Source organism: Mus musculus, chromosome 10, assembly GCF_000001635.26.
Source record: "Mus musculus strain C57BL/6J chromosome 10, GRCm38.p6 C57BL/6J".
In the NCBI taxonomy this organism is placed as follows: Eukaryota; Metazoa; Chordata; class Mammalia; order Rodentia; family Muridae; genus Mus; species Mus musculus.
This window is the reverse complement of record NC_000076.6, coordinates 13,485,543-13,998,042: the sequence shown is the minus strand read 5'-3', so window position 1 is coordinate 13,998,042 and position 512,500 is coordinate 13,485,543. Positions and strand designations below refer to the sequence as shown.

The 512,500-nt window shown below is 41.9% G+C and overlaps 5 protein-coding genes, 2 long non-coding RNA genes, 1 other non-coding gene and 1 pseudogene across 41 annotated transcripts in view; 5 read left to right on the top strand and 4 right to left on the bottom strand.

The window, feature by feature from the left end:
* Hivep2 (human immunodeficiency virus type I enhancer binding protein 2) overlaps nt 1-36,434 on the bottom strand; it is a 189,770-nt gene extending 153,336 nt beyond the window's left edge. For 8 of the 22 annotated variants that reach the window (XM_006512556.2, XM_030244891.1, XM_030244892.1 and 5 more), the window contains exon 1: nt 31,346-36,434. The gene's annotated coding sequence lies outside the window, so the exon portion shown is untranslated. Of the gene's footprint in view, nt 1-30,632; nt 30,911-30,962; nt 31,145-31,345 lie in introns of those variants that run through there. The other 14 variants (XM_030244900.1, XM_030244902.1, XM_006512559.3 and 11 more) reach the window with 6 other exon arrangements.
* Nucleotides 106,372-107,592, top strand: Gm8330 (predicted gene 8330; annotated as a pseudogene).
* Nucleotides 109,400-109,506, top strand: Gm22995. The gene has a single exon (XR_003949144.1). It is a non-coding gene; the product is annotated as a U6 spliceosomal RNA (small nuclear RNA).
* Nucleotides 109,507-114,777: 5,271 nt separating this feature from the next.
* Nucleotides 114,778-119,995, top strand: Gm32105. The gene is made up of 3 exons (XR_380120.1): nt 114,778-114,920; nt 115,029-115,184; nt 119,967-119,995. It is a non-coding gene; the product is annotated as a predicted gene, 32105 (long non-coding RNA).
* Nucleotides 118,835-126,763, bottom strand: Gm32172 (predicted gene, 32172). Its single transcript, NR_152745.1, has 3 exons — nt 126,739-126,763; nt 119,694-119,925; nt 118,835-119,210 (listed from the first exon to the last, which is right to left on the bottom strand). It is a non-coding gene; the product is annotated as a predicted gene, 32172 (long non-coding RNA).
* A 2,241-nt stretch (nt 126,764-129,004) lies between these two features.
* Nucleotides 129,005-350,989, top strand: Aig1 (androgen-induced 1). Of its 8 annotated transcripts, none has more exons than XM_030245215.1 (7): nt 129,005-129,425; nt 153,715-153,862; nt 168,645-168,800; nt 196,094-196,195; nt 307,404-307,519; nt 344,294-344,457; nt 345,032-345,336. In XM_030245215.1, exons 4-7 carry the CDS (start codon nt 196,139-196,141, stop codon nt 345,139-345,141), a joined length of 447 nt encoding a protein of 148 aa, XP_030101075.1. In that variant the 5' UTR covers nt 129,005-129,425; nt 153,715-153,862; nt 168,645-168,800; nt 196,094-196,138; the 3' UTR covers nt 345,142-345,336. The 8 variants fall into 8 exon arrangements, 7 of the variants coding, with proteins under 7 accessions (XP_030101075.1, XP_006512875.1, XP_030101077.1 ...); XR_003948769.1 differs by having other exon boundaries at nt 129,009-129,425; NM_001347362.1 differs by lacking the exons at nt 153,715-153,862; nt 345,032-345,336 and adding an exon at nt 350,337-350,989 and having other exon boundaries at nt 129,086-129,425.
* An 83,677-nt stretch (nt 350,990-434,666) lies between these two features.
* Nucleotides 434,667-445,136, bottom strand: Adat2 (adenosine deaminase, tRNA-specific 2). 2 transcript variants are annotated; one of them, NM_025748.4, is made up of 6 exons: nt 444,682-445,136; nt 441,087-441,191; nt 437,779-437,929; nt 436,233-436,339; nt 435,334-435,406; nt 434,667-435,228 (listed from the first exon to the last, which is right to left on the bottom strand). In NM_025748.4, exons 1-6 carry the CDS (start codon nt 444,775-444,777, stop codon nt 435,185-435,187), a joined length of 576 nt encoding a protein of 191 aa, NP_080024.3. In that variant the 5' UTR covers nt 444,778-445,136; the 3' UTR covers nt 434,667-435,184. The 2 variants fall into 2 exon arrangements, with proteins under 2 accessions (NP_080024.3, XP_011241502.1); XM_011243200.3 differs by lacking the exons at nt 434,667-435,228; nt 435,334-435,406 and having other exon boundaries at nt 436,254-436,337; nt 444,682-444,861.
* Pex3 (peroxisomal biogenesis factor 3) lies at nt 444,901-474,201 on the top strand. 3 transcript variants are annotated; one of them, NM_001164195.1, is made up of 12 exons: nt 444,901-445,217; nt 451,562-451,693; nt 455,338-455,419; nt 460,569-460,612; nt 461,976-462,100; nt 462,268-462,334; nt 462,434-462,488; nt 463,206-463,371; nt 465,633-465,703; nt 466,663-466,785; nt 470,206-470,302; nt 474,100-474,201. In NM_001164195.1, exons 1-12 carry the CDS (start codon nt 445,145-445,147, stop codon nt 474,142-474,144), a joined length of 1,080 nt encoding a protein of 359 aa, NP_001157667.1. In that variant the 5' UTR covers nt 444,901-445,144; the 3' UTR covers nt 474,145-474,201. The 3 variants fall into 3 exon arrangements, with proteins under 3 accessions (NP_001157667.1, NP_001334290.1, NP_064345.1); NM_001347361.1 differs by lacking the exon at nt 474,100-474,201 and adding an exon at nt 473,075-474,098 and having other exon boundaries at nt 444,901-445,094; NM_019961.3 differs by lacking the exon at nt 474,100-474,201 and adding an exon at nt 473,075-474,098.
* A 4,806-nt stretch (nt 474,202-479,007) lies between these two features.
* Nucleotides 479,008-497,473, bottom strand: Fuca2 (fucosidase, alpha-L- 2, plasma). Of its 3 annotated transcripts, none has more exons than XM_006512827.4 (8): nt 496,670-497,473; nt 494,785-494,972; nt 491,965-492,304; nt 491,127-491,337; nt 490,618-490,808; nt 485,317-485,425; nt 483,180-483,336; nt 482,415-482,926 (listed from the first exon to the last, which is right to left on the bottom strand). In XM_006512827.4, the coding sequence occupies exons 1-7, from the start codon at nt 496,873-496,875 to the stop codon at nt 483,196-483,198; spliced, it is 1,386 nt and encodes a 461-aa protein (XP_006512890.1). In that variant the 5' UTR covers nt 496,876-497,473; the 3' UTR covers nt 482,415-482,926; nt 483,180-483,195. The 3 variants fall into 3 exon arrangements, with proteins under 3 accessions (NP_080075.2, XP_006512890.1, NP_001317127.1); NM_001330198.1 differs by having other exon boundaries at nt 483,169-483,336; nt 496,670-497,015; NM_025799.5 differs by having other exon boundaries at nt 479,008-483,336; nt 496,670-497,015.
* Between the last annotated feature and the right edge of the window lie 15,027 nt (nt 497,474-512,500).

Below are 512,500 nucleotides of genomic sequence, written 5' to 3'. Positions count from 1 at the left end.
ACATGCTATGTATTCTAAGACAATGTAAACATAAACAAGGCATGCGGGAGAAGAACGACACCAATGAACATCTAAGAATGAGCAAGGTGCCGAACACTCATATACTAACGTATTTGAGAGCATATGGACTGAAACACAAAAGTACTTGCACATCTCTTCAGTCAGCAATTTCCCCAGGTCTTTAATGTGGCTGTGGATGACCATCCCAATCCCATGTGTTTATTTCAATTCATTGCCAGATTCCTATAGAGTCTCTACCTCAGAACACACCTCCATTACAGTCTGGGAATATAGCATCCGATGGAGCAGACGATCACTTCTATCTACTGAGGCCAGCTCAAGGGCCCCTTCATGCTGTTGCTGGTCCCTTCATTATTCAGCTGTTCCACCCGGTTCCCATGTTTGTTCTGCCTTCTTAATGTCTTGTTTCTGATTTTCGTTTCTTACTTTCTGACTCATTGATTTCATTTCCGCCCATGTACCCTCAGTTGCCAGGGGCACTCTTTCCCACTGTGATGCACACACTTCACCAACCTCTTGAGAATCAGATCATGAAGCCTCTGAAAACTGAGCCTGGAGTAGAAGCAAACAAACTGAGGGGAGGCTCAGGAGATGTGTCAGACCACTGTGGTTGGAGAAACCATCTTATGCTTATCCAGTCTTTCTGGATGTGACAGCCCAGTGTTCAGCTGAAGTTTTGTGACTTGTAATAATAATTTAAACAGGTGATTGGGTTTGGGTTTTTCTGAGACTGGGTATCACATCGCCCAGGCTTGTCTCAAACCCCCTATATAGTTAAAACTGGCCTTGAGATTTTGATTCTCCTTCCTCTCAGCACTACTTCCCTAGTGCTGAGATCACAGGCATGAAGTGCCATGTCCGGCTGAACAGATTTTCTCCTACAGGTCCTTCACCTCTTCTCCTACCTCTTTGGAGGAGAGGGAGGAGGAAGAAGAGAAGGAGGAGTAGAAAAAGAGGAGAAGGAAGAGGAAAGAAGAGGAGAAAGAAAGAGGAGGAGAAGGAAGAAGAAAAAGAAAGGGGAGGAGAAGAAGAAGGAACAAGAGAAGGAAGAGGAGAAGGAAAAGGAAGAACAGGAGAAGTAAAAAGGATTCTTAACAGCAATGTTCTTTACCACCAAAAGCCACTCAGGGGTATAGGATAGAAGTGTCATTACTACTTCTCAAAGAGCAAGTCTCAGAGCAGCTGCATCCACATTACCTAGCTTGCTTCTTAAAATTCAGGATTCTTACATCCCATCTCAGAGCCCCTAGATCATCTGTGGCATTGAACCTTCAAACCAAAATCCTAGAGCGGCTCTAGAGACTGCTGGCCACAACACAGCTCAAAATCTCTGATCTAAGCAGCCATCCAGCACTTCCTAGAGCCGTCAGTCTAAGCTCTGAAGCCCCATGTCCTCTACTTAACTATCTCTGTATAGCTTTCACAGAAGGCCAGTCTCTGCAAGCCACTGGATAAAATTAATTCTAAAAGACTCAAGAAAATAAAGATCAAAGCCAGCCTCTGCCCAGGGAGTTTCCATTTCTAATGAGCACAACACAAAGCACAGATGTAAAAAAAACAAAACAAACAAACAAACAAAAAAACTTAAAAGCATCTATAAGCAACACTTCAGGGTGTTCCAGGGCATGGTGGGTACATACACACTGAGGGGGGCACTGCCAAACCTTGGCAGAGTGTTGGTAGGACTCGGAAAAGAAGTTTCCCAGGTGAGACCAGAGCAGAATTTAAAGAGAGAGATTTTCAAGTAGGTCTTGAAGAGATATGGAGATTGCCAGAGGACACTAAAGATCAAGGAGAAAATATGTATAGCTGTGTTTCTTGGTACCACGGTCAACACAAAGAGAAAAAGAAGTGTCCCGTGGGACCATAAAAAGCTAAGATACTGGCTTAGACAGAAGAGCCTAAGAAGAAGCTTTATAAATATACATTTTCCTTAGAGGCAGTCAGTCAGTACTGCTGCCCCCAAAATAAACTAAGGCTCACCTGAAACCCTTAAGCAAGTCATTGCAGGTCAGGGATAGAAACTACCTTCTAGTGTGAAACTCTTTGCCCATCCTGACTTATCCCTAGTAGAAGCATTACGTCACACGCACCTCTTCCAAACAGTAAATCACCTTGTTTCTCCTTTTTCCCATATTAAAAATCTAATGGATAGAAAGAGAGTGCTTTGACATGTAAGCATCCACACCCATACTTGCATGAGTGGGCTTGCCCACCTGTGTGTATACATGGAGGTTTGTGTGTGTGCACTGTGTGTGTGTGTGAAGGGAGAAGATATCCCTAACAGACTATGCATCACTTCTTGACACCTTACTGCATTTCCAGATTTGTTTGCTAGCAATTATAGCAAACTATATTAAAAGCCAGTCAAAATATCTACTTTATGATCAAGAGAATTATCCAAATTCGTCATAGTGGCTTAGTCCTTGGCATGTTTTCCCATCTGACTAGGCCATCCAATATGATAGCCACCAACACCTTATGACTTTATATTTTAAACTTAAAACAGTGTTGAATAAAATTTAAATTTCAACTCCTCACTTGCAGTGATAATCATGTTTTAAATGCCCTAAAAAGGGGCAATGGCTCTCATCTCAACCAGAGTAGATGCAGGTTATCTCCATCAGTATAAAAAGCATTTGAAGAGCAGTGCTATGGAGTGTCTTTTGTTCTGGAAATATAAGTACAGATCCAAATATATACAATGATTATTGTTTATATCTAAAGATGTACTTTCCCCCCTTCCACTAAGCCCCTGCCCCAAGACACTCTGCTCAGAAATCCCTTAGTGTCTTTATGTCTTGGGAGTTCTGGTCTTGTGGGCATTTCATCCCCATTCACAGGCATGCACACTACTCTACAATATTACAGTTAGCTCTAGATGGCCAGTGGAGGCATATTTGAGCACAGTGAGTTCTGTCATGGGAATCTTATAATTTTAATAATTGTGAGTCAGAGCCCATGCTGGAACAACCTACAGGAAATAGATAGATAGATAGATAGATAGATAGATAGATAGATAGATAGATAGATAAAAGAAAGATATTCTCAACTTTAGACATTGTCACATAATGCAGTCATCCATAAAACCATGCTCAGGAACAGAGTAAATGAGTTATTACACACTACAAACACACACACACACACACACACACATCCTAGTTTGCTTTCTGTTGCTGTTATAAACATTTTGACCAAATGTAACCTGGGGAGGGAAAAATTTATTTCAATTTAGATTTCTGAATCCCAATCTTTAGAAGATAGAAGAAAGCCAGGGCAAGAAATCAAGCAGAGACCTGAAGTCAGGAACTGAAGCAGACATCTGAGAAGGATGCTGCTGGCTGCTTCATTACCTCTGGCTTGCTCGGTTACTTTTCTTATACAGTGTGAGCCCATAGGCCTAGTAAGGGCACCACCCACAGGGATCTTTGCCTCCAACATCAGCAGCGATCCCACAGACAAGCCCATAGACCACTGGGATGGAGAGAATTCCTCAACGGAAGTTCCCTCTTCCCAAGTGACTCTAGTTTGTCAACTTGACAAAAAAATCAAACCAGCACAAGCCAGGCTACAGTTTTGTGCTGGGATGCAGTCCCAGCTATCCTGGGCCACAAGAAGCCTGGAGGCTGCAGGCTGGAGACACCTAGGTGTAATGGTAAAGTATGGTGCCCATTATATAAGGCAAGTGCTTAGATGGAAACACTGCTTGGTCTACATGTCTAAAGAAGAAATCAAGGCATTTCAAAAGCGAGCATGAAAATGTGCACATATCAATCAGAAAAAGCACACTCCTATCACCCATGATATGATAGCATGGTCCCTTACCCTATGGCATGGCTGAACCACCGCTCATGGTGCCCTATGGGACCCAAGTCCATAGCACGGACAGTTTTCACCCTGATTCTCAATCAATTATATCGCTTACAAACCTCAAGCCTGAAGAACCAGGTGACAAGACTTTCGCTCTGATTGCTGCTTCAAGGCCAACAGAAAGAGAAAATTCCCCCTGTAATATCTCAATGGGATAGATCCCAGGTACCTGAAATACGAGCAACTATCTATTTAATTTTTAAACAAAGTGGGAGAAAAATCCCTACCGGATGGAAAGTATTAGAACGGAAGAGTAAGCTGCTCCTACTGCATCTGCCTCCTTATTGTTGATTCAGGCCAGCATAGTGCACTTCCCTGTGCTTAAATGTGCACATAGGCAGTTTCCCACGAGCATTTAAGCTAGAGATACCTATGGGGTCACCTCAGACCTTAGAAGGGAACTTCACAGGAAATAAGACCAAAGCAGCACACTGACAGCAACTCTGATTACAACTGAGAGATTGCAGATAAAGATTTGGGTGCAGGGGACCAAGTGCAGCCTCCAGAGGAAGCGAAACCTACAGGGGAGCTGAAGGCACCTCATTTTCCACTCTTGCCCCATCCCCACCCACACCTGCATCTCTTGGCTTACTCATGGCCCCTCCTCACTGTGAACACTGTTGACTGTTCAAAGGACCCAGCAAAACCCCTCCTCAGCCTCTCTCACCAGCGCAATTCCCCACGTGCACATACCGCTGCACTGTACCCCCAAAGTTGGTCAGATGAGAGCCCCGAAATGCTATCTTGCCCTCGATATCTACATCCTTGTTTTTGAAATTAAAGTATAATCACGTCATGTCCTCCCTCTTTCTGATGCCTCCCATGCCTCTACCCGTATCCAACACACAGCTTTCTTTTTTCTTTGCAATTGTTGCCTATCAACAAATGCAACCTGCTCAGCCCATTTTGTGTTATTTGTTGAGTCTATGGTTTCAGGGAGGGGCTCATCCCAGGAGAAGGCTATTTCTCCTGCTCTCAGCACTCTTTGGTTGCCTGTAGTTCTTTATCCATGAGATTTCTCCTTTCCACACTAGCATGTCTATCAATGTTGTACTTGTTCAGGTCTTGTTTAGGCAGCCATAATATCAAGGTATCATGGGTAAAGCTTCCCTGTCATTTCTGTGAAATCTCATAGATTTCCTGCTCCTCTGACTCTTAAACCTGGAGTTACCACAGAAAACAGGAAACTAACAAAAGTCTACGGTATATGTGGGTGGAAGGGAGTGTTAACTGAGGAATGAGAGAGAAATCAATACAGAAAGAGAAGAAAGGAGGGAAAAATAACAGTAGGGATGTCTGAAAAAACATATGGAATCCAATTGTTATATTTTACATAAAATGACATATAACACATACAAATATGTGTTCATATGTGTGTGATTTAAATGAAGTCATATATTTTGGGAAGACAATGTTCCCTCCAAGAGAGAATATCTTGTGTACTGAATGGCTGCATCACCTATCAATTAAAAAGACTATGGTCTATAGTTTACGCAGGAAATGGGAGGTAGGTCATCTGGGAAGGGAAAGAATTCTGGGAAAGAGCCAGGTGAGAGATTTTTCCAGGAAAACGTGAGGAGATGGATGAATGGTACCTGGGCACAGGTAAGCAGACATGTGGCAGAATGTACGTTAAAAATCATTGGGTTATCCATGTTTTGATCTAGTCCAAGTAGAGTCTAGTTATATGACCAAGATATTTGTAAGTATATTTTGAGTCTGAGCTATGTTTCTGAGAGCAAGGAGTAGGAGGCAGAACCAGGTCTAACGTCTGCAATAACATCGAACAAAAATCCCCAATGTCAGGTGTGAAACTTTTCCTTGTGTCAGGACCTATTTTTCAAGGGCTCCTGGGAAGTTCTTGGTGTTTGCAGTCACAGTGCAGAGAGCTGTGGAACAGATGTTCAAGCACTAAACTCTGGTGCAGGTCCTCGGATGAGAATCTGGACTCCACCATAGACTGATGTATGATACTACCCAGCCTGCTTAGACTGCTGTGCCTCCAGTTTTTCAGCTGTTCTCTGTGGCATTATGCCACAGAACAGAGGTTGCCCACCTATTCTGAAACATAAGCACATTTCTACATGTTAAATTTCTGAAATCAATGGCTTCTTTCAATTAACATGCTTCCTTGTTAGAGATCCATCAAATACCACTTTGACGGTACCTGACATCTATGAAACATGGGAGGCATTACATCATATGGTGTTAGTGATGATTAGATTTGCAAATTCAGGTAAAATATTTAGAGTATTCATCCATGAAAAAGATGCTCAGTTACTATCAGTTATCATTATTGTTATTATTATTATTATTATACTAATGACTGTGAACATGGACAGAATCATAAGGGATAACCCTCGTATTTTTACTCATAAATTGTGCATTAAAATGCGGGTTGGCCTAGGGAACAGTGGTAGTACACACCTAAAGTCCTAGCTATTCTTGAGGCTACAGAAGAAAGATCATTGAAGCACAAGAGTTGGAGACCAAGTGTCAGATAAATGGATAGCTGCGAGTGCAGAGGTAGGAAAGCTAACATAGGACGGTTTCAGAAGGTAACTGATGACAAAATGAATGTTCTCCTCCTACCACCCCTCCCTACCTCCACTGTCCAGAGATAAGTCCTAAGCCATATCCAGCAATGCTCAATTTGAATTTGTCCTCTGTGAAGAAGGAAGAGAAGAAGGAGAAGAAAAGAAAGGACATTTTTCGATTTATTCTCACCCACTTGGTCTTCTTCCTCATGCCATACGTTGCACTTCATCTGTACCTCACTGGGCAGAATAATTCTGTGTAACAAGAGTAACTGCCTCTATTGATGCCACAGAAGGCCTTACATAAGAAGAATTCCTCTCAAAATAGAATTTTGAGTCCTGCTAATTTATATAAAGCTATACCTACACACACACACACACACACACACACACACACACACATCCTGAGCCCAGACCCCCAGAATGTGACCTTATTTAAAAAACAGAGTCATTGCAAATACAATTAGTTAAGATGATGTCATACTGGAGTGAGGTTGGCTGTTAAGCCAGAGTGGTGCCTGGTGTCCTGAGAAGACAGACTGAATGCCATACGAAGACTGGGACAGAAATCGGAGTGATGACAAGCCAGGGCATGCCCATGAATTGCCAGCTGTCACCAGAAGCTGGGAGAAGGCTCTTGAACACATTCTTCCTCCTGGCCTTCAGAAGGCCTCAGACCTGCTGACTGCCTGACTTCACATGTTCAGCCCCCCTGAAGAAGCCAGTGGGAACAGACTGTTTCAGTCTTGTCTGTCAGAGGAACCTCATCACAGCAGCCTTAGTAAACAAATGCCCATCTCTGCTTGCTCAAGTATGGGGTCTGTGGCTCCTCTTCACTGCTGTTTTCCAGCTACCGTTATTTAATTTGTCTTTTGGCCTCAGCTGAATAGCTTTAGAGCTGGAGTGCCTCAGAGGCAGCCTGACACCTTCTTATGCCCCCTACATTCCCATCTGCCACCATCAATGGGCTGCTGAGTCCCATGTTTCTATCTCAACTCCTCCTTTCTTCCATCCAGACAGACTCAGCTTGGTCACTTGACACTGAACTACTCGCCCACTCAGTCATTCAAAGCCACCTTAAACCCAGCAAAGCCAAAGCCAAAAGCCAAGATGCTCTTAGCGCTTCTGTGCCTACAATGAGCTCTACCTATCCCAGTAAATGGCACCTCTACCTCTTCCAATGCAATAACCACAGACCTAGTAAGCATTCAGGAGTATCCAACCCAACATGAAGTCCTGTAAGACACTCCTTCTAGAAACCACTCTAATTTCTCCTCTCTCCACCTTGCCCTCGTCTCCTCCTCTAGCACTCTACTTAGGTTATCGCAGTAGATTAATCCAGTGTAGTAATCCGGTCACTGGGTTCCAATGGTCTTGACTAGTTCTATATTCACTTCAAAACAGACACCAAGAAAATCTCAAAATACAAGTGTGATCCCTTCATCCTCCTGTCTGGATAACATCTATGGTTCTCCATTTATTATAGGGCAAATACCAACATCCTTACATGGGTTTATGAGGTCAGTATAGAACCAAGCCCAGCTTCTCCTCACTGGTCCCAGATGTTCTGGCCACAGCCATGTTTCTTTACATCTTTCATCTGTAAGTCCACCCACCCCAGGGCTTATGTTCGAGTGTTTCGCTCAACTCTGTGAACCCACCAGCCTGCTTCACTCTTACTTTTGTCAAAGTTTCCTTAATTCTCTGTCTGAACACCAAACTTGTTCCCATCACAGAGCTTTGGTGTAGCTTATAATAACAAGTGAGTGTCCCCCAGCATGGGTTGAAACCAGAGCAAGACTTATCTTGACCTGCTACACACTCAACTCTTAAATTAGTGCCTGGCACAGAAAAAGATACGTAACAAATATGTGTAAACAACTTAAGGAATAGCAAACAAATGTGTTCAAAGAACACACTGGGGGCCAGAGAGATGGCTCAGCAGTTAGGAGCACAGACTGCTCTTCTAGAGGTCCTGAGTTCAATGTCCTGCAACCACATGGTGGCTCACAACCATCTGTAATTGGATGCAGTACCCTCTTCTGGTGTGTCTGAAGAAAACAACAGTGTACTCACATACATTAAATAAATAAATCTTAAAAAAAAAAAAAAAAGAAGACAACACTGGTTCAAACTGTATACATTGTAATGCCAATTTCCTCCTTAGAAAGATGTATATAGCATTCTTTTAATTTTCCTGCAAGCCTTTGCCATAGCACAATAAATATAAAATAAATGTCGTTTCATAGTAGTTTTATGTAATTTAATCAGATTTAAATGTCTTCTCCAGTACAGTATTGTTAATAATTACACAGTCATAAACAGCTATTAACTTACATCACTGTTTCAAAACTTCACCACGATTAGATAATTATTTCTCCTATTCTACTAATAGCCTAGTGGATGTCAAATAGTAACAGTTTTCATCATGACACGTTACTATGGGCTGTATCATTCTTTCTCCTCTAGAACGATCTACTTGACATGAAAGACAGAATATTCTCACAAACCATATCCACATAAACAAAAATGAGACCGCTATGTCAGTTAAATGAAGCAATGACTCTCTCTGACCCAAATGAGAGACCTGCTGAGTGTAGACCTGGTGCAGTGACTGGGGGAGTGACCACAAAAGCCACCTCTGCAGAAGCAGGGTGGGCAACTTCCAGATGGGCTCCTGCATGCAGGAGTACACCAAGATGTTGCCTAGCACAGAAACAACTTCAAAGAACATCTGTAATCAGCCATGCAAGTATCAGTGTATCTGTGCCTCAAATCTTCATACAAGGAAGTACAAAGTGACGAGAGCGAAGCTGAGCCACAATCCCAAATATTAGCATCTGTGAGGCCAATGCACAGATTCTTCTCATGCAGCTACATCAACCCCTAACCCAGGATGCTTCCTAGGACTGTAACAACTGTGTGATTTACTGTGTGATTTATATCCAGGGTAAGGGTGCGGGGTGCGGAGAGGGGGCAACTCTCTTATCTTTGCATTCAGTACCTATATAGACGCTGCTAAGAGGGATCTATGGATGCATTAACAGAGATGCCTCAGCACTCGGACATTCTGAATTTCCTCTGCAACCCTGCAGGCCTGTGGCTCAATCACAATTGCCTCATGCCCATGAGGTCATGCCCAGCTGACCTCTTCAGAACGTGATACCCTGAAGCGCAGCTGTAAAAACAGAACACTCTCTAACAACTTCTTGTGCGCCAGCAAACAACAGAATGTTCTCTCGATTTTAGGGAACTAATGCATTCATAATGTTGTACACAAATACAAACGGAAGTGAGTGAGTCTCAAGTTATAAAAATGTATCTTCCTATTTCCAAACTATTTATTTAAAAGAAAAATGGACATATGGGCTCTGAACATTTACAATGATGGCATAAAACTGAACAACTGGGGGAGCCTAAAGTCTCAGATTAAACCACTGACAGTACATAAGCGTCAATAGTTAACACATGTACGCATTGCTTCATGGTACATATTGTCCTACAGAGTACCTTTAAGTCGTTTTTAGATACAGAGTCTCACTAGGGAGCTCTGGCTGTCCTGGAACTCACTGTATAGACCAGACTGGCCTTGAACTCACAGAAAGCCACTGGTGTGCCCCAACACCCAGCGACACGCTCTTCTCTCACTTGATTAGTTCTAGGTTTCTCCCCCATCCTGTCACTCTCGTTGAAGGACACTTTCAGTGGCTCACACTGGCTTTCTTACTTTTTTTATACAATGAAGCTGCATGAAAACAAACCAAATCTCTAAAGGCTATAAATACCTGGAAGGTAAGTCACCTCAACCTTCTTTCTAAATGAGACCAAAGTCAAAACAAAGGAAAAGAAAATTAGTAAAGACTGTTATTGAATGTTATTTATTAAATATCAAAATATGAAAGCATATGTACTCTTCCCAAAAGAGGAATCATCCACACCAGGTTCAGAGGTTTCCACAGCCTGGTCCCTGCCTCATTAGTGTGTTCTAAAAATTAAAAGCAGAATCTTAGTTATATGGCAGTGGCCCAAGCTCAGACGTAAACCAGGAAGTGCCCACAAATATCTCCCATGCAAATCTAGGTCTGCAGTCATACACTGGGCTATTCTTGCAGATAAATTTGCTCTTTATGGAACTCACGCCCTAGTGCAGCAGACACTACAAACGGCTCCCCATCATTCAAGGGCCCATTTTTAGAATTATTTTCTTATTTTTTCCTATTACAAAATAAACTCTATGCTCAAATCCATTAACTTGGGAAGCTACAATGTAATGCACAATAACTATGTTAGACTAAAGACATGACATTTAAAATATCGGCAACTGTAAATATTTAACTGATTCAAAATAAACATACCTGATATGGCTCTCCTCTGTTCCTTAGACACTTAGCCTGACTATGCTTGGGTCGTTATCAATAAGCTGTAAACGAAACTACTCTTCCACAGGAGTGACTGGTGCTAAAATGCAAAAAGTCCATGTCCTCAAGGGGAACAGACGGGCCAGAATAATCACCTATTCAAATAATGTAACAAAGGATTAAAAACCACCCAGTTCTGGGTGTGTACACAAAGCTTTCTAAGGACACTGACACTGCTAAGCTCCAGAGCATAGAGCAACTTTTTTAAAAAGTACTTACTTCTTTAACAGAAAATTAGTTCTACAATGTCAAGATATTGGCCACTTCGAAGACGTAACACTTCCCTGTGCTCCTTTTTATATAGCTGATACAGAACTGTGGCAGAGTTACAGCCAAGAAGTAAACCATGAATATTCCTTCCTGTTTATTCAGATACATATCTGTCCCTTAGTTATCTTGGTATCTCCCAAGTTTTGCCTTCCAAAGGTCAAGGCACTCTGAGCTGGCCTTGCCCCAGTCCAGTGTCACAAGCTAAGTGGCTCACAGTTTTACTTCCTGGCAATACCAATAGTGGCAGTCCATTCTAGTACCATCCAGATAACCACCTAAAGTAGGAGGAGCTGCCCCAGCAACCAAGACCCCATGACCAACACCAAAAATGCTAACTCATTTGACAATTCCCCAACTATGAGGTAACCAATTCCCAGTGTATAAAATCTTGTCACAGTCATGGATAGACCCTCAAGATTATCTATTGTGTTTGCAGGGCCCGGACAAAAAGAAGATACTGAGGTCCTTGTTTAAAATTTAAAAATTCAGGCCTACTACAATGGAGTCAAACTTAGAGCCCCGCTGATCCTGGGCTCCACTGTGATTGTACAGGTGGCCAGCAAGGTGAGACCTGCCCTGTTCAGCACTTCACTAGGCACTGGGTACAGGCACAACCCATCATCCTGACCTCTAGAGAATCAGCATCAGCAATCATGTTGGAATCACATTTGGTTTTGTTTGTTTGTTTGTTTTTAGACACAGGGTTTACTCTGGGTAACCTTGGCTGACCAGAACTACTCAAGAGATCGGCCTACCTCTGCCTCCTGAATGCTGGGATTAAAAGCAGGCACCACCAACCACTAGGCATATTTAAACTCTTAAAGGCACTTCAGATCTCAGACTGATAAGTAGAGCCTACAGGTTAAGTGCTGGTGAAAATCATTCTGCATCAAGTGGGCTGCTTGCCACCTCCCCCTAAAATGTCTCCTCTTGTAAATCAATAGGGTGATGCAATTTTTTTTTAAAGACTCTCATTAGATGAAAAGCAGTTTGTCAATGACTAACACAGTAAGTGGAGCACCAGGCCTGCAGGACTGCCAAGCATCCTGTGTCTCTCAGTACTTCCATTTAATAAACATTTATTGTGCACCTATTATGCTTACATTTCATTTTCAGAAGCTCAGGTATTGTTTCGTTGTTGCTGAATTTAAAATTACTTGACAAAGAGAATGCTGAAACTTGGCCAGGAATGTAAAATGCATCTGACACCCGAGAGATGACCACAACATTTTTCTCCTACTGCTCCTCCATTCAGCGCCTGTACATGGAGCCAGAGCTCAGGGTGGGGCATGGCTGGAGGCATCGGCGATAATGCGAGGACGGAGCAAACTCAGCCCTGATTGCAAGGTTCCTTAGGTACAGTAGAGAGCAAACCCTTTGTATAAGAAAATAAAAGTGTTCCAATAAATCACTTAAAGAAGCTTTAATTACGTTTTAAAAATGTTTCAAATTATAATTCTAAGTTCTTCTGCAGTGTTTTTATGATTTATTTTTTATTATTTATTTTATTTCCCTCCAAGAATGTAACTTCCCAGCTTAGAGTTGAAAAGACATCTTCTATTGCTCTCGGGGGAGCTGTCAGGCAGCTCTATGAAGGCATGTGAGCTTTCTGCACCATAGAAAGTATTTCCTCTGGCTGGAGAGATGGCTTAGTGGTTAAGAGCACTGACTGCTCTTCCAGAGCTCCTGAGTTCAATTCCCAGCAACCACAGGGTGGCTCACAACCATCTGTAATGGGATCCGATGCCCTCTTCTGGTGTGTCTGAAGACAGCTACAGTGTATTCATATACATACATACATACATACATACATACATACATACATACATACAAACATACATACATACAATCTTTTTTTAAAAAAAAAGTATTTCCTCCAAACTAGGCATATCTATTCATGGATGAAATGAAGCACATATATTTGAGCCACAAATATAGATCAAATGTTGGTTTGGATAAATATTATAAAAATTCTAATTTGGTACCACTCAGAAGGGCTCCTCATAAAATGGTTTTCACACAAGTGTATGTTACTCTCCTGACAATTATGAGATTTAGTTAATGAGTCTAAGGATCCTACTTAGCACCTCGAACAAGAAGGTGCATAAAAACTGGAGATTATTGTTAATTCAAATCTGGAGTAATTGATCCTTATTAATCGACTACTAAATAAATATCTGCATAATGCTAATGTCATACACGGACAAGCTGGATTTAGAAGTGGTTAAATCATACAGAAAAGCAATGGACAATGGGCTCAAACATAGTGTAACCTCAAAGATGAAATTCACATGTACTTCAATAGTTTACAGGACATCCAATGTACCTCCTGCCTATGTCAGTACAAGGACAAGAAAATCACCTCCCAAATTTAATCTTTTACTAATGTAACATTCTTCTATTCCACTGAGATTTTAATTCCCATGGTCTTGTTTGCTCTTCAAATTGTTAAACAATCAAGATTGCATCATGGGTGCAGCTGAGTGGTAGCAAGCTTGCCTAACATTCTTTAGGCTCTGTGTTTGATAAGGTGTGCTAGCATGTGGTAATGCCTACACAATGATGTCAGCCCCCCTCAACTACAACTTGCCCTGATTTTTATGCTCCAAGTTTATTTCCCTGAGTAGCCTTCTATAATCTGTAGAAGTTCAAAAGAAACAAAACTATCCTCCCACAGATACACACCAGAAAGAAAAAAACAAGCAAGCAAGCAAACAAACAAACCAAAGACATGATTTCAAGACCCACAGGTCTTACTTAAAACTCTTCTCAAATAGCCTTAAAGTTCTTCACTGCATAAATCAGTTGACAGTTCCCAAGGCTAATGACATCATATGCTACACACATGGGCTAATCATGTGAGGACATTTAAGCTACGCTTTCAAAAGCATAGGTCAGTGTAGCAGAACACAGAGAGTAAAGTGCGTGTTCCACAATATTCCTGGGGTTTAATAGAAACTACTACACAGTATTTTCATCTAACTAAAACTCTGTCAAGTGTTTGACATAAGAAACCTCAGTAGACCTCCCAGTGAACTTTGGCATTTTGGCCGTGTGGCCAGAAGAACAGTCTCCCATGACAAAGCCTATTCATGAGTCAGCCAGGGAAATAAGCACAATGCTTGCTTAGCTGACGGCTCTTCCCTTTATCGTACTGGCAAGCATGCGCGACACGGGCATCCGCGGTACTAAATTATAGATTGTATATCGTTCTAAAATGCAGTTTCAAGGGTTATGTAAACATGTCTTATTAATAAGCCTAGGTTGACGTGCTTTGGTTTCCGTTGTTTGAAGTCTACCAGGGAGAAAGAGATCAGCAAAATATCTGCAAATTCGAGATAATACATCCACAGCTACTGATGTATTACTGTCCTAAGTTTGCAAAATGGTTCATATTTAAAAAAAAAAAACACACAGAAAGAAAAGAAAACCTCACTTTACCTAAACAATGGCTTAAATGACTATGAAGGGGTCTGTCCTGCAGGGTCCCCAGGCCTGATATTTAGGTTTTGCCCCAGATGCCCTTGTCAGTATTTCCACAACAAAGTCAAAGGTGGCCTTTGGAAGGAGGGTTAAAGAGGAGGCTTCCTGTCAGGGCTTTACAACAGAGAATCAACAGAGGCCCTGTGAGGTCAGCATTATTCAGCACTGGGGCCTCCTTTCCGGGACCCCTCCGGATGCTCGGGGTCCCCAGGCTGGGCGGTCCGCGGCCAGTGCTCACCCTGGCTTTCCGCCCAGGCAGCCCCTGCCAGGCCTTGCACCCAGAGCCCTTGCGCAACCAGGGTGCTCCGCATGGGCCCCGAAACTAGGCCGGCTGCTAGAGCAGCGAGCCCCACTTTCTCCAGGCAGGAAGTGGGGAGGCGGAGAGCATTTCCTGTTGTGCACTGACAGCCAGGGAGACGTCATCGCAGTCAGCGCCTTCGGATGGCCGCCCCTGGGCCAAAGGTCAGCTGCCGGCAGGGCGGGGGCTCGCAGGCGGGGGCGTGCGCTGAGACTCCCGCTGCAACGCTGCGCCTCCCGGGTCTGCAGTCCCACAAGAGGCCACCTGACGCCTTACGGTCCTGCAGGACTCAACTCCCGCCCACCAACCCCCGCCCGGCCCCAGCAAGAAGAGGCATGCATCTTCAGAGGCTGAAGAAGCACTTTCCTTGCCCGATCCTGATTGCAGTTTCCCTAATAGGACTCTCTACCAGGAATCTTTTTTTTGTTTGTTTTGTTTTGTTTTGTTTTGTTTTTCGAGACAGGGTTTCTCTGTATAGCCCTGGCTGTTCTGGAACTCACTTTGTAGACCAGGCTGGCCTCAAACTCAGAAATCCACCTGCCTCTGCCTCCCAAGTGCTGGGATTAAAGGCGTCCGCCACCACACCTGGCTACCAGGAATCTTTTAAAGCATCAAAAGTTGCCTGCCCTCCCCCTTCCTCCCCTCGAGCCCCACTTTTTATCTCCAATATTGATTCCTTAAACAACTGACACATGGCAGAAATGAAAGCTGATTTCCATACTGCGCACCTCCAATGAAGTCGAAGACAAACAGGAAATGCTATGTTCTCATTAAATACCCACTGCACAGCATAAACTTCCACCTACTGAGGTCTTTAATGCTCGTAATTTATTTCTTAAAAGTCTCCTAAGATCTATTTGGTCTTGCTCTTACCCTGGATAATAACAACAAAAAACAGGACCAAAATATTTTAAGGGAAAAATGATCGATTTATAGTTTTTAAGCCACTGATTTTTTTTTTTCTTTAGCCTCAATTTCCAGACTTGTATTTCGTTTCAAGCCATAACCATGATAACCCTGGGTAATTCTACAAGTCAGTGGGTTAAGGTTAACAGTGGTTAAAAATAAGACCATAAGGTATTGTATAATTATTATGAAATAAAAACTGAAATAGTTTCCTTTCAGTTTGCTAATGAGATAGATTGTTAATTACAAGAAAAAATGATAACTTCTGTTCTCATGACAAACCAGTATGAAGGCACTGAACCACCGTCTCTAACATTTCAACTATGCAGTGTTTCGCAGGACATGATAAGAGACATTTACAGCCTTACATGATGACCTTCAGCAATGGTAATTTCTCAATATAAATCTTTGGAGTAGCAGGTCTTCCTCACTAACTGAAGCGGGGAGGCAGCAGTATACACACAGGTAAGCTGAATGAGAAATATCTATCTGCTCAATTTGCTATGAACCTTAAGCTGATCTAAGACATGATTTTTTAAACATATTTAGGGTTCTGTATACATTATTTAAGAAACAACTTCTCTAGCTAGGTGACCTAAAACTTGTGATCCTCCTGCCTCTAGCTTTTTAGTGTTGAGATAATAGGTATGTACCATTGCGATGCAGGGATCAAACCAGGTACAGTCTCCACCAGCTGAGCTGCAAGTCAGATCCACCACCTTCCCTTTGTTAAAGGGTACTAATTTTTTTATGCTAAATGGGCATAAACATGGAATCTGATGAATGTCAACTGCCATATTCAATCCTCACTGTCTAAGGCAATATCAAAGGATGCCATTATAGTGACCCAAAACCAATGTGTCTTTGACCACTCTTGTCTTTTCACCTTAACACCCTAAGAAAAAAGTAGGGTTTTTGCATCATCAGTTTAAATTTGCGTATAATTTACATAATATTAAAATATTCCATTTACTCAGCACATAATTAAACTGTCAGTCAGAAATAAGCTCTGAGTATTTAAATGTCCACTCAGCTGGGGAGCCAACAGACTTGTAAAGACCTGAACTATGCTCTATGTTACCTCTGCTCTGCTTCAGGGAGGCGATGCCTTACAGTGACTCTTGGCAGGGTCTAAGAGATAATCATTCCAAATTCCTTGTTTCCTTAGCATGGACACAACAACTTATAAAGTAAGTTTTCGATTCATTTTATCTTTATATGTATGGGTATTTTGTCTGCACCGCATGCATACAGTAACCACGGGTCAGAAAAAGGCACCGGATGCCCTGCAAGTAGATTAGGGATGGTTGTGAGCCACCACGAGGGTGCTGGGAACCAAACCAAAGTTCTCTGCAAGAGCAATAGGTGCTCTTAACCACAGAGTCATTCTCCAGACACAGACAGAGATACACACACAGCAACGTTTAAATCCCAACAGTGTCGAAGCATCCATCCTTGCATAGGGGAGGGAGCCTAATGTATCCGATCCCATGAAAACCTTCCGTGTTTTGTCCGTCTCCTGAGTGATCCCTCTCCTAGGAGTTTCAACACGTACCCCCATCTCAAGTGTTGTTTTATTGAGTAAGTCTGCCCTAAACATTTCTTTTGTTTTTCTTTTTTCTTTTTATGAGTGCGGATTGTTACTTACTCTTTCAAATCATGTCACTGGTATAAAATTAACAAGCCATAAGTTACAAGTGACTGCCCAAATACTATCTAGGGTCAGTGAAGATTTTATTCAAGCCTCATGCTCTCTGGTTTATATTATGTTCCTGATGATGACTCTGGAAAGAACAAAGGGGATGGTTAAAAATTCTCCTGTTTTATAATCCTAATTATGGACTAAATGAAAGTAATACTATTATAAGTTTAGCACAGACTGAAGATAGAAAGACCAGTATAGCAGCAATAAAGCATATCAACTTGTGAATAAACATATTAATTGTGAACACAGACCATAATATTGAACTATGGCGTCTTCTGGTTCAAGGTGCTTTTTCTGCTACATGAAAAAGAACAAATGAATGGGAAATACAAAGATACTGTACGGGATAACTGATTTCACACCTTCTCTTTAGAAACAGGGTAGGTAGCAAGGCAAACTAAAGCAGGTGTGACTTAGTCCCCCAGGACTACAAGGTGTCCAAGCACCATTTGTCTCCCGGCTCAGTGGTACCAGGATGAGGGTCCACCACCATCCCTTCAGACCTTACAGCTCTAGAAAGCTGTTAATATATGTTCAATTAGTGACAGGGTTAAGAAGCACACCAGTGTGTGACAGCTCACCTCCTTCGTCAGCCGCCATTTAACATTTCAGAACGGTAACTTTTAATTATAATTTATTTTATACATGCTAATAAAATTTAAATTATAGCTAAACCTAAACTATAATAATGGTTGAACATTGGTATCCTCACACACACTGAACGAATCCTGAAAATTAATGACACATATACTACGTGGTGTTTACACTATCCCCACGCAGAGTACACTTCTCCAAAAGCTAAAAATGTGAAGAAAGTTCAAACAGGATAATCTCCATAATCATTAAGAAATCTAAACTCAAAGTACCTATTCAGGAAATGAGAACTCTCAACTCCAGTAATATAGAGTCACTAACTCTATTATGAGGCTAATATATCATTTTTCAATATAGATTCATTTGTTCTATGACATGCATGCCTGCTTAAATATCGACTTCCCTGGCTATTCATCTTATCTACTAAGCAATGTAAGCAGGTAAATTCAAACTAGTTTTCCAGTAGACACCATAGGTAGTGCAGAGTTTAAGTCATAATATTTTAAGGTTGTTGCAAAGATGCAAAAAGAGCTACATATTATACTGCACTGTATTGGGGGGGGGGGTCACACGATTAATGTGCATGCATGAAATTCTTCCAATATTCTGCATCCTCATTTTTAATGAGCAGAAAACATTAGTTTACCTTATCTTAAAGAGATAATAAATTAATCTGAGCATGCCATTGGTATGTTTCAGAGGTAGGGAAGTGCAAAGGGGCAGGCCTGACTTACACCAGAGTGGACATCAAAGGATCCATCATCCACCTCTCTGCCTTTAAAACTGAAGTCATTATTTTGAGACAGCCACCCCATTTCAAGACAGGCAGTATATTCTAATGGCAAGCCGACACAGAACCAGTGTCTTTCATGTCCTGCTATTTATAAACGCAATCGGATTTCCTGCATAGGAATTTCTAGATACCTTCCTTTCGCCCGTTTATTGGTTGCACCTTTTTCAACTGTGCTTGCCAAGTTATGAGGATCAAACTCTGGCCCAGTATAGCTCTCCCTTCCTATGGTTTGGGGTAGTGGAATGCAGGCTCTTGAGAGAACTGTCTTCAGGTCTCTTTTCAGCCTGCATATAAGCATTTGATGCTGTCCTCAAAGCAGGGCCTTTCTGAGCACACTGCTGACTGCTGGCGCTTCCCTGTACTGTGGTGTTTATGCCTGTCAAATCAAGGCCTCACTCAAGCATCCCCTTCTTCCAAGAAATCTCTCCCGCATCCTCCACCAAGGGTTATTCTGCACCTTGTTAATGTATCATTTCGGCCTCTCTGCTGGTACTTCACCAGTCTCTTTTAAAAATAGCTTCCTTTCCTTTCTTTTCTGAAGCAAGCTAGAGCATACAGGGTTTGAGGACGGCAATGAAACGCTCTATTTTCTACCAGATCATATTTATATCACACATTATTTTCCCACTCATCTTAAGTATACTAGAGCTATTCTTGCTCAAATCTGCTTGAACCTTATGACTATACAAGGTACCTCAGCTCTAGATAAGCTATCTATAAAATCTTAACAAGCATAGGCCCTTTTTATAATACATTTCTGAACCAGTTGGGGCCATCTTCTGAAGACTAAAGGAAATTGAGCAACTTATTTTTGAGATCTGATTTTAAAACGAAATCAATGCAAAACACCAGCCTGGAGTCAGTTTCAAACATGAACAATCCAATCCCGGACAAAATAATGAAAATGAACACATCCTATAAGGTACAACAACTAGAAATATTTAGCCTGGGTGAAGAAAAAGAGAATAAATAAGGTGACCATTATCACCTAAATAACTGTAGCAATGTCTGCCAGACAATGGGCAAATTTATTCTGCATTGCTGCTGAAAATATGCTGCTCATGAAAAGAAATATCCCAAAGTAGGCAGAGCTTCCCAAAGAAAATAGTGTTTAAGTAGAGGCTGAATACACAGCCCGGGTTGAACTGTCCTGAATTATGTCGTCCATGGCTGGGGGTTAGATGGCTCCAAAGGTCTTATCTATTCCTACAAGAGACTTTACATTGCAAAGCACCAGGGCCCTCAGTTAACAGCGCAAAAGCAATACATCATGTACTATACTGAACGCATTAGTCAGTATCATTTTAGAGACTTAAATGTGCTCAATAAGTTACCTCAGCCACACTTACTACACATCGTATCACAGTGAGAGAAGAAAAACATCCAAGAGATTCTCAGCTGCCCCTAAAGGTGCAGAGGTGGCTCACACATAAACTGTTAACTCACTAGGAAAACAAAGCACCCGCAACTAAGCTCTGTGTGCCATAGCACCAAGCCACACGCATATTGCAAAACATGCTACTGTTCGTCCCTCTCCCATCTTCTGTCTCATTTCCCAGGGTCACTCACCTGTCAAATACAAATAACAACAGTTATTTCCTTTATGCAGTGATGTGGCATAATGTAAAACTTAAACCCAAACCAGTTGGCTAAAAGGCTATCACAAGTGTTAGGTACACAAGGAGACACTGTTTGTTTGGCTGTTTGTTTGTTTGTTTGTTTGTTGGCTATAAGATGGACTCATATAGTCTTGGCCAGTTTAAAAACCACAGTAATTATTACTGTTTTTGAAATGTCCTCTTCTTGTCTTCTATTGGCCCCTCTTATATCACTCATAAGAATAAAAAGAGGGTGATCAGAACAATTTCATTGTGATATACATTTGTGGCATTATCCATTAAGGGATAAGACTTTTCCAGCCGTTAATGATCACTGTCAGATTTCATTAGGTTTAACACTAGCAAACTCTCCCCAAACAGCACCAAAACTCAACTGATGATTTAACAGACTCGAAGTTTGTCCATTAGAAAACTCTAACATCCACACTGTGTGTCCAGTTACTTGTTACATTCAATACTGTTGAATGATGTGTTTTTTTTAAAGGTCATTTAGAATATTCTGAGCCACTTGGCCCATTTTAAAGGCTACACTTGATTAAAATTGGGACCAAGTTCATCATGCATATTACTAAGGTCATTTGAACAAGTAAACAGATTACACATTCAAAAACAATTGCCTGTGGATGTATTCTATTTCGTGGGGTTTCTTTATTTTATTTATAAATACAGCTGTAACTAGCTCCATATTTTGTTAGCCTTGCCTGGTAATGGTCTATACCAAGTTAAAACCCATGAGGAGACATTATCAGAAGCTATGGAGATTCTGATCATTATCTCTCTACAAACACATATTCTGTAATAAACTGCAGCAATAATAATCTGTCTCCTCAAGAAGGTTCTGCTAACCCTTGTCACAAACATACTGCTGTATGTTGGGCTGTTTTTTCCTCCTGCAACTGAATTATTCTCAAAAGTTACTGTTGCTTTGCCTCTAAAAATAGCCTGATTCCCTTGTAATGCCCTGCTCTGTTCCCCAGAGGCAGAGCAGTGATCCCAGCAAAGCTTCACTTTCACAGACGAAAAAAGCCAGCAGAATATGATAGATGTACAGTCACTTGGCCTGAGTCATTTTGAAAATCAATAATGAGGCAAGCAATAAAGTGCTAGGGTCAGGGTTTAGAGCCATCCATTCTGGTGGCTCCTCCAGCCGCACCACGAGATTTAACGAGCCCATCCTCAGAAGAGCAGAGCTAGCATCTGAAATCTTCGTTTTTATTCCAAACGTTCTATACTTCTAGAATAAACTTTGACACATGGCTAAGGACACGAAAATAAACCAAGTGTTTATAACCTTGTGGTTTTCTTCCTTCTTTAAAGGCATGGAGACTATCCCAACTGTAAGAAATCAAGGGAAGAAAGAAACAAAAGTTTGATCATTGCTCCTCAGGCAATTACAAGCTGAACTCCCCATGACCTATCTACAAAGTGCTGGGCTGGCCATCAGGAGAGTCCTATGGGACGCTGCTCAAGACAGAGAATTTCACCACCAGCTTTGTGAGACAAGACAAAGTTTCATTCCAACTCTGCCCTCCATTTCACTTGGCCTCCACGGGGCAAGGGTAAATGGGGGAAAATAATATAGTCTCTTTTTTTACGCCAAGCTGGCCCACCAAGAAACGTCCTTACACTTCCAACCTGTAAAGGAGTCAGAGCTGCTTCACACAACTCTCTTCCAGAGTCTGTTGAGCAAAAAAAAAAAAAAAAAAAAAAAAAAAGTGAGGGAAAACTCACTCCTCATACAGACAAATCCCAGTTCAAGTGACTATAAAGCCCCGTCCTCAGCCATCGAAGAGTTAGCATGTCCACTTGGGTGAAAACAGAAAGGGGATTTAGGCCATGTCTTCAAGAGGTTTTTGTAATTAGAGAACACAGAATAAAACGGGAAACAGCAAGACACATATGGGGGGAGCATCCTGAGGGACAGCCCATTGAGACAGTCTAGTCAGGACGCTGATCCATTTAAAGTTCCTTCCCTAGGATGTATGCCTACCCCATCTTGCAGAGAGATAAAATGTCACGTGACCACTGAAAACCACCATGGTCGGCAGGTTTTACTGGAGCCATCCTAATCTCCTACAAACTTTAACATTTGAATAAGATTAAAATACAAATTCCAAATGCAATCTTTGTGTCAGCATACCCACAAATGCATTTATAATACAAACTGATGTGTCATTTGAAAATTTTTAAAAAATGTGTTTTATTCTCTTGCCAGGCCTAACAACACAGAAGTATTATTATTTAAATTCCTATGTGGCTTTTTTTCCTTTTTTCTTTTTTCTTTTTTCTTTTCAGGACAGGACCCTATGTTTGGTGCTGTTTTATACACTCAAACCTCAAAAAATTAAAAGTAAATAGTTTTATAAGTATACATGGTTATATGTGTATATGTTTACATATATGTATATAAATGCACATGTTTAAATGAATGGGATATTTCAGGAGTGAGTTAAGTGATCTTTCAGTGTTTGTTTAAGTCCCATTAGGGCTAAGAGACTCATTATGCAAGCAGGAATTATTGAACACCTTGAAAAAAATGTAGCACGGTAACTGAATTTGCCAGAAAACACTTCTAAATCTGTCTAGTAGAAAGCAAACTGTCTAAGGACCAAGGCCCTCTTTTTACTATTCTGTTCCCGGGTGATGCCTCCATGTCTAGACCACCACCTTTTTTCAGATCACCAATATTTGCTAAATTAATAAGGAAAGCATTTTAAAGTCAGTAGCCCCCCCAAATGCCCCCGTGGTGTCTCTTAAGGAGACCTAAGGCCTCAGGGGTGAACACTGCTTCCCCAGATATTGAGACTTAGGCAAAGGTTCAAACTGGGTAATTCAGGCACCAAGGGCTATTTTTAGACCAAAACCTTCCCACACCAGAGAATTCCGTTCACTTCACTCGTACAGCACACGGGCTGAGCTGAATGAGACCTATCCAAGATCTTAACTGGCGGGTCCATTTGTTAACCGGTGAAGCCCGGTACATTATGACATTGTTTCCTAAACCATTTCAATCAAGAATCTAACAGACCATTTGAAAATATCTCAGGAATATTGTACTGTCACAACAATTTGACTTCTTTTTGTGTTTTTATTTCAGAGTAATCTCCCTTAAAAATAACCACAGCTGCCTGGTACTCTCCCTCTCCAGGAGCTCAAGGAGATTAGAGCATATGTTCCCACCAAAGTTTCTAGATGACCCTCCATCAGATATTCCCTCCTTTCATAACCTCGGGGCAGTTGAGTAGATTTCACCCTGTTCTGATCTCAAATCCAGGTTCCTGAAGCATTCGATCTTCACTGGATCCCTGGGGTGTGGCCAGAGGTTGCTGAGGGAACCCATGTACTCAGTGGTGAAAATGGTTGGACTTTATATATATATATTTATTTTTGAAAGACTCACAATCACACCCCATGGATTGGCACTGAGCCTTGAGTTCAAACCCTGCTCCACTAATGACTCAGTTCCTCTACTGTAAACACAGAGATAGTAACACCAAACTGTCTCCTGGTACTGGTGAGATCACAAGCAGGCAGTAGTACCTGCTATGGGGCCTGTCATAGGACAAGAGCTCTGTAAACCTCCAATCCTGTCCTCCTCACTTATTTGCTAAATTGGCCCTGGGCCAATTTTTTAAGTGTTTTTCTTTTCCAGTCTGGTAATACCATAATTGCAGAATAAAATGACATTGCATCCCCTCTAACGACGAAGTAGAATTTTTAAACTGATAGAATATGCAGACTATGCGTTGGAAGAGGCTCGAGAAGCCATCTGTCCCAATCACTTTCCTTTCCAAATGAAGTCCGGAGAGCTGGGATGTCTGGCTTCCAGGTTGTCACAAAAAGTTCCCTGCAAAGACAGAGCCAAGCCTTTGCGCACTATACTCCGCTATACCTTCCCTGGCTCTTGCCTTCCACTGCAGAGGCATGGCAACACATGTAATTTTCAGACAATTAAGAAGTTAAAATAACCTCAATTTAATTGCATCCAATTAACAAGGCAAATTAGCGTTTCATATGTACACTATTAAACTAGTTGTCTGGCTTCCAAAAGAAATAAAGCATAGTTTCAAATGAATCCCCCATTTTGGAGTACAAAGCTACTTACAATTTAAATTACCTTTCCAATAATCTTCCTTATATGGAACTAGATAGTGTCTCTATTTTAAAATGTTTTCACGACCTACCTAGGTAAGAATTAGCAGTGTTACTCTGTATCTATCAGTATTTTCTCTCTTGCTGAACACATATGATTTTCTATGTTTCTATGTTTGTATGAGGGCATGTATACTTACAGAACCTCAAGCTATTACAAATGAGGGTGTATCCACGTTTGCCTGAAGCCTAGGTAAGCTGCCAAAAATCCCAAGTTTTTTGCTGGCCTTTCACATCAAGTGACTCTGCCCCAATGCATAAGATCTCCCATGACCTGCTTTCTTTTGCCAAATGAAGCTTTGCCTCTAAACCCGCCACTCACTATCCAACAGTGCCATGGACTTAGATACACCTGATTACCAATAAAAACAGTGTTCTAATAGCTTGCTCGTGAATCACCTAATCCTTAAACATCCCCGCCCCAAAGTACAAGCATTCTATGATTGTAACTAAGAGCACTCTTACACACTGGTATTTGATGGTCCTTTGCACTCCATCGCTGTGACTATTTTCTAGGGTGAAACTTCATTGCTTCAAATAATAATGAGATAATTCGCCTAAAATGCTGCTCAGACCAGCATGGGCAATGTTTAATAAAGTATTTTAATCGCTTTGTTTACTTACTTCCAGTTAAGGTAACATTAAGATAAAGCCAGAAGAAGTCTCACTGTCACACAACAGAGACAGCTTCCATATTGAACGTTACATGGCGTTCTCAATAGTCAGCCTCCGTGTGTGTGTGTGTGTGTGTGTGTGTGTGTGTGTGTGTGTGTGAATTTTATGGCAATCTGACCAATTCCTTACCACCAAGAACTTTATAAACTAAGTCACACACTTCAAAGCACTGTTGCTCGGGCCCAATCCTCAGGTGCATACCGACTTCCTCCATAGACTCTCAAGGTCCAAGAGATTCTAGAACCAGCTACCTTTCCAGGATTGCCTGACTCTCCCAGCCCCGCCTCCAGCCTATGCCCCGCCCCACCTCACCGCCTCCACTCTACCCTACCACACCCGTTCATTTCTTTTATTCAGCCTTCAAAACTCCCAGTTTTAAATCCTCTCTTCCTTCCTTCTGTTCTTTCCAGTTTTGGAAGCAGGAAGCTTCCACTTTTATTCTTCCAGGACTTGGACGTTTTAATTCTATAGTATAAGTAAGGTTTACTGGTAAATGATACATCTTCTCCAGGCTAAAAAAGAAACCTGAAAGTTGGAGGTAAGTGATGTGTTGTCTTGCAGTGAGGTTGTCTACAGAGTCCGGACTTGAACTGTGGACTGAGACTTACATCTTCCAGTAATAAATAAGATGGAGATTGTGTTAATAAAATGATACAAGTGAAAGGAAAGCTATCCTCACAAGTCTTTGTTTCCAGTTCTTTTCCTTCAACATTATGTTACTCTGACCCCAAATCATAGAAAATCAAATGCTGACATTTGCAGTCATGTAAATAAATTATCTGGAGAACTGTAAAGCTTCATTCTTCACTAGTTGTTGAGAAACACATAGTTCATACATGGCTCCAAAGATTAATTGGTTACTTAACACAAAGACCCTGATTTAAAAAGCTCTGAATTTGTAGTTATTTATCAATTGGATCAATAATACAGGCTAATCCAGCTTATTAGAGTCCCCAAATAAATATTTTTGAAATATAAACTCCGTATGACTACAAATAGTAGTACAAGCTGAAGTCAGCGCATCCAGTGCCATTAGAAACTTCCATAGGGTCAGAACCGATTGACTGATAAACAAACACTACAAAGGAGATGTCTGTTATCCATCTTCATCCAGCCCCAGGACATTCACTTTCCAACAACCATCTTCTAGCCTGGCCAATAACATGGCCATCAAACAGCCTAATTTGCTAGGAGCGGGCCTCATTTCTGCCTGGTTGGATAATCATTCATGCGGTCACAACCTGCCTAGGAGGAGGCCTGACCCTCAAGGTCTGGCCTTATCTTGTTATCGCTTCTCTCTTGCTATCAGCCCTCCACCCCCGTTGGCTTGATTTCAGCCCCAGAACACAGGGACATCTCCCAACCTCATGACAATTACATTGTTCTTTCAAAACTTTCCCATCCTCTTTTCTTTACTTGACTCTTGCTTCCAGACCAAGGTGACAGAAACTCAATCAGCTCTGGTTCAGTTCAAACACATAGCCAACCAAGGCCCACGTTACTGGATCATCACAGAGAAGTCAAATTTGAATGGGGACAAGAAACACATCCCCTTTGTGAAGCTTTAGATTAGGTCACAACAATTTAATGCTAAAATAGTTTTCCAAACGACCTAAAAGCTGTCTAACACCTTTACCAAATACTGATTTTTCAAACTGTTTAAGTTTTACCATAACAACACAAAGGCAGCACCGCTCTGTTGTGACACCAGGAACCAGTAAGAAAGTAACACCATTTCTCAGACATTTCCTTCAAGCACATACAACTTTGTTATCATAAAAGCCTTCCTATCGTTTTTTTCTTTTTTAAAAAAAGACTTATTTATTTTATCCATATGAGTACTCTGTTGCTCTCTAGACACACCAGGAGAGTACATCAGATCCCATCACAGATGGTTGTGAGCCACCATGTGGTTGCTGGGAACTGAACTCAGGACCTCTGGAAGAGCAGTCAGTGCTCTTAACAACTGAACCATCTCTCCAGCCCCTCCCTATTGTTTTTTTTAATACTCTATGTTCACCCACAGTTTCAAAGAAAAACCCTCACGAAAGCATCAGCATTAGTGAAGACCTTCAGTGACTAAAACACACCCACTTAACCTGCACAGTTTGAGGTTCCAGATGAAACCCGAACTCCAGGAAGCAGAGTTAGCAAACTCCCTTGGCTCCTCTCTCTGATGCCACTCTAAAAGTCACAACACCAACATACCAAGGCTTAGTCAAACCACAGACCCACAGTGAATTCACATGCAACTTCGTAAATGAGAAGTCTAATTCTGAAATGTTCAAGTAGAGGTATACAAGAGAGCCACTTCTCCACCTGCAGGTCTGATATAAAGGACTAAAGTAACAAAAAGTTCTCCCTGCATTGGTGTGAAGTAATGTGTGAAAACTGTATGATAGCTAACAGGAGAGGAGCAAGCCTTTCGACCCACAGCACATATCCAACTGCTGTGAGCCACATTCCCAGTATTAGAACAGTCACCACGCCAGGTTACAAATACTTCACATCTAATACTGCGCCACACTTTCACCATGCCAAATATTTTCTACCAGTCTTTCCTATGTTGAAGTTTTCAAAGTAAACTCTGCTAGCTACAGGTACCAAGTCAAGAGCTGAAAAGAAACACAAATAGCAAACTTATTATTTGTTGTTGTGGCTGAAATGAAGTCCTTAGCGCGCGCACACACACACAAAGACATACACACACACAGAGACACAACACACTGCCGAAGTATAAAATAAAATTCATCATTTTACCGGAATAAGCATAGGGCACTCAACCTGACTTCTGAATAATGTCACAGTGCCAACAGTTCAAGCTGACACATGCGCTATTACTCTCCAAGGCACGCCTGCGTATATGTTGTCTTCTGTTTTGTTTCATAGTAACAAGAAGATCTGTAAATGCATCCCATGGAAAGGGAGCTGATCAATCAAGAGATTCTGCTAGGTAACCTTCCAATGTAGCCAAACAGGACCATTTCCTTATGTGACATGTTACCAGAAATAAATTCTTCTTATGGCATTTATTACAGAAATGTTTTATCTATGTCAATACTATTTTGCCAACCCCCCATCTAACCAGTTAAAATATAATCTGTCTTATATTTATAGTATATAACAGTACATATCCTAAATCTGTACTATCATTAATATTGACTACCATCCTCCTTAACTGTCCCAAATCAACTTTAATCTACTTAATTTTAAGCAACTTTAAATACATAAATATTAGTTGGTACTAATAATTAATCTAATAAAATACAATCACTGAAACACATTACAGATGTCAATTGTGTTATGCCCCTCCTATTCTCAAAGCAAAAAAAACTATATTAGATAATTTTCAAAAGAGTCGGCCCTGTACTATTTATTTTATCATAACATTTATTTTAATTATATATACTGTAATCATAATGTTTTATTTTTCTGCACATGAGAACTATACTGCCCACTTCAAGCCTAGTGGTCAAAGAGATTATGACACTCGAAGCACACTGTCCGTCTGTGGATATTGCAGACTCCCTGACTGCTTGGAATAAGAATGCAGTTGTAACCTGATATCACGACTCGTTAGGGCTCCACCAGAATTTTCTCTTAGCAATAAAAAATGAGTTCTACCTTATTCACATGCACAGCGTTCCAGTTTTAATAAAACTGCTGGACCCGCATCCTAAAACTCAAACCCAGCAAGCCCATTATACAACCGTCTTAGGTAACTTGTAACATTGTATCTTGGCATGCCTATAAGACATATAAGCAACCAGGCATTCACAGATCCTAACACATTTATGTATGTAACGATATGTGAATATATCTAAAACAACTTGGTTTGCTCAAGGACAAATAGAATCATTATCACTAAAGGAAATGGGTCTAAAGTTCCATGGCCTTTTTCTGGGGGGGGGGGTACTGAAAATGTAATTAGTATGAATCTTATTAATACTTCAAGTAATTTCTGGGTTTGATTATTCAGGCAAAAGAAACTGCTGAAGAGAAAAAAATAGCCCTCGAAAAGGACTCTGCATTGACAAGAAGAAGAAGAAGAAGAAGAAGAAGAAGAAGAAGAAGAAGAAGAAGAAGAAGAAGAAGAAACAAAAACAGCCCTCCTGTGAGTTATTGAAGTCTTGCTTTGGAAGTGGAAGAAAGTACCAATATAGTTTTTAAATAGAGTTATTTTTAAAATGGCAGAAAAGGAAGAACGAAAAAAATCAGTTCAATTTTTCTATTATAATGAAAGGACCGGAAGCAAGCCTCTCTGTGTTCATTTTAGGCCTAAATAACTGTGCAGAGCATAAGGGTTTTGCAATGTCAGTTGCACACACAGCTTCCTGTGTGAATTCTAAGCCATTACAGGTGTCCTGGGGTTTCCAGTGTAACCTATTATCAAGAGATTCCTCTGGTCGCCTCTATGCTAACCCCTCTGCCCTCTGTTCTCAGCCCAAGCACGTTTCTGCGGGTCTCCTCCAGGCGACTGTATTACAGACCCTTTCTCTTCTCTGCGTCTCCGAGGTGAGAGCGCCCACTTTCCCTTGGCGACGCAAGTCAAAAGCTTTCGCATTCAGAGGACTAGTTCCTGCAGTCCTTTGCACTTAGATGCTTTCAAGTAGGCGACTGAGGAACCACTACAAGAGACCCTGCTTCCCCTCGGTCTCTTCCCCACTGGGAGCCGCATCCCTGCAGCACAACATCCAGAGACCCTCTCCGACCTTCTAGCCTCCACAGAGACTGAGCGTGGAGGGTTGGGGTCGCATTTTCTCCTGTCCTCTGCTGCACTGGATATGTTATGTAAGAGGGACAGGACGCGGGAGGCACATGCGTATAAAGCGCACCGATCTGTGATAACAGCTGGGATGGCAAGGCTGATCTGGAGTCGTTCCCCCACCAAATACGACAGACACATCACCCTCACCACACACACACACACACACACACACACACACACATACATAGACGCTATGTTTTCCTGTCTTAGCCCTACCAGCACCAGACGCACAGAATGGAAAGGAGGGGGTTGGGGGTGAAGGGAGGTGAGAGGTGCGGCGGCAGCAGCACATCTGCTTTGATAGCAGCCAGCAGAGCCGCCGCGGCAGAGAGCCCCTCGTTAACCCCCTTCCTGTGGCTGCACCACGTCATGGAACATTCCCGGAACGGGCCAACGTTCCACCCACTTCAGGGAACAGACATAAAGGCGCAGACCCAGCTCCTCGCGGTGCACTGCCCAAACACACATGTTTCTTCCCGATCCCCCGACCAGAAGCACAAACAAGCATGCAATCCGCCCCCACCCGTCTCCAAGCGCCGGGGGCCAGCCGGCGGCGGCTGGAGCCGCTCTGCGGCCGGTGCACCCGCAAGGCGAGGGCGCCTCCGCCTGAACCTTCCATGGAGACAGTCCCCTCCTTCTTCGCTTCCTTCCTTCCTTCTCTCCTTCCTTCCTTCCTCGCTCGGGAGGAGAAAGGAGTCACAGAAATGCCCAGCGCCAGCGCCTCCGCTGCGCTCGCTCGGCCGCAGGCCGGCAGCCCGGCCCTTGCCGTCCGCTCGCCCGCTCGCCCTCCCGCCCGCACCGCCCCCAGCCCCGCGCCGCGCCGCGCCCCCTCCCCCGCTACTTGACAACGGACCGCCGGCCGCGGCAGCCGCAGCGGTGGCCCGGCGGTGCGCGCCGGTGCACGTCCCTCATTAGTAACCAGGCACATTCCTGCCTCCAGCGCTCCCGCGCGGCCCCCTCCCCCCAGGACATTACGCAAAGCAGCCTCCCCTCATCTGCATAGAACCTCGGCCAGGGTATTCCCCGCATTTCCTAATGCGCCCGACCCCCCCCCCCTTGCTTAGGTCTCCCCCATCCCCGCCTCCTCCGACCCTTACCCCTGGGCCACCAGGAAAGCGGCCGGGGGCGCGCGCCGCGAAGGGGGCGATGGAGTTGGGCGAAGGCGATTTCAGGGTAAAGTGAAACAAGCTCGATCTCTGGTGCAGGCAGGAAAAACACAGAACCGAGGCCACTTACCGAGCCGAGAAGGGACCTAGATTCCCGCCGCTCTGCTCTGCCAGCGGCCGGTGCGCCCTCCACGCACCCCAGGGCTGCACCCAGTACCCAAGAGTCGAAGCGTGGAGGGAGGCTGCTACCCAGCCAGAGGACCTTTCAAGTTGCTCGGGCTCCGGGCAAGCTTCAATGTCCAAGACTCAACTTGGCAAATACTTGTGCCACAGTCACCGAAGATGTCTTTTTTTTTTTTTCTTTTTCCTTTTTCTTTCTCTTTTTGCGGAGACCCTCCTCCACCGGGGAGAGACAGCGCACGGCGGCGCCCCGCTCTCCAGCTCTCCACCCCCTCACCTCCAGCCCGCCTCCCGCCGGCCGCCAGCCTCCCGGCCGCGAGCCCCTCGGGCGGCTGTCAGCTCCCGGCAGTCCGGGTGACAGCGGCCGAAGGAGGGCGCGACGCGGCGGGCGGTGGGGGGGATCCTCGCAGCCGCGGCGGCCGCTCACCTGTAAAGTCACCGCAGCGCAGGAGGAGGAAGAGGAGAGAGAGGAGGAGGGGAGGAAAGCCCCCCGGTGCCCTTGTTCTTGCTGCGGCGGCTGCTCCTCGCCCAGGCTGAGCGTGTCTGGTGGGGGGTGTCTGGTAGCATTTCCTTAAGGACAGAGGGAGGGCGGGCGTGGAGGGAGGGAGGAGGGAGGGAGGCGATCCCCACCGCCAGCCCAGGCTCCTCTTGTCTTTATTTATATATTTATTTATTTTCGGACACTGTTAGGAGATGGAGCCAGGGCGGGGGCCAGGGCCGCTAGGCTGGGGCTTGAGCCGCAGGACCCGGGCCGCAGTTTGTCGGCGTGCGGGAGCCGCAGCGGCCACCTCCCCTCCGGGCTGTGGACGCACCGGGTTATTCCTGGCAGCGCCTCCCCGAACAGAAGTTACTAGGAGGAGTGCGCGGCGAGGGCGGGCGGGGGAGAGGGGAGGGAGGGAGGAAGAGGGAGAGACTCAGCCAGCGACGTCATCGGATCCCCCAGCGCGTCCCTGGGAGGGAGGCTGAACCAGAAAAACCAGTCTGGAGCAGGCCAGCGGGGCGAAGGATGTGCGACCCGGACTGGCCCTGATGCGGGCGCGCGGGGAGGGAAGGTCGCGGTCGCGCTCTCTTGCCTCGGAGCCGAGATCTCCGCTGAGAGCGGGTATCGGCTTGCCACGCAGAAACACTGGCGAGTCTGGAGCGGTCTGAGAATTTCCTACTAGGGTGTGGAAACCTCCTTCGCGCCCATTCCCTTCCCTCTCTAGCCCCCTTTCCCACGTACTGGTTCCTTGTGATCTGTGGGATCCTTACATTTTGCCCGCGTACCAAGGATTTCTCGCCTCTTCACCCTCCAGCTGCACTCACGATTTTGTTAACAATTCGGGTGGTGGTGGGGAATTATGTTGCAGCCCCTGGAGCTCACAGTGTGTTTCACTAGCATTTTCCGTGCCGGGGCGGAAGCACGAAGTTTTCACGAGCTCGAAACGCCCCAATTGCTTTCCCCGGGGTCACTCCCCAGGGCGCCCCGGGTGCACCCTGCTCAGGAAGCCGCCCGCCCTCGTCTGGGTATTCAAATAGGCTAGGGCAGCGGTGCGGGGAGCAGCTGCCGGCTTCCTGGGGGGCCGAGCGGGGGAAAGGGGGCGAGCTGCCACCTCCAGCTGCGCGCTTCTGGTTCTCTGCTAGGGACTGAAATCACACCCAGCCCTGGGAGAGCTGGGCGGGGCTGGGGGAGGGGAAGGGAATCCCAAGCGAGTAGGGGCCGGGACTCTGGCTTCCTCCCCAGCCCGGCAACACCCGGGGGACACCGGGGCTCCCTCGGGCCGTTACCCAGCGTGTGTGGACTCGTGTGCACCCTCAAGGGAGGTTCCCAAGAGGTCGCTGCGCTGGAGCGCAGACACTGGCTTCTGGGCGGTGCCGGCGCCCGGAGCGCCTCCTCCGGGTGGGCTCTCCACGGAGCTCGACCGCGCGCCGCCCACTCTTTGGATTCGAGCGTTCAGGAGCTCCCGGGGCCGTAGCACCCTCTCCCCACCCGCCTGTCCGCGCCGCCGCCCTGCCCGGGGCGGAGTAAACAAGAGACGCACAAGATTTGACCTGGCGCGACCCGGCTTTCTGGCCGGGGTTCCCCCGGAGCAGGTGACTCCGTGGGAGGGGTGGAAATTAGCCTCTGGAATTCCGGGCCTGAGACTTGAACTCTGGTTCTGCTTTAAGGCAGATAATAACTAAGATGTTTTAGGTTTCCATTCACAGTTTTCACAGTTACCGAATGTCAAGACATTAAAAAAAAAAATCGCTACCCTTCTCATTACAAGTGAATATATTAAAAAGGAAGGGCCGCCTCTTTAATGAGTTGGAGAAAAACGCCTTTGGTTTCGTTTTGGTTTTGGTTTTGGTTTTGACCTATAAACAGTATTATGAGAGTCCCCATGTTGTGACAGCATTGCTGTGAAGAGCAACTCTACAAAATGCACTTTTAGTCGCTTTTGGAAGAAGAAAAGTTGGAGATATGCAATAAACTTAATTCTGTGTGTGTGTGTGTGTGTGTGTGTGTGTGTGTGTGTGTGTGTGTGTGTGTGTGTGTGTTTAAATGGATCTCAAACTCGGCCTGCTTCCATTTAAGCAACCTCTCCTTTCATTGTGTAAGTTCCTTGATATTCAGCTGCCCGTTGCCTTAAACTAGAAAGCCTTAATAGAAAAAAAAAATCTACCAAGCATCATTTTAAGTTACATCTTTTAAAATCCAAATGTGATTTTTAAAAAGTTCCACCCCCACACTCTCCCTCTTTCTCCCACTTTCATGTCCACACGCTAAAAGTCCGTTTTATTTAATTGCTTAATAGAGAAGATTACTCCGTTTCTTTAAGAATCCAATTTCTTTTCAGCAAACACAACAGAGCAGCTGCCCAAGCACTCAGAAATTGAGCAAACAGAGAGAGTAGCAGGCAGCTTTGCTTTGGTGAAGTGAATATTAGTTGAAAACTTAACCACATTTTAAAAGGCTAAAGAAAGTAGGATATTGTGACTATATGCAGGTAAATGAGTCATTGAAATACATACTTTTAAAGGGAGGCAATTTATAAACAGTTAAGAAGTTCTCTGATCCTACAATGGAAGGACCACTGGAAACATTGTCTCTAATCAATCTTCGACATTTTTTCAATGATTGCTTTGTCTGAAATTTTTCAAGCTTCAAGGAAGAAACTGTGGACTGAATTGTTGAAGGGACAACTGTTGAAAACATGTATCAATGCTAATACCAGCTAACAGGTGACCCTGTGGGAAGGGCAGAAGTTAGCCTCCGGAATTCCTGGCCCAAGAACTGAACCATAGTTCTCCTTTAAGGCAGGCAAACCACCAATAACTATGGAATGTCAACTGGGACAACGTTCACTACCTTTCTATACATCAATCACTGCTTTCTCTCTAATAGGCCCAAGATTTGTCTCTTGCAAGCCACTGTGCACAAAGTGTAAACCAGTACTAGCCATTCCAAAGCCAGATGCCCAGTGGGACATTGGGCTCCTGTCTCCCCCCTCCTCATCTTCATCTTCCCCACACGTCTCACCTGCCTGGCCTGCTGTTTCAGCTTCTCTTGGAAAGGTGTACCACTGATCTAAGCAAATCTCTCTTATAATTCATATTGTATATCTATATTCCCAAGCACACTGCTCACAATCTGGATATTTGATTGCTTATAAGATGGGTAGTATAATAAGTGAAAAATTCTCCCTCCAAAGCTAAAGATGACGTTGGTTAGAAAACTGCATACTACTACCCCCAAGAAAAACCCCATGGGAAGTGAGGCTAAATAAGTCACAGGAAATCCAGCTGGATCACCTCTGTGGAGCATCAGCACCGACCAGTTCCACCCCATCACTCACCCTGTTCTCAGCATTTCTCAGTTTCAAAGGACAGAAGATTTTGGCACTCTGCATTGTGAGGTATTACGATACTAAAATACAAATGATTCTGGGTACACTTACAGTTTTTCACCCTGTGGCAAGAAGAAAAATTGCTATCACTAAAAACACATGTATCGAGTGTATGCTATATACTTCAGACACACCAGTGAGCAAATGAGGGAACCATGAATCAAGGAGTTTGATTTCTAGTCAGAAGAAAGAGAGAAGAAGCAGGGTATGTAATAAATATGAGAATCATCTGACTGTATAGGACTTTGAAAGGTGAAGACACTCAGAGAGGAAGGAGAAAAGGCAAGGTAGATTAATCATGTAGGTGGAGGGCTGCGTAGTCCTGTTACTATGTCAACCACTCAGGTCAGAGAGACATGGCAAGAGAATCTTGCTACCTGGGATTAATGGAATCATTTAGCATTGCAAGTATCTGGAGGAGAAGGATTTTCAGGAAATAGAAAAGACTAACCTAAGGCCTCCAGCCCCAGAATGTGTGTAGACCCCAAGGGGAGAAGGGTAGGCACGGGGTGCCTGAGAAAACAAAGTGAAATGGGCACTCCAGGCTACCATAAGGATCCCTCCCACTCTAGGACAAGTTTGAAGACAGGCAAGTTTTATACCACCCAGTCCCCCTCTAAACCTGAGACTGTGTTTCTAGCAGATAACACAGTTAACCATTACTGCAGTCTAGTGCTTAAGACCTACTTCAACAGGTCACACAATCTGATCATCAAAAAGATACATAAAGTATCTAGAACCAACCCTGTTGCTAACTGAGGCTTTTGTAGTCAAATCCTGAGCTCTGCTATTAAGAGCACATGAAAGATGAGGCTGTTTATCTTGCAGTTGACAGGAAGCAGCAAGAGAAGTGTGGTGGTTTGAATGGGAATCGTACTCGGTTCATGAAACTGTATGGGAAGCATTAGGAGGTGTGGCTCCAGCCACCTGTTCCCATGCCTTCGCTCTTTCATTACAGATTCTAACCCTCTGGAACTGGAAACTCCATCTTTTATAAGTTGCCTTAGTCATAGTGTATTGTCACAGCAGGAGAAAAATCATTAAGATGAGGAGAAAGGAATGGGGTCATGAGGTAACCTCCAAAAATAAACTTCCTCCATCTAGACTCCTGACTCCAAAGGTTTCCCAACATCTGTCAAATAGTACAATCATTTGGGGAACAAGTGTTCAATTGGTAAGCCTAGGAGGGAACTTCAGGTTTAGAAAACAGCATACCACCATCCCTGATCACCAAGGCTTATGGACATTTTATAATGCAAAATGTTTTAGTCTATCAAGAAGTACTCCCCAAAGTCTTCAGAGGTACAATACTTAATTCAACGCCTGCACTGAGACTCACAGCAAACTCTTAGCCATGAGGGCCTCTAAAGTAAAATTAAATTTAAAAAAAAAGAAAGAATACTTAAAGATACAATAACTGCCAGGCAGTGGTGGCACACCCCTTTAATCCCAGCACTTGGGAGGCAGAGGCAGGCAGATTTCTGAGTTCGAGGCCAGCCTGGTCTACAGAGTGAGTTCCAGGACAGCCAGGGCTACACAGAGAAACCCTGTCAAAAAAAAAAAAAAAAAAACAAAAAAAAACAAAAACCAAAAAACAAAAAACAAAAAGATAAAGATACAATAACCTGCCTACCCTAAAAAAGAAGAATGGGAGAAAAGGAGCAGGGAGGATCAGATGTGAGCAAGACTGAATCCCATCACAACAAACACCGTGTCCAGAAACGGGGCCATGCTGTGGTGTGAAGTGAGTCTCAGATGCTTGGGTAACCACCTCAGTTCTCCAACATCTCATTTGCACCCAAGTGGCTTTTGTCTTAAGCTGACTCGACTCACTGCCTATTCTTTTCCTCTACGGCTTTCTGCGCTTTCCAATCTCAGCTGTACCATTACAGCTTTACTCACTGCCCTCATAGGGCAGCCGCTCACATGTCTGGCCTCGAAGGCTTCCCTTTTGAGATCAGGGTGGAAGCCTCCATGACCCTGTAATGTTGGCATCACGTGGCTATACCATGTGACGATCCATCAGTTAGATCATCTTTGGCCATAGCTGCAATGGCTTCTAAGGACCTTAGAGACTGAACAATATGCAATGAATCCAGAAGACTCATCTTCCTAGCTGGCCCCAGACTGACTCTGTTCAAGCAGGACCCCTCAGAGGCTCTCTCCTTTCAAGGGGAAACTTTCAAAGGTATGGACATATTCATATTTTTGAGTCAACCATGAGTGGCATGTGACTAATTTCTACAATGCCTCAAAAGCACTTTTCCCCTACTGTCCCTTTGTGTATACACATATATATGCATATATGCCGTGTATATATATAATAACCAGCTATATGTATACATTAGTGTATATATACATATATATTTATATATGGTTATAATTGGCTGCATTCTGCCAGTTTAAAATGAGAACTGGCAGTAAAAATGAAAGTAGAAAGATAAAAGAGATTAAAAATTAAAGACTAGTTATGTAATAGGAAGAAGAAAGAGATAAGAGTCAGGTGTATATGTGTGTGTATACACACATAGGTAGTTGTATATGTGTGTGTGTATATATGTATACACATACATATATGCATATATATATACATATACACACACACACATACACACAAATATATATGTGGGCTAATCTCTTCAGAAACCACATGACCCTTACCTCTAACTTTCTTCCCACTTTAATTATAAAACCATGATTTTTAAATCTTCCTACTTTCGTTTTTGCTTCCAGCTCTCACTATTGACTGACTAAATGCAGCCAGTGATAACCGTGTCACAACCTCAGTGCTGTGCTGGCTTTAATTTTCTTCATCAAATTAACTACACTAGTCCAGTCCTTTTCCCTTCGCCTCACCCAAAGTCTCTGGGCATGAATATAAATAAATTACTTACCAAAGTGTAACACAAATGCCCTCTTGCCCAAATTCCCGAGAAACTCCACATTTCAATCTAAGATCATGTGAAAACAAACTTTCCTGTCTGTATTGTTGTTACCTGTAGTCTGCTCCTCTGAGCCTCTCCAGTCACCCTGCCAGTTCTGCTTATAACACATTGAGCTTCTTTAACTCACTTCTTCAAACTTCCAAATACTCACCAACAAGCCAGTTCCATTGCCTTATGGGCCAAATGGTCAGGCCTTAGCAACAGAGATATCCCCTGTTGTCCACTACAAATTTCTGCATTACTTACTTTTCTTATCACTATAACAAAATAATGGACAGAACCAACTGAGCCACACAGATTTGGGGCTTGTGGTTTTTAAAGGCCATGGTCACTCCATGTCTTTGGCTTCATGTCTTTGGACCCATGTATGGACAAGGCCATTGACCCCATGACAGATAAAAAGCAGAGCTGCGCCACAGAAAGACCAAGTCAGCAGAGGATGTACTTTTCACGGACAGGCTTCCAGTGACATACTTTGTCCAGCCCATCCCTACCTTGCAGTTGTGTCACATCTCAGTAGAGCTTCACCTCATCACACAAGCCTTTGGGAGCATCTCATTTTCCAACCACAACCCAAGGATTTCTTTACCTGCTGTAGCTAGAAATTTGGAACTCAGCAAGATGCTAGAAGCAGGTGTGCTTCTTCCCCTAGTTAGATCGCTGGCCGTTTCTCGGTATTTTTTAACTCCATTTTTCTTTGTCCTTCAGTCAAACATTTGGCAGCAAGGTAGCAGAGCTTCCAGTTTGGCATCAACTATTTTAGCAGTCTCACTGGGAGAAGATCTTCCCTTGTAGCTAAGGCAGCTTCGGCCATGCCCTTATGTCTGACTATTCATTAGCCTCAGGTGGAGCAATGATCCATTTGGTTGCAATTGCACTTGGAAGACTGAGACATTGCTCATCATTGAGAGGAGTCACACAGATTTGTCTACTACATCTCTAATTCTGCCTTGTTTGTTTAAATTAAGAAGTTGAGCGTAATGATGTATCTGATATCTATAACTATAAATTCTGTATGGACTGCAGTACTAAATGTTACTCTAAACTTGTGGCAAATGTGGTTGGGGAGTAAGCCCGGTCAGTAAAGTGCTTGTCTTGCAAGCATGAAGATCCAAGTTCAAACCTGACAACCCCCATTTTAAAAGCCTGGCAAAATGGCATGCACTTGCTATCCCACTGCTAGGGAGGCAGAGACAGGAAGATAGCCAGGGCTTGCAGGCTATCTAGCCTCAACTACTTGTGAGTTTCAGGCGGAGATACTGTCTCAAAACTAGGTGAACAGAGCCTGAGGAGTTATACCCTAGATTGTCATACACACACACAGAGCGAAAATATAATTCATTGACATGCCATTTCCTCAGACAAATTTATGGATCTTAAACAACAACACAAAAAGAATCGGCCACTATACTGTTCTGTCAAATGTATCTTCCATTTTCCTGTTCATCCATTTTATCTGATATGTGGAGAAAATAGCTAAAATCATAACTAGCGGTATAAAGAATACCTAGATCTCCTGAAGCTACACGATTTTGAATGAAAATATCATTGTCTTTCAAATTATTAATAGGAGACAAGTCTAAGCATCCTAATAAAGACCTGGAAAAGAAACTTAAGGGCTCTTTGGAAAGTCAGTTTTGCTGGATAGATAGTGTTTTGTTGGAGCAATCACGTGAAGCAGACACAGGTGAAATGATGTTCTGCTAATACAAGCGCATGAAAGGACACTTGATGAAGGATGCTTCGCTACTGACATGCACATGTTAGTCCACCCTACATTGAGTAGTTGAGCTCCTTTTGTCAGGACTCCATAGAAAGAAACAGACCAAAAACAAACAAACAAACAAACAAACAAACAAACAAAAAACCCTTCTGTTGTCATGGCAGCCTCTTGCCACTTCCATGGGCTTGGCCAGATTGGCAGAGTGATGTCAGCTGAGGCAAACTCACATGCTTAGGCAAGACCCATAGAGGACACCTAATGTTTGGAGGGTTTATAAATAGGAATCCACGGACTCTGAGAGGAGCTTGAAGCTTACTTAGAGAGCTACCTTTGCAAAGATTTTTGGTCTCTCATCTTCACTCATCTTCTCTTCCCTGAGAGATACACAGCTGAGAAGGTCTCCTGTTGTTCCTGTTGGCCATGGTCTCACTGAAAGAACCATCCTGGAGGGTGGGAAGGTTAGGGATGCTCTACTGAGATGTGACACAACTGCAAGGTAGGGATGGGTTGGACAAAGTATGTCACTGGAAGCCTCTCCGTGAAAAGTACATCTTGTGCTGACTTGGTCTTTCTGTGGCGCAGCTCTGCTTTTTATCTGTCAATGGTCTTGTCCATACATGGGTCCAAAGACATGAAGCCAAAGATATGGATTGACCATGGCCTTTTCTTTCCGTTGCTGTGATGAAGCAAATGGTCTGAGATCAACTTAGGGAAGGAAATGTAGCTAACTTACACTCCCAGGACACAGTGCATCATGGAGGGAAAATGGGGAAGGAGTCGAAGCAGGAGCTTGAAGAAGAAATTATGGAAAATCATTTGCTCACTTGCAAATTTATATATAGCTATTTTTCTTATCTATCCCAGGACCATTTGCTAGGGGATAATATCACTCACAGTGGGCTAGGCCCAGCATCAGTAAGACAGCCCAGAGGTCAGTCTGCTCTAGGCAAGCCCTCATCTGAGTCTGCATTCCCAGGGGACTCTCGGTTGTTTTGACAGTCAAAGAAGGACAGGAACACAAAGGCATGTTGGAGATAGCGGCATAGAGAAGGAAAGGGTGAGCCATGAGCTGATACAAACAGACCAGTGTTGTTCTGGTTTCACTTGAAATGAAACCTGCCATGATGTGGGAAAGGACACTGAATATTTCACAATCCAAGCTGCTGGTGAAACTAGTGTCTTACCTTCTCCTGATAGGCCAACACCAAGTTTTGGTCAGAGGAAAGCAAAATCCCACTGTATCTCATTAATAACTTTCATAAAGATTAAAGAACGAAACGAAATCTAGTAGGATAAGATTCCATCCAAAGGAACCATGAAAACTCCCCTGGGAGAAAAATCAATCAATTCAGCAAGCTCGAGCTAGGTGTAATGCCTAAGAACCATAGCCATGACCACCGTGGCAAGATATTTTAAAAGGTGCAGTGGTGGCACTTAAGTCCTGGTGACAACCCACAGCCACTGAATCAGAATGTAAGACCTGCCAAATAGGAGGACATTCATGCCTGGGACTGTAAATTTGGCCCATGACTAGTGAGGCTGTGGAGCCTTGATGAGAACCTACCACTTTCCCAAACTAGCATAATTCCTGTGTTCTAAATACTCATGCTTATACCCACAGATATACGTGTAAAAATACTGTATCTTTAAATTCCCATCAAAAATTACAAATGTTCCACTTTGGGCATATATCCAAAGAACACTTAATTCTACCACAGAGAAACTTGCTCAACCATATTCATTACTGCTCTATTCAAAATATCCAGGAATTAGAAGTAACTTGGATGCCCCTCAACAGAAGAATGGATAAAGAAAATGTGGAACGTTACTCAACTGTTAAAAATCACAAATAATCTATAGTACTAGAAAAAGTCATCCAGAGAGAGGTAACTATACCCACAAAGATAAATATGGTATGTTTTTTGAAGAGAGAGAGAAAACACCATGTGGTTAGGTGAGTCATGAAAACATGGCCATGAGGGCTGGCCAATTTGAGTTAAGAGTGGCCCAGATGGAACATGGTGTAGAGTCACAGAATATATGAAATGTCTCTCTATATTGAGGGAATTTATTGTTATGTATTGTAGTCTGTAGTACAAATAACCCAACAATGGGCAGCTGTGGATGGGAAGTACAAGAATCTAGTAGTTGCTCAGTCCCACGAGCCTAGTAATTTTAGCTGGTGTTCTGTATAAAGCTGGAATCCTGAAGTCGGAGGTTCCAGCAGATGTGCTGGCAAGCAAGTCAAAGCAGGTTAAGAAGAGTGAAAGTTCCTTTCCCCAATGTCCCAGTGTAGGCCTCCATCAGAAGGTGTGGCCCTGATTAAAGTTCTGTACCACTAAGACTGGATCTGGGACTTGCCGACCTTGGTGTCAGAGATGTCCTTGCCTCATTCTCCTTGGATTAAAGGTGTGTGTTACCTATAAGCTTTTCATGGCCACTATGCCTCAAGATCTTGATCACAAGTGTGCCCTCCAATTCTGGATTGTAGTTCATCCACATGTAGTCAAGTTGACAAGCAGGAGCAGCCACTTCAATCCACCCCTTGTCAACTCGACACAAGTAATATCTCATGTCCACGCGAAACAATAACCATGTCGTGAGTATGCCTGACGTGATATAACTGTTCCTCGTACATTGCAAACACATTTGTAAATTTACAATGGGGCAATGTCCCTTGGGAACATTCCTTTTAGTTTCTCAACTTAAATACCAATTGATGTTAAAGAAATTCGAAGAAAGCATAAATATCTGTACAAATTTTTTCTTAATAAAATAAAACAGAAGCATCCATATTACTTTATAATCCTTGTTTCTGCAACTGGCCATGTGGCCTTAGAGGGTATTTATAACTCCCTTCATCTACTACCCATTCTGTATTTCCTCCACCCTCTGCAAGCACCTCAGTAGGTCTTGGCTTTTTTTTCTGGAGGATTGACTGATACCTTCATTCCTGATGGGTCTGCATCCTTTGTCATCCTGCTTGGATTAGGCTGTTGTATTTTCCCATTGACTTTAATTACAGGACACGATAGTACTAAGAGACGCCCTAAGGGATCTCCTACACTCCAGACATAATCTTGCTTACCTCCATTGTGGAGAGGTAAGCCAATTTCCCCAGGGTAATCTGGATCTGTCACCTCTCCTAACACTGTTATTCCTTTCGTAGCCTCTTGGTTTAAGGGCATTAGAAGCCCAAAATGACCAGGGGGAAGTCTGAGCTTCCAGTTCTGCCAACAGCAGAGACTAACACTGAGGCCCAGATATGGCGCCATCTGAGCTAAGGATAAACCTCATCTCGGTCTCCATGGCCAATTTGTTCATGTGCCCATTGAAAAATGACAGAAATGTCTGGGGAAAGAGGTTGATTGTCCACAGAACGAGTCATTTCATACAATTGATTATTGAACTCCCTCTTAGCTTAAATCACCTTTTAGTGAACATTTACATGGGACACAAATATATTCACATCCTCTGCCCATGTGGAGAGATCTATTCACATACTTCTTCTCCAGATGTCTCAACAATTTTCTGATCATGATATTTCCAAGTCCCTGACCATCCAGCCAATCAGTTGGCTACAGCCCATGAGTCAGTGAATAATCGTACATCTGGCCATTTCTTCTTACAAACAAACTGTAATACCATGTGTATTGCCTGAAGTTCTGCCCACTGTGAAGATTTCCCTTCATCTGTATCTTTCAGGGTTGTACTGGAAAGGGGTTGTAGTGCTGCAGCTGTCCACTTCTGGGAGGTGCCTGCATAACGTGCAGAGCCATCAGTAAACCAGGCCCTAGTCTTCTTTTCTTCCGGCATCATAAGGAACCTCATGAGGCTATAGGCGCATGCTTGGCAGCAGGTGGCATTGTAACAGGAGTAGAAACCATAGGCATTTGAGCAACTTCTTCATCTAACTTCCTTGTGCCTTCAGGACCTGCTTGGGCCCAATCACATATATACCAAGTCCATTTGATAATAGACTACAGCTGTGCATGTCCTACTTCATGACTTGGAGTTGTTGCTAGGGAAGTAGCTTAGAGGGCTTATATCTGCCTAGTGCTCTAGTGCACTAAAGACTTCTTATAAATATAAAAGTTTTGTGTCTTATCTGGGAATTGAATGATGAAAGGTGTGGTAGAAACCCCTGATTGAAATTAAATACTCACTACAGCATCAATGATAACCAAGCTACAATGTATATAGAACCACATAGTTTAGGTGTAGAGCAAGAACGTGGAAGTCAGATAGATCTCATTAGAAAAGGGAGATAGAATAGATAGTTATAGAAGGAGAGGAAGGGGCCTGGGACAGGAGGATCAAAGCAGGGGAGAGACAAGAAGGAAGTGAGAGAGGGAGTTTGGGGAGAGACCGCTAAAATGAAGGGCCATTGGAGTGGCAGTATGGACACCTAATAAAGCAAAAGCTTTCTAAAATACATACATATACGAAGGCAATCTGAATGAAATCACTACATGTTAAAGGAGACATTTATCCCCAAATGAATATCTCCTATCACCAAGTGATGCTTTCAGTACCAGATTTGGGTTGCATAATTGAATTGTTGGCCAAAAGGAGTCTACAAACAACTCAGGCTGCAGCTCAGACTACAGATTGATCTCCACAAACTGACAGCAAGGCCCCATTGCTGAAGGCAACACCTGCATAACACACTGAACAAAGAGAAGTTGAGCCGGTGCCTACACAGAACCTTCACTGCTGTGTGCTAACATTTTTGGCACGGATGGTACTCTGCACACTACCAAAGGAGAACCATAAACACCAACCCAGCCACAAACCCTTTGATCTTCAATGATGTCCTGCCTGCGAGATGTGCTAGTGCCGTGGTAGCACACAGCTTCAGGGAGTGACCAACCAATATCTGATTTGACTGAAGGCCCACCCCATGAGATAAAACCCAGGCCCACACAGCTTGCATGACCAAGAACCTGAAATTAGATAGCTCAGGGACCTAGGGTAAAAGCAAATACTGCTGTTCTAAAACATAAAAATAAAATAAATGACTTCAAATGACATTGTGCTGGACTCATGAATCAGTGCTTTGCTCAACCATCTTCAGGGAAATTCCTCCTGCAGCAGACAGGAGCAAATCCAGAGACCCAAGCCAGACATTATGCAGAGAAAGAGGAACACTCAGATCCAAGCAGGATGTCTCCATAAAATCCCTCCCTCCAGGGCTCAAGGAGCCCTGGTAAAGACTAGGAAGGGAACAGTGTAAGAGTCAGAAGGAAGAGTGGTAACCAAGGAAACAGCCATCTAAATCGACAAGACCAAAGCTCATATGAACTCAGAGACTGAAGCAGCAAGCACACGGCCTGCACCAATCTGCACCAGGTCCTCTGTGTATACAACATGGCTTCCTATTTAATATTTTTATGGGATCTGTGAGTGTGGGTTTCTGATTCTTGTACCTTCTCTTGAGCTTGTTTTCTTCTGATGTGATAGTTTCTGTTTTATCATATTAGTGTATTACATTATGCTTATTATATTATTATCCCTTAGAAATGCATTTGTTTTCTAGTGAGAGACAGAAAGGGGGTGGGCCCAGAGGGGAGGTGGAGATACTGGGAGAAGTAGAGGGAAAGGAAAGTGTAATCAGGATATAGTATGTGAAAAAAATGCTATTTCCAATTAAAAAACACCACCCAAACAAACAAAAAACAAAAACTTGCACTTGTTGTACTAGACCCTAAAAACTTTGACATCAAAATTCTGATGACCTCTGTGAGTCCTAAGAGGTCACAATCAGCTCTGGGAGTCAGTCTGAATTACCAAAATGACACAACTTTAAGTTCCCTTTGTTATTCTTTTTCTCTTCATCTTCCTCCTCTCATCCATACAAGAACCATACAGTTAACATGGACAGTTTAGATAAATCTAATATGTAAGGATTATGCTTAAGGTACATATACATGCATGCACATGCACACACACATAGCTTACTATCTGAGTCTAAGGAAAAAAATAAAATTTATTTCTTTGCAACTATTTCTAATGCTTAAAGTGTCAAGTTAGAGAAAGAAAAACATAAGCCTATTGATGTGTTTATATACAGATACAGAGAGGGGTGGTTATGTTCTATGGAGGCATGGTGGGGTGTGGGGAAAGGGGATGTCTCAGAGGGCCCATGCTAAGGCAACCCTTCCCCATGAGGGACCAGCCACAGGACAGATGGTATAGTATAGAATAGAGTTTATTTGAGGGGAGTTAAGAGGGTAGTAGAGGCAGAGAAAGGCAGAGAGAGAGAGAGAGAGAGAGAGAGAGAGAGAGAGAGAGTAGAGGAGTAGAGGCTGGCTATGAGCACATGGAGAAACGGGAAGAGAATGGGGAAGGGGTGAGGGGACAGAGTGGGAGCAAAAAGACAAGATACCAAGAGATCAAGAGAGAGAGGAGGGAGTAAGCAGCCTCTTTTATAGTGAGTCAGGCACACCTGGATGTTGCCAGGTAACTATGGGGTGGAGTTTAGGCAGAATGCTAACACCTATCATAAACATTAATGGCTGAGGAACATCATATGAAACACCAACACAAATGCACGAACATGTGCACACACACACACACACACACACACACACACGCAATCACACACACCTATACATCCAACTCTTTATTTTTAACCACACTCCTTTAACTCCAAAATCAGTTGTAGCTAACATTCCTGACTTCAGCAGTTACTGTGTGAGCTGATTTTTAAAAAAAGATTTATTTATTTATTTATTTATTTATTTATTTATTTATTTAATGTATATGAGTACACTGTAGCTATACAGGTGGTTGTGAGACATCATGTGGTTGCTGGGAGTTGAACTCAGGACCTCTGCTTGCTCCAGTCCTGCTCTCTCTGGCCCAAAGATTTATTTATCATTATATGTAACTATACCATAGCTATCTTCAGACACACCAGAAAAGGGCATCAGATCTCATTACAGATGGTTGTGAACCACCATGTGGTTGCTGAGATTTGAACTCTGGGCCTTCAGAAGAGCAGTCAGTGTTCTTACCCGCTGAGTCATTTCTCCAGCTTGCGAACTGATGTTTTGACCTATAGAAATCTTCCTTTACAAGCTAAATTAAAAGTGGTGATCCCATAACATCATATGTTATTTTTATTTCTCTTCAGACAACATTTAGATCTCTCTGTGTAGCCCAGGCTGGCCTCAAACTTAATGAGGGTCTGTCTCCATCACTCATGTGCTTGGATCACAGTCATGTGTCATGTCAAAATTCTTGCTTAGAATCTGGGCTTTGTGTCAAAGCCTGTACTCCTAGCTACTTGGGAGGCTTCAAAACAAGGTTTTTGTGTTCAAAACCATCATATGCTATAGATTAAATTCAGCCGGGCCTCTGCAACTTTGTGAGTCTCTATCTCCAAATAAAAAGTGTATAGGAAAAAAAAATGGTGTGTAGGAAAAGAAATCTCTTAAACTCTTGAGTGACTTAGTCTGTTCCTGTGTATTGTGATGCTAAATTCTGTATCTGAAGGTCAAGGTACCTATGATGGAATTCTTGACATTACTGGCTTTTATTGTAGAAACCTTGTTTCCTTCCTTTAAAACTATTGGTTAAATAAAAATGGTAGAGCCAATTACTGGAAAGATTAGAGACAGGCAGGTTTTGAGTTACCTAGTTGGGGGTAGCAGAGAGAGGAGAGAGGAGACAGGAGAGAAGGGAGGAGGTGGAGAAAGGAGGAAGTTACCATGAGAGGAGGTGGACCAAGAGCACTTGGCCAGGAGAAACAGCAAGGACTTGGGGTATATCTCATGAGAAAGTAATCAGGCCAGCAGCTAGAAAAGTAGATTAGGAGTAACCTCCCAGTAATTGTCAAAGCCAAATAAAATAACTATAGTCTGACTGTCATTCATCTATAAGCTAGCCAGGGATAAGTTTAAATTGGTTCAACTAGGGTAAATTTCTGAGAGTTTATTAGATTGGCTTTCCAATTTTATGACATGAATCAGTTCACCTGGATAGAAAAGCTGTGAGTCTATTCAGGTCCATGAGACTGGCTGTCTCAGCAATCCCCATCTGGTCCTAGAGGGTTCCTAGAAAGCTCCTGGTCTTCAGTCTATGTTGGGATCCACAAGATGTAGGTTCTAATACCCTCAAAGGAATACTTCTGCAACAGGAGAGATGAACTTGTTGGCATGAGTAGTCGAGCAGGCAAAAATTGAAATTCTTCTTCCCTGTCCCTTGCATGGTCTGTTACCAGAAGGAGTGGCCAAGATTTAGGGTGAGTCTTCCCATATCAAATAATCTAATCAAGAAAATCTCTCCTGAGCTCTCCCAGCTCCTTGGGTTTTTAGTTGATTCCAGATGTAGTCAAGTCTACAGCCATAGGACCCCAATGTGCCCAATCCCTTCTTACCCAGTTGTAGTCAAATTGACAAACAAGATTAGCTATCACAGTTGGTAAATCAGTCTTGTAGGATGCCTGTGCTCAGGGTCTATGGATGGGTTCAGGGATCCAGGCTCCATGGGCAAGAACAAGGTGGCTGTACTGTCAACTCGAGATATGGGTCCCAGTATTGACCTTGAGCTAGATATAGACTTCCTCTCTGGACCTCCACCCCTTCCTTTATCCAGATAACATGGAGGTTAGGAATCCCCAAGAAAGAAAGATGAAATCTAAACCGCTAAGAATGAAGCAGAAAAAGAGGATAGGAGAGAGTTAGCTTCAGCTGCTCCACCATGCTCTTCAGGGCAAAGCATGGATGCTGTCTCAGGGTTTCTATTGCTGTTAAGAGACTCCACGACCACAGCAACTCTTAATAAAGGCAAACATTTAACTGGGGCTGGCTTACAGTTTCAGAGGTTTAGTTCATATCACCATAGTGGGACGTCATGCTATGCCGGTGGACATGGTGCTGGAGAATTCCACATCTTGATCTGCAGGCAGCAGCAGGAGACTGTGTCATACCAGACAAACTTGTGCTTATAAGACTGCAAAGCCTGGGCCGGGTGGAGCACGCCTTTAATCCCAGCACTTGGGAGGCAGAGGCAGGTGGATTTCTGAGTTCGAGGGCAACCTGGTTTACAAAGTGAGTTCTGGGACAGCCAGGACTATACAGAGAAACTCTGTCTCAAACAAACAAACAAACAAACAAAACAAAAACAAAAACAAAAACAAAAAAACCCAGAAAAAGAGACTGCAAAACCTGCCTCCAAAGACACACTTTCTCCAACGGCCGTACCTCTTAATAGTGCCACTCCCTATGAGCCGAACATTCAAACACATAAGTTTATGTGGGCCATTCCTGTTCATACTACCATGGATACCCAGTTTTAAAGAAACTGGTACTTTTGGAGTGGCTGGAAGTAAGGATCACAAGTCAGATTAGGATTGAGGGCTCACAAGTCAGATTAGGGTTGAGGGCCATGCAGTAGCAAGTCAGTATGCTACCTGCTCAGAAATGAGATTGTTTCTCATGACCAGACATGTCGAGGTTATGTGTTTTTCTTTAAAAAATAAGTCTTTTACTTTTACTTACTATTTCTGGAATTCTGGTAACAATGACGTTATCCACTTCTAGGCAGCCTATCCGTCTGATTTCTGATGAGCTAGAAGCTTTTTTTGTCTAGCTTTGAGCCTTGAGTGAAGAGGAGGAGAGGGTGGGGTTAAGTGGAAATCCAGTGGCCACCGTGCTTTGCTCTTAGCTAGACATTTGACCTAAACTAGGATTGACAATTAGAAACAGTATATCAAGGGAGGGAGTACAAGTGTAGGTATTGTTTTGACCCAGAGGAACATGCCCAGCAAGGAGAGAGCTGTTCACATTGTGCAGAGTGAAGGGGGAAAGGGGAACTCAGTTAGCCCTTACTGGGATGACGTCAACACAACCTATAGCCACTGAGATGGCTCCCTGTGCCCATCTATGTGGATCGTGAACCCAACCATGGAAAGACCGGTGTGCCAGAGCAATGAATTTTGTACAATTAAGAGAGGAAATCCATGCTCTGTTTAGAAATACTTCACAAGGCTGAAGAAGAGTTAGATAATTTCTAAAACATTTTGTACTTAAGATTTCACTGCATTTGAAGAATTAACCTATAGATGTAAGGGTGCTCTTGATTATTTTCACAAACTAATTCAACATTAGAGTCATTTATTTTATATCTCATAAAGCCATATTTTTAATTAAGAAAAAAACTTACTCAGTATGTTCTTTATAGTTGGCTTTCTTGCATATAGCGATGAATATGTCAAATCTTTTCATTCCAACAAATTAATATGATCCATTCCCAGCCAATGTCCTCTAATTTTATTTTCTCTCTAGTCATTTCTCCTCAGTGAGACTATAGAATCTATAGAATCACAACTGGCAGATGGATAAATGATGCCCTGTGATAAATAAACACTTTGCATTTTTGTTTCATTTCAAACAGGATCTCACTGTATAACTCTGACTGTCCTGGAGTCCACTGTGTAGACCAGGGTAGCCTAGAACCCAGAACTCAAAGAAATTCACCTGCCTCTCCTAACCGAGTGCTGTGATTAAAGGTATATGCTACCACGGCCAGCTGGCACTTTGCATTTTATTCTCCTTTCTTATCTTTTTTTCAGGGCTCTGTCTGCTCACCATGGTACTGCCCCTGAAATGCATGAGGCTCCCTCTGATAAATAAATCCTCACCTAATACAGTTAGAGCTATACTCAAAGCAGGCCAACGTACAAGAAGCAGTATGCATCCAGTATGCAGCTAGCTGGTTTTGTTCTTGATATCTGTCCTTTAAGACAATGGTTATTTTCCAACAATCAAGGATCTTGAAAAAGTATTTGGAGATTCCTGACCTGGGCATCTGGTATGAAAAGCTCCCTCAAATGTTACCTGGGGAGATTATCACTTGACTAACTGGCAAAACAGTTCATAGTATATCAAACGTTGCTAAACCATAAGGGTAAAGAAAAATTACTTTTGAATATGTGTGTGTGACCTTTCCTTCCATATGCGTACAGTAGGGGGAGGGAGAGAATATCATGTGACAATTACCTTGATGACAATGAGGGATATTTTTAACACTCCAGACCGCCTCCTATGCCCTTTCCCAGTCAATAAACCCCCAAACCAATCTGTATTCTAACTCCTACCTTCATCTACTGATTTTTGAGTAAAGAGATATGCTTCCTTATTTATAAGTGCCCTCGTGCTAGGTATTGTTAAGTGACTAGAGATAGAGGCGAGAACAAGGCAGATAAAGGCACGAAGGTACACGAGGAAACATGGGGAATGAATAAGACTGATGATAAGAATTGTAAGAACAAACCAAGTCATCAAGAGGCAATAGACTTGTTGTGGGACCAAGACTGGACGTCAGCAGGGGCGTTCACAGGGTTGACAATTTTGCGCTTAGCACTGAATGACAGGGAGAGGCCATCAGAGAAAGGGAACAGAAAGTGCAGAAGCTCAAGACAGAAACAGCTCAGCACCATGAGGAACCGAGAGCCAGCACGGTTGGGCTGAGGTTGGGGGAGTGAGCAAAGGGCCTGAGAGCTGACCAAAAGCTTAGACAGAGGCAAGCACAATTACTGGGTAGGCCACTTTCAAAGGAGGGGAAAGAAAGGCATAGGGGATAATCACTCACATACACACACACACACACACACACACACACACACACACACACACACTAATTATTTTAAAGCAAATTTTTCACAGAAACAACCTTTCAGACTTGGATAAACAGAGGCTGCTGGGTAGGACTTACAACTAGGTGGCAGGTCAGTGAGGGAAAGATTCCAAAGCCATGGACTTTGTGAAAACATAATTATACACACTGAATATAACAAAAGGAAAATAGTTCTTCAGGTAGCAAGCCTTTCAGAATGTGGGTGCTTTTCTTCTCATTTTTCTAGGGCTAATTAGAGAGAGCTGGGAAACACAGTGCTGCCCACGGCCCTGCCAACCCATTGTGGGCATTTCTAATTTCAGATAAATGAAGCCCTTGGTTACCACCCCCGGCTTGTCTTAGAACATCCATTGTATTATCAGAATAGATGAGCAAAAATAATAGCCTCTGGGTATCTCTAAAGGGTACCTTTCTCTATGGTAAGATGCAAACTCAAATCACATCACTGTGTTAATAAAACAACTCTAAATTTACTTTACTCTTGCATACTGCCCTCTTAAAAACCCAATTTTTATTTCTTTCTGTCTTTCTTTTCTTTGTTTTTTTTTTGACATTTTCCCATAAAAATGCGATATATTTGACTTAAACAGAGCACTAACATTTTCATGCATATGTAACTATAGATCTCGGATACCTTAATCAGTTTTTGTTTGTTTGTTTGTTTAGCAAATACTATTTCTGGTCACATGGATACATGTAAATAAATTTAACAGTTATCTGATAGAAGGTCAACTGACACCCTTAAAATCTGTGTTTTTATTAAGTAAAACATGATGCTTTACTGGGTAGGAGGATAAAACCTCAATAAGAAAGTATGTGGTTAGAACAGTAATTTCCGGGGACTGAACAGAGGTGGCCCATAATTCAGAGCACTTGCTGCTCTCTCAGAAGACACAGTTGTTTAATTCCTGCTGTCCAGGTGACCTGTTTCCTCATCCTTTTTATGGGCAGAATAAGATCCCAGAAGATTGTTCAGAGGGTAAAATGAATACATGAAGATGGGCTGGGGAGATGGCTCAGGGGGTATCATACTTGCTCTGGAAGCAGAAGGACTTGAGTTCAGATCCCCTGCAGTCATACACACACACACACACACACACACACACACACACACACTCACACTCACACTCACAAAATCAGACATGGAGCATACCTGTAATCTCAGCAGTGGGAAAAGGGCTAGGAAGAATCCTGAGGCCCTATGGCCAGCCAGTCCAGCTGAAAACTAAGCTTTAGGTCTCAAAAACTAAGGTAGTGATTTCAACTGAGGAAAAAGTTCTGATGTCAACTTCTGGCCTCTGCAAGTGCCTGTATCCTTACATACGTATAGATGCTCATGCACCTTACACATATGCACACGAACACACATACACAAAATGCAAGCAAATTTCTTTTTAGGAAAGCACATAGGAAGAAATGAACATGTACTAACATGGTGATAAAGGTAACTGCAAATCCTTATCCAGTGTGGTAGTATGAATAGGAATGGCCGCCACAGACTCACGTATTTGAATGCTTGGTCCATAGGGAGTGGCACTATCAGGAGGCACAGTCTTGTTGGAGGAAGTGTCACTGTTGGGACGGGCTTTGAGGTCTCCTATGCTCAAGCGACACTCAGTGTATAGTTTCAGTATGGCTCACAGTCTGCTGCTGCTGCCTAAAGATCAGAATGTAGAGCCCTCAGCTCTTAAGCCACCATGCTTTCTGCCATGCCAATCATGGACTAAATCTCTGAAACTGTAAGCCAGCCCCAGTTACATGTTTTCTTTTATACGACTTCCCATGGTCAGTGTCCCCTCACAGCAACAGAAAGCTGATCCAAGACACGGTGATGGGCTCCCTGGCTAGTCAGCTCATCAAGCTGACCCCCTTCTTTCTTTCGGTCAGTATCTGAATTACCAAGACTGTATCCTTTAGAGGTCCTTCAAAACTGAACTCCATCACCTTTCTTAGAAATAAATAAACAAATAAACAAATAAATAAAAATTTAAAAGTCTTAAGACTTTCCAGTGTAGATGTGTTTGTCTGCACACATTTTTGTTTTCCTTTTGATACCTGTGTAGTTAATGAGATGACACATATACATGCAACCCTCTCTTTATTTGTGAGCCCACCCACACGCACACTTCTATTCCAAAAAAACAGATAGAGCCCCTCAAATTCTACAAGTGTTGTTAAAATGTGCCAGGGTTACCTGAAGCGTTTCCTGCACTCAAATATTGTGTGCTGTTTTATATGATTCGTGATTTAAACAAGCAACTCAAACTTGCTAACATTTAATTGGCACATGGAGAAAAGTTTTGCATTCCTCTGAACTGTGATTTGTGTAGGTCATTTCCTTGTTCTCCCTAAGCTTTTAACAAATGCAAAATGCCATACACAATTAAATAAGCCAGGCAAGCCAAATGAACTGTTGAGTGCATTTATAAATAGCAACAGAAATTATACTTTAGATGTTAACTGGTTTGCCCTGATTTAATAACGACTTACATCATTTGACAAATGAGATAAGACCTTCACCTTTAGCCTTTTGATCCAAACATCTAACAGTGGAAATGTGTTATTAACATCTGGTGTCTTGCCTCTGATGTGCCTGGGTGATCTCTGCCTCATTTCAAGCAGTCAGGGCTCCTGTGCCAAAAAAGCTCTCTCCTTACTGTCTTGACTGGCAGGAAGAAGGCTAAGAACCAAATGAACCATGAAGACACAACTTCAGCTCTGCAGAACCGTCCAGGTCAAGTCGGCTTTTCTTCATTTGGGTTGCAAAGAAATTGCCACTACCAGACTGGCTTTTTATTTTGCACTTCCGTCCTTAAAGATCCTTAAGTCCCTGTACTTTTTAGGAAAGTGTGAATCTTGGTGCTTGCTTGGGATTCCTTCCAAGATGGCAATGATTTCATCACCCTTTATCTTCAGGTACAGCAGTTTGAAAATGAAGTCGAGAGTGGTGTGCACAGGGAAACAGCGTGAGTACTGTAATTCTTTATTGTTTCTTATATTGTGCTAAGCAAAATGAGTCTCCCCTAAACACACACACACACACACACACACACACACACACACACACACACACACACACACACACGGACAAAGGGAAAAACAAGGGCCAACAAGAAGAGTGCAGATTACAACTGTAATCAGTTTTCTTGGTAGAAATTGAATGAACTGAATCTGTCTCCCAAGATTTCATATGTTGAAAAAAAAAAAGCTCTGAAATGATGGCTATAATGCTAGGTGGTAAAGTTATGGGAAGGCAATTAGGCAGGAGGGTGGACTCCTCAGAACCGGAGTATCCTTAATAACGGAAGCCAGAGAGCTAGCTTGCTGTCTTTCTGCCATTCCAGGACACAGAAGTCAGCCCTCTGCAACCAAGAGATGGGCTCATGAGAACCCATCAATACTTGATGTCCAACCTCCAGATCTATAAGAAATGAAATGATTGTTGCTTATATGACACACAGTTTATGGAACTGCCTCACAGTGGCCAGAACTAGAACAAGCAGCATGATTTTAAAGGTGAAACTCAGTAAATGGCTAGAAATAAAATTCAAAAGACAAGAAGGTGATTCTAACATATAAGAGTGTCCGACCTACATTCTGCCTACAGTGGCTGGTGACCTGTGCTCAAGCACCATTTGCCCATTTCCTCACATCTTCCCCAGGCAAATCTCTGAAACCTGGCTGTATCCCAGAATCCTTTCTGCTTCCCAGTTGTCCCACCCTTTCCTATTCTACCCTTTCCTTTAGGCCACTGGCTTTTTTTTATTTTTTTATTTTTTTTTTAAAGATTTATTTATTTATTATATGTAAATACACTGTAGCTGTCTTCAGACACTCCAGAAGAGGGCATCAGATCTCATTACGGGTGGTTGTGAGCCACCATGTGGTTGCTGGGATTTGAACTTCGGACCTTCGGAAGAGCAGTCGGGTGCTCTTACCCACTGAGCCATCTCACCAGCCCGCCACTGGCTTTTTAATTGACAGGTATTGCATCCATACAATATATAAGACATTCTCTCTACACATAGATTAGTTGATTTTAATAATATAGATAGATATGCTAAGTATAGATACAATGTAGATACAAATATCAATGGTTGCCTCACTGTTGTGTGCATTTAAAGGATTGTTAAGAGTAAATGATTGACTTGGTATCTACCCCATCTATGAACCACTTGCACAGAAAGGGGATGCTCTTACAAATCCAAAGTTTCAGAATCTCCATGACTCGGGGCTACAACAGGATACCCAAGAGGAGTCCCAGTGAGGACCCAGTATTGATAGTTGTAGCAGAAGCCAGAGGCCTTGAACCAGACCAATGACTCACTGCAATGAACATTTGCATGTAAAGATGTTTGCATAAAACAGTCTAGTGTGGGGCACACTGTGGTACACTACAGCTTCTACAGGGAGATTTTTTTTTTAAATTTGGGTCCTTTGTTGTTGTTATTGTTTGTTTTAATTTGTTTTGTTTCTATTTTTACTTCTTATTTTCTCTTGGATGGAGTTTGCAAGGGCTGAGAGAAGATACGAAGGGACAGGAGATGAGTGGGACTGGGATGTATGATGTGAAATTCACAAAGGATCAATAAAAAGTTAGTAATTAAAAGAAAGAGTAATATTCATCAATGGGAAGACACAGGGGAGAATAGGAAAAGATAGGCACCCTGCCCATGATCATTCAGTCCATAAGAGATGGAAGGGTTTGAAAGGTATTCCTGAGACTCCTTAAAGCTTCAGTTCCTAGTAATTTCCCCCTTTCAGTCAGCTCTGATGGGGAGACTACAGACTCATGAGTGAATGAGGAAGTATATATAGATATAGTTCTTAGCCTGCATTGATAGGAATCTGTAATTGCAAAACGCCCTTCCATTTGAACAGGTCCTGCAAGGGAATAGGTTCAATGTATGAATCACCAACAGTAGCATTGCACGTAGTTGGTGTTTGATGATAAGGATTCCAAACAATCTGGGGAGAGATGAATCAGTTGGTGAAGTACTTATCACACAAACACAAGGACCCAAGTTTGGATACCCAGGACTCACACAGAAAGCTGGGCTGGTACAAGCAAATATCTATAATGCCAATGCTAGAGCAGGGAAAGATGGGAGGATTGTCAGGGTTTGTTGGCCAGCAAGTCTAGGCAAAGGAGAGATTGTTCTGTGGTCTGTGGTTAAGAGTACCGAGGACCCAGGTTCAATTCCCCAGACCCACACTCACCTCTCTCTCTCTCTCTCTCTCTCTCTCTCTCTCTCTCTCTCTCTCCATAGACTGAATCATAACTCTTCTCTTAATTCCAGATCCAAGAGATGTGATGCCCTCTTCTGGTCCCCACAGGCACGAGGCACACAAGTGGTACAGGCAAAACATCTATACACATGAAATGAAAATTAATTTTTAAAAAGGTGGATCAGCTATTGAGGAAGTCATCTGATATTGACCTTTGATCTATAAACATACACACATAGACACACACATAGACACACACACTTAGACACACACACATAGACACACACATAGACACACACAGAGGCACACATAGACACACACAGACACATACACTTAGACACACACACATAGACACACACAGAGACACACACAGAGACACATACACATAGACACACAAACACATAGTCACTCACACATAGACACATATAGACACACACAAAGGCACACACAGACACACGCGCATAGACACACATAGACACACATAGATACATATAGACACACACAGACATAGACACACAAGCACATAGATACACACACACATAAACACATATAGACACACACAGACGCACACAGAGGCACACACACAGACACAGACACACACATGTAAATATGCACCCTCACACACATGATTACCTGCACACAGAAAAAGAAACAATTACAACTTTATCTTCCTGAAGTTAACAAATCTGTGAGATGTGATCAATTGTGTCTTCAAGCATTATCGATTTCATAGGTGTGCAGATGGATACAGAAGCAAGCACTCTAAAGTAACCAGGCAGAAATGATGGATATGTTTTGTACTCGTCAGACCTTTAGTGCCTCCTCAACTCTAGCTCCAAATTTATCAACCTAAGTCAAATACGGATGGTGAATGGAAAGATGGCTCAGCAATCAGGGGCATTTGCTGCTCTTCGAGAGGACCCAAGTTCAATTTTCACCACCCACATGGTAGCTTTCGACCATCTGCAACTCAAGTTTCAGAGGGTTCATCTGATCTCCACAGGCAAAACACCCATACACATAAATAAAAATTAATTAAAACAGAAAAGCATGAGTGCTTTGCAGAGTATTCAAAAGAAACTTGAAAGCCAGAGAAAGCTTACAAATACATTTAGAAGTTTAAAGACGTCATGTCTCACTAAAGAGCCTATCTCTGATTCTCATACAAGTTCACACATTCACAGCCACAGGGATAGAAGATCGAATGTCTGTGGACTATTTGTGTTAAATCTTAAAGTTTATTTCCCTCCCAGATAATGTGTGTCAGTTAAAGTTATACCTTGCATGTTTTATTTTCAAAATTTGACCATTTCAAACTTCTTTTCACTTGCAAGAAAAAAAAATCTATGAACAAAATTAACACAAAGAAAGGCAAAGAACCAGGAGGATACAATTAATACTAAAAGGGAGAAAGATAAATAGAAAAGCACTAATGTGTATAAATATATAAAAACACTCCAGCCAGCCTCAAGAACCCTCATTGCTGACAGCGAATGTTATTAAACATCGGAACGTGTTGCTAGGGGAGACAGGGGATCCCCCTTTCCCAGAAATCTTTAAAAACAGGCTCACATCTGCTTGGAAGGGATACTAATGGGAAGATCTGGTTAGGAGGCCCCTTGAGGACCCCTGACTACTGGGCAGCCTCCATTTATTTTCAGACTGTGAACAACACAACTTCAGAGCACCTGAGAAACTGGACGGTTTATCATATTGCAAAAACTGTGTTCATTGCTCTTTCCAGTGCTAAGGTAGGTAGTCAGGTTATTCTGGATATGTGAAGAACAATACACAGCATAAGCTAAATCTTACCCTATTCACAATATTTCTTCTCAAATATTAAGAAACCAGAGAGGAACCAAGTTTATGTTTTTACATAAAAGCTGAAAATAAGCAGGGTAGAGAATCATGGGGGGGGTTGTTTTGGTTTGGTTTGGTTTTTTGTTTTGTTTTTGTTTTTGTTTTTTTTTGTTTTTTTACTTTTGAAACTTTGTCTCATATACCTCAGCTCTGAGTGAACTTGAACTTCTGGTCCTCCTGCCTCCACACCCAGAGAACTAGAATTAAAATCATGCACTGTCACATCTGATTTTCTGTGGTGCTGAGGAATCGAACCCAAGGCCTCGTGCATTTTAGAAGAGCGATCTACCGACTAAGCGCCATCTCTAACCCCACTAGTTCCATTTCTTATTTTAACTGAATGGTTTGGGGCCCTGTTGGGTGGAGCCTACAGGAAGTTTTTATTGGCTAAACCTTATTAAAAATTGAGTCTGCATTCCAGTATCCTTGGAGATACGCATATTTGCCCCCTTGGGGATATTGAGTTGTGAGATCATAAGTATTTGGATGGCTACTGACATTCTCAGAACTTCTCTCTATATGTCAGACTGTTCTCCTCATTCCACACATGTGAAAACTTCCTACTTTTTTAATCGATGGAGGGAAAAGGTCACAGACTTCGTACTTCAGGAAGACAGACTGAAAAATGAAGCCATGGCCCAGGTCTCCAAGGATTTTACCCTACTGTAGTTTTGAAGATGCTGTATAAAATGAAATAAACAAACAAACAAACAAACAAAAAACCAAAGTCAGTGTCAATGACCATCACAACAAACTATGTTTCAAAATCTTAAAACCAGAAAAATCACAAAATTGAGGAGGGTAACACATTTTATAAGTTGCTTGTCCTGCATTTGTAATTTTCTCCCTCATTTCAGTTGTATGTTGTTGGCTACATGTCAAGAATATTTATATTTTTTTTAATACAAAGAGAAGAGTAATTTAGTTATAGCCGTTCTTCTGGTAGAGTTTCTTTTCTTTTCTTTTCTTTTCTTTTCTTTTCTTTTCTTTTCTTTTCTTTTCTTTCTTTCTTTCTTTCTTTCTTTCTTTCTTTCTTTCTTTCTTTCTTTCTTTCTTTCTTCTTATTTTTATGGCGTGGTTTCTGACTCATTCTGTAAACCAGAAGGTAACTGTAGCATTACATCTTCATGGCTTTAGGTGAATGAGGGGAAACCTCTATTATATTTCTTTCATAGATGATTGGCCAAGCTGCTACGATTTTGTGACACTGCAAAGTCTATTTTTCTTTCCTTCCTTTTTTTCCATCCCTCCTTCCTTACTTCCTTTCTCATTTCATTTTTATATTTTATTAGTTCTTTGGAATTTAATTATGTATTTTGATAATATCCACCCCTTTCCCTCCTCCTTCTAATAGGTCCCCATTATCTATCAATCACCCTTGTATCTGCAACATTTTCTTTTTCTTTTAAAGGCAGCAGGTACAAATAAGTTGCCAACAGACTCTTGGATTTGTAGTCCTCATTGAAGCCTCAACTTAGCAGAGTCTGCAGTCTTAATTAAAACCGAGTCCCCCCTTCTCACAATATCTAATTACCAATAGCTCTTCAGCTAAGGGTGGCACTTCCTGTCCACCTCCTGTCTCTATGCTGACATTTTTGTCTGATTTGATCTTGTGTGAGCTGTTTCAATTGCTCTGAGATAATATGTGCAACTGTTTTATGATGGTAATCTACTGCTTCTGGCTCATACAATCTTTCTGCTCCCCCTTCCACAGTGACCCTGAGCCTTGGGAAAGGGTGTGATTTAGGTGTCCTATTGAGGGCTGAGCATCCCAGTCTCTTATCCTCTACACCTTGACCAGTGATGGACCTCTGTGTTAACTATGAACTGAAAAATAAACAAAGTGTTGTCAGATGCACTAATCTATGGGTATAATGATAACTCACTACAATTGGTTTAATTCCATGTTCATTTAGCAGAATCATTGTAGTAGATTCTCCCCTAGGGCCTATGTCTTGTTTAGCCAAAAGTTCTAAGTCCCAACATTAGTACAATTGTGGATTGCAATTTAGGGAGCGGGCCTTAGATCAAAGCAGAAGTGGTTTGTTAAGCCCATTGAATTCTTGCCAGTACTGCACTGATAAACATGTCTTCCCAGGACAGTCGTTGTTGTCCCTGACAAGGTTCACAGCTGGTCAAGGAAAGTGCTGATTTCTCTTCTCTTCTGTGTCTTGTGCCTTTCGGCACCATAAAGGCTGAGCAGGAGGGACAAAACTTCCAAGTCATCACCGTCTTGACTTCTCTGTGTTCTAAAACTCAAGTATGTGGTTTGTCTTCAGGAGTTGGATCTTAACATCAAGTTCTAGGGAATAACCACAGACAATGGTAACACACTATAACATTCGTGGAGGAGGTACTATGGGACTTAACTGGCCATCAACACCAAAAGACATAACCCATTTCTGGCACTAGAATTTTTACTTACTAGCCTATGGTGTTCAGTCAAGACATGGCTGTCTCATTATAGGTATATAATTCCATAAAGATTTTTATGTGTATATATATGTATATCTTTCAGGAATCTTCTACAGTAGTAGGTTCCAATGAATTTTTAAAAATGTCTTTAGTGTCAGTTATCCTTCTCAGAATCCCCTCCTCTAACATTCCTTCCTACCTCTCTTCCCAATTAACCCCTCTTATTCCATTATTCTCCATTAAATCTTTATTTTTCTGCATTCTAGCTCTCCTTTCTTGAAAGACCACTCATTATTAATTTCCTGAAGATGGGATTTGCAAATGAAAAAAATACCTATCTAAAGAGTACAAAGTTAACATCCCCCCCACCCCGCCCCGTGAGAGCAGGCATACAAGCCTTATCTTTGTGGATACAGGTTATGGCACTTGGAAAGAAGTTTCCATCTTCATGCGTTTAATTTCAGATTTCATGTTTTATTTGTCTTAACAGCTAAATGACATCCAATTGTGTAAATACAGAACATTTCCATTATCTATTCATCAGTTGGCAGACATCTAAGCTATTTATATTCCCTAGCTATTGTGAACAAAACAGCAATAAGTGTGGATACACATGGATCTCTATGCTAGAAGATAGAGTTGGTTAGATATCCTGATACTGAAGGCATGAATACTAACAATCCACAAATGAGATCTCATAAAACTAAAAAGTTTCTGCACAGCAAAGGACACCATTATTGGAGTAAATACAAAATGGCAAATACAACATACAAAATGTTAAAAGTTATGTATGAGCTATACATATGGCAGATGGTTAATATCTAGAGTATCCAAAGAACTCAGAAAAATTAAACACCAAAACAAACAACCCACTTTTAAAATGGGGCATGAAACCAAACAGATAGTCCTCAAATGAAATACAAATGGTTGAGAAACATTTTTTTAAATGCTCCTCACTCTTTAGCTCTCATGGAAATGCAAATTAAAACTACTTTGAGATTTCATCTTACCCCAATCAGAATGGTTAGGATCACAAGTACACATGAGAAATGCTGAAATGAATGTGGGGAAAGAGGAACACTTATTCACTGCTGGGGGCGTGGGGGGAGTGCAGACTGATGCAGCAGCTATGGAAATCAGCATGTGGAGGTTCCTCAAAAAGCTGGAAATAGATCTGCCACACAATCCAGCTGTACCACTCTCAGGCACATACTCACTGTACATTTTCTTACGTATAAATAATTTGAAGTACTCTTTTGGTTGATGATATTAATTAACCAGCTTGCTGTTGACATCTTTGTTATAAAAAAATATGCCATTAGCTGCATTGTTTTCTATCAGTGTCAGGATTGTGTAACAAATCTGCAATAAAATTTCCAGCGAGGTCTTGTGGTATACTTGCATGAATAATCACAGCAAAGAACAACCAGTTCATGAAATGCTCTTTCTCATGAATTATTACTTGCTCCGTCGTCTGAAAATGCTTCCGTTTGACTTACATGCTACTATCAGAAAAATATCTATGAAAATTAAAATGAAGCATTTATGGCTGATCAACTTTTTGAATAACATCTTAATATTTTCTTTTCTTTTTCATGTATTTGAATAGATAGTTTAGAACTGTGAATGTTCAGTGTGCAGTTTTAAAGTCTTCAATTACATTAGTTAAGGCAAACCTGGATAAAATACTTTTGTTAGCATTTTTAAAAATCAAGCTATACTCAGCTATTAAAAACAATGAATTCATGAAATTTTTAGACAAATGGGTGGATCTGGAGGATATCATCCTAAGTGTGGTAATCCAATCACAAAAGAACTCACATGATACACATGCACTGAAAAGTGCATATTAGCCCAGAAGCTCAGAATACCCAAGATACAATTTGCAAAACACATGAAACTCAAGAATAAGGATGACCAAAGTGTGCATACTTTGATCCTTCTTAGAAGGGGGTAACAAAATACTCATGGAAAGAGTTACAGAGACAAAGTTCAGAGCAGAGACTGAAGGAATGAACATCCAGAGACTGCCCCACCTGGGGATCCATCCTATAAACAACCACCAAACCCAGACACTATTGCAGATGCCAACAAGAGCTTGCTAACAGGAGCCTGATATAGCTGCCTCCTGAGAGGCTCTGCCAGTGCCTGACTAATACAGAAGTGGATGCTCACAGTTATCCATTGGACAGAGTACAGGGTCCCCAATGAAAGAGCCAAAAGAAATACCCAGGGAGCTGAAGGGGACTGAAGCCCCATAGGAGGAACATCAATATGAACTAACCTGTACCCCCAGAGCTCCCTGGGACTAAACCACCAAAGAAAACACTTGGAGGGACTCGTGGCTCTAACTGCATAGGTAGCAAAGGATGGCCTAGTCAGTCATCAATGGGAGGAGAGGCCCTTGGTCCTATGAAGGTTCTATGCCCCAGTATAGGGAAATGCCAGGACCAGGAAGTGGGAGTGGATGGGTTGCGGAGCACGGGGAGGTGGGGAGAGGATAGGAGATTTTCGGAGGGGAAACTAGAAAAGGGGATAGCATTTGAAATGTCAATAAGGAAAATATCTAATAGAAATATCTTTAAAAATTGAGCTATAACGTACATTTAATAAAACATGTCACTGTACATTTTACAATGTACAAGTCTTAAACTTGATAAGTTTTGAATAAGGCCTTGTAACCATCACCTAAAGCAAGAAGGAAAACATTTCCCCAGCCCTCAAAACTTTTTGGGCAATTCTTTCATCTACCCCATACCCTGAGCAGACACTTCATGATTTCGGTCACCATAAAACATTTTCCTTGCACTTTACTGTAATTCTACAGTAAATAATCATTTGTGTTCCCTGACTTGTTTAGAATGATTGGAGGAACAACCATGTTGTTGTATGTATTGGTCATTTGCTCTGTTTTATTACTAAGTCTAGTTGCATCGTATAAACATACTACAATTTGTGTATCCATTCTCCTAATGATGGGCATTTGTGTTCTTTCCATTTGGGGCTATAATAAATAAGATTGTGTTGGACATTCTTGTGTAAAGCACTGTGAGAAGGTATGTGTTCATTTCTTCTGGGTAAGTACCTGAAAATAAAATTGCTTATCAAAAGATAGACACAAGTCAAGTTTTGTTAGAAACAAGGTCTCTGTATTTTAATATTCCATCTATAAGGAAAAGAAAAAACCAAAGCATCAATTGTTGCATCATACCAAGAGTGGCCAATGAATTAAGAGTTCCATAAAAACAATTTTAGGGGCGGGGACCACAGCCCAGTGATGGAGCACTTGCTTGGTATACATAGACAACGCCCAGTATTTAATGCCAGTATCACATTCTCTCTGTCTCTGTCTCTCTCTCTTTATCTTCTGTCTTACACACAACCTCTGTCCTAAGCCATCATGACAAATGCGCTACTCTTCACGGAATGTATGACTCTTCCTCTTTCTTGTCCCTTTCCAACAAAGCCACTTCCTCCAGATGGCTGCTGCTCTCTATTCCTTTAAATGCCCTATCTAACCTAATAGATCCCCCGTAGGAGACTTTTATACCACCTTCCTCTGATCCTCATCAGCCTGAATTACGCGGTTTTTTTTTTCTTCTGTGTTGCTATAGAAACCTGTACTTTCCCCTATATTGTTTGGCTATTTGTCCACTTAGTTAATTAGGCTCTAAATAATTCTTTAATTATTTTGTGTATATATGTGCTGTGCTTGTATGTGTGAATGTGCACAACATGCATACCTGGTGCCTGCTGAGGTTAAAAGAAGGTGTTGTATCACCTGACGGTGCAGTTACAGATGGTTCTGAGCTATAATGTGGATGCTGGGAATCGACCCTGCATCTTCTGCAAAAGCAACAAGTGCTCTTAACCAATAATCCAACTCTCTATAGCACTCCCTGGCCCCCAATCTAATATAGGCTTCTCACAGTTGAGTGCTTCCCACAGAAGCTAACACCTAGCAAAGTTCTTGACTTGGAGTAGGTACTTAACAAATATCAGCTAAATCAAAGAATGGATACTTCAGCAGGTTTGATGTTGTTGTTATAGGGTAGAGCAAGTTATTTTTATCCTTCACATTTTTCAGGGAAAAGTAGTTCATAGAAATAGATGTCTAGAGTTCAGATCCTGGGCTTATGGGGAAAAAATGGGGTGGGTCCCATAGCCTATTAGTAACTGTTGACAGTTTGGAATTCAGTAACCTTTGAGGAAAAGGTGCCATTTTAAAAAGCAATAGGAGAGATAGAAAGAAAGTCACACTGCAGATCACAAACTACAGCAGGTCACTTTTAACTCTTTGTGGAAGAGCTAGAAGTAAGAGTTGTACTGAAAGCTAACTCAAGGGTTTGGTGTTGAGAATTCGAGTACAGCCGTGACGATGTTGGTGAGTTAGAGGAGGCCCTGTCCCTTTAACTTCTGTCTTCAGTAGTCCGGGAAAGAAAAGCAAATGGTCCCATTTTTAAATAGAGGGACAAGAGTTATCAGAGACGACAGTATGTGGCAGCTATGAAGGATACAAGTGACACAGGTTCAGTTTAAAAGTTTTGTTGAGGTCTCAGGTTATGAAATCCATGGGCTGGCTTTGTCCTCAATCTCAGTGACATTGTGGTTTCCTTTTAAGGCACTGATTAGGCTTAGGACTCAAAGGAAACTGGGTGTCTTAGAGGAAGTCTTTCTACGTAGAGCATGGTCCAGAGAGAAAGCTGTGTTAAAATTTGAATACCCTTAAAATTGCACATACTTGCCCCCTGTCTGGTATCAGCAATCTAAACATGAGGGACATCATTTCATGGGTTCTAGACAATAATAACATGGAGTCTGCTTTCATGCTGTACAACGAGTTTAACAGTTTTCTTGTTGGTAAGGACACAGTTTAGACACTATGTCATCCCTGTGGTGAATCCTCAGAAGGAGAATAAGTTCACTTTAATAAAAAAAAAAAAAAAAAACCCACACAGACAACTCCTACCTACCACGCCTTGGAGTTTTCACAATGTCTATTGCTAGGCATTCATATAGAACCTGAGAAGGTTCTGTAGCAGTAAACCAATTTCATTCTGATCTGAAACACCACTTTTAATCTTCTGAACATGGAAATGTGCACGTGTTTGGATTGGCTTAGAAAACTTCTGTCTTCACAGCCAATGGCTCTTTTACTGACAGTCTTACAGAGTGGGCATGCTTTTTTGTTTTAGCTGTTTAAATGTCATAATAGAGAACAAGTTTACGTTTTAGTTGACTATGGTCATCTGGGCAATCCTGTCTCACATAAATTTAACCAAGTCTTCAGATTATTCAAGTCTTCAGATGATTTGGGAATTGACTTATGGCTGGAAGGCCAGGTTTTACTTTGAACGCTGGCACAGCTAGGCCTTGCTCTATGTATCGGGTCTTAGAGTTTATAGCTCTTGCCCTGTCTGTACAGCATGATTTCTGACTCACAGTGGCAGAAAGCACAAAATCAGGCAGATTTTAAGGTCTTCTTAAGGTTTATGTTTGGAATGAGTGCACTCAATCCCACCACATTCTAGGGTACAGGGTCAGCCTAGATTCAATGGGGATAAAAATAAACTTCAGCTTTCCACAAAGCAGGAGAAGGTAAGATGAACAAGAAGTGGTGTTTATAGTCAGTCTATCACACCTTCCGTAAGTCAGTATCCTGTGAGACAGTGAACCTGCTTCAGACACTGGAAAAGTCCTTAGGTAGTACTAAATACCCAAGCATATTGTTCACCCACACGCAAGATCAACAGATGATACCCAAGACCAATAGCTGACAAGAAACACATACAACATAGTAAAATGGGTTTGTTTGAAAATAAAATTGATCCTTCAAATCCAGTCACTACCTGTTTTCCTAAGTAAAGGTTTTTATTTTGAGCTGTTATACCCATTCATTCACGTGTCTACTTATATGGCTGCTTTTGTGTTCTAAGTTCACAGTTGATTAGTCTGCAACTAAGATCCTCTGGCTCACAAAGTCCAAAATATTAACCATATGGCTTTCTATATTTAAAAAATTGCCAACTCCTGGTGTCGATTATGTAGCATTGCGAAGTGAATCCACTTTGTCATCAGGTCACTCTGCATGCTCCAGAAAAGGTAGAATACTAGCAAGGTGGAAAGCAATTCCATGCAGACAAGTTACTTCCTGTTGTTCTTCACTCTTGCGGCTGATTGTTTAGTTTTAAAAATCCATTCACCTATGGATGGACATGTTTAACTTGTCTGAAGTTTCTGATTACTAAAAACGAAGCTGCTATGAATATTTGTGTACATATAATTTATTTTTCATTAGGTAATTATGCAGGTAGCAATAGTTGGACCATGTAGTTTATAACGTTTAATTTCTAAAGAAACTGGAAATATGCTTTCTAGATATCCTTACTAGGCCAAATGAGAATTCACATTTCACACTTGCTACACAAGTCCCTGTGCCCATCAAAATAGCTGTGCAGAAGTCACATTGAGGCTCTAATTTGTGTTTTTCTAAGGATTGGTGAAGTTAGGTAACTTCTCTCATCTTTTTCATCCCTCTACTTCTCTGTAAGGTCTGTTACAATGTGTCCAAGTTAAAAAACATTAAAGTCTTCCTTATTGTTGAGTTTTGAACATTCATTACATATTATGCAGAGAAGGTTTTCGTTGTTTAAAGAGAGCTACTTTTGTTTATGTTTACTGGGATACTGTCTCATGTAGTCCAAGCTGGCTTCTAACACATTATGTAGCTAAAGTGGGTCTGTCTCACAAGTGCTGGGATTACAAGATGGCTGACTGCTACATCGAATGTGTGACTCACAAAAGCTTTCTTTTGTTGTTTGGGTTTTCTTTTTCAGAAAACTTCGGCTTTTATTAATTTTAATGTAGTGATTTTCCCCTATGGATAAAGCTTTTAGTGTCATCTAATACATCTCTAATTCATTATATTTTCTTTATGAGTTTGAAATACATGCATCTCAGTTTTTGCATTTAGCTCTGGGAACGGTTATTTGTAAAGCAAGGTAGATACATAAAAGAGATCCAAGCTCCTTTTCTTTTATGGAATGTTAACATTGTTCCAGCAATATTCCTGAAAACTGAGAAGACCATCTTCTGTCTGCTATGCATAATTTGCCCCAGTGACTTTTTTCTTTATAGTCTAATCTGAATTCTGCTCAGCGATCTGTCTCTTTTGATGACCACCCTGAAAGTTTTGGACGTGATCTTGAGATTTAGAAGTGCTCCTCTGTTAGCTTGATTCTTTTCAAAGCTCTTGTCGACCGTGTAAATCTTTTACATTGCTGGATGTAGCTTAGAACCCATTTGTTACGTTCCACCTCTGGGCCTGGGCCCTCCAGCTGAGGTTTTCTCCACCTCAAGAACACTTGCAGATCCAAGTTCATTCTGCCTGCATCAGAGTGCCCCAGGTTCACTGCCACAAGCACTCCTAATTGCTGCGACATCAGAGATAAAATGCAACTTGCCAGCTTTGTGGTTTATCTGTGGCATTATACTGAGGTCTGACCTAGACAGATGTTCAGAAAGTCCCAGTGAAGCTAACCCGTTTATCACTCAACAGACTCACGGCCTTTTTATCTGAGCTTCTGCCTTGCTTTTCTCCATATTTCTTCACTGCTCTTGGAACTACTGTGAGCTAATTCTTCCCTCAGGGCCTTTAGGAAGACTCTAATGTAAGACAGTACCAGGGACAGATCTAGAAGGCAGAACTTCTGAGTGAAACTCTAGAATTTGAAAACCCCATCACAGGAGAGTCTAAAACGGCAGCAGAATTTCTCATCTAGATTGAAATTAGAGGACAGACAATAACAGAAACTCAGTCCTGATCCCCCTCACATAGTCAACAGAATCCACCTGTCTATGTTATCCCTTCTGCTGAGGGAGGGCACAGGCGAGATGGACATCAAGAGCTGTTGGCAGAACCCTCTTATCGGTTTCCTGACTCATAGGATTTGTGATGTCATAAAAGAAATGGCCAAGTGGAAACCACTGACGTTGCGACCTTCTTTCTCACTGAACAAAGCAGTAAACTGGAAGCAGCCTGGAATGCTATCAATGTCTTCAAAGGCTGAAAGGACACAGAGCAAGATGATCACTCTCCTGTTCCTATGTAACTCACCATTACGGCTTCTTCAAAACAACAGACGGAAGTAGAATACAGAGCATTGCAGTGAACCACTGGAAATGTAACCAAGCATGGTCTGAATCATTGTGCTGTGCTATGCTGAGCTGTGCTGAGCTGTGCTGAGCTGTGCTGAGCTGTGCTGTGCTGTGCTGTGCCTGATGGCTTTCAACCAGATTATTGTGGCCACTGACACCTGATATTCAGCTAGTGATCTGGTGCATGCCCTTCATAGCTCCATCAGGAAGGATGATTCACAGGCAGTGTTCACCTGGAATATTGGCCACACGTTTTTTCTTCTGTTCTATCTTTGGCTTTCCTCTTTGACCACTTTCATTTTCCCAATCCTTCCATTCCTTTGATTGCCTTCCAGGTACCTCCAACTAAGAAAGTTGGCCTAGGGCCTAGACCTGGCCAATAAAAATCTTGCATCTGCTGGGATTCAGAGATAAACAGAAAACTAAAGTCATGCTTGCTGCGGTTATAGCCAATGAATTATCCTGCAGTTATGATTATGGCTGTGAAATAGATCTTTCTTTTTGATGTTTTTTTGACTAAGTTAGATGTATTCCAGGAGTTACTGGAGGCCTTGCAGAGATTGGAGACCAACCAAAGAGAGCAGAGCCATGCAGGTAGGATGACTGGATCTTAGTGACACTATTTGCAGGTGAGATCAGATCCCTCCCATTGTAGGTTTCTGAACTTCTAAGAGCAGTACTTGCTAAGGGTTCTCTCTCTCTCTCTCTCTCTCTCTCACTCTCTCTCTCTCTCTCTCTCTAACTGGGCCTTTACTATTTTCCTTATTTTTAAAGGGGAACAAACTAAGTAGGTTAACCCAGGCTTAGAGCACTTAAGAGGCCTCCTCTATAGATGTAGCCTACTCTACTTTGCTTCTCTGTTGCAGTATTAAATAAAACACGGACAGAAACCAACCGGGGAGGAAAGGGTTTATTTGGCTTCTGCGTTCATGTCACAGGCAACACTGAGGGAAGCCAAGGCAAGAAAGCTGCTGACTGGCTTGCTCCTTATGTCTTTCTCAGCCTACTTTCTTATAGCACCAGGGATCACCAGCCCACGGGTAATGCTGCTCAAAGTGGGGTCATCCCTCCCAGGTCAATCAGTAACAACAACAACATAAACAACAACACAGCTATACCGACAGGATACTCTAATAGAAGCAATTCTTCAATTAAAGGTCCCTTTCCCCAGCTGACTCTAGTTTGTGTCAAGTTGACAGAAACTACCAAGCACAGCTTGCTTCCCACTTTGTTGACAGAAAAGGACAGAGAAAAATGACAATATACAGTGGTTTAGTTATACTTTATTTAATTAGGGTTGTTAAGTTTTAAAGCATTTTTCTTTTCAAATGAGACATAAAAGTTTCCCTCCCCCCCCCCCCCGAGGGTAGAAAATTAACGCACTATATCTAGAACATTTAGCCTTCCAAGAATTTACTGGCAGTTGTTTTGTAGATCTCAATATTATTAATATGAGTGGCTATGGCATTCTCAAGAAACAACTAGTAGATTTAAGTGCTTTACGAATGAAAGGATGAAGACCTGAGCTTCTGTTCTGTATTTAAACACAGTTTCTCTACACTCAAGCCCACGACTGTTCACAAATCAATAAAGAAGGCTCATGACACTCAAATGTGTGCTACTTATGAAATCTAGTGGTTTTGGAAAAAATACATGTATGTACTGTATACTTCAAAATAACTAAATAACAGTATTCTTAATGGGAAAAAAATCCCATTTTTTTCCTGGAACTGTGAATGGAAAACTCAACTGCATACCATTCTGTTTCAAGGACCTGTAATCTTAGACCATTGAAGAGTTCCCCTTTCCAAGGAATGTTTCTCTGTGTGGTTTCTAAACCTCCTGACTCTTTGCAAAAATTCAGCACACCCCACGAAGCACAGCAGAAACAGGCATAGAGAAAGAGTAGGGGTCATTGTTGGTTTTTGTGTCTGACCCTGACTTATTTTGGCTTTACCAATCCTGTTGGCCTAATTTACGATAATCTTCAGACCAAAACAGAGAGCTAAGCAAGGCTTGGTGGCTCAACCTGTATTCCCATCTGCTTGGCAGGCCGAGGGCAGGGGAAGTTCAAGTTTAAGGCCTGCCTGGGCTACAGTGTGAGTTCAAGTCTAACCTGAGAAACTTACTGAGGTATTGTCTCAAAGCAGTATAAAGATGACCGGGGGCTTCTTTCATGGCACAGAACTTGCTTAGAAGTCAGATACCCTGGGTAAATCCCCTGCACTACAAAAGAAAAAAACCAACAAATGAAAACTAAACATAGAAAGTCTCAAGAGAGTGATACGGATTTTCTATTTTTTCTTTTATTCTTTGAGATTATAACATATTTACATCATTTCTCTCTTCCCTTTCCTTCCTACAAAGACCCTCATATATATTGCCTGCTCTCTTTCAAATTTGTGACCTCTTTTTTTTTACCAAAAAATAAAATGTGGATTTGAGGAACTGAACCCACGTTCTCTCTCTGTCTCTCTCTCTTTCTCTCTCCCACCCACCCGAAACACACAGGAACAACCTGTTTTTTTTTTTTTTTTTTTTGATTTATTTATTTACTATATGTAAGTACACTGTAGCTGTCTTCAGACACACCAGAAGAGGGCGCCAGATCTCATTATGGATGGTTGTAAGCCACCATGTGGTTGCTGGGATTTGAACTCAGGACCTTTGGAAGAGCAGTCAGTGCTCTTAACCGCTGAGCCATCTCTCCAGCCCCCCTGCTTGGTTTTTACAGCATTAGCTGTCTGTATGTTTTCAGGGCTGACCATGTGGTACTGGATAAACAGTTGGCGTTCTCTTCCCTGTGGAGGACTGTTTCTCCCACTCTTGGCATTCCTCAGTTATCTGTAGTTCTTCCTGTGGAGTTGAGGCCCCCTGGGATCCCCTTAGTTACCCTTCACACCTATCTTAGCATATATATTGTTATTAGTTTTGTTCAGTTCATGTTCAGGCAGTGCTGTTGGTGAGACTTCATGTGTTAAGCTTCTGACATTACTAGGAAACCAAATCTCACAGCATACTCTCTCTCTCCGCAGGCTTTTAGATCTTTTTACTGCCTCTCCTGCAGTGTTCCCTGAGCCTTAGGCACAGGAATTGCATTATAGATGTATTAGCGAGGACTGTGCTCCACAACTGTGCATTTTTGAGTGCTTGTGGCTTTTTGTAATGGTCCCTGTTGCAAAGAGAAGTCTCCTTGATGTGGTCTGAGGACTATACTTATCTGCGGATATAAGGATGACTTCTCTTTCAAAGTAACATGAAGATGAGCTTTGCTTCAGATGCAGACAGAGGTTCTACAAAAACATGTATCCAGCCAAGTCTTCACTACTCCAATCTCTTACTGCTTTCCTTTAAAGATAACAGTGGGACTGGAACGTAGTTCAGTTAAGAGAGGGCTCACCTAAGGTACACAAAGCCCTGGGTTCAACCAAATAAACCTGGGCCTGGAGGTACACACCTGTACTTCTAGCACTCTGGAAGAAGGCAAGAGAATCAGGCATTCAAGGTCATCCTTGGCTGCATAGTAAGTTCCAGGTCAGCCTGAGCTATGTGAGACCCTGTTCAGAACAGGAGAACAAGGCAATAGTTACCAGTGTTAATGAAACACTGTAACAGTCTATGTAGTCTGCATCATGATGAGATTTTCTACCAAATGTCAGGCTCCCCATCCCATACCTGTAAACAGCAGCTTACGTGGCTCAAACAGAGTCACATACAGGACGTAAGAAAGCCATGACCCTGACTCGGTGAGGAAGGTGACTCTGAAGGAGAGCAGGAGAACCACCTACCCGCTGCAAGCCACAGTTTCTTTTGTTACATAGAAACAGCAGCCGACTCCCAGGGTGGTGTGTGAAAGCTACAGAGTTAAGTGCTGTCCGGCCTCTATGCATTTGCTGTTCAGTCAAAATTTAAAAACCTGGGGTGGAGAGATGGCTCAGTGCTAAAGAACTTTTGCTGTTCCTTCAGAGAACCTAAGTTCAGTTCCTGGCTCCCACATCCATAGCTCACTGCTGCCTATAATTGTAACTTTGCGGTATCTGATGCTTCTCAGATCTCCAAAGGCACCCACACACACATAATATTCACTCGCACATTCACACAAAACATAAATAAAAACAAAATAACGTTAAAAACCTAGAATTCTTAATCAGTTCTTAATCACTCCCCTTTCGTGAGGATTGTGGAAATGTATTTAGAATCCAAGAACTACCACAACTAAGGTCACACAAACAAAAAACTCCATGGAAAAGTGAAATCAAACTGCCCCCGTTTATTCAAATGGAAAAACCAAGAGTGAGAGAAATTCCTTTCCACTAACTGAAGACATTAGAAGTGATTTCCATGGCCATCACCTGACACTGTATTGCTCTGCTGCCATGATTCCTTCAAACTATTTTAGAAAGATTTATTTTTCTTATTTTATGTGTATGTGTGTTTTGCTTGTGTGTGCCCGGTGCCCATGGAGTTCAGAAGAAGGTGTCAAGTCCCCTGGAACTAGAGTTATGGATGGTTGTGAGCTAGCATGTGGATTTGAGGAACTGAACCCACGTTCTCTGCAAGAGTCATAAGTACTCGTAAGCCCCATCGTGATTTAGTGTTGTGCTTGAAGAACACTGGATCCTCCTCAACTTCATTTTCACTTCAGCCCAGCATCTTTGGGTGGGACCAGTCCTCTCCCTGCTCCCACACTTGGAGTTTTCTGACCAAGTCCCTGAAGATGCTTACCAAGTCAACACAAGGATAATTACTCCACCAGCCAACTATAGGAGAACCAAGTCATAAGATGGCAAGATACAAACCAAGATGTTATTGCTGTCCATTATCTTGCCTCAATTCTTAGCTATTATCACCCTAATTACTTTATGTATGCTTTTGTATTTTACATACTCAATTACAATTAGCAAAATCTCATGAGGTTTATTTGGGTGCCGGGGTCACTAGGGCAGGGACATTGATGGGCCATGAGCATGCCTTCAGTCCTTTAACTTTCAACTTCCCTGTCTTTTTGGTTAGAGATATTTCCCAGACTTAATCCTCATTTCCACAGAAGAGTCATTTGCTAAAAGATTAGCAGTCAGTTCTGTCTTCCATTGCAGGTAGACTCAACCAAAACACAGATATGTTCTTCACAGAGCATGGAAAGTACTTGCAGAATCCTGCAGATGGATCTAAACTTAGGAGGGACTAGTCTTTCATTCATTCATGATGTAGGTATGCACACATAAGCGCATAGACACACAGCAAGAAGTAGTACTTCTTGTTCATTCATGAGCAAACACAATCTTTGTGAGATACTTATTTGTTCGAGTCTTTGAACATAGATTACAGGTGCTATTGGAGCCTATTAACCCTAGATATCAAGCAATGAATAGGGATACCGAACAGGTCAAAGTTCTCTGCCTTTGATTGGCTGCAGTGGAGTAGAGTTCTCAGGTTACTTTCGGGAGAGCAAGCACTACCTGTTACTTTCACTATTTTCACCAAATATGTGAGGCTGGAGTGATTCTTTCCATGGAAGGATGGACAAATTAGCACAGTGCGTTTTTTTGTTTTTGTTTTTGTTTTTGTTTTTTTGTTTTGTTTTGTTTTGTTTGTTGTTGTTGTTCATTTGTTTATGCAAATGTACAAATAACTTTTTGATCGAAATGAGTTCTAGTCATGGTTTGATATTTGCATTTGTACCCTTTAATTAAGTCTTGGCAACCAAGGATTTTAAGAATGTGAAATCATGTATTCCCTCAGTCTGGGCAGAGAGACATATAAGGAGTAAAAGAGAAATGTGCATTATGGTCTCAAGAGCTATAAGTGAGCAGGGTGCTGGTAGAATATTTATATGAGGCTAGCCTTGAGTGTCTTAGCTCTCTTCAGCACGTATAGCTCACTCCATATAACTTACTTATGCCTTTAGCAACTACCAGTGTGATTCACAGGCTGATTGTCAGTTAGTTCTTTGCATAGGTCTGCCTTCCAGCACTGTGTGACAAAGCACCTAGAATAGTGAAATGTACCTTGGCTCATGGCTTCAGAGATCTTCATCTATGTTACTTGGCCTTGTTGCTTTGGGCCTGAGCTAGTACAACATATGATGGACTGGACCTGTGGGCTATGAAGCCTGTACTCACGACAGACAGGCAGGTGAGAACGGGGGGGGGGGGGGGGGAGGGGCTGGGGAGGAGGGAGAGAGGTGAGGAGGGGAGAGAAGAAAGGAGAGGAGAGGGCTTGGGGGGAGAGGGGAAGGAGAGGGAGGAAATAAGTGGGAGGGGAGTGAGAGAAGGAGAGAAAGAAGGGTGATAAAGAGAGAGGGGTAGAGTTAGTGTTAACTTTGCCTCTAACAGCACATCTCTAGGGACAACCTCATCTTCAAACAACAGTGTATGAATTTTGGGATTATGATTCCAAAGCTTGAACTTCTAAACACATCTTTAAACCATGGTGTAGAATTATAATTTAGTCTCTTCCACAACAGGAACAATATGCACCCATGTATCTCATTGAAATAAATTTTAAGAGCGAGAGTTGGTTGACCAGCAGAGTCCAGAAGATCTTGCGTTTTGAGACCAGCATGGGTCGCCTTGCAAAACTTCATTTCAAAACAAATAAATGGACTGTTAGTAAAGACCAAAATATGGCATTTCTTGCAACCTAGAATAGTTGCTTAATTGGTGCGTTGTTCATCACTATGGAGAGAAATAAACACCAGAAAATAAAACCACTTTTTTTTTTAGGAAGACTGTGTTGTTAATGCCAAGTTTTCCCTCTCAACTTCAAGCTCCCAGAATAATGATTCTAAGACTCAAAATATATTTACAAATATCTTGGTCATACGTTTTGGTTGGTTCCCTGATTATATTCTAACTTAAAATCCCATTTATTTTAATCTAAGTTCTGCCACATGGCTGGTTACTTCTGCTCAGCTTTTACACGTCTCTCCTCCACGTTTCAGCATGAGACTTCCTGCACCTGGCTCTCTCCCAGAATCCTCTCGCCTACCGAATGTCCCATCTTCTATTTCCTCCCTTAGCTGCAGGCCAATCAGCTTTAACTTACAGGTGTTGCAGCCATACAGTACATGAAAGATTTTCTCTATACTGTGTGATGATATATGATTAGAAAGTGAGTTGGATCTCTTGCCAAGGATCTTAATCACAAGCCTTCCTTGCTCATAAAAGAAGACGGATGCCCTAGAAATTACTTCTGATAGCAAAAAGAGTTTGGTAACTATGTATCCATCCACAGAGAACTATTTAAGTAAATACTGGAAAAATTATGGTACATACACACAATGGAATACTCTAAAGGACTGAAAGTGATTTTTTGTGGTCAAAACCATTAGTTATTAAGGAAATGCAAATCAAAATGGCAATGTGATACTCTTCAATGCCCTCCAGGGCACTTACAATAATAGAACAAATGGAAAAGAGAAAAACTGCAAATTGCTAGAAATATGCAATGATGCAGCTACTATGGAGATGTTTTCACATTTCCTCCAGAAGTTCAGCAGAATTGCTATGTGACCTTGCAATGCCTCTATTAGATTTATGAAAGCATTTGATCACATGCAATTGTACATGCGAGTTCATAGCAGCACCATTCATGTAGCCAAAAATGTAAGTGGTAAAAATACCCAAAAAATAAATCAGATAATAATCAGATCATACTATAATAATAATAATAATAGTAATAATGATAAAGAGTAGAATGTTTCTAAAAATTACAGTTGGAATAGATATTGAGAATGCTGAGCTAAAACTTAAAAGGCCAGGCACCAAAGGCCACATATTAAATGACATTATGTATACCAAATGTTAAGTAGGTGAATCCATAAGGTTAGATATTAGACTGGTGGGAGACAGAAATAGGGAATAACTACTAAGTAGAGTCATCTAGAACATGTAGGAACTAAGTAGAGGGACATCTAAGAACAGGAGTGGTTAGGTCAGGGGAGGGCAGAGCGAAGGAGTACTCAGAGAGGCAAATGGAATGGGGGAGGGATCTCTGGGACAAGCTAGAAATCTAGTGCAATGGAAGCTCCCAGAATCTCTGAAGGTGACGTAGGTTAAGATTCCTAGCAATGGGGGCTATGGATCCTGAAGATCCATCTTCTATAACCAGGCAAGACTTTAAATGAAGGGACTGGGACACCAACCTAGCCTTAAAACCCTTGACCTACAATTTTTCTGCCTATAAGATATACAGGGATAAAGATGGAGCAAAAATCGAGGGAACAGCCAACCAATGATTGGCCCAGTTTGAGACCCATACCATGAGAGCAAGAGAGAGCCCACCCTGATGCTGTTATTAATATTCTGTTATACTTGAAGACAGGAGCCTCACATAACTGTCATCAGAGAGGCTTCACCCAACAACTAATGGAAACAGGTGTAGAGATCCATAGCCAAACATCAGGCTGGGCATGGGGAATCCTGAGGAAGAACAGGCTTAAGGATCATAGGAGCTAAAGGGATCAAGGACACCACAAGAAAACTGGGCCTATGGAGGCTCAATGAAACTAAACTGCCAGCCAGGGAGCATGTAGTGGATTGGCCTAGGTAGGCCCACTGCACATAGGTAGCAGTTGTGTTGCTTGGTCTTCATGTAGGACAGGGGCTGTCTCTGACTCTGTTTCCTGTCTTTGGGATTCTTTCCCCTGCCGGGCTGCCTAGGCTATCCTCAATGGGAGGTGTGCATAGTCTTAGTGAAAGCTGCTATGACAAGGCTGGTTGATGTCCATGGGAGGCCTCCCTGTTTCTGAAGAGAAAGAGAGGAGGAGTGGATGGGGTGGGGGAGGAAGGTATGTGGGACTGGGAGGAGAGGACAGATGGGAAACTGCAGTTAGGATATAAAGTAAATCAATTAAAATTTTAAAATAATTTTTAAAAAACTTCATGTAAATGTTTAAAATAAATTATGTGGCTCTCTTTTAACTAACACAGATACAGTGCATATAATATTAAACAAACAAAAATAGTATGTAAAATAGCAGGTATAACCATTTTTACTATGTCTGCCCCAATTCCCAAATAATGGCAAGGGGCTTGTCTAATTGTGAGCTAATGTCTAGGTCCCCAGCTGCACTTTTTCTCTGACGTTAGAGCTCGTAACTCAATGGATCCATTCACAGTATTCAGTGTCTTCCTGACTCCTTCCCTGAGTTTCTTTCTCTGTCAGACGTGCCAGCTTCTAGTCTACCCTTTCCTATAGACCATAGGATTTTTTTTTTTTTTATTGACAGGTGATGCTTTCACACAGGCAGAAGAGATTATTTGTTGTGGTATATTTTATGACACTATGAACCTCAAGATTGTGTCATTTGCTGAAAAAAAAAAAACAGTTTCTAGGGATAGGGTGGCTCAGCCCTTAGCCCTTAGCACACACATTTGACCCCTCTAGCTGGAATATAGACACAGCCTTAGTATATACTTTTTACTCCAAGCAATAAATTTAAAGTTAGTTGGTGGAAGGAAGCACCTATGTTTGAAAGTGATGTTTCATTGAGTGGCAGACAAAGTGACAAATCAGAGAAAGATTTCGCAGAACAGGATACGCCCAACTCTCATGATGAGAAGAGAAAGGGAAGGGAAGTGACAAGATGGAGCAGCACCGGGAAAGAGAGAGGAATGAGGCAGCTTTTCCAGGACAGTGGAGCAGAGACAGGATGGAGAGTCAGAACAAGCTAGACACAAGTGAAGGCAGAACAAGCCAGAGAATGAGAAAGAGTCCAAAGATTAGAGCATGTTGCCAAAGGTAGTATGAGGCCATGTAGAGCTATTCAGAGGCGGCTGAAAGAGAAGCCAGATTGGACAAGTCCGCTTGGAGAGGAGTTTTGAGCCAGAAAAGATGAAGATGAGTTCAAACAGCCATCCAGAGATCAGAAAGAACTAGGAAGGGATGAGCTTAGCAAGTCTCAGAGGCTGAAAACAGTCTAGTCCTCGATTAGATTGTACAGAGGCTAGAAGCTTCCAGGATTAGGCCCTGGTTAGCAGACGGGAGCAGTTATCAATGGAGACTACAATTACAACAGAAGAATAAAAAAAATACTTTTACAATTAATCCCTACAGGCAGGTACACACTGATCCGAATAACTACGTGTGGTGCCCATGTGCACATGAAGAGACAGAGGCTTGGAGAGATGTCAGCTGCCTGGCATGCTGACTACCACAAAGATCACAGCATAACAGAACAGCAGACATTGAGCCCCTCACAGATCCTGAGGCAAGAAGTTGGAAATAAAGATTTCAGAGGAGAGATTCTTCCTAGAAGCAATGAAGAAAAACGCATTTGCTGCCTCTCTGCTTACCCTGGGGATAAAATCCCTACTGCAAGGACTATAATAATTTTAAAAATGGAAAACAAGAGTGAGCCACACATCTGTGTACTTTGCTCATGGAATTATAAGCTGATGAGGCTACCGTGGAACCGGTTTGCCATATCTTATAAATATGTGATCATCATGTGATCTTGCAGTTAGTCTGGTAGGTATACACCCAAAAGAACTGAAAACATGTCCGCACAGGAAAAAAAATGTATGCTTGTGTTCTCAGTGGTTCTGTATGACGACTGGCGATCCTTGGCCTTCCCTGGCTTGTGGCCGAATCACTCTAGTCTTGTTTCTGTTTCTATCACCCTGTCTTCTGTACCATCTCTTCTCTCACATACTATTTGGTATAGGCCCAGTGGAATCAAGGATTCTCTCCCTTGACATTGCTAATCTATCCTGAAGACCCTTTTTCTGAATAGCTGCCCTCGGGTCTCCAGTGGATATGTACCATCCCCTGGGCTCTAGATTCACACTCACACATCTCAGTGGTTATGTCTGAGAGCTATGATAGTTGTTTCACATGGTTTATTATATTTTCAAATGATCAGTGCATATTCTTTTCCCCAGAGCAAAGAGTAGATACATTTTTACTAAATAGATTACTCAGGGGTTTAAAAAAAAAAAGGACATTTTTCAAGCACTATTAGGAAAATGTCATTTGGTAGAGTCTTTGCTGGTTATTTGACAACTTAATCATGAAGATATTTTTACTCTTGCACAAATATGCATATCCAGTGGCACCTATTGTAGTATTGTTTGTGAGGGCAAAAAATGTGAAAAATGATTATTTCTGAGATCTGTTTGCCCCTCTACAGTTTCCTTGTGGACCTAATGAAAAGTAGACATAGACCTGTGTTCTGTAACCTCTGAAAAGAAGGAAGGATCCAGGTTGTCGCAGATCGGTAGTGACTAGAAATCAAAATACGTTCATTGCACGATAAATGCAACAAGCTAAAAAACGGTCGTTGTAATGTGATGTCTTTTAAAATTAATGTTTTTATATACACAAGGAAAAATCCCAAAGCAAAAGATGTAAGCAGTAATTAATTTTGAGCGATGGAATTGTAGAATTGTCTTTTCTTGCTTTTTGCATCTTTACACTGTAGGAACATTTTACAACGAACATCTATTATTTCTATTATAAAGGGGAAAACAATGAAGTTTTTTTTTAAGAACGGAAAAAAAAAGAGAGAGAAAGAATGAAAAATCCCATAGAGAGTGGCATTGTTCCAGGCTGGGTCTCGGGCCAAGATTCCGACTCTGCCGCACAGCAGTGGACAGGACCTCCCTCCGCTGGAGCCTGTGAATAGCTTGATTGACATTCTCTACCCAGACCGGGCTTTCATGCATCTGGCACGGCTCAGCTGGGAACCCCCTTGAAATTTCCAGGCAGGGGCCTCTTGGCTGTGTGTGTGGTACTGACCATCTCTTCGTTTTCTGTTCAGTCACAGAGCCAAGAATGTTCCTGCTATGGAACCAAACTCTGCTCCTCTCGTTACTTCCTTCTTGTTTGGCCTTCAGGAGGCTACTTAGCCTCTGCAGGCTGCCCAACTCAGGCCCAGTTTCTGAAATGGAGTTCAGAAGCACATTACATCCCTTCAGCAACACTGAAGCATCTTGGGTCCCAATAAATGTCAAACAAAACCCCCATCACACCTACCACATCTTATCCCACTCTGTCCACATTCCCTGCTGACAGGCGATGGCGACATGGCTCTCAATGAGTACTTTGTCATCCCTTTTCCAACATATAAGCAATCAAACAGAAGATTGTTGTTGTTGTTGTTATCAAGATAACAAAACTGCTGAGTTTGATTTCTTACTAATCCCGTCTCCAGGAGTGCAGCGGTTCCAAAGCTTGCCAGAAAGGTCCAGACAGAATAAATCAAACCACCAGCAACAACAACCTGTTTTGCAGCCCGTCTAACTTGTCAATGTTCCAGAGCTGATTTGTATCCATTAAAAAAAGTGTTCATATTATGTGAGGGCAGAAGAGGTGCCCACCCTACTGCCAAACCTTCCCATTCAAGACTGCTCTTTATTTTATTTGAATTTGATCACATTTTTCATGAAAACTATCATCCTGATCATGGTACCTCTGAGGCTAGTTTCAATCCTGGATTTCTCCAAGCTGAGCATGTCCACCATCCACCCTTGTCATTGTTAGAGGTTGATGTTGACTTAGCTAATAAATAGAGCCCCTCCCCCCCTATCGACTACCTTCTCTAGAATACTAATCCTTTGCATTTACATCAGGAAACTCATTGGTGACCTGCTAGAAACCATTTCCCTCTATTTCTTTTAGAGTTTTTGTTTTGTTTTGTTTGTTTTTGTTTGTTTTGGTTTTAGTGCATTATATTGATTTTTTAAAATGATGTCTAGATAGATTGTAGTAGCTGTCTCTTTCATTTCAGGACTATACAAGAAGTATTATCTGGCAGTGGTGGTTCATACCTTTAATCCCAGCACAGGAGGTTGAGGAAGGGGAATCTCTGAGTCCAAGGTCAGCTTGGTCCACAAAGTTCCAGAGCTACACAGTGAAACCCTGTTTTGTATCTGTCCTCCCCCACCCCCGACAAAAGCATTATAAATTATTTATGATTAAGTAGAAGGCACGACAGTCTGAGAAACAGCCTAGGAACTCATAAATATTTTCACTTGCAGCAGAGATTCTGGAAGGGAACATGTCTCATCTGATGTCAAGTAGCTTCGGCAATTGCTTTCACTTGCACACCAGCAACCCTAACAAGAGTGCAAGTATCTCACTCTACTTATTACTGTGGGATCACAGGCATTCAGGACAGAGCAGGCAACACCGGTCCCTCTGGAGCCAGAGTCTGAGAGGCAGCAAGGTCCAGGATAACTTGTATGAGAAAAGGGCTTTTATCCAGTAAGAGAAATCAAGTAATCTTGCTGCCCTTTCCAGTTTATCAAGCTGGAAGGGAAAGAATGTATCCTGAGCCTGAGAAGTGGTGGGAAAGACTCTGGAAATATAAGCATACTAAGGGGAGAGGGGAGCGTTGTTGCTAGCTGACTGACAGTGGAGTGTGCTGAATTACTCATGGAGAGAAAGTGTGGGAGTCCTTTGGCATCAGCGCGTCATTGTTGTGCTGGCTGGGCTAGCAGATCTGTATGCTTGTACAGAGCAATGGATTCTCCTTACATTTTTAAAAGGCATCATCCTGCCCCTGAGAGATAAGATAGGGACCTCCCAGAGTTCCCATGCTGATGGGCAAGACAACAGGAAGAAAACAGTGAGCATTATCCCTAAATAAATATCTTATATCTACACTACTTTCACCACTTCTATTTCTTGTGGGTACCAACTTGTGTTGGAAAAATCTTCCTTCACAGATTCACAAAAGTACGCGCATGAGGTAAGCTGAGAGCACGGTCCTCCAGAGAGCCACACTTTCCAGGTTATGAAGAAGTGATCCGTTTAGACCTCCCAATGGGCTTCGAGCTACAGCAGGCTAGCAAACGTAAAACACCAACGGTACAAACAACAGAGGATAGAGTGGGTTATTGGAAAACATGCTTTCCAGTTCAGGATATTTCAAATCAACGTGGGTTTGAAAGCAAGCTGTGTCTGAGGTGGTGTGTAAAATGGATGACCTGTGACCCCCAAATCATGCATTGTTCTGTTGACGGGAGGGATGACACAGGAGGAGACTAGTGAAAGTCATTCTAAAGAGGAAGTCAGGAAGAAATAAGAAGATATTCTACACAGTAAGCGAGAATTCATCAAGAAAATCATTTAATTGGATGTTCATTGTGTGTCTTCCAGAAGCTTAGTCTAAGTTATAGACTCTGGGCATCTACCATGCCACCATATCTGCTTTGTACATGTTTATGTGCACGTGCGCGCACACACACACACACACACACACACACACACACACAGTCTATCTGTTTATCTATCTATCTATCTATCTATCTATCTATCTATCTATCTATTGATGAATCAATCGCTCTATCTATCATCTATCTATATACCTAGATCTATATACACATTTATGGGGCATATTTAGATATAAGTGATAAGTATAGGTAAATACAGGTATTCATTCATTTGTATGAAATTAAGTCTTAGGCTGGAGAGATGGCGCAACAGTTAAGAGCACTGATTGCTCTTCCAGAGGTCCTGAGTTTAATTCCCAACAACCACATGGCGGCTCAAAAACATCTGTAATGGGATCTGATGTCCTCTTCTTGTGTGTCTGAAGAGATCAATGATGTAATCACATAAATAAAATAAATACATCTTTTTAAAAAAAAAGAACTAAGTCTTTCTGAATGTGCCCGTGTCTTTTCTGTTGCTTTGATAAAATAACAAAGCAATGTATACAATAAAATGACTTATTTGGGCTTACAGTTTTTGAAGGACAAGAGCCCATAACCCTGAATCAGAGGCAAGGCAGCAAGAACCAGGCATGACAACAGAAACAAGAGGCTGGGGGCTTGCATAATAAACCTCAAGCATGAAACAGAGAGCAAACTGACACTAACAGGAGACCTTAAGCCCTCAAAGCCACCCTGCCCCACAGTGAGATCCTTCCTCCAGCAGTGCTACACTTCCAAAACCTTCCCAAACAGCACCACCCACTGGGGACCAAGTGTGCAAATATGGGAGCTGTAGGGAGACATCTTTATTGCAACCAATACACTGACATAGAGTATATTGAGAGTTACAATAAGCACACAGGGCAGTTACTGGCCTGCTCTCCTAGAATAATCCAATGAGGGGATTGTGCTGATAAATGGGCAGTAGTCTTATAGAGCCATGCTCAAGAAACAGGAGGAGGGTAAAAGAATTTTGCAAAAGTTCTGATTCCCATCTTTCCTAGTTGGGTTGTGTGGGAAGTTCCTATAACACATGAGGTCTAAAATAAAAAAAGAAAAAAAGAAAAGAAAAAGAAAAAGCCACAGGATAGATTGGCATTATTTAGATTGGTAAAAGGGTTTGCACATCACATCCTGCAGGGGCAATAACAACCACTACAAAGGTTCAAAGAGAGCAAGAGCTCTTCAAATTCTTTTTTTTTTTTTTTTATGTATTTCTTTTTTTTTTCCATTTTTTATTAGGTATTTAGCTCATTTACATTTCCAATGCTATACCAAAAGTCCCCCATATCCACCCACCCCCACTCCCCTGCCCACCCACTCCCCCTTTTTGGCCCTGGTGTTCCCCTGTACTGGGGCATATAAAGTTTGCAAGTCCTATGGGCCTCTCTTTCCAGTGATGGCCGACTAGGCCATCTTTTGATATATATGCAGCTAGAGTCAAGAGCTCCGGGGTACTGGTTAGTTCATAATGTTGTTCCACCTATAGGGTTGCAGATCCCTTTAGCTCCTTGGCTACTTTCTCTAGCTCCTCCATTGGGAGCCCTATGATCCATCCATTAGCTGACTGTGAGCATCCACTTCTGTGTTTGCTAGGCCCCGGCATAGTCTCACAAGAGACAGCTACATCTGGGTCCTTTCAATAAAATCTTGCTAGTGTATGCAATGGTGTCAGCGTTTGGATGCTGATTATGGGGTGGATCCCTGGATATGGCAGTCTCTACGAGGTCCATCCTTTCATCTCAGCTCCAAACTTTGTCTCTGTAACTCCTTCCATGGGTGTTTTGTTCCCAAATCTAAGGAGGGGCATAGTGCCCACACTTCAGTCTTCATTCTTCTTGAGTTTCATGTGTTTAGCAAATTATATCTTATATCTTGGGTATCCTAGGTTTGGGGCTAATATCCACTTATCAGTGAGTACATATTGTGTGAGTTTCTTTGTGAATGTGTTACCTCACTCAGGATGATGCCCTCCAGGTCCATCCATTTGGCTAGGAATTTCATAAATTCATTCTTTTTAATAGCTGAGTAGTACTCCATTGTGTAGATGTACCACATTTTCTGTATCCATTCCTCTGTTGAGGGGCATCTAGGTTCTTTCCAGCTTCTGGCTATTATAAATAAGGCTGCTATGAACATAGTGGAGCATGTGTCCTTCTTACCAGTTGGGGCATCTTCTGGATATATGCCCAGGAGAGGTATTGCTGGATCCTCCGGTAGTACTATGTCCAGTTTTCTGAGGAACCGCCAGACTGATTTCCAGAGTGGTTGTACATCAGAGTGAACCTCACAGAGGCAAATAGGAGCCTAACCCCACCAAGACATTTTAAGGCAGTGGTTCTCACTGTCCCTAATGTTATGACCCTTTAATATAGTCCCTCATGTTGTTATGAACCCCCAACCACAAAAGTTTTATTGCTACTTCACAACTGTAATTTTGCAACTGTTACTAATCATAATGTAAATATCTGCTATGCAGGATAACTGATATACAACCCCAGAGGGGTCACAACCACTAAGTTGAGACCTGCCACCTAAATGCATCCTAAAATGAATGGCTAATTTTCAAGTTCTGGAATAAGCCTGTGACTAACTGTACATGCCACAGTATGTTCAATAGGTTTAATTCTACTTTTGGCATTGTGATATGATACTATCATCTTCAAAGTTCACGTCTGAGAACCATACAACTGATGTACCAAAAAATTGCAAAACAAAGAAACAAAAACAAATGAACTAAAAAACAAAAACAAAAAATCCCCAAAATGTCATAATGCTTTAAAGTTTTGTATTGGGCTCATTAATAGCTAGTTTTGTTTGCATATGCTCTGTCCAGGGTGAGGAAGAAGCTCCTGGAAGGAGAGTAAATTGAATATGTTATGTTAAAGCATTCACCTGGTCAATTGTCACTAGTGACTTAGGGCCATTTCCTCCTTCCTGACTTTCGGATTTTAATTGGTCAAGGTGAACGAAATATGTAATTCCAGGTCTGAGAGTCTATTAGGAAGGGGGAAAAGAAGTGTTGTAGAGGAGAAAGTGAGAAGATTATAATTGGTAGATCCTCTTGAACTCCTGAGAAAATGATAAGTGCGAGGTAAGAAACAGACTCTGAGTGTTGCAGAATCTTGTACCAGCAATGCTGTTAGCAAATGACTAAAATCAAAGCAGTAAGAAATAATTTCTCAAGAAAAAGGCTGAAACCTATTATGTGTTTTGGGCATGTGTATTGCTATGTAGCCCTGGCTTGCCTGAATTCATTGGTTCTAAGAGTCCTTTCCTTTTGTCTTCCATAGGCATGCGCCTTCATGGCTAGCACATCCTCCCATACATGCTATTGGCCCAGCCTTCCTAGTGTCCTTCCCTCTCAGTAGTCATGGAACACCGTATGATTGCCTTTCCACCATCATGTTTGGGTGTGAAATCTAGGCTCCGCCCTTGCCCCCTCACCAGGCAAGCAAGACCTCATTCTACCTTCCTGGGAAGATTAGTTCTGGATACCTACTCCTGGCTGACCTGTCCCTGCTCTCAAATCCCTTCTGCTCTCTAGACTATTACTGGCGTAGATAGGGTCCTGCATTGGCCCAGCATTGTCCCTACAGTTCTCAAAACACCTAATGCTGTATATTTCAGGAATCTTTGACCTCTCTGTTTTCAGTTCATATCTTCAATTTCCTCTCAATTCTGTCTCTGAGGCTCAGTTTATTGAACGTCTGCCAAACATGATGGGGAAAGGCACACATATGGTGCTCTGTGACTACTGAAAAGAAAGGACAGGAGAGAGACTGTGCAACAATATAACACACAAGAGGACATGCTAGGCATGATAGTACATGTCAATAGTCTCAATCCTTGGAAGACAGACGTAAGGGGGTTGCAATTAGTGAGTTCCAGCACAAGCCAGTGTTACAAGACTTAGCCTCAAGACACACTGAAAAATAAAAATAAAAAGAAAAGACAAAAAGAAAATAACTCCTTAGTGCTTAATACTTAAAAGCTAGCTGAACACGAGCCAGTCAGCATTGTTCTTAGACAGAAATTTGGGGACCATGCACACTAAAGCAAATGCCAGATATTTGCTTCTAAATGGCTGTCTTACATTATTATCACTAGTGTTTAACACACACAACAGCATGGCACACATTAGACGGGCTTGGGAAAGTAATTGGGAAAAGCATGGCTTGGCGTGGTTGGCATTGGTGCTGTTATAAAACAGAGCTAGAAAGCCGAGTTACTGTCACTTGGCCAGGACCTGGTTTATCTTGCTTGTATGAAGTAATAGGTTACAATCTTAATGTTTTAAAATAGCCCTCAGCAAATCTCCGATTTTAGGAAAAGCGAATGAGCTCATTTGCAGACAGGCTCATTGGTGTCTTGATGTAAATCACTACTCTGAACCACAAACAAATCTTTATACTCTACTTTCTCTTTTATGGCTTCTAGCGATGCTACAATGCTCCCCCACCTCTTACTCTTGGCCAGAGAGAGTCTAAATTAATGGCTTCATTACCACACAGGATTCTTTTCTATTTAGGTAGGAGCGTGCATCATTACAGAAGACTATACAAAGAGTAAACACAAAAGACTCTACTGACTGGGAAGACTTGAAACCTGACTTCACTGCTAGCTTGAAGGAACAGAAATAAACAACTGCAAAGAACGTTTTTGAACAATGTCCTAATATTTAAAATGACATTTAAATTTTTATTATTTCTGTTGTTACCTCAGTTAATTGAGGGAAGGAAAAGATTAGAAGGACTAGTAGGGACTTAGAATTGGGTTAGGGTTAGGGTTCTAAGAAGGGGCAAAGTGTCCACACTTTGGTCTTTGTTCTTCTTGAGTTTCATGTGTTTTGCAAATTGCAACTTATATCTTGGGTATTCTAAGTTTCTGGGCTAATATCCACTTATCAGTGAGTACATATCATGTGAGTTCTTTTGTGACTGTGTTACCTCACTCAGGTTGATGCCCTCCAGGTCCATCCATTTGCCTAGGAATTTCATAAATTCATTCTTTTTAATAGCTGAGTAGTACTCCATTGTGTAAATGTTCCACATTTTCTGTATCCATTCCTCTGTTGGGGGGCATCTGAGTTTTTTCCAGCTTCTGGCTATTATAAATAAGGCTGCTAAGAACATAGTGGAGCATGTGTCCTTCTTACCGGTTGGAACATCTTCTGGATATATGCCCAGGAGAGGTATTGAAGGATCCTCTGGTAGTAGTACTATGTCCAATTTTCTGAGGAACCGCCAGACTGATTTCCAGAGTGGTTGTACAAGCCTGCAATCCCACCAACAATGGAGGAGTGTTCCTCTTTCTCCACATCCTCGCCAGCATCTGCTGTCACCTGAATTTTTGATCTTAGCCATTCTGACTGGTGTGTGGTGGAATCTCAGGGTTGTTTTGATTTGTATTTCCCTGATGATTAAGGATGCTGAACATTTTTTCAGGTGCTTCTCAGCCATTCGGTATTCCTCAGGCGAGAATTCTTTGTTTAGCTCTGAGCCCCATTTTTTAATGGGGTTATTTGATTTTCTGGAGTCCAGCTCCTTGAGTTCTTTATATATATTGGCTATTAGTCCCCTATCTGATTTAGGGTTGGTAAAAATCCTTCCCCAATCTGGTCCCCATTGTTCTTTAGAGACAGCACATCATGGCGGAACATGAATCAGAGTGAGTCCAAGAGATATTATCATGTCTCATAATCCAAGAGACAAAGCAAAGGAGAAGAGGGTCCACAGTTCCCTTCTAAGAATGTGCCCTGTCACAGTAGGCACCACCTCCTAATGTCCCACCAGCTCTCAATAGCACCATTTGGGAACAAGCTTTTAACACAGAGGACACTCAACTGCCAAGGTATAGCATAATGCCACTGGGTTCTTATGAGAGGAGATCATTTTTATTTAAGTCTCAAATGGGCATACCAATAGAGGACAGTCAGGATGGAGGAAAACTTGCAATTGAAACCAAAAGAGTGAAGAAATTATAAAGAGGTGTTGAGAGGGATTCAGGAAGAACCCAAGAAATGTAGCTGGACCTCAAGGGATTCTAGAGTTAAAGAAAGATAAACTCAATCTCACAAGGTATAAGTAAAGGCCAGAACACTTCTGGTGGCTTACCTGTTACTATTTTTAAATAATACACTTATAAAACTCTTTGACAGCTTTATACATGCATATAACAAATGCCATCTCACCTCTTATTAGCCTGTCTTTTTTCTCTTTCTCCCCCGGGGCGTCATTTCAGCAAGTCTCCTTCTAATTTTCATGTCTCTTTTTGTCTGTATGATTCACTGAGTTTAAGTAGAAGTTCATGCAATAGCAATGATATTATTTTCTGATGCACGAGAGACTTGTCAGTGGTTACACTACAGAAGGGGAACCCCTTCTCCCATCCATCACTAACTATCAAGAGTCCTTGGGGAGATATGGTTCTTCATGAACAGGTCCCTTTTCTGTGATATAAGCTGCCACAGCTGAAATGAGTACCTACCTACGTCAGCCATATTATGTACAGAAGACATCAGATAACAGCAGTCGTCGTCAAACTCTGATCATTACAATCTTTCCACTTACTCTTTCATGGTGTTCCCTGAGCCTTCTTGGAAGAGGGGCTCTATATGTGAAATGATATTCTATTTATGACTGCATACTCTATAATAACTTATTCTCTTCACACTTGGACATTTTCTGTATGAACCTCCATCCACTGAAAAACTAGTCTTCTCTAATGAGGATCGAGAGATGCAGTAATTCATGGTATAAAGACAAGTATTTCAAAAGCAAATTCATAAAAAGCCTATTTAACTAAACAACAACAATAATATGTTCTCTCCTGGGGATGGTGACCCTCTAGCCACAGATTCTTAATCAAATTTACAGTAGCAAATATGAGTTTTCTCCTGTGGAGCCTTACATTCAATCAGGACATGGTTGGTATCACTATAACAGTTGTGCCATTATTGCTCCAGTGGGCAACTTCGTTAGGCAGAAGTAGAAAAGAAGACGTAATGCAAGAACAATATAAATGTGGAGGGAGATGGAAGGTTAAGGGAGAGAGTGATACATGGAATAACTAACACCAAAGATGTTTGACAAAAATGTTACTTTTTATTTATTTTTAAAATATGAGTTATAGAGCCTTAAATTTTTTCCAAAAGAGTGGACATTCTTGACTTAGAATACTGCTATTGTGTCAGTCTTTGGATCTGTCAATAAAAGAACAATGAGGAGGAGGAAGAAAAGAATTCCAGGGAAGGAAGCAAGGCAGGAAAGAGGTACAGAGGAATGGGGACAAAGAGGAAAGGCATGCAAGAGAAAGTCTGTGTTTATCTCTCAATATGAACCGGGCACTCTAAATATACAGTCTTATTCAACCTTTACCACAGTCCAGAGCAACAAAAAGTAGAGTTGAAGAACCAGGAGATAAAGTGCCTTTTCCATGAGCACAGAGGAACACTGAAGCTGAGGCCATGTACAGGATCTACTGTCAAGAGTATCCCCCAGGGAGAAAAAGATTACATTTCCAGGGTAGAAGACACATAGGAGAAAAAAATGAACGGGACACATTCAATAGAGAAAACATTCTCCAAAGAGGTATTAAAAATATTACACTAAGCTACCAGTGATCAAGTTCAAAGGTGTCAATGCAAAGTTACAAGAAATGCCCTCACAACATTAAGCGAAGGGTACTAGGAAAAGCTGTCCTTCACATGCGGAGTGATGGGAAGAGACTCGTGCCGTCAACAGAGACATAGAAAATGGTAAATAATTTCCTTCTGGTATGAAAGTATTGCCAGATTGTGGAAATAGTTCAAAAAATATAGAAAGACCCCTCCTCCTCTTCCTCTTCCTCCTCCCTCCTCCTCCTCCTCCTCCTCCTCCTCCTCCTCCCCCTCCTCCTCCTCCTCCTCCCCCTCCTCCTTGGGAGTCATCACCATTTCCCTCCCATCCCCCAGCTCCTTCACCCAGCCAGCCCTCTAGTATCCACTCTGATTTCGGGAAATAAAAACTGCAGGAAATTCAGCATTTGCTCTTGGCAGCAATTTGTTTCTCTTCCCTTCCTCTCTGACCCCGTTTCCTATTCCCTCTCCAGCTCATGTCCCCTGCAAGCATCTCCAAGTATAAGTGCTGCCCGCCATCAGGGTCAAAGCATCTCCTTGATAGTGATTTCCTTCACTGCCTTATGGGCAGTATAGGACAAATAGACGGATACATGCAAAGTACCTCTTCCCTGGCTAAAACGTTTCTGAAATTGTTTATTTCACGAGAAATGCATGACAGATGGCGAGAGCGGTAGAGAGGCATTCAGAACAGAGCAAGTTTCCTACTGTTCTGTCAGATGTTTCCACTCTGTTCTGTCCATTAAATGCTGACTTATTTTTCTTCCCCGAACTTCAGTTTGGCTCTTTGAAAAATGATGCTTTCAGTGTCCATTTGAGATTTGTATGTTCCTACTGGAAGCCTCAATGTGCAACGTAACATTTACACAACATAGAATTAGAGGCTGGAAGAATCTAATGGTAACTGCCGCAGCAGATAGAATAGGATGCAGAGTGCTCAGAAGGCAATGGGTTAGCAGGCATCATTAAACCCAGTGTGTAGAGTGGTGGACAAGTCATTTTAAATTTGATTCATGTTAAAATCCAAGATGCCTGATTGTATCACTCAGGGACACGATACTTACGATATCTTCAGGATGACTCTATTAGTTTACATCGGGATAACGTATGAATACTTTTCTCCTAGCAGCTTTCTCCACTTTTAAGACCACGAATGGATCAGTACATGGAATCAGAGCATTTGAGTGCCCATTAGCATGTGTCCATGTGTGCATGTGCGGGTCTGTGTGCACACGTGTATTCATTCACATGCTTTCAAGACGATGTTGATTACATAAGCTTCCTCCTGTCTCCTACATGGCCCGAATATGCCATGGCCCCTACATCCTTTTCTTTCAGTGGCTTTTGTCTGTATCCCCTTTATGAGTCCCCTGAGTAGCACTTTTGGAAAGGAGAGATAGCTTCTAGAAGAAATCTTATGGACGTATGGAAACTGGTGCTTCAAATGGGCATTCCAGGCGAGTATCATATTTTTATGCTTCCTGCTGAGTCAGATCCTTTGGAAAAAGAAGTGACCCTGCAGATGCTGATCTGTGATAACGGGTCGTGTCTCTATGGAGAAACGAAGTGACCCTGCAGATGCTGATCTGTGATAATGGGTCGTGTCTCTATGGAGAAACACGCATTCAAAATGCTAACCCATTGAAAGACCCTTACTAAGGGAGACTTTTTTTTTTTTCTTCACAAAAAAGCTTTCTTTGCTTAAAATTAAAGGAATATTTTTCAAGGTTACTCTGGAAATAAATGGGCTCTGCTTGGAAATCTTCTCAAAATGGAAAGTCCTGAATGCTGCTTCTGCCAACTTTCTGTGCACAACTGACCAAAGCGTAGAAAAGAAGAGAAAAAAATAAAAGAACCCCAAACTCATCTGCTTTAATTGTCTGATGGACCAGCAAATCAATTTAGAAAATTATTACTTTATTTTTATAGAAGATATTTGCCAAATAGATTGCCATCTGTAATTGTTTTTTTACACAGCATTCGGTAGCATAATTGGCAAAAACTCTGTTGTCGATAGAATCCTAATGATAATTACAAACTGAGGAGAGAACTGGAATATTGAAATCTGGGTAAATTGAAGCAGCATTTTTTTAAGGTGGCGCTAACAAGAATGAGCTGCACAGATTTACCTTCTGAATTTCTTTGCAGTCAGAATTGAAGTCTGTGACATGCCTGGATCGGTCCTCAAGCTTTGTGGAATAACTTATGTGTATATGCGGGCTTGGGGGGTGGTACACACACAGGTACACAGGTACACTTCCCCACGTGTGACCATGTGGAGGCCAGAGGTTGACATCAGATGTCTTTGTCTAGGGTACTCTAATTGATTTTTTTGAAAATAAGGTCTCTTATTGAACCTGCAGCTCTCTATTTTGGCTAGACTGGAAGACCAGCGAGGCCTCCAGGGTCTGCCTATCTTGCCCTGCAGAGATATGCCTACTAAAACACACTGCCATGCCTTTTCTCTGAGGACCGGCTATTCTAACTCAGGCCCTCATGCATCTGTGGTAGGCATGTTACCCACTAAGCAAGCTGCTCAGTCGTCTGCAGGGACTTTTCACACTCTTTACAGGATTAATGAAGAGAGGAGGCAAAGGACCAATCTGAGGATGCTGTGTCCTGTCACCAGTTCTACATAGAACCCTGAGTCATGTTATCCCAACCTGACAGCATGTGGCATGCATGCTCTTAGCAGGAGAGATTGCTGTTCTCTTTCTACAACTCACTACATCTAGCTTACTACTTCTGTATGCACATTCTAATAATATGCATCTACCGTTTATGTGCACATGCTTGCAAAGTTAATACAACTCTGGACAAAGGTAATACAACTCTTTTCCGGTAACACTACCAGAGCTAAAAACGAGCATTTCGGGGCTTCTGAGTCTCTCGTCACAAAAGGGATTTAGATAAAATTCTACTGGAACTAAACACTCAGAGACAAAGAAGGGATGCATTGTGATTGTAAGCTAAGGTGTATTCTGGTTGAGTATGTTAATATTAGTGTTATTATTCTGCTCCTCCATTTCATTTTTCATTCCAACCAGATGTTAAGGCCAAACCTTTAAGTGCCAATAAGCTTAAGTGCATCAGAATAAAGCACTCATACCCTTCCGGGACAGGCAAAGCCTCCTGTAATCCAGTCTCTGTCTCACTGAGTCAGCTCTGCTAGGCTCCTCGCTACACTCTGACCACACTGGTTTTATTTTTCCTCAGCTTCAGTCACTCTGTTTTATCTGATATTTGCTCTTGTTGTATATTCCACTCACAGTAATCTTTGTGGCTCAATTCAAATGCTGTCAGAGTGGCTCTCCCTTGCCGCCTCACTTAAGATAACCCTATCGTCTTCATTCTTTTCATTGTATTTATGTTTTTTGGGGGGGGTCTTTCTGCCCTTTCTTCATTTTCTCTCTCCTGTTGCTAAAAGGCACAAAGTGGGAGAGGGCGTGCAACTGTTTCACTTTTCCTTTGCATTTGTTCTATACCTAGGACCCAGTAGGAGTGTCTGATAAATAAATAAATGAATAAAAGCTGGATTTGTAGTTACTGTGCCCCCAGGCTCAATCTAGCCATCCAGTTTCAGCTCTCCATTCTCAGCAATTCAACTCTCAACTCTCCATACAGAAATACGAAATAAACCCTTCCAGAAATTAACAAGGAGTGCAGTTTAGCTGATCTAAGAGAGAAGAGGTAGATTGAAAAAAACTCCACAGGGCAAGTGTAATTTATTTTAATTGCACGTCCATAACCTTAAAGAGCGAAGATATTCTAAGAGATGTGTTTTCAAAAGCCAAAAGAAACTGCTTTCACTCACTAAAATATGTCCATCAGCCTTTTGTTCTTGTAGCCAGTGAGGTTTAAAGCCATTCCACTATAAAGACACTGGGCTTGAGGGGCAATCCCACCATCTAAGAGCACAAAGATTCCATATCTGGTCTATCAAACACTCAACCCAGCCTCCCCAAGAACCACCTTCCTTCATCTACCAGATCATGTTTTCCTCCTCCATCTGTGATGGTGGCTGCTGCTTGGATTCTGCTGTCTGTACTTGAGGATACTCCCACTTTATCTTCACACATTACATCGAATGCCACCTAAGGGGCTGGAGATTTGCTTCAGTGGTTAAGATCATGTACTGTTATTCTTCCAGAGAAACCACAATTCATTCTTTCCTCCATGCAGACAATATGCACACACACACAAAAATAATTTTTATTGAAAAAAAATAGCTGTTTTCCCCTACAATATATTCTGATTATGGTTTCCCCTCACCCAACTCTTCACAGATCCTCACCACCTTCTCTCCTCCACCATCCCCCCTCTCTCTCATTAGGTAACAAGCATCCATCCAAAAATAAAAAGTAAAAACAAGCAAGAATAGGAGAAAACCAACCAACCAACCAACCAACAGGAAATGTACAATGTCTTTTAAAACTTCAGTGCCATTTGGGGGATGGAGTCTTCCCTTCTCATGATCTCCTGAGTACTTTGCTGGAGGAGCCCATTAGGAGGCCTGCCCTTCTGCATTGAACTCTACTCTAACCTGAGAACCAGACAGTGCTGTACTGTGCGGTGTTTGGGGTCCAGAGTTGCTGCTTTATAGAACCCTAGTTCTGTCCTAGAGATTGGACCACAGTTACCTTAATCCATATTTCTCAGTGATTACTTTCCATGACAGTGATTTTAGCTTCTACCCTGGGTTGCTTTGGGGACATAATGAAGTCAAAGAGTAGAATAAACGAAGAACTGATAAATGTTTGACATTCTCCTCAGTAAACCTCATCTGCAAAAGAGGAACTGTCTTACTCATCTCAGAGTCTTCCACTGCCCAGTGGCTTATTCCTGTCAACTTGTATTCTTTTATGAACACATGACCAAGCCAAACATGTCCCTTTCAACCACACTGGAGACCTGTACTGAATTGTCTGCCTTAATTGTGTGGAAGTACATTGTTTTGTGTTGACGTTTTGTAGCAGTTAAGAGTTTTCATTGCATGTTTTAACAGCAGCAACCGAATTTCAACTGTATTGGCTCTTCTTCTTACAGGTACATGAATTAGTGGTCAAGACGCTCTCATGAGCTATTTCTTCTTTCATTTTATTTTTGTTTTATTTTAATTTATATTTTTATTTTTGGTTCTTTGAGATAGAGTTTCTCTATGATACCCTGGCTGTACTGGAGCTCACTATATAGACCAGGCTGACCTTGAACTCCAAGTTCTGCTTCCCTCTTTCTTCTGAGTACTGGGCTTAAAGGCATGCGGATCTACTGTCTGTTCTCACAGAAACTCTTTCCTTAACTTGTATCTCTCTGCTTTTCTGCCTTGTGGAAGCAAATCCAGCATAGGGGGAATAGATGACCATTCCGTGTCTCCATGGGGAAAGTACACATGACAAAGGGACTATTGTCAGCACCAATTCCAAGCCAAAGCATGTCTATTTCTGCACTCCGGGTTCAAACTGAACCTGATCCTGAGAATGTTGCCCAAGGTCCCACCCATAGCTGAAGAGCTAAGGCAAGCTGATGCTGGCTGCCGGAAGTGAAAAAGTCCCTTTTCTTTGGAAGTATGGCCAACTGTAGGTCCCCTAAATCCCAGCTAATGGACATATGGGCAACATTAATTAAATCCAATGGATCTAAACAAACAAACAGCAAAGGAAGGTAACAAGTTAAGAGGGAGATGTTTAGGGGCATCATGGGAAAAGCTGGCAGCAGGGAGTAAATGGTGTCGTGTATAGAAAGGAAAATTATGGGCTCAGAACACTGCAAGACCAAGTTCTTTTTTTTTTTTTTTTTTTCCATTTTTTATTAGGTATTTAGCTCATTTACATTTCCAATGCTATACCAAAAGTCCCCCTTACCCACCCACCCCCACTCCCCTACCCACCCACTCCCCCCCTTTGGCCCTGGCTTTCCCCTGTACCGGGGCACACAAAGTCTGCGTGTCCAATGGGCCTCTCTTTCCAGTGATGGCCGACTAGGCCATCTTTTGATACATATGCAGCTAGAGTCAAGAGCTCAGGGGTACTGGTTAGTTCATAATGTTGTTCCACCTATAGGGTTGCAGATCCCTTTAGCTCCTTGGGTACTTTCTCTAGCTCCTCCATTGGGAGCCCTGTGATCCATCCATTAGCTGACTGTGAGCATCCACTTCTGTGTTTGCTAGGCCCCGGCCTAGTCTCACAAGAGACAGCTACATCTGGGTCCTTTCAGTAAAATCTTGCTAGTGTATGCAATGGTGTCAGCATTTGGAAGCTGATTATGGGGTGGATCCCTGGATATGGCAGTCTCTACTTGGTCCATCCTTTCATCTCAGCTCCATACTTTGTTTCTGTAACTCCTTCCATGGGTGTTTTGTTCCCACTTCTAAGGAGGGGCATAGTGTCCACACTTCAGTCTTCATTTTTCTTGAGTTTCATGTGTTTAGGAAATTGTATCTTATATCGTGGGTATCCTAGGTTTTGGGCTAGTATCCACTTATCAGTGAGTACATATTGTGTGAGTTCCTTTGTGATTGTGTTACCTCACTCAGGATGATGCTCTCCAGGTCCATCCATTTGGCTAGGAATTTCATAAATTCATTCTTTTTAATAGCTGAGTAGTACTCCATTGTGTAGATGTACCACATTTTCTGTATCCATTCCTCTGTTGAGGGGCATCTGGGTTCTTTCCAGTTTCTGGCTATTATAAATAAGGCTGCTATGAACATAGTGGAGCATGTGTCCTTCTTACCAGTTGGGGCTTCTTCTGGATATATGCCCAGGAGAGGTATTGCTGGATCCTCCGGTAGTACTATGTCCAATTTTCTGAGGAACCGCCAGACGGATTTCCAGAGTGGTTGTACAAGCCTGCAATCCCACCAACAATGGAGGAGTGTTCCTCTTTCTCCACATCCTCGCCAGCATCTGCTGTCACCTGAATTTTTGATCTTAGCCATTCTCACTGGTGTGAGGTGGAATCTCAGGGTTGTTTTGATTTGCATTTCCCTGATGATTAAGGATGTTGAACATTTTTTCAGGTGCTTCTCTGCCATTCGGTATTCCTCAGGTGAGAATTCTTTGTTCAGTTCTGAGCCCCATTTTTTAAGGGGGTTATTTGATTTTCTGAGGTCCACCTTCTTGAGTTCTTTATATATGTTGGATATTAGTCCCCTATCTGATTTAGGATAGGTAAAGATCCTTTCCCAGTCTGTTGGTGGTCTTTTTGTCTTATAGACAGTGTCTTTTGCCTTGCAGAAACTTTGGAGTTTCATTAGGTCCCATTTGTCAATTCTCGATCTTACAGCACAAGCCATTGCTGTTCTGTTCAGGAATTTTTCCCCTGTGCCCATATCTTCAAGGCTTTTCCCCACTTTCTCCTCTATAAGTTTCAGTGTCTCTGGTTTTATGTGAAGTTCCTTGATCCACTTAGATTTGACCTTAGTACACGGAGATAAGTATGGATCAATTCGCATTCTTCTACATGATAACAACCAGTTGTGCCAGCACCAATTGTTGAAAATGCTGTCTTTCTTCCACTGGATGGTTTTGGCTCCCTTGTCGAAGATCAAGTGACCATAGGTGTGTGGGTTCATTTCTGGGTCTTCAATTCTATTCCATTGGTCCACTTGTCTGTCTCTATACCAGTACCATGCAGTTTTTATCACAATTGCTCTGTAGTAAAGCTTTAGGTCAGGCATGGTGATTCCACCAGAGGTTCTTTTATCCTTGAGAAGAGTTTTTGCTATCCTCGGTTTTTTGTTATTCCAGATGAATTTGCAAATTGCTCCTTCTAATTCGTTGAAGAATTGAGTTGGAATTTTAATGGGGATTGCATTGAATCTGTAGATTGCTTTTGGCAAGATAGCCATTTTTACAATGTTGGTCCTGCCAATCCATGAGCATGGGAGATCTTTCCATCTTCTGAGATCTTCTTTAATTTCTTTCTTCAGGGACTTGAAGTTTTTATCATACAGATCTTTCACTTCCTTCGTTAGAGTCACGCCGAGATATTTTATATTATTTGTGGCTATTGAGAAGGGTGTTGTTTCCCTAATTTCTTTCTCAGCCTGTTTATTCTTTGTGTAGAGAAAGGCCATTGACTTGTTTGAGTTAATTTTATATCCAGCTACTTCACCGAAGCTGTTTATCAGGTTTAGGAGTTCTCTGTTGGAATTTTTAGGGTCACTTATATATACTATCATATCATCTGCAAAAAGTGATATTTTGACTTCCTCTTTTCCAATTTGTATCCCCTTGATCTCCTTTTGTTGTCGAATTGCTCTGGCTAATACTTCAAGTACTATGTTGAAAAGGTAGGGAGAAAGTGGGCAGCCTTGTCTAGTCCCTGATTTTAGTGGGATTGCTTCCAGCTTCTCTCCATTTACTTTGATGTTGGCTACTGGTTTGCTGTAGATTGCTTTTATCATGTTTAGGTATTGGCCTTGAATTCCTGATCTTTCCAGAACTTTTATCATGAATGGGTGTTGGATCTTGTCAAATGCTTTTTCTGCATCTAACGAGATGATCATGTGGTTTTTGTCTTTGAGTTTGTTTATATAATGGATTACATTGATGGATTTTCGTATATTAAACCATCCCTGCATCCCTGGAATAAAACCTACTTGGTCAGGATGGATGATTGCTTTAATGTGTTCTTGGATTCGGTTAGCGAGAATTTTATTAAGGATTTTTGCATCGATGTTCATAAGAGAAATTGGTCTGAAGTTCTCTATCTTTGTTGGATCTTTCTGTGGTTTAGGTATCAGAGTAATAGTGGCTTCATAAAATGAGTTGGGTAGAATACCTTCTACTTCTATCTTGTGAAAAAGTTTGTGCAGAACTGGAGTTAGATCTTCTTTGAAGGTCTGATAGAACTCTGCACTAAACCCGTCTGGTCCTGGGCTTTTTTTGGCTGGGAGACTATTAATAACTGCTTCTATTTCTTTAGGGGATATGGGACTGTTTAGAAGGTCAACTTGATCCTGATTCAACTTTGGTACCTGGTATCTGTCCAGAAATTTGTCCATTTCGTCCAGGTTTTCCAGTTTTGTTGAGTATAGCCTTTTGTAGAAGGATCTGATGGTGTTTTGGATTTCTTCAGGATCTGTTGTTATGTCTCCCTTTTCATTTCTGATTTTGTTAATTAGGATTTTGTCCCTGTGCCCTTTAGTGAGTCTAGCTAAGGGTTTATCTATCTTGTTGATTTTCTCAAAGAACCAACTCCTCGTTTGGTTAATTCTTTGAATAGTTCTTCTTGTTTCCACTTGGTTGATTTCACCCCTGAGTTTGATTATTTCCTGCCGTCTACTCCTCTTGGGTGAATTTGCTTCCTTTTTTTCTAGAGCTTTTAGATGTGTTGTCAAGCTGCTAGTATGTGCTCTCTCCCGTTTTTTCTTGAAGGCACTCATAGCTATGAGTTTCCCTCTTAGAAATGCTTTCATTGTGTCCCAAAGGTTTGGGTACGTTGTGGCTTCATTTTCATTAAACTCTAAAAAGTCTTTAATTTCTTTCTTTATTCCTTCCTTGACCAAGGTATCATTGAGAAGAGTGTTGTTCAGTTTCCATGTGAATGTTGGCTTTCTGTTATTTATTTTGTTATTGAAGATCAGCCTTAGTGCATGGTGATCTGATAGGATACATGGGACAATTTCAATATTTTTGAATCTGTTGAGGCCTGATTTGTGACCTATTATGTGGTCAATTTTGGAGAAGGTACCATGAGGTGCTGAGAAGAAGGTATATCCTTTTGTTTTAGGGTAAAATGTTCTGTAGATATCTGTCAGATCCATTTGTTTCATCACTTCTGTTAGTTTCAGTGTGTCCCTGTTTAGTTTCTGTTTCCATGATCTGTCCATTGGTGAAAGTGGTGTGTTGAAGTCTCCCACTATTATTGTGTGAGGCGCAATGTGTGCTTTGAGCTTTACTAAAGTTTCTTTAGTGAATGTGGCTGCTCTTGTATTTGGAGCATAGATATTCAGAATTGAGAGTTCCTCTTGGAGGATTTTACCTTTGATGAGAATGAAGTGTCCCTCCTTGTCTTTTTTGATGACTTTGGGTTGGAAGTCAATCTTATCAGATATTAGGATGGCTACTCCTGCTTGTTTCTTCATACCATTTGCTTGGAAAATTGTTTTCCAGCCTTTCCTTCTGAGGTAGTGTCTATCTTTTTCTCTGAGATGAGTTTCCTGTAAGCAGCAAAATGTTGGGTCTTGTTTGTGTAGCCAGTTTGTTAGTCTATGTCTTTTTATTGGCGAGTTGAGACCATTGATGTTAAGAGATATTAAGGAAAAGTAATTGTTGCTTCCTGTTATTCTTGTTGTTAAAGGTGGCATTCTGTTCTTGTGGCTGTCTTCTTTTAGGTTTGTTGAGGGATTACCTTCTTGTTTTTTCTAGGGCGTTGTTCCCGTTCTTGTATTGGTTTTTTTCTGTTATTATCCTTTGAAGGGCTGGATTCGTGGAGAGATAATGCGTGAATTTGGTTTTGTCGTGGAATACTTTGGTTTCTCCCTCTATGATAATTGAGAGTTTGGCTGGGTATAGTAGCCTGGGCTGCAGTTTGTGTTCTCTTAGTGTCTGTATAACATCTGTCCAGGCTCTTCTGGCTTTCATAGTCTCTGGTGAAAAATCTGGTGTAATTCTGATAGGCTTGCCTTTATATGTTACTTGACCTTTTTCCCTTACTGCTTTTAGTATTCTATCTTTATTTAGTGCATTTGATGTTCTGATTATTATGTGTCGGGAGGAATTTCTTTTCTGGTCCAGTCTATTTGGAGTTCTGTAGGCTTCTTGTATGTTCATATGCATCTCATTCTTTAGATTTGGGAAGTTTTCTTCAATAATTTTGTTGAAGATGTTTGCTGGACCTTTGAGTTGAAAATCTTCATTCTCATCCACTCCTATTATCCGTACGTTTGGTCTTCTTATTGTGTCCTGGATTTCCTGGATATTTTGAGTTAGGATCTTTTTGCATTTTCCATTTTCTTTGATTGTTGTGCCGATGTTCTCTATGGAATCTTCTGCACCTGAGATTCTCTCTTCCATCTCTTGTATTCTGTTGCTGATGCTCAAATCTATGGTTCCAGATTTCTTTCCTAGGGTTTCTATCTCTAGTGTTGCCTCGCTTTGAGTTTTCTTTATTGTGTCTACTTCCCTTTTTAGGTCTAGTATGGTTTTGTTCATTTCCATCACCTGTTTGTATGTTTTTTCCTCTTTTTCTGTAAGGACTTCTACCTGTTTGATTGTGTTTTCCTGTTTTTCTTTAAGGACTTGTAACTCTTTAGCAGTGTTCTCCTGTATTTCTTTAAGTGATTTATTAAAGTCCTTCTTGATGTCCTCTACCATCATCATGAGATATGCTTTTAAATCTAGGTCTAGGTTCTCAGGTGTGTTGGGGTTCCCTGGACTGGGCGAAGTGGGTGTGCTGGGTTCTGGTGATGGTGAGTGGTCTTGGTTCCTGTTAGTAAGATTCCTCCGTTTACCTTTCGCCATCTGGTAATCTCTGGAGTTAGTAGTTATAGTTGACTCTGTTTAGAGATTGTTCTTCTGGTGATTCTGTTACCGTCTCTCAGCAGACCTGGGAGACAGATTCTCTCCTCTGAGTTTCAGTGCTCAGAGCACTCTCTGCTGGCAAGCTCTCTTACAGGGAAGGTGCGCAGATATCTTGTATTTGGACCTCCTCCTGGCCGAAGAAGAAGGCCCAAAACAGGACCTTTCTCAGACACTGTGTTGCTTTGGCAGTTCCCAGGTGGTACAGACTCTCACCTAAGCAGACTAAATTCCTAAGTTCCTTGGAGTCCCGGGACCAAGATGGCGACCTCTGCTGCTGTGGCTTAGGCCGCCTCCCCTGCCGGGTGGGCACCTGTCCTCCGGTCCGGAAGGTGGCCGGCTGTCCCCGGCCCACACAGGGTGCTGCCTCAGCGCCTCTGTGCTTCTGCCTGTTCCAGAAGCTGTCAGGTTCTCTGGCGCACCCTCTCACCTGTTCAGACTAATTTCCTAAGTTCGGCGGGTCTCGGACCAAGATGGCGACCGCTGCTGCTGTGGCTTAGGCCGCCTCCCCAGCCGGACGGGCACCTGTCCTCTGGTCCGGAAGGTGGCCGGCTGTCCCCGGCCCACACAGGGTGCTGCCTCAGCGCCTCTGTGCTTCCGCCTGTTCCAGAAGCTGTCAGGTTCTCTGGCGCACCCTCTCACCTGTTCAGACTAATTTCCTAAGTTCGGCGGGTCCCGGACCCTCTCCTGTATTTCTTTAAGTGATTTATTAAAGTCCTTCTTGATGTCCTCTACCATCATCATGAGATATGCTTTTAAATCTAGTTCTAGGTTCTCAGGTGTGTTGGGGTTCCCTGGACTGGGCGAAGTGGGTGTGCTGGGTTCTGGTGATGGTGAGTGGTCTTGGTTCCTGTTAGTAAGATTCCTCCGTTTACCTTTCGCCATCTGGTAATCTCTGGAGTTAGTAGTTATAGTTGACTCTGTTTAGAGATTGTTCTTCTGGTGATTCTGTTACCGTCTCTCAGCAGACCTGGGAGACAGATTCTCTCCTCTGAGTTTCAGTGCTCAGAGCACTCTCTGCTGGCAAGCTCTCTTACAGGGAAGGTGCGCAGATATCTTGTATTTGGACCTCCTCCTGGCCGAAGAAGAAGGCCCAAAACAGGACCTTTCTCAGACACTGTGTTGCTTTGGCAGTTCCCAGGTGGTACAGACTCTCACCTAAGCAGACTAAATTCCTAAGTTCCTTGGAGTCCCGGGACCAAGATGGCGACCGCTGCTGCTGCTGTGGCTTAGGCCGCCTCCCCAGCCGGGTGGGCACCTGTCCTCCGGTCCGGAAGGTGGCTGGCTGTCCCCGGCCCACACAGGGTGCTGCCTCAGCGCCTCTGTGCTTCTGCCTGTTCCAGAAGCTGTCAGGTTCTCTGGCGCACCCTCTCACCTGTTCAGACTAATTTCCTAAGTTCGGTGGGTCCCGGACCAAGATGGCGACCGCTGCTGCTGTGGCTTAGGCCGCCTCCCCAGCCGGGCGGGCACCTGTCCTCCGGTCCAGACGGTGGCTGGCTGTCCCCGGCCCACAAAGGGTGCTGCCTCAGTGCCTCTGTGCTTCCGCCTGTTCCAGAAGCTGTCAGGTTCTCTGGCGCACCCTCTCACCTGTTCAGACTAATTTCCTAAGTTCGGCGGGTCCCGGACCAAGATGGTGACCGCTGCTGCTGTGGCTTAGGTCGCCTCCCCAGCCGGGCGGGCACCTGTCCTCTGGTCCGGAAGGTGGCCGGCTGTCCCCGGCCCACACAGGGTGCTGCCTCAGCGCCTCTGTGCTTCTGCCTGTTCCAGAAGCTGTCAGGTTCTCTGGCGCACCCTCTCACCTGTTCAGACTAATTTCCTAAGTTCGGCGGGTCCCGGACCAAGATGGCGACCGCTGCTGCTGTGGCCCAGGCCGCCTCCCCAGCCGGGCGGGCACCTGTCCTCCGGTCCGGAAGGTGGCCGGCTGTCCCCGGCCCACACAGGGTGCTGCCTCAGCGCCTCTGTGCTTCCGCCTGTTCCAGAAGCTGTCAGGTTCTCTGGCGCACCCTCTCACCTGTTCAGACTAATTTCCTAAGTTCGGCGGGTCTCGGACCAAGATGGCGACCGCTGCTGCTGTGGCCCAGGCCGCCTCCCCAGCCGGGCGGGCACCTGTCCTCCGGTCCGGAAGGTGGCCGGCTGTCCCCGGCCCACACAGGGTGCTGCCTCAGCGCCTCTGTGCTTCCGCCTGTTCCAGAAGCTGTCAGGTTCTCTGGCGCACCCTCTCACCTGTTCAGACTAATTTCCTAAGTTCGGCGGGTCTCGGACCAAGATGGCGACCGCTGCTGCTGTGGCTTAGGCCGCCTCCCCAGCCGGGCGGGCACCTGTCCTCCGGTCCGGACGGTGGCTGGCTGTCCCAGGCCCACAAAGGGTGCTGCCTCAGCGCCTCTGTGCTTCTGCCTGTTCCAGAAGCTGTCAGGTTCTCTGGCGCACCCTCTCACCTGTTCAGACTAATTTCCTAAGTTCGGCGGGTCCCGGACCAAGATCCAAGACCAAGTTCTTAACACAAAAGAGGTTCCTTTGTTCCAGAGAGACAAAGGGCAGGGAATAAGAGACAGACACAAGACAGAGGATGAGGGGGAAAGTAAAGGGAACAAGGGTAAAGGAGGAGGGGTATTTGTTCCCAGGGTTGGGGGACAAAGAACTGCTCCTGCAAAGAGAGGTGACAGATAGGAAAATGGCGATTTATAAAGGTACAAGGGGAAACCCCGTGTCAGAATGAAGTGTTTGATTTTAACTGGAAATGTGAAATAGGTGAGCCAAAAGGGGCTTTTGATTGCTGGACTTCTATGAGTTGATAGCTGGACCTAGGTAGTCAGCCTCAGGAGAAGCAATTGGCCAAATAAGAGGATAGACTTTAGAGGCTAGCTTTAGGAATGGAATCTAACAGTTTTAGCAAGGCTAAGGGAATGGAGGGGAAAGGCAAGGCCTGCCAGGGTCATGCTCAAGATGTCCAGAGTTCTGGTAGGTAAGATCAAGATACACTAAATACAAGCATAAAATTTTCAAAGAAGTAATAAACTTTAAAGTCTGATTATAGGGAGCCTACTGCTGTGTTCATAAACTTAACTGTTAATGTATAGTAATTGAGGACTTCCTTTCTATAGAGGCGTCAGTTGTTATTGCTGTTGCTGTTAGTGTGGCTATGCACATCATGCCACACTTGTGAAGATCAGAAGACAATGCTATGGAGTCCGTTCTCTCTGTCTCTCATTGCTTGGGGCCTGGGGTAGAAACTTAGTTCAGCTGTGTGTGCACAAAAAGCCTTTGTGCATGGAGCCATCTCATAGGCCTACCATTTTCATACTTTAAGAAATGTGGGGATAGTTTGGTGTACAAGGCACAGAAACCCCCATTGCTTATTTCTCTATTAGCAGATCCCTGGGCATGTTCACATTTTTCCATTGGAACACGGTAAAACCTTTTGTTCAACACTTCAAGTTCCTCCTGAAGTACTAATTTCCCCAATGTCTTATACATGCTGTTGCCTTCCTATTTATCTGGCATGTGCTTCATTTGGCTTATCAGGTTCTTAAGTAAACGCTAATGTGCATGGCTGAGTAGTGATTTTTCAAGTGAATTCCGAGCCTTTCTCAGATTCCTAAGAATGTCTTTTATGACCCTTCTCTATAAAAATTTTATCCTTTGAGCTGTTGGGAATTTATGGAAGAAAAGACTAGGGATACAAATAGGACAAGAAAATATTGTTTCAGAAGTAAGTATTTTTAAAAGTAGAACTAGCTCTAATTATTAAAGTCAAATCTCATTTTAAAATTAATTTTAGTCTCTGCTCCTCCCTGTTCCAGAGACAGGTGCATCGTCTTGTGCAGTGCCAGCCTCGTCCCATAGACAAAATGGTGAAGGTCGGTATGAACGGATTTGACTGTATTGGGTGCCTGGTCACCAGGGCTGCCTTCTGCTCTCCACATGGCAAAATAGAGGTTGTTGCCATCAATGACCCCTTCATTGACCTCAACTACATGGTCTACATGTTCCAGTATAACTCCACCTATGGAAAATTCAACGGCACAGTCAAGGCCGAGAATGGGAAGCTTGTCATCAATGGGAAGCCCATCACCACCTTCCAGGAGCGAGACCCCGCTAACATCAAATGGGGTGAGGTCGGTGCTGAGTATGTTGTGGAGTCTACTGGTGTCTTCACCACCATGAAGAAGGCCAGTGCCCACTTGAAGGGTGGAGCCAAAAGGGTCATCATCTCCACCCCTTCTGCCGATGCCCCCATGTTTGTGATAGGTGTGAACCACGAGAAATATGACAACTCACTCAAGATTGTCAGCAATGCATCCTGTACCACCAACTGCTTAGCCCCCCTGGCCAAGGTCATCCATGACAACTTTGGCATCGTGGAAGGGCTCATGACCATGGTCCGTGCCATCACTGCCACCCAGAAGACTGTGGATGGCCCCTCTGGAAAGCTGTGGCGTGATGGTCGTGGGGCTGCCTAGAACACCATCCCTGTATCCACTGGTGCTGCCCAGGCTGTGGGCAAGTTTATCCCAGAGCTGAAGGGGAAGCTCACTGGCATGACCTTCCATGTTCCTACCCCCAATGTGTCTGTCGTGGATCTGACGTGCCGCCTGGAGAAACCTGCCAAGTATGACAACATCAAGAAGGTGGTGAAGCAGTCATCTGAGGACCCACTGAAGAGCATCTTGGGCTACACTGAGGACCAGGTTGTCTCCTGCAACTTCAACAGCAACTCCCACTCTTCCACCTTCGATGTTGGGGCTGGCATTGCTCTCAATGACAACTTTGTCAAGCTCATTTCCTGGTATGACAATGAATACGGCTACAGCAACAGGGTGGTGGGCCTCATGGCCTACATGGCCTCCAAGGAGTAAGAAACCCTGGACCACCCATCCCAGCAAGGACACTGAGAGCAAGAGAGAGGCCCTTGGTTGCTGAGGAGTCCCTATCCCAACTCGGCTCCCAACACTGAGCATCTCCCTCACAATTTCCACCCTAGACCCCCATAACAGAAGGGGCCTAGGGAGCCCTTCCTACTCTCTTGAATACCAATAAAGTTCGCTGCACCCCCCAAAAAAACCAAAAAAAATTAACTTTAAGTCAATAAACATTGTATATATTTATCACGTTCATGTGATACTTTGAAATATTTATGTCATACAAAGACTGAAGAGAGTGAATGAACTTCTGCATTATTTCACATACCATTTTCACAGGAAGAACATTTAATATCTACTACTCTCAGCAATTTTCAAGAAGATAATTTCACATATAACCAAAAGATTCTCCAACATATAACAAGGACACATACTCCACTATGTTCATAGCAGCCTCATAAATAATAGCCAGAAGCTGGAAAGAACCCAGATGTCCTTCAACAGAGGAATGGATAGAGAAAAATGTGGTATATTTACACAATGGAGTACTACACAGCTATTAAAAACAACAAATTCAAAAATTTCTTAGGCAAATGGATGGAACTAGAAAATATCAGCCTGAATCAGGTAACCCAATCACAAAAGAGTACACATGGTATGCACTCACTGATAAATGGATATTAGCCCAAGATACAATTCACAGACCATATGAAGCTCAAGAAGAAGAAAGGCAAAAGTGTGGGTGCTTTGGTCTTTCTTAGAAAGGGGAACAAAATATTCACAGGAGCAAATACGGAGACAAAATGTTGATCAGAGACTGAAGGAAAGGCCATCCAAAGACTCCCCCACCTGGGGATCCATCCCATATACAGTCACCAAACCCAAACACTATTATGGATGCCAATAAGTGCATGTTGACAGGAGCCTGATATAGCTGTCTCCTGAGAAGGTTTTATCAGAACCTGACAGATACAGAGGTAAATGTTCACAGCCAACCACTGGACTGAGCACAGGGTCCCCAATGGGGTCCCCAATGGAGGAGTTAGAGAAAGGACTGGAGGAGCTAGGGGGTTTGCAACCCCATAGGAAGAACAATAAAATCACAACCAGACCCTCCCAGAGCTCCTAGGGACTAAACCACCAACCCAGTAGTACACATGGAGGGACCCATGGCTCCAGCTGCGTATGTAGCAGAGGATGGCCTTGTCAGGCATCAGTGGGAGGAGAGGCCCTTGGTCCTGTGAAGGCTCGATGCCCCAGTGTAGGGAAATTCAAGGGCAGCGAGTGGGTGGGGGAACACCCTCATAGAAGCAGCAGAGGGAGGATGAGATAGGGAGTTTCAGGGACTGGGGAAGGGAGAACTGGGAAAGGGGATAACATATGAAATGTAAATAAAGAAAATATCCAATAAAAAAAGTAAAAATACTGTTCTTAATTCTAGTCAATGTTTTGTGTAATATGACTTTTTGAACTTATTCTTCCTAACTGAAGTTTTGTACTCCTTGGTCAGCATCTACTTGTGTTTCCTCTCTCCCCAGCACATGGAACCTGGTAAACAGCATTATGCTTTCTGCTCCTAGGTGATCAGGAATTTGACTCCCATGTCAGTGCAATCCTGTGTAACCCACTGTGCTGATTAACACTGATTGTCTGACAGGATGTAGCATCACCTAGGGTAATCCTCTGGGCTCCCTGCAAGGATTAGACTTATGAACTAGAAAGACCAGCCCTGGGGGGGTGGGGAGGAGGTTGAAGCATCACACTGGCCCTGGTCCTGCACTCCCTGTAGAGGAGGAAGCCAGCTACACAGACACATTCACTACTCTTTGCTTCTGGACTGGGCGTGCAGCATTGTGGGCTGCCTCCAGCTTCAGCCTTCCTTACTTTCCTACCACCAAAGATGAACTTAGGTCGTTTTTGTCAGGATATTTTAGCACAACAAGAGAACAAATAACTAATACACCCAGAGTTTTTTTAAATATAAGAATGTCTTCTGTTGGTGCTCGCTTTGGCAGCACATATACTAAAATTGGAATGATACAGAGAAGATTAGCATGGCCCCTGCGCAAGGATGACACACAAATTCGTGAAGCGTTCCATACTTTTAATTAAAAAAAAAAAAAAAGAATGTCTCCTGTTGGATCACATAAGCAGGATCCCAAATAATACAAAAACATATTTACATGATCAAAAAAAAAAAATCAAAGACTTGTACTAACCAAAACAGTATTTTGATTTTTTTCTTTATTTATTTTTACATTATTTTCCATATTTTTTGCTGTAGAGTTTTTCTAAAATTTCAAAGAAATATAACTATATGGACTTTTAAATTTGATATACCTTTATTGTATAACTATATATTAGTAACTATTTTTTTTTAATTTTAATAGATTTAATAATTCCCATTCTTTGTAAAAGCTCCTCCTTATAATGACTGTGAACATTTTTTATGAACCTATACACTCTGAATCATGAGATATTTCACACATTACATTCAGTGGCTGAATTATATTTGTGCAAATACTATATAATACTTATATAAATAAATAACACACTGTTGGGACATGAAACAGTTTAATAATAGAAATGACATTGATACTCTTATGATTTATTATGTATGCACATGTACAACAGGTGAAATATGCATATAATAAAATTTAAGTTTATTGTGACATATTCCTATATAGCCTCAAGAAAGTTTGTACACGCGCGCGCGTGCACACACACACACACACACACACACACACACACAAATACACACACTTTAAGTCTTTTTTCCCTATTCCTTTGTTGCAGCCATTGCAATTACATCAGACTACAGGTAAAAAAGAACCTGAACATAGACAATTGTATCAGTCAGAGATGTATCATGCTACATCAAGGTGAGGGGTCACTAGCCAACCTGTAGGCTGGTTGCTTACCTTTGTCTTCAGGGAGTCAGTTTTCCCACATTTGGCTTTCATGGTCTGTGTAAAACTGGCTGCTTCACACAGGTTATTATGTTACGACCACTGGTTCAAAGCAGGAGAAAGGCCCCAAACTTCCATTAGAAAACTTGTGTATAAATAGTTATCCAGGGTTATCCACCAGCACTCCTTCCTTCCTCTGGACCAGTCCTTTCCTCCTACAGTGAGTGGCATTTTTTTCAGCCTTCTATATTCTACAGTAGGAAGATACCGGGAAACAAACTTTTGAATATTTACATCCTTGTATGTAGCCCCTTTGCCTGTCTGTATATCTAGCTTCATGCTTTTGATGCGGAAGTTATTCTTCACTTCTCTGAAAGGCCAAATGCTCTATAAATGACTTGGAGTTTCTCTGCAATGGTTAGTTATTTATTCAATAATTTATTTACATCAGTAAATGTGTATGAGTATTGATTCAGACGAACTTTACTATCCTGTATCCTATGTGCCAGGATCTATGGTGGGGCTAACAATCAGCGGCGTCACCTAGGGGGATCCTTAGCACGTGTCTCAGAGCAGCTCTTCATGCATGAAATAATGCAGTATGCTGCCAGTATGCTAAGGTGTGTGTGCCTCAGCAGGAGACCTAGGAGTCCATAGGAAACTAGCTACAGGGATGGATTTTAAGGACAGAGTCTGATGTTTATTTGCCTGGAAGAAAAATAAACTCCGTTTCCTGAAAGGAGACAGGTAGATTATTTAGCAACATTTTTTAAACCACACTTGAAGCAGAAACCAATATTCTAGACTCAGAGGGACCTAGTAAACCTTGGGAAGGGGAATGGTCACAGTTCAGACTCTGTGTGGATAGGATGTAAGCATAGACTTCAAAGGTCAGTGGGAGACCAAACAAATGGAAAGCAAAGGGTCTGACTTTCAGAGAAGATCTGGAACAGGGTTCCAAGGAAGACGCATGCGTCTAGGCTCAGAGACAGCTGGGTCAGTTCAGCGGGAGCCTCTGGTATGGAATTAGCTTGACAAGGCACCAGATACCAAGGCTCCTGCCTGCTAGAGTCTGCTGCTTAAATCTAGCCTGACCCTGGGGTGCAAGAGTTCCTAGATATAGTATCGTGAGGGCCAGCTGTGAAACTAGACATTACAGAGGCTCAAATAAGTCAAGTGTGGACTAAATTTAACATTATATCCTGGACTGGATCCTGAAACAGAAGAAGGCGTAGTCTGTGTGGTGACTAAGGATATTCAAATAAAACCTGGATTATCAGCCATCAATATCAGCTCATTAGTTGTTAGGAAAGTACCAGGGGCAAGATGTTAAAAACAGGTGGTACTAGCTGGACTATAGGAGTATCTCTCTCTCTCTCTCTCTCTCTCTCTCTCTCTCTCTCTCTGTGTGTGTGTGTGTGTGTGTGTGTGTGTGTGTGTATGTGTATGTATGTGTAGACACATTCAGGTAGCATATCTAAACTGCCACTCACCACTATCTGGATCTACAGGGGCTGCCCATGAGCCCTGGGGATCTACCTGTCTTTTTATCTCCTGGGATTACAAATATGCAGAAAGTATGCTTAGCTTTTTTAAAAAAAAAAATGTGGGTCCCAGCATTCAAACTCGGCATTGAGTACTGAGCTGGTCAGTTTTCGTCAAGTTGATGCAAACTGGAGTCACTTTGGAAAGAAGGAACTTTAACTGAGAGGTGTCTCATCAGATAGACCCGTGGGCATGCCTGTGAGGCATTTTCTTAGTCACTGGTGTGGGAGGGCTCAGCTCACCGCCAGTGCTGACCCCTGAGAGATTGGTCCTGGGTTTTATGAGAAAGCAAGATGAGATGTGCTAGTCCTGGGTAGCAAGCCAGTAAGCCACTGGTCTCCATGGTTCCTTCCTTCTGCTCAGTTTCTACTTCCAGGTGCCTGCCTCGGCTTCTCTTACTGCAGAACTATAACCCCTAAGACAAATTCTTTCCTCCGTAAGCTTGTTTTGCTCAGTGTTTTATCTCAACCCACAGACTAGGATACATATCGAGCACTCTACTCTCTTGACTCAGTTTGGCAGTCCCTTCACGAACTTTTTAGTTTTAAATCCCAAGGCGATTTCTTTTTTGTACTACCTTTCCAACACTTCCTATTTATTTGATTTAAAGGTGGTTATTGTAATGTTCCATACACTCCTTTCCCTAGTGCTATGGCAAACACACCACACACACACACACACACACACACACACACACACACACACACACACACAGACTCGCGCTCGTTGAATGTATCATGCCTTTTCAGCCCAAAGCTGGCTGGTTTACCTTCAAGTTCTTAGCCTGTAGAGACGGCTGGAACAGGAAGGTCATAGCTGAGCCACTTAGAAGTGACAGAAGATTACTGCTTAAAGAGCTGAGATGGCCAGGATGAGGGTACCAGGGCAACCTCAGACTCAAATGTCACCTTGTTCATTCTGTTTCATGGAAGGAGTGAAAGGTCTGCCCCACGCATGAGAACACCACCCTTATGATTCAGTCACCTTTCACAGGTTCTATGTCCTAACATAACACTGGGCTTTCTTTAGGTGTTGAGAGTTTGGGAGAAGCAGGGAGATAGATATCTAGGCCACACCGTACTCTTGTTTCAAGAACAACATACTTCGACTTTCAATACAATAATATTAACTTGGAAAAATAAAAATTAATGGGTATGCTGGATAGTGTTCTGTCAACCCGACACAAGAGTGAGTTATCTGAAAGGAGGGAACCTTAGTTGAGAAAACACCTCTATAAGATCCAGCTGTAAGGAGTTTTCATACTTGATGGGGGAGGAGTCAGCCTATTGTAGGTGGTGCCACCCTAGGGCTGGTGGTCCCGGGTTGTATAAAGAAGGCAGACTGAGCAGGTCATGAGGAGCAAGACAGTAAGCTGCACCCCTTCATGGCCTCTGCATCAGCTCCTGCCCTGCTTCACTTCCTATCCCGACTTCCTTCATGACAGAATACAATGTGGAAGTGTGAGCCAAATCAACACTTTCCTCGCCACGTTTCTTTAGGTCAGTGTGCTTCATCATAGCAGCAGTAACCCTAACTGAGACAATGTGAGAAAGGCAGGAAAATGGTAAGTTCTAATTAAAAAAAAATTATGACCCCTGAAAAAGATAGTGTGTTTCCCTCGCTTCTGTCTTTCTTCTCTCCTGTTCCTTTTCCTTCCCCTCCTGCCCGTTTTAATCTCTCTCTTCCTCTCTCTCCTCTCTCTCTTCTTCTCTCTCTTCCTCTCTCTCTTCTCTCTCTTCCTCTCTCTCTTCCTCTCTCTCTTCTCTCTCTTCCTCTCTCTCTTCCTCTCTCTCTCCCTCTCTCTTCCTCTCTCTCTTCCTCTCTCTTCCTCTCTCTTTTCCTCTCTCTCTTCTTCTCTCTCTTCCTCTCTCTTCCTCTCTCTCTTCTTCTCTCTCTTCCTCTCTCTCTTCTTCTCTCTCTTCCTCTTTCTTCCTCTCTCTCTTCTTCTCTCTCTTCCCTTCTCTCTTCCTCTCTCTCTTCCTCTCTCTCTTCCTTTCTCCCTGCCCCCACCCCGCACACACAAGAATATTTTATGTATTCTTTGCCAATTTCTTACATATACAATAGGTGGCTCAGGTTAGCCCTGCACTCATTGTATAGTCTTGACTGGCCTCAAATTGATGATAGTTCTTTTGCTTTAGACTCTTTTGTGCTAAGATTGCAAGCAAGAACAGGCATGCCTGGTTTTTCATTGTAATTTTAATAGATAAGTCCTATGCTTACATCTTTGAATTCTTCATATTCTGATATCAGTTATCAACTCCTCATGACACAGATGTGTGTATCAGCATACATACATATGTGAATGTGTCTTCTTGTTATTACATTGCGTTGAACTTTGAAAATTCTATTCAGTGACTATTAACATGGTAGAGGTCTTCTCTTGTAGATACCACCCAGTTCAAGTCCAGCTCTGATAAAGAAGTTGAGGGTCCAGGTATTGAGAGGGGGTCCAAGTGGAGCCATGCAATTGCATGCCTTAGCAAATAGCAAACTGGGCTTAGATCCAGCAGCCCGTTCCCAGCCAAATGCACATTTTACTGCCCAGTGTTGCCCCTACTCTATAAAAAAAGTACTGTGTTTGCAGAGTTGCTTTGAAATTCCCCTTCCTATAAGGAGGAAGACTCTTTTGTGCCAACTGCTGTGTGCCTGGACTTTATCATCCATTGTCCCAGTAGGGTGTTGTGGCTCCTTTTATAGCTTCGTTTTATAGCTTCTTTAAAAGGAAATGCTGAGCAAGATTCATGACTCTTCTACTCAGATAAAGAACAGCCAGTTAATAATTTACTAAAAAACAAATTTTACAACCATATGGATTTTGCCCTATCAAATTCCATTTTCCAACTACATATATGCTCTAAAAATTTAAGAGTGTAAACAGCGGGTGTTTTTAAAAATCAGCTCTCCAAAGAGTTATAAAACAGTAAAGGAAATGAAATATGTTAGCCTTGAAGGTGATGCGATGAAGACCTTTGGCCATAGGCATAGACAGACATACTTTCTTACTTAGCTCGTGTGGCAGGTCTCTTCCAGCAACCTTCTAATGAGGACATTTCTGCTTCTCTTGTGAGTGTTCAATGTTCCGCGGGAACCACCCAAGTTTATTCCAATACTCATTCCTTTCTGTCCAAGTTGATGTTCTGCCACACTGAAGTTGTGTTCCGGCATTTTTAGATGCTTCCATCATCGTTTCCTTCTGCCTACACCATCAACCCCAGTCTACGACTGGTTTTACCCATCAGTCTCTGGTGTCATCTCCCATGGCTTCTGGAACCATGATAGTCAGTGGAACAATGAAAGTTTAGACACGACGAAAAATATCTTAATAAGGTAGAGGACTTCCAGGTCTGGGGTTCTGGATTTGTTGGTTTGCGGGGAGGATGGGGGGGGGGGGTGGGGGGAGTGGGGGGGGGGTGGGTCCCCATTTTGCTATGCCTCTTGGGTCTTGTTTTTGGGACTTGGCGACTCTCTGGCGCCACACACTGGTATGTCAATCGCTGACAAAATCCGCTCTACTTCCCATGAGTCTTTGCTGCAGATAATCTCCCAAACGTCAGAGGAGATGCAAGGTTATGAGTCTCTAAGAAGCAGATCCTATTCTGACACATAGAACTAATCTAGGCCATTTTTCCCCTTCTCTCAGATGAAATTGTTTTAAATGATCTGGTGATTAGTAATCGTTATAAATATCTTGTGCATTGACTGCAGAGCTCTTTATAGATTCTCAAATGATTTCTTGCTTGAGTTATTAAAATCTTTTGTAGCTTTACTTTGCTTATCTGACAAATTCTAGAGGGATGCTTAGATGGGCCAAATGATAATCATTTAAAGGTCTATCCCCTGATACTTAGAACCTGAGCCTGTGGTAAATTATACAACAAAAGAAAATTAAGATTAGCAATCAGATGGTTTTAAAGTAGGGAGTTGGCCTGAGAATATCCACCAGGGCTTAATATTGCTACTCTCATTGTCTCAAAGGTGAGGATGTTTTCTTGTCCTCAGAACCAACTTATTGATGATAATGTTATTCCTTTTACAATCCTATGAGTGACTGCCTGTAAATTACAAGTTGTGTCTCAAGCTCTTGATACACAATCTCCCACCCTCTCTCACTCTCTCTCCTCTTCTTTTCCCTCTTTTCTTCTTCCATCCTATTATGTGCAGTCCAAGCTGCTCTTTCTCCTCCAGCCTACCTCCCGCATGCTGAGGCAGCTTGTGTGTGTGTGTGTGTGCCACCACATCCAGCTTGTGTGTCAAGTTCTGCTTTTGTTCCTTCCCGGGTGCTATTAGAGTCTTAGCCAATAGCTCCCTTTATTCCTTTCCTTTCTCTGGGTATCAGTTTTCCTTGGCCCTGTGAGTCTATGCTGCATAGAAACATAAGGTTTTCTGATGCCTTTGCTTCCAGCATTTTCAGCTTCCCGCTGATCTGTATAATGCTAATGTCTTCTCTCCTCTTCAGAATATGATAACTTATCATTTTCTTCCCATGTCCATTACTTCTGGCCACAAGTAACTCTGTAAGTGGTGGAAATGGAAGAGGCCCATTTTAAATTTCTGTCAGATAAGTGCTCTCCCAGAATACTCACAGCCTTCTCTTCTGAGAGCTCTAGTTTCACATAGTTGTATTCATTTTTACTTAAGGTCCAATCATACTTTCTCAACCATCTGCACTCCCATAGCATTGGTACTGGTTTCTAGCTTTCTCCTTCTCAGGTTTTTGTTTTGATCTGGGAGACAAAAGGAAGATAATGAGTCTCATCAAGGCACTCAACAGTTTATTTCCTAAGTTTCTCTGAAACTATAACCCTTTCAAAGTGTCTTCAATATTTGTATAATTTAACTAATGCCCTGCCCTACGAGTGAATAAATCTGCAATGGAATATAATTTGAGCCCAGAAAGAATGAAATTCTGTCAGTTGCAACAGAATGGATTTTGGAAGTGGGAGACAAAATTTTAAATGAACTATGCCAAACACTACATGTTCACACCAATGTGTAGACACTGCAAAAGATGATCTTGTAATACGAAGACAGTACAATAGTGATTATTAGAAGGTAGAGGCACAGATAAGAAAGACAAGGAGCTTCAGAGACTAGTAAAATATGCCCAGGAAGAAGAAATATGTTCAAACATTGTTTAGCACAGCAAGGTTAGTCCACAACAAACTATATGTGTTTTATGAAGATCTAGAAGAGCGGAGCTCTTAGGTTCCAAACACAATGAAATGAGCAACACATAAAGATCCAAATGCTTGCTATAGTTGGAATGGGAATGTTCACCTTAGAATCTATGTCTCAGTACTTGGTCCACAGCTGGTGCTGCAGTTTGGGTAGGTTGAGGAGGTGTGGCATGCCAGAAGATATAAGTTACTGGCAGCAGACTTTTGACGTTTCAAAGTCATGTTCCATTCCCACTCTGCTCTCCATCCTCATGTTTTTAATTTACTGCTGCCCTGTTGCCTCATCATGATGGTGATGGGCCCTTACCCTTCTGGAACCATCAACTCAAAGGACTTACAGTCCTTCTGTAAGTTGCCTGGGTCATTGTGCATTACTATAGCAATAGAAAAATAACTAATACATTTCTAGTATATAGTGTAGACATGTATTTTGTATTGAATAGCATATTGTATTCAGTAAATATATACAGCTATTATCTGTCAGATAGAATAAAAATAAGTTTAAACAATGAAATTTTTTTTAAAGCTGTGGGCTAGAGAGATGGTTCTGTGGTTAAGAAAGTTTATTGCTCTAGAAAAAAGAGCCTGTATTTAGTTCCCAGCACCCACATGGTGGCCCGCAGCTGATTGGAACTACAGTTCTAGGGTACTCAATATTCTTCTCTGATATGTGTGAGCTCCAGCAATGCACATATATATCCTGGCAAAATACTCAAACACAAAAAAATAAATAAAATTGAAAGAAATAAAGAAAGAAAGAAAGAAAGAAAGAAAGAAAGAAAGAAAGAAAGAAAGGAAGAAAGAGAGAAAGAAAAAAGTGGTAACTATTAAAAAGACATCAAATAACCATCTTTCATTACTGGTTTGGCTAGTGTTCACCATGTCATCATCTCTGGCTCATTGCTTAGTTCTATCCTGATCCTCAGGCAATTATAACCATGGGCCTTTCCCACCAGTCATCCAAGACACACGTGGAACAAGCAAATTTGCTAACATCAGCCAGTCGTAACAGTGGACCCGGCTCCTGGACAAAGGAGAATTGTCATTTAGTTAGGTCAAGACCACATATGCTACAGAACATTGTCTCTTCTGTTGTCTAAACAGATTTCCCAGCATTGCAACTTAATTCATCTTTCATGGGTAGCATGCTTTATTTGTTCACTATTATTGCTGGAATAATCATTTTTATTTTGTCCTAACACACTAAAAGCACTGTTCATAGATTACAAGTAGTGAGTACATATGTATGTGTATGTATATATCTATATGTACATATATATATATATATATATATATATATATATATATGTATCATTGACTTCTTTTTTGAAGAACATGTAACATACTTATTAGTAAGGGAAATACTAAAAACAACACAGGCAAAACAGGGTTTTATATAATGCAAGAAGGTAATACTGTAGAGGGCGACCAGGTAGGAGCAGGACAGCAGTGATGACATCATGAAAATGATACTGTTTGATGTCATGAAAATGATGCTGTATAGTTGACAGTCTCTGCCTGTTTCATGCAAAGACATTTGACATGATCTTAAATACCTTTTATTTCCTTTTTTTTTTAATGATGAAAAGAGGGAACAAATGACTAGAGACAAATATTTTATTTGAAATAAGAGGTTATAAATAACTATTATAATACCCTTTTGAAAATTTTACTCTAAAAGTTATTCGTGAAGATGGGGCTAAGTTGAATCTAAATTATTCTAACTACAAACTACAAAAACAAGACAATATGGAGTGAATTGTTTCAGGTGCTGACAAAAATACTCATCAACCTATGATACTTTACACAGAAAAATTATTGTTTAGAATTGATCAATGATGCATTCTCAGACAAGTGATGCTCACAGATGTCTCATTTAAGCATTAGATACATAAGCAAAGGGCATCCCAATCAGTCCCTCCTGTGTAGATGATGCTGGGTACTCAGAGAAGACCAAAGGAAGACGTTCCTTGCATATTAAGAGAAGATGCCAAGGTTTTGTTTATTGCAAGGTGAAAGTGTTTTCTAGCTGGAAAAAGGCCATGCAAGGTAGGCACTTTTGTAGAGTTCCAGGCAGAGCTGGCACTTGGGAGATGGGTAGAATTTCACCAGATGGAGAAGGTGCTAAGCATGAGTCACTGGTGCCTCAGGGCCATGGAAAAGCAAGTCACTGCGTCTGGGTAGGAAAGTAAGTATTATGTTATTGGAATGCATGGTTACTTAAAGTGGTACAGTAAACAAAGTCAAAATCGGGCTATAGACAGCTAGCCCGTGGAAGATGGTAGTTGACATTCTGAGGGAGTGAGAGCTCCTAAAGGCTATGTTTTTAGGTATGGATAAGAGTAACATGGAAATGCTAAAATGTAGGCAGGAAAACAAGGTGCAGGCTGTTCAATAAGACACCAGTGGTTGAAATAGAAATAAAATTTCAACCTTGAAAAACATTATTGAGAACTGATTATAACACTAACTCTTGATTGAATGTGTGGTAGAAACATATAATGGTCTCCCAATATCTTTTCTCTCGTCTGATTTGTTGGCTAGAGCTGTTCTACCAAGGTGTCTAGGTAACTGAAACAACAGAATCTATAAATACAAGCCTGAGGTGGCAGCAAGGTTGGTTCCTTCTAAAGGCTGGGAGGAAGAACCTATGCCTTACCTGTGGTGGTTTGAATATGCTTGGCCCAGGGAGTTGCACCATTAGGAGGTGTGGCCTTGTTGGAGGAAGTGTGTCACTGTGGCAGTGGGCTTTGAGACCCTCCTCCTATCCTTGTGGGAGTCAGTCTTCTGTTTTCCTTTGGAACAAGATGTAGAACTCTCCGCTTCTCCTGGGCCATGCCTGCCTGGAAGCTGTCATGCTCCTGTCTTGATAATAGACTGAATCTCTGAACCTGTAAGCCAGCCCCAATTAATTAAATGTTGTATTTAATAGGAGTTGCCTTGGACTGGAGAGATGGCTCAGCAGTTAAGAGCACTGACTGCTCTTCCAGAGGTCCTGATTTTAAATACCAACAACCAACATGGAGGCTCACAACCATCTGTAATGAGATATGATGTCCTCTCTTCTGGTGTGTCTTAAGACAGCTACAGTGTAATTGTATATAATAAATAAATAAATTTTAAACAACAACAAGTTGCCTTGGTCATGGTGTCTTTTCACAGCAATGGAAACCCTAAGACAGTACTTTTCTCCTAGCTTTGGAAATAAACCTGTAATTGCCTTGGTTGTCATTAGTCTAACCTCTGCTCCTGTCTTCATGTGATGCTCACTCTGTGTGTTTTCTTTCCATAAGGATGCCAGTCATGTTGGGTTATGAGTCTACCCTACTCCAATACAGCATCATCTTAAGTAATTATAGCTGTGACAAATTATCAAATAAGGTCACTTTTGGGGAGCCATTGGAACTTCACAATAGCTCTTTGAGGTACACCTTTCCGTTCACAGTGCTTGACCTGCGTGACAGATTCCTGGTTTGAGCTCCACCTATGTCCACTCAGAATAGAGGTTTGTGTTTTCAGTTAGGACCACAGGGATGAATGGACACTAGTAAGACCGAGGTAGACGTTGTGTGTGGTACCTTTTTGGGCAAATCTTCCTTAAGGAACAGTGTACTGCCACACATTTTCATCTCTGCCTGCACTCATTGGCCAGCATCTATCCATGTAGTCACAGCTAAGAACTTGAGCCTCCATCTTGGGCAATCCACTTTTATGTCTCCCTTTCTCTAATATCAAGGAATTGGGTTGTCAATTGGGCTTATGTTAGCCTTAACTCTTATAAAGGTGGGGTGTGTGTGTGTGTGTTGAAGATCACAGGGGTCTGTTTATACAGTGGGTAAGAGGTCAAAGGCTAGCCCAGACATTCTGAGCTGTACCTTACTGGTTGACTCTAGCATATGGGTCATGTGGGTGTGTGTTTTGTTTTGTTTTTGTTTTTGTTTTTGTTTTTGTTTTTGTTTTTGTTTTGTCAGGTACAATGCTTTGGTTTTTGGGAAATGTTTGGACCCTTCTGAACCTTAGATTGAAATCTGATTGCCTTTGTGATGTTTTTGGAGGTGGGCCCTTAAGAGGTGCTGTGGTAGTTTGAATAAGAGTGCCTCCTATAGGCTCAGATGTTTCAATACTTGGTCTTGTTTGGGTAGGTTTTGGAGATGTGGCCTCGCTGGAGGAAGTATGTCACCAGAGGTGGGCTTTGAGAGTTTAAAAACTCTCCCATCTTCCACAGTTTGTCCCCTTTACTTCAGGTTTGTGGTTCAAGATGTGGGCCCTCAGCTTCTGCTCTAGCCACTAAGTCTGCAGTCTGCTGTTTCTACTGTGCCACAATGGATTCGAAACCCTCTGGAACCACACGCCAAATAAACTTTTCCTTTTATAATTTGCTTTGGCCATGGTGCTTCATCCCAGCAAATGAAATGGAAATACTATAGATAGTTAGGGAATACACACTATTAATGGCTTTCACATGGACGAGTGTTGGTTACTATAGGAGAGAGTGCCATGTTTCTTCCATGTGTCTGCCTGCCTTTGTTGTCTACCATATTGTGAAATAGTCTGAGACTCCTACCAGAAGCTGATATCTGATTTTTGTCTTCCAGCCTCCAGAACATGTCCTAACCTTCTGTAATTTTACTAATTACCAGTGTCAGATGCTTTAGTATAGTGATGGAAATTGAACCAAAACATACAGTATTTAAAAAATCTGAGTTATAATAATTTTACTGAAGAATAAATAGAATATTCTCTAGCTTTTATAGATTAGTTGGTGTCCAACTACTTAAACTTACACAACTAACTTTCTTAGGATACATACTGGGTCTCTGAAGAAAACTGTCATTTAAGGCATTGCCTTTTTTATTTTTATTTTTTGATTAAATTTATTTTTAAGTGATTCAGAAAAGGACCAAATATCAATGGGATATTGTGTGATATCTTCGTGCACAGGTACATTTTGTAATCAGGTTAAACATAGCTATCTCAAATGCCTACTACTTCCTTAGGGTGAAAACATGCAAAATCCTTTAAGTATTTGTTTAACACTTAAGAAACTGAAAGGATTCATGGCAGGGATGTTCTATACTTTCAGAGCTCTTTTTTTTATTTTTGTTTTTTGTTTGTTTGTTTGTTTGTTTTTGTTTTTTGAGACAGGGTTTCTCTGTGTAGCCCTAGCTGTCCTGGAACTCACTCTGTAGACCAAGCTGGCCTCAAACTCTGAAATCCACCTGCCTCTGCCTCCCAAGTGCTGGTCAGAGCTCTTTTAGCGCAACAGTCCAGTCCCAAGTTCTAAATATTCCACTTTGTGAAGTAAAACTATGATTTCTGTGACTCTCCTGGGCAGTGTCTAGCTGGCACCACTTTCACTCTAGAATGCATCAAGAGATCTCTCTGGTAATGTCATTACCATTCCCCCCACTGAAAGGTGTATATTCTAACAGCAAGTCTTCCCTGGACACATTTCTGGTGGTATATGACCCCCACCTTACCATGTCTCCAGGTATGCTGTAGCTTAAGACATGCATGCTGCCATCCTAACACGACAGGCAGAATTTAAGAATGCTACAGAGCATTCTTAAACTCTGCAAAGCTTTGCAGGGAGGAAGCAATGCATCCAGCGCATGTCATCCAGCCAGACATCCAGATGGGTTACTGAGAGCAGGAAGTCCACGTCCTAAGTCTCCAGGAGGGATTGTAAGGTGGCATGGACCCGGGTTTAGATGTGTGTATGTGTAGCACTTCCAGCAGAGTGGGACACACTGGCTGACGAAGGGTCAGCACCAGAAGAGAGGGGGATGTTACCAATCCCCAGGAAAGCACCCAGTGACTCACAACTAGCCCACACACTGCTTTTTCTGAAGCTTTGCAGCAGTCCTCCAAGGAGTTGTTGGCCTTTAGAAATCTCATGCCTTCATAGAGTTCTCTATAGAAAACAGTCCATTTGTAGGTCTGCAAGTCTGTTCTAGACAGTCCAAGCAACAAACAAACACAAAACAAAACAAAAACAAAAACAAAGCAAAACAAAAAACCATTCTGTGTAACTTGAAAACCAGTTTGTGTGGTTGGGAGTAAGGTAAGGCTCATGTGGTATGTCATGGGGCCACCCCAAAGTAAGCTCTGATATGAGACAAGCTCAAAGCAGGCTCTGCTGTGATAAAGAACCGACCTCAAAGTGGCCCCAATGTGTTAACAAATCAACCCTAAGCTGTGAGCCCTGATAGTGCAAAGGTAATGCCTACTGGGACAATGCAAAAGAGAAAAAAAGAAAGAAAAGGGAAAGGCTGCCCCAGGCTCGGTGCTATACAGCTCCTGATTCAGGCCACCTCGAACCTCTGCTTCGATCCCCATCAGCAAAGGGGCATCCGATTGGCTGTAACTTGGGCTCCAGCAGTTATGGAGTTTCTGGCACTGTTCCTGAGCTCGCACATGCTGCTGGCTGATGCTCTCAAGGACCTTCTGGAACTCCCCAAAGTGTCATCCTCTCTGCTTGCCACAGCTGAAGAACTGAGCTTGCTCCTGAAGTGCTCTCATGAGAGAGGGTTCCCCATCGAAGCCTGCAGCACTTCCTGCCCATGGTATCTGCTTGATGAGATGCATGTTTACAAACGAGACTACCATAATCTTTACCCTAGCACAGTATCGTAAGGGATGTTTGTGTGAATAAACTGAGCGTATTTGAAAGGCTTGTGTGGAGTTCCTAACTGCTGAGCACCTAACAGCCCACTGGCATGATCTTCACAGTACATCAAATTGCTCATTTGGCCCATAGCTGGGCAAAAAAACTTCTTACTGCTTAGTGGAAATAAATCAGACTAATTAAATACACTGGCCCTTCATTTTGTATTAGTGTCTTTTATAAACATTTTATTTAGCTTCAATTGTAGAAAAAGAGTGCCAGTTTGTTTTGGTCTACTTCTTTTTCTTCATCTTTTCCAGTTGACCACCAGGGCAAACAGAGTCTTTTTGGCATCTCAATTCAAGTGAACATGCATGAGCAAGTACACATGGGGCCTGAAGAGATGGCTTGGTTCTTAAGAGCTCATGCTGCTCTTAGAGAAGACCTGAGTTCAGTCCCCATTATCCATGCTGGACAGCTCACAAGTTCTTGTATCTCCAACTCCAGAGGATCTTGCGCCCTCTCTGACCTCCATGGGTACTCATGCACATATACACACATGCTTACAAAATGAAATTAAACAAGTGTACATGCTTTATAAAAGCATGGCCTCTTAGTTGGTGTTAAGCTCCAAATAACCTTAAAGAGTGGCTTTCTCATTTAAAAGTGCAGACCTTGTACAGAGCATTTTCATAGTAGTTAAAATTGGGAGCTACTACAGATCTCAAACTGTGGTAAAATCTGACCTAGACATGAAATATCCACATGATGTGGTGTTGTGTAAGGGATGTGATTAATTTTAATGTTGTTTTTATGAGTTCTTAGATATTTCAAATTAGAGAAAATTTCAATTAAAATTAATAGGAAGGTGGTGGCTCATGACTTTAATCCCAGCTCTTGGGAGGCAGATGCAAGTGGATTTTGGTGAGGCTGAGGCCAGCCTGGTGTACAGAGCAAGTTCTAGAAGAACTAGGACTATACAGAGAAACAGTGACGTGAAAAACCTAAAGATAATTAAAAATAAATAAATAAATTTCCAAGGACCAGTCTGGGCTTGGAGAGGGGTTCTCAGAGAAGGGGTGTCTGGGAGCGGTGAAAAAACGACTCAAAGTCAAATCATGGGTCACAAGACGACGACGGCCTATGTCCTGCTCAAGAAAGCTTTCCAGATTGTGCTCTATGTTCTGCTCAAGACAGCTTTCTCTTGCTATTCTAAAAACTCTATGGATGGCTTATTTCTTGCAGATCAAAAGCCCACTTTTTTATTTACATATCAATGTAGTCATTATTCCATTTGATTATCCCACAGATCAGCATCCCATGACTCCAGCCCCTTGATTCTTAGGAAGAGACAGCAAACACACATTTTTTTTTAACATTGCAAAAGGATTCAAAGGTCTGCTTGCCTTTGTTAAGCACAGAAGATAATTTAGCGGGGGACATGCCCTGAAATGACCATTCCAATGTTGCCTGGACCTAAATCTGCTCTGCCCAGGCTGTCCTTGAATTTTCAGAAATCTGCCTGCCTTTGTACTTTCCTGTCTTTTATCTTTCTGACAACCTGGCTCATAGTGCAGCTCTCTCTGTTCCTTTAGATCTGTGAAGCTCCTTATATAATTCATATTGCGTCCTTATGTTTTGCATAGTTTGAAAAATTATATACTTGCGAACTCATGTTTTTAGAGTTCTTTCCCACAGCCTTGAGGGCGGTCCTAAAGATCTCAGCAGTTACCCTTTTACAGAGACATTAGCCACACCCTTGATTCCTGGACTTGTGCTGTCTCTCATTATCATGGAGTCATTAGCCTCAGCTGAGAGAACATTCATCAGAGGAGGAATATGAAAATACATACATTATTGTACAAACAAGGCTTACACCCCAGCAACCACCTCTTGAAGGCCCACACCCTGCTGCCTGTGTTCCAGGGTTGGGAACCACGTCATTCTGTCCTTTACATGGCTAAGACAGACTCCGCAATAAATAAATAAAGTTAATGTTTAGGATGCAAATTTTTGCATAGGTTATATGTTACATCCAGTTGCCTTTTGGCTTTGTAAAGGCTGACAGGGAGAAACAAGACCATTCCTTCTCTTTTTTTCTGGGTGGGGATAATGTTATAGTTTATGTTTTTATAATTTTAATATTGTAAGTATGTTATTTTTATAATGAAGGAAAAAGATGTAACTCAAAGGTTTCAAATTTTCCCATTGGCAGTTTTCTTTGGGCAAATAATATGATATTCTGTTGCTTTGAACCTCTTTTAATAGGTTTGTTATTATTATCTCTTTAATAGGTTTGTTATTATTATCTTTTAATAGGTTTGTTATTATTATCTCGCAACTTGCTAATGCACATCATAATCTTTGTCTGAGCTTCTGTTTTATGAGGACGTCAGTTTCCAATTTTTAAGACATTTGATCACTGTTAACATTGAGAGGAATTCTGCTGTGTGCAAACCTCCTGACTTTTACCTTTGTGGTATGGATAAATGTGAAGTGGGTAGATAACTTGTATATATATATATATATATATATATATATATATATATATATATATGTATATATATGTATATATATATATACCCCAACTCTGCTAGAAAATGCTTATTTAATGTCAATGCAGACTCATTGGTTATTGTAAGGGCCTTGTGAAGGTTTGTATACGCTTGGCCAAGGGAATGGCACTGTTGGGAGATATGGCTTTGTTGGAGTAGGTGTGGCCATGTGGGAGTGGGCTTTAATACCCGGTCCTAGATGCCTGGGAGTACTCTGCTAGCATCCTTTAGATGAAGATGTAGAACTTCCAGCTCCTCCTGCACCATGCCTGCCTGGATGCTGCCATTTCCTGCCGTGATGATAATAGACTGAACCTCTGAACCCTGTAAGTCAGCCCCAACTAAATGTTTTCCTTATAAGACTTGCCTTGGTCATAGTGTCTGTTCACAGCAGTAAAACCCTAATTGAGACAGGCCTGTTTCTGGATCTTCTTCCTGGATTTCAGGAATGTGGTGATGTGTCAGCCAATGTCTTACACACACACACACACACACACACACACATGAATAAAGAGCTAGTACCAGGTTTTAGACGTACTTACCTCAGAAAATCTTCAGCCTCAAATCGAAAGCGCTCACGTGACTGGAAGCTAAAGCACAGTTCTGCAGTCTTTGCTGCACATTCAGCATGTTTTCAGCGTGTTCGGCATGTTCGGCATGTTCGGCGCGCTTACTCAGTTATAAAGCCCAAGAGGGCAGGTGCTTTCCTCCTTTCACCTCTCTAGCTGTACAGCGGTGTGTAAAAAGGAAGAATGAGACACAGCAGACATTTCTTCCGCACATTGACCCTGGAACTCTTGAAATCCAGTGTGGAATCATGTAGGTACAAATACATAATCTGTTTCATAGAAGGAACAGCATTTTGAGTGAAGTTTAAAGTCCATGCCATATTGTCCTTGATACATTGAAAATACAATTAATATTCAGGTTACTATCACCCCACAGAGAATACCTGTCAGTCATGACTAAGATGCTAAGACATGGACTAAAAAGCAAATGAGAGGGCTGGCTTAGTGATTAAGAGTACTGACTGCTCTTGCAGAGGATCCAAGTTCAATTCCCAGAACCCACATGGCAGCTCACAACTGTCCGTAACTCCAGTGCCAGGGGGCGCAATACCCTCAAAGACATAAATGCAAGCAAAACAGGAAATGAGAATTTAAAAAATATTTTATAAAGCAAAATGAAACCCATTGAACACGCTATGAAAATATGATCAAGAATCTCAAGAATCTGGGATTGACATTTTTAATGAAGCACAATTTCAGCCCAGGTTTATATAAAATGTTCCATTATTAAAAACACAAAATCATCTCACAAGAAGATAATCAATCAAGATAATGAAAGCAAGTCTGTTAAAATCGTCTCAAAACACCCCTCTGGGGATTGGCAGGGAGAGCAACAGAACTCTTGATGTCATAGTAATTATTCAAAAATTCTCCATAGTAAACTCTTAAATAGCTTCATAAAACAATACTTTATAATTATGGGAATGGGTAGAAATCTTGTGAACTACTTTCTCAAATGTAAAGTAGGAGGGTTGTATCAAACTTTGTAATATCACATCACTTTATAAAACTTCATTAGGCCCAAGTGAGAGGGCTTCAGTAAATTCATTTTTTCTTGTAATTATATGAACATTCATTAAGGACACACACACACACACACACACACACACACACACACACACACACGCAAATAGATCCTGTTTAAACATGAGTATGAACTCATAAATTCTGAGTGAAGAATGCTTTATGCTAGTAATATCATCTTGTGATTTCAGTTTCTTTCAGCATAATTATGTCAATTAAAAAGACCTAGTGGCTCTCTTCCCTAGTGGAGTGGAAAAAACTACGAGTCGGATTTGTTTGCTTCTCTTTACCTCTGAGACTATGCTTTCCCCTAGACCTTCCCACCACACCCTCTGACTCAGAGACTATTTGAATGGGACACCTGTTTTGAATGGATCCACAGGAAATACTCATGTGGTCTTCTCATAACCGGACCCTTTATCTGGTTGGTTGAAACATGATCATGATTTAAAAGAAAACAAAAACCCTACTCTGCCCACAGACTGTTGCAACTTCCCTGTGACAACATTTACTGGAAGGCTGAGGGAATCCAGTTTATATTTACTTTCCTCCCATTCAGCTCTGGTGCGGTAGTATAAGGGAGGTGGGTTGGGAAATGTCGAAGTGCAAAAGGAATTTTAACTCCGAAAGATTTGTATTAAATCACACATGCGTGGGTGAGGTTTACATCCTCCGGGTGGTTTGACTTTCAAATGGAATGCTGTCTCGTAGCAGTCATGGCAATCAGCACAGATTTCTATTTATAAAACTTGCCCTGGTCAGTAATTGCTAAAGTAGCTTGCCATCAAGCCTCATGACCTGAGTTCGATGGAGGGGACTCACACCTGAGCTGTCCTCTGGCCTCCACGTTTGTCCTGTGGTACATGCATATACCCACAAGACGTAATAAAAAGTTTAAAAAAGAATTTGTTCAAAGCTCGTGCATACTGATAAATTATTAAAGCCTTGTGAAATTTATAAGGGGCTTCACAGTCATAAATGCTCATTAACATTAAACCCTCAACTGAATCCTAAGTAATGGGTGTCACTGGAGGGGGACTGTGTGTGGCTTTACACGTTCTGACCCCATCTGGTGCCATGGCAGCCAGCACCAGCTGCCCGGGGATGCCGGGTCCGGACCGGTTCGGTCAGGTCCTTCCCGTCTGGAACCGTGGTTGCCCGAAAGGCGCTCCCACCTTGGAGGCCGGGGGGGGGGGGGGGGGGTGGACCTCGCGGACCGCCTAGGGGGCGCCCGGCCGGTACGACGAACGCCGCTGCAGAATGACGCAGATGACGCCAGAGATGACACCAGGCCGCCAGCTCGCGTAGGCTGCACTGCCGCCCCGCCCGCGCAGGTCTCCGGTGCGCTCGGCGCCGCCACTGTCCCCGGGGACGCGCCCCGCCTCCTGCGCTCCGCCCCTCGCCGCGCCGCGCCCCGGTTCCCACGGCGCCCGGCACCGCGGAGCAGCTCGCCTGCCCTCCCCACGAGCAGCCCGGCGGGGCCAGGCCGCGCGAACATGGCGCTTGTCCCCTGCCAGGTGCTGCGGGTAGCAATCCTGCTATCCTATTGCTCCATCCTGTGCAACTACAAGGCCATCGAAATGCCCTCGCATCAGACCTACGGAGGCAGCTGGAAGTTCCTGACCTTCATTGATCTGGTAAGGCCGTGGGCTGCACCCCCGTGTGCGTGCGTGCGTGTTTGTGCGTGTTTGTGCGTGTGTGCGTGTTTGTGCCTGTGTGTGTGTCACGGGAGCACCAACGCGTGCTGGCCACCAACAGCCACGCTGGGCTCCACTGAAGGCCTGGATGCCCTTCTCACCTTTACCTGGTAGGTAGAGGAGGAAAACATGGGAGTACAGCCAAACGGGCACAGGCCTGCTTCTAAGAAGTGACCAGGGAATAGGATTGTGCCACCAAAAGCATCTGTTGGCCCCGATCATGAGTGCCCTCAGATTAATTCTCCACCGAAGTGTTTTCCAGAACCACATGCAAAGGTAAACTTGCAGCACCCAAAGGAGACATGAGTATTGTCTGGTTCCATGGAGCATGGCTTAGAAACACACAAACACACCTCCTTCCGGAGGAGGGAAATCGCCCCATAGGAAAAAACCCTTGCACATGTTTTTCTGCCCACTGTCAACAATTTGTTTAAAACTCTTTCTAGAAACACTGAGAGAGCAGTTCACGGTGAGGCTCCACCTGGCAACTACTGAACTTCTAGTCGTTCACATTGAAAGCCTGCAGTTTGTGTAATCATCTGTTCTGTTGACACGTGATAATTTTAAAGAGGAGCAGACAACGATAATTATTTTTAAGTTTTTATACCTTGGGTACCGAAAGCACTCCTGTAGATAATCAGAGGGCACAATGCCTTGTAATGACTTGGGGTAGGTGTAGAGCTTTGAAAAGTCACCAAGACTAAGTCATAAATACATTCAAAGGTTATCAAACAAGGGTCGTGTATGGAAACACAAGCAATTAAAAGATCACGGAGAAAAACATACAATCAACTCCTGGAACGCAAAGACTCTGAGGTTATGCATAAGCTTGGTGCAATCACAAGGTTGGCACAAATTTTCTTGACCCTCCACTTTGACAAATTTGAACCTATTTGAATATCGTTCCGTCGGTGTAAGATGCCTAAAGAGATACAGGTAGATGTTTTCAAAAAACCTTCTATTTTCAATATATAAGATATACGCAACTTTTCCCACCTGCCTCTAGGCAAAGGGCTGCCTGGTGTTGCCTGCCTGAGTTGGGCTTTTCAACTTCTTATTGGAATTAACTTCCGTCTGAATATATGCATTCCCTACCAGCGTCTTTTTCCTCCTACTGTCTGCCCACCTGAAGAACACATGATAGGACTTTGCTCTCAGCTTCTTGTAGCTTTCATATAGATGGCTAACTCTGGGAGTACCTGCCTGGATGGGCTGATTGGCTAGTCAGTGGAGACTGGCTTTGCCAGATGTGTGGTACAGCAAGCAGATGTTCGCATATACAGAGTATACTCAATCTTCAGTAGCCCCAAGGCTCTGATAGTTATGCATAGAAAGCATTTAGGATGCTGACAAGTCACCAGGAATCTTCTTAAGAGTGAACTTAAATTAGTGATGCCCACATACTATTAAAAAAAATGTGAGCTGGGCGGTGGTGGCACACGCCTTTAATCCCAGCACTTGGGAGGCAGAGGCAGGTGGATTTCTGAGTTCGAGGCCAGTCTGGTCTACAGAGTGAGTTCCAGGACAGCCAGAGCTACACAGAGAAACCCTGTCTTGAAAAACCAATACCAAAACCAAAACCAAAACCAAAACCAAACAAAACAAAACCAAAATCCAACCAACCAAACAAACAAACAAAAAGTGCCTAGGCTTTCAGAACCCTTTGGGATGCAATGCGAGCAGAACTCCTTTTGTATCAAGGTCTTCTCTCATTCCTGAATCAGCTCTTCCCCTGAGCTGGTCATTTGAGTGTGACCGAAGATGGAGCCATAGCTTTTATGAACACCATTCCTCTGGGCCTTTGCCTTTCATGGTTCTTGTGGGGGAGGAGAAAGCAGGTCACTGGGTGAGAGGTCATCAGGAACTGGGGGTGTAGGTTAACTCAATGCTTTACATTGGCATTGGCTATTATGGATTAGAAAATGAGGATCACAAGAAACAATCTCCCCCCACTAGTCCTCATGTGACTTGAAACGGTAGTAGTCAGTTTGGCAGGCTGCCATGCCCTTTCTATTTTCGTATGCAATTGTTGGACCCATTTATAATAGCACTTAACTATACAGATTTTCTCCGGGTAGCCCAGTATTAAACTCAGGTTTGAAACTTCATTTCACTCTTACGTTTTAGCCCTCTGTTTATCTAGAGTCTTAATCCAGTCATTCAAACTTGTCACAGTCTGTGGCTCCTGGTTGAAATGGAATAATTACACTTAACTAGTAGTTCCTGAGAGAAACTACCTCTGAAGTATATTCCACAAATCATGCAGAGCCTTATTCTTCTATTAAAGGCTTAGAGTCCTTGGAGCACTGTACAGCTGTACAAACAGCCGATCTGTCAGACCCCTGTGAGGACCTGAAAAGAGAGCCCTAATGGAAGCTACCTGTATAACTTTACATTCCTCTGTGTTTTTAAATGGCAGTGAGTAAACTTTACCTACTCCTACTGGGCAATTTTGATGATTCTAAGCAGTTTTCAAAGAGGGCCTTTGCTTGTCACAATTTTTACAAGAAGGCCCCATTTCTGGCCAACTTGCATCGCAAGTGAGGCCACTAATCACGACGGCCATGGTTAGGATCTAGTTCTGTGGCATCAGCTGACTTGAACAGGACTCAGGAAACTTGGGTGCGTGAAGCCAGGCACAGGTGGTTATGTGGTGGTCAAATCTTTCTTTGAGTAGGAGAGCCATCCCAGCAGAATCAGAGCTGGTGGTCAAAAGCTGAAACGTGGCTCACTGCTACTGGTAATCTTAGATTGTTCTTCCCGAGAATTGCTTTCCTTAGTGTGGAGAGACTGCCAGGGAACCAGAGTGCCATGGGAGACTTCAAGTTAGCAAGTGGAAAAAGACCACCTTGATGTGGTAGGGAGAACCGTGGGACCCAAATATTTCCACATCTTAAAGCGCAGAATCTCTTGACTGTGTTAGGTTAGTGGGCAAGAGAGGAAGTAAGACAGTTTAGTTGTTCAGGAACATGCAGAATACATATTGGTTCAGCACACACATGAGCCCTCTTAAAGGCAGAATAACAAATCGGGAGAAGACCCAAAACGAGGAGGATGTGACCATGGGAGTAAGTGACAAAGTGACACTGCCATTGCTGGCTGTGAGGATGGGGGAGGGGATTTTCAAGCCAGGAAGGGGCAAGGACTTGGTTTTCCAATAGCATTTATGCAGGGTTTACAGATCTGCTGAATTCTAAGTTTTATCTCAGTGAAACCTGTTTTGGACTTCTGACCTCCAGAGCTGTAAAATAATACGCTTATATAGTTTAGGCCACTAACCTGTTGTAGCAAGTTACCAAATGGGGAAGAACATTGCTGGCTGCAGAGTCTCTGGTTTAGAGAAAACATCCCAAGAGGCCCGTTCATTGATTCAGCCACTTAGGCATATCAGAAAATTGCTTTTTTTTTTTTGGATTTTTTATAAACATAGGATTTTACCTGCTTCTTCATGTGGGGTATGCATATGTGGAACAGTGGACAGTGGAAAATTCTATAAAGATTAAGCCACATGGAGAAGACAAAGTCTTTTCTTTGCTCTGAACTATCTCTGAAACTACTGCTATACAAAACATATACTGGCTAGTTTTGTGTCAACTTGACACAGCTGGAGTTATCACAGAGAAAGGAGCTTCAGTTGGGGAAATGCCTCCACGAGATCCAACTGTAAGACATTTTCTCAATTAGTGATCTGGAGGGGGGCGGGGCAGTGCTTTGTGAGTGGTGCCATCCCTGGGCTGGTAATCTTGGGTTCTATAAGAAAGCAAGCTGAGCAAGTCAGGGGAAGCAAGCCAGTAAGGAACATACCTCCATGGCCTCTGCATCAGCTCCTGCTTCCTGACCTGCCTGAGCTCCAGTCTTGACTTCTTTGGTGATGAAGCAATGTGGAAGTATAAGCTGAATAAACCTTTTCCTCCCCAACTTGCTTCTTGGTCATGATGTTTGTGCAGGAATAGATACCCTGACTAAGACAACACACTAAGCCAAAAGGACTACTCTGAATTGTAAATGGGCTGGAAAAGAAATTAAACAAACATTTGGGATATTCTCTTAGTCAATGTCATTACTGATGGATTTTCTCCAGATGATCTGGGCTCATTCCTATATTCACTAGCTGTACGATTCTTCTTCAACTTACATAGTGATTATTCCCAAAGATAATTAAAACAAAGACTTAGAAGAAATCCAGGATAGATTAAACCACAGGCAACTGTGTTGTATAAGCCTGCATGGTAATTCTTAGAGCAGTAGGTAGGTTCTTAGTGAATGTCTGAATAAGCAGAAACAATATCTTTGCAAGTAGTTAACGAGTGTTTTTTTTTCCTTGTCTATTCTCCTCCCAAAACATCAAAGCCCCTTTTAAAGTGTTTTGACCCAAACATTATTTACATGTGCAATAAAATGTCTAACACAGGAGGCAGAATCGACTTCCTGAAAAACACGAACTGGATATTTGCCATCAAGATTAGCAATGACGTTGGGTTCAAGTTTGTAACAATAAACAAATAATAAATAAATAAGGTCTGATATTCTCAGCCATTATGGTTTTGTTACTTATCATTTTTAGAGTTATTTCTTTTTTTTCTTATTTTTATTAGGAATTTTTTTCATTTACAGTTCAAATGTCATCCTGAAAGTCCCTTATACCCTCCCCCTGCCCTGCACCCCAACCCATCTACTCCCACTTCCTGACCCTGGCATTCCCCTGTATTGGGGCATATAATCTTTGCAAGACCAAGGGTCTCTCCTCCCAATGATGGCCGATTAGGCCATCTTCTGCTACATATGCAGCTAGAGACACAAGCTCAGGGGGTACTGGTTAGTTCATATTGTTGTTCCTCCTATAGGGTTGCAGACCCCTTCAGCTCCTTGAGTACTTTAAAAAAAATTATGTACTATTATAAGTACACTGTAGCTGTCTTTAGACACACCAGAAGAGGGCATCAGATCAGATGGTTGTGAGCCACCATGTGGTTGCTGGGATTTGAACTCAGGACCTTCTGAAGAGCAGTCAGTGCTCTTAACCACTGAGCCATCTCTCCAGCCCCCAAGAGTTATGATTTCTTAGGGCCGTGCCTTGCTCATTAGTTTTATCTGGACCTTTCATACAGGTGTTGGGAGACTGCTGTCTTTCACCCCCTTGCTCAAAGTGTGAGTGAGGACCGGCATGCTTAGTGCTGCACTAGAACTTAACTATACAGATTTTCTCTTGGTAGCCCAGTAATTTTTTCCCTTGCTGTGACAAAATACCTCCAACAAAGGACTTGGAAGGACTAACAGTTTAATTTGACTCCCAGTTTGTGGGGATACAGAACATCATGAAGGGGGAGAAATGTCAGTAGGCACATGAAGCAGAGAGCAAAACTTCAAGGCTTACCACTATGCACACATTTCCTCTAAGGAGGCCCCATCTCTTAAAGTTTCCTTTAACATCCTTCCAAAACATGACCAACTGGTGGGGACCCAGTGTGCAAACATGTGAGCCAATGGGACATCCAAGCCTCAACACCTTTGCAGCCAGAATTAGCATCTTAAGAAGATCATCAGATGATGTGTGTCTATATTCTAATTTGATAAATGATGCTGCGGACTGTAATTTAATGTGGAATGCCTGCAGATAGTAATTCTGAGATAGTAATTCTGCATACTTCCAAACTGTGCTTAAGGTGCCTTAAACAATGACATAGTTAAAACATGTAAAACGTTACAGTTTGAAAACAGAAGCGAAAAGATAGGTACCATACATCAAGTGGTAGGCTACTTATTCCCTCTGAAGAACATATTGAGATAATCTTCAGGGCAGCCAAGACACACAAAACAATTACATTGTCTTACTGTTCCTAGAGATGGAATAGTCAATGTGTAACATCGTGCCAGGGAGCAGTCTCCTTTCTTGGGTACTTACTTGTCAAGTCTGATACTTATATCATCATATTTAGCACACTAGTAGCATGATAGACAACCTCTTTTTAATATTATAATTAAACATTCTTTTGTTTGTTTGCTTTGTTTTTGAGACAAAGTCTCACGGTGTAGCCTGGCTGCCTTTGAGCTCAAGAAGTCTGCCCCCCTGCCCCTCCCACCCCCACCCCCACTCCCATCCCCCAACCCCTTTCTTCTCAGTACTGGAATTAAAAGCACGTGTCACTATGTCTGGCTAATTAAACATTCTTTGGCTGGATGCTTCATAATTTTATGAGGGACCAGGGCAAGGTCTTATATTTTATATGAGTGAAGGGACTGAGTCCGATTATTTTGTTGTTATCATCGTCTCTTTTATTATCTGTCACGAAAAGAATTTAAGAAAAACCATAAGAAGGGACAGAGTAATAAACGCTCCAATATGGAAGATCTTGCGTGGTCTGTTCAAACAACAGGAGATGATTGATCCAGTGTTCTTGGATATGTATGTATGTATATATGGAAAGGAAAGGAACTCCTTAAGCGCACTGCGTTTCACATTTTTGTTAGTCGTATGTTCGCGTACATACTTATCAGGTGCCTACTTGACCGCAGCCCATGGTATCATCTAAAAGGAAATGAAATGTCTTGGCATTCTGTGTTTGTTTCGTAACCATGGTGTGTTCCTTAGCCAGCCAAAGCCACAGGTGCCATGTGGAGGCCACTGGTGCATCACTACTTGCGGAACAAAGTTAGGTGTTTCTTTGTCTTTAATTCTCTTGGATATTAAACAGAGCATGTAACTGCATGGTTTTCTGCAGGGCACTCAAATGTGTGTAAAAATCCAGGAGAGGAATCCTTTGCCTTGCCTTGCATTGACCTCTTCTCTCCTCCCCTTCCCTCCCCTCCCCTCCCCTCTCCTCTCTCTCTGCCTCTGTCTTTCTGTCTGTGAGTGTCTCTCGCTGCCTTGGTCTGTCTCCCTGTCTGTTTCACCCCCCACCCCACCCCCACCCCAGGCTTTGTTTGGGTCAGGTGTAGAACAGAAGCGTACTTTGGTCACGGGAGTCACAGGAGGGGAACTGGTGACTTATTTCTTCACCCATTCCCTCTCCTAGCTGAGAATGATGTTGAGCTCATGGAAAGTCATGTGACCAAAGGCTGAGGTCACAGCTTTCCCCACCCACCCCTGCCATTCCTCCCGCGCCTGGTATAACATTCAGTAAAACTGGTAACTGCTTTTGAGGCTTTTCATCTGTTTTTCTGTGTTGCCCTGAGATATCACATGCTTCTGTGGAGGCGTGAACAGTAGTACAATTTTCCACATTGAATCAGATGTTCTTGTGCTCCAACCAAGCTCGGAAAAATCTGGCTGCCTGGAGTTCTGTAACAGCAAGCCTTTCTCTGTGCGGCCTGTGGGAGACGGTTACAGGGCTCATTTCTCTCCTGCAGTGTAGTGAATCCCAGGGTAGCGAGACGGCTCTGTTTGAAAGTGACACACCCTGTGACAAGCTCCATTGTGGAGCAGAACAAATTCTGTGGGGGTGAGTGGGGTAGGGGTGGGCGGGGGGTGGAGCATGCCAGCCCTTTTCTCTCTGTTATATCACAGACACTTTTACATCATAGAAAATGTTAACTTCAAAGGCAATATGTAGGCATTATAAAATCTTATACATTTGTGACCATAAATTATTATTTTTTGATGTTTTTAAAAAAGTTGAAAGGGAAATATTTGTGAAATACAGGGAACCATAGGGAAGAAGGGGTCCTTCCCATCTTCGTTTTCCCTAATTTCTTTACATCTTACTGTTCCAAGATGTTGCATATTTTGGACGTTTGTGTACTGATAGGAATATACAAAATGTTAGACTCCAGATCCATGTGTGCCTGCATGCATAGACAGGTACCATATATTTGTACCAGATTTACAAAAGGAGCATTTTACTTATAACTTATTTTCAAATTCCAAATATTACTCAGATACCAGTGTTAGTAGTACTTTAACTTTGATTCTGTCAGTCATACACATATTATTACAAACATCAGATCAGTATCTGTGCATATTTTCTTTAAATTTATTTTTAATTTCCACACATTTAATACTTTTTGGTGTGATTTTTCTGGGTTTAGACATATGCATAGCACTTGGTAATTATTATCATGACTATCTAAAACATAACTTGGCATTTTTGCCTCTCCACAGTCAAGCACTCCCTTGACCTGTCAACCACAGATGTGTTTTACAAATGGCCTTGTTGTTCTTTTTCTGCAGTCTTACCTTTTCCTAGAAACAGAATAGAAAGGCTGCTGTATGCTTTTGAATCTATTTTTTAAAATTCATTTACCATAATGGATTTCAAATTCATGAATGCTGCCTTGTATCAATGATGCATTCACTGTTGCTTAAATGTACCACAATTTGTCCATTTTGTTTAATCTATTTTTATTCTCTCTCTCTCTCTCTCTCTCTCTCTCTCTGTGTGTGTGTGTGTGTGGTTTGTGCATATACTATTACACACATGCAGTGGTTAGTGGGACAATTCTGTGGTATTCTCTTGCTCTGCCTGTATGTGGGTGGGTCTCAGGGATTGAATTCAGGCCACCATGCTTCCATTCTCAGGTGTCCTTTTTTTCTTTTCTTTTCTTTTCTTTTCTTTTCTTTTCTTTTCTTTCTTTCTTTTTTTTTTTTAACACATGGGATTTTTGTTTGAGCTTTTCACATTTGTAGTGATAGTGAAAAGTACTGCCGTCAACATTTGTGTTCCAATTTTTGTGAGAACATGAATTTTCCTTTATAGAAGGTGTGTACTTCAAGTGGTATCGTTTGGTCACCATCAACATCCATTTAACTGTGCAAGAAGGTCACCAGTGTGTTTTTGTGAATGGCTACACGTTGGTGCAGAGACTCTGGCAGGGTGGGAGCCCCAGCTATGTCCGTTTCAGTATATGGAGGTCTCTTCTTTTCGATCTGCTTATCAGCGATTGCAAGGAATATCGAGGAATCGTTCATGGCAGGCTTCACCGTTTTCCTCATCTTGCATCCAAGAGACTGGGCCTGAAGCGTTTCAGGTGTGGACCTGTCCATCCTCACAGGAATCCCTAATGTAACCTTTTCTACCACTTCATCCCTGACCGCTGGCAATCTTAATTGGCTCCCTTTTGCCATGATACTTAAAAATCATTTTAACAATGTTATTTTAGTAGAACCATGCATATTTGGCTGTTTGGAATTGACTTATTTAATTCAGGATAAGTCTCTGGATGTTCATACAAATTGTTAATATTTTATGCTAATGGATGTGCCAAGCTTATTTAACCATGCACACATTAAAGGGCATCAAGATTGTTTCTACCCTGGGCTATTATAAGCAGGGATGCAATGGATATTCATGATCAGGCATCTTTTCTGTGACCGTGCACTTTCATTTCTTTCTCGTGAATATGCAGGAGATAATTTCTGGATGGTGCAGCAGTTGGAATTGTTGGGATTTGGTTGGTTTGTTAGTTTTATTCTTTTCACTCAGTTTCAGATATTTGGGGAGAGCAGGCTCTTGTAATGTAGGCAACCCTGGCTGTCCTGGAACTCACTCTATAGGCCAGGTTCACCTGGAACTCACAGCGATCCACCTGCCTCTGCCTCCCCAGTGCTGGGGAGAATATCAACCATTGTTTTCTTCAGATATTCTTTCTGTAGCTCTTCATTCATCTCTCTCTCTGTGACTCTGGCTTTTTGGTTACTGCGTCACAGTCAGTCACAGTTGGATGGGTTGCCTTTCCCCCCTTTTCCTTTTGGGGACATAATTTCTCTTGATCCAGCTTTAAAGGTACTGACTCCTTTATTGCTCACATTCTTCTACCACACACATCCACAGAGTTGTTAAAAATTGGATATTGTCTCATTTAGGGTTTCTATTGCTGTGCTAAAGCACCATGAACAACTCAAGAAGGAAATTTAAAAAAAATTTTTAGAAAAAATTTTACAACTCTCAGGTCATGGTCAGTCACTGAGAGAGGTCAGGGAAGGAACATAAGGTAGGAGCCTAGAGGCAAGAATTGAAGCAGAAGCCATGGAGGGATGGTGCTTACTGGCTTGCTCCTTGTGGCTTGCTTAGCCTTGTCTCTTATACTGTCCAAGATCCAGGGGTTGTGCTGCCCACAGTGAGCTGGACCCACCCACATACATCATTAATCAAGAAAATGCCCTACAGACCTGTCTTCATTGATTCTGCAGAGAGGAATTGTCTCATTGCATTGATTCTGCAGAGAGGAATTGTCTCATTGCATTGATTCTGCAGAGAGGAATTGTCTCATTGCAGCCCCGCTTTCCAGATAACTCTAGCTTCTGTCAACTTGACAACGGACTCATTCATCCAGAACACATAATGTATGTTTTAGATCTGAAGTGACCATCTGGTTCCTTTTTCTATTGCTGTTGCCTGGCAATGCATTTCTCTTTGTCTTCCATTTCAACAGTGTTCACATTGACCTTAAAGGATATTTCCGAAGAATTGCCCTAAGTTTATTGCCTTGTGGCTCCAATTGTCTGGACCAACTTTGATTTAACATCTGTTGATTTCATATATATATATATATATATATATATATATATATATATATATATATATATATACACATACATATATATATTGCATGTCGTATTTTTCTGTGTATTTTTGCACAAGTTTTTTGTTTTTGTTTTTAATAACCCGAACTTTTTAAGACAAGGTGTGTGATTCTGGGCCATTTCAATGTCGTATGAGAGTGTTAATTTATCAGTTTGTTTTAGCAGGTATCATCCTGCATACATTCCAGCTTCATATTCTGTTTCATGGAGGTTTTGGTACTAGTAGAATTTCCAGTGTGGTCTGAATTTTCAGTATCTGTCAGGGGCTTGCACCACTAAGATCAGCTGGGACTTGAACGGTGACTTAGGCAGAGGTTTAGGTTTTGAGGCCACCAATCTGTTTCTTTGCTTGTTTTTTTTTGTTGTTGTTGTTTTTTTTTGTTTTGTTTTGTTTTGTTTTTTTTTGTTTTTTGTTTTCCATTTGTGCCTGGGACTGATGTCAGTTCTTATGAAGTCGTGTGTTGACAGTCTTCAGGTTTTCATTCCAGTCATATCTGTCATGTGCCCTATGTCCTGCTTCCCCTAGCTCAAAGCATGATGTCTTCTCGACTTTTTGATTCCCTTGCTGTCCGGTGGTCCACAAAGCTGGGGTGTGCCTTTACTGTGAAAACGCAAGAAAAGAGGTACAATACACCCCTCATTCGTAACCTACCTCGTGCTAATTTTCTTGGAGAAGCTATTTTTTTCCACTGTATTAATACAGAGGAATGGTTTTTATTGGGAGGCCAAGGGGCAAGGGAAGGAGACAATTATGCCAAAGTGGTGGGTAGAGAGAGGTGGACTCACCGTTTCTAGAACACAGAAGTCTTACTAAGAAGAAGTGTCTCCTGAGGGCTTTGTGCTGTCAGCACTTGCTGTACAGGTTCTGGAGGCAGCCTGCCCTCAGCTCACATGTGGGGAACAAAGGGATTTGCAAGTCCTGGGAGCTTATCCTGTGCTCCGTATTCATATCTGCGTATCCCTTCCATAGTATGTTTTCCAAACTTCAATAATAGCTGCTTTTCTTGCTCTGTTCTGTTCTTTATCGACTTGGAATGATAAGTGAAGGTGGCTTGCTTCATTTGCACTGGCACCAGAAATAGCCTGCATATGGTTTTAATACCTGGATCTTAAAGAAAATTGTGTAAACCTTTTCCCATGCCATTATACTTTTCAATAAGTCCATATTGCTTCATATGGCTGTGTCTATTGCTTATCTTAGCAAATGTGGGAATAGATCAATCTTATGCACATCTGTGATTATTTTTCTTGGGATAAATTCTTAGACACAGAATAGCAATACCAAGTCATTAAGAACCTGTCTTAACTTTAGATCACTTTGCAATCCTTCCAATACCAGAGCAAATGTTTGTCTACGCTCCTGCTAGCCCTCTAGATTGGAATGTCTACAATACAAATGCCAAAAATCTCTCAAGGCGCTTCGGCTCCGCAGTTTCCTGTTCGGGCACTGCAAACCTTTCACCACATAGCTCATAAATGTTAGTGACTAGCTGTCTTTAAGTCCGAGTTTACAAAACTCAGTGGCATTAGCTACATTTGGTTTGGGCTCATAAATAATTGAGCCAAACATAAATCGTCATATCCTAATCCCAATTAGTATAGAGTCACCATGGCTGAAGAGATGAGAATGGTTTTCTGTGTATGGTAACCCTGGGTCTGCCTGCGTGTTCTTCTCATCCTCCATTACACTTGCACGTAGCGTAGTCATGAGTGATTTATGAGGTCCAATCTGAAAAGTTGACTCTTCAATATTCGGAGTCTGCTGAAAGAATCTCTGCTGTACCATGACACATCCCTTTTCTGTAATGTTCTTCCACATCCTCGCGCTCGTCAAAAGCACCCAGGAGTAGAGGCTGAGCTCAGTCAGTAAAGTGCTTGCGGCACAAGCATGAGAACCTGAGTCTCATCCATCAGACTCACTTTAACAAAGCCAGGCATGATGGCTAGGGCCTGATAAGTCAGCTCTGGAGAGGCAGATGTAGGCCAATCCCTCTTGGCTCCCTAGCTAGCTAATCTAACTTAATTGGTGAGTCCCAGGCCAGTGAGTGAACTTGTCACAAAAACAAGGTAGATGCCTACTGAGGAAAGACACCCAAAGGTGACCTCTGACAAAGATGTCCACATGCACACACATACACGTGAATAGACACGCCCCGTACACACACACACACACACACACACACACACACACACAGAGAGAGAGAGAGAGAGAGAGAGAGAGAGAGAGATCCTTTTTAAAAATGCTATGGAATATTCCTTGTTCAAACAGATCACTTCTAGGTCTGTGCAGGATTTTTGCCAGACTACAAGTAAGTCATTTGAAGAAGTGTAATTATGGAAACATCTACCTATGGGCACAGGGCATAGAAGTCATAGCGCAGCATAACCCTCGCAAGCTGCAAGCTGAGGGCGCTGCTAGGTTTGCATCCTGTGTGTTCATACATGGTGCAGGGGCCCTTGAGGAAGAAAGAAAGGTAAGAAAAAAAAAAAGACCCCATGAAGCTTTGAAGCAGCAATGTCTCCTATAGTTTCTGGAGTTTGAACATTTGGTCTCCAGTTGGTGGCCCTGGAGATAATGTAGCCTTTAGATGGGAGAATCTTGCTGGGGGAAGTGCATCACTGGGGATGGGAATGAACTTGGAGGGTTCATAGTTTTGCCCCCACTATCTGTTCTTTCTCTCTGCATTCTTTGTGTGATGAAATATCTCTCTGCTTCTTCCTGTTCCTGCTGCCCTGCCCTTTCCACCATTATGGACTTCACCCCTCTGGAACTGTAAGTTACCACAAACACTTTCTTCCTTAAGATACTTCGGTGACAGAAGAATTAACTAACAGATCCCCAACCTTTGCTTCTGTCTTGTGGCTAGTGTTCCTCGCTGGTTCAGCCTGGAGGAAGGCAGCAGGTGAGAACGCTTCTTGAGGCTGCTCAGAGACAGTTGTCATGGACTAAAGGAAAACTTACTGAAGCCAGATCTTCTCCCACAGAAATCTTAAGAAGTTTGTGGCTAATTTACCACTTACTGTGTCCTCTGAAAGAACATGTGTATTTCCCAAGAAGTTTTTTTTTTTATGGTTGAATATAAAATGATAATGATAAACATGAACTCTCAGCAAACTTTGCTGACAATATTTGGAAAATTATATACAACATATGAGCCCATTAATATTAGTGATACTATGCATCTATTGGATTGTATAGCGTAAGACCGAAGTGGTTAGATTCAAGAGTCAACGGTGAATTTCAGTTGTGACTTTTCTGTCAATTCTCTGACTTTGAACAAATTAATCCCCTTCTGCAAGTCTAAATATTTCTGTTTCATTTGCTTGTCTCGTTTATTACAAAGGAATAATAATAATACCCACCATATAGGGTTGTTGTGAGGATTAAGTGAGATAATACCAGCTAATTGCATAACATAACTAGCTAATTCAATGCTAGCTAGTATCACCCTAATTGCTATTTATATGGCCAAACCCAAACACAAGATTGAAGAGTTGCAATGACATGGTCATTTCAGGACTAATGTCACAGACTAATAGTTTAACTAAATGTAATACTGAGGAAGAGGAGAGAGATCAAATGCTTAAGCTCTCGGGTAAGACAGCCTTGATCAGTAAATATAGGTACTTTTAAAATTTACATTTTAAAAAACATTTATTTATTTATTATTATATGTAAGTACATTGTAGCTGTCTTCAGACACTCCAGAAGAGGGAGTCAGATCTCATTACAGATGGTTGTGAGCCACCATGTGGTTTCTGGGATTTGAACTCAGGACCTTTGGAAGAGCAATCAGTGCTCTTAACCGCTAAGCCATCTCACCAGCCCCCCAAAATTACATTTTTAAAATTACATACATCAAGGAAAGTAGGAAGGGTAAGTGGAGGTTGGTTCTGACCAAGAAACATTGTATACATGTATACAAATTTCTAAGAATAAATAAAACATCATTTAAATGTAAAGTAACCAAGATGTAATTTGTGACTTTGAGTAACAAAAGGAGGAGAAGTTGGAAACGTTTGCAGTATCCTTGTCAACCAGGAGGCTTAGCCTGTAAACTTCAGCATAAGTTCTGTTAAGATTTTGCTTTGGCCCAATACCAGAAAGCCATGCTGATCTGGATGGTAGGTAGAAGCTAGCTGGGACCTGTCGGTGAGCAGTTTTATAATGACTTCCATGTCTTTGAAATCTAAGATCAAGAACGAGAAACGGGTCTCTCAATTCAGAGATTGGTGTCTAGCAGATATGTGAGCAGCCAAGGGACATATTCCTGTGAACTGTAACTCAGTTGCTTTATTTTTTATTTAGTGTTTTTATTGACAACCATGTGTGTGTGTGTGTGTGTTTGTTTGTGTGTGGATGTGCACACACGTACACGTGTGCTTTGAGACAGGGTCTCACTATGTAACCCTGATGGGCTGGAGCTCACTGTGTAGACCAGGCTGTCCTTAAATTTGCAGAAATCCTGCTGATTCTGCCTCTCCAGCGCTGGGATTAAAAGTGTGCACCACCAAGCCTGCTTGGGAAAAAATTTAAGAAAAGGAAAAAAAATGTGGCCTAGATCCCTAAACACAAATAGAAAGGAAGTGTGCTGTCTGAGGAGCTGTAGATTGTAAAGAAAAGGTGAGGTTGCTTTTCCAGGAGCATGCCTCCCAGGTGACCTTCCTCGGCCGTTTGCTGGTCCCACAGTCCGTCTGCATCTACTGTTGACAGCTCTGTATGTACCTCTTTCCTCGTTATTTTATGTGTCCGCATATATCCCTTGCTCAGTAAGTACACACTAGCGTATCTTTAAGCACCAATTTTTTTTCAGTCCTTAGTCTTTTTCTACATGGAAGAGCTGTACTCCTGAGTGAACCCAGCTTCCCTCCTGGCCATGCCTATACACGCAGCTGCGCCATATTAAAGAAAGCCACACAGGATTCTGCTTGCTGTGGCTGAAGAGTCATGACTAAAGATCTCAGATGCTGCACTAACTGCCTCTAGGCAGCTTCCTCTCATCACAGAATGCCTTCTACCCATTCGTCTCAGTCCTAGTATCTTGGGCATCTGTCTGTCTTCTTTCACAACTTGTTCTCTTCCCCAGAACACTATATTTATCATCATCATCATCATTATTATTACAGGATCACTTGTACAATGTATTTGCATCACTTTTATACACTCTAATTTCTCCAGTTTTCCCAATTCCTTCTTGATTTCAGGGCCTCTTTATATATATGTGTGTGTTTATGTGTGATATGTATTGTGCGTGTGTTTATCTCCTACTGATTTTAATTACTGTAGGCTCCATTTGTATATCTTTAGGGATGACCGCTTGAGATAGGAGTGTTGTCCTTGGAAAATCTAACCAACCAACCAGTCAATGAACCAACCAACCAACCAACCAACCAACCAAAGAAACCTGATTCTCCTTTCCTCATTAGCCATTCCTTGCCTATAGCTCTTCATCTAGGCATGAGGCTCTGAAAATTTCCTGCATCTGTGTTGGCATGTGGACTAGTGTGGTCTTTGAAGTTTTCCTGTAGGCAGCCATGTTGCCAAGGGCTCATGGCAGCAACATTTTTGTCCTCTCTAAAAGAAACTATCACACAGAAGTCATCCTGGTCCTCTGGCTCTTAAAATCCTTCTGTTTCCTCTTTGGTGATGTCTCCTTAAGCCTTAAGTGTAGGGTTTATGTTGTAGATGTTCCATTTGGGGATAGGAACGCCACAGTTACTTATCCTCACTGATACCAATCTTAAGTCAGCGAGCATGGTGACCTTGTTTCAGGAGAATAAGGTCAATCAGAAGACACTTCCGTGTTGGGTCACTGGTAAACCTTTCCCCTTATCATTACTTAACACCGCCCATGTGCCCCTCTCTTTACGGTGGTCAACTCTTCTGTGAACACACTGAACCTTAGCACCTTTTGCCTACTGAATGTTCCATGGCCAGACTCTCTCTCTCTTCTCCCTTACCGTTGAATAGTTTTCCATTCTGACTGCCCCCTTTCCATCCACGTACAAACAGACGGTGCCACCCGTCACCCTAAACACAACAGAATACAATCACATTTGTTTTGTCTTGAATTGCCTAATGCTATGCAACTTCTCTCTGTGTATGTGTGTATGTTTGACAAAACTTGAAAACTGAAATCGGAGCTGCTGCTTCCAGCTTCCTCTTCTCCTGCTCTCTCTTAAACACACCTCATTACAAGGAATCAGCTCTAATTAAAGCCACTGCTGACCACAAAACCAGCTCATACTATGGCATCCCTGAGTCCTTACATAACTTAAGCTCCCAGAAATGTTTAGCCCAATCGGTCACTTCCCTGTAACACTACCCCAGAACTTGACCTCTGTGAATCTCTGTTCTTTTGGGGATCATCCAGCCACTGTGGAGGTTTCCTGTTTTATTCCTCCTGGTTGTATTCTCTTCCTGGTCTTCATCCTCCGCGTTGAGTTCCCCAGGAATCATTTCTAGACCTCCCCACTTTCCAGACCACAACCATGCCTTGCAGAGCTCATTTTCCATCCTGGCCTGAAAGGCGCTCCAGATGTTGATGGTCCTCCCAAGTGAAACTTGGAGCCTCAGTCTCCTCTAAGCCTCATATACCTCTATTCTTCTTTCAGAATTTATGTTAAAACAGTTCTTGACTTCACTCCCCAAGCCCCCTCAACCCCATTGCTCTGAATCTAAATGAAAACCACAAATATCCAAGACTATGCTTTATAGCCCCGTACACAAGGATTAATTGGATTTTCACTAGCATTTTCCACACATTTCCCCTGGTGGCTATCTCATTTTTAAAATTGTACTAAAATATAAGCACCCCAGCAATAATATATAGCTCTTAAACATTTTAATTCAGTTGAATAATAAAAAATGTTGTACTAGATAATTAGAAAACGATCTGAACATGTTTGGGAAATGACCCAAGATCAGAAGAAAAAATAATCTTCATATCTAAGTTGAAGCACATGAGTTTTAAAAATGTCCAGTTATGTCGGAAATATTTTGGAGAAATATTTGGTGAAAATATTTATTTACTTTTTTCTATTTTAGTTATGATTTAGGAGTAATAATCACTTTTTAAAAAAATTCCACCTTCCAATGAGCACATCTGGTTTTGACAGAACATTTAGCCATTTTAGTTCATATTAGCCATTTGATAACTTTTAGTGTACTTAATAGCTATTCTAACTTGCCGCTAGTCCTGCAAAGGGTTCCGTAAGTGCTCTGGATACAACTAGTATTCCACTCAGAGCGTTTCTCCATCCGCAGAAGCTAAGCTAACTGTGCTTGTTTTTCCTGACCTCCTGATGTCTCCGCTCTGTTGCCTGTGCATTGTAGACATGAGAGGAACTGCAAAACATTTAACCATAGAGTAACTTATACACATGAGACTCTGTGTGGTGCCGGCAGACAACAAGGAAATAGTTTGACCCCCAGTCTTCCTTTCCTGGCCTATCCTTCTGCTTCCTGCCTAAAGTTGTATTCCTCTTTAAACTAATATATACCCCAAACTAAATATTGTGTTCCTTCATTTTTTTTTTTTTTTGCTTGATTAGGGCCTTCATAAAAATGGTCTATTATGAAGGCTTTCTTTACCCAAACAGAAATAGCATGCTTCCACAGGGTAAACTTGCTGGCACAATGGCCCATTGTAGTGCTGTTTACACACTTAGGTTTTTTTATTGCTTTCAGTACTATGTAATTTGGACTTGCAGCTGATTAGCCAATTAGGAGCTGGAAGGAAGATATGTAACTGTTACCGGCTAACTGACAGAATGATTTATTAGAAGCGTGTATTTGTGGGGTGCCACCTGCTTTGTTGTTTGGGGAGGCCTCATGCCAAACCTAAACACTGGCGTCAGTGGCAGACCTGTGCCCAGCTGTTTTAAAAAAAAACAAAAAACAAAACAAAACAAAAAAACAGGCACAGTTGAATCCCAGTCAAGTGTGATTTGTTTGTTTGCCAGTGGTGTCCGGCTGATTTGAAAATACACATACCTTTCTGCTACCTTTCTTCGGCTTTGATTAGTTTAAGTGAAACCTCACAGGGGTGTGACCCGCTGCCTCTACCCCTCTAATCGTCTCTTCTGTTTCAGTGTTTTCTGTCCTTTCCCATTGCTGCTTGGGTGTCTGGGTCCCAGGTTTACAAGAAGAGACTCCTCTACCCTCTTTGAAAACTCGGACCGTTGGTTTTTTTTCATTAGCCTGTGTTTATCTTGATTTCAGACAAGGTTGGAGGTTTTTTTCATTAAAAATAATACAAGTAATTTTATTTCTATTTTGTTTTAATGTGATTTAGATAGAGCTGGCAACTAGTTTTATAAAGGAAATGAAAAAGTAAGAATTTATTTTTTTGAAAAAAATTTTAATTGAAAATAGATTCTTCTCTCATACAATACATCTGAACCACAGCACCCCTCCCAGCCCCCCCTCCTCTCCCCTCCCAGCCCCCCCTCCTCTCCCCTATCAGCTCCTCTTTGCTTTCCATCAGAGAAGAGCAGACCTCTAACAGACTACCAATCATGGCAGAGCAGGATACAATGAGCTGGACAGGACAACCCAACAGGAGGGAAAGGACCCCAAGAGGAGACAACAAATCAGAGATACACCCTCTCCTACTGTTAAAAGTCCCACAAAAGCACCAAGGTAACAGCCATGACATGCACACAGAGAACCCGGTGCGGATGCCTGTAGGCCCCCTGCTTGCTGCTTTAGTGTCTGTGAGAGCATTATTATCCCTGATTAGTTGATTCAGTGGCCATTTTCTCCTGGGTTCCCCCATCCCCCTCTGACTCCTAGTCTTACCTCCCCACTTCCTTGGGATTCCCAGAGCTCTGCAGTGAGGGATCGGATGGAGAACTCCAGTTTAGACTCTCTCTCTCTCTCTCTCTCTCTCTCTCTCTCTCTTTCTCTCTCTCTCTCTCTCTCTCTCTCTCTCTCTCTCTCTCTCTCTCTCTCTCTCTCTCTCTCTCTCATATGCCTGGCTGTGGGTCTCTGCATCTGCCCTATCTGCTGCTGGAGGAAGCCTATCTAAGCAGGACTGGACAAGGTTTGGATCTGCTTTCCTGGCAGTGGAAAATAAGAATTTAATTGGGCTGTAAGTTTCATCTAGAAACTTTTAAAGAGGGCTGTTCAAAACTTCCTACATTGACAAGAGCCCCAAGAATGTCTGCATTTACTATTGTTGTCTTTATTTTGAAAGGCAACTTATACTGTGACAGGCATATAGTTCATATTCACTAAAATAATGAAGGGGAATGTCAGACCACAGCACTTGATAACTAGCCCTGGAGTTTAAGACAAGGAGTATAGAGCATTACAGATGATAACACAATCCCCTTAACAACTAGCCATAGGGCCTAATCAACTCACATCAGGAGCCCTGGGAGACATGTGCGTCTGTCCAGTCTGCATTTGTTCTGCTGATGGACATGGATATATTTTTAACTGTACTGTTTTAGTGCTTGGAGACAACTTATAGCTTTGACTGGAGATATGATAACTATAGAAGCTTTCTCCCCTGTGCAGTTGAGAAACGTGTTTCCAGATTTCTTCTGCCCCTGGATCCACTAAAGAATCCCTCTCTCACCTCATTTGCCCCATCACTATGATTTCTAACTTCAGGTTCATCACGCACTCAAATGAAAGCTCTACACAAAGTTGCATCTCTCAGTTGCACATAAGTAAAAGACATATTCAGAGTGCAATATATACTTGCAATATAGCACATAAGAGAAACAGCTCGTCACCACAGGGGTCACATGTCCGTGTTGTCTATTTTATACTGTGATGACAGAGACAAGGGGCCTGGTTTTGCCTTCACTCTGGTCCTTTCTCTCGGTTCTAGGGATAAACAGAAGGAGTTAGCAGCTCAGAGAATTGTCACTTCCCTTCAGCTGGGATGAGGCTCAGAGTATGGCTCTAGGGTATGACATTACATTTCTGCCTCTAGGTGACAATATTCACAGTTGCTTCTGTTGCTTCTGGCAGATGCCCTTATATGAGCTACAGAAATGTGTTCAGCTTTCTAAGATACTTATTGTTAGAAATGCCATTATGTGTTCGGCTTTCTAAGATTCTTATTGTTAGAAATGCCATTTAAACTCCATGTCTGTAGGTATGTTAATGTAGAAGACCATGGTCTGTTCCTGGGCCTCTATTATTGTGCCCCAGTACTTGCTTGTTTATGTCAAACTCTCACAGACAGACTGAGAAGTACTCAGCTTTTACAGGAACAGCCCAACAAGAGATGGCGTCACCACCCATCAACCCGTCAAACCTGAAGCCCTCCAAATCTTTTGTCTATCAGCGATAACCACTATTCTGACCTCAGCACAAGGCCAGCACTGCTTAGAGTGGAGTTACAGAGCTTACTTATAGTTTGTGTTTATATAGTTTCCCCTGGGATGTTTTCTTAGTATCTCTCTGCAGGGTTTGTGGATGGTTGCATGTGTTGGCATTCATTCTTACTACTGCTGTGTGAGGTCCTTCTCGTGTGTTTTTAGAATTGCTTTCCATTCTACTTCTGATGGGTTTTTGAGTAACTTTCATATCTTAAATGTTCTTAATAATGGGTGTGTGTGTGTGTGTGTGTGTATGTAGGGGTATTTCTGCCTAGGGGTAGCATTGATGAGTGATAGAGACCTGTGTGTTTAGCTTAGTAATAGTGCAAAATGATTTCCCTGAGTAGCTCTAACAATGTCTCTTCCTTATAGAAGTGTGTAGAAGCTCCTGTTATTCTGTATTTTCTGTAACATTTTGTGGCATAGGTATTTTTTTTTTTAATTTACCTAAAAATATGCAGGCTATTCTGATGGGCTTTCAGTAATACTTTATTATAGTTTTAACTTGATTTTTTTTCTGACTACTTAAATTGTTTCACATTTTTATTTGTTTCATGGCCACTTGAGTAGCCTGTGCTGTGAAATGCCTGTTGAACTTTTTGTCCATTAAAAGAAAGTTAAGTTGTCTCACTTTTAGTTTCTGGATTGTGAAAAACTACTTTTAAATAAAGGGTAGGAACCCTTTTCAGATACATAGAGTAGTCTACTTCTCCACATCTGTGACTTACACTCTATATGTGTGCTGTCTTTGTGTGTGTGTGTGTGTGTACGCGTATGCATGCGTGCATGCACGTGCACATATGTGTGCCCATGTAGGCATATGTGTGCACATGTGTACTCATGGATGTGTAGGCTGAGGTTAACCTCCCGGTCATTCCCCAGGTGCCACCATGTTGTTTGTGAGGCAGAGTCTCTCTTTGCCCTGGGGCTTGCTGATTAGCTTAGGCTCTCTGGAGGTCGTCCTCCTGTCTCTGCCTCAAAGTACTGGGGTTACAAATGTGAATGACAAGAGCAGGCTTGTCTTATAGACTCTCTGGAGATGGAGCTCGGTTCCCCATGGTTGCAAAGGAGGTGCTGTGCCAACCAAGCCCCCTCGCTGGCCCTATTTATGCTCTTTTTGGATCAGCTGAATTTTTTACTTTGTTGAAGCCAAATTTATCAATCTACTTCATTGCTGTGGGGAATTTTTTTTTTTTTTTTTTTTTGGTCTTTAATGTAGTATTTATCTTATGTAAGACCATGAGGGAATTTCTCTATGCTGACTTCCAGAAGTTTTGTCATCTTACATTTATATCTGTCCCTCAAGCAGTGTTTTTGTGTATGGTGTGACGGGGGTCTGGGGTCATTGCTTTCTCCCATGCTCCCATGAGCCTCCATTGTTCCCTAGTAGCTTTACTATGAATCAACGTCTGACTTCTGATCCCCTCGTCTATTTCCCTATCCTTGCACAAATGCCACACTTTATAGTAACTATGTCCGTAAATTCAGGCTTGACGTTCCATCATGTTAGTCCTCCAACTTTGTTCTTAAAGATTATCTGTAGGCATAATGTTTTTGCACACTGTGTAAAGATTGCCCTGTGCCATTCTAATGCAGATTTCTCTGCCCTCATATCTTGTTTCAATCTGGACACAGCATTGCGGTGCTTATACCAAGAATTTCTTGTCTCAGGTTGGTTTAAATAACTCTTAGCATTTATCTTCCACCTTTTCAATAGCTGATCACCCAGTGGCTGTGTAGAATAGAGAATAGAGTGGGGCATCCGCCAACCAGAGGAAAGGGAAAGGGAAAGGGAGAGAGGGAGATTCAGATCAGCCAGAAGATGGAGGATTTGGAGCCATGAGGAAGGGGTCCAGAGAGAGAGGGGGGGGAGGGGGAGGGGGAGGGGGAGGGGGAGGGGGAGAGAGAGAGAGAGATCATGGAAACACATCTGAAGCCCAAAGAGCCAGATTAATAACATGCAAGTATCATGGGATGGAACTGGGAGACAGATTATCAAGCAGGCTAAAGGTAGATCATTTAGCTGCTCGCTATTAAGGTGCAGTTTAAAACAAATATTGCTTTATCTGTGTCTTATTAGGGATTAACCTAAAGTCAAGAAATACAGCGGCCAATTAATTTGCTGTTTATATTTATGTTACAAATAATTCATTTACAATTATCTTCATTATTGTGGCCTGTTTCATTTCCATTTAATGTTAGAATAAGCTTGCCAAATTTTAAATAAAGACTTTAAGCTATTAATTGGTATAACAAAGAAACCTTAAACTATAACTTAGGGAAAATGGACATTTTCCAACATTGTTCTTCCCAGCAATGTAGGCTATTCCTCCATCTCTGTGGGTGGTCTCTAACCTTGCATGCATAAACTCTGTGATTTTTCTTTGTGGAGGTCTTGCTCATTTTCCAGCAGCCACTTTCCTCCTTGGGTCCTTTCTCTTTACTAGCAATCAAAATGTTGCTTTTTTGCTGGCATCCTTAGCAGCCCATTAACAGAGAAACTATTTTGAAACTTGAAGACAGGAAGTGTCCTTCACCTTGAGGAGGAGGTGTGAGCTCCTTTCTGTTGTTTGAGGTGTTGCTGAATGTCTTGTCCAGATGGAACCTTGGATGTCCTTACAAGGAGCAGATGTGTGTGGGCAGAGTGTAGCTTACTATATCGAGAAGTGCACTGAGTGTCTCGAGGTATCACATACAGTTAGCTGAATGAAGAAACCAGTGCGTGCTTTAAGTATCTGATCCATGTTCATTGATACTGAGCAAATGACCGTTCCTAAACAAATGGATCATGTCTTTTACATCCTTCCTACATCTTTGATTTCCTAGTCAGTAGAGCTGACTTAAATAAAGAAAATCCCTTCAGGAGGCAATGAGTCCTACTCAAATGACTGGAAAATATACTCTTTAAGGGGTAAAATATTCTGGAGTTGCCTCTAGTTGCTATCTTTTATTTCCCATCATGCTTTAGGAATAAAGTTTTTCCTCACTGACTTTAGTCTCTCAGCTCCAATTCCCATCCCACACTGGCTCCTAGCCTTGAAGGCCTATTAAACCTGCACTCAATATCAAGGCGTATAGCCCTTCTACTTACCAGAGCCAGTGGAAAAAATGCCCCCCTTTTTTTCATTTGTGGCTGTTAAACTGTCCTCTGAAGGTCCCCTGCCTACCTTGGCATCTCTCCTCTCCTGGTATTTCTGTTCCACAAGTTTTCTTCTGGCTGTTTTTAGGGCTCTCCTCATGCCCTTTATGCAGATGTCCACTTCACATTTCCTGTTTCATGTGGCTTTCTTGATTGTCAGCATTCTGTGGATTTTGGTGTCTGGTCTGGAACTATCTAAGCATCCAAGTGAGTCCGTCCCTTCATTTCAGGGCCCTGAAGACTCAAAAGGGAACACACACATCATAAGGAAACTCCAGTGAGCTGTTTATGTTTGGCGATTGGCACCTTTTCCACCGGGCCTGTGTATTCCTCGCCTGTCTGCGTCTGTGACAAATACCAGAGAGAAGTAACTTCAAGGTACTGATGATTTAGCTCGCTCAGGATGTTAGAGGTTTCAGGTCCTCGTGATGGAGAGAGCATTGCAGCAGTTTGCCAATTGGAGTGAGTCAGGAGAGAGGGCAGGGAGTGGGGAGTGTGGGCATGGGCTTTTCTGCCCTTTGTCCTTTACATCGTCTGCTGCCCACACGTAGGGCAGGTCTTCCTAAGCCTACTTTAATCCTTAAAGTGTGCTTCCATAATCTAATCCCTTCTAATCCAATCAGGCTGACCATCAGGATTAGCCATGGGTTTTCTTTGTCCACTTGCTAACCATGTCCATGGTCAGCATACTGCTTTAGGCTTTCCCTCAGTATCCTTAACATCTCTGTAGCCTGCCTCCTCTTCTGTGTATCAGTCACCTTTTCTCTCTTCCCACATAACCCTGTACCTGGCTTGCTTGAACTACTTCCTAACTGGCCCGTCTGTCTTCAATATTTGGACCCTCTAGGCCAGGATCAGTAGGGTTTCTACAGTGGGCTGCTCCTCTGTCTAGCTCACCAATAGGCCAGTTCTTCCTTTAGCACAAAGACCTTTGCTATGGCTTTATAAACTCGTGATGACACAGTATCACCTCCTGGTGTTTCCAGGCTCATCTCTGGACATGGCTTCCTTCCCATTCCTGTCCCTTGCTTTACTCTGCCTCTTCCTTCCCATTCCTGTCCCTTGCTTTACTCTGCCCCCCCCCCCCGCTCCTTGTTTTGCTTTTCCCAGAGTAGGCTGAGCCTTATTTCTCACTCTCCTCATGTCATTTGTCAAGTCTCAGCTTAGATAGGACATGTTGTAGGGGAAACATGTTCTCATCCACTACCTCCATTACTATGTACCATACTGTAATGTGTTATATACATCGGCCTCACTGTCAACTCAGCGAAGGCAAGGGACATATTTGTATCATCCTATGGTGTTTTTATAAGTAGGGACCGTGGCAGGCTCTGTGGATGCAAAGATGAAGGACTTTTGTCTCAGCCCACAAAGCTCTCACAATGTGAAAAATGAAACGAACAGCAGCAGGTGTTATCATGCCATTTGATGAGTTCTGTATGACAGGTGTTTTCAAGAAGTGGTAAGAGGAGCACCTTCGGGGTCAAGTGAGTTCTCCTGAAGTGTGTTCTGGCATCCCTAGAGAAACGGCGCGTAGAGGATAATCCTGAGAGTGACGATCACCTCCAGAAATAGCCCTGGCAGCCCTTCAGTCAGTTTGCCAGCTCATCTCCAGAGAATGTTCATTGGCTCTTCAGATGCAGAGAACTGCATGGGAATTAAGTTTTAACAAACAGTAGCTCAGCATGTAGATAAATAACACGTGGTTAATGGAAAAAAATAGCACAAAGGTGCATTTTCAGGGTACTTAGTTGAGATTTGAAAGAGTAAATATTTTGTCCTGTGTGCTTCGGGACTCTCTGACAAAGTCCTGTGTGTAGTGTCCAAATATGGTGACTTTGTCTGAAAGTACAATTGTAAAGCACAATTTGCCTTGTATGATTTCAGTCTGATATCTTTTAAATATGATGGATTCCATAAAAAAATCCTGTGAAATGAGACCTTTATTACTGCTTCCCTCTGAGCACCCTTTGTGGCAGACAGCTGTTCTAGCAATTCCTATGTATTCTACCCAATTAGCAGGATGGTGGACACAACCTTCTATAGATAGCAATTAGGTGATATTGTAGCAGTCAGAGAGGGCTTGTCCAGATCAAGGAATTCCACTTTATTACATGGCTGTCTATGGTAGTAGACCATGAATGAGCATCAGAGTGTTTGGCAGAGTCTCTAGAATTCATGTCAAATTGGCCACTCATGCATCTGAGGAGAAAGGGTATAATTTCTTTTTTTAACCCCTGTTTTCATTTTTGAAGAAGAAATGATTGGCAGCCACCACGTTCTGAGCTACGTTCGTTATATTTATTGGTTCCGTCACTGTTGTTTTTGAGGGAGTAGATAGTAGCCTCTGCCCCACTCTGAGTTATCTTTGTGCTGTGTGTTGAAATGGTTCCCGGGCTGATGTCAGCATTAAATGGGAGCCTGGATTCCAGGTGTTTCCCAATGTGAGCGCTCACGTCTTCGTGGGAAGTTCATGCAGTAAATGTTGTATGGCTGTTTTCCAGAAGACAAAGCAGAAGCTGAGAGAGTGAGAAGTACTTTCTGAAAGGCAGCAGGCTATCTCCTCTAGTCAGGTGCCCTGGACATCAAAACATAATAATGAGTATCACACAACCATCCTCACAAGGCTCTGTAACCTAGGACAGACAGACAAGAAACAAAAACAAAACAACAGTAATAATATTAATAAAAGTCATGACAAACCTACAAAATTATACATTCCTAAATCCAAGGGTGGAGAATATGTGGCATAAATCCTTGGTACCTGGTAATGTTAGCTGTGTTTTATCAAGGACCAAAATTCAAGAACACATGCCAAGCTGAAGTAAAATTTAACATAGTATACAAAATTTTCCATCAACTTATTGTCTCCCCCAGGAATAATTGACATGTAATATAGATCTTGGTATGGGTTCAGTTGTAAAATTTAGTGTGTTTTTAAATTTCTCTTCTTTAGCAATTATTGTTTTGTTTTGTTTTCTAGCGAGGAAATGATTGCTAGCTGTCCAAATTAATGGAACTCACCAGTCAGCGTAGATCCTACAGTTTGTTTTCTGAGGCCTTAGCTTCTTACCCCTATTTCTTATTGAGTTTAAAATTTTAAATTGCACTTTATTTTTTGATTTGTGGCTCTTGGATTATTTTTTCTTAAAAATTTCCAGATAGATGCTTCTAGAGGAGGTACTGTGTACTGTATTAATGCCTGGTGGAATTTCTCCAGGGGACGTTGGCTTCGTTTCTTCCTTTTATCCAGAGCGATTGCAGTGTAACCAGTGTTGTGATGTAACTGTATCTTATATTGGTATATTCAACCTTTTAAAAATATAGTTTTGTTCATGTACAGATTTGGCTAGTGAGTGTTCTCTTTTAGTGTTTACACATATACATTATATGTTTATGAGAACAAAGCAAATACAGAAGGTATCACTTTAGTCAAAAAGATGTCTGAGCCAAGAAATTTCCGCTTATATTTCTAGTTATTCGAAACAATCAGTCCATAGTCATTATTTTATAAACATATGATGCTTTTATACCTATTTAGTAGAATTTTCAAATCTATAATCTTTTTTAAAACTTCCTTTCCTAGTCCTGGGAACCTAAGGCCGTGTTTATGGTAGGCCAGCCCTCTACCACTGGGGTATATCCTTAGCCTTTTAAAAGATTTTTCTTACTGATGTTTGTTTTTTATTTTTTCACATGGGGTTTCTCTGTGTAGCCTTGGCTGTCCTGGAACTCAAGCTGTAGACCAGACTAGCCTCAAACTAAGAGTTCCACCTACCTCTGCCTCCTGAGTGGTGGGATTAACGGTATGCACCACCACCAACCAGCAGGTCTTTCCAAAAGTTTTTCATTTCGATCTGGGAATTGCCAAGGCAGGCCTAAAACTGTCTATCTCGTTGCGACAGCTCCTGAGTGACTGACTGGGAACAGGCATTTTGATTCTGATGTATTCTCTTTCTCTCTTTCTTTTGCCCAGTGTATATGAGAACATAATTAATATGTGAGATTTATTCTACAATCTTTCTTTGGGACCTATTTGCTATAGCCACACTTGGATCTTTTCAATGTAAATAGCCTGAATTTATTCTGGGGCTATGGGCTCCCATCTCCCAGATGTTCACACCTCCCAATACCCGCCTCTCCTGCTTCTCATTGGGCTTCAGGCTTTTCTCTGACCGTCTGAGCTACATGATCTATCTCTAATTATTCATTTGACACCTCTGTACCCCAGTGACCTTGCACTGCAAAGCACCATAGTCCATCAGTCTCATACTGTCCCAAACGGAAATGACCCTGGGCCCACATACATCCTCTTAATCTAAAAGCACATACTAATGCCTTTATAAGTAAGTGCCTATATAAAAAAGGTACTTACTTTTTCCTTTAAAAGCAGGTCATGATAAAGGAGAGAGGCATGCCTGTAGTTCCCTTGTTCCATGCCATCTCCTAGTTGGTGTTCTGTGAGGCATGCAGAAGGCTGTTCATAAGGGTGTGTGGCTCCAACTTGACGAAATTTGTCCTTGTTTCCCAAAGGTATAGAACAAAAATAAACACTTGTTTGCATTCCTCATACAAACGAGAACTCTCACATTCTCTTTTTTTCTGTCACTATGAAATTATGAAGTATCTTAGGTATTTTTAATGTATCTAAGATCCATGCTGCCATTTCACTTGGATGGTAGTGGGATTCTTGTAGCACTAGTCATATACTTTCTCAAACTGAAAGGACCTAGAGCCCACATAAATCTACTTAATCTAAAGGCATATATTCTGTAGTTAATAAATAACTACACAACAAAAATTGTGTAATAATAAATAACAAAAAGCAAACTTGAAAATATGATTCAACTACTTGTGGGAGTTTACCACGTACACTGGCAAACTCCAAGGTGTTCTATTTGAAGGTCAGTATAATGTGGAAGTCGCCAATTGGAGCAGATAATGTCTGAGAAGGGGCAAAACCTTATAAAACTTATCTTGAAACATTTGCCTAGGAGGTCCTATTTCCCATGATAAAGATCAGTATTTAGAGACAGTTTTGCCTTCATCTACACCTGAATTATATAGACAGAATGTTGGAAAGAGCATGTCATAGATTTAAAATACTTACAAGAGACATTTCTGAGGTTAGGGGTTCTTAGCTAATTGGCTTTATTCATGCAATTTCGCATTCACTTTCTGTTGCCGTGTACACGTCCCACACAGGTTCTGGGTTGTTGTCTGATTTTAGGTCACATATCAGTTAAGATCCCATCTGATCCTGACTCGGGTCAAGAGCATCTTTGATTTAGGTTTTAGATTCTGTAGCCCTTTAATGATGTCATCCGGTGCTGAAGCCATCTGTGAGATAAATTGTCTTGATAAGTAAAAACTTGGAATGTATTTTATGGTATTAGAAGATTTAATTCACTTTTACAAACATTTCTACTCCTAAATGCATCCTCCCTTCCCCTGCATAATGACTCCCTGCTATTAATGTGCTGAAACTACACATCATATATTTGGCAAATACAGACACTAGTATGTTGGAGGTTAGGCCTGTCTGGACATATTCTAGACAGCAAATGCACAACCATTTAACAGCCTGCATTTCCTCACTTACAGTTTACTTAGAGTTTGTAGCTAGTGGTTAATCAATAAATACTTGTTTAAGCGATCAATAGTGGTTTTAATTCCAGGTTAACAAGGATCCCTGCTGCACTAACAGTTTATATGAACTCTATAAACGTCTCCACTTTTTGAGTAGTTCGTGGTGTCAGAGTAGGACCCTCCCAGTAGCTGTGGACATGGAGGCGGAACACTGGCAGGTTGGGCACTTCCTATCATCATTTGCTCCAGAGAAGGGAGTCCGTGGAAAGTTGGCTGCTGTCCCCTTACTGAGTTTTTATGCAGTGTGGTTTGACTGTACCCTTGCCTGTGGGGAACATATGTCAATACCTTCTCTAGGTAACTGTCCACCTTGTACTTAAATATTGTTACGATTTTCCTTGACAAGTCTTGTCTTCCCATGCTGCTTATCATAGCATATTATTTCTGACTGAAAGGATTATCATTCTTTTGTTATGGCCAAATGTATCTCTTGCTAGTGCTGACTTATGGCTCGTTCCATAGATTTCCAGTAATGAGACGGAGTGCTATGAGGTAAACATCTGCGCACATGAGCGGGGGGGTTTTAAATCACAGCCTGCAAACCACGGAGCTTCGTGGTGCAGTTAGTCCATCTCCTCAGAAATGCCTGTGGTAAAGGCTTCTTGAAAATGGCCAGGCTCCAAGCAGGTCACTTAGGTGACACTTTCAGTCATTTGCGTGATAGGTCCATGTTGGCTTGGTGAGGCTGACCTCCACGGGTCAGGGAGGACAATTCACCAGCCGGGGAATTGATGGACATAGTCTCAGCGGGAGGGAGCATGAAATACTTTTAAACACATTGATGACTTTGCAGTGTAGCATTTAAACATGTAACCGGTCATGGATCCCCCAGTCACGGATGACCGCCCACTTTGTGACTGTGCAATGGCTATAAGATGTTCAGACGTGCCTGGGGGGAAGACCGTGAAAACAAACGCACGGCAGATCTCTGCGGAGCTCTCCTGTCCGGCTCTGCAGTGAGTCGCTTACCTCGTGCTGCTGAGTTACTTTTGGCCTTCGCTCTTGATCCCATGACAGGAGAAGACATGCATTACTAAGGAGTCAGAGAGCTGTGGAAGGGGGGACTTCCTCAAAGAGCTTGTGTTACAGTCCCTCTGGGTGATGGTGTGTCTCTCCTTCCCATGTGTTGCCCAACTCCTTCAGGAAGCTCCCCCCTCCCACACAGACACTGTAGGGGCTGGTTTCCAGTAAGAAGATCACTGCAGCTTTTGGGAACTAAAAACAAAACAGCCATTCCTGCACTGCGAGGCTTCATATGATGGGAGGAAAAAATACAGGAGGGGCCAGAGTTCATACCACTTTCCTGAAGGTTTTATTGACTTTTCTGCAGGGGAGAAATCTCTGTGTCTTCCAGATATATAATTCATTTTATATATGTGTATGTCACACAAACATCTGTCCTATATATGTATATGTCACATATATGTATGTGTCACATATGTGTATATCATATATGTATGTATATGGCACATGTAGTCAGACTATAGGAATAAATAAACAACATACAGTCTACTGTCTTCTCTTCTTTGCATTGTATATATTCTTTGCAATATACATAGATTCATCCAATGCCAGGTTATGCCCTTATAGTCTCTAACTAGAAAATCCCAGGTAGGTTTGGTTTTTTATTTCTTCATCATTTCCGCCTTAATTAATGCTCTTGTCTCACAGAAGCTCCTCCAGGCCTTTATGTATAACACGATAACTCTGGCTGCCTCCTTCCCATCTGTTCTCTCCCCAGTTCCTCGTTCCATGCCCCGTGCCACTTCACTTCCCGTTGCCACCCCACCCTTGAGCTCCCTCCATCGTGTTGCTTCTGTGTACTACGGTAAAAGCTAACTTGAAAATAACAGGGTCTCCAAGACCCACATGGCACTCCTTGCCCCGTCTTTTAGAAGGACAGCACCGCTACTAGTGTAGACAGGAGCCAGGAAACCCTAATAGATCAAATCAAGGCAGCTACACTCTGCTCTCTTAAAATTCTGTAAGTAATGTTTGCATTTCTTACTTCACATGTTGCTTTTATTTTTTTCTCTATTTTGGTGCAGTTTTGTCTCTTACTTGAGTTCAGTTCAGTAGGAATATTTAAAATACTAACCAGTTAATAACATAATTTGATGAATGAACTATAATTTAAAGCAATTTCATTCCATTTAATAAACTGCAGGTATACTGGAGTCAAATAAAATATGTTCTGGACAGAAAGACCGTATCTGTTTAGGAATAGATGCTAGGAGTCTAGGGACTTTCCCCCAATGTACAGAATATGGCAAGCATTTAATACATTCCACAGAAAAAGAAAATGCCACTCAATCTTTATTTCAAATTGATAGTGTGTGAAAATATGCATGGAATATTTATTCTCGTGAAAATGAGCCCTCATTCATAAGTGGATCATTAAGTAAGACATGACTTCCGGATAGGAAGGGGAGGTGGAGAAGCAGTGCAGAAGGACTGTGGAGAATGCACGTTCTAGAGGATCAAACACTCAGTGGCTCCAGAATACCCTGAGATGGTTTTGTTTTCTGATCAATTCTTGGGAGCGACAGGATGCAATGGGCCACTGAGTTTCCATGTGGTGGAAAACAACACAAGCAACCAGCCTGCTAGAAACGCACGGCCAGATGGTGTACATCCAGGTCATGCTGAGCTGACGGGTTGGAAATGCCAGCTCTGCAGAGTGGTTGGAGCCAAATGATTCTTCAAGGTAACCCTGCTTAAGACTCGCATGTGCGTCTCCATGTAAAATTACACTGTAAGCAGTGTGGTGAGTTTCAAGAAGACAGGGTAGTACTTTGAGGCATTAGATGTTCCCCGTGGGATCTGGTAACTGTCCATGGGAATCAAACTCTAGTAAATGTAGTAGAAATCCAAATCGTGTTTCAGTATTGGCCAACTGTTTCTTTAAGCAAATAACCCAAAGTCAACTCACTGGTGAAGGAATGGTGGAATGTTTTAGACATGTTACATCATCTTTTGATGATGAAAGCTAACAACAGACTGTTCCATTCTTTGGTGGGTATTAGGATCCCATGACCTTTATCATCTCAGGCAAGCATATTACCATGGATTTGCATCCCTGACTTGTTCTGTTAAAGAAACACTAACTACCAGCCAAGTTCCCTCTTTCTCCTTAGGCTGAGGCTCTAGGAAACCATTCGTCTTGCCTCCCTCTCCTTGGTGCATTCTCACTTGGAGAAGTGCTCATAGGAGTTCTGGGGAGGTTGAGGTCACTGTATGCAGGCAGGAGAGAGGCAAATGGGATGACTAGAGATGCAGGGAAGCCACCAAGTACTTGTGAGTGGACAAATGCGTTCGGTGACACGTTGCATAGGGCGAGGATACACTTTGATTCTGCATACCATTAGCTGTTCAAGTTCTGTTGTTTAGAATATTAATGACTTTCCTCATGGTTGAGACAAGGTTGCTGATGAAGCAAGGTAAGAAAGGGGTTACCTTGGCAGCCAGAGACAAGGAGAGAGAGAGAGAGAGGGAGAGAGAAGGAGGGAGGGAGGGAAAGAGAGAGAGAGAGAGAGAGAGAGAGAGAGAGAGAGAGAGAGAGAGAGAGAGAGAGAGAGGTATGAATGTGGGTACCCTGCTCACTTTCTGTATTTGGTTCATTCTAGGACCCCAGGCTAAGGTGTGGTGGCTCCTACATTTAGAGTGGGTCTCCAATCTCATTTAGCCTAATCTAGAAACTCTCACAGATGTGCTCAAATGTTTGTCTCTTGGGTTTCTAGCTCTGTCAAGTTGAGATATGAGCTCCCACGTGCTATTTAGTGCATGTCTCTTTGTAGAAATTCTTTTGGTTTTCTCCTCTACTAGAGTGAGTTTGTTTTCCACCTTTCCTTTCTGTTTTCAACTTCTCTCCTCTTCCTTTTCCTTCGATAGCTTCATAAAAGTATGCTTCCCCCCCAAAAAACAACTAGTCATTTATTCATTTAAAATTCAGGTTTATCAGTATCAATTTTTTATGTGATACAGGTTGAATATGCCTTATCAAAAATGCTTGGAATCGGGAGTGTTAATGGATTTTGGATGTTGTGTTTGGTTTGGATTTGGAGGGTTTATATTGTACATAATGTGCATACAATCCCCTGGCCTGAGGATGGGATGTCTAACACAAAATCCAGTTTTTGTGTGCCTTGTACACTTATTTGGAAAGTAATCTTATACAATATTCTTAATTGATTGGCTCATAAAACACCATTTACGTATCGCAGATGAAGGGTTTTAGATTTAGAAATGATGCTGCAGATTTGCATTTTGACATTGACCCATCAGATGACGTCACGTACGGTGTCACTACCCACTGTGCCATGGTGACGCTCAGATTTTTCTCACTGTGACTGAGAATTTCTCATATGAGTAAGTAAGGTATGCTTCATCTATGTAACTAATAGTTATAAGAGCCTTCACATCTGTATCTGAAAAAGACTGACTCATATATTTACATGAAAATCCAAATATTTTATGTTAGTTCATCAATTGAAGGCACCAAGTGTACCATTGACTGTATCCTAGAGCTTTTACATGAAGAATAGTAGCGAATTCCTGCATGGAAAGTATGATGGAAATCTAAATTAGGCCTTCTTCCTTGCGCCTGTCTCCCGGGTGAATTTCCTTATTCTGTGGGTTACATAAAACACACGAGTGAGTTCCAGATACTTACGCTTCATTGGCACCAAGCCAAATTTCTATTTTCTTTTCCTGTAGAAAAAAAAATGATGCTGTCGGATTTTTGCACATAGTGCACCACTAGGTTTTTTGAGCTCACCCAACCCTGCACTGATTACCCGGCCCTTAAAATTAGAGGGGCTGAGTTACAGGGAAAGGATTGAAATAGTAGCATAGGATACGAAAAAAGATGAACTGAAACACAATAGAGAAAATAATAGAGTTTCAACCTACTCAGTGATCAGTTATGAAAGTTAAATATTATCAACACAACTGGAGCGCCTATGTTCCTCTTATGGCCTCTTCTTTTCCAGAAGTACTTGAGTTTAGTGCTGTTTATGTAGTTTTATTTGTGTGTGCCTGTTCGAGTGTACACCACATGTGTGTGCTCCCAGAGACCAGAGAGGGCGTCAGATCCTCAGGAGTAGACAGGCAGCAAATTGTCTCAAGGCCAAGCCAGCCCTCCAGTCTGAATTCAGTGTTATTGATCTCTGGGTGTTTCTTCCTGCTCACTGCACGTGCCCGTACCATGTCCTTATATTTGTTTCATGATTTATTTTAATAGTGTCAAAATATGCCATTTCCTGCCTCTGTTTTTAGTTCACTATTTTTTTGTTGCAAAGATTGAAACCTTTTTGTTATGAGGTGAGAGTTTTCTTGCATAAGTCGAGCATAGTTTATTCAGTCCACTATTTAAAAACAACAACAACAACATGTCATTGCTTCAACTCTGGTAAAGCAGTGCGAGCTGACGCTGACTTTCTCACATACCGAGGTTTCTTTAGGGCAGTGCTTCTCGGCCTTTCTATGCTGTGTCTCTTTAATACGGTGGGTGAGCCCCCAATCATAAAATTGTGTGTCGTGTTGCTTCATAACTGTAACTTTGCTATTGTCGTGAGTCATAGTGTAAATATCTGTGTTTTTCGGTGGTTCTAGGCGACCTCCATGAAGGGGTCATTTGATTCCCAGTGGGGTGTCAACCCACAAGTTGAGAACCGCTGCTGTTAGGAAACTGAGTCACCAGATCAAGAGAGCACGGCAATCTCTACACTATTACATCTCTGTTGTTATTCACAGTGTTTGTCTGAGTTGCATTCCCACAATGAGCTTTCTGGCTGAGTTAGAATTATTTGTATCTCTATTTTGATGAGAAAATGCTATCTCATTGCAGCTCTCATTTGAATCCTCCCTGGTATTGGTCACACAGGACACTGGATGTTGACCAACAGTCACAGAGAATAGCACTCCCTGGTGTGGTCATCAATGCCTCGCCCACACTCTGTGAGGGCTGACAGGGAGCTGACAGAGATCCAGACATCTTTAGTCTTACGATATGACTTGAGAAATTCCCTAAGCATAGAGTTGTTCTCTGACTCATCTCTGGTGATCAGAACCTGATGCTTTGCACACTTCTGCTTCATTTCCACTTGTGGCAATCTTCGAAGCGCCCGCTCTGGCTATTTATACAGCAACAATAGACTGGAAGTCATGGAAACTGAAACCAGTTTAAATTCTGAGTAAAACTGGAGCATGACTACTGCTTTGGTTGACTAGTAATAGCAGGGTTTGAGGGAGCTCCCCAAAGCCTACGCTGCTAACAACATGTGTGCTATGAGGCTGAGCTCACAGCTGGAAACAGATGTTTCTAGGAACTTTCATCGCCTTATTCTGTGCTCAAGTGAGGGACCATATACAAAACTTCTACAGACTTCCCACTGCCAATGTGGGAATGCCTTTTCCCCTCGCTCAAGTATTTGCCAAGTTCTATAAGGTAAGGAGAATTGTATCGCTTAAAAATAGGTCATTAGCAAATTATTTCCACTTGAAGAAGTCAGAAGACTTCTTAATCTACCTTTGGTGTAAAGTAGGTAAGATTGGACCCAGGGATCATATTCCTGCCCCTTCTAAAGTTTTGTTTAGCTATGTCTTGGTATGCTGCCCGGTTGCACTCAACATCCACAACTTTGACCCTAGTTCAGGAAATTGACAAATTATTGGTTTGTTCTATTTCCTGGTTCTCACCCACCATGCTCTGGCCCAAGGAAAGTGTGGCCGTTGTGAATGATTCCATTTGTAATTGATTTGGGAACAGTAAAACGGGTAACTGTAGTATACAGTGGTCATAGCACCTCTACAGTACTGTGGAAAGATTTGATTTCATAAGTACTAATAACCTAAGTTAGCCATTTAATTCAGCATCTAAAATAGAAATTTGTTCCAAATCAGGGTGGATTTTTCTGTTTAATTAATTGAATTCTTTGTCGCCAGCTCTCACTCCTGTGGCAGACAAATGCCTAAGTCCAAGTGATTAGAACACACAGGACAGTCTCCCTGCATTTGGCTCATTCATCTGCCCCCCCCCCCCTGGCATTTTCTAAACCTCATCAGTGAGTAGAAACAGACCTCAAATGTGAACTGTGAAATAATACCTACCCCACTTAGATAATTAAAAATTTTCCTGTTGAGTCTATGTAGGGATGTGTGTGTGTGTGTGTGTGTGTGTGTGTGAGAGAGAGAGAGAGAGAGAGAGAGAGAGAGAGAGAGAGAATGGGGAGGGAAAAGAATGTCTTAAGAAGAATGAAAATGAAAGTAGTGGAGTCCTTTTTTTTGTTTTTTGTTTTGTTTTTGTTTTCTTTTCATTTTGAATCATTTATTCAAATTCCCTGTTTTGGCAGACTGATGGCAGGTCTTTTAAGGTAGCATACTTTAAAATCTTATCTCTGAGAATTGCATTTAGATATTTTGATTATATGTGCCCTCATGCTCCTTCCAACTCCTCCTCATCTGTCTCCCAACTTTTTATACCTCACTGTCTTAGTTACTTTTGTAGTGCTATGACTAAGTACCATGATGAAGATAACTTATAAAAAAAGAAAGCACTCCACCAGGCTTGCTTATAGTTTCAATGAGTTTGTTCACTGAAGTAGTATCTTAGAGCTTATATCTGATCCACAAGCAGAAAGGGGGGGGGCAGAGAGAAATACACAGAGAGAAAGATACAGAGACAGGCAGACAGAGACAGACAGAGAGACAGATACAGAGGGAGACAGATAGAGAGAGACAGAGACAGACAGAGACAAAGAAAGACAGAGAGACAGATAGAGAGAGAGACAGAGAGATAGACAGAGATAAGGACAAAGATATATATATAGAGAGAGACAGAGACAGAGAGAGACAGAGAGAGGGACACAGAGAGAACTCACTAGGAATGGTATGAGCTTTTGAAACCTCAAAGCTCATCTCCAGAGATATACCTCCAACAAGGCCACACCTCCTAATCTTTCCCAAAAAGTTCTACCAGTTTCAGACCAGGCATTCAAATGTATAAGCCTATGAGGCTCTTCTCATTCAAGCCACCACAGCCATTCAGTCACTTCTGCTGTTGTGTGCGTGGATGTGTGGCCATCCACTGGAGCTGGTTAAAATACCAGGGGTCACATCCCAGAAGGAAACTGATCCGCCCTATCCCAGCAGTCTTCAATTGCTTTAGCTGAGGGTATGGCTGTATGAGCCCCTCCCCCATTTATGCTGGAATTTTGACTGGTATGATCTTGTGAAGGTGTCTAGCAGGAGTGCAATAGCTCTGTCATGTATGGAAGGCAATGCTTTGCAGCAGTCCCCACCCCACCCCATCTCTGACAATCCTCTCAATTATCTAAAACTGTAAATTAATTAATTAACAAACATATCTAGTTTCCATTTATACGGTGAGCTCTGTAATTAGGCTTTGTATATGTTCTCTTCAAGTGTCATAATACATGCATGCAGCTGTCTTTGTGTTGTATTTAGTGTTGTAGTAAATATTTAATCTCAATTGGAGGTTTCTACCCCACCTTAGATCATTCAGTTCCCAGGTAAAGGACACAGAACATAATTATAATAAGCCTTAATAGCACTAGAGCTGGGCCGAACCTTATAAACGATTAGTATCTGCTATATTTACAATAATCACAAGTTATAACTTGTCATGTTCCTTTGGGCCACTCTTAACTCTAATTGGTCAGCCCTCATGGGCATGCTTTCATGACTCACCTAACTCATAGCATCTTCTACTCTCTCCACCTGTTTCTCTTTCATTGTCCTGCCTCAGACCCCAAGCCTAGGAACTAAAACCCTGCCTATCTCTTCCCTACCCAGCTATAGGATGTAGGCATCTTCATTAACTAATCAGGGATAAATTGGGTGACATATTGGTCAGGGTTCTCTATAGAGTCACAGAACTTATGGGTAGTCTTTGTATACTAAGGGAATTTGTTGATGACTTACAGTCTGTAGTCCAACTCCCAACAATGGTCAGCAGCAGCTGTAAATGGAAGTTCAAGGATCTTGCAGTTGCTCAGTCCCACAAGGCAAGCAGGTGAAGAAGAGAGAACAAATCTTCATCTTCCAATGTCCTTACGTAGGTCTCCAGCAGAAGGTGTGGCCCAGATTAATGGTGTGTGCCACCACGCCTGGATCTGGGACTTGCTGTGTCCTAGATGACCTTGAACTCTGAGATCTCCCTGTCTTAATCTTCTGGGGTTCACAACCACTATGCCTCAAGATCTCCATGCCAAGATCCAGGTCAGACACTTATATCTCCCAGCCTCAAGATCAGGATCACAGGTGAGTCTTCCAGTTCTGAGTTGTAGTTCATTCCAGACATAGTCAGGTTGACAACCAGGCGCAGCCACTACAGGGGGTTGCATAGCACCACTGATGTGCCTGAGGCTCTCCTTGTCCCTGAGGCAACCAGGGCAAGGGTTTAGAATTAAAATGCATAGCAACAGCCCAAACCGACGTTTTGGGTCTCCATAGCCCTTAGTGACCAGTTCTGGTGATTGTCTCCTTGCAGGTTATCCAGGCCGTGTTCTTCGGCATCTGTGTGCTGACTGACCTCTCTAGTCTTCTGACCAGAGGCAGCGGGAACCAGGAGCAAGAACGACAGCTCAGGAAGCTCATCTCTCTCCGGGACTGGACGCTGGCCGTGCTGGCCTTCCCTGTCGGGGTTGTGAGTATGAGACAGGATGTACTTAGCACAGAAGACATGTGGGTCCCACTTCAGATTTGGTTTTGTTTGTTTGTTTTTTTGTTTGTTTTTTAATGAGGGCTCTTTCTAGAAGAGTTCTTCCTTTAGCTGGTACTAGGGACAGAACCCAGGACCTACCTCATGGCTCACCCAAGGTTTCTGTGTTTGTTTTCCAATGCTGCCAACACTGCAGAAATTTTATTGTCTTTTGGATTGGATGTCTGAGGTCTAGAAATCCTAGATCTGGTTTCTTTTGAGGCCCATGTCTTTGGTTTCAAGAAGGCTGCCTTTATATTGTTATTTTCTCTTCCCCTGTGCCAGTCTGGGCTTTGGTTCCCTCTTCTTACTAAGAGACCCATATTAGCAATCAAAATTCTCTAATGGCTGCATTTAATGTCAACCTACCTTTTTAGTGCCCAAATGTCATGTTGTGAGATTTAGAGGCCTGAGATAATATCCACTGGTGAGGGATTTGCCATGTAAACTTGAGGCCTGCAACCAATCCCCAGGACCCATGTTAGAAAACAAACACCAAAAAAAAACCCAAACAAACCCAAACCCAAAACCAACCAACCAACCAAACTCCAAACCAAACCATGTGGTGATTTGCACTTGTAACTGTAGTGCTGTGGAGGAAGAGACATGGAGATCTCTGAGCCTAGTTGGCCAGCCAGAATATCAGACCAGTAAGAGACACTGGAGTATGGCTTCGGAGGCACAATATCTGAGATTGTATTCTGGCTCCCACGTGCATGGGCATGTATACATAGATGCATGTGTAGACACATGTGCCGCAAGTACTCAGACACTGATACATGGGTTTGCAGAGCACATGGTTCAGCCCATTACATTTTCTTGAGCAGCCTGAGCTTAAAATAATAATTGTTTGTTGGGTCAACTTCAAACTTAAGAAGAAGTCAACATCCGCTAACACTGTACTTACGCAATGGCACCATTAGCGAGTGTTACTTTAAAAATGACGCTCAATGTTTGGGTCTGTCTGGCTCCATTGATTTTCTGTTTTCAGTTAGGTTCCCTCTGTAGATCAGCCTTCTTCACAAGTCTGCTAATTTTCCATTGTCTGCACACAAGGTATATTTCTTTAAAGGCCTCATGAGACACCATAGATTTTTAACTTGTGTGTAGCCAGAAGAATGGGGAAATTTTTTGTGTATCTGAGATTGTGAGAGAAAGTATCTTATGTAATGCAGTTTGAGAATATTCAGTTGTTGTCTGATTCTGGAACAGACAGAAGCTCCGGGGACGTGGCTAGCATCCGTACTGAGTCCAAGTTCACCATGAGAAACGTCAGAAAGTTCTTTAAATCTTGCTGCTGACTCTTTCCTTCATTTGCCAAGTCTGGGTTGGCAGAGACCTCTGTGTTCTTAGTGCTGAGCTGCCATTTTCTGTGTGCTGAAGTGTATTTTCATGGTTGAAGTAGCCCCGGGCTCCTGAGCCTAACACAAGGGCCAGAAGAACCTTAGGGTCCAATCATAAGCCTGCTCATTCTCTCATCCGTTTCTTCTGAAGATCTCAAAGCATGCGTGTTCAGATGGAGGCTGTCCAGGCAATCTCTCAAAATCTCCTGTTTTGTGATTATACGTGTATTGCACCCACACACACATTATTATTGTTACTATTATTATTATTTGTGTATATAACTGCATATATAATTTTATTTTTGTTCTTATACAATTAAAATACTGAGCCAGTATGCGAATACACACCTGTAGTCAATCATTGCACTCTGAAGGCTGAGGCAGGAGAATTGTTGATTCAAGCCACCCTGGGCTGCATAGTGAAATCTTGTCTCCGCAATGTGACTACCTTCTGTGAATCACGTAAGGGAAAATCCCCAGCATGAACTGTAAAGATGTCGCGTACTTTCTGCACCAACGGAACATCCCGTGAAGTCCAAGTGTCAATGTGTGGAAATTACCTCTGTGATTCAGGAGGGAGAGGTGTAGCTTTTCACCTCCACCAAATGCATTTCCCTGATGTCACACAAATGCATTTCCCTGATGTCACACAAATGCATTTCCCTGATGTCACAGCTTCCGAGCATGTGCAGATCCCTCTCCTGGGAAGCTCCTGACAGCAGGCCTTGTCTTGTCCCTGTGCCTTCATGTGCACAGTGCTTCCTGGGATGCAGGAAGTGGTCAGAGCTCTGCAGAGTCACAGGATGGATTAGAGTCAGTGATGGATACGGTGTAAAGAGTTAGCGTTTATGTCTCTCTCTTTTCTTGGCATGGATGCCGTTGTCACTATTTCCAGTTTTTCCAGTCTCGTTACTGAGTCATTTCCCTAAATTTTAAAACTGCCTTCTATATGTTTCATTCTCTCTCCATTCCTTCATCTCTCCCCATGTTGATTAAAGTCTTTGTAGGTATTCTCTACAGTCGAGATGGTTTCCACGCTTTCTCCTCTCTCCTCGGGACTGCTGTTGACTTTGTATCTGTCTACCCAGGTCCCGCCACACTCCTTTCTTTCTCTGATGCAGAAAATAATCATTTTGCATATGTGTTTTTTTAAATTTATTTTATGTATATGAGTATACTGTAGCTATCTTCAGACACACCAGAAGAAGGCATTGGAACCCATTACAGATGGTTGTGAGCCGCCATGTGGTTGCTGGGATTTGAACTCAGGACTTCTGGAAGAGCAGTCAGTGCTCTTAACCTCTGAGCCATCTCTCTAGCCCCAAAAGAATCATTTTGAGTGAAAAAAAAAAAAGAGCACCTGGTAGGTGGATTATTCTAACAGTCCACTAATTTTATTGCAAGGTCTATTTATGGATGATAGGAATGTAAAACTATAAGCATTTTAACTCAGAATAAATCTTTACCTTATTACCTTTTACCACTTACCTTTCTCCCTCTCTCTCTCTCTCTCTCTCTCTCTCTCTCTCTCTCTCACCTTTCTCTTCCTCAGTTAACTTCCCCTCATTTTTTTACAGTGTCCCTGTACATTTGCAATGACTTCAGAGATTCCTAAGGCCCTCTCTTACCTTTCTCCATGTCTGTCATCTCTGCCGAAGGGGCTCGAACACTACTATAGCTGTCTTCCCATCAGAAAGACCTTGCTCAGTGTTCTTTCCTCCATGTAGTGCTGTTCTGAGAAATCACTGGGAAAGGCATGTCACTCTCCTGGAGGTGCATGGCCCAGAGACGCTGCCTCACTTGGCTGTAGAAGGTTGAGCTTCATCAGTGCCTAGCATTCCATGGGCACACAGTTATAATGCCTTTACCATCTTGGTTAACACAGCGAAACATCCCAATATCATCTCCGAGGCAGGGCAGCAGAGGCCTGGCTTGAGCCTCATAAGGGGGAAGGTGCAGAGGTGGGGCTTTGAACTCTCTGTATTCCACAGAGATGTCCCAGCTCTATTCTCTGGCTAAAGGGTGACTGCCACCCTTACAAAGTTTTCCCAGGTGTTTTGTACTGGCCTCCTGTGTCACTCTCTCTCTTGGTCAGTTTGTGACCGGAAAAGCTTCATGTTTTAGGCAAAGAACATAAAAACAAAACAGTAGAATGTATCACCTCTGCTCAAACTGCTCTGAAAAAAATTTCTTGGCCAGAGCTTTTCTTGGCCCATGGTCTGTCTGTCTGTCATTCTGTCTCCCCTGTCCCAGTCTCTTTCTCCTACAACCAAAGCAGCAGGAAAGGCCCTCATAGGCCCTCTAGGGTTGGTAGACTTTTACTTTGGTGCTTCCTCCAGGGACACGGTTAATTGTGAACTGACAGTAATTGCTTTACTTGAGCATGAGGTAATGAAAAAGATTTGGAGAACTTTGGATCTTACACAAGCATCTTCATGGTCCCTTTTACCCCAGGGGTATGTAAAAACATCCCAATCACAGATAAAGTGTACTTTTGACTCACTGTGACTTGGAGGACCAAAGCAGGGGTGGCTTATCTGAACATAGCATGTACCATTCACTACAGTGTCGGTTCCCATAAACAGCAAAGCTGGTCTTGATTACTGATGCTAATGGCTGGACACACCACCCCTCCCCGAGTCCTGCAGCTCAGTTTGTAGGTTTAACTCTCAGGAGGCTGTTCTTACCATGAGCAGTTTACTTCTCAACTCTGTCACCCTTTCAGAGAATAGTTACAAACAATTCTGTGACATTATGTCGTCTGGAAGCACGGAAGTTTCTTAGGAGCAGTCCAGGGAAGAGCTTTGTGTCTCCTATGACTTAATCGACCCTTGAGCCAGCAAATCCCATTTTAGTTAAGAAAGTAGGTATACCCACTTAACTACAGAAGAAAATAAAAGAGCTTGAAAAGTTTGAAAATGCCTCTCTCAGAAATCCTAACTCTGTCCCCCATTGCCATGAATTTTCGCTCACTGAAGCCCATGCAACCCTATGCGTGTGCAGCTGCTGAGCTTGAATAGGCCCCATAATCAAATCTTGCCAATCATAAGGCACCAGTGTATCTTTGCCCTGGTGCTGACTTGGGTTGCTCCAGTCCAGATGCCGCTCTAACCATCCCAATGTGGAGAAGTAAATATCCCCCAAGGGTGGGTCCGTGGGAGCCCCAGAGGTTTGGATCTGTTCTATCTTGGGATGGGCATTCGGGATGTCAGTGCAAATGTGCATGTGCATAAATGAGCTTGTCTGCAATTTGTCCTTCGTACTGAGTTTAGTTTCAAAACGATTTGCTCCGTAACTATTTCTGGTGTTATAATCATGTCTTGTAAACACTTAAAGATTTTACATGTACTGATCAACTGTAGGCTCATACTTGTGATGAAGACTGTATGGTAGCCCTCTCAAAAATACAAGGAAGGCTAAATTTGAAACCTCATTGCAAACTCCAAGAAAAAAAGAGCATTGCAATTCCCAAGAGTTTTTATTATATTAGCTAAATCTAAGCTATCTTTAAAGTTTTTGAGGTGTATGTAAATTGGATGGCTATACTCCTATAATTCAAGAAACAAGAAACATTGTTTTCTTGTTGACTTTTAAATGCAAAAGTTGGCTTAGATAGGAAAAATGCATATTAAGTATCAATTGTTAATTAATTAGTATTAGTTGCTAAAGATTTTTTGAAGTTTGTATTATATTTATTTGTATATATTTATTTGTGTATATGTGTGTATACACACATGGGGGGCTTGCCGTAGCTTCTGGAGATCAGAGGACAACTTTGCAGAGTTGATTCTTTTCTTCTGCCATGTCTGGCTGAGCAATAAGTGCCTTCAGGTGGTGAGGCAGCGCCACGGCCTTTAATTACTAGTTTTAATATATGTTAATCTAGCACACAATGGAAATTAATTTGATTCTAGTTAAGATTACAACCAAAACCAAATCTGTTTCCTTCTTTTTTGAAACTGAAAGGGAACTATTTTTGAAGTTCCTCATTTAATTTATGCTGTAAATTCTGGATTTAACTTTAAAGTACACTTAATACATTTTCATTCAAGGACCTAAAATCAACCCCTTTTCTAGTTTCCTTCAGCCTTAGCTGGTATCTTCTTCACATAAATCTTCCTTTTCTTTCTTTTTGCCTCCAAGATTGAAAAGGAAAACATTAGTCAAGTAATAGTTCTTTGTCAAACCTAGCTTGCAGCAGTGGGCAAGGGTGTTTGCTACATAGCCTGGTGACCTGAGTTCGATCCTCGAGATCCACTGTGGAAGGAGAAAACTGACTCCAAAAAACTCTCCTATGGTTCTCTTGATCCATGCCACAAATATCTACACATAAGTGTGACTTCTCCACAGTAAGGAAATATATTAACCAAAATCTTGTCCACTCTCTGTTGAGTTAATCATGTGCTTGCCCCTTCACAGGAACAAGGAGTTGAGTTTAATTTCCCAGTGGTAGAAGGTTCATAGGTGAAGAGCCCTTCAAAATCAAGTAGTCAAAATTATCCATTATGATCTATTGTGAAATAGATTTAACTGCACAAGATCTCACTGCCCTGAATTTGAATTTGTCAGGTTTCACTTTAAGGAGACTAGCCTTACTAACTACCCACATTAGCATGTACATAGAAGTGGACAGTAAACAGCCTTGTGTCTAAGATGGTTCTGGAAGAATTCTCAGAAATACTGTTTTGGGTTTTTTTTTTTTTTAAGCTCTGTTTTGAGAGGTGGGTGCTAGGAAATGACCTCCAGCCCTTGAAAAGACATCAAGTGCTCTCTAACCTTTAGAGAATGTCCATATTTTTTAATGCTGGGTCTTACTTGATTCATACATATATGCCAACACATGTCCTAGGAATGTGGGCTGCCCTGGTGAGCCCTGTGCCATGTTGGGACAAAGAGGACTGTCCCTTCAGTCCCACTTGGTTTCTTTGCTTTTCTGTTTATTGTTCACACAGTGGGGATGATGAAGGACTAGGAAATAAGAATCTTAAATGTAAATTAGTGGTCCACCTAAGCATAAAGGTGTGAATGAGAAGGAGTTATCAAATTGGCAAATGAGCCCAAGGAGCTTTCCCTGTCCCTATTATCTTACAAACAAATCCACTATGTAAGATGAATGCTTCACACAGGTGCAGATGACTAGACAGAAACAAGAGTCAGTGTTCCTCTGTCCAGGGAATAAAATGAGTGAGCAGATGCCCAGGAGAAAAAAACAAATCAGTATTGACTCAACAAAGGAAAACAACCTCCAGGTGTATTGATGCGGTTACCGTTTATGTCTGAATATTCAGAAGTGTTAACTGCAGCTTTGACCCGCCTCCTATTATCTTGGGGATTTTGAGAACACATCAAGTACCCAGGGGCCTTTGCTGTTGCCCCTGATTTTAGTCTTGCCTGTAAACAAGCAATTCCACTCGGGGTTCCCAGAGTTCTCACCACTTCCCTTCCCTGGGTGGTATACCTAAGAGCTGAGTTCTATCTTCTAACCGCTGGGTTCCCTTTGGTCCAGGTACAATGCTAATGAGGGCTTTGCTTAGTGAGCTGTTTGCCTCTCCCAGCACTTAAGAATGAGTTCCCAACATTCTCACCTTACTTCCCAGATGGGATGAGCTGCCAGTGTATGGTTGTAGCGACTGTTAAATGGTGCTACAAAACCAAGCTGGATGGAACCTAAACCTTCGCCAAGAGGAGTGCTTGCTTTTCAAAATGTCGCCCAAGCGTCTGACACAGCAGACGCAACGTTTGCCTGATTGACACTTTCTCCCCTTCACTTAGAACCTGAGCTGCCCAATGTTTCCAACCTGGCGGGCGAATCAGAGTAAGGAAAGGTAGTCTATAGAATCCAGACAAATTTTCTATTTTGTCTTTTTTTTTTTTAAGGCTCACAAGAGGCTGTTGGTGTGCACTGTTGTTGCTTATCCTTGACAGATGGTTTCATGCTAGTGACACCATGGTTCTGTACAGTTCATAGGACTGTTTGAAAAGTACCTGGTTTGTTAAGAAAGAAACAGATTTCTTACTTTGTCTTCTCACTTCAGCAATTGTATGTAGACTTAACCAATGTATTATTTAAAGTATGTTAAAATAAGTTTTTATCATGTGGCTTGGCTACACTTTTCAAAAAGGAAAGAGGTAGCTAATTGTACTTAGTGCTCTATTGAAAATAACTGCAGGTTCTAAGAAGCCACAGTTTGTAGCTGAACAACCATAGAAATATTTTTAGCAAGAATGATCTAGTACATTCCATTCGTGCACATATCCTAATAAATGAATTATACCTAGTCAAAAAACTTTTTATTATGAACTCCCAAAAGCCATTTTGAACTGCTTTATCAAGAACACTTGCCATTAAATCTACTCGTAAATTTGTAATGTTTGAATCCCACCCTTTTTGACAAGGATTTGAGGTGGTGGTAAGCCCCATCAGATAGTCAGATTCATTCCAGCCTCAGCATCCTGGGTCACTGTGTTGTTCAGCAGAGGACTCCTGAAAATACCCTTCACTGGCTAAGTGCCTTCATGATTTAAGAGACTCACAAGGACTTTCTTATACTTTTCTATACCCTCAGAGGGAGCAGAAACTTTCCAGGAAACTGACATATTCAACCAAGTTACACTGAGCATTAAACACAAGTAACCGTATTAATAACTATCATGCGATTTTCCTAACTCTGAATCATACCTGAGACCCTAGATAACAAAAAGATAACAAGAAACACTTGTTTCTTGAGGTTGTGTTAATGGAGGGAAAGCTGTTGCCATCCACCCAGTCTACAACAGCTGGTTTCCTCTGTTTTTGTCATGTCCAGGAAAAGTACTTAACATTTTGGACTTGGTCAATGATGTTTGATAAACTATTGTGCCTGAAGAGCCTCAAGCAAAAGGAATAGTGTGGACTTTGAATGAGAAATGTCTCCCATAGACCCATATATTTGATCACTTGATCCACAGTTGGTGGTACTATCTGAGTGGGGAATGGACCCTCAGGAGGTGGACCCTTTCAGGAGGAAGTATGTTACTGAGGGTGGACTGGTGTACGATATATGATCACACTGTGAACTGTGAGATTGTGTTGTTTACTGAAAAAAAAAAACTGCTTCTAATTGTGGTGTGGATCAGCTGTTAGCACACACCTTTAATCCCTTTGGCTGGAATACAGACACACTCATAGCACATGCCTTTAATCCTAAACAGTGAAGGTAAGGTTAGTTTGTAGATGGAAGCACACTTGATGTCTAATTGAGTGGCAAAGTGATGAATCAAAGAAAGACTTGACAAAATAGGATCTGCCCAACATCATCTAATGAGAAGAGAGAGGAAAGGGAAGCCACTTAAAAGAGCAAGGCAGAGAGAAGGGGGAGGCAGTCTTACTGGGGCAGTTGTACAGAGACAGATTTCAGAGAGAAAACAAGCTAGACACAGGTGAAGACAAAAGGAGCCAGAAAATTAGAACAGATTGCTAGAGTTAGTTTGTGGCCAAGCAGAGCAGTTCAGTCAGAGGCCAAGAGACAAGCCATGTTGAATCAGTCAGCGTGGAGAGGAGTTTGAGCCAGAACAGCTGAGTTGAATCAGCCAGCCAGAGCTCAGAAAGAATAAGAAAGTGTGAGCATATTCAGCTGTAAGTCTCAGAGGCTGAAAACATTCTAGGCCTATGTAAGATTTTCCAGAGGCTAGAAGCTTCCAGGACTAGGCTTAGGTTAGCAGACAGAAGCAGTAAGCCTCATGAACAAAAATTACTTCAGGCAAACAAAAGTTACTTTTACAGTGGGCTTTAAGGTTTCATAGCCTGGCCCTGTTGTTCTGTCTCTGCTCATTGACTGCCCAACTGGGCTCACACTCCTGACACCATGCCTCCCCACCATGATGGAGTCTCACTTTCTGAAATTATAAACCAAAATCAATATTTTTTCTCTGAGTTGCTTTTGTTCATGGTATTTTATCACAGCAACAGAAAAGTAACTAATGCCAGTAGTAAGGGAAGAGAAAGAAGGAATTGCTATAGGGAAAACATTTATCCCCATGACTTGGTTTTCTCCCAGTTTCTTGATTCCTTTGACAGATCAGCATCAAAACCTGTGTTTTTCCCATCCTGATGTCTTCTCAAACCGCAAATCCTCTAGTAACCAGTGGTTATCATTCCTTGTTCCTTCATTGTGCAGAAGGGTGCTTCATATAGATAAACAGGTAGGCAGACACACACATGGAGGGGGTCAGAAAGAGAGAAAGATTGATTCAGCAACTCATGAAGTGGCTGAAGCAGATGACAGAGAATTCATATGCATTACATGCAAAGGGAAGATGTCTTCTAGGGCTGTCAGGCAGACTGCTGACACATGCAATGCGCACCTGCATCTTTGGCCTATTTTGGTTGCTTTACTTTCTGCTTTATGTGTAGCAGAGATCACCACTGAAAAATGTAAAAGTAAAACATGGAAGTCCACACAAATTTCCCATAGTAAGCATTTACTAATTTATAAAGAAACTCCTGAGAAATGTCCTCATATGACTATTTATGTATTTTCAAATATGTCTGCACTCAGAAATGCCCATGCTTAAAGTTAGAAGGCATATTGTTCATCAAAGAAAATAGAGTCTTCACAACTTATCAAAAGCAAACAAAAGCCAAACCCCAGCCAATTGGAGTTTCTCTTCAAGTGTGGGTGTCTGAGAGGATGGCTTGCCACAGTTTATCCTGAGTAAAGGAATGTTTGGATTATGAAAAATAAACTAATTCAGATTTTCTTTTGAAAAAAAAGAAAATAGAGTCTTGATGTGGTGTTGCTATAAAGACAACAAACAAATTCATTAATGCTCCCCCTCAGATTTGTTCCTAATTGCCACCTAAGTGCAGAGTATGCTGTTCTTCTCTGTTATACACAAAATATTTATCTAGTTGTTTATGCATGTAGTCTAGGATGACTAAAACGTAGAAAATCATAAACTTCCTCCAATCACCAAAGCAATTTAAACTCAATGGGAAAGGTACTTGTGGGTTCCTTGGCATCCTGGCACAGTGCTTAGATATTTGTTTTTATCAGTTTTTTTGAAATACACTTTCAATAAATGAATTTATATTAATTAATAATTATATGGTACATTTTTTTGTTTTTGTTTTGTTTTTTGTTTTGTTTTGTTTTTTTGTTTTTCGAGACAGGGTTTCTCTGTATAGCCCTGGCTGTCCTAGAACTCACTTCGTAGACGAGGCTGGCCTCGAACTCAGAAATCTGCCTGCCTCTGCCTCTTGAGTACTGGGAATAAAGGTGTGCAACACCATGCCGGCTATAGGGTACATTTTAAAATAAGTTTATAATATATGATGAGAAGAGAAATTCAGGCTGACATGAGCATCTAAGCTCTGTTACAGGCAAGATAACTCTGACAGAGCCAAAGTCAAAGGAAGTCGTGGTAAATGGATGGTACTGACAGGTGGTAAAAGTGACTTGATTTTCATGCATCAGTTTATACTGCATGGATTTGCTTGCTAGGTAGACCAGAAAGCCTTGGTGGTGAGCAGAGGGCCTTGTTGCTTATGAAAAGCTGGAGGTGCTCTGTTGCTTTTGAGTACTACTATGGTCACCTATCTCTTGTTTCTTCATTTTTCTTGGTAATTCTGGGCTTCATTTAGTCACTATTCCCCTTCTGGTATTAGAATAATGTTTACAGTAATGCTGTTTTCAAATCACTAAATGTGTTGTTTCATTGACCTCATCACATGCTGGATGCTTCAGAAAAAGGACAATTCAATTAATCTGTTAAGTTATTAATCTGTATTAGATTATGTAAATTATATCTTTCTTAATTTTATTCCCAGATCACAACCTTAAATTCCAATTGTATTCAGCTAGACAGTTCTTCTGTGTACTTGAGACTCCCCATTTAGAGAATTATGTTAATGTAATTGTGTATATATAACTAGACTGTAATCCCCCTTTACTGAAAATTAAAGAGGAATGTAGAAGCAGCAGGGGTTTGATTAGTTCATTCTTTTATAATGGGCAAGGTTTTACAGGTTGCTTTAGAAAATAAGCTGTTTATATCACTACTAATTTATTGACAGTGGTTCTTAAACATAAAACATGTCTGCATGTGAGCTGTATGGAGAACAGACTAATTATTTTGTTTGCCATCACTTGTCAAAGAGAAAAGGGTTTATCTTATTTATTTTGTTGTGGAATTCAATTTGATGTGGATCTAACTTTGAATTCCTGAAAAGGTTAGCTGTTGTATCCATAATGCTAGGATGACCACATGATGGCTGTAGTCTCGACTGTATGAGACATGAGGCAGACATTGTGGAGTAAGCTTCACATGCATCTTGGTGGGGACAAGCCAGACTCAAACCATGGCAAGACTTGTCCACAGAAGCTGGTATTCTAGGGAGCAACTTGCATTTGGATAATCAGAAGTATGAACAAGGCAAAGTTCAGACATGAAATCAGGAGAAGCAGATTGTATTGCCTCTTCATCCTATAGATAGGAGTTTTCTAGAAGGAGGATGCACATGGTCAAATATTCCTTACTGAGATGCTTCAAATTCTACTAATATACTTATGACAAACAAAGATAATGGATTTTCACTATTTCTCTCACATTTAATTCTGCTGCCTTAAGGCCTTCTGTATCATGTCTGGTCTATAGAACCAACTTAGTAAAATTTAAAGTATGTGCAAAAATGCTCTCTCTCTCTTTCTGTCTCTCTCTCTCTGTATGTGTGTCTCTGTACACACATGTGTATCTGCATATTTATCAGTGTGTGTGCTCGAATGTGTGCGCGTGCATGTTCATGCTGCTTCCCCAGAGTCATTACCTGTATTCACTCATCTGAAAGTCTGTGTTCTTGACAACTTTAGGCTTTTCTGGAGGACTCAGAATTAGTTCTGAAAGTTTCTGCCATTTAGTTCATTCATGCATCCAAATATTTATCCATCTGAAAATAGTATCTATTACATTTTATGTACAACAAAGTGTTTATAGAGCGTAAAAGCAATGATGCTGGGGTCCTTACCATCTTCTTCAGACTCTGGGTTGGTTACTTATTCTTTCTACTTTCTCTGAGTTTCTTTCTTCATCTATAAAATAAGAAACATAATCCTTGATATTTCTTGAAGTGCTTACCTCAATATTGTTGTGTCAAAAGATCTTGCTTATCAAGTCTCCTGCCCCATATAATATAAAGGCTGCACAATTGTAAGATAGCCATACTAAAGCACCGAGAAAGATTACATTTATAAAACCCTTTAAGAATGAAGAAAATTGTAGTAATGGAAAGAAGTCAGTGATTACCAAGTACAGGCATGGTGGACTACACAGAGTTGGTATGGAGCAATTTTTTGTGGCAAGGAAACTTTTCTGTGGTTGAGGTCATTGACAGTGGCTCTACAAATGAGTGCTGTGATAAATTTCATAGTACAATATACTCTACTATTCTCTCACAGAGTGCATGTAAAAACTGGCATAATCCATATATAGTCTTTTTATATAATGCACAACAGCGTCCAGTATAAAGGTTTGGCTTGCTAGGTAGACCAGAAAGCTTTCTTGGTAATAACTAAATGGCCTTGTTTATGCTAAAGCTGTAGACACTCTGTTTTTGTTTTTTTGTTAGTTTGTTTTGAGCGCCTGAAAGAAAGATGAAATTTCAAGACCTATAAGTCATATAAAGTACTCAGAAATTGCTGGTTGTTTGTGAGCCTAGAGGCTGCCAGAGGCTGAGAAAAGAGAAAAACAAACCCGGGTATGCCCAGTAGTTAAAACATTCCTTGGAACATCTTGACCAGAAAGATTAAGAGGAATGTGAGGACATAACAGGGCTATCTGAACTGATTCGACAACTCACAGAACTCTGACACCCTACACATACATTTAGTTTTTCTGCTGATGTTTGAATAAGCCAATAGAATGTTGCTATGCTGAATTCCACACCCCTAAGCCCCTTACCCCATAAAACCCCCTAGCTTTCGAGCCTCGTGGCCGATATCAGTTATCTCCTGTGTGGGATGCATGTCGGTCCAGAGCTCCGTCATTAAATTGCCTCATGTGATTACAGCAAGATGGATTCTCGTGTTTCTTTGGGTGCTCTCTCACTCCCGAGACTAGAGTGGGGGTCCCCGAAAGGGGGTCTTACACACCATGTTCGTGGAAGATAATACCACTAAGGAAACTAGATAGCTAGGCAATTTGGTAATACTATTGTTAGGTTTTTGAAGAACCTCCATTCTAATGAAAATGTCCATACTATTTGCACTAATGGCTGCAGCAGTATGCGTTCCCACCAGCAGTGAATTACACCTCTATTTCTTCCACATCCTTGCTAGAATTTACTATCATTTATTTTCTTGAGAATAGCTATTTGACTGTGGTGAGATAGACTCTCAAAGCTTTGTTTTTAATTAATTGCAAGCTATGGTTATAAAACACATGAGCAAATGGAACTTAGACATGTGTGAGTTTGGTAAGGTGGTACCGGGAAGAGGTTGTGAAGTGTTAGAAGCACACTTTGGAGTCATTTTACAGTGAGAGTTTTGGTTCTGTCTTGCAAGAAAGGAAGAACTACGGGAAATGGTCAGTGGTTAAGAGCATTTTCTGCTCTTGCAGATGACCCAGGTTCTGTTCTCAGCACTGACATGGTGGTCCACAACCATCTGAAACTCCAGATCAAGGGTTCCAATGCAGCCGTCTGGCATCCAAGTGCACTAGACACATATGTGGTACACATACATATATGAAGGCCAACACTCATGCATATACAATGTAAATAAATAAATCTTAAACAATAAGGTCTCCAATTACATAAGACTAGGTATAAACGAAAATGGAATACATTTTAATGCATATAAAAAAGATCTTGAAATGCATAACCTACCTTTGGCCTGTAAAAGTTGAAATTGCAAAATTGTTTATGAATACTTACACATTATAACTAATGCTTAAGTGTGTCTCTTCTATATGTCTACATTGATGATATTTTCACCTGGGCTTCCTATGAGTAGGTTTCAAGATGGTATATTGGTACTTTTTATTATTACAGCCAGGGGAAATTAATTTATAAAGAAAAGATACTTATTTTGACTCATGGTTCTGGAGTTGTTAGGTCTTGGGACCTCTTTTAGTGACAGCTTGAACACTGACATAAGTGCTGGGCAGCATAGAATGTCACATGAGAAAACACTGGGAACTCATGAATATGTGTCTGTCTGCTCTTTGTTCCTCGTGTTTCAAAGCCATCAGGATTCAGGACTGGAGCCTATGAATGACCTTAACTCAACCTGCTTACTTTCAAAGTCTTCACTTCTAAATACCATCACTAGATTAAATTACACCCTTATAATTTAATTAACAGGTAATTTTGGAGATTAAACTTCTGTGTGAGGTCAGAAGAGAGTTGGGCACATTGTGTTCAGAGTATAACAGAGGGAAATTTTTATGGAAGGAGATTCTTACAGGAGAGAGACCTGTCTGGAAGAGAAGGCAACACTAGGCAGAGGGAGAAGCTGAACCATACAGTGATGGTAATAGAGGCATACTTAGGGCTCTATTGCTGGTGTCAGAGTATCTGACGCAAAAATGTATCAGAAAATCACTTTAAAGGGGAGAAAGGATTTATTCTTGTTTGTTCTGTGGTCAGCTCACTCTTTTATGTTTAGGACTGTAGTTTTGCACAGCATCTTGGTTTGGGGCATGTCAGAGAACAGAATTGTTTGCCCATAGCAGCCAGGAAGCAGTAAAAGAGAATGAGAAAAAAGACTAGAAACAAAAATAAACACTTCAGGAATATAACCCCTGCTGGCTTATTTTGCCTATAGTTTCTACCACCTAACCAAAGCCCATTAAGTTATGAATCCATAAGTTAGTTTATTGTCAAGACCAGAGTCTTTCTAATCTAATCACCTTTTAACACTGTTACAATAAGGACTACAAGTTTAGCATGCAAGCTTCTGTAGATATGTAGATCCAAACCACAGCAGCCAAACTGGGCCTTCAGAGTTGCCCAGAAGAGACAGAGCAAGGCTGAATCTCTGGCTTCTTGCACCAGCTTGCTACTGGATTTGGCTTGCCTTCAAGGAAGGCTCATGACCTTAGGCAACGCAGTGGCTTAGGGCCATTCTCCGTGAGCGTCATAACTCAAGGCTGCCAGTGACTGGCACTGAGAATTGTTAAGGTTAGATGTGTATGCCCTATGACGACAACCAGGAGAGATACTACAGTACCGATGGGTTATTGGCATAAATATAAAACACATTTTTGGATTTTGCTTTCACGCACATGAAGATACAGGAGGAAAAAATATTATTAGTTCAAAAGTTAGTCTATGAAACTCACTATTTTTATTTAAAAGATCTTTGTAATTAGGAATAGAAGGTAATTTATTTATCTTGGCAAACAGAGCCTTCTCTAGCCTTTTCTTTTACTGAAAGCACAGGTCCTTTGTGGGCTGGGCTCCATTCACTACATAGTATGAGTCCAAGGCCTTCTGGTCTACCTCACTGGCCACAGTCCACACAGTCTTACGATTCTGATACCTGCGTTTGTCTCTTAGGCACTCCAGCTTCTATGTTTGATAATGCTCCAGTATTTTTACTAGTATTTTTTGTAATTTTTTTTTCTTTTACTGGCTTCTAATGACTTCTTTTCTCTGCTTCTATGCTCAGCCATTCATTTGAAGATGTATTTTTAGTAATTCATTTAGAACCTAGGGTTTCAAAGTAGTATTTTTTAAAAACTTCATATACTCCACAGAATTGCAGAAAGCTAAATCCCAACTATCTTCACAAAAGTAAACATTGTCATATTCGTCACATGGCTTTACTTTAGGTCTTTATTACTTAAATTGCCTCTTCTCAATTTTATTCTCAGTCTCTCTCTCTCTCTCTCTCTCTCTCTCTCTATATATATATATATATATATATATATATATATATATATATATATTCATTCATTACAAATGATTTCTCTTCCAGTGATTGCCCATCTTTAGGTGAGTTAGTTCCAGAGCAGCTCCTTTACCCCTAGGATAGATGATGGAACTGATCCAGAGCAGATAGACTTCTTCTTGTTTCTGTTTCCCTTACCCTAGACAGTGGTTCTTTTTTTTTTTTTTACCTCCAACTCATCTCTTTCTCCCTGACTTACTCTTATCATTACCCAAGTGTCTGGTAACAGGTAGGTTTTCCTTTGTCAGGTGAGCATGCTCAGGATGTTCAGGCTTGTTACTACCAATCTTTCTTGCTGACATTACTATGCCCACATCTGCTGGTACAGAGAAGCTATGCTGGCATGTTCCCACATTTAGCATCATCATCTGTGGCACCTGAAGCCAAACAGATATCAGACCGTCTTCCCAGCATTCCTGTGCATGGAGACCTCATGTTCTTTGTCAGGGTCATTTAACACTCCTCGGGGGTTACCTCCTCCAAGTGCTTTCTGTACTGCTTACTCAGCCAGGAGGAGACAAGACCTCGTTCTATCCTTGGAGTTGTCCCCGTGCTCAACCACTGCAGCAGCCTTCTTGATGAACAGGGTTTACCCTATGAGTGCTTCACACTTTTATCAGTTCCATCTCTGTCTCTCAGAATTCTTATTCTTGGTCGACTTCCGGAAAGGGAGCTTTTAGTGTTCTGTTCTGATTTAGAAGTCTAAAGGTTCATTGTAGGGTGAGAAGCAGGAGAAGAAGAGGGCATACATGAACAGGGATCCAGCTCAAGGGGAGGCCCCAAGGCCTGACACTATTACTGATGCTATGGAATGCTCACAAAAAGGGGGCCTATCACGACTGCCCTCTGAAAGACTCAACAAGCAGCTGAAAGAGTCAGATGCAGATATTTGAACCCAACCAATGGACAGAAGCTGTGGTTGAATTAGGGAAAATCTGGAAGAAGCTGAGGAGGAGGGTGACCCCAGAGATCTCTCAGACACTGAGCCACCAACCAGGTAGCATACATCAGCTGTTAAGAGGCCTCCAACACATAGACAGCAGAGGACTACTAGGTCTGGGTTCAGTCAGAGAACCTAAGCCTCAAGAGACTAGAGACCCCAAGGAGTGGGGAGGATTGGTGGGAGTGGGGGTGGGGACATTCTCTTCGAGATGCTGTTAGGGAAGGAGATATGGGATGTGGAGAGGTCAGAGGGTGGACCCGAAGGGGAATAAACTCTGGAGTGTAAAAGAAGATTAAATTAAAAAAACAAACAAACTAACAAGATCTGAGAAGGACTGCCTTGTGAACTCAGCCTCAGGAGAGAGTGTTCCTGTCCGTACACACTGGAAAACAAAACCCCCACGGAAATCAAAAAAGAGAAATGTTTTCAATAGGAAGAAAACTGATTACATTAAAAAGGTATTGTCCTTGTGGGTGATGCGAAAGATAACACATACAACAGATATCATAATTTATTTCTGAAAAGTTGCATTGAGTGCCCTCTGTGTGCCAGGTTCTAGGGAACAAGCAACAAATGAACCGCGGTTCCCTTTCTCTGGCCCTGCCCTTCTTACAGAGGAGCCACACAGTGAACAGCTGGACACAACAGAGGACATGACTCTGTCGGGGTGCGTGATAGGGGATGCCAGCACAGTGAAGCTTAGCGGAAACCCTCTGTAGAGGTGCCATGTAAGCCAGATCCATAGGAGTAGGGAGTGCAGCCATGGGACAGTGGAGGACAGCATTCCTGGCCACGGGTAGCAAAGCCCCTGATCCCTGGAGCAAGAAGGAGCTTAGCTAGTTTTAAGAAGAATCACACTGCTGGTTGGAGAGTGGGCATCATAGCTGAGGTTGGAAAGGAAGGAATGAACAAATCACGTTGGCAACTCGAGAGGCTGGTAGTTATTCCCATATGACTCAGTAGAGATAATTAAGGACCTAATAAATATAGATAGCCTAGAAACCTATCAAAAAGGTGCAATTTAAAAGCTAGGAAAAAAATAGCATAACATCAGTGTACACATTCAAAACTTTTCATAGAAAGATGCCAATCTCAAAATGACATCAGAATACATAGGATAAAGACATTTATAGATTTGTATTTTTTCATTTATTGAAAATAGATTTTTCTCACATAATAAATCCTGATAATTGTTTCCCTGTCTCTACTCCTCCCAGATGCCCCCATCTCCCCTCCCATCCTGATATATCCTCCCTCCATTTCTGTTTCTCATTTGAAAATAAACAGGCTTCTAAGGGGCAATAATAAAATAAAGTATAATAAAAATAGTAAGGTAAACCAAAAACAAACATTGGAATTGGACAAAACATTCAGAGGGAAAAGAACCCGAAAGAAGGTATAAGAAGCAGAAACTCACTCTTAAACACACTTAGGAAGCTAGAAGACATAATGCATATGCAAAGGATTTATAGGTTAAAAGGAGAGAGAGAGAAAATTAAAATCATAAGTATATAGATATATATCAAATAGAGAGATACTTTGATTTTTTTTCCCCTTGAGCTCCTTCAGCTGTCTTATTGCTAGGGCTAAGATTTCAATTAGTATATTGAGTAGGTATGGAGAAAATAGGCAACTTTGTCCTGTTATTGATTTTTAGTGGAGGTGCTTTGAGTTTCTCTCCATTTAAGTTGTTGTTGGCTATGGACTTAGTGTAAATTGTCTGTACTGTGTTGAAGTATGTCCCTTGAGTCCCTAATATCTCCATGGCTTTTTATCATGAATGGGTGTTGGATTTTGTCAAAGGCCTTTTCTGCATCTGATTTATTTGGTGGCTTACATTGATTTATGCATTTTGAGTCATCCATGCATCTCTGGAATGAAGCCTTCATGATCATGGTGGATGTTCTTTTCTTGTGCTCTTGGATTCAGTTTGCAGCTATTTTATTGAGAATCTTTGCATTGAGAGTCATAAGAGAAATCGGTCTATAATTCCTTTTTTTGGGGGGGGGGGTTGGGTCTTTATGTGGTTTTGGCATTAATGTAACTGTGATGGTGTAAAATGAATTGGGCATCATTTCTTATGTTTCAATTTTGTGGAATAACTTGAGGAGTATTGGCATTAGCTCTACTTTGAAAGTCTGGTAGTAGAATTCTGTACTGAAACCGTTTGCCTCTGGGATTTTTTTTTTAATTGGGGGACTTTTAATTATTGCTTCTATTACACTGGAGTTTATAGGTTTTTTTTTTTAAAGTTCTTATCCGATCTTGATTTAATTTTGGTAAGTAGTATGTATCAGAAAGATTGTGTTTTACGTTTTCCAATTTGGTGCAGTACAGGTTGTTAAAGTATAGAATAATGTCCTCGTAATTCTTTTTGTTTCCTGTGCCTGTTGTTATGTCACTCTTTTCATTTCTGATTTTGTTAGTCTGTAATTCTCTCTTCACTTTAGTTGAGTTGGGTAGGAGTTCATCAATATTATTGGTTTTCTCAAAGAACCAACTCTTTTTATTGGTTCTTTGCATTGTTTTTTGTTTGCTTGCTTTTTATTGATTTCGGCTCTGAGTTTGATTATTTCTTGCCATCTCCAATTTTGAGTGTGATTTCTTTCTTTTTTATTCTAGAGCTTTCATATGTGCTGTTAAATTATTGGTATGTTAAGTTGCAATTTTTTAATATAAGCACTTAGTGTTATGATTTTAACTCTTAGAACCAACTTCATTGTGTTCCTTAAGTTTGGGTATGTTGTGTATTCATTTAATTTAATTGTATAAAGTCTTTAATGACCCATTTAATGACCCATTGTGAGTTATTCAGTTTCCACACGTTTGTAAGCTTTCTGAACTTTTATATTGGTGCTGCTGATATACAGCAACAATCTGTGATGCTCATATAGGATGCAAGGTGGTATTTCAACTTGCTTGTATCTTTTGAGACTTGCTTTGTGGCTGAGTATGTTGTCAATTTTGGAGAATGTTCTCTGAGGTATTGAGCAGAAGGTATGTTCTTCTATGTTTGGGTGAAATGTTCTGTAATATCTGTTAGGTAGATCTGGTTTATAAAGTCAGTTATCTGTAGCATTTCTATGTTTTATTTTTTTCCAGATCACCTGAGTATTGGTGAGAGTTTGGTACTGAAGTGTGGGAAAATACATATGATTTAAACTGTAGAAGTGGACTAAAGTGGGAAAAACTTCTTTCAAAGAGATGTAGACCTGGCATCACCTCTAGTTCTCTGTTTTAATTTCCAATAACTTCAAGTGAGTTATGAATGCTAGCTGTCACTCAAGTGCTTGGTCTGGAAGTCTGAAGAACTCTATCGTGGCTGTGCTCTTTTCTCTTTCATTTTCCAAGAAGGCATTCTGGTCCTGGCAGCTGGGCAGCAGCATGTGTACAAGGTGGGGTAGCTGGCTGTTGGTCCTGGCCAGAGAAGGAGCTTGGTTGCAGGAGCAGAATGTCCCTGTGTCACTTAGCTAGCCATGGGAAGCTATTCAGTTCATATCCATGCCCTGGTAGTAGAGTTCAAAGTTATTTTGGGTTTTGATGAGCATACCACCAGCAGACTATCAGTGCAGGAAGCCAAGTTTGTACCATCTGTGCTGTGTTTGTAGTTACAGAATTATCTGGAAGACTGATTGCTCAGGTAGCTGTGCCTCCTGGCCTTCTAGTGTTCCATCTAGAAAGGTGGCTCACACTTTCTTGAAAGTCACTGTGAAGTATCTGCATAAATTCCTTCCACATAGAACAGAGATAGCAACACTCAGTATCAAAAACCACGCAGTGCCACCTTGAATGGTCACTTCGTGTAAACAGAGTGTAGACCCCCGTGGTGCTGTGCTACTAAATGTTTCACAATTGACTCCCCAGTGGGAAATAGTTCATTTATATCATTTACCAATATTTATGGTAAAACATATAAAGAACTTTATAAGGGCAAACATGATTAAAATCAGTACAAGGGGGAGGAAGCAAAAACAGAATAATCATGTTTGTATAAAAGAAATGAATTCACAATTGTCCTTCTGGACAGCTTTGCTAGAAATGTTTGTTGCTTGGATAAAGAACAAATATCATCATTGATGCACAAAGTCCTTTAGAAAACACAGGAAGAAATAATTCCAACTGATTATTTTGAATTCATTCATTTTCCTCCCACCAAAAATCAGATGACAACATCTTGAGAATATAACATTGTAGATGAGTATACTTCATGAATTGACACAAAACAAACCCAAGTTTGGACAGAAAATATCAGTAACTGGGCTCCAGCAGCATATGTAGATAACTTATGATAAACATCCATGGGCTGTTTCTCTGACATTCAAAATCAATTGATATGCTATTGAACTTACAGAATAAGGTAGTTGTCTCAAGAGATTCAACAAAACCATCTGATGTAACATAATCATCTGAAAAATAATATTACTTACAGTAAGTGTGTGTGTGTCCCAAGTAATTTACAAGTCCTTCCTTAACTTGTAAAAAGACATCAATGAAAAACTGCAACTAATGTCAAACTTTTACTTTTGAAAACTAAACATTTTCTCTGCCACAGAAAAGATGAAAAAGATTTTCCCTGAAAATCACTTCTACTTGATTTTGTGCTAAGACCCTAAGTAACAGGAAAATTAGAAAAGAAAAAAAAAAGAGCAAATTGTATTTAGTTTATTGAAGAGTTTTATTATTTGAGATACACACACAAAATAATTTTTAAAATAGCTACTTAAAACTACTAATCAAATTTAGTAAAGGCATAGGGAACAATACCACTATTTAAAACATATTTTTATAAAGTAGCAACAAAGACATAAAAATATAATAGTGTATATTAGTTTCCAAGACCATGAAGTACATACAAATAGATTCAGCAAATATTGTGAGTATCTGTACCTTGTTAACTACAAATACTTCTGGGAGAACCTAAAGAGAACCTGAGCACATGGTTGTATAACATGTTACCAGCAGGAAGCCTCAGTGTAGCCAGGAGGTCAGTTCTCAAATAGTAACACTGAGAATTCTGGCTAGATATTTGTAGAAATGTAGCAACCTGGGATTCTGACATTTAAATGGATGGACAAAGGACTGAAGGACTTCAAAACTATTCTATAAGAAAGGACATTGTAAGAATGTGTGGTAAGAAGAGTTTTAATATGGTCCCAGGATGCAGCCCTTTAGTTTGACCTGTGTAATTTTTTCCCCTTGTGTTGAGAAAAGGTCTCTAACACGAAGGCATCTCATTCTTATGATTAGATTGTGTTGTTCAGCAACGTTGAAGGGCCTTCCACCAATGAGTCCACATGGGTCTGAAGTGGCTCCTTGCCTGTGCATTTACCCCAACATTAAACCCTTACCCTGTAGAAATAGACATGACTTCACTTCTTGTGATGGGTAATCTCAGTGTCAACTTGATGGAACCTAAAATCACCTGGGAGATGGGTCTCTGGGTCAGCTTGTGGGTTATTATCTTGAATACATAATTGTAATACGAAGGCCCATCCATTGTGGGTGGTACCTTTCCTTAGGCTTGAATCCTAGACTATCTAAGAAGGAGAAAAGAAGCTGAGCAGAAACTTTCATGGTCTTTGTCTTGGCTCTTAAATTACTTGAATGTTTAATACATGGATTCAAGGTGTCTTGATCATATCCAGCCCCCCTCATTCCCTTCTTACTTTTCCTAGGACATGTAACACATATGTTCCCCAATTTCACCCCCCCTCCTCAATCTAGTTAGTGCTGTGACTGGTAATTGCATGGGTGTGGATGGGTGTGGGTCCAATCATTGGTCGTGGGCAGTCTTCCAGCTGCCATATCTCCTGAGGAAAAAATGTTGTCTCTCCCAAGGGAGACATCAATTTCCAATGGCTACTCAGACAGAAGTGGGGCCTCTACAGTCTCTCCCTGACCCATGCTGAATTTTAACTGGCTTGATCTTGTACAAGTCTTATGCAGGTAATCACAGCTGATGTTGGAGTGTGTGTTCAGCCTTGTCATGTCCAGAGGACATCATTTTTCCCTGTCTTCTTACATAATTTCTGCCCAGACTTCTGAGATGTTCCCTGACCCTTGAGATCGTGGAGTTCTTGACTGGAGGGAACATGAGCAGCGGCCTCAAGTTCCTGATGCTACTGTGACCGCACCACTATGACCACCATGATGGACTGTAACCTCCCACTGTGGGCAAACAAATCCTTTCTGAAGTTGCTTTTGTTGGGATATTTTATCAGAGCAACAAGTAACTAGGAAACCACTATTTAAGCCAAGTTATTTGTTACGAATTACCTTGAATCAGATCAGAGGAAGAAGCTTTGAGGCATATGTGTATATTTGGGCAGGGTATGGAATCGTTCAGGTTCTGAATGAGAAGCCACTGGACCTGAGATATCATCACTCCATAGAAAGGCACGAGGCACATGGTGGTGGAAGAGGCCTCAAAGCAGGAACATCCTTCAGGTCTTAATAAAATGTAAGATGAGGTTTACTGTCGGGTGGTTTCCAGAGCTCATCATACCTGACAGATTTGAAGTGTGGATGCTGTTGATTCAAGGACCATACTGAGCACCCAGGCTCTAAAGCACGTACCAGAGTTTAGCCGTGGTGTGGCTGCTGACCTGATAGTGCATCTCTGGCACTGAGCCATCAAGTCAGCCATGTTTAGATTTTTCCTCACTCAGTTGTCAAACGTATACTGCAAGAACAAAGTGAAAGTAGGATGTTCTGTCATTCAGCGAGAGTCTGGTTTGACTGGTTTTATATGCGGTAGCTCATGTAATTTATTGGCAAGTGTCCCTTCCCAAGTAGCAGGGTAGGCAGGCTGCTTAGTCATGTGAGGATGCTCCTGTTCCTTTAGCTTCCTCATCATGGATCTCAGCTGAATAGCCCACAGCAATATGAACCCCCCAACATTCTCTTTCTAAACTCTTTATCGCAGGCCTCACAACAGCCGTGGGAAATACCCTGGTTAATTCTACTACAAAAACAAAAACAAAACCAAAAATCATTCCATGCTGTCCCAGGGGAGCCATCGCCACCTTCGGTCTTCCTTTTACACATCCTCAATGACTTCCCGCACATTTTCCACTACGAGTGCCTCTGATTATTGTCATTCTGGGCTCAGCCTACTTTCCAGTTGCCATCAAGAGTCCTTCTCTCTCACAGCCAAGAAGGAAGGCTTCACCCATATTCCTCATCCTTATTGTGGTCTTCTAGACTTTGGTTGCATGCATTCTGTCTTCCTCCTATATTCTGACTTCCAGCTATCCAGTAGCCTCCCCAGATCCCCACCCCAATTAAAAATGGGTTCTTAGTCTTCTCACTTCCCTCACATCCACTGCTGATAAGATTCCCTCCCCAGCATCCTTTCCTGCTCCCAGCATCATCTTGTTCCTGCAGTTTGGACTGTATTTTACCAAACTATCTGAACAGCTAATTTGAAGATCGTTCAGGGGACAATTGACCTACTTTATACTGTTGTTACAGAACTATATATGCATGCACATAAATTTATATGCATTCATAAAAGCATAGTAGTTTTCAATTTTCCTTAGCATCCTTTATTCATAATAAAGAGATAAATTAATTGCTTGTGGCTTCTCTTACATTATTAGCAAAAGTATTGAGATCATAATTACTGGATATTGTGAAACTCCACTCATATGTGAAATCTTACATTCAAGCAAATGCTATTAAACAAAAATGAAAATCTTGGCTTTTTTCCAATTGTGGCATGGAAAAAGGAAACCGTCTGTATCCCTCCTACTTTAAGGAGATAATGTTGAGAGGTAGTTTAATAAAATTTTAAAATAACTACCAGCTATCTACTTTGTGAATGTAGTTGTTATGGATATCCAGTCCATTTGATGTCTAAGGTGATGAATAATTCAAAATCATGGATAACTTAAAAATTATTCATGTACTTGAAAAGTTAGCATAGTTAATCTTGAGCTAATAATTGATTTTTTCTTTTGTTTTACTCTTGTATATTTGTAGGAGGATGTTGAAAAATTGTTCATCCAAAAGCAAGGTGAATAGCTGGTGGGTCCAATTTGGCACTAAAACAACAGAGTCTTACTGTTGTAATGATTAATTTTTACATTTTGTAAAATAGTGAATATTTGCAACACCTTAGGTTTTAAGGGAGAATTCTATCCAGATTCCAAAATAGACATAGTTGGGAAAGAGTTTTGGAACCCTATTGAATACTAGTCTTGACTACTAACTATATTCTAATATCTGATTAAAAGTTGCATTAAAATACTTATTTGCATGTAGGAGCATGATTACCCTATAATTATAAAATCATTAAAACTGAAAGAAGAATTGTTTGTGCTCATGATACATTCTTTTAATTCTGTAGGAATTTAAAAATCATTCTATAGAGACTGTGTGTGTGTGTGTGTGTGATTCACAAAAAGTTATCTGTAGATATAAAAGTTATAAAAGTTTTACACATTCTGCGACTGTGCCAATGGCTAAGATATGAGCCATTCATTTCTTTTTTTTTCCCCAGTTTTTTTAATTAGGTATTTTCCTCATTTACATTTCTAATGCTATCCCAAAAGTCCCCCATACCCTCCCCCCCACTCCCCTACCCACCCACTCCCACTTTTTGGCCCTGGCGTTGCCCTGTACTGGGGCATATAAAGTTTGCAAGTCCAATGGGCCTCTCTTTCCAGAGATGGCCGACTAGGCCATCTTTTGATACATATGCAGCTAGAGTCAAGAGCTCCGGGGTACTGGTTAGTTCATAATGTTGTTCCACCTATAGGGTTGCAGATCCCTTTAGCTCCCTGGGTATTTTCTCTAGTTCCTCCATTGGGGGCCCTGTGATCCATCCAATAGCTGACTGTGAGCATCCACTTCTGTGTTTGCTATGCCTCGGCATAGCCTCACAAGAGACAGCTATATCAGGGTCCTATCAGCACAATCTTGCTAGTGTATGCAATAGTGTCAGCGTTTGGAGGCTGATTATGGGATGGATCCCTGGATATGGCAGTCTCTAGATGGTCCATCCTTTTGTCTCAGCTCCAAACTTTGTCTCTGTAACTCCTTCCATGGGTGTTTTGTTCCCAATTCTAAGGAGGGGCAAAGTATCCACACTTTGGTCTTTGTTCTTCTTGAGATTCATGTGTTTTGCAAATTGTAACTTACGTCTTGGGTATTCTAAGTTTCTGTGCTAATATCCACTTATCAGTGAGTACATATCATTTGAGATCTTTTGTGATTGGGTTACTTCACTCAGGATAATGCCCTCCAGGTCCAACCAGAGTCATTCATTTCTTTATTTTAACCTGAACTTTATTTCTCACTGTTAGTTTGAAGAGTGGTGAAATAGTCAATCAAATACTCCTATTACTCTCTCAGAATTGCTGTTTTGCTATTGGGCCTAAGGAAACTTCTAGAACTCAGACGAACTTCAAAGTTACTCCAAGAGAATTATCAGTCTTCCTTTTCCCCTTGCCACTTTCTGCTTCTCAGTGTAGTTATGTCTTGGCAGAGGCTATATAAATTGGTACATTTCCTGGAAAGTTGATGTGGGGCCATGCAATCAGCAGAGGGGTTTAATGCTGGTATCAGTGAGAGGCAAATATGAGTAGGTGACCAGCATTTAAACCACATGGCCGGATCAAGCAACATGGACGGACGTAGTCTGCAATGTTTTGAATGGATGCTCCTGCTAATGGAGAATGGGGTCTCCATGCAAATATTCAGAAGTGAACCTTTAAACCCTCTTGAGAAGGACTGGCACAGTTATCTCTGAGTTGGCATTGTTCCTGACAACAGGTCTTCTTTCTCTCTGTTTCAGGCAGCCTCTTCTGCCTAAAAAGACATAGTTGGAAACCAAAGAGGGGGTTGTCCCTCACAGCAGCTGCTACTATAGAGCAACTATATAGAACAACTATATAGTTGTTCACTGCACTACTGCTGTCTTGGCATGAATTCCAAGCTCTCTTGGGTTTTTAAAACAAATAACAAATAAGTTATGTGTTGTAAAAGATAAACTTGAAACAAAAGATTTCCTTTCTCTTCCAGTTTGTTGTTGCGGTGTTCTGGACCATCTATGCCTATGACAGAGAGATGATATACCCAAGATTGCTTGACAACTTTATCCCAGGGTGGCTGAACCATGGAATGGTGAGTGCATTAAGATAAATAGCTTCCATTCATAACAAAGTCTACCAAAGAGCTATTCTTGAATTCAGACTTACCATCATAGAGACCTAAGCATGTGTCAAGTCCTGGAAGAGGAGAACAAGAGGAGACGAGCAAGGGTAAATGAGATTTGTCCTGTGGAACCGAGCCATTGTATGAATGATGGGTAGAGGAGTCCATGTTTTAAGAGGGGCCAGTGGTGTTAAATCAACAACGAGCTCCTTCCTGGATGAATGCAGTTTCTGTGCCATTAGAAGCCTGTCCTCAGACCTCAAGGATTCACTTCCCACGGACCCAGCCATTGGACCTTGGTTTCACCCCCACCTTGCTTCAGAGGAACCGTGTTGGAAGTAACATTGCAATTGGGCCGTTTTCCCAGAACACAGCAGGACTCCTGTTTCCTCCAATCTGTGGCAGACATTTGAGGTGTCTATTTTTCCTTTAAAAAGGAATATATATTGAGTGAGTGCTTGTGTTGAGTTTATGTGAATCTCATGTGTGCAGTTCCTCATGGAGGACAGAAGAGGGCTTGAATCCTTGGAGCTACAGTTACAGGAGGTTGTGGGTGATGGGAACCCAGTACAGAGCCTCTATAATCAGTAAGCACTCGTAAGTGCTGAGTCCTCTTTCCATCAACCATTGGAGATGTCATGAGCAGTGGACATCTGCCTTGTCCAGGTCCACTCTTGCTGAGAGTTTTGCCTCCCATGGTTTTGCTCCTTTCTGCCTGTCTCTCTCTGATGCTTGAGCTATGTCACATTGATCTCATTTGTTTCAATCAAATACTTTGATTTGTTTACCACTCTACCAGACTTGAGGGTAGTATTTCCTATGGAGAAGTTGTGTTTCGTGTTTTCAGCTTCTAGAATTGAGCATGGTTTTGTTATTAATGAAAAGCAATTTTTAGAATAATCCCAGGATGTTCCCATTGAAAAGGGCAACATGTCACAGAAATTATAGGGAAAGCAAGAGCTAGAAATCACGAGTCTTAGGTCCAAAATAATAGTTCTCTCTGTTATTTTCCTTTTGTCCCCAGTTGTGGGACACTTTAAACAAAGCACAATGTACTAATTAACATGACTATGCAGAGGTGCTTTAATCCATTCTTTCTTAAAGGAAACCCATCAAAAGTGGTGTATCTCAGGCAATTCGAATTTTCTATGAGATCAGTTAGAGCTATTGAAGACTTAACCTGTTGGTCTAGTTTCCAACATAAAAACTGGGTCTTGTTAGTCTTCAACATCTCTTGACTCAAACACCCTTCTATTTCTCTACAGATTCCTTGTCTTAGTGTTTCTATGGCTGTGTTTCTATGGCTGTGACCATGACTATAATCATGAGCAAGGCAATCCCCCCACCTTTATTGAAAGTCAATTATTTTCTCATACAATAATAAAACAGTTTCTTTTCCTTCTACTCTTCCAGTTCCTTCTCCCTCCCCTCCATATGGATCCACTCCCTTTTGTCTCTCATTAGAGAAGAATGGGCTTCTAAGAGATAATAATAACAAAATATATCAAAATAAAATATAATAAGATAAAACAAAAACTGTCACATTGAAGTGAACAAGGCAAACCAACAGAAAGAAAAATAAAGCCCAAGAGAAGGCACAAGAATCAGAAACATATTTGTTCACATCCTCAGAAGTCCCATAAAACTATGAAACTGAAAGCTTTTATATAGGAAGAAAACCTGGGGCAAACCCAGGAAGGCTCTGGCCTTGCTGAATTCATTTGGCTTTGTTAAGTGGATTGGGGACTTGTTATCCTGGTGTTCTCTATCTCCTCTGGCTCTCACTTTCTTCTGCCACCTCTTCTAGAGTTTCCTGAGCTCTAAAGGGAGGGATTTGATGGAGACATCCCATTTAGTACTGAGTTTTTAAAGGTCTCTCACTCTCTGAATAATGTCTACCTGTGCATCTCTGTATTTGTTCCTATCTGCCACAGAAGAACGCCACTCTAATGATGGCTGAACAAGTCACTGATCTGTGAGAATACCAGGATATTATTAGTAGTCACTTTATCACTACATTGTTTCTTTTTCTTTTAAAGACCAGTAGAATTTGATTTTATGCTATGCCTCCTGGGTATCTAGTCCCTGGTTTTTGGCTATCCAGTCAGTGTTGGGTATGGGTTCTATCTTGTAGAGTGGACCTTAAATTGGATCGAATTACTCCCAAGAGCTTTGTACCACCATCGCCACACATATTTTGCAGGTAGGATACCATTGTAGATCAAAGGATTTGTGGCTGGGTTTATGCTTATATTCCCTTTTGGTAGCCTGCAGAGTACTTGATACTAGAACATAGGGGTGATGGTTCAATGTAGGCACCAGCTCAACCTCTCCATGTTTAATGAGTTGTGTGGATTGTTGTCTTCAGCAAAGAAGACTTGTTCTTTTGTGGAGAACAACCCATTGTCTTGGCAACAGGCTTGATTGTTTGGGGATTTCCATGGGACCACTTTGGCCAGCAATTCAATTGAATAATAACTTAGTCCTATTACTAGAAGCATAGTTTGGTGACAGGATATGGCCAGTTGGGACTTTGTTTCCCCACTATTTGGCTACTTCATTAGTATTGCTTTCATATATTTTAGGAAGATTCTACTGCACTAGAGTTCCATACCACCCTTCAAATATCCCTCAATTCTAGCTGTCTCTTTCCACATTCCCTCCCTTCCTCTTCCCATTTGATCCTTCCACCCCTCCCTCCTGCTCATAAAATCTATTTTATTTCCCCATCACAGTGAGATCCATTTGTCTTCCCAGTCCCTTCCTCTATAGGTAGCCCCTTTAGGTAGCTCGGTTATCATTTACTTAACAGCTAATATGCATACACAAGCAAATCCATACCATTTTATCCTTTTTTGTGTCTGCATTCCCTCACTCAGTATGATTATTTTCTTAGTTCCATTCACTTGCCAAGGCAACACTTATAAGAGTTGAGAGGCTTTGAGAGGCTTAGTCCATTATGGCAGTGAGCATCGAGGCACACAGAGTTGCTACTAGAGAAGTAGTTGCCATTCTGTGTCCTGATCAGTAGGTAACAAGAAGGAGGGATTGGAGACTGGGTCTGGCATGGACTTTCAAACCTCAAAGCTCATTCCTGGTGACATACTTCATCCAAAAAGGTCAAATCTACTCCAACAGGACCATACCACCTAATCCTTCCAATCCTTTCAAACAGTTCCGCTTCCTGATGACTGAACAATCAGACATACAAGCCCAAAGGACCTTTCTTATTCAAACCCTCACACTCCCGTACATCTAGAAATGGCAATTACTTATTGTCTTCTTATGAAGCTGTTCCAAAATCCCCAAGCAAATTTAGCTGTTGTGTTTTTCATGGTTACACACACTACCCTATTTCTACTATGTATGTGTTTATTCCCATAAAATGTTTTACAGTCCTATACAAAACCTCAGCTTTTGAATCCTAAGCACACATTGCATATACTAGGATAAATACATGCTTCATATATTGAGGAATGAATTAAGTACTGTCACTTTTCACAATGCTCTCCTACTTATATCCAATTGATTATTGTGTGCTATGTGTACTATAGTGATTGCATCTTTAATTTTTTCACTATTATCAGTATGAACAAAAAATTGTTACATCATTTGTAAATGAAGAAACCAAGACTCAAAAATTATATATATATAAATAAATATAATATATTATATATATTACAAATATTATATATATATAGCAATGAGATATGAGCTCATGACTATTTGGTTTCAAATGCATACACTTATTAAAGGTTTGGGTTATATGTGAATATGGAAAACATTACTCAATTCTTTTAAAACATTATTTTTATAGATTTTACAAGTATAGGTCAAAATACAGAAGAAATATTTTTAAAGCATTTTGAAGTTTTTTTTCAAACTATATAGCACAGTTTAGCTATTGAAGAAAAACCAGTTGACAATTAACTAGGGATTTTAGCAAAAAAAATATTTCGGGCTGGTGAGATGGTTCAGCAGGTAAGACACTGACTACTCTTCCGAAGGTCCTGAGTTCAAATTCCAGCAACCACATAGTGGTTCACAACCATCTGTAATGAGATCTGAGACCGTCTTCTGGGGTGTCTGAAGACAGCTACAGTGTACTTATATATAATAAATCTTATTTAAAAAAAAAAGAAGAAAAAAATTTCATGGTATTTGTCACTCCTCAAAGCAAGAATATAAATAAAGATGCCTTTGACAGTACACAAATAAAACCCAAACACATCCTCACGTGCTTGTTAATGCAGGCTTTGGTTACCATCATACATATTCTTCCTCAAACATGAAACAACTTTAGTTCCAGTATCTTCAAATATGAGGAAGAGCAACAGGAGCTGATGGCTGTTTTTATTAGGAATCTGAACTGAGTGAATTAGGAAATGGGAGGTCCCCTGAAACTATTGCTTACTGCTAATGTTAGGAGGTCTTACCTGAGAACCTAGTTACATTATTATTATCAACCTTCACTCTTGTCCTGTCTGGTTATTTACATCCCTAAACTGCACAGTGTTTATTACCTTCAGACCAGAGAATCAATCATTTCATTCATTTCATCTGTAGATCCTTGCTCTGAAGTATTAATATTTCAAATAAATGGCTTAAGCATATATTTAGGCAGTGGAACTTTGACTTTGGCTCAGCTTTTTTCTTGACTCATTTGGATAACTTAGTGGTTTTTCTTTTGGAGGTGGGGCTATTTAGAAAGGAATTGAATGACACAAATATTTAGGAAAGAAGAAGGATACATTAACTAAACTGTCAAATCCTCTGAGGTAATGCAAGCTCAGTAGATTTTTTTCCCCAGTGAAATCTGTTACTCAGCAGAGATTAATGAACATTTGTTTGCATTTTCTAAATCATGGTCCCAAGTTAATGGCCAAAGAATTTGTTCTCTCTCTCTCCCACCCCACTCTCTCTATGTATGTGTGTGTTACATATATATGCATATATGTATATATGTATATATACATATATGTATATATGCATTTTGTATATATGTATATGTGTATAGATAATCAACATTTTATTATTTAGTTTGATAATCAAAATCTGAACATTAATTTGTGGAATCACAAAAATTTAAATTTTATAAAAATGTACTCTAAGAGGTATGCAATTTCAAAAATTAAATATATTCAGTTTTCAAAATTTAAAATCTTAAATATTTTAATATTATATTTTCAGTTTAATATATAGATGCTATTATCATAATACTAATTTGTTAGGTACTTTTCTGTTGCTGTAATAAAATAACCAAAACAACTTAAGGAAGAAAAAGTTTATTTGGGCTACAGTTCCCGAAGGTTAAGAGTCCATCATGTCAAGAGGAGGAGTAGCAAGCCACAGGCATGAGCAGGAAACCGAGAGCTCATATTTCGAAACATAAGCAAGAAGCAGAGGAAGTGAACAGAAGTGAGATAAGACTATAAACAGTCAATGCTTGCCCCCAATGGCATACTTCCTTACTTCCATCAGTGTTCTACCTTCCCAAGGTTAGAAGACCTTCCCCAGCAGTACCACCAAGGGGTGACCATATGTGCAAATGCCCAACCTTAGGAGGAACATTTCTCAATCAATCACAGATTATCCATGAAATACATCTGGCAATGTGGAAGTTTAGTAAATATCATAGTTTGTTTGCTTAACCAATAACTTTCGAGTGTTTCTGTAATAGCATTGGCTCTCCAGGCCTACCTGCCTGTCTTATCCCTGGAAAGGTTAAGCTCCTTGTAGTCATCAAGAATCTTTCCAACATGGCCGTGGAAATCTCAGCTGGAGAGGCACAGTAAATATAAAGATCTCCTCTCTTCATCAATCCTGGCAAACCAGATAAGAGGATCCAAATGGGAGCAATCCTCTCCCAGAGATTGAGAGAGCTCTCTTTGGTCTAGTGCTTGTACTAGTAGTAAGAGTAGCATACAAAAGCAATAGTTGTAAGTGGATTTCATTGCAGTTTAGAATGCCATTGTCATGATTAAATCAGGGCAAGAAGAGAGCTGGGTAACAGGAGAAGGATGTGACATGGGTGATAGGTATTCTCTACCTATTTGTGAGGAATGAGAAAACTCCAGTAAAATACTAATTCAAAAGGCTATTATAGATTACCATTATCTATTTAAGCATATATAATTAAAAGCATCCCAAGAAAGAATGTACCTTTTTCTTGTGCATATTCAGTGAAGAGTCTCCAATATTTTCTAGATATCTAGAACTCAGGGATTACAGAAGTACAAAAGAGCTTGCCAATCAATTATAGCCCTGTCCCAAAGAATATCACTGGAATTTACAATATGGGACTTGTGGGCATAAAGTCAGTCAGATGACTGACCCCAGACTCCCAAGGTCTGAAACTGGCACAACATTTATTTTTGCTTATGGTAGTGATGACAGAAGTTAGGCACAATTATTAGTTGTATTTCTTCCTGTTTACAAAAACCAATCCTAGATTTTATTTGAATCACAGCAGGGGAAGTGGGTCAGTATGTGAGTGATAACACTAATTCAGCTTCATTGTCCAACTAAGAAGTTGCCCCTGAGCTCCCCAAAGCATACCTCCCAAATTTAATTTATTATAATAAAGTTTTATATTTTATAAACTATAGAACAGCTTATTTTTATTTCAGCCAATGTTTCATTTGCAATACAAATTTGTCCTGTCCTTGCATCCTGGTTTGTATTTGTATTCCCAACAACTCTAAGCATATGAGACACTAAGGAGACATTTACCGAGTGTTGACATGGAAGAATATTTAATGTACTTACTATGGATTCTCTGAACAATGGTAAACTTACTTTAGTGTCTTTTCACCATTGATGACCACACAAGAATGAATAAGGCCACTCAACCCAAAAGATTGGTTCCATTTTAGTCTCTGTTCTATTGGCTGTGAAGAGATGCCATGACCAAGTCAACTCTTATGAAGGAAACCATTTAATTGGGGTCTTGCTTATAGCTTTGGAGGTTTAGTCTGTTATCATCATGGCGGAATGCATGGAAGCATGGAGGTAGTCACTGGAGCAGTACCTGAGAGCTACATCATGGTCTTTAGGTAGAGAGAGACTCTGGGCTTGGCATGGGCTATTGAAACCTCAAAGCCAACCTATAGTGACATACTTCTCCCAATAAGGCCTTACTTCCTTGTCCTTTTAATCTTTTCAAATAGTGCTACTATGTGATGAGCAAGCATCACATATATGAGCCTATGGGGCAATTCTTTTTCGAGCCACTGTAGTACCCCACCTACCGAGATTGGTCACGGACAGATGTAGTTGAGATTTCTGCAAGGCCTGCAACAAGTGGAAACTGAATGCTAGTTCAACTCAGAAAACCTGTGTTGAAAACCTCCTTTCTGCCCAACAGACTGTTGGCATTGTGGGGTTACCCAGTGAGACAAACAGAGGAGGAACAGTTTGAAAGGATGTAAATGGTGTTTAAAGTTGAGGCAAATAAGAAAACAATGATGTAAAGTTAGAGTACTCAGGGCTGTTTTCACTCCAACAAGAGAAGCCAAGTTTTCTGACCTGACTGTTGGTTGGGAACACTGAGCTCTGAAACTTTCTTTTCAGCCATTAGACTTTTCAGGAGTCATGAAAATAAATAAATAAATAAATAAATAAATAAATAAATAAATAAATATTTCAGATCTAGGAAGATTGCAGGCTTTCAGTGATGTTCCGACAAGAAGAAACAATGATGAGACATGCTCTGCTGTAGATGACCTACAGAGAAGGCAAAATGGTGTGGAAGGCTAGGGTATTATTAACATCATCATCATTATTAGAGCAGATCTTAAAGCAGGCAGAATCTCTATATTTCTACTAATCACAGCAGGAATGTTCATTCCCCATATAATTTATGAGGAAAAAAATAAACCCTATTTCTTCTTATACTTGATTTGTCATGTCTTGTTATATTTAACTGATACCCCAAGAGCCATAATTTCAGCAAGTAGTTATCCTGTTCAATATTACTTGACATTTGGTAGTTATGAAAGATTTTCTCCATCTGGTTTTCCCAGAAGAGAAGGCAGTAAGTGCTACTTGCATGATGGTTGGTTTTGCAAGAACTCAGGATTTGACATTATTTTGGTAGATAATATGACTTATGGAATGTTTTCAGCCTTGGGATTCACAGATTGCACAATTCATAGGCTGCAGAGGCTATGCCATCCTGGTATTAGACACTCCATGAAGGGAGTTGCTGGTGGAAGTAAGGCCATTATAAACACTGCAGAGGTTCGAACTGGCCTTTCTCATTTTTTTTTTTTTGCATTCATCCTAAAGTAAGTAGGAGACATCTGAAATTTTTGAGAAATAAAAATGAGAAATATGAGTAGAGGGAAGAAACTTATTTCCTGACAGTGCTGCAAGCGCTCTGTGGGAAAGCATTTTCCAGGAATCGTTCCCTCCACTATGACCTCTTCTCCATGACTATTATGTGCTCCCAAGTCTAATTCTCTCATTAAGTTTTGCAGAATTAAATTTTAACCTTTGGGTTTCTTCTTCTCTTTTAAAAAAAAATCACTTTCTACCTTCATTTAAAATATGAATAGGCCCTGCAGTGGTAAGAGTTCAAAACCGTCCTCTAAGTTCTAGTCAAGAGTTCTTGGGGTCATCAAAACCCAAAGTGTGATTTAGTTAAGGGCCTTTCTCCCTAATCCTTAAATCCTGAGATATTTCAAAGTAAATTTAACTCATCTGTTTTCCATTCATTTGTTGTTAGGTCTTCATTCTTTGTGGAGGGGTAGGGGCATGCAGGAAGGTGTTGTCCTGTGCACTGGCTTCCATCTTCATGCCACAGACGTGTCGTTCATGAGTCACACCCCTACTTCTTGGCAGAGTTCCAAACCCATATCTTTTCCAGTTCCCGTTAAACTGAGGTGCCAGCCTGAGTTAACGTCACTATATTTGTCAAAGAAAGTAAAGGGAAAAAAAATCGACATTGGTGTCGCAGAATCACACAATTCCAGAACCTTACACTTGTGATCCCAAGATCCCGTGCATATACCGTGCATTATGAAAGTTCCGGAACAACATTTGACTGACTTGATGCAGCAGTCTCTGATTGGACAGATGCAAGAATGGAGATCCAACAGGAAACAGGTTATAATCTGTGGGAAACGTCATCTCAAGGAGCGAAGGCTTTTCTCCAAGTCAGGTCAGCCCATTGTCTTTACCTGTTCTGTCAGATCTGAACACCGATCCTCTGAGTTCCTCTCGTAAACTCTTTGAGCTATTCTCACTGTCTCTGGTGACCTCATCCTCACAGTATATGCAGACATCATTTCAACTCTGTGCTTCCTGGTTCCAGATCATACTCTGGTTTTGACATATGGAGTAATTATTAAAATCAACTCATTACATTAACTCTCTTCCTGTAAATTTTGTCACTCACCATGCACTGCCATTGCAACATAGACTGATGTGTCCATGAGCTCTCTTGTACCACATCTCTGCGGTAAATCCCATCAGTCAGATCTCCCAAACTTGCCCTGGTCTCTTCTTATATCTGTTTGTCAACTGAGTTTTGGCAGCTGGCCTTCTCTCTGCCTCTGGCATCTTTCTTCATTTCCCAGTCTGCTCTGTTTAACCTCAGCTAATCCTTTTAGCAGCCTATATTGCTCTTCTCAGAGAATGCAAGTTCCAGTGGCTTCTAGTACATTCATTCCTTGTTCAGGTACCAACTGTGAGGGAAGGGAGCCTTGGTCTCCTGGTTGAGTGGGTTCCTCATGTGCCACAGGGCTTTACTGGAGCTTTCTTTGCTTTCCATTTACTTGTTTACTTCTCAGAGTGGTTCGCAGGCCTAAACAGACAGCTCAGATCCTTTCATAAGAATTTAGTTAAGAAATACCTTTGAGAAAATGCTCTATCTCTTCTTATCCTGCCACATATTGCCTGTACCCATTTTTCAGTGGTGTATGGCATTGGCCCAGTCCTCTGCAAAGCAGTGTAACCACTCTCCTTGCTCACTAGTACTGTCCAGGTCTCCACTAATATTTTTGAGGGTTTGGATGCTTTGCATCAAAACCTTTATGCCATTTTTATCTGATATGAGTAAGTAGGCTAAGATTTAGTATCATTGCCCATGTTTTGGGTTTTGGTCTCAATGTAGAACACTTAATTGTATTTCCAGTGGATTCTCTATTGTCCAACTCAATGTGAATGTAGGGTAGACTATGGGAAAGCTACAGCACAAAGAATTTTGAATTACCAAATTGAATATATTGGCGTTTAACAAAATAATGTGGGTATTCTTTGTTTTTGTTTTGTTTTGCTTTTTCTTTGAATTTTGGTTCCTATAGTTGTGTCATTGAATTGAAGTTGCTTTTGGAGAGAAGACTGCATAAAATCAGCAAGAGCAAGAAAATGATTAACAGTTTGAGCAGAAAATATTAATTTCATGGTCTTCTTGCCTGAAGAAATGCACCTTTGATAGAGATGTATACATTTTATTGTAAATATAAATGTATTTAGTAAATTAATATGTCAGCTGTATTGCTTTATTCTAGCCAGTTCTCTATAATGACACAAAGAGAACAAGATTTATTTCCAAGTTTCACCTCAATATCTGGGCAGTCAAATGATCTATCTTAATACCATAAGCTAATTTGGCTACCTCCCAGCCAACATCCCAATAATACTCGAAGTTAGGCCTTCCATGCTCCATCTGAACTCCTTCCTTCTCCTCCTCTTCTTCTTCCTCCTCTGTCTCCTTATCCTCCTCTGTCTCCTCTTCCTCCTCCTTTTCCTCATCTGGCTTTTCCTCTCTCTCCTTCCTTCCCTGACTGGCAGAAGTCCCACCCTATTCTCTATTCTACCCAGACACTGGATGATCAGCCTTTATTGACAAGGCAAACAGTAAATGGTAGAATTATTTACACAAACTGGAGACAGAAGATTCTTGACATAAGCATTACAATGCCTTGTCTGGATTGAAACAAGATATTAGAGCAGAGAAATCAGCATTTGAATAACATAAGGATAATCTCTATACAGTGCACAGAACCATTATGCCTACAGAGATGTGTAGTGGCTGAAGGGTAAAGTGAGATGCAATGTCAGCTACTAAAAATGATTTACAGATCAAGGGGTGGTAAAACAGGGAATAACTATGTGTATGCACGACTGTGAAGAGAGAGGATTACATAAGGAAAGCCACAAGGGAAAAGGATGGGACTGGAATAGACAAGAAACAATGGTGGTCTGGAGACCAACACTGTAGAGAAGGACTGGTATTTTCTTTCTTGAGGAATCCAGTTTTCCTCAAGCTGACTGGATTCTAAATATCTAGAGTTCATGAGGGGTCCTTGTGATAACCACAATTAGAAACTTCTGAGAATTGAGAGGCATTGTCCCAGCCCTTCTAGTGGCCACGGGGATAGCAAGAACGTGGTGTTGTTCTCATTCTTGTTGTAAGTGCGTACTTCTTTATCCAAGCATATAGGATGTAGAAACCCATTTCTAAGAGTTTGTGCTATCTAGCCTCCTTCCCACCCACTCCCCATGACCATTTGTTTATGACTCTAACCACTTAATACGTCAACATCCTTTGGGTCCACTGCTGTGTTTAGCTAACTTCTCTGAGCTCATTCATAGTCTTCCAAAGGTAAGGATTGGCCTTTAGTATTCTCCACTACAAAAGTGTCAGTAATAGTGGATCACAAACACACGCTACGCTAAAAGGTCCCCCAGGACCGACTCTAAACCAATTCCTGGTTCCTCTGCTGAAGCCCTACTTACCCCCTGTCTGCCTGTCCATGTTAGCCTCCCCTCTGCTTTGACTTCCCATGATTGACACCCCTCTTGACTTGGGTACCTCCATTCCATTGGTTTCAGCTTTCTCTGTGTATTAGCATATCTGACTCAGTACTTGGGATATAGTAACACTCACAAAGTGTTCTCTGAATGAGTTAATAAATAAATACTTGAGTGCTTGCGTGAATGAGTAAGCACCCTCAGTCTCCCACTCTGGCTATACTCCTTGGGCTGAACCTTGATGTGAACCTAAGCTGGAACATTACCAGTGCCATTTAATTTTCATGTTGTATAACCCAGCCTCTTAGTAACCCACTGGAAATCCTTGAGCTTCCTTGTTGAACCCATTGACTGACAATCTTCAGCACCAGTCTTTTCTCTTCAAACATCAGAAGTACATGTACAGCCTCCAATTGACCAGTATGACTACTTCTCTGAGCCTGGGCATCTCTCAGGGGTTCAGATTAGGAGTGGCCCACACAGCACCCTGCTCTCTTGGTACCTTTGCTTCTTGGGAACTCGTTTCAAGAATCTTGTACAATCTAGTAAGGAGCTGCCTCTAAGCATAAATTAGTGCTCTATTTCATGAAACATCTTTCTCTAGATCACGGTTAATCATTTAGTATATGATTTTAGGACATTGATAAACATCCATTCTTCTTTTGAAAAATAAAGGGAAAATAGATTATTCTTTTCATCCAAGCAAGAACAATAATTTTCTATTGTTCTTTCCACCTTTAGATCTGTAGCTTGGGATGAGTTTGCACAAAGTGCACTAGTTAAGATTTACCTTAACAAATAAGCACAAGAATTAGCTCTGATTGGTGGAATTGTTTCCCACTAATTGCAATCCCTCTCATCCCTATGAATAACGTTAATGCGATTGGCCTTATAATGTGACTGTCATATATATCCAGGTACTGGTGTTTGCAGGGCCTCTTTCTCTACGTGCTACAACTGTTGCCTTCACTTCACATTCAACAATGTGACTCATATTCTTGCTTTAACTCACCACAGACTGAACCCCAACAGATGCCTGCATTTCTCCAGGACACAGTTCTCATAGCTACCCACATTTGAGCCATCTGCAAAGGGGTACTGAGCCAAGTGACCCCTAGATTCTCCCTGGTTTTAGTATTCACGAAAAGTATAAGTGATATAAATTGGTATGAATGATCTGTGAAGTTGTTCACAATGGGGTCCACTATCAAAGTCTTGAGTGTCTCAAATTAGTTCCATTATGAGGAACTTACAACTTATTGTGGACACTCAAGAGGTATACTGTGGTCATGCAAACACAGGGCCTGATACATAGTAGGTCTAGTAAATATGGTTCTATAAAATAAAATAAAATATAAAGCCTCTGTAGCAAATGATCCTTACTTATATAATCAACAATGAGTTAATGTCAAACACTGGAATTCCAAGAAAAATGCTAATAGAAATCTTATACTTATAGAAACTCGGCATTTGTACATACTTCTTACATGACCAGATAACAAAGATTCTAGGGGAAAAAGTGTGTCTACGATATAAGGTGTATATCTCTGGACCAAGAATTCACATCTTACTTGAGCACACTTAAGCTTTTCTCCTCAGTTGCACCTATTGGAAAGAGTGCTGCTTAGATTAAAATTTGACTGCTAATCTTCACACATATGGCAAATGTGGACTACTCAGACCACAGCTATTTTGCTACATTCCATGGTGTCTCATTTATTTGTTTGATTTGCAGCTATAGCAACTAGATTCCACCATGGTCGGCTTTTACACAGCCGCACACTGCGATCAGTTCGGTGGACGCTTGGCACTCAGAGCCAGATTCAATTGAAGACATATGCACAGATTCACTTACCACATTTTAAGAAATGTTTTTCACACAGGGTTAGACCTGTGCTGTTTGTCTAAAATACCAAAGCAACCTTCTGCAAGTCTGGCGGGCGATTACGGACGCTGCAGCTGCCTTCTCCATAACATCTCAAATCTTTGGCTTTCTCTTGCTGTACTCTTCAAGCACCCACCTGACTTTGAAGCAGGCTTCTTGCCTTGCGCTGGAAGATCACCCCTGTGAAACTAAAGTGTTGCCCTGGTGCCAGGCCATTGCTGTAACATCCACACAGCTCTGCACAAAAAGAACGGTTGCAAATGACCCTGAAATGGAGTTTTGCCAAGTCACTGAAGTATGGGACTTCAAGAAGTACCATTTCTCCAGGGACTTAGGGAATGTGTGTGATAGTGTCAGGAGTAGTGCTCTGAATTGGGTATTGGATTACCAGATCTTAACATCTCTGTAGAGTGATCTTCCCTCTTGGCTTTGAGAGAAGCACACTGTAAAATGTTTAAAAATTAAATGGAAAAATTAAGTAATGAAGAAAATCGGTATCTCACTATTGTTTCCCTTAGGCAAATCTCCCTGGTCTCTCAACCATTTGCTGGAGGAATCAGAGGCTCTAAAAATATTTTTTTTAAATGGGGAGATAGGAACTTAGAATGGATGTGAAGCTAAAATAGAGATGAAGATGCAATTAGTCGGGTACGGCAAGTGGGAAGAGCTAACTCTCCCTTCCGTTGTAAGCTGTTTGTAGGTGGGATTTTAATCCATCAGATTCGGGCTCCAGGAAGGGAGTGTTTTCTCTCTCAGTGTGTTTACCAGCTGAGTAAGCTGTGTTGCTATTGAAACACATTAGTTGATGGTGACAGCACTTACCAGCCCGTGGTTTTCAACATTGCCAAGTGCTGTCTGTGTAGAACCTGGACCTACTTGATGGCACTTCTCATCCCGGCAAGTAGGCTGACCCTCCAGGATCTGGATTAAAGGCAGTCTGGCTTGACTCTTGCTTAGAAGCTTCAGCTCATCAGACTTCAGATTCCTCTCCTGCCCCCGCTCTGCCTTCCTGGGATCTTGTGTGTACACCTGTAGTGAGCCCAAGGTTCTCTGAAGTCTGGCTCAAGTATGACTGAAGGGTAGGGGCAACCCTGGGGATAGGTGGGTCTTCTCATGTGACAGCTCTCACTGTCATACAAAATAAGATAATGCATTTTTTTTCTTGAAAAATAACAAAGGTCATCAACTCTTTTAGAACTCTGAGAAGACTAAGGTCACTCGTACTTTTGCAATTATAGAAGTATTTCATGTCACTGTCCTGGTAAGTGTACCTTTGTATAACAATGGGAGCATACTTCAAACAAGCTCTCCTGGACATTCTTTGATACTTCATCTGGGACTTCCCAGTAAGTCACTGGTATTTCTTTAAGTTTGATTGGAGTCACTAAAACAAAGGCATCTCTCCTGATAAGCTCAAGCCTTCCCTTGCATCATTCTTAGAGGCCTGCAAGTCAGGCATGCAACTGAGCTCGACATCAAAATGATGCACTGTGGTTGTTTACACAACTGTTCACTTAATGCAGTGGCACATTAAAGTCAGCAATGCTGCTGAGTGTGATGTCACAAACCTGGACCTCAAGCACTTGGAAGGTAGAGGCCGGATGATAAGAAACTCAACATCTCCCTTAGCTTTATAGTAACTTCAGTGCCAGCATCAGCTACGTGAAAGTATGTCTGAAAAAAAAAAAACAAAGCAGGCAAGCAGGCAAGCAGGCAGGCAGGCAGGCAGGCAGGCAGGCAGGCAGGCAGGCAGGCAGGCAATAACATGCCTTTAACCAAAACAAGCAGGCAGGCAAGCAAACAACAATGCATTTAACTAAAATAAGCAGCAAGCAGCAAGCAACAAGCAACAAGCAGGCAAAATGGCATTTGCAAAACTGCAGTCATAATCTTGAGGTCAAGCTAGGTGATTGTCCACCAAGTCTTGCTAACGATCATATGCTAGATTGATTCCCACAGTTTGGGTACTAGAAGTCAAGGTTGGGGTGTGGTCGTGCACAATAACCTTCTGGGTTCCAGCCAGTACTTATATCATGCTCTCAAATGACTGGAAGGGTAAACGGTTCCTATAACCCTTTCATTCGGCTGGAAATCAAGCCCCTTCACGAATGGACCTGGCCACCTCTAAGGCTTCCCCTGCTGTTCTGTCACTGCATGAGTTTGGCTTTGAACCTCGAATGTTTGAGGGAACACGTTTGTGCTTCTTCAGGAGAGCACAAGAAAGAGGCAGAGATCACTAGGACTTGGGATACTCAAGATGGTGGCATACTTTGTAGATCACAAAAGCCAAGAGACACACCAAAAGAAGAAGGTCACAGGAGTGAGATTTAATGAGACAGTGTCTGTGTTTGGTTGGCTGATGATGACATCAGCAATCCTATTTCCTTTCTCGCTATGGGCTCGCTTCATTGTCTCTGTAGTAAATATTTTAGGTATTATGGAGAAGGAAACTAACTGTTATTCTAAGGAACCCAATAGTACTTAACTTTAAACCATACTTACTATTCTAGACATTTTAGAACCATGCGATGTTTTTATATATACAACTTTAAAGCATTTTTGATGTGTACATTTGTGTGTGTGTGTGTGTGTTGTGTGAACTACATACATGAGTGTGTGTGTGTAGAGGACTTGTGTGTGTGTGTTGTGTGGACTACACACATGAGTGTGTGTGTGTAGAGGACTTGTGTGTGTGTGTGTGTTGTGTGAACTACATACATGAGTGTGTGTGTGTAGAGGACTTGTGTGTGTGTGTGTTGTGTGAACTACATACATGAGTGTGTGTGTGTAGAGGACTTGTGTGTGTGTGTGTGTTGTGTGAACTACATACATGAGTGTGTGTGTGTAGAGGACTTGTGTGTGTGTGTGTTGTGTGAACTACATACATGAGTGTGTGTGTAGAGGACTTGTGTGTGTGTGTTGTGTGAACTACATACATGAGTGTGTGTGTGTAGAGGACTTGTGTGTGTGTGTGTTGTGTGAACTACATACATGAGTGTGTGTGTGTGTAGAGGACTTGTGTGTGTGTGTTGTGTGAACTACATACATGAGTGTGTGTGTGTAGAGGACTTGTGTGTGTGTGTGTTGTGTGAACTACATACATGAGTGTGTGTGTAGAGGACTTGTGTGTGTGTGTGTTGTGTGAACTACATACATGAGTGTGAGTGTGTAGAGGACTTGTGTGTGTGTGTGTTGTGTGAACTACATACATGAGTGTGTGTGTGTAGAGGACTTGTGTGTGTGTGTGTTGTGTGAACTACATACATGAGTGTGTGTGTGTAGAGGACTTGTGTGTGTGTGTGTTGTGTGAACTACATACATGAGTGTGTGTGTAGAGGACTTGTGTGTGTGTGTGTTGTGTGAACTACATACATGAGTGTGAGTGTGTAGAGGACTTGTGTGTGTGTGTGTGTTGTGTGAACTACATACATGAGTGTGTGTGTGTAGAGGACTTGCTCCTTAGGAGCTGTTCACCTTGATTTTTGAGACAAGGTCTCAAGGCTAGGCTGCTTGGGTGGCAAGCCCCAGGAACACACCTATCTCTTCTTATACAGCAGTAGGATTACATATATTCACCTCCATGATGGCCTGCCTTTCTTCTTTTTCCCTCTCCCTCTCCCCCTCCCCCTTCCCCCTCCCTCTCCTTCTCTTTCTCCTCCTCTTCTGTCTCCTCTTCCTCCACCATCTCCTCTCTTCCCCTCCCCCTTCTTAGGAGTTCTAGAGAACAGAGATCTGCCTGCCTACAAACCCAGCACTTACCAATGTACCCATCTCCAGAGTCCCTGTAGGTCATTATCTTATTGAAAGACTTCTTTCCACATCCTTGCACAGGTCCCAGTTGAAGAGGGGCCTCCTTACCAAAGTCCCAAGTAAAGATTTTATGAACCCTATTCTAACACAATGACACTTTATCATCTGCTTTTAAGGCTGAGGTTTCCTGCATCTCTCAGAAGTGCCGGAGCGTTAACCATATGTGGGGTACGACTGTATCTGTTAGACATTTTCTATTTTCTTCAGTTGACTTTATACCAATGTAGATGATTAAAGGAAATACAATCCTTACAGAAAACTCATTCCCCTTAGAAGCCAGATCTGCCTTTAGCAATTTACATGGCACTTTCTCTTTTAGAACTCATCACTATTGAATTCATGGTGGTTGTCTTAGTTAGGGTTTTACTGCTGTGAACAGACACCATGACCAAGGCAAGTCTTATAAAAAACAACATTTAATTGGGGCTGGCTTACAGGTTCAGAGGTTCAGTCCATTATCATCAAGGTGGGGGCATGGCAGTATCCAGGCAGGCATGGCACAGGAGGAGCTGAGAGTTCTATGTCTTCATCCAAAGGCAGCTAGTGGAAGACTGACGCCCAGGCAACTAGGGTGAGGATCTTATACCCGCACCGACAGTGACACACCCATTCCAACCAGGTCACACCTATTCCAACAAGGCCACACCTTCAGATGGTGCCACTCCCTGGTCCAAGAATATACAAACCATCACAGTGGTCAACCCTGGCTGGCTCAGGCATCACCCTCATAAGATCTGATGGATTCAGACTGGGGGAGAGGAGCACACCACCTGGATTTTTAAAACGTTCCCTCCTGCACATGGCTTTTGAAGCACGGTTGAGGACCATTGAATTTATTTGCCTCTGTAACATCCTTGAGGTTCAAGGAAAGAGACTTATTGAAAGAACCATAGAGGTAAGACACCTTGGACACAGCTGGAGCTAACTGAATGGTAGTGGTGGCAAAGAGACCAATAGCTGTGATGGAACACCCAGCCACACTCAACTCTAGGAGGCTGGTTAACAAAATATGGCTTCTTTGCCTTGATTTCTATGGGACTAATATACTGGCACCCTCTCTAGATTGTAGGAAAAATGAATTAATATTACCACTTATTAAAGATTAAAAGTATACTCTATGTGTCAATTGCTATTAATCCTTGAAAATATTTATGGAGTTCAATGGTCTGTAACTAATTAGAGACTGCAGTTAACAGGGGATATGGGTTTCCTCAGCGCTACATGAAACAAAATATAAATCTTTTATATAACTCTATTTCCCCTAGAAAGGTTTTTTTTTTTAACTTGTCAGAGGGATTTTTAAACTTTTATTTTATTTTCTTGGATCCCACTGCTTTTCCATAAATCCTATAAGCAGAATTACAGTGACGTGAGTCATAGTCTTAACACATTTTTGGAGGTTCTCCCGCCAATGCAGCTTAGACTGGGGGAGATTCCTGAGAGCAGTGTGCTTGGGAAAGCATGGGTGGGAGGAGAGGGAAGGCAAGAGAGGTGAGAATGAGGACAGAGGAAGGGAGAGAAGGGGGACAGGAGAAGAGAGGAGGGAGACGGAAGGAAATGGTCTGCTTTAGATCACATTCGTTTTTAAACTTAACGACAATAGAAAGGTGCAGCTTTCCCATTCCCCTAGCAATGTGTGTTAGGCAAGCCTCAGATTTTTTTTTTTTTTTATGAGCTAGCACTTGTAACTCAAAATAGTTTCCCCACAAAACTTTTGCTACATAAGTGGTAATTAATTTTCAAGGCTAGCTTATACATTCCTTCTATTCTGTCTGAAGGTGAATTATTTGGGCGCTGGCAGTGCTTAACACTAGACTGAACAGTTGAAATGTGGTAGACGTGAAGAATATCAAAGAAATAAATCAGTCGTTGGAATCCCTAGAAGTTTTCAACATGAACACTGGCAGTGGAGGGGAAAGAGCTGTGATGTGAGGAGGAGTGGGAGGCTGTGCAGATACCTCGTGTGCTTATTTGCAAGAGTCAATCCTCGAGAACCGTGTCTCATTTCTTCCCACTCTGAATCTTGATGGGCGAGATGTCATCTGCCCGATGGTCCTTGGCATTCACGCAAGCAGACAAGGCAGAAAGACCCCTTTCCCCTGTGAAGCTCCTCCGTGGTTGGGAGAAGGGAAGTGCAGTCACGTGGTGATGATGACTGTGATTTTTCCATCTTTGGGTTTCCAACCCAAATCAGATTCGTATTGGAAGAATATTAAAGTTCATGCCGATTTACAAGGAGTTATGACAACACTTATCAGATACATTTGATGAGCGAGGACCTGCTATGAATCAAGTACTCTACCTCTGCATGGACAGTCCCAGGGGCTTCCAATGAGCAGCACCGGAAAGCTTCCATGACACACTCAGGATACCACAGAGCAGAGAGACACACAAACAAATTTGTTTCTCCTACTCATGCTGAAAGGGGGGAAGCTTTTCTGTGAGCTGTACCATTGCAGGGTTAGTAGGAAGTGGGTATTTCTTAGTTTGGATTGTATTGCTGTGACAAGACACCATGACCATGTCAAATATTATAAAGGCAAACATTTAATTTGGGCTGGCTTACAGTTTCAGAGGTTTAGTCCATTATCATCATTGTGGGAAGCATGGTAGCATCCAGGCAGACATGGTGCTGAGAGTTCTACATCTTGGTCTAAAGGCAGCAGAAGGAGACTGTGTGCTACGCTGGGCATAGCTTGAGCATAGATGACTGGAAAGCACTCCTCCATAGTAACATTCTTCCTCCAGCAGGCTCGCATCACTTGTGCCGCTCACGATAGGTCAAGCATTCAAACACATGAGTCTATAGGGGTCAGACCTAGTCAAACCACCAAAGGTTTCATCAGAGAAACCTCATTCTCTCATCATCAAAGAATAAGGAGGACTCATAGTAAGAGACCAGACCATTTATAAAGGGGTTTCCTCAACAGATAACACCCTTATGCCTGAGACTGTTCTGGGTGCTGATTTGTTTCCTTTTAAGGAAAATTATAAGGGAATGCTCCAAAGAGGGAGGAATGATGTTGGGAATCTTTAGTGATAAGATGATTTGAAGAGCAATTTCTATTTATGTTGGGTATAACTGAAAGAAGAGAGAAAGGTGGTGGGGGGGGGGTCATAGAAATATGGTTAGAAAATAAGCAGAGGCTCTGATCTGTAAGAGCCCAGTGCACCAAAAAGTTGTCTAGGGGTTTCTCCCAAGAAACGAGAGGCTAGTGAAGGTCTTACATGAGCAAGATATTTGGATGTGTGTCTGCTGGACAGACAGAGAGAGAGAGAGAGAGAGAGAGAGAGAGAGAGAGAGAGAGAGAGAGAGGAACTGCATGTGTGGTGTTAGAAACAGCACTGAAGTATGATCCTCCCGAAGCTGACCTGCGGAGAAAGAAGGCACTGCAGTCACCCAGGGAAGACATTTATACCCTGTGTCCTGACTAGAAAGGTGCAGATTCATCCTACCAGCTGAAGGCGGGTGTGGGGAGATTTCTGGGTAAGTGAAAGATGGTTTGGACCATTTTTTCCCAAGACACCTTTCTCTAGGATTGAAGGAGAAGATCTGAAGAATACAGGCAAGATTTGAAGAGGGAGAAAGGGCTAAGGATGGAGCCTTGGCTAGCGCCTACACTAGGGGTGGGTGGAAGAGGAGGTGGTGAAGAGAAACTCGGAAGGAGCCTTTGCAGGGACTGAGGAGTGTCTTGGGAGGAAGGTCTATCTATGCAAAGCCATGAAGGCGAGTGTTTCCAGAAAGAGTGAGGCACAAGCTTCCTAGGCTACAGAGGTATAGCAGCTCGCACAGCTGCCAAGTGTGTGTGTGTGTGTGTGTGTGTGTGTGTGTGTAGACCAAAGGACACCCTCAGGTGACATTCTCTGGAATACCATCCACCTCCTTGGAGACAGGGTTTCTTATTGATCTGGGGCTCACCAGTTGGGCTAGGGCTTTGCCTGTCTCTATCACCTTAGTGCTAGCTTTATGGGCATGATCTCCTATCCACCACACATGGCATTTTATTTAACCTAAGTTCTAGGAATGGAACTCAAGTCCTCATGCTTGCAAGGCAAATGCTTTACTGCCTGAACCAACTCTTAATCTACTGTCATCCTATATAGTTTTCATCTATGTTGTTCTAAATATTAATTTATAAGTAAAAAAGAGAAACTATAGAAGAGCTTGCAGAAAACACTAAAAAGCAGTTATTGAAGTTGGGTGTAGTGGTGTACACCTGTCTGGAAACTGAGGCAGGAAGGTCAGAAATTTAAAGCCGACACACACACATGCAAAACCTCAAAGCAATAACAGCAATTTCTTTGTAGTTCAGAGTGTGAGGAGAAAGTTTCAATAATCCTTGTATATTCTTGTTTGTCACCATATCAAAAGTAACAAAAATCAAAGCGAAGACCAAAAACTGCACACAGGACTTGGTGATTGAGAAGCCTCCCTGCCCTGCTTCGCAGTTGTCCAGCCTGTGATTCAGATCCTTAGGAACGTCAGCTATCTCTAATGACGAGCTGTTAGAGATAGACCGCTTGTCTATGTGCAGATTCGGAGAGCCAGAAATACAGGAAATAGAACTCAATTTGGAGAAATACTTCTCTGGCCAGAAGTTCTGTACTGACACTGTGCAAAGGTCCAAGTCTTTGGTTGTTCTTTAGGGTATATGTAGGGACCCAGAGGGCCAGTGTGAAGTTCCTGGCAGGTATGTCACAGTAGGTGAGCCTGCAGATGGGCCATCCATGCTTCTTGCCTCTTCTCCCAATTTCTCTGCTCCTACTGGCAATTAAAAGGAAAAGAAAAGGGAAAAAAAAAAGCCTCCAGGATCGTAGAATGTTATTGAGTTTGTAGCAGTTGTTATGGTTACCTGCATAGCTTCATTGTTGTATTAATGTGTAATTCCCTTCATTTCTGGAAACATCATCATCATGAAACATAATAATCCACAGACTCTTAGCAAGTCTCTCCAGTGCGGCTCGGAGACGCTGACAACAGTTGTGATGAACGCGTGTGGTTTCTGGGCCACCTGTGTGCTGCAGGCCCAGGAACTAGGACATCATGGTTTAGCAGAAGACAATTTGAAGTTAATAACTCTTAAAAGTTCAAATGCTCGCCAAACAAAGCACTTCTGTTTTTACTGCAGGAAAACTATTGTCTTTCCTAACCAGTTCTTAACGCAAAATTATATTTAATGAATTTATTTCTTGTGTTGTAAAAAGGAGTAAAATAATTAGTTAGTTATTTTCATGCATGTGTATACACATGCACACACATATTGTATATATCGTATGTATGTCTGGAACCCATGGAGGTCAGAAAGGGTCAGATCACCTGGAACTAAAGTTAAGGATGGTTATAAACCACATAGTCACTAGGAACCAAAGCCAGGTCCTCTGCAAGAATAAAAATTGCTCTTAATCGCTGGGTCACTTGCCCAGCCCCATAATAGGTATTTTAAAAAGATACCGTTAGCGGCATTTCTGAGCAAATTCTTCTAAGTCTATTTTCCTCCTCCTGCAGTTGAAGCTGAACAATGCCGTCCATTGAGTTGTTTTCCATGTTAACTGCTTACAGCTGCAGAGGTTGCTAATGCATCTCCAGGTCCTCTTCTCTTTGTTTCCCTGGCAATTAGGGCAAGTCTGTTTTTCAGCTGTTCGTTAGGTGTAACATGTGGCTCATAGGCGCTGGGATGGGAGGACTTTACGTGCTCTGGATCCATGCATCATTCATCCTTAATTCAGCAAACTACTCATTGAGAACATTTGAATAACATGCGTCTACACTGACCATGTTCAGACTTTCTCCCTTTGTGTTTGTATGTAAGGAAATAAGGGATTTCAAGTTTAAAGGAAAACAGGCATAGGTTCTATGCTAGTACTATGCTATTTCATATAAGGGACTAAAGCATCCTAGATTTTGTTTTTCACAGGATCTTGGAACCAGACACCAAGAAATGGCTGTATAATCCTTGCTGGTCTAAACAGTAAGAGTTTCCCATTTCGATGTCCTCAGCCTCATTTCCAAATTATGACGGTTGTGTATTATATCAGCTACTGTGACCCAAATGAAGACACTGTTGATAGGTATCAATTTTAAATGAGTCCTATTTCTTAGGAGAAGTCCCAAGGTTTTGCCCATAATTATTTCACACAACTACTTTCACTGTTTAAAAAAAAAAGAAAAGAAACCAGCTTTGTAAGTTCAGTGTTCAGTGATAAATCTTCTGTTTCAGAAGAGTCCGTCATTGTCAGATATTGTAAAATATCTGCCTCTGTAAGTTAGGTGTACTTGGGAACCAAAAGGAGGGAAATGTACCTTTTCCAGATACTCCTATGTATATACCAACAAGTTCTGTGCTCACTTTTATAGTACAAAGAGCTTTGTTTATTCCCCATAATTAATATCTTAGGGAGGTTTACTATTTTATAGATTTGTGAAATTTCTTGTAGGATATAAGGATATGTATGTATGTATGTATGCATGTATGTATATTTGCCAGAAACCTGCAAGGGAGTTCAAATAAATTGTACCTGAACTAAAACCTAGCCGCCCTTCCAATGTCACTGCTTTTGCAGTATACACTCAAAATCAGCTGCTCAGCATGCCCATGGAACAGAATGACAGCTGGTAGGAACGGGGCACATACATCAAGTTTGATGATCTATGTTGGAAATAGACATTCTCATGCAACTGCTGGAACATGGTAGTCCCAATATTGCTGAGTGTTTTCTCTCTTTGTTCAGATATCAGCTCAACAGTTGAAACAGACTTAGAGTAACAGTTGTTCAACATGGATGGTCTGGAGGCTGGTAGCCCATGTTTTCTCATGAGGCTCTAGAGCCAGCTCTCTCATCTGGCTGCTGTTGGATCCTCTAAGTTTTATCATCATCTTTGTACAAGCCATTTGTAGGGAGCATGTGAAAGAAGAAAGCATCCCAAGTTGCACATCACCTTTGCTCACCAGAGTTGCCTGGTTCCACAGATACGACACAGTAGGGGAGTCAAAGAAGTAGCATTCTTAAGTGCCAGTAGTTGTACCTTTTAGAGGAAAGGGAATAAGAGCCACTGTGGGGCGGTGACAGACTTTGACACATACTTCCTTCCCACTCCTTGATGAAGGTGCTAATAAAAAAGTTCCAGAACACATGAAGTAGAAAAGGGAAGGAAAGAAGCCACGGAGACAAAATAGATTAAATGGGGAACATGTTATTGATTTAAGCAGGGTACTGGGGAAAAAGCTATTCTTTCTTATTTTATGTATATTTGAAACATTCTGCAATAGAAGTTAAAGAAATTCTGGATCTAAAAAATAAAAACAATCTTTGGCTGTGCTTCGGTGTTCACTGACCTCGTATGAACTCCATTGAAGTCCTTCCTAAAGTTTTCAGGGCGTTGTTCTTCTGAGTGAATATTTGTGCTCATCGATTTTATTTTTATAGAAAGAACTTGTTAACAGTTTGCTTTTGGGTTAATTAAATAAAACCTTCCTGATTTCTCCGTGTAGTAATAAAGGGGATGCCAGGTGAGTTTGATGAGGCCCCTTTCGGTGAATAGAATCTAGAATAGACGATAAGACATTCCCTCAAACCTCACTGAAGAAAAATAGACTAGAAGGCCTGTGTTAGATCACATCACACTGAAAAGATCAACAAAAGATTCTTGGATAGGATGTTCTAAACCGTGATGGAAAAGTAAGCTTTTGACCGATGCAGGTGGTTCAGAGAAAAGTCTGGGTAGAGACCACCAAGAGAGAGGCTCCTGGCCAAAGATCATGAGCAGGCCTCTTGCCGACAGCCAACACAGGCACGGGGATTTTATTATGAGTACCTAGAAGTCTCATTTAAAAACAAGACAGTAAATAAGGAAGAGGCTTTGCAAGACTGATGCTTGTACAGGGACTTGTAGCTGTGAGAGTCTGTTGATGAAACAAACATCTCTCACAGTGTTGGGATGTACAGGCTGATGTGGGTGGTGGATGGCTGAAGCTGATAGCCGAAGCTGGAGGCAGATGAGTTTGCTGCTAACGAGACTGGGGGGAAGATTGCTTTGAAAGCCAGGTTTGTTAGCAAATGGGAGTCCTGATGACTGCATCACAATGGAAATGATGTAATGATTTCAGTTGACATTAACGATGGTGTGAGTCATGGGTATAAGAATCTCTCTACTCTCCTCCCCTGCCCCTGCTCACACTCACACACTGAGTTCTCAGTACTATATTTGTGGGTATGTAGGTGTGTCCATGGAGACCAGAGGAGGATGTCACATGTCCCCCCTCCATCTCTTTTTACCTTATTCCTTTGAGGCAGGAATATAGCACTGATTTGGAGGTTGGGGGTGGGGACAGCAAGAGAGCTAGACTCACAACCATCCAGCAGCTCTCTTTACCAGGACTGAGGGGCAGAACTCTCAGGGACTGCCATGCTAAGTGCTGCTGTGCTATTCAGTATTTCCTACATCTCTTGACTCTGTGCAATTTTTAAAAACTTAATTGGCTCTTCCACAACAGTGTCTCTGGTTTTCTTCTAGAGACTACTCTAATTTCCTTGTAGGTCCCTCCTCCATAGAATACTCACAGGACCAAGGCTAGGCTCCAACCCAGTTTCCTAGCAGTCATGCACACACACACACACACATGCACGCACTCCTGCACACACACATAGGCACCACACTGCACACTTCCACTTTCTTAAAATATTTGAAGCATGAACTCACTTGGGTTGTAACTCACCATGTTACTCAAGATGGCCTCATACAACAGTCACCCTGCTTGGGCTACCACCTCCTCCCCTCTGAGCTGGGAATGTAAGTATGAGTCGCAATGATCCATTGGATTACTCAAGGACATTTTATATGCAACATCCAAAATTGAAACATGGACCCTTGTGCCCTTCCCAAACCTGCTGTCTGTCTCAGTAAATACCATCACCATCTCCTTTGCTACTCAAGCCATCAGAGAGAATCATTAGTTTACAAAGATTGAAACTCCATTCTACAACCCCACTGGGATGCCCTGAGCAAAAGCTATGGCTTTAGTAATGTTATTTGCCCAGAATGTTCCTTAATATAACTGAGTTGTATATATAGTCCCGAAAAATAGGAATTTCTGATGTAACTTCACTGTAGCCCAGCAGTTGGATACAGGCACCCATGACCTGTTCCTTCAAAGGTGAAGCTGGCTATGAACTACCAGCTGTAAAAGAAAGTTGTGGGCTACTTATGGTGAATAAGCAACCACATGTGGCAATAGCACCAATTCCAGTGGGCCACAGAAATCCGTGAAATGTGGATGTTCTTCTTGTCTAGAAATTAGAAATCTGTTGCAGCTGTCTGGTGAGGAATGGGAGGTCATTTTCTTCCAATTCCGTCAGGACAGAAGGGGAATGCAGTTAAAGCCCCTCCCCTCCCCCACATCACATGAGGCTGTTTTCTTGGGAAAGACAATGATTTAGAGAAATAGAAAGTTCTTTTACCACATTGGGAGCTAGCAAGGTATTGTAAATGTAGTTAGTGATGTCCCTACCCCTTTCCTACATCTTCTTCCACATCAAACCTAACTGCTGATGCCTGGATCTTCCCGTGCACCAGGGCACTGTCCGAGTGAGCTCACCGAAGTCCTAAGAAGCCCTGAGTTAATTATGTCGCCATAATCGAGAACTGAGGCCTGAGAAGCTGGTGATTGGCCCACGCAAGAAGCTAATGCAAAGCCAGGCTCCAAATTCAGCCTATGGCACTCGTAATGCTGTGTTGCAGAGAAACAACCTCTGAGTGTCTTCATTACCTTGCTGAGGTTGTGTTGTTGATGTAAGATGTACCACCAATATAATTTAGTAGCAGTTTTTAGTAGAGTTCTGGGAATAAAATAAGTACTCCCAAATCAGTGTAGTTAGACCGGGTTTCTCTTCCAAAACTCTAACCACTGTTTTGGGCTCTTTTCTTCTTGATAGTTCCCTTTTATCTCATGTCCAGAAGGCTTTTAGCTCAAGGTACAAGCTACTCGCAGAAAATGGGTAAATTCTTGGTTATCGTCTTCTGAAATCAGGTCTTACAACTCAAGAGATTGGAGAGTTGGGGTTTTGTTTTGTGTGCCTTTTAATAATAAGACAATTTTTCGAAAGGCAAACAGACACTCTTTCCCTGTGGAGGACAGCCTTTCAGTCCCATCAGCAGAAGATTTCGGGAGAAGAAAATATGACGTTGGACAGCCTTCCTGTCCCGGGGTTGACCAGTTAGACCTTGGCAGAGGAATCTCTTGTTTAGATGCTTTGGGCCCTCCTCTCCTTCACTTCTACTTCTGGGTCTATGAAGATTGGAGGGTGGAGTACCAGGATGGCTGAGGTGGTTGGTGGCTAGCCTCCTGGGCTCTCAAATGCTAAATCCAATAACATGGCCGCAGGCTTCCCAAATTTCATCAGAAAGGAAGACCCAGAACACAGCTGACTCATTTCCCCAGCAGTCTATACACAGCCTCACTGACACATTTCTGCTATTACGCCTGCCTCCACCTTTACGAACATCAGAATTGTCAGGGAAATCCCATGGTACAGGGGATCTGGATCTTGAATTCTGGAACATTCTCAGGAAGGAAGCAAACATGAAACAACATTCAACAGCAGAGTGTTTAGGATGGGTTGAGGATAGAAAGATCTGGATTCACGGTTTCCCCAGAGATTGTCCTGGGAGGGGAACAGAGGGCCTACGTGTCCTGGTAAGAGTACGCCATCAACAGATTTAATGAGGTTCCCTGTGCCAAGTAATGTCACCAGGGAGAGCAGTGTGGGTAGAAGTCCGACAAGGATGAGCAGGAGCAAGAGAGCCAAGGGCAATGATGGACCCGTAAGTGCTCCCCCACTGTGCCATGGTGCATGTGTCCCTTCTTAGGACTTAGATCCTAATATTCCATGAGGGGGCAGGGGAAGGAAAGCAGAAGTGGGAATTGGGAAGAGGGAGGGGAACTAGAGTGTCAAGTTGACTGTGCTTAAGTTAGAATTTAACAGAAATAGTGAACAATTGGATTTCATTTCCTGCCTGTAGTTTTAGAGGCAAAGTGGCCGAAGATCACATAGTTACACAACAAGCCTTTCAATGACACAGCCAGACAGCCTGGCTTTTATATGCATACTCTACACGGTCAAGCTGTGCTATACCATTCTCGACTCAACTCTGCTCCACTCACGTTTCCCACAATCAAGCGGAATGGCTCAAGACCTAAGTTAAATTACGTTACGTGTGCAACGTAGTCTCTCCATCTGTCCCACTGCTACATTATCCATATCTTACTCCACTATGGCAAATACTTCCAAATTTCCCCATGAATGTCACCAGAATGAAGGGAAACTTGAAGAGGGGGTGGTGTACACATGCATGTATGTGGAGGGGCTGGTGGTGGGCTCTGTTGTCCAGCATATGTGAAACCAGAGGCAAATGTTGGGGTGCTTTCTCTGGCTGTTCCTCCATACTGTTTTTCAGACAGACTCTCTTTCTGAACCTGGCACTTGCTGTTTTGGCTAGACTAGCTAGCCGATGAGTCACAGAGATTGGCCTCTTCTCTCTCCTGGTGCTGGAGTTATAGATGGGTACCTCTGAGTCTGGCTTTGACTTGGTACTAGGGATCTGAACTCAGGTCCTCGTGTTTCTTCAGCAAGCATTTAGCCATTGAACCATCTCTCTACCCTGAGTAGAACTTTATAAGAGACAAAAGTCAATGCTTTGTTACTTGTGACACTGAGTGTCGTGTTCCTTGACATGCTACAACAGCTTTGAAACATGTATTACTGAGATGAAACCTCATGGAAGGGAATTCAGTCAAGAACATATGGCTAGATGGTATGGCCTTTGAGGCCCTTCCTGACTTTGAAATCCTCCCATTTCAGAATGGAAGCTGTGAAGGCCAGATTGTAGAGTGGGAAGGGAGAACACAGAAGCTGTAGGGATAGACCCCTGTGTATGATGCTGGCTACCATGGAGGGAGGCAGATTTTTGGATATATTTTGCCAGAATGGAGGGAAGACTTAATACAGGAGAAGATTGAACAGATTTGTAACTGAACTAGGAACCAGAAGGAAAATAAATGCTAGAAGTACCCTGTTTATCACTGTATAACAAACTACTCTCGTCCTTCTCATGGAAGTGGGATGCATTTACAGTACCATATCATAGATGCTTGAAACCAAAGAGAGTAATTAGTCATAAGTGTATTGTATCTTTCCTATGTATTTATACCACCATGCAGTTTTATTTTATAGATCAGGCACTGTAAGAAATGAATAACAGCTAAAACTAAAACAGCTGCTATATTCTCTAATAAAAGTCATGTGAACATGGTCTCTCTCAGAATACCTCTGTACTCTCCTCAGCCTTCTTATAACAATATGAAGAACATAAACCATTTTTACATCAGAAGTCTGACTTGGCTAAATGACATGCTCAGAACGACATGCTGTTTGAGACCTGTGAGTTTTTTTTTTTCTGGAATTTTTAAAGCTTCAGACTACGATTGATTGACTATAGGCATTAAAACCATGTCATGTAGGGAGTGGATAAGATGGACGCTTGTGCCCCCAACATCAGTTGCTTTGAGGAACCATTTTCTGTACCTCAGGACTAACTAGGTGTGTAATTATGTGGGGTGACTCTTGTTACACACATTATCAACGTTGGGTGAATTTAGCTAGCATGATCTTGTCCATTCATAGAATGGCTAAAAGCCTATGCACAGCTATAACTATGTACAGACTTCCTATACGTGGCTTTGCCCCTCCTCGGGGTAGCTTACATTCTTCCTGGCAGTTTATAATTACCAGAGCTATATGGCAAGAGATTGGTCAAAACTACAGTGCTTCTGAAGACCTGCTTCAGAATCCCAGAGCATTCCTTTCAGTACAGCTCGTGGCCCATCAGGACTGGCTTGGATTCAAGGGAAAGGGAGCTGGATGCTTCTTCTCAGGGGATAGCCTAGCAAGCCCAGAGCAAAAGTATAGCAGTTACCTCTAGAACCATAGCAGGATGCGTCTGCCTTGAAGAAGAAAGTAGTTCAGGCAGAGATTTCAATATAAAGTACAATTTGGAAGAACTTATCTTCAGAGAGTTCAAGCCATCTGGGACTATCCAGGAGGAGCCTGTCACTCCATGAAGGCTCCACTTCCTGCTTTCTTGCTGTCCACAGATGTCACCTCCAGGTTGTTTCTTCATTCTCACAGGACCCATGTCACTGATCCACTGGTGTGGTCCACAGGCTTCTGTATAAAAGCACTGTGGCCTAACTGTCTGACTTACATTGTCTATGTTCTTGGCATGTCTCATGGGAGATGCCCAACTCTTGGTGGTATTTTTACAGCCCTAGAAAATCAGTTGAGCTGTGGCTTGCTTCCCAGAGCTGACCAACCATGAACTGAGAGGCTGCGGTAGTAAAACATGAAATCTGCTTTCAACAAATTATCCAGATAACTCCTTGCTGTCCTCCCCTGAACCCAAAAATCAACCACATGCAGGTGACTGCCTGGAAGGAATTCAAAGTTGCCCTGATGGCCAACTGTCATATTGCTGCTCAGTTGAGGGGACTCTTGGAGCTTTGTTTGCAACCCTTTGATAAAGATCTTTTAGAGGTTTGCTAATTAATTTGAAAGGAATGTCTGTCTGAATCTCTGCAGCTTATTATTTCCATGTTATGCATTCCTGCGGTAGATGAGGGATGCATAAATACATTACCTTTGCACAGTGTTTCTGTAGCTGATACATATATACACATTGGATTTGTTTCAGAACAGCTGAATGTAGAATGTGACTTTTTTTTTTTTTTTTTTGCCAAATCAGGATCACACTTGCCCATGCAACACAGATGTGAATTCCTACAGTTGTTTTCGTTTAGAAGAGTGTGTGTCTGTGGTGTCATTGATTAATGTAATATTGCATTAATGTACTGTTACAACACTCCAGGGCCTTCATGAGGACTTGCAGCCAACAGCAAAGAATTCTTTAAACTAAAGTTTTTAATAAAATACAGATTGTATGGTAAAAATGGTTGTAATGACAGGGCTGTTGCTGATAGTGATGATGGTGGTGATGATGGTGGTGATGGTGATGGTGATGATGATGGTAAGCACTAGCTGTGAAGATTTATAGATAGCACAGTGGTTGAGGAATCAGTTTTGATGGACTTGCCAATGGAAATACAGTGAAATTATTATGTAGGTTTAGTTTTCCAAATCACTTAACATTACCTGGATGTACTATTTATTTTACCTGTCTGTAGGAGAGCAAGACACCATGGGAGTGTTTGCCATAGCCTTTCTTCTTCTTTTGCAGTATACACATGCTTGAGTTGTTTGCCCAGTGGTACTATCAGACCCAAGAGATTAGTGAAGGCTGACACAGCCATGCCTGTGACATGGCGTTAGCTGCTAAAATTAAAATTGAATTCTTCACTGTCCATTGTATGTGGCAGGCGACAGCACTCTATCATGCTACCCTGATGTTGTGCTGGCAGAGTCTTCCTACATCTAATTTAAGCCATAACCAACCTCTTTTTGCCCTTTCTACAGATATTTTTAAATCATTAACTATATATTTCCCATTACCAAATCTTAAATAATATTTTAAATTCATTCACTGTTGAAAATTTGAAGTGAATAAAAACCTCCTAGGTGGCGCACAGTCAGCTTTATAAATGGAAATGTAACCACCGGACAGCTCACAGAAGGGCAGAGCGCCAGATCTGCTGCTTCAGATTCTTAGCATTTTCCAAACATCTATTAGATAAGAAAGATATAAGGAGGCCTTTGCTTTTCTATAAGAACTCTACCATAAACTCCCAGTGAACAAGTTATAGAAAACAGAATTGTCCCTTTTAACTATCTGAAAATTTTAAATTGCAAAGAAAGCAAAAGATCCAAAAATGAAAAGAAATGAAAAACCTTCTCATTTAAAAATTTCAGCAACAAAAGTTTATGGGTGAACATTTGTATTTATAGCTAGCTAACATTTAATTTACAGCTAGCATAATAAAATCATTAAGTTGAAGCATGCAGAACACCATTTTTCAGGTGTTGCTAATAATGCTAATAGAGGCGTTATTTAAATGACCTAGACTACTGATGTTGAGAGTATGCCTTCAGAAGTTTAAGTGGGGTTGATGTGTAGAGCTGAGATAAAGAGGAGGGTGCTGTAATGACCTCACATCATCTGCATCTGTCTTCCCAAGACACAATCAAAATAACCACAGTGTCAGTGTAGAGAGGCATTGGTAGAGTCCCAGAATTAAGTGAGGAACTATTGTGGCTGACTGCTGGGGGAGGTTCAGTTTTCCTTAGGATGAGCTATGCATACTCTGCAGGTGGTACCACACCCAGCCCATCCAGGCAGCACTAAGTGATCTGAGGAAGTTTGAAAAAGCACAGGAAGGGAAAAGTAGTGAGAGCATAGTGGAGGCATTGGGGAGAGGGGCACAGGGCCAAAGTGATCAAGACCCAATGTGTCCAGGTATGAAATCATTAAATACCATCAACAATAGAGTGTTGAGACAATGAGATGCTTAGAGGGTAAAGGTGCCTACCTCCAAGTCTAGCAATCTTCATCTCTATGACCAACATGGTAGATGGATATCTGACTCCCGAAGCTATTCCTTAAACTTCCATACTTGAAATATGTGCCCTCTTGTTATAAAAATGAGTTATTTATTTATTTATTTTGCTTTCTAAAAGGAGGGGAGTGTTTCTCTTATATTCCAGCACTTGCATACCTTGATACATTTTACTGGAGTCTATAAATTCTGTGAAAATCAAGATGGACAGTTAACAATTAGGGCATGCTGAGTAGGTCTTTGAATTGGTAGTGATTTCTCTTTTTGGATTCAGGGTTTATGTTATCATCCACAACATAAGCCCAAAAGGAATTAGGGTGATTGCCCATCACCACCCTACCCAGATCTGTAAGGATTCTGCTTCAAGGGAACGTGTAGGAGGTGCCGCTCCCTCCCTCCCAGGCCTTCCTTTGTGGTTCTTTCTCTTGCCTTCTTTGCTCCAGAGTTTCACTGTATGAACTGTTCCTTCTTGAAAACCATAGAACACCTCCCATGGCCTAATTATGCACTCGTCTTGTGTTTTTCTGCTGTTTGTATTCCCATAGTTGCAAATAAAAAGTATATTTTTAGTTTTAGCATTTTCCTTTCCATTAAAAAAAATCCCTGAAGATTTGTGGCACCACTGTTATTTCTGTTAATGGCATTGCTTCCATAGCAGCGAGCTACAGCTTTGTACGAAATCATGTTTACAGAAAGCAACCTTCTAAGTGAACATCAGAGCTACATGTAGAAAAGTTTCAGTTTAGATCTCTTGTAACTATCACAACAGCACACACACATACATACACGTGTGTGTATGTGTGTGTGTATTTTTTAATTGTAGTTATACATTTGATATAATTGACTAGATCCTCATATCTAAAGAATGACATCAGGTCTTTGGGTTCTCATAGCAGAAAAAAAAAAGCAAGCAAACAAAAACAGATTAAAAACAGGCTACATGTTCTTGGCCATAGGATGTAAAATAAATGAGAATCGACTGGGATTTAATCCGAGGATGAACTTTAAGACAAGTTAGAGGGAGGTTGGAGCACTCTATTTCTCGTTTCTCCTGACTCTTTTGACTGAATGTAGATGTCACATTGATCTGCGTGTTCATTCAGCTTGGAAGGCTTGGTCTCTCAGGTTTTGAGTAGATGGGCTCGTTGCCTTAGTTCCCTACTTTCTTCATCCTATGGCAAAGGCAAAAATGCCTGTATGTATAATTTGGTCAAACTCAGGACAAAAGGAAAGGAGAATGCTGTGTTGAGAAAGCATGCTAAGATGGCTGCTGCTGCTATCCGTGGATGTTCCCCTGTGCCCTGGTATCACTCATTTCTTCTGAGAAATGGATCCCAACATCTCCTGGTGGACACAGTCCATTACACAGGTGAAAGCTAACAAGGAAGTAAATTTATTTTCCTATGGTATTTTCAAGCAATACTCAGTATGAAATCATCAGATGCAGCAACCACAGAACTCAGATGCCACTGTGAGAATCACGGGCAGTGAAGGGATGGGGCAGCTTCCGCCATCCTCCTGAGCACTTACAGTTGCATGGGAAACACAGCCAGGAATCCACCGTGAAATGGATGGCTGCACATAACTGGAGCAGTGTGACACAGACGCTCACAACTGTGTTGTATAATCAAGGGCAGGAAGGGCCAGTGCCACTAGGTTCGGCTAGCCTGTCAAGGCTGAATCCTCGTGAGCCTCTTTAGGACCAGAAGGCTGTAACTTAGTGAGGGCAATAGTGGGCTTCGGCTTCATCTGGCAAAATAGCGGCATCATAAAATCAAATCTCCACCACAGAAATTAAAAATCTCACCCCCTTTATGTTCATCAGAGGAGCCCTACAAAAGCAGTGAGAACTTATAATTCACCTCTCAGATGCCTAGCTGAACCGTTTTAGTTTCTCCAGCCATTTTCAATTCTGTGTTCTTTTCTGGAAAATGATCTCCTCAGATGAAAGAAAGAAAGAAAGAAAGAAAGAAAGAAAGAAAGAAAGAAAGAAAGAAAGAGAGAGAGGAGGGAGGGGGAGGGAGGGGGAGGGAGGGGGAAGGAGGAAAGAAGGGAAGGAAGGAAGGAAGGAAGGAAGGAAGGAAGGAAGGAAGGAAGGAACAAACTAGCACCAACAATCCCCATTTATAATTCAGGCAGATTGCTGAGGTGATCAGAAATCAGGGTGGAGAAGCTCTCAGGAAAGCAGCAACAGAAAAAACAGCCGGGGAGGAAGGGAGAGGGAGGAGGAGAGAAGGGGAAGGAGGACGGAGAAGAGCATCAACATAGTCCAGTAGGAGCTATCAGGTCCCAAATGGCTTCAAAGAGGAAGCAGGAAAGTGGGCAGCGGTGGGAACACTGCCCCCCCCCCCAGGTGGCAGTTGTGGGCCCTGAATGTCTCTCTGCATCGGAAACATTTAATTAATCTGTAAAATTGATGAAGACTGCTTCACCTCTGCAGCTCCTCCACTGAGAAGCAAATATATAGTTCTGAATCGTTCACCAAATACTGGCTGTGTTAAACATGTATTCTCTGAATAGATGAGGCAAACTACTAAAGCCATGGTCTCATTGTATCATTCATTGTAGGAGACAGATGAAGGACTCCCCAAAGACCTGGTTGCCCTAAGCCCCAACCTTTGAGTCTAGTATATAACAAAGGGAGAATAAGAGTTGAAGATGTATGTATGTTGAGGAGGTGGGGCAGGGAGAAGTGGAGGGGTGAACTGTGGCCAGGATGTATTGAAAACAAAAGGCAAAAATAATATTAGTTATAAAAATTGAAGATGTTACATATCTGTGAGACTTGAAAGGAAAATCATGAGTTTGAGGCCAACTTGGGTTTCATAGCAAGAAACAAATTGTTGGTGAAATGTCCATTGCTAATCATTTCTGGATTGTCCAGTTGGCCTGTGTAATCAGAGTTTTCTGTGAGAAGAGGGAGGGAGAAGAGTGCAGACAAGAAGCTTAAGCAACAGGCCAGGGATGATTTTTAAGATGGAGGGCCTTGGCTGAAGGGCCACAGGTTGCGTGTGGTTGTGGGAATGGCAAGAAAAAGGCTCTGTTGGCAAACTTTCTGAAGACTCACAGGACTGTCAATACTTCAGTCATCTTATTGAGACCCAAGTCTGCCTTCCACCTCCAGACCTTTAAGGTCATCTGTTATCATTGTTCATACCTTTATGTGGTTATAATTTGTTACAGCAGTCACAGGATCTGTGATTTCCTTCAGAGCACTAGTAAAGATTCTCTGCTCACGAGCCACCCCTGCACTCCGAGTACGTGCACATGTGTGAGTGCATGAGAGTGAGCATGCACATATGTGTATGTGGTGACCGGAGGACAACCTCTGGCTCACTGGACAGAGACTGCCCAACCCCCCCTTTTTTTTCTTTCTTTTTGAGACAGGGTCTCTCACTGTCCTTAGTGTCATGCACTTGGGAAGATGGCTTGCCAGTGAGCTCCAGGAGCCTCCTTTCTGCCTCCTGCCTCCTCTGCCTCTCCAGCACTTCACTGATTGGCTCTCTCTCCAGCCTTTTCTCGAATTTCTCCAGTCCTTCCCCTTCAGATCAAGGGATTCAGTGCCTTGCTCTGTTCACTTCTGCATCACAAACACTGGCAACAGAGCTCAGAGGACCTGAGTGCCCAAACCCTGCTTCTTAGTAGGGTGTTCCTTGAATAATTATGCACAGGAATGAGTGGCTAGCTATCCCACTTCCCTCCCCGGGGCTCCATAAATGCCCATACAGGAAATAAACCAATGAAAAGAAAATTAGTGAAGGAGGAGATGAAAGTTTCAGAGAATATCAATTGTAAAACAATTAAAAAGGCTGACTTCCGCGGTGCTTGAAAGAACCTTGTGCTGGCGAGGAGTGTAGAGCAGTGAAATGAAGTGGCTTTTACACAGGAAGACTAGTGGGATTCAACCACAGAGAGCCCGTCAAGTCCCTTCTAGGGTGATTTACCACAGTGCTTTAAATCCAATGTATCAGGAGATAGAAGAAATGAAATTAAACTGTAACGATAAATAGAAGAAGCTGAACAAAATCGACACGCTCAGTGGAGTGTTTATTGTGAAGTAAAATCCATATGGCAAAAACATGCCCACTGTTAACGATTTTCAGTGCTTTTTTCTTAAAAATATTTTTAAAGTTTTAATTTCACTTAGATATCAAAGAAAGATGCATACATTAGTAAATTTCTGGTTGGTGAAAGCTATGGTGTTTTTTGTTATTTTTCCTTCCTAATTGGTAGTCTGTAATAGATCTTTTGGACACTATGTAACCCAAATTGGCCTCAGGTTCAAGATGGTCTTCCCCCAGCCTTCTGAATGTGAAGGACATATATTGGTAACTACAGACTTGCCCCTGTGTGACAGATCATTGCTTTGACCTGATCCTTGTTTTTAGATACTTTACAGTGTAGCTCAGGGGTCGGCAGGCAATGCAGCTGTGGCCCCTTAGGGTTACATTGTTGTGACCTATAGCATTCATTTCAATAACATAATATACACTTCAGCATCCCTACATGTGCTGCTGGATACAATGTAGGTTCTCTAAAATAGTTACTCTCTGTTGTTCTGAGATCAATGGCAAAAAGAAAACATTTATGCAGGTTTAATCCTAACACCATTGGGTTTTTTTCCCTGTAAATAGATATAATATCAGTGTGCAAAGTCACGTTTTCTACTGCTGAATTATTCTTACAGTCCCCCAAAGTTTTCATCTTTGGTATATTGAATTAGTACAGAAACCCAGGGTAAGGATTTTACTGGAAAAGGACAGAAATAATGGGCCAATAGCAGGCAGGGTTTAAACGCTTTGACTATGTATCGTGTAGCATTATAAATGAGGGGTAGTTTTAACTGAAACTGAGCTTAAGGATCGAAGGATATCTGGAAAGGTTTTCTTTTTCTGAAGTGAACATTATAAAAATAACCCCAATTGAAAATACTGTAAATTTTTGTTGACTAGAGACTTTAACCAAGGGCCTTGAGGATCCATATGGTTCCTCGTGCAAATGATGGAAGGTGGATTGCAATCAAGTAGAGACTTGGAATGAGAGAGAAGTAGATCCTTTATGGGTGTTTGAATAGGTTCCACAGCACCAAACAAAAGAATAATAAAATATATGTTCAATTTTTTTTTCCTACAAAGAGACTTTGCCAAAGCCTAATAAAATGCTCTTGATACGGTGCCTCAGAAAGCAACAGAAGGGGAAAGCTTCAGTGTTTTCCTATCCTAATGCCACTAGAATATGTGGCTGCCAAGGCATGCAAACATGGCTGGCTGTGCTGGATTTATGGGTGACAGGTCGAGTCTGGAATGTTCATTGCTCCTGACATGCCTCAGAAAGAGCCCTGGGCTTGGCCTCAGGAGAACTCAATGCAAGTTCTGTTCCACCACCCACTGCCCATGAGAGCAGAAGCAAACCATGGCAGCATTCTGATGCCCAGTGTACTCTGTCTGTGAGATGGGGCTTCTCAGGATAACTGCTATGGTTAGATAAGAACTGGCGGTTACTATCAGTTATGTCTCTTTACTTAGTTATTAGAATAGATCCCAAGCAATCCCACCTTATGCATGAGGGCAGAATGTGTTATGGAGGTAAATAGAAACTATCTTCCCTGTCTTTCTTCCTATTCTTCCACCTCAACCCTCTCCAATGACCAGAATGATCACTCTGGAACACTAATTAGTCATGACTACCCATGATAGCCATACTCAGTAATACCCAGATTAAAGGCAAGGTCTTTGTGATAAGTTTGCTTCTGTCCTGGGGATGCTGTCTGCTCATCTCAGACTGACTCCCTTCCCTCCATTCCATACCATGGTGATCCATATATTCATGCTTCCATCCTCTTCTGGCTGCTATATATGATCCTTCCTAATATTAAAATGGGATTCCTTTCTTTCTTACGCTATAATCTCTACCTGACTGTTTCTTCAGCGTTTAACTAGTTTTATGCGTTTCTTAAGTGTTTTCTCTGTTGGCTCAGGGAACTCTACTTCCCTGTCCCTACACACACAGCCATTTACATATCTACAGCTCTTGCTTTCCACACAGACTCGGGTCCTAGAGTACAGAAGTTTGGGGCTAACTCCAGTTTATGTCCCTCACCCTATGCCAGCGTCATGGTGGCTGTTCAGTATGCCCTCTTGAAGACTGCTGGGGAGCAGGCTGCTACTTTATTGACTTATATGCACAACTGATACACAGCAAACAGAAGCAGTTGGAGCTGGAATGCAAATTCTTCTTATAAAACGTTCTTCTCGCAAATGGGAAGGCTGTGGGTTGCACATAAATCTTGCTACTTGTGACATCACGAAGCAGAATTTGTAACAAGTTTGCTGCAGGTCTAACTCAACATCCACTCTCTCCTTTCTCAGGAACAGTGGACTCCTACTTTTAGCTGAGTATGTAGTCACCAAGAATAAAGCCAACAAACAAATAAAGAAAAGCCTTTGCAGTCATACACTAGGATCTGGCAAATAGATAGAAGATAGATTAGATAGATAGATAGATAGATAGATAGATAGATAGATAGATAGATAGATAGATAGACCGACAGACAGAGTCTCAGAGGGAAGGAAAGGACCCCAAACCATCTTTTTTATCCTCGTGCTTTTGACCTGGATTTTAGGTTTGGTGACTAGAGTCCATGCAGCTATTGTGGACCAGTAAGTGACAGAGGCAAGAGCCACAAGAAAAGCAAAGACTTTTGCCTTTGGTGTTTTTATTTGTCCCATGTTCCTGACCTGCATACTTCCTTATATGAAGCATAAATAAGTTGACATTGTAAGAAACAGTTAGCCCCCCCCCCCCCCAGCCCCCGTAAAAGACCAGATACTAAATGCTTCAAGCTTCTCAGGCCACACAGTCTCTTTCCTGACTCTCCAGTCCAGTTATAAAGCAAGAACAGCCAGATGATGCAGAGATGAAGGCATGATTGCAGGAATCAAATTTTAATTAAAGAGCAGTTATCATTTGGTGATCTCATCTCTAAGGCCCCCTGGCCTTAAGTCTTTCTGATGGACATGTAACTTGCTCCAACGCTGATGCATAAGTCTCCTTTGTTGAGCTGCAGCTTGGTAGGAAGCAGGAAGACTGGCAGTTTCTTGTTGCTCACCCCAGCCCTTCAGGAGACTCCTCCTTTTGCTCATTCTATCTGGAGTTCTGATATGTCTGCTTTCAAGCTCTTTGATAGGAACACCAGTGGAGTCAGGCTTTTCTGGGTTTCTCTGAGTTGCATTGTGTTCCTGGAGGATTCCTGCAGGACATAGATGGGGACATCATCAGGTATGTGCAGAGGGAGAATGGAGGACAAAGGCAAGTCCTGTGGGGACTAAATGGTGAGCCCCATGCCGAGAAGCCCTAAAATCTGTTTCAATGATTGGGCAAAACTTTCAGTGGACAGGATGCTCCTTTATTACTCACTTCTCTGTTACCACGGAGACTGGGCAAGCTGAATTGATGTTTAGCAGCAGGGCAAGATCTGTTCTTGGAGATCCTTTTCAGCAAAGATTTTGTCTGATGTTGTCAGGATGCCTTCGGTTCTGTGCTTTGCCTCATCTGAGACATCAGAACAGTGGAGGATAGAGCGGGAATAGCAAGGCCGGCTCACAGGTGGAGAGGGCTCCACCCTGCAATGCAGAGGGACTCAGCTGAGGTTTGCTAGCAGTGGTCAAGGCTTCCCTGCCTATGTCATTTCCATGTCCAAGGGAACAGGTGAGAGGAAGTGGCCACTACTGATAGGGACTCAAGCAACATGGGAGGCAGGAAGAACCACAGAGGAGAGAGCCTCTAATGAGGTTTAGAATTTTACAGATAGCTTACCACTAATGACAGCAGCTCACGCAGCATCAGAAGACTCATTAGTGGTAAAGCACTAGAGCAGCCACCAGTGACTTGTCACTAGGCAGTAGATTGAAATGCGTTTATACCTGTTATTAATTATGTGTATATATATATTTTTTTTTCTAACACAAAGTTTGAAACGGTTTGTTAGTAGGGTACTTGCTTGGCTCCTGCTGCAGAACGTCTAGCTATCATGTTGGCAGTACTTTGGGAGTTTAAGACTTCAGAGTTCATTACATCCTATAATCCCAGCTTTCTGGTTGTTATTTCAATGATATCCAGAGTCAGAGGCAGTGTCTCCTGCCTGCAGTTAAGAATTCCCATGGAAGGGGATATGGGGAAACACTCTCAGGGAAACAGAGGATCTGGGATTGATGGTATAGATTAGGTTGAATGCAGAGGTCTCATTCTGGAGGCATATAGTATTTAGCAGTGAACCTCCTTCAGTACAGCCAGCACCCCCTGGTATCAGCTGACCACCCAGGGCCAGAAGTTGGATGACAACCTCCATGGAAGACACAGAGCACCATGAGGAAGGGCAAGCTCAATTCCATCTGTGCTTGTTTCAAGACAGAAGAGGAGTCCAGGAACCAGTGCTGTTTAAGGAAGGCTTTTAAAAATTGTTACCTTGAAACAAGGCATAAACTCCCAAACTATCTAAACTCAAGCAACCCCAGCATGTTTTCTCAGGTGGGTGTCTGAGTCCCAGTCTCATTTGACCTGGGTGAGCCAAATCAGGTCAGCTGGACTTGGTACTTAGCTGGGGATGGGGATGGGGACCTCAAGATACTGGAAACCCTCTCACCCTCTCTCACAGAGTACTCTCCCCCACCCACAGTGAACACCCCCCACCCCCACCCGCGCTCTCAGACTTAGCAACCTCTCCCACCTTCAGCTCCCTTTCCCTCTCTGTCTCATCAACTGCAGAAGAAAGCAGGTACCCCATCGTGGTGGAGATGCCAGAATATCAGGTTGTTTTTCAGTTGCCTGAAGAGTACCAAAGTACTTTTGCTGTGCTAGCGGGTGTTTGAGCGCTCTCCAACCAGTTGGTCTGGACTTTGTAGGTCTATTTTGTTATTTGCTTTCAGCGTGAATCATTTTTAGGTGTTCCTTTAGTATGTTTACAGAGGAACCCTCCTTTATGCGAAACTCTGAAGACCTCCTTGGCGGGGTGGGGGTGGGGTGGGAGGGAAAGCAGTAAATTTCTGATTTGGAACCTTTCTAAGTCCCCATCTAAAATAAACTAGTTTATTGAATTAACAAATCATTACTATTAACCAAATATAACAAAAGCAATTTCCCATAAAAAGTTCCCAAGTGTACTTAAGCTTTCCTTAACTCTAATTTTTTTTCTCCTCGTTCTACTGCTGTGGATTTTCAGTGTCTCTCTTCTTGTTCTTTATAATTACTATTGAAAAGGAAATAGGACCACTTATAAGAAAATCAAGAAAAAGGCACTGTTGCCTACTGTTCCGTCATTGTGGCCATCTTCTCTGCTTCCTTCTGGATACTTCCACTTGCTTTTGCTGCAAAGTATTGTGTTAAATTTACTGCTGCTAATTGACTTTTTAAATTTAGCTCATCACATATATTTTACTCTCTCTGTGTTTCCACAGATTCCTTTCCTGTGGTTGAATGATATTCCAAAAGAGACGAGTATTAAATTGTAAATCTGAGTTATTAAATGATAGAATTCTTACTCTATTGAGTTCTTGTTATCCAAACATCTTTCATTGGCTAGAATGAAATATTTAGAATTTACCCATTCTAAAATTGTGATTTTTAAAGATCTTTATGTATGAAACTTTTCTCATGCATTTGGCTATTTGAGATATATTCCCAAAAGTGGGATTGCTGGCCACATGGTCTAACCACATTTATAATTCAATGTTATAAGCCCACCTAGCAAACTATGTTTGGGCAGGGCTACCCTGATCCACATTCCTCTCTGCCTGTCATGAAGCTGCACTCTCCACACCCCTAGCCTAGGATGGAGGAAGCACAGCTTTCTTCAGCCTCTACCTTTTCTAATGTGTATGGTGCTAATCGGAACTCCTTGTTTGTAAATTCACTGCTCTTATGAAGCTGAAATGAGCACAGAGCGAGGACGTAGTAATGTGGGTGGTCTTCTGTGGGAGTTTGCTTTCCAGTGTAGTGGGAGGATGCTTGGGAACATCTTTATTCTCCCTTGAGAAGAACCTGCTAGCCTTTCTGAGGGTAACTTGAATGTGAAAATATCCCTGCTCTAGCTGCTACCACCAAGTCACCAAAAGAGGATAAATGGACAACCGTAGGCAGCTAAGCTTGGGTACAGGGTAGAGCACCTGTTAAGATGTCAGAATTCCTTTCTGTGATCCAAAGCACAGAGAGATGTGTTTCCTCCATCCTAACGGTCTTTCTAACCAGGAGAATTGTTGCCATGTGACCCAAACCTCTTGCCTTACTTCCCTAATGCAAGTGTGTAACATAAGCCTTTTCAAATCTTTGCAGAGTTCATCATCTCTCTAAATCTGCTTCTGAAGCTTTAAGAAGTATTGTGTTAAATTTATTGCTGATAATTAGATTTTTAAAGTTAGCTCATCACATGCATTTACAAATCTCTGTTTCCACAGATTTCTTTCCTACGGTTGAACAATATTCCAAAGAACACGAGTATTAAGTTGTAACTATGAATTATTAAATGATAGAATCCACTAAACTTGAGTTTAAAGAGACCATCAATTATTTCCATATTCTAGAGTTAGTGGTTCTGTTGGGAGGACCCCTTATTCATTCCCTACATTTGAAAATTATGTCTGTTCTTACATTCATAAACTACTGCTGCTTTATTACCTCAGCTTCTGTAGGTATCTCTCTCCATTTTTAACTTTACTTACTCCACAAGTGGGAATAAAAGGAAGTCAACTTTTTTTGTAATTAGCTTGTAAATTACTTATTCCTTCAAATGTTTCAGAGACTCTAACTGAAACATCGCCTGATTCCAAGCAGAGGAGGCCTCTAGGAACCACAAGCCACTGGAAGCAAGTCTTTCATTTGTTGTAAAAACGAATGGACTATAAGTGGGCTTCTGAGCGCACCGGAACTCAGATACATACTTCTATGAAAGGCAGTGCACACTGAGCAACACAGAGTCCAGCAGAAGTTCCCTATCTATCAGCAGCAGGATAGACATGTCAGAAAGCACATGGAGAAAGTCCTGCAACAGAGTCAGGAGACATGAGAGTTTCAAGTCACTTTTGGTTAACTAATGACCTTGGTCAAGCTTGATGGTCAAGTAGTGACTCTCAGTTTGTGTGTGTGTGTGTGTGTGTGTGTGTGTGTGTGTGTGTGTGTGTGTTTTCAGTACAACTCAGTGTTCCAGTGAAAAATAAAACAAACTAGCTATCTTTGGAGCTCACTTTCTTGAAGCATGAGCCCAAGGCCTGGATTCCTGCCTGCCCCCTTCCCTAATCTTCTGTCCCTCAGTACTCCTAAGGCTCCTCCAAGAAACCTTCAAACCTCTAGTCATGACATGCAAATCCCCCCAGACCAACTTCATTTCCAGCTCTACAGTCTGCATGCTCTGCTTGTTAATGTTCAGTTGTGCCAGGGTCGTGTTGAACAGGTGGGACAAACCAAGTGGCAGGAAGCCTTTCCTTCCCACGTAGCAAGGTCTGGACGTGGGTGTCACAGGTCAGAAGAGCAATGGCTTATGTCTGAGTTTACTTTACAGAGGACACTAATTAATCATGAAGGCTTTGAAAATCATGAGTAATGACTCAGTGAGTCCTCTTACAGAGGACTTCCTTTGTAGCATAAACTATGGTGTCAATCATTCTCCCTGCCTCCTTACCTTTAACCCTTACCACCAGCTGTGCCTTGAAATACTCATTTCCACTCAGGACACCCCAGGGCAGCAGGGGCAGGGAATTATGGTCACCAGGATTCTACTGCTCCTCACCAGAGTGCTCGAAGCTGGCCCTTATGTCACAGGTTTTCATTTATATAAATCTTCTGAGAGATACTGATTCATCTGCTTCTCATCATTAATTGCTGTCCATGAATTTATTCATCACATTTGCATGTTTTCTGAATCCCTCTGCACACTCTGAAGTGCGGATCCATGAAGAGCAGAGATCTTAGCTGTCTCCACCACCACCCGGCATCTTGAAAAATGTCACACCCATGATGGATGCTTTATAAGCACCTAGAGGATGAATCAACAAACTGAAGAGTTACTTTTTATCATCGCTATGGTGCAGGTAATGACAGCGAGACATGTAGAGGTTACCTGGAAACCTAAAGTCACATCAGCAGCAAATGTAAGAATCTGAATTAAAAGCCATGTTTGACCTAAGAACAGATCTTTGGCTCCTATTTGGCCACCCATGCAACATTCTCAACTCTCACTAATGCCTGATGGAGCCTGAAGAAAATGCTGACAGGTTTTTCATGCCAGCCCCTGCTCACTTTTGGTGTTATGGGCCCTCTCTCTGGTCATCTGTCAAGCGTGTCTCCTCTTAACTGCAGGACACTCACTTTTGGACGCCTCTCATTTTTTTCCAGGGTTCTTTCATGTCTTGAGCCGATGTTTAAAATTCTACATCTTTAATCCAATCCTTGTTGCGGGACACCTTTCCTGGGGAACCGTAATGCGTAATGTCAGCTCACCCCACATTGGGAACCTGTGACAGACCAAACCCACAATTCTACTAACATCCAACTTAGTGAACCAGTTAGTTTTTGTTGAGGTTGAATAGAGGAGTATGAGTGAGGGGCTACTGACAGGAACAGAGATGTCTCAAATGCAATGGCCTTATATAAAAGCCCACCCCAACGTGGTTGAGCATTCACACAAGCTGCATCCCTCTAGGGAAAGAGCTCTAGCTCTTTGCATGACTGGCAGACAGCTTGACAGGCTGACAAGTTGGAGAAGCCACTCTGCCACATCTTCTCGTCAGTCTCCTCCCGCAACACTCATAAGCCTCTTCTATAACGGTTCAACGGCCCTGATGATGCCTCTAGGCCTCAGCCTTCTTAGACATTCGGAGTTTGTCTACATCTTGAGTTTCATGAGCCTCCCTGCACCCTTCTCCTGGAGGGAGTGTTTCAATTCCGAGGCAATGGCTTTAAGGCTCTCACCCCATCTTATCCCTCTGTAACAAGGCAGAGGATTCTTTCTAGCTATCAAGTTGGAAATGAAAAGAGTAACAAGAGGACCAAATGTGTCTAATATCCCTTGTGGTAATACTCCTTACTCCCTAGATATGTTCCCTGTCCTAGTCAATTTTCTGTTGCTAAAGCTGAATATCGTAGAGCAAATAACTTATAAAGAAGAGAGGTTTATTAAGCTCATGTCCGTGGAAGCTGACAAGTCCAAACCTATGGCAGTAGACTGTCAGAGAGAACCACATGGCAAGACAGAGCAGGGTTAACGGGCCAGGTCTCTGTTCTTCTGGTCACTATACCAACTGATGGTCTGCTCTAGTTAGTGCTTTGCTACTGTGATCAAACATTGACCAAAAGCAAGTAGAGAAGGAAGGGGGTTATTTCAGAATACAACTGGCTCACTGACGGGTTAGGGCAAGAACTCAAGCAGAGACTGGAGTAGACACCTGGAGAAGCAGTGTCTACTGACTTGTTCCTCGATTCCCTTTTAGCTATGTTCCTTGAGCTGTCCAGACCCACTGTCCTCCAGACGGCACTACCCATAATAGGCTGGGTTCTCCTCCATCAATTAGCAATTAAGAGGCCCCAGACACACCCACAGGCAAATCTGATAAAGTCTGTTCCTCAGATGAAGGTCTCCCTTCCCAAATGTGCTAAAGCTGACGGCCAAGATTACCCATCACAGGTAATCCAACAAAATCTTGTCATTTACAGGGCTCCAACTCAGTGGGCCTTATGGGGTCCCAGTTTTCCTTCAATGACTCCAGTGCTGAAGACATATAAAACCCATACCATTTCCCTAGATGATTTCTTGACAAAATGTAAATTTCATTATAGTTGGGAATCTATTTCTATACTTCTCAGCCACCTAGTAGGAGGAGGTCTGAATCATCACAGTAAAGAATACATTAGAAAAATGCTTAGACAGGAGAAAAGGTCTCCCCAGGACTCCTGTGAACTCCCTCTGCATTTACAACCCATTGGGTTAGTCATTAGCAGGAAATGTGCTGCATAAACTATACAATAGAATTGAGATTTCATTTTTAAAACCAATTCATTACTCTATTAAAATTGATTGCCAGGTGTGGTGGCACACGCCTTTAATCCCAGCACTCGGGAGGCAGAGGCAGGCGGATTTCTGAGTTCGAGGCCAGCCTGGTCTTCAAAGTGAGTTACAGGACAGCCAGGACTACACAGAGAAACCCTGTCTCGAAAAACCAAAAAAAAAAAAATTTATTGTGTGTGTGTGTGTGTGTTGTACATGTGTGTGAGCAGGGGTCCTTGTGTATATGTGTGCTTGTGTGCATGTTCATGCATGTTAAGGTCAGAGGAACACTTGTGGGATTTTGTTCTTTCCTTCTGCCATGTATCCACACCCCAGGGATAAAACTCAGGCTGTAAGGCTTAGTTGCAAGCAGCTTGACCTGCTGAGACACCTCAAGGACCCAACTCATCGTTATTCTTATCTCTGAGAACTTGTGAGCTATGGTAAGAAAACTGTTAGTCGAGGGTCAAGAGCATCTGCATTTTATTGTGGTTCCAATTCGGTAACCATCTGGTTTCCCGGTAAATGGCATTGACCTTCCCTGGACCCTAGTTGTGTCGATTGTCAAACCACATGGGTTGTTAAAATTTTTCTTCCAATTTGAAAGTTGCTGCTCCTGGGTTATTCATCTGAGAACAATGCCCATATAGAATACTCCTGACAGAAAAGTATTCCGTCTCTCCTTTCTCCTTCCACTGCCAAGTGTAATGAAGAGTCAGTGTGGAAAAAATATATTCTGCTGTGAAAAGGTCCATTCAGCCTTTCTTAATAGATCAAGTGGTTGGTATTTCTGCTGGCTCCTGAAGGCCATTACAAATCACAGTCTGGAGAAAGCTGCAAAGCAGCGCCCAGCCTTCCTGCTGAATTTGGATACATCCTTAGCCTCCTGCTGAATTTGGATACATCGTCAGCCTTAGGTCTCGCTCTGCAGTTCATCCTTAACAACTGACCAAATATTTACTTTGCTCAGGACCGAAAGGGGTAACATTTTCCAAAATATTAAACTAGGTTGGATTCAGAACACAGACAATGAGGCAAAAAGTTGGACCTCTCTCACAAGTCATGCCGTTGAATCATTTTCCAGAGTGCCATGAGAAACCAGCCTTGGTGCATGCTTGTGCTCCATTGTCGCTCTGCACACAGCAGCAGACAGCGTGCCTTACACACAGCCTGCAGTGTAACCAGTGGCTCTGGGAGTGAGGTGCCTGGACCAGGAGCATCACATTTCCCGGTCACTGGTTAGAGATAGATGTCCTCAGGGCCCATCCCTGACCAATTCCATCAGAAGGTTCTAAGATGTGACCCAGCTATTTAGGCTGTTGCCATGAGGATCTGGGCACTTAGGCCTGCGTTTGAGAATCTTTGACTGACAGGTGCTTAATGTCTTTCAGCTTAAAGTATGAAGCAATGGCAAGACTTGTAATTCAAGTCATGGTAAACAAGGAACCCTTTTCTAAAGTAAACAAGTTTTAAATCTGAGACTATTGTTATTTATTTATCTATTGGTTTCCCTGAAACTAAACTATGAGACCCAGGCTAGCCTTGAACTCAGCCATCTTCCTTTGTTTCCTAGGTGCTGGATGGCAGACATGAAGCACCATAGCCAGCCTGGGTGTTGCCTTTTAAATGCTCCCCCTCCTTTGTTCCTCCATCTCCAGGTTCCTTTCCCTCCCCCTTCAGAGTTCATGGCGACATCATTTGAGACACATTGTTTATTCTTGAACAATGAAAACACTGCCCTTTGTCTTGCCACACCTGGAAGATGCTAGTGATGTTGATGTCTTTAATTCTGTGTCTCCTAGGATAAAAAAATAGGGCAAAAATTGATTGAATGTGGCTTAGAATGTTCTAGTTTATTAATAAGTCTTCTCTCTAACAAAATATCTTAAATAAATAAATTGAGGCTGGAGAGCTGGCTCAGTGGTTAAGAGCACTGACTGCTCTTCCAGAGGGTCCTGAGTTCAATTCCCAGCAACCACAAGGTGGCTCACAACCATCTGTAATGGGATCTGACGCCCTCTTCTCTTGTGTGTGAAGACAGCTACAGTGTATTCATATAAAATAAATAAATCTTTTAAAAAATTAAATAAATTATAATTTTATTTTCAATTGAATTATCAGAAAATATTCTAGCTGTGATTAAAAAAAAAAGAAAAAGAAAAAAAGAAATGAGCTACTGGGTATACAAAGTGGTGCATGAGATAAGGGCATTGGCCACCATACTTGATGACCTGAGTTCTGTTCCTAGAACTCATGTAGAAGGAGAGAACCAACTCCTTCAAGTTGTCCTCTGGTCACAGGCTCTGTCTGTGGCATGCATGTTGTAGTATGCTACATGCACATACACATTCACTAAATAAATAAATGTAAAAAAATATTTTCAAATTGTGCTAATGCTGGACATTGTCTATGTACCTATAATTTTAGAATGTGAGAGGCTGAGGCAGGAGGATTATGGGAACTTAGAGCTGGAGACACAGTAATATCTTGTCCAAAAAATAAATAACTAAACGAGATAGGCCATTATTTCTGTACATGTATTATTTCCGTCTCAAAGTGTAGATAATTTCCAGAAAAAAATATATGCTTATTCTCATAGCCACATCTTCCTTGCCCTTCCCAATGTCTCTTCCTGCATCCTTCATGTGCCCGGCTCCTGCAGGCATCAAAGCCATGACCTTTGTCCTGTGTCTCATGTGTGGTGACATTATTTGATCCCAGAGTTTCAGATCCTACATTCATTCATATAGAAAGCTTACACAACTATCCCAAGAGTGTGACTTCACTCCTGATCAGCATCCAGTGTCTACAACTGCTGCAGTGGCCCTCCAGCGCCTTAGAGAACACACATGCAACCACGATGCTCCCCCTCCCCCCACATGTGTTCCTTCTGATGTCTGTATTTGCTACAGGTTACAGCCAGCCACCTATGTAGTCACTGATAGACAGTCCATAGATTTAGGAAGAACATAGATTTGGGTTCGAATCTCACATCAACCACCTACCAGTCACACACCATTATATAACTCACCCATTAGAGCCTCAGCTTCTTGATGTGTCAACTGGTGGCTCATTTTGTAGACAACAAAAGAGGGAATGAATGTTATAGAATATGAATGTGTGGGATTGAGGTGTAGCTCAGTGGCAGAGCACTTGCCTACCATGTCACATTCTATTCCCAATACTGCAATTGATTAATTAGTTAACAAGTTAGTTAATTAATTAATTGGGTCTTTTAATATATTATCACACATTGAGGTTGAAAGTGACTGTTATTGGTAATTATCCCATGGCCAAAACAAGACTTAAATTTGAACTGTTTGAAAGTCAAGCAGCGGTTTCCATCCTGAGTGTAGTGCTGTGTGCATGCAAGGTCCTCAGTAAACTTTCCTTCCTTTTCCTTCCCTCGATGCTCTAATGATGTTTGTCTTCAGCGGTTTCTGGTTCTTCTGAGTCATTCTTCCTGACCCTGGCCTCATGTCCCCGGTGCCCATTCCTTAGATGGCAGTAGTGTGTTCCCATCTGGCTCCTTGCTTTTTCCATGTCCCCACTTAATGTTTCTGTGTGTTGTAGCCAGATTAATCTTCTGAGGTTACATCTCTAAATCTATCGTCTGCCTCAAGACCTTTTAATAATTCATAGGGCCCTACTCAAACTTCTTGCGATTCATTAATTTATCCAAGGTCTGTCCTGTTCTTGGCAAATGCAACCATTTCCTACCCACCTCGTATTTTCTATGTCTTTGCCAAGATGTCATCCCTGATGGGTGGAGCCTTCACCCACCTCCTGTTGAATACCTTCTTTCTTCATGCTGAAAGGTGGCTTTTCCAGTCTCCCTTTATCTTCATGTTTTTCTAGTTGTGTTTCCCTCCTTGCCTAAGCACTGATGCTCTCTTCTTTATAGATAATCAGGTTTATGGCTTAGATATCATAAGAAAGGGGATATGAAGCAGCCAATATAAGGGTCTTGTCTCTCTTGGACTGAAATAATGCTGGACTGGCAGGAAGGTTTGTTCACTAAACAAACAAAATGAATGAATGAATGAATGAATGAATGAATGCTACTTTTTTTCTCACCAGGAAGTAATACTGTCATTGCCTTCCCAAGTAAAAAGCTTTGTAAAAGATATAAGATACAATTTCCTAAACACATGAAACTCAAGAAAAATGAAGACTGAAGTGTGAACACTATGCCCCTCCTTAGAAGTGGGAACAAAACACCCTTGGAAGGAGTTACAGAGACAAAGTTTGGAGCTGAGATAAAAGGATGGACCATGTAGACACTAGCATATCCGGGGATCCATCCCATAATCAGCTTCCAAATGCTGACACCATTGCATACACTAGCAAGATTATGCTGAAAGGACCCTGATATAGCTGTCTCTTGTCAGAGTATGCCTGGGCCTAGCAAACATAGAAGTGGATGCTCACAGTCGGCTATTGGATGGATCACATGGCCCCCAATGAAGGAGCTAGAGAAAGTACCAAAGAAGCTAAAGGGATCTGCAACCCTATAGGTGGAACAACATTATGAACTAACCAGTACCCCGGAGCTCTTGACTCTAGCTGCATATGCATCAAAAGATGGCCTAGTCGGCCATCACTGGAAAGAGAGGCCCATTGGACACGCAAACTTTATATGCCCCAGTACAGGGGAACGCCAGGGCCATAAAAGGGGAGTGGGTGGGTAGGGGAGAGGGGGTGGGTGGCTATGGGGGACTTTTGGTATAGCATTGCAAATGTAAATGAGCGAAATACCTAATAAAAAATGGAAAGAAAAAAAAAGCTTTGTAAAGATTATGACAAGAATTCATATTTAATTTGCGGCTTTTAAACTACAACATTGAGAAGTAAGTAGAATAAAAGGCCAAACTATTAATCAGGGGGCTGCAGAGATGGCTCGACAGTTAAGAGGGCAGCAGATCCTAGCATGGTTTCAAGCATCACATCAGAATGCTCAAAACCTCCTGTAAGTTGATCTGAGAGGATCCAAAGCCTTCAGCCTCCATTGGCACAAATGCCCACACACATACAGAGTTTAAAAATAATAAGGCTTAAACAGCTCGGTTAGCTAATGTCTAAAATTATTAACTCGGTGAGAATAAAGGCTCTAAAACTAGGCATGATTCTTTATTACATCTCTACATTGTTATTAGACTTCTTTTCTCCAAAGAAAGAATTATTTGATAATAGAATGGCTAGGCTAGTCAACTTAGAAAATATGCATGTAGTGAGAATCAGGCTTTTCATACAGATCAGTACTTGGAGTACTCTTAAAATCGGTCTTGAGCTGGAAAGATGGCTGAAAGGGCAAAAGTTCTCGGGGCTCAAGCCCGATACTGGAGTTTAATTGCCAGAACCCATGTAATGGTAGAAATGGAGAACGGACTCCACAGTGTTATCATGTGACATCTATACATACTCCACGGCACAGCACATGTACTCTTCCACAACACGAACTTTGCACATGCACGCACACACACACACACAGAGAGAGAGAGAGAGAGAGAGAGAGAGAGAGAGAGAGAGAGAGAGATTGAGAGAGAAGGGGAAGAGAGAGAGTTTTAATAATCAATACAATTTTTGAGAGTTGGTCTCCATGATTCTGTCCCCAAACTCCAATGTATGACACCAACTAACACAGCCCAAGGTCTGGGAAGAGCCCAGCTGGAAGAGAACTTGCTACATCTAAGTTCATCTAAGAGAACAAATGCACATGAAAATAATTACACATGAACACACATGCATACACATGTGTGCACAGATATCATTCGACTGTTTCTGTTTTGTCCTATTAGATTTTCTAACTGTATTATATTTAATAAAACAACATTGGGCTTTTGCTTTTTAAGAGAACATCTGTGATTAAGAAACTATATTTTTAAAGAATACACTTTTATTTATATGTATGTGGGTGACTATATGTCGAATGCATAGGTGTACCCACGGAGGCCAGAAGAGGACATCAGAACCCCTGTAGCTAGAGTTCGTCACCCAATGTGGATCACAGGAATCAAACTCTGGTCCTCCAGTAGATCAGTAAACTGCTGAGCCATCTCTCCAGTTCCCCTCCCCCCAAAAAAGACCTTAATTCTGTAAATTGAAAAGAAGAGATTTTAAACAAATCCCTTATAGCAAACACCAGCTGAAAAGAGATAGTTTGGAATTGCTGGTAAATTCAGGTAGCGCTGCTGAGAGGAACCCTGTTCTTACTTTCTGAGTCTTCATGTTTCAACATTTACCTATGTGCTTGACTTAGGCACATGCTGTGGTAGTATGGCCTGTTGAGTCGTGCTTCGAAATGACAGTTCTAGATCCTGCTAACTATTTCATTTATATCTGTCCTTTCCTTGTACTAAATAATTGTTCAAACAATTTAAAAACTGTTGTGAATATCTCTAAATCATTTTTTAAATCTCTGCATGGGTTTCTGGAGCTAACAGATATAAGTAGTTTAATTTTATTCACTATTCAATGTTTGATCCTCCGAATTGACACATGTTGTATTAAATATTTAATCTCATTCTGGGTTTCTCCCCTGCCTTTGCTTATTCAGTTCTCAGATAAAAGACATGCAGATTTTATATTTATAATAAGCCTTTAATGCACTAGAGCTGGGCAGATATCTAACCACTAAGCTATTATGTCTATTTTCTATCAATAACTCCAAGTTATAACTTGCCATGTTCCAGCTGGGCTATTAACTTCAGCTGGGCAGCCCCCATGATCATGTTTTCATGATCCACTTACCTCTCCCATGGTGTCTCTCCTCTCACCACTTTCTACTTACTCTCTGTCTCCTGACTCAAAGATTTCCAGTTCTAGGGTTAGCCATCTTAGTCCCTGTCAGACATGCGTCTCAAAGCCATGTTCTCTAACATAATGCATTTAAGGTCCTCTACATTATACTGGAAAACTCACTGTGTGGCTCAGGCTGGCCTTGAACTCACAGTGATTTTCCTGTCTCTGCTTTCAGGTACTTGGCCTGCATCATGACAGACAACTTTAGTCACTTTTCAGTATTGAAGTCTTTCTTGAAGCGATATTTTAAGGTGGATATAAGCTCACCTGTAAAATAAAGTGACATTACTCTTGGTTCTCCCCTCTAAAGCGTTAGTACCTCTACAAAAGCCCCAAAGACTCCTTAGAACATGTTTGGAAAAACTCTGTTCTACCTCTTAGCTTTGGTTTTCTCCTAATTTTCTTTTCCTGATAACCTCCTAGGACTATTTAAAACCCCACGGGAGACTGAGATAGCAGCCTCTCCCCGCTCTCCCTTCCTCTCCCCTCCTCTCCCCTCTTTTCCTCTCTTCTTCCCTCTTCTCTCTTCTCCTCTCTTCTCTTCTCTCCTCCTCCTCCTCCTCCTCCTCCTCCTCCTCCTCCTCCTCCTCCTCCTCCTCCTCCTCCTCCTCCTCCTCTTCTTCTTCTTCTTCTTCTTCTTCTTCTTCTTCTTCTTCTTCTCTTTCTTCTCTCTCTCTCTCTCTCTCTCTCTCTCTCTCTCTCTCTCTCTCTCTCTCTCTCTCTCTCTCTCTCTGTAACATTCCAAGTTATACACAAATGGGACTATTCTTGAATATGATAGCCAATATTTATTCCAATTAGAGGAGGAAATTTAGCTATCTAAGGCATTAGCTGTCACTAGGCTCCATGGCTGCCAAGTCTAGACGCAAAGACAATGGAGTGAGTATGCTGGCAATTATGGACAGGTGGAAGCATCATCCAGCCATTGTGGTCCACCAGGAAAGAGAGAATAGCTGAGATACAGGAAGAAGAGGCTAAGCAGCATTAGTGAGAGCTAAACCAGCTTCATTCATGCAAATTAGGGGACCACAGGAGTCCCCATACCAAATGCAAAAGCAGTTGTCATTTAGCTGATTAGTCTGTTCCAAGTCGATCATTTCCAGGGGAACAGAAGAGTAACCCTCAGTTGCTTCCCTAGAGATTTGTGGAGATGTTTAAAATGTGTTCTTTCTCTTTTCAACGCATCCATATGAAAGACCAGCTCTTTTCCCATTTCAGAGTTCAATATGTAGTCCCTGTAAAAGGACCACATTGCTTCAGTAGCCACATGGAACATGGCTTAGAGACATACCAGGCAAAGATGCTGGTGTCATGACAGAAACACAGATTTGGGGCCAGTTGGGGAAACTGGGATGCCTTCAACCTCAGCAAGCAGAATGTGGTCCTAAGGACATTCCATGCCTTTAGTGGGGACAAGGTATGACCTGAGGATCCCTCTTTAAAGGCCCCCTAGGGAACATAGAAACAGCCATGCCTCTACACATAGCTAAAAGTATTTGTACCTCATGATTCATGTTTGAACCCCCGCTTCCCAGGCTAAAGAATTAGTCTAAAGAGACTTATAGTTTAACTGGCTGTGAGACTTTTTATGTAGTGTGTTCCTATGCATAGACTTTGAGTTTCCACAGCTGCTAGGTTACAGGTTCCTATGAACCTTTCACAACGCCCCTGTACCAATTCTCTGTCAGATTATTTGGCATTTTCTTACAAAGAGAAATATAACTTGTTGGAAGATGTAGTATTATGTAATGTTTATCTTCGTATTTCAAACTTAATGTTTTAAGTCTCACTGGACCATAGAAATGAATGTCAGTGCTACATGTCACTTAAAAATGTTAAGAATGTATATGTATGTGTAGGTATAGGTATAGGTATGTGTGTATGTGCTTCTTTATTTGTGCACTCATGACATGTATGCAGGTGTCCTCAAAGGCCAGGACAGGGAATTGGAGCCTCTGGAACAATAGGTAGAGGCGGTTTTGCTCTACCTGGTAAGTGTATTAAGAACCTAGCCCCAGTCCTCTAGAATAGCAACAAGAGTTCTTACCTGCAGAGCCCTCTCTACAGACAGATGATGCCGCTTTTGACTGTGTACATCAAACGGGCCACCACGGCAGCGTGGGCTCATCATTCATATTTAGCAGATAATGCCATCCTCTTGGTCTGCTTTCTTCAAAAAATGACAAGGACAATGTCGTTAGTTTTTTTCTTAATATTTTTATAATAATATTATTGTTTAGATGATTCTGGTATTAGACTTTATCCTCTCTGGCTATAGTCTAGGAAGAATTCTGTTGGCATTTTCTAAAACAGGACTTATGTACAGCCTTCAGATTTCCTAAGGCTTCACAGATTGATTAAAGATAATAAATAACATTCCATTAGATGCTAAAGGATAGTTCTTGATTTCAGTTCTTGTTTAAAGTTCATTAAAAATAACATTCCAAGTTCAGAGATGTTTTCTTAACGTCAGTCATTTTTTACAGCGTCTATCCCCTTTGTTCTTTCATTTTTGCCACAAGATTAGCAATCAATGTCTAAAACTTTTGAATTTCAGATGATGTCACCTTCATGTTTAAAGCCCTCCCATAGATCCCAGTGTCTGTAGTTGTCCAGTGAATGGGATGACTATTTCTAGTTATACATAAAATGAGATCAGGAGCACAGGACAGATGTTTGGACTGTTGCATATTTATTTAATATATATTAGAAAAACTAGAAATGCATATTAAATTTTAACTATACTATGTAAGAGAATGACACACAGACACACACATGTGATGTTATTGCTTAGGATTTTAAGAAAGTTATGTGAATCAATATAAAATAATGTTTTCAGAAAGCCATAAACCGTAAACATGTTAGGGAGCAGCGTTAAGGGAAGAACCAAACCTTGGAGCATTAACAACAGAAGAAGACTGACTCCTTAGCTTGTCTGCAGCGTCCTCTCTTGCCACCCTCCACTTCAGCCACCTGAGACTATGCGCTCCTCTCTCACTGAGTAATTAACTTCCATATTTCCCATTGTTGAATTAAAATACAGGTCTCATTGCATCACATATACATAAGCTGGGGAAAGTCACTTAAACTCATTGGGGTCATCCACAAAGCAAAAACCAAGTAATATTGTAAATAAACAAATTTCCCCCAGCAACCAGCAAAAATTACAGGGTGATTACAATGTAATGTATCAGGTTTTTAATAGATTTAAGTATGAGGAACATTAGCACAACTTGGGAACATTTCGAGAGCATTCATGCTCATACAAAGGTGGTTTGTATGTATGTATGTATGTATGTATGTATGTATGTATGTATGTATGATGTGTGTATGTATGCATATATGTATGTATGTATTTATGCATGTGTATATGTATGTATGTAAGTATATATGTATGTTTTTAAGACAGAGTTCCATTTATCCCAGGATAGCCTGAGACTCAATGTATAGTCACAGATGACTTTGAACTTCAGATCTTCCTGCCACCCAAATCCTAAGGTCACAGGGTTTGCCCCACCATGTCCAGCTTATGTGGTAATAGAGGAATTACATCTAGACATGATACGTGCTGGACAATCATCATGCCTCTAACTGAGTTCTGTGCTCAACCCATGCAGATGCGATAGGATCATCTCTTGTTCAAAGACAGGAAGAGCCCTCAGCTGAGAACATGGGCATAACTGTAGGCCAACTTTGTTCAACAGAAATATAATGCAAAAAAAAAAAAGAAATATAATGCAAGGTATATTATCCAAATGTACAGGGGAATGGTTAAAATTAAATATATATATTTCAACAACTTGTAAATACTATCATTTATTTAGTAGGTGTTGTGATCTGAAAGTAACATGATGCCGGGCGTGGTGGCGCACACCTTTAATCCCAGCACTCGGGAGGCAGAGGCAGGACAGGTGGATTTCTGAGTTCGAGGCCAGCCTGGTCTACAAAGTGAGTTTCAGGACAGCCAGGGCAATACAGAGAAAACCTGTCTCGAAAAGCCAAAAAAAAAAAAAAGTAACATGATGAGCTTGAGTGTTTGAACCCTTGGTTCTTAGCTGGTGCTGCAGTCGTGCAAACCATAGAGCCTTCAGGAAGTGGAGCTTCACTGGAGGAAGAATATCACTGGCCACTTGCCTTTGAGGTTTTATAGCCTAGACCTACACCTTGCTTTCTGAATACTGACGCAGTGTTACAAGCTGGCTTCTTGTTCTGCCACCAAGTCTTTCCCACTGTGTGAAAGAAAGAAAGAAAGAAAGAAAACCTTTCTCCCATAGGTAGCTTTTAGCAGAGATACTTCCTATTCCTTGTTTTGTTAGAGCTTCCAACTCTGGTATGTATTTGACACTGATTCTCCTTGTCTTGTCCATCTAACCGTTTCCCTAATGCTCAGTGGCTCACTTGTGCCTGGTCCCTGCTGGACTTGACAGCACAGATATAGATGACTGAATAGGTCATGGGTTCTTTGATATGCCTATGGCACAGGTTGTATGTGGGCAGTAGTAAGAGATCCAAAGGAGAGAGAGATGCTCAGGATCCAGGCTGTGAGACAGACCATGGATGTCAAGACAGCAACGTCTCAGTGTACCCATGAAGGCACTCTGGAGCCTTTGATGCTATCGAAACATTTCTTATAGGTGTAACTTGAGGATTTGAGAGATTTTTCTGGCAATGAAACGAATTGAGGGAACATGGTGCGAAGTGATTCTTCTCAATGTGTTGTGTTTCTGTTAATCAGATTGTTTTTATGAACCGTATTTATAGGTCCTTCTATAAACCCTCCTGCGCTCTGTCCTCCTGCTCTCTTAGAACTTAGACAAGCCACACCAAGCACAGATGTTTCTCTCTTTCTCTCTCTTTCTCTGTCTCTCTCTGTCTCTCTCTCTGTCTCTCTCTGTATCTCTGTCTCTCTGTCTCTGTCTCTCTCTCTCTCTCTGCATGCTTTCTGGATCGAAACCATTCTCCAGGTTTTAACAATGATCAAGAGTATGGTAGGGAGTCACTGACTATGGACACCCTTAGGCACATGCCAGGTGGGACAGGTTCATCTTTCCTAGGCAGATAGTCATCCATGAAGTCTCTTAGCACAGGCAGGGTAACATCAACAAGCCCAGGCATCAGGCCGCCTGTCCTATAAATGAGAAATTCACAAACATCCTCGTTTGCCAATATGCCAGATAATAATGTCATTCCTTTCTGATAAAATTGCCTTAGCATCTTTTTCCAAAATGGCAGATGTCTTCAGTAAGACAAGCACTTGTTGAGCACAAGCTGCTAATTTGAGTTATCTGTCCATGTTCTCTTAATGGCAAAGATAAGCATGGGTTTCCTTCGCAGGATCGCCTACTTTGCAGGGTCTTTTCCTTACGTTTTCAAGTCTACCTTTCTGCTGTTTTGCCTCTTAATACCCCTTGTGTTCCACACTTTCTCATCCAAAATTCTCCATAGCAATGCATATTTATGTGTAGAGTGTAAAGAAGATGAATGGGAAAGTGGTGTTCTTGCAGGGCCATGTTGCTGGTGTTCTTTCCTCTGTGGCCTGTGCTAGTCTCCCTAAAATCAGGGTGGGAACAACAGGGTCACTGTTGGCCTCCATTCTGTGCCCCGTCTTCATGATCTCTTGGAATTTAGACAAGACACACAGAGCACAGTGTAGATGACAGACGGAGTTTATGACAGAACAATGTGAGACTCTCACAAGTGCGAGGCTGGGCATGGCCAAAGGAGGCATTCCAGAGGGAAACTCACAGGCTGAGAGTGAGCAACAGACAGGGAAACCATTTGTCCAGCCTACGTTTCTAAGTAGGCTTTAATACTATTTCCTAACATTTTTACAACAGCTTCCAACTAGTCATTGTTTCTGAAGGTGAGCTTCAGGCCCATTGGGAAAGAACAGTGAATGGTTTTGCTGTTTGCCAGAATGTCTCTTTTTGGGTAATAATCTAGGGTCTTCTTGGCAGTTTGGCATGCTGTCTTCACAGGGACAAAGCTATGAGTAGGAGCCCTTTTTTTATCCAGTAGTCAGAGGTTTCTGTTCTAGTTTCTGATTGTAAAGGATGCTAATTATGATGAGAGGTCCATCCTCAGGAACCACAAACATGGTTATCTAAGCAGCCTTCGAGCTCAGAGGCTAGGGGCGGAGTAAAGGACTTTCCTCTTTAGTGAAAAAGTGTTCTGCACAGCATTCATGGACACCCAGGGTCTGAGCACTCTTGGCACCTCCCAACTCCTCTGTCCTGATACCTCAGAAAGTGGCCAAGGTAGGAGATAGCTCCCATAACCATCTGCCTGCCCACCTAGTTATTTCTTATAAGCTTATAACTTGAACCTAAATTTTTAAGTCTTAAATTTCAAAGCCAAGTCCTGAGATGAAAAACCTTGGCCAGGACTGCACATTTCCCAGGTCTCTTTAAACCTCAAGCCCAAGTCAGCACCCAGAAAACAGAATCCGGGTCACTTTATCTGCTCATCTCTCTTCTCTGTTTTTGACTTGGTCTATTCAGTGTGTTGGGAGGGGTGGCCAAGTGTAGTATGTTGGGGCTTTCCAGATCTCCAGCTTTTGCTCTAAAATCTTGGGTTACAAGATGATAAATGAATTGTAGTTTGATTATCTTAGACAAGAGGAGCTGTCCTCTTTAGCATAATATACTTCCCTTATAGAGGACAAAAAGACCAAACTGTTAATACATAGGCTTGCTGTGTATGTGTGCATTCATCCTTTCTCTCATGTATCTGTTATTGAGGGCCCACTAAAAGAACATGTGCTCAGGACCCATAATTCAAAGATGGCGGTGTATGAGCAGCTAAACCACTTGTGGCAAAAGTGGGTTCAGGAGCATCTTCCTGCAAGGAACCCCCTTGTCTTACGTGCAACTGTGGTACTGTAGAAACCCAGAAGTCAGGCTTTTTCCTCAAACAGAATGCTATGAGAACTTCCAGGCAATTTTTTCCCCAAAATAAAAATTTAGGATTTCCTTTCTTCGCTCTCGGTTTCTGGGAGATTCTGTGTTAGAAATCTGTTTCTGTCATGATGGAGGAAGGAAACACATCTGAAGTTTGCATAGGTACATTTTTTTTGACTGAGTGCTGGATTTCATAGAGAGAGTCATGGCAAAGACCATTTGTGGGAAATGCACATGCATGTCTGTGGGGTTAGAACGCTTGCATGAGAAAGGGCATTCCCATCCAGTAAGCTACAGGGGAAGCAGTGCCTTTCCTGCTGTGCCCTTTCCCAGCATGCCTTGCTCCCACCCCCTCATCTCACTAGTTTCTACAGCAGGAAAAGTAAAACTCGAGACTCCCAACTATGGCCCATATTGTAAAGAGACATTAATAACAGAAAAGCTGTGTTACACACTGTATATAAGTTTTCCGCGATACTGGAGACTCATAAAGAAAACTGGAGCCCAAGAAATACATAAACCTTTTCATTCTGTTTTAATTCTGTGGTTGGCGAAAACCACAGAATTATATGACTGCATTTAGTACAAGTGGGATCCTGTGGCGATTAAGCATAGGAAGTGTGGCAAGACATGTTTGCTCGGGTGCTTTCTTCTGGGAAGCAGGACAGGGTGACGTTCTCCAGTGGAGACCTTACCTTCTCTGAGGGAAGGCCAGAAAATTCTTCTGAGGTTTGCTCTAAGTCAAGCTTTAGAGCAGAGACTGACTGTGAGCTGAGTGAGTTTCCTGGTCCTTCCATTTTCTTCCGTACCATTGAAGCTGTGTGTCCTTGTCACCTTGTAAGCAATTAGCTCAGAAGAAATTTGTTTTTCCCTGTCTTGGACGCTGTGGTTCTTTGATCCCGTAAGCTTCCGTGGGTTCGAAGGCTTGCCAGTTCTCTGGAGTAGAGCACATACGGCTGGTGTCCCTCCTGGTGACCTTCGCAGCCATCTGGGCCTAGAGCTGCGGCTGTCCAGCTCAGCCCAGCAGGGCAGGGCCTGCTGTGTGCCGATGCCTCATTTGGACTCCACGTCTGTGACTCACCCCATCTGTTGGTAATTTGTCGGTTTTTTCTGGAGTCAGGATTTTCAGAAGACTCATTCTCTGGCACCCCTGAGTGAGGAGCCCTAACAGCAGGTCTCTGACTTGTCTCCTCATCGGCCTGTGGCCAGGGCCCACTGCTAGTGCTGTGTCCAGCTGCCCTAGATGTAATGATGTTGTCCTTCGCACTTTAGAGAGCATCGCACCGAGTACCTGCCCCCTTGGAAGCCACTTACAGTCTTTGTAGGACTTGTCTGAAGAAGAGCCAAGCTGGCAGCCATGAGGCTCCACTTTCACTTTTGCAACCTCTACAACAGTAGGCTTGAGTCCTTGTATCATTTGGCCATCTGCTTATCTTGTCTCCTCTTCCAACGGTAAGCAAAACGAGCAGCACTCGCTAAACCACACTTGCTTCCGCGCAACCCCAGTGGGTGCTGTGCACTGAGCCGCATTTCACTTTCGTGTTTTCACTGGGACGATCATCATGCCTCTTTGAAGGACAGACAGTTACTATCTTTGCTTCTCTTTCTAAAGACATTTCGGCTCCAACCAGTGAAGTGACTTGCTGTAACCATGTGACCAATAAATGCTGCCACTAAAACTCCACCTCTCTGCCTGGCCCCCAAAAGCAAGAGTTTTCCTGTTTGGTACACTGCCTAGCATTAATGATACCTTGCTTTGAGTTTCAGTGTCTCTAATGAATTCACCCTTCAGGCCTTAAATGCAGCATCATATATCCGTGAATGAGGCCGATTCACCCATCCATCTAACTCGTATTTAGGAGCTCTGCTGTGTCCCCACCCCCACCCCCCCAGGATACCAAAGTAAGGATTCTTGCCTCAGAAAGCGTTCACTTGTGGATACATCTACTCATCCAGTCACTCTTCCTACAGGGCCTCTAGCATCCAAGCCTTCAATGCTCTCGCATTAGGTCACAGTTCTACTTTGGGGGCCTGTCTGGAAACTAAGAGTCCAAGGAGCTGGCTAGTGGAGCCAGGGTTTGGTATTGATGTCCTGTCCAAATCACTGATCCTACCTTTCTCTTGTTTTCTCCTGTTATTGAACTTATGAGTCACCGTCAACTCTAACTAGCCACTTTCTACCCTACTTCAGCTGTGAAGGAAAGCTGGAGTTTAGAAGTCTAGAGGAAGAGAAAATGCACAAGGCTAGGTTTGTGAAAACCGACTAATCCTGCTTATAGAAAGGTAGATGAGGCTATAGGAGGCATGAAGCTGCAGTAAGATTTGAGAATGACCCTTTTCAAAGACAGGAGGCATTGATAGATGAAACAGAGGGGCAGTCTAATCCAGAGGGGCCTCACAACAGAAGGTAAGTCATTAGTTTTTTTTTTTTTTTCAGCCAGTCTTAATTTTAAAAACCTACAGGACCCAGAGAGCTGACTTTACAACACTCCTCAGTACAGCCCATGCTCTCCTGCTATGTTAGGGCAGAAAGCAACTGTGGCTAGAGAACAGAATGCCCAGGAAGGCTGCACTGCTGAGCCAATGAGCTTCCTTGCCATAGTGGTGGGTTCCTCAAGAAGACAGGCAGGACTGTGAGTTCAAATCCCCACTTAATTACCACATGTCCCGTTTCCTTCTCATTCCCCATCTCCAGAGCCATGTGTACGAGTTCACCATTCCCAGGGAACTTTTCTGCTTAACATGGTGATGTGTGTGTACCACTACATGTTCGACATTCTCCTGTCCTCCCATTAGACCTGGAACATGGCCCATGTTTAAACATGGATACGGATTATGTATATGATTACATACAAAACATGGCATATTGGCTAATTGGTTTCATAAGCAATTAAAAATTATTTAGTAATCTAAAAAGATTACTTATTCACCTTTCTAGAACCTGTGAAGTTTCTCAGAAGGTGGGGATTTGGAAGCAGGTTTCCCTATTATTGGCTGCATCTAAGACAGACGAGGGTTAGGTAGAATTGAGTCTATACCTAAGCCCACCTGCCTTGGACAAAGAGATTGAATGAACAATGAACCAACATTTTATGAACATACTCATGAAAAGAGTGTGGCATAAGGATTTATATTATAAGTTCCTCTGCCGGGTGTCCTGGGCTTGAATCCTGGCCCCATTGTTTCTGGCTGTACTGGAAGTCGCTTAAACCCTCTGTGCCTCATGTTTCTTATCTGAAAGATGGGAATGAAAATAGTAGCTGTCTATACTTATTCATTATAAAGATAAACAAATATATGTGTGCCTCACACAATTATACACACTCCAGATAGTGAATTTCCTACAGGTGCCACCCCATGACCCCTAAGAGGTAATAATTTTCACCCTTTCACGAGCAGCTTTTATTACTATTGCTCTGTAATACCGCTTGAAGTCAGGGCTAGTGATACCTCCAGAGGTTCTTTTATTCCGATTGTTTTAGCTATCCTGGGTATTTTGGTTTTCCGTGTGCAGCTATTGTGAAGGGTATTATCTTCCTACCTTCTTTCTCAGCCTTTTTATTGTTTGTATAAAGTGGGGTTACTGATTTCTTTAAGTTAATTTAAATGCAGATCTGACTTAGGCCAGTTAAGTAGTAAGTGATAGTGTGGAGCTTAAAATTGAGGTCTGACCGTTCTTCTGTATGCCGTGCTTGGCCATCTTGTGAGAAGCTTCCCCCTGTAGCAGATGGGAACAAATACAGAGACCCACAGTCATAGGATGAGAGAAGTTGGAAGCCCTAAATGGGATGTCTCCATGAAATCCCTCCCCTCAGAGCTCAGGGAACATTGCAGAAGAAGAGGCAGAAAGAGTGTAAGAGCCAGAGAGGATGGTAGACACCCAGAGAGCAAGTTTCCCTGAATCCACATGATCTAAGGTCATCTGAACTCACAAACACTGATGTAGCATGCACAGGGCCTGCACTTGTCAGCACCAGCTGCTCTGTGTGTGTGTGCATGTGTGTGACACACACACACAATGGATTTTCGTTCAGTGTTCTTACAGGATTCCCAAGTGTACAAATGAATAGGGCTCTGATTCTTGTGCCTTCTCTTGGGCTTGCTTCTTTCTGTTTGTTTCTCTTGTCCAACTCCAATGTGATAATTTTTGTTTTATTATATTTTATTGTTAAAAATGTTTAGGTGTGACACTGAGTCCTTTGGTGTAAGAGATTTATATAGCCATGGATGTTTATGCTGAGCAATAAGTCTTATTTTTCTCATTTACCTGACATAAAACTAATTTCATTTTCTCCTTTCATTGAAAATAGATTCTTCTCCTCGAATGATATATCCTGCTTCTGCTTCCTCTACCCCTTCTTCTCCCAGTTCCGCCCCCACCTCCCCTTCTACCCAGATCCACCCCCTTTCTGTATTTCATTATAAAATAAATAGGCTTTTAAGGGATAATAATATAATATAATAAGATTTTTAAAACTTACACATCACAATTGGAGACAAAAGAAAAGTGCCCAAGAAAAGGCACAAGAGACAGAGACCCACTTGTTCACACTCTCTGGAATCCCATAAAATAAAAAAAAACAAAAACAAAAACAAACTAAATTGTTAGTTGTAATATACATACAGAGGACACTCCTCTTCAGCAGGGTTCCCTGAGCACCGAGGGGAGGGATTTGATGGAGACATCCTGTTTAGGGCTGAGTGCTCCAAAGTCTCACACGCTGTGCATACTATCTGACTTTGAGTCTCTCTACATTTGTTCCCATCTGCTGCAGGAGGGAGCTTCTCTGATGATGGCTGAGCAAGGCACTGATCTATGAGTATAGAAGAATGCCCTTATGAGTCATTTGCTTGCTATGTTTCGTTTTTGTTTTTAGACCAGTAGTATTTGATTTTACCATAGGACCCTGGGCTATCCAGTCTCACATTCTTGGTCACCCTAGTAGCATTGGGTATGGGTTCCATCTTGTGGAATGGGCCTTCAGCAAAATCAGATAGTTGGTTACTCTCACAAACTTGGTGTCTTCATTGCCCTAGCATATCCTGCAGGTAATCGCAGCACTCGTTCTCAGGAGGTCAAGGCAGAAGGTTAATATTGAGGGCCACCTGATATATATAGCAAGTTTCAAGTCAGCCCGAGCTACACATTAAGATCCTGTTTCAAAAACAAAAGAAAATCTAAAATCTAACAAACGTTTAAAAAATATATTTAAAAGAATTTTAAAAATGAAAACCAGCCAAATTACATTCAAGCCCCACAGTTTAATATAATTAAATTCTTTGAGCAAACTGCTAAAGAAATGTATAAATGCTAGTTTTCATTCCTACACTTCCTTCTGAGGCTCTGTAACTATGTCTGGTGCCCTGTCTATAGACCATCGTCTCCGTATCTAATTTCAGGACTCCCACAGAGAGTTAACTGCTCAGATGGATACAGCACACATTCATACTGGCTCTCAGATTATGGAAAAATTACTCAGATTTCTTTAGATTTTCCTTTATGAACGTTGTCCTGATGTTTCAAGATGCTCTGTCATCAGAGAACAGTTAAAACAGAACCTGACAGCACTCAACAACAAAAAAACACAGCACCGGATCTTATGCTAGGCACAAGATAAATATCAACTTGAAAGGCTCAAAAAATTACTTGAAGGAGACAGGCTCTGAGCATATTTTAGAAACTCCATTTCAACACAGAACTTTCCTAGGTCTCTGTATGGAATCTAGTGTCGTTACAAGACTGAAACACCTCAGAATCCCGTTCAGCCCCTTCATGCTTCAGCCTGTGTCTCCTAGTGAAGCCAGACCTGTTGGTTAGAAGCTTTTGCTCCACATACATGCCCGAATCTGGCCGTTTTCACTTGACCGTGTCTTGACTTCAGCATCGTAAAGCAAACAGGAAGATGGGATCAGGAGAGCTCGTCTCCATCTATCCCTGCAATAGGGAGATGGGATCGGGAGAGCACATCTCCATCTATTCCTGCTAGTGCATATCCTGGTTATGACTTTACTCTTTTGTTTCATTCTGTTTATTGAGTAGTTGTGTGTCAGCCACTGGGCTAGGGAATCTGCAAATACCAATTTACTTAATCCCCAGTATGGCCCTAGGAAATTCCTAGTATACTCCTACAAAGGGATAGACAAAAAGATAGACAAAAGCTCCGGGAAATTAATATATCCATGCTTGGATATCTGCTTATCTATCTATTCATATATTTATATAACCATACATCTCCATGGGTAGGTTTTATCCATTCGACATAAAGAGGAAACTCAGAAGTAGAACTTAGAAGAGTGAGCACTAGTGCTAGCAGAGTGAGGAGCACTTAGCTTCAGTTCCTGTGCTAGTCTCTCTCCCTGCCTTGCCAATATATGCTCGTAAAACAGGTTTAGGGGTGAAAGATTCCATTTGGCTTATCATTTCAGAGATTTGCATTCTTCGACACCTGGTTACATTACATCGAGCCTGAGATGAGACCAAACCTCATGGCATATTGGAGTGTAGCTGCCCACCTCAGGTTGGTCAGGCATGGCGAGGGTGGACAGAGACCAGTTGCATCCCTGTAAGTCTCCAGGCACCTACATCTTTCATACATGATCCACTCCCTAAAGTCTGAATCATCTACCAGAACAGTACCAGCAGCTGGGTACCAAGCCTTCAGTGCATCCGCTGCAGGGAGAACTTTCTATCCAAACCCTAACAATTCAAGAGAAACAAGAGTGTTGGGATGAGAAAGAAGCACAAGAAGTCTCAGTCTCTGGCAAGAAAAACAAAAAACAAAAAACAAAAAAACAAAGAGCAATTAGTGGGACATAATACAAAACAAACAAGCAAAGAGAAAACAGAAACAGATGGAACCAAAATTATATAGTGTATCCCACTCATGTTCCAGGAGATGAAAAATACATCTGTAGTGGTAAGCACAGTAATAAAGTAGCTATGCTTGAATTTGGATTAGAATTGCCATTTATTTAGATAGTGTCTATTCCCCATAACTCTGTCTTATCCTTATTCTTTTTTCATAATGAGAAAGTTAGTAGACTTTAAATGAAGTAAAAGAATTTCTTCATATTCTCATAGCCAGTGGTGAACAGAGCCAGGATTTACATCCAGCTCTGGATACCTCCAAATCATGGATCATTTTTTTTACCAATCTACACTTTGAGACTTGAGGCCCAGGTGCTGAAGCAGGGGTGGCTTAGGACTCTAAGACATATTATGGGCCACCCAATAACAAAATTAAACTAGATTTTTATTTCGATAGCAAGAATATAAGAGCCTAGTACTTACTAACTAGCTGCAGGACACTTCGTTTCATACAAGTGGTAATGTCTGTGCACCTTTGGAAAAGGTGTATTGGGCATGTGTCCCTGTTAAGACTCTTACTTATCCTGTCTGTATCTTACTACCTTGTCTTTTTTGCATCTAGTCACAACATGGTTTATGGAAAGCAGTAGGCTGTTACTGAGCCTCATGCCTATCTGATGCCCTGGATGGATGACCCACTAGAGTTATTGGGTGCTGCAGCATCATTTCCATCCTAGACCCACATGAAGTTAGTGAAAACAGGAGCTAGCACATGAAGCCAGGCTAGGGAGTGTTTTCATTGCTCCACAGAGTTTGTATGTTTTCGTCCCCTCTCTCTCAGAATCATCCTCGTTCCAGCTCCTTTTCAGTCCATTTTAAAAAAGAAATTGATTAGGTGGGAACATTTGCAAATGCTAACCTCATGGAAAAGAGGGTTGATATTGTGTCTAAGATGGTCACAGTTTATCTGAAGCAATTCAATGAGAAGTTAATAATGTCCAAGTGATTTCAGAATGGGTCATCTGGAGTGATATTGTAACAAAGCCCAATAAGTTACAAACATAACACTGAGGCATTCCCCGAAAAGAAAGCCCTTGCATTCTTGAAATTGACTAGGTGGGCCTCCAGAATCACACAGCTGCATAGTGACCTGCCAATTAAAAGCAACCAAGTAAAGTATCTCTGAGACTTATAAAATGCCAGGTGATCTCTCTTATTGCAAGATGCCTGATCTTAATTGACCTACATTAGCTTGTATATTTAATTTGGTGACAGATAGTGGTACTGTGAATATTGTCAATGTATTGATTGATAAAATACACTGAAGGAAAAAAGGCTTTAGTGATCTTTTTAAGAAGAGAAAGAATTCTTACTTGCTACTTGAATGTATAGTTCTTAAGAATTGTTTCATGATCACTGAAGGTAGAGGAGGAAAAGAGATCCGCTTTGGTATAATAAATATTGTGGAAGAAGGTTTAATGACTGAAGATTTCTTTTCAGGAAAGAATTGAAAGAGAAGAACCAGCATAAATATTTATGATCTGTCCCAGTCTCGTCTGTTAATTCTAGATGCTTATTTACTTTAAAGCAGAAAGCAAACCCATTTCATGCAACAGGCATTACTCATTGCACACCACTCTAAGAAGGATGCACATATGGCACTCACATCTCAAGTCGTCCCTCCTGCTCCCAACACAGACATAACTAATCAATCACAGCACTCTTCTCTGCCAAGCTTGGATTTAGGTTTTAAAAAAAAGAAAGATCCTTCCACCTCGGTGCTCCAGGAAGGTCCTCTCCAACCATGACAGGTGGCCCATAAGTTGAAGTAAGTTTACTTTTTCTGTTTAGCATTGGTAATGCAAAAAAAATGAATAAAAATCTGTTCCTGAAACAGACCTGGCAACAGTTACTACACTAGTAGGAGGGAAAATAATGAAATTTCTATGTTGAATGACATTGATATGCAGACAAAGAAATAACACATTATTCCTGAAGGACAGGAAGAGTGTTTCTGAGCAGAAATGAGAATGGATGAGATTGAAAGAACAAGGAACTTTCTTCCCTTTTTAGTCAAGGTTGGCTGGGGTGTAGGGCATCTAAGTTCCATGGCCTGGGAAGGCCTTTCTTGGCCTGGATTTAAGCAGGACACTGACTGAAGCTGGGAAACAGGTTTCAGGTCAAGAGTACTACATGTTTGATTGCCAAGTAAGATGTTAAGGGCTTTTCTTGTAGAAAAATTAAGTCAGAAGTATGTGACTCCCTTGGTGGCCAAGTGATATTCCCAAGGAGTCTTCATTCACAGCATATTGACGAGTGGTCTTTGATACTGGAGGAAGTGCATTAGATGGCTGTATAATTCAGTGTTGTCACCTCTGCAAACATACACAGCTTGTACTAATAGCAGTAGAAGATACTCAGGAGAGAAGGCTTCTGATTTAACAAACCATAAACAAAATTCTGTGGTCACCAAGGGGCAGAGTGGAGAGAGCTTATTCAACTCCAAGGTTTGTATGTGGGCGGGGAGACAGTGGGGACTTCAGAACAACAGCCTGGGGACAGTGGGGACTTCAGAACAGCCTGGGGACAGTGGGGACTTCAGAACAGCTTTATAATCTTGACATTTATGTGCATGCTTTACAGTATGGTCAATAGGCAAGGAGATTTTTGACAAATTACAGAAATTCAGCTTGAGATTCATAAATTCATAAGTTGTTGATTGCTGGAGCCTTTTTATGGCCTAGGGCACCTGAAGTTAGTATTCACTCCCCTAAGCAAAATCATTACAGTTAAATGAATATACTATGGAAAAATGGGTCTGTAACTTTTGCTATCAGCTAACTTAGCCTGCTCCAGGACACCAGCTTTTTCACATCTCATTTGTGTGACCTGTCAATCATATCTCCTAAGGCAACTTAAATCTGAGAGCTGGTCATGAAAACATTGAACATGACTCAAGTTAAGATTAGAAAAATCCCTGGCATGTTTATGGAACTGTTAGCAGAATTCTTTCTCTCGTGTGTCATTTGATGCTCATGACTACCCAGGGTCAGTGGAAAGGTTTTGTCAACTTTATGGTGTGGCAGGTATTGTCATTATCCACAGTCAAGATTCAAAATGAAAAATAAAATCTATAAAACAGCAAGAAAGGAAAGACTGACTGATTGTCTCCAGTGGTTATTCAGAAAACAATGAAAATGAAGGATATCACCTTTGCTCATCTCGTACCACATAAATCACAAAGACGGGTCATATGGGGTTAGTGAGAGTCATCTCTGGTCTCTTCAAGATGAGTAAGAACCTCCAAAATGAACCAAGTAGAGACTAGTGCCCCATCATGCCCAGGTAACATTAAGTTTGAGAGACTATCCTAGTTTGAAATGTTGTGGTAAACATAGTATACTTCCATAAGGAAAAAATTTATTGGTGAAAGAATGGGGGAAAAACTAATGTATAAGAAGCAGGATCAAGTTGAAGGGTGTTGGAATTACTGGGGTGAAGAGGAGGAAGGAGAGGTGAGGTGGTACTTCGGTGGGAAGTGGGGATGAGTGTAGTTAGTGTGGCCAGACAAAAAGAGAAGAATCCAGGGACTGATTGTCATGACACTTTAATACAAGGAGCAGCAAAATGTTCTAAAATGGATGTGCAGGTACAGATTGTATAACAGATAGAGCTAGATATCTAGGGTGTGTGTGTGTGTGTGTGTGTGTGTGTGTGTGTGTGTGTTTAGTGGGGGAAGCTTTTAGCTCAGAGAGATTGTCAGTATGCAGCTTTTCATGGTGATTTGAATTTTTCCCCCTGAGGCTTTACACTAAATTTACAGCTTCTTTCATTTTATTGATAATATAATGGAATTTGATACACTCTAATTCAGAAACTAAAATGTTTATTCATTTCATATGTCAGTACAAAATCCAATCAGGAAAAATTACTGCCCCTCTGGAAGCTCCATTTGTACAGAATGATAATTGCTTCGCAAGGAAATAAACAAGTTTGGGAGGAGGGTGGTCTCCTTCCCCATCAGTGATGCAGCCAGTGATGCAGTCCCAATGTGCAACCCTTTATCATTATTTTTCTGCAGTGCATTCAGTTTAAAGCCTACAAGGGAAAGCGAAGTGTTCCATCTCTCTATCAGTGGTTTGTGAGCTTGTAAGCATCCTATGTATGCTTTACCTGTGGTAAAATGCAGACCTTCTGCAGGTTTATTGAAAGTTTAGCAACGAGAAGCATAGACCTTCGAGACGTAGGGTTTGTGTTCATGTCACAAAGATCAAGGTTCGAGTCCTGGCTTCTACTTAACAATCACCTCTGTGTAAGGAAATTACTGAAGACCTCTGAGTTTCCTTCAGGCTTCTCCTCAGAGTTAGCTAGGAATTAAACTCGATGATTCATTCCACACAGAAACTGGGATACAAAAATTTAGTTCTGAATGTTACTATGTGAAGTATACCAATAGTTAATCTCTGCCAAGGAACTTAAATGTGTCTTACATGTTCAAACTCATGTAGCCTCAATAACCGTATGAAAGAACCCCATTTTTAAAAACAATTAGCCAACTGAAATTAGAGGAGAGAGTGTTCTCAAAGGATCATCCTCGTTTTCAGTACCAGTCCTTAGAGCAGAATTGTGAATTACTCCAAATTTACAGACTTGCTAGAAGGTCTCATACTCAAGAAAGCTGTTATATCCATCATTATGATTTATTAAGAAGAAAGGCACTGCTAAAGTCAGCCAGTGGATGAGGTGTGTGGAGCAGAGCCTTCTAGCAAATTCCAGGAGTGTGGCTAGCAAATTCCAGGGGTGGGGCTAGCAAATTCCAGGGGTGGGGCTTGTATTGTCCTTGCTCTCTAGTTTTGCCAACTAGGAAACTCATGTGAGCTTTGGGGGGTCAGGGTTCTAGTGTAACCCAATCATGGACTACAGTGTAGGTGATCTTTAGTTTCTAGTTCTTTCTGGAGGTAGAACTGATAGTAGCCGTGTTATCCTTCTAAGCACAATGTCCAAATACTGAGAAATTTTGAAGGGAAATTTCATCTTGATCCAAGGTTTCAGAGATTTCATCACAGGTATAGCTTGTTCTGTTGCTTTTGAGCCAACAGGAAGGCTGCTGAATATAGTAGCAAGGATCATCTGGTAAGGCAAAATGCTCACCTCATGGAGGAGGCTGGGAAGCAAAAAAGAAAGGGCAGACCAGAGTCCTAAGATCTACCTCAGACATATGCCACCAAGGCCCTAACTTCCTCAGTGAAAGCCCTGCTTCCTAGGGAATTCCATCACATCCCTTCCAGTAGTGGCAAGCCTTCAGCAAACTCACCTTTGGGGACCATTTAACACACAAACAACGGCAGTGGCCCAAAGTCCTCACTGTAAGTCACATTGTGAAGATGTCTGAAAACCTTTGTACCGAAGGAAATCAGTTCTATTAGCAGGACATCTCAAGGTCCTGGAGAACAATATCCAAGGGCAATGGCCTACCTCTAGTAAAGCTGAGTTTTCACTGCTAATGTTATTTGCATGTGATAGGGGAAGAAATGGAAGCAGGAACAGGCACGAAGTCCTGAGCTAGTCATTTAGAGCTAAGATCTAAACCCAGGCAGTCCTTCTCAGAGACAAGAAAACATTACTTTCTGCTGCCTACAGAAGTCCATTGATTCATGTGAAAGCAGAATCCTGGTAAATGGTAGGTCCTGGATTGGAGCCCCAGTGGATCTAATTTAGGGTTTCTTGATCTTTTTGTATCTCTCTGCCCCTTATTTTTGCAAAAGTATGAGGGCATCTCTGAACATTGTTCATAGACTCGGTACTTCCTTGATGAGGTTGCTAGAAGCCCCCATTGGTAAACTAAGCCTTGCGTACTAGCATCAATCTTGAAAGTGAACCTGCGAGATTTCCTGGGAGTTCTTAAACCAGTAGGAGTGAACAGGTTTGTACTAGCCTTGATAATAATGTTATCCGTAATACCAACATTTCTGTGGAGTCGGTACGGGGGGAAGAGGGGATGGGGGAGTGTGTGGGGGGTTAAGTAGCAGAACTTATCAACACAGTTGTGCAAGTTTGAAGCCAGAAGATATTGATTGTCTTGTGCTCAGCCCATTTAAGGATTAAGGAATCAGAGTTAGGACTGGCATCCATTCCATAGATTCCATCTTAGCTATGTGTATCAGAGATGTACTCCCTCACATGGTTTTGAATGCACAGTTATAACTTGGAGGCTGTCTCCAATACCCTGAGATTTAGGGTGTAATTATAGAAACCAAGCTACAGCTTGTTTCTTTAAAGACAGTCTCTCAGCTCCTTGTCAGGCCCTGGTAGTGTTTTGTAGTGTGGTAGGAGGACAGCCATCCTCCCCACCACCCTCAGAGAGCAGCTTTTCTAGGTGGCCACTGCAAACACAGAAGAGATCATTGATGAAAATCAAAGGGGCGGGCGCCTCCCACCCGCACAGCTGATGTGCCGTGTGCAAGGCCAGCTCATCCCTTCAGCTGGAGTGAAGCTCTGTGAGTTAAATAAAGCAAAAACTCAGTGCACTTCCCCCTCCTCTCCCTCCTCGATGCATCAGTGAATCGGAGCCTTTAATCAGAGTTTCCCAAAGGAAGTCAGAAGCAACTAGATTTTTTTTAAACTGTTATAGGGTATTCAGGAGCATGGAGACCATCTCAAGGAGAGTGGGTCTGAGACAATGTCGTTGCCATCTAATAACCTAAACTTGTCAGAAGATGGGAGGCCAAACTATTCTTTATTACCAGTTCCAACTCCTAAGGCAGTTCCCTTCTTTAAGGGGAAATGGAGCAGCCAACTACCACTTATGTTTAATTTGGGTTTGTAAGAGGGGCTCTTCTGTTACTTAAAAAGGAAAGAACACGCAATGAAATCATGTGAACATGTTAAAAATTACAGAAAGTGCACCACAAAGTAATTTGAGTTTTTATCGACCCTATTACAGTTTTTATGGTGTTTTCACACTTCGTGTTAATGGCCATGGCTGCAAAGGCCCCCAAAGTTTCTTCCAAGTGTTCTCGTACTTGGATCTCTCACCGTATCTTCGTTTCTGTGAAGATGAAAAGATGGCTGGAAGATGTTCCCTCAATATATTGTCACAGTGGCAATAATCAGTCCATGTTTGTGGACACCAATGAAAAGTATACACTTCTCATAGGTCGTGAGAGAGAAATGAGTGTAGGTTGCTAATGTAGCCACAGTAAGTGGGAGAGCACGAGACATCATATGTATGACCTGCTAGGTAGCATCACAGCCAGGCTTACACACAAGCGAAGTTGGTAACGGTTAAGGCCAACACTGAGCCCGAGCTGCTCGAGCTGCTCATACTTCTCAGGTCTTCTGTCCCTGACCTCCTTGTGTGCACTGCTGGTGTCAGGGCTGCTGCTAAGCACTTCTCCATAGTGTAGCTTCCAGAGCTACACCTGTCTCAACCCGAGGGCTGATTGCTGCCCTCTTCTGTCTCCTGCTGCAGCTCCACAAATTTGTTAATGCTCTTTGTATGCCACGTATTTAAAGTCTCTGCAAGCAAGGATGTAATGTACAGCGGAGCATGTACAGCCCTAGGTCCAATGATCAGAAACAAATGAGTGAGTGATCTCAAACAGCAGGTATGGGAATACATAGGTGAGAGAAAGAGAGGTAGAGGGAGGGAGGGAGAGAGGGAGGGAGGGAAAAGGACAGAGATGGAGAAGGGGAGGAGGAGGGGGAGACAGAGAGCAGAAGGGAGAGAGAGAGAGATTAGGGAGTGGGAAGAAACAAGGAGGAGAGAACAGAGAATGGTGGGCACCACTGTGACTGTGCAGAGGGAGGGGCATTCGGCCAGTGGCAGTGCTCTCTGAGCCCCAGCGAAATCATCTGTCCTAGCTCAGTATGTGTGAACCCTGTGCACACAGCCCAGTTTCTCCATTGTCTTTCTCCACAATCCTTGTCACTGGTATCTTCATATCTGTCCATTCCTTTCTCCAGTCCTGGAAAGAATCACATGGTCTTTCCTTGTTTAAATGTTTTCATTCCAAGTACTCTGGTTTGGACACAAGATAAGTAAAATGTCCAGTCAGGACATTGTAATCTCAAGACATCTTATTTGTGGCTTATGTTGAAACAAACTTAAAAAAAAAAAAAAGCATCCATACATAATAATTTGCAGAATCTAGAATGTGATCTGTATGTGGCAAAAAATAGAATTAAGTTGAAGATTTTTCATGGAGTTTATCCTAGATAACTCGAAGAAAGGGAGCCATCACAGTATCTGTTCATGGGAAAGCCAGAGGGAAAGTAGAGAGATCCAAAAGAGTTGGAGTCCATGCACCGCAGTGGCAGAGATAGAATTGCCACTACACGACAAGGTTGCTAGCATCGTCCAGAGTCCAGAGTAAACAAGCTTAGATTCTCCCCATCAAGGCCTGTGGTGGTCGAAGCCCTGCAGAACTGTGATGCCTGATTTAAGCTTTCTAGAAATACAATAGAATACATTTTCTTTGTTTTAACCTCTACTGTGATCATTTCTTTAGCAGCCTGTCTCAGCTCATCTTCCAGCATCTACTGAGTGCTTTACACACACACACACACACACACACACACACACACACACACATACACACACAAAGTTTATAAGGCTCACAATTATGAGGTCTGGGACATCCAAGAGCATAGTGCCACTACTCAACTAGGTCTAGTTGCTGCATCTTGGCATGGAGGAAACCAAGAGAGCATTTGCCAGCTGTAGAAGACAGTGCCCAAACTAATTTCTTATCAGACACTCCAGAAATAACGCACTCACCTCAGAGATAACAGTGTAAATCCATTTTGGATGGCAGGCAGAGTGTACAACCTAATCACTCCTTAAAAGCCCCAGCTCTTCACATTGTTACAATGGCAAGCATGTTTCTGCATTAGGGCCACCCTCAGCCATAGGAAATTAACACAGGCATTGATCTGTATTTGTTTTATCAAGCAACGGGTGTCATAATGGCGTTTTTATTCATGGACACCATATTTTTGCCATATTCATCCTTCATTACCTTCTCCTGTCTACCCTCTACTAATATTCTCTTCCTTTTTCCTAGTATTAGTGAGAACCAGTCTGAACATAAAATAATGCCACACATAGCCATTCTCTAAATATAGATATAGCCATGTTCCCTTTTGTTCTGTGAAAAAAAAGTGGGGGGGTGTTCTTACTTTCTTATAGGAATGGTAGAATTGGATTTGAGGTCTTACCGCCCATCTGTAAGACAAATTTTGGCACAGATATACTAAATATGATGCTACCCCAACTACTTTACCCAATTTTTACTTATGCTAGCATTGTCCTGTGAGACTATGTTTTCCAAACTGCAAGGTGTGACCTTGGGCCATGTTCTCTGATAAGTGGGATCTTCAGTATTGTCACATAGTGATGATATGGTCACTGCTGTCAGTAACTCACAGTCACTTCATATGATGCAAATGTGCAGGCTGTTCTCAGATGAAATATATAGGCATGGGCTCATGCTGACCAACAATGTATAACTATCCTATGGAGTCTTCAGTATTTGGAGTTAAAAATAATCTAAATATTTCAACAGACAAACTCATTATCAAAGTAGTTAGACTATATAATTCAAGGAATCATTTCTAACTATCCTTAAATTCTTAAAACTAAATAAGACTTCTACCCCCAACAGCACAGTTTCCCATCTCCGGAAGCTCCCGCTTGCTCTTCTGTTTTTATTCAATCCCATGAGTTCTAATAACAGTTCTCCCTGCTGCTCAGGGTAGAAAACTTTCTGTGTTAGGCCTGCAGCAAAAACTCTTTTAAATTTTCATACTCATCAAAGTCACACCCTTTCCAGTTTTGAAGTCTCTTTTTGCCCTGTCACTGATGGGGAGTGCCTTGAGCTCAGTTCCCAATGACCTGCAGCTCTTCAAAGGCTGGTCCCCTTCTGCTCAAGAAGAAAGTGCATCTTGAAACCAAAAGGTTCCTACATCACCTGGGTCTGCTAGCTTAGGATGCAGTAAACAAAAGACGAATAGGGGTTCTTGCTCATTATGGAGAGAGCTGGGGAAAATGGAGAAAACCGAAGCCGTTTCAAGGATGTGACTTATATCAAAGGTCTTTAACATGCCTGGTCCCACTGAAAGTAGCACCTAGAATTGTCTATGCATAAATGGAACTTTTGGAGTAAGTTGGCTTCCCAGGGGGATCATGGGAAATGTAAGACAGCCATTTAAATTGGATCCTTCCTCTGGCATGTGATGAAATCAAACCCTGGGCTTCCTGCTGGTGGGTCTGGGCAGATGTCTCTAAACACAACCTGAGGAGCAAACTCTGGAGTGCTTTTTTTTCCTCCTTCTCCTCCTCCTTTTATTCTCTGTGTTGTTGTTGTTGTTGTTGTTGTTGTTGTTTCTTCCTGTTCTTAAGTGTTGATTCTAGGCTGTCCAATTGATTCTGTTATTTTGTTTTGTTTTTTCAATTTGAGTTGCATGGGTGGATGCATGGATGGATGGATGCATGGATGGATGATGTAGCTATAGTACAGAATGTCTTGGTTTGCCTTCTAGGAAAGCCATTAATAGAGTTGTACTGCACTATCGAAGCACTGGAAAGGAGGCTCTTCCTGTACCATAAGACATGCTATTTCCATCTAATGTATGGATGAAGAAAAGTTGCTGGGAAATGGATGGCATTAAAAGCTAGGGCATTTTAACGAAGAAATTCAATATGAATGCTACTTTAAACATTATTCCCATCTCTTTATCAACCACACCACCCTGAATGCACCCTATCACGTTTGATCTCAGAAGCTAAGCAGGCTCTGGCTTGACTAAAGTTACTTGCACCGCTGTCTTCTGTCTTTTCAAGGCTGCATTTTAGTTGGGTCCGTTTGTATGCTTATCTCTAAAGCCACTGTTTTATTGTACACTGGGACTGCTGACTGACATCTCAAACCCAAACAATGGATCTTTATTTGCCATCAATAAATTCAATCTTGATAGATTTAGCCATTTTTCTTGCACGGTGATTTTTCAATTTCTGCCTGAGTTATTGAGCTCTCAATCCAAACAAAATCTTCTGCAGATGCCAAGCAAATAAAAATGGAACAGTTACAGCTGAACGAGAGGAGGAAGGGGGGTCCTCTAAGATGAACGACCAACATAAAATTCCCCATTTCATCTGCAGTTTGTAGCAGATTCTTGCCCTGTGTGCTTACCATTTTGCATATGCTAAAATATCAGAAGGGAAAAATTATGTTCTCTTAAAAAACAAAGTCTGGAACCTATCTGCTTTGTTTCACCACAAACTCTTATAAAAGTGTCAACAATAGATAGAAACATTGAGATAACTCTTCACTTTCTCTCTTTAGGACAGCTGGGGGTGGGGCTGTAAATCCTAAGATCTTATGATTGGCTTTGATGACACTTTAACCTTTGCTCTTATTTTCACCAAATAAGTATATAAGTAGAGGGCACAAAAACTCACACCTTTAAAATGTACGACTTGCCCATAACTGGCTATTTTTTGAAAGAATTGTGTCAAAGGTCTTTGTTATTTTTTGTTTGGTTTGTTCTCACAACAAGATCCCGTGTAACTCAGGCTGACCCCAAATTCGAAAGTAGCCAAGGAAGACCTCGAATTCCTGATCCTGCCGTGTCTGCAGTTCTGGGGTGATAGGAAGGCACCACCAGGCATGCTTTCTGCAGAAGTCGACATTCTTGAACTCTCATACTTCAGGATAGGGTGTTTTTCAAAGGCTTTTTGTTTGATTATTTTAAAAGATGTATTCATATTTTTTTATGATTGCCTACGTGCATGTGTGTGTGTGCCACATGTGTATCTGATGTTTTCACAGATGGCAGAGATATTCAGAGCCCCTGGAACTGGAGTTCAGGATGGTTGTGAGCTACCATGTGGGTGCTGGGAACCAAGCCTAGGTCCTCTGCAAAAGCAGCCAGTGCTCTTAACCACCGAGCCTCTCATCCAGCCCTATACCTACTTTTGAACTTCCCCTTTTGTATGAAGTCTGCATTACTGTTTTGTTTCTCGAAAGATTTCTGGCTCCGAAGGCCCGGCAAGGAAACAAAGGTGCCGGGCTTCAATTATCTGCTCTTATTCCTGAAGACCTTGTAAACTGAGTTTTTAATATGCTGCTGTAACTTAAAACACACGGACCTTTGTATCTGGAGTCATTGTTAAGGTTCTGGGTACAATAGTGTCATGAGGACACGGAACTATTTCATTCCTCTTTAGATACACACACACACACACACACACACACACACACACACACACACACACACACGTGCTTTTAAGCCCTGTCAACTGGAATAAACCTTGATAACCCCTCTGTGTGTTCTCATTCTCACCTGCACCTAGGAGTGTCTACAGATGGAGATGATTTTTAAAGTGTGCGCTTTAATGAGCAACTGAGGTCCTAAATATTCATCACTTCATACGTAAATATTCATCACTGCAACATTAAGTGCTGTGTGGTGGTTCTGCTTTTTATAATTGGGATTTTGTAAGTAAATGAAGAAGGGAAGGGGGAGGCAGGTCTCTAGTGAGTGTAGCTAGAGGGGTTCATAAAAGCTTGAGTCCAGTCAGGCTTTCATCCCTTGAAAGCAACTCTACCAGCATGTTGAGACACATCAATAGAACTGTGCTTTCTCAGGCAGAATTCAAGAGGCACCATACTCCTATGGGAAGAACTCAGTACCTTATATTTTCATCCATACTCTTTGGGGAAAAAATCACTAAAACATTTTTTTAAAGATTAATCTTCTCCTCAGTGCTTCTTTTCCAGCCTCTCCTGGTCATTAGCATGCGTCTTTTATGGTCTTAGATGGCAGAGAAAATCAAAAGGTGCCATGCTTAAAGCATGGAGAGAGAACCTAGGATAAAGCCGAGGCAGAGAGACTCATGGTCTAAGAGAGACCTCGAGTTGACAAGAACAAGGTGTATGGCTGAGATGGCTGAATGGTCTCAAGGTCTAATCCTAAGAGTTAGGGATGGTATAGGCTAACAAGAGCCATTGCGCTTGTGTCTTCCGTCCCCAGCATCAGCTGTAATCAACTTGGACAAGGTCCCTGCCCTCCATTTGAACAAGACTTCAAGAGATGCTTCCATCCCCATTTGCCTTTTTAGCAGTGTTGAGTGAGTACCACGGACCGTTCTTTCTCTTTATTCCCATTGTGGGTGCCCTTGGTACTATACTCTCTCTTCTCATCTCCCTGGCCCCTTTCTTTACTGAATCCCGATTGCAAACTGGCCTTTGGCCACCCAGTCATTAGTATGCAGTTTGTTAAGGTTCAAGGTTAGATGTTCACTTCTGTTCATTGTCTTATTTGCAGTGTTTGGAATTGCCCCAGATTCTCTTACATGCTAATTAGGCAACCCATAGCTAAGCTACACTACAAATCTACCTTTACTTTTTCTGGTTTGTTTGTTTGTTTTTGTTTTTGTTTTATGGTCTCCCAGATGTGGTTTTCCCCATCATACGGACCCTTGGACAGCTCATTGGATTCCTGAAACTAGAGTTAGAGGTGGTTCTGAGCTGCCTGGCATAGGAGCTGAGAACTAACACTCAGTCCTCTGGAAGGGCAGCAAGCACTCTTAGCCTCTGAGCCACCTCTTCGGTCCCTAACTGCTTGAGTCTTAATGAAAATCTTTCTGAAAATCATATCCCTACCAACAGCTTCATTTTTTTCTTTCATGAGAAGTCTTTACCATGCTCTAGACCCCTCATGAATCAGATCACAAATGTCCATCACTCTAACATGCTCATAACCAAAATTAGTATATCTCCCAAACTGTGTGTGTAGGATTACAAGCCAGCAAGCCAAAGGGACATCAAGAATGACTCCTTGGATTTCACTTGAGCAATTGCTTAGATAGTGAAGTAGAGAACAAAAGAGCCTGTCGTGAATTTAGGTTTGGACTTAACTTTATGTGAGCTAGTAGAAAGCTTCAGAACTGTAGAATTTAAAAGCAGTGACTTGGAGGCCAAATGAAGTTACAATAAACTTTAGGCTAAAGTTGTACTGCAGATACAGTAAGGGTCTTCTAATCCCTATGACACCATCCCCCATCCCACCGCACTACATTGGTTCAGTGTATATAGTTATGATGTGTAGGTATTGAATAATTGGAGACATGGGGGTTGTCAGTTAAACATGAAGACCTGAATTCAGACCCTGAACACAGATGGTAAAAGTGGGTAAGGCACTGCATGCCTATTACCCCTATAGTTTGGAGTCAGTGACCTCCAAGTTCAGTGAGAGATCCAGTCTTAAAAAAATAAAAGAGCAAGCCTTTAATGAAGACACCCATGTGTGTACACGCACATGAACATGTATGCACATATATATCACATACACAAATACATTATTATTTTTTTAATACTTGAAATTTCCTTCTGCTATTTTCTTTTGGGAAGCAGTAAGCTTAATCTAGTCATTCATTTATTTATCTCTACTTATATGGGACCATGTAAGCCAGTTATATCTAGTCTATATCAAGAGCACTAGAAAATCATTCTTTGGAGTGCTGTGATCACAAGAAAGAATCCAGCAACCACTAGCTGAAGCAATAAAATGATGGTAAGGGAAGTATTCTATGCTAACTCCCTGCCAGTCCCTCTCAGGAATGTCTAGTATGTACAACCTAATGTCCTGCCACACAGAACTAAGAGATCGTTACTCCATGTCTTCCTTAAGGTTTCTGTTGCCGTGATGAAACACCGTGACCAAAAGTATCTTGGGGAAGAAAGTGTTTATTTGCCTTGCTTTTCCACATCACTGCTCCTCATCAAAGGCTATCAGGGCAGGAGCTCAAACAGGGCAGGAACTTGGAGGCAGGAGCCGATGCAAATCTACGAAGGAGTGCTGCTTATTGGCTTGCTCCCTGTGGTTTACACAGCCTGCTTTCTTGTAGAACCCAGGACAATTAGCTGGAGGCAGCCCCACCCACAATGGGGTGGGCCCTTTTCATCAATCACTAATTAAGAAAATGTCCTCCAGCCTTGTCTACAGCCTGATCTTAGAGAGGCATTGCCTCATTTGAGGCTCCCTCCTCTCCAATGACTAGCTTGTTTCAAGATGACAAAAAAACAAGAAAGCCAGCACACTCCTTTGAACCCCATTTTATACATGTCTGAACTGAGGCTTATGGAAGTTAGCTATCTGGGCTAAGGTCACAAAGCTAATAAATATGATGTTAAATATCAACACTGAACTTACTTCAGAGTCCTTCTGCAAGTTTCAGGTCATTGAAGAGTTTATTTGTCTTTCTAGATAAGTCCCAAGTCCCTCTTTCTTCCTTTTGCTCATTAGCAACAACAACAAAGGATCTTTCTTCTTGATTTCAACTTTTTCTGTGGCAGAAGGGAAAAGGAGAATTTTAATTCTCAGATAATTCAGAGTTTCAAATGCACAGACTCAGCCTGGACACAAATCTCAGGCCTTCACTGGAACCCGATTGATGATGCTGAAGAGTTGGAAAGAAAGAAGCTGGGGAGTTCTTGAGTGTTGTCGCTTTCCAGCCCCTGTGAGATGGGATTTGTACAAGGTGTGTGAATAATGGTAGCTTTGGTCTAAACGGGCAAAAGCAGCTTTGGTTTAGTGTGAGAATTTGGTGCAAAGTAACCTAGCTTTTGGAAGATCTACACAGGTTGTAAATCATCATTTTTCTATCCCCCGTCCTACTTTCAGAGTTCTTCATTATAGTGTTGATGTTGCTCAGTGGTAGAGCACTTGCTTAGAGAAATAAGGACCTGGATCCAAGATCCAAACTACGAGTCATCAATCTATAAAGACCACACGTGAAGAAAGGGAATTACTTTCCAACAACAACCCCCTCATTCATGGAAAGAAAAGAAATCTAGTCAAAGATACCTTAAACCAAAACTCTAACCTTGTAGTAAGCTAAGGGTCTTGTAGAAGGTCTTCTCCCCCTTGGTTCCGGTGCAATAAATTGAAGTTGTTCAATGACCCTTAGACTTCTGAAGTCAGCAAACAGTTGGTAGCTTATGGTCAATTTCTTCTAATGCCTATCTTTCACCGAGTGTGAGTTACAAAGGACAGCCTTTAACATCCCCTGCTGTTGAGAAACCCAACAGGGTGATATGTTCCTAGGATGGCTGCTAAAAGGCCGTCAGCAACCACTGCAGCTTGGGTGTTGAGTGAAATAAGTAGTAGAAGAATTTGCAATACAAAGTGTTCTTTCCTAATATCACTTAGTAAAAGCATCCGTTTATGAAATCTACTTGTGAATTTTAGCCGTGCCCGGGGAAAGCAGATGGCTTGCCCAATCCGTATATCATAGAAAATATCAAATATTTTATCCCTTCAAAGCACAGTGGCATTGTTTCCAAGGTACCCCTTTAAAAGTTGAAGACTCCATCTGTGTGTGAGAGGCAGGGGGGATCACTAGCAGCAGGGGCGGCCCTGGCTTACTCAAATCCCCTGCTTAAGCTGTGGCAGAGCTGGAAGACAAGAGGTCCCTAATTTATCTTGTCATAGATTTTTCAAGCTGCAAGGAAAAATGGGGACAGAGCAAAAACAAGGGAATTCTGAGAAGCCATTACCTGTAAATGGAGGAAACCATTGCCAAGTAGCATATTAACTTACTACATGAAACATGCAAGTTTCAAGTAGGGTAGCTGCCAGGCTTCTGGAATGATAGAAGGGATTTTACATGGGTTAAGAAGAGGGAGTCAACTGCAACAACAGGAACTGAAGAATCTGTGTCTGTATATCTATGTGTGTGTATCTCTGTGTGTGCAGGAGTGTATGGCTGTGTCTCTCTGTGTGTATGAGTATGTATGAGTGTATGTGTGTCTGTGTATGAGTGTGTGTGTGTGTGTCTGAGTATACCTGTGTCTGTGACTGTGTGTGTATAAGTATGTGTGAGTGTGTGTGTCTGAGTATGAGTGTGCGTGTGTGAATGTGTCTCTGTATGTTATACGTGTATGTCTGTGTGAGCATGTGTATGAGTGTATGTGTGTATGTCTCTGTCTGTCTCTGTATGTGTACATGTGTATGAGTCTGTGTAGGTGTGTATGTCTGTGTGTGAGTGAGTCTCTGTGTGTCTCTGTGTGAGAGGATATGTATGTGTGTTTGTCTGTATCTCAGTGTGTGTCTATATATGTGTGAGGGTGTGTGGCTATGTGTGTGAGTGTATGTGTGTATCTGTGGGTGTTTGGGTGCATCTGTGGGTGCATGTGTTTGTGTAGGTGTGACTACATGTACACACAGAGATCAGCCTTTAGAGTCTTTCTCAATTACTCTTTTAGTTTAAGGTGAAGTCTTTCACTGAACCTGAAGCTCACTGATTCAGCAGGACTGGCTACTTGTGAGCCCTAGGGAACCACCAGTTTTTGCCCCCCCCCCCAACACACACACACCCATACTGGGATTTCAGACACACTCTGACAAGTAGCTTTCCCTCTTCCCCACCCGACCCTAGGTGCTGGGGATTTGAAGCAGGGCCATTATGCTTGTATAGCAAGCACTTTACCAAACGCACCACCCCAGCTTCCTTCTGGCCTTTCCTTTTTTTTTTTTTTTTAAACGTTTATAATCTAGCAAGTAGATATTTCGAACATACAATAATGAATGACTCCATTAGGGTATCCCAGGGGACTAGTCTAGGGATAGAATACGGTTGCAGTGGAACCACAGACAAAAGTCAGGCAATTTGCACTTTTCTGTCTTGGCTTTGTGGTCACTCTTTCAGAATGTTTTAATATAAATAGTTATTGTAATCCTTTCTAGTGTTCTCCTTTTGCTGTTCCACATCAAAACATATGCATGGCTATCCTGAAGTATATTCTTACAAAACAAACATCAGCAACAAGCGGGGCTAATCATCAGGCTGGCAGCCACCCAAGTGTGTATTAGGGCACTGGTGTCCCACGAGACCCACTGGAACTTGTAATGACTCTTTGGGTCATGATTTTGTACATGTAAGGGAAAATTACTTGTGGGCAAGTGCCCTGAGCCAGGTTGTCCTGGACTCTTATGTGTTGAAAGGTCAATATGGACTTATGCTAGCATCACAAGAACAACCTTTAACCAGTTCCCTTTGAGAGGAAAAGGTGACCTATGTGAAATTGCTGCACTTGAATCTGATAATGTTTCCTGTTTGTTCTCTGTGTGTCTGATACTAGGTTTTCCTTCTCACCCTAGTTTATTTTTGCTTTGAGAATTTTCCCATTTGCTCTCTCACTTCCTGACTTTTCTCAGTGAATAGTCTAAGCCTTGTCCTGTTTCTTCATGTTTCTGTCTCTTTAAAAATGCTCTCTTCCTCATTTTCCTATAAAGGTCTAATGTATTCATGGACTTTTATTAGTTTATCTATAATACTACTACCAATGGTGTTATACACACAAAGTAAAAAACACCTAATATGTATATGTAACAGGGCCAACAAGAAGGCTCAGCAGGGAAAGATTTTTGCTGCCACACCCGAAACCTGAGCTCAGTCCCTTGGACTCATGTGGTGGAAGGTGAGAATTGTGTCCCACAAGCCACCCTCTGACCTCCACACTTGCTCCATGACACACACACCTGTGTGCACACATATGAACAGAAAGAGGAGCGCTCGACGCTCCTCGCTGCTGCTATTATAAGTGCATTCATTGTAGAGTGTTTTACAAGGAAGTTCGAGGAAACTCAATTGGATAACTATTTTTCAGTGTCTAAACATTTTTAAATATCTTGTTAGTTCATAATTAGCCATATCTTAGTTTAAGAACGATTCACTCCTTAGGGATAATTAAGATAATGTTTTAAAAATAATTTTGCTAGTGTGTAAAGCATGGGGAAACACCTTTGCTGCTGTAGCTGAGGAAGTCTGTATTTTATCTTGTGTTTGTTTGTTTGTTTGTTTGTTTGTTTTTCGTAGACGAATGATTATTTCTTTAGCTTAGATTTCCAGAACTTGAATGGCAGTCCTTGGAATGGGGTTTAAGATCATGTGTAATAGGGAAATGTGCTGTCAAGCTGCTGGCTGTGTTATATTCTTTCTCCAGTGACCACAGCCACAGGGTTTTCACCTCATCCTTGCATCAGCATGCGCTTTTATTTGAAAAGAAAAGTCCGAGGATTTGCGTGTGAAACTGCTAGCTGTTGCATGGGAGCATGCCCTTCTGTGTGTTTATCATTCACTCCCACTCATTCCTTACCTCTCCACCAGCTTGTGCCCCACACTGCTCTTTTCTGGTCCTTTTCCTTGCTCTCCACAGATCCTTTTTCCTCCCGTCAGTTATTTTTGTAAATTCTCTTTTGTCCGATGTCCGGTAACGTGTGGGGCAGAGGGATCCAAATTACATTTGAAGATCATTTTTATGAGTTGTTCCCAGCAGGCATCGTCAAGGCCCCAAGTTTGCTTTTTGTCCCCCACTGTGAAAAACTGATTGGCAGCTGGTGACTGGCAGGGCTCTGGTGCTTGGCACTCACAGGAAACCCTGCAGGAGGTGCCCAGAGCCATGGCGGATGAAGTGTGGCCGAGCCAGCACAAGGTGGGGGACCAGATGTCACCCGATTATGTTCCCTTGAAATCCAGACAAAGCCCCACATTCAGGATCGTTGCCTTGAGACTCCCTGGGTGGAAACTGGAACCCATCCAGAATTTCACAACAGCTGGGCTCCCTAGGCCAGGATTTATGTGCCTTGCAGAAAATGTTACCTGGATGTTATTGATTGGTTTCTGTGAAGCTATCAAACAGTATTCTGAAGACCCAAAGCATACTGCTTTCTGCTGAAACTAAAAAAAAAAAAAAAAAAAAAAAAAAAAAAAAAAAGGCCATATATCACTGAAGCTGCCAGGGTCTCATTAGAGGCTTGGGAAGGCTGAAAGGGAGATGTTTTTCTTATTTACGCCACCCGTGTTAATCTTTGAGGCCATGTGCTGATGTTCTCTGCTTTCTGTGACAAGACCCCTCTCCTAGGAGGAGACAGAGCCCACCCTTCAGAAGTAAATTATATTGTAAAATCAGTTTTCCAGGGAGACCAGTAGATGAGAGCTTTTGTCTTGATGTTTCCTAATCCCCAGTTACACGCTAGGAAGTCGCAGTCTTTTCAGATTCACATTATCGCCCGGGTCATTTTCGTTTGTGTTCTTTCTCTTTCCTCAAAAGGCAGGCAAGCCACAAGCCCAGAGCTATCTGAGTGGCAAGGAGAGAAAAACAAAGCAACACACACACACAAACACACACACGCACACACACATGCACACGCACGCACCTGCCCCACACTACCCCAAAGTTGCTACAGTCAATTGTGCTGAGTTGTGGAGATGGGTTCATTTGAAAACCAAAAGCAATCATCCGGGCTAGGAAGGCAGGTGGTGCTGCTGGTGAACTGTGTGCTGCTCCAGCAATAAGAACCTGAGTTTGGAACCACAGTCCCTGTGTACAACAGGGACTCAGAGTCAGGTAGAGGTGGGCAGATCTGGAGTCTAGATGGCCTGTCAGCTATCGAAACTGGTAAGCTTCAAGTTCAGTGGGAGACCCTGCCTCAAAAACTAAAGCAGAGAGTGATGTAGGGAGACACCCCTGTCTGTGCCTGGCTTCTACATGCAAACAAATACACATGCACACACAAACACACACCTGTTCTCACTCATGCTCACAATCACATAAACACACTCATTCTCTCCCTCTCCCCCGCCCTCTCTCTCTCTCTCTCTCTCTCTCACCTATTTTCTAAATCATAGAATTGGGAAAGCATGCCCAGTCATACGGTATTGGGCTTAATGTATTCCTGATGTAAAGTCAAGAATGGTACTTTATGCCTTGGCTTTAAAACTGGGTGCTCCTGCTGTCTCCATCACCTGATAAAGCCCAAGAGCCTCTCGTCATTCTATTTCTCTCTCCCCCTCTTGTTGCCTGGCGGTCTTCAACTTACTCTCAGACCTCACAGTGAGATTCTGGAACTAACCCTCTCCATTAGAAACAAACAAAATAAATTGCTCCCATTCCCCAAAGGAATGTGCTAAAGCCTCTTTCCTCTGTAACATGGATGCAATTTAAGTTTGGCAAGGGCTGCCTACAATCTACTTCACTAGGAGGAGATGGATTTCTGAGAGACCTGCAGAAAGGACCAGGCATCCCTCTGCCCTCCCTGTGAACTTACAATGACAGAAAGTCAGGCTTGTGCTTTCTGCATCCCCTGTGTGTCTGCAAGGTGGGTCCCCACCCATGCCCTCACTCCAGGAAAGAATGCTTGCCATTAGGAAGTCACTTGTACCTGCTAATTCTGAGTTGACTTCTTCCCATCTGTCCCTGAGAGGCTGTGAGCTGCAGCCTTCGCATTCACGTTTGATTTCCTTTACTAAGGATTAGGTGTCACCAAGCCAGCGCTGCTAAGTGTCACTCTGTGACATTTCTTTTCTTTATCCTGACTTAGAATCCTGCCTATCTGGGATACTCTGAGGGTGATGGATTAAAAGGAAATAAAAATAAGAATTCGGCCTAGTCACTTTGTATTAAACTCAAGTCCTCCAAGGTGGCCTAATCTGAGTTAATCAAGGAACCTGAATCTCGCACTTACATGTGCACACACGCTCACGGGCACCCACACACTCCCCGCAACACTTACACGCAGTGATGGATATGTTGGTTACCCTGATTTGGACAATGATTTTTACGGTGTATACATTTGTCGAAACATCAAGTTGTATTCAGTGCCCCTCTGTCAATTATACCTCAGTAAAGGCGCAAAGGTGACCATTAACTAATCAAGGACAATCCAATCAAGAACCAATTCAAGCGGGGCTCAAAGCACTTAAGCCCGAGCCATTCACCTGGGAGCCAGAAAGCCTTATGCTTGCTGACCTTTCACTTACCCCTACCCCTTCCCTTTCCCTTCACTCCCCTCCCTCCCTTCCCCTTCTCTCCTTCCCTCCTCCCCTACTTCTTTCCCTCCACTCTCTTCCTTCCCTCCCTCCTTCTCTCCTTCCTGCTTCCCCTCCCCTCCACTTCTTCCCCTCCCCTCCTCATTTTGTAAAACGTGCATGCACAAGGCGTGAAGCATATCAACATCTATGCACACATTCTTCAAGCACGACTGAGGGTCAGGTCACCATCCTTGGTGAGTTAGGGTGTAGAAAAGGGTTCTCAGAGTCCACATCTTGGCTGTGTCCAATGGCTTGTCTTTCCTTAATGCCGGGAATATTTAATCACTCTTATTTCTCCCAATCAGCCATTCTCTACTCTTGGGATCATCTTCATGAATTTCTCATAACATTTATTGAACTAGTTGATGGTTTCAGCCAGTTTCTCCTTCATAACCCACAGAGTGCTTATCGCTATAGGATGGTGTCCCGCTCTTGCCAGACTCCGTAACTCTCTTTCATTACATCCATGATCTAGGAACTCTTATGCCTAGTCCATCTACTCCATCATGTTCCTTGTCTGAAACATCTCGAGTAGTCTTTCTTCCATGGTTGGTCTCTACCCCACTTCTCCTTTTCTGAGACTACAGTAATTCTCAAGGCTCAAAGTTAGCCTCCAGTTCACCCTTCTCTCTTCTTAAATAACTGCCACATATCTTAGATTCTTTGCTATCAAAGTGAGAACAGGTGAGGTCAGGGAAGTACACTGGTCAGAGCAAGAACGGCACTTGAGAGAGAAGCACACTTCAGCTCTTAGGCCAGCGGTAGTGGGCACAGGAGACACAGCTTAGTGCTGCTACCTGAGGAGACTGGGGGCGGGGCAGGGGAGATCTTCTGAGAGACCTCTTTTAACAGGAGGCCTGGATTTGTGACTTCACCACAGACAAGAATTTCAGTACAAGTCGGAATGAAGAAAAGCTGGAATTAATTAAGAAGCGGTTTTACCATAGATTTAAACATGACTGTTAGTCGGTGGGGGTGGTTCTTAGGGAAAGAACAGTGCACATTCAAGACATCGAGATAGGCATCCCAAAAGAGCCACTCCAGTGTCACAGAAACAGCCATGTTCACAACTTTGGTGTCTTCGAAGTTACAATGTTCAAGGGATTGACTTTTAGGACACTTTTCTTTTTCTTTCTGGTTTTGTTTTTGTTGTTGTTAGTGGTGGTTTATCTTGTTTGTTTGTTTGTTTGTTTGGTGAGTGGCATCATGGCCTGGTTTCTGAGGCATGCTTGTCATTCTAGGCTCATAATCTAAGAGTCCAGCTTAGACAGGCTGCGGGATCGTCATCATGTGTAAGTGGGAAGGAAGTCAAGCATGAGTTTTGACTACAAATAAAGTTTCTCTCCTCGTTTGGGAGTCTTGGAGTAAGGTTCAACTCAAAGTCACCTACTCTTAAGGTTTCAGCCTGGTTTTCTGTCATGTATTTTAAATATTATTATAAAAGAACCATTTCTATAGAGTCCATCTTCACAGTGGACTTTGTCAGATGCATCGGTATTCCTGACTGAATAGAGACTTCAGTCAGACCATTTTCTCATTCCCATGTCACCTTAATTTTCCCTGTCTTTCTTTGATTTTGTTTTTTAGTTTACTTACACATGTATGTGTGTCTATGTGTATATATGTGTACATGCTGGTAGGTCCCTTCAGAGGCCAGAAGAGGATACCAGCACCACCACTACCCGTGAGTGGGATTACAGCTGACTGTGAGCTGTCTGAAGTGAGTCCTTGGAACCAGTGGTCTGTTGTGCACGTCACTATTGAGCAGTCTCTCCGATCTACCTCCCCCTCTATTCTGCCTTACTTCAAGATCCAGTCTCCATGAATAAGGCAGGCTTCCGGGCGAAGTCACATGCTTTCTCTTTACGAATTACACCTCAGGGATGTTTCTGTTGACTTAATCATTCACTGGGATCCTACCTTCTAGATAGAGATCAACAAAAATAGTTGTAGAAAAGCATTCATAGCTGTGCTTGAGCTTTAAGTATAGGGAACTATAAATTATCAATTAATAATTGTAGGAAAATTTACCTCCACCCTTCTCAGGCTGCTTAAGCTAATGAAAATGCCTGGTTTCTTGAGTTAGCTGAGCTCCTGAGACCAGGGCTCACGCTTCAGATCTCAAACTGCTCTGCAGCTGACCAGAGTCTATTGCCTTGAATAATATGGCAAAATGGAGATTATTATGACTTTGTCTGTGTCAGTCTGTGTGTGTGTGTGTGCGTTGTAAAATACGTTGCTTAAGATATTGAAAGGTGTATAAATTAGCAGAAGCTGAGGTTGTGAAGTGTAGTGGAGACATGCAAATGAAATTTGGCTTCTTGGGCTCCCATTGCAGAGCTAGAAGCTTACTTCCATCTAGCCTTAGACCCGCAAGCACCTCCTCATGGGGTGTTAAGTCTCTGACGTTGTTTACCTGGCATTATCTGTTGAACCTCAATACCATAGTGCTCAAAAGTAGATGGTCTAGCCTGAGATTTATTCAGTTGAGTAAGGTGTTAAATAGCTATGAGAATCTAATAAGCTTTAAAGAGAGGCTAGGCCCTGGCTGACAGGCAATCCAGTTACATGTCAAAAGATTTATTTGCCATGTGGAACCATGTATGAAGATTCAGTAGCTGATAACAACATCCAGTAGGTATCAACAAGGAATTTTACTATGTGCTAACTAGCTTCATCCCTCCTAAAAGCAAAAACGCCCATAAAGGCAACGTGGGCAAACTCCTACCCCTGCTGTGCACTTGGAAATTGTCAGAGTCTGCTCACTGTAGGTTTCAGTCTGTGGATTTTACAAGCAGAGATTCAAAGCAGCTGCATCACTTAGTATAGAATTAACCATGTTTGGTAGCCTTCTATGCTATGCCATTTAGGGTTTTATTTGGGGATCAAACAATGTACTTCCTCAGTGCTGGGAGTGCTGTAGGTTTTCACCCTCTGCCTAAACTTCCTTCACGAACCATATGAAAAGCAGCACCCCACTAAAGGACAGACCATCTTACCTATAGCAGCCTATATCCTATAAGTAGTTCATGATGACAGTCTAAAGACCTGGGCTATGTACTCCAGCTTGTGTTAACTGTGGGGAGCAATCCTCACTTCCTAGCCCCTGATAGGTTGCCTGGGACTTTGTTGTTTTATGAAGCCCATGTCTTCCTTGCTTCATGGCCCTTTCTTCTTTTCCATCTGAAAGGTGGTAGTTCTGCAGAACGTACACTAAGAAACTACTGCATGCTAATTTTCATCTCAGAGCTAGCTCCCCAAGGAACCCGATGGATAACCTACCAAAGTAACCTTGCAATTTTAAAGATAGATATGAGAACCACTGAAATAAAAAGAAAAGGTTAGTGCCAGCAAAGTCATGGAACAAATGAATCTCACAGTCCTCAGAAGGGAGAGAAATGGCCATGTGGCTTTGGGAAGCTCTTTTGTTTTCCTTGGTTTTTGAAGGCAAGGGTCTTGGGTCAAAGGTGATTCAGCAGTTCCTCAGCCCAGCATATGCTCAAGAAAATGAATATACAAGTTCCTTGTTACTCTACCTTTCTTGGAGAAACCTGAATAAACACTGGTTCGCTCCAGCTAGGACACCAGCAACAAGTCAATGGATTTATCGAACTAACTACAGGCCATGGCCAATAGGTTACTTACAGCCTAGTAGGTGATGTCATAAGATTGACATTACTGAAGTCCTGCCTCCTGTTAATCTTGCACCCCCAATACTTCCTTTAGAATCCCCTTAAATCAATCATATCCAACTGTGGGAGTTGGGATTGTACATTGAATCCTGGAATCTGAGGGGTCCAGTCACATCCCAACTCTTTCTATAAGAGATTGCTAAAAGCCCTATTACTATTACTATTACTATTACTATTACTATTATTACTATTACTATGATCTAGTGATCACTGTTTTATCCTATTTATTTGATCCTCATAACTAAGGATCCCAGTATTCTGTAGAGTAAGTGACTTACCATTGCCACAGTCTAGACTAAGTATCCCAGTATTTTGTAGGCTACTTCAGGAACCTATGATTCAGCAAGGAGATGGTCATGGAAGGCCCTTAGGAAATGGCTTTCCCCTAACAGTCACCAAAGGAAGAACGCATAAGAACAGGTGCAGATGCGTTCTTCCTGAATGCACAGACGTGGAAAGAAGGATGATGTCATTAAAGAAAGAATGGACTCCTAAATTATTTTGTAGTCACACAAAGGCAGGAGATAGTTGACATAACACACAGCTCTTTCCTCACAGGAATAAGAGACAGCTTGTTCTTGAGCCAAGTGAGTGGCCATGGCTCAGGAACACAAATTCAGGTTGCCCCCTAAAACTACTCCAATGTGGAAATGGTGTCATGCAGATTTATAGTTACGAAACAGAAGGAAGTCATAAGTCAAGGCACATTTCAAATACATGCTGGAGACAAGGCACATGGGTTAATTACAGCAAAGTGGGAAACCTCCAACAGGCTTAAGATACTTGCTTAAGATATTTTCCATCAACAAATTGATGGAAATAGTGATTGGTTTAGTTAGTACATGTCAAAGTGTTGAACCTGACAAAAGGATGGTAGGCTCCACGCAGAGGTAGGCAATGAATGGCTGTTAAACGAACTAAAGATAGCTGGAGATAATTTGGCTCTGGATCTTTAACATTACAACGCTACACAGTCATGAACTCAAGTCAATCAGCCTAAAAGAATTTTTAACATGGGTGTGGCTTTTTCTGGGAGCTTCAGTTCACTGTTCAGCAGAGAGAATGAAACACTACAGTGTGCTTGAGTCTCAGGCATTGTAACAGGCAAAAGCAAGATGCACAGGAAATTCTGCTCCTAAAACTGTTAAGGTCACATGAGACTGATTTGCACACTCTGAAGTCAGGATATTGGCTCTCTTTGGGGAGATTAGTTGTGACATACAGGGGTGTGAAGGTGATTGTCTGGGGGCCTTGGCTCTTTCTGTATCCATGGTTTGATTATGGATTTAAGTTGACTTTGTGAACAAGCATTGGTCTTGTGGAAGCTTTTCTTCCAAAGGGTGGATAGAGGCTACAAAGACAGAAGTGTATCAACCAAAATATAGACACAAATTCCCTAGTCTTTAACAGGGTCCTCCTGTGCACCTATGCAGGGTCTTACAGATGCAGAGCCTATGGTCTGCAGCTGGCCTAGATTTGGAGAATACTGAATGACTTTTAGCTTTTAAGCCTCTTCCCACCTCCATACAAAGAGCCCATTCATGTGGGCTCAAGGTTATCTACATGAGCATGAAGGTTGCCTAAGCAAGGCATGCATTCTGTAGGGGCAGAGAAGAGGAAAAGGTATCAGAGCTTAATCAAGGTGTTATCCATCCTGAGATATCTTTACCCACTTATTACCTACTATCTACCTATCTATACTTCTATTACCATCATCATTACTTCATACTGAAATCTGTTATCTCCTTGCAAGATCAAAGTGAAGGAAGAAACATTTTTTTAATTGTAAGCTAAGTGTATCTTTCCTCCTTGATTTTTTCCTGCCATTTTGGGGAAAAGTTTACCACTTTGTGCTTTAAGAAGTCCTTTTGACACTCTGATCAAATGCTGTAGAACTGTTGTGGGAAAGAGCTAACGTCTAGTAGCTTTAATTTTGTCTAGTATGTGTTAGAAATGTTCTTGAAGACTAAAACTGAAACCTTCTGCATTTAAGTGTGCTAATATGTACATGTGCATTTCTATGGGTATGTGTTTGTATGTATATGCCTTTGCATATGTGACTATGTGCTTATACACATGCACTTGCATGTGCACACATGATTGTGTGTTCATGTGCATAAGTATGAGTGTATGTTTAGTGAGTATATATGGATAGATATATACTTGCTACATAGGTATGCATAGGGTATGTGTTATGCTTTGGATTATGTGTACATGTGTGTTTATATCTTTTTCCATAGATATAATGGGTTGTGATTCTATGTGCATGGATGGGTAAGTATGATTTTATGCTTGCACATGTAGGTACAGGCATGTATATGCGTAGTTGTGTGCTTGTATGAAAAGGAGTATACATGTGTATGCAGTATCTATATATCTTTGCACTGGCATATGCTTGTGTGTGTGTGTGTGTGTGTGTGTGTGTGCGTGTGCATGTGTGTATGTATATGTATGTGCACATGACTGTATATGGACATGCACATTCTCTGTGGATATGATGCCAGTTGAGGGTGCATGTTACTCTCCTGAGACTCATGACTCTGCTTTCAATTACATTAAGACAAGTCCAAAACCCTTCTGAACTAATCCTAGTCAACTTGGAAGCCACCACACTCAGGCATGAGGCTGTCAAGAGTGAGTGTTTGCAGATGTCAGCACAAGGAAGGCAGGAGTCCAGGAGGACAGATCAAGGCTTAGTGACGGGAGAACGCATGCCAGTGCGTCCTAGCTTCAGAGCACCAGCACAGCCACGACAAAAACTCATCATGACAGCAAATCAATAATCTCTTGGAGACTATGCATTTCTGAAATCTCCTTGATTAATTATGCCAGGGTATGCTTGGCAACAATCCTTTCCTCCAGATTAACCTAATGCTTTTTGCATGAAGCAGGGTTATAACTGGGTCTCATAAGTCAGATTTGACATTTGAAATCAGGCTTTAAAGCTTTGGGTTATAGATTTTCTAATGTCTCCATGTCAAACATAATTGTGCTTATTGCTGTTCGGAGTTGTTTGCCAGTCAATCAAAATAACATTTATTTGATCGTAAACAGGCTAAATTAAAACCATTTGAAATCATCGTACTTGAGAATTTGGTGAGGATGCATCTTTTGAATCTCGGAAAGCTTACTGCAGTGCTGTGACAGATAGCTACAAACAGTGATGGAAGCATCTTACTGTTAACGCCAAAAATTAATTCTTCTCTATACTTTGTACATGCGTAGCTTTTATTTGGTGATTCAGTCCCATATGGCTACAATTTAGAATACAATATTTCCCCTCTTTTCTATAATATACAATTATAAATTTTACCCATTAAAACTAAATGTATTTTTATACTCAGTATATGTTGCACTCAGAAACTTTTTTTTTTATTTCTCATGAATTGCCGGTGAGATTCTAATTAAAAACTAATGAAAATAAGATTTGCTTAAGGGCACAAGACTTAGAAACTCCTCCAACAAAAGTTGTTTATGCTGTAGTCTATATCGTTTAATATATTCTTAAAGTGGCCCCACTCCCAGTATATCACAGACACCTTTCCTCAGGCCGATTATAGTACTATGTAGCATATTACTGATCCATTTATATACTCACAATTATGGACTGATATAAAATTTCCAGTATCATCATGTCGGCACACAACACAAATCAAAACAGGGTCTAACATTTTTAGGGCAAGTTTGGCATTATGAACTTGCATCAGTCAGGCTAGGCCAGTTTATTCTAAGATAAAAATGTGCCACTGAACTCTTCATATGGCAACGCTACACAATTTCTTCCTCACTCACACAAAGTCTTCAGTGTCCACAGGACTCTCAGGGCTGTTCTCTTTCAGGTTATAACTCAGAGCTTCGGGCAGCTTCTATCTTGAAGTCCCACCATCTAAAGTCTTAGAACAGGATGATAGAAGAGAGAAAATAGATTATCAGCTTGAGAGCCATCAGCTTGGGAGTGTCTTCATGTCCTCTGTTAGTGTTAACTCCAGTGTTTCAATGTGACCTATTGTGAGAAATGTGAGCTAAACACTGATGGGCAGAAGATGGCCATGCGAGGTAGAGAGCAGAGGAACGATTCCAAATATACAGTCAGATTGTAAAGCCGGAAGAAGCACACAACAACCTGAAGTCTTTAAGTGACAGAGCTGTTTGCCCAGAGTAAGAAATTGATCTGAAAAGTATGTTGGATCCCACCCTGAGAACAGCAGCTCACTTGAAAATAGCCAGGTCAACGTTAGAGAATGGAATCCACTGATCAAGGTCATCTTCTTAGAACCAAACCCTGACACCAGAGGATGCTGATGCATCTGATGAGTCTTTTCTGCTGAAAAAAGTAATTTCCGAGAAAGCACCGATGTGTATTGTGTGTTATGCGTGTGATTAAGTGTGTTAGCCTTCCTTTTCCAATCGTTCGCTTCTTTGTATGGTGGTCTCTACTCTACGTATTTCCTCAGGCCCTTGAAGGAAGTATCGGGGTGCTCTCATCAGTTAAGGACTGTTCTGTTTTCCCACCCTTAATACAAGATCTGCCATTGACTCTTACCCCGTCTGTTTCCCACTATCCCACAGACAGTAGAGCATATTGCAGACACCTGAATCTGAGCTCAAATCCAGCACCTGCCACTCGGGTAAACCTGAGCATCATTTTCCTAAATTCTCTCTGCTTTATTTTGCTTAAAATGGAATTGATTATGATGGTAATAACGAATATAGCTGAGGCTTATTGCGGAAAAACAAATGGGGTTTTTAATCTATGTGAACAGCCCCTGGCATGCAGCAAAGAATTTCACAAGAACAATCATTATTTATAGGCATTGCATAAGCAAATTTTATCATAGGAACTCATGCTAGCCTCTCTAATGAATTAGATCTTTTCCAGGGTGAAAGACTTCAGGATTGTGTTTGGCTAATTAAAAGGCATCCCCAGTGACAGCTGACCAATCAGAATCTTCACCTAGGTACCTGGGATTATAATAAGCACCACTGGTGTAATTTTTACGAAGCGAGTGGGTGAACAAATGAATGAACAGAAGAACATGTGACATATGTATGTGAGTTGAAAACCTGGGCTTGGGAGTTAGAGAGATCTGGGTAAGCACTGCCTGGAAAATGTGTGCATTCTACACTCTCTGTAACAAGCTAAACCCCGATCCTCAGTTCCTCTAGTAGAACACGGAGGCTAAAATAACCTCCGTAACAGGAATTGTTCATGTGAATGAAATGAGATCAGATAGAAATTATCTACTCTAAGCTCAGCATATATCAGCTCAGTAGATGGGAGGTATTCATATATATATATATATATATATATATATATATATATATATATGTGTGTGTGTGTGTGTGTGTGTGTGTGTGTGTGTGTGTGTGTGCATCAATTAAAAATGAGGGAAATGTTATAAACATAGAGAGATGGGGAAAGTCTCATTTTCATGTGCTCAAACAGATATTAGCCAAAGTTATAGATCAGCAGTTTTTTATCTTTTTTTTTTTTGTTTGTTTGCTTGCTTGCTTTGTGTTGCATATATTACTAAGATTAGGGAAGGAAGAAAAAAGGGAGTTGTAGGTAAGGAGACAGAGTGGGAGGGAGGGTGAGGTACGAGACTTAGAAGGGGACCAAGAAGGAAGCCCTAAGAACTGAGTTCACAGTGACTTACGTTTGCTCTGGCCAACCAGCTCCTTCCCTTGTCCGTCCTTCTAAGAATCATCCCGAAGCCCTTGGAGAAACCCAGCCCAGAGCTCTGCTGCTGTGTGAAATGTTTCCTTGATCCACCACAGTAAGAGCAGAGGTCTGGGGACCCCCGCGCCATGTCTCCCGTGCCTGTGTGACACTCATCACTTTCTGTCTAAGGGTAGCAATTAGAGGTGCTAGGCTGTGAGAACTACAAGTGTTAACTGTGGAATGTGCTCAGGAGTGAAAGTGAGGCCCCTGAAGAGTCCATTAACACTTTACAGTGCAGTGGCATCCATTCACAGAAAGAAAGAGAAATCCCTGTAAGTGTTGATCTACAAGAAGCTGGGCTGTAAGTAAGGAAAGGATGCACAGAACAGTGTTACCTCCCAGTATATCATAACGCCAAGCCCCTCAGCATCATGGAAGCACTCCGCACAGTTATTAGGAAGATTCAGCCAAAGGGACTTAATATCTTCAAGTCACGGTAAAAATACATGTAAATGCCCCTTTTCTAACAGCCTCTCTAGTCTGTTACTGTCCTGGTGTAATTGTTTCCACGATGCAAAAGTATGCATGTCTGTGTTTAATGTGTGACACTGTTTAGTTGTAGTGATTAAAACCACATTCTAGGAGTTGTTGGAACGGATGTCACAGCTAACTGTCTGGATCATTCTGACGCTCGTGTTGGTTCCACCTGAACCTATGTTTTTTGACCTTGGGTCACAGTTTCTGATCTCATTGTGAACAGGAGGTTGCTCTTGTGTAAGTCGTTTAACCTGGCGTCGCAGTCAGCAGGAACAGATGGTAAACAGCATGCCACAAAGACACCATCAAAAAAAGAAAGGTTCGACGTCATGTTCCTCCACCCCTAGGAAAGGAAAGCACATGACAAAAGGAAGTGTCACTAAACTTCCAGAGAAGCAGAGACCATAGTAATTGACACTGGATCCATTTTGAAGGATGTCTGCTGGGGGGTGGGAGAGTGGCACACCTTAAACTAACCATCTAATAGAATTAATAACAACAATTTCAGAATAAAACAAAAGTCAGATTAAGAATTCAGGTTTGCTACTGCCCATGGGAAACCACATTCTCTCTTACCTCAGAGAGAAAAAGAAAAAGCTTATGCTGGAATCAGAAATGCATGATGACAGCCCAGAAATACCAATTCAGGTTACACTAAATACCATGTCCAACAGAAAGTCATAAATCAAGGTATTTTGTGATAACATTTTTACCATTTGGGTTGGTACACCCTGGCCCTTTATTTGTTCCTTCCAAAAAGGATCACACTTGACCATCACAGGAATATTGGGACAAATGCAGAGGTGAATATGAAGAGAGCCTAAGATACATCCTAAGATAAATGGATTTCAGCTCTCCACAATCACAAAAGCTCTTATCAGCCAGTCAGCCTTGTAGAGTCTTTAACACATGTGTGCTTCTCTAACCCCACCCCCATCCCTACCCCTACGCCACCACACCCTGGAAACTTCAGTTCACACAAATGGACCTTCTCCAGTTTGTTTCCAAGCTGTCTAGGGTCTTGTTTCCATATCCCTGGAAGAGGAGCTGTGCCCCACTTGTGCTGAATTCCCAGTGGCCCCAAGAGTTTCTGCTGCATTCCCCTACACTGGGCTTTCATTCCAAGGGTAAATGTTGTGTGGACAGTGAATCAGCCAGCATCTTATGCTTTTTTTTATTATTTATTTTTTATTGGTTATTTTTATTTGCATTTCAAATATTATCCCCCTTCCTGGTTTCCCCTCTGCAAATCCTCTATCTCCTCCCCCTCCCCCTGCTTCTATGAAGGTGCTCCCTTACCCACCCACTCCCATCTCACTGCCCTAGCAGTCCCCCCACACTGGGGCATCGAGCCTTCACAGGACCAAGGGCCTCCCCTGCATTGATTCCAGATAAGGCATCCTCTGCTACATATTCAGCTGGAGCCATGGGTCCCTCCATGTGCTTTTTTATGATGTTACCCTTTCTGTCACTTCAAATTATATGACTTTACTTTTAAGCCTGGAAGTTCCTTCTTCTTTTATTACCAAATAAAGATTCCTCAATTTAATTCCATTTTTCGCATGTAAGTGACCAAGGTAATAAAAGAAAATGTAAGCCGTAATGGGACTGGGCAACATTTTGATGCACTAGGGCAGGTTTTCCTCTGCTTTCTTTTTGCTGGACCTGTAAACCTAATGAACATTAGAGACAACTTCACCCTATCCCCCCAGGCAGGGCCAATCACACATCTCTCTGTACCTCAATCTGGGTCCCCCGGTCACCCACGTGCACACTGACACATGTATACAGAGAGAGATGTTCACAAACACACATACAGAGACATCCTCCAATTTGTGATCCTCTTGTCATAGAGATGTAAGAAAAACAGATACCCTAACACCTAAGAGGAACACACGTTCCTGGTAACTGAGGTACCTATAGCTTCGAGAACTCTGTGGAAACTGCCCGTGCCCTCCAGGTGCACAGAGGTAGACACTGGGTGCCTTTTCTTTATTACTGAGCTAAGATGCTTATGATTCACACTCCAAAGCTGGCTCTGCCTACTCCCCTGTGGGGGCTGGGGTGGTTCAGAGAAGAGGATGACTATAAAAATGGCAGAGGGCAGTTTCCAAATCTTATTTTTATCTTTGGTTTTCAGTGCTCTGATTAGCTGTCAGTTCTGGGACATAAAATGGTCTTGAAATGTCCTCAAGTCCACTATCTCTCTTCCCCTGATTTTGTGCCATCATGTGTAGCTTTGTCCTTCTTTGAGTCAATGATAGAGGTTATTTTTTTAGCTTCTCTTTACTTATAGGTTGGGTTGCTGATTGCCATCACAGAGAGTCATAAAAGTCTTGCAATCCATAGCCATGCGCCGTGTAAACCTGCTTCTTTAATACTGTTAAATAACATTATATTCTTCCTACATCAGTACCTTAACTTGCTACTTGCACCTCTCCATATTTCTGGCAAAAGCCATCCATTCACAAACAACCTGGTAGTGAGAAAGTACAAGAACTTATCAACAACCTATAGTAGTCCTTGTGTATGCACCGTGTATTTGTGTCAATCAATTCACGGTTACTCTAACAAACTTCCGAGATAATCAACTTAAAAGAGAAAGGTTGACTTTGGCTCTTAGTTTTAGAGTGTCAGTCCATAATTAGTTGGCCCTGCTGTGCTTGGCAGGGATGTGAGGCAGAGCAAAGCCACTAACTTACTCATGGCCAAGAAATGAAACACGGGAAGAAAAGAAGTCCAGGTTCCTGCAGTGTCTTACTAGTGCACACTCTCCGTGAGTGTAATACCTCCCACCAGTTCCCACCTCTTCAAGTTTCTACCATGTCCTAACACCTCCAAGCCAGGAACCAGGCCTTTAACACATGTGCCATTGGAGGACTTCAGGATCCTAGTTATAGCTGTAGCTCTAAGAGTATGCAAGAGAAACTGTGTGCCACAGAGCTCTGCCATTAAACGTTACTAAATCAGATAGCCAAGGATAATTCCCTGTTCACTGTCCTTTTGACTCCAGTAGCAAAGGCTCACTTTCTGCTAATGTGTCTTTAATGCCCCTCTCATACTTAGCATCCCTATTTGACATATATGAGGCCTCCTAACCAAGGTCTCAGTCAAGCAAACATGACTGGTGGACACCTTAGGTTGATTCATTTTTATTGTATTTGTTTTTAATGGTTAATTTCTCTTTATGGAAGTGATATTCCATCTGTAAAAATGTAAATAGTTTATGTTTGGATATATTTAAGGAAACATGAATTGAATGAGAAAAAATGTTTTGTTTTAAATCCAGTAGCTGTGTCAAGGTCTTGGTCTGAGTTTTTTTAGGTCTTGGCCATTTTATGGTCATGGGGCTTTCCCTCTGTCGGTGTGTACTGGTCCATCTGCTTGGGTGAACGTGAACATAATCTTCAACTCTGAAGTTCTGGCTTTTCCTTCTGGCCTTAAAAACATTAATATTTTGAGGGTCCCTAAAAGTATCTTGCATCAGTGTCTTTTCTACCTAACCCTACATCACTCAGTCCTGATGTATGTGCAAACCAAACTCAGAGCCTTAGCCTTCCTGACAGAAGTTTGGCAAGCACTAAGTTATCCCTGTTATTCTGTAGAGAATGATTTGAAGCTTCAGAGTATGCAAGACTACCACCTGAAGTGTTTGACAAGGAGGCGAGTGGCCCACACTAGATCCCACAGGCAGCTTTCTAATTGCCCTGCATAACTACATCGCATTGTTCCTTTGAGCATCTTCTGCAAACACTCTTTTCCCTCCTCCATCTCTTGGCTCGTCACGTAACATGTAAATCGTGTATCTATGTCTCTGTGGGGTCTGAGGGCTGTTCCGTGTAGGGGAGACTCTACCACATGTATCCACTCAGTGTTAGAACTTTGCCACATGATGTTGATCAGTCCATGGCAGAAGTCACTCTGCTGCACCGCAGGGAACTAATCCAAACCCTAAGAAAACACACAGATGCAATAGCCCATGAAATACTCATGCTTTCTTATTTGGGATGCAGGCTTCCAAATACAACAGTGGATGACAGAGTTTACATAATAACTACTATATCTTCGACCAGTTTATTCTAAGACAGAGTTTCTATATTGACCAGATAAAGTGTTGACTCACTTGGCAGTTAACCATCTTCACAGGACTCTGAAACAAGTCAAACTTCAGACACTCAGAAGTTATTCACTGACAATTGTATGAGTCTCTTTTCTCTGCTATAGTTAATTACCTAAGGCAGGTAAGCTTATAAAGCAAAGAGGTAGGTTTAGGCTATAATTCTGGGCATTCAACCCTACTGATAACATCATGATAGGTGACACCTCAGGCTGAAGTGTAAATGAATGAAAGAAACCACATTTCTATACAGAAAGGTTGGGGTTTCATAAATCCTTCCAAAAGCATTACTCCAATTTCATGAGGAATTTTTGCTATCTCCACCTCGTAAAGGTCCATTGCCTCTGCTCTTTTTCCACAGGGAAGACCCTATCTCTTAGGGGACAAACCACATCCAAATCATAGTACCAAGCGCAAAGAACAATCCAGTGCAATTATTCAAAGCTGTTGACCAGACTGTCTCCATTTTTCTTTCTCCAAAATGCATCTCCATCTTCCTGAGAACACTGTGCTTTCTCATATTCAGGAAATAGACCACTCTTCATTTTGCTTCCACCTACTCATAACAGCCATCCCAAAACTGCTTTATGGTGTCATGATCACTGGTTTTATTGTTTACTGTTAGTGGATGATAGTGTGCTACAGGAACAACAACAGCAAAAAATTGTTCTTTCCTTCTGCAACAAAAGCCTTGTGGGTTCTTATGAGCCTGAACTAAAATGATTCGGTCAGTTGGAAGGTAATTTCCATAATCTCTAGCATAGGGTTATCAAGTCTAAGAACCTCAACTCAAATGTCGTTCTAAAAGGCATTTCTGGAACAGGCCTGGTGGCACAGCCCTATAATTCCAGATACTTGAGGCTGAGGTAGAAGAATCAAAAGTTCAAGGTCTGCTTAGACTGGACAGTTTCTTTTGAGGCCAGCCTGGGTGGCTTAGTTAAACTCTGTATTAAAAGTAAAAGTAAAAGGAGATGGAAAGGAAGGAATATAGCTGGAGGCGGGGGGGGGGGGGTGGGGGGGGGAGAACTTGCCTGAGGTGGGTTCATACACACTTGTGATTCTGATGTGAAGAAAAGATCTAGAGGTGGGCTTAACGCAGCCTAGGTTTAAATCATCACTCCAGGCCTAGCAGTTCTGGGATATTCTTTGAAAGATAACCTGAGACTTGTATTGTCTCATCTGCTGAGTGGAGTTAATAGTATCCTCTTAGGACTGGGTTTATTATCATGACAAATACTTATTGGGTGCCCTCATCCAATATCCCAGGGTCTTTTCTAGGTGCTAAAGAGATATCCCAGCAAGCAAAATGCAACCTCTCCATTACCATGCAGTCGGGCTCCTAATTGAGAATGTACCTGGTACTCAGGTCCATAAGGTGGAGGGCTACCCAGTTCTTGCACAATTAGTCCTAAGCTTAGTGTTCTTGCTGCTCCAGATTTGGCCTTCAAGGTCAGCTATTACAGGAGCATGCATAACTTACTTTTTATTTCATAAAACTTTATCTATAAGGCAACATTTAAATTTGGGATAAGTACGTAGCACTGTGTTTGTCTTCTTGACATATACTCTTAATAAGTAAGACTAATTTGCACCAAAAATGTTTAGGTGAGAGACTGAAAATTCTTTTGTACACAAAAATTATGAATGGGGGAGATCTTATCTTGATTTTAAAAAAGAACAAATTACTACAAAAAAAAAAAAAAAAAAAAAACCTTTCCCTTGGAATTTGCCACTGGCCACATCTGCACATGTGCAGCTAGCCACCCAAAGACCTCTGGCCATCAGTCATGTCACTGCTGGAGTTCATTGCCCCCTTTTCATATGAAGGATGCCAGCAATGCAGTGGTCTATCAGCTCTTCCTTTTCCCAGCCCACATCCTGTCTGGCATCAGCAAAGTACAACCTGACCTTGCCAAGCTCAACATCACCAGCAGCAGGCATGGGAGGGACAAGAAAGTAATGGGGCAACTGATCCTATTCAGGTTGGTGGTTTACATTCAGTTCATTGAAAAGTGGCTCATTTTCAACTCATTTTGGAAAAATTAATAAAGAAGGAGAGTTTAGATATTTCTACATAACAACCAGCCCAAATCATAGCCCTGTCACTTATCAGCCACCCAGGCCTTCAGGGTCAACCTCATCTTCAGAGAAAACGTGCAATTTGCAGATCTTTTTCTATATCACATTTGATGAGCAGTGCCTTTTGATTTTTTTTTATACTGTAGTATTACCACTGATGTCTCAAACTATTGGTGAAATTCCCAGCCACTGTCATCTAAGGTAACTAGATTATAAGGGGAAAAAAAACCAATAGAATACATTTCTAAAATACACTCTGTCTTTGCACACAGCACCTCTTGCATAGCTCACCATAGAGCTGACTGTACTGTTTCAAAATAATCACAACAAGAATAGGGAAGATCAAAGGTAAAATATAAAGCTGGTGGTCTATGGAATCACTCAGCCGACACTCATGGAATTTCACACATTTATTAATGAAGACTCAGAAGGAGATGATATGTATCAGAATATGCAGTGGCCAAGAAGATCCAGATCTTTAATATGTATTTCAAAACCATCACTTTCCATTTTTTCTATGAATATGAGCCAGAAGTTTTTCCAAAAATTTATTGATATCTTCAACATATCTTTCACCTGCCAACACATACTGCCACCTGATTCTGTTTTACTAAAATATACTAGAGTTTGAAAATCATAACATTACAATTCCTGCCTTTTTCCTTTGAGTATGAAAATAATATAGTAAGAACGGGACAAAGATTCTTTGGTAGCTTTTTGGGAGGTGCTACATAGAACTGAAACCTACTAGGGGCTCCGTTGTTGGTTCTGCAGTCTTTGTACTCTCAAAAATATCTCCAAAGATGGAAGATGTTGGGGCTCTGGGGAGCATGCAGTTTTCACTAAGACCTTAGATCATATGCCTTTCCATTGGATTTCCATACCAAGAGCATTTGATCCTTGAGGAATTCAAGAGCCTGCCTTTTATCTTTCTAGTCTCCTGAAAAGGATCGGTCTCTGTCCTGGCCCACCATGCTTGGTACGTACAGTAGCCATTCAACCAGAAGAAGAAAGAAATGTTCCATTCAGCTCCTTGGGACTCTCCTTTTATCTGTCACAATGATAGCTACACAATACACGTGCAAACTGGTCCAAATTCAACATGGTTTGAATTTGAGCCACGCTGCTACAGACATGATTTGAGAGTGAGTGTTGGGAACCTTGAAGGCTTATTGCAGCTCACTCTGAGGCAGTAATCTAATATTGATCAGAAGCAACATGCATCATGGTATTTCTAGTAAAGGGAAATTTGAAATCCTTTGCCACTTACTGCCCAAGAATGAGCATTGATTATATAAATTTGAGAACATCCACATAGCAAAATCTTAGGCAGTATAAGTCTAAACTAGTGTTCTAAGAAAGAATTTCTGAAATGGCATATTAAAAATTTCTCAAATATCTTCCTCTGTTTTTTTTAAAGTTGTGAGATTCATTTATTTATTTACTTTATGTATTTGGGTGCTCTATCTGCATGTATACCTGCATGCCAGAGAGATCATCAGATCACATTATAAATGGTTGTAAGCCACCACATGGCTGCTGGAAATTAAACTCAGGACCTCTGAAAGGACAGACAATGCTCTTAACCACTGAGCCATCCCTCCAGCCTCAATTTAAGGTTTTTCTTGAGAGGAATTTCACCACTCTTGCTCAGTTTATTCCTAGATGTTGCTGGGGCTGTGGGGAATGGTGCTTCCATGGTCTCTTCCACAGTGTATTTACTATCAGTATACAGAAAGGCTGCTGAGTTTTCTAAGATGATTTTGTATCTTGACACTGTGAGGAAAGTGATAGTTGTTTTTAAAAGTTTTCTTGTAGAATTTTTAGGAAGGCCTCTGCAAGAAGGAGTAATTTGACTCCTTTTCGTATTTGGCTCCCTTTAATTTCCTTCTCTTCCCTAACTGCTCTCGCTGGGGCTTCAAGCACAGTTTAAAGGAGCAGGAAAGGTGGACAGCCATGTCTGGTTCCTGATTTTAATGATTGCTGTAACTTTAATTTTTTTTTCAAACTTTATTTTTAATGATGGTTCTTAAATGCTTTAACCTCCCTGTTAATCCACCACCCAGCAGAGGTAGTGAGAAAGAAAGGATATGGGGGAAGTGGTCCAGTTTAGAAGAGTTCTTTGAAGCAAATCCCATCTGTGTTGTATGGAAATCGCCCCGCTCCCCCAAGCAACACCCCAAGGCCCTCCACAGGTAGAGGACCATTACCTGTCATCACATGGGCTCAAGACAGATCTCCATTTTAATGAGGTACCTAAAGGCCTGGAGGGCTTAGCCAATAAGCTTTCCTTCCCAGACACTCCTCCCTGCAAAAGGTATTTAACCTCAGGCCCACCCTGAGAAGTGGGGTATGGTTTTGCACATCCACTTTCTGCCATGACAATAAATGTCTTAAAATCATGGACTGCCTCTTTTCATCGGAATCTGCCATAGGGAGCCATGAAGAAGGCCTTTGCCTACAGAGCCCCCGCCTAATACCCCATAGAAGGCCTCTGTGCTCCCACTGTAAATATCAAGCCCACTGCTATGATCAAGCCAAGGACTACCCCATAGGACCAGCTGGAGTTCCCCTCCCCCCCACCACTCTCCGCCACTTGCCCCCCCACCCCCACCCCCAACTCCAAGATAGACCCAGCAACCATACAGGTTAGCAGCAGCAGCTTGATCCACTTACAAACTCTTCACAGATACACCATTAGTCCAGTTCAGTAGAATCAGAATAACAAACTCAACTCAGCAAGGGGTGGTATGACCTAACAGAGACAGCCTGGCCTCAGGCTCAGCACAAATCAGCAGAAGGGATCCTGATGAATGCCAGGAGAAGTTCTTGGCTGTGCGTACTTCAAAGAATCAAAGATCAGCAAAGATGAAGACAAGAGATCCACAAGCGTTACACAGCTAGCTGTACCAGCAAGCCAAGCTCAGCCTCCTGCACTGGCCATCGAGCCCTGTTTATACCCTCCAAACATCATGTGTCCTTTCACGTGCTTGCTTTAGCAGGGCATCCTCTCTCCTGTGTCTGCCTCATCGAAACTTTCCTTCACGTGTTTGTCTCAGCAAAACACCATCCAACTGACTTTTCCAAAGAACCTTTAAGTTTCTGCTTCAGATTGCTTCAAGTTTTTCTCCATTTAGGATGTATGTGGGGGTGTTGGTCACATATATCCTTTATGTTGAAGTATGTTTTCTCCAGACCGAGTGTCTCTAGGACCTTTATCGTGAAACACATTGCATTTGTTTTGAATGATTAAAAACATCTCTGAAAGTGTTTAACATCCTTAGCAATCAAGACAATGCGAATTAAAACTACTTTGCGATTTCATCTGCCCCAGTCACAATGGCTAAGATCGAGAAAACAACTGGCAGTAAATGGTGGAAGAATGTGGGGGGAAAGGAACTCTCGTTCACTGTTGGTGGCAGTGTAAACTGACGTAGCCACCATGAGAATATATGTGGGGAATACTCAAAAACCTAAAAACACAGGTATCATGTGACTGCATCGTACCACACCTCCGCTTGGATCTGAAGAACTCAGCATCTACTACAGAGATACTTTCTGACCATGGTTACTACTGCTTTGTTTGCAGTAGTCAGGAAATCGAAGCTGCCTCGATCTCTGTCGACTGATGGATGGATAATTGTGAGGAATGGGTGTGGCAACAGTCCCAAGATGGCGCCCGGGACTGCAGCTAAGTCTTATGACTTGCACCTGACTTCCTCATACACCTGAAAATAAGCCACGACCATCGTGAGAGCTGCACAGGTGCACCATGATGCTGGCGGTTTAAACAAGTCCATATTTGGTGGAGACATTCCCCTGCCGCCCTGATTGGCTGAAGCTGCTTGCCTGGTGAGGTGACGTGGCCTGCTGTGAGTGGATGGGGACTGAGAGTATATAAGAGTGAGAGTCCCGGGGTTAGGGGGAGATAGATGAGGAAAAAGATGAAGCAAGAGAGATGAAGACTGAAGTTTGCTGAATAAACTGCTCTTAGAAGGACTGGTGGTCGTGTCATTCTTGCTGGTCGAGAGCGGACACGACAGAGAATGAAAAATGGTACAAATACACAATAGGATTTTTTTCAGATGTAAAGAAAAATATAGTCATCAAGATTGCAGATAAATGGATAGAACTGGGAATACTACCCTGAGAGGAGCTGCCCAGAGGCAAGAGAACAAATCCTGTGTGCTCTGTTTGTAGATCCTACCCCCCAGATCTGTAGATTTGACTATAAAACTTGGGGTGACCACAGAAGCCAAGAAGTATAAAGGGAATGTGAGCAGCGGGGGTTGGGAAAAGAGCACCGGGGAAGGAAATAGTAGAACATACGTGTTCTGCATGCAGAAAGGTGGCAAAGTCAGGGGACTTGACGGACGTACGGGAGGAGAGGTAAGCAGGGAAGAAAGGTAAAAAACAGGATGTTTGAAAAGGCCGTAGGGAAACATTGTGCTTATGTAAAAATATATACAAGTGGTGTTGGGGCTTTTGTTATTTTTAATTAGTTAATTGCCTTACAGGTTTTGCTTCTATCTCATGGCTTCCGGTTTTGAGTTTAAATGCCATTCCTGATAGTGTGTCCGAGTGTGCCTGGGTGTGCCTGAGTGTGCCCAAGTGTATCCGTCTCTGCAGTGGTATCTGGTTCTGGTGCCTCCTCTTGGACTCTTTACCTTCTGCTTGTTGGCTTTTTCCTCTTCCAAGGTGTTTGGTTCTGTCTTATCTTGTTCTCTTTTATTATCGTCTCTTAGATGCCTGTTTGTTTTCTAACAAGAGACAGAAAGGGGGTGGATCCAGATGGGAGGGGAGATATGGAAGCACTGAGAGACGTGGAGGGAGGGAAAACTGTAAGCAGGGTATATTATATGAGAAAAAAAGCTATTTTCAATAAAAGGGAAAAAAGAAATGCTATTTCCATAATAGATACACATACACAAATTTTAAATACTTTAAACATATTTAATATTAAATATTTAATATAAATTAAATAGAAATTAATATTAAATCTTTAAGATCTTTAAAATATTTAAAATGTGAATTTTAAATATAATATTTAAATTTTTAAATGTTCTTCAACTATAGTACTGTGAGGCTAAAACAAAACTCCTTTCACAGTATGATCTTAACCATGTGTAGACAGTGTGATAGAATGGAAAAAGTATCATATACAAACGGTGATTGCTAGTGTTACTGTCACCTTGACAGGATCTAGGATGTCCTGGGGATGGGCCTCTGTGCATGCCTGCAGGGGGTTATCTTAATTACATTAATTGATGGGAGGTGACCCATCAATGGAGCAGGACCATTCCCTAGGCAGGAAGGAGATCCTAGACTGTTTACAATGGAGCGGGCACTGCGCATGACAATGCACTCAGCTGTCTCTTGTCTCTGTCTTTTCTTTGGTCCCCTTCATACTTTTATATTATAAAAATTCCCCATTATAAATATCAAATAAAATAAAATTTCAATGCCTCAGGTACAGGGGAAAAAAGTACTAACGGAACAGATGCTGCAGTACCTGTTTTTGTAGCCGTCTCTCACGGGAGAGCCATGCATGGGTGTCTGTTGTGGGTCTGTTCTGGGAAAGTATACCATTTGTTCTCCTGATGGAGAGAAATGACTGTAAAGGTGCAATGATAAGAATCTAGTCTTCCCTGTTCTTTTCCAGCACACAACGGTTTTGCCCTTTATATTGATCGAGATGAGAACATCCCACCATCAGTATCCCAGCAGGAGCAGTGGACTCGCCGCCATATGCACCTTCTCCGTGGGCTATATATTATGGTAAGGACCAAGCCTGCTGGGCATTCATACTGTATTAGATTCTGCACCGCTAAATTTGGGCAACTAATGCATTCTGGATATAATCACTAACAGATTCCCACTGCGTGCCTCATTTGGTCCAAGACCTGGGCTTTGTCTTGTTTCCCCAGATGCTTATATTTTTAGAAATATATGCCAAACCTCACACAGCAGGAATTTGTTGAACAATCCCATGTAAGCAGTGCGCCTTCCAAGGCTACGTTTTTCAACTTGTTTTCAAACTAAATGTTTGTCTTGGACACTAGTTTTATAGCTTAAAGGTTTTTTCTTTTGCTGGGGTTTGAGTTTATGTTGTTGCTTTTGTTGAGGGAGTGGGGTTTGCAACACATACAAATGAAGGCAGATGAGCCAACTTCTGTCAGTGAAAATGTACACGTTTGAGGATCTAATTAAACCCTATCTCAAAATGGTATGTTACAAGTAGAATGCACTCAACTGATGTGTTTTGGATATCTGGGTAGATAAACCACAAGAAATCTCCATGTGGCCTCATGAACGCACTGCAAGCCCAAGGATATAGTGCCAAATTCATCTGATAAGAATTTTGCTTAGTAAGTGTATTGCGTGTTAATTTCAGACTTTATTATGTTTCAACACTCTGATATAATTATCTTAGCACAGAGAATGTTAAATTTCTCTTCATAATTCCATGTCCACTTTGATATATTAACACAGGGAGGGGATTCTCCAGGGAGTTTTTCTTCCTTTTGGCACTCTCTTGTTCTTAGTTCTGGGCCACCAGCCCTTCCTTTAGCCCTAGTGCCCTGGATAGCCCTCTTGCAAACACCTCATGACTATTCATGATCCTGCACCCACCCTGAGCAATTTGGGAGATCCAGTCTCCACGGAGTATTCTAATCCAGCAAGAAAAAAAAAAAAAAAAGAGGGGTCTGCATAGGACTTCACACACTTTGCATAAACAATAATATCATATCCAAGACCTTAGATGAAAGAACACTGAGCAACAGGAAGTGGTGTTCAGAGTATAGACCTGAAGAAGCGGGGAGTGACATTCCTGCCTCTGGCTCTGGCCATTCCACCAACTAGTGAGACACTATTGATGAGGACTTGGGAGGTTGATTTCCTAATCACTTTCTAGGTTTTTTTTTTTTTTTCCTGCCCAGAATCTTAAGTATTGACTTTCTCTGATAGAAAAAGTCCAAGAGATTTGTCTTGCTAGTGAAATGTAAATAAATAATGTTATATCTTAGAAATGGATTTGTGTGCCTTGTAAAAAAGAACTTGATATTTAAAGACTTCACTTCAGAAAAATCAACTGCAGAAGATGCACATTCATTCAGGGGTGTTCTCTGAAACTGCCTCTGGCCTTAAAAATCAGCTCTCTTCCCCCAGCAAGTTCATCACTGCAGTGTATTGGCTTATGCAAGGGACAGGAAATTCTCTCTGCGAGCTGTAGTGTATTTTGAGAATTTATTCACGTGCTATTAAATGATCTTCCAGAGCCTGGAGGTTTCGGGAACCATGTTCTTTCTGGTGACTTATCTTCCGCTGTGTATACAATCAGCCCACGTTCCAAAGAGACGCATGGGAAATACCACATAGTCCTCATTATAGACCCCCAAGATCCCTCGTTAAAATGAAGCATTACTCACGCTCTCTGTGCCAAGTGAAGCTTGCCAGCCCCATGGACTCCCTCGGCAAACCAGTACTTGTTTAGACATGCACTTGCATTAACCAGCAAATTCCCTCAGATTTGTTCTGAGAGAGCTTTCAACGTAGACTTTTTTCCTTTGGTGTTCTGCCCTAGGCATTCAGAACTCTGCCAAAAGCTAAACAATGCCCCTCGAGTCAAGTCACATTATACAAATCCAAGGGTTTAATTATTGTCAAAAGGGACTGGCTTTTGCTCCCTTCCAGACTGTCTCGTGGCCTGACATACCAGTGACCCAACAGTGAGAGAGTCAGGAAACGAAGACTTCTGACAGCATACCGGTGTTGTACTCAATCATTCCAGAACTCCATGCCAAGATGGGGAAAACAATTCCTCTTATCGTGTGATAATTATACAATAAATGGGTCTTCTTTCCACTGCTGAGCATGGCAAGTTGACTGTACCTCAGGGCTGCTGGCCAGGCTGTCTGGCTACTCTTGTTGGACTCTGGTTCTCCAGGCTCCTAAGTCTCCTTCCTGTCTCGTTCTATTCTCCTTCTAGATTTGGATAGGGTCATTGAGGACCTTCGTTCACTGTCATCTCTGAGCTTGTTCCCCCCACCCCCAGCTCCATCGGGGTCTTCCCTTGGTCACTCTAGACTCCTCAGACGCATGTATGCCTGCCTGCCGTGGTTCCCTCTTAGTTGCTCCAATACTTGAGACACAAGTATTCTGTCCACTTCTGAGGCGCTCTTAACTCCCTTCCCACACACCCCCCTCCACCACCACCCCCTACACATTTCTCTGTAGCCTTTTCTAAAACGCTGAGCGTGCGCTGGGAGCCCTTGGTCTACAGCAGAATGATGAGTATCATGGATCATGGTACTGCTCCTTGGAGACAGATGCTATGCTGTTACACGCTTTTCAAATGCTCTTTTATTACCTTCAGATCACTCTGCAGTAAGGCAAGCATTTCTTACCCATTTTACAGAGAAGGAATAAAAGCTCACAGAGGATGGATAGCTTGCCTGAGACACACTAATAGCCTATTACCAAAGTGATAGTGCAAGCTCATGTACATGGGCTCAGAGTCCACAGTTAACTATGCCCCTGCTGCCTCCTGTGTCAGTAGTCCTGCGGCTGAATTTATTATGGAAAGTTTTGTTTTTCTATGTATTTTGAAGAAAACATCAAGTGTGGTCAGGTCTGGGGATTAAGACCCTTTCCTGGGTTGGGGCCCCAGCTTCTCCCACTTCACCTTTTTGAGCCCCTGCTTTCTTGGGTTGAAGTTATGGAAAAGGACGGAATGAGTCCGCGGGGGCTGGGAGGACCCCGTGCTTTCCTGCAGAGCCCACAGTCCAAGGCCTCCATCCCAGTAGAAACTCATTTGGTGCAGTCAGGTCTCAGAAGCTCCTCGGCACACAGCAATGAAAGCTCCGATGTTTTCTTCTTCAGGATTTGAGCATTCCAGTTAGGGTGCTGAGTTCTTCCCCTCACTGTGTGACTCACTTCCCTCATTCACACAGTCTGTACTTTAGAAATCAAAAACAACTCTGAGGAACATGAAAATCTGCCATTTATTGTCTCACAGCCCTGATGCTTTAAGACAGATTCCATATTCCGAATCTCATTATCCCAAATGTGTTCATTAAACAACTTCACAACATTAAAAAAAAAAAAAAAAAGTTAACTCAGACGTCAGTGTGATTTCCCTTTTACGATCCAGTCCCAAATGGTTTCAGGTCTGAAGTCTACGTCCCACCGAAGTCAGCCACAGACTCCTGGGATCCTCCTTGTTTTTCTTGTTGCCACCTTTCCGTGTCTTCTCAAGCTCCCGCTGAAATGAAAGCAGGAGCTTTCTCCTTACCTGCATTATCTTCAGACACACTGAAGATTTTTGACAAAAAGATGTACTGTAAAAAATAATCTTCTTAGACATGAGAAAAAATTAGAATGAAGGTGGAAATCTAGATCATATTAAAGTCCCACTCAATAGAATGCCTCCTCACCAGCTGAGTCAACCTTTACTGTCATCATTAGAAGGTTTCATTTCCTCCTGCTCGACCTGAGCCTTTTATTCCCCCCATAGTGGCCTCTCCTGTTGACTTTTATGTCTTTTATAGTACTTTTGGGTTTGGGGGGACTGTTTTGTTACGTTTTTCAGATTTTCCGGTAGTAGAGTCCAGGGTTCAAGCCAAAAGTGTGATACCTTGGCTAGTGAAGAGGTAGCTAAGGACTCCCTTCCCACCGTCAAAGCAGCTCACTCTCCTCCAAGGCCCTCTCCCCAGCTCTCCCAGCCTAGACTGGTAAGGGGCAGTGAGTGCCCTTGCTACTTGACTATGAGTTCTGTGGAGCCTCCTGAGAAGGAGGTACCTCTCCATACTCATAAAGGCAAGCACTGGAGAATCCTTGGTGACTGTTGATGCTGAGGCTGGAATGTGGTCTCAGGACCTTCTGTATGCCTCACAGCTGAGCCGGGAGGGATACAGCAAGTAAGGGAGGGGCAGCCGTGGGACAGGCCACTGTCCTTCCGTTTCTGTCCTGAAATAGATAAGCTGCAGAGGAAACTGCTTTACCAGAGGGAAGTCTGGCACTGAGGTATCTCCATGGCCCAATGACAAGTGAAACTTTGAGACAAGAATTTTCCAAGAGCAAGCAACCGAGTATGTACTGCCATAGTCAGAGGTCACGGGAACTTTGGTTTTTGCCTCCTCTAAAATGGGAACAAACATCTGCCTCTCAGAGTTGTGGAGACTAATGAACTCATAAGAAGAGTCCCTCATGAAAGTCTTTCATCTCTCTAAGCAGGAAAAATAAAAAGAATCCTGCATGTCTGCAGAGTCTCTTTCTCTTTCCCAAACAGCGTTTTTATTTTCATTCTATGTCCTGTTCTCATGGGCCTTGCTCCTCTTTCATGGTGATTGTCTCTCTGAATTCTCTATTGAGAATGTTGAAAGCATTTTTTTTTTTTTCTGAAACGTTCCTATGGTTCACGTATTAAGTTATTTCCAGAGCTCAGCTCTCCCTTGGGAGCCGAGAATGTCATTGCTTTCCCATTATCCCAATCTGCTCATTTTTTTTCACAAGTGCTTTGCCGAAAAAGCATTGTTTTCTTGGATTCTAACAAGAAGCCTGTGTGGACAACTGAGAATTTCCCACCTGACGGTGATTTGCCCCGGGTCCCTCACAGTGTTCACCAGTGTGCGGGTCACATGAGTTCCTTAGCTCTGCACGTGAACTAAGAAGGCCTGAGCATACTGTCCATGCCAATCCCCAGTACTGATTGTTCAGTTCCATCCTCTCCCACCCAAAAGGGCTGGTTCTCAGTTGCTCTCCGTGTCCCTGGAGAGCTAAGAATTAGAGGCGCTGTTGACCTTGCCTGCTCACAGATAACTTTCCCTGTGAGCCTTCCTCAGCCTCTCAGCTCCCTCCAACCATCCTGTCACTAAGGTTGCTTTCCCCTTGGCTTTCGGAATCACTGACTGAGTGGATGCTGCCGTCTCTTTGATGCAACCTGCATCTCTGTCTACCCCTCTCCCTCATTCCCCTTATGCCTTTCACCTTTTATTTCAGGACAAGGAAGGGATCTAACTGGCCACCTCTGCAAACATTTTTTTTAGTGCCCATTTTCTCCTCCCCGGCAGGGAGTCTCCAAACCTGTGCTCAGCACATACCCCCTCCACCCAAACTACTCTGTAACCTTCCACTGATGACCTCATTCCTTGATGACTTTAGTCTCCCTTCTAGACGCTTCCAGTCAATATCTGAACCCATTTCTTGACTCTGCCTTACAAACACTGCTCTTGTACGAACAGTCCCTGGGCACCTACCTGCTGCCCAGTGTGTCACAGCTGAGCTGCTCTCACGACTTCCCTACACCATATTGTATCCATTCTCACATTCATGTTTAAAAGTCAGGACACAGGGCCTGGAGAGATGGCTCAGCGGTTAAGAGCACGAACTGTTGTTCCAGAGGTCCTGAGTTCAATTCCCAGCAACCACATGGTGGCTCACAACCATCCATAATGGGATCTGATGCCCTCTTCTGGTGTGTCTGAAGAGAGCAAAAGTGTACTTATGCATAAAATAAATAAATAAATCTTTAAAAGGAAAAAAAAAAACAGTCAGGACACTGTACTGTTTGGAGAATGAACTCCTGACTCTGACTGGCTGAGCCTGAGTCATGTTCCTAATGTATGACTTGGGATAGTCATGTGACCCCTCTCTGTCTCATTCTTCTTATCTGTAGACTAGATGATTAATAGTACCCATCACCCTCAAAAGACTGTTGGATCACTATGATAATATTAATGTTCAGCTTTGCATATGCCCAGAGTACATATTGTTACTATTATTAGCCCACCTCAGTGTGGCTTAACTGTTCATTAGCAAAACCTGTACAGATGTCACAAGACATCACCAGTGACTTTTGTTCATTGAAGTTGCACATGCTTTGTAGGATCTCTATTGTTGCATTATCCCTACTTTTCAAAACACCGTCTTCCTGTAACTTCAGGACTCTTGTCAGTCTTCCCACGAATATCTCCCATGTCCGAGGATCATGGCAATCTCTCTTAGTTTCTTTGTGGTCTTTTTCCATCTACACAAAACCCCATATTGGAGTTCTTCAGTGCCCAGTGCCAGCTCCTTCACTCTCCCTGAGTCATCCCGTCTCTTCTGTGATCATCAGTTCAGAAACTCTCCTAAGCATATGTTATATCTACTCATTTAGCAATTACAAAACCGCCTCTGGCCATACCTAAATTCCCTATCCCATGCACCAACTTGCACCCCCTCCCCCAGCCCCAACATCATCAGCCATCCATTACTCATACCAGAAACACACCAGACATCCTGAAGTCATCTTTCCGGTGTCAACAACAGGCCACCAGTTGCTCAGACTTGTGCTTCCGAGGCATCTTCAGAAGCTTCACACTTCACTCTGCCTCCGGGGTTCAAACTATGATCCGAGCTCCAGAAGTGTCGCCTGAGCTATAGCATGAAGCTCCCACCCCCTGCCATCCCCCTGTCTGTCCACAGACGGTTTTTTAAAAAAATGATCTGAGTGTATAGACATCTCTTTGCCTCTATGGATTGAGTCCAAAATTCCTTACACCCTTTAGGCTACTCTTCATTACCTGGCCCTGCTGACGCTCTGGCCTCCTCCTCCTCTTCTTCCTCTTCTTCCTCCTCCCCCTCCTCCCCCCCTCCTCTTTCCTTAGTTCTCCAGCCACAATACTATCCACCTGCAGCCACTCTGTCAATCACAGTAAGTGCCCCTCATCTCTGAAGCTTTCCCTTGCTCCATATTCCATGGAGCTCACTTCTCCCAATGTAGGTCTGCCGTTGTCACCCGTCGATCAGGCTCCAATCCCTGCATCTTGTTTTCAGGGAGCTTTCCTTCTCTCATGCCCCTTATTTGGTTCAGTTTTTCTGTGGGGCATTATTGTCAGCTTTTTTGCAATTCCATCAGGGGACTTCAAAACTAGCTAGAGTCATGGGGTCTTGATTTTTGTTTCAATACTTGTTCTCAAAGTCCCCTCCCTTCGCTGTCCAGAGTAAAAATCTGTACCTGAAACCTTAAAGAAAATAGACACCCTCCTGTCTACAGGTCCTAAGTGTTGATAATCTTTAGACATGGCAACAGTCAGAATAGTACAGAAAATAGGCTTACATTAGCTTAGTGAGAGAAATCGCGATGCATGTGTGTGTTACATGAAAGTAAAGTTTGGAAACTGAATACACACATGATATATATATATATATATATATATATATATATATATATATATATATATATATATATATATGATATCAGATACTTTGCTCAATAGTAGCCACGTAAAGTGTCTACAATGTCCCCGCTATCCATTTCTCTGAGATTGAATTTCAGCTTTATTGTCCCTTTTCCCACCTGCCTGATTTACTTAAATTGCCAACAGAAACTCCTAAACTTCCAGAAGAAACCCCAAAGGCCACAATCTGCTGGAGTGACAACCCAGGCGGGAGGTGATCCAGTTTAAGCACTGGAAACATTTCAAGTAGAAGATTTTACTTACTAACAGCCTCTCGGCTTCCCTGTGGTGAGCTGCATTGGGCTTCTGAGACCAGGAGAGCACTGGAAGTCTCAGAACAGCTCCTCTAGTGGGCAGCAAGTGAGGGTTTCTGCGCCTTCCTGTACAGTGGCTCCAGGCCTGCAGAGGCTCACTATAACAGAATGGCTTCCTCAAGCAGCAATAACCTGGAGGGAGAAAGTGCTTGTCTTGTAGCACTGAGCAGTGTTGGGGCCCCAAAATAAAAAACTAATTGAAAATAAAGTCACCAATTTAAAAGAACAGATAGCTGTACCAGAATTAAGATCCACCATCAAGCTTCAATGAAATATAAAGTGGAGATGAATGAAAATAACAAGCAAAACTTGTTCTCACAAATGGATGGGACTTGAAAATATCATCCTGAGTGCTGTAACCTAGTCACAAAAGAACACACATGGTATACACTCACTGATAAGTGGATATTAGCCCTTAAGTTCAGAATATCCAAGATAGAATTCACAGACCAAATGAAGCTCAAGAAGGAAAACCAAAGAGTGAATGCTGCCCTCCTTCTTAAAAGGGGAACAAAATACTCACAGGAGGAAATATCGAGACGAAGTGTGCAGCAGAGGCTGAAGGAAAGGCCATCCAGAGACTGCTCCACCTGGGGATCCATCCCATATACAGTCACTAAACCTGGATGTGGGGAAGTACTTGCCGATGGGAGCCTGATATGGCTGACTTCTGAGAGGCTCTGCCAGAGCCTGACAAATACAGAGGTGGATACTTGCAGCCAAGCATTGGACTGAGCACTGTGTTCTTGATGGAGGAGTTGGAGAAGGAGCTGGGGGTTGGGGGTTGCAGCCCCATGGGGGGAGCAACAGTGTCAACTGGCCAGACCCCCGGAGCTCCCAGGGACTGGACCATCAACCAAAGAGTACACATGGAGGGACCCATGGCTCCGGCCACATATGTGGCAGAGGATGGCCTTGTTGGACATCAGTTCAAGGAGAGGCCCTTGGACCTGAGGGAGTATGATGCCCCAGTGTAAGGGAATGCCAGGGCAGGAAGGGGGGAGTAGGTGGATGAATGGGGGGCATCCTCATAGAGGCAAATGGGGGGCATGAGGTAGAGGGTTTCTGGAGGGGAGACCTGGAAAGGGGATAACATTTGAAGTGTAAATAAGGAAAATATCCAATAGAAGAAAAAAAAAGACTTGTTCTCAAATCACCTTAAAAACTTGAAGAGCATACAGCTAAAATAGTCTTTTTTCTAATAATTTTCAGAGGGAGAGAAGCAACTAACTGTCTTGGATATCATCATATTTTTTATTCTCCAATATTCTGAAGTATCTAGATATATACATATAAATGTTGATACCGAATGAAGCTCATTAACTTTCTCAAACAAGTGTCTAGTGAGCACTCACGGAGTACCAGACAGTGTGCTAGATGGGAAGGGGTTGTAGACAAGACTGTAGAAGCTTTGGCTGCGACCACAAAAAATGGCAGTCTTTTGAAGGATACAGAAAAGTAAAAGATGGTTATCATACAATTCATAAGGAGAAACAGGCACGGCTCTGAGAGTCCAGAGGTTCCCTGACCTAGATAAGGGTGATGAAAGTTTCCCTGCAGAAGTAACATATAACGCACTCCATGAAGGATGAACAAGAATTAGATTCTGAAGACCCAGGGTGAGCAAGGAGATGGTCTAGAGGCCAAACAAGGGGAGGTCACCTTTGGACAGCCAAAGATGCGGGATACAAACAGAGCCAAGAACTTTTTGGTCCTTCTGTAATTACAGCAGTACAGATTCCACGTCAACAGTCTCCACTAATGCTGTGCATGTGTGCTTGCATGGGTGGGTGGATGGGGAGGGGGGGTTGGGCATATGTGTACTGGTTCATGTTCAAGTAGAGGCTAGAAGCTAAGGTTGGGTTTCTTCTTCTGTCCCCACCTTACTCTTTGAGACAGGGTCTCTTTCTGAAGTGGGAGCTCCTGGACACAGCTGGATTGGCTGGCCAGGAAACTCCAGGGATCCTGCTGCCTCCAGGCCTCCTCCCTAGCTCCAGGATTGCAGGTACTTCCCCCTGGCCTAGATGATTTATGTAAATGCTGGAGGACAAATTCAGGTTCTCCTGCTGGTTCAGCAGACAGTTTACCAACCAAACCACCTCCTCAGCCTGCCAATCACTTTTTTCTTTCTTTGCATTCTTCTTAGAACATCCATCCTTGAGTGGGTTCTCTAGTGTTTGGTAGCTGACTGGCAGGGTAAGCGGGCGTCTGTCCCCTTTCTTGCTGCCAGTCTTTTGTGGCCACTCCCAGCCTGCTCTGCAGGCCTAGCTCTCCTCCCTGCTGCTGCTTCTCTAACTTTTTAGCAACCTTTTACCGAAAAGTTTGTTTGTTTGTTTTAATTCAAATTGTATTTACTTAAAACTCTCAAAATTTGGTTTTCCTAGTTTGCAATTCTCAAGGGACAGCTCCATCTTGGCTTCTATTTTTCTTTGCATGATGACGTATCCTTGGGCTATGAAATTTTCACAGGACAATAGGAGAAGCAAATGTGTAAGTCACTCGCCCCCCAAACTCTGAGAATGACATTCAAAAATCTTACATAAATTAAAACAACGCATAAATTGACAGGTACAAACACAAACCTTTTTGCAAGAGCAGTGAGTGACTTAGCCCCATGACATCTGGTTGGGAAAACATTGGATAAGAAGTACTATCCTGTAGCTCAGATCAGCTGATTTTTAAGCTCTGCTAGGAAGGGAAAAGGTGACAATTCATTCATAAATTCTTGCCAGTCTCTTGAGAAATTGAAGAGTTGTCACGAAGACTCTGTTTAGGGCTGTTTATTCCCTAGAGAAGTAAGTAGCACACGAGAAGTTGTCGGTGAGCCAAAGAGTTGTCAGTTCAGGCCAAATCCCTCTCAGACACATGGGACCCTCGGTCTTCCTTTGCTCCTCAGAGTGCCCACTACGTATATGAACTTTTAGCCTAAAGAATCCACTGAAACGTTTAGAAAATTATTGGGTGACAAGATGGCTTGGGGTGCCTGCTGTCAGACTTGATTACCTGGGACTCAAACACATGAACACAGAACAGTTCAGAACAAGACCTGCACAGGATCAACAACAAGAGATAAAATTCTATAGGGCTAAGTGAATGGGGACGGGGTTCCAGAAACGTCACCCTACCTGAGAAGCTAATGGGAGTTGCTGGCTGCTGAATGAGTCACTGTTCTTTGTGGAGAGAGGTCAGCCACTGATAGGTTACCCATGACCTAATGCAACCTTCCAAATGCTGTGACCCTTTAATACAGTTCCTCATGTTGCTGTGACCCCCAGCCATAAAATTATTTCATTGCTACTTCATAACTGTGAATTTGCTACTGTAATGAATAATGATGTAAAAAATATCTGCTGTGCAAGATATCTTTGAGTCATTCGATTTCCTAAAAGGGATCACAACCCACCAATGACACACCTCCCCCAAGGCCACACTTTTTCAGCATTCCCAAGCTGTTCACCACCTGGGAAGCAATCGTCAAATATATGAGGCTTTGGGGTCATTCCCATTCAAACCACCACAGACCCACAGTTATTTCAGGGCGTGTTTTAAGGTGAAGTCTTTCTCTAAGTTAAATCACAGTTTTTAGGAGCCTGAATTGAATGCATCTTGTCAAATTTTACCTTTATTCTTAAAATTATTTCCAATTTCAGATTAAGAGATTTTTGGGGGTGGTTTTTTTTGTTTGTTTTGTTTTGTTTTTGTTTTTTTTGTTTTTTTGTTTTTTGGGTTTTTTTTTTTTTTTTTTTTTTTTTTTGGTTTTTTGGTTTTCCTTTTTGGTGTGTTTAGTTTGGTTTGGTTTTTTGCCACCCCAAGGATTCAACTTTCTTCTTTCCCTTTTTATTCAGCCCTAGACGCCAGTCCATAAGATGGTGCCACCCCTCCCCCCCCCCCCACACACACACAATTTTGGATTCAATCAGATGGAGGACTAGGAACGAAGCCCGGAGCCTCTGGAGAATGTTCACTGCTAGTATACAGGATGAACTCTTCAGAGGTCCTTGCCTGTCATTGCCATTTCATCTCTTGACTCTGTCTCACCCACCTGCTCTCTGTCCTTCAGCCACACCTCCATATCTTTCCATCCCTCGGACACACTGGGCATTAATCTGAGCTAAGAGAAACCCAGATAGATGAAAAAACATCCATTCCTTCCAGTTGTCTGTGAGGGTGCATTTGTAAGAAGTTAGCATCCGAATCTACAGACTATAATTATCAAACTCATGCACTAGTTGAGACATCTGTCTTCTACATTTAGCCTTCAGAGTTTCTGGGTCTGGAGCCTGTGGTATTGGAATCTACAATTCTTGGAGATTTGGGGTTCAATGGAACTGTACCACTAGCTTCTCTGGACTTTCACCTTCCATACAGTGGTGTATTAGTCAGGGTTCTCTAGAGTCACAGAACTTATGGAATGTCTCTATATATTAAGGTAATTTATTGTAATGACTTACAGTCTGCAATCTAACCAACCCAACAAGGGGCAGCTGTGAATGGGAAGTCCAAGAATCTAGTAGTTTCTCAGTCCCACAAGGCTAGGTGTTTTACCCGGCCTTCTGTGTAAGCTGGAATCCGGAAGAAGCAGGTTCCAACAGATGTGCTGGCAAGTAAGTGCAAGCAGGCAGAGTGAGCCTTCCTTCTTCCACTGTCCTTATGTAGGCCTCCAGCAGAAGGAATGGACCATATTAAAGGTGTGGACCACCACACCTGGATTTGGAACTTGCTCTATCCCAAACTGGCCTTGAACTCAGAGATCTGCTTGCCTCTGTTGCCTGGGATTAAAAGCTTGTAAGGACCTTGCCTGGGCCTAAGCATTTCATGGCCACTATGCCTCAAGGACTGGGTCAAAAGATCATGCCATCCCATGGTAAGATCCAGGTCAGAAGCCTGTGTCTTTCAGCCTCAAGGTCTGGATCACAGGTGAGCCCTCCATTTCGGGATTGTAGTTCATTCCAGATAGAGTCAAACTGACGACCAGGAATAACCATCCTAAGTGGACAGTGGGAATTGTCTTCACCTTCATCTGTAAGCCAACTGCTCCCCAATAGTCATCTTTCTATGGCTCTGGTAAGCATCTAATATACAGTCCACAATCTTCCTTCTCTTAAGACATCACATGCTTTCCACATTGTTCTTCTCAGCTGTCACTCAGCTTCTGGCCCCATTCCATGACCTACTTAACTATCACCCTAAACATCCCTTCCTCCAAGAAAATTCTGTCTTAGGTCTGGGCTTCCTATTCCCAGTAGCTTATTGGAATTGTCCCATAAGTGTCTCCCATCCTTCCAAACAGTGATGTTCTGATTGTAAGGACTATGCTTCCTCTGTTTGCTGCTGTGGCATGACCATCTAGCACAGTGGTTCTCAACCTTCCAAATGCTGCAACCCTCTAATGCTGTCCCTCATGTTGTGGTGACCCCCAACCATAAGCTTATTTCATTGCTACTTCATAACTGTGATTTTGCTACTGGTATGAATCATAAGGTAAATATCTGATATGCAAGATATAGGATATGTGACCCCCAAATGGGTCTCAACATACAAGTTGAGAACCTCTTTTCTAGCTTAGGGACTTTGATAAATGCAGAGATGGATGAATGGACAACATAAACAAATGCTAAGGTTTGATGACAGTCAAGTAAGAGACTTGCAGTCGTGTGGCTAAGCCTTTCTTTATGATGTGACATGATGTACATGTGAGAAGGAAGGCGTGGCGTGACTTAGTGGGGAGGAATGGAGTAGTTTCTCTCCATCATCTGTTTGTAACAATTACCAACATATGATCAAACTTGTTTTAGCTATAACTCTTCCTTGCTGCGTTTGTTTTCCAGAGAAATAGTTTGCATGCCACAAATCCTCCTTTAACATTGTGCAATCAGTCCATGAGCCTGTAGGCCTATCGTTACTCTAGCCCCCAGATATTTGTACTATCCCCAGAAGACTCCTTTTATGCTTTAGGCTTCAACTCCTTATTCTGTACCCCTCTAGCCACTGGCAGTAACTAGTCTGTTTTTACTCTACATGTGTTAGACTGTTCTGGACATCTCACACAGATAGAACACATACAGTTTGCTCCCTCCAATGAATGACCAGCTTCTTCCATTTAGTGCATTACAGATTGAATGAGCAATTGCCTACTTTTCAGAGCTGGGTGGCAATTCATATACAGACCTACCACATTCCGAGTACATATGTGTATGTGTGAGTACATGTATATTCCTGTGAGTGTGTGCATTTGGGTGCAAGTGTGTGTGTGTGTGTGTGTGTGTGTGTGTGTGTGTGTACCAGAAGAGAACCTAAGCAATTGTTCCTCAGGAATCATTTATCTTGCTTTTTTAAAAGTCTTTTTTATATTCATGATGCACTTGATGATATACAGGGGTGAGCAGTGCACCCAGGACTTGCCATACAAATGGAAAAGAAAGGATGGCTTTAAGAAGGTTGCTCTTTCTGTCAACCTTTCCATGTGTTCCAGATACTGGACTGAGAGCATCAGACCTGAAAAGCAGGCCCTTCACCTGCTGAGCCATCTTTCTAGGCCCAGGACAGACTTGTGAGCTTCCTTCCTCGCCTCTTCAGCACGTGGTTTTCATCCTGTACTGCCTCAAAAACTAGGATGGCCACAAGTGTTTTACTTAGGGTTTTGCTGCTGTGATCAGACACCACAAATAATAAACGTCTTATAAAGGACAGCAATTAACTGGGGCTGGCTTACAACTTCAGTCATTATCAACAAGTCGGGAACATGGCGGCATTAAGCCCACACCCACAGGCACACACCTACTCCAATGAGGCCACACGTCCTAATAGTGCCACTCCCTGGGCCAAGCATATACAAGCCATCACAACATACAAGGAGCTGACCAAGTAGTCTAGGCTGGGCAGCCAGCAAGCTCCAGGAATCTTCCTGTCTCTACCTCCCAGCTGGTGTTACCAGGGCAGACTTTATTGTTTTAAATGTGAGTTCTGGTGGAAATAGAGTTCTTATGCTTGAGTAGTTAGTATACATAATGCTCAACTCTCACCACTGCCAAAAATACCATATTTTGCTGATGCATTCTTCAATTGATGACCAACTTTCTTATGAAAAATTTTTTGAATAATGATGGAGCTTTGAAAATATCAAACACACGAGTTGAGAGAGAGAGAGAGAGAGAGAGCACACTGGTGGAGAAGCAGTGATGTCATAACACAGAAAGCGCTGGCTGAACTTAGAGGCTCCCTCTGCCTTGTCTTCAGAGCTATACATATCAGCTCTGTTCAACTACTTGAAATTTCATGAACTCACCTTTGAGACATGTTATGTCCATCCCTCTGCCTGAACTATTTCCTTCTAGGCCTTACCACCACTCTAAGTCTATTTTGGAATCTCACATAGTAGATTTCGTACTCCAAGAACATTTCTCTGACATATGACTCACCTGTGGTTCCCAATTTCAGGTACTCTCACAACATGTGCAGTAACACGGCTTTGATCTACCTACACACCACACTACACCACCACTAGGCTGTGATCTCATGGGCAAAAGCTATGGCATTCCCCACATGTGCCATGTGGCTTGGGGCAATGCCCAGTGTCTGGAAGGAGCTTGCTAAGTTGAAGTAATATTTGAACAAAGGGATAGTGTACACTGTCAAAAACATCAGTCCGGATAGGCATCACAGTACACACCTTTAATCCAAGCACTTAGAGGCTGAAGCAGGAAGATTATCACATCAACGCCAGAGAATGAGCTTGTCTCAAGAAAAAAAAAAAAAAAAAAAAAAGGAGCAACAATAACAATACTCCTTTGAAACCTTGAATGCTGAGAAAGAAAAAGGGCTGAGCAGATGGTGGCTGCCTTTTCTACGTGCTGGCGGTTGCATTTCCTCAGAGAAGAATGTGTCTTAAAAAAAAAAATAAGTGAGAACTAGCGTAAGTGATGTTTGTCAAAACATATTTGTCTTTCTAGAAAATGTCGCGAATGAGTCTTTAGAAATGATTAAATTATCAGCTCTCTCATTTTCTTTCTTTGTCCACACTGTGTACTCCACACTCAGTGATAATTTCTAAACACAACTGAAATAGGCTGTTTGCAGAGCCACACTGATGGAGAGATGCACAGTAGGAGCCAGGATTTCCCATCTAACCGATCACTAGAAATAGCCTCAAGAGGACTGTGGAGATGGGTCCCTGGGTAGAGTCCTTGCCCTGCAAGCAGAAGTCTGAATCCCCAGAAGCCACAGGAGGACAGATGTAGACATGCACGCTTCTGTAATTTCAGCAGCCTTGTGGGGAGCTGGGAGGTGGAGACAGAAGCATTGCCAACAGCTCACAGGCCAGCTAGATTGGTGTACTCTGCAGCAAACAAGACACCCTGTCTCAAAAGGTAGGATATGAGGACAGATATCCAGTGTATTCACTCACATTGTAACTCACACACACACACATGGGAAATAATAGAAGAAATAGTCTCCTAACAGACATTAGAAAGAATAAAAATGGTGTCTACTATTTACTAGTAATTGGTCTGCCCCCATCACCTTCAAAGACCGGTTAACTCAGTTAAGATTTTTTACTGTGCACACTTATAGAAAATCAAAGTTTTTAAGTACATATTGAACCCATAGAGTTGTTACCTAGACTTGAGTAAATGAAATAGCCACACACAGAAAATAAAATTAGGTTTATAACACTGTGCACTAAGTCTTTGAATGGAAGTTCCCTTCAGGGTGTCACTGTATAGAAGTAGCTGATGCACAGATAACTAAGTGAACTTGATCTGTTGAATGAAAGCAGGCAATAGTCTCTTTCTCAGTTCACTTTCAATAGCTTATTTCTCAATGTGTGATTCCTTAAAGCAATGGTGTAGTTTGTTTTCATGAGACAAATATTGGGATGTGGCCTTGAATTGGCTCTCACTTTGAACTCAAAGCATATCTTAAGGCTGATCCAATGATGAGCAAACACAGAAATATTGTTCCTTCAGATCACCACGTTTAAGGTGTTCATTAACCTTAATCATCAGGGCTCTTGGGAAGAAGCTGCAGGGCCAACTTTGACTGGTCCTGTGTTGTATGAAGCTTGCTAGCATCTAGGAAGCATCGAGCTCACACAAAGGCCAATCAGGGAGGTTTCCATGGTAGCAGCCTTCTTTCTTTCTTTCTTTCTTTCTTTCTTTCTTTCTTTTTCTTGTCGGCACATTTCTAGCATAGATCAGATCTGAATACTCACTGTGCTACTGCTTAATGAAAAAGAAATGGAATATTGATAATGCCAGCAGTCAGGCCTGCTTTCCAGGTGCCACACCAAGGAGAAGCAGGATTATCTGCTCAGCTTTCCTTTTCAACCAGTGATCCGATAAGGAGGCCTGGTGTCCCTTTGATCTTGTATGTTAATGACCTCCAGTCATCTCCTATTATTGCTATAGAGACAAATGGATCTGCATGAGAAGTACAGCTTTGTCATCAAGGCTGCCTCTTATAGTAGACAAGCTTGTAAGTCTCTGCCAGGGAGAAGTCAATGTAGCAACATGGAAAACCAAAAAGACAACATTAAAGAATGAAGGTGCTCAGTCCCTGCTAAGTCCGCGTATGTATTCATTCTGCCCAGATTCTCAACACCTGGGTTTTCTCATGGTCCTTATTACCTAACATCAATGCATTGTGGAATCACCTCTCTCTCGTTGTAAATTAATGATTTCATCTCTTAGCCACAACTATGGGATGGACTATGTAGACTTCTTATTCTACAAGAAGTCAGTAGGGAAGTTAAGGGCTACTCAGTCATCCAACCAAAGAGGACTTACCAGGGCTAAACATCGTCCTGCCGCTCACACCTTCCTCCTACTTAGACGAGGGTGCAGAAAGAACATTCTTGATCCAATTTCATTTAATTTTCCTTTCTCTCTCTCATGGGCTGGGAGATCTGAAAATACTTATGAGCCAGTATGCCTCCAGTACTTCTGTATCAGTCACTTTAATCATGAAACCTGAACAAATCATGTCATGGTTTTACTTACAGTTTTAATCTTCAGTATAAATGGTGTATGTGTGTGCTATATTCATGAAGATATATAAAAGCTGTCATGTAGAAACTATATTTTAAAAAATATTTTAAAGGAGAAAACTAGGTAGAATGTAGTACAGAAATTAATAGTTATTTCAGCATAAATGTGGTTACTGAAGACCCAGGGTTGAGGTATTAAAGTAAATCAGAGACTAAAGGTTCTAGCTGGAAGTTGTCTAGAAATTCCCATATAACTTTAGGGTAGATGATATGGGAATGTGGACATTCTCAGTGCACAGATAAATTGAAGGTCAACAGAACTAGAAATGCAGACCTATACACTAACAGTACAGCAGTCGAATGCTCAGCCAATGAGAAGCATGAGATAGTAGGTACAGAGATAGAACTTTCAGAATCACACCTGAGGGAAAGCGGGGTATACATTCTGCCACCACGGTCAGAAACCTAACAGTGAGACCGACCAGTATTTTAAAAGGAAGAAGCCGTACATTTTTCCTGAAGTTTGTAAGCACCATTGTTTTCCTATTTAAGGAATGACCAAAAGGTTTTTTGTTTAATGGGTAAGAAATTAGAATTGTCCTGTGTATAGAGGGCAGCCTTGAGTACATGTGTTCTCTTTATTTTGAACCATTTCCTTTTAGTCTTTAACTTATGATAAGGTAATCTGTTTATTCCACCTGTCCACAGACTGAGGAACTAGGCAGGCCCTGTGCAACTGCAGATCTCAGCAATAGTCCCTTCTGTGACCAGGTTAGCACTATTGAACCAGAGATTCCTGCTAGCCAACTGCTTTGGTGCAGAATAACAGCAGCACACCTTCCCAACCAAAAAGCCTGAGAGTGAACATTCTAGTAGCCATAGGTGCTATTAACTGGGCTACCTAAAATTCTAAGCTGGATTGATAGGTCAGGTAAGGTTTCTCTCCCACTGAAGCTAGCCAGGAAAGATTGGGAAAAATAGCTTTGTCTTCATATGTATAGACAACAAAGTTCAAGCATAAAGATTCAAGGAAATGTCACACCACCCAAAAAAATGGGAAAGGATGTGTAATCAAGACAGAAATAAATATTTCTAAAGAATTCAATATAATCTAATTTAAAAAGATAAATGGTTAAAAAAAAACCTAAATACTAACAAAATGAAATAAAATTAAGCCACAAAGAAATAAAGACATTTTTTTCGATATTACAGCTAAAGAATATAATGACTGAAATGACAAACGTTTTAAATGAACTTCAAAAGAAAGAAAACTCAACCAATAACAGTATACCTAGACAAACTGTGTTTCATAAATGGAGAAGAGATTAAGAGTCTGCCCTCATAGAGAAAGCAAAGAAAGACTGAAAAGTCCATTGCTAGGAATGGACTTTTATTGCTAGGAATCAAGCTTTACAAAGAATAAAAATTGTCACCAATTTGAAACAAACCATGGTCAGTAACATGACAGAAAGCAAATATCACTAAAGTCAAAGAGTAAATGTGTTGAGAAGATGACACAGAATCCATTACTGGATACTCATAGAGAAGGCAAGAGTCTGGTGTCAGTGACTTAAAGGATGGTTGAAGTGGGAATTTCTGGTTTCGTTGGTTGGAGGCTCAGTTCTCATGTGATGTTTTTCTGGAAACTGCCTTATAAGAGGATGTTTTGCTGGGAACAGATACATGGTGTTCTTCTGGAAACTATGTGGTGAAAGGGCATGTGATGTTTTGCTTGAGAGGGTACATGATGTTTGGAAAGAGTGTAAGTGTAATTCAACAGACAGTGGACAACTCTCTGACATTGGTTCACCTTGCTGGTCTTTGTTGGGCTTCGCTGACGATGCTCTTCACTAAAAAATCTCTTGCATTGGTTCGCCTTGCTTTCTTCTCTGATCTTCACTTGGAGTGACTTCATAGAGAGAAATGCACCAAAGAACATCTGGTAGTGTTCCAGCTGCTTCTTGCCACTTTGGTGGACTTGTGCTGATCAGCAGAGCCCTGTGGTTTCTTTTAAGCTGCTGCTGCTGATTCATTTTTGGTGTTTAGCTAGTAGACTGGATGGCAGACAGCAAAGATTGGAATCACCCCAAGAAACAACTTCTTAACAGGCCCATGTCCCCCTTGTCCTATCAGCCGTTTTCCTCCCCTATCTCTGGTTGGTGGGCTATAATGGAGGTTGAAGCATTTAAGAACCCTTATTAAAGTAGGTTTTCTAAAATTCAAGCCAACAGATGGTAGAAGTCCATAATTTCATATGAGATCGAAATTAACTTGCCATAAACTCAAAATAGATGTTCATTAGAGTTTTGAAGCAATATTTCTGGTAGCAATGAAAGGAAGGGTCTTACAACAGAAATGTAATTGCAGAAAGATAAGAATAAGAGCCTGCCACCCGCGCACACACACATGCAAAGAAGGAAGAAAGAAATCCTCAAATCATTGTGAGACACAACAAAGAAATAGGAAAGCAAGCAAATTACAAAGAAAAAAGAAGAATCAACATTTTAACCATCACTAACTACTTTAAATGTAAATGGATTGCAATCAAGATCAAAAGGCATATTGTAAGTCTAAATGGATTTTAAAAGAAACAACAAGATACAATTTATGGATACAACTTATGTTGTCTATAGGGAATTGACCTAGATTTAGGGACATGTGCTGAATGTGAAGGGGTGTAAACAGATGCAATATGCAAATGATTTTCAACAACCAAAAAAAAAAAGTTAGCTGACTGTAACCATATATATCTGAAATGTCAACACTATGAAGCAGAGGCAGTAAGACTGTGAACTGAAAGCCAGTGTTAGATGAGACTTTATCTCAAAAAGAAAAAAGCAAATAAATAGAGGAAAAAAGAGACAAAGAGGAAATGAAGGAATAAAGGAAAATGGTAGCTGTGAGATTATATATATATATATATATATAGAGAGAGAGAGAGAGAGAGAGAGTCAGAATATATATTTATAGTCAGGATGTATATATATGATTTAAAAGATCTAAGTCAAAATCTGCTTTGAAGAGTCAGAGAGTGCCATCATATTTTAAGGGGATCAAATCAAGGGGTTGGATTAGCATATGATACATATTATGTGCTTAATAGTCAAGGACCTTAATATGTTTAACATTGCACAACCTAAAAGGAGAAATGGAGAGCAATACAATCACTGTAGGACATTAATACTGCCATTCCAATAGACAGATGTACAGACAGATAACGAGTCATGTGGTGATAGACTTGAACAGCACTGGAGATCTTACACGCGTTCTCGACCGGCCAGGAAAGACGCAACAAACCGGAATCTTCTGCGGCAAAAGCTTTATTGCTTACATCTTCAGGAGCCAGAGACCAAGAGCAAGAGCTCTATTGCTTACATCTTTAGGAGCCAGAGAGCCAGAGAGCAAGAGAGCAAGAGAGCAAGAGAGCAAGAGAGCAAGGGAGAGAATGGCGAAACCCCGTCCCTTTTTAAGGAGAATTATCCTCCGCCTAGGACGTGTCACTCCCTGATTGGCTGCAGCCCATCGGCCGAGTTGTCGTCACGGGGAAGGCAGAGCACATGGGGTGGAGAACTACCCTTGGCACATACGCAGATTATTTGTTTACCACTTAGAACACAGGATGTCAGCGCCATCTTGTAACGGCGAATGTGAGGGCGGCTCCCCACACACGTGGTGATAGACTTGAACAGCACTGGAGATCTGTGGACCTCAGAGTGTCCTATCCCACACCAACAGAGCACCTTTTTCAAAAAACAATTTTATTTGCTTTTAACAGTTTCTCTCCTTATAGAAAATTTCAATGGCTTCAGCCCCAACCTCCTCCCATTACCATCTTTCCATTACTTTCCATCTACATTAGTTAGGGTTTCTATCTCTGTGATAAAACACCATGACATCTTAAAAATAACTTGTAGAAGAAAGGCTTTAGTTTATATGTCTAAGACAAGAACTTAGAGGCAGGAGGTGAAGCAGAAGCTATGGAGGAGTGCTCCCTTTTGGCTTGCTCCCTGTGTCTTACTCAATAGCACCCAAGGGCAACACCACTCCCAATGAGGTGGGCCTTCCCATATCAATCACCAATTGAGAACACAGAGCACAGCCTTACCCACAGGCCAATTCAGTAGGGGCATTTCCTCAGTTGAGATTTCCTCTTAAAAGACTCTAACTTGTATCAAGTTGACATAAAACTAACCAAGACACTACCCAACTATAAGGTTAATTATTTTCTTCTTCTTCCTCCTCCTCCTCCTCCTCCTCCTCCTTCTCTTCTTTTCCCATCAGTTTTACTTTGTGATGCCCAGCTGTCCTAGGAATTGGGCTTACCCAATTCTTAGTAGGGTGTGTGATCACCCTACTAAGAGTCATATCACTAAAGAACACAATGTGTGTTTGCACAGCAACTGTCAAATGCCCAGAGTTCCTCAGCTCTGGGAATGCAGTATACTCTTTAAAAAATAAATATATGACAAAGGCTTGAAGCAAAAGCTGAAAGAATTAGATGTGACTTGGCTTGAGGGGCAGGGCCAGGTGTGATGAGGCAGCTAAGGGCTGCAATTCTTGAGGCAGGGTGTTGTGACTTCTTTAAACATAAAGCTTTTAGAGCTTTTGAACATTTAATTCAGAGTAACAAACAAACATTAAACTTTAGAAAGAACACATATCAATGTTCTAAGGCTGTCCTGAGCAGTGGTTCGAGTGTAGTGTGTCACTTCAGGGCCGTGTAGCTCTGAGTCTGGGACCGTCAGTTCTGGTCATGGGCCACATCTACACCATGAACTGCTGTGTTCCCATCTCTGACACCACTTAGGCCTGGTCCATGTATGTTGAGTGGAAAATGAATAAACAGAAGCAAAACTGTGATAATAGCAGAGATGTTTTCACACAGGGCACTACTTAAATCAGGAGCTCCAGAAGTGGCCAGAGAGATGTGGGATGGGACAGACAGTCGGGAAGACAATGAGGAATTGTTAGTTGTCCCAATGAAAAGCATTGCATGCCTTGGAGGGCCAGAATAGTAAGTGAAGTCACTTTCTGCAAAAGTGTGGAAAACTATGATATCTGCTGTGGAATTCAGGCAGTTCCTCCTCGCCTCCCAGTTTGAATGTGTGGCTTTCTCTCAGCAGCCAACTCCGATGATCACATGGATCGTAATGGTCCCTTGCTGAGTCCCCGCCTCCCTCCTGAAAGAACACATGTTCCCTCCGGTGTTCAATGTGTCAGCTTGATGTTTGGCACCTGTGTGCTTTGAGAAGTTCCAAGTGATTAAAGTTAAGGAAAACCAGCCATGAGTTTTATTGAGGGAAATTCAGATTGAATTCTCTCCAGGAAAACATCACCATAAAATCAGGTAGGTTGGAGAGAGTAGTTCTCAGTGGAAACGAATCACTTGCAACTGGTTTAGGCATGTGTCGGGAGATGTGCTAAAGGAAAACTCTCTGAAGTTGATTATTGGCCTGCCTTCGTGGATAAATCACTCAGAGATTTGTGATTTAGAACCAGGAAGAAAACACATTCCCTCATGACCTCATGACGGAATTCATTCCGAAAGGCTTGCACAATTTGCCTGTTCCCTAGGGATGGGTGGAGGGACTTGTAACCTTGAAAATATTCTTGTATGGAGTACAGGAAAATGTTATATACTTCCACATGAAGAGTAACACTGGAAAAGCTTTTGTTGCTGCTTATTTGATTTGCTCAGATATTTAAAAAAAAAAAACTTTAATGTCAGCTGATGATGCTAATAGCTAATTATCTGCCAGTTACATCACTAATTATGTACTTAGTCCTCTATCTCTGCTGTGTTCTCTGTTCTTGCTGTCAACTTCTACCTCATTCACATAGTTTAGATCATATTTTCAGCCAGTGTTGAAACTACCCTACTAACCTGGAAACGGGATCAAAAACATTCCCTAATGTTCAAGGTGATTCAAGAATAGATGAATGAACTAGAAGTTTTCCCAAAGTATTAAAGACTTAGCTACATACACAGGGCTATGTAACTTGTGAGACCCAAATGAAAGATATTAGGAGGGCCCTTTGTTAAAATAAATGATTAACAATTAAAAAATGGTGACTGTGGATCATTAATTCAAGTCTAGGACCCTTCAGAGCCCTGAGTACAGTGTGACACGTGGCACACACACCCAGAAAGCCTACTCGGGATCTGTGGGACTAGCTTCACTGAAAATAACTAAGAAATCTCTAGTGAATAATAAATTATGACTATGTCTTAAGATATGACCACCTAATGTATAACATTACATTAGGCTTCAGCAGTTCTATTTGTAAGCTAAATTGTATTTCAACATAACTCTGCATGGTGTTTGCAAACAGATGCATTTTCTAGCACTGCTAATACCTAGAATTAGAAAACGTTTGAGCCCATTTTCCATGTAAGCAAGAATCTTTTCAGAATCTGAGTCTCTGCTACCTATTCAATAGCAAGTCTAGGCAAACTCACCACATCACGATCTCATAACTACACCTACGTACCCACTATTGTTTACCCCACAAGTGGAGACTCATGGGCTAAACAAATGACTGAGTCCATGAACAACCACCACCACAACAAAAAAGAAACTTCCAGCAATAAATCAGGTCCTTGTGGAGTCAGTACTGGGCAGAAAGTCCACGGAGCCTTCAAAATAGTACTTGAGTTAACCATATCTACAGGCAGTTCAGTCAACACGTGAGCAGATAGACTTGCCTGTGAAGTGCCATCAGAAGCATCAGAGGGTTAAGCGATGCAATGGGTCAAGATGCTGGTGTCCATACTCTATGCTATCCAGGACTCAGGCTGTTGCCTGGCAAGAATAGAGTCCTTATAGGTTAAGTACACATATGGTATAACTGTTTCTTAAGAGATAAGTCATGGCCTCCTCCAAAGGAGCGTTTTATCCCCACGGTGGTTTCCCCTCTCCTCAAAGGAAGTCATAAAATGTGATCCTTGAGTTTTATAAGACATCCAATCTTGTGTTAAAACTTCACTAAAAGTGATTTATCTTGCATTTTTGCAACATTTCTACATCTCACACGATTTCCATAATGATCATGTGAGTTGCCTTTATATTAAGAGGGGGAAAACTTTATAGAGAGATTTCATGCCTAAACCATTTTTGGTTTCTAAGCATATTAAAGGCTTTCCAGGATCCTGTTCCCATCCGTCAGAGGCTAACCTCTGGAGCAGTAGCCGAGCCAGCTAAGCAAGTTAAGAACTGAACTTCTGAGGTGGTGTCCCAGCTTCTCCACTGCTCAACCTCCTGGGCCTCAGCATTCTCCTCCGTAAAAATGATATAAACAGAACACCTTCCACTAAAGAAGGGCTTCCATAAAGCATAGTCGCTACCCTTCCAAGTGTAGCTGGCTACACACCACTATAGCACATAAGTCTATATGTGTGTCTTACAAGCTAAAAGCCTCTTTCTTTTTATTTTTTTATTTATTCACTTTACATCCCAATATCAGCACCCCCTCCTCCCAGTATCCCCTCTCACAGATTCCATCTCCCATTCCTCCCTCTTCATCAGAATCAGAGACAGCCCCTGCTCCAGTTGTTGGGGACCTGCATGAAGACCAAGCTGCACATCTATCACATGTGTGCAGGGGCCTAGGTGCAGCCCATGCTCTCTCTTTGGTTGGTAGTACAGTCTCTGGGTGCCCACAAAGGTTCAGGTTAGTTAACTCTGTTGGTCATTATGTGGAGTCCCTGTTCTCAATGGGTCTCTCAATCCTTCCCCCAACTCTTCCATGAGACTCCCCGAGCTCCACCTAATGTTTGACTCTGAGTCTCTGCATCTCTTTCCATTGGCTTCTGGGTAGACTCCCTCTGAGGGCAGTTATGCTAGGCTCCGGTCTGCAAGCATAACAGAGTATCAATAGTATAAGGGATTGATTCTTGCCCATGGGATAGGTCTCAATTTGGGCTAGTCATTGGCTGGCCTTTCCCTCCATCTCTACTCTTTGTTCCTGCACATCTTGTAGGCAGGACACATTTTGGATATAAAGTTTTGTGGTTAGGTTGCTATCCTTATCTCTCCACTGGGAGTCATTCTTGGCTACAGGAATAGCAAAAGCCTAACTTTCAAGTCACTTTCAAGTTATCTAAATTTGAATAGTAACCTTTTAATCTTCTTAAATAATCAGAAAACTAAAAAGGCTCCTGATGGTACAATAGCTACTGTGTCCATTTAGGATAAATAAGGATAACAGCCAGAAAAGGAAGGGCTGACATGTGAACCTCACTCTTGTCACTGCCCCAGCTCATGATCTTTGTGGCAAGAAGATCTTTGTTCAAGTGCCCAAGTGAAGTACTAAATTTGAGGTCAGTTTGTTTTAACTCTTCATCAATATGCGATATGCAGTCACTATCCAAAGTGGATCATACACACACACACACACACACACACACACACACACACACACAGAATTTGAAAATGTTCTTCCTTGCACTTTACAAATGGAAAGCCAGTTTCCAAGTAACTCTTGATTCTCAGCTTCTATGTTAATAGGCACAGTGCCTTTGAACCACTCCCTGGCTTTAGGAAACCACACACCTGTTCTTGTATCCATATCCCTGGCCCACATTTCGTGGTTCATCTGTTTAGCCTCATTTTCTTATCTTCCCCTTGAAACATAACCCTTTTGGAGCTCTTCCATGAACCCTTTTCCTGAAGTTTTATTATGCACTCTCATAAAGATGGTCACAGTCCATTCTGAGTTCCCACTATCATCGTGATGTCAGTGTAGCCACTTCTGCCCCATGTAACCAAAGGCCTTCAGGACTCCCCTTGTACATCATCTGGTTACCTCAAACCGAGCATGTCCCGACAAAATCCTCATCCCCTGAAGGCAGCATCCTCACGGCATTATTTCCCATCTCAGGAAACGGCAACCCTCTCTGCCTGGCTCACCAAGCCAGGAATCTATGATTAATCCTTAACTCACCTCACAGGCTTCACACATAAGCCCAGTCAATCACCAAGTCCTCTCATCCTATTTCCAAAAACAGTACTTTTTTATATTTAATTTTTACTATGAATTGAAAAACCACATTATGTGTCATGACCTAGCCAGGATGTGTGTGTGTGTGTGTGTGTGTGTGTGTGTGTGTGTGTGTTGGTCACACATGCATCTCCTTATGACTGAAACTTCTTTTTTGCAAGCCAGTTTAGATCATCAAATGTAAGTAAGTCCATCTGGCTCTTTTCTTCTGATATCTTGTGTTTTGTTTTAAATGTTTGTGACTGGTGGTTATTGGCAAATACTGAACAACCAGTGCTTCAGGGAACTGGGGAAAGAACTCCTGATGTAGTGCTTGCCCTTGTGTAAACAGCCTCACTATGGTTGAATGAAAGCAACCATGTAACTGGCTCACAAATTTCCTAAATGTGTAATAATTACTCCTCACTACCATCTCCAGCATGTCACCACTTTTGACCTACACCTTGATAGATACTGATTATATAATATATATACATATATATTATAATATATATACATTGAAACTGCCCATTAAATTTTCATTTCCATTGGTACCATTTCCGTCTAGGCCACCACTATTCCGGATAGAACTGGCTTTCAGTTCCATCTGTCCACATTTATTTAATGTGCTTCAAAGACTTCTTGCTTGCCACATTTGATAGAATCTAACTTTTGAATAATTTAAGAAGACCACCACCTCAACAGAGGAATGGATACAGAAAATGTGGTACATCTACACAATGGAGTACTACTCAGCTATTAAAAAGAATGAATTTATGAAATTCCTAGCCAAATGGATGGACCTGGAGGGCATCATCCTGAGTGAGGTAACACATTCACAAAGGAACTCACACAATATGTACTCACTGATAAGTGGATATTAGCCCAAAACCTAAGATACCCAAGATATAAGATACAATTTCCTAAACACATGAAACTCAAGAAAAATGAAGACTGAAGTGTGAACACTATGCCCCTCCTTAGAAGTGGGAACAAAACACCCTTGGAAGGAGTTACAGAGACAAAGTTTGGAGCTGAGATAAAAGGATGGACCATGTAGACACTAGCATATCCGGGGATCCATCCCATAATCAGCTTCCAAATGCTGACACCATTGCATACACTAGCAAGATTATGCTGAAAGGACCCTGATATAGCTGTCTCTTGTCAGAGTATGCCTGGGCCTAGCAAACATAGAAGTGGATGCTCACAGTCGGCTATTGGATGGACCACATGGCCCCCAATGAAGGAGCTAGAGAAAGTACCAAAGAAGCTAAAGGGATCTGCAACCCTATAGGTGGAACAACATTATGAACTAACCAGTACCCCGGAGCTCTTGACTCTAGCTGCATATGCATCAAAAGATGGCCTAGTCGGCCATCACTGGAAAGAGAGGCCCATTGGACACGCAAACTTTATATGCCCCAGTACAGGGGAACGCCAGGGCCATAAAAGGGGAGTGGGTGGGTAGGGGAGAGGGGGTGGGTGGCTATGGGGGACTTTTGGTATAGCATTGCAAATGTAAATGAGCGAAATACCTAATAAAAAATTGAAAAAAAAAAAAAAGAAGACCACCACCCACAGTTTTACACCAACCCCCTCCTGTGCCCCTCCCTGATCTCAGCAAAAATAATAATAATAATAATAACTATCTTAGACTGTTCCCTTTTTCTTGGGTCTTTGGATAGTCCTTTTAGCTAAAAAGTTCTTTCCTCCCGTCTTTATTCAACTAAGTGTTCCTCATCCGGCACAGCTGAGACTTGCAGTCAGGTGCCTGCAGTATAACAAGCATGTTGGGAACTGCTAAGGTGACAAAGGAGGATAAGGACAGATACAACTTCTCGCCTCACAAAATGTGTGCTCTGCTTCAAGTAAAGTTAGGACTCAAGTTTAAGCACTAATAAAAGAGCTTAAAACAAAACAAAACAAAACAAAACAAAAAACAAAACTGTGTTCTCTAGGAACTTACTGTATTTGAATCAACCTGACGGGTTGGGGTGGGAGAGGAGACTTTCCTGAGTAAAGTAATGGCTGCTTATTTATCACAGAACTAGGATATCTGAAGATAAATACAAGTTCACTAGTCCTTGACATGGGTAACTACCAGCATAGGTAGGAAGAGGCTCACATGAAAATCCACATGGCAAGAAAGAACGTGGAAAATCAGGGGACCAGATGAAATTCAGTGTAGCTAGACTCCACAGAGCAGCAGGAGAAAGGAGTCAAAGAGAAGGAAACAGACAAGTAGAGGCCATTGTGAATCAGGTGTCTACACTTGCTGTGCATGACAAAGATATGAATCGAGGACCATTGACCATAGGGTTAAAGGTCAATGCGCTCATATTTGTGGTAAGAAAAGTCATGTTGCCCACTGTGACAATTAGAAAAGTAGGGGAGAAAAGAGAAGCCCAATGTAGAAACTTGCAGTTTCTGGAGGGAGAAATCTTCACACAAATTAAAATGGTGATAGATATGAAAACAAATCAACGTGTTGCAGAGATGGTTGAGGTAACCTCCATCAGACCATGCATGATGAAAGGGGGAGACGTACACAGGGGTATGAGTTGCAAAAGGGAACCAGTCTCAGAGTTGAGGAATTCGGGAGGTCTGTCCAGAAATAGGAAGAACTTCGGCTGCAGACAGACCGAGTTGGAATCAGAGTTAAGATTTACAAAGTGACTTGCTTTGGGATCTGAGACTATTTTCTAGAGCACAGAAGAGAGAACTAGGTAGGGAAACAAGTTTGTGAAATATCTATGTGTGTGATAGGTGGGAAGCCACAGCCATGGATTTATCAACAGAATGCATAGCATTAAAGAGGCAATTATAAACTAAGCTTCAAGGGGTGTCCAGGCCTGAAGAAATGGCTCAGTGGGTAAAAGAGCTGACTGCTGTAGCAGTGGACCTAGGTTCAGTTCCCAGCATGCACTTCGTGACTCAGAACCTCTATAACACTGGTCCAATGAGTCTAAGATCTTCTTCTGGCCTCTGAAGGCCCCAGACAAGCACATGTTGCACTTACATGCCTGCAAACCAACCATCATTACACTGAAAGTAAAACCGTGAAGTCCATATTTAATGGTAGAATACTGAATGAATTTACAGAGAGAGAAAAAGAATAGTCAGTTTGTCAGGGGACAAAAGGAAAGAGAAATGGTGATCAAACCAGCAAGCATGCTGTATTGGGACATCAAGAATGAAGCTTAGGGACTGGAGAAATGGCTCAATGGGTAAGTGCACTTTTCCAGAAGACCCATGTTCAATTTGTAGCATCCACATAGCAGCTCACCACTATGTGTAACACCAGTTCCAGGGGTTTGATGACCTCTTCTAGCACTGTACACACATGGTGCACAGACATATATTTAGGCAAAATACTCAAGCACATAAAATAAATAAAATAAGGAATATTTAAAAATTCTGTGTGTGTGTGTGTAAAACATATTTCTAAAAGCATTAAGTTATGTTAGCAGAGGAACAATACAAAGTAAGGACAGGAAGTTAGTAAGTATTCACCAGTTATGAATTTGCCTTGGATAGAAGGAGAGACAAAGAACAATGGTTATGAAATTGTTGAAAGCATTTTTATTGCACATTGATGAAAGTCATTTGAACATATCGGCTATGAAGAAAGGCTTGAAAGAGAGTTGAATACAGAAGAGAATTCACAAGGATGACTAGTCGTACATAAGCAATCTTTTCAACAGCAGAGAATAATCCCTATGACCCACAGCACTCCTCTCCTGGCCTTTGTCATTGTGCTGAGTCTTAGCCGTTAACAGCAGAGCCATCTCTCTAGCTCCTGACCTTTGAAATTGTGCCCTGACTTGCAAGTGCTCTTGTAATTGCTTGGCCTCTCACTAGACTGTGCTCACAAGGACAGGCATCTCCTCTGCCTCATTTACTGCTGGGTCTCTGCAAAGTGCTCAGATGGAAGTCACAGATAAACATCAGTTTTTTAACTTGTAAGTTTCAAATAAATGCATTAGAAGTATATGTAATACAATGCATAATTCAGAAGTCTTATAATGCTAATTAATATGCACATATGTGTACATAGATAGATATACACATGCATGCATGCACACACACATTCACCATGGTTGTCGATTTCAGCGGATAAAAATCTTTAACATAAGTTGTTGTTGCCTTAAGCATAGATATTTGGGCACTTAGATGAGAAAACTTAAAAAATGAGACAGCAATTGAAAGCGAACCAAGAACTAAGAACTCCCGACTCACAGATGAGCAAGGCCATGAGTCATCTTTGTGCAGAGAATTTAACTGTGATAATATCAAGGAAGCAAATGATGAAATCACAACCTGTTAGAACAAGGGGATACATCATTCACACTAATCCAGGTGTAAGCCCAAATAACAGGACTTCTGCATCTGTATCTGGAATGATTTGATGACCTACAAAGTCAAAAAAAAAAGAGAGCAGAGAAATATGAATATTTTGAGACAATACCGTGTGCCTTAGGGAAAGCAAGTCCAGACAACAAAAAGGAGATCAAGGATGGGTGGGAGAGGGGCTCTGGGGGCCCCACTCCTAATTGGGTTGCTGATGGGGGGGTAGAGGGTGGGTTTTCTGTAGCCACTGTTAAGGTCTCCATGCACCAGCAAACTCCCCCCACCACCACCATACACACACACACACATACACACACACGTTCATGCAAGCAATCCTAATCACTCAACATAAACGGAGAAATGAGACATAAAAGGACGAATGGGACTTGATGGGAACAAAAGGTCCAGAAAGAATGGAAGGGGTTAAAAAAGAGTAATTATTGTGGGGAGGATGTGATTACAATAAATTATATACATGTGTGAATTTATCACCAAATAAGTAAATTGTTTTAAAGGGAAATCAACTCTGCATTCTGTTCCTGGCTTTCCCAGTCTTTTCAGATGTTATTAGCTTTCCGATGTTAATGGGGTTAAATAACCCTTGCAGAGGGTTGTATCAGGTAAATACCAGATGACAGACCATGCATGGGACAGCACTATGGGCAGGCTGACTGCACAGGAGTCAGAGTGAAGAGATGACAGGATGAGGCATGGAAAACTCAAGTCTGAACTGTCATTTGTCCAAGGTGGTGGGGACGTGGTAACTCGTCTTGGAATTCTAATATTTGAGGGAAGATCCAGTCTGGAGACATATATTTAGAAGTTACCTAAAGACACATAGGCTGTTACATCGGTTGGCATTATATGTTGGTTCCGTGGAGATCAAACGTGCATTACATTTTCTGAGGAGCAGACCCTGGGCTTGGCAGCAGACCCTAAGAGCAGCAAATGAAAGGCCCAGTGCACCAAAGGCCAGCAGAGTAGCAGGAACAGGTATGCAGAGTATATGTAGCATTCATAGTTGAATTGCATGCCAGTTTGTATAATGGAGGAAAGCGTTTCACAGTAAGTCAGGTCACAATTTTGTAGTAGGTTTGTAAAACTAATTGACTATTTGATAACATTAGGTTGAGGGTCTGTGGCATATTTCCTATGTGGACACCACTTGGTAGCTGCCCAACACGTCCTACTGCCAGCGATTTACGAACTACCAGAACAAGTCATATCAAACTCCACAGTCGCATTCCAACAATTAAATTTCCATTGGTCTCTACCAGTGCTTCTGCTTATAAAAAAAAAATATTTTTGCCAATGTTTCATATATCCTGACCAGTTTCCCCTTCCCCCACTTCTCTCTCTCCCTCTTCTCTCCCCTCTTCCCTCTCCCCTACATCCATTCCTCCTCTGTTTCCCTTCAGAAAAGAACAGGCTTTCCAGAGGTATCAGCCAGAGCATAACAAGCTATAATGAGACAAGACGTAGGCCCTCTTACCAAGGCTGCATGAGACAATCCAGTAGGAGAAAAGGGGTCCCAAAAGCCAGCCCCTGTTCCCACTGTTAGTCCCACATGAACACAACCAACTTCTGTATTGGTCAGGGTTCTGTAGAGTCACAGAACTTATGGGTAGTCTCTGTATAGTAAGGGAATTTGTTGATGACTTACAGTCTGAAGTCCAACTCCCAACAATGGGCAGCAGCAGCTGTGAATGGAAGTCCAAGGTTCTAGCAGTTTCTCAGTTCCACAGGCAAGCAGGTGAAGAAGAGAGAGAGTAAATCTTCCTTCTTCCAATGTCCTTATGTAGATCTCCAGCAGAAGGTGTAGCCCAGATGAAAGGTGTGTGCCAGCTCACCTTTAATCCCAGATGATCTTGAACTAAGAGATCTCCCTGTCTTAATCTTCTGAAATTCATAGCCACTATGCCTCAAGATTTCCATGCCAAGATCCAGGTCAGAAACTTCTATCTCCCAGCATCCAGATTAGGATCACTGGTGAACCTTCCAATTCTGGATTGTAGTTCATTCCAGATATAGTCAAGTTGACAACCAGGAATAGCCATTACAATCCATCCCTTGTCAACTTGGAACAAATAATAATATCTCATGTCCACATGAAACAATAACCATGTCATGAATACGCCTGACGTGATATAACTGTTCCTCATACAATCGCAAACACGTTTGTAAATTTACAATGGAAAATGTCCCTTGGGAACATTCTTTTAGTGTCTCAACTTAAATACCAACTGATGTTAAAGAAATTGGAAGAAAGACAAATGTATTCTTAGCAAAATAAGACAGAAGCACTCATATTACTTTATAATTCTCATTTCTGCAACTGGTTACGTGGCCTTAATTGGTATTTGTAACTATCTTCCTCTACTACCCATTCTGTATTTCCTTCACCCTCGGCATGCACCTCAGCAGGTCTTGGCTCTTTTCCTGGAGGGTTGACCCATACCTTCATTCCTGATAGGTCTGTGTTCTTTGTCACCCTGCTTGGATTAGGCTGTTGCAATTTCTGATTGACTTTAATCACAGAACATGCTAGTACTAAGAGATGCTCTAAGTTATCTCCTGCACTGCAGACATAATCTTGCTTACCTCCGTTGTGGGGAGGCAATCCAACTTCCCCATGGTAATCTGGATCTATCACCCCTCCTAACACTGTTATTCCTTTCTTAGCCTGTTGGTTTAAGGGCATTAGAAGCCCAAAATGACCAGGGGGAAGTCTGAGCTTCCAGTTCAATGGAATATTTGTTGTGGCTCGTGGTAGGAACACTCCCCCATCTGGAACCAAACTTCTAGGACAGCAGAACCTAGAGTTTTGGGAACAGGAAGCAAAAAAATTTCCTAGTGGGTCACTAGGAGCGATAGTGAATAGAACTATTCCCTTCTCCACCCCTTGATTCCTGGACCCATGGATCCTGGCTATGGGGGAAACTGTACCATATATCAAACGCTGATTCAAAGCATATACTGCCTTCTGAAGAACTCTGCCCCAGCCCTCCATTGCTGTTGCCACCTAACTAGCGCTGTAACTGCATCTTCAAAAGGCCATTCCATCTTTCTATCAGACCAGCTGCTTCAGGATGATGGGGAACAGGGTAAAACCAGTGGATTTCATGATCATGAGCCCACTGTTACACTTCTCTAGCTGTGAAATGAGTTCCAAGCGACACAGCCATGAGATATAGCCAGAGGACTTAGCTCAGACCCTTACAGGCTCCCTGGTTGTTTCAGTTTCTGTGAGCTGATATGAGCCTTGGTTAGTTGATTCTATGGGCCATATTCTTGTGGTGTTCTTGACCCTTCTGGTGCCCTCTTCTCCAGGGTTCCTCAAGCTCCACCTAATGGTTGGCTGTGGGTCTCTGCATCTAAACCTCTCATGACTATCAGGCTAGGCTTTGGTTATGAGTATAGCAGTGTATCATTAGGAATCATTTAATTGACTTTTAGTGCATGTGTGATAATTTTTAACAGAAATATTTTGGCTTGAGTATGTCAATACCATGGAAATTATTAACAATTAGTAGATGTATGCTTAGGTGGTACAGTTACGATGTCTAACCTTCAAATATTTCAACATCAACACAAACTCCCTCTTCCTCCATTCCCTTCAGTGCCTTATATATTAGTCAGCTTTCCATTGCTGTTACAAACAAAACAAAACCAACAAAACAAACAAAAACTCTTAAGAGAAACAGTTCAGAAGGAGGAAAGGCTTCTTTTCCATCACCGTATCAAAGGTTTCTGTCTGCAGCCAGCCGCCCTGGCAGCTCTCATGAAGACGCAAGCAGAATGGGACAGGTGTTCATCTCATGGGGACTGGAAGGAGCGGGGTGAAAGGGTGGCCTTCAAAAGCAGGCCCCAACAGCCTGATCTCTCTACATAGCCTTACAGCCTTACAGCCCCGCAACTTCCCAATAGCCAGTTAACGTAGGAGTGCAGCAATGGCTTACATTGCTCCACTGACAAGCTCAACATCCTCAGGATCCAATCACCACCAAAGACCCCACCACAGGATGCTGCTGCTTTGAGGACTATGCTTTCAATACCTGGGTTTGGGGGGACATTTTTGACAGAGAATGTCTCTCAGTTTGCTTGTTTAAGTGCCTCATATGAATGGAATTACCGGAAGTTGTCCCATGTTTGACTTCCTTTATTATGTTTTCAAGGTTCAGTATGTTGTAGTGTGTACTAAAGTTTTATTCTCCCCTGTACAAAATGATGTCCCATTGTGTATTGTATACAGCTCTTTGTGCATTCGTTCCGCTTTTGATGGGCATGGGTTATTTCGAACGTTTGGCTGCTAGTGCATTGATGTGTTACAGTCTCCACTCTCAATTATTCTGGAGATAAACATACAAGTAAAATTGTAAACCACAACCTTTTAATACCATGAATGTGCTGTGCATGTGTGCATGCATGTAAATATATTCCTGTATGATTTTCGCTTTGCAGCTTTGTGCTTTGTCATTTAAAAACTGAAATGCTTTCAGAATCACCGCCAGAACAAGTTTCACCGCCATGGTCATTGGGCTTCATCACGTAGATAAAGCAAGCTCTGTAGTGAAGACTCATGTCTTCCTGCCTTAATGAAGCCTTTGCTTAGGTTCTTATGGCCTAGTCAGCCATCATTGGAAAGAGAGGCCCATTGGACTTGCAAACTTTATATGCCCCAGTACAGGGGAACGCCAGGGCCAAAAAGTGGGATTGGGTGGGTAGGGGAGTGGGGGGGGGTATGGGGGACTTTTGGGATAGCATTGGAAATGTAAATGAGGAAAATACCTAATAAAAAATATATATAAAAAGAATGGAACCATAAAGAAAGCAAAATGACCAACCCCAAACACTAAGGTCTAGAAAGTAACCTTATTTCCCAGTGTAATAGTTATTTCTATTTTACTCACCAAAACTGGTACTCTTAAGTAAAGATGTGAACCCCAAATAATACAGAAAACAGCTACCAGCAGCCATGCCAAGACTAAGAGTGAAGCGGCCACTGTAACTAAGCTCTGGGAAGCAATGTTACTTAGTGTTGGTCTTCCCATAGAGCCAGAAACAGCCAGCCCAGAAACCAGACGGTTACAAGTGAGCACGCACAGGTGTTTAGAAGGGAAGCCAATCTGAGGATCAGAGAAGCAGGAAGCCTGGGTCTGCAGAGTGATGGGGCTCTGGCTCCAGCACACGCAGACCATGTTCCTGTTTCACTGAAAGGCAGCATGACAAGAAAGCTGGCATATACTGACAGCTTCAGTATAGGGTGATTGCATAATGCTACATTGTTCCATTGTAAAAAGAAGAGATTAAAAAGATTGTATAACAGTATTAAATCGCCTGGCAGTTTCTAGTTCCTGACCAAAACCTTTTAAGTGTCATTAAAGACAAGAAGACAGTGCCAGGAAGGAGGAGACAGGTAGATGTGTCATTCAGTACAGTGTGGTATCCTGACACCGTTCCTGGGACAAATAAGACACAGCAGAGAATGGCAAAGGGAAGGAAGTAGTTGTTGGGTTAGTGCTGATGGACAGTTTCACTCCTAACTTGTAGCTACCCTAGAATCATACAAGACGTTAACAGACTAAGTGTGGATAGACAGGAGGTCCTTGCTGATGTGATAGAGCTGCATTTGCAACACCACGGCTTTGACATCTGTCATGGATGTGACTCTATCGTCTCTTTCCTAATTCCGATGCAGGGTGTGCTGGATACATCATGTCACCGGCATGTGGGTGTACCCTTTCCTGGAACATATTGGCTCAGGAGCCAGGATCATCTTCTTTGGGTCAACAACCATCCTAATGAATTTCCTGTACCTGCTTGGAGAAGTACTAAACAGCTATATCTGGGATACACAGAGAAGTGAGTATCGTTCAGGGCACACAAAGCAACAGTAGCGCTGCCTGCGAGAGCCTTGGCTGAGGGGAACGTCTGCAGCAGCTCTTCAGTCTTCCACACGGGCTTTCTCTGCAGAAGCGTCATTTTTTTATTGCAGCATTAATTTAGGAGCTGCTGCCAGTGTCACCTGAAAGGTTTATTTCTCACTTGCTCTTATTAGGTAGTAAAACATGCAAACCTAAAGATAAAAGAAGCATGCTCATAAAATTATATAGAAAAAATATATATAGTGTTGACGGGGGAGCAAAAGCGAAGCCAGCTAAGATCACCAGAATTCTGCTGTGGCGAACAGATCCTAAATTAAGTAGTAAGTTATCCAACGAGCTTCATTAAAAATCAGCAGATCTCATTTTTTATGTCATCTTTTCATGGGTGCGGTAGGCTCAAAGGAATCTTATGACCATGAAGCCAAAACTATAAACACTGCAGGTGGCTGCCCTTTGCCGGAGTGGAAGGTCACAGAAAGAAGCAGTATATTTCATGGCTGCTAAAGCTCCCGTAACCTTTGACTTGGTTTCTCCTTTGTTTCTATTTATAGCAAAGGCTCCTTCTTGTCAAGACACCCAATCTTCTCTAAGCTGTGCCAAACCTGTCCAAAATCTATGTAAAGATACATTCATGCTGGAAGGTGGGAAGGCGAGAGCTTGAACGTGTGGTGATCTGAATCGGACATATGGGGCTTTCAGAGAGATCTGGGCATCGCCACGGACATAGTCCATCATTCTGGCTATCACCTATAAGTGAACTGTGATCCACTAATGCTGAGCACCGACTGAGGACCAGTCATTGTGCAGGACCTCAGTGCACTTGACTAATAAAGTGGTTGCCGCAACAGTCACGGAAGCAGACTGGTTTTGTGTGTGCTTCTTCGGAGACTGCGTGACTCAACATGTCAGCCAATGCTAAATGACCCCAGTTTTAATCTATTCAGGCCACAGCTTGGAGAACCAGACATTAATCTGTTCATGATGTCCCCCGCCCACCCCCCCACACACATACCTTATTCAACAGAAGCAATAATCTTTCTCTCTTAAATTATAAAATTGTGTGGTGCACTTAAAAAAAATTTTTTTTTGAAATAAAATACAAACTTCCCTTACCTTCTTCAGAGAATGGCTGCAGTTAGATTTAAGCTTTTATGTGCAACCCAGGGAAAAAACTTCTGGCTTCCTCTGTCCCCTTGATGTCCTCAATTCTGGAGACATTTGACCATAACTCTGCTGCTGCCTTGAGAAGAAGGCTTGAGTGGCAGAACTGGTAAATATTCAATCTGGATTGCAAAATGCTGCTCGCCAGCGGCCTTGAATTGGAGTTAAAAGTGAATAGCTACATTGAAATTTTTGTTGATGATGATGGTGCTTGCTTGCTTGCTTGCTTGTTTGTTTTTAACTGTCTGTGCTGGCTAAGTAGTCTCTACCTTTTTTTACCGGGCATGTATGAAAGTCAGTCACCATTTGATAACATGTTTCCGTACAGAGAATAATTTGGTCTACATTTATGTAGTGGAGCCCCTAGAAGCTGTTGTTTGTATCCAACCAGCATCTTCCCCCCAAGGGCTTTCCCACAAGTGTGTGTGTGTGTGTGTGTGTGTGTGTGTGTGTGTGTGTGTGTGTGTTTTCATCTGATGCTCATGTGCCTGTCTCAGAGTCATGTTTTAGAAGCAGGTAACTTCTGTCTGCTTTCCTAATTCACTTCAACATGAAAAAAAAATGCAGACCATTACAGCTGGGGGAAGAATCTTGGAAATTATTTAAACCTATCCTTTCCTTTGCAGAGGTATCTGAGGCCTATAATTGACCTATTCAAACAGTTGCTGGCAAAGCCAGTGGCTCCACACAAGGTTCATCCCCTGCCACTTCTAGTGAATGATCAGAATGTCACCATGAGACAAAATGAGCCTGTTTTGGGGGAAATACAAGCCCTTAAAACAAGCTAAATTTAACGTAAGGTGGAGTTGTAAGACCTGTTTGTGTTTACTCTAACAAAAGACCACAAGGTGGGCATCTTAAACAATAGGAACAGGTTAAATGTCATAAGCAGATGTCAGAAGGTCAAAAGCAAAGTCTTGTCAGGATTGGTTCCTTATGAGATCGTTAAGGGGAAGACAGCCATAGGCTGTCCTGGGCTAGTAGTTGCTCATCTTCATACTCAAAGATGTATATGTCCTGTATATGACATGGTCTTCCAGTTTTGCTGTTTAGAAGGTGTCTTAGTCAGGGTTTCTATTCCTGCACAAACATCATGACCAAGAAGCAAATTGGGGAGGGAAGGGTTTATTCAGCTTACACTTCCATACTGCTGTTCATCACCAAGGAAGTCAGGACTGGAACTCAAGCAGGTCAGGAAGCAGGAGCTGATGCAGAGGCCATGGAGGGATGTTCTTTACTGGCTTGCTTCCCCAGCTTGCTCAGCCTGCTCTCTTATAGAACCAAGATTACCAGCCCAGAGATGGCCACAAGGGGCCTTTCCCCCTTGATCACTAATTGAGAAAATGCCTTACAGTTGGATCTCATGGAGGCATCTCCTCAACTGAAGCTCCTTTTTCTGTGATAACTCCAGCTGTGTCAAGTTGACACAAAACTAGCCAGTACAGAAGGACAGCAGTCATATTTGATGACAATCCCCCTAATGGCTTCTTGTTAACTTTGTCAAGACTTCATCCAAATAAAGTTATATCTGGAGACACTGGGAATTAGGAATCAGCATCACAAGTTTAGGATTCTAAATAATTCATCCTGTAATAGTCCCCGTATCATAAATGTCTTTCACACATTCTCCTCATCCCTGTGGCCTCAAAGAGTCATTCTGGAATAATAACAACAACAACAATAATAATAGCAATAATAATTCTGGAAAAATTATAACAACAACAACATTATTGTCCCTACATATGATATAAACCTATAAACCATGTATGGGTAAGATTTGGTCATAATTCATCCCAAAGCAAAATTGTTCTCCAGGTTCATGTAAACCTATAAAACTGAACCAAAAGTTACCTCCTTCTAAAACATGATGCTAGTGCAGACCTACAATGGGCGGTCCCCTACCAAATGGGAAAAAAGAAAGAGACTGAAGGGATCATGGCTCCCAAGCAAATATGAATGCAATCAGGGTAAATTTCCTTTCATTTAAAGACTTGAGAATAATCCCCTTAGGCTGAATGCTGTGGCCCCCAAGGCTCACAAGGAGGGCCTGGGCCCTGGCTTCCAACCCCTGGAGAACAGAAGCTCCAACGTCCCCCAAATCCTGGGCAGGGATCATGGTAGGGAGTAGGCTGTACTCTGAAGCCAAAGAGGGACTAAAGACTGAAAGCCCTTGACTCATTGGTCCTTCATTTCATGCTGTGTTTGAGCCTTTTTCCAGGCTGGTCCTTTATTGGGGTCTAAAACTCTCAAAGACGATGCTAGTTCTGCAATTCAAGGAGACCCACACCATCAGAGATGATCTTTCAGAGGTTTTGCATGGATGACTGCTGTTCATTCTGGCTTCTGCTGCAGTATTTTCTTAAGGAAAAAAAATGTCTGACCACACCCTGGGCATTCTTACACATTTTGAAGTACTGTGGGTACTTTGGCATGTGATTGTACAAGTCAACCCATGACACCTGAAGCATTTGTGTCCTCAGTGAAGACTCTTCTAACCCCAGTAGCTCTGACTAAGGCAACTGTTCTCACCAGAGCCAGATTTTAAGGCCAGAAAGAAGACTGCTCAAGAGTGAAAGGTAGAGAGAGACAAGGGAAGAAAGAATAGCCAATAGGAGGTCAGGGGAGGAAGTTAGACCCAGGCCTCCATGTGGAGAAATAGGCCCCTTCTCCATAATGTCCATCCAGGTTGCCTAGCCTCATAGCAGAAACACCAGGTTCGCCCTTTCTGAACAGTACCCCCTACTGTAAACAATCTCCCTGCTTTGGAATATGTCTGGATACCTTCTTCATGGTCAGTCTTGGCCCCTGTGTTCCACAGGTATAGCCTGCCTCAGCTCTTCGATGGGTCTGTCTGTTTTTGTTTTTTGTTGTTGTTGTTCATTTGTTTGTTTTTAGTTTTTCTGTTGTTGTTCTTTTGTGGAAATGAATTCAGTTCTTTCATCATTTATAGCTCTGTGATTTTTTTTGTCTTCTACCTCATGGTTACAAAACTTATATCTGTGAGGAGCCATTTCCCTTCCTACATTGGGGAAGCCCAAGTCCTCCAAGTCAGTCCTCTGTTGAAGATTCCACCATTACTTCCACATCAACTCACCAGCAGAACGTTCTAGAGAAAAGAGACTAAAGAGAAAAAGTAAACTCTTTGCATCCCACCCACCCCCAACTTCTTGGCTCTTATATAGAAAACACAGGACAGAAGTGGAGATGCAGGTGTGTGAGCTGTCTGAAGAGACCCTGTATGTTAACTGTCATTGCCTTGGGGACCTACCCAATGAAAACACAGCATCTATTCTTACTGTCAACCTTCTCCTCTCTTCTCGTGCTCTCAGTGCCAGGTCTGGTGTTTTCCTCATGTGATCTGTGAGAAGGATTTTGAAAACAGTGTTTTAGATCTCTGATAGTTCCTTCCCTGTGAAAGTCAACCAAGAAAGAGGATACCTTCTCAGAACACTTGCTCACATCCCACTGCCTGCTCCAGACCCCATGAAGCTAGTTGGGAGTGGGAGTTGGTAGGGGAGGGGCAGCACTAACATGTGGCCTAGAATAACTGCAAGCCTCGGATCTTGGACTTTGCTTTTATTGTGGGAACCTATATGTTGCTTAGTGTTCTCCTGCTCGTCCTGCTTTCGAAGCCTCCTCTAAGCGTATTCATTATCTAACAAGATTAGCTGCTATGAAATACACACTAAAAAGCACCAGGGCTGTGACTAGGAACAAAAGCGTTAAAGGTTCTGCCCTTGGAGATCTAGATATTTATAAAAGAATGCTAACAGGACCAGAAAGACAGCATTTAGAGGTTTCTTTGTTGTTGTTGTTGTTCATTATTGCTATTGAAACGAAAAATATTTAGGAACTTTGGAAAGGATTAGAAAAATGTTTATGTAGAGGTAAAAGAAAGGAAGAAAGACAAGGCAAGGCAACTAAACTAGTGGAATTTCTGGATTTAAGTACACCTTATAGGAATGGCCTGAATAATTTCATCTTCAGGAAATGGACCATCACCAGCTAACACTGCAGACAATAGACAGAGCCTTACTGATGCAGTCCATACGAGTGCTTCAGGAAAAGCAGAGCTGAACTTGAGTTTCAGTATGCACAAGTATGGGGCCAAGAGAATAGCCAGGGTACAGTGGGCGAGGCTGTGAATTTGCTCTCTAGCACGAGGCAGGCCAGGGATGGGGTTAAATATGTATGAGCAGAAACAGCTCTGGTGGCTAAACAGGGCCTCGTGAGCTTTTTAAAAAGAATACATTTTAAAAAGAAAGACTCCTTTGACTTTTAGAAACCCAGAATCCTGGCCATGAGAATGGACAGGGCTGAAGTGTAACATAAATGAAGCTGTTTGAATGCATCAGCCACACAGCTCTTGCTTCTGGGGGCTGGTTATGAAGCCATCCAGCTCGAGTTACCCATCATGCAAAGCAATGTGTCCTCAGCAGGAGTCATGCTGCCTCAGGGTCCTACTCCCAGAAGCGCAAGGAGCTGACTGTGTCTCGACCTGTTAGGAAAGGGTGGGGAGAGAGGTCACTGAGGGCAGCATTTCTGGAGAACACTGTAAATGACCTGGCGTCTTAGTAAGGAGAAGGGACAGAAGTTAAGAGTGCAAGGAAGCTGCAGTGACCAGAGATTCTATTAGCATGACTGGCATAAGTCTGCGTCTGATGCGCAGATAAAGCTTTTTCCTTCTCTTTCTAGGTATAGAAGAAGAAAAAGAGAAGCCTAAGCTGGAATGAGATCCAAGTCTGAGAGGAGAAGCAGGGAGGAGCTGCCCTGGAAGTCTTTGGGCCCTGAACACCATTAGTGTGGAGACAGAACTTCAAAGGAGAACATTGCATCAACCCTGGCTCCCTGACCCTGAGAGAGGACAACTTTTATATACAGATACCTGCAAAATAGGCTATGTTGCCTTTGAAAAGAACTCACCCTCGTTATTGTAAATACTCTATCCAAGTTCATTATTGATGACATTTCCCCTCTTTTCTAGTTTTAAAATTAAAGTTGGTCATTGAATTTTCATTTCTGCAATAATAACTCCACTTTATCAAGAAAAAAATCAAGTATATTTCTTGTTGAGGAATATGATAAAATTGGAGGGTCAGGTGTGGGTGGAGGCATTCATAGTCAGTCTTAAAGGAGGCTGGAGTCATGACACTAGTATACGATGTAGACCCAGGAGGATTCGGGGTCAGTGGTTCCTGTGGTGATAGTATCAGGCTTGCTTCAGATGCGCAGTATAGTAATAGTATCTGTTTAGTCAAAACTCTGAGTGTGCTTGGATCCCTCTGTTTGATCTGTCAAACTCTTCCCACATGCAATCGTGACTGTTAATAAAAACCAACCAATCCAAACCTGCTGTCTGCACTGTTCATCTCAAAGTCTTAACAAACAGGCTGAAGTATCTGTCCTTACTTTGCTTCTGTTGAAGCAAACCTGCTAAAAGCAGGTTGACTGAACCTCATTCATTCCTGTTCTCTTCTTATTTCAAAAACTGTGTGTTTTCCTAATTCCAGCAAAAACACGTTAAAATCTAACTTATGAAATCTCCACCATAATTATTTGAAAGGTAGAAAACATTGTACCAAGTGTAAAGTATTACTTAGTATAAATATTGGCTATGTATGCTATTGTAAGATAGATCAACATGTAGTATAAAACCATTTATTCTAAAAATGGCTTAATTGTGACAACTTAGGAAGTGCCAGAAATCCCTCCACAAGAACATGCATCCTTTTTAAACTACATCCACTTCATAGAGGAGCCTGATTAAACCCATTGACTAACTGGAAAGGACTCACAACCTTCTAAAGAGAAAATATTGTATATATACACATATATATATACCCAATTTCAAACACCACTATATTTAAAATTTTCAAACCGAAAAAGAAAAATTTAGTTAATTACTATGCTTACAATAATCTAACAAGTAGCATAAAATATTTTGGAAGAACTCTAAACATATCAATATCAATAACCATAAAAGAGTTTAGTGTATGGACTGAAAGAAATCAAATTTCAGAACAGCTCTCCAAGGAAAACACAACTAAGTGCTGTAAATCACACACACACACACACACACACACACACACACACACACACACAAGGCACAGAAGAACTTCATCCTGCAACTCTGCAAAGTGCTTGTCTAAAGGACATCTGAACGAAGTGGAAACAAAACAAGGATTTCTGCAAATCAGACCCACTGACTTGATGGTAGATTCACTCCTTTATAAGCCCCACCTCTAGAAATACGGTGGACAGAAATATGGATGATCAGAGAAGAATCACCATATTGGTTCACTACCTCGTGGAACCAGAACTGGTAAGTAGGAAAGATCCAGAAGGCTACTGCAACAGAAAAGCAAAGCAGTGCCCTCCCCTTGGGGATAGCTCCTATAAATCAATAGTGCCAAGTTCAGGAGGATCCTGAGTTGGTGGTCACCATCACAACTCATTCAAAGTGCAGCTTGGGTTGCATTCCCTAAAATCTGTATGTTGAAACCTTGATATCTCGAAAGTCAGATTGTGACTCCTTAAAAAAGTGATTATGTTAAAATGAAGCCACAGGGAGGCCCCTAACTTACCTTTTTTAATAAGTAGAAATTTGGACATGTCAGAGATTTGCACAGGCAAAAACCATAGGAGGTCTAACGGCAAGCCATGAAAAGAATTTCAACCGGCTGATACTCTGAGATTTGGACTTCCAGCCTTCAGAACTGAGAAAAGCTAAATTGTTAAAGCCATCACTCTGTATTTTCTTATGCAACTCCTAGTAAACTAATTCTGCCGATGTATGCAATACAGATTGAGAAGAGGAAGAGGAGAAGGGAGATGAAGGAGGAGAAGGAGGAGGCCATTATAAACTTAATTAGATGATGGCTCCATTTAACAGGAGTTATTCTCAAAGATTAGTTTTCCAGGGTAAACCAATACAAACACTGGTATGTGATATGAGGCTATTAATTTTCTCATTATGCAATGTCAACAGTAGTTTTAAGGTGATTGCATCAAGCTTTGATTACATTGCTGATGTCACACTCCTTGGAGAATATTGCAAGTACCCTAGCTACCTCAGCAAACCATGGGCATGCAAATGGATAATAGACAAATTTCCCCTTCAAAATTAAAGAGAAAATTAGGCCATTCATGTTACAAAGCATGTAGGCCTCTAGTCACTGAATTACATATGCTAGTATAAACCTTTTAAAGTGAAATCAGTGGTTTATTGTACAGGCGTTATCCCTAGAAGAGGGGCATATTGATTGGTGTATATAGGAGTCTTGCCTGCTAACACAATTAGAGAAAGTTTAAGTGCTTGTAAACTAAAATGCAAAGAGTAATAGCCACGATTTTCTGATTATATGACTTTAAAAACATACACAAAATCTGGTCCAGTTATTGTAGCAGAATTGTCTCCCAATTAATTTAAATATTAATACAACAAGAAGCCATGTGATTAGGCAGTGGAAAAGGAAGGCGGGCAGAGATTTTTAGAGACATGAGAGAGGACAGAGGGAAAAGGAAGGAAGATGGAGGAAGAGAAAGGTGATCCAGATTCCGAATGGGCCTCTGGTATCTTGAAGAGCAACTTGACAACTGGTGGCTATAACCACTGGAAGGCTGCTGCATGTCCACTGACTGCTGCTGGCTATGAACTATGATCTACTGAAGCTATGATGTTTTTCATGTGTTTGCTGAACTCCAATTCATCCTAGTTACTTGTCCCTTTGTAAAATGTGTGTAGCTGTTTCCCCTGCATGTATATCTATACATCATGTTTGTGATTTGTGCCTGCAGGGACAGAAGAAGGTGTCAGATCCCCTACGAACTATATTCCCTATAAGTTATAAAGTTATAATCTGCTACAAACCGCTATAAGCTTCTATGTGGGTGCTAGGAATAAAAGCCAGGAACTTCTGGAAGAAAAGCCAGTGATCCTAACCATAAATCCATCTCTTCATCCCCACATTACCTTTTAAAAATTGGAATGTTTATTTTATAATTCTTTTACCCACCCATGATATAATTAGACAAATTTTTCTGATGTTTATTTGTACTTAGATTGACATTAACTTTTAACTTATATATGAAATAATGCTAGATCCCATTGCTGAACTCAATACACACAGTTCACGGAACATTGAGAAGCTGAGCTGGTGCCTACACAGAGCCTTCATCCCTACTTTCTAGCATCTTAGGTACAGCTAAGTACTCTGCTCACTACAAGAGGAAAGCCGTAGACACCAACCCAGCTTCAAATCCTTTGGTCAAGAATGGCGTCCTGCCTGCAAGATATGCCAGGGAAATGAAGGCACCAAGCTTGCGAGAGTAGCCAACTCTCTGAATTGGCTGAAGGCCCACTCCACAAGATGGAACCCAGGCCCAACACTACTTGGGTGACCAAGAACCCGAGACTAGATAGCCCAGGGTTCTAGAGTAAAATCAAATACTACTGGTCTAAAAACAAAAATGAAACACAGCAATCAAGTGACTCATAAGGACATTCTTCTATACTCATAGATCAGTGCCTTGCTAAGCCATCATCAGAGAAGCTCCCTCCTGCAGCAAATGGGAACAAATGTAGAGAGACTTGAAGTCAGATAGTATGCACAGCGTGTGAGACTTTGGAGCACTCAGCCCTAAACAGGATATCTCCATCAGATCCCTCCTCTCAATGCTCAGGGAACCCTGCTGAAGAGGAGTGTCCTTTGTGTGTATGTTATGGTTTCCAATTTAGGTTTTTTTTTTAAATGGGATTCCAGAGGATGAGAACAAGTGGATGTCTGTCTGTCTCTTGTGCCTTTTCTTGGGTTCTTTTCCTTCTGTTTGTTTTGTTCAATTCTGATGTGTTACTTTTTTGTTTTATCTTATTGTATCTTATTTTATTATCATTCCTTAGAAGCCTCTTTGTTTTGTAATGAGAGACTGAAATGGGGTGGATCCAGATGGGAGGGAAAATGAAAAGGATCCATTATGTTAGAAAAAAAATGTATTTCAATAAAAGAAAATAATAAAAATTAAAAATGAAAGAAATTTAAGATAACTTTAAAAAGGCATTAAAACATTAAATTAACATATGATACTCAACATTTCTATACATATAAGATGTAATAGCAAATCTGAGGACCCACTTGCAATAGTAATAACTTTAAAATGAAAATTATGAAACAAATCATGCAAAATAGGATTCTAACAAATGGAAATATGTGAGAAATCAAAAACATGCCAGGCTTCCAGTTGCTTTATAAATTCAGCATGAACTCAATAAAAGTATGAACCATGTTATTTGTTTATTAGTAAAATATGTGCATTAATACTCAGAAATGCCTCAGCAATTAGGAGCACCGACTGTTCTACCAGAGCACCCACAAGGCGGCTCTTAAGAGTCTGAAACTTTAGTACCAGGGGATCTGTCAGACTCTTCTGGCTTCTGTAGGCACTGTATGCACATCATGAACTGGCATACAAGCAAGAACACATCTATACATACACAATAAAAATAAAGATTAAAAAATAAAAATTTACAAGATAAGCCAACTTCTGAGGAGAAAAATCAGCAGTGAAGTAAGAGAAGATTAACCCAACCCAACTGTAAGAACATGATAACAAGGCAGGGTGGACTGCCTATAACTATACCCGATAGCATGGGAGGTGAAATGGAAGTATTGATAAAAAAAAAAAACAAATACATAAATAAACTTGAAATACAACAGAAGCCGCACCTCGAAACAATGAGGGAAACCCCGATTATTTGGCACGGATCATCAGCACAACTGGAAAGCCATCTGGGCAAAACTAAGTTTAATCCACAAATATTTTATCCTGACAAACTTTGACTCAGTCAAAACCATAACGCTTAAGAAAATGTAGGCGAACAAATTTCATAATTTTTCGGAAGTGGCAAAGCCCTCCGTAATTGGAACTGAAAATACAATACTTGTAAAATAAGATGACCAGTTCTCCTGCGTAACAGTTAAAAACAAAACAAAACAAAACAAACAGAACAAAACAAAACCTCCCAAAGTTGTCAGAGAAGTTTCTTTACTGCTTGGGGTGGTGGTTAAGACAGAAACACGTAAGCAGCCAAGGAGCTGAGAATAAGTGTAGGCAGAAAACTCAGTCTCAAATAGGAGAACTTGCTATGTATTTTGCTCAGCAAAAATCATTTTCCGATTTGGTGCCTAAACTGACACCTGTAACAGCAGAGCCCTGTGGACTTAAGTATAGCCAACTTACAGCGGGATGCTCGTATTTATGCATCGTGGCTGTGCTGAAATACAGCATATCTTTAGACTAAGATATGGTTTGTTTTATCCTGCTTATCTCTTAGTGGGTTATTTCAGCTTTCAGAACTTTAAGCCCCTGAAACTTAAGGACACGTTTTTGTGGGATGCACAGCCTGTCTCAGCAGGTGCCGAGGATGCACCCAGACACGCCCACTGAGCAGGTGCTGCTGTAGCAGGTGCAGCGCAGGCGCCCTCTATCTCACCACGTCTAAACTTTCCCAGAAGCTAAGTCAGCACTAAGAATGACTCCACCCACTGTGCTGTGAGGGCTGAGAAAGAATGGCCAACCACTTTTATACCTTTGTGTGTAAAGACTAACCAAGCAGCTGCAGTTCAGAGAAGAAAGGGCTTCTAGCTCCTCTCCTGGAAAAGGAAATTTAATTATTGATTAATGAGAATTAATTTAACAAGAAATTGTACCAAAGATGTAGAATGAAAAGATTTCCAAATTGTACCTCTGACTTAACATGCCCCTTAAACAAAACACCGTATAAAATACTAGATGCACCAAACCAACTCTACAATAAAGTTAATTTTCAACAGCCAAATATCCTTTCCTTAAGATTTAAATATAATGAAAACATATACAGAATTTTAGAAGAGTCCATTTCTTCAAGATGTCATTTTCTTTCCTTCCAGATACAACCATGTGTCCTTCAATAGATGGCATGGTTTCTAAAGAAAAAAAATGTTTCTTTCAGCAACTTAGTCACTATGTATCCATCACAGTATGTTCTTGCCCAAAGTTACATGAAGATTTTTCCATCACGAGACATGGAATCAGGATCAATCAAGTTATACCAGAAATGAGAGATGCCCACAGCGGCTGAAGACCTGACATGGCGGACTGTTTTCTAGGAAAGCTTGTTTGTAAGCATAAAATGCAGACTCTATAATAATCATTTACAGTACTGTATACTAAATACATACACTTGAAGTGGTCATTTATTATCCATATCAAGTGTCATGGGCTGTACATAACTGGATGAGATACATCATTATACGACTGACAGGTTGTTTACACCAGCATCATCACAGATGTGAACATCATACTATGACGTTACCTCATCTATGATGTCACCAAACAATAGGAATTGATTCCTTGATGGTAGTCTCATAGAGCCACCTTGTTATATGTGCTTCTCCACTGGGTGGCCAAAACACCTACATAGCACGAGACTGTAATTTCCAAATAATAAACTTTGAAAAGCTCAATAGCAGAAAAACAGCTAATTTCAGGGTAGAGGGTCCTGAAAAAGACAGGTATCCTAGATGTTTGTACTATTATAGTGTATTATAAAGATGCAGTCATTGAAAAGGTATGGTGTGGTTACATAATGGAGAGAAAAATCAATAAAATTAGAGAATAAGTACAGACACAGGGCTTTAAAAATTAATAAGGCTATAATAAAATAGTCGAGTTGTGCAGTAACAAGTAAACTAAACTGTTATGAAAAGAAAAAGAGAGACTTACCATTAAATCACACATAGATATACACATGTTTCAAAAATTACTGAATATAAAGAAGATGGTACATACTAATAAAGAATAGTAGAAACGTCGGGAAAGATACTCACTATCTGCTGCTATAATAGATCTCATATGTTAATATGTATATAAGGAACTTGACTATACAGGTCTAGTGGTGACATACTTGGAAAGAAACAGTCTGAAATCTACCTGTTCAAGACCATAAAATCACCATTTTCTTACATAAGAAACCTGGAGGAGGGGTTTGGGTGGAATTTCTGGTAAATTCACCTTCAGGTCTTTCTGTATGGAGCCCAGAGCTGTTTCAGTAAAATTATAGGGCTAGAATTTAGATTCTAGATGATTAAAGAGTTAGTGGTTTTCCAGAATGGTAAAGAAGGTGAGGTAACCATTACAGAACACCATTTCTTAGACAGAAGTGATTTCTGTAAGGTGATTTCTAGAAGTCCAGTGTGAACATCCTCACTCAGTAATTCATCTTGGCTAACCATGGGAGAAAGCAACTCTGTCCCACTGTCACAGGAAAGATGAAAGACAGGAGTTTGTAAATGAGTTCACAGGTCAACGGATAAGCTTTCTCGTCTATGGTTCAGATGGTTGGAATTTCCTCCTTAAAGAATTGTCTAAAGAGGGATAAGACAGATGATGGGGTCTAAGTTTGTCATATATCCTAAAAACTGCAGCATAGGCTGCAGAAACAGAAGGCTTTCAGAGCTGAATCCACGAGGGCTTAAAGCCTAGGACAAAACAATTTTGGATTGACCTCCAAGAGAACTCAATGGGACAGGCAAGAAAAATGTTAAAGGAGAAATAATAGGGAGATAGGTTTAATAGGGATGGGAGTATAGGGCATAGGAGTGGATGAAGAAAACAACTAACACAGAGCTGTTTGAAAAGGGCATTTGAAAGCCTACTATTTCATAATTTCCTATGAAATCCTATGTACATACATACGTACATACATACATACATGCATGCATGAGAATGAAGAAACTACAGACTTACCGAAAGGGGGTTTGATGGACTGGCTCTGATGGAGCCTACTCTGCGGCTTGAGAACTCAGTGTTTAAAACATACAGCACAAGGAGGTGAGTTTAGGTAATCTTAGTAGGAGGTCTTTGTGGGAAAGAAGTTTCAAGCTATAAACACCCAGGAGGTACCAGTAAGTCGAGTGGTGTTTCTTGCACACGCTGAACATTTGTACTCGGACCAAGGGGGGGCTTTGGCATTGCCCAGAGCCTAATCGGGGAAGGCATCAGTATTCCCACAAGTCTAAGCATTGGAGCCCTTGACATCGTTGTGCTCATGTCAACAATACACATTCACTTAGGACTTCATGTGCTACACACACACACATACACAAATATAAAAGAGCCTAATTGGTATTATGCTATACAGGTTATCCTCCTGCCTCCTCTATGATGAGCCTTGTGGTTGGATGGGTAAAACAAATGTCCCAGTGACATGACACTTGTCTCTGCAGCTGTGAGTTTCAGCCTTAATGACCGTCAAATATACAAACTTCTCTGATGAGGTCTGAGAGCTGCACTAATTGTGAGATATAAAGATAAGAATTTAGAGGTCAGTTTGACATGATGTCCATGTAACAAAGTAATGGCAGTAAGTTCATCCCTAGGGTCTGTGAGCTCCAATCAGAGGCTCTCGACAAGATTTGCAGTGCTACGCATGCATTTATTCTTGTGAGCAGACCTTACTCCTAATCAGAAAGTGGTTGGTTATCCACATAACATTCATGCCACTATTGTATCTATAGCCACATCTTGCCACATCTGTTATTACTATAGATCACAGTGTAATCTCACAAATGAGTAAGACCGTTGATGATGCCCCACCCCACCCTAACAGCCTGCATAGTACTTTATAGCACTATGAAAACTAAGCATCAGGAAATCACTCTCCTAGTCAATACCAGCTTGATTTCTATGTCTTGTGACCAATGGTGCCTTCAGCAAGGGGATCTTACCTTCAAGTTCTGGTGGACAACCTAAAGCTGTTGGCAATAGCCTATATTGTTTTGGATACCCTCAACCAACAACTTAAGAGTAGGGATTCCACACTTGGGCACTACTGGCTTCTAACAGGACTATTATCATTTGTGTAGGATAACTCCAATTAAACTCTTATATGGGTAAATGGGTGGCTCAGAAGTAGTCCTGAGTCAATGAGCTAAACAGAGTCTTCTGAATATGAAAGACTTCAACACTCATGAACTCACAGCAGGTGTGGTTGTCTCCATAAGAATTGAGTTAGGTAAAGTCAGTGAATACTCTAGTAGGACCCCAGAGCCTGAGGAGCTATTAACAGTTGTGGCCTCTAGGGGAGGAAAGTCTGTTTTCTGTAAGGATATAGACCAACAATTGGTAGGTCAACAATGCTCCGATTGGTGACCTCATACCCATAAATGCATGGGTAATGCAAACCAGACTTGGTAGGTTTTCTTAAAAAGAATGAGACAGTTTAGAGGAAGTAGTGAATGGATATGGTAGAACTGGGAGAAGTTAGAGGCAAGAGTACAGGGTGAAAATAATCAAAATACATTGTATAATTTCAAAGAATGAAGTCTGTATTTTTTTTAAATTTACTTTAGGAGAAAAGACAGCACAAGATGAGAATGCTGGTTGAGGGCTATTGGAATTGCAATGGTGGGAAAAATAAATCAGGACATTCAGAGAGAGAGAGAGAGCAAGCAGTAAATGTTGAGACACAACAGAAGCTGTGGAATCTCAAAATATATATCAGACAAAGTCAGATGTGGTGGTGCACACCTATATGTCCAGCAGTTGAAAGAATGAAGCAAGAGCAATAAAAAAAAATCAAGGAAGTATCAACCACATAGGACTATGTTTCAAAAATAAATGTGCAGGAAGCAGACATATGGAGGGAGAGGGAGCAGTCAACAGCAAGTGGGTATCAGAAGTTGACTTTTGAAGTGACACAGTTTAAAAATGTTTGAAAGCATTCTATTCATTATTTCACTAAACAATGCTGTGGTGATACGTTCTGCTCTCCAAACGTGTCCACATTCTGATACTTCTGAGTAGTGAAAGAGAATTCAGTCGTATAGCTGGGGAGATGGCTCAGTCAGTAAAGTACTTACCTTGCAAGCAAAAAGAGCTTAAGGAATGTCCTCAAGACACAGGTAATATAAGGCCAAGAGTGGTGGCACTTATAATCTCAGCACTGAGGGAGCTGTCTCAAAAATATTGACTGACACCTAATAAAGTACCTCTAATGTTGTCCTTCACTCTCTCCATCACATACACACACACCAGGAGCACACATGAGCTTGTGTGTGCAACAGAGAAATGGAGAAAGATGGAGGAGAGGAAAGGGAGGGAAAAAGAGGGAGGGAAAGAGGAAAGGAGAGGGAGAGGAAAGGAGAGAGGGAGAGAGGAGGAGGGGGAAGGAGAAACAAGGAGAGAGAGAGAGGAAGAGAAAGGGAGAGAGAGAAGAGGAAAAGGAGAGGGGGAGGGGAGAGGGATGGGGGAATAAGGAGAAAGGAGAGAGAGAGAGAGAGCGTTAGAGAGAGTTTCCCTGAATTTCCAGGGGCCCAATGTTAGTTTCAAGGGTCTTTATAAATTGGAGTGAAGGTGACCTAATTGGAAGAAAGGAATATGAGTGGGTGAGCATGGTAGGAAAGCTCTGAGTGATGAAGGAAATGGCCATAAGCAGAAGAATGCAGGGAGCTTCTGAAACTTCAGAAGACAGGGAAGTCAATTCTCCATGTCAGCCTCAAAGTGTCTTTGTGACCCTTTGCTTTTAGGACTTCTGAACTCCAGACTTGTTAGGTAAAAATATTTGCATTTTAGCATACTTAACTTTGTCTTTCTTTTTCTCCCTTTCATTGAAAATGGATTTTTCCCCCCTCACATAATAAATCACATAATATGTTAGGGTTTCCCTTCCCTCTATTCCCAGTTCTGTCTTCCCTCCACTTTAATCTAGATCCATCCTCTTTCTACCTCTTAGAAAACAAACAGGCTTGTAAAGGATAATAATAAATTATGACAAGATAGAGAGAGCAACAAAAGCATCGGAATTGGACAAAACAGTAGGAAGCATCCAGGAAAAGGCACAAGATGCAGATATAGATGCAAAGACCCATTTGCTCCCCCTCCCAGGAATCCTATAAAAACAGTAAGCTGGAAGCCATAATATATATGCAAAGGACCTGTATGGAAAAAAGAAAGAATTAAAAAAGCATATAAATCAAATAAATAAAAAGGGAAGTCCCTGTGACATTGTGACAAGGAACATCGAAAAGCTCCACTGATTTCACTTTCTGGTGGCTGTCTAATGTCCAGGCGTGCTGCTTGCCCTGGCAAGGCTGTTTCCCCAGTAAGACCCCTTTGAAGGAAACTACAGTTTCATTTCCCAGGAGCTCTCAATTGGAGACATCATCTGGGTTAAGGGTCAACTTCTCTCAGCTCCAGGACCCTGACTGGTGCAGAGCCATATGGGCTCTGTTCCTGCTGCTCAGCCTTTGTGAGTTCCCACGTGTGGTCAGAAAGGCCTTCTCTCCTTGTGTTCTCCAGTCCCTCTGACTCCTGCACTCTTTCTGCCTTCTCTTCCATGGGATTCCCTGAGCTCAAAGGGAAGAGATTTGATGGATACTTCCTGTTTGGAGTCTGATTCTTCCAGAGTTGATCACGCTCTATATAATGTCTGTCTGTGGGTCTCTGTATTTGTTCTCATTTGCTGCAGGAGGAAGCTTCTCTGATGATTGCTAAGTAAGACACTGATAAATGAGTATATCATATAGATATATAAAAGAATTCAATTAAAAATAATTTTGTTGCTACTTATTTTTTAAGCAGTAGTATTTGGTTTTATCCTAGAACCCTCGGCTATCTCAGGTTCTTGGTCACCCAAGCAGTGTCAGGTAAGGGTTCCACTGCAATGAGAACTTTGATTTCTTTAAAGACATAAAAATTTTATGTGAATATGGTTTTGTTTCAACTCCAGGTGTGGGATGTGGGGCTGCTTCATAGTGTCCACAGCAGCTGATTATGATTTGTCTCATGCTCTGGTAAGGGCAGGATTTTTCCAGGTGAAGGATGTAAAAGTCCCAGAGCTATTCTTCCCCCTCAGGAGTATCATTTACACCTGAACTGATGTTAGAAAGCCTGGACCAGAGACAGAACTCACTCAGCTACTAACACGGACAGAACTACCAAGAGGCCATTCTTTAAGTTGCTCAAAGCTTTACTTCAGAGACTTTTTAAAATTATTAACACAACTGTGTAAAAATACCTGATAGCATGCGATGACTGTCACTGGTGAGAAAGAAAGAAAGAAACCAAACAGATGCTGTTTAAGAAAAATAGAATAAAGAAAATGTTTTCTTTACTCTTCATGAAGAAAATAAAATGCAGAGCCCCCCCCCCCAAAAAAGGCTGTGGTCATTGCTGCTCTTGCTGCTGCTGCTTTTGCTGGTTGCTGGCTGCTGGCTGCTGGCTGCTGGCTGCTGGCTGCTGGCTGCTGGCTGCTGGCTGCTGGCTGCTGGATGCTGGCTGCTGGCTGCTGGCTGCTGGATGCTGGATGCTGGATGCTGGATGCTGGTTGCTGGATGCTGGATGGATGCTGGATGCTGGATGCTGGATGCTGGATGCTGGCTAGAGATATACTGACAAAGAACATTATACTTGCCCCAAGGAACTTGATGCCCCTAATCAGCAGAAAGTAGGCTAACACGATCAATCAATCATATATTGACTGTGTCACCAGTGCCCCCAGTGCCCTATCATATCGTGCAGGCAGAACATCATGGAACACCCAAGGGTTTGTGGCAGAGTTGGTGTTTAATTTTTTCCCTTGGTAGAGTACAGAGTATTCTCTTGTACTAAGAACATAAGAATAAAGGCCCTATGTAGGCACCAGCTTGACTTTCCCACACCCAATGAGATGTGTAGGTGTTGCCTTTAACAGTGGGGCCTTGAGGTCAGTTTGTGGAGAACAACCTATCATCCTGTCAACAGTTTGGGAATTCCCAACAACTCATTTAAATACAACCCAATCCTGGAACTGGAAGCTTTATTTGATGACTAGAGATGGCCAGCTGAAGCTCTGTCTCGCCCTATATTTGGTGATTTCATTAAGATTGCCTCCACATATGTATATAGTTCCAGAAGCTTCTACTGTATTAGGTTCATAGTACCCCTCAAATGGCCCTTAATTTTAGCTGCCTCTCTTAGCATTCCCTCCCCCATCCCCTGTTGCGTCCAACTCGACCAGCAAGGAAAATGCAACCACCGATTCTCTTAAAGCAGTTTACTCAGGCAGCTTCTCTCTTCAAATTTCCCGCACCTTGGGGTACAAGCGTTTTTTATCCACTCAAGCCACAACCACGCCTCAACCAATCACCACAGGTCACATCACCTCACCAGGCAGGCTTGCTCAGCCAATCAGGGATTAAGGGCGAGCCATTCACCAAATATGGGCTTGTTTACTGCCTGTCACAGATTTCCGTCCGAGTACGGAATGGCTTCCCACAATCCCCTTCTCTCCTCGTTCTCCCTACTTGATCCTCCCATACCCTAATCTATCCGTAAGTATCTATTCTATTTCCCTTTTCTAGGAAGACCTATATGTTCCTATTTAGTCTCTTACTCTACACCCAACCTCTGTGGTTCTATAGATTGTAGCTTGATTATCATTGATTCAACAACCAATATCCACATATAAGTGAATACACACAATATTCGTCTTTCCGGATTTGGGTTTCCTAACTCAATATGATTTTTTTCTAATTCCATACATTTGCCTGCAAATTTCATGACATCATTTTCTTACCAGCTAATTAACACCCCACTAGATAAATATACCACATTTCCTTTATCCATTTGCTGTTGTTGTTGTTGTTTGAGGGGTATCCTGATTGTTTCTAATGTCTGGCTATTATGAGTAGAGCAGCAATATACATGGCTAAGCAAGCGTCTTTGTGATGGGACGAAGCATCCTTTGGATATATGCTCAAGAGTGGTATCACTAGATCTTGAGGTGGATCGATTCCCATCAGCCTGAGGATCCACCACACTGATTGCTGAAGTGGCTGTACAAGTTTACATTGTCACCAGCAATGTATAAATGCTCCCCTTACCCCACATTCTTGTCGATATGAACTGCCACTTATATTGATCATAGCCATTCAGACAGGTATAAGATGAAATCTCAAAATAGTTTTGATTTTCACTTAGCTGATGGCTAAGAATGTTGAAAACTTCTTTAAGTGTTTCTCGGCCATTTGAGTTTTTTCTTTGCAAAATTTTCTGCTTAGGTCTGTATCTCTTTTAAAGTGGGTTATTTCTTTTATTGAAATCTAGTATGTCTAGTTCTTCATATATTTGGGGTATTAGCCCTATAGTGGATGCTTACTGGTTAAAAATCTTTTTCCAGCCGGGCGTGGTGGCGCACGCCTTCAATCCCAGCACTCGGGAGGCAGAGGCAGGCGGCTTTCTGAGTTCGAGGCCAGCCTGGTCTACAAAGTGAGTTCCAGGACAGCCAGAGTTAAACACAGAAACCCTGTCTCGAAAAAACAAAAACAAAAACAAAAAACAACAAAAAACAAAAAACAAAAAAACAAAAAAACAAAAAAACAAAAAAACAAAACTCTTTTTCCATTTTGTAGGCTGCCACTTTGTCCAAATGATGTTGTCTATTGCTATGCAGAAGTGTCTAAGTTTCATGAGGTCCCAGTATAATTTTTAACAGCAGCAATGGGAAAGTAATGTGTTCATACCATTAAAAATGTTTAATTTTATGCTACACTTAAAATAATAATAGTCACCACGTGATTAAGATCAAAAACCCATATTTAGATCATTGAGCACCCAGTACGGTTAACCTTTCTGAGGCCAATCTGGTTATATAATTCTCATGAAGAATGACCTTGAAAAGGAAGTTCTGAGGTCCCTGCAGAATTTCCTCATTGAGCAGCATTGTGCCACTCAAGGACATTCAAATGCTCTTCTGTCTGTCTCCCAGCAGAGCAATGTAAATTGCTGAGACAGATGACCCTAATTTTGGGAACAATTCAAAGCAATTTCTAGGGATGGCAAGTGCCTCTGCTTGTTAAAGGGAGGTTCGCTCAGGAGGGAGGGAGGGAGGGGGGTAGCTTATGGTCAGGTCAAGCTTTATTAAAGAAATCTATCTCTAAAGACAGTCAGAACAGCAGTGTGGTAAACTTCTCTCAAGGGAGATTTGAAAGCCTGTAACACTAACCACAGTAGAAGTAGCTTTCATGGCGGTGTTTGGTTTTACATATTTGCAGAAGCACATTGCTTGATTAAATAGGCTCAACATAAATATATATACACGAATGAGCTTCATCCCCTTTCAAACATCCCAGAAATCTGGAGCTTCAACTATGCAGTTTGACCAGGCCAGAAATATTTCTTCATCCGGGTTTGGTATTCCACCCAATGCCTTTTGAAATTCAAACTATGAAAACATCCTGTCCCTCCCACTAGGAGAGAGGGAGAGTTACCCAGGCTTTCCTAGAGCCTAGCATCAGAGACAGGAAGTCCTTTCTCTGATTCCCAATCCAATACTAGACTGTGATGGCTTCTAAGATGAGATGAGATTGTGGCTCACAAGAGAACGCACACACACACACACACACACACACACAAAACCTCATCCCTAGTTACCATGGCAACAAACAATCCTCCCAGAAGTCTACACTTTAGGCAAATTCCAGCTACTTTCCCTGATAGTTTTTCATCGTGCCTGGGCAAAAGAAGAAACAGCCTTCCTGGGACCACTTCTCTCCCGAATCAGTATCACTGACTCTGTCAGCAACACTTCCCACAGCCAGAGCCTTTCCCACAGCTCTTCCTGGGAGTGGAGAAGTCCAGGCGAAGAGGGCGGAACAAATGGAAACTTCCTTGAGCCCTGACTCCCAGGCTCTCTGCTGAGGGAATGGAAGAGAGGGCAAGGCAAAGGGCATGGTTAATGCTTCGTGAATCCTTTATTCAAAAAAAAAAAAATCCTTGTCTCTCCTATGTGATTTATTCTATCAAGGAATAATCCAAAGGTTTGGGTTTTAAGAAACTGGCTTTGCTGGGTGCTTCCTATTAGTAAATTCCCAGTGCACAACCACATCAAGAAGACAGTTCTCTGAATTTAAAAGGTGAGCCACTTGGCAAGTTTATTCCTAAAATACAAATGTCGGGTGGCGACTGTGGTGGTTTAAATGAGGCATGTAGACCAGTGGCTCTGATATTTGAGTACTTGTTCCCTAGTTGGCGGCACTATTTGGGGAAATTTAGGTGGTGCAGCCTCGCTGGAGGAAGTAATTCCCTGAGAAAGGGCTTGGAGATCATAGCCCGTCCCACTTTCAGATCCCTGTTTCCTTGTGGTTCAGTTGTGATGTCTCAGCTCTCTGCCGATGCCACCATGCCTGCCATTTACTGGCTGCTTCCACATTACTGCCTGACTGTCTCAACCCAACAGCTTCATATAATGACAGAGACCTATTATTATTTACAAATGCTTACACCATATAGAGTAGGCTCCTTTCCAGTTACCATGTATAGCTTAATTATACCCGTTTTTCTAATCTAAGTTCTACCACATGGCCCATAATGACTCCTTCATTGCCAGCACCTGTCCTTTCCTCAGCATCTGGCTGGGGAATCACCCATGTCTGATTCTTTCCCAGAGTTCCTACCTTTGTCCAGAAGCCTTTCTTCTCCTGCCCTGCTATAGGCCATCAGCTTACTATTAAAACAATCAAAAGGTGGCAGAGAAGAGTATTTACAAAACAATCAGACAGTTGATGCTTCATAAAAATAAAAATACCAAAGTCTAGACAGTCCCTGTTGTTACAGAAATCAGCTTTTAAATAATATAAAAATAACTTTTACACAGTGCAGGGGACAATTATTCCACTGCCCATTATGACTGACTCTCAGCCTCCGGGAACCATTAGCCAAAATAAGCTCTTCTAAAAGTTGTCTTGATGTTTTATTAAAGCAACAGAAACAAACCAATTCAGCAACAATAGACAGCACCAATATTCCTCACCATGTTGTTGCCATTTTCTTAAATACATGTTACCATCGAATTTTCATATTGCAAAATGTTTTGCCAAAATTAAATCCACAGTTTTCAGAACTACATCTCCAAGAAGCAAGGGTTTGATTTTGGTTTGTTTTTTGTTTTTTGTTTTTGTTTTTGTTTTGTTTTCTCATTTATACCAGCTCCTTTGAGACTAGATTCTTGGTATTAATTAAATTATAACTTTGAAGATCACAATATTAAAGCTAAAAATGGAAGTTTGGAATCAAAAGTTTTCTGAGAATTAAAGGTAATAAAAGTGAGGGAGGAAGACTAAGAATGCATAAACGTTAGCATTTGTGAGGAAGCCATGGTGACTGTTCTCAGAGTATTGATAGTTCAAAACGTCGTTCCTAGGGAATTTATGCTTCATTACTGTACAGAAGTAATAGGATCTTGGATCAATACACACACACACACAAGTACATACACACATAAACATATGCACACATATATACACAAACATACACACACAGAGAGAGAAAGAGAGAGACAGAGAGACAGACAGATAGACAGACCTCTACATATGGGTAGAAAATGTTTTAAAACCATTAATTGTCAAAATTGGTCGTCCAATGGATAAGTGTAGCTGCTTATTTTATGTTAATTTGCACAAGTCTGCACATAAGGCATTGAGGGACCTTCTGCACAGTTGGTTCTGATTGGTAAATAAAGTTGCTGGCAGCCAATCCTGGGCGAGGGAGGTTCCAAGAGAGGAAAAGAGGAAGGGATCCAGCCAGGCCTGGAAAAGGAGAAAGATAGGAGAGATGCCACACCTGAGAAGGTGCAGGACAGAGATCTTAGCCACCATGTAGGACCTGAAGGAGAGCGAGCGATCCCAGAGGGCTGCTTGACTGGGTCCAGGCCAGCAAAGATGGAATATAGGATTTAGTAGGTAATAACTGAGAATATCAGAGGGAGGTGGATTAGCCACGTGGAAGTTAAGAAGTGGCCCACCCATTGAGCTGTTTTAGGCATATCAAAACATAAAGGCTGCGTATGTGTCTTTCATTCAGGAACCTAGAACATTGGTGCAGATAATGAGGGACACACAGCGACCAGGACCTAATTAAGTTTTTAATTGGGTACTACTACAGATAAGGACACTGAAGCAAGGGAAGAATTGTGTGTATGCCTTCGATTTCTGCCTGGAGGAAATTTCCAGATTGTAGCACCAGAGGAGCCTAGTGGTATCATTGAGTCATGGAACTCTGATGTTCAGGGAGAATTAAACTGAATAGAATTTGTGGAATCCAAGTCTCAGAGGAGAACGGGAGCCACTTTCCTCTTTGGATAAGAATGAATTTTTGCAGGAATGAAGTGAAACAACCATTTTTGACTGTTGAAATCCAAAAATCTAACTCATGAATGTGTTTAAAATATATGAAAATGGTCTAAGCCTGTCAATCAAAATTCTTGCCTTTGCTACACCCCTTAGCAACCAAATTCCTACTTCTTTTGAACTTCATGAAAAGAAACCTCAAATAATGATTAAGGCCCTTGAATACCCCCAGTTGTATGGCCCACCATCATTCTTGACAGAGTATTTATTTCCAATCTATACTATCACTTTACTGTATATAAAGTGTCCTTGCTGCTTTAGAAACAAACAAACATAGGAAAACAGCACAAGGAACCGGAGAGGGGAAATGAAGGTATACTTTTATTTAATAGGAGACAACATAAATTTTGCAACAAGATAAATTTTGCAACAAAGGATTTTGTCTCCAATCAAGATGGAAGAGTCATTCCTTAAGAAGATAATGATCATAAATATGCCCGCATCTTATCTCAGCATTTCATAAAGCAAAAGTGAAGAGAGGGAGTCCTCATGGTAAAAGAAACATTGCAGACATTAAATATATAATAAGGATATTATAAACAACTTTATGTCAGTAATTTCAATTTTGACTCTAGCTCTATACATACACAGAGAACAAAGGAAGGGTGATAATGTCTCCCCTCATTATGTAAGGCTAAAAATTAGGTCCCATTTCTGAGTCTGTGGGTCTAGGCACCCTGTTTGACATATTCTTATCATGTGTAAACCCCTCTGGTGCCTAGAAGTCAGTAAGCCTAGCAGAGCTTTCAGAATAAATTTCATTAAGTGTATACTAGGACCTCCACGGTCCCTTGTTCCAGACTTTCCTGGCTTTTAATGTATACCTTGCATATGGGGTCAACCAGATGTCCCAACAAGCAAAGAGCTCACCCTTCTGGTGTCTAGGACCTCATAACCAAGAGGGGTGGTGTCTGGGAAGCAAATCGCTTCCTAAGAACTTTAAGATGATGTGAAATACTCAGACTGGGAAGCACAGCACTGACTCTCTAGGACAGTCCTGAAATTCTGGTAATAAGAGGATCATTTAAGTCAACATAAGGTACATTTAAGTCAGCACATGATAAGTTAAAGACTCTAGGCTATCTAAAATGTGTTGCCAGCCTTACTTTTAAACTACGTGTCTGTTCCCATGCCCTAACTGTTGTCTATCTATATTTTGACCGCAGTGCTATACTTGAACATGTTTATCCTTTTATATTCTTTCATCTGAAGTACTGTTTAGTACTCAAACTCTTCCACTTGCTCCACACTTCAGTTGAAATTGTTGTCCCTACTCTGAAAGCTTTTGAGCTCATTATACTCCAATTATGCTTTCCAAGGACAGCTTTCAATCGTGCCAGGGAGATACATACATTGCTGTACAAATGAAACTGCTTTCATGCTCTACCTCCAGTTCATCCCTTTCCCCCTTGCTAGTGGAAGTGTTGTGAGACAACAGTGGAGCCAACATAGAAGGTGATCACATTCTAGAAATGTACTATTACAATTTGAAGAGTCCCACACAAGGGCCAGAAAGACAACTTGGAAGCTAAGTCCATTTGTTGCTCTTCCAGAAGACCAGAGTTTGGTTCCCAGAACACAGGCCAAGAGTCCTACAACCAACTATAACTGTAGCTCCAAAGGAGTCAATGTCCCCTTCTGTCCTCTACTGACACCAACATGCAAATGATATGCTCTCTCTCAAACACAGATACACACACACACACTTAAAACTATATATTCTTAAAAGAAAGAGTGAGTTCCATATGGAAACTAGAAATTTTTAATCAGTTAAAATTTTAATTTTAACATGAGCAAAACCAAATTGGCATTCTTATCTCCTGCATGGTCTGGAAATAGTTATCTGTGTAGCCATTTTAACTGAGCCCAGGAGCAGTCTTACCTGTGCCTAGTTAGAGCCAATGTTCTTGGGCAGCAAACCATGGAAGCCTTGTAAAGACCGATGTGACTGGCATTGGAGAACCGTGGAGGTGGGAAGGTCTCTACTTCTTCAGTGCAATTGAGTTCTTAGACTGTGAAGAAAGCACCATTGCTGCAAGTCTCTCAAGATGTGAGTTTGTTTGGATATGAGCCAGAAGTGACACCTGTGAAGACAAAGACCTAGGAGAGATGATTTCTGGATCAAACTAGGAAGAGATGAATACCTCAAAAAGATTTTATACTCATGCACTAGATAATAAAGAAACAAAAAGCTCCTTTCTCCTACCTATTTTTCAAATCTTCGCTGTATCCTGTGTAGGATTATGAGTTTTATAGTATATGCTTTGTTTGTTTTGTAAGATGGCATCTTTATGTAGCCCAGGCTAGTCTCAAACTTGCAATTCCCCTGCCTCATACTTTCAAGTACTGATATTGCAAGCAGGGGGTCAGCAGTCCCAATTCATAATGTTTTTTGATCAAATATGCAATATATGTTTTTTTCTAGGATTCATATAATCTAAAGATATCTCTGATAATAGTCAACTAAACACATCTTGTGGAAAAGAAACCTAAACCCTAGTAAATCTCAAGACCATCCTCCCAGAATTCTTCATAAAACATGAGCAAGTTTGGGCCAGCAACTCCTAATAGTAATATCCCACAAAGAGTCGTCCATCCCCATAGCACAAGGTTTAATAAAATTAGTCAGTTTATCACATTAGTTCAATGAAAGGTAAAAACATATAAGCATCAACTATAGAGAAAAAAATCGTTTGACAGATGGAAATATACATTTGCGCCTAGCAGTTGAGTCCTCTGAACATAGAGGCCTGGTCCATATTACCTACCATGCCAGAATAGACAGGAGAGAGGACCAGTCATATCCATCAGGGCCCACCACTGGCCCCTGATCACCCTAAAATTCAACCATTTTCCTATTTGATTCTACAGCATGTGTGTTTTTTCTCCACAGAACAGAACAGTGTCTGTACACTCAAAAGAGCTACTTTCATTCCATGGAACTGTGTTCATTACTGCTGTAAAAAGTTGAAGTGCTATTTCCACTACCAACAAGAGAATATTTATTTTGTATATTGATGTATTCATGAGTACATTTCTGAGATGTGAATTCAATATGCAGAAATTATTATTCTTTTCCTGTTAGTGAGTCAGGAGTAGATACAGTGTAGTAGCACAGAACATTAATCTCTTTGGAGCCATCTGATTTTAAAAAGGGATGTAATAAAAATTGCAAACTCAGAAATATAGTCACAGACTCCAACATTTGGCCAGCACAAATCATTAGTTGTACAAAACCAAGAACTACCAAAACCATAAAATCCAGGAGAAATATTCTTATGCATAAGAATGAGAAACAAATATTCTTGTCCATAAGAATGAGAATCAACCCTGCCATCCCTCTTATGTTACTTTCTCATGATTTTATTTTTGTATGTAACTTTCAATAGGGAAACTTTTAAAGTTATTTTTCTCTAGTATAATCTAATTATTTTCCCCTTTGTATTTAGCTTTAATTTTGATGTGTGGTTTCATATATAAAATTGCATTGTGTCTTATCTATATATTTGTGCTTCCATAATTTTAGGTATTGCTAAAATCCAACTTCTGTATAGGAGGATACATTCTGAAAACCTTGGCAGTTATCTGACTTGGATGGTACATACATATACATAAAACCCTGTATGATACCCACAATGATAACATCTTGTATACACATCCACCAATGATAATATTTCATTTATATATTAGGGACAGTAAAAGGTTATCAGCAATAAACAGTAGTGAAGTAGGTCAATTATTACAGCAGACCACCAAAAGTTATGTGAATGAGATCTCTCGGTCTCAGTAGAGTCACAAGAAATATGGATCTTGTTGGGGAGTGCTTGGCTGCATTCAGCTGTGACCAGGAAGAGTGAAGCATGTGAAAAGGTTGCTGAGCAGGATGGCCTCGTGAACTCTTATTCCCACAATCTCACTAGGAGGCATGCTTCAGTGCATATATCCTGCATTATCAATAACATTCCTAAAGGAGAAGATTACACACCAAAACCAAATTACAGGATACCTCTAGCAGAGACCTCCAAATTCTGTGACTTCTCTCCCACTTCCATATCCTGCTAAGGATTGGGTTGGACCCAGAGAAGCTGGTCTTCTGTCCTGGGATGAGCTATAGTCTTTCATAGACTAGCTATGTCCCCCATGCTAGTGAAGACCTTTTCCTGGTTGTAACAGGATTCAGGGATGTCACTGGCTCATCAGAGTCCTGTATCTCATATGACCTGAGGACATTTACATGAGGAGGACAGACAGTCGCCCTGTCTCTCAGGTTCCTTTATATATCCAATATTATTACTTGTACTGGGACAAAGGCCACAGAACCAGGAAAGGAACCAAAACAAAAAGTTTGGGGAGCAGCAAACAAATTATCTGTTTGTTAATGACACTTAATTGGTCAAAGGTTTAAAGGGCACTGACAGCCAGGAGAGAAGGTGTTTTTTTTTCTGTGAAAGGGGCCTGTGATGAAGCTGTCTCTTCAGGTTAGCTTGACAGGAGCTACAGAAGTAAATGCTGAAAACTGGAAAAGTTCTTCGCTCCCTAAAAAACATTGGTTTTCATCCACCTGCAATTAATTCTTTCAAATAGTAAAGGGTAAATGTGCCAGTCCTTCAGTCCAGCTAAGGACCGGTCTCTCCTTGTCAGACCACCAAGGTTTAGAAAGTGATATCCTACTGTGGGCATTCGCACATTTCAAGAAAATGAATAGGCACAGAATAGGATGAATCAAAAGACTCTTATATATCACATCAAGTGAAATATAAAAATATTTTGCATGTATATACACACCAGGCAGCATTGACATGTGTGTACACATCTCCAGGAGCACCGCACTTTTCAGAATTCTGTGGCTTAATACAGTATAAGAAAGGACAAAATTGATCAAAGCTTATGTATATTTGTATATATGCAGTATTAAAGTCCAAACTATAATACAAGAAAATCTATTTGGGATTAGTCTTGTAGACTCTAATTTATTCGGGCTTCTTTCTCTTGCCTTCTCCCATGCTCCACAGGGATCTTTCTTCATCCTCTCAGAAATTTCCTAGGGTGCCAGTCTCTCCACTCACTATTCCTGTCCATTTATTGGCCTTTCACCTCTGCCTTTTTGGTCCTGTCCACAACACCACTTCCCCAAGTTTTCATTCTTCCCCTTTGAGAGAGCAAGGCTCCCAAAAGGCAATGAGAGTGGCGGGTGTTCCCTGCTGCTGAGAGCCTTGGCCCATTTCCTGAGGATAAATGACCAGAGGGACAAGGATGTGGGTGTATAGACAGAGTGCTCTTGGAATTCTCCTGGGCCGCTCACCAACCTTGCCAGCGTCCTTTTGTGCCACCTGCCATGTGGGAATCGAAGTGGAAATGACTTTTACTGCTGCACATTATTACTGCTAAGCTTCCCTAGGACTGTTTGGGAATAAACACATCGATTGTTACTAGAGAGTTTAGAGCTCCTCAAGATCCTCTGAAATTCCTCCCTTGTCTCACTATAAGAAGGGGGCAGACATGATTAAGAGCGGGAACAAGAAACAGCTGAAAGGCCAGAAACAAACAAATCATTGATGAACGCTCAAGTTCATCTTGATAAGCCTGATGGGAAACTGTTCTGTCTGAAATGAACAGAAAGCCATCAACGTTCAGAGAGCACAGGCTAGACCATCGGACAGTCACAGCTGTGACACAGCTGTCATTTACCAACCAGGGGATCCCAGTCTCAACCTCAGTGAGTCATGGGTTTCCCATTTGTAAATGAGATAAATCTCCTCTTCAGTGTTCACTTCACCAGTTAGCTCTTGAGTGCTTGGGCGAGCCAACGCTAAGAAGCCAAAAGATGTGTATTACTGTTCCCTCTCCGTGCAGTGGGACACAAAGCACAAACTCAAAGTTTATAAGTTATTTGTTGCTCTTTGAGATTTCACAATTTGACTGAAAAATAATCATAAAAGTTAAATCATATAGACCTGGAAAAGAGTAGTGTTATATGTACGCACATATGTGTATAATTTTAGATAAACATAAAATAACATGTTTTCTTGAAGCTTTAACAAGCAACCTTGGTGTTATTCCATCCCTTGTCCCCCTTTTCCTTCTGTATTGACTCATCCCTCCTTTCTTACACTCTGCTATTTACTTCCCATCCAGCTCCACCCATGGCCTGCCCCCTTACACTTTTTCTACTTTCTGTGGTTACATCATCTTGGATATTCATACCTAAATACCTGAGGACTCATACCTGAGGATTGGGAGCTAGGAATGTCAGATGAGAGAGAAGGTATGGTGTTTGTCTTTCTGGGTCTGGATTACCTCCAGGAAGTTAAGCCACTTGCTCTGACAATACTCCCTACAAGAACCAGACTGTCAAAAACAAAAACAAAAACAAACACCAACCAAACAAAACAGTGCAAGGCACAAAAATCCTCCTTTGAATGACGTGTACTCCACATGACTCCCAAAACAATATAGATTATTGATGTAGCCCTTGGGTGCATCTCCGGGGTTGAAGGTGGGCTCCTGTTGCTGAAGACACCATATACTTAAGACATAGGACTTAGATGATTTTATCAGGATCTGACACGAAAGCATCTTTTCTGAGGTCTAACTTCCATGATTCCAGGAAATACTATGTGAGCTGCCAAGGGAGGGAAGAAATTAAATACTCCTACGCAACAATACCTATTAACCACCCATGAATCTTGATGAATCTGTATGCATAAAGGTGCAAAAAAAAAAAGTCAGTTACATGCCTTTGTCAACCAACAGATGTCTAATGATACTGAAGGCCCATTCTATAAGAGGAAAATCATGCTTGTACTGAAAGCCTATCCAACTTCCTGAAGCCAATGAGGTCATGGACCTTAGCAAAGAATCCCCTTTCCTACACCAGCATAACTCATTAGTACATTCTAAATATTATCCTTATATGGACCAATAAATATAGCAGCTACCCTTCATCAAAGACACGTCTTTTTACAGAAAGTGGAGAGTATCATAGAAACCCACAACTTGATACAAGGCAGAGAAGGATACTTGTGTGTTGGTTGGGGGGGGGGGGCTGGCTTAGTCCCATTTGATACATCTACACCACAGCTCCTGCAGTGATGCCTCAGTGAAGAACATGGGAGAGCAGGTGGAGAGACTGTAAGGGGAGTCTAGGGGAGTCTGCTCTAAAACAGTCTCTCCTATAAATGGCCACAAAAACCAGGATGATGGCAATATCAACAGACATGTTAACACTAAAGAAGGAGAATTTCAAAGGATCCCATCCCTTGACAAGGAAGTAGACAATTGATGACCCGGGAAGAAGGAGAATTAGCGTCTCCCAGGGATTCGCTTGCTAGTTGGTTGTCTAATGCAGAGTGCTCAGCCCTGAGGCCGTATACAAACTGACAAACAGACTCAGCAGGTTATTTCTTCTGTGAGGACTTAGTAGACAGTGGCAGCGAGAGCCCTGTTGGGATGCTATCTAATCTGTGCTTTTAATGGCTCGTTCTGAGGTTGCTATGGTAAAAGTAGACCCGTTGGGATAGGCTAGAATAAAATCCTGGCCCTGGTCTTTGTTTCACTTAGTTATGCCGTCTTTACAGCTATGTATCAGACAGACACCATTTAGGAGGGAAATGATTTAAGTTGGCTCATGGTTTCAGAGTTCAACTTTCCTGGCAGATTCCAGTGTTCCTAGGCTTGTGCTGGGACAGTGCATCATGGTGTCATGAGCAACAACTTGGAGGCACTGCTTTGTAGTAGACAAGAAGCAACCAGGGCAAAGATGAGAGCTGGGCAGAGTCTGTCATTTAGGGGGCACACTCCAGTGACCTGTTCCTTCCAACCAGGTGCCGCCTTCCAAACATACCACAGTGCCATCAGCTGGGGACCAATTATTCAAAACATGAGCCTGTTATAGATATTCCAGACTCAAACCAAACAGAACACACCCAGAACTTGCGAGTTTATAGTCATGTGGTGAAGGGGAATGGACGGATGGGTTAAATGGATGCAGGTGATGGGATGTTGCTGCTAGATCATCCTGTTGGCCCCAGTGTAAATACCCAGAGTTTTATGATGAGAAGGGACAGCAATAATACGAAGTAAGATGTGGGCAATATAATTAACTGACCAAGCAATCTCAACCACAACCAATATGTGTTGAGTGAACAAATGAAGAAAATTCTTTTCCAAAGGAGAAAAATCTGTCTAATCAGACAATTGTTCAGATGCTAGTGTATAGCAAAGTTTCAATTTTCAATTTTATGTCTACATATAACCATGTTTTTTTTAACATATGGCTTTATTTTAAAAAATTAAAAATTAAAAATTTTCCAGGTCACATCTTTCACACCCCTGGAGTGCAAATCTTTCAGTGGATTGAACCAAAGAAGCATATTCATTATTTTATATTTTATATGCCTATGCACGTTTCAAACTCTTATTGCTTTCTCCAAGCATCCAGATGGGGTCTAAGAAAAGCTGAACAAGGATTACATTCCGTCTGCTACTTAAAAGAACGAATATTGTCACTCTCCAAATTTAGTTGGTGCTTTTTAACCCAAATTTCAGATTAAAGGGTTTAAAGAGTTCTGTAATCACAAATCTGGAAGGCACATCCGTTAGTCTTCACAGATTCACCTTCATAAGACATTGCATGACTGGAAACATGAAAGGGGTATGACATCTGTAACAAGTCCTTGTGCAGAACCACCCTCTGCCTGTCATGCAGATCTGTCACCTGAGCTTTAACATGTCTAATCCACTCAAGGAGTCACAGGAGAAGACCAAATGATGGGATTCCAAAGTCATTTTATATGCCCTGCTCATTAATTTCTAGTATCACGGGTCTATGCAGCTTCCTCTGGTTAGTGGCTGATGCCCTCTCGTGCCCTGTAGAACGTGCAGCAAACTCAAACACATTAGAAGTCTGCGAGAGCTCATGTGGGGAGGGCTACTTAAGTGTTTCTCTAGGCAGAAGTACTGGAGAAGTGTGATGCACTATCAGATTTCTGGAGATATTCAAAAAAGATAAATTGTAAGACATTGGTAATAACTTTTACCAAAAAAAAAATTATATGTAGTAGTCCTCACTGTCACATATTTTAAGTCTTGAACATAGACAGAAGCATAGATATAGCTGATCTCCAGGTGTCAACACATCTGCCAACGGCATGTGATGCCCTAGAAAATCTGTAAGCTTACACACCTGCATGAGGAGAGTTTGGTGTCCATCATCACTGAACAGTAACTCTACCTGACCTATGCTTTCTTTTTCTTAGATTTATTTTATTTTACATCTTGTGATGGTTTATATATGCTTGGTCCAGGGAGTGGCACTATTTGGAGGTGTGGCCTTGTTGAAGTAGGTGTGTCACTGTGGGTGTAGGCTTTAATACCCTAGTCCTAGCTGCATGGAAGCCAGTATTCTGCTAGCATCCTTCAGATGAAGATGTAGAACTCAGCTCCTCCTGCACCATGCCTGCTATGCTCCTGCCTTGATGATAATAGATGAAACCTCTGAACCTGTAAGCCAGCCTCAGTTAAATGTTGTTCTTTATAAGAATTGCCTTGGACATGATGTCTCTTCACAGCAGTAATACCCTAAGACACATCTATCAGTATTCTGCCTAAATGTGTGTTTGTGCATCATGTGCATGCCTAGTGCCTGCAGAGGCCATAAGAGGGAATTAGTTGGCTCCTCTGGAACTGGAATTATGAACGGTTGTGAACTGTCATGTAGATGCTGGGAATCTAACCTTGGTCATCTGCGAGAATAGCAAACGCTTTTAATGGCTGAATCATCTCTCGAGCGCTCTCCTACTTCTATGTAGCAGCTAGGTAAGGCCAGTGTTTTTCAATTTTCCTTACTTTGTTTCCTCTTCTTATTGAAATTAATGTGAACATAAATGTGAACATGTGCCTTAAGGGCTTAAAAGGAAACATACTCTTGAAATGCTAAGCATGCTTGCAATTATTTAGCATCTGTTAAAATAAAGGCAAGAGTTGTGCCAAACAGAAAGTGTTTGTAATTTTTTCCTTTTTCTACTTTCGTCTTCTTTCTTCTTCTTCTTCTTCTTCTTCTTCTTCTTCTTCTTCTTCTTCTTCTTCTTCTTCTTCTTCTTCTTCTTCTTCTTCTTCTTCTTCTTTTTCTTCTTCTTCTTCCTCGTCTTCTTTTCCTATCTTAGAAACTAAAGAAGGCAGAATGTTGTCATGGAGATAAAATAATGTCCCAAAGAAAACTAGCTAAACATTGTGATGTTTATCAATTGGCAAATGGTTGTATCCCTTGGTTTTCTTCTGGCACATTCTGTGTTAATCTATAGTATAGATAACACCATGCTGTGGAGATGTTGCTGTGTACATCAGGTCAGGACCTGAGAGCCCTGGGTGACCTGAGAGCCCTGGGTGACCTGAGAGCCCTGGGTGACATGTTTTTAACCAGGCTATGCTTTAGATCGAGAAAGCAGCAGGGAAGATACTTACAAATCAGACTATCGAGAAGTAGATCAATGGATAGTCTGAACATACTTTTGTGGTGAGAAGACCGTTCCCAGGGAAAAGACAGAAGAAAGGAAGGAAACAAGTATTTGGAAGCTGGGTTTGGAGAGGTAAAAGCAAAGGGGCTTGATGAGGACACCAATAAAATATTTCTCAACCAAAAAAAAAAAAAAAAAAAAGATTTTTCTGAAAAACTCTGTCTCTCTGTGTATCTTTTTTTGTCTCTCTATATATATATTATGTGTGTGTCTACTTCTTTCTTTATGTCTCTACCTCTGTCCCTTTGTCTCCCTTTCTCCCCCCCCCCCCGTGTGTGTGTATACATGTGTTGGTATAATATCAGAGAATGAGTGTGAGATATAAAATCTGGATTCAAAAGATAAAGATTTTGTATCAGATTTTTGTCCCTTGCTGGTGATGCAAGACATGTGTTAGTTTTCTGGCGCTGCCATGATGGAATATCCTGGACTTGGTTTTAACAGCAGAATGTAGTTCTTTTTTTTTTTTTTTTTAAGATTTATTTATCTATTACATATAAGTACACTGTAGCTGTCTTCAGATACTCCAGAAGAGGGCATCAGATTTCATTAAGGATGGTTGTGAGCCACCATGTGGTTGCTGAGATTTGAACTCGGGACCTTCGGAAGAGCAGTCGGTGCTGTTAACCACTGGGCCATCTCGCCAGCCCCCAGAATGTAGTTCTTCATGGTTTAGATGGCTGGATACTAAAAATGCCCCTTTCTTGCCTCCTGCCTATATCTTCACACAGTGTCTTGGTTACTTTTCTATTGCTGTGATAAGATGTTGTAACCAAGGCAACTAAGAGAAGAATTAATTTGGAGCTTACAGTTATAGGCTTAAATTCCATAAAAATCATGGCAGGGAACATAGCACCAGGCAGGCAGGCAGGCAGGCAGGCAGGCAGGCAGGCAGGCAGGCAGGCAAGGTGCTGGAGCAGTAGGTAAGAACTTACAAGTTCATCACAAGCACAAGGCAGAGAGTACTAAATGGGAATGGCATGAGCTTCTGAAACCTCAGACCCCACACTGCAGTGATACACCCCTTCCAACAGGGCCACACCTCCCAGTCCTTCCCAAACAATTCCATGATCTGGCAACCCATGATTTAAATATATGAGCCTATGAGGGACAATCTCATTCAAAACACCACATAAGGTTTTCTCCCTGGAGCTTTCTTTTAATCTCCTCTCTTTTTCATGTGATTGTGTGGTATGTGTGTATGTGTGTAAGCATGGGTGCATCTGTATGTTTCAATGACCATGTATGTGTATTTATATGCAGTAGTAAACTAAGGTTGATTCCTGGGAGTTTATCTTGCCTGCTCTTATTCATTAAGTGAGGGTCTCCCAGTTGAACCCAGTGCTCACCAGTATGACTAGCCCTGCATACGGTTGGTTCTAGGGATGCTAAGTCTCTATTTCTGAGTGCTGGAAATGCAGGTTGGGCTACAGATCCTACTGTATTCTCACACTTGCATGGCAAGCACTTTGCCCACTAAATAATCTCCCTAGCCTTAATCTCTCCTTTATGGCAGCCCTATTGAATTAAGGCTCATCCTAGAGACTCCACTGATGGATACTTCATTAAGTATTGTATCTATAAACCCAATTTGTATTTCATGAACTGGGCTAGAACAGCAACACATGAAATTTTAGAGAACAACTCAGTGTATCTTAGGACGCTTTGTGATCTCAAGGTTCCTTTTGGCAAACAAAATGTATAAAGAGAAGTAACTCAAAGCTTTAATGAAATGATTAAATAAGCCAATATGTTTCAAAAATGAAATATCCATCAACAAGAAATTGTCAAATTATATTTCTATGAATGAGTAGTTGGCAAAAAGCCAGAAAAGGTTTTCAACCACATAAGAAAATGCCTATGCTGTTAGAAAAAGAACACCTTGTTTACAATATGGAGATAAGTGTATACAAATATATTTATTTTGTCATAAAAACACATATTGAGACAAAACACACCAAAATGCTAATTATGGCTAAATTTTAGTGGTGGAGCGCCACAGAGATAATCTTTATTTTCCTTATAGTAACTGTCTTCTACATAAACAACAGATCTGTATATATTGTTATATTTGGTTTCTCATCCAATGCATGCTCGTTTTTTATCACTATGACAACACACCTAGAGGGAAAGAGCTCACAGTTGCAAAAGTTTCACTTTATGGTCCCTTAATTTTTTATTTTCATTTTCATTTCTATTTCTATTTTTATTTCTATTTCTATTTCTATTTCTATTTTTATTTTTATTTTTATTTTTATTTTTTAGCAAAATAGTCCCTCAGAGTGGGAGGCTGTAGTTTGGTGGACTAGTCATCTCATGGCGAAGGAAGCAGAAAGAGAGACTGGACAGACATTAGTCCCAATACCCCCTCCGTAACAGTCACATATCCAGTGGACTAGCTTGTTCATATGAGGCCTCACTTTATGCAGATCCAACCTCTCTAAGCAGCATCAAAAGCTAGGAGTGCAGCTTTTAACACGTGGCTTTGGGAGAATGCTCAGACTCAAATTAAAACCAAGGATAGCATTACATTTTAATTTTAAACATTAAGTTCACTGTAAGCCTCCAACCCTCCTATCTCAAAGCTTTGCTGTATATGGACTTCACTTTTAACATTTAACACTGTACTTTGAATACAGGCTCAAATTTTAGTTTCTTGATATCCCTTTTTTTTCTACCGACTTTTTTCTATGGTCAATGAGGACTCGGGTCTCACTCCTCCCTCACTTCTCTTTCCTACCATACTAATAATAATATTATTTGATTGTTATCAAATATCCAGTGGTTACATTTTAATGGCAATTTTCAAACATTTCATGTGAACAAAATGGTTTCTGTGATGACTTTCTTAGATAATTCTTCCTTGAGGTCAATAGCAGCCCAGTTGGTTTTCCTTCTCTCTGTTTCTTTCTTTCTCTCTTCCTTCTCTTCCTTCCTTCCTTCCTTCCTTCCTTCCTTCCTTCCTTCCTTCCTTCCTTCTTTCCTTCCTTCCTTCCGTTCCTTCTTCTCTCTTCTCTTTCATTCTTCTCACTTTTCCTACCCCACTCTCTTTCTGTTTTTGTCTCTTCTTTCTCCCTCTCTTCCCTTCCTTTCTCTCTCCCCCTTTTTCTATCTTTCTTCCTTCCTTCCTTCCTTTCTTCCTTCCTTCCTTCCTTTCTTTCTTCCTTCCTTCCTTTCTTTCTTTTTTCTTTTTTCCTTCCTTCCTTCCTTCCTTCCTTCCTTCCTTCCTTCCTTCCTTGCTTTCTTGCTTTCTTTCCTTCTTTTGCATAACTGCTAACTCACCATCAGAAGGCAAACCAAATCTTCAATAAGGTCAGGCATACAGAAGAACTCATCTTTTCATTGCAACATTTTTCTTTACAGTTCATTCTGAGAATCCCAACTTCCTTGTGCCTCTTACCTAGCACTTGCCTGTCCCTTGGGTGACATCCTGAGATTGTCATCTCAATGAGAAGACGGTTCTCATGTCTACACAGGGATATATGTGTAGTTTTTGATCCTACATATTGATGTGTAGCTGGAAATACAGCAGAAAGCAGGTCAACATAATGTGATTTAAATCAAAACAACAACAAAATAGGAGTCTCAGTGGCCAGTAAAATGACTTTGTGGATAAAGGTTCATGTTACCATGTCTGATGATCTAAGCAAGTCCTCAGGTTCCACATGGTGGAAGGAAAGAACTCCTAACTCTTACAAATTTTCATCTGACTTCCTCACATGCATTCTGACACCCATTTACCCAATATATATACTACTGTATAAATATTGTATTTAATAAATAAAATTAGTTAAGATTTTTAAGTGGTGTTTTGGTCCATTTGAATTATTATAGCAAAACAGCACAGTCTAGGTGGTTTTTAAGCCACAGGAGCTAATCATGGTTCTGGCAGATAGACATCTGAGACAGAATTGTCAGCACAGTTGAGTTCTGATGAGGGCTCTTTCTGAACCGTAGATTGATATCTTGTGATATTTCCATAGCCTCTTGGGACTTTTCTTGTAAATGTAGTAAGGTTATTCACAAAGGCTCCAACCTTGTGTGAGAATCACCTACCAATATTCTCACATCAAAATACCATACAGGATCAAACAACAGGTGGATTTGGGATTTGGGGGACAGTAACATTCAACCCATTGCAAATATTTCACCTTTCCTTCTGTTACATACCACTCAATGTACATCTCAATGCATTGCCTTCAGTATTTCTCAAATGTCTTCTAAAGTGCAATCTCAATTGACAGGAGAAGAAACAGATTATAGAGAGTGTATAGAATTCACTCAAAGTCACTCAATAGGTGACAGTACCAAGATCAGAAGCCAGGGTTGTCTGCCTTCAAAGCTCTGACTCTCTACATGTCATGCTAACTCCAAATAAAGAAGGACTCAGGTCCATAATTATCATTGCATATTATTCTTACTATTACGTTAAACCCCACAATAACAAATCTCAAGAAAATACTAGTTCTGTTCTGCTTTAGTACACTAAAGACTAAAAATTGTGTAATTTATTATATTGTAGTGAGCAAAAGGTTCATTCTGAAATTTGAAAGGTTGTGGAAAATTTGAAAATCAATTGAAAAGTGAAAAGTGAATAGTCTTAAGTTTTGGAGATAGCATACAAGGTAATGCTGTTTCATCAGGATATCTTCTCTCATTTGTGTTTTTTTTAACAAATAATTTCATTTAGTGAATTTTATAGACGCTGATGGTACCTCATTACACAAACATTTTCTTTAATACAGGCATAACCAACTTGCACAGAACAGATTGTTTTTAAGAGTGTCTTTCTTCTGTTGATGTCTTTCTATTGCTATTTTTCTGAGGTCCAGCTTAGGCTCACATCTTTACCTCTGATCTTGAGTGTGTCTGCTCTGTTTCAGTGTTCCTCGATCCTCTATCACTTCACTGGCAGAATTCTCTCTCTCTCTCTCTCTCTCTCTCTCTCACTCTCTTTCTCTCTCTCGGCTGACAGGCTCTGGATTTGTACTCACTAACCTTCCTGCAAAGCTTCATGCTGGGGTAACAGCCTCCCAGTCAATAGTTTGCTTCATTGCCTTGAGGCTACAAAGCTGCTAAACTAGATCTCATGTAGCAAGCAACAGGTAACAGAGCTGGAACATTAAATCCAGAGAGAGTCTCCATAACAAATAAACAAAAATACCAAGTCCTGTTAAAGGGTAACTAATTTGGGGCTGGAGAGACGGCTTGGCACTTACAAACACTGGTTGTTCTTCCAAAGGACCAGAGTTCAAAACCCAGGACCGACATGGTAGTACCCATGTGATAATTTACAGTCATCTGTAATTCTAGTTCCAAAGGGTCTGACGCCCTTACACAGACATACATGGAGGCAGAACACAACACCAGTGGAATTAAAGTTGAAAAATGAAAATAAAAAGAATGACTAAGTCACCAGGAAATGAAGTAAGACTAACACAGAACCTGGGTCTTTATAACTCCAGGTAAACTCCTCTCTCAACCCATGATGAGCTCAAAATCATAAACACTATGTCCCCTGCTGAGATCTGGAGAAGATGAACATGTCTATATGAAAATCCTGTCCAGAAGCAGTGCTACAGCCTCTGATTTCCCTGGATAGAGATTGTTTCTCTCTCCCCATCTTCCCAGTACAGTTATTCTAATGTCTATTTCTCTGAAATGCCTCATTGCTCATAACACTTACCTGGAGGGACTTCAGGATGCAGAACAAATACTTCCTGAACAGGAAGAGAGGTTGAGGGAACATTGTCCCTTCTTGTGAAGAACCTAATGTCATTCTCCCGTGTGCACAATGACTGTGTGGTTGTTACAGCTCCTGAAACCTTTGTGGCGGCACATCATATCAGTTCTCTGGTCTTTATGGAGGGCCTGCTCCTCTTATTTTTTGTGGTTTTATTTTAAATATTAAATGGTGATTATGAAGAGACTCATGATCCCAAGACTGCATTCGTATATATATATATTCTAATGATGTATATGGAAGCAACTCACACATTAGAGCTTTAGTCCTGGGCCTATAATTTGCAAGCATATTGAACCCTTATACTGACTAAAACTTATAATACTTGGGAACAGTAGTATAATTGCCCAGTCATATAAAAATGTAAATAATGGGCCAAAGAAGAGAATGCTCTCAGGTCCCTGAAGAGGACTCCACCATCATCTAAGGGTATGCTCACTTGCTCTGTTTGGAGAAGATAAGGAAAGGTGCGATTGATTCCTCCTTCGAGGAAGCTCACCTTCAGATGCTATTATGGGAGTGACAAGTTAGCCTGGTTTATTTTCATCCTCTCACTCCCAGTGTGAAATAGTTAACTGGTGATTGAACTTCAGGGGATGTGTGGGCTCACGTGTGAACTAGGCAGAGTGAGGGAGAACAGCATCCCAAGGGAAGAAGACAAGTGAGCAAAGATGTCAAGACAGGAAGGCCTGTGGGACTGAGGCTTCAGCTGTGGTGAGACGTAGCTCAGAGCTGTCTCCACCTTGTTTCATGTGAGTGTAACTAGAACTTTGCATTTAGCTCCCTGGTAGACTCCTAAGTGGTTTTCTTTCTTTTTTTTTTTCTTTCCATTTTTTATTAGGTATTTAGCTCATTTACATTTCCAATGCTATACCAAAAGTCCCCCATACCCACCCACCCCCACTCCTCTACCCGCCCACTCCCCCTTTTTGGCCCTGGCGTTCCCCTGTTCTGGGGCATATAAAGTTTGTGTGTCCAATGGGCCTCTCTTTCCAGTGATGGCCGACTAGGCCATCTTTTGATACATATGCAGCTAGAGTCAAGAGCTCCGGGGTACTGGTTAGTTCATAATGTTGATCCACCTATAGGGTTGCAGATCCCTTTAGCTCCTTGGGTACTTTCTCTAGCTCCTCCATTGGGAGCCCTGTGATCCATCCATTAGCTGACTGTGGGCATCCACTTCTGTGTTTGCTAGGCCCCGGCATAGTCTCACAAGAGACAGCTACATCTGGGTCCTTTCGATAAAATCTTGCTAGTGTATGCAATGGTGTCAGCGTTTGGATGCTGATTATGGGGTGGATCCCTGGATAAGGCAGTCTCTACATGGTCCATCCTTTCATCTCAGCTCCAAACTTTGTCTCTGTAACTCCTTCCATGGGTGTTTTGTTCCCACTTCTAAGGAGGGGCATAGTGTCCACACTTCAGTCTTCATTTTTCATGAGTTTCATGTGTTTAAGAAATTGTATCTTATATCTTGGGTATCCTAGGTTTTGGGCTAATATCCACTTATCAGTGAGTACATATTGTGTGAGTTCCTTTGTGAATGTGTTACCTCACTCAGGATGATGCCCTCCAGGTCCATCCATTTGGCTAGGAATTTCATAAATTCATTCTTTTTAATAGCTGAGTAGTACTCCATTGTGTAGATGTACCACATTTTCTGTATCCATTCCTCTGTTGAGGGGCATCTGGGTTCTTTCCAGCTTCTGGCTACTATAAATAAGGCTGCTATGAACATAGTGGAGCATGTGTCCTTCTTACCAGTTGGGGCATCTTCTGAATATATGCCCAGGAGAGGTATTGCTGGATCCTCCGTTAGTACTATGTCCAATTTTCTGAGGAACCGCCAGACGGATTTCCAGAGTGGTTGTACAAGCCTGCAATCCCACCAACAATGGAGGAGTGTTCCTCTTTCTCCACATCCTCGCCAGCATCTGCTGTCACCTGAATTTTTTGATCTTAGACATTCTGACTGGTGTGAGGTGGAATCTCAGGGTTGTTTTGATTTGCATTTCCCTGATGATTAAGGATGTTGAACATTTTTTCAGGTGCTTCTCTGCCATTCGGTATTCCTCAGGTGAGAATTCTTTGTTCAGTTCTGAGCCCCATTTTTTAATGGGGTTATTTGATTTTCTGAAGTCCACCTTCTTGAGTTCTTTATATATGTTGGATATTAGTCCCCTATCTGATTTAGGATAGGTAAAGATCCTTTCCCAATCTGTTGGTGGTCTCTTTGTCTTATTGACGGTGTCTTTTGCTTTGCAGAAACTTTGGAGTTTCATTAGGTCCCATTTGTCAATTCTCGATCTTACAGCACAAGCCATTGCTGTTCTGTTCAGGAATTTTTCCCCTGTGCCCATATCTTCAAGGCTTTTTCCCACTTTCTCCTCTATAAGTTTCAGTGTCTCTGGTTTTATGTGAATTTCTTTGATCCATTTAGATTTGACCTTAGTACAAGGAGATAAGTATGGATCGATTCCCATTCTTCTACATGATAACAACCAGTTGTGCCAGCACCAATTGTTGAAAATGCTGTCTTTCTTCCACTGGATGGTTTTAGCTCCCTTGTCGAAGATCAAGTGACCATAGGTGTGTGGGTTCATTTCTGGGTCTTCAATTCTATTCCATTGGTCTACTTGTCTGTCTCTATACCAGTACCATGCAGTTTTTATCACAATTGCTCTGTAGTAAAGCTTTAGGTCAGGCATGGTGATTCCACCAGAGGTTCTTTTATCCTTGAGAAGAGTTTTTGCTATCCTAGGTTTTTTGTTATTCCAGATGAATTTGCAAATTGCTCCTTCTAATTCATTGAAGAATTGAGTTGGAATTTTGATGGGGATTGCATTGAATCTGTAGATTGCTTTTGGCAAGATAGCCATTTTTACAATGTTGATCCTGCCAATCCATGAGCATGCAAGATCTTTCCATCTTCTGAGATCTTCTTTAATTTCTTTCTTCAGAGATTTGAAGTTTTTATCATACAGATCTTTCACTTCCTTAGTTAGAGTCACGCCGAGATATTTTATATTATTTGTGACTATTGAGAAGGGTGTTGTTTCCCTAATTTCTTTCTCAGCCTGTTTATTCTTTGTGTAGAGAAAGGCCATTGACTTGTTTGAGTTAATTTTATATCCAGCTACTTCACCGAAGCTGTTTATCAGGTTTAGGAGTTCTCTGGTGGAATTTTTAGGGTCACTTATATATACTATCATATCATCTGCAAAAAGTGATATTTTGACTTCCTCCTTTCCAATTTGTATCCCCTTGATCTCCTTTTGTTGTCGAATTGCTCTGGCTAATACTTCAAGTACTATGTTGAAAAGGTAGGGAGAAAGTGGGCAGCCTTGTCTAGTCCCTGATTTTAGTGGGATTGCTTCCAGCTTCTCTCCATTTACTTTGATGTTGGCTACTGGTTTGCTGTAGATTGCTTTTATCATGTTTAGGTATGGGCCTTGAATTCCTGATCTTTCCAGAACTTTTATCTTGAATGGGTGTTGGATCTTGTCAAATGCTTTTTCTGCATCTAACGAGATGATCATGTGGTTTTTGTCTTTGAGTTTGTTTATATAGTGGATTACATTGATGGATTTTCGTATATTAAACCATCCCTGCATCCCTGGAATAAAACCTACTTGGTCAGGATGGATGATTGCTTTAATGTGTTCTTGGATTCGGTTAGCGAGAATTTTATTGAGGATTTTTGCATCGATATTCATAAGAGAAATTGGTCTGAAGTTCTCTATCTTTGTTGGATCTTTCTGTGGTTTAGGTATCAGAGTAATAATAGTGGCTTCATAAAATGAGTTGGGTAGAGTACTTTCTACTTCTATCTTGTGAAAAAGTTTGTGCAGAACTGGAATTAGATCTTCTTTGAAGGTCTGATAGAACTCTGCACTAAACCCGTCTGGTCCTGGGCTTTTTTTGGCTGGGAGACTATTTATAACTGCTTCTATTTCTTTAGGGGATATGGGACTGTTTAGAAGGTCAACTTGATCCTGATTCAACTTTGGTACCTGGTATATGTCCAGAAATTTGTCCATTTCGTCCAGGTTTTCCAGTTTTGTTGAGTATAGCCTTTTGTAGAAGGATCTGATGGTGTTTTGGATTTCTTCAGGATCTGTTGTTATGTCTCCCTTTTCAGTTCTGATTTTGTTAATTAGGATTTTGTCTCTGTGCCCTCTAGTGAGTCTAGCTAAGGGTTTATCTATCTTGTTGATTTTCTCAAAGAACCAACTCCTCGTTTGGTTAATTCTTTGAATAGTTCTTCTTGTTTCCACTTGGTTGATTTCACCCCTGAGTTTGATTATTTCCTGCTGTCTACTCCTCTTGGGTGAATTTGCTTCCTTTTTTTCTAGAGCTTTTAGATGTGTTGTCAAGCTGCTAGTATGTGCTCTCTCCCGTTTCTTCATGGAGGACTCAGAGCTATGAGTTTCCCTCTTAGAAATGCTTTCATTGTGTCCCAAAGGTTTGGGTACATTGTGGCTTCATTTTCATTAAACTCTAAAAAGTCTTTAATTTCTTTCTTTATTCCTTCCTTGACCAAGGTATCATTGAGAAGAGTGTTGTTCAGTTTCCACGTGAATGTTGGCTTTCCATTATTTATGTTGTTATTGAAGATCAGTCTTAGGCCATGGTGGTCTGATAGGATACATGGGACAATTTCAATATTTTTGAATCTGTTGAGGCCTGTTTTGTGACCTATTATGTGGTCAATTTTGGAGAAGGTACCATGAGGTGCTGAGAAGAAGGTATATCCTTTTGTTTTAGGATAAAATGTTCTGTAGATATCTGTCAGATCCATTTGTTTCATCACTTCTGTTAGTTTCAGTGTGTCCCTGTTTAGTTTCTGTTTCCATGATCTGTCCATTGGTGAAAGTGGTGTGTTGAAGTCTCCCACTATTATTGTGTGAGGTGCAATGTGTGCTTTGAGCTTTACTAAAGTTTCTTTAATGAATGTGGCTGCCCTTGTATTTGGAGCATAGATATTCAGAATTGAGAGTTCCTCTTGGAGGGTTTTACCTTTGATGAGAACGAAGTGCCCCTCCTTGTCTTTTTTGATGACTTTGAGTTGGAAGTCAATCTTATCAGATATTAGGATGGCTACTCCAGCTTGTTTCTTCATACCATTTGCTTGGAAAATTGTTTTCCAGCCTTTTATTCTGAGGTAGTGTCTATCTTTTTCTCTGAGATTTGTCTCCTGTAAACAGCAAAATGTTGGATCTTGTTTGTGTAGCCAGTTTGTTAGTCTATGTCTTTTTATTGGGGAGTTGAGACCATTGATGTTAAGAGATATTAAGGAAAAGTAATTGTTGCTTCCTGTTATTTTTGTTGTTAAAGTTGGCATTCTGTTCTTGTGGCTATCTTCTTTTAGGTTTGCTGAGGGATTACCTTCTTGTTTTTTCTAGGGCATTGTTCCCGTTCTTGTATTGGCTTTTTTCTGTTATTAACCTTTGAAGGGCTGGATTCGTGGAGAGATAATGTGTGAATTTGGTTTTGTCGTGGAAAACTTTGGTTTCTCCATCTATGGTAATTGAGAGTTTGGCTGGGTATAGTAGCCTGGGCTGGAATTTGTGTTCTCTTAGTGTCTGTATAACATCTGTCCAGGCTCTTCTGGCTTTCATAGTCTCTGGTGAAAAATCTGGTGTAATTCTGATAGGCTTGCCTTTGTATGTTACTTGACCTTTTTCCCTTACCGCTTTTAGTATTCTATCTTTATTTAGTGCATTTGTTGTTCTGATTATTATGTGTCGGGAGGAATTTCTTTTCTGGTCCAGTCTATTTGGAGTTCTGTAGGCTTCTTGTATGTTCATAGGTATCTCTTTCTTTATATTTGGGAAGTTTTCTTCAATAATTTTGTTGAAGATGTTTGCTGGTCCTTTGAGTTGAAAATCTTCATTCTCATCCACTCCTATTATCTGTAGGTTTGGTCTTCTCATTGTGTCCTGGATTTCCTGGATATTTTGAGTTAGGACCTTTTTGCATTTTCCATTTTCTTTGATTGTTGTGCCGATGTTCTCTATGGAATCTTCTGCACCTGAGATTCTCTCTTCCATCTCTTGTATTCTGTTGCTGATGCTCAAATCTATGGTTCCAGATTTCTTTCCTAGGGTTTCTATCTCCATTGTTGCCTCACTTTGAGTTTTCTTTATTGTTTCTACTTCCCTTTTTAGGTCTAGTATGGTTTTGTTCATTTCCATCACCTGTTTGTATGTTTTTTCCTCTTTTTCTGTAAGGACTTCTACCTGTTTGATTGTGTTTTCCTGTTTTTCTTTAAGGACTTGTAACTCTTTAGCAGTGTTCTCCTGTATTTCTTTTTTTTTTTTAAAGATTTTTTATTTATTATTATAGTAAGTACACTGTAGCTATCTTCAGACACACCAGAAGAGGGAGTCAGATCTTGTTACGGGTGGTTGTGAGCCACCATGTGGTTGCTGGGATTTGAACTCTGGACCTTCGGAAGAGCAGTCGGGTGCTCTTACCCACTGAGCCATCTCACCAGCCCTCTCCTGTATTTCTTTAAGTGATTTATTAAAGTCCTTCTTGATGTCCTCTACCATCATCATGAGATATGCTTTTAAATCTAGGTCTAGGTTTTCGGGTGTGTTGGGGTGCCCTGGACTGGGCGAAGTGGGAGTGCTGGGTTCTGATGATGGTGAGTGGTCTTGGTTCCTGTTAGTAGGATTCCTACGTTTACCTTTCGCCATCTGGTAATCTCTGGAGTTAGAAGTTATAGTTGACTCTGTTTAGAGATTGTTCTTCTGGTGATTCTGTTACCGTCTCTCAGCAGACCTGGGAGACAGATTCTCTCCTCTGAGTTTCAGTGCTCAGAGCACTCTCTGCTGGCAAGCTCTCTTACAGGGAAGGTGCGCAGATATCTTGTTTTTGGACCTCCTCCTGGTCGAAGAAGAAGGCCCAAAACAGGGCCTCTCTCAGAAGCTGTGTTGCTTTGGCAGTTCCCAGAAGCTGTCAGCTTCTGTGGTGCAGACTCTCACCTGTGCAGACTAAATTCCTAAGTTCCAGGGAGTCCTGGAACCAAGATGGGGACCGCTGTTCCTGAGGCTGAGGCCGCCTCCCGAGCCAGGCGGACACCTGTCCTCTGGTCCGGACGGTGGCCGGCTGTCTGCGGCCCGCCAAGGGTGCTGCCTCAGCGGCTCTGTGCTTCTGCCTGTCCCAGAAGCTGTCCGGTTCTCTGGCGCACCCTCTAACCTGTTCAGACTAATTTCCTAAGTTCTGCTGAGTCCCGGAACCAAGATAGCGACCGCTGCTGCTGAGGCTGAGGCCGCCTCCCAAGCCAGGCGGACACCTGTCCTCTGGTCCGGACGGTGGCCGGCTGTCTGCGGCCCCCCAAGGGTGCTGCCTCAGCGGCTCTATGCTTCCGCCCATCCCAGAAGCTGTCCGGTTCTCTGGCGCACCCTCTAACCTGTTCAGACTAATTTCCTAAGTTCTGCTGAGTCCCGGAACCAAGATGGCGACCCCTAAGTGGTTTTCTTATGTCAGCATGTTCTTCTTAATCTTCTTCTCTTCTGATGTTTCTCCGACTCATGACCCTTCAAATGGGTGCTTCCATTTGCGCCCAATCAGTGTTGGACCTGGATTCTGGTATTCTGCTGAAACAGTCCAGCTAAGGGAGTGCTTCCTCAGACACGCTGAGGCAGAGGTCCTGAAAATTGAGTCTGAAGGGAAGAAAATGAAACCTAGAATTCTTCAGTTTGACTCAGATCTCACCATTCCATTCGGTAGGAAACCACTTTCTCCCCAGTGTAATGCAAAATGGAACAGTAAACACAGGAATTTCTTTTCTCCCAAATCATTAGAAAATGGAGATGAAATAAGTAGGTCTTCAAGAAGCATTGGTTAAATTAAGTTCTTTAAATTCATTTTAATTAATTAAACACTAATTAAATAATGATTTGATAAAATAATTTTAAAAGCGTCAAATGAAGATGGGGTGAGAAGAACAGGCAACCTGGTTGTCCCTCCAGCAAACCATTCTCAACACACCAAAGATGGCAGTGTAGACACTATCTATAAAATATAACCAAAGCTGTGACGGAGAAAAGTGAATTAAATCAGAGTCCAGAGGAAGAAAACTGCAATGAACTTAGCTTTCAGTTAAAGTTTTGTGGGTTTTTTTTTTATTTGTACATGTATTGGGGAGATGGGTGTGTGTGCGAGCCCACAGAGGCCAGGAGTATCAGATAGGTTATCCTGGACTGACAGGCAATTGTAAATCATCTAAAATGAGTGCTTAGAACTGAACTCAGGTGCTCTGCAAGAGCAGTGTCTTAGTTAAGGTTTCTAAGAGACACCATGACCATTGCAACTCTTATAAAGGAAAACATTTATTTGGGAGTACCTTGAAGTTCAAAATCCTAGTCCATTATCATCATATGAGGAAGGATGGTGGCCCACAGACAAACATGGTGCTGGAGAAGTAGCTGAGAGTTCTATATCTGGATTGGCAGGCAGTAGGAAGAGAAACAGTGGACCTGGCTTGAGCATCTTAGACCTCAAGGGCCACCCCCCAGTGATGCACTTCCTCCAATAAGACTACGTCTATTCCAACAAGACCACATCTCATTATAATGCCACTCCCTATGAGCCTATGGAAGCCATTTTCACTCAAACCTCCACAAGCAGCACTTGCTTTTAGAGGCTAAGCCATCTCTCTAGCTCAGGGATTATATTTTTAAGTAAGGTAATAGTCATAGTTTCCAGCAGATGAAGGTGTTGAGTTATTTAAAGGGCTATACTATAAAGAATGACAGCAAGCAAGTTTTATGAAGAACAAAGAGATCCACAAAAATAAGGCACTATACGTTGTAATAAGCAGCTTAGACACAACCATGGGCAGAGCAGTTACAGAGTAGAAGGTGGATTGAAAAGAACAGAGACAGAAAAAGCAATTAAGATGCTACCATGGAACTTGAAGAAAAGCATTATCCATGTGTGACTCTACTGCCTTCTCATCACCCAACAGAAAAGAGGGAGACACCTTGTATTTGAATTCTTACAAGTTCCTTTTGGGACAGTCCTTTTAGTTAAACTACAAGTTTAATTCATTGGCAGTGTGGCCAGTCTTCTAAACTAGGCACAAACTATGCTAACACGGTTCCTGGCCAACTGAATGAGTGTTTGGGAAAGGCACACTTCCCTGAAGTGACTTGAATCAATGTTAGTGTGGGGATTTACAAAGATCTCCAGGACATGAGGATGGTGGCACAAATCTGTAAATCAAATCCCCGGAGTATGAAGGCTTCAGCCTTCTTGAGGAAGACTAAAAGTTCTAGGTTAGCCTGGGCTACATAGCAAGATTCGGCTCCAAAAACAAAGGTATAAAATAAAAGCTGAAAGTCTTTGGTCTCATGCGGGTGAAGAGAAGGAGACAGGGAAAGTCAGTGAGGTCTTCCTCATTTTCTCTCCGACGACATTTCTCTGGGTGTTGGGTGGTGTTGCAAACCGGCATTTGGAAGGCTGCACTAAGATAAAACTCTTACGTGATTACATAGTGCGGTCTGTCATTTACAGTGAAAAAGCCAGCTGTTCCATTGCTTCTTGTGACTTTAGGAAGTATTTCTGGACAAAGAATCACATCTGGACTCTAAAATTGCTGTGTCTTAAACACCACAGAATTAGCTGTGATTTGCTCTAGAAAAACAATTAATACCCCAGGATGGCCGGAGGGTGACAAAGCCCAGGATGCCAAAATCACAAGTCCCGATATTTAACACAACTGTTGTGTGACATGTGAGTGAATAATCTCTAAATTACAATCTTATGTATGGAATTTTAACATGCACGTGTTGCTAAATTAATAATTTAAGTAGAGATAAGTTATCCCTCCCCAAATACTTGGATTCTGGGAGCAGAAGCTGCTCATAATGCTGGATTCTCTACTACTCTGACAGATGCAGTACCCTGTAGTGAGCCCTGCAGGGCTCAGTGGGAAGGTGGGATGTTGAGTAAATAAGTTGGGCCACTGGCATTCCTAACTGAATCAGTCAATGGGAGCAGATGTAGGTTTGTATGAAGTATGATGGACTAAGGGGTAGTAAACGTTTATTTTTGGCTTGGTTGACTTTTGAGATGCTATAGGGCCTGCATGGTGTATTTTTGGATGCCCATCGGTAAAAGAGTACAGAGTGGATTCAGGGAAGCCTGGGTCACATAAGACTCCAATCAAAACAAACAAACCAGATAAGCAAATAAAAAAGAATTGACAAAAGAAAGAGGGAAGGTCATTTCCACCAGACCGCCAGAAGGACGCAGAGCGATCTGATCATTCTAGAGAAAAGAAGCATGGCAACCAGTGATGCTGGAGGTGAGCTGGCTGCAAACAAAGCTGGTTGTTTGGCAAATAAGTAAGAAGTGGCCTTAAGGCTCTTAATAATACCAATGTACAGGTACTCACTGGGGACATCCTCTGAGACCCGAGCAGTCAAAACCCAGCACAGCCAGTGCAGGCCTCAGAGGAAGCATGGTGGCCTGCATTCTGGGGTGAATGGAGTGTCAAGGGCTCAGGGGTTCCATCCATAGGGAACAAAGCCAGCTTAGCTACTGGGTTTCTTGACTCGAGCCTGCAGTCTGTAGGCAAACTCAAACGGCACAGATGCAAATCTAATCAGCATTCAAAACAAAGCCTCATCGCTCCCACTTAATTCAACGCTTGAAGCCCTAATCCTTGGTATGAGGGACTGGAAAGTGGGTCTTAGGTTTAGATTAGGTCATGATGGGAGAGCCTCCACTGCGTGGGAGCCTAGCATGAAGATAAAGGTGGCAGTCCATGTATGAGCAAGTGGACCCTCACCAAGAACGTGTCTGCCAACACTTGATCTTATTTCTCCAGGTCTCTAGGACAGCAAGCTGTGGGTTTCTAGGCAGAGCACCCAGCCCCTATATTTTGCACACTAAGCACACTCTGCCTCAGAGGGATCGCTTGGACTCACATTCTGCTTTTTCAATGTGTGTTGGCATCTCCATTTCTGAAGAACGGGGTGGAGTGTTTGATGTTGCTTTGAGTAAACAGTGGCCCTTTACTTCACGCCTATAAGATAAACAACGAGTCACACTCACTCTACCCCTTGTAGCCACCGAGCTTAGAGGGACAGCCCGGGTCTTCGTCTTACTCATTGGTAGAGGTCCTACATGTCCCATTTCAGGGCCATGGAACTTGCTTTCCCTGGCTCTGGCTCTGGGACCATTGGACGTCTGGACAGACACAAGCATCTTCTCTTTCCTCAAACATCTGTTCTGTTGGGCCTCCAAGTGAGAGGGTGGGCACTTGGTGGCTGCCTGGCTCGGAAACTGTCCATTATGAACAGCAGATCATCTTGCCTTCCATTAAGTGTGTGATTACAGCCAGATGCTGTGGTGATGGGTACACCACTCCCTATAATAACCGTAATTATGAGCCTGGTGTCTCTTCAGCGCAACAAACTCTGAACTTCTGAAGTCAGAAGAAATGTGGAAGAATTGCTTATTAGAGGCCACAATCAAATGGAGGAGGAGAACTTTTTTAAGAAAGGGAGAAATTCCTGCCTGACACATTGGCTTCTCTGCAGCATGCTCTGACATCTCTCGGGGTGGCCCTGGAGCCCAGAGCACACAGGACTCTGGCTTCACATCCACTCTCCCCGTCCTCCTCTCCTCTGCTCTTTGCTCCACCCCACCTCCCCTTCTGCTTCTTTCTCAGCTGAGAGAGAAAATAAGCCCCTGCCCGCTCACCAGCTCCCTCCCCCTGCAATGAGGGCTTGCCAGGAGGGTGCCTCTCCTGCCCATTTGGGTGATGTTCTTGGAATATCCAGGGAGAAGGGGGCTGTAGGAAGCTAAACTTGGCTGTGTGCCACATGACTAACAGCCACCTGGCCTGCTGTTCTTGTGGCTCCATCTATTTGTGGAATACAGAGCTGTTTGGGGTGTATTTGTGCACAAGCTAAGTCTTTCCATATAGGAGTGCATTTAAAAGTAAAGAAATGCTATATGAGCTTGTTTGGCCTGCTGTTAGAAAGTTTCAGGCCTTGGGTGACTTAGTGGTAGAAATTTGGTGTCGATTTTTCAGTTTGGGCTGGAGGGTAGAAGTGTACCCATGAGAGGTGAGGAGAGGCTTGGGCATGGCTGTGTCCCTCACTCTCCCTGTGGTGCCTCCATCTTCCCTCTGCTATGTGTCTCTCCACATGCTGTTCTTTTATAAGTGCCTCCTTTATACTGGATTAGGAACCATGTCTTAGTTAGGGTTTCACTGCTGTGAACAGATACCATGACCAAGGCAAGTCTTATGAAGACAACATTTAATTGGGGCTGGCTTACAGGTTCAAAGGTTAAGTCCATTATCATCAGGTGGGAATATGACAGCATCCAGGTAGGCATGGTACATGAGGAACTAAGAGATCTACATCTTCATTTGAAGGCAGCTAGCAGCTAGGATGAGGGTCTTAAACCAACACACACAGTCACACACCTATTCCAACAAAGCCACACCTCCTAATAGTGTCACTCCCTGGCCCAAGCATATACAAACCATCACACACCATTACCTCATGCTCACTAATTACCCCTGTGATAGCTACTCTATGCTTGAATAAGGTCATATCCTGAGGTTCTAGGATCAAGCAGACATATGGATGCAAGGAGTTAGGGAACACACTTCAATTCTTGATGTATGTTTTTGTAAGCCTGCCATGGGCCAGGCCCTGTCAGAATTCTAAAGATAGGCTCATGAGGCAGAAAGTTTCTGTTCCACTACAGGTCACTGAGGTATACAAATACAAAGAAAAAGTATAAGATCAGTGAGATGATAATGATCACTATAGCTTCCTGGGACAGCTGCGGTGGAGCACAAGCAGAGAAGACAGTCTCCCTGAACTCCCAGAGGAGGTTGCCCTGAGGGAGACAGGTCTAGAGGATGATAGGCAGCCACAGTGGGAAGGGTGGGTAGGATAGGCAGGAAGTGACAAAAAACAGAAAGAGCAGAGAGACTAGAAATTGTGGCACATACAGAGACGTGAAGGAAATTCTCTGGGTTGGAGCACAGTATGTGTCTGTGTGGTCCAGTGGAGGAGATGGGGAGGAAGAGGAGATGAGACTCTGCTGGAAGGAAATGGATGTGGGCCTGACAAGCCACTGAAGAGTTAGGTCAGAAGCCAGGGGTGACGCTGGAGGCACGGAAGACTCACACTTAGGAAATGAAGTGAAACTGACCGATTGGTGAAACTTCTCTGGCTACAGTCTTTGAGCAAAAGAACAGGGAAGGTAAATAGTTTAAGGATGTTTCTGAGGTCCTGTGGCTGAGGAAGGGAGCTATGTAGTTTCCGGCCTTCGGATCCCATCTTGGGCTTCCCAGAGCTGACATGGCTGTTTGCCTCAAACAGCCATGTAACTAATCTGCAACGTCCGACACTGTTCTACTCTCCCTTGTTAATTTATTGTTCACATACTTACATGGTCTTTATTGTATGCCATTAAATGACACTACTACATTTAAAATATTAAGTCATGTATGTGTTGAAAGTATCTGTAACATAGGCACAGGTATTGAATCTTAGTGCAGAGGAAGATAAGATCTTGACTAAAATCACACATCTCATTCGTGGTAGCAGCAAGATGTGACACTGGCTGTTTTAGTTAGGGTTTCATTGCTGTGGAGAGATACCACGGCCAAGGCAGCTTTTATAAAGGACATCTAATTGGGGCTGGCTTGCAGTTTCAGAGGCTCAGTCCATTATCATCATGGCACAAAGCATGGCAGTGTCCAGGCAGACATGGTGCCAGGGAAGGAACTGAAAGTTCTACATCTTGATCTGAGGGATGCCAGAAGGAGGCTGTCTTCTGCAGGCAGCCAGGAGGAGGTTCTCATTCCACACTAGGCGGAGCTTGAGTATAGGATCCCTCAAACAAAGCTCAAATACATAGTGATGTGCTTCCTCTAACAAGGCTACATGTTCTATAGCAAGGCCACGCCTCCTAATAGTGCCACTTACCATGGGCCAAGCATTTTCAAACAACCACAGTGGCCGTTTAGGTTCAGATATTATACTTTTTTGTCACTGCTTTAGATTAAAGACACTAGGAAACTATTTAAAGTGGCACCACATCTAAGTCTTTTAATTCTGACTCTACGCTGCCTCTTATGGGCAAGCTGGTCTTTTATCATCACGCCTAACAGAATACTTATTAAATGATAATATATAGTGGAAATAATGGGATCTGGAGTTTTGAGGCTATGGGTGTTAAACATGACTCCTAAAACTCTGAGCATGGATAGGAGGTGAAGTTGTTCTCTAAGTTGGGGATCATGAGGGTTGAAGACAGAGAGGCGTGTAAGTACAGCAGTCACACAGAACAGCCTGGTGGGGCACAGCAGGTGTGTGGGCATTTGTCTCATCAGCCTGGTCTCGCCAGGTTCACATCACCCAGTCCCGCTGGGAGGAGAGAGAGAGTCAACGCAAAAGCTTCATCCTATAAGAGATGAATAACTGTTATTAGCTTTGGACTCTAGGCATTTTTATGAGATCTTAGTTCCAAGGCTTTGAGGTTTGGCAGAAGAAACATATTATTCACACACAAAACAACTGCATTAAAATAGCATTAAGCATCTGGCTTACAGTGACGAGACCTCGGAACCCAAGAGTGACGACGGAGGCAAAGCCTGTCCTGAGATCACCCCCAACCCCAGGCTTGTTGCTGCTCCTCCTGAGAGAGGGACTCCAGTGTGCAGAAGCCATGTGGGGAACCAGGACAAGGTAAGAAGAAAGGAGGGGAATTCAGAGAAAAGCCACCACAGTGGCCCCATATCCTTGACCAAGGTCTGAGAGACCTGTGTGGTAACACAAGCCCAAAGCCCTGGACCAGACAGCATGCCCCTGATCCGGGACTGTCTTGGTTTAAGAAACACTTCTCTTTCTCCTAGCTAGCTAAGCAACAGGAAGAACAACTGCATTCATTTCTAAATTGATCCAAATCACTCTAAAATACTGTCTATTCTTAGAAGGAAATTGGAGATCCATTTCATCTACCTCTCTTCCTAACTGGGGAGACAAAGAAGGCTCTCAGCCACAGGTCAACAGCTGAGCTGAGAAATACGTGCAAGACCCAGGTTGTAGAAAATGGCACGGCCATCACTTTCCCAAAGGTGCTATAAAATAATAATGCTTGTGGAGGGACCCTGGCTGGAATTGCATTAAAGGACCGCTGGAAGTGAAAGCGACTTGGGCGTTCCCTCTGACCAGTCACTTAGCAGAGCAGAGACAGCCTTGGCTCTGTCATGATGCTATTCATGTGTCACAGCTGTAAGTGAATCTGTGACACCCCACGAGAGGCCACTGATAACAATATGACAACTCACCAGCCCCCCACCCTTTTTCTTTAGGAAGACATGCGATATCCTTCAAATACAATGTTTATATGTATAACAAGGTCAGAGGAGCGTTGAGGGTGTGAATGCTAAATCAGCACCAGGCACATGTGCTGTCCTCAGAACAAGGCATCAATCACACGGCCAGGGATAGGCCACACCAGCAGGTTTCTCATTTTATTTTATTATTTTTTGATAGAGCTCCATATAGTTCTGTTCTGGCTGGAATCTTATTTAATGGTCTTAATGAGCACATTAGCTGTGATTTAACGCTAAGTTTGAATGAAAAGCACACAGATTTGACATGTTTCTTGGCAACAGCTTTTGACAAAAAAAAAAAAAAAAAACAAACGACGTGTTTGTCTTTAGTTTTGTGCTGGGAGTCTTCAGTGGGAAGTCTCTTGAATTAAAACATCCTCTTTAGAGGTTGAAATTGAGCTTTTTTTTTTTTTCACGCGTTTTAGTGCATACGCCCACAGGCACTCCCATGCACACCAAACCAAGTGTGGGCTTGCTCAGTCCAGGAGTAGTCACTGACCTGTGGCAAGTCATGTCCACAAGGCAAGGCAGCAGCAGTGAGGCCTGAGCGCTCTGTGGGGCAAGGTTAAGAGATCTAAGGCATCCCCCACCGCACACAGCATTTTCCCCTGAGCTTGGCCTTCATGTTTCTCCTTGAATTATGAAAGCTCGGTGAGGAAAACACAAAGAAATGTCGACACAGACATGAGAGCCAGGGGAAGAAATGACTTCTCTAGAACAGCAGTTCTCAAACTGCGGGGTTGTGACCATTTTGGGGCTCAAACGACCATTTCATAGGGCAGGAGACTATCAGAAAACACAGATGTTTACATCACAATTCATAAGAGTAGCAAACATTACAGCTATGATATATCAATAAAAATAATTTTATTTTTGGAGGAGGGTTACCACAACATGGGGAACTGTATTAAAAGGTCCCAGCATTAGGAAGGTTGAGAACTGATCTTGGTGGTTACAGTGGCCTCTATTCTATCTCCTTTCCTGTGTTGTAGAGCTAAGCATCTCACAAGTATGGACTCAACAGGCTACATATCCCTGTCTAACTATGGATGTAATCAAACAGCAAAGGTCACTGGGGTCGCATTGATGGTGAGACCTCCAGATTCAGAGCACCAGCAGGTAGAGACCAGCCTGCTTTAAGAGTTCATAGGGTGCATTCTCCTGGCACAAGTTGAGCGAGACTACACCTCACTGTGAGCTTCTGCTGGGAATTACTGAGCCCACATGAATGTTTGGCTTCCATGGAAACAGCAGGAATGCAGGCAGGCCTTGCTGCCAGAATTTGGGCGTTGAGCATCCTAGCTGAGCTGGCCTAACCACTGACTTCCTGTGTTGTCAGTTCATGCCTCAACACCACAGCAAAGGCCAAAGAGAGCCCATAGGCACCTCGTCAAAGCCCTCAGTATGCCTGAGGCTGTTAAACTTTGCTCCTGCTGAGACAGGAGACAGGATGAGATGGCTAACTCCTGTAGACCATTGGCTATTGTGTTGCGAAGCTCCATAGGCTCTTCCTAGGGTAGCAGGCTGGCAGAGAAAACCAGGTTGTGTGCCCAACCCTGGAGTTGACAGAAGTATGTGACTTCATGCACAGCCACAGAGCTGAATATCATCTACTGCAGCAACAACAGATTCTGAACGGACATATTCATCAGGCATTTTAAACCTAATGCCATAGACAAGTATGACTTCATTGTTTTCTCAGCAATTATTATCTCTTTAGACAGGACCACAAGCATATTTCATGGAAGACCTGCGTGACTTCTCATATCAGTTAATAAAATAAGAAAATTTTTAAAAGGAAAATGAACTCACAAGGTTTTATTCTTAAATACCACTATCTGTCTGCACCTTCTTCCCTGTCAATACATTGAAAAATGAAATAGCTTTTCTTGGAAAGAGTATTGCAGATGCAAGTCCATAAACCGGGATGAGTCTGAGTGAGTATTGGTGTGGAAGGCAGCTAACAGAAGCGTCCAGGAAAGCAGGGCAGGTGGGCAGGGGTGAGGGGTTGCGGGGGGGGGGGCTGTGGGGGTTTTCCTGATGCATGTGAGATCTAAGTAAGTCTGAGGGTAGTAACCAAAAAGACCCAGTAGAGTGACTGAGCAGAGACTTGATGTAGAACATTTGTGGGATAAAACCGTTTTTTCTTTCTCAACATTCAGAAAACCTAGTAACACAGACCCATGCCTTTGTGGGAGACACGTTGACAGAACATTTTGTAGTTTAGGGTTTTTTTCTCTCATTAACCTGACTCTCAAGACATATATCTGTACTTGCAGCTAGCACCTAAGTAGCCCCTGGGTCTACAAATGTGGGTCTTGCTGGTATGGGTGTGTTGAGTAAAAAAAAAAAAAAAAAAACAACAATGTCTTTATAGGCATGAGACTTTAATGTTTGCTGAAGAAGGGGACAGGTTTCTGGGCTGTCAAATGATGAGGAAGTGGTTTGCAAAAACTGGAAAATCCATGTGAGGAGTCAAGGGGAGAAAGTAGAAGGGATTAGGAAAGACTTCTCTTGGATGCACACAACTGGGAGTTAGGAAAGATCTCTTTGGGGTGCACATAACTGGGAAGTAGGAAAGATCTCTTTGGGGTGCACACAACTGAGAGTTAGGAAAGACTTTGCTAGAAGCCCTAAACAATAAGAAATAGACAGTCTTGGGATGTGAGGTGCACACTCCATGCAGAAGGCACAGAAAAGGCAAAGGTTCTGAGGAATTGTACCGGCACACATGCCAGGGACAGAAAGCAAGCTAAGGAAAAGTGTGACCTAAAGAACTACAGACAACTAAAGAAAGCTGGGGGTTGGAGAGCTGATCTTTCCCATGGAAGAGCAAAACAATCAGTTGTTCTGTGCCAAATGGTCAAGATACACACACATACATAAATACATACGTACATGTATACACACACATACATAAATACATACGTACATGTATACACACACATACATAAATACATATGCACATGTATACACACACATACATAAATACATACGTACATGTACACACACACACATACAAACACACAGAAGTAACATTATACAAACTGAGCAGGTTATATTTTGGAGTACATATGTGTATACATATGTGCATGCAATAACAATTAATGTAAAAAAAAGTTATGAGTTTGAAGGGAAGCTATACAGAAGGATTTGGAGTTAAGAATGGGAAGGGAGAAATGTAGTTATAATCTCTAAGGGTACAAAAAGGCAACAAAAAAATCGGTTGTAACCATTTTCATGGGGCTGTTTAGAGATTAAATAAATGCATGTGACATATTGCCTGACAATAAATATGTCCTTTGTGTAAAGGGAAAAAAGAAAAGAAAAAAGGAAAAGAGAGAGAGACCCAGGAGGAGAAATATTACAAAGATGGGGTCTAAAGTTGAATAGAAACCTGGCAGTGGAGAGCCCTATAATTCATAGCAAGTTATTTGAACTTTGTTGTTATATTTAATATAAAAGCAGGCAAGAACTTACATGGAATAAACTTGAATTTAAACTTGTAAAAAGGGGTACAAATTAGATCTTGGTGGGAGTCCTGGTTTTCAGAACACTTGTGCTTTTAGTAAATGGATAATATCTGATCAAAAGAAGGTATAGGCCAGTACCAGTACCTCTTAAACGGTCACATCCACATGAGAACTTGGGGGTCTTCCCAGAGATTCATCTGCCTTTTACACATATGTTTTCTGAAGCATAATGCTGTACCATGACTATCTGAATTGTGTATGTATATTCCATTGCCTAAGTATGTGTGCGGTCATGAATGGAGGCCAAATTTAACACGCAATACATTCTCCATATGGCACACACCATTCTCAGTGGTTCTCCTAAAATACCACGTCTGGTGTGTATGCTGTAGACAATCTAAAAGGGAGATGGGGGGGATCTTAATTTTTATTCCAATTCATCCATACTGAGAGCTCCCAAAACTCTCAGTTGGGAAGAATCAGCCTTTCTGTCTCTGTGACAGATGAGAATCTTGGGTATTAAGTCATCATTTCACAGCCAAGATTTTTATCTCCAGACTGTAGCTCACTCATTTCTGACAAAATGTTGAAAGTAAAATGCATGTCCCCTACCCCCACCCCACCCCCAACTTCTTCCTTATAAAATACATGGGCTTCTCAGTGTCGTTAATAACAAAATCTGCTGGAGACTATCCCTTCTCACCTCAATGTGCAGATGGCAGAGTCAGGAGGAGGGGCCATGCAGAGAGCAGGTGAGTGGGCTTTAACATGTTGGACAAGGAGCAGGACAGTGAGATCCAGACATCACAGGAAAGGCCGACCATCACCAGACAGGCCAGGGTGCACTGTATTCAGTCTCTTCAAGGGACAGCCTGGGGGCAGAGAACCCCCTTATCTTCTCTTGTCCCGTGGCTACTGACTCCATGGTTATGGATTCACATTGTTGATAATTTGACCCTTCTTCTTCTCTCACATTAGGTCTGATGAAAGAGCTCCAGCTAATGGGCATTGCTGTTCTTCTCCTAATATCTGATCTTGGGAACTACCAGATGGGGCATCTACCAGTTGGCCTGCCACAATATTTAAACTTTAAATAGATGCTTAAAGCACAGAGTGTTAAAACAGAAGAATCAGGGAACTTTGTTGTTGTTGTTGTTTTGAAACAGGGCCTTAATATGTAGCCCTGGCTGTCTGGGAACACACCATGTAGACCAAGAAGGCTCACAAAGATCTGCCTGCCTCTGCCTCCCAAGTGCTGGAATTAAAGGCACATGTCACCAGGCCTGGCTAAACTAAAGAAACCTCATGTACGGTCCTAAATCTTACAATTATTAAAAATAGCACAAAAAAAAAAAGTCAAGAAGGTGGACAGTTCTTTTTGAGGTCACAATAGAACCAGGTCAGGAGGTTATTTTTCTTTTCCCAAAGCCACCCAAGTAAATAAGCTGCACATTCGTTCTTCCCCAGGACATAGCTACAAATTTCCCAGAGCTCCGTTGCTTAGTAAAAAATAAACAGAGGGTATTCCCCCTTGCTATCTGTCCAGTGTTTCAGGATCCTTGTTGGGAGCCATTAAGACAACTCTATTGTCTTGATCTCCGAATTGGGCCTCTCCCACTGAGAAGCAAAGGGGGTCAAAAGTGAGCCACCGACTCACCGTTCAGAGAACAACCACAGAATGTTCCAGCCCTAAGTCAGCGCCAGATGTCCTGACTAAACCCTGATACCACCAAGTTCCTGCCTCCCCGTGTAGTTGCCAAAAGAAAAATTTCCGCTGCCCCATCGCTCCTGCTGAGAAGTACTTCCTCTTTTGCTTGTGCATTTCCGCCTTGAGCCTTGCTGAATACAGTGACACCTTGATGCTAATCAGACTGGTTCCTTGTCGTTCCTCGCACTTGGTGTCTGTCTTTCTCTCCCCCCATTTGGTTCTTAGGAGAAGGTACCCTCGAGACCCTCAAATAACTGGACCTGCTGGACAGGTCAGATCCTCAATGCACAGTACAATGAGGTTATCCCATTGTATTCACCATCTGTGATAAGGTACACTAACCAGAACCTTCCATAAAGCTGCGCAAAATGCAGCTAGACATGGGAAAGCAAGCAGAAAAGGTATCAGTCATGCAAGCATGGCTCTCCCTCCACGCAAGAGATGCTAGCAATCCCCGTGGATGTTCACACTGGTTCATGTTTTCTAGCCCTTCAAAGCTTGTTGGAAGAGTTTTCAAGCTCCAAGGGGACTGAGAGTTACTAGGAAGTAAAGATGATCAATGTTCCCTTGGGCTGGGAGCTTGTGACCAGAGCTAGTCTTAGTTTCTGCTGGATTGTTGTAAAGAGACACCATGACAACTTTTAAAAGAAAGCATTTAATTAGGACCTTGTTAATAGTTCAGAGGGCTAGTCCATGATCATCATGGCAGAAAGCAGGCACAGTGCTAAGCTGGAGAGAGAGAGAGAAAGAGGAGAGAGAGACCTGGGCTTTTGAAACCTCAAAGCCCACCCTACAGTGACATACTTCCTCCATTAAGTTCACACTTAATCCAACAAGGTCACACCTCCTACTTCTAATCCTTCCCAAACAATTCCACTCCCTAGTAACTAAGTGTTCAAATATATAAGCCTATGGTGGCCACTCTCATTCATATATCCACAAAGTTATAGAAGCCACCAAAACAACCAGACAATATACAACACAAATAAAAAGCAGTATGCGAAAGAAGGACCTCCAAACTGGTTTATAAGACTCAGTGACCTAGCAAACTGTCAAAAGCTGAGGTTAAAGCTATCTACCATTTAACAAGAAATGCCTTTATCTTACCCATCATGATTTGAAGAAACAGTGTGTTACATATTAGCAACATTAGCAAGGCCATTCATTAACAAGGCCATAGCTTCAAGAAGTTAACCTCCAAAACACCAAACAACACAATTTAAAAAATAGGGTAAAGAGCTAAACAGAGAACTAACAACAGAAGAATCTCGAATGGCTGAGAAGCACTTAAATAAATGTTCAAAGTCCTTAGTTATCGAAGCTAGTCTTTGCTGTGGCCAAGCAAAACTGGTTTTTTTCCTGTTGCAATCAACCACCAAGTAAAGTTATTACTGAAAACAATTAAAAATTCTCAAACACAATTTGCCTTTCTTTACCAACATTGTGCTGTGATGGTTTCTCACCAACATTTTTGGTAATCTGACTACACAGTCCACAGCCTATGTCTGACCACTCCATTAACCCTGCTATGGAAGTATAGCTAGTAAGGTTGGCTGGACCATTGGTGTTCTGAAAATGAGTAACACACAGTTCGTTGCTGCTTTTTGAAATGTGTGAATTACTCCTTCATTTGAACACAGAACTTGTTAATTTGCCTTCCCTGACTGTTGCTTTCCTATGAAAACTCTAAAATGTCCATTGAAAAACACTGAAGTGAATACAAGATCCAAGAATGAGTGGGAACATTGCTGGAAAAAAGAAAGATGAAAGAAAGAAAGGAAGGAAAAAAGGAAGGAAGGAAGAGAGAGAGAGAGAAAGAAAGGAAAAGGAAAGGAAAGAAAAAGAGGAAAAGAAGAAGAAAACAAATACAAAAATACCCTAATTTTTCAATGCTATATAGCAATCCCAGTGCATGTTTTCACTGGACTGTGTATGGCTAACCAAGTCAGGGATGAGAAATCAAGCTTGGAAACGTGTAAACAAACAAACAAACAAACAAACAAAATACAATATAAAATAAATTACAATGTTTTGTTTCCAAATTAAACCTCCAATGAACCATGGGAGGAAGACTCATGGAACCAATGCCTATCTTAGGTCAAACAAAATATCCACACCCCCAGGAAAGCAGAATTTGCTAGAAGTTCCAAGGCCTTGGCTGAGTAGGGAGAGTAAGAAGACCTCATAGCTAGCTAAGTTAGCATTCCTGGATTCTTCAGTTAAAGAGAAAGGGATCCAGGTCCCAGGCAGGCCAGGGATGAAGAAGATGACCAGTTCCACAGCCCAAGAACAGTGGAGCCCCACCCCTGCCACTTGAGGTTTTCATCAGCATTGCTAATTTCCTTCCCTTCAAATATATCCCTCCCCCCTTTATTTGGCAGTAAGATTGAAGGAAGCTTTCAGGAAATTCCCTTAAGTTGAAAAAGACAAGTTAGTTATGGGTAATTTCTGTTGCCGAGAAAGCAAGAGTAAAAGAGATTAGGAAGCACGTAGAGAGTAGGGCATCACATGACTCACCCAGGGAAGCAGAGGGCTTCTAGGAAGACTTCTAAAGAGTGACGAGGAAGAGATGATGATGGTGGTGGTGGTGGAAGGGGAAGCAGAGATTGGAAAGAAGGGAGGGAGGAAGGGAGAAAGAGAGAGGGAGGAAGAAAAGGAAAAAGGAAGGAAGGGAGGATGGAAGGAAAGAAGGGAGGAAGCAAGGGAGGGATGGAGAGAGGGAGGGAGGAAGGAAGGAAAGAAGGAAGGAAGGAAGGAAGGAAGGAAGGAAGGAAGGAAGGAAAGACTTTAGTATGCAAGAGAAAGCTAAAATCAAAACTAGTAAGTGCCCGTATTTGAAATGCTGTCTGGCTTTATTAACTGAACCTCTAACAATGCTTGTTAATTACCATTCCATTAAAAGTGGATGACTTTTCACACACCTGTGCTGACTTTAATCTTTTATATGTGAGATATTCCGACAATGGCTTGCCTCAAGTTTTATCAACATGCCCCCAGTGGTTTTGTAGGTTAAGTGTGCTTTTATTGGTCATGTGTATGTGGCTCCATTTAGATGTCTCCTCTTGTGGTTGGGGAAGGATCCTTAAAGGAAATGGGACTGATGTTTACAGTTGGGGACCGAGAGATTTGGGATCATGACATAAGAATTTGCTGGCGTGCCTCACAGAGTAAGCCTGATTTTCAGGGACAGGCTGTCTTTGAACAGATCTATAGAGCCAAGTTCTGCTATGAGGATTCCTAAACATAGGCAGAGACACGAGAAGAAACAAAATCAGAGAGATCACAGAACCCTAACTCAGGGTCAGACAAGTCAGTGCTCATATTGCATGCATGTTGGGAAATTTTTTTAAGAAAATAGCCTTGTTCTAAGAAAGTTTGAAAATAATTATTCGGGGGTCAGTCTTTGAGACTTTGAACGGGTGAGCATCAATAGAACCAAATGATTCTTAGGGCATCTACTACGCAATGTTCACTGTCCTAGTTGCTGGGTAAATCAAAAACCACCTAGATTCACCATGAGTTCAGGGCGGGACAGAAGCGAGAATAATCCTGAGTTACTAATCACTCTGAAACCACGCGTATATGCAGCTCCTAGGGGCTGTCTATGATCATTCGCTGAAGCAAGGGCTAATCACACTTGCCAGCTAAGACCCAAAGCTCTGCAGACAGGAATCTGTTCCCCTTTCCCCCACTTCTTTCTACAATTAACTTGCCACTATCAATCGTGGTGAACCCAACCATGCACACAACCTGACCTGGGACCTAGCTGCTTTGAGCTCAGAGCAAGATGAGATGGTGCATAAGGTCAAGAAAATGAATAGTTTACGTCACAGTAGAAGGAGGGGTTTCATATACCTGTTCATGGCCATACACTATGCTGAATTCAATGCTAACACAGCGTGTTAGTGTAACTCCTCTGATTTTATATATGATAGGCTGGAGAGGAGCATCTGAGCCTGCTTTGCTTGTATGGGGAGGAGAGGTGGGAAAACACAGTGTTGGACGGGAGGAGGGGATTGGTGGAGCCCCACAGGCCAGGAGTTGGGTGGGGGTGAGGCAAAAGCCACAGCTGATGGCCAAGCCAGAAGTCCTCACTTAACACTCAGAACTAGAGTGTTTTAAAATCTGAATTTTTAATTCCTCCACTGTCTCCACTTACAGCCACAGAGCTTTAGCAAGCTCTCTGGCAAGGACATTGCGCTGAAGAGTATTTGAGGGAAGGAACCCTTCATCATCTCCCCAAGGGCTGAAATAACCCAAATGTGAGGATTTGCATCACTCTCCCTGCTATGCAAATCAGAGAGAAGCCTGCTGGGTGCCCTTGTTTATTTTGGTAAATGTGTGGGCAGTTGAAGGGAAAGGGGCTGTTTAAAATGTATGTGAAACTTTTAGTTTCAAGATGTTAAACTCTGCAAGAAGCAACTTAGATTCCTCGGGAATAAAATAAAACCTTACTTCAGAACTATGTAAGGCATAAACATACTTATGCTCTTTAAGGTTTTATTTTAGGTATATAGGAGTTTTGCCTGCACATATGCCTGTGTGCCGCATGTGTGCCCAGTGTCCAAAGAATGGAGGAGAGTGTTATCTAATCCCCTGGAACCACAGTTAAAGGTCACACTGAGCCACACTGCGTGTACTGGGAATTGCTCTTCGAATCTCCAGAAAAAGCAGGCAGACCTCTTAAGTCCCGAGCTATCTCTCTGGTCCCATATTTAAACGCTTTAAGGCCATGTTGTTAGCAGTTTGAACAAGGATTGGGAACATTTTCTTCCAAATGTATAAGATAATATGCCTCACCTGAAGGGAGAATATGTACACTCCTGTGTTAAGCATGCTAGCCCTCAAATATCATAATTCTAGGTCCTGCCTCTCTTGTCCCTTCTAAGCGTGTCCATGACTTCTGTTCATCTAATCTCAATGCTTCAACCAACCCTGGCTTCAGGATATAGAATATATCTGGAGTTTGCCTCCTGTCTCTGAGATTTCCCTCACTGTATCTTAGTTCCTGATGATTGCTCCTTAAACTTTTCCTTGTTTCCCATTAGTTGAACTACTCACTATTAATGCAAATTGGAATGACAAAAAAATGCCATTGAGAGGCACAACTGCTTCTCCTATACATAGCATCACATAATTGAATTACACGAACTTTGAATAACAAGTTGTTATTGATATTAGTTAATTTTCTGTTGCTGTGATGAAACACCACAAACAGAAGACATTTACAGAGGGGAAAATCTATTTGGACTTACAGTTCCAGGAAACAAGGGTTCACTGTGGCTAGGAGGCATAGCACCAGCAGGGGTGGCGGCTGTTACAGAAAGCTCACATCCTCAGATGAGTAGGAGCAACTGGAAATGGTGGGAATCTTTAAACTCTCAATGCTTGCCAGCAGTGACTTACTGCCTCCAACAAAACCACTCCTCCTATACATGCCCAAACAGCACCAATGGGCACTAAGTGGTCGAATTCCTGAGACAATAGGGCAGATGCTCGTTCAGAGCACCACTGTAGGGAAAAACAAACAAAATAATAGGTGATAAATCTATTTTTTAAAAAATGAGACTGGGGAGATGGCACAGCAGTTAGGAGCACTGGCTTCTCTTCTAGGGGTCCTTTATTTCATATCTGGTATCCATATGATGGCTCAAACTGCTTGTAAGTCCAGCTCTAGGGGACTGGAGGAACTCTTTTGGCCTCCATAGATACCAAACATACATGTGGTGCACAGACATACAACATATGCTGGCCAAACAACCATACACATAAATTGCAATAATATATTTTAATTTAAAAAATAACAGAATGCATATGACTAGAAATGTATTCAACCAGATCTAAAACTATTGTTAGTTAGGTTTCTGCACTTAAAACATCCGGTATTGTCCATGTGATGAAACAAGTAGAGAGCCATGGGACGAAACAAGCTTCTTCAAGGAGGCACAAGTACATATGGAAGGTTAGTGTGTGTATGACAGAATTGTATATTAAATTTCCAAGCCAAAATGGGGGAAACAATGTGGCCAGTGGAAAAAATAAATGAAATCTGCATCTTAACCAAATACAAGAATAAACTCCAAGTGGATAAAAGTCTAGACCTAATAACCATTTAGTGCTTATAACTACCAGAAGAAAATAAGGGTGAATTACTCTTTAATCTTGATATGGAGAGCCCAAAACATCTAGAAAAAAATATGAAAGACTGAAAACTAGAGTTCCATAAAATTGAAAAGACCATGTACAAAAATCAAAAGACAATTGACACATGAGGAAAAATATTTGTAATATATACCACAGGCAAGGGATTTTGAGCCTTAATACTTAAAGAACTCATGAGATAGCACAGACCAAATTATCAAGCACAGGACCTAAATAGGTGTGCATCACCAGGTCTTCTGCATATATATATTAGGTCTTCTGCATATATATTAGGTCTTCTGCATATATATTAGGTCTTCTGCACATATATTAGAGCTTTTAGCTTAGTGTTCACCAAACAATTCACCAAAGGCCATAATAGGGAACTAATGATTTATTGTAGGTGCAAGGACAGAAGATTAAATGTTGACTGGGTTTATCTATACAAATGTTCAAAAACTTCAATGCTAACTTAGTCACGAGAATTATAGTTTTCAATTTTCAAGGAACCTATAGAGCTAGTGACAGAAAATAATTATCTACTTAGACACCTATTCTTGATGGAAATACATGCAAACCTCCCTGTTGTAAATTTCTTATTCAATTTATGATTTAAATTTATGTTTGAACTTTTAGTGGACATTTGTTTAAAAAAAGGGGGGGGTGCTTGGAAAGACCATATGATCTATTCTTCTAGAAAAGGTACAAACTACGATTAAATTAGGGCAGAAGAAAAGAGCAAGACTAGGAGAGGGAGGAGGAGGAAGAGCAGAATAGAGTAACTTAGAAATTAAGAGAACATATAGTCTAATAGGTTTTTCAACTTTACTTTTCCTTGGAAATGAAGATTAGAATCCTTTTTTAAAGTGTCTCCCTTTTTTTCTCTTCCTAAAAAAACTTTCCTGAGAGACTTTCAGAGGCTGACAAGGAGTTTAAAAAACTCTCAGTCTGAGGATCCTATGCAAGGCATTCCTGCAGAGAAAAGGACAAAAGAACCTCGTTACATAATTCTCTGCTGTTATACAAAGAGTATCAGTGATTCCAGAGACTGCACATTCTGGCCTCAGAGTAACTTAAAGATAGGTAAACCTTTCTTATCAGAACTCTGGAGCTGGCCTCCAGCAGGTGGGAAAAAAAGGAGGAGGAGAGGGAGAGAAACTATAATCAGGATGTTTTATGAGAAAATAATCTATTTTCAATAAAGGTGGAAAAACAGAATTTGTGAACAACCAAAATCAGTAGAAAAATAAAAATAATCATGCAAAAATAATTTTAATATATTTCACTTATGCATTCTATATTTATAAAATGTTTATACATTTTAAAGTATGCATAATATTTCGTGAAATAAGTAAGCACAAACCAAGACTGCCGCTCTTCTCACCTATCAGATAAAATTAGTTTGAAGTACAATACAATTTTAGTGGCAGAGCTAAAGAGAGGCAGGTACATGCACAAAAAGCTAGAAGAGATGACGGCAGATTGTCAGAATCCTTTCTGAGAGGGATGTGGTAGTGACTACCAAAACGGTCCACACACTCACCTTTCACGGGAGCAATCTCACCTCCAGGAACCCCTTTCAAAGATACATTTCCAAAATTACATATGCAACTTATTCTTTGCAGAATTAGTTGGAAACAGCTCAGGTATTCATGAGAGCAGATGAATAAACTCTACCTCATACAGACGTACAGTCAGTCAAGTGTTAGGCAGCTGTGACTAACCAGTGATAAGGATTGTATGACATACACTTAAGTGGGATACGATGCTAAGCAGAAAAAACTTGAACACATCCACAAAATGGTGCCTTTTCTGGGGGGCTAAAAGGGGAAATAAGAAACTACACACATAGTTGCGTGATATGAGAAGGTAAATAGAAGAAGAATGACCTGGTCACTGAGGAGATGGGTTAGATGCAGGAGTGTGTAGGAGTGAGTTGGGGGACGGTGGGGAAATGAGTGCACCATAGGGTAGGTTGTGAGGGAGCACAGTCGGTGAATCCTTTCCAATGGACTCTCTTCTAGGATTCTGGCTTTGCACAGCTGTCACAGCTGATTTTCATCATCTGACTCGACTTGGAGCACCTAGGGACACACTCTGAGTGTGTTTGTGAGGTTGTTTCTAGACAGAGGCAAGATCCACCTTGAATGTGGGCATTCCCACATCCCATGGGCTAGAGTCTGGACTAAGTCAAAAAGGAAGAAAAGAGAAATCACACTGAACACAGGTCTCCAGCTCCAAAACTCCCTCTCCCTCTCCACTTCCTCTTACTCTGACTATGAACACAACCTGACCAGCTGCCTCACAATCCCTCCATCATATAATCCTTCACACATTAGAATGTATCCCTTCAAACTTTAGTCCAAAAATAAATCTATCTTTCCTCATCTTGATTTTGTCAGGTCATTTGTCACAGCATTGAGAAAAGCAGCTATTGAGGTTTGGTCTTTTGCTGTATATTTAATGCTAAGTCCAGGCCCCCAAGACCTGGTTGGCCCAGAGACAAGAGAGTTCACAGGTAGACCCAAGTGACACTGTGTCGACAGCCAGTAGCTGGGCAGAAGAGACATAGGAAGGGTTTAGGGTTCCTGGGCTTGAAGGTCAGGGGAGAACCATGAGGGAGAGAAGGTGAGGAGAAGAGAGAAACCTCCATAGGTTAGGTGAGTACATGAAAATGTAGCCCTGAGTGCTGGCCAACTGAAACTAAGAACAGCGCAGCTGAAACATAGTAAGTAATGACTCAGGATTACAGAAAGGAAATTTGTTTTGTTTTCTCCTTCCTTCCATTCCTTTTATTTCTCCTACCTGTCTGTCTGTCTGTCTGTCTGTCTGCCTGTCTATCTGTCTATCTATCATCTATTTGCTCAGCATCTACTTATCTGTCTGTCTATCAATCTACCATCTATCTGCCTAGCATCTATCAATCATCTATCTGTTTATCATCTGTCTAGCATCTATCTTTCTATTTATCTATCTATCTGTCTATTGGTCTATCAATCTATCATCTGTCTGTCTGTCTGTCTATCTATCTATCTATCTTTCTACCTATCTATCTATTTATATTTGTGCTGGGAGTTGAACCCAGGACTTTGTGTATGTGCTAGGCAAGCACTGAAGCACTGAGCTACATCCTGGCTCTTTTATTTTTTATTTATCTTTTAAAAAAATACTTTTATTGGGTGTTTTATTTATTTACATTTCAAATGTTATCCCCTTTCCTAGTTTCCCCTCTGGAAACTCCCTATCCCATCCTCCTTTCCCGTGCTTCTTTGAGGGTGCTCACCCACCCACTCCTGCCTCCCCACCTTGGCATTCCCTTATACTGGGTCATCGAGCCTTCCCAGGACCAAGGGCCTCTCCTCCCATTGATGACTGACTAAGCCATCCTCTGGTACATATGCGGCAGGGCCATGGGATCCTCCATGTGTACTCTTTGGTTGGTGGTTTAGTTCCTGGGAGCTCTGGGGTGTCTGGTTGGTTGATATTATTGTTTTTCTATGGGATTGCAATCTTCTTCCACTCATTCAGTCCTTTTTCTACCTCCTCCACTACTCAGCTATTAAAATCAATGAATTCATGAAATTCTTAGGCAAATGGACAGGATTAGAAAATATCATCCTGAGTGAGGTAACCCAGTCACAAAAGAACACACATGTTATACACTCACTGATAAGTGGACATTAGCCCAAAAGCTGGGAATATTCAAGAAACAATTCACAGACCACATGAAGCTCAAGAAGATGGGAGACCAAAGTGTGGATACTTCAGTCCTTCTTAGAAGGGGGAATAAAATACTCAAGGGAGGAAATATGGAGACAAAGTGTGGAGCAGAGACTGAAGGAAAGGCTCTTCAGAGACTCCTCACCTGGGGATCCATTCAGTATTCATAACCCAGACACTATTGCAGATGCCAAGAAGCACTTGCTGACAGGAGCATGGCATAGCTGTCTCCTGAGAGGCTCTGCCAGAACCAGACAAATACAGAGGTGGATGTTCACAGCCAGCTATTGGACTGTGCATGGGGTCCCCAATAGATAGGAAATTTTAATAGCATAGAGGGTAACTATCTGCCCAGCTCTAGTGCTAATTAAGGCTTATTCTAAATATAAAGGTCATGTGTGTGTTTCATCTGGGAACTAAATGGTCAAAGGTGGAATAGAAACCCCGGATTGGGGTTAAAAAATACTACAACAAGCAACCAAGAGCAGGAATGGTGACAGCTCGCTCAAGCTACACTGACAAAATCAACAAGAATGAGACAAGAAATGTCAAAAGAAGTATGTCAATACTCAGAAACCATCAGGAGGCAAGAAATGAGTAATGGTTTGAAAAGGGGGGGTCAATACAAACATTAACAGAAAACTAGCTACAAAAGTGTGAAGTGACCTTAAAGAATCTGTTGGAGTTGAGAGAATGAATACCCACGGCATGAAGAGACTCACCAGAGATTCCTCCCAGAGATGAGATCTCATCCGGAACTGATACTTGGGAAAGACAAGCTGCTCAACCAAACAAGAGCAAATCAATTCCATGACCACACACAGAAGGAGAGGGGAAAGGAGCTGGACTGGCTGGTTCTGTGTCAACGTGACACAGCTGGAGTTATCACAGAGAAAGGAGCTTCAGTTGGGGAAATGCTTCCACGAGATCCAGCTGTAAGGCATTTTCTCAATTAGTGATCAAGCGGGGAGGTCCCCTTGTGGGTGGTGTCATCTCTGGGCTGGTAGTCTTGGGTTCTATAAGAGAGCAGACTGAGCAAGCCAGGGGAAGCAAGCCAGTAAGTAACATCCCTCCATGGTTGCTGCATCAGCTCCTGCTTCCTGACCTGCTTAAGTTCAAGTCCTGCATCCTTTGGTGATTAACAACAATGCTAAAAGTGTAAGCTGAATAAACCCTTTCCTCCCCAACTGCTTCTTGATCATGATGTTTGTGCAGGAATAGAAACCCTGACTATGTCAGGAGCTAAGACACTGAGACAGGAACTAAAGACACAATGTCCTATGCATAAATGTACTTAAAGGGGTACAGGAAACGGCTGGCGATTCTAATATGGAGTAAATAATGTTTTGTGGCAAGTGACTCTGACTGCATAAACAGAAGAAGGAGTCATGGATAGAGACCAGACTGAGGCCTTGGATGCATGGCTCTGAAGAGCTCTTAGTGCACATGTACTATAACATACTCAGAGCGACAGAATCAAAGACACTCTAATAGGAACCAACATATTCAGTACTTATATCTGGGCTCCTAACTACCACTCTCAACAAAAGACACCAGGGTCCCTTGGAGAATGGCGGACCCCAGATCTAGGTGACAGGCTATTTCTCTGCAGCCAGTGAAATGAGCTGATTCAAGCTGAATTAAATTGTATCAAAGGCAGGGTTAGTGGGAAGCTGCTCTGAGGTGGGTGAGTTCACTGACCCCAAGGACCAATACCAGGGAAGTTGCCATGGAGAAGGGGGGCATGGGTGAAAGAGAGAAAAAAGGGTGTGTGTGTAGACAGAGAAGAGAGAGACAGACAGAGAGAGAGAGAGAAAGAGAGAGAGAGAGAGAGAGAGAGATTACAAAATGTCTGGGAGGCGCCTCTGGAAGGGCAGCCCAGCCCTTAGGCTGGAAAGTTCAGAGCTGGGGACAAGGTATGCCAGGTAGGGGCTGAGGGATGCTGGGAGAACCTGGAGGCCAGGTCTGCTTTGGTATGTAAAAATACACCTCAGCCCATTGGAGAGTTGGTGGGGGTAGCCTAAACCAAACAATAGGCAGAAAAAAAATTGGGAAACCACCCCTTGTCCTGGAAACACAGCTAGTGAGGTCATGGCTACTGAAGGAGAATCTACAGCCACTAATTTACTAAGCCAGCATAATCCCTAATAATAATGTATATACACTTGTCCTTATACCCACAAGTAAGTGTAGGCTTCAACCCTTATCAAGAGAACTTCTCTTTGCAACAGATGGGAGACCACTACAGAAAACCACAACCAGTGACAATGAAGAGCTTCGCAGCCCTGTACTAATGGATACACATTCAAAACACTCATGCACCTAAGGCTCGAGTCATGATGCAGAAGAGACTCGACAAATCAACAAGGGGCAGGTCTAGCTGCGAAACCCTTGGAAATGCACAGCACAATGTCAGAGCAGGTAATATCAGAAGCTACAGCCATCAAGTCTCGCCAGCGTGGCTGCTTGCACATGAACTGAAGAAGCACGACATCAATGAACATGTCAAACTGGACAGAGAAAGGCTCATGAGGCCTCATAAAGAACTATAGGCAATCGAGGGAAGCCAAGAGAGGGAGAAGAAAGAGGGCTTCCCCACTGCTAAAGAGTCAGCCTAGAAAACACACATACAGGTAACATTATGCGAACTCAACTTAGCAATACTTAGCAATATTTATATGTATACATATGTGCATGCAATAGCAATTAGCAAAAAGTAGGCCATGAATTTGAAGGAGAGCAGGGAAAGGTATATGGGGCAGGGTTGGGAGGGGAAAAGACAGAGAGAAATGTTGTAATTAAATTGTAGTTTCAAAAATTTTTAAGTAATGGAAGAAATATCAAAAGACACAGTAATCTCCTGAAGGCATTATCTTGAATATGAGGTAATTTAAAAAAAATAATGTTAGGAATAGGCTATTAGAGAATCAAAAAGAAAAGCCATTATTTTAGCTAGGCATGGTGGTGCATGTCTTTAAGCCCAGCACTCTGGAGGCAGAGACAAGCAGATCTCTGTGAATTGGAGGACAGTCTGGTTTACATACCAAGTTCCATGTCAGCCTAGGGTACATAGTGAGACTCGGTACAAGTCCATGATTTTATTCTGATATAAATAACCAAAAAAGTAAATAGATAAGAAGAGAAAGCTTTCCCTCACAATAGAATTCCAAGCACAGAAGTAACGGTGAGGGAGAAAGCCGGTATCCACACAGCAATCCTGATGCTAAGAAAGAATCACGAACGGGTGATAAAATTAGAAGGGACCATAGTAACATGGTCTCAAAATATACTCCCAACAAAAACGTGCTAGTTGCAGGGGAAATGTTTTACAGCAGATAAATATGACTAAAATCACCTTAGCCAAAGGGCCAAACTCAACGTCAATGGCAGCTCAACAAACCAACCTGGGGCAGGACTTGCTGCAAAACACCCAGAAATGCACAGCATAACTTTGAGAGTTGTCAACATTAACAAAGGCACACCCAAATTTATTCATGAAGAAACCTTAGATGAACCCAAATTTAAATGTTTCTGGAAAAAAAAATAACTAGTCCGCATTTTTTAAGAGTCATGGCTGACAAAGGAAGATTATGGAAGCATTCTGGACTCAAGCGACTCACACCAAACAAGCAAAGCAGCCTGGGTAAGGACAGAGGGAGACCTCCTTGCTCTAGGTCATGCACTACAGAACTGGTCTAGAAGGAGACATGACAGGAGTGTGTCCTCCTGGCTGAGACCTTGGGACTTAGTGGGAAAAGTGGTAAAATTTGCATGAAGCCTGTTGGCCATGAAGAGAATTCATATCAATATTAATTTCCTGTTTTTGATCACTGGAGTTATGTAAGAAGTTAACATTTGAGAATCTGCTGTGCTGTTTGGATGGCTTTTATAGGGATAAAACTCATTTAAAATGAATGCTTGAAGTTTTATTTTTAAAAGTCTTAAGATAACAGCAAGGAAAAAGAAATTCTCCTTGTTGAAAATCTAGCATAATGTTATCTGTAGGGCTATTTATTAAGCAATAATACATGGTGGTAAATGGGCTTTGTAACCATCCAGATGTGGGCTCAATTCTGGCCTTGTGTGATACCAGGCTAGTTAATCTCTATAAGCCTTAATTTCCCCATCTGTGAAAGGAGTGGTCATAAGAACCCCTACTTGATTGATTATAATAGCCAATATTTATATTTACATGGTGACTACTTATGACCAATAGGTAATATTTGTAAGGAGTTTATTATGAACTCAGCCAACATAATTCTTAGCAGTTTTTATTGTTATTGAAATGACTGGCCACATCAATGACTAATTGTCTCCTTGTAAACAAACTACCTACTATGCACTGACAGGTCTCTTAAAGCCAGAGAGATACCTAATAAATTATGTTTCCAATATTTTGAGGCACCTCACTGTAACTAAATACAATATATAGGTACTTAAACTTACAAACACAAAAATTGATTTTTCCTTGTTTTTTTATTAGATATTTTCTTCATTTACATTTCAAATGCTATCCCCAAAGTCCCCTATACCCTCCCCCAGCCTTGCTCCCCAACCCACCCACTCCCGCTTCCTGGCACTGGAATTCCCCTGTACTGGGACATATAATCTTCACAAGACCAAGGGCCTCTCCTTCCAACGATGGCCTACTAGGCCATCCTCTGCTACATACGCAACTAGAGACACAGCTCTGGGGGTTACTGGTTAGTTCATATTGTTGTTCTTTCTTAGAATGGGAAACAAAATACCCATGGAAGGAGTTACAGAGACAATGTTCAGAGCTTAGACAGAATGAAGGACCATCCAGAGACTGCCCCATCCGGGGATCCATCCCATATACAAAAATTGATTTTTTTTTTTTAACTTAACTTATAGGTTTCTCTTGAGGCAAGTAGCATCTGGCTTACTTTTAATTTTGGAGTGACAGATCTATGCCACAGGAAGATGGTTTGTGTACTGCCTTAAGATTTAGAAAGGGCTACCAATGGGTGACTTGAGCATGTAGAGAAGCTGCATTGACTCTTCCTTTAAAGGGGCAGAGAGAAGCCAAACTCCCCGGTTTGTCTTTTCTAAGATTCTGAACTACTCAGATGTGATGACATAGATCAAATATTTGAGGTTAGGGATTGCTTGTAGGTTCATGCTTTGTCCTTTAATCTGTCTTTGAGATAAGTCCAGGATAAATAATGAGCAAGCACAGAAGAAGGGGGAGTGTGGCTACGTGCGATCCTGTTTCAGTGCTAAGGACAACACCGAGATGGCTGGTGTTTCTAGCAACGCATTCATCCTGTGCAAAAGCAAGATCAAGGTCTTCCATGGCAAACATTCCATCTATAAATAAGGGACAGAACCACCACAAACAAAGCGTGCCACTCCGCTGTCTCCTAAATACCTTCAGTAATGATCCAAGGCTACGAACAAAGGCAACATTCCTGAACAAATCCGCTTATCTTCAAACTCTGGTCTAAGGTTTTAGAAACCCTCACTTCTGGATCTTAACCAAGGAGAGTTTCCATCCAGGCACTGAGAAGGGCAGGTCAAATTCATGCTAATTTTAACCTTAGCAGGGATGTTTGCTAATCCCTTCCTGACTCCTTGTTGATTCCTGTGAGCCCTGATGGTGCATTCCAAAACACCTTCATGTTTGAGTCTTAACCCAGGACTGCTTCCTTCACTGACAGGGACTTCTGACTGTGGCTAAGATCCAGTGTACCCAGCCAGGATCATCTAAACCACTGTCCCATCCCCACAGTCTCCAACATCCCAGTTCTATCCTCTAGCCATGGAAGCCCAACTTCATCCTTTAAGGCTCTCCTTCCATCCTTCTTTCTACTCTTCCATAAGAGTCCCCAAGCTCCATACACTGTTTGGCTGTGCACATAAGTAGCAGATGTGAAACATGGCCTTCATGTGGGACCCATACAAGTGGAGCAGGGGTTATCCCAGAAGCTGTTGCTTGTATGTGGGATATGCTCTTCTAGCTGGCCTGCCTTGTCTGGCCTCAGTGGGAGCGGAAGTACCTAGCTTCGAAGAGTCTTGAAGTACCAGGATTGGGGGATACCAAAGTAGCCCCACCCACTCAGAAGGAGAAGGAGATGGGGGCCCGGGGCAGGGGAAGGTTGTGGGAGGGGATGACTGAAAAGAGAAAAGTGAAGAAGTAAAAATAAATAAATTAATTAATTAAAAATAAAAGCTCCTCCTTCATCTTGGGTCCTTAATTTCCTGACTTCCAATGGGTCCTTTGCTGTTTTGAGTCTCACTTTTCTTCCTTTTTATTCTATTTATTGCTTTGTTTGCTGGTTTCAGAGAGGGTTTTCTTATGTATCTCAGGTAGTCCAGGAATTCATTTTTTCAATCAGTCCAGGTATAAGCTTCAATTTTTGGTAATCCTCCTGCCTCAGATTCCCAATAAGGACTCTTATTGTCTGTACTGTTTTTGTTCATTGTTCACTTTAATTTGAGGGAGAAAATGTTGATTGTGTCTTGTGAGCCATTAAGATAAGATATTTCATAATTAGAAGAACTCTGCCTTATGTAAATTATATATCATAATTAGGGAATAAATTTCACTTGATCAACAAATAGTACTTTACTCATTATTACTTCAGTCAAAGTCCATCTTGAGCAATTCAACGATTTGGGTAGTTCCTATAACCTGCATAATAAACATGAAAAATCTTCATTCACAATAAAAAAGGACTCGTTATCTCAGAGTGTCTTCATAATTCTGTTGCTGTTGAGGATAGTTCAGTAATTTCATCAAAGTTTTACCCTGGCATTTTGACAGGTGAGAGCTGTGTCCATGATGGACAAGGTCCACTCCCTGCTCTGGCTTGAGTATGATTTTCTTGAGTTATCTGGGGCTACTTTTTGCAGTTTGTGTCTTACATAATCATAACACCTGGACTTCATCTGGAACTTTAATTTCTGAAGCATTTTCAGATGTAACATATCATTTGTTATTCTGATTACATATGTGGAGAAGTGGCCAGTGAGTCATGTGACCAAGATCCAAACCAGAGCCCCAGTAAGAAGGGAAGTCCTTTGGTTTATAGTCATGTTCATTCTTCTTTGCCACAAATAGTAAGCTTTCCTTGGGATGCCGTTAGCTGCTGGAATTGCGCTTTATTTACTTCCCACACTGTTCAACCTCTGGGCACTCCTGTTGCATAAGGTAAAGGGCGTTTCTGAGTCTCTGCGAGAGGAGAACAACAGAAGCATCCTTGGTACATTTGGCCAACAGACACTCAGTGAGAGCCAAGTGAGAGCTAGCTTCAAACAGTCAAGCCTACATAGCTTTTGCTCTCGTTGTGTAGAGTCCCATGCCACCGCAGGTCAGTGCTTCCCAATACGGGAAGCTAGGATAGCCAGATGCAGCACATACTCAGGATCCCAGATGTTTATATTCAGCGGGACACAGAACTGAATTTCTCAGCTTGTCTCCATCAGTTAGTTGGTCACTGACTTGTTTTTAACTCCTCATTCTTCAGGCAGTACCCCTTCCATTTTAAGATATCACTTTCAGATAACTACTCATTCAATGGTGGTCCCCAACACTGCCGTAGACACAGAGTACCCTCAAGGATCCTGATGGATCCTCAGTGGTCCTCTAAGCTTGCTAAATCTGTTCTCCCCCAAAGAAACAGACCGTTGTCTCTGTTATGTTGTCAGTGGTACAGGACAGATGAATGAGCACCACTGGATACATGGTGGATTTCGTCATTAGAAATACACTTTGGGCAGGCAAGCAGTGTATCTTACTTAGTATGGCCACGCTTATGCCATTTTGCCCCTAGGGTCGACAGAAGTATATGAAGATTTCCAACTTTCTTCATAATATGCATCATGATATTGGCTTAATCAAAAGAATAGCAATGCAGCAAGCAAGCAGGTTGTAGAGTCTGAATAAGACACTTGCAGAAAGGGTGTCTCAAGACAAATATAACAGCACATGCCTGCAATGCCAGTTTTTGGAAGGTAGAAAAAACTAAGGTCAAATGTTCAAAGCCAGCTTGAAGAAAAGAAAGAGTATCTGATAAAGAGACTGGATGTTCAATCAGCTCAGAATCCCACTTTCGTCAACAGATGAGATGGACAGCTTTGTAGACTGGCTTAGGGAAGTTACTAGCATTGGTTTTTCGTTGTTGTTGTTTTTGGGGATTTTTTTTTTTTTTGGTTTGTTTTTGTTTTTAAGAGCAATTTGTACAGGGCATCTTTTTCATGAAAAGTACTGCTAATATGGATGGACTGGTGCACTGCTGGAATGACTGGGGAAAGAAGAAAGAAAAAGTCATCTGCCTTTATACACATGACATTTCCGAGCTACCACATGTGAGAGGAAGCTGAAAGACCACCAAATGCAAAATCAAGGGCAGTGATTAAAACTGTGTGCCTGGTTTTCACCATAAAGCCTTCTCAGAGACTGTGCCACCAGTTCCTGGCAGTGCTCACATCACTTACTGTTGAGGGCTTGAGGTTGTCTCCATTTGCAAGGGTCGTAAGAGGGACGTGGAGAAGAGTATTCATGTCTGGAAAGAAGCTGGAGGCAAAGCCAGTTTCTAAACCCTTCATTTGTTGCACATGGCTAAGGTCTTCTGATCTGAGGAAAGGCGAACTTAGCCTTTAAAACCCAGCCATGCAACTTAATATACCTGTGTTGCTAGGCCACATAACTTTGAAAATATGTTGTAGTTCAAAAATAAATTGTTCACCATACTTAGTATTCATTCCTTTTTATTAATATTGTATTAATTTAATAAATATTACTACTTTATTCTATTTTATCATATATATATATAACATATATATAACAAAATTTATTTCCTATAAATAATTTAATTAAAAGTTAATATTTTTACTAACAACTAATTTAATTATGTGTGTATGCGCATGTGAGTGCAGGTACTTACGGTGTTCAGAAGAGGATGTTGGATCCCTTGGCACTGGAGTTAGAGATCAATTCAGCGTGGGTCCTAAGAATTAAACTCATATCCTCTGCAAGAGCAGAACCTGCTCTTGGCTGCTGAGCCATCTCTCCAGCCTTGCCTGTATCCATTATTTTGCCATGCTATTTTTCTAGTTCTTCTCGACAGGAACTAATGGAGTGTATTAAACAACTAAGCTACATCTACTCTAAGCCTTAGCCATGTGGCTTGCTTTGGCTAATGAGATATTAATAGGCACGAGATCAGCAGAAGGTTGGAATGGACTTAACTGGCTTATTCGGAGCCTGTACTTCTGAGATAGGCTACTAAACATAACTAGCCCAGCATACTGGAGACTGAGGGACATGCAGGAACTGACCTGCTCGTTACCCTATCCAAAGTCAGGTTAGATCACCAATCAGTGAGCTGAACTGGATCCACATAGTGTAGGCCAGCTCAGCCAAGATCAGTAGGTGTTTACACTAATATGACAGATGTGTAAGCGAGCTATTTGTGTGTGCCCATGAGGTTCTAGAAGCTTTTTGTTACATGGTATTTGTGATATGGTAAATAACTGACACTTGCTACCAAAACCTACCAGCTATGCATCGACCTCATAATAGTAATATTGGCGTGCTATTGTTTTCGTCGAACAAGTACAGAATATGCAAATGTATGGGAAATTCATCTGTGAACCCCACACAATATCTTTCACTGATACATTCCAAAGTCATGTCATTTGCCAGTTTTTGTGAAGGCCCAAGAAAATGACTCTGCTATATTTTCAAGCTAATAAATATCCTGAGCTCTGTTCTTAACAAGGTAAGCAGTTCATTCCCTTCTACAAGATTTACATTAAGTATTTTTAAAACAAAATCCATCAACCCTCCCCTCATCTACCCACCCACACGCAAAGACATTCAAACCCACAGTCTACTGAGAGAAGCTGGGCTTGGCTTCATGACTAAGCCTGGGTGAGTTACAGGGTTTTGCTGCGGGGGCAGGATGGGCAGGAAACGGTGTTTCTCACCATCCTCTTTGCTCTTTTTGTATTTGGGCAATCCTCTTGGTGGTTTAATATGATGGGAAATGCGAGCGCTGGAGTCTAAACTCTGGCTCTGCCCCTCTGTAATCTTGAGCGGGTTAAACTTTGTAGACCTGGATTACCTCAGTCCTTGAATGCGAATTAAAACAGGAACCTCCTCACGTTGCTGCCGGGATCATCTAAAGTTTTAGCTGAAAAGCCCTCCCAGCTGAGCCCGACACACAATAAACAGTCCATAAACGTCTGCAGTCACTAGCTACTCCTCAGTGGAGTCTGATGTCTTGCAGCTCCGTTTCTAGCTTTGCTGGATTCTGTGGGTGAGCTTAAAATGACTCGACTCAAAACAGGCCACCAGCACCGGAGCTGTCATAGATACAGGTCACCTCAGACTTCACAGTCCAGTGGAGGAAGAGCCGTATTCACTGACATAAAAAGGAGCAGAGGTCAAGGAGAATTTGGACAAATGCCAAGAATGATTTTTTTTTCATGGATTCTAAGCCATCTCACCGACCGAGTCTCTTAGAAGAAAGAATACAGAGGCTTTCAACTTTATGCAATAACTCTGCCCATTACCACACAGACAAATCAAATGGCCTTCACTTAACCATGCAGGCAAACAAACCAACTATCCTTCATGCAGACAGACACCAGTGCCCTTGCTGTTTGGACTATTTCTTTTATTGATCTAGAAAGATTACTAACCTGAGCTATAGTTTCCTCTTAGTGTTGCTGTATTTCTCAAGTAGGGATCAGGAGAGAAGCTACCAAGCCATACTTTCTCCCTCATGGAACCACATCCTGGTCTTTGTATCTCTTCTCCACTCCCCCTGGGACCCAGGAGAGCTCTGTTCAACCTCTCAGAGGCTTTGCAAGTTCTCTTGCCTTTGGGTCCCAGATGCTCAAACAAGTCAAGGCATTAATGCCATTGCCACAGACATCCCAATTTTCATCTTGAAGTGTTCTCGGCTAATGCTACACAACCCTGCAGGATGAGCAATGTGTGCCAGATGAAAGTGAGGCCCAAGTCACATGCCAACCCTGTAAAATTCCTGAAATCACTGCCACCTTATAAAAGTTAACAATACAAACTTTCTCCCGTTATCAATTCAATCTGCTGCTTCCACAGGCAAAGCTCAGTCCAGAGTTCAGCTCTACTCATGTCCCTCCCCTGGCTCCATCACAGACAAAGGAGACAGCCTTTGGGGATCTGGTGGAATCCAGGGGCCTTTGGCAGCTGTGTCCTGACTGCTTGCCAGGATAATGTGACTTGAGACTTAACACCACCAATCATTGATCATTTCAACCTTATGTCTCATTTCTCTCTTCTCCAAAATACCTAAGGGTCAAAAGGATCACAATATCAGGCCCCCCCCCCCTCAGATTCAGAAGTGCAAACCGATGTCCAGTTCATAATATAGACATTGACCTCCATCTGATGGCAGTTGCCAAGCAACCGGGCTTTCCCAGCCTCTAGCGAGACTGCCAGTGGCAGAGCATTGTAAAGATTTGGGATTGATTATCCCAGGTCTGCAGGGAAACAAATGAAGGAACTGAACATCCATTTCCTTCCTATTCAGGCTGATTACAGCCATGGAGATTGTGCCAAGGGTTTGAAAAGAGTCAAGTTGCTGGGAGAGAGCATCTTCATCAAGATGTGAATTGTGCCACGTGCTTCTTACTGAGCTTTGCCCACATAACCCGGCCCCTGTACACTATGAAAATGGCAACTTAGAAGCCAAGACTGGAGATGATCTTCCCCATCAACTGCCTGACTCCGCGGTTGCCAAGGGTAATCACCACGAAGAGATAACACCATTGGTATTTGACTTTAAATGTTACAACAATAATAAAGCCTACGGTTGCCCTCAGGTTAGTTTATAATAAAAATAACTTCTCAGTCCTGGAAAACTTCTCCAGTTTCTCTCTCCTTCTCCTTCTCCACTTAATGACTGAAGTTATTATTTCCATGGTGGTCTCCAAAACCACATTGGGTTTCTCTGTAGATTGGCATGTCACCTCCAGCAATTTCACCGGCTGACTTTCCTTCTCTAGAGTCTATGATTAAAATATCAGTCCAGTCTCTGGGCTAACTTAGCAAGAGAGTTATATAAATCTTAACATGGAAATTCTTCACTAGTGTTCCCCCTTCTTTTGGGGGGGTCTCACAGGAAAGTTACCAGAGTGGAAACAAAATTATGCATCTCTGTCCCCTTCCTGGTTCTCCTTCCTGGCATCTCAATCCTGAAAATGAGAGCCTGTAAGCCCAAATCTCGTAAGTAGGCTTCCACTGAGCAGAAACGAACTGCAGAACATCTGGAATTTAAGCCGTGTTACCTTGGCTGCCCAGCTGTCTGGCAGTGGTGGCCTATGCTAAAAAAGAGGGGGAGTGGCATTAGACAGCTAGACAGTGGGTTTGCCCAGTAATCTGAAAGGACAGCATCCTGTGGTAGTGCTAATTCACCCGTTTGTCCTGCTGCTTGGCAAGCATCCAGAAATGCAAATCCATCACTCAGCAAGCATTTACCGAAGCTGCCTCTGGGCCTAGGATTGGGCTAAATCCTCGCTTTTGAGCGGCTTACAATCTAATTACCGTAATTAGAGAGCAATTGAGTATTAAACTATGTGACACTCAGTAGGAGTTTGAAGCAAGCGATCACTGTGGGCTGGGGTATTTGGGAGAGATCTCCTAGAGGTAGTGAGCCTTCGAGAGCCAGAGCACAAGAAAGCTGAGCGAGGCATCCACCGTTGATATCTTGATATCAGAGCTCAAAATGATGAACAGGGTGGCGCCGGGTTTACCTGTGGAGGGGACCCATTGGGAAAGGCAGATGTTGGCTCTCTTGGTGTCCTGCCCAGAGTCCCTCATCCCAAAGAAAATGGAATTTCTTCTGGATCAAAAGAAAATTTGGGGAGGGAAGCTAAGGAGTTAAGTCTCCAAGGGCACCCAATCTGTGGGTACCTGCACACAGATGTACCTACACACAGATAAACACAGACAGACAAGTAACTAAAAATGTTTAACAAGAAATACAATCTCCCCTGAAACCATTTATCATTTGAATCATGATTGCCGATTAAAAAAAAAAATCAGACATCTTTATTTTGGTCTCCAATACAGAAGTATCATTGAAGGAAACGACCCCTAACCATGCCTGCCCAGGCAACAGCCAAAGCTGAAGTGGGCATTTTGTTATGAAGTCAGGATGGGTTGTTCCCTAAAGGGCAAAGGGCAAAGGGGGAACAACTGGTGAGAGCCCTGGAGAAGGATCCGGAGGGCAGAGCTGTAACAGTCGATCTACTCCATCTGCTCCGAGAATTTTCAAGAGCCAACTGTGGGTTTCAACCTAGGTAGTTAATGGAAATAGCAGTAGTTTATTTTAATTATTAACTTTGCGTTTATCTGAATATTTTAAACAAGCCATGAGCAGTATGGAACAAAAGCCCATTTGAGGAACAATGTGTCAAGTGATTTCTGTTTAAACTTGTCTAAAAAAATGAAAGCCCCAAAAGGCTGACACCATAGTAACCATTGTTAAAGAGGGCGAAGGCTCGGAACCCTGTGTCATAGTCATAAATAAAATGCATCTATTCTAAACACAAATAAAACGGTATATTCTTTTCTCCTTGCTACCCTTAAAAGTAATATATAAAGTAACATAGTTGGAGCCAAAATAAATATTCTAGTGTCTCCGATCTCGCTTCCATATTTATAAACAACCCCTTTAAAAGTCATGGCAACGAGGCAAGCAGAACAGTGAGCCACATTACCCAGCTGCAAAGTCATAGAACTTGAATGGGCATCGTGGCGATCCAACCTCCTCCTCTTTCCACCCTTGATCGTGAGACAGGAAATGCTTTCTAAAGGGCCAGACTGCGCAAGCCATAGACTGCATGTGTAGCACCAGAGTGGCTGTAAACCCCAGAAGATTTATTGAAATTTTATTTTCATTTTAGGTTTACAAGTCCCTAAACATTATTCAACTGCGGTCTTTCAAGCATTTAGAAGTGTAAAAGTCCGACCAACTGTAGAATATATGAAAATAGACACTAGGGTGGAGTTTGGTCCACAGGCCGCACTTCGTGGAGCCTGTCGCTAGATTTCAGTTTACACTCTCGACTTGTAAAAGATTATCCTGACACTTGTGAAAATGGGAACCAAACCTTACTCAGGATTAGAGAGGTAATCCTATGCATTGCACACAAGCCCAGACATAAAAACAATCAGGCGTCCCTAAGCAGGAGGCAGGATGGAGGGATGGGGTTGGAGGTGGAAAGAGGAGACAGAAAAGGTGGTGTTGCTGTTAATCTGGGAGTCCTGCTGGAGGGAAGGCAAGGTCATTTTACATCAGTTGTGGGGATGAAATTTTTAGCTTCCTATGGAGTGGGGGGTTGTTCTAAGGAGAATTAATAGGACACTTGCAACAGGCTATGCAGACCCAGCAGGCAACAGGGCCAGTGTTGTGGCCTGGTTATGAAGGTTTGGAACCCAACCAAAGCCTGGCCAACGACAGCCTTTGTTGACTCTCATGGCAAAGCCTCCTTACTAGCCATCATTGATATGTGGTGTCCGGCGTGGAAAAGTCTACTTGGAAATCAGGTGCGAAACAATCACTCAAGCCTGCTTTTATTAGCTCAGCGGACAAACATGTAGGATCCTAAAGATGTCAAACTTTCACCACAAGCCATGCCCGCCTGACCCATAAAAATACCATCAGCCATCGGGCCTTTCCTCACTACACACAATTAGTGCCCTGTGGAGGAAGGAAAGAGCTGGCCGTTGTCTGCACGGATGAAGTCAATGCAGTCTCGTTCCTTTGCCAAAAGCCAGGGAAATCAATTGCCGATGTCTCCTCTCCTCAAGCCTACTGGAGGTCAGCGGCTGTGGAGCACCCTGGCAGTGCCAGCTTTGGCTTCACCGGAGCTTTCAAAACACAGAAGCATCACTACTTTTAAAAAAAATGAAAAAAAAAATTAGTCTTAGCTTTTGTTTTTACCTACACTCAAGGGGTGGTGCCTAAAACATTTTAAAGTCAAGCTGTCTCCATGGAAACGTGTGTCTGTGCCCCCCCCCCCCCCCACCACCACCACAATGCCTTGTATTTTGTGGGCAATAATCATCAGCATTGAGTTCAAAGTCCTATTATTACCACAGGGCGCTTGTGATGTCAGAAATAGCTTGGACCATTTTTCCACCACGCTATTAGTTATAATGAAATTTACATGATTTTTTTTTTCTGAGAAGGATGTCAAGAATGAAAGTACTTAGTTTTAGATCTTTTCATTTTTTTTATTGACTGTGCTGTTTAAAATATTCTTACCAAAAGTTATGAATTCTGGAACACATAATACAGAGGAAAAATGAAATCAAATAATTTAACAGCTGCTTTGAATTTATATAATGAATCTTCCTTCCCTCCCTTCCATCAGTGTCAAATGGTCTTTCTTATTTTAAAAAAAAAGTCAATTTCTTCCCCCACAGACTGATCACTCACTGCTACGGAGAGAGAGAGAGAGAGAGAGAGAGAGAGAGAGAGAGAGAGAGAGAGAGAGAGAGAGAGAGAGAGAGAGAGAGAGAGAGAGAGAAAGAGAGAGAGAGAGAGAGAAAGCCAAGTCCACAGTGACTAAATCAGACATTTTAACCAAGTGCGCAAACTTTATGTCACCTGTAGAGTCTGCTGGCCTTTGTCTGCCTCTAGATGAGTAAGCAGCAAACAAAAAGACCGCTCTGTTACCCTGAAGAAGAGCGCACTAACTAGAAGGCAGCAGTGGTGATAGGGGCAAGACAGGTATGAAAAACTGTCCGTGGAGGGGGGTGTGGCTGGGTGGGAGAGCTCTCAAGAAAGGTGGCCGAAACGGTCTAGGTCGGAGCATAGCCCTAGGGTGGAGCTAGCTTCACAGGAGGGAATTCTCCCCAGGGTTATCTGAGCCAACTGGCTGAACGGGAACACCAATGCGCCTTGCCTTTAAAGCAAATCAATAGTTACAGAGTGGGAGTGTCGATGCGGAGAGGCAGCACTCTATGCATAAATACCGAAGTGCTTCCGGGTAAAGGACCCGGAGAACGTATGGCGTAACTTTAAAACAAAAAAACTGAAGAAAGGGCTATGATGTAGCTCAATTGCCTGGTGCTTGCCTAGCATTTTATGAAGCCTGGAGACTGATTCCCCAGCATCGACAAACCCAGCAAAAGTAGCAATCACCTATAATGCCTGCACACTAGACAGGCAGGAGGGTCAGAAATTGAAGGCCACTCTCAGCTGTATAGTAAGTCTGAAGCCAGCCTGGGCTACAAATAGGGAAGGAGGGTCCTTAGAAAAACAAGCCATCTTGCCTACATCTGGGTCGCTGGCTGTTTTCTTCATATTTCAAGTGTACAAGTCGGGAAGTGCAAAGATATCTTGACATGACTTTTCATCGCTGATTGGACCCAGTAATCTGGGATACTCCAGCAGCTTAGATGTGACAGTTTCTCCCCAATTTCTCTTTAGCAGGGCACATGGCTCTACAGGCTGTCTATGTTCTATGCCTTCCTAACTATCTCATGCACGAAGTACGATTCTTTTTTGGTCCCTTCAAGCAAGCTTTTGAGGTGGGCCTCCGTGTTCGACACTACAGCAGAGCCTACTGGAAGACACTGAACACACACAGTTTTGCTATGTACATATCTATAGCTCCTCACCGACATGTGGACGTGGCTTTTGAATTCTGCACATTTGGTGTCTATGACATCCATTGTGATCTTGAGGTGGCAGCACTAATCCCTAACTACAGCAATCGACCCACAGCGATTTTTCCACAGGAAACTATGCCTGTGTGCAAAAGCTCTTTTGTCAGTGACTGGAAAGAGAATTTTAAAGGTGGTAAATGGAAAGGAAACCATTCAGCCCTGCTTAGGAACTAGGAAATGCTACTTAGCCATCTGTTAAAACCAGAAAGGGAAAACACGTACACTGCCTTATTTTCTGGTTACCTCTCTGCTTCCTGAGCAGTTCTTGTCTCTCGGATGAAATAACGGCCACATGTTTCTGGCTCTATGCTTTTACCTTTATTATTATTATTATTATTATTATTATTATTATTATTATTATTATTATTATTTTCTCCCTAAATTCAAGCTAAATTTACTCTTAAAGGTTTATCATGAGCCAGAATAATCTGATGGTACTCTACAAAGATAAGATCTCAGGTTGTTTCGAGCACAAATAATTCCCCCCAAATGATATGAAGTCAGTACATATAATGATGTCTGCCTGCAGGAGAGCACGGGAGCCAGGAATGAATTATGACCAACTGCAGAAAGGAACACACTAGTCAAGGCACTAAAACTTAATGAGAAGAGAGTCTTTAAAGTAGCTAAAACCGAAGAGAAGGTGCACAGACCATTATTGTAAATTTAAAATCCTGCGTACTCTTCGCTCATAAAACTTCTGAAATGCTGTTAAAAACACACGCGCGCACAAAACCACGCAATTATAAATCCTCTGAAGCATGTAACTGTGATTAGCTGCTCCCCCGGGCAATTTAAAAATACTACCGCCACAATCACATTCCAGCCTGTAATGTAATTCAAAACAAACAAGTCGGAGACAGCGCTCAAATGGCAGAGTCAACAAACACAGCCGCTTTGCATCAAGGACTTGAACGCGCTGAAGAAACTGAGGCTGCGCTGGCACTGGCCTTGTGGTGGAACAGCGAGGCCCCCTTCTGGGCAGAGAGGCACACTGCGCCCAGGACGGCGCGGAAAAGCCGCACCTTGCTCCAGTGACCCTTATCAGAGATTTTGTTGAGAGGTCAAATTTTTAGATACTCAATTTAAGCTTCATCATCCGCATTTGAAAAGAGTAATAGCTTTGTTATTTCGGATTCAATGGATCATTTTATGCAATCTTGTAACCATCATTCCTGCATTCTTATTCCGACCAGCAACTGGTTCTAACTGGGGCGTTGGCAGGGGAGGGGGTGAGGGGGAGGGCTGGTGGTCCCTACATAGCCCAGGCCTTGAGTTCATGATTCGTTTGCCTCGACTTCCCCAGTAGTGGGGCTGCAGTGTGCACCATTATGTCCAGCAGTAAGTGTCATCCTCCAGCAAATTATATAACGGACTATTTTCATTTCTCGCTCTGAAGAATATAAGGTCTTTGTTCTGAGAGTAAGGGAAGAAATGGACGTTAAAGGAGTAGTTGCTCCATGGTAAGGAACTACTCCACTTTCAATTTTCTCCTTGAGAACTTTTATGTGTGTGTGTGTCTGTAGTAGAATTGTGTGCACATGTAAGTGTTGGTACCCACAGAAACCAGAAGAGGGTACTGGTTCCCCTGGAACTGGAATTAGAGATTGTAAATTGCCCAGAGGTGATACTGGCAACCAAACTTGTATCCTCTGGAAAAGCAGTATTTATTTTTAACTCCTGAGCCATCTGTCCAGCACTCACTATTTAAAGTCTATTCCTCTTGAAAGAGGGCAATGAATAAAACTTTATTGTAGCAATATGCTATGATATTTCTAAAAACGACTCAAACACTTGCTTTATAAGCATCTGTTTTATCTAGATACTCTTTAAAATTGTTCTAGGGCTGGGGAGCTATCTCAGTCAGTCAAGTGCAGGAGGACCTGAGTTCAAGCTCCAAAATTCACATTTCAAAGAGAAGAGGGAGGGAGGGAGGGAGGGAGGGAGGGAGGGAGGGAGCATGGTGGTGCATGCCTGTAATTCCTGTACTAGAGGCCACAGGTGGAGCCCGGGCATTCCTGGACAGCCTACCTAGCTGAATGGTAAATTTCAAGAAATCTTCTCTTTCAAAAAAAAAAAGGCAGGAAGGAAGGAGTGGTGGCCCTGCATCTAAGGAACAGCACCTGAGAGTCGCCTCTGCCTCACACCCACATGAACCCTGGACATGCCTGGTCATTCATATACAAAGTCAATACAAGTCAGGACAAGCCCGAGGAGGTGCCTGTGCTGTGGAGTCCGGTGCAGGACCTGGTCTGAATGCACTCAGTAAAATGTCAAAGCTTTCTCTCTTTCTTCTACTTCCTGTTTTGATCTTGATCAATCTTCCAGAGATTTGTCCCTTTTTGTTTGGCATGTGTAGGTGTGTCACGGTGTCACGTGTGATGTGCCTGCATCTGGGTTGACGTATGAACACGTGACGCCTAAGGATGACACCAGGTTCCTCCTAGATCTCTCTTCACATGAATTATCGAGGCAATATCTCTCATTTGACCCCAGAGCTTGCTTTGGGATCTCGGAAGCCCATCTCTGTTTTCCAAGCACTGGAATCACAGGCAGGCCACCAAACCACCCACCTGGCACTGATGGGGACCCAATCCTCATGGTTGCATGGCAAGCATTTCACCACTTGGCCCTCTTCACAGCCACAAAAAGCTTCATTAAGCCAGAGCTAACTGAGGCTGTGGGTGAAGGGCGGCGCTGCTTGCGGATCTCTGGGACCTCAACCTTAATCCCGCCCCTTCCTGGAAATAGTCTTTCAGCTTGGTGGAAGAGCTCACGGTTGTTTACATTGCCAGACATTTTTAAAAGGGCTAATTTGTTCCTTTAACAGAGCAAATGACGAGCGACACCATTTTTACACACAGTAATAACATATAAACGTGACCAGCGACGTCAGCGGCTCTCGGTCAGGAATTCTGTCCAGGTCTCCAAACTGTACTAGACGTTGATCATTACAGAATCAGGATTTCTGACAATCCTTTTTCCGAACTTTTGATTTTGGCGCTGAAAGGAAAAAAAAAAAGTCAGCTAAGTGAAAAGCAAGGGATAGGAAGCTTCCGTCACAGCGAGTCGTGTTTCGGTGAGACACTCCACCAGGAGAAAACTCACCATTTGGGTTCTCCTGTTTGTAGAAGGTCTTTAGGAGCTCCACAGCCTCCTCAGCTCGGTACCCAGGGATGCACTGATGAAGGGAGGAACGTGAAGTGAGCGTCAGCCATGACTGGATGTGGGTTATGTGTCTCCACAGTGGGGAGTTACAACGTCATACGGGGACATACACAGTTACAACGACATACGGGGACTCCATACAGTGTTCATTACTTGGGACAAATAAAAGCACGACTAAGGACATACATTTCCAAGAGAATGGGCACCCAGCCTGAACCAAACATCTCAACCACTAATACTAATCACTTAAACTGTAGTGTAAATACTACGCTAGAGAGCACTACTTAAACCCTCCGTGCTGTGTAACTGGACTTGAGGTTTGACGTAGTGATTAAATGAGATGCTGAACAGGTGCTCATAGTTTTACCTGCTATATTTCTCCAACCATGGGATGCTATATGCCTTGGACTGGTAAACTATTCTTAGTGGAACAAATCGCGTCCACAGCTAAGAATGACAAGCCAGTGTAGGGTAAAAGGGCCAAAGCTAAAACACCCTGACCCTGACTTGACCCCAAGACCGGGGACAAGAAGCAGAATCCGACCAGTCCCTGAGCTTGTCACGGAAAAGCACCAATCACTGAGCATGAAAACCTTGGGAGAAACCACCAATCCCCGAGCTTGCCACGGAAACCCGCCAATCCCTGAGCTCACCCCAAGCTCAGGACTTGAAAACCCACGAATCCTCACCCACGGTACTGTCTGATTCTGTCACGGGTTCTCGGACTAATTGGTAAGTCCATCAAGTGGTAAGTAAAACGGGGCATGGAGGGAGGAAGGGAGGAAAGAAAGAAGGAACAGAGAGAGGAAGGGAAGGAAAACACAAGTAGACTGTATTACCTGAAACGGTCTTCCAGTATTGGGTAGGTCAGCAGAGGCAATGTTTAGGACGGAACCGCAACCACCAAACCGTTCGTTCTGACAGCCATAGACGACCAGCGGGATTTATAGTACAGAATTAAGGTCCTACACGGGATGTAAAGAACCACGGCAAGCGCAGGCTGAGATGAACTGCCTGGGAAAGCTCAGTCCAGACTTCAAAACAATTAACAAAACCCAGTTATGCAAAAGAATAGAAAGAGACTTTATCTATGTAGAAATTAAAAATCTAGCAGTCAGTTGGCTCAGCTGGTAAAAGCAGTTGCCATGCAACCATGACAACCTGAGCACGATGCCTGGGACCTCCTTAATGGTGGAGGGGGAGGACCTCAGGCTTGTCCTCTGAGTTCTGCATGAGCCACGGCATGCGCTTGCCATTATAACAATAGTAAAGAAATCAACCAACCAACCCTGGTAACTGCAAACAGAGCAGAGGCCGAGTGTTTCCGCTTCACATGCAAACCAATTCTCTGCTCTTTCCTCAACCAGACTTTCAGAACCATCGCAGAATTGGAAATTTAATTCAGGAGTTTTACCTTTGAAGATCCATAATTTAATCCCAGGATCCCACAGAAGGAGAGCACAGACTCCTGGCCATTGTCTTCTGATTGTCACACAAGTGTGGTGGCATGCCCATGCCCCTCACAATAAATAAATTTAATTAACATGTCAAACTTGGATAGAAACCTGGTGTGATGGCATGTGCCTGTAGTCCTAGCCCTCGGAGGATGGATCAGGGACGGCAGTCCAACCTCAACAATGGAAAGAAAAACTGAGAGAATACATGGCTACGTAGCTAGCCTGGTTGCCTAGCATGTGCGAGGCTCTTGGTGCTATGAAATACATACATACAAACATACAAACATACATACCAGTCTAGAGATGGACTGCACTCAGCATTTATATTGCGTGGTCTATGCGAATACAACCCAACTGAAGACTAACTAATTCCCACGCATATACAATGGTAGCATAGCGAGACATTTTTACTTCTTATTTACCTCGAACTTAATCTCTCTCTCCTTTTTTCTTGTACTTTGTGATAGGTATTCATGGCAAAAGTGGGTTAACTGAAAATATTTAAATTACACATAAGCTGTCATACAAGGCAAAGCATAGTCCTCAGAATGCCTCCTGTGCTCCACCTTAATTTGGATTTATCCTGACAAAAGAGCTTTTCTTCCCTTTGCTTAAGTATTCAATTCTTTCATGGCTGTCGATACAGAGAAAGAACAGGTCACTCTGCTGTGTAGAAACTGGTTTTCCTGTTTCTGGCTAAATTGTAGAGTGTATTTCATAACGCTGTTTCCACACATTAAGGAACTGAAAGCTAAGGACGGCTATGGCTCAGGGACAGAGCAGATGCAGCAAGTACAAGAGCCTGGCTTCCATTCTCAACGTTGAAAAGAAAAACAAGCACTAAAAAGAAAGAACAATGGGTCGTGAATCTGGCCATGTTGTGCTCACAGGCAAGGTAAAGGCAGGAAGTCTAGAAGCCAAAGGATACTCATAAGGCGCAGGGCGGCAGCACACATGATGCACGGCTCCACAGTGACGTACAACACGGTGTGCTCGAATACAGTGGAAGGGCTCTGTCCATGCTGATGACACCAGTCTAGGACCTGATCAATGGCCACCATTTCAGCATGCCGAGTAGCCTTGAGAGAGAGAGAGAGGGGGGGGGGAGAGAGAGAGAGTTGTATTGACATTGTTTGTTTCGTACAGCTGGTGTCTTTAAAATATGCAAAATGTCAATTCAAAAGGCATTCCTACCATTTCTGACTGTATTAGAACATGGGTTTCAGGATGCCCTTAGCAGTTCCCCAGTGCAAATATCATAAACTCACCAACAGGGATGTCTAATCCACTGTACTACACAAACCTTGCTATATTTTTAGTGAAATTCTTGTGTACCTTGGGAAAATTTGTTTTTCATTAAATTATTACAGAGGAGATAAGTCTCAAAAAAAAGACCTACCATTTCTGAATATTTTAATGGAAGATTTCAAATTTCATAAGCTTATGCTCTAGTTTCAAATATATCTTCAACTGACCTCACTCTAAAGCAAAGCCTTATTGAGTTTACCAGAATATTAGCATATTCACCTAACAGCACAACAAACTCTAGATAGGCACACACTTGAGGATTCCAGATACATCATGGCAGATGGTATTACAGGGAGAAATAAGCACCCAGCGTAAGGAATGAATTACACTGAAGTTTGAGTCCTGGCAGTGATGCAGTAGTCATGGATCTCAAGCAAACTCTGGATCCTCCATGTCTGAACTAGAGTTTACGGTTATCTTCTCCTCTACAGCTCCTGGAGCAATCTGAGCCACGCCAAGCATAACATAGCCTGATGCTATCCAGGTACTCTTCTTTCCTCTTACTAAAATGATTTTAATGCAGGGGTAGAGAGAAGGCACCAAGGTTAAGAGCATTTGCTGCTCTTGCAGAGGACCAGAGTTCAGTTTTGATCACCCATACTGGGCGGTCCACAAGTGCCTGAAGCGCCAGTGAACAGTTCCAGGAGCTCCAACATCCTTCTCTTGCCTCTGAAGGCATCTAGAGGCATGCAGTCACACACAGGCACACTCACGCATGCGCGTACGTGCACATAATTTTCTACCTTGGATGTGAGATTCTTAAGACACAGGATGTTTTAGGTTGACATGAAATGCTCCATCTTGCAGAAAAGTTCTTTAAACTCAGGAAGTAAACAACTCAAAGGCTTCAGGAAGTCCCTGAAAATAACTGGATATACTAGGTGTCCCCCCCATCCTCAAGTGCATATAAGCAGTAAGACTGGTAAAAGACACGCTTACATCAGCCATTCTGCTTGGACGAGGCTCAGAACACCTAAGGTATTTGAAAGAAATGTTCTCCAACTTGCTAAGCTGCCTGAAAATTGTACAATGGGCTTCAGGCTTCCAGATTCTATTCTGGGGCAAGCTTTCCTCTTAGTAACTCAAATAATGCTAACTGGTCCACCAAGCTGGGCTTCATTGATACCGTTATTTTGCTCTGCTGCTTCCTTATCTGAGGCGAATAGGCATTTGTTCACACCTCCCCAGAATAGTGTCACACAACACATATACACACTAAACAAACAAACAAACCTTTACAATAACTGAATTCCTAAACATGTGTAATATACCAACAATGAAGTCAATAAGATATAGACAAATTAAATATATAACAAGCAATAAAATTGAAATAGTAATCAAAAGTATCCCACAAAGAAAAGCCCAGGAATGGGTGGATTCGTGGCCAAATCCAACCCAACTTTTGAGGAAGACCTAATGCCAATATTCCTTAAACTGTTGCACAAAATGAAAAGGGAAAGAACATTACTAAACTCCTCCTCCAATGCAAACCACGTGAGGGCACAGCAAAGAGAGAAAAGCATAGAGCATCTTTCTTGATGAATATAGATCCAAAATTTCTCAATATTCTGACAAACCTAATGCAAGAATTAGTAGCTCACACATCAATCAAGATGGTTTCATTCTACAACTGCAAGGTTGGCTTGACATATACAAATCAATAGATGCAATATACAATATACAATATGCAATAAATAACGTCAAAGACGTGAATAACACAATCATCTCAGTAGATACAGAAAAGGCATATAGATCAGTGAATATGGCAGCAAAACAGATATAAAGATCAGTGAGAGAGAATAGAGCACCCAAAATAAATCCACATAGCTATAAGCACCTGATATTTGATAAGCATAAAAAAACGTATATTGGAAAAAAGACAGCCTCTTCAAAAAATGGTATGGAGGAAAATGAATATCTACATTTATGAATAAAATTAAACACATTTCTCTAACCCTACACAAAAATCAATGCCAAATGGATCAACGATATTAATATAAAATCTGAAATACTTTACTCCCTAGAAGAAAAGTTGGGAACCACTTCAAGAGACAGATATAGGCAAAAACTTTCTGAAAAAAAAAAAAAAAAAAAAAAAAAAAACCTCCAAATACACATGTAACTGACAACTTTAGGAGCTTCTGCACAGCATGGGAAACTATACACAGAATGAAGAGAGAGGCTACAGAATGGGAGAGAATCTTTGCAGCTACACCTTGCTTTGAAGAGAGACACCATGACAAAGGCAACTTATATAAGAAAGCATTTAACTGGGGGCTTACATAATAAAATTTCAAAGATGTAACCATTCTTAGCTTTTGGCTAAGATTACAAATGCAGAAATAGAAAATTTATCTACTACAGTTTTATAGTTTCATTTAACTTTTCTGAAAATTTGATATCTAAAACAAAACAAAAATTGAGTCACTGTTACAATCATGAAAAGAAAAATCATTTACAAAGGAAGAAAAAGGATGTCTTGAGAAGAGACCACTCAGTATGTAAGAAGCTTGCAGGCAAAGAATGAGAATCTGAATTCAGACTAACCAGATACATGTAAACAACCAGACACAGCCACATATTCCCATAGACAACCCCAGTACAGGAAACAGCAAAGAGAAAGATCCTAGGGTTCCCTGGCAGCTAGCCGGGCTGAACTGATGAGGTCCAGGTGCAGAGAGAGGTACTGTCTCAAAATACAGTGCAAAGGGATGGAGGAAGACATTTTGACCTCAACCTGCGACCTCCACAGGTATGCATGCACTTCCACTAACACACACACACACACACACACACACACACACACACACACACAGTCTAAGCAGGGGGCAGGGCAGGGAACTGCCCCACAGGACACATTGGTTCTTATCTTGCCAATGGTCCCACCATAGTCATTGTATTTGTGTGTGTTCTCAGTGCTCCACTCACGTTTTTTGTCTGATTCACTTCATTTCTTCCCTTCCCCACAACTTCATTGTTATAGACCATAAGGCAGCCAACAGGAACTTCAATATTTTCCAAAGCTTCTTTGGCCTGAAACACAAAGTGGGAAATCTGAGAGATGATGTTCAGTGCTCAGAAAACTACAGATAAAAACAGATGCAGTGGGAACTGGGGTGTGGATAATGAACTAGGCAGAGAGACATGGCTGTGTTTTCTCCAGCTCAAAGCTCACCAGCTCAAAGCTCACCAGTCTCTGGGCTATACTGTGCTGTGTTCTCTGCTGGGTGTCTGTGTTAAGGAGAACTCAGGGATGTCTCCCTTACCAGGTCCTGTGCCTCATTTTCTCTCACTGAAAGCCCATGTAATCAATGGCTTTTGACCAGTGTTCTTAAATTACCAAGGCTGCCCCTTCTCAGAGATGATACACATATCTACAAAGAGGTTGGGGAATGTATAACATATAAATATTTGGCTATAATACTTTCCCTTGGTAAAATTCTACTTGGTTATTATTATTATTATTATTATTATTATTATTATTATTTATCTTCTCTAAGATTATAGCTATGATCCCATGGAGTACTGATACCATAAAAATTATCAGATTGGATGTCACTCTTTCCCACAACTTCTAAGAGACACATGAAAGTTTAGGGATACCTTATGTAAAAATGGCACAAACTTGGAAAGTATATTGGAAATTTAAAAAATATATTCATAAAAGTCTATGATCCATGTTGCACACCCGCACACACACACACAGAGAGTAAGCTGATGAAACTTTAATAAGTTCTTCAGAGTATACCAGTGAGATTTCCCTGGCTCTGATAGCAGAGTAACAGTTGTTATACGGAAGAACACTGAATGGCTGGGTCTTCTCTGTGTACACTTTTTGCAGTTTCCTGTGGCTTAAAATTATTTTAAAGAGAAAAGTTAATAACTAAGCTAAAGAAGGATGTAGCGGGCCTATGGAGGGAGAAAGTAAAGCAGGTCTGTTGACTGTTATACAAGACCCTAGGAAAATACAGGTCAAAAAGAAAGGGCTTGTCAGTTGTGTCAAGGCGGCAATAAAGGTAATTTTAGGTGGAATGGTGGAAATGAAAAGCATTGGCTTGAAGAAATGACTTCCTTTGGGTCAGATTCTCAGCTTTTGACTGTACCTCTCCCAACAGACCTCTTAAAAGGTAATGCTATGTCAAGATGAGATGGTTGAAAAAAATCTAAGTAGATAAGTTGTTGGAGTGTTTTTTATTTTTATAAAATTTTTATAAAATATTAAGCACTTTGTAACTATAAATTCATTCTGTTTATAATCCTAATGTGATAGGAATACTGAGCTCCATTGTGTAGGTAAGGAAACCGAGGCACAGAGAGGTCAATTAACTTAGCCATTTAAGACATTTGGAATGAAAATCTAGGGAGTTTGATTTTCCTCATTATTCCATTAATAATTGGAGCAAATCTTAGTGTCTGGTGCTGGGTTCTCTGCATTGCTCTCCCTCCGAAGCCTCCTTAGTAACCAGTGCGACCTCAGTGATTAGATCCTTCATCTGGTTTATGGTTTAGAGTGGTTTGAGCGACAAGAGGAGAGGGAGGAGTTAGTAAGGGAGAGACACGTGACAAGGCTTTCGGTAAGACTGCACCCTGGAGCACAGGATACGGTAATGTGAGCCGCTTCAGACATGTAGAAGAGAATCGAAGACTGGGCTAGTGAGATGGCTGGGCCAGTAAGATGGCGCAGCAGGATTCACTGTGAAAGCATGATGATGAGTTCCATCCGCAGAACCTACAGTGGAAGGAGAAAAAATGGAAGGAGAAAAATTTCTCTCCTCCCAAAAGTTGTCCTGGAATCTTCACACACATTCGAGCACACACACACAGATACATACACACACATGTGCACCTGCTCCACACACATGTGCACACAACAATCACTTATTTTTAAACTCCCCAACCAAGTGGGAAGTACATAGGTAGAAGCAAAGAGATAGGGAGTGTCAAGAGCTTTATCCACTGTGCACCCAACATGCTGCAGAACATTGCTGTCTTGGCAGCCTTTCTCTACTTCCAGGTCAACGGAGGACTGGGCTTCTTGGTACCTAGTTCCTCTGGGTTCGTTCTCTCTCTCTCTCTCTCTCTCTCTCTCTCTCTCTCTCTCTCTCTCTCCTTCCAGCAAATTTATCTCACTAGAAATGATAGGGCTACCTTAAAGAGACATACAACATAATTGCTAAGGCACAGCTTGTAGGCCAGGATGCTGGTGAGTGGCTGAGCAGATGCAACGGCCATTGAGAGAAAGTGAAGCTCTAGGAAAGCAGTCTATGGGGGTTGATTGAGAAGAACTGCTTCCCAGGGCAAATACATGCAAATGTGCATGCATTTCCTCTATGGACAAGTTCAAAGCTTGAGGCTGAAAATCCACAACACTCCACCCAGTCTCAGACTTTCCATTGCCCCTCCCATTTCTTCCAGTCTGTCCCTTCCCTTTGTCACAAATGCAAAAGAGTTGAGTCAAATAGGTCTAACTGTTTAGATGGATTTGAACTTAAGAAGCTGGCCTTCTTTGGAAGAGGCCAAAGCTCTGCCACTGAAATGGTGACTTGATCTTCCTTAAACCAACAAATTCTCAACTCGACAACTGATGAACAAAGGCTCTCTTCTTCCCACCCCGAGCTCTGAGAAAGATGACCAAAAAAAAAAAAAAAAAAAAAAAAGATGTTAATTAAAAAATTAAAAGAATGCATTATGCCATTTGTCTGGGGGCGTGGGGTGGAAAACATGTTTCTGTCTTCTAGATTTTAATTTCTTATGAAGGTGAACTTCTGTAACCATTAGAATAAAAAGGTGAGATATTTTAATTTTGTAAAAGAATAAACAAAAATAATATCCCCACACCAAAGGCTGAGCTCAGTTTTAAGGCCTTTACAATGCTGTAAACAAATTGGTGTTCCATGTTCACAGAATGAAAACCCAGCATCAAACTGTGTATACATACATAGTTTGTATGTATATCCCTGCCACAAACGTCTATCCCTGCCACACATCGATATGGGTAATAAGCTTGGGAAAACATGTAAAAATACGACCAGAGCTCTCCATGATGAGCAATCTATAAGAATCGCAGGAAGGAAGGGAATACAAGGGCAGAGAAAAGTATCGTAGAAAGAGTAGACACATCATCGGTGAGGATTGTACCAGGACACGTTTTGATATGACCCTTTACAGAAACATCAGCTTCCTCCCATTATATGGGAGCAAGCCATAAAATAATGTGGCTTTATGGATTTGAAAGTATGTGTCCACATGGGAAGGAAGATAGGCAGGTAGGGAGCACACATCCCCAGGCGGCAGATAAGACTCCCTGTAATACATCAATCGAACCGTTTCTGTATTTTCCCTTCACCCCAATTACTATGAGACAAAGCTAAAGAAAAATTCCCCCTAGAATAAAACAAGTTGCTGCTTCAGGTATTTTCAGACATGATAGATAGCGCGCCCGGCACATTTGCTCAACTACTCTGGTCAGGATATGGCCGGGAGAAAGTTTGCGCTCTCAGCATCCACCTGCCCGATTCCTCACCATTCGCATCGCCTCCTCCATCCACTTTTCCGTCTCCTGTACGGACACCACGCACGGGCCGTCTGGAGTAGTGGTGGACTCCACCTTCTCCTCCATACCTCCGCCGCTCAGAGACTCCGGGCCGAGGGACGAGAGAAGAGAGGACAGCGGAACGCGGCGGGAGCGGACCTTGCTTCCAGGAGGACGGGAAAAGACGAGGCACCCGGGAGCTATTTGCGGACGGACCCAGGCGTCCCGGATCAGTAAGCGGCGGCTGGGGGACCGAAAGCGTCGCTGCTCCGCTCTAGTCCACGCCCCCTTCCTCCGCTTAAGCCACAACCTCTGCTCAGAGAAACGTCTGTGGTTTCTGGAGAGCACCTAGCGCCGCCACCGCGCTGCTGCCGGAGGTCCAGGCCAGGTGGACGGAAGACACGGTGAGCCAGCCCCTCTCCCCTAGGCAACCCACACAACACGGGGTCTGGAGATGCTGAGATCAATGTGGAATTTTCTGAAACGTCACAAAAAGAAATGCATCTTCCTGGGCACAGTCCTCGGAGGTGAGTGACAACATGCTTTTTAGAAGGGGCCATTGGCAGAAAGGAGTGACAGAGGTGACTTATAAAAACAGGCAGGGCCCACTGATACCAAACTGGGATTTGTCGAAGGGATTGGCTCAACCGTCAAAGAAGAACCTCTAAAGTTCTTTTATCTGGATCTCTGTGCCCTTTGCCCCTCACTCTGCCCCCGTCCTTTTTCTCCCCATGGGCCTTCAAGAGTCTACCCCAATGAAGTTTCTTTTCAAAGCACTATTCTCGTATAGATAGATACATTTGCCTTCCAATTTTCTTCTTTTGCTTTCCTGTTAGATTTTCATTCTGTTTGTCAACTCTGCTTTCAACCTTTCACACGAGTTTCGAAATATTCTAGGGCCATTATCTTAAGTCTGCTCTTTGAGGTGGTGTTTAAAGGTAAACCGAAAACAGCATGTTGCTGTAAAATATACAGCAGATAATTTCTGTTCTCCAATTGTAAAGTACAAACTATATATCAACACAGTGCTTATTCTGCAGTGTTGTCAGGACTGGCAAGGTTGTGGTCATGATCCATTTTGGTGATATAGTTGAGTTCACTGGCTGAGAGGAAAGTTAGAAACAGGATAAAAATCTTGATGCTGGAATTGTAACTTTGTGGTAGAGTGCTTGCCTAGGCTGACTGCATTGGGTCCCAGGGAAGGAGCAACACACACACACACACACACACACACTGCTTTAAACCCTTTGTCTTGGAAAGACAACCCTCAGTTAATAATTATGGGATTTTAAGAAGGGAATCTTTTGAACAACACAAAAAGGGAGTTTAAAAGAATTTTTAAAACTTGAGTTTTAAGAACTGTTACCACTATCCTCTGATCTATGTGTGTGTGTGTATAAATATATCATAATATGACTTAAAATATTAGGACATTTGTAAAACAGTAACCACATTCTGCATATCTCTGAGGTATAGCACAAATGAATAATAGTTCATATTTTATAGGAAATACTTTATAGATACAATGTGTTTTATATTACCTCCAGTCTCTAATATCTAAGGTATATAAATTGTACCAATATTATAGAATACATATGCTAAAGATAAAGTTGTCATGGAAGACGTATAAAGAAAAATTTTTGCTCTACCTAAGGGAAGAAAATTGTCTCTAGCAATTTCAGAGGGAAAAGCCTAACCCTTACAGTTTATGAAATACTTAATGGCAGATCAGAAATAATCATAGGAGAAATTAAAGAGTATATGCATATAGTAATAGGTTTTTTTTGAAACGATATTGAGAGTTTTATATTTGGAGATGAAGAGGAAGGAAAAAACTGGGTGTGGTGGCACACACTCTTAATCCCAGCACTCGGAAGCAGAGACAGGCAGCTCTCTGAGTTGGAGGTAAGGTCCAGAACACCCAGAGCTTCATATTGAGACCCTGTCTCAAAAAACAAAAGACATACAAACAGAAAACAAAACAACAACAAAAGGGAGGGGGAAGAGATTCAAAGGTATAATCGAAGCACTATTGCTTTTTTAGCAAAACAAAAAGTCTTAAAAGAGTTGAATCTGGCCGGGTGTGGTGGTGCACGCCTTTAATCCCAGCACTCCGGAGGCAGAGACAGGCGGATTTCTGAGTTCGAGGCCAGCCTGGTCTACAAAGTGAGTTCCAGGACAGCCAGGGCTATACAGAGAAACACTGTCTCAGAAAATAAAAAAAAAGAGTTGAACCTGAGCGGGGCAGTGATGGTGCACACCTTTAATCCCAGCACTTGGAAGGCAGAGGCAGGTAAATTTCTGAGTTTGAGGCCAGCCTGGTCTTCAGAGTGAGTTCCAGGACAGCCAGGGCTACACAGAGAAACCCTGTCTCGAAAAAAAAAAAAAAAAAAAAGAGTTGAACTTACCTAGTTTTATTTGTAAGAGTTCATATTTTTTCTGTATTGTAAGAAAATTCCTATCTTACATTTTAAGAAATATGAAATATTTATTAAGTGATTATACTATTGTGACCGGTATGATTAAATAGGTATAATTTATATATATTTTAATCACATATATGTACTAGGGACCCACCATATGTTAAACAGCATACTAAGTCCTTTCCAACCTCTGGAAATGGCAGCAGTATAGTTACTATTAGGCCATTGTAAAATTGAGAAACTAGAGTCCCTAGACTTTAAGAAACTTGCTAAAGGTTTGAGTTATTAACAAGGAAATAAGAATTCAACCCCAAGTGTGTTAGATCCCAATGCATATTATCATCCCATACTCTACACTCTGCCTCAGTGGGTTCTTTATGTTTTAAGAATGAAGAAATAAGTGAAATACTGTTACTAGACCGTGATAGAGTTGAATACAGAGCCTAGTGGTACGCAGCAGCATGGAGTTGTATAAAATGAGGCAGATTTCACAAGAGGAGTTGCATATTTTGAAAGCTGAGTAAGGTGTTATTATGTATGATCAAAGAGTTAGATATTTAATGCTGGAAAAACACAACAAGCAGAACTTTGGGTTGTGTGGCTTCTAAAGTCAGACTTTCTAGTTCCTACCCTTTAGATGGTAATTGCTGTGTGTCCATTTACTCCACTTGACCATTGAGGCTGGAGAAGAGCAGTGGTTCTCAAACTGTCTGATGGGAAAGAGTGTAGAGTGCCAGTGACAACATTTCAGTATGACACAAATATTGTGGACCTCATAGATCTCCAACAGACTCCAGGGAGGTCCAGACCATACTTTGAAAACCACTGGACAAGAGAAAGTGTCACGGAACAGAGGAGCTAGACTCAATCGCTGAGTTCTTAAAAGCACAGAACACTGAGTTATATCTTAAGCCTTGGAATTTTTAACCTCGTTAGGGATTTTTCGAGTCATTTATTCACTTAACATTTGAACAAAAATAAGGCCTACTCTAACTCTACTGGACTCTGAATACACAAGGAGTAAGACATCGGTTTCTCTAAGTCTGGAGAGTGTGCATGGAAATAAAGTAATACACAGTGTGAAATGGCTGCCTTACTATGCCATGTATGTAATGTGGGCAGGATCTGTGTGCAGTTGCTTCTAGGTCTTTGCTATGGATGAAAACCATTTAAAGTGCTTTAGAAAAATATAGACTTCTTCTGTCAGGTTCTCTTTCTTCAGGTGTAGAGTACAGTTCAGGAATGCGTCAGTACTGAAATGAAGATGTCACCAAGCGGGCACTGGCTAAGCATGGACAAGTTCACTACTCAGCACTGAGAAAAGATGGAAAAGATGTAAACATTAGAAGTTGGGGATCTGCTTGATTGGAAACAATGTTGATGGATTATTTCAAATTGTTATTGAAAATAGTTGTGCTATAGAAATCTTTATCCTGGAAGACAAGCCTGAGAGATGGTTTTAAAACAAATGATTTATACAAAGATATTTTGCTTAATTGGCCATGCAAGGAAATGTCGAAACATTTTCACTTTTTTTTTTTTTTTTTTTTTTTTTGGTAAAGCTATTTGATTTTACACACGAAAAAGATGTATATCCAGAGGGAGTAAGTGACCTGCTCCAAGTTACCTCACTTGCTGACCAAGAGCCATCATTAATGCCTGTTTTCTAGTCCTAGAGTCAGCCTGGCAGAGAAGCATATACAGCCCCGAGTCTGTGCTAGCTAATGATCGTTTTCTTTCTTTCTTTAGTATTTCCTAGAGAAACATTAGAAGGAGTCAGTTTGTGAATTTTGTATACGGGATCCTAAGTAAACTAGACCTTGACTAGCAATATCAGTGATAACTAAGGTAAAACAGTGTGTCTAGGACTTAAGCCTGATCTCATGTGTGACTTCTCTGGTGCTTCCACAGTAAAAACCTACCAAAGGAGAAATTTACAAAATTAAAATGTACCTTATACTTTTGAAGTTAATAGCCCTGATCAAGGTGTCTGTAGAGTTTGTTTCTTCAGTCACTTAAAAGGGATCTGTACTAGGCTGTGCCACATGATGATCATCTTGTTTCACGCTGTCTTCTGTAACTGAATACCGACTGTTATAAAGCCACAGAGCTTCTAGGAGCTCGCAAATTGTCTTTTCTCTACACATATCTTTGTCTAAATTTTGTGTTCTTCTCAGGACTCTGGCCATGTTGGGTCGAGGCCCATTGATCTCACTTTGTATCGACCTTATATTCTAAGGTGCTAGGCCTTCAATATATCAGCTGATGGCACAAGCCAGGAGTGGACACAATTTAGCCCTTAACAAATTATTTTCCTTTTTAGCTTTAGCTAGACTATACTGCAGTTACCAAGTAAAGAGTGTCACATCAATGATTCGTTTTACAATATAACGAGAGATAATAATCGCAGTGTATGTAACCTTCTGTGATATGGTATGGAGATAAGATACAAGCAATGCGTTCGGAACTAGTTGAACCAGAATTGCCTGTTGGAGGGTCACTTTGCCTAATCAAAGTTAGTTTCTTCATTCTCTTGGGATCTTGGTGAGGAGGGAGGGGGAATAGGTTCTCATAGTACATCCCAGGCTACTCTCCTGCCTCAGCTGGATGGTGTGGCTGTGCTGCTGTCATGCTACAGAAAGACAACTGATGAACAGCTTTTATGAGTTTCTGTTTGCTCTTGAAGGTTAGTTATAGTGCATGTATTTACATGTGTAGTAACAACAACCATACGATTCCTATTTAGCACAGAATTTTGTGGAACTATCTAAAGATATATAATCTGTTAGATCATCTACAACATCTGTCTTAGTAAAAATAGTTTAGGATATGTTTGCTTTGCAGTTCCTGATGACTACCTTTTCTTTGCTTGTGAGAAACAGACCAACTCCAACTAGATGTACATAATCCTTGTGGCCTTTGGGGAGATACTGTAAGCCACAGACAGTGGAGATAAGTGAGAAATGGTTAGCCCCCTGAGCCCTTGCCGCCAGAATTTATAATGAAAGCAAGTTCTGGCACACATCGGCACTTATTAGCAAAGACAAAACAGTAATGCAGCTTGTTGAATTCTGGTATTCTTTGGCACTCTGACAAAATCATGTACCCAAAACAAAGGTGACAGACACTATCATTGCTGTAACTCTGGATTTGGAAGACTTTCCTGGGTTCCAGGTTAAGCCGGAAAAAGGAGAACGGCCTTCCTAAAGCTACATCCATGTTTGTAGAAATAGTACTAAAATGTTTCAGCTAATCAAGTGTCTTAGACACTTACTGACTCCTGCTAGTCATTGTACTGTTTAGTAAACTATCTGATGCTAATCAGAAATGGCTTATTAAAACACGCCATCTTGTGTGGGGGACTGCTTCAGAAAAATAGTGCATCAGCAGGAGTGGGAGAGAAATAAGAGTGGGTAATAGGGACAGGGGTGACTGTGAGCTCAGTGTGTTGTATGCATATGTGGAATTGTCCAAAATAAAGAAGAGGCTATGACTGCCAGTGTATACTGATCACATTTTAACACTGGAATGTTCATCATATTCCCACTTAAGAAAACCAATGGTCACTCCCCCAGTATATGACAAAACTGCACTCACTTACCTTGTCTGTGCTGAAGACCACACAACCCTGCCATATTTTATACTGTTGTCTTATGATGCTGTCTTCCTGCTCCCTTTGTCATTTGAGTTAGTAAGTTTTAGATAAAGTAGATTACATTTTCTTATTTTCTCAGACTTTTTTCTAAAACATGGGTGGATAAATACATGTCTTCCTGACTATATACCTTTCTTTCATTCCTTTAAATCTTTTATTGTAGAGATTTGTAAAGTTATATGAACTTTGTCACTGAAGAAAACATGGAAAATATAGAAAAGCAAACAAAATCCCAATTATCACAGTTTATTTTACTTTAGAAATTAAATATGTAATTTTCTGTGTATCTATTCTATTAAAATACAAACTTCCTGGATGTTATTTTATCACCTAATAGTATAAAGTAGATCTTTCCTTGAGTCATTAACTATTTAGCAATGTGGTTTTTAATAGCTGCATAAGATACCATTATGTGAATAGATCATGATTTATTTAAATAATCCTCTGTTGCTGAATGTTTAGAATATCTTCAGTTAACTATTAAAGATGCTGCCAGACTTTATAAATTCAGTGCCTTTCTGCTGCTTGTCTGCCAATCTCTTCTTTACTTACTGGCTATATTAAAATATATTTATACATATAATATAAATAAATAAATACTACAATCTCCTTCCCTTTTTCAGTTCTTTAATAAAAGTTTTTGAGAAGCTGTAATTCTGAGGTTGACCCTAATATAAACCTCATAATTTAATCAAAAATTTATTGGAATTATTGGGATTTATTGCTTAAATATTGGTTGGAATTTTTAGTACTCTAGTTAATATACTACTTTTTTGTTTTTTAATGATTTTAGGAGTATATATCCTGGGAAAATATGGACAGAAAAAAATTAGAGAAATACAAGAAAGAGAAGCTGCAGAATACATTGCCCAAGCTCGGCGACAGTACCATTTTGAAAGCAACCAGAGGACTTGCAATATGACAGGTAAGCATGCGCGCGCGCACACACACACACACAATTTGTATGTTAAAGTGCTTGTCGGTTTGCTTTAATTCCCGGTCTCAGGCTCCAGTTTATGGAAAAGCTGAGGAAAGCATGCTAAATCTCAGTAGTCCTGTTAACAGAGATACATAATTTCATTGTGGATTTTAAAAACAGTATGAATACTCATTTTATATATTCATTCATGGATTTATGTATCCACAGTGCCTGCCACTCCTTGAGGGAGTAGGCAGTAAACAGAGTAAGGTCCCCTGAGCTCTGGCAGCTCTTCTGGTGAAAAGATGGCAAACAGCCAGTAAGTGACCTTAGGCTGCTATGGATCCAGTACAGAGAGGAAAGCTGGAAGGAGTGTGGTCTGGGGCTCACACCTCTGCCCAGATGGCGTGTGCAGAAAAGCCTCACTCAGTACAGTAGGGAGAGCACATGCCTGAGATGAGAATATGCTAGAAACATTACAGAAACAGCACACAGGCGCTGGAGCCAGAGAGGGACGTGCTACTGTGGAAAGAGGCCTTGTAGATCACAGCCAAGAGTCTTAACTCTATTGTGTTAATTAATTCATGGTAATAATGTAACTACCAGAGCCAGAAACCTACTGGGAAAAAGCCACAATACAATCAACCTGCTCATGTTTGAAGAGAGCAAGGAGTTAGGTTCTAACTGGTGTAATGCCTGAAAACTAGTTTCTCAAATCTATGTCAGGTCTATTCTTTTTACTATGTACAGCTTTTTTTTTTTCTAACTCCCTAACACTTCTTTTCAAGGATACTTACTTTAGAAGGAATTTACAGAGCTACGTGTATCTGATTCAGCTTTACAAGTAGAATTTTTCTCTAGATTTGAGAGAACTTTATTGCTAGCTCACTTGCCTCATTTTCTAGATGGAAAAGCTAAGCTCACAAAGAGAAGAGAAGTTCACAACAACATGTGACTTTTATATTTGAAGTGATCCTACCTAGTCAGATGCCTCTGTTCTGTGAAACCCTATTCAAAACTGCTGTCCACAGTGACAGCTCAAGTGCACAACCAGGTTGACAGAGGCTCTAGGGAGAGGCTGGTCACCAGAGCAGTTTCCTGTTTGATTTGTATTATCTGTGTTCTTGAGCTAACCTAAACCTCAGCTCTTCCCGTAAAATGGCCTTCCTAAATTTACTTCAGAACTGTACTGGGAAGGATCAGGAGTGTAGCTCAGCTGGCAAAGAGTGCTTGCCTAGCATGTACAAAGGAGTCTGCTCTACATCCTAGCACTTGGGATACTTAGGCAGGAAGATTGTTCCGAGTTTGATGCCAGGTGGCCTTATAGCCAGTCCCTGCTTAAAAAAGAGAAGTGGTTTGTGAGAAGAGAGCAAGATACTGCACATAAGATGCTTGGGACATAGGCACTCCTCAGCATGTGGACTTACAAATCATGTTGAACATGCTGGTGCTCCTGAGGACATACATCTCAGTGAATGGTTAGAGGGTAGGAATAGTCTGTTTCAGATTAGTGTGCAAGTTTTCATAAAATGGTGAAAGGTTACTTTGGGATCGCAGAATACCTCTCAGTCTGACAAAATCCTGTGCCATATTGGGCCTCCCAGAATCAAATGGAAAGGTGTGTAAGCAGTGTCTTGGGAAAATGCCTATGAAGACTAATAGAGAGGGGGCAGGAAGAGGAAAGAAGGTCTCTGACTCTTGTGAAAGAAAGACGTTGAGGTAAGAAATACCTGGGCCAGGCGTAGTGGTGCATACTTTTAGCCCCAGTACTTAGGAGGCAGAGACAAACAATTCTTTATGGGTTCAAGGCTAGCCTAGTCTTTTTAGCCATGTTCCAATATAGTTATAGTGAGACTGTGCCTAAAAAATTAAAAGCCTGAAATGATTCTTCCCAGTTTAAGAAAGCTTGGTGAATTAGCAGGTCCAGTTCCCTGGAGGAGTTCCTACCTGAGTACTATGAGCTAAGAGCGGTATGAACATAGTAATGAATCTGCTGGTTCATCCTGCTGCTCTTAGAAGATGGAGCTGGCACATGCCGTGACCATCACAATCCTCAGCAGATATCCCACTACAGACAGTTAAAAATAGCATAGCATGATCACTAGGAGGTAAAATACAGGTTCTCTAAAAAGCTTGACAAACTACAAATAATGTGATTAAACTTGTACCCTGGAAATCTTTGGTGGGTAGAGCACAGGCATGGAGGGCTTCAGTTTTCCTACAGGCGAGGTCAGTATCAGTCTAAGTGTTGTAAGATAATGGAGCACTTCAGGGCTTTGTCCTTTGTCTTTCTTGACTGTGAGTTTACTAAAGACTGAGGGGAGAAGCTCAGTAAATTTACACATGACATGATGTTTGTTTACGTGCATAGCTGACACCACTGATAAAGTTTCAGAATACAAAATACTCTTTGTTTTTTGGAGTGTTATAGATGACTTGTTTTGTATGATGAGTCAATTTTACAGATTCAGAATGATGCGTAATATTGAATAAACATTGGAAATTCAAATCAAACACAAAGTATAATGAACAAACAGTCCATTGTGACTCCTGGAAGTACTTACTATTAAGTACAGTAACAGGGCCGTAGTGATGAATGTGATTGCGTAAAGGATCAGAGTATACAATCCGGTAGTCAATGCAAGCACGTTCCTGTGTCTTCCGTGCCAAGAAGATTTTACATCAAAAAGCATGGTCACAGTAGCCAGGCTATTTCCATGAGCTGATGAGTACTTCTGTAAACATTATAAATACCTTAATCCCAGTGCAGTTCTATAGGCAGGCCCTGTGTTAGCTTCGATTTACAGATGAGAAAACTGAGGGACAGATTCAAACCTGCAGATCTTTTTGTGATTTGTGTCTGGATTAGAAATGTTTAGCATGGCGGGTGGAAAGGTGGCTCAGAAGTTAAGAATCCTTACTACTTTTGTAGAAGACCTGTGTTTGGGTCCCAGCATTCACATGGTAGCTCATAGTCATGTGTAACTCTAGTTCCAGGGAATGCAGCCGCCTTTTCTGACCTCCACTGGCTCCTACACATATACGATGCACATTCAGGCATGCACGCATACATATACATGTGAAATAAATAGAAGTTTTAAAATGTTACAGAGAACAGATGACTGAAGATATCTGCTCATTGTTCATACAGATGGCTAGGGGGGAACAGAAGAATCAGAAAGAGTCTTCAGATTAGATTGTTATAGCCCGGAGTTGTGAAACGAGTTCTCCATGAACTCTGTTTGCTGAATATAGGATTTTTTTGTTTGTTTATTTGTAAGGTGACTTGCACTTTTCCCTTATTAGTCATGAAGAATTGATTCCAAACTCTGAGGATGTTTAACTGTTACATTAAGTGAAATATTATGCATCCAATGACTTGTAGTTAGCGGTCCATATACTTGGAATCATTTCTAGAGTCCTTTTACTGTGTAATAAAATGTAAATGGTAGTTATTATGTTATCTAGGGAATAATACCAAGAAAAGAAAGTATGTCCAATACAGACACAAGTTTTGAATATTTTGATCTGGAATTGTTTGAATCTGTTATTATTGTAAGCTACTATTATTGTATAGCTTAAAGCAGTATGACTAGCCCATGACTGTGCTCATGCCTTTTGTGAATGTTTGTTTTCTGTTTGTGCGACAGTGCTGTCCATGCTGCCGACACTGAGAGAGGCCTTAATGCAGCAGCTCAACTCGGAGAGTCTCACAGCTCTGTTGAAAAGCAGGTGAAAGCGCACTGTGGTCTTTGGTTTATTGGAATGCAGTCAAAAGTTGGAGAATGTGCTAAATACTTTTAGTGCACCCCTGTTTCCTTATTTTTAATTAAAGCTTAAAATACATAGGCTCAGTTTAAAAAATAAATGTATATTTCGATCATTTTTACATTTTTCAGCAGTTAATTATTGAGTACTTATAGAATACATCTCTGCAGCAGAAATGTAAAACTGAAAATCTTTATGTTCAGTATTGTGCTTCTCATAGTGTAGGAGAGTGTTTTGGATAAGGAACATAAATTTATAAGTAAATGACTAATAATAGGCAAATATAACATGAACATATAATACTGATAAATTATTGTGGCAGTTCAGAAAGTACTGCCCGCATAAATGACCTAATGTGTGGTGTGTGGCATGCACATGGCCATTAGAAATTGAATCCTGTGCTAGTGTGAGGAAATTTCCAGAAACCAATGACTGTTTCTTGTGATGAACAAAATATGGGCAGTGGTGGTTTCAGTAAGTATTATGGCTGGAAGGAAAGAAGGAAGGGAGGGGAGGAAGAGGAGGAGAGAAAGGGAAAGGACAGAGAAAGGAAAGAGACCCAGGTAAGGAACCAAACCTAGAGCCCGTACACGCCCATGCTCACCACTGAGCTACACCCGAAACCAAGTAAACCTTAATCAAGTGGCTTTTCTGAAGTATTACTTCAGTATACTTATAAGTATACTTATAATAGTAGCGTATAATGAGCCTCAAGCAGCAAGTGGGGAAGAAGTACTATTTGCAGTTCTGTGGCAACCCTGTGATAGGAGTCTTCCACACTTGCATGCGCTCATGTGATTTTCACAGTATCTCTGAAGCAGATGTTATCATCTGCATTTCACAAACAGAAACTGAGTACTCAGACAGGTTGAGCGGCAAACTTAAGGATTTTTGTCTTTTGTTTGTTTCTTTTATAATACTGTGATTGGACCAGTGTGAGGTAAACATTTTGCCACTTAGCTACATTCCCGGCCATCTTTGAAACATTTTCTGTTATTCAGAGAATACTTCCCAAAATAATAATGAACGTAAGCTAAACTTTTATCAGATTCAAATAAAATACGAGTGGCAGATGATTTGTCACTCTTAGAAATAGACTGAATTTAATCTCTGCTTTGTAGATGTAAAGTGTAGCTTATAAATTACTTTGTATAATCATATAAGAAGATATATGAACAAATAAATCATAGTCAGATAAACAACTAATTACTACTTAAATGTCCATAAATAGAGGACAGAAAATAGATTGTAATTGTCTTAGACTTTAGTTTTATTAAGCAGCAAAGACAGATTTAAATTAGGTTGGCCTTTTATAATACAAAAGGATAGCAGTTAAACACAGTGGCTTTCCTTCTCCTTGGCGACCCTGTTTCCTACAAAGGTCTTCATTCCACATGCTTAGAAGGAGTCCGTGGTAGAGCCTGTGCTTAGCGTTCTCAAGGCCCTCAACCCAATCTCCAGCACAGGAAATAGACAAATAAAAACCCAATAAAATACCTTTAGGTTTAAGGCATTGAAATGACAAGCAAAGGTGAAAGGGGTTAAACATAGCACAATTCAAACACATTAATTAAAGGGTAAAGTAAATACTAAAGGAAAATATGGAAAATATGGGAGTTTAGGAAAAGATTGATTTTGCAAAACTATGCAAAACCTTACTTAATACACAAGACGGTGAATTCTTAAATTCCAGAGTTTAAGGTGAATTGTGCTTCTCACTCAGTGCTTATATTTATGTACCTTAATGTTATTTCCTTCATTTTCTTTTGCTTTGTAATTACAATTTTGCAATTGGTAGGTGTCCATTTTGAAAAACATTTGTATAAAACAGAGGCCCTACAATGTGACGATTGTTTTTGTAATCCAGTCATCTCTGGTTGCATATAACCTGCCAAGCAAGTTGGTTTTCTTTTTAAATTCATTTGCTTGTAACTGATGGGATAAACAAATGATCTGATAGCCTTGTTTTGGCAGGGGCATGATAGCAGTAAGGAGCCATCATTGATTGGGTATCAGGCAGAGACCCATAAATATCCTCATCTCAAGCAATTGAATGCTTGGCAAGCATTGATCCAAACTGTAGATAGATATTTACTTCAGTGACACTAAAACATCAAGCTCTAAAAGTGACTTGAAGTAGATTTCCACTTGGAGAGACCTTAGAATGAAGTCTACACAGGTAGTCTTTTCCCTGTCCTGTGTGATTTGAAATCAGAATTACTTGAAAAGGGGTGTGTGTGTGTGTGTGTGTGTGTGTGTGTGTGTGTACGCGCGCTTGCATGCATGTGCATTTTTGTTTTGTTTTGTGATCCTGAGAACCAGGACCTCAGACATGATGAGCTACATTTAACCCTCAGGTCAAGATTTTAAAGCTACTGGCACAGTCTGATTATGATGACTATCAATGCAGAAGTGTTTCCTAGGTCGTTCACTCTGTTCTCACCCACCAAGTCCCCCAGATGAAATAAGGTTTAGCAACCGTGGTTTCAGTTCCTATGCTTTAATTTGCCCCTTTACAGATTACTTTTACTAAGGACTTCCTCTCTTCTAACTCTAAATTTTGCTATTTCACTATTTAATTATGTAACTAACTAGTGGGTCGTATCTGCCCATGAGTACTGGTGCCCGCAAAGGAGTCAGATGTGGCTGGAACTGTATACAGGCAGTGTGAACCACCAATGAGACCCCAAGAACCAAACCAGGTCCTCTAGAAGAGTGGTATGTCCTCCTAACCTCTGAGCCATCTCTCCAGCCCTATAACTGAACTTCATATTAAAACACAAATTTATGTCCCATTGCAGTAAAGATGATTGGCCTATATTTTGTATCTTTGTGTTCTAGTAAATAATTTTCATTATATTTTATAAAAATATTTGTGACAAATTGAAAATAGTAACAATATTTGTTCTTTGACACGGGTACTCTGAAAGTACTGCATTGTGTGTACATAGTGCATTCACACAATCCAGTGCTGCACTGCATTTAAAATGCTTTTTATTACATTTATGTATTTATTTATTTATCTATATATTTATTTTATTTAGGGTTTTCAAGATAGGGTTTCTCTATGTAGCCTTGTTTGTCTTAGAACTTGCTCTGTAGACCAGGCTAGCCTGAAACTCACTTGCCTCTGCCTCCCAAGCACTATCATTAAAGGCGTCTGCCATTACCACCCACCCAGCTGCTGCTGCTGCTGCTGCTGCTCCTTCTTCTCCTTCTTCTTTCTTCTTTCTTCTTCTTCTTTTTGGTTTTGGTTTTATTGTATTTATTATATATATATATAATATATATATATATATTTATGTACTAGTAGCAGGATAATTTGCAGGAGTTAGCTCTCTCTTTTCACCATGTTGGTCCTGGGAATGAATTTAAGATCGTTAAACTTGCAGAAGGCCTTAATACCTAGTAAACCATTTTGCTGGCCCTTAGCGTGTTTTTTAAATAAGTAATGCCCCTATGGACTAATCTCCTGGATACATTGCTGTTTTATTTTTTAGTATATAAAACTTCTGTAGTGTGTCTGAATTTATTTAAGGAGCAGTTTTAAATATATTGAAAAATACATACCTGCTTATAAAGCAATACAACAGAAGTGTAGGCATATGTTAATCATCCGTGAATAGGGAAATATGACATTCCACATACAAGGGTGTATCAATTCGGCTTTATAATTGTGTAAATATTTTATGTGATTATAAAATGATATTAATCATTAAATGTGATACCAAATATTTACTTTTGATACCAAATATTTATAGTAAAATATACTTGGTATAACCACAAAGACAGAAACTATGCCCCATGTTTTTAAATCAGAAAGGTAGTTTAATATTCTTAGTGAAATAAATATTCCTGTTACATAGAACTCTGAGCCCCTTTTGAGTATTGCATAACTATGTTAGGACTGCCATGCTTGAACTGAGGGATGAAGGAGACTAATGACTGTGTTGTTTTCACTGATTTCTAGTGTGGACAAATAAAATACATGTGTAAAATCAACAAAATTTGATTAAAATCCTATAAAGCTTGCTTTGAATTAAACTATTGGTATATGCTTGTGATATAGTTTATCTTTAAGTGTGTGTGTGTATGTAAATACCTAACAGCTTATTAGTCATTTTTCCCTTATAGTAAGAGATCTTCAAAGGGCTCATTTTGTTTTGTAATTTTGAAGTTTCCAGTCCAGATCAGGCAGATGTGTTGCTCTGGGTCTCTGATGGTCCTTGTGGGCCAGGCACAGTGGTGGGAGCTGTCACCTAATAGCCATGACACAAGAAGAATAATGCTAGATGACCCAGGGTCTCCAGATGCCCTGAGAGGTGTCCCTAATGACCTAGAGCCTCCCTGTAGCTTTCAGCTAGGTAAAGGTCTCACTGCCTCCCAGTATGTCACCCCTTCACCAAACAGTCCTCTCAGACAAAAGTAAGCCAAACCATAGCACCAGCTTACCTCACTGAGAATGATTAGAAACAATCCCTGACCCAGATTCAAAGGCCGTGGTCTCTAGCATTTCCAACCACCAGGAGCCAGAACTCTTAAAGAAATGGATAGTTTCAGATCTGCAGCAGGCTTAGAACAACTCAGAATCACTTTCCTCTTTACAATTAAAGAGTAAAGGCTCAGGAAAAAAAGATTTAAGAACCAACCTAAGTAGCCTCCAATGGTGATTTGAACAGCAGGAGGGAGAATTATCTGTAGTTTGTTGAGCATCAAATATATGTGTCAATTCATATGTTTATAATAATACTGCAAAGCAACAAACATGCATTCCTGTGAGTGATCACAGGGTCTACTTGATTATAGAAGACAATAAGTAGAGGGGAGGAACTTGCTGGCTAAATTTACTGTTTTAGTATGCTTATGTATGTGCCCAGAAAGAGGACAAAGGGTTAGAAGAATGTACCCAGTAAAGGTGGGTTTTAGCATCTCTTAAAAGAATTACATAATGTTTTGTTATCTTGTTGACTTTGTTTTTCAATATTTGTATGTTGTTTGGGTTTTTAAAATTTGTGAGTTTTAATTTTAACCTTTAAAAATCAGCTTTATCTAGCTCAAAATTGTACTAACATATAGGTTATTATTTTCATGTTTTCTGATTTTTTTTCTTTAGGCCTTCAAACAAGCTGGAAATATGGGAGGACCTAAAGATAATAAGTAAGTCCAAATATTCTGTATTGTAGCCCATCCTTGAGCTATATGTAACAGGAACTTTTTGCATCATAGTATGTACATGACTCTTCTTTTCCTATCTCATTGAATAATCAGGTTTAAACCTAAATATTCATAAAGCAAGGAGGTCAGTGTCTTTCTAGACAACACTTTGTTTGTGATGGTGGTGATATCGTTGCTTTAAGGTATGGTATAAAAACGTTAGGTATTATATTGTCAATGTATATTAAAGGAATTTTTTTATCTAACCCAAATAGCAACTTTAATTTCATATTTTACACAAAATTTCATTAGTAATAAAAATTTTATTCAAAAAACATCCCTAGGCCTTTTATATACTTCTCAAACCTTTATACCAGCAAGCTTTCCTATCTCTTCATCTGTTTCAGCTGACATATCTCCCAAGTGATGCCTGAGTCTTCCCTGTTGGAAGACAGCTTAAACTTTCTGAGTGTGCCACATTTGCTTCCAGCTGTTTCCCTTTCTCACATGCCCTGTGAACAGCTATTTCAAAATTCTCTTTCTTCATTTCTTGGCGCCTACTCACTCTTTGGTACTATACCCTAGTGTCTGCTCTTGTCTCTGCCTAAGCAGTCCTCACAGGCACAGAAGCAGTCCCTGTCCTTCTGAGTCTACTGGGCTTTCTCAACTGGCCACGCCGTTCGACACCTTCTCTGCGCTGAACACCGTATTGGGCTGCGGAGAGGCAAATCTCCCTGTTTCCCTATCCTCTCTACCTCATCCAAATCTCTACTGGCCTTCACGTTTACCTGTCCCTGAAAGCAGGAGTTCTTCCATACTCCACCCTTCTAAGCTCTAAGCTAGCTCTCTGGACTTCTGAGTTCTAAAGATACTCAAGCCTTGCTTTGCCTTGTCCCATCCACACACCCGTGCCGGAGAGAGACCCAGCACCTCATGAACACTAGGCAGGCGTATACCAACAGAGCTACATGCCCAGATTGCTTGCCTTTTCTAGCTTCTAACCTAGAATTGCTTTGCCCAATTCATATTTATAAGTAGTACTTCAGCTGAGAAATCCTACCTAGTCAAGCATGACACTAGCCTGCTATCCCAACACTGAGACCTACCTTAGCTACAGAGTAAGACCCTGTTTAAAAACAAGATGGGGGAGGGAGGGAGAGAGGGAGACATAAATTATCAAATGTATATTATAAAGAGATACATTAAATATAAAATATTTTAAATCGGTATATTTTGTGCTTAATCTATTTACTGTTATATTTGCTAAAGTTAACTTATTAAAAAATAGTCAAAGGAATAGGTCGTGATTTTTTACATTCATTGATGTTTTAGTCACAATGCCAAAGGGTTTCTCTTCTCTCTGAAGGTTTCACAAGAAGTATTGTAGCTGTATATAGCACGTGTATGCTGGTGGTTCTTTTGCGAGTCCAGTTAAACATAATTGGTGGATATATTTACCTGGATAATGCAACAGTTGGCAAAAATGGCACTGTAAGTTTAACAGACGAGCGTACATGAGTCTTTGTCTTTTAAGAGGTCCAACTTTTAACTAAATATTACTTATTCTGAGTACTTTGAACTATTAATCAGCTCTGAGAAACAGACTTTAAAGAATGTTTTCTTTCAAAGCTCCTTTAACTCTGTTTCTGTTTGCACAGACCGTTCTTGCTCCTCCGGATGTACAGCAGCAGTATTTATCAAGTATTCAACACCTCCTTGGAGACGGTAAGATTCCAGTCTGCTGGAAGCACGTCTCTATTATTGAGGAAGGTTTTAAGTGAACAAGGCTCTGTTTTCCTTTTAATTTTGCTTTTTGTTTGATAGGCCTCACAGAGTTGGTCACTGTCATTAAACAAGCTGTACAAAGGATCTTAGGAAGGTATGCTATGTCCTCTGTCTTATCTGACTTCCTGGTTCTAGTGATAAAGTAAAAGTTAGAGCTGCTCATGGTGGCACAGTTCTGTCATCCCAGGTACTCTGAGGCTGAGGCAGGAGGATCCCAAGTTCAGGGCTTACAAAAAAGGCCAGCTTAATCAAATTAATGGACTCTGTCTCCAAATTTAAAAATAGAGAAAAAGTAGGTGTGGAGTGGGCATATGTAGAGCATTTATTTGCTCTGTATGCTTGAGGTCTCTCATTCCTCAGTACTGCAGAGTGAAGCAGAGAATGGCACAACTGTCCTAGGGAAACTGGGTAATATGATGCAGACACCAACCCTGCGTATGTGTTACAATCTACTGGATCATTATCAGCCTTTTCACACTGGGGAATATTTTTCATTTTTTATTGTTTATTGACTGATTTCCAAACAAATTAGAAATATAAAAAATACTTCTTTAGAAATCTGCCTACCTGTCCCTTATACTAATAAGACCTATAATTGTGACAGGGCTTTCCTTGTGAAATCTCTGTGAAGGCTTACTGTGGCTCTGTAGTAACGGCCTTATCTGGTGGCTGGCTTCCCAGTGCATTCCAGTCCAGCAGCATAAGGTTAGACTAAGTAGTGCAGGCCGTCAATGCCAGCTTCCTGGGGAGGGAGTGTTAGGAAGAATGACTGTCATTTCAGTTTATCTGACGCACTCTCCTCTATTTCCAGTGTCTCTCTTAAACATTCCTTGTCCCTTTTGGACTTGGAGCAAAAACTAAAAGAAATCAGAATTCTTGTTGAGCAACATCAGTCTTCTTGGAATGATAAAGATGTGTCCAGGTCTTCACTGTGCCAGTACATGATGCCAGATGAGGAGACACCATTGGCAGCTCAGGTACTTAATTCATAACCCTTTCTAAATGTCTAACTTATACTCCATATTTCATAAGCCTGTTACTCTCGCTTGAAGTATGGATTTCTGAGTCTTATACTTCAAGAATTTAAATAAAGCCCTAAACATTAGAAAATCTGTAATATAATTTATCATAGCACATAATCTTGGGTATTTAGCAGATTTTTATTGAGTCATTGTTAGGTTTCAAGCTCTTTGATATATGGTGTGAATAAAGAGGAGACTATAAGTTCATTGCATTTTGGGAACATAAGAGACAAGTTCAGTTAGAGTAGCTAGCAGTGTTTATAGAGATCACACAGAACCTAGAGGAAAACCATACTAGCCACAAGATCATGAAGAGCTTTGTGCAGTTAGTTAAAAAATTTTCACTTCATTTGCAGAAATAAATTTTAATGAAACTAGGAATACATTCAACTTAAATTCATGGCCTCTTTTTCTTTAATTGTTACATATATATTAATGTTAATACATTAAATATTAATATATATGTAATGTCATACACACACATACACATGCATGATTAAAAATAAAACCTTCTTTAAAAGAATGAATAATATCTATAGGTCGACAAGCAGAAGGAAGCTCTAGCCAGTCAACTGAGAAGCAAGCAAGGCCTGTTGTAATACTGGTGCTGCTATGCCCTGGTGTACCCCAGCAGTTGCTGCAGAAGGTTCTCACTAAGCAATACAAATGGCAGAGAGTTTTGTTATAGATTCAGGTCATGTAACTAATGTTTAAATTAGTAAGCTTTGTACCTTTATAGGTTCGGCTGAATGCATTTTTTGCCATTGGAAAAGAATAGCTCTGACGTGTAGCTGGAGAAGCCTGGGACAGTTTGCTCAGCAGGGAAGCCCTGTACACTACACTGTTCATTATCATTGCTCAAGAGTTTTCTCTTTGCCTGGAGACTTGAATGATGACCTGTTTGGGTGCTGAGAGAGACTACATGATTAAGCAAGCAAAAAAGAAAAAAAAAAACAATGGAAGGAGGGAAGGAAAGGAAAGAAAAGTTGTGACCCATCAAGGGAGTTTTATGAGTGTAAGGAGAATAATAGGTGGGACAAAATTAATGAAAGAGCCAGCCTGTTGTGCACTCAGGAGGCAGGAAGATCACTAAGTTTTAGGCCAGCTTGGGCTCCATAGGGAGACCTCTTTTCAAACAGAAGAGAGAAATTTATGAAAGAAATTAGCAAATTATTATAAAGTAGTATCTCAGTGAAATGCAACAAGAGAATTTAAAAAGTCTAAACCCAGAAATCCGCCTGCCTCTGCCTCCTGAGTGCTGGGATTAAAGGCGTGCGCCACCACCAGCCTGGTCTACAGAGTGAGTTCCAAGACAGCCAGGGCTACACAGAGAAACCCTGTCTTGAAAAACAAACAAACAATCAAACAAAAAGTCTAAACCCATAAAACAATTTCCAAATTTTAGAATTCAACAGTGGTACAAAATAAAAAGGATGTACAGGATTAGATGGAGAGTGGGGAGAGGATCGAGGACTGAGACATGACACTTAGGACGAAACAAGGAACCTCACGATAGTTAGAATAAAAAGAAAGGGATGGGAAAGAAAAACAAGAAACCTCACACATCCTAATGTCTCAGTATTTGAAGAAGTGTGAGCTGGTCTGTGCTGGGTGTGTAGGATAAGCGTGTGGTGCATCCATGTAAGCGTGTAGGTGGTATACAAACATGTGTAGACCAGAGCAGGTGTGTCTTCCACTGTTGCTCTGAACTGGACTGCACTGAGATAGGCTTTCACTGAAGCTGGAACCCAGTGTTCTGGCTAGGCCTGCTGGCCAGCAGTTGTGAGACGCACTTGCCTCTGCCCTCAGTGCTTGGCTTAGAGGCGTGGGGAGCCTTACCTGGATTTTCACAGGAGCGCTAGCAATTCACACCCATTCTGCAGGCTTGTGGTGCAAGATCACTGATCTACTGAGCCAGCATTCTGTCCCTTGTTAGTCTTAACATCTGCTACTTGTGTTTATGGATGCCAGAAACATCCAAAACAGACCAAATAAAGTAAGCTTTACAAAGTATTCTTCGATTCATGTTTTAAATGCTGACTCCATGTTTACATAAACCTTTATATGTACGTAGTTTTTCATTTGGCAGGTTTTAATTTTTGGTTGACAAAGCAGAGATAATCAAGTTTGCCAAATGCTTGAGTCTTTAATGTGATTACTTCATTCATGACTTTGTAATATTTGCACCTCTGAAGTGTAGATTTTTGATTTTACAGGCCTATGGGCTTTCTCACAGAGATATCACCACTATTAAACTTCTCAATGAGACAAGAGACATGCTGGAAAGGTATGTAGAGTGCATATAAATGGTGCCTGTATTTTCGATGTAAATAAGACTATTTTCTAGTATTTCCTGAGCAAATGTTTAATATATTATCTGAAAATTAAATTTTTGATCTCTTCCCCTCCTTTAGGTAAGATTTCCTATCTAAAGTAGAAGGAAGCAGTTGTGTACTTCTAGTATATCCCACATTCCTTGCTGGCCTCTCCTATCCATGTTCCCTGTTTCTTGATACTCTCTCTCCCTTGTCACCCCTCTCCCAACCAATAGTCCTACTCGTTTCCCTAGACAGCTTCTCTATACACTAGTTTATGTGTGTATATAAAGTGTAGGATCCACGAATGAAAATGTATTTTTCTTCCGAAGACTGGCTTCATTTACTTAGTATGATTAGCTCTAGTTTTATCCATCGTCCTCCAAACATCACTCCTTTGTCTATACACCACACTGTCTGTACTATTCTTCCATCCCTCTGTTGATGCACACCTCGGCTTGGTTGTATGACTGAGCCATTGTAAATAGTGCTGCAGTAAACATGTGTGTGCAGGTGCCTGTGTGGCACGCTGACTAGGACCCTTTGGATAAACACTCAGGAGGGCATAGCCACATCACACAATGGGTCTACTTTTAGTCTTTGTGGACCCTCCATGCTGGTTTCTATACTGGCTAGATTTGTTTGTGTTCTTGCCAGCTGACATTTTTAAAATATATTGTATAAAATGCATATTAATATGAAACAAATCTAATGAGTAGTCTCATGATGTTAGGCTAAACAATACAACTGATTTTTATGCTGAATTTTGAAAAACTGATAAATTTAGACAGTTTTCATGTTATGAAAACTGGATTATGACTAGAAATGTTAATGATTCTCAAAAGCAATCACATAGTTATGAGGGGGTGTTTTGTTTATTCATTTTGCCCACTAGGAATCTAAAAAGTGTTATACTTCTTTTTTTATCTAGTCCAGATTTTAGTACAGTTTTGAATACCTGTCTAAACAGAGGCTTCAGTCGGCTTCTAGACAACATGGCCGAATTCTTTCGACCCACTGAGCAGGACCTACAGCATGGTAACTCCATAAACAGGTAACTTGGAATGTAAAACATTGTAATATGGACATATGCTCTTAAAATGTGATGCTTTGGATATGTTTATATTGTTATGCCAGATAAAAAGAAATCTTAGGGAGCTAGAAAGGTGGCTCAGAGGTTGAGAACACTAGCTGTTCTTCCAGAGGACCCGAGTTCCGTTCCCAGCCCCACATGGCAGCTCACAACTGTTTGCAACTCCGGTTCCAGGGGATCCAATACCCTCACATAGACAGACATGTATGCAGGCAAAACACAAACATACATAAAATAAAAATAAGTAACTTTTTTTTTTTATAAAAAAACAAATCTTAGGTGATAAACTGCACCCTGAGTTTCAGCAAACTAAACTCCTCTAACCCAATGACTACTTTATTGACAAAAGTTCCTTCTGAATTTAATAATCAAATTTGCATTTTCTCCCCATACTTTTGCTACTACAGTGAAGTGTTTGCATCTAGAAACTACTATTTTATTAAGTCAAAATCCATTTTTCTTTAATTCCTTAGAATAAAAAGCCGAAAAGGTAGTCATTATTGACCTGAATTAATATTCAATGGTCTGACCATAGCAATAACCAGACACTCTTGTAGATTCTTGTTAAATGAGTTATTTTCTTATAGTTATATTTTATTTATATTCCAATAATTATTTTCAGAAAGGCTTAACTATATTCATTTTATGTCATTATAGAATTGAGAATACCTAGTTGGTTCAATTATTAGTAATGCTTGTCAGCTCTGTTACTACATAATGGGCCTTTGTTGTTGGGAGTTAGCTTTAGGGGATATCTAAAGTAATTGTTAGCCTAGGCCTAGCAAGGTATTTTTTGGCTGGTTCTTGGGGACCCTTCTTTATTATGTGGGAAAGGGTAATTTGCCCTTAACGTTGAATGTTTGGAGTGCTCAGAGTAGTAAGGTTTACTCTTAAAACAATTTATACCTACCCTTAAAAATAGATTTCAGCTAATCTTATATACTCTCTGTAGCCAAGATACTCCAATTAATGAATTTCCAGTAAAACCTGTACTTGTCAAAGTACCAGTTATTCCCCCAGGTGAGGTAAAGAATTGCAATAGTTGGGTCCAGAATTGCAATAGTCCTAGGCCAGCCAGGGCTACATAGAAAGACCCTGCTTTAAAAAATAATTTTTATAATTGTATTAATTTGTGTGAACATGCACATATGTCTGTGCACCTGCATGGGGGGCATCTTTCTGGTAAGGTGGGTATTGGGAATCAAACTTGGGTTGTTTGGGCTTTTTTTGCTGAGCTATCTCACTAGCGTTTGGTTCATTTTCTTAAATAGCTATGATGTCTACAACCTCCATACCATGTTGTATAACAGCGATGACATACAACATGAGGGAAGTGTTAATAAAAGTGCTGAAGGATGAAGTTGACTGTAGATATGAAATAGGAAACCATAGATGGGAAGCATGTAGTGTGTGCTGAGAGAAGTAAAAGAACACAAGGCCACTAAGGGGAGACTCCAAATGTAACTGAAACACGAAGCTCCAGTTGAATGTAGCAAGTGCTGGTCGTGCAGGAGGGGGAGATGATGCTGTAGGCGTTCAGCAGGCGGCTGGTCAAGAGCTGCTGTGGTTGGAGTGCAGCTTAGTGTGTGAGATCAAGTATCTGTTTATGTTACAACCTGTCATTCTTTTCATTTTTAAACATTTGTTTTAGTTTCCAAATTAATTCTTTAAAATTACGTTTGCATATGTGTTACTATATGCCTTACATGTGCTAGTGCTTGAGGAGGCCAGAAAAGCGCATTAGAACCTCAAGAACTGGAGGTCCACATGGCTGTGAGCTGCCTGATATGGTGCTGGGAACTGTACCCTAGTCCTCTGCAGGAGCAGTCAGTGCTTTTAACCTCTGAGCCATCTCTCCACCTCCCACCTTAGAGCATAAATAACCTTAAGATTTTTCAAGTGATGAGAGTAAAAAAAAGCTAACTTAGGTCTAAAGGCAAGGAAGGCTGAATGGACAATAACCTGACTGACATCAGAATATAGAATTTTAGTTATAATTCAACATTATTACTAACAGGAATAATATCAAAAATGAAAGAAGGACTAAGTGTTAGGAAAACTATTATCGTAAACTTAACAATAATAGTTAATAAAACAATGCCTGCAGGATGGCTCTGTAGGTAAAGGCGCCTGCTGCCCCAAGTTCAATTCTTGAAACCTACAAGGTGTGAAGAAAGAATTGATTCCTCCAGTACTCTTACCTTCCCTTGTACACACACACACACACACACACACACACACACATGCACAGTAAATAAATAATAAAAATGTTGGCAGGACAAAAGTCATACTTACTTTTGAAAAGGCATAGAATAAGAAATTTGTTGCATCTTACTGTAAATAAAAATTGATATAATAAAAATTGAAATCAAAAGCAAATATGCTTATTGATGAAACAGGATGGTTTTTATTAAATTTAGAAACAGAAATATGGTTGTCTCTGTTGGGATGTTCAGATGTACTTTTGCTTATTCTGATGAATGTAAAAAGACTTGGAAATGACCAGTCTTGAAGAGCAAAATTTAGGAGCACCATTGAATTTTCTTATATTTATTTTTAAGACAGACAAGAAATAAGGTGATAAATGACTCATAATTTTCTGTTAACTATATTTTTTCAAAATGTAAGATCATTTTTAACTGGAAAAATATTGTTTGAACTTTAAACTGATTAAATTCTTCACCTAACATCAATCTATAGAAATTATCAAAATACTACTGAAAGCCCACAGGAGACTGGAAGGCAGCTCTGTTGGTATAATGTTGTCATGTGATAGTAAAGTTAACCTGGTCAGATAATGACTGACAGTTCACAGGAGTAAAGACTTACCATGCGTTTGCCTGTCATGTGGACCTAGGACAAGAGTGTGGGGTGTGGGAGAGGCACTGCGGCAGGACTTCTCACATGGTAGGGAGACCAGAGGCAGCTGACATGGTTACTGAAGACATTACACATGTACCCTTTGACCCGGAACTCTGTTTACACAGATAACTCAAATAAATATTGAAAAAACGGGCAAGAATGTGAGTGCTGGCTCTAGGAAACTGGTGGATAGTGTGATTGCACGTATGAACGACCACCTAATTATTGAAAACAGCAGACAGAGACGTAGAAAGCTTTAAAGGTTCTTATGACAAAAATATGATAGGGCTTTAAGTTGAAAAAGAATAATAAAATATAAAAATATATAAAAATTGCCAGAAGAAAATATACACAAAACCAACTATAGTTGTTATTTTTAGATGGGGAACTTATATTTTGGTTTTCTATTAATATACTTTTATAAGCATTCTTCAATGATATGTATATACTGTTATAATTAACATGTTAAATGCCTGTGTATAATTTCAGAAAATAACTGCTGTGGTAATTTGTTTTCAGTCTGTCCAGTGTCAGCCTGCCTTTAGCTAAGATAATTCCCATAGTGAACGGGCAGATCCATTCAGTTTGCAGTGAGACACCTAGTCATTTTGTGCAGGTAAGTGAGAAGCTTGGGTGTGCTAAAAACACGCTGTGTTCATGGTTGTTTCCAAAATGACAGTACACTCCCTGCTGCCATCATTCATTTGAAATAGAGCTTGTAACCATATTCCGAGGGGTAGCTTGCCCACAAGAGTAGCTGTGCTTGACAGCAAATGCATAGTAAAACCTTTCCCCTGCTGTCCGACTCTAGTTAGTCGTGAGGATGTCCTGGGGATTGGCCACATTTTGGAGCATCATACTTTGCATTAACAATGCAGTTCTTCATAGTTTGAAAATAAATTTAAAATATATGGTAAGCAAGATGTTTCCATAACTAATAAAATAGCTGCTAATAGTGCCTCAACAGTCTGCTCACTAAACCAAACTATTATAGCTCCATTGCTTCTTTCCTCTGGAATTCATTCTGGAAAGCATTTTATTCAAAGGATAACTTTGAATCTGTGTATTTTTTTTTAGTCAGTGTTAACTTGAGAAGTGTACTGTAAGTTTAAAAGGTTTTACGGTATGGGTCAGTAGCAAACTGCTGTAGTGATTTGTTCTGCAGAGTCTAAGTCCTCCATGTCCACATGACAACTCCCTGGTGTCGTTGTCTGCAACAATGTAATGTATCCTCCTAGGGCAGCACAGAGCAATGATAGGGGCTCCTGTATCTGTGAGTCATTAGCCTGTCCTTTAAACCCAGGCGGCTCTGCCCTGTGCTCCCTGGTCACACCTTCCAAACCTAAGAGCTGGCCATTCACACTACAGAAGAACCAGTAATGAAGGCTGCTGGCATGTCACTGAGCTGTAAGCCTTACACAGTTTTTCTGCTTCTGCCAACATCTCTAGCATGACCCAGAAACATCCATTTTAACAAATTCATGAGACTACAACAACGTATAATATACAGCAGCCACAGTTTGAAGGCTTAAGTAATTTCGTACATTGTATTTTGATTCAAACCCATATAACTGATAATCAAAACAAAATGGTAAGTTTTATTGTCTGCATTTGTAGTCGTGATTTTAAATAAGGACCCATAGGCTTTACTAAACAGCAAATGGATCCGTGGTAGTGGAGGCCGGAATGTCTTTGATGTTCATCTTCAGAGATTTATCCCAACTGCTCAGGTAACGTGCTTTCGGTTGGTGCTTCATTAGGATTTACAGACATGACCTCAGGAGTCCAAGAAAATGAGGGGAAAGTTTATTTGATACCTATGGAAATAGAAAGCTCAAACTCACACAGGATCAATTGAAAGATAATAAGTAAAGATAAAATCATAGTACTGTCCCTGAATTTAGGGACATAACTATCTTGATGTTCATGTTTTTGTTTTCCCCATGTAGCATCAAACTGTGTTTTTTGACTTGAGAAAACTACAGAGACAATGAAAAAAAAAAAAAAAAAACAGGAAAATCACTCATGTGAGGGCCAAGTCTGGTAACTCAGTCCACAGTGTAAATGGTGGCAGAGCACTTGCAACAGAACTAGTGAGGTGTAGACGCAGACTGAATATCTAAACCCAGGAATGTAGCAGGCAGCTCCATGCCCACAAAAGAACAAGGAGTTAGGAGCCATCAGCTTGATTTAGTAAAGGGGTGCAGGGGCTTGTCGGGGGTTCCATTCAATGGTAAATGTGGGTTTTTGTTTATTTACTTGTGTGAATAGTTCAGATGGAGACAGCCGGACACTCCTCTGTGTCCATCGCCATTTCACTGGGCCCTGCTTGTGCTTTGGGTTTTAGTTATGGAAAAACCTCTAAGCTTAAGACATTTATGTATTTTTCATTTACACAATAAAATAATGTAAGCAACAGCCAGGTGTGACGATGCACTCAGTGCTCCCTGGCACTCAGGCTGAGGCGGGAGCCACAGCCAGTGTGGGCTACACCAAGACCTGTGCCAACACCAAGCAAACACACCTTAGCATCTAAGTACTGGAGTCAGTTTACACTTGTCGGAGGGCTGTGGATGCCTGAGGTGCATTGCAGCTGTAGTGCAGAAGTGCAGAAGCAGCCTCAGGAGAACAGGCACAGACAGGAAAACACACACACACTTTTAAATTTTTTATTTAATCTTTTTTTACACTCTAGATTTTATCCCTTCCCTGTCCACCCTCTGACTGTTCCACATCCCATACCTCCCCCACCCACCCCAGTCTCCAATGAGGATGTCCCCACCCCCACCCCCTCACCCTACCAGAACTTCCTGCTCCCTGGGGCCTCATGAGTTCACTTCCCATCATTTTAAGGGAAAACACTTTATAGTTCTCAAAATACATTTAAAAGAAAATTTAGGAGATAGCAATGTTTCTTCTTTCTAAACTGACAAGATGTAACGGAAGTTCTAATAGCTTCCACAACTGTCCTAAGAATTTGAAAAAGAATTTGAAGACAAATTTCCCTTTCCCATTTAGTACTGACGCAGTTTGAGCCTGTGGTCCTACTTAAAGGAAACATGACATTTCAGTTAATTAAAACAAAAGGTGATTTCTTCCCACAGCTTTATGTTCACTAGCAGGAGATTGAGAACCTCTGCTATAAAGTGTATGCATATGGTTTGTGTATATGTGTTCATATAAAATAGACATATACTACATATATAAGAATTATTTGCTAATTTTCTAGAAATAAGAAACTGACCAGTATTTCCTATGATTTAGTATAAGGAAAGCACCCCTTCCCTTGTTCCCTTGTTCCCTTGTGCCTGAGTACACAAAACTTGGAGACAGATGCATTGCACACCATCTAAATTCTTACACACTGTTCTGTCATGGTTGTTACCAGGATCTGCTGATGATGGAACAGGTGAAAGACTTTGCTGCTAACGTGTACGAAGCGTTTAGTACCCCCCAACAACTGGAGAAATGATTGTTTTCTTTCCAGAAAACTACAGCGGACTCATCTACATCAAAAAGTACTCTGAATAAATCACCTATACAATTTGCAACCAAATGCCTAATAAAATCTGTTCTTGAGCAAAGTCTTCATTTCATAATGAAGTAGATTCATTTAGCACCTTACTGTATTTTTAATTCATCAGCAGTCTACTTCATCAGGTGTATCTAACTGGTGCACAAATTACATCAGGATCAATCATGATTTCTTAAAGTCTGGATAGCTGATCCAAACCAACTAGGTACTTCCATACGTATATGGAATGGAATGTGGTGTCCTTTCACACATAGAATGAGGGAAGATATGTCTTCAAAAGTAGATCTAGGAGTGGTGGACTCTGAAATTAGGATGTTTAACTAACTATGAAGTTTCCTGGACTCTGAAGTAAGCAAGAGCAAGCCAGATTCTCTCCGGCCACCCTGATAAGGCACATGTGATTTGCTTGAACACACGTGCCAGAGGGCTTATCACCAAGGAATCAGTGCATTTGAACCCCTATGGTCAACTTTTCTTTACTGTTGTTTCTTCAATATTTATTTGCAGCATTTTCTAAAGCTTTGTTAGCAACCCTCAGAAGGTTGTATATAGATTTTCAGGCTAATGTTATGTCGCTTACTCACAATTATTAATAATTACAGAAGTTTATTCATTTGTGTATAAATTTAATAACTTTGTATTGATTTTGAGTATGATAACTTGTTGCAATAAACTATTTTAATAAAATATAGCTTTGTTTAGTTAATGCTTTTTAGCCATTAATTTATTTGTCCTTTAGTAATATTTTTGCTGTTTTTTTTTTTTTTGTGAGAGGTTGCTAGTTTAAAGTTTTAACTGGTATATAGTTGGTGCTTTCTTATAACTTGTTTCTTTTTTTCAGAAAAACTAATTAAAAATAAATTATCTCTTGTCTCTAGCTTACCTGTGGTTCTTCATTGAGAAGGGCATTAGAGCAGAAGTGACTGAACCACGTGTCAGCAATAGATTATCTACATCTGCTAATAAATTGTTCTCACAACATAGTTTATGTCCTTGCCACATCAAACATTATAGCTAAATAGGAGATGGTAGAAAATGAATTGTAAAGGCCTTTGTAAAGCTTGGCTGAGGTTTATAACAAGACAACCGTGTATAAAAAAAAAAAGAGTCAGAAGAGACACACTTATTTTTAACATTCGATAAGATTTACTGATACTGTCATTTCTAACTGAGAAAGAAATTGCCTTTTGAAACATTAGGAGATGTATGTATGTATGTATGTATGTATGCATGTATGTATGTATATGGAATAGGCCACTCATCTCATCCAAAAATGCTCAGGATTTCAACCAGAGAAACTTTGAGATCATGCAGTTGTAACCGTGTCAGAAGAAAATTGTCCAATAGAACATTATCACCTGGATCCATCAGCACCTGCAGAGTCACAGGCATTGACGAGGTGGCAAGATTTAAAAGCATCGAAATAACCTATGCATTTAAAGTTAAGGATGCTGAATAGTTACTGATTCGCTCCTAACAGTGCTAGAACCCTCTTGTCTGAAACAGTTTGGTTAGAAAGTGATTTAAAACAGGCTGGGGGCGGGGGGGGGGGGCGCTGGAGAGATGGCTCAGTGGTTAAGAGCACCAACTGCTCTTCCGAAGGTCCTGAGTTCAAATCCCAGCAACCACATGGTGGCTCACAACCATCTGTAATGAGATCTGATGCCCTCTTCTGGTGCATCTGAAGACAGCTACAGTGTACTTAGATATAATGATAAATAAATCGTTTAAAACTACAGTGTACTTAGATATAATAATAAATCTTTAAAAATAAAAACAGGCTAGGGGGTTGGAGAGATGGCTCAAAGGTTAAGAGCACTGGCTGCTCTTCCAAAGGTCCTGAGTTCAAATCCCAGCAACCACATGGTGGCTCACAACCATCTGTAACGAGATTTGATTCCCTCTTCTGGAGTGTCTGAAGACAGCAACAGTGTATTTACATATAATTAATAAATAAAAAAATCTTTTTAAAATGTTATAAAACAGGCTATCACAAAGCCTTAGACATTTTAACTTAAAAATCTAAACATTCTTAATTAGTAAGTATTTCCCATAGGATCTAGGCCTTTTCTCACTTTTCCGGGTGCATCTGTGTTCCCCAGTAGTCATACAGGGAAGACCCTGTAAGTCTACCTAGAGGTATTCTCTATTGTCTTTCTGGTAAAAATCCCATACAGCATCCAGGAGGTTACAGTATATTTCCCTGTCTTTTAGTACTGAGTTATTCACACTGACCCAACATGTATTTTTTTTTTTAAAGGCAACACTTTTATCTAGTCATTCCACGGTATTCAACGTAGCTGTCAGGAAAACTGCCCTCTCTAGTCATTAGCTTACACAATCTAGGTAGAATCTATTTGTGTTAGACTCCTAGGGCTGCCATAGCAAATAACTGTTAACTGGATTGCTTAAAACACTAAAAACCCTTTTTTAAAAATTCTGCTGTGAAATCTAAAACCAGGGTGCCAGTAGGACTGTCTGAAGGCTCTGGGGAAATCCTTTTGTTCTTGGCTTACCTTCAGATTCTAGGGTTTTTGTTTTTTTTTTAAGTAGAACCCTAATTATGTAGCTGTGTCCTTTCCTCAGGTGTAAGTGTCCACCCTTTCAAAACTTAATCACATTAAGAAAGACTTCACTTTTAAGATCACATCTTGAAGGTTCAAGAGATGGACATAGCCAGCCCATTGCAGCCACCTAACTAATCTTGGGTACACACACACCACATAGGAATGGGACTGGAGGGTGTGCCCCTCACTGGAAACCGCTGCTTATCCTATCCTAGCCATCAGTCATCAGGAAACCAGCATTAGCTAATTAGTGCATTGTTTGAATGTACATTGTTGCTTCTACGCATTTCCCCTTCCAGACATAATAAATAGACTTATTATAGGTGTGTAAACGTGAGAAGGGCGCTTGGAGATAAGGAGGGCAAATTCTTATCTAGTAGTGATTTTTACTCCACAAAAGTAAAGGGATGTTTCTCCTAGTTTATAGGTATTTCCTAGTTTATAGGTATTTGAACAGGCTGACCTTTAGAGCAGACCTGTCACTTCTGGATGGCATTCATAAGAAACTGAGATGAACCCATAAATTTAGACTGGGAAAGTCAACATCAGGGTCTGTTTTATTCAACCAAGTAATCTAGTTTGGTTTGCCTTCAATATTAAGATATTAAGTGTAAAAACTGACTGAAATTCAAACAAGACAACTCTAAGGAGAAGATTAATTGTAGGACCAAAACTGTTACCTGATACTGATTTTTAATTATCCTGATAATTCTTGTCTTCTATACCACGGATGATCTTCATAATATGCTTTAGTGGTTTTTTGAATCCTTATACTATTCATAGACACAAATATAGTACATTTCACATGGAAGCAAAATATACCCTAAATAGATTTGAATTTAGATGTTCATACATTTTTGTTATGTAGTCTAGTTATTGGCAGTACATCTTATAATGTGCCTCTCTCAAAGCTCCTGTGGTGGCTAATTTTCATTGTCAGCTAGATTGCAATTGCCAAGATGCATCTTTGGTCTTGAGTGCTATAGCGAGAAGATCCACCCTGAATGTGGATCGCTCCATTCCACGGACTGGAATCCCAGACTGAATAGAAATGATACAATGGGTGGAAAACAAGCATTCATCTTTCAGTCTCCAGACATGTGGCCAGCTGCTTCATGCTTCTGCCCACATGCCTTCCCCACCATGAGGTGCTGAACCCTTTAATTGTGAGCCAAATAGACCTTTTCCTAAGTTGCCTTCATTAGGTATTTTGTCAAAGCAAGGCATTAAGTCACTCATACGGAAAATGTGTACCAAGAAGCACCATATGGTCCATAGACCTTCAGAACTGGTTTGTGGGGGGCATGTGGTAGAGTCTGGAGCTTCCTGCTAAAGAAACACTAGATCATGGCATACATAGACAGGGCTCAATCTAGTGGGAATTCAGAAAAGTAGAATGCCAAGACAAATATAGAGAAGTCCCAACTGACAAGGCTTCAGGGGGAATGGAGAGGCATTGGAAACAAAACAACCCTTGGCTGTTTTCTTCTTGGGTCATGAAAAATATGACTGAAGCAAAAGCAAAAAGGAACTGAGAAACCTACCAAACTCCATTTTGAAGGCAGGAGCCATTATGCTATATTGTTTGAAATAAATTTCTACTTACTGTAAGAGCTGAGTTGCTGTTTTTAAGTCTGTTTCCTGGAGCCTGACCTGCCCGCCCCAACCCATGACCTTGACTTGTTTTATAGCAATCGCCCTGGCCCTTCCTGGCCCTCCCTGACCCTTCCTGATCCTCCCAGACCCTTCCTGACCCTCCCTGGCCCTCCCGGATTCTCCCCGACCTTCCCTGACCCCCCGTGGCCCTCCCTGACCCTTCCCGACCCTCTCTTATCATTTGGTGGGTTTGGTTGGTTTTGGACATTTTTCTGTATTTTCTTATTGTTCCATTGTCTCTCTTCTGTAAACCTGCTTTACAACTACTTGTGATTTTACTCCTTAAAAGGAACCCAAGAAATGGATTCAGGGCTGTTCTCTTTAATTGGACTTAGGGGGCAGTTGCTGACCAGCTCTTGGTACACTCCAATAAAATCAAGCTTGCTTCAAATATGACCCAATATTGTAGTAGTAGTAGTCTTATTCTCACCCCCGTGGGATTAACGTAATGAAGTGTGGCCGAGAAAATCTTAAGACATTGTAACAGCTACTCTGTGGCAGGTCATTGCTTGCTGCTTCTGAGATTACACTCAGCAGAATGATAAACAAAAATTCAGTTTCGAGAGGAGAACAATGAGTTTAAAGCTTCAGACTAGAGTCTGAGCAAAGCAACTACATTGGTCAAGAGTTTTACAATATCAAAGAGAAACCTCTCTGATGGTTTAGAAAGGTAAAGGGGAAACCCGTGTTAGGATGAGATAATTTAATTTTAACTGGGACCATTAATTAGGTGAACCAAAGGGGGCTTTTGGTTGCTGGACTTAAATACTTTGATAGCTGAACCTTGATAGTGAGGCTCAGGAAGAGGAAGTGGACAGTAAGGGAGCAGATCTTGTGTAGCTTTAGGAATGAAATCTAACAGTTTTTTAGCAAGGCAGAGAGAATGCGGGAGAAGGACAAGGCCTGCCAGAGCCACATGCTCAAGTGGGCTAGAGTCCCTTAAGGGGTGGCCTTGGTGATGAAGTTATCCTTGAATCATTTCTGCCGCTATATGTAACTTCTCACCCACAGTCCTATAATTCCAGTAAAATGCACTAGTCCACCAAGTTGGGCTTTGGTAGTATCCATACTTTGGCCTGCCATGAGCGTAGGGTAAAGGTTCAAACTTAAGACACTTGAAAACCTGCCAATCCCTGGGCTCAAAACCCCAGCAATTCCTGAACTTGAAACTCCACCAATCTTGAGGCTTGCCCAAAACTCAGGACTTAGAATCTCACCAATCCCTACCTTGGAAATCTCCACACTGGAAAACTCTACCCCCACGAAACCCTATATAAGCCAGATTCCTTCTTAGTTCCCTGGTTCTAGCTGAAACAGAGGGAGCCACCCACTTGTGTCTTTTCCAATCAATGTTTCATGTGAGGTTTCTTGCGCAGTTGACATCATGGTATTCTTTGGCTACTGACTGCCAGGATACCTTTTGGAGCTGCAATGCTTCCATTTGGGGAACCCTTGGCCCTCAGAGCTGCAACACTTATTTCCCCATCTGGGATTAGTAGACATGTCTAGCACACATGTAGCAGGGCAAGTTTCGTCATGCAACAGAGGTCAAGGGCTAGTGCGTTAGGGTTAACAAAATGTATTTATTTGCATGTTAAGTTATGAAGTACTGTGATGGTTAATTTTCCAATCTAACTGGATTTGGACCCACCTCTGAATGCACCTGTGAGGGCATTTATGGAGAGCTACAACTTGGGTACAAAGACTAGATAGGTAACATCATTCCATGGTCTGGGTCTGACTGGAAAGGAAGGAAGGAGAGAGAAGGGTGGGGGATACAGAAAAACAACAAGTGTCGGCCAAACATTCATTTCCCCACAGCCTCATTTGCAGACCCAATGTAACCAGCTGTCTCACGCTCCAACTGTGCGGGTCTCACCATGGTAACTGTATCCTCACATTGTTTTAAGTCCAGTGTTTAATTCCAGTAATGTGGCCGTAATAAATACAGCTGCTCATCAGCTAAACCCTGTATACTATTTGCTTTAGGCATCTTATCTTCTTTTACTTTCAACTATATCAAGTAAAGAATTTAAGCAGTTCTCGTTTTCTTTTCTCTTAAAAACACTTTCTTAAGCAGATGACTCAATATCTGTGTCAAGATTCTTAACAACGCTGCTTTAGATTTTTGTTTGGCTTTGTTCCTTTTTAAATTTTTGTGGTTTCCCTCCAACCAAAGACTAAGCATGGGCCAGACCTAGGCCCACCCCCTCACCCCCTCACACATTTATAACAGATGTACAGCTTAGTCTTCATGCAAGCCCCCCAACAATGTCCCTGACTCTGTTGCCTGCCTGAGGATCCCATTCCCCTAACTGGACTGCCTTGTCTGGTCTCAGTGGGAAAGGATGTACCCAGTCCTGGAGTGACTTGATGGGCCAGGATGAGGTGATACCCAGAGGGACCTCCCCATTCTCAGAGGATATGGGAGGGGAAATGATGGGAAGTACCATGTGAGGAGAAGAAGCCCCAAGACGGGGAGGGTTGTGATCAGATGTAAAGTGAATAAATAATTAATGAAAAGAAAAATGTAAAAAAGAGAGTGTGTGTGTGTGTGTGTGTGTGTGTGTGTGTGTGTGTGTGTGTTTTCTTGGTGCAGAAGTTGATCATTTCAACATATATACATAATGGCTCTCTAATAAAATATTGAGATTTAGGATGAACAAATATTTTCCCCATGAATATTTTGGCATAGTTTTGGGTAGTTGGTACTCTCACCCAGGTGTGATGGGGCACATCTGTATTCCCTGCTACTTGAAGACATAGGCAGTAAGATTGCTTGAACCCAAAAAATTTAAGTCCAGTCTGGACAACATAGTGAGTCTTGTCTCAAGAAGAACAAGTCTTGATAGTTGCAAGGTCTTCAGCAATGGATGTCTTAGAAGATGCCAACCTCGAAGAGAAACTTTAGGAGGTATATATATTTTTTGTTTGTTTGTTTAGTTGGTTGGTTTTGGTTTTTCAAGACAGTGTTTCTCTGTGTAGCCCTGGCTGTCCTGGAACTTGCTCTGTAGACCAGGCTGGCCTTGAACTTAAAGATAGGCAGATATGCCTGCCTCTGCCCCCTAAGCACTGGGATTAAAGGCATGAGCTAACAGTTGCCAGGCCTTAAATAATTAAAAAAAAAAAACAATGAATTTGAATACATAATATAACAAAAAGGATATGACCATTTAAAAATATTTGTTTTGTTTGAGATGGTCTGTGTAGCTATTGTAGTGCATGCTGGCCCTGAGCTTGTGACCCTCTTGCCTCAGCCTCTCTAGTCTGGGAATGGATATAGGTGCGCATCATCACATCTGCCCATGTTGAGAACACCTTTTGGGAATGAGTTCTTTAATCAATTTTTCTTTAAACATGTATCAGAGTCACTATTATTTTTATGTGTAATAATTAAAAAATCAATCCATGCTATCACCGGCTACACTGGCTGAGGCAGTCTCCCTGCCCCCGTGGCTATCCCCATGTGGTGGTTCGCCATGCTTGCTGCTGAGGTGCAGTTTCCAGTCACCCAACCCCTGCAGCTAGGTGCTGCCAAACCGCTCAACACACCCAAATGTCCAAAGCTAGCTGGGGGCGCACTCTCACCAACCCATGCTCCTCTGCAGGTACCTTTCCCCTAGAGCTCAGTTGAGTCACAGCAAATGGAAAACACCAGACTGTCTTGGTTTAGAATCAACAGATAACACAACTCCTGGGTGCAGAATCTATCACCCTAAACTCATTAACTATTCTGTTAGAAATCTTCCAGTGGCAGATTCTGGGTGCCCTCCTCCTGCATTCCCTTCCTCTTCCTCTCTCTTACTTGGAAGGCCCACCTGCTACTTGCCCCGTGATTGTCTTCTAGTCATCCTTATTATGTAATTAATTAGGGGAGAATTCTGCTACAATTATTTTTATCTTATTTTACAGGAACACAGTGGTAGTTTGAATGAGAATGGCCCCTGTTGCCTAAAGTTTGAATACTTGCTTCTCATTCGATGGAAGTTTGAGAAGGATTAGGAGGTGCTAGCATGCTGGAGGAGGCTTGTCAGCTTTCTCTAGTGTTTCTCTGTCTACTGCATATGGATCACTATGTGAGCTCTCAGCAGCTGCTCAGCTGCCTACCTCCACACCTTCGCTCTGCCACTGTAGGCTCCAGTCTTCTGTACCCACAAGCCCAGTTAAACACTCTCTCTCTTATACGTTCCCTTGCTCACAGTGTTTTGTCACAGCAACAGAAAAGAAACTTAGACAAAGATCTTAGTAGGCTATTTGTGTGTGGGGTTGGGAGTGGGTGGATGGGGGAGGGGGATTGGATGAGAAAAATTCTCCATAGATTCGGGTATTTGAACACTTGGTCTTCAGTTGGTGGCACCATTTGGGAAGAGTTGGGTGACACAGCCTTCCTGAAGGACGTGTACCGCAGGGCCAGTAGGCATTGATAGATTAGAGCAGTGGTGCTCTCACAACCTGAGGGTCGTGACCCCTCTGGCAAACCTCTATCTTCAAAAATATTTACATTGCAATTCATACCAGTAGCAAAATTACACACACAAAAATAATTGTATGGGGGGGGGGCAGTTCACCACAACATAAGGAACTATAAAAAGGGTTGCAGCATTAGGAAGGTAGAAAACCACAGGTATAGTGCTCACCCTACCCAGTTCACTCTCTGCCTCATGCTAGCAGTTGAAGATGTGGTGGTCTCCAGCTGCTGTGCTCATCTGCTGCTGTATCTTCATACTATGACAGACTCTCATATAACCCTCTGACACTATAAGCCATGATAAACTCTTCCTCCAGTATACTGCTTTGGTCATTATGTTTCATGACAGGAACAGAAAAGAAGCTAATAACACCTTCCCAATTTTCAACTAGGTTTACAACCTGTTTTAGCCCTCATTAAAACAAATAACCCTATCCCTCCAATCTCACACCTCTTTCTGTCCCCAAATTGGAAGAATACATACTAAAATATTATAAAATAATTGCAGTGGTCTAGGCGGTGACTTGTATTTCAAAATTTCTACAGCAAATAGAAGCAAATAGAAAATGAATATGAGGGAAGTCTTTAAGATGAAAAGATAATTACGGAATTCATTGGACACATATATCTAATCAAATTCATTACATAGTCTGCATTATATATGAGGATTTATGATAGGAGGTATGGGGAAGACCAAAGACATCCTGGATGGCTTCAACAACAGGAAGTTATATTTCCTCACAGTCCTAGAGGATAGAAGTCCAAGATGAGGGTGTTAGAGAGATTCGGTTTCTCCTGCACTCTTCTCCTTGGCTTGCGGATAACTGTCTTCTTTGCATGGCTTTCCCCGGTGGTTTTGCATCTTTATTGTCTCTCCCTTATAAGACACCAAGTCCTCTGGTATTAGGGCTAGCCCTATGATGGTTTAATCTTGACCATTTCAAGAGCTCTGTTTCCAATACAGCCACGTGGAGTGTTAAGGTTTCAGTAGAAGGTTAGGAGTTTCTAGCTTCTCTGAAAAAAAAATATTTGCACCTGTGAGTTACATGTGAAATGGATTCAGCAGGAAGAGACTTTGGAGGGAAGCATAGTCAAATGGTAACACGAGTGGTTTAGGAAAGAATTTAGGAAGAACAAGAAGGGAAACTGTATTACCTAATGATTTCAGTTTTTGTATCATTTTTATCCTGATTTCTTTAGTGGTACTTTAAAAACAAAACACAAAAAACCCTGCCATTTCCTGTAGTTAGAGGTACCTGCAGCTTACATCTTTCTGCTGCAGGTTAAATCACATTACTTAGCACAAGAGTCCATCCCCATTTACAGGGCATCTGATGTACGCTGAGCAGAGGTAACTCCACGGTGATGCCACTGGGCTGTGAAGATGTCCAAGTCAGTGGCTGCCAATGGCCCAGCAGTTCTACCTGTAAGTGGAAACAGGGACAACAATGTACAAATGTTCCCTAATGGAGCACTGTGATGTCCACTTCCTAAGGAGTCAGAGATTCTAAAAATGTACTTAAAAAAAAAAAGAGCTCCATTTTTACCTTTAGCGCTCACACACCATTTTACATCTTACTCCCCTTGTTCCCACATTACCCGAAAGACGTGAACAAACGTGCACAGATTGGGAAAGGAAAATGGAATGCCAGAGTCAGGGTGATGCTCGAAGAGAGGATGGGAGATGGGAAATAACTGGGAGCAATCTGGCCAGTTCAGGCCTGCCCAGTTCTTACACACAGAGGAACGCCTTCCTTCTCCCGGGTAGCTATGACTGTCAGATTTTCCAGTGATGCCCACTGGTCAGTAGTGTATTAATTCAACCAATGATAGCCATGATTGGTCTGTAGTCTTGGTCTTGCTCATATTAAGTGAATTCTGGACATACTCTAGGGTTATTTGAACCATAATACTTTATCACATGGAAAAACACAAAGTCCTGAGTTGTAATTATTGTATTTGTTAATGCCAAGCAAGACATAGGCTTAAAAATATAAAAACAGTGCCATATCAAGGTTTGGAGGCTGTGCTTTAACACTGGATTTAAAACCCATCTTTCAGCCCGGTCAGCCTCCAGAGTTAGAACTAAGATGTGCAAGGGAGACTGTAGTGGCTATTCCTGGTTGTCAGCTTGACTGTGTCTGGAATGAACTACAATCCAAAATTGGAGGCTCACCAGTGATCCTAATCTGGAGGCTGGGAGATAGAAGTTTCTGACCTGAATCTCGGCATGGACATCGTGAGGCATAGTGGCTATGAATCCAGATTAAGACAGGGAGATCTCTGAGTTCAAGGTCATCTGGGATTAAAGGTGAGCTGGCACACACCTTTAATCTGGGCTACACCTTCTGCTGGAGATCTACATAAAGATATTGGAAGAAGGAAGCCCCTCTCTCTCTCCTTCGCCTGCTTGCGTGTGGGACTGAACAACTGCTAGATCTTCAGACTTCCATTCACAGCTAATAGTGACCATTGTGGGGAGTTGGACTACACACTGTAAATCATCAACAAATTCCTTTACTATACAGAGACTACCCATAAATTCTGTGACTCTAGAGAACCCTGACTAATACAGAAACAAAAAAGGAGAACCACAGGACATTTCACTCCAAAGACACTATCAACTTCTAGAAAAGGGCCCAAGATATATACAAGATATATACGGGGCACTCCATTGGGTCTGATGACGGCCTTACATAATCCCAGAAGAATGACATCTTCCTTTGATTCGAAGTGTCCTTGGTGTGGTGTTGGTGGAATGTGATGGTTTGCAAATGGTTGACCTTGGGGGTGGCATTATTTGGAGGTGTGATCTTGTTGGAGTAGGTGTGTCACTGTGGGTGTGGGCTCTAAGATGCTTGTCCTAGCTGCCCGGAAGCCAGTCTTGTCCTAGCGGCCTTCCATGAAGATATAGAACTCTCAGCTTGTCCTGTACCATGCCTGCCTGGATACTGCCATGCCTTGATGATAATGGACTGAACCTCAGAACATGTAAGCCAGCCCCAATTAAATGTTGTTTTTTTTTTTTTTATAGGAGTTGGTCATAGTGTCTGTTCACAGCAGTAAAACTCTAACTAAAACAGGGAGGCAATTAACACTCTTTGAAAAACTCACTTTCAGTGAATAGAGTGAAGTTCAATGGCACAGTAACTGTACAGAATGGTGCTATTTTACATCATTATGCGTAGAGGTACCATAGCTTACACGGTCAGTTTTCTTAGAATTTCAAAACATTGGGACTAACCAGCCACTGGCCTTGCTTTGTCTAAGTCGCCTTAAAGTAACTTTTCCTAGGTTCATGAGGTTACTTGAAGGTTTCCCCTAGACGTTAAAACAAGCTATGTTCTCCCCCAGTGTAGTACTCATCAATTTAAAGGAACAGTCAAGATAAAATTCATTCTTACCTCTGTTTCCCCCAGACTACCTATGGGTTGTCCAAGAAACAGCTTTCCAGAGATGGGCCATTTAAGAAAAATAGCATAGACTAATTTCTTCTCGGGTTTAGATGTGTACCTGGTTAGAAAAAATAAACAAACAAAAACCCAGAATAGTAACAAGTTATATCCCATGTTTGTCCGTATTTATGGGTCATGTCTGGAATTATTTTACAGATACTTGTCACCACTAGTAAAATAAAAAAGAGCCACTTCCCCCACTTGCATGGTATGAAAGGTGCCTCCCTTTCCAGCCCTCCAATATTAAAAACAGGTTGCTGTTTTGTTTTTTTGGGGTGTTTTTGTTTTTGTTTTTTGTTTTTTTGCTCTGTCTCATGCCATAGCCTGCCTTAATCTGTAACTCAGGGGAGCCTTGAACTCAGGACAGACAGTCCCGGTGTCTTTGCCTCCTCAATGTTGGCATTCCTGGAATGCTGTCATGTCTGCCTAAAAGGAAGTTTGGGGAGGCGCTTCATGAGCTGACATCTCTACTCAAACTGCTCCCATGGAGCTGAGAACAGTGTGGAAATAAGCTAACCGGAGCTGCACAGCTTTCCACTTCCAGATAGACAGAGTGCTCACTACTCGAGATGCAACGGAAAGCCAAGCGCGATTCTTGTTTCTATGTGGCTAAGGCTAGAACGGAAAAGGTAGACAATCACACAAATGAAGTGTAAGTTCAGAATCACAATATGAAAGAAAAGAAAACATAAAATTGTGACAACTGTTTTTGTTTTGTATTGTTTTAAGATTGGGACATCAGACAGCTTCTTACTTAGCCCAAGAGTCACAGCACACAGGAGAACAGTGGAAAATCATAAGGGGACACAGAGACAACCATTCATTGTTCACGAAATTTCTCAACAATACTTATCGGAATCTGTAAACGGTCCTCAGTGTCGTCAGGCTAGAGATACAGCATCAAACAGTCCCTGACCTCACCCGCACACGTCCCAGTGGGATAAACAAGAATGAGCAAATGAATGTATGCGAAGTCCTAAGCACGGGAGCACACGGATCTAATCCCAGCACTCAGAGAGCTCTCTGAGAGTTCCAGGGCAGCCAAGACTCCACAGAGAAAACAAAACCACGCAGAAGAACGAGGCCCACTAAGGTTAGAAAGACTAGGCCTTGGGCTGAACACTGAGCAGAAGAGTTAGGCACCATCTCTCTGAGAAGGCAGCCATGAAACCCGCAGAACAGGATGCTCTGTGAGATGTGGGAAAGAAAGCCTTCCAGGCTGAGACACAGGTACAGAAGACACAGAGCACTAGTGTGCTTGGCCTGCAGACATAGCAGCAGGAGAGTTGGGGAGCAGGGAGAGGGAGAACCAAGGTGATCAGAACAAGCAAGGACCAGATTTCCTAAGGCCAAGACCCCCCCAAGGCCTCACTTTTCCCTTGAGACTGGACGTCTTGGAGGAATTTGTGTACAGGAGAACCCTAAGCCAGGCATGACATCAGCCTGGGCTATGTCATGACATGCTAACAGCACAAATAAATCAACAGTTTTCTTGATTGCTCTCCTGAGATTATAGGGGCTGGAATCTGGCTCAGTCTGTAAAGGGCTTGTCTCACAAGTATGAGGGCCTGTGTTTCAAAATCTGAACACAGTGGTACACCTCTAGTCTCAGCCATGCAACATGAATCCCTGGAAACTCGGGGGCCACCCATGGGGTGAAGCTCTAGGCTTCACTACAATAAGAGAAGCTAAGAGAAAGGTGGAAGGTGTCTGAAGACAGACCCCAAGGTTGCCCCTCTGATGAACTCATGCATGCTGTGCATATGTGTATATTGTACCAGCAAGATGTTCAGATTCCCCAAATGAGTAATAATAGAACATAAAGGACAGGCCAGAAATAGGATTAGTCAAGAAGGTACTAGAATAATCCAGGGGTGGGACAATGGGGAGCCATCACAGAGAAGGTGAGGCAGCCAGAGTCTATACTCATTTCAGAAATCAAAACAGTAGATCTGATGGTGAATTGCTGTTTGAATAGTTTGAGTGAAAATGGCTCCCACAGGCTCAAAGGGCACTCTTAGGAGGTGTGGCCTTGTTGGAGTAAGTGTGGTCTGTTGGAAGAACTAAGGCAGAGGTTGGCATCTGGAATTGGAGTTTTGCTATGATAGGCCGGACCCTGCTTTTGTTTGGAGGAATGTGGACTTTGGAATTTTGGATTAGAAAAGCAGTGGATTCCAGAATTCAAGGCCAGCATGGTCTACAGAGTGAGTTCTAGGACAGCCAAGCTTAGGCAGTGAAGGACCCCATCCAAAACAGAAAGCTGGTGAAGATGCGGTTGAAAAAAGGGACCACGGTCCAGCCTTAGCCAGGAGCAGAACTTGGCAGCTTTGGCCAGGGGATTCTGGCTTTAGAGTCAAGGATGCAAAAAGGAGGTTATGGAATCTCCCTCTGTGGTTAAGGCAAGCTGCTGGGGCCAGGCATGTGGGCGGGGGGTCCCTGCATGGAGGCCCAGAGAAGCCATCGTGTGTAGCTGTGAAGGTGAAGCCTTAGAGACCCCGCGATGTTGGAAACGCTAGAGTTGTGGAGAAAAGCTGCCAACACAGGTTAGGGACAGCCAAGAGAAAGAAGTGTGATGCAGTCATCAAAGCTGAAAAGAATCGGAGATTGGAAGAGTGCCTGGGTATCAGACATGGAGATGCAGTTCGGAGTTTGCCCTGCTGGCTTTTGGTCTTGCTTTGGCCAAGTATTTTCTCACTATGGTCCCTTTCCTTCCATCTGGAATGGTAATGTAAATACTGCACCATCTATTGTTGTAACTATGTGATCTTTTTTATTTCAAACTTATTATAGGGGATTATAGTTTGATTGCCATGAGTCTCAGAAGAGACTTTGAAACCGAGTTGAGACTTTGATAGAGTGTGTATGGGGACTTCTGAAGTTAGACTGACTGCAATTTTACATGCTTAGATGGCAACAAGCCAGTGGTGGCCAGGGAGTGGAATGTGGTGGTACTCTTAGGAGGTGTGGCCTTGTTGAAGAAAGTGTGTCACTGGGTTTCAAAAGCTCAAGCCAGGCCCAGAGTCTCTTTCCTCCTGCTGCCTGCCAAGCCGGATGTAGAACTCTCAGTACCTCTCCAGCACCATGTCTGACTGCATGCCACTATGCTTCCCGCCTTGATGATAATGGACTAAACCTCTGAACTGTAAGCCAGCCCCAGTTAAATGTTTTTCCTTTATAAGAATTGCCATGTTCCTAGTGTCTCTTCACAACAATATAAACCCTATCTAAGACAGTTGTGAATATAGAAGAAAGGCAGGTTAAAAAATCGCCAAATTTCAGGTGGAGAATTAAGCTGGACACTGAAAAATGAGAGGCTGGAAAGATCAGGTACAGGCGGGTGGCATGGAAACCTGAACCAAGTGAATTCTAGAGATAAAGAATTCTTCAGCTAGAAACAATGTTTACAAATTGTTCTGCAAGACGTAGTATTATGAATAAACGGAGAGAATGGAAAGGTGGGTGGAGACAAGGAGGAACTTTTAAAGATAAAATAAATCACACGCTTCTGCGCGGGCAGACGGGAAAGAAAGGAGGAGGCTGGAGATGAGGAAGTAGAACGGCTTGCTACTCCTTGCCTGGAGGGCTTGGGATGTGGAGGAGAAAACGCAGGCTGGGTTAAGGCCAATTGTGAGCTAATTAGACATTGTACAGATGTGACTGCTGGTGTACCACACTTAGCTGTGGCAGTCTCCTGCAAGTGAGTGTAAGAAAGGGAAGGAATAAGGGACACATGAGGAATTCATTGTAGTGACAGATCACTACACCCCGTAATCAAGTCCCATTCTCTACCCCACACCCCGCTCCTGTCTCTGTGATTTTGAATACTCTAGGTACCTCATCAATAATATTTGTCTCTTTGTGACTAAGTCACTTCATTTCAAATGAATTCCTGAAAATTTTTTGTGTTGTAGCATTTCCTTCTTGTTGAGGTTTGTTCTGTTGCTATGTACTGTAATGCTGTATGTACTGTAATTGGGCCCCGAGATCTGGTTACCTCAGGGACAAGGAGGTCCTTGTCCTACAGCCTGTAGCTGGGCAGAAAAGAGGGCTGGGGCCCGGGGGTCTGAGAAGAGACCAAGTGGAGGGCAGAGAAGGAGAAAAGGAGAGATATCATGGGGTAAGAGATCATGAGAACTGGCCACGAGGGCTGGTCAGTTGGAGTAAGAGAGGCCCAGGTGGAACATGGCAAGTTATAGCTCAAGGTTATTGAAAGGGAAGTAGACAAAATAGTTTAGAGGGTTGATATCTGCCCATCTCCAGTGCTTTAATATAAAGGTTTTGTGCCCTTTATCTGGGAACTAAGTGATCAAATGTGGGGTAAAACCCCCAACTAATTTTAACTACAACACCTTCCTTTTCAGAGCTGACTAATATACACGGTGTATATAACAATGCACACAGCTTAAGCTTAACTATTCGTAAGTGGACTCCATTGCTCGACACTTTAAGTATCTAGGGATATAGTTCTTCTGGTATCAGTCTTATGCATATATCCTCGGAGGTGGAGTGGCTGGGAGGCGGGATAATTCTGTTTTAATGTTTTGAGGGACTGGCACACTGTCCATCACAGCTGCTGAGATTTCAGATTCTCATTACACTGGAGTGTATAGAAATTCCAATCTCTCCAAGATCATCAGCTGCCCTTTTTTAAAGGGTAGTTATGCTAAAGGACATGAGATGACTTCTGGCTGTGGTTTTTATTTGCATTTCACCTGCAGTTCCTTAATGTGACATTAAGTATCATTTCTGGTGTTTCTCCACCGTCATGCAAATCTTTCCATCACAGTCTGTCTCTGCAGGAGCAGACATTACTTTTATTTTACCATTTTCTCGGAATCTTCTCCTGGCTAGCTTATTTACTGTTTACTTTGCCCTTAGGGACCTCTTGCTTGCCAATTTGGTGGAATATGATATTGCCAAGACTAGGAAATTTACTAGTGTCGAAACACGAGTCCATTCTACATTAACTACTTGATAATCTTCAGTTACCTAAATGCCTTTCAATTTTGTAACTGGTAGTTTAGCTAAATAGTGCCTACGACTAGGGGATATCTAGGCACTATTTAAGCAGAATTTGATAAACATTATGTTCAATAACATGACAATTCTTATTCCTTCTCTTTGTATTTGAGTCAAGTTGGAACACATGCGGTCATGCAGCAATAATCCAGTCCCTCTTTTTATCCTGCTCTCTCTCTATACTGAGTGCTTTCCTCTATCAAACAGTGCTCGCTAACCAGGAAAACGTACCACACATCCGGAGTGACAGTGTCATTCTGAGACCTCCAAGTGTGTGTTTCATAAATAGCTTCCCCGTTGACCTTCAGCCAGGTTCCCATTTGCCTTAATCGCTCCTCAAAAATGACAGGAATGGTGCCGTCTCCCGTGGGACCAATATTCATCAAAAGATTTCCACCACATGCGACTGTTTCCACAAGTTTCTAAATAAATAATAAAATAAAAATAAATACAATTGAAATAGAGAAAAATTAAGACTAGTTTTGAAATATAAACTTTAATCAATCTATAAATATAATATATAATATGTTACACATATATAATACATTATACATACATACACACACACACACACACACACACACATATATACATAAAATTTTATAGTAAAACACCCACAGAAAGTAGTGTCTTGAGTCTGTGGCATTACACAATCCCAACTATAAGGGAAAAAAAATCCTGTAACTCTCTCATTATAAGAATATTCCAGAATAATAGTTCCACAACATATTTTACTGTACCTTCACCAACTCTTCAATTGTAAGATAATCACTGATTTCAGCTTCCCGCCTGTAGCCCCAGGAGAACTTATCTATTGTCATGCAGTTTTCCCATTTGTGTGGCAAGAGATAGCCAGGATTGTAACGGTCACTGCAAGTATAGTAGCCACCATGTTTGCAGATAGACCCGACTCCCCAGCGATCATTGGTGACTACTGTTTTCCGAACTGGGCTGAAATGAAAAGGACAGTTTCCCTTTAAGAGAAAGCATTCTTGAGACAGAGGGCAATGTCACCACAAACAGATCTACCTACTCCTGACTATAAGAAAGCAGAAAGCCTTTGTTTCTAAAACCAAATAGATCTGTGATGACTGGAGTCTGAACTCACATTCCAAATTCTAGGCCTAGAGCAAATTCCTCAACCTCTCTGAAGACTGAATTCCTTCACTATTGTTTTAGGTCCTCATCCTATGATTGGTGCCTCCTACTGGAAAATCTCTGAAAAAATTGAGTGTTGTCATCATGCAAAATACACTCCCCAATTTCTTATGTCTGGTGGCTCAAGTAGAGAGAAGGGGACTCTAGCTACAGGGGCAGTTATGACTCACAAATTAAAGACGATGGTCCCAGTCATGTCTTGATCCTGGGATTGTTAAATTGATTACACAATCAGTTTGGCAGTGTTTGACATATTTCTGATCATTTTTACTAAATACTGACCAAGGTAATATGCATGGCTTATAACGATTTGGTCCTGTCACGGCACAAATGAGCACGGAACCACAGGAATGTAAATGCTGCTGTACACACACAGTAGGAATGTTTAAGACTAGTCCAGGTGCATAAAAGTGTACAGACCTTTCATTATACAGCCAGGCTAAGAAGCCAGTGCTGTTCCAGTAGTGATCTGGCGCGCCCCCATCTCCGTCTGACCACAGGACTTCAGGCTGGTATCTGTTCACCAACTCATAGAGCTCAGGCAATGTCTTAGAAACGGGAAATCGCTGCTTTTGGAATGAGCTGGACTGATCCTCCAGAAAGAGCGGATGGAACCATTCAAAAAGAGAATAGTACAGACCAAAGTGCAAGCCAGTCCTGTTCCTCACAGCCACCTCAAGCTCCTTGACAATGTCCCTCTTTGGCCCCTCATCGACTGCATTCCAGTTCCAAGAACGGTCTGAGCCCCACATTGTAAAGCCTGGAAAGGGACGGCAGACAGCCCTAGTTACCACCTTGACGCTGATAAACTTCAACCCAAGAGAACACCAAAACAATTCAGAATGAACCCACAATTCACCGCCTCCCCAAACAACTGTTTCTTGGCCCGCTTTGCGTCCTGGCTTGCATGCATCTGGACCAACCAATGGGAATATAATTAATGTGAGGCTGGGGGTTTTCAGATTCTCAGGATGACTGTAAGAGCTGTACACTCCGTCTCCAGTCTCAGAAGCTGAGGTTCTTGGGGAACAGTCTAATGTCATGGTGTCTGCCACATTTCTGGCTACACCCACCAGCTGATTGTTAGCTTAGCATCTAAAGCAAAATATACACTCAACAATAGTGGTCTGTAAGAGAAGCACACCTTCCACATCTATCACACTGAGCAATGCTCGCCACTCGATTGTGCAATTCCCATGTGTCTTCTGAACCAATGGGTAAGGTCTATCGCTTGCATGGGTTTCACTACAATGTGATTCTCAGAATATTCATGAGGACAAGAAGTAAATTTCCGTGGCTTGATAATTAATTTAAATGAAGGGAGTACATTTTACCTCCCTCATTATGGTGATTTCAATATGCTTGGCTCATGTGAAGTGGCACCATAAGAGGGTGGCTTTGTTGGAATAGGTGTAGCCTTGATGGAGGAAGTGCATCGCTGCGGGGTGGGCTTTGAGGTCTCCTGTGCTGAAACACCACACAGTGTGGAATCAGAACCTCCTCCTGGCTGCATGCAGAAGAGAGTCTACTTCTGGCTGCCTTCAGATCAAGATGCAGAACTCTCCACTTCTTTGGCATCATGTCTGCCCACATGCTGCCATGTTTCCTGCCATGATGACAATGGACTGGACCTCTGAAACTGTAAGCCAGCCATGATTAAATGTTTTTCTTTATAAGAATTGCCTTGGTCATGGTGTCTCTTTGCAGCAGGGAAATCCTAACTAAGACACCCATCTTACTCTAAAGCCATAAACATGGATTTTACTCTTTAAAGTCCCCCAATATTGACCGTCCTAACAACTGAAAGGGTAAAGCAAGCAGCACACAGCATTATACAAGCACTTGGAAATAATTTGTATTTCAACAGGAATTGGCTCCTAGGTTGTTCATTATCCTATATAAAATGTTAGAAGACATAGATAACTAAGAGGCTGAAGAACTAGTATAAAGTCCATGAAAATTTCAGCACGTGCCTTGGGTCATTAAGAACTGAGGTAACATTAGCCAGGGCTTTCTGGTCTTATGGACACTGGGTGGCTATAGCAGAAAACTCTATTAATGCAGGATTTTTGTGCTACCTTAAGTTCTTTTGATGTTTCTGGGCATTATTGTAAATCTCTAACTCTTTTCCCTTGGGGCCTCTGTCTTCTTTCATCAGTAGCAACTTACCCACTGCTTGCATATCTAAAAGTTATGCACAAAGCACAGCCAACTGTGAGAGTCAAGCTTAAGGCAGCATGAGCGTAGATGCCATGATGATTTTAAAGAATGCATTCAAGAACAGAAAGGGAGCCTGACGCACACCTTTAATCCCAGCACTCAGGAGGCAGGAGAAGGTGAATCTCTGAGTTCAAGGCCAGCCTGGTCTACAGAGTGAATTCCAGGACTGCCAGGGCTACATAGAGAAACGCTGTCTCAAAACAGCAACAACAACACAGAGAGAGAGGGAGAGGGAGGGAGAGAGAAAGAACAGATGGACAGATGGACAGAAAGGAAAGTGCAACTATACTATACTCACTATATAATATATGTATGTATATAGATGGACAGATGGACAGAAAGGAAAGTGCAACTATACTATACTCACTATATATGTATGTATACACACACTCACTCACTCACTCACTCACTCACTCACTATACTCATTCTCTTCAACCAGCTTTAAATAAATCTAGTTATTTATTTAAATGATGTCTAAATTAGGGTTTCATTGCTATGAAGAGACACCATGACCAAGACAAGACTTAAAGCATTTCATTGGGGCTGGCTTACAGGTTAGAGAGAGGTTCAGTCCATTATCATCAGGACAGGAAGCACAGCAGTTTCTAGGCAGGCATGGTGCAGGAGGAGTCCAGAGTTCTACATCTCCATCCAAAGACAGTCAGGCGGGACTCCTCTGCACTGGGCATATGACCTCAAAGTCCACCCCAGCAGGAACACACTTCCTCCAGAGAGGCCACATCACCTAATAGTGCCTCTTCTCATGGGCTAAGCATATTCAAACCACCATAAATGGTTAAATGTGTACATAGAAATTGTGTCCATCTTTCCTCTCATTCTGTGAAACCAGCTGTCTGGATCCATAATGTTTCCAACTTAAGCGGAAACATCACTATCCACCTATGGCTATTCTGAGAAACCGGGTTTCACAGGACGGCCTTCCTTTAATGTCTCCATCCAAAAGAACGACCTTACATTTTCTAGCCCTTGTCAGCATATATCCTATGTGCCCTACTTACCTTCGTGATGTTTAGAAGTGAAGACCACATATTTGGCACCAGAGGCCTGGAGAATATCTGCCCACTGGTTTGCATTAAAATACTTGGCTGTAAATAGCACTACAAAATCTTCATACTTAAAACCAGGAGCATAATTATTGTTCATAAAGTCCACAAACTGGGGTTTCTTCTCCTTTTGCCAATACCACCTGTGGCAGAAAAAAGAAAGAGCACATGACCACACAAACACAGATGCTTAAAGTAATTCCTGGCTTTACCCAGCCTAGTATGAAGAATATGCACAGATTCTCTCCGCTTCTCTCTGTCCTGGTGGGTTTGCATTAAGGACAGCTTATGCAAACTGAATCTCTGGCCATATTCTCTGTCTTTTCCTTTGTGTAGTCCTCCTGTAACCCAGCCACCGATTCTCCAAATTCCCCACTTTAAGTCATGATATCATCTTTGCCTTCACACACTAGCTCACTGTGGAACTTAAGTGGCTAAGATTTCAAGACAAGACGACATACCTAAAACATAACTTGCATCGGTCCTAGTCAGTAACAGAAAACATTTTGGGTAGATAGGGAGAAACATTTCCAAGGGCCGGGCAGTTCCCACAGTTGGCACGGCCTTTGCCTGCCTGAGATTAGATTCAAAGCCCTCACAGGCAGCAAGCAGCTTGTCGTCTATCAGACCCAAAGTCACATGCCTACTTCAGAAACATCCCTCACCGCAACCCATGCTGGCTGGTGGATCAGACAGATAATGGGATCTCCTAGTGAAGAGAGAAGCTGGCTTTCAGGTTAGCGATAGTTAAAGAGTGAACAAGTTTGTGTTGCCTGTCTACCGTCATGTGACTATGAAGATACTGTGGGGTAATATATCTCTATTATTGCCCCTTTGCTCTGCTTTGGGTTTTTGATGCTTTAGCATTCAAGGATCTTCACGTCATAGCTGAACCAGGAAGCATTTATTGTAAATTTTCTGATTTTCTTTTTAATTACATGTGTGCGTGTGTGTAGGCGTGTGCATGTGAGGGGGGGGCTTTGGGAGCACGAACCCCCCCCCCCGGAACCAGAATGACCAGATGGTTGTGAGCCTCCCAGGGCGGGTGTGAGGAGTCAGACTAAGGTCCTCTACAAGAGCAGTGTCTTAGTTAAGAGTCTTACTGCTGTGAACAGACATCATGACCAGGGCAGCTCTTATAAGGACAACATTTAATTGGGGCTGGCTTACAGGTTCAGAGGTTCTGTTCATTATCATCAAGGTAGAAAGCATTGCATGGTACAGGAGGAGCTGAGAGCTCTACATCTTCATCTGAAGGCTGCTAGCAGAATACTGGCTTCCAGGTAGCTAGGATGAGGGTCTTAAATCCCACACCCACAGTGACACACCTATTCTAACACGGCCACACTTTCTAATAGTGCCACTCCCTGGGCCGAGCATATACAAATCACAAGCAGTATGGGCCCTTAACCAGTGAGAAATTTCACCAGCCCTTTTGAAAATTCTTCAAATTCTGGGACTGGTACTCCCTCAATCACGCAGGCATTGCCACTGCTATAGGGAGGCCCACCTGCAGAGTGCCTAAGAACTCCGGTGTGAGTTTGTGTGTGTGTGTGTGTGTGTGTGTGTGTGTGTGTGAGAGAGAGAGAGAGAGAGAGAGAGAGAGAGAGAGACAGAGAGACAGAGAGAGAGAGACAGAGAGAGAGAGACAGACAGAGACAGAGACAGACAGAGACAGAGACAGACAGAGACAGAGAGAGACAGAGACTGCCACTGTCTGGGGTGACATAAAGCCCAGTGTGAGTGTGTGTGTGTGTGTGTGTGTGTGTGTGTGTGTGCGCCCGCGCGCGCGCGCGCCCGCGTCCGTGCCCGAGCCCTTTGGGCAAAGGTATGCACTTACCAGAACCATTCACTACCAAAGCTGGGCACGGAGAACACTCCCCAGTGGATAAAGATGCCGAACTTGGCCTGGTCGAACCAGGCTGGCAGCGGGCGTCTGTCCAGAGATTCCCAAGTGGGGTCATAGCTAAGGGCTCTCGTGACCCCCCAAGGCCTCAGGAGCGGCAGCAGCAGCAGCGGCAGAAGCATCAGGAACCCCAGGCGCATGCGCGCCAGCCTGGGATCCTCGGGGGAACCGCCAGTCACCAGGGAAGCCGGGAACCTTCTCTGTCAGCCGCAGAAGCTGCCTAGCGCTGGCCTTCCGGCTTCTGCTAAGTGTACCCTGCTCCTGTCACCTGACCCAGACCGGTTTGGTCAGATGACTACTGTGATCTGGAGTAGGGAGTGGCCAGGAGTTTTAATGAGCTCTGGTTACTTAAGGACCCCAAGAAGGTTGCATTACTCAGGTGCACAACCAAGGAAGTCAGTTTTTGCCCACCCTCCTCATTTTTAACAGCCCTTGGCTCTGTTTCCCAGTCAGATCTGATCTACTTAGCCAAGACGCCCGGTTTGTCTGCTGTGAGACAAAAACCTAAAGGATGGTCTTTGACCCACGACCTCCCTCCCCAAGGACTCCTAACAGAAAACTCTCAAGAGGTCACCTCGACCACCAGGCCCTGGTGGCTTTATGTGTCAGAGCTGTCTGCCCTACCGTGGGACTGGAGCCTGAGACAGGAACTTCGTGGGCTGCTCAGGGCTTTTGAGGAAGCTCCCATGGCTCTCAGCCTTTGGGTCTGCCTCTGCCATCCTCGAATTTGTAGCCGATGAAATCCCAAAGTTTGGGTTCAGCCAATCTGGGTTCGGGTCCAAGATTTTACATTTCTACTCAGGCTCTTGTTATTTCTGACTTTGGTTGTTGGTGGAACAAACTTTTCTGAGAAACTGCGTTAGGAAATAAGGCAATCTTAGTTGAATGAATGTTTAAGAAGTTTGTATAGAAGGAGGGTTTGGGAACCTGCTGGGGTGGCTGAGTGCTTGCCTAGAATGCAATAAAACCAGAGTAGTGGTCAACACAGCAGTGTGGAAACAGAAACAGGAGAATCAGAGTTCAAGGTCATCTTCGACTACATAGAGAGCTACATGAGACGCTGTCTCAAAAATCAGGAAGGAAAAAAAGGAGAGGAAGGAGGGTTGGAGGGAGGAAAGGAGGGAGGGAATGAAAGTACGATCTGGGAGCCGTAGTTCAGTAATAAATGTCCTAGAGCTGTGTGTGTGTGTGTGTGAGAGAGAGAGAGAGAGAGAGAGAGAGAGAGAGAGAGAGAGAGACGGAGACAGAGACAGAGAGACAGAGAGAGACAGAGAGACAGAGAGAGACAGAGAGACAGAGAGAGAGGAACCTTCAGGTAGACTTAAAGAAAAGGAGCCAGTCACTTAGAATAATCATCAAAGTTACATCTTCAGGAACTGTATCCTAAAGTTATTTAAATGCCATTGGCCTAAAGCCGGAATCTCTACTGCTTCCGCTTTGGCAAAACCCTTATCCTTTTGTGGTACATTTCAAATGCCACCTCCTCCAGGATGCTCTGTGCCATAACCACCCCTCCCCCAATAACATCCCACTTCCTCCCAAGTGCCTCCATAGGACACCGTATCCTAACCACTAACACAGGAGTCCACAGGTGGTTTCAGAGTTGGCTGGCTAGAGATCCCAATCGCCTTAGACTGTGAGTTCCTTAAGAACACTTACAATCTCTTCCTGGGTGCCATGCTTTTCAGGGCAGCAGAGCCTGGCACAGAGCAACACTTACAATGTGTTTTCTGGAGTTGTCAGTGTACTGCAGTTCTCCTTGCTGAATGAACCAAGACGGAAGTGACACTAAGTAACTGTTGCTTGTGGTTCCCTCTTCTGCACAGCTAGGAGCAACAGAAGCCACTGTCTCCCCACATGTGTCTCACCAGGACCCCAGCACCACCATAAGAGACCTGGCAGAAGCAACTTACAGAAAGAAAGGTTTCCTTTGACTTAATGTCACAGTGTGTCTGTTGTGGGAGTAAAGGAGGTGGCAGGGGCATGGCTCCTGGAAACACTGTATCCTCAGCCAGCAAGTGGACAGCCATTAATGCTCAGTTCATTATCTCCTTTTAATTTTTCTCTCAGACCTCAACCTACTGTATGGTACCACTCACAATTACCACAGGTTTCTCACTGCAGTGTTTTGAAGAATAGCCCCCATTGGGTCAAATGTTTGAATGCTTAGTCCACCGTCAGTGAAACTGCTTGAGATGTCTCAGGAAATGAGACCTTATTGGAGGAGATGTGTCACTGGGGAGGGGTGGGCTTTGAGGTTTCAAAGGCCCATGCCATTCCTAGTTAGCTTTCTCTTTCTCTGCTTATGGGTCAGATGTAAGTTCTTAGCTATGGCTCCATTGCTGTCTGCCTGCCTGCCTGTCTGCTTGCCTGTCTGCCTGCCCGTCCTGCTTTCTGCCCCTGTGGCCACTGTTTTAGAAGGGGCTACTGTCAATGTGATGAAACACCATAACCAAAAAGCAAGTTTCGGAGGAAAGATCTGAAGTCAGTCCTGTGCAGGATCCCTGGTTGCTGGTTCAGTCTTTGTAAGCCCCTCTGAGCCGAGGTTGGTTGATTCTGTGGGCTTTCTTGTGGTGTCCTTGAACTCTCTGGCTCCTATAGTCCTTTCTCCCCTCTTCAGCAAGATTCCCCCAAGTCCACCTAAAGTTTGGCTGTGGGTCTCTGCATCTGCTTCCATCAGTTGCTAGGTGAAGCCTATCTGATGATAATTGGCGCAGGCAATAATCTCAGTATGGCAGAGAATCATTAGGAATCATTTTCTACCTAGGTCTCTGGGCTCTCCAGCCTCTGGTTCCCGGCCCTCCTGGCAGTATCAGGGATAGACATGAGACACCCCAGTCATTGGTTGGCCACTCCCACAATTCTTGCACTACCTTTACCCCTGGACACCTTGTAGGCAGGAAAAAAAAATTGTAGGTCAAAGGCTTTATGACTGGGTTGGCATCACAGTTCCTCCACTGGAAGTCTTGCCTGCTATGACCTGATCTTATGGAGACATTTTCTTGAATGATGACTTTAGTTTCTCTTAAGTTGACATAAAACTCTCCAGCATAGTCGTCTTCTGGAATAATGAGTCCAAGATTAAATGCTTTCTTTTATAAGCTGCCTTGGCCATAGTGGTTTATCATGGTGATAGAAAAGCAACTCAGACACCCACCTCGAGGACGGCCAACCCACAGACCTGCTCTGAGGTTTGTCTCCTAGGTGACTCTAGATACTATCAAGTTGAAAATCAATGTTAACCATCACAGTTAGGTTCAAAAACTCTGATGAGCCATGAACTACCACTGTATTGGTCCCAGTTTCATTCAAACTAATGACAGACCAGTCTTAAATCCCCAACACAATCTAATCTTTCAGGGGCTGCTGATCACAAAGGCTTAGCTGAGCAGAGCAACAGACCTGCATCTTATTTTTTCCCTAAGCAAGGGTCTGTTCAGTGAATACAAAATACCCTTCAATTTTGTGTCATATGCTGGGTGAGGTCCAATTATGGTGACAGTGCTATACCAGGTGAACCCCGTGCAACAAAGTATCTTACCTTCTGGTGATTAGCATGTTTAAATTACTGTAGTATTTCAAGTTAAATCTGACCATCAGACCTGAGCTCCTAAAATGCCCTTTATATTATTTATTTCATATCATCATATATAATAAATATACTATCATATATATCATACCTTATATATTATATCACATATACATGATATATGATATATTAGGCCATTTATATAATTTTATATGAATGCAAATAAATATTGAATTAGTACATACAATCTTATCCTAAAATCATACTCAATAGGAAATACTAAAAATATCACAGCCCTTACTTAGTGCCCTTGAAGATGCAGGGAAGCCCTAAAATAGCAGGTTGGGAACTAGAAGCCTAAGTTTATAAGGAACATCAAATTGTATTGGAAATGAAAAAGAGGAAGAGGTTCTAGTTGGGGTGTGTGTGTCTGCTAAATGACAGAAGAATGAAATCTGTGATATGTTTGGAATGTGGTCCTGAGTCAGCAAGAATGAGCAGAACCAGCTGGGACACCAGAAAAAGTTCTCTGCCGCGCCTCTCCAATGAAGTGAAGATCAGGGAGACCGATGACAACCCTATGGGCTCTCCAGCACTCCAGACTTAATCTTGCTTACCTCCATTGCAAGGCTAGGTATTCAAGTGTGCCATCACTGTCTGTTGAGACCTATTTATATTCTCTTCAAACATGGGTCTCGCCTCAGCAAAACACCACCATGTGAGTCTGCATCATGTGACACATCCAGAAATTTCCACTGCAGCCCACCCGCTGTAGACTCCGTTTCATCTTTTGAGGGCTAATGCTTTACCAAGCTAGTCTTTGTGCTTAGAGCCTCTGCTCACTGAACAGAGGACCAAGGTTCATTGAAGCTTCTACTCCGCCCTTGCAGATGCCAAAGAGGATCACAAAAATCTGAAAACATCAGATTCTCCAGGTATGATGCATGCTCATTAAAAAAAAGAGGGGGGGGGGCAAGAGCATTGGATATTAGTAGGGAACACAGCTAAGGAGTCCTGATGTGACCTTGTTTGGCAGATATCACCTCGAGATGCCAGATGGAAGAAATGTGAGGGCTTTGTCCCTCTGTCAACAGATAAGTCACTCAGCACAACCTGTTGACAACTGTGGGTAGGCAGGGGAACTGGGCAGGATAGGTTGGAGGTTGGTGGATGAGGGGTAGTTCTTGATAATTTTTGTTGCTGCCAAGAGGAAGCAGTGCCCATTACCATCCTTGGAGATGTCACCAGTTGGCTGAGGGTGAAACTGATATTAGAGTGAAGCTCTGCAAGATCCATTCTGGAATTGTGTTTGTGATCTGGATGGCAGCCACCAGCCAGTATCAGCACTTCCCAGAACTGCTCTGAAGTGGGCAGTGGAAGAAATGACAGCTGACGTCAGCGCACACACACCTGCCCCCACTCTGTATGTATATGTGTATGCGTGTTTCTCTGTCTCTCTGTCTTTCTGTCTCTTTGTCTCTCTCTCTCTCTCTTTGTGTACATTTCTCTCTCTCCTGTATCCATTCCTCTGTTGAGGGGCATCTGGGTTCTTTCCAGCTTCTGGCTATTATAAATAAGGCTGCTATGAACATAGTGGAGCATGTGTCCTTCTTACCGGTTGGGACATCTTCTGGATATATGCCCAGGAGAGGTATTGCTGGATCCTCCGGTAGTACTATGTCCAATTTTCTGAGGAACCGCCAGACTGATTTCCAGAGTGGTTGTACAAGCTTGCAATCCCACCAACAATGGAGGAGTGTTCCTCTTTCTCCACACCCTCGCCAGCATCTGCTGTCACCTGAATTTTTGATCTTAGCCATTCTGACTGGTGTGAGGTGGAATCTCAGGGTTGTTTTGATTTGCATTTCCCTGATAATTAAGGATGTTGATCATTTTTTCAGGTGCTTCTCTGCCATTCGGTATTCCTCAGGTGGAATTCTTTGCTCGGCTCTGAGCCACATTTTTTTTTAATGGGATTATTTGATTTTCTGGAGTCCACCTTCTTGAGTTCTTTATATATATTGGATATTAGTCCCCTATCTGATTTAGGATAGGTAAAGATCCTTTCCCAATCCGTTGGTGGTCTTTTTGTCTTATTGACAGTGTCTTTTGCCTTGCAGAAGCTTTGCAACTTTATCACAAGGGAACTCACACAATATGTACTCACTGATAAGTGGATATTAGTCCAGAAACTTAGGATACCCAAGATATAAGATACAATTTGCTAAACGCATGAAACTCAAGAAGAATGAAGACCACAGTGTGGACACTTTGCCCCTTCTTAGAATTGGGAACAAAACACCCATGGAAGGAGTTACAGAGACAAAGTTTGGAGCTGTGACAAAAGGATGGGCCATCTAGAGACTGCCATATCCAGGGATCCATCCGATAATCAGCTTCCGAACGCTGACACCATTGCACACACTAGCAAGATTTTGCTGAAAGGACCCAGATATAGCTCTCTCTTGTGAGACTACGCCAGGGCCTAGCAAACACAGAAGTGGATGCTCACAGTCAGCTATTGGATGGATCACAGGGCCCCCAATGGAGGAGCTAGAAAGTACCCAAGGAGCTAAAGGGATCTGCAACCCTATAGGTGGAACAACATTATGAACTAACCAGTACCCCGGAGCTCTTGACTCTAGCTGCATATGTATCAAAAGATGGCCTAGTCGGCCATCACTGGAAAGAGAGGCCCATTGGACTTGCAAACTTTATATGCCCCAGTACAGGGGAATGCCAGGGCCAAAAAGTGGGAGTGGATGAGTAGGGAAGTGGGGGGGAGGGTATGGGGGACTTTTGGGATAGCATTGGAAATGTAAATGAGGAAAATACCTAATAAAAATATTAAAAATAAAAAAAAAAAAAAAACAAAAAAAGAAAACAAAACAAAAAGAATGAGAAGGACCGCCCGGCGTCGTGGTGCACGCCTTTAACCCCAGCAATTGGTAGGCAAAGGCAGGTGGATTTCTGAGTTCGAGGTCAGCCTGGTCTCCAGAGTGAGTTCCAGGACAACCAAGGCTACATAGAGAAACCCTGTCTCAAATAACCAAGATAAATAAATAAATAAAATTAAATAAAATAAAAAATAAAAACCAAGAATGAGAAGGACCTCAGGCCTTTCCACCCTTGCCAGTTCCCAAATAATGACTCCGAGACTTAATTATTTATAGATAATTGCCTAGGTCTTAAGCTTTGGCTTTTTTAGCTAGCTCATAACTCAATTATCCTGATTAAACTAGTCTAAGTTCTGCCAAGTCTAGACTCTGGGCGGTAAGTCTCCTCATACCTTTCACTATCTCCCAGAGTTCCTATCTCTCGACTGGAATTCCCACCTCTTATTTCCTGCCTTTTGCTAGTAGACCATTAGCTTTTTATTGACAGGTGATGCTTCCACACTGTACACAAGACATTGTCTCTACACTCTATTGCTAGAATGTCCTTCTCAGTGAGCAGTCCACCTGCGTATAAAGCATTGCAAAGGTGCACAGTTGTGTGACAACCCCCCTCCCTCCTTTAGAAGAAAACCAAAGACTGAAGTCACCGAAGCAGAGGGCAGGTTAGGAATCTCCGGACTGTGCCGTACCTTGCACTTTGGTCTCCACAGGCTGCTACCTCTTCCGTAGCAACAAAAGAATAAAAAGTACTGAGGTGCAGCTCAACTGGTACAATGTTTCACTGGCCTGCACGAAGTCCAGGGTTGGATCCTCAGCACTGCATTCACTGAATGTGGTGGCTCTACTTGTAATCCAGCACACAGTAGGGCAAGACAAAGAAGCAGGAGTTCAGGGTCATTCTCAGCTAACTAGTGAGTTTGTGGCTAGCCTGGGCTATAGAGAAACATGACTCCAAAATGTAAGCACACATACACACACATGCACAGGCACACACACATACACATACACACACACATTGCACAGGCACACACACAAATACACACACACTATATTGACATGCAGGTGGATATAATAATGTGTTAAAACATTCTCTATCATGTAACATATCTTTTTCTTTCAATTCTAATTTTAGAATAAATCAAGGCATTCCTGTGGTTCTCTGCAAGTTGTACAGGCACAGAGCCTTTTGTGCCTGATCGATAAGACAGTCCTGAACAACTAAGAGTCACAAAATAATAAGTTCTAAAAATAAGCTGAGATTAAATTAAATATTTATATTAATGTGAGGCAGGTTAAGTGCATTCAGACGGCAGCAGCTGGACGAAGTGATCATAAGAAGTACATGATTTCAGAGAGAGGTGGGTTTTAAGGCGCTGGCCGGCATTGCTATTTTCACATGCAATATGATAGGCACTGCTCCATGTGGATTTTTTTTCATTAATAAATTCCCATAAGATACCTTCAAGGTTTATAACTTATTCCAAATGGTACTTCACAAAAACACTTACTGGGCCATAAAGATGGCTCAGTGGCTAAGAACACTTATTGCTCTTCTGGAAGACTCAGAGGTGGTTCTCAGCACCCACATGGCAGCCATCTGTAACTCTAGTTTTAGGGTGATCTAATGCCCTCTTTTGAGGCACTGTATTCACCTCATGCATATATATGCATGCAGGTAAACATTCATACACGTATAATAAAAACCTTTATTGTATGTAGGGGTGGGTAGATATTATGTGCATCATAGCACACATGTAGAGGTCAGAGGACAACTTTCAGAGTCACTTCTCACTTTCTATCATGTGAGCTCCAAAGATTCAAATAGGTTGTCAGCTTCAGTGGCAAGCGTGTTTGCTAGCTAAGCTGCACTGCGCTTAAGATACCTTTATTATTCCTGTCCTACACATGAGGGTAGAAGCACAGAGACTTAAGCACTCACCTGTAAGGAGAATCATGGTTTCTTTAAAAACTGAGTCATGTTATGTAAATATGTTTTTGTTTTCATCCAAGATGTGGGATATGGGGCTGCTTAAGATAGTCCACATCTGCTAACTATGATTTGTCTCATGCTCTGGGCGAGAGGTGATGTTTGCCTGCTGCAGATTTGGAATCCTGTGTCTTCTTGAGAGGATATAAATATAAGAGCCCAGAGAGGGACTGTGACTGCTGCTGCTATTCCTGCTGCTGCTGCTGCTGCTGCTGGTGGTTGCTGCTGTTGCATTTGTTGCTTTTGCTATTTCTGGATTGCTGATGTCTAGTTGCTGGACCACTGTTTGCTGGGCTGCTGGGCTGCTGGACTGCTGGTGGGAATATTCTGACAACTAAGTTTGGACTTGCCCTTGAGGAACTCGATGCCCCTAGTCAGACATTGATTAGAGGTCTATGCCCCCCTTTCCTCTCTAGGTTTCTCTCTCGCCTACCTAGTGTTGGAGGGTTGGAAGGGATTGGGTGGAGAAAAGCTGTGTAAACTCTTGTGTTGTGTGAATGAAACCATACATGAAACCATTTGGCCATTACTTTTTGGGTTTGATAGATAAAAATACAGTTCTGCAGCCTTCACTTTGTGCAAGACACTGAACCAGGCAAAGGGAAGAAATCATTTATAGTTCTATCTCTCACATGTCTACTCTCTAGTGGACTTGAAATAAACTGCTTTCTAAAATATTATGTCTCAAGCAGGAGTTCATACAGTGAAATGTAGAGTGCTCTGGAAGTTTATGTCATGGGACCCTAACTGAATCTGTGTATCAGAAAGAACCTCCTGAAGAATTTAAGTTCTGACTGAGGCCTTAAAGATGTGTAATTGGACAGGGTGTGGTTAAAGGTGTTCTGGGCTAAGCCAACAGCCTGGACTAAGAGTCCAGGATGTAAAAACCACTTTTCACGAACCTTCCAAAGTGAAGACAGAAGAAACTTCTGAGGAGACACTGGTGTGAGACCAGCAAGTAGAGATTTGAACAGGGAAAATTGTTGGGAAGAGGGATAGAGTCAAATCAATGACATTTCTGTAAACAAGAATGGCGTGGGATATTAAATAAACCTTTAATAGCTTCCTGGAGAGGCAGACCGAGGAGCTGGATCATTAGGAGCTCTGAGGGCTGTTTAGTGGAGTAAGATGGTCCTGTCCTGTGGACATTCTGAGAAGATATTGTTGTGACATTTTTATCTTATGACCAAAAGCCATGTAACACTGAGTTATACAGCGCTGTCTTGAGGTGACATGGTGCTAAAAGTAAATGGAGGAGCTTTGCAGTGGGCAGGTGACAGCCACTTGAAAGTGACCCTCTGCTCTCCAGGTTGGTAGTAAGCTGGAGACCCCCTTCCCATAATTACATGAAGAACTTCCTGGGACAGGATGTGGGTGCGTGTGTGACATAAAGGACTACAATGACTCAGGGTTTGCACTTAGAGGCTACCATTCTTTGTCTTCGTCACACAGCCCCCTTCACGCACAGGTATAGACATATTAAGAAATTATCAGGAGGAACTTGGTGCACGCTTTCCTGGTGGTGTATGTATGTAATTCTAGCACTTGATCTGGGAGCCTGGACTGTGTAACAGCAAAACAACAACAAAAGAAACGCCATTTTCATTCATTCTAAGGTCAGTAAAGTCTGAGTTATTGTTTCACCCTCAGCTGCTTGAGGGGCCACATAGGAGAGACTAAGGCTCCCATACACCATCAGTTGGGGGGGTGGGGGACATTCTCTGTCTATTTTGCCTTCCTAATTTCCTCAAGTATTACTTTTATCCATGGAGAGTAAAACAAAATTAAACAAAACCCCTAAAACTCAAGCACCAGGTAGGTCTACATCAACCAGCGAAGCAAAATGTTGTTGCAGAAATGTACTATTTGTTACAATCTTTTTCTGATGATAGCTACCAATATAAAGCAGAGGGAAGGAGCAGTTCCCAGATGTTATTACTTTTGTTGAAAACCAACCAACCAACAAACAAATAACTTAGACTCCTATGGCTGATTTATTGATTTCTGGATTGCTTTAGCTATGCAGAAAGTAGGATCCTGGAAAAAGGCTTAGCGAGAAGTGCTTGCCATGCAAGTCTGTGGATCTGAGTTCAGATTCCCAGAAATGACAAAGAAACTGGACTTGGTGGCAGAGGTCTGTAATCTCAGTATCCCAGTGGGAAACAGAGTCAGAGGATCTCCTAGAAATGTCCTGGCTGACTAGCTTATGACATGCAGTGAACCAGTATAAATAAGAAGATGCTGCCTCAACAAAGCAGAAAGCAAGAAGTGACAGCCAGTGCTGTGCTCTGGCCTCTACACATACATGTGCTACTTACTATTGCATGCATGCACCCACAAGCCCCCTAACACACATCATACACTCACACAAAAATAGTTTTTAAACATATGCTAAAATATAGCAGGGTTTTCCCATTGTTTTTGTTTTATTGACTTAAAATCATAGCTTCTTAAATGCACTCATTCAACCAATATATTTTGAACCACCACCGTAGGATAATGTATGTCAAGTCCAGAAGGTTTAACTCTGAACTAGAGGATGCTCTTGACTTTAAAGAGCTGTCTTTCAGCCTAGGAACAGTGAGATAATGTGGAAACAAAGGAAATTTGGAGCAAAGTCACAACTGCTGACAACATGCAGTGCTGCGAGACCCCCAAGCCCCAGGCAGAGCAGAGAAGACTAACACTCACTTGCTGCTTCCATGGGACTGGTTTTGCCTACTGGTTTTGCTTGTTTTACTTGTATTTATTCACTACCTATCACCCTGTGCAGTTTCCCTGTGATTACGGCCACTGTTCACAGTCACTGAATAGTTGAGAGGCTAAGACAGTGTTCGAGTAGCTTCCCCAAAGGAGTCCTTGCTATGTTCAAGGGAATGGATCTCCATGATTGTCAGTGGTCATCATGGGTCATCATCAGGGGTCACATATACGGTGGTGTTCCCGAATGCCAACATTCTCCTGTCCCTGAAGTCAGGTCTTTCACTTCACACACATGGCCGTCTTCCAGAATTCCAGGGCACTGACTCACTGCTAGGTCTGGAGCAGGTCCTTCTCTGGCTCGGGGCATCTGTTTTGTCCTTCCCAGGGAGGAAGGACTCAATGCCAAAAAAAGAATGTTCATCCATTTTTTTTTTGAAAACTTTCAATCACAGATGGTCTTACCAACACCCCTCCATATATGGATGTTGTGATGATCCGTGCTGCATCCTTGAGGCCCCATGGCATCTTCAGAGGTACACATACCTCAGTAGCTCAAACTCCCACAAACCTCTCAAGGTAGTAGTAGTGTGTAGAACTAGGTAAAAGAGGACAAGCATCAAAGAGGCCACACAGTGTGGGGCCATTTATGGGCCATTTTAGAAAATGCAAGATTTAGTGACAAAAAGCAGATGGGTGGTTGCCTGGGGCTGTGGGTCAGGAGAGAGGCACTGCTGGACACAGGAAGAATCTTTTGGGGGTGGATATTTCACTGTCTTCATCATGCTAGTTTCAAAGTTTTGTCCATCCACCAAAATGCAACAAACATATTTTGAAGTAGATAGAATCTATTGAATTTAATTAAATTAAATGAATTTGAGTTTTAAAATGAGAAGAGAAGCTATCAACCAAGGGAAAACCAAAAAAAAAAAAAAAAAAACTGTTAAAAAATACTGCCCACAATACAAGGAAAGATACTGAAGAGAGTTTCACTGCTGTCAAGTTGAATATGTGGGAATGTTAATGTTCTTCCTACATGAGGTCGAACATTTCAATGTCGTTCTTATTACCATCTAGAGAATCCTGGCATAATGCCTCTTTAAAAAAAAGTACAACATGTTATTCCAAAGGTAGTCAGCAATAATTATATCAAACCAAGAGCCAGCTGCATACTTAATAGTGAAATTCCAGAGGCATTTCAATATAATAAGGAAAAAACTGTTTATTATTAGCATTTTCCCCTGAAAATTCTGGCTCAAAAAAATTCATTATTGGATGGAGAAGGAAAATGACATGATAATCCTGTGTGTAGTCTGAGCATTAGAAGGTAGAAGCAAGAAAACCAAGAGTTCAAGGCCAGTCTTGGTTGCATAGTGAGTTCAAGTCTGGACTGTTTAATATCTGATCTCAAGAAAAAACAATAGGAAGAGGAAGAGGACGAAGACGACGACAAACAGGAAGGAAAAAAAAAACTTAATGTTACTGCTATATTTGGCAGCATGAACCTGGGAGAGCAGAGCCTAAAAATGAGTCAGACTAAAGTCTCTTGCAACAGTCAGCTTTATTCAGGGCATCAGACAATTTATGTCTGGAGGCTAAGCAGGATTAGTTCAGTGGAGTTCAAGTTGTATACAGTCACAAAGGCAAAGTCACATAAGTTTAGGCTGCAAACAGTCATGAGGGTAGGTCATATGGGCTTACACAGCCAGGATAACTAATGGTTGGAAACATCATTCTGATTAACGATGGGTAAGATGATGGGTAATCTGAAGTGAAACCCACTCCTGTTATTATCCCTAGGAAGAGCACAAAAACACAATCCAAGAATCACCCAAGCTATGGAGGGAGCCATTACAAAACTCTTGTCTTGTTTACTTGGAGATTTCTCACAAGGTCTCAGAAATCTCCTCACATAGCTTTATTCATAGACTGGGTTCTAACACCCTTACCTTTGTGTACTTGTGAGGCCTAAAGTTATGTTTTAAGTTTTAATTACTGTGCTTAAGAGATCTATAAATCAAAAATGTTTCTAACCTATCAGCCCCACTTGCCCAGGGTCAGATAAGTCCCTGGAACGCTGAGGTTTGTTGTTCATGTAAGATAACAAGCCTCATGCTTTCCCTTCTGTAAGCAAGGTTTCTTGCACCAACTACACAGGCTGTATATCATTAATTATATGTAGGCAGGAGGTACATAGGAAGGAAGTATGTTGGGATCCATGCTTGTTCCTTATTGGATGAAGGCAGAAAATATGTAACCTTGTGGGTTTTTTCCTTTATAAATACCAGACTAATGTGATTTGTGGTCATTCTCTGGGAATCCCAAGTATGGACCTTCTAGTGTCCTTGGTCCTGGCTAGTATTTAATAAATCTTGCTTCAAATTTGGCTTCAAAATTGTGGTAGTGGTCTTCTTCTCACCTGACAGAATTAACATAATATGACTTATATGGTTTCTAAAATGTGGTGTGCTATGGTGGGAGGGGTTGCCTTAGCGGCCACACTAAGACATCTCCTCACTGAGGTATCAGCCGTATGACGGGTCTAGCATAAAATGAAATTTATTTTGGGACATGAGAAGGGGCGGCAGATGAGAAGAGAGAAGAGGCAGAGAAAGAGAGAGGACAGAGAAAGACAGAGAAAGAGAGGAGAGAGAAAGAAGAGGCCAGTCAAGAACTCTCAGAGAGACGAAGAGGGGGAGGGGGAAGAGACAAGAGAGGGAGAAAGGCCAGATAGAGAGGATCGAGAGAAAGACAGGGAGAGAGACAGAGACAGAGACAGAGGACAAAATGGTCCTTTTATAGCAAGCCAGGAATGTACCTGGCGGTTGGGCAGAGCCTAGAAGAAATGCTAACAGTAACTCTGAGAGGAGCTCTTAGAGCTACAGCGGTCAGCAAGGTGCTGAGTGGCAGTGATGTGCAAGCAGTACCTTTCTTGTATGAATCACTCTCTTGAAAGAGTCCAGGAGCAACAACAGCAAAAAATGTAAAATGGAAACTGAGACGTGACAGTGGAGGGGCAAAGTTCATTTTCTACAAACATGAAATAATTATTGTCTTCTTGATAGCTGAAGTGCTCGTACAATCAATCAATAAGGCTAAGATCCCTGAGGACTGAAAGAGACCGATTGTGGCTATGCAGTTCACCCACACAGGACACAATTTGCTACTAGGCACATAAGGAAAAATTCAGTCATCAGATCTTATTTTACAGGATAATCTAGCTAAGAGCCTTTAATCCCAGTACTCCAGGCAGGAGCAGGCGGATCTCTGAGTTAGAGACCACCCTGGCCAACAGAGTGAGTTTTAAGATAACCAGGGTGACACAGAGAAACCCTATCTCGAAAAACAAAACAAAACAAAATGCTAATCTAACAAGAAAACTTAAGATTTTTTTTCTCATGAATTTAATTTTTTAAAAAGTATGGCATGCCAGCAAAGCATGGTGGGTCATAGCTCATACTGAGCAGGGTGCAAACTGATGCTCTGTGAGGTCATGTGCAAACTGCACAGTCTGGGGAATGACGCTTACCTGCCATGCTGTTCCGAATAAATTTCATAAAAATGAAAGATTATCAAGGGAAGCAATTCAAATACTTGTTACTTCTTTGTGTGAATTCTCATTTCCGGGGGAGTGTTTTCTATCTATATTTGATTGCATTATGCATCATGGTTTCTTTGTGTTTAACTCTTTAATCCATCTTTTTATTGGGGTGTCTTATTGATGAATGTTCCAAAGGAATGCTTAATTTTTTTTTCTGAATGCTTTGGAAATGAGACACATTATAGACTAATTTACACGGAGTTTTGCTGGTGCAGTTATGATGGACTAAGACTTAGATGTATCTGGGACCTCTGAGGACACCATACGCTATTCTGTAAGCCTGGCCTTTTGCCCTACAGCTTCTGAATGAGAAAAGATGTGATAGGATATGTCTTGCAGAGCTCTGGAGCCTAGATTCCTGAGGCAGCTGCTTGTAAGCTCTGCATCTTGGGACAGCCTCCTCTTTCTGTGCCTTAAGTGCTAAGCAGTAAACTAGTGCTATGAGGCGTCTGTCTTGTACAGCCTTAGAAGGATTAAATGTGCTATGCATGTAAATGAGCAGATGCTCACGGCTTTGACCACATCACATAACTCATGTTAAATCACGTGCCAATGCCACACAGCTATTTATTATTATCATTATCATTATTATAGCTATGTTGTTATTATCATTATTATAGCTATGTCTTGTCTCAGAAGTTCCTGAATAAAACAAGTTGCTATCCTTTTTAATCCCTTAGAAATTTAAAATCCAGTGTCAAGCTAAAACATCTTCATGTGACACCTGCTTCTCTTGCCATCTACCTGTAACCTATCAGCATTTGTTTTTGTTTCTGTTGATTTTCTTTTTTTAATGTTTATTTATTTATGTGTGTTGCAGGTGGTGAACTCAGGGCATTAGGCTAGGGACAGGTGCCTTTACCTGCTGAACCACCTCACTGACCTAGCATTTCCATGTTTAAGGATCTAGAGCACTCTACATCTGATAGAGGGTTAATATCCAATAAATACAAGGAAGTCAAGAAGTTAGACTCCAGAGAATCAAATAATCCTTTTTAAAATGGGGTACAGAGCTAAACAAAGAATTCTCGACAGAGGATTACAGAATGGC

Bases quoted from the DNA above. Each gene is read 5' to 3' on its own strand.
- Adat2 (NM_025748.4), bottom strand. From the start codon at position 444,777: ATGGAGGAGAAGGTGGAGTCCACCACTACTCCAGACGGCCCGTGCGTG. The intron at 437,930-441,086 runs GTGAGTGGAGCA...CTCTCTCTCAAG, and splicing joins AAGTGAATCAGACAAAAAAC to GCTACTCGGCATGCTGAAAT. The intron at 436,340-437,778 runs GTATCCTTTGGC...ATTCTGTACTAT, and splicing joins TGCCGCCCTGCGCCTTATGA to AAATCCCGCTGGTCGTCTAT.
- Fuca2 (XM_006512827.4), bottom strand. From the start codon at position 496,875: ATGCGCCTGGGGTTCCTGATGCTTCTGCCGCTGCTGCTGCTGCCGCTC. The intron at 492,305-494,784 runs GTAAGTAGGGCA...GTCCCTTTCCAG, and splicing joins CACTTCTAAACATCACGAAG to GCTTTACAATGTGGGGCTCA. The intron at 491,338-491,964 runs GTCTGTACACTT...TTTTCATTTCAG, and splicing joins GCCTGGCTGTATAATGAAAG to CCCAGTTCGGAAAACAGTAG.
- Pex3 (NM_019961.3), top strand. From the start codon at position 445,145: ATGCTGAGATCAATGTGGAATTTTCTGAAACGTCACAAAAAGAAATGC. The intron at 463,372-465,632 runs GTACTTAATTCA...TTGATTTTACAG, and splicing joins AGACACCATTGGCAGCTCAG to GCCTATGGGCTTTCTCACAG. The intron at 465,704-466,662 runs GTATGTAGAGTG...TTTTTTATCTAG, and splicing joins ACAAGAGACATGCTGGAAAG to TCCAGATTTTAGTACAGTTT.
- Aig1 (NM_025446.4), top strand. From the start codon at position 129,285: ATGGCGCTTGTCCCCTGCCAGGTGCTGCGGGTAGCAATCCTGCTATCC. The intron at 129,426-168,644 runs GTAAGGCCGTGG...GTCTCCTTGCAG, and splicing joins TCCTGACCTTCATTGATCTG to GTTATCCAGGCCGTGTTCTT. The intron at 307,520-344,293 runs GTAAGGACCAAG...ATTCCGATGCAG, and splicing joins TCCGTGGGCTATATATTATG to GGTGTGCTGGATACATCATG.